The sequence below is a fragment of the Microcebus murinus genome, chromosome 23 (assembly GCF_040939455.1).
Source record: "Microcebus murinus isolate Inina chromosome 23, M.murinus_Inina_mat1.0, whole genome shotgun sequence".
In the NCBI taxonomy this organism is placed as follows: Eukaryota; Metazoa; Chordata; class Mammalia; order Primates; family Cheirogaleidae; genus Microcebus; species Microcebus murinus.
In genome coordinates, this window is record NC_134126.1 from 13,344,865 (window position 1) to 13,801,307 (window position 456,443).

A 456,443-nucleotide genomic window follows, 5' to 3' on the forward strand; every position below is an offset into this window, starting at 1 on the left:
CAAGTTGGCTACTGGCCCTTTCTGCGCTATCTTACCATAAACACAGAGGCCAGTGCTTCTGGGAGGATTCTACATTTGGTTACTTTCCTGACATATAATGCAGAGGGTTCCAGTAAAATGTTGGTGTCTAAAAACAAGAAATGTTCCCATTCAGCTACAAACTTGGGAATCTTATGGTTTTTCACTGATAGTTGGAGAAAAATCCCTCCAACTACCAACTGTAAAATAAAGTTGAGTCTTCCCAGGAGTTTTTTACAAGGTATTTTGAATTAATCAGAGGAAGAAAGAAATGATCTAGAAGAAATCTCCATGACTAACAAGAAATTAATTTACTAAGGCATTAAATATGACAAAGTAAAGTTAAAAATGAACCTGGTCATTTGAGAAGAGACTAGCATGTAGTGTTGACGTATTCAGAAAACTAGGAGCAGGCAGCTTTGGATATAGGCATTACCACCATGTTAGGTTTGGGGGTGTTTATTATTCCATGGAGAACCTGCCTCCCTCAGGTGTCCCCATTCCTGTGGGAGGGATGGAGGCCTGCAGGACGGGAGGGACATGGGAAGGGCCTCCCCACGAGCCGTGGGGGGCAGCCCTGAGCCCATGCAGGGTGGCCGAGACAGGACGGAAGGTTTGCCCAGCTGTGGACAAGGAGCCCTTTTTTGTCTGCTTGGAGAAGAAAGAAGTAATGATAGTGGGTTTGGGTACATTATGTGACAAAAGATGACATGGAAAACGGTGCCCCTCTTACCACAAGGACAGAGCAAGAGTGATTTCGGTGAGCTTTCAGGAAGAGTTTGTTGACAGAATTGTCAGACACTGAATGGGATTCCAAGGCAAGTGGTGGAATGGCTCCATTAAGATTTGTTGTTGGGCAGGAGAATGGCTTCTTTTCTGTTCTGTGAATGACCTAAAATGGCCTAGTTTTTTGTTTTTTCTCTTCCACCCACAGAAGTCTTAACACTTGGGATGAGCTTTGCTTGCCGTGAGCTGGGTCGCTCCCAGCCGTCCTCCCATCTGCCCTCACAAAGGGTGGAAAGAATGAAGAGCCGTCTGTGAGGACTGGTTTCTCTTTATTTTTAATTTACTGGGTTTATTTTTGTGCCCCTCCCTGTAGCTTTTTCAGCCTGGCTTCCTCTGGAATGGGAGTTTTAATAAAGTCGCCCTGTCTGGGAAGCTCTGGGCCTGCAGAGCACCTGCCTCAGGCCCTGGTGCAGGGAGGACTCTCTGGACGCTTCTCATTCTAGGGTGCCAGACAGATGTCTGGGCGCCTGCTTGTGGGGGAATTTGATTTTCAGGGTGGAGTCCCTGTCCTTCAGAGAAGCTCAGAAAATAATCAGTAACAAAGTGTCGTGTCCCAAAAGGAAATTAAAAGTTTGGGGCAGCCCCTCAGACGTGAGTGGAGCTGTCAGGTGTGGATGGTGTGGTCTGAAGGGGCTCAACTGGTTTTTGAAAATGCCGGCACGAATGGTGACGATTGGAGGATGATATTATAGCCCAGGCTGGGCACGGGACGGGAACCGGGCGCAGAGGTGGGTGCCAGGGGACACGGTGGCACAAGCCCTTTGAGAATGCCACACCCAGGGCCAAATGTCGCCGCTCAGCGCTGAGTCCGGGAGAGAAGCTTGACGACAGGGGGAGAGACCATGCCGAGCCCACCGGTGGGGACAGTGAGGCTGAGGCCCCCGCCACAAAAGAGGAGCGGGAACCAGGGGGGCAATGGTGGGAGGGAGGTTTAAAATGGAAGTGGTGACAGCCTGGACCTTAAAGTGACTCTTTCGTCCTTTTAAGCCAGCCGCAGCGACACCAGGAGCGAGCTGGCGGCGGGGTGAGCGGACCAGCCACCCGGGAAAGGTGGGGCACACAAGGCCCCCGCCTGTGGAACCGTCCCTGGACGGGGCTTCTGCGGGACAGACGCGGGGCCAAGACGCGCACAGAGCAGGGAGGACCCGGGAGCGGGGCCGTGACTTCTGGTGACAAAACCAATCCACGCGGCGGGCATGGTGGCCAATCTGGCTGGCTGCGGGACGGACGCCCCCGCTCAGGGCCGCCTCACACCTGCGAGCCTCACCTGCGGGGCCCAGCCAGGTGACGCCGCGCCGCCAGCCCCGCCAGGGACGCCCCCAGCGCCGCAGCCTCTGTCCGGCAGCTCCACCCTCCCTGGGCGCCGCTCCCCGCAGCCCCCGCCAGGGGTTGCACATCTGGACGCCCGGCTCACCCGGGAGGGGCCGGGGGCTTCTCTGCAGGCATGACTCCCTTAGGCCAGAAGCTTCCCGGGAATAATAGCAGCTCACCCGGCGCCGAGGTGAAAAGTGCTGCGTCATTTCATACTATACACGAGCCTCGAGGTGGGAATTATGAGTCATCCCGAGTTCCTAGATAAGGCTAAGTTAGGTCACTTGCCTAAGTGATGAAGTGGCCTGGGAGTCACACCTAGGCAGTCAGCTGAGAGCCTACCCACACCAGACTGCAAACTGCATCCGCATCCTCTTCAAAGCTTCTAGAAGATAATCTGTCCCGTTTTCTTGTTTTCTCGCTAACATCTAATGTCTCTGTCTCTGTCTCTGTCTCTCTCTCTCACACACACACACACACACACACACCCTGATTCATAAAGGAGCTCGCAGCTCCAACCCCTAGTTACCTCCCGCCAATGAGTTCTCATGTATAGATTATTCAGCTGACCTTGCTGCAAATTCTCAGCTGACATTTTGGGAGGCGTGGATGTTAAGATACTGTATAAACGAGGATCAGAAATAGAGTTGGGGGATAAGCTAACAGTCTCATTTAGGGTGCTTCTCCAATTTCAAAACTAGCACCTTGATTTTATTTTATATGGCAGGAACAATTCAGAAAGTTTACATCATTTACTGTCTCTTTAAAAAAAAGACTTGATTTACTGATACCTCTTTTCATTCTTGTGTAAAAATTGGAACACTAATATAAAATATTGCCTTCGTATTAAACAGTGGGGGGAATGAAAATGACTTCTTCCGGGAAGGCTGCGATAAAGCAGTTGGATACTGGGAACTGGCTCCAGACGGGCTGAGCTGGAGGTCCCAGTGGCACCCGCGCCCCTGTCATTAACTCCTCCGTCCGAGCAGGGCCCTCCCCCTGCACCCACCCCTGTGGGATGGCCAAGTCTACGGACCAGAAACCATTCCAATCCCTGCGGCGGGGCTGACTCACAATAATCCTAATCTCTAAGGTCCTGTGTCGTCATCTGTGAGGTGGAAATAGTGCTCAGTGTGACAGGTGGCTGTGCTCTGACCAGACGCAGATAGTTCCTTGGAGAGTTCGAAGAACCAACCAGACGCCACGTGACCAGGACGCTTGTGTGAACACACGTGACTGGACGGCCGGGACGCAGCCAGCCCAGGGCTTCTGTCCAGCCCCACGAGGCTGTGCAGGAGTGTCGTCAGGAAAGCCCAGTGTGACATGCACAGGGTGGGGTCTGATCACTCGGAGTTCTGCCCCAACCCGGTGCCACGTGGCTGCTCTGGGCCTCAGCCCTGAGTCTGTACTCTGAGGCCATGGACTACATGATTTGTAAGGTGCCTTCAAGCTCTTACTGTCACTTCATTGGATTCCTCGAACTGTGACATAAGCAAATCGCTTCCGCACAGGTTTCTGGGTAGAGATATTGAGAAACCACATCCAATAATGGTTTCCAAATTCTGACTCTATAATAATTAAATTTGCCTGGCTCTTACTTGATCTTGTGGTTTAGATGTAAACACTTTAAATTTCCTAGATTTGTATTTTTTTAACTTGACATACAACTACATCTGTAAAGTAGCTCCTAGCTTTGTCAAAGTAGAGACTACATTGGCGGTGAGTTGATTGCATGTAAAAATTTAAGTTAAGGCCGGGCGCGGTGGCTCATGCCTGTAATCCTAGCACTCTGGAAGGCCGAGGTGGGCGGATTGCTCGAGGTCAGGAGTTCGAAACCAGCCTGATCAAGAGCAAGACGCTGTCTCTAGTATAAATAGAAAGAAATTAATTGGCCAACTAGTATATATAGAAAAAATTAGCTGGGCATGGTGGCACATGCCTATAGTCCCAGCTACTCGGAGGCTGAGGCAGCAGGATTGCTTAAGCCCAGGAGTTTGAGGTTGCTGTGAGCTAGGCTGACGCCACAGCACTCACTCTAGCCTGGGCAACAGAGTGAGACTCTGTCTCAAAAAAAAAAAAAAAAAAAAAATTAAGTTAAATTTAGGCCAGGTGCAGTGGCTCACATCTGTAATCCCAGCCCTTTGGGAGGCTAAGATAGGAGGATTGCTGGCTGCATCTCTATAAAAATTTAAAAATTAGCCAGACATGGTGGTGCACACCTGTAGTCCCAGCTACTCAAGAGGCTGGGGCAGGAGGATCACTAGAGCACAGGAGTCTGAGGTTGCAGTGAGCTATGATCACACTGTACTCCAGTCTGGGCAACAGGGCGAGATCCTGTCTTTAAAAAAAAAATTGATCAGGGCTAATTCTTAAAAAATTAAATTTACTGCTCTGAGCATCTCTCTTTCTTCAGCTCTTCCTGGTTAGCCCCATCTGAAGTCCTCGCTGCCATCTCTTCCGAACGCTGTTTCTGATGACTGCAGAAAGATGCACAGACCTGTGCGCCCTAGGGACAAGACAGCGTCCCTCTGTGGCAGGAACGGTGTTCGTCAACACCCCCCCCCACACCAGGTGTTCTGTATTTCCCACCTCCCAGCACTTAGATCAGGGCCAGGGGCTGCCCAGTGGACTGTGAACAGAACGGAAATGCGCCACCTTGGTCTAACGTGGTTAGAAACAGTGGTGAGTTCTCTGTACTCTCTTTACCATAACGGTGACTTGAAGGAAAAAACTGCAACGGCAGAGCTGCAAAATGGAAGCTGCCTGGACCCTGGAGCCACTGTGGAGGAAAGCCACTCAGGAGAGTTGCCTGACCCTGTCACATGAATGAAAAAATAAAACTCTGTCCTAACTTACTGAGCTGTCTTGGTTTGTTACTTCAGCATAGCATAGCAGCCTAGCCTTATACATCCCTTCCAAAGGTGTTTAATTTTAAGGGCGATTCTAAGGGAAACAGTAATGCAAAACACAATCAAAAAAGCGTCTCCTGATGTAGCTGTAGGCATCTGTAGAAAAAGAGGATTGTCATCAGGGAACCTTCTTGCCACCATGGCAACTCGGACACATGAAGCAATACTGATGCCTCCTAATGGTCCTGTGCTGCATGAAGAATTTAAAAATGCCTCAAAGAAGGAAATTTTAAGACATTATTCCTTCAGACAAAAAGTTACCTACAAAGAGGCAAAACAAGGGAACTACTTTTCTAGAATGATCTTGAAAAAATAGTCCCCTAATACCAAAGACAAAAATCCCTATTTTTTTCCTCAGCCCACCTCATATGATCAATTTCCTATTATTAAAACACCTACTTTGCTCTCTCAAAATTCCACAAGGGCCCATAAAGTTGGATAATTTGGGTCCATTTAGGAATCCATTGGAAAATAACTCTGGGAACTTTTTGGAAACAAGAGGACAACTGACAACACTGTGCATCTGTTAAGTGAAGCTGGCCTTAGACTGAATGACATTTGGGAAATGACATGGATTAATTTACAAGAATCACAAATGTACTCCTTTTGGGAATGCCTTTCCTCTCTCCATAGAGATCCTCCTGGCTTTCGGGGCACCATGGAAGGTTTCAAGAATTAAGCAGATGGCAGCCATTGCAGAATAGGGGGAAGGCTCTTGGATGGTAAAGCACTACCTTGGATCCTCATTCTAAGTGGGATTTTATAAAAAGTGTCCCCACTGCATGACTCCTAAGAATGGCGATCGAGCATAGCATCAGCTCTGATTGCACTTTCCTAAGGAAATCATTCTTTCCCCAGAAACTCATGACAATTGCCAGTGGGAAGGATGCCCTTCCCCTCCCAACTCTGCCACTGGCTTTCCCTTTGCGCCCTCCCGTTGATCCAGAGTGGGCTTCCAAAGGGCTTACTGACATATCCAGAACCCACCTGATTAACACTCCAGATACAATCCCTTTGGGTCTGGCAGCACATGCCAACCAAGTCCCAAGCCAGTTTATTAGTTTATCCAAAAGGTAAACAGATGAGGGAGATGCAGAAAGACCAGCATGCGAGCAGCTAAAAGCATTACCCGGATGTCCACCAGGAAACAGATTGAAGACATTTAAAGTGTCATTAAATAAATGAAGCTATGTTTTATCTACTTGGAATTTCCATTGTCTTTTAAAAAAGGTAAATATATATATATATATTTTTTACATTGCAGTATATAAATCTAGACTCTACATATACAGTATAAATACACAGGGTGAGCACATGGGCACAACATGTATGTCTTGGTAGCCACACCCTAAACCAGGCCAATAGTTTTATATTTTCCTTCTGACCCTCACACCAAGAAAATAAGGCTGAGGCTACATTTACTTTGATCTCCATGACAGCCATCACCAGCCATTTCTCCACCAAGCACAGAAGCACAAACTAGACAAGCCTTGCAAACAGAAGAAAGTGCTTTTTGTCTAGTTGGAACCAGTCAGTCTATACAATGCACAGTCCAATCTCCTAGAAAGACCAAAGGAAATCTGAGAACTTCCTGGCTCATTCTTTGGTCCATTGCCACAAATCTCTAAACTTTCCCTGGTGTTTCTTGCATAATTCACATAGCTATTTACATAACATAAATCCCACACAACCTTTGAGAGCTGTATTACAGGATTAGGAAAAAAAAAAAAAAGCTCCATGTTACAATCTGTACTTCGGATTCTAGGTTCATTCTCTTTATTTTTGGAATAAAAACTGGTATTTTGAGAATTTTTTCTTAAAAAGGACAACATTCTGAAAGTGCTTCTTATACATGTCAATATCCCACATATGGCTTTTTAGTTCAAACCCCAGTGCAGCTCAGATTTGGAAGGGAGAGTATGATGGTGTTACTAGACACAAAAATGTCACTTAACAGTGACACTGTGATAGCAAGTGTAGGGACCTGAAAAAAAAGTTATTGATTCCATCTGGAAGAATGTACCTCTTTGAGAAATGATTTAGATAATATATGTAGCCCCATTTCTTTCCCCATGGCTGGACACAGTAATGCTATAAAAGGTAATAAGTAAAATAGGATGCTATTATCAGCAGGGAACGTCTTCCAAGGGGCTATTAACAGCGTAATCACTGCTAAGAAATCTTTCACAGGCTCAAAATAATCATATGTCGTCAACTGTAGTAGAAACTTCCACACCTGAGGAACAAATTGCACATAACATAGAGGTACTAGGATCCAGATGGCAGAGGACTCCAGACATACAGTTTTACATGCAAAAGGCAATCAGAAAAGGCAATGAAGTAGTGACATTCCAAAACAGATAAGAATCCAATGAGTCACCATACTTTTGCACTTTCTTTTCTGGCTGTGTTACCAAAGAACATGGCTATTTGTGCAATGATGATGATGATATCTTCTTTAGGGGAGAAAACAGAAACACAATGGGATTGCCAGAAATCGAAATGGGCTTGTGTTGACTCCAGCGGGGTCGTGATGGCTAGACGAGTGGAGCAGACAGACTGGGAAGCTCCCCCTGTCCCTCCCTGGGGTGGCAGACAGCGGCAGATGTGGGCAGAGGTTGAAGGCCATGGACTCATCCAAACTTTTCCAAAGTGGCCTTTCATTCAGCCAGTGGCAGTTCCAGCCTCCGCAGTTGTTATCTGGTGGCACTTGATTGAGAAAGTAATCCTCTCCCTTTATAAAAATAAAGTTTAGACTTCTTATAATACTGGCACAAAGGACATTCTGTGTTCCCAGAACTGATTTCATTTACTTGGAAGATAGGAGACTAGGTTCTCAGTTCCTTCTATTTCCCTGTAAAAAGTGACCTCAACTTCCAGGCCATTGTGCAAATTTGTTTTTCCATAGTTCAGAATATCCCATAAAGTCACTCTTGTATATTTATATATATACACATACATACCAAATATGTGTGCATATATATATTTACAAATGTGGATAATTTTGCATTTTGGTCCCAAATAGGTCAAAGAGAATCGGTGAGTCGTTCATCCTTTTCATGTCAAATTCATTTCCAATTTCCCCATAATGCCTATCACAGTGCTTTGCACACCGTAGGTACTCGATAAATATCTGCTGACTTCACCAGTGATCCTCTAACACTGGATGGTATTGCAATCACCACAGCCTGTTCTCAGCCCCACTCTGCCTCTGGCAAGCACAGGGCCATTGGTCCCTCCCTTCAGAGGGTGATTTTGCTGTGTCTGTTGCTCCAGCAGCCCCGTTTAGCTGTCCTGGGCAATGTCAAGCTGGTCCGGCTGCGCAGTTTCACTTGCTCTTCCATGGAGTTCTTTTTGCGTAAAATGAAGTCAAAGTTCACTTGGCTATTCATGGCATAAAAGACATTTGCCGAGTCTGGGATCACGAGTTCTGAAAAAGGAAAGAAAAAGTCAGCTTGTGTGGGTTAGCTCAGCACTGATAGTGGCTGATATAAATCTTGCCCAGACACAAAGCTGGGACGATGGACCTTTGTCCCTGGGATGTGACCCAAACCAGACAATGATCGCCAATACCGCCTCCCTAAAATTGGTCCTAACGTCTCAATACCAATAAAAAAGTTAAGTACAGATTTTAGAAATTTACTCCATGAACTAAATTTTGAAATACAGAATGTTAAAGCTAGAAGAAAATCCAGTAGGAAACTGAGGCCAAAAGAAGTTGAAGGATATTCTCAAGATCATAGCTAATGAACAATAGAACTGGAACTAGAACCCTAGTTTTCCTTCCTCCTGTAGTCCATTTTCCACTCCAGTGGGCAGATTTTCTCAAAGACTAAGAGAACCCAATGACAAGGAAAAAACCAGAAACTCTATAACATTCCAGAACTCTTTACTTGGAAAATCAAAATATTTTTTAATTAATCCCAAACTGAGTCACTGCTTTGTCCAGAGCTTGCATTTTAACATTGAATAGCATCCATGTAAGACAGTGTATATGTGCTCGCATTTAAACTATTTTTAACTTCGATGATTCCTAACCAGATAGCTGCAACTTCAGAGGAAAGATTGGTCCAAGTGTAATATGAAATTATCAAATAAAAGTTAATTTGGTTCACTTTAATTTTAAAAGATGGCATATCATATTTAACACTTGGGGTTAATGGGTATGTGAAAAAACAAATAGGAAACAAAAAAGGTAAACTATGCAAATCTAGCTTTGCGGCAGTGGGATGGGGAGGCAACCTGTAGAGGCATCTGGTTGCAGAACCAGACAACACGAGCCTTAACTCAGACTTGAGTGCTGAGGTCCTGCAGCAAGACCGATACAGTCAGTTCTACGTGACTCTGGTACACTATATGAACCAATGCTTCATAAAGAATAGCCCCCTCAGAGTGTCCCCATGCCCCTGCCCACATGTTCCCGGGTCAGTAATAATATTCCTCACAGTTATATATCACTTAGCCTTTCCCCAAAGCACTTTCAGGTACATTACTTCCTGTTATCTTCAGAACCGCCCATGAGGAACCAGCAGGGTATTGTGTCCATTTCGCTAAGAACCAAGGCCAGAGAGGTGTAGTGGCTTGCCTGAGACCACACAGCTGGTGGGCAGAGCTGGGTCCAGGCTGTACCGTGGGACTCCTGATCCTGAGCCTCACTGGCCTCACTTTTGTGATGTGCTGTAGGTGACATGGTGAAACTTGAGACCACTTTTCAGGCTTAAGATTTTAACTGTAACTACATTAAAAGGTCATAAATGAGAAGTTCCGCCCCCAAGCCTAGGGCTCAGCTGAATGAGAAATGAGCAAACTTCTCCAAGGAAGTTGAAAAAGGATTTTCTCAGAGGCTGTAGCTTTTAATCTCTAGGCAAATATACTATTCTAATTTTAGACACTCTCCTCTAAGCCCAAGATGGAGCCATGGGTGACATGTTGATCCCATACCCCCAGTTGTGGACTTCTCCATTTCATCTACAGGAAAGACCACTTGTTGATGCACAGAGCCCTGCATAAGACGCCTGCAGTGTGCCTTTTGCAAGTCTGTCCACGGAAAGGGCTGGCCTCAGTCAATGACATTTGCTGCTCCTTCTGCACTTGGAGAAGAGACTTAGCCTCATTGGGTCACTCTCTATGACATGACAAGAGATGGAAGAATCAGCCTGTTTTCTCCTCAACAAATGCAAACTCAATTCAAATTAGTAAATAGATATATTCAGGGGTGATTATTTTCCCAGAGTCTTCATAAAAGGGATTTCTTTAAGTAATGTGTTCAGTTATACTGAAGCCTTTCATAGAGCACCAGTTCTTTGCCTCAGTGCGAGATAAAGAATCTTTTGCTATTTGCAGATGGATCAGGAATAAAGTCTCTCACAAATGATTAACTGAAACAATGAGAAAACATAGGAACTGCTAAGTTTCGGGTTCACATACAACTTAGAAACATGTTATTGAGTAAAGGAGGTGCGTGGTCATCTACAAAACCCAACAGACTCCCCACGTACCCTGCACCTCCTGAAGTAGGGAGAGACCACTTCCTGGAAAAACATTTGATGAGTTTGTAATGGGCAGGAGAAATTCTCAGCAAAACTGCAGGACAAACAAGAGTTGAGGAATGGGGGAGCAGCTTGAGATGCTTATTAATTCTACAAGTTGATGGCATGATTGTTCTCCCTTGCAGGATTAAAAACCACCACTAGATTCCACTAAAGAAGACACTATATCCATTTCCTGCCTTCTCAACTGGGGAGCATTATGGACACGCCGCTGGCAGCCTGCCCCAAGGAGGAATGCGTGCCCACCTTTGTCCTCCGAGATGACCTGCACCAGCTCGTACTCCTCGGCTGGGTCTGAGTCCAGGTTGTGTTTCAGCATTGCTCTCTGGATCACCGCGGGGGTCTTATCCTGACTCGTCAACTGCAACGACAATGAACGGGTTTGCAGAGTATGTAGCTACATGCTTCCTGAAAGGTTTCTCCTGAGCCTCATATTCTTGCTGTCTTGTGCTGTATGGGCCTTTCCAGGAAGAATGGACTAGTGGACAGAGAACAGGACTTAGAACCGGCACTCCTGGGTTCTGGTCCTGGTTCCACCCTTAGCAGCCAAAAGATGATGGGAAAATCACCCGAATCACAGCGTCCTCCACTATTCAAGTGGAGAGAAGGCTTGCCTTCCCTATCGCCCCAGCACTGGCTGAAGTCGCAGTGAAATAACATCTATGAGGAATTGTGAAAAATGTGAAGCATTATCAGCGATGGGCCCAAATCATCCTCACATGTAGAACTGCTTCTGTGGCCCGTGTTATGACCTGTGGGACGAAAACAGCTTTAGTTCTGACCATTTCAAAAAGCACAAGGGACCTGAGGATTCAGTAACCCCACTCCTGTTTACCAAGAGGAATAAAAACGTATGTCCACAAAAGGACCTGTGCACATTCATAGCAGATTTATTTATAAAGGCTAAAAACGACAATCAGTCTGAATCTCCATCAACAACCAAATGGACAAAGAAACTGTCTACTCACAACAGAACACGACTGAGCAACTGAGAGGAACTAAGAACTGACATGTGCAACAATGTGGATGAATCTCAAAAACATCATGTTGAACAAAAGAAAACAGACCAAAGATTACACACTATTGGAGCCCATTCTTTCAAAAAGAGGAAAAACGAATCTGTGGCATTAGAAAACTAACCTCAAGGTCAAGGGGGCAATGACTGGAAGAGGCACAAGGAGATTTGTGCCTGTTCTGTATCTAGATTTGGGGTGCTAATTACACAGATGTATCCAGTTAGCAAAACTCAAAAAACTGAACCCTTAAGATTTGTGTATGTAAACTATATATAAATTTTGCCAAAATAAAAATCAGCTTCTAAGTGTTTTAAAAGCACAAGTAAAGGTTTACCTAATCCCCAATTCTGTTGTCCCACCAGCCAACTATCTGCAGGGGGTTCAGGGCCATGTGAAAACAGGGCGACAAAGGAACTATGCCTTAGGTGGTTTCTTTAAATTTGAAAGAAGTAAATGAAAATTCAGATTATTCTTAAAAATAAAAGCTGCTCTCACCAGGAGGTAAGAGGACTACAGAGAGAAAGGCCCCCCACACACAAAATGTCTAATTTCCTCCAGGAAACTCTGCCATTGTGAGCCAGAGGATGGCAGTGCCTAGATGCCTCCCCCGATCCTGGACAGCAGCTGGTGTTTGTGGTTCAATAAACAACACGCACTACAATGGGGTCCTTGTAAGGGACACAGATCTTGCTCACTTGACTATTACCAAAACATCCGACGTATTTATTTACAAGGGAAAAGTGGTGCACACAAAATTCTAAAGGAGAAAAATATGGTTTTTGCTGGTCTAAAGGGTATACTGCCAAAGCTGGGTCACATTGGACTAGTAGAGCAGAAAACGGGAGGAGGAAGGACCGCACTTGGCACGACTGTGAGGCTACGGCAGACTCAGATGTGTAAGGAGATAGCCAGGCTACCCCCTTTCTCTTTACCTTAAACTTCCCCAGCTGTGTCTAAATGAAGACAGGATGGCCAAGGGCTTTCCTGGGGTGTTTATAACTTTGCACCATGAAAGAACTGAAGGGAACTAACGATTATGATCAGTACGAACAGCTCGGTTGTGCATCCTTATGCTGATATATTGAACCAGCACTCCCCTATAGACATAGAATGTGAGCCACGTGTTCTAATTTTAAGTTTCCAGTAGCCACAGTTAAAAAGTTTTTAAAAAGTAAATTAATTTTAATAATGTATTTTACTTAACCCAATACATCCAAAATAATCAGCATATAATCAATAAAAATGTTGAGATAGTTAACATTTTTTTGTACTAAGTCTTCAAAATCAGTGTATATTTTACATTCATAGCTCATCTCAATTTGGACTATCCCCATTTCAAATGCTCAATTGCCACACGTGGCTAGTGGCTACCGTGCTGAATGGTGCAGTTCTGAATGATGTGTGGGTGTCACCTTCCTATACCTGCCTATGGCCATAAATATTGAATTCCCTATTGACGGGATCTTGGGAGACTGACTCTGTGATTGACATAATGGAGAAAAGATCATTTAGAAAGAGTTACGGGCACGGTGATAGGAGACATTTATCCAAGGTCACCGAGGAGATGACTTTACAAGGGTTGAAGTGTTGCTCCTCCTACTTTCTGTTGAAGCACCTGGATTCAGGGGACACTAGCTGCTCCTGGCAAAGCAAGTCCACTAGGCCAGTGGAAGTACAATCCATGGCCGCTGGTGTACCTGCGATCTCTAAGGGGATCCATGCAATCAAAATCATTTTCATAATAATACTAAAATGCTGCTTGTCTTTTCCCTTCTGTTGACATTTGCATTGTCATTGAACAAGCAAGGGCGAATTAAATTGCTGGCACCTTAGCACCAATCAATGCAGTGGTACCTAACTATACCAGTAGTCATTATATCCTTTTTTTTTTTTTTTTAATTTTTTTTTATTTTGGCATATTATGGGGGTACAGATTTTAAGGTTTCAATAAATGCCCATTTCCCCCCCTCCCCCCAAAAGTCTGAGTCTCCATCATGACCATCCCCCAGATGGTGCCCATCAATCATTATATCCTTTGATACATGGTACTCAGAGTAAAAACAAAAACAAAAGAAAGGAAAGCCAGTTTCACTTTAAATTGTCCTTGATGAAGCAGTAAAAATAATTAATTTTATTAAATCTTTACCTACAAAGAGAAATATTTACAATTATCTGAAAAGGCATTGAAAATATTCCTCCCTTTTCTAACTCCTTATCTGTGTATAACTGGATGTTCATCATATACTTCAACCAAAACAATATATCTCAACAAACATTCCAGAAGAAGATTTGTAAAAATGTAAAACAATGCTATTCTTCTCACTCAACAATTTTTAGAAAAAAATGCATCTTTTTCATTAAAAAACATAATTTAATCAATATGCAATGTGTTCATTATTTTTAATGAATAAATATTTTGAAAATGTCTCAGTTTAATATCAACTGTGTTAAATTCAACCTACATAGCCTAATGCTCTTTGGAATACTCAATACTGTCTCAGAGCATAAAGGGGTTCTGAGACTAAAAAGTTTGAGAACTGCTAATCTAGGCTAAACTTGGATTGAATTACTTCCACCCTCTGGTCAACAGCATGTGTATAATAAATTTCACAAAGGGAATTCCTGTGGATTAAAGCTTCTCTTTAGAAGGCCTACTAATGTGCAGGACGCTCCTAGACCAGTGTGTCGTCTGTCCAGAATAAGCCTGTGAGATGGGCTGGGGGATTTTTATGAAAGGGGAGTGACACCATCTGTACAATATAAAGGGCCACAGGAAGGGGCTGGCAGAAGATGCTACTCTTGCAAAGGCAGCCCACGTGCTGGGGAAAGAGGAAGCTGGGGGATCGTCTGTTAGCTCCCCTCCCAACACTCAGCACACACAAACCAGGCCTCCCACGCGGCAGCAGGGGTTCGTGAAACACCTCAAGCACCCCTGGCTCTCCTGAGACAGAGCAGAGCACATGCTGACCAGGCATGTCCCAAAGCTAATGGTCCACGCTATAATTCAGAGACAGCGTAGAGTTATGTAGGCGGAACTCCTCTCTGGCTGGCATATAAGAGAAGCCATGTGAACAGACCACGCTGAAAATATGATAACATCACTGATGACCTTGGCTGCCTTGTGGTTCTCCCACCCCGCTGGTGCTCCTTGACCAGCCCCTTCCTCACTGCCACCTGAGCTCTGCTCATCCTACCCACGCTCCCACAGGACTGTGTTCACCCTGTGGGGCTAGATGACTCCCATTATCAGATCCCAGCACCGGCCTTGCACCAGCCCACGTTTCTGACCGTTTCTTAGACAATGCCACCTGGATGTCCTACTGCTGCCTCTGATTTAAACGCCCTCAAAACCGCCACCCTCATATCTCACTTGACGCACCGACTAACCACCACGCTGCCTGGACAGCCTGATCCTCCTTCTTCCTCATCCTCCACAACAGTAACCAAAAGGGTGATGACTAAAGAATGGATTCTACAATCCTACCTCATGAAAAGCCACGAGACTGTCACGCAGGCCCTTACCACCTCCTACACAGAATATGACAGCACCTTCCTGACTTGCTTCCCCACCTCCAGTCTACCCCCAACTCAGCAGCAAGGGTCCAAAGTGCCAGTTACCTTTCTACTCAGCAAATCTGATTGCTACTTACAAGCCGCCAGTAAGACCTTACTGCCTGGAGGACTAACACAAACTCCTTTGTGTGGGCCATGAGGCCCTTTATAATCTGGCCTGGCCTCTATTAGAGGATTTGGTGCATTCTGAATAACGCTTTGTGAGCTCCTTTTTTGATAATAAGTTCCTCAAAGACAGAAATGTCTCATTCATCTCCTACCCCCAAAGCCTGGTCCAATGACCAGTACACAACAAATGTCAATATTCTATTTACTTGATGAATCAGCAAAGATTTTCTTTGAAATATTAAATGACAGTGCCTCCATACCTCTTCTGTCATGCCTGAGCTTGTGAACACTCACTGTGCCCTCAAAGAGGTGAGTGATGAAGATGAGGAGAGAGGTGGAATTAGCTGTGGGATTCTGTTACAAAGGAGAATCTTATTTTCAATTTATGATCTCCTATAAACAAAGGGGTCTATTCTTGTAATAAATATACAGACTTTATACACTCAAGGTCATTGCCAGGAGAGGCTCTGTATGTATTCCAAAAAGGCAGCCATTATTAAAATGTTGGGATTGTTCTCAGAAACACACAGTTTTTACAAGAAGCTCAAAAATGTCAGTCTCATTTTATAAGCATTGTTTCTCATTGATCCAAACTGTACTTCCAGATTGATCATCTACTTTTTAAAGTAGGTTTGACACAAATGACTAAAGGACAAAAATTTGCTACCAGGGAGTACACTGCTAAGAATGCATGAAAATTCAATTATAAATCCAAACATAGAATTCCACAGAGAGACTTCCAAGAAGGTCTGAAGCAGTGGCATCTTCCCTGGAATACTGTTACACAATCACCAAAATTGATAATTTTGACTGTCGGTATTTATTTATTTATATTTTAGCGAATACATACATTATTGACTATTTGTTGAATAAATCTAAATCATTTTTTAAAAATGGGTAATTTTGAAAAGGGTGATACTGATCTAAATGAATGTTTTAGCATTTTTTTTTTTTTTTTTTTTTTTTTTGAGACAGAGTCTCGCTTTGTTGCCCAGGCTAGAGTGAGTGCCATGGCGTCAGCCTAGCTCACAGCAACCTCAAACTCCTGGGCTCGAGTGATCCTTCTGCCTCAGCCTCCTGGGTAGCTGGGACTACAGGCATGCGCCACCATGCCCGGCTAATTTTTATATATATATCAGTTGGCCAATTAATTTCTTTCTATTTTATAGTAGAGACGGGGTCTCGCTCTTGCTCAGGCTGGTTTCGAACTCCTGACCTTGAGCAATCCGCCCGCCTCGGCCCCCCAAGAGCTAGGATTACAGGCGTGAGCCACAGCGCCCGGCCTGTTTTAGCATTTTTTGACATATCAAAATTATATCCCATATGTACTGTTGGGATATATATTTTTATATAAATACACCATTAACCTATACTCAGGGAGACTCAGTATTTATGTATATTTATTTCATGAATGCATATATATATGTGCTAATCTTGTACATAATTAGGGGCGTTAGTCTGCATGGCTGGTAGACACAGATAAGTCTAGATGGAAAAGCCACTCTTACCATGATGCTCTTGTACATGTTGCCATTGTTGTCTTCCACGCTGATGCGTATGATGCAGGTGTCTTCGTTCTGCTGGTTGTAAACGGGAGGCAGCACAGTCGAGGTAATGGACGTCACAGAGACGGAGCGCTTGTGGATTTTGGGGTTGTTGTTACAGGACGGAGGGGAGGAGAGGGGGTTGATTAAGGACGACATCCCTGAGGAATTGGTGTCCATGGAATGGATAGAGGAACATGATGAGGAAGACTCAGAGAGCTGGAAGAGTGAACACACCCCAGAAGAAAATAGATTAGAACCTCGGCTGACAGTGTGCTTTATAATTTTCAAAGCAAAGATAGATATCAAGACCAATAACTTCAGTATTGCTTCTGCAACAGCCCACAGCACACATGTATCTTGTCCCTGGTGTAAACACCCCCACACCCAGTGGCAGATGCCTATCAGTGGCTCATTGTGACCTAATCACTCCGTGGTTTCCTTGCTTCCCTAGTTTTTAGCTGTTCTTATGGAAGTTAACCAGCAGGTGGCAGCAGACACCAGAAACTAGAGGCAACATGGGCTCCCAAAGTCAAAAGCTTACAGGGCTGGCGGAAAGCCTCACCAACAAACAGTTCATTCTGTCCTCCTGTCTTGAGCCTGCACAGTGCTCAATATTGTTCTGCCCACAGATAATGCTATCCTGATTCCACTTTGCAATCATATTTTGTAGGAGGAAAGAAATGTCTGTATTTTCAGAAGTTTTTAAGATAAAGACCATACATTATACAGCTCTGCATGCAATGCTAGTGCAGGAAAGGCCCTTGGAGATCACCTGGCTCTGGCCCCTTTCTACTGCTCAGGAACCCGAGACCCAAAGAGAAGACTGGGACTCCAGGTTCACAAAGATAATTGATAGCTCCCTCAGGACCAGCACCCTAGTTCCCTGACCCCCACAAAATTCACAGGGCAAGCATGTAGCCAAGGCTCAGTCTGCTGTTGATAGACAGTAACACCGTACACTAATATATTATGCCACTACCTTGCTATGTTTACCGCTGTGAGGTTTGTGATGAGCTTTTTTATATCTTATCTCATTATAATCTCACATTATAAAGATGAGAAGAGTAAGGTTCAGAGAAATAAAGTGACTTGCTCAAAGAAACACAGACTGTGAGTAGTTCCTCCACTTCCTACATTTGCTACTAGAATCAATTACACACATTTTCATGTTGCACATCAAGGACAATTATGGAATGTGGTACTACAATTAAGGTGCTTTTCTTATTAGCTATACATTTATCATACATACAATACCAACTACCAAAGAAAGAGGATGTTTAAAATTCACTAGGAGGTATTCTTCACCCAAAACATCATTAAATTGAATCATTTTAAATATCAATTCTTATTGTAGAAAATTATAAATAATGTCTTTGAATGAATTAAGCTAAATTACACTATATCACCATATTAATTCTATAAAAGATTCTGGAAGTCATTTAAAAAACAAACAACTTATTAATTTCTTTCATATTTGTCTGTCCTTCCATGGAAACAGAGTACAGAAGTTTGCTTTCTGATTATCAGGCTTCTGAGCAAAATGGAGTCTACCATATTTCTTGTGGATGCCTTCTTTCAATAGCATAACTATACATTAAAGTCTACTGCATGAGTAGTTTAATTAGATCCAGCAAGATGATATAACAATTCTGATAGGTAAGAGTCTAACTCTGGCTCTAACACAATATGGTTTAGTTAACATTTTTTGTTTGGGTTTGTTTTCCCCCCTTATGTTTGTTATCAAGTGAATCAACTTAGTGGCTCGATTTTGGGCTAACTAATGCGGGATAATTCTAATAGCATAACTTTGCTTGCAGATGTATTAGCTAAGATGTTCTATTTTCCGATTTTTGGTTTAATTTTTCACCCTCATTATCCTCTGTCTAAACTCTTTTCCTTTGATTTTCTGCGATTCAAGTGAAATTTATGCTTAAGATAAAGCTTTGAAGATACATGGTTTATGGCAGCTCTAAACAGACTACCTGATGAGCCCCCACATTCTTACTGAGAATTTAAGGAGGAGTGTGAAAATCAATGTTTAGAAATCATGATCAGGAGGAATGGGAAAGGAATGCAAATCAAATTATACTTCACCCTGAAGAAGAGTGACCTCACGGTGCAGTCTGTGGGAAAGGAAGGGTGACAGCCTGGAGGGCTGCTGGAGAGGGCGACTGTCACAGGGTCTCAGAGCAGGAAGGGACTGCAGAGGTCAGCCCAGTCCAGGTCTGCACCGAGCAGAACTAAGGGCCTTTGCAGTTAACACACAGGGATGCTAGCAGCTCAGGAACCACTTGCAACCCCGCCAATCACGCATTTGTAAATCCACAGAAATGTATGACTCCGAGAAAGTTTAGTCCAAAGAATAAAAAGCTGCGACTTACACAAGAAACTAAAGAGCCAGTATGACAAGGGGTAAAGCCAGGGGTGTGCACATGACAGCACACTGGGCTTTGGCATGGTTTAAAAGAGATGATCTGGACCAATGCACATTCCATGCACCACCAGATGTGAATGTGATTCCCTCTCCTCCCCAGAGAGGCAGAGAGAAATCCCAAAACATGTGGGCAATGCCTCAGTTGTCATTTTCCTACAATGCCCATCATCAGAAATGGGGTCTACAAAGCTGAAGAAGCTGTGAAAAAGAGAATGATGAGACTTTATTCTAGATTGTGACAAATCTAGAATGTTGTATGTCACATCACAGAGAAGGATTACATGCCCAGGCTAGGAAACACGCCTTTGGAGAGAATGGCTACTCTGGGTGTTCGCAGAGCTCTCCCTTCAACATTTGGAGCATGAAACGTTGTACCCCCTGGATTTCAAAGCAGAGGGGTGAGAAATCCAACTGGAGAAGCATCTGAGTCATCTCAGCTTGACGAGTGCTGCGTGCTGCTTATGATGCCCTTCCTGAATTGGCTACTTTGTAAAAAAGTCAGTTGAGGGTTACCAGGTTGCCACTGTTATTTAACTCCATGTTATATAACTCCATGTGAAGCCACACACAGGTCCCCTTACTGAGCAGCCGATAAAACCAAATGATGAAACTGTTACAAACACCCTACCTCATTGACCCAAGTGTAAGCCAAGGGACCAGAAGTCACCACGAAGCAAGTCTAGTGGGCCAGAAACCTCTCCAACAGGGTACAAATTCTAGACATATCAAAGTTGATGTCCCTGAAACAAGCAACTTGACCAATGGATTGAAGCAGATGTGTTTAGAAGATTAAGATTGACATTTATGTTTTTTAAAAATGTTATTTATGTAGTCATGGAAAATAGAAACTCTCTATGGAAATTCCTTTATCACTTCTCATCACTTTCCTTCCTTTCAGATAGCACAGATTGTATGACTGTTACCAATCCCTCATCCTCCCCGGCATCCATGCCCTTTGCCCTGTGACTAGTTAGTAGCTCCTCCGACTAATAATGGAGCACATTTCCCTGCCCAGTTTACTTATGTGGGATGACTGCTTTAGAATTGCAATGGAATGTTGGTAGATCTGACAAGTAAAGGCTTGGTAAGTGCTTTGGGCTTGGGCTTGCCCTTTTGCTCATCTGTCTTAGCAGCATGTCCCGGGTAGCCCATTACTCTAAAAAAAAAATGAGAGGCAGGTGGAGTAGACTTGGACCAAATCCTCGGCCTAGGACCAAGCCCAACCCAGATCACCCAAGCCACAGATGCATAAGAGAAACAAAGTGGTGCTTATTTTAAGTCACTGAGTTTTGGAGTGATTTACTATTGTGATAAAGGCTTGGCTAAGACAAGTATGACACCAAGAAGCTGACATATCTCCACCTTTGACTTTTTGCTCCTTCCAAGTAACCCTATTTCTCCTAAATAAAGTCTCCTTCAGTGCCTTTAGATGTGGGTTTAAAACAATATTTCAAAGGCCAAATGAATAAACAAATATGCTTACTGCTTTTATACCTGTTTCTATAAGGGACGTATCCCCTAATTGAACTCTGCTTTTGACACCTCTTAAAAACATGACTTTCAAAATACTGGAGAGTAATAAAAGCAGACGTTCCTTATGTAGCAAATACCGCGGCACGTGCCTGCATGAGGAATTATGCAGAGGGTTAAGTATATACCTTTTTCTGAGGCTCGTCAGGGGTGTCCATGGGAGTAACAGAGCCCTCCTCAGCCTCTGAGTGGTTCGACTCACAGGACGACACGCTGACCGAGTCCATGCTTTCACCGGAGCTCCCGCTGGCAGTAGACTTGGGCTGCTCTTTGGTGGGAGTGTTACTGGTGATAATGTCAGACCCCAGAAACAGTCTGCAGAAAACAGAACGCCAAGCATTCAGGCTGTTACAAAACCAGAATCCATGATTAAGCAAATATTTTGTGTTGATTAAGCCCTTGATGTTTTCTCAATCTTGGGTGCTCTGTCATCATTATTTTAGGAAAACCTTTGTTATAAAGTTGCTAGCAAATAATAGTACACACCCTGTTCTTCCAGCTTCAAAGAACACATAGATTATTAGCTGACTGAAGGGCTGCATCACTCTGAGGTCTCTCTAGGTCGATGGTCCTCCATCTTTTAACAGTCCATGGACCACTCTGGCAAGATCAAAATGCTATCTACCATACCCCTATCACTTCAGACCATAAATTTAACTTCATGGGCTTGAAAATTGGCTGGCACTGCTTTGGATAGGAAACCAAGGAGGAACACTTCTATTTCCAATAATCTGGTGAACTACAATAACCTAAACCCCTCATCTGTAAAACAACTAGGTAAGAAATATTAAAAATTATTTTTAGTTGAGCTTGCAAGATGGTAAGGGAAATCCCTACAGGCCATGAATGAAGAAGGAACTGAAAACCAGAAGTGTGTGAGTTCATTTTGCAGCTGTTCTAGTTGGGGAGGTAGGAAATGCCAATCTTGGCAAAATAGTGTCATGGGTTATAACACATACATGGGGCCCAAAAATGAGGGCTTCTGCTTACGAAAGGTGGAGAGTTGGAACCAAAACTCCTTATACAGAGCCAGGACCCTCCCTCAATAATAAAATGGGCTCAAAAAATATCTTCCTACTGGCAGAAGAAGACAACTGAGAAGCCTGTCTATCTTGGCCTGAGTGTGGAAGGAAGAAAAATGTCTCCCTTTAAATCATATGTGCACTTGGCCTGTGCCTTGCTTCAAGCTGCTATTTATGTGGTCTAGGAGTTAGGAACTTTCAGGCCAGTGATACCCCTGGGAGAACTAGATTTAAAAAAAAAAAAGAAGAAATCTTTCTGAAGGGATATACCTTCAACGAGGGAGTCAAGAGGAACAGATTTAGACTCTTGAGAACTTCAGATCTGAGAACTGTTGGAAAGAAACTGATAATTTATTCATTCATTCAAAAAATATTTGCATGGCTACCAGAGGCCAAGCTATAAAATAAGTATGTTTAAAAATATTAAAGACCTAAGAGAAGAAACTGAAGGTAGGAGTTTAGAGCAAGACATGCTGACAACAGAACAAAAAGATAATTTGAAAAACATTTCACTTCTAAGTGGAAAATATAGTGAATTAAATTAAAAACTTGGTGCAAGGATTAAATAACTGTTGAAGAATTAGAATAGATCTGAACTAGATCTGATGAAAATCTTCAAAAATCAGTATTAAAAGATAAATATATAGAAAGAAAGATTAAAAGATACAGAGAAAGCAATAAGAAATCTCTGCATGGGTGTAAGAAGAGTTCCAGAAGAAGATGCTGAGAGGATGGAAGAGACAGTGGCTAAGAACTGATGAACTGGGCCAGGCGCAGTGGCTCACGCCTGTAATCCTACCACTCTGGGAAGCCGAAGTGGGAGGATCACTCAAGGTCAGGAGTTTGAAACCAGCCTGAGTAAGAGCAAGACCCCATCTCTATTAAAAATAGAAAGAAATTAATTAGCCAAAATATATAGAAAAAATTATATAGAAAATATACAGGAAAAAATTAGCCGGGCATGGTGGCACATGCCTGTAGTCCCAACTTCTCGGGAGGCTGAGGCAGAAGGATTGCTTGAGCCCAGGAGTTTGAGGTTGCTGTGAGCTAGGCTGATGCCATGGCACTCTAGCCCAGGCAACAGAGTGAGACTCTGTCTCAAAAAAAAGAAAAATAATTAGGGGATCCCTAATTCACAGCCTTCAAAGATCCACCTTGAAACTCATGGAGCAGTAAGGAAGTGGCATTATTTTTATTTTTTCTTCTGTGAATTGTGATCAGCGTTTAGCTCCTACCCTTGGAGCCTCTATGGTTCTTGGGGGTCCATGAAAGGAAGAGACATGAAAAATGGGCTGGAGGTGGTAGGGTGGGATGGACTGGAGACAGATCCCCTGTCTATTATTTCAGAGTCTCTAGCTTAGAACTAAATTGTTCAAAGACTAAAGGTTCTTCCATTTCTATGATTCAACGTGGTCATTCTGCTTTGTAAAGGTTCAATGTGGCTCAATGCTGGGCCTCTCTGACCTTCAAACTAGGTACCTCTTCCCCTAAGGGTCCAAAGTTTTCTCCAGCCTCTTGGAATGATGGATCATTAAATGTGGGGACAGCAAATATGTGTTTCCCAGATTTGTAAACATGCCAAGAGGATCACAAAATCTTCTGAAAAATAATGCTGTGCAACACCTCTGTATATATAAGAAAGAAGATGGTGCACATATATAATAAATGAACGAATTCCACTGCGGATACCAATGGTTAAACTCAAGCATCCCAGAAAGATCTCACTAATAAGACAGTGGCACTGAGGGCTTACCACACTCTGTGCGGGTACTGCACCCTTGCAGCTCTCCTGCCCCTAGTCCCCGCAGTAACTGTCCTCACAGAGGTCGTGCACTCGCCTGTGTCACGGGGGAGAGGACCCAGGAGTGTTGAGCACCTGGCACAATACGCACAATCCCTGGGCTGGAGAGGAGTAGCAGAGAAGCAGTGGTAGAGAAATGAGGACGGCGAGAAAGCAAGAGGACAAAGATAGTGGCACTTAGGACAAAGTGCCTGCACTGAGACTTTTTTCCCTCTGCACAGGCTGATTGTACCGGCTGACAAGGCTTGGTCAGGCCCCTCAGGTTATCTCAAAAGACAGCTCATTCTCCCCGACAGCTGTAGAGATGAAAAGACAGCAAGACACTATGGAAAATTCCCCTCAAGTGGTGAATACAAAAGCTCATAATTCTAGTACTCAGAAGGGCCAGGGCAGGCATCTGAATAAAGAAGACAGGTTTAGCAAGACACTGGGACTCCCTTCCATTGTGCTTTCTACAAAACCACTTGTTCCAACCTAACTCTTGATGCCTCCTATCGCCTGCTATCTATCGCATAGCAGCCCGAGTAGGAAATCACCCACCCATGCCCAACACAGGGCTCCATGCGTTAGACTGGGAATAGGACCACTCAAGGTCACGTGCCATCCCTGCCTCTGTGTCTCAGTGTCTCAGTAGGGGAGAAGCATCACTGGGAAGTAGCGACGCCCATAAAAACAGTCAAAATCCTAACAACAACAAACCTTCAAAAGATTAACTTATTTGTTCCATAACAAAATAACAGTAGCTTTTCAGGCACCCACTGAGATCTAGGCACTGTTTTAGGAGCTTTACAAAAACCCACTAAGGTGGATATTATTAGCTTCGTCTCCCAAAGGACGAAACAGCAAGTAACTGGTGGAGTTGGGGTCTGTCAGGTCACTGTGGCCCCAGCCCATTCTGCCGTGAAAATTTGTCCAGTATTCCCTAAGTCCTTGCTTGTCCCTGGCCATCGTGGGTTACAACCCCCAAAAGATCAGACACAGGTACAGGTCTGTGAAAAATCAAATTTATTAAATTGTAACCCCTATTTCTTTGAACTAACTTCCTCACCCTCATTAGATTCATTAGTATAATCTCTTTAAAAGTCAAATGTCTAAGAAATCAACTTTGTGGCAGAAACTAGGTTACCCTACAAAAATTGCTACAATCAAAGCACAGAGTCTAATTAAACTAACAGTCTCTCTTTCTCTTCCTCCCTTTCTTCTTTTCTCCCTTCCATCACTTCCTCCCCTTCTCCCCTCCCCCATGTTTTAACTCCCATTGCATCTTTCCTTGCTCTCTTCCTTCAGAAAGTTTTCTTCCGAGAGGCAATATGGTAAAGAGGTTATAAACTTGGCTTTAGAGCCAAATCTTGAATCCAGATCCTCCAATTCCTAGCATGTTATATCTACCTTGTCTGCACTTCCCTTTCCTCATCTATGAAATGGCTGTAAGAGTAAGACCTATCTCTTAGGTTGCTTTGTGGATTAGGTCAGAAATATATGCACTGCTCCTAGAACAGCCCTCTAAATTGGCTCGTGGCTCAATTTATTCATTTGATAAATATTTATTAATCATATACTATGTGCGAAGTACCACTCTAGGTTCTGGGGATACAGCAACGAATGAAACAGACATAAATGTCTACCCTCGCAGAGTTTGCAAGCTAGATGATACACAGACACACAGAGCTGATAATATGTCAGATGGAGGCAAATGTGATGGGAAAATCCAAAGGAGAAGGTGAGAGAGGGCGCCAAGGGCAGGTAAGGTGAGCAGGTTATAGCATTAAAAAGGGCAGTCAGGGAAGGCTCACGGAGAAGGTGACATTCCTTCACCTATCTGAAGAGAGTAACGGAGGGCAGGAGCCACGTGGCTATCTGGGAGGAGAGTGTGCCAAGCAGAAGAAAAGGCAAATGAAAATGAGTGTGTTTCATGTGTTCAGGGACCTGTGTGTCACTGTGATGCAAAAAACAGAGTGGGCAGGACAGACAGGCATGGCAGGGGCGGGCACAGGCTGCAGATCCTGAAGGGCCCTGTGGGGCATTGTGAGGACTCTGGATTTTACTCGAAGGGAGACAGGTATTATGAAGTCAGCTAGGAGGGTACTCGTGTGCCTGGCATGCAGCAGGGCAGACAGCCATTAGCACGCGGACAAGGTTCCTGTTCTCAGGTTGTGTATTCCCCTGGAGGAAACAGCCAGTGTGAATGAGAGTGATCAGCAGAGACAGCAACATTAGAGAGGATTCTCTCTCAGGAAGGAACATTTCTGCCAGTATCTGAAGGAGCTGGTTATGAAGAAAGAGCATTCTAGACCACAGGAACAGTTAGTGCAAAGGCTCTGTGGCAGGAATAAGCCTGGTGGGTTTGAAAGATGGTGAGAAGAGTGGCATGGCTGGATGCTGGGGAACAAAGGGCAGCATTGTAAGGAAGGCTGGGGGTAACACATAAGGCCTAGCGAACTAGGATAAGGAATTTGGGTTTTATCTTAAAATAAAACCACTGGAGGTTTTAAGCAAGGAAGTGATATAATCTGGTGCACATTTTAAAAGACCACCTGGCTATTCAGGGGCGTATGAATGATTGGGGCAAAGGGGATCGGGGCAAGGAGGCAGCCAGAAGACAGTAAGGCTGTGACTGAAGTGTTCCCACAAGAGATGACAGTGGATGACACCAGAGAGAGGAGCAGAGAAAAATGAACGGACTCAGCACACGTTTTGAGTTCATGACAGATAAACTAACAAATGAGCGAAGTGTTGTTCACTTTGGCTCTGGCTCAAGGGGACCCTGCTGAATACACTTCCTCTCTCCACTCTGACGGGACTCGCCCCCCAGGACCCCAGGCGACACTCACAGGCTGAGCCTCTTCACCATGCTCTTCCTTGGCTTGGGCGAGGTGGTGCTGGCGTCGGCAGCAGCTTCGATCTCACACGAGAGGGCGTAGCTGGGAAAGAGAAGGGGGCTCCATGAGGCCAAAGTTTGAGAATCGAAGAACAGATTTAAATTCATATGATTTGTTGGTTTTGTTCTAGAGGATGGGTCTAATTATTCAAAGTAAAGATATGCACTATGTTGTTCCATCACCAGTGTCAGAGAGTACTGACTTAATGGCCCAATTTTACAAATTCACTTCTGGGCCTCCTCTGGCACGCGGCTCGAGGCTGTTGAGTTCTGCCCGCTTGGAATACGAGGACGCTCGCACTTTGGCAGCGTGGAAAGGTGGCCCTGTTCTGTTACCTGATCCTTCTCATCCCACTGCTGAGCCAGGGAGGCTCTCCCTCCCTCCACTCCCCCATTACTTTGCACATGTATTTGTCCACATGCACACGTGACTTAACTTTTATCTAAATAAATGAAATAAAAGATTTTTATAAACTAATCTTCAATGAATAGATATAGGCATTGAAAAAGATATATAAATATCCTAAATTCAAAATGCTCCAGATTCAGACATCTACATACCACGCAGAGACGACTGCCCCAAGCACAAGCAGAGTTTATATCTATTGGCAATGCCTTTTATGAAAGAGTGTAGCTCTGGCCAGTAGATGTGTCTGGGTGCTAGGCAGGTGGGGAAGGGTGCCCAACATTATACAACCACCTTCAGAGCTTAGCTTGTAGAGTCAGGCAGACCTGAGTTTGAATCCAAATGCTGTCTCTTTCTCTAAACCTCAATTTCCTCTTTGGCAAAGTCAATTTCTCCCTTATGCTAAACTTCCAAGAAATCCCCTGGTCCACAGCAGGGATCAGCAAACTTTTCTGTAAAGGACCACACAGCAAGTGTTTTGGGCTGTGTGGGCCATATATAGTCTCTGTTGCAACTACTCAACTCTGTCTTTAATGCATGAAAGCAACTGTAGATAAGACATAAAGGAATGAGCTGTCTTCCAATAAAATACATAGATACTGAAATTTGACTTTCAAGTAACTATTCCATGTCACAAAATATTCTTCTTTTGAGTTTTTTCTATGATTTAAAAATATAAAACAGGCAGTGGGCCACATATGGCCGGCACACCAATCTGCCAACCAGCAGACTACAGGATAAGGATTGACTCTTTAGGGCCAACAGGCAAAGCACTAGAGCTAATGTGCCCTTCTGTGCTCATAAACCACTATTTTGAAACCTGTTCTTTGTGCCCCAACCACATCTGAGTTATCACTCTTCCTCCAAATGCCAAGAATGTCAGGCAACCAGGCCTTTGCTAGTATTCTCTTTCTGTCCAGAATTTTCTTTTCTAGTTCTGTTAGTGAAATCTTGTCTCTCCTTCACAGCCCAGGTTAAATGCTAATGTCTCTATATCTTCCCTATTCCCCCTGCCTCCTTGGCCAAATGAATTGCTCCTGCCTATAGGTTCTGCACTTTATTTATCTTATTTCAATTCCTCATGAGTCTGTCTCTCTCCCTAGATTGAAAGCTCCCTGAAAGCTATCACCAATTAACAATAGCAACAAACATGGTGACAACAGTAGCAGTGGTGGTGATGATAAGCATTCTAACGAAATAAGCATTTCCAAAATATGATTTTATTTAAGCCTCATAAATAAACATTTTATAGGTAAGCATGTTGAAGATAAGGAGAACAAGTGACTTGTTTAAGTTTACAAAGATAAGTGGCAGAACAAGAATCTGAAAGCATATCTTCTAATGCCATCGATTCAGTGCTTCCTGCTACACTATGCTCCTTTGAAAACCGAGGACCTAGAACCTAGTAGCTGATCACTAAACAGTTGTTGAATAAATGACCCGATGAGGAATTAGATGCAGCATTCCTCCTCCTTTTGCCAACACCTCAGCTCTACCCTGATGGACACCAGGTCAGCCCACCTCTCCTCCTCTGTGAGGAGCTGCTGCCTCTGGAACCACTGGATGAACTTTGGGTCAGGGGACATGCAATAGCTGTTGCAGGCAGACTGTAAGAGCTTTATTTGGGCAATCACTTCAAATTCCTAAAGCAGACAAAAAAGAAAAAAAAAGAGTGAATAATAAGGCCAACCAAATATAGATCTTTTCAACATGAAAATATACTACATTAGGATAAAAGTTGGAGAAAACCATCTAGAAGGATTCTGAAATACTGCTTCCACAGAAATAAAATAGCTGACTAACTCTTAAAAATTCTAACTCTGAATCTTGCAAGTCTTTGTATCTTTTAATTTTTAATCCTCCTTTCTCCTTGAAAAAGCAATTTATATGAATAAAACCAGTTACCAAGGCAACCTAAACTAGTCACTACCTAAAGTCACAGTGACTTTCTTTTTCTTTTCCATTTTCATCCTTGGAATAAAAAAGTTACTTTTTAAGGTTCTAAGTACTTCATAAAGTATATGAAAATTTTCTATTTCTTAAAAGTAAAGAAAACAAATGCATTTTAATTTAAGAAGCTCTGAAGTTTTCCCTCCCCATCTTCTTCGGCCCTTACCCCTTAATAAATAAGTTTTGGTAGGGCTTACTATCTAAACAGTCCAGGGTCTCATAAACTTGAATGTTTAGATTTCCTGAATCCTTAGGTTTTTACAACTCCAGTAAATCATTTAACTAAGTCTCTTAAAGGTCACAAGAGAGGCAAGTATATAATTATGTCCAAAATTATTTATACTTCTTTAGATGCTTCCATAAAAATTTTTTTAATATCAGCAATGGGCATAAGCTTTAGCTTTAGGTTTTACACTTAAACTTTCCAAAAGTTTAATATCTTAGACTTAAAAGGAAAGAGATTACCATCCAGGGTTATTCTGAAGTTAAAGGACAACAATGGGTAACTATTGAGGCAATAACTGATTTTTTATTATTATTATTATTGTTATTACAGGACATGAAGTAACTTAAGAACTGACAGAGTCTCTGGGTCTCAACTTTTCATCCAGTGACCTCAGCCCTTGGTCTTAGCATCCTCAAGGAATATTTATCATCATGTTAAAGAAGAAAGTATACCACTCTGTGAGGGACAGAAAATTTATATTTGTCTAGGTGAGTATCTTGTTGCTGATGAGCTCAGCTTGGTTAGCTCCTCTATGCCTTTTGGGTTTTAACCTCAATGTCATTTCCTTCTGGAAGTTTCTCTGGCCCCATAAGTTGTGGATAGATGTCCCATGTGTATAATTCTCTAATAACACATGACTTCGGCTCACAAGCCCTTAACAAGTAGAATTATAATTGCCTATTTATTTGTCTACCTCCCTCCTGGACTGCGAACTTACGAGGGCTAGGAGCTCTGATATTTCTCTGTTGCAATCCCCAAGCCCTCATGTTAGGTAGATAATATTTGTGGAATGAAAGAACAAAGGAATGACTAGAGAACAATGGGAATACTATGGGGTGAAGTTATTATTTTGCTCACACATTTTCCTTGAATCTTTTAAGTATCTATTTAAATATATCATTTGAATAAAAAGCCATAGCAAATTTTCACAACTTGTGTTTTTTTTTTAGCACAGTGCAGAATTGTTCTCTCCATAGAAAGATTTAAATTATTGCTAAACACCCCTTCCTGTGCTGACAAGATGGGAAAAGAATAATTACCTACACATAGCAATGAAGACCATTTTCCTTCCTCTCTCACACAGACCTACTTACTCTTCAGAAACCCCTTCTCCTTAATAGGGTGAAGCTGTTTTTAATTGACAAATTTAAAAATTGTATATATTTATGGTGTAATACATGATGTTTGGAAATATGTTTACACTGCAGAATGGCTAATCAAGCTAATTGATATATGAATTAACTCATATACTGATAATTTTTTTGTGGTGAGAACACAAAATCTGTTCTCGGTAATTTCAAGCACACGACGCATTGTTATTAACTATAGGGGTGAACTTGGTTTTGTTGAAGCTGATTGTGAAGAAGATGAGGGGGGTAAGGGGAGCACTGTGGGCTGTGAAGCGTCAGAACGGAAGTGAAGCCTGGCTCTGCCCACTACGTGACTCTGATCCAGTTATTTAATATCCAAGTCCTAGTTTCCTGATTTTCGAATAGAGGATGATAAAACCTACCCCACAAGGCTCTTAGGGGATACTGTATAGGAACATGCCAAGCACAATGTTATACAATAAATGTCTAATAAGTATTAATTAATTTTTTCTGCCTCTACAAAGAAACTTAAGTTCCCACTTCTTTCATTTTTTTCATGCCCAGATGAAGTAAAATGGAAAACCAGAGCAAAGACCTCTACTTACCCTTCTCCTTTTCTCGAAGTTTATCAGTCCACCCTGAAAGACATTTTTAAACAAGAGTGACCAACCAAGCTGCTTTGACACACAGCCATATGTTGTTCTAGGTCACATTAAAACAGATCAAAGGGATGATAAAGTCACAATTATTAATGATCCTATAATGATGGCTATTATAGAGGAAGAGAATCATCTTTTGCTTCAAGAAGAAAACACTTTTAATTTATAAGAGGGCAGGAAAAGCAGACAGCCTTCTCTTGAAATGTCTGAAACCAAGTAAAATAGCCATGATATAAAGAATTACAAATCAGAATCCACATATATTTGCAGAGCCAGTAAAGATGAAAGCTTGAGTAAATATTCCATTACATGTTTTTCCTTGACCAAAAGCAACAAAAACAGATGGTCACTGACTCATACTAGAAACCAAATTGTCAATGTTCTATCAAAAGGGAAGTCATTTCTCCACAGCATCATGAAAAGTTAGGTTTCAATTCTTCATCCCCTCAGTTCCTATTCTCAGTAGCTGAATTTAACTTCTAAATCTTTGATCACTCCCCAGAATTCCCCAACAGTGATGGCTGTTTCCTGAGATAAGCCAAGGCAGAGGATGTGAAGAGATATAGAGCTCAGGAAATGCAAGGTGAATAAATATGTCCACAACATTTTGACAAGCTCAGAGGTAGGCATATGCAAAATAACTTCTATTCCTTCTAATTATGATACAATAAAATTAGGCAGCTGATTGCATATGATAATGGGGAGGTAGAATATACTTAAATATATAAGCAATCCTTAAATCTCATTTCAAAATTGAAATTTCTTCTCCACTTAATAATTTTCTTGCTGGTACTAACAAGTTGCTTATCTTACTGAGTTTCACAGTTTTTCCCCTTCCCTAGGGAGAGGGATGGGGAGAGAGAGAAGGAGAAAGATATATGTGCCTGAGGTCTTGCTCAAACCCACTCACTCTTTCATAAGGTCTTTTCATCACATCGCCTCATATGAATTAATCGTGACCTCCTGTGTTTGCTCATTGCATTTCTGTTCAGAGTTCTACTATTACTATCAATCACACTGCCTACTTTGATATACTATACCTTTCACTAGATTTTGAACCACTTCTGGTGTGTTACTTACTTTTGATGTTCTTTGTATTCCTCCTAGCATCTAGCACAATACCATCCATGTACATAATGGGCTCTCAGTAGATACTAATAGAAGCACATTTCTTTTTTGGGTATCCAGTGAGAAGGCCGCAGGCTCAATGATATCACCTGCACAGAACTCACCTCAATGTAGTCCTGAAGAGCAGTGTCGAGCATGGTCAGGTCTGTCAAGAAGGTGCCCAAGTAGGGCACAGTTCCCTGCATCATGCCCTGAAGAGCAATCAGAGCAAAACTGCCTTTATTGTTATTGAAAAGTTTAAGGGTTTTAGTAATCTTCATGCTGGAGCAAATTAATCTATTCAAGGCTTAATCTGGGGCCATTAATGAATGAAATTAATAGATGAATGAATGAATGCAATTTTTTAAATTCCTACCCAAATAGGAAAGGAACTCCATGATCTCTAATGTCTAATTTTCAAAGTCATGAAAACCAAGCCTCAAAGCTACGAGATCATACACGTATGTCCAAATGTGCTCGGGTCAGAGGGACATCTGCTCTTTTCTAGAGCATGTGGATGCTCCTGGAAGTTTGGAAGGGCACTGGATAGCAATGGCATCACCACTGGTAGAAGACTGGCCACAGCACAGTGGAGGAGAAGTAGGTACAACAAGAGTCTGGGGTGTCACTACTGAAATGGCCCCTTGGGCTAGATTTAGTGACTCACTTTCAAAGAATAGAGGAGGGAAAGAGAAAACTAGTAACTTTTAAGGGAAACCTGGCAAACTCCACCTTCGCCAAGTGATCAAGGTCAGCTTCACTAGTGGCACCATCAGTGTGACACCAGCTGTCAGGCTGACGCTATCGACTCACTCCCTGATATGATGTGACAAGAAGGGAATAATATCTGTGATATTATTTCCAAAAACCCATAACCTCAGTTTACTAGAAACACAACAAACAAACCCAGACTGTGGAACATTCCACAGGATGCCTGGACCGCACTCCTCAAGACTGTCACGGTCATAAAACAAAACAAAACAAAACAAAACAGACTGAGAAACTGTCATAGAACAGGAGAGACTGGAACGATGTGACAACTAAATGCAGTGGGGAAGGCAGGATTGGGTCCTGGGACAGGCAGAGGATACTAATGGAAAACGGTGAAATCCAAATAAAGTCTGGATTTCAGTTAACAGTCCCAGGCCAGGGTCAGTTTCTCAGTATTGACGGATGTGCTGTGGTGAGGTGTGGGGGTTACAGAAATGCTATGTACTAGCTTTGCAGCTTTTCTGTAAATTTAAAAATTACTCCAAAATAAAAAGTTTATTATTAAAAATTGCCCCTTGGAAATGAAAGTGGAGGCACTTCTATGTAAGTATACACTGTATTCATTTCACCAAACCTCCTTTGAAATCATCTCTATTCTCCACAAAGCCGCCAAGGCACTAACTATTCTGAAGGAAAAATAGAAATGGGCTCCCGTGGACAACTTCTTCTAAATTTCATTAAGGCACTTTCAGAAATCCTGGCGGGAACGCAGAGTCTCAGCCAGGACGCAGCCAGGCTGCTTGTCGTGCGGCTGGCTGCGTCCTGGGCCAGAACTGCTTTGTGACGCTCACACCAAGAAGGGTTTTGTCCTTCAGGAACTCGCTGTCAGCTGCAGTGTGTCCTTCCCCATTATGAGTACAAGGTCTCATCCTGAACTAAAATAATCTATTTTTTTTTTTTTTTTGGTGACAGCTATTTTTAACTTGTCTTTGAACAGCTAAAACAGTTTGGAACACTGAATATTTTATAGGCTTTTTGTTACAGAAGAGTCCTATCATTCAAAAATGTTTCTGACTTGTGTTCAGCTTCCAAAGAAAGAGAAAATTCTCTCACAGCAGGAATAAGAATACTTAGTTTGTTGATCTCTCATCTCCTCTCTCTGGTTTTCCCCCTCTATTCTAAAATTTAGGAGTTCTAAATAAAGCTAGAGATGATAATAGCTATCTTTCAGTCTTCAGAAGGCCGGTATGACACTCCTTTGAATTTTGTAAAACTCAAAAGATTTGGTTAGCCCTTGTATTTAGTAAGGAGAGCTGGGCAATGACTATTAGAGGGTTTGGAACACAGGAGAAGATCTCTGAGAACAAAGACTAAGTCCTCCCGGGAGCGGATATTCTCTTTCCTTGGCCACCATGTGCCAGAAGCTGACAACAGCAAGAAGCCCAGGAGGCCCAGGTGGCGGAAGTGTCTAAGTGCAGGAGTGGGCAGAGGAGACAGCAAGAGGGAGGGAGGTCCACCTGCTGCAGACTTCCCCTTACCTTCAGAACAAGCTGCTCTAGAAACTAGGATTTGCAACTCTCGGTGTTTACTTCCTACTCGGTTGAATAGGGGTAATAATCTCTTTCCTACAGACCTCCTAGGGCTGCTAAGAACAAATGAGGCAGAGAATGGGAGACCCTTTTTGAAAGCATAGGCACCCTGTAGACCAAGGGTGCATGTGCCATGTGGGAGCCCAGCCCCCCACCCTGGCCCCTCTCCTACGGGCTGTCAGGAAAGAACCGGGGCCGGTCATACCATGTCTTTCTGCAGCTGAAGCCGCCTCTGAGTACGCTTCTGGTTTTCTTTCACACTGCTGTCCAGGTTTGCAAATTTTGAGGTTCCTTCCTAAGAGACAGAAACACACATAGAGGACAGTGATGGAGGATGCCACACTGGAGAGAAGGAAGGGGGTCTCTGACTTCTGGCACACAACCCTGCACAGCTCTCTGAATGCCATGCAGAATGAAGAGGCCTCCAGCACTCCCGGGCTGTAGAAAGCAAACGCTTGGCTGGCTTGTTGCTAGCCATCTACTTGTAACAAGGATGGTGTTCCTGGATCATCCTGGGTGAACCCTACTCTGTAAGAATACCCGATCTGGTTATAAAATCAATCATCACTACAAAGCAGGCAATTCCCAGAACCGGAGACATTTTTACACATCCCAAATTTCATTCAATGTAATCAGATATCCTGAAAATGAAGATCTCTTCCTCTGGACATTTTGTGACTTCTTGATCTTGTCCTGAAATGGATGTGCCAGCATTCTGTGAAAGCAAGGGGCTATTTCTGTGGTATTTCTTAGCTAAATGAAACTTTTGTACCGGAAGTTTTCTGAGGAAGTTCAGTATTGTGGTATGTCCCTAATCCATGAAAGCCAGATCTTCATAAGTTTCTTTTCCCTTCCCCCCAGATCAGTCCTCCTGAGTTGCCTCTCAGATTGGAACTCTTACAAATCTACCCCTCCTCTGGGCGTCTGAAGACAGAGGGCCACCCTTCCTCTGCTCCTGGCCATTGGAACAACCAACTCTTCTCCCTAATGACTAACCGTGAGTTAACTGACTGAACATAAAGGGTTTACAGTTTTGTGGTTTCAGGGTCTTGTTAAGTTCTCATTTTCCTGGAACTGCATGAATGGGAGGCAAATTTCATAATTCAATCGTGTATAACATCTATATGAGTTTTTCCTTAGTCAGTTTTCTTGAGATTTATTACATGACCACAGCATGTGACCTTTCACTACTGTACAAATGCAAGAAAATGCTCTTCCAGCGACTTGGCTTCGTTGACAGCAGTAAGGCATCGATATATTCTATCATTCACCAGCCTTGACTCAGGTCCAGGCAAACCACTGGAGACAGAACCCATAGTGACTGATTATTGATTTAAATCCTCCCCATTACAAATGATTATTAGGACAACTACCACTTAAAAATTTCCCACTTACAGTTTTTCCTGGGGATGAATGAAAGTAGCCTAAGATGTGCCACTTCCTGTGCTAGGTAACTGAGAGTCATCCAAAATTCTTGAGAATCTGCCCGGAGTGAGAAGTCAATTCTGTCTAACTTAAGTTCTCACCTCTTTCCACTATATAGGCCCTTCTGCTTTCCTTCCAGTCTCTCAATCATAGACAGAAGAATAATGGATGGAAATTATTGTAGATATATCTAAAATTCTTAATAAGGCTTTCTGAAAAGTTAAACGCTCCTAAGAATCACAGATTAACATAGATGGAGGGATATTTAAACAGGACAACCTCCTCACTGGTAGGAGAGATGAAGACCTGAGGTGCCTGAGATGCAAAGCAAAAATACTTGTTGATTTCATGACTTCATGATTTCATGAGAAGAGTCCATCTCTGGCTAGAGCACTAAAAAACCTGACTAGGGCCAGTTCTACCAAATGAGCTGTCAACTGAAAATCCACTTACATTTGCCATATCCAGCAGTTTCAGTTTTTTCTTTCCTTGGCCCCAATCCCCTATTCTGCCATGTCTCACAACACTAATCCCTTGAACCTTCTGGAAACGTCCCACGGGCTTTTGTGATTGCATTCCTCTGGCTCTCTCCTCCTACCTCCTCTCCTGCTCATTCTCATATTCTCTTAGTGACTCTTCTTCCTATCAGTCATTCTCTTGTTTTTCACTACATTCACATCTTTGGAAATACTATCTAATCCCATGACTTTAATCATCACCTATGTCTGATGACTTCCAAATCTCTCTCTCTCCAACTTCCTCTCGTCTCCTTCCACCTCTCTCCCACTGTCCTTCTCTCTCCCTCTCTCTCTAGTGCAAATGTCTTGGCTGAGTTGCACATTTACTCTGCCTCTGTATTTAGCAGAGTTCAATTGCCCTCATCCATACTGTTCCTGGCCCTTAGAGTGACCTCTTCTACGATGTCTAGAAGGACTTTGACTACTAGGCACTAAATCCATCTCAATAAATATTGGTTAAATTATAACTTGAAAGCTACTGATAATTATTGCTCAGAACTGTCATAGTTCTAATCCTCTTGCTCCAAGTTTGCATTAAGCATGTTTTAGAGCTTCACTGATCATACATCTCCACCAGGGCTGAATTTCTGGGGCTTTCTAACAGTTGTTTATATCAATTCAACCAGGGAAAATTCTCACCAAAGGTCACAAGGACTATGGAATTGGTGGTATTTTGCTTTCCTGTGGTTTTGAAATGTGTGGACTCTACAATTCACCTACTTAGAATTAAAGCTTCAGAAATCATAAGGACATAACAGGTTTAAGATAATCTTTGAGAAGAAGTAAAGACATTTTTTCCAACAATAAAAAGGAAAACTGCAGATTTTTGCTAATTATGTTACCTGGGGCCATATTATGTAAGTGGCACATTACATCTTTCTGGAAGTAGAAGAGAAGCTTGGTCATTTAAAACTAAGATTCCCCAACTATAAATCAGTATAAGTCCAGGAATAACATATTACAAACAGAGGCCAGTAGTTTTTCTAAGTGGCTCTCTCTGGAGAACCTAACTAAGTACTTTGATTTCATTTTTTTTTACAACTGTGCTAAGAATTAACACCCAGAATTATACATTTCATATGAAGAATGATTAATAAAGATGACTAGAAAGGGACTTACATACATATACGGACTAACCAAAGCATTCCACTGTCATTAATGATAAGGCACAGACCACATGAATTCATAGCCAAGGTTTTCATTTCTTTGGAATTTGAGCCATATATAAGAAATTTAACTTAGAGTACTTGGGTCACTTCTACATTGAAAGGTTTATGGGCTCTTTAATGTCTAGATATAGCTTTGCTTCTAAGGTTTCAGCCAGAAGACTGCCACTAGGCAATGTGCTACACAGTATTCAATTTATCTCCTCTGGAAGGATGACTCGGGGCTATTGGGATTTGAACGTGTGGCTCCAGTGAGTCTAGCTTCAGACTGCTGACAGGGAGACCAGTAAGTCATCTCCTTCCAGCCAGATGGGTTTCCATTTAAAGTCTGCAAATCCAGGGGGATGTGAAGCAGAGAGTAGTAACACGATCTCAACATTCATTGTTTAGTGTATAGGTAATCAGGAGTCCAGATCCAAAGTCAGACGTTAGCATAAACTGCTCTGCTCATAGCATCTACTCCAAGAAGGGCTCATGGTGGGCAAATTGCTAAAGTCACATGTATGATAAGATTCATCAATTTGTGCAAACAACAGTGTCTGAAAACTTCCTACACACTAGGCGCTGCATGAAGCATTAGGGATACAGAAGTGAGAAAGGTATATATGATCCTTGCCTGAAGAGGCTCACAGGCCAGCAGGGAAACAGATTAAGTGCACAGACAGTTCCGATAAAGCCTGTGGTCAGTGCCAGCACAGATGAATGGCGACTTCTCCTGGGGCACATGAGAAGGTACTTCATCAGACCTCAGAGTGGCAAGGAGGGCTTCTAGAAGAATGGTCCACACTGAGACATGAAGGAGGAGTAGGACTCAGGAGAACAGGAATAAAGACCTAAGAGATGCCCTTACAGGAATGACTAACCTAAGAATGATCACCTGGATATCTGCCTTTTATTAGTAACCCCCTTCCACTTGAGTTTCATTCCTACTCCAAGTGTCCTCCTTAAGCTCGAATATGCAGCTTATATTCTATTCATTCTCGTTGGTTATGCATATTTTGGTTTTATAAGTATGTAGCTCACCAAATACTAATGATAACTTACATTTGCATAGTGCTTTCAAATGTTTTACTGTAGTCAATCTTCAAAACAATTTTATGACATCAATGGGCCAAATACTATTATTGTCTCCAAATTACAGAATAGAAAATTAAATACAAAAAACTCCATCTTCTAATTGCACTTATGAGAGGACACATCATAAATGTCTACTTTTCTACCCCTCCCATGAGACCGTAATCTCCTTAAAATCAGAGACTGCCTTCACACACATAATGAGTGCTTAACCAATATTTGTTCAATTACTGATTTACCTTCTCCATGAAGCTGTACCTGATCCAACCTGCCCCCAACTCCCAAAGGGTCAGAAGAAATAGCTTTATGCCTTAGTAGTAAAAGCACAGGTTTCAGAGTCTCCCCAGGTTGGACTGACATTTTAGCTCTACCACTTATCAGTTTTGTGCCTTAGGAAATGTTCCTTCCCTCTCTGAGTCTTGGCTATCTGCAAAATCACGATGATAAAATCCTCTTTACAGAAATGCTGTGAGGATTGTGTCTGGCCTCTGTTAGTTCTCCTCTCATGATTATTCCCAACCTATTAATTGTCTTTACTTGACTACTTCTTGTTGTTTAGTATCTATAGCCCCCAAGTAGAAGGTGAACTCTGGGAAACAGGGTCTGTGTTAATTATCTTCAAATTTCTAGAGGCAGGTTCAATGCTTTACAAAAATCAGGCATTTAACAGATGTCTGGAGAAATAAAATGAACCAAGCTACACTTCTACCCAGCATGCAGTTCAGAAGTGAGTACTCATGTGGTGTTTGATAAATATTGCTGACTGACAGATTGTGCAATTTAGTCCAAATAAATGATGTGGAATTGCAGGCTTGGCCTCTGTCATTCTAGGAGATGTTTTGCTGAGAAGAAATATTCCAGGGCCTCTCACCCACCTAACTGCCAGCAGAGTGGCTTGTTAAGGAGGTACACGTATGAACTAAAGTTTCACAATATGTTTGCATAACAGGGAAGCTAAAAAGAGTAGAAAGAGAGAGCTCAACTGGACTTTGAATTTTCTGAAGTTTCTTATATTCTGCATAAAAATCAAAAATTCTACTTTCTAGTCACTTTAGGCTCTGGCAGAGAGGGCCAGGAATGAAGGCATTTAAGGAGCTCTCAAGCGACTCTTCCCTTGAATAGATTCCAGAGATATCAGCGGTGCTACCCAGTTTCTCACCAAGAGCCTCACCTTCATCAGTAGTTCCCGGCTGGTCAAATGGTTATTATGGTCCGAGAAGATATCTGAAAGTTCTTCAAACATCAGCATCCGGTCCCTGTGGAAAGGGATTAAGAGAATATTAGCAATGAAGAGTTAGGAAAGCCCAACACCTTCAACTCTGCTGTCTGTGCTCAGAACCTACATCTAGGAAGGGACGGCATGGCTCTCAGGATTGCTGGGCCATGTGAGCACGAGTGAAGCCAGTGAATTTCCTTATGCAGGGTGGCTTTTTTTTTAAGGTAGACATGGCCACCTGTGTGAAAGGGGTATATTTTCTAACCACTCATGTTATAATCATAAAAAAGGGTTATTCATCAGTCGGGGCGTCAAGCTGTCCCAACTGGGACATGGTCCATTCAGCAAATTAAACACTATGTTAGTGACACACACAGAGCCCAGCGGGACCTGAAAGGTCATCTTGCCTGGACCCTAATTTTAGAGATGAAGATGCAAGGACCAGGGATTTGCCCAAGTGTCCATTAGTAACTACTGAGTTTTGTAGGGATAAACCCAAATTTCCTGAATCACAGACCAGCGTTCTTACAGTGTCAGAGCAGAATGGTGGAACCGAGACTGGCTCTGTGGCCAGGGGGGTGGGTTCAAATCCCAACTCTGCCACTCACTTCCAGAGTGATCTCAGACAGGTTGCTTAACTTTCCTGAGCCTCAGTGTTCTTGTCCGTACAATGGAAGCACCGCAGCCCCCTTATGGAACTACTTGAAAGTCAGTGGGATCACATGTAAAGCACCTGTTCTGCCCCTGCCCCTTTCTGGCACACTACAGCTCCATGAGCCTCGCGCTTTTCTCTGCAAGGCCCTCTGAGTTACTGAGTGGGTGACTCTGCAGGCAAACTAACAGAGGCAATATTACAACACAGCATTTTCATTATCATGAAAAAGCCATTACTAAGAGCCTGTTTGTTTTGCAATGAGTGTAATATTACTCTTTTAACAAAGAAAACTAGTAAAGCTATTTGTATTTTGGAGAAAAGACTTAAGAACTTAATTACATGTGGCCCTAAATAAAGAGAAATAAATAAGTGTCTTTTCTGTCTACCGAAAGATAGAAATGAAAAGGATTATAGGGAAAAGTGATAACCAAATAAGATATCTTAACCCTGTCCCTTGAATTTAGCAATGGAGAACATGTACAGCTGATATGGAAGTGTCTTCTCTAAGGAACTGTGACACTTCTGTAGTGTCCCTGCTGAAACATAAACCAACCAACCAAGAAACAAACCAGAAACTCATGTTGTACAGAATGCGATTTAGAAGGGTTTTTGTTTGTTTTTTAAAAAAATAGTTAGTTTAAAAAGCCAGCTGGGTGGTTCACACCTGTAATCCCAGCACTTTGGGAGGCTAAAGCAGGAGGATCACTTGAGGCCAGGAGTTTGAGACCAGCCAGGGCAACATAACAAGACCCTGTCTCTACAAAAAATAAGAAAAATAAGCCAGACATGATGGCACATGCCTGTAGTTCCAGCTACTCAGAAGACTAAGGCAGGAGAATCGCTTGAGCCCAGGAGTTTGAGGCTACAGTGAGCTATAATCCTGCCACTGAACTCCAGCCTGAGCAACAGAGCAAGACTCTGTCTCAATAAAATAAAATAAAATAAAATAAAATAAAATAAAATAAAATAAAATAAAAGCCATCTGGAAGAACAGACCTTCTCATGGCAACCAAGGAGAGTAAGATCATTAATGTTTTTATTTGTGTTTTAGCCTCAAACTTGCTGTGGAAGAAATCCTAGGTTGGCTAGGTGACTTTCTTTAATGTTCTATTTATCAACCACCAATGAAAGATGCGATTACCTTTCACTGCAATCAGACAAGGTTGCAATAGGCAGGGTTGCATTTTAACACCTGACCATCCCTTTGTTTTTGATACCACAGTTGGGAGGGTGATGAGGGAAGGAGGAGGTGATGTGGAGGATGAGGATGCTCTATGCTTCTGATTTTCCCATGGTATTTTACCAGGATCTATCACAGGAGGATTTTATATTGCCCCTACCTGTCATAAGATATATGTGTAAAGGAAAATCAATCAACTAATTTCTCATATACGCAGAGATTATTAAAAATAATGGAGACGAAAAAGAACCTAAGAAAAGAGTGCTGATCAAGAAAATTGCATTGGACTTTGAAAAGCCTATCTTCCAGTTTTTCTACTGATAGGTAATGGTGTCATAAACAAAGCATGAGCTTTGGAGTACAAGTAGCTGTGGCTTCTACAGCTCTGTACCATGAGGCATTATAAATATCCACCTTAATTTTTTCTTTTTACACATCACAGAATTACCAAATAAATCATTTGACATCTCCCATGTAGACAATCCCCTGAATAAGAATGTGAGCTCATCAGCAGGCTTGTGTACCGTGGCACTCGTTTTTCAGCACAAATTTATGAAACTCTAGTTTACCAATCTGGGTCTCTTGCACATTTGAACAGCATCAGTCCTTTAGGGCTTAACCAAGACTGAGTGGAATGATGAAACCGTACCCAGACCTTCCACTCTGAGAACAAACCCACCAATCCCGGCAGGGCAGCCCTGCCTCCCTTCTGACTCAAACTGACTATACAGCATACGATAGAGACTAGACAGAATTCATACATTTTCCCCTGATACAGCCTGACTTCCTAATTCAAACCTGAGTAGACCTGTTGAATGTAGCTTGTCTAGCTGGTACCTAAGACACAATCCCAGGCTCTAAATCATACTAACACAAAACCAGAACTCCTGCCTCCACCCCCACCCCAGACCCGCCCTCCTTTGCAAAAAGTTCTCTGGTCTACAAGTGAAGTTCTGGAAATGGAAGCAGCAGTGAAATAATAAGGGGAAATTAAGTTGTTAATTATTCTAAAGTCTGCACTAAGAAATTAAAAATAGCCTAGAATGTGGCCAGCTAATAATTTCAATCAGGTACTTAGGAAGGAATACTTAGAGGTTTTCAACATCACTAAGATAGCTTTTAATATGCTAAAGCAGAAAGAGATTATTAAATAGTTTCCTGTTGAACATCAAGAACTAATATCCTAGCTGCACATATGATCCCTGGAATGCCAGAGTAGCTTACAGCTCTGGAATGAGGCTGAAAACTAACCAGAAGTAACAGCAAATGACTATAACTTCATCACTCCACAACCTTAGCCCTCAAAACCCAGATAATAAGCACATCTTTCAGGTCATCCCCAAAGTGAATAATCTCGGCTCTGGCATACCTAGAATGTGTTTGATTCCTGCAGCCGCCTTGCCTCAAGACTTATCGATGATTATGTATAAGATGCACCCTACCCAGAACACATGGAGGATTTCAAATATGTTTCTCCAGTTACGTAACATGAGCTTTGAAGGGGAGGACCCAACCCTAATACAGCAAGGAATCACCCCAGCCAGAGAAGGAGAGCAGGCTCTCGGGAACTTACTTTGGGACGGCAGCCCAGGTCTTTTTTAACCGATAGATGGAATTAGACTGCAGTGCCGAAACGATGGCCCTCAAGGAGGAAAAATTCTTCAGGAGTCTACATTCCTGTACAGGGAGTGATTAAAACATAAAAGGCATTTAAATATCAATACTACAGTGACTTGGTGGTTTCCTGTTTTAGAGGTATCACAGCTGCTATGAATTCTTACCACTAAATAGGCAGCTGTATAAATACTGAACATCAAAAAGTGGCTCCTTCCTCCCACCCCAGTCATCGAAACACTTTATAGATTTTGGCACCATGTGCTTGTTTTTCTCCCTTTAATATATTTTTTTGCGTTGTTGTTACAGTTTTATAGTTTCCAGCTTTCCTAGTAAAAACACTAATGGAGGTGAGTCCACAGAGCTATGTGAGAGAAAGCAACTTTCTTTTGCTGAGAGCACACAGATGCCCTAAAAATACACATGAAAGATCACTCTAGATCTGCCTTAGACCCACAAACTGACCTGTGCAGCAGCCACTTTGAGGTCAGATGGTATCGAACATCTCATGACCAACCTTTGTCCAGAGAGGTGTATATAATTTGGCCATAAAAATTCACCACAAGTTGAACTTTGGCTTTTATGCTCTTAGCCAAGGGGGAATATTTTTATACACATTCATTTGGTTTCAAATTGGCTTGTCTTGCAACCATAAACATTCAGAAACACCTTGGTGCTTCAATGTTTCCAAAATAACTTAGCCTTTTAAAATAAAATTCATTTTGGCAGTGTTTAAAAAAATAGAAAGAGAACAGGAAACATGCTGGACACCATTTTCTAGGTAAAGAGAGAGACTCCTTCCTTAAATTTAAGCTACTATACGGAGCCAATAGCACGAGTAGTCGGTGGCCTTGGAGTCAAAGTCCTGCTGAATGAACAGCAGGGACAGCAAGACAGTCAGGGAGAGGGTCCCAGTCTTAGCTGGCATGGGGAAGGTGGCAACAAAGTGAGTGTGGACTATGCTTTGTATCAAAGGAGATGCTTCATATATAGGCATGTGGGAGGCAATAGATCTATTGTTTACAACTGAGCATAGCATATGAGCACGTGTCTGCCTTTGTGCAGAACATCTGGGGTAAGAAGTCCCTGAGTGGTTGGGCATAAGTGCAAATTGCTTCAAGGACCATTTCACAAAGTAATGTTAATCCTGAATATGAAGGAAAAACAGCATTCTCTAATTTAGCGTGCCAAAATCTGGCTATGGAAAACTATGCCAAACAAACCCTCAAACATTTTCTTTACACTAAATGCCAAAGTACTTTATAAAAGTCATGTCCACTCTTTGTAAATGCCTCAATGTCCTCCCCTTATTAAGAAAGAGGAAGAAAGAAAGAAAGAAAGAAAGAAAGAGGAGAAAGAGAGAAAGAGAGAAAGAGAGAAAGAGAGAAAGAGAGAGAGAGAGAAAGAGAGAGAGAGAGAAAGAGAGAGAGAGAGAAAGAGAGAGAGAGAGAGAGAGAGAGAGAGAGAGAGAAAGAGAGAAAGAGAGAAAGAGAGAAAGAGAGAAAGAGAGAGAAAGAGAGAGAAAGAGAGAGAAAGAGAGAGAGAGAGAGAAAGAGAGAGAGAGAGAGAGAGAAAGAGAGAAAGAGAGAAAGAGAGAAAGAGAGAAAGAGAGAAAGAGAGAAAGAGAGAAAGAGAGAAAGAGAGAAAGAGAAGAAAGAAAGAAAGAAAGAAAGAAAGAAAGAAAGAAAGAAAGAAAGAAAGAAAGAAAGAGAGAGAGAAGAAAGAGAGAAAGAGAGAAAGAGAGAAAGAGAGAAAGAGAGAAAGAGAGAAAAAGAAAAGAACAAAGAAAAAAGAAATGAAAGGCAGGCTCTGAATTGTAGTCTAGAAACAAAGCCTATGAGAGCACAGTTCAACAAAGGTTCAGAATTCAAAAGACATGCTCTAAAAATGAGGAAGCATTGCAATTAAAAAAAAGGAACTCAGGCACAGATATATCATGCAAACTGTAATAAACATATGGAATACATTATCCATAAAGAGGTTTAAACTAAAGGTTTAAAGGAGTACTAAAGGCATTTGGTCCCATTTCTAGATATGGAGGCATCTTCCAGGAGATGTGATGCAAAAGGAAAAATGTGACACTAAAGGAAGGCCAAGAAAATATATTCATATTAGGTCAGAAAAATTTTCTGCATGTGAAACTGTTATACTTTTTCAAACATTCTTTCAATGGAAATTGACTGTGATAAATGAAGGAAAAATAAAATAAATCTTTGCAGTAAACCACCTGTGAGTTTCATTATTTTATTAAGTTGCCCTATACAATTGCAAAAAACAGAACATAATACTTAAAAACTGTATCACCAAGATTAAGGACCCTTGGTTTTTCATCACATGCCATGGAATTTGGAATATACTTCAAATTATTCAACTTGTATTTCTTATTATCACACAAATGCACAATTTATATTCAATTTGGACCAAAAAATACTGTTTGAGCCACACTGTGTCATATACACAGATGCTATATTCTTGCTATAGACTTTCTAAGTAGTTGAATGGATGGAAATAGAATGGTTTGTAGACATGCTATGGCATTTATGGCAAAAAATAATTTATCATTTTAAGAAGACAGAAAGTCCATGCTATATCATACATACTTTATAAGAACCTCTTTATAGCTCTTAATTGTTGAAAAATAAGGTTAGTTTACAATAGGACAAATATAAGTGCCTTAAGCAACTTATACTCTTTGTTTCTTGCTCATTTTTTCCATATACTAAAACGTTTTTAATAATAGGCTACCTAAAAACTCAAAACAAAACAAATTCTCTGGCATGATTACATTTTTGCTCATTAATCAAAGACAACTAAGAAGAATGTGAAAGGCTTAGGCATTAAACCCTATAAATAGGGGAATAAAAAAATATACCTAATGGGATATAAAACAAAATGTGGGCTAGGCATGGTGGCTCACACCTGTAATCCTAGCACTCTGGGAGGCTGAGGTGGGAGGATCTCTCGAGGTCAGGAGTTCGAAACCCCATCTCTACTAAAAATAGAAGCAAATTAATTGGCCAACTAAAAATATATAGAAAAATTAGCTGGGCATGGTGGCACATGCCTGTAGTCCCAGCTACTTGAGAGGCTGAGGCAGAAGGATTGCTTGAGCCCAGGAGTTTGAGGTTGCTGTGAGCTAGGCTGATGCCACGGCACTCTAGCCAGGGCAACAGAGTAAGACTCTGTCTCAAAAAATAAAAAAATGTGTTCTCATTGAGGGTTGAGCCACATATGCCAGAAAACAAGCCAATAAGATATATACATATAATTATTTTTTAAAATCATCATCTTGTTGATGTAATTTCTTCTGCTTAGAAAAAAAATACCTTCTCTAATCTTCAAATACCGAAAATCCTATTATTCAAAGCTAAATTCAAATGCCACCACATCCATGAAGCCTCCTTGATCCCCCCAATCAGAAGTAATTTCTCTCCTCCACTTTTAGAGCACTCATCTCATATGGCCCTACTGCCCAGGATAAGATAATTCCAGTTATGTCTTAGCTTCCTTCTTTGACTACAGGTTCCTATAGGACCAAATAATTGTGTTCTATCCTGGTATAACCCTAAAGTATATAATACTGTAGCTTATTCACATTAGGAGCTCACAAAATATTTAGTGACCAACTGACTGAACACTGTTCATATTTTCTCATTCCTAAGTGGAGGTCATATGGCATGTAAGCAGCTGACCCAAGAGACTAGACTCCAACACTCAGGAGAATGTAACTCAGGACTAGGAATAAACTCCTTCCTTCCAGGGAAGGTCTGAGGCCTTTCTGAAGATTTCTCTAAGTGTCTCAGTCCTTTAGAAAAGAGATTAAGGATTCTGAAAAGATACCAGCTCTACAAATCTGCAGAAGATGTAATGCTTCCGGGTACTGGAAGAATGCATGGGCAATCATTCTGGGTTGAAGAGCGGTCTGGTTGACACGCAGACCATCCATTTATAATTATTGAACATGGTGCAGGGATTCACACTCAGTCTGGGGTGAACACGAATCAAAAACCAGACAGAATGTGTCACCCTGGAGAAGCAACAGTGTGGTGTCCCACAAGTGAAAAGAAGTGAGCAGAAGATCAATTTTTTTAAGAGGAAAATAAATAAGGTCCAAGTTTAAAAAGGCAATTTTCCTTACTTTGGAACAACAAAAACCCAGTGGGCCCTCACATTTCATCTTCTGACTGCCTATTCAATCAAATAGCTAAACCATTTTTTAAAAAAGCGATGGAACAATCTCTAGCTGAATACAAAGAATATTCTGTAAAAGACAATTACATGAGCAATGTTAATCCACTTCTCGATGATTTTGGCTCTTTGCTGAGTTTTGAGTTCTTTGCCCCCCAGGATGGTGCTGACCACACATTTGGTGAGTGTATTAAACTGAGAGATGGTGGCACGGATCGTAGGAGCCAAATGTTTGTTCTCCTTCTTATCCCTTCGAGACCAAATGCAGCCCAGGCAGTGGTGAGGCACTACTTTCTTGAATAGTTGCTAGAACAAAAGAGGAATCAACTTTAAGGATAATGCAGACATTTCATATGGCAAAGCATGTCATTTGGGTCATCTGTAAACTGGTATTTTGTGAATAAACAAATAATCCTTTTCTACTTGATTAGCCTCATGGTGTCCATTTCAACAGACAAAAGTAAATAATTAACATACTAGTGGATCATAAAAGCCTACATGATCTTTTTAAATCTGCTCAACTGAACAAATAGAACACAATGAACAAAAGAAAATTTAAATGACTAAAAACATTTTGACTTTTCTGTCTTGCAAGGAAAGCTGGGTAAAAGCTATATTACTACTACTACAAAAAGGGGGGGGTGAAGGTTCTTTTTAGCACAGAATCATACCCATAGTGCATCCTGGGCACTCACAATCAGAAACTGTCCACAATGCAAACAGATGCTCACTGACTGCCTGAAAAGTGACCCACAGAAGGGCAGTGCATGCTACATTCATCAATGCCACTGTTTCACATTCTTTAAAATGGTAAGAAGCATACAAAAGGAAAAATTATCCAATGTCACACAGTAAAAGGAAGAAAGAGGGATCGAAAGCCTTATTTCCAGGTCTTTTCCTAAAGTAGTAACCAGAGAAGTTTTCTATCTTTCTCTTATGCTACAAGTTGTGGAACAACAAAAAAAAATGTTGAACAAATCAGACTCTCATTTGTACAATTCAATGTAAGATGTGTAGGTGGTTGTATAAAAGAAAAAAACACCAGCATATGCTTTATATAGAGTATCTGCTTTACTTCTGATGCTTTCTTTGCATATTCATTAGATGAAAACTGCCACTTTCTCCACTGCTTTTTCAAAAGTGGTGGTGCAAAAGAGCTAATGCCATTGTGACAATTCCTAAGAGTCTTCTTTTCTTTAACTGGTATTTACCAGCTAACACTGAGCTATGAAATGTGACTGGCACAATCAAATATGTACAGCTAACAAAAATATGCAAACTTCTAAAGTGCAGGAAGCACACGTGGAAATGAGCTGCCAGATACAGTCACATGTGGATTCAGCGAATTTATTTTATCCTAATTTATACTTTGACCCCTTTACAATCCTCCAAATAAATAGCTCAGATCTTGAAATATTTATGAGTGTAAAGGGAGAAAAATACCCATGGAACAGGGTAGATTTTGTTTCACTTAGGATTAGAATTCTTATTTCTCTCTGTGTCTTGAGCTCCAAATAAAAAGCACCTTCACCTAGAATTGCAAGAAGAGCTTAGGCCTGAATTATTCAGATGATTGATTCATCTTAACTCTGCATTTACACGCACAGCCTCTCTCAAGTATTCAAAAAGACTTAAATCACATAACCCCACTGCCCTCTCTGGGCTACCAGTAGTTACTCCCCCATGTTTTAAGTGGAAGCACATTTGAGACACAAAGAGAAGACGTACTGCGTCCATGTAGGTCAGCTGCTCTGCCACGAGATCTTCTGAGAAGCACGTGAATTCTGCTGACCCTCCACCCTCCAGTTCCTCTTCCTCTTCCAGGCTGAAGGAGATGGTGTTGAGAAGCCCATCTGTTCACATATGGAAAGAATTAGTAATTTGGTGCCAGTGTATATGATCTTGCTTAGAGAGTCAAATTAGACTTCTTCCATTCAGGAAGAAGGCTGATCCTCCAAAGAACTCATAGGAAGAGAACAAGCACAGTGAGTCTGAGTGAAATGGAGGTCTTCCCAATCTCTGCGTATTCTTAAATTCTTTATTAAGTTTGGAGGCCTTGTGTTGTCACTTTGACAAACTACTGGTTCCTGCGCCAAGGACAGAGCCAGGGTAGGCAAAGTCTAGAGAAGAAAATCTGGGCTTATGTTTGGGGGTGACCCTCATCTTGGGCTCCCTCAAACTGAGCTGCTCCAGGACTAATCCAACTAATTCCTAAACTACACCGTGCAATTCTTAAATGCTGGGCCACTTATAATCAGAGGCCTGGCAGGACTGAGCACGAAGGCGGGTCAGGCTTTGGGCAAGTAGAATGAATGGGTCATTTTGAAGTCAGAAATGCCATGAAGTCTCAGAATTCTCAAAATGTTCAGGGTAGCTTTTAACTTCCACCTAATGTTGAGAACGCATGAAGCAGAAGAACAGCCTTAAACTAAATTCAACTGAACCTTATTATAGACAAGATCATCACAGCAAATTACACAGGGCACAGCCTTAAGAAGTAAGAGAAAATCACTACCCAGGACTCCGAATAAAAGGCCGAAGGGCCTGCCAGTCTCCATTTGGAAGGGCTGAAATTTGATGAAGCTTTTCTGACTGGACCCCCCAGCCTGCCTGCCCTGGAACTTTCCGCACTTTCCAAACTCATCCTCCCTCACGCTCTCTGCTCTCTTCCTGTCAAACCTGTTCTCAGGGGAAAAAATCTAGTTACAATCAGTTACATCTTACCAGCAATGTGCATTGGTGTGCTAGTACTCCCCCAGAATGTTTATATTTTAAGCCTTTTCTCTCTTTCGTTGTAGAATAAGAGCCTTTTAGGCATCTTGAACCAAGTCAGGTGTCTTTTTAAAAATTTTATAGGGGAAAGGGGTTGCTGAGAGTGGACCCTATACCACTTCCCCTGTCAGGACAACAGGTGGACAACTGCCTACTCTGGTGGCAGGTATGTGATTGAAGGATGACCCCTTGCCCTGGACTTGAGGGTCTAGATGTGAATGAGGTTGGGATATATAATCCCAACTCCTACCCCCAGAGTCTGAGACAAGGCACGTACAAGCTAAAGGAAGCCTAAACCCTGTGACATGGAGGATTTTGAGCAATCCAATTTCACCACTTTTCCTCCACACAACTCTGGTATGCTCTCTCATTCCATGGAGGAATATGAAATTTGGGATCTCAAACAAAGGTTCATAATGGGCCTCTCAACCTTCTTGACAGCAACTCTATAAATACATCCTGATCACCGTGCAAAGCAGAGGCTGACCCACTTCAGCTAAGAAGGGTATGTATGTACTAAGGCTTGACCCTCATTCATTCATTCAACAAACGCTCTTAGCAGCCCAATATGTGTCTAATGAAGACGTCATGGTGCTTTCTCTCTAAGGCATAGCCATGACGTCACTGTTTTCTGCTTTTGATTCTCTCCCAGAGGTAAGTATAAACTGGAAGCACAATGTTACTTTTGAAAAACAAACTGGAGAGCTTGTTGCCTTTGCTGGTGTAAGACTGGGTGAAATAAGCACATGAGAACCCAGGCAATCTTCCTCTCCCCTGCCTAGGCCTGCCAAATGAGCTCTGCCTTCCAGTCCCTGGGCTGGGAACAATGGCCGACTGGTCCCACCGGTTCTCCAATTAGGCACAGAGCCAGGGGCAGCCCCCATGGGGAGAGCTGGGCTCCAATGCAGCATTTGCCACTCCAGCACAAAGCCAGGCGGGTGCACAGGCCCCGAAGGGAGCAGAGCGAGCCAGCCGAGGTCCCCAGCTGGAGGAGTGCCCCTGGTATGCAGGCATTCCCAGCAGATGAAATCATCTGAGATACAGAGCATTTGGCAGTCAGCTTCCAGTGATGCAACTGCATTTCCCTCTCTCTGGTCCCCCATACATAAAAAATTCAGCAGGTATTGTTTGGAATCTAAGGCTATTTTCTTTGGAGCTGATGCAGCTTCCCTTGACGGTGCCGAGGAACGTTTCCTTTCCCTCACCGAGGAAGTCGGGCAGCCCTTCTCGGAAATGCCCGTCAGAAGCTCCAAGTGGGTCAGCCGCCATGGCGGCCGTCACCCAGCACCCAGTGAGGGGACAACATCACACTGGAAGCCTGTCCTAACCTCTTTCTGACTTCCTTCAGAGCCAGTTAGTTCCAAGCACCCACGACCTACAGTGGTGGCCCTTCCTTTGTCCTTGAAAACAGGCGATCAATACCTCAAATAGGAGAAAACAGCCACAGAAACTTCCCTTGATGACGCCATTAGAGATGCTAAATGCTGGTAATCTGTGCTGGCCTGGGACACAGTACAGTGATGCTTTCTGTGCCAAAGGAGGAGCACCTTTTCCGAGTTTGGGGGAGGACAAGATCAGAATTTAATTCCTTGCCTGCTGGATGGGGTGGTTGTGATGGGTTTACATTTGTTGGAAGGAGCAATTAGGCAGATAATAGAACGCAAGCTCAGGTTCAGCATGGTACATGTTGATGAGGAAAAATAAAAAATCATCAAGGAGACCCTCTTCTTCTTGGTAACAGAAGAAACCCCAGGAAATTACTTAACTTCTCTGAGCCAGAATTTAGTTCCTCATCTATAAAATGAGGGAGCCAGATCAGGTAGTCTTGAAAAATTTCCTTCTTTGCTCTAAAACTCTAGGCTCTATAATTAGCACTTCAATAACCTTGAGATTACACCCACACCAATCCTCCAGCAGCTTGTCCTTTTGAGGATACCAAGGTTTCCTATTCAGCCAGTCTAGGGAAAGCATCTCTCTAACACAGAAGTTGGAGAATCAGAATCTAGCCTTTTCCCTGTGAGCAAACAAGTACTTACTGTCATTTTCCACTTCTTGCTTCTGAAATTGCTCAAGAAGATTTTGTGCTCTTCTCTCTGGGTCGGAGCCTGGCATCATCCGTTTTAGATAATCCAGAAGTTTCTGCAAGCAAGGGAAGTGAGGGGGCTCTCGGAAATCTTCTGCACATTGGTCAAGCCAGGCTCTTAGTATCGAAGCAATTGCACTGAGAAAGAGAGATGGAGAGTCACTGCACTCAACTGGTCATGCAGACTCACGAGCAAGTCCTGGGCACCCACAAGCAAGTTCTGGACACCAGGACTCATCCAGGCGTGCCCCAGGAAAACCTGGGTAGGTGGTCAATTTATCCACAGGTAATTTATCCACACATTCCTAGAAGCACCCATGAATTTAAAGCACTTGAGAACAAGCTGACTACACTTTATTATTTTAAGTGGTGGCTGGGCAGTGGGGAGGAGTAGGAATCAACAATGAGGTTTTACTTAAAAAAAAAGAAACCTAAACTTTGGAAAAACAATACTGGCAGAAAAAGACATGCAGAAGAAGATTTAGCAGGTCCTGAAGCAACTTCAAAGCACTCTGTACACAGTGGGATTATGCTCAAACAAGAGACTCCAAAATCTACCATACTACCACATTGTTATATTTTACTTTAGGAAATAACTGACTGCCATTAGGCCAGAAATCCATCTGATGAAAGGAAGTGCCTGGGTTTGAAAGACACATGCATAAATTTAATTTTACAAAAATGATCAGGATTTCAGCATAAGCACCAAGAATGCCCTCATAATATTTTTTGTTTCTCAAATTACAATGAGGAGGATATGTTTCAAGAGGGAGAAATAGTAGGTAGAGAAGTTAGGTCTCTGAAAGATAAAGGAGAAAAACCTGACAAGCAAAAGCACAGTGAAGGCTATATCTTTTGATGGCTCTGTGGGTCATATGCAGAGTGCACCTTGGCTGAAACAAGGACCCAGGGCACAAAAAGACAGGGTCGTTGTGTGTACACGTCTCCTTCCAGGCATGTTACTTATAACACAAGCATGTCATCTTCAGGTGAGTGGCGGTCCCTCACTCAAGGGAAGAGACAGACAGCTGATTGGGAAAAAGGATAAAATGTTTTGAGTGCTGTTATTCTATGTTACATATTCAAACACTTTACCAACACTTCTGAGTCAGGCACACCCTGGGCTGTGTCTCATTGAGAACAGAGTACTTTGCCTCGCTAGCAACCAGCCACCCCCACAACCCAGACATATTTGATGATGACGGTGGGAGAAGACGACAGGGACTATAAATTAATCCACCCATGTTTTATTTACAGATACAATACCCCAGCTACAGACCTAACTGACCAAAATTTTTCAGCTAAAAACATTTTTTAGCAAAATTTAAAATTATCATTATCATCTCATTATACTTCAAGCAAATTGTTTAATTAGCAAACTATAACGAGACTAAAAGTTCTTATTACACACACATGTGAAATTGCAGGCTGGGCTTTCACAGGTGTGTCCAACTCTCACATCTCGATTTCATGCCAAAGAAAAGAGCTGGACTACGATCAGGGCATAAGTACGACTAAAGCCAATCGAACACTTCACTTTTGGAAATGAAGTACAGACAGAAGGAAATAAATGCATTAACTGTTTTCACTCCTGTGTACATCATTGTTTCACTAATGTGGACATTAAGCCATTTAGAACCATAATATTTAATTATCTACATCTAAGGTAGATGATATAAAACCATCAAATAAAAGTCATAGAAATAATTAATACTCTCCAAATCTTTAGTCCACATTCAATAAAATTCTCAACAAAAATTTCATTTCCTTCCAGAAAGCTCAAAGAAATTAATCTGGGCTCTGAGATTAATTGAAAACATGAGTAAAATAAAATCAATGGACTTTTACCTTTTGAGGGCCCACACATAGCATCCATTATTTCTCCTTTCTTCACTAAAACCAAGTATCATGAATTAAAGAGGAAAATGATGAAGTGGCACTTGAATTCTTCATTTTCATAAGGAATATGATTTTTTTCTATGACTAATTTCCCTTCTTTATTGGGCATTGAGCCCAAAACTGTGGTGGGCACACAAGTAGGGTAACAGACTAGGGCGCTGGAAAACCGAACATTGCCCACATGAGGTCGCCTGTGACAGAAGAACAGTTTTACACTTCTCGAAAGAGAGATGAATTAATCTAATTAATGCCACAACTCAATTAGTATTTCTTAATATTTCAGTGAGAAGATACTCTTCTGATGACACTAATGGAAAAACAGATAATTCGTAGCACACAAAAGTCACAAAGAGCATCAGCCTAATGATGAGACAAGCAACCTAATGACCTTTCAGTGATTCGTAACTTAAAAGGACACCCAGAGATAAATCCAAAATCACAGGTGAAAGTATTATTGTCATTTATTCCTTAACCGCCCATGATTGTTAATTTTAAAATGACAAAACTCATTATTTATTGCAAAAAAGTAAATTTTATAAAAGCATAAAGACTAAAAAAGCAAAATATCTACTCTCCCCCTTCATTCTAAACTCATTCTGCTACCAGTGACCTTCTGTTACCAGTTCAGAGTATATCCTTCTAAACTTTTCTGTGATATGTATACACATTTAAATGTATATAATATGCATATATAAATCAACATGGGTTTTTTGCACTGAACAGTATGTTACAGACACCTCTCCATTCACTACCTCTAGATTTACTTCCCTGTTTCTCACAATCACATAGTGTTCCACCGCACAGATGCACCAGTTAATTAAGTATTCTTCTAATATCTAGGCAGATAAATTTGTTTTTCAGGTTCTCACAATTACAAACAATGGTAAACTGTGGACCCTTGTTTCCATCTCTGCACACTGGTGTGAGTATTTCTGTGGGGCGCATTACCCGGAACTTACTTCCATGGAAAGCTGGGGAGTTCTGAACAGGGACCTTCGTCCAGATCCGACTTGCCCTCAGGGGCACATTTTGTCCTCCTCAGTCTGATGTTTCTGGCTAGCTCTGGTAATCTACGCATTTTACCCTTTGTGATGGTGACCTTCCGGCAGCTTAGCCTAAGGCTTTGAAAGGTCACCACAAACCTGGACAATGAATTAGCCAGAATAGGCATTTTCACACAAAAAAAGAAATAAATGAAGGGGAGGAGGGAGAAGAAACAGAAGAAGGGAAAGACATACACAAACGGCACAACACAACAGGAGGCAGCCCCTGCCCTCCTAATCAGCAGACTGCCCGTCAGCGTGCCGGAGCGAGGCTTGCTGGGAAGTCCTGGACACAGGCCCAAAGCTCACACAGGCTCTATGTGTGCCAGGCCAGGGAAGAAACTTTCTGTTCTCGATCGACTAAGAAGCAGACACAAATGCGAAACTTTTACGATTTCAAAAAGGAAAGCAACATCACAAAATCAGGATGGAAAAAACAGGATTACTCGCCAGTGGCTTTTCTGTCTTACCCACCCCTGGCTCTCCACTCCTAAAATCTAACTTATATACTGATCAAAATTGAGTGGGAGGACATATAGAACCTTAACAGTGAGAGGAAATCCTGGCCTGAAGTCACAAACTTACAGGAAAGATCTATCTGTGACATTAGAGAAGCCACTGGCTCTGTACATAGGACAAGAAGGAGGCTTGGAGACCTGGAGAAGTAACACCTAATCCCTCATCCTAGCTGTGCCACCTGGGAACTAAAGGATCTTGGATAGGTCAGTTAACCCCACTGACCCCTATTTGGAGAAGAGACATAATAATACCTGTCTTCATCCACCTGACACTGATCAGTTGTGATTTCAAATGACATAATATTAACAAGGACATTCTGAGATACCTGGAGAGAAACATAATTGTTAACAGTCTTACAACTACTTGCCAAAAGTCACAGAAGGAAGGGATTGAAAAAGGTAAAATGGCTCAGAGAAAACCAATCAGCATTTATGAAAATCAACTCAAAGAATCTGCCACCTATTACAGAAAGAAAGCACAACGTAAAATACACACCATGCTACAACACATGTGGCTTTGGCCTGCTGGAACAAGACAACTGCTGTGAACAAACACTGTGTGGACACACACACCCTGAGGTATCCTTTCTAGGACAATCAATTCAAAGACATCAAATTGTAGTACTAACTGCAAGAGATGATTCCTGAATGACTTGTAAGGACAGAAGTGATTTCTGAAAGCAAATGGAAAGATTAAGTTTGTGACACAATCTAACCTCAATCAGAAGGAACGCCAGTTCGTGGCCTCCTTTTCCGAAATAACCTATGGTGGGTTACAGAGCAAATCTCCCCAGCCAGGGGAGGTATAAATCCGTGTAAGCATGTTAGGTAGGGGGCTAGGGCCGGAGGCCACACTTGACAGAAGAGGGGACCACCAAGATTGTGTTTCCTATCTCAGGCATTCTTGGCAACATACAAAACTCCGTAGAATGTGAGCCTTTTCCAACCTACAGCAAAGGTCTTTAGGGGAAGACGAGCTCAGAAGCTAACTTGTGACATGTCCTGATGTAGCTTCTAAGACTTTTCCTTCTAAGAAAACAGACCCCCAGGGGAGAATTAACTCACTAATTAAAGTAATATTTACTGCGTGCCTGTTACTTTCCATATTCACAAAAACTATGCAACATGCATCACAACAGGATAGTCGAGGGTCTCAGGAAAGCATTTAACTTCCGAGGGACTGAACTTGTCGGGGCTGCAGGGAACGTCTCCTTGAGGAAATAATGTTAAAGCTGAGACCTTAAGGACAGGAGGAGCAGTGGGATGAAAACTCTGGGGCAAGGACGAGGCAAAGGTCCTGAAGAGAGAGGGCAAAACACTTTTGAGGGTCTTGAAGACCTGTGTAACTGCAAAATAGAAAGAGAAGGGAGGAATGGAGCAGGGTGAAATTTGCTATATTGATTTCTCAGCCAACTAGAAATCAAACTTAATAACACCTGGTTAGAAGGTATTGGACAGATGCCTTGGCTGAGAGATACGAGGAAATAGTACAAAACTTCTAGCTCCCCTGGGGACCTTCAGGCATGCAGCGCAGAGGAGGGCTGAGGCGAGCACTTAGGCAGCAGTTACACTCAAACCACAGATTTCTAATGAATGCAGAGATTTCAGGTAAATGTATTAAATCATGTTAAAATTCCGTAAGTGGCAAAATTACTCTAGAATTGGTAAAATGTTGAATAAAGAATTTTTCTAGGTATGAAGTCATCTCTCTCGTGATGTGTAACCTCTAAGCCTAGAAATAGGATAACCAAGACGAAAAGAATAACCCTTGTCCATCTAGAGCTCTTTTCCCTCCCTAGAAATCTATTTGAGATAATAATTTATTGTACTTCATCAGCATCAGAAGATAAGACATGGAACCATTTTTCAAAAGCAGCAAAATATTTTTCTATTTTGGAACATTTTCCAAGAACTGGATCTTCTTCTCCTCACTGTAGATAATGAAAGGTAAGAAGATCTATGCAGAGGGTGGGCCTTTCAAGCAATGTGGCTTGTGACTTTTGCCAAGCACTCAGGGTGGGATCTAATGCACGTTGTCCTTCAGGGAATGAAGGCTAAGTCAACCTTGACACTGACTCTGAGCTGGACCTTCTACCTTGTTTTCTTAACCACAGAATGGTTTTCCTCTGTTTCAGGGAAGGTTGCCAGATAGAGTCTGCCTCTGAGACCTCCAGCTAGATGATTTTCCTAATGAGAAAGAACAAAGGAAAATACAGAGGTTGTTTTCTTTTTTTTTTTTTTTCTGGAAAGGATGGAAACATCATTATCTGGACTTCTCAAGGTCATCCTGCATTGCCTTCATGTACTTTCCACTGTCACAGTGTGGTACTAGTGCTCAATAGGGATGAGAATACTGGGAAACTGAAAGAGGGCTTGAGGGAGGGCCAGGGAAACAAATGAAAGCCAAGCCAGAATCACAGCTGAGCACCAGAAGGCAAGGATAGGGCAGGGGCCATGAGGCTGCAAAGAAGAAAAAGGCTCCAAGGCAAGGAGGAGGAAGAAAAAAATTGTGACAGGAAGACACGCAGAAATACAGAGTAAATATGAGTGGGAGAAGGCAAAGAGTAGGATGAGCTGAGCCTGAAACTAACTACCCAAAGTCAAGGTTACTTACACACCTATCTTTCATTCCCAAACTAAGTCTGTAGGAGAAATAGTTTCATTTTTATCAGAGAAAAAGTAGAGACCACATAGCATAGAGGCTGTGCTTAAATCCCAGTTCTTTTACTTTTTCACTGTGTCCCATGTTCCTTAACCTCTGTATGTCCCAGGTTCCTCATCTGTAAAATGGGAATAATAATATAGAGTCATTATGAGAATATAATAAGTATAGACAGTTCTTAACACAAGGACTATTCCTACTAAGTGGTCAATAAATTCTAGCTATTATTAGAAAAGAACATTCCACTCACCAAAATTATCTTTCAGGGACCTCAATAATTCATTCTCCAATTCCCCACAGTCAAAGAAGGGAGTTTTCATGTTATAAATAGGCCTCTATTGAAAAAAAATGCTGAGGCCTTCTATAGTTGTCACCATTAGAATGCCATTTCCGCTGGTAATGACAGATGCTACAAGGCACCAAGAACAGGAAGCAGGTTTTCATTTGATGAACCTAAATAATTTGCTATTCCTTCCTCTCATCCTTCAGCAGATCTCCTTCCCTAAGAAGCAAGTCTAACTTAAACATTTCTAACAGCTGTTTGGGGACCTTATTCAGGGTGTTCATTCCATTATAAAGCAATAGCCAGGCAAAACAGCACAGATTAAAGGAAATCATGCCAAATTAAAAGATCTCAAAATAATAACGATCTAAAACATTAGTCACAACAGTGACACTATCATCTAGCTCTTCTTGTACTCCAGTGGTCTTATTATCTTGATATAGATAAAGGTAAATATGTGGGGATCATGAGCCCCAGAGAGCTCAATGCTCTATTTTAAATGACAGGGCTGAGAATAAAACTCTGGGTGGGAAGCCTAAGGCTTAGAGTTAGCTAGACCTGAATTCAAATACCAGCCCTGTCAGTTAACCAGCTGCTTGATCTTAGTCAAAGTATACATCTTCTCTGAAGTTTCAATTTATACCCCTATAAAGTAAGGACAATAGCCCAGCATATTTGGGACGGTGAAAGAAGATACAAATATAAAGTGCCTAGCAGAAGGCCTTGCATGAAGTAAGCACACCACAAAGTGTAGGCCACATAGTGGTGAGGTATCATCATCTCCTGGTCTACAATGCTGCAGGGTGAATCAAGCAACAGATTGTCTGCTCATGACATCTGTTTCTCTAACATGTACAAAAGCTGAGGACACATTCGTATGACTGAATTTTCTTCTTTTTGAATCACTGATTACTGATGCTATTTTATTCTTCTGCAATTACTAGAACATCAATTTCTGCTTGGGAGCTTTCTACCCACATTGCTAAAATGCAAAGTTTTGGTTCAGAATTTTAATGACTTTTAAAACTACAGTTTTTATTTTTCTTTGTCCTGTATGGGCATTTTATTTTATTATTATTTTTCATGTCAATAAATTTAGGGGATACATTACAGTTTTGTTACATGGATGTATTGTATAGTGATGAAGTCTGCACTTTTAGCGTACCCATCACCTGAATGGTGCACAGTGTACTCTTGTATGGATATTTTAAAGACAATACTAAACTCTTTTATGTGGCATATTATTTCTCTATTTCGTTTTACTTTTAACAAATATTCCTTTCACATTAAAACCTTTGATTCTTCTAAATTTGGAGTTTTAAATCTTGGTTTTGCTCTGTTCTTTACCCATCCTTTTTCCTATTTTTGTTATAATCACTCAGATTAATTTCAATTACATTCTCTCTTTTTGTTTTTTGTTTTTTTGAGACTGGGTCTCAAACTCTGTTGCCCGGCTAGAGCATGATCATAGTGGCATGATCATAGCTCACTATAACCTCCAACTCCTGGGCTCAGGGATCCTGCTGCCTCAGCCTCCCAAGAAGCTGGGACTACAGGTGTGCACCATGATGCCCAGCTAATTTTTCTATTTTTTGTAGAGATGGGGTCTCACTCTTCCTCAGGCTTGCATTCTTAGAGTATTTCAATTTGCTGGAATGAAGGTTGATTGCAAACTCTCTGGAGAGATTTTTTAATGTTTTCCACTAAAAAGTGTCTCATGCATTAAAGAATCACAGCCAACTTTAACTCTCCTTCTTATTCTTTAAAATGTCTCCAATGCCTTAGATTATGACTATTCACACGACCCTCTACCACTGACTGAAATCTGGTGTCACTATTCACAACTTCTGGGAAAAGATTACAAGAATGAAATTCGTATCATCTGAATGTGTGAAAATGAAAAGAGAACGATTTCAACTACGTTAGAGAGTTTAAGAAAGCAAAACTTGGCATTCCAGAAGGAAAGTGATGAGATTCAATTAAAGAAAAGGAAACAGAAGCTATTTCAACATTATAATAAGTCATTAAAGGAAAGAAATAAAGCATCGTTTCCTGAGGAGTTTTAAATCTCTTTAAATCTCTTTATGTGTGTGTGTATATATGGAGAGAGAGAGACAGAGAGATAGAGAGAGATATCATAATCTCATGTACATTTCAGAGAATGCAGATTCATGGTGTAAAAGCTCTGTATGGTTAACATCTCTTATTTACATTATCATCACTTCTGAATTCGATGATTAAAATAAATCCACCCTCTGGGAAGTGTCCTTTTTCTATCTGGTTCAATTTTTATTATTCTAAAAGATGACATTTTGTCATGTAAAAATGATAGTAGGAAGGAGGAAAAGGGCACAGGTGGAATGAATGTGGGCAGAAGTGTTTTCTTCTGTAATAGGAAGTGAGTTTCCTGATTCCTAAATAGTGGCCCAGTTTAGGGATCCTATAAATAAACAAGGCACACCTTGTTATATATATTAGTCTGACCCTAACATCAGAAATCAAAGTGTAGCAAAGATTCCAATGTGTAGAAGCTTTGAAAGTCGAATTCTTTGCAACAGAGAACATTCTTGTTTTAGCCAGATAATTGTAAAGGGTCCCAATATTGTACAAAGCCTGAACCAGCCACACTCGGGACTCGAATTACAAGTACTGTGCTCTGCATGTGGGAGTCACTGCTCAATCTGATACTTTTTTAAATGCATGAAGAACACTCATCAGTTGTGGTCCAAGACACCACAAACCAATCTTTCATCTTGAATGCTTTGTCTGTATTTCCACATTTTCCTTCTTTAGAGTTTTTTTGCCCTCTGAAAGGTTTAGATCCATATCTACTATAGAAATACAGGAAAGCCCATTAACTTGGTACTTGGGAGCCTGTGTAAAATGTAGGGTTGCTCTTCACTTTACAGCAAAAACTGAAAAACCAAATAATATTTGAGCATTTTTCTGTTCATGGTTAAACCCAATACTGATTCCTTTTCCCCACCCCCACCTCTACCAAGGTCTGCAAAACTGAAGCCAACTGCCCTAAAACAAGATGTTTACTTCTTAGAATGTCACTGGATTCCTGCTGTCCGTTTCCCACCTGAAATCACAAGAGAACAGATTCACAGCAAAGGAAGGCAATAGGCACTTTGCCACTCCTCGCCGCTGTATCCCAACAAGACAATGCTTTAGGTCAGCTCTTCGGGGATCTCAGCAAGCACTCGTGATGTCATCACTAATAATAAGCAATCAATGTCTGTCTGGTTTTTTTTTTTTTTGTTTTATCAAAACTGGTCTTTCCAGCAGAGAAAAGTGGTCAAAAGTACTTCTCAAAAGTTCAATATAGTATTTGGCCCATAGCTGTTTCTGTTTTGGATACTCATTTTCATTTTTTAAAAGATAAAGCAAAGCTAACTAAATTTTATCTTAGACATCACTGAACTTGAAATGACCTCAGAGAGCATATATTCTAAGCACTCGTTTTTCAGGTGAAGAAACTGAAACTAAGAGAGGTAAAGTGACCGAGTTCTCCATCTCCTTATCCGGGCCTTCCACTTCCCGTGTAGCTGGTTCTGGACCACCTCAGCATTTGATTCACCTAATCATAAGAAGGGAAATAAATAAATCTCCAAATATGCATGCTTCTATTTTTATATATATTAAGTATTCATAAACAAAGACAGTTTTCACTTGAGAACTACAAGCTCAACACTATATATGAGCAGGGTTTCTCACCTAGGCACTATTGACATTTAAGGTCAGATCATTCTTTGTTGCAGGGGAGGGAGCTGTCTTGTGCATTCTAGGATGTTCTGTGGCATTTTTGGCCTCTTCCCCCAGATGCCAGTAGCATTCCCCTACCAAGTTCAGACAACCAAAATGTCTTCGGACATTGCCAAATGATCTCTCGAGGACAAAACTGCCCCATTGAGAATCACTGCCCAATAGCCATACCTCCTACACATCTCTCAGCCACCAGGAAGCCTTCAATCACTGCCAAAAGTCAGATGCCAGAGGTCTGTGGTGACCAAGGAATTTGCAATATGTTACATACGGATGGGAGAAGGTGCTTCCTCATTTCCTCTCAAAAAGACAAAGGAGTGACCCTGTCCTGGCACAGAAATGATCAGGAAAAGGATACCTTCAGAAAAAGAGAGAAAAAAAGTAATAATAAATTGAGATGAAAAACAATAAAATTGAGAAGTGGGAAAAAAGTGCGAAAGACAGAAGAAAGGGAAATGAAAAGAAGAAAGAGGTCACCAGTGAGAAGGGATTTTAACATTCCAGAATGTGTAGGACAGAGAAACCCATTATAAGATAGAGTGGCATATTTTCATCAGGCATAATTTTTTAAAAAGGCAACTCAGTCTGAGAAAAGGGTCAAGAACTTTCCACCAAGTCATTGTGAGGCTTTGGGAAAAGACCATTGTCCCCAGATGATGGACCCCTCAGGGAGTTCTATGTGAAGCTCTTTGTTAAGACCTCACATGTTTAAAACTCTAAAACCCTCTAAAACAGCTTAGCCTGGAGTTTCACCCACATTAGTGTTCCTGGCGTACAATGAATATGAATGGGTCTTTAAAATAATGAACATGACTCTTCACATCCTGGGTACATTTTTTTTAACTACTATTTCCCCAAAACTTATTTCATCTAAAAACACCCTGTGGGAAACAGAATAGCTCTGGCTATTTTTCAGACTTTTATTTTCCTTAGAATGTTCATGCGGCTAATTGAATATATCTCTGGTTTTGACTTAATTCTAAAATATGTGGATAATGACATGCCTATTTCTGAATCTGGTCACAAGTCTAAGTTACACTTGACAAGCTGGCCACTCAATTCTTACAGTAACTCTTCTTTTGTATATACTCAAAAATACTCACTATTTAACAAAATGGCTCTTTTTAAAAAAAAATCATTATTTTAATGAGTTTTCGCAGAAAAACAAAACTTAAAAACTTCTAATCCTGTGAGTCTCAAACTTGAAAGTACTTAGGAATCACTTAGGATCTCGTTAAAATGCCAGTTCTAATCCATTAGATCTGGGTGGGCCTGAGATTCTGCATTTCTAACAAGCTCACAGGTAATGCTGATGCTGTGGGTTGAGGGTCACACTTTGAGTAAGAAGGCTCTAAGTCCACTCCATTCCAAAAAAATCACCTGATTATGTTGTTTCCCTCCTGTGAAAACTTGCTCTGGCCGACTGCTCACTGCTTACCAGGAAAAGCCCAAACTCTCTCGCAAGATATTAAAAGCCTCCCGTGATATAACCCCAATCTAGTTCCAGCTCTACTGCCTCCCCTCGCCCAACATGGACACTATGAAGCAGCCACATCAATTCGGTATGTTCCCTCGAATTCCATGGACACGCATTGCCCTGATTCGGTCCCCCTGTCACCTGTGTCTGGGAAGCTCTACCACCAAAATCTTCACCACCTCAAGGCACAGCTCAAATGTTACTTCTTCCAAGAGGCCTTCCCCAAAGCCCTTCTAGAAACAAAGTAATTTTTCCTCCTACCATACCTAGCACTTGGCATTCAAATGTCTACACAGGTGTGTCTGGTTTTCTGGAAAGTTATGATCCACCCAGTAAAACTATAAAACTTCATGGACCCAACTCAGGAGTTAAAAAGATACGCAGTTTTATAACTTCCACAACCCTGGCTCCTAAAGAAAGGAGTCCATCTGTAAATCTGCTGAGGAGTTAAAAATTCCACAGGATTACCCCCTAGACTTTTGGCCCCAAAATGAGTATTTAACACCAGTGGTTACAGTCAGCTGTGTGTACATCCCATCTACTCAAGAATATCCCCCATGGTAGCCCCCACCCCTGCCTCATGGATATTTCCTCAGTGTCTCCTAGAACATTCTCATCAGCATACAATGTCTTCCGCCTTTAAAAAAAACACACATACAACAGAAACCCACCCTCCATCTCATTTCACTATTCCCTTTACAGCAACACTCCTCTGGAAAGACTCGCCGTTCCCATTTTGTCCCCTTCTTTCTGTTTGACCCACCAAAACTGCACTTGTCGAGGTCACCAGAGACTGCAGTGTTGCAAAGTGGGAGTCACTTCCTGGACTCCTCTCCCCTGATCTATGAGCATCACTGACATAGTCACCCTCCCTGAAATCCTTTCTTTGCTGGTCTTCTGGGACACAACTTCTGTTTTCCTCTCCTCCCCCACCCTTCCCAGAAGCTGTGTGTTCCAGTCTCGCCTGCCAGCCCCTCCACTTCCCCAGCTCGGGACACTGGAGGAACCAGGCTCCGTCTTTGACCGTCTCCTCTCTCGCTGCTCAGTCCCCAGCAGGCCGCACCCTGTCCTACAGCTGCGAATACCTTGTATAGACTAAGGATGCCCAAGTTGACATCCGCTCCAGAAGGCTCTCTGAAATCCAGACTTGCTCAATTACCTCAAAATTAAGATGTCTGGGACTAAATTATTGACACACATTCCCCACCAAACCGCTGCCCCTACCCGTGTGTCTTGTCCCATAAAGCTGCTCAACCCACAGCCCCGCCAGGCCCTTTTCTCTCACGCAGCCTGCCGCCAGCACCTGCACCACACGGCTGCCGCTCGAGCCCACACCTGGGAGGGTCCTGACCGGGCCCTGCTGGCGCGCTCGCCCGTCCCCACTGCCACCGTCCACTTCCCACGCGGGCCGGAGCCAGCCCTTCACATATGCCGGGCCATGGCACCGTTCGCAGACGGCCGAAGTGCTTCTTGCCATCCTCAGAGTCTCACTCAACGTCCTCCCGGGAGCCCTGGAGTGCCCACAGCGCTGCCCCCCACTTACAGATGTCCCCCCAGCACTCGCTCCCCCTCATCCACTGCCCGCGGTTGCTCCAGCGCCGCCGCAGAGCCTCCTCCGCGTTCTCGCCCGGACGTCGGGCGTCCGCAGGGCCGCGCGCCTCTCCCGGGCGAGCTCCCACGGCCCAGCCCGGCTCCCCGTGCGAAACCAAGCTCGCCACAAGATCAGCTCGCCCTTCTTCACGTTTTCTGTGCGTCTTCTTTGTCTCTTTCTGTTGAAACGTAAACTTCACATGAGCCGGGACGTGTCTATTTGGATCCCTCAGCGCAGGGCCCGGCGCGCAGCGCGCCACCAGGTTTTACCCGATGAATGAAGGACGAATATTGTTAGAGAATCACAACATGCGTCTCCGTATGCGTTATGGGAAAAAAACGACGGTGGCATTTCAAAACAATAAAACCCCTACTGAACTATATCCGTTTAAGATACTGTCCTGACTGAGCGCTTGCAGCGCCAAGAACCGACACACTTACTTCCGGATCACCGTCCTGGACTCTGAGGAACTCTGGCCTCCGTCTTCTTCACAGCCTGGGCTCGTCAGGTTTCCAAACCTTCACGGATAAAAACAAAGCAAGCCAGAAAAACAGTCAGTGGTGTCGGAAGGCAACTCCATTCAACTTCAACCACAAAGTGACAGTTACACTTCTCAGGAGAAATTAAGGAAAGAAATATTTATGAAATAGCATCGAAAATTGAGGTGGCATTATTGACAGTTACTGAATGGGTGTAGCTACATATTCCAAACAGAAAAGTAATTTAACGGTTCCTCACACTACTCAAAACTGTCTCTTAATGTCTAACATTTCTTTGAGTTGTTTTACATGGTATTAGGTTTTCCCTCTCAGCAGGAGAATGAGATATTGCATGATACAAGGAAGGCAGCCCCCTCAGGGACGCCGTGGCACACCAGACCCTGCCCCTCTCCCGGTGGCTCTCCAGGCACAGCTCCCACTCCCGCCTCACGGAGCGCTAGAATGATGGCTCCAGGCTACACTAAAGAGTCTGGTCTCCTTGAAGGTCAGTCCTACTGGGGGAGGATTCTGTGATAACTCTGGACACGCGGATGAAGGCTGTGACAGAGACAAGGACGGCAGAGCAGAGTTCTTGTGCCTCAGCACCAGGAGAGCAGCTGTGGCTGCCCTGAGGCCAGGCTGCTCCAGACACAGCAACTGGGGAAGGGGCCGGGGGGTACACATTTTTGGAATGCAATACGTACTTTAATTTTAAAAGTTCTCTCATTACAAATTCGAAATGTATTCAATAATTGACTGGTCCCTAATGACAATGTTAGCTGTTCTTCTAACTCCACGTGTGAGCAAGCCTATTTCACACAAATATATCATGTTTTGTTGGTTTCAGAATGTATACTTAGTATTTTCACTTTAAATTCTTGAGGATGAGTCTTTATATTAATTTAGAACGCCTAGACTACTTTCTGCAGTTTTTCCTGCCAACAGTATTCAGAGATTCCTCGGAATTTCACAAACTTCCAAAGTTTGGATAACAGAAATTCTGTAATTGGTGAGTTTACATTTTTAAAGAGCACACTTTTGTCTTCCACTAATGGGATTAAAGGCTCTAGTATCCTTATGGTTCTTGTTCCTAGGATTACAGATCCTTTTAAAAAGAAAAGCCCACCATCTGGTTTGAGCGAATGCCAGTCCATCTGGTCTCCCATCACCCATCCCGGCAGGTTCCAGTTTGCGCCCCCAGGCACAGCCCCTCCCCCCACCTGCTCCATTCTCTAGCTCATCAGCCTTATGGATTTCTTGGCCTCCCTAAGACATTTTCCACTGAGCTCCACCCTCTCTGTTCCTCTTCATTCTGTCCTGCACCTGCTATTTTGAGGGCTTCCATGGCTACCTTTTGCACCTCCTGAGATAAGAACTCAGTCAGATTAAGATTTACTCAACCCCATGGGGGCAAGGCAGGGATGGGAAAGGAGATTCCTAGTAAATAAACACAGAGGGATGTTTTGGCTCTATCTTTGGCCACCATCATAGTGAACTATGTCCTCATGTTCTCTCACAACAGGCTTTGTGGTTTATTTAAGTAGGAAAGACTGGGGTGGTGCCATCCAGAGCAGAGCTGGTGGACAGCCACTGCACTTTTCATCTACCTAGGGAGATCTAGAAACTCTTCTCCTGCCACCCATTAATGTCTAAATGTGAGACTTAATCTTTATTTTTGTCCCATTCCATGTTAGCCCATTGATTCTGTCTCTGGTTATTCTGGAACTATCACATTTTATCTTCGTCAAAAGATATGAGAGGTGGAAATAAAAGGGGAAAACGCTTATAAGGAAGAGGTGCACATTTGACTGCTCCTGATAGTTTCTTTTTAGAGAAGTTTGTACTAAAAGTTTCCAGATCTTTCTATTCTTTACCTTTAGTTTCTCCTACTACTCTCCTCTTTTCCTACATTTTTCAGACTCAGAGCTGAAGTACAGGTTTGGATGGCACTGAAACCTGTCACAGTTCCTCCCCCGGAATGTGATGCCACGATGTGCAATCAGATGGTGTTAAGAACGACTAAGCAACTTACACTGCTGAGCAAGGTTCTCTCTCACTAAATACACTGGTACCATCTGCAATGGCTCAGAAGACCACAGGTATTTTTCCTGGCTACCAAAGTGTCTACAGGTTCACAATCAGGACCTAAGAGACTGTTCAATAATAATTTGGTAAGAGCCATCAATAATAAGGCAGTGTGGCAGAGCACATGGTCCAATTGTTCAGGCTCAAACCTTGCACACATTCCTGATTCTTCTCCCCTCAATCCACTGGAAACCCTTCTGGGTCTTCCTTTACAATATATCCTGGATCCACACACTTCTCATCACTCCATTGCTTTGACTCTGGCTCTAACTACCACCATCTTTGGCCTAGAATCAATGCAACACTAACCTAACTAGTCTCTGGCTTCCACCCAGCAGTCATAGCAATCCTGTTCAATGTAAATTAAATCATGGCACTGCTCTGTTCAAAACCCCCCATGAAAAGCTGGGCATGGTTGTGCACACCTGTAGTCCCAGCTACTTAGAAGGCTGAGTCAGGCGGATTGTTTGAACCCAGGAGTTTGAGTCGAGCCTGGGCAACACATAGCAAGAATCCCATTTCTAAAAAAGAAAAGAAAGCAAAGAAAAAGAAAAACCCTTCCATGAGACTCTCATCTCGCCCCAAAGTCTTAGGTATATCACAAGGCCCCAAATGATCTAATGAGACCTCTGCCCACATCTCCAGGTGCTCACTCCCTTCCAGCCTCACTGGCCTCCTCCCTGTTCCACCCACACGCTGGACATCCCTCCTGCCTCAGAATCTGTGCTTGCTGCTGCCTCTCCCCACACCTATGTCATTCCCTCAGCTCCTTAGGTCTTTGTTCAGATGTCACTTTATCCATGAGGCCTTCCCTGACCACCTATTTAAAGTACAAACCAACTCTCACATCATCACCTTCCCTGCTATATTTTTCTCTATAGCTTTTTAACAACTTCTAATACACTGTATAATTAATTTAGTTATTATGTTAATTGTCCACTAGAACATAAACTCCATGGAAGCAGGATTTTTGTCTCTTTTGCTCATTATTCTTTAGAACTTGAAATAGTGCCTGACACCCAACAGGCACGTGATGGCTATTTGTAGTGAGCAAAGAGTGCTCCAGTGGGTTTCCAGAGGAAGACATGATGATGGACCTCCCAACTATTAATACCAGGTTCAGATTTGTCTCTACAAAGGCACCATCTGGCTTTATGCTTTTACAAGTGGCAAACCTGTCTGTGCCTTCATTTCTAAGGGCTTAGGGACATGAAAAAGCTTCAAGATAGCTGTGATTATTCCAAAAATCTGAAATTAAAATGAAAAAGAAAGTTTTAAGATGTTAAACCCAACATCTTGAAGGTATAAACAGCATGAAAATGCAAAAACAAAAATATGTATATACACTCTTATAAAGGAGTCTTTTAGAAGTGAGATAAAATTAAAGATCCTGTAACCCCCTGGAACTTGATGGATTACTATGGCAGGGATGACTTTTTTCCCTGCACCTTTCTTATCATTAAGGAGAATTAATGCTTCACAAAAAAGAAAGTAAACTAGTATTAGAAAGTAAACTAGTATTAGAATTAGGAACTCTCTAATGTTCAGGCTAGGTCATTTGAGAGTCGGTTTTTCCAGATTAAGAATGTTTCTTTGATGTTTCCCTAGACCCTCTCATAGCTTCCCATCAAAAATCAAAGTCAAGTTCAATTCACTTATTCCAGGGGAGTAAATAAAGGGTATGTATGTGTGTGTTTAATTAATGGCAGGAGAATAACTACAGACAAACCTGTCAACAATGTCGCCTCCAATTTCTGTAAAGCCTCCCTAGGATTTAAGATCAAAGCTCCAACCTCTTAAGAAGGCTTACCAATGAGCAACTGCCCTTCCTTAAACAGTAACTCATAAAACTTAAATTAAAATACAAATTATCAGAATGACTTTGACATGGTTTTTCTCTGTTATCACAATGCAAAATGTCTCCTAAAGTACAGCCTTAAGCAATTATTTACAGCAGCCTAAAAATCGCCCCCCCCCAAAAAAAGAAAAAAACCAATACAATGTTTAACTGGTTGCTAATATTTAAACAGGCAACAGTTATTTCCAGAGGGGATGTCTGTGTTCTTTGGAGTCTATCTGGGAGGATGAAATGTTTAATATGTGTCACAATGTATATTTGTGATTCAAAGAAATCCTTAGATAAAGTTGTCCCCAGGGGGGCCTTCCTAACCTTTGCTCCCCAACAGGAAAGTCTTAGTACCACCAGTCCAGGATGGGGGGAATCCTGAAGAACTTTTCAGGCTCAACTTGGTTCTGGCAAATGATTCCATAATGACAGCAGTTAATAATTATTAAGAATTTACCATATGCCAAGCACTGGATTATTTTACTTAATTCTCACAATAATCCTATAGGGTGGTATTCTTATTTCTATTTTATAAATGAGAAAAAGGAGGCCCAGAAAGCTTGAGCAATATGCCCTCAAAGACACAACTAATAAGTGGGGCAGGATTTGAGCCTTGACAGACTTGAGAGACCAACCTCTCAGTCCCTACCCTACCACACAAGCTATGGGGGTCTCGTTTACTTATTTTCTGTCTTCCTCCATCACACTGTAACTCTTTGAGGTTACAAACCTTGAGCCTTTCATTCAGTCAGTCATTCATTCTTTTACTCAATTAGCCCCTCATTCAATGAGGATTATTTATTAAGGACCACGTCCAGGTACTATTCTAGACATTGAGGATACAGCCACAAACCAAAGTCCCTGTTTTCATGGAGTATACACTGTAGTGATGGTGGGGGAGATAGATGACAATAATCTAATAATTAGTTAATATATATTAAGTCAGACAGTGAAAAGTGCAATGGAGAAAAATAAAGCAGGTCGGGGTGACCAGGCACAATGGAGGGTCAGAGGCTGCTATTTCATATGGAGTATTCAAGGGGGGGGTCAATGTGAATGTGACAGCTAAGCAAAACCCTCCAGCAGCTGAGGCATGGGCCGTGCAGACCTCTAGGGAAAGAGCCTTCCGTGTAGCGGGAAGAGCCATTGCAAAGGCCTTAGAACAATGGCAGGATAATATTTTTAGGAACCATCAACCTCTAGTGAGGAGCACAGCTGAGTGAGCAAGGGAGAGCGGGAGATGAGGCATGGAGGTGACAGGGACAGATCACGAGGGCCAGGTAGCCCGTGGCAAGGATTTTAGTTTTATTCTTTTATCTTGCTTACTGCTACTTCCACTGACCCTGGAATAAAGCCTGCACACTGCGGACACTCAATAAACATTTGCTACATAAATTAATTAATACCCTCTACTGCCATGAATAAAAGGAAAGCTGGGGAGGGAAGAGAAGGGAAGGAGATACTTATTGGGGATGGTGAAAGAACAGAAAAGAGGAAGTAAAGGAAAGAAAGACCTCACATGAAGCTGCTGACTCAAGGACCTCTGGGAGTCTTTGGTTCTCTAATGAATCCCTGCCACGGAACATCTTAGGCATTTTTCTTTAACTGACCCACAAGAACACAGGTCGGGCATGAAAAAAATGTTTAGAAGCTGACCTTGATCGGGAGAACGATGTGGGTGAAAGAGCCTGCAGATGTCTGGAACACCAAGCAAAGCCTTGGTGAAGACTTTGGACTGTATCCCACAGACCAGCAAGACAGTTGCTTTTAATCACTCTGAATAACGCCCTCCAGGGCAGACACCTCTCCACCCACGTCTGACCTGAGAACTGGTCATGGCCACCAAGCCTACCTTGGAAAGGTCTTGTTACCTCTATGAAGCTGATTATTCAAGGAGAAGACTAAGGTCAAAGACAACAAGGCAAAAACTTTTTATTCTGTTACGGGAAAGGAAGAGGCCAGTGAGACTGAGCAGAGAACCCTGCACTGTGCTTTCCACCCATGAGGTCTCGTTCTCCAGGCAAAGTTTTCCCATGATTAGAAAAAGATAGAAGACCCAGAAAGAGCTGCCCTTCTCCCCTCCAGGCCTTTGCCATGAAGGGCCCTCCACCACCCTGCTCACAGTATCTCCACAGTAGTCCCTGACAGTTAAGCAAAAAGTACCTAGTGTTTCTGCTACACTTGACAGTTAAATAAAACGCTATAAAATTTTTCTCGAGAATAACACCTTCATTCCCAGCCTCGATCTACAACTGTCTAAAGAGGAGATCATAAAAGGACAAAACTATATAGACATTCATCCAAGGGAAAGAATACAAAAAGTTGTTGTCTCTTGTTTCTCACCCAAATTTCCAGTTATTTAAGTATGTTGGCTCTCCCATCCTTGCTATTTCCATTCCAAGTTCCTGTCATCCATTTCTTTTCTCTGTCTGGCCCACTTTCTGCACTCAGAATTTGGTGGGCCATCAATATCTCCTCTTTCCACTTCTAGCTCATAGCAATTCTTAACAACTAACTGCAAATATGGCTTGTTACTCAGCATGCTAAGTGGCTGTGGTTACATGAAGAACAACAGAAGAAACAGGTTAGGATGGGGATAGGAAGCAGGCAGCACTGTGACAGCCACAGACTCTGGGAATGAGTCTAGATTTTTCTCAGGTTGAAGATGAACGAATACATTATTAACAAAGCTATTCAAGCCTGTGGCTTGGTTTTCCCCAACCACAAAACATTGCTGTTGCAGAGCTCTTCAAGAATCTTATGAAACATGCAGTGTAAAACAAAATACAATCATGGGATCCCATCATTTTCAGGACTGTTTTTCTCTCCTGTGCTTATAAAAACTCAACATAGCATCAATTTGCCTAAAGTGGTGCTTATTGCCAACTTTAGTAAAGGCCAAAGCAAAGGAATTGTGTTTCCCAGGACTAGGGGCCTGATGTCATTCTCAAGGGCTAAGTTCACAAAAAATAAATGTAAAACAAAAAGTCAAATAGGAGAAAAGTGATAAGAAAAACAAAATTAACTCAAAAGCAGCTAGCACCTTCATCTTTTAGAGATTGAGATACTTTTTTTAACTATTAAACTTACTTTAATGAACCATTAAAGGTGCTTTAATTAATTAGGTTATTTTTCAGAACTATACTTAAGGTTTTTGCTCCAATGGTAATATAAGCTAAGAGCAGTGCCCTCCTGTGACTCATAATGGCCACTCATGTGTCCCCTGTCACCAATGCTAAGAACTCTTTGCCTGGGGGGTTGTGACCCAGAGTCCCTGGATGAACTTACAGAGAAGTTTGGGAATCCCCTAAATTGTATGCAAAATTTTGTGATATGTTCTTTTTCCTACTGAGAGAGTCTGTAACTCTTTGTAGATTCGTAAAGGGGTTTGTGATCAACCCTTCCCACCAATTGCTGAAAAACAGTCAAAACCACTGCTTTAGATTACCAAAGCTGAATTTAAAACTGTCTCCAGTCACCGCTCAGAATATGCACACATTGCCTGTCAGTTTCTTGTCAGTTTTGTTTTGTAACACACTTTTTTTAACCTGCTGGGCAATTCAGTATTCTTTTCAAAAAAAAAAAGAAGGGTAACTGCATGTCCTGCCTCCGTTTGCCAAGTGAAATAAAAAGAGAGCTACTTCATGGTAACATTTTTATCTCTTAGGTCTTTCAGATCCCATTTCAAGTAAAGAAAGCGAGCCTGGTTATGATCTGCAGCAAAGCCTCTGACAGCAACCCTTTAATGTCTGCTTAACAGAACCGTAACTGCCGTCCCATAAAGCCAGGGTTCTGCAGTCACCACGTGATGGCATCAAGAATTCCCACAGGACTACCGGCTGAGAGTTGGGTTCACTTGGCAAAAATAAGTAAGATTTCCCAAAGACAACCAACCCAGTCGGAAAGAGAACTTATTTCCCTTTTCCCTCGTGTAATTATGGTTGGATGTAATTCTAAAACAGTACCAGATTAAACTTTTCTAGTTAACCCAAAGCAATTGGCACAGTTACAGAGAGAAGATGGTAATAATGCCTGCCGCATTCAGGCTGAGCCCTGTCCTTTGTTTCCAGCCATATTTCTTGGAGCTATGTATGTGGCCGCAACTGAACAGGGCATGACATCCTGAGCAAAAAAAGATGAAGGTGAACATCTGACCTTCAACATCTTTAAACCCATGAGCACTAGATTTTTGGAGTCAATCTCCCGGACAAGATTTCCTTGTTTCTTATCTGTTGCAGCTGCAACAAATTACCACAGAGTTAGTGGCTTATAAGAACACACATTTATTACTTCATAGTTCTGTAAGTCCGAGGGCCAACCCAGATCTCAATGGGCTAAAATCAAGGTATTGGCAGGGCCGTGTTCCCTCCTAGAGGCTCTAGGAAAGAATCCATTTAAATTGCCTCTTCCAGCTTAGACAAGCTGCCTGCATTCCTAGGCTCGAGGTCCCCTTCCTCCATCTTCAAAGCCAGCAACATAGAGAGCATCTAGCTGATCTTGTTTCCATCTTCACGTCTCTTTCTCTTCTGCCTCCATCTTTCACATTTAAGGACCTTTGTGATTACACTGGGTCCACCCAGATAATCCAAGATAATCTTCTTATTTAAAAATCAGCTGATTGTCAACCTTAATTCCATCTGTAATCAACCTAATCCCCTTTGCCATATAACCTATAACCTAACACAATCATAGGTTCTGGAGATTAGGATGTAGACATCTTTGGATATGTAAATTATTTTAGATGTTACATATTCTATTGTTTGCTGAGCTAAACTGTTTTTCTTTACCTGATAAAGCTTGAAACAGCAACAGCAAGAGACCTTAATGAAGGACACGACCTACAAAAGTTTTCAGTGTCCTTTCTATGTTATAAACATTTCGATACTCAAAGATTCTTGCAGCCCTTGTTACAGTCCTCTTTTCTCTTATACTAGCCAATGGTTTCACCTTCCTCATAGCCATGGGAAATAAGACCTGAGTCCAATTTATCTTTCAGCAATCTGCCTTTTTTAAAAACCATTAACATATATACCATCCTGTCGCGCCCGCCTCGCCAGCAAGGAAGACGCAGCAACCGGAGTTCTTCTGACAGCGCTTTAATGGGGATTGCTTAACTGGTTACATGCGGAAGACGCCGAGGAGCTCTCGGAGCGGGCTTATATAGGCACTAAGTTCATTAGGCAGAATCTGATTGGCTCACGCAAGAGCCCTCATTAGCATACTTGATGAGAGACAGGAAAAAGCCCCTACACCTGCGCGGTTCACCCTGTTTATCAGTCTTGTAGTATGGGTGTGACCAGGAAGCCTGCGCCATCTTGCAATGGCGTTAACACCGCGCCCCACACCATCCAAGGGTTTTTTTTTTTTTTTTTTTTTGCCTACCTAGAGAAAATCTGTTTAAACTCATCTGCTATAACAAAAATCTTAATAAATGGCCTTCATGTCCTAAGAAATTCTCAACCGAGTCAGAATATGCAGTATGTAAGTCTGTATGTTAAGCTGGAGAGGAAACAAAGCAATGTTAAGATTTCCTGAAAGCTTCTGTTCTCCTACTATGTAAATGGGATGAGCATCCTGGAGCCAACTGAGGAATAAAGCACCCCTTTTCCATGCACAGTGGGACAAAGGACTTACAGGATGCCCCATTCATCTCCATTTTGCCCTGTAGAAAGTTGGGGAGGGGAGTTACTAAAATTATGAAGAGAATAATATAGCATTATTCTGCAAAACTTTCCTACATAAGTGATAGAAGTTAAACGTTAATAAACTCTTAGAACAAATGAAAGTATAGAAAAAATCATATATGAGTTTAATAGGAAGAAGATTTAATCTGTTTACGCTATAAAAGACCAGCACCTGGAGGTGACTTATGGTCCCCAGTGTAAGATGCTGTGAGACCCTTCTCTGGGCTTGGTTTCCAGGATCTGCTTTCCAGAGCTCTCAGTGCTGATAAGCTCCTTTCCTCAGACCTGGAAGAGCAGAAGGAAGACATTAGGGATCTTGCCTCCTCGTGAAAGAAAAGGAAGTAAGGGAACCTCATGAACACTGCATGCCAGCATGAACCGAGGAAGATTTGGCAAGTGCTTAGTGTAATTCTAGCACTAAATAAAAAACTCAAATTATTTTAAGTGAGGTTTAACAAAAAGTAATTTGGAACATATTGCATGCATCTCAGCTTCTCATGCTAAGAATTATTTGAGAACTGAATGGATTTGTATTATGGGCTTTTTATGGAAGGTTTACTGTTACCACCTCACAACTCCCAGTGGGGGTAAAGTTTTTATTAAAAATGTACATTCAGTCCTCACGGCATTGACAGTGATGGTACAAGTCTATAGCTTTATTTGTCTCTCCCACTAAACGTAGGTAGAGCCTAGGTAATATTCACTGTCATACCTTTCAAAGCACCTGCTTTGTAACAGGCATGAATAATGATAACCATTATTTATTTGTTAGACAAATAGCTCCTAAATACCTACTGTAAGCATCATTCCTCTCCTAGCGTAGAGCCATGAATTAGACAAGCATGGTCTCTGAGCAAGAAAGATAGGCAAGAAATAAGCAAAATAAATAAGGTAATTTCAAATAATGTTAAATTCCATGAAGATAGAAAACAACAGGGCAATAAAAATGGTAACCTCCTAAGCACTTAACATTTTCCAGCCACTATGCTAAGAACTTTACCTATATTATTAAGTTTAAACCTCATAATAACCCTCTAAATTAGGTGCTATTTTTATTCTCATTTTATAGATGATGAAACTGATGCTAATAAGATAAATTAACTTGCTCAATGCTGTAGAGCAAGTAAGGAGTGCAAAACTGGGATCAAATTCAAGTTTTATGACTCCTAAGCCCATGTTCTTAACCATTACACTACATGCCTCTCACCTGAATCTCATGGCTAAAAGAAAGACAGAAAAATTGCTTTTCCCATGTAGCACCCTAAAACTCTGAAGGAAAGAGGAGCATATTTGGTACTTAAGACAAAATCCTTAGAAATAAATAAAATTTTGCAGTTCGATCAACTCCTCTCTGAGCTGTGGAGGAACTGGCTTCACTAACAAGGACAGCTCCATGCCTGCTGGTGACTGGTACACCATGGCTTACATATAGAAGTGTTACTACTTCAGGTTACATAAAGTGTGGATTTAAGGTGACTGTTCCCACAGTGGTAATATATTTGCTTCAATCCACCCATGTTTCCTCATTTGCTATCCCCCACCCTCCAGCAAGAGCCCTCTTCCAGAAGTAGCTCATCAAGGTCAGGGATTTGGCCTGAGCCCATTAAATGCACAGAAACAGTCCCAACACACAGACGCAACAGGGACCTTTATGGCCCATGATCTATCTAAGTGATCACCTAGGATCATTGGCCAACATTCAGTTTTGAGTGCCCTCCCCCCAAAATCCTCTTATTGTCTGTCATAGAACCTAGCTCTTACCTCCCAACAGTCATATTAATTTTAATGATATAAATTTATTTGCATGCTGTCTTGTTTAGTGTGACTCTCTCTCACTAGGCTTTAGGCAAGAAGACGGCGGAGGCTACAGCAGGCTTGTCCCCCATGATATACACGGCACCTGTCCAGTCCATGGCACATATTAAACAGCCGACAGATACCGTCTGAGTAGATGAGTGGGGCAGAGCATTGATGGTCAAGTGAACTGCCCACAAGGGTGTGCAGGGAGGGGCCCTCAGGAATTGCATTTTCTATGGAAAATCAACTGAGGGAATAGCAAAAAGGATGTAACCCCTTCCTTTTAAAATTAACAATTCAAGGGGGTAATAAGGTGATGCTTGGGAGGAGCTTCTGAGGCAGAAAGGAGAAGGTTTGGACTCCAGCTCTGCCACTAACTGATGGAATGTTTCTAAGCCACGGTATTCCCCTCTATAAACACGGGGGTAATAACAAGTAAACTAAATGAGATAAAGTGTGTGAAAATGCATGGCAAGCAAATATAGGGAGAAGTCAGTTCAAAGACCTGCTGAATTAGTATCTGTGACATAAACAAGCAAAGTTAAGTCAGATTATCTTAAAGAAGAATGTTTACAAATGGCTTTAACCTTTATCCTCCTCGAAAGTCCTCCACTGGGAGAATTCTCTTGAAAGGAAGGGAGCAATTCAAACTATTGCTCAGTGCTCTCCACACCGTGACCGGAGTGCCATTAGTGGCTTGGCAAAGGTTTCTGGAGACCCAGTTCACCCCTACTTTGTCTGTTGCTGGGATTCTGCTTGCTTCTGAGATCAGAGACGTGTATCAGAGAAAGGGAGAATGTTCAAGAAATAGCCCAGAGAGTAGCTACTATGGCAGCTGTCTGAAGAAAAGTCTCAATATTTATATAAACATTTCATGGTTCTCAGTAAGGATCACTAGCTGGAGTAGGTTTCTCTCTACATTTGAAGCTGGGCATTTTCAGTGGTATCTAATTAAGCCCATTACTTTTTTAAATGATATGGTAGGAAGAGTAGATTTTTAAGTGGAGTGTATGTTTGAAGTTAGAAAAAATAAAATCTCAGAACCTCAACACAAACAGCTAGCCCACAATGCAAGAACTTTCTCTTGGGCTAATAGGAAGCCAGTGTGGTCTAGAATTAACTCTGAGCCATGGTGAGAAGCACAGGAAAAAGGAGTCCTTGTGAAATGCTGATCACACCAAGTGAAGGATAAACAAACACATGGGATTAGCCAAACATGACTTCAAACCACTGTCTATTGGTCAATCATGAAGGCTCATATTAAGAGAATGAAAAAACTATAAAAAGATAAAAAAGAAATCCAAGAAAGCAAACAGTTCCATACAAGAAAAGCCACATGATTGGAAGTCTTAAGGGAAATCAAAGCTTGACTTCAAATAAGCTTTTCTCTGGTGGGAAATAAATACGGTAGCATCTGCCTTCAATACATTCTTGACTACTTGTTATATGATTAGCACATGCTGTGAAAACTCAGTGTTAATTTCAAAAAAAAAAAAAAAAAGATAAGTCATCTACTATTAAGAAACCAAAAGAAATAATTTTAAAAATTGTATCAGAGACTTAGAAACAAGTCTATCACAATCTACTGACAAGAAAATAATATTTCAATGTTTATCTTCAGAATAGGCAAGTTTGTACAATGTAATTGCTTCCTCTTGATTATAGACATTAAAAATCCCAACAACCAATTTAAGAACTCAGTGTTTCATAGAATGTGCTTTTTGGTTACATTCAATCAAGACTGAAGCCTGGCCACAAGATATCAGTGTGAGTAAGAAATGGCACAAGGAAGAAATATTCATGTTGAGATTTGTACATATATGGACAAATCCAAATTTCTGCAGAGGAAGCAAATGGGATTTATTTCTCTATTTCTTGTACTCTGTTTTATCTACAGAACATGTTAGAAATTCATTTTATACCATCTTAAGTGGTTATCTACTTGTTTCATAAATGCAAGCCTTATCTTTTGCAGTAAAATAATAAGTACTCATAGTGAGTAGATCTAGGTTTTATGGATATGTGGTTTGAGAGCATATGTGATTTGAGGGGTCCTCCTGAAGAAGATTACAAAATTATGAATATAAAATTATATAGAGGGTATTTCAAGTGAGGGGCCCTAGAGGTTAAATACTAGCAGCTTCACAGTAAATACACCCATAAACTATCTCAAGGCAAGAACTAAGTTTTGTATTTCTGAGTTCCATCTGCACGGTGTCTTGCAGAATGCTGGGTATTTTACAGGCATTAGTACTTGATTCCACTCATTTCAGAAGCGAACAAAGGATCAGACTATGAGATTAAATTCATTGTATCAAATGGTACAAGATAAATCTTAACTCTTCATTCAGTTATACCTTAAACAATAGTTTGAATTCATGTTATGTTATTTAAAAATCAAGTTAGTACTTTAACAATTCAAAAATATCTATCCACTATGATAGGAGAACAAAGAGAAGATTTTTAACAATCATCAAATAAAAGCTGGATGAACATGAGTCACAGACTAAACACTCTAGTTCCTGTGTGTATGTCCACTATTTGGGATAAACAGCTGGAATTGACGTGCACTCCTTTGCTGACTATGGACATCTGGGGCCTGTGATCAATGCAGTCAGCCCATAAATAGAAGAGGTTACCAATTCCAAAGTAAACTTGTTTTTTATGTAGGGTTTTTTATGTTTTGAGTTATTTCCTCATACTGCTTGCCAACAATTAGCATTCTGTATCCTTTTGAAACATGAATTGCCAAAAAGAGAAAATGCATAAAATTTTTCAATTTCTACTTATAGGTATGAGCTATAATATAAGCAAATAATCTATGAAAGAAATGACTCATCGGTCCAAATTTGTACTCCAGGCTTAATATTTTGTCAAGTGCTCCTATGCAAAAAACTATAGAACTTCCTATCTATGATTCTATCATAACTAGATCAATGTATGATAAAAAATAGACATTCCTGAATATGAACATATGAATAACCATTGGTCCAAATAAATTCACTCTATATACATCTACAGGAAAATTACTTTGAGGAAAAACCCACTATTATTAATAACCTTACTTACATTGGAATAGAACTTGATTATTAAAGGCATTTCTGAAGACTGATAGATATGTCTACATAAAAAATTTTAATGGCTTCACAAAAAAAGAATCTTAAACAGCTTTTAAAACCAAGGGACCAATTAGGAAAAAATATTTTCAACATATGTTAAGCAAAAAACTAATTTCCTTAATATACAGTTATAATTAGATGATCAATTAATGAAAACAATCCAAAAGAAAAATAGTCAAAAGATAGTAAAAGCGGTTCACAGAAACACAAATGGCCAATAAGTATTTTGAAAGATACTAACCTCACTCATAAATGTGAGAAGCATAAATTCAAAAGCAATGAGCTACCATTTTTTAGTGGTCAGTTCATGGTCAAGGTAGTTTCAAAGGCAGAGCTGAAAGCTTCCATGGCTGACAAGGGTGTGAGGAATGAGAGAAGGGGCCACCTCTCCATTGCCAGGAGTGTGGCCGGTGTGCCTTTCTGGTGGGCAACCTGACAATAGCTTTCAAATCTTTAAATGCTAATATACTTTGACCCATCAGTCACTGTTCTATGAAATTATCCTATAGAATTCTCCAACAACTACTCAGAAGATATATATTCAAAAACACTTCTTGGCCGGGCGCGGTGGTTCACACCTATAATCCTAGCACTCTGGGAGGCTGAGGCGGGCAGATTGCTCAAGTTTAGGAGTTCGAAACCAGCCTGAGCAAGAGCGAGACCCCGCCTCTACTATAAGTAGAAAGAAATTAATTGGCCAACTAATATATACAGAAAAAATTAGCCGGGCATGGTGGCGCATGCCTGTAGTCCCAGCTACTTGGGAGGCTGAGGCAGAAGGATTGCTTGAACCCAGGAGTTTGAGGTTGCCGTGAGCTAGGCTGACGCCACGGTGCTCACTCTAGCCTGGGCAACAAAGCGAGACTCTGTCTCAAAAAAAAAAATCAAAAACAAAAAAACTTCTTGTAGCACTGTTTATAAAATTTTAAACACAAATGAAAAAACTGGAGTTTAAATGCCTATCCACAGAATAATCCATTTAAATAAATACTATAAAGTCATTAAAAAGAGTATGATAAATCCATCTGTATGTACTGATTTTGAAATAAGAACATACATTTCTTGAACTTTCAATATGCCAGCCAATGTTCTAAGCCTTTTATATATGTTAATTTGTTTAATGAGTAAAAAAGTCTCCAAGATACATAGATAAATAAAAAATGAAAAATACAGAACAGACCGTGTACTGTGATTCTGTTTATATCATATATAGTATATATGCCATGTAGTAGATATATTAATATATAAACAAATATCATATATATGATATATAGTATATGAGAGAGAGAGAGTATGTATACATACACACATTTATATACACCCAGAAAAATTTGGGAAGAATACAAAAGGAATGGTTTACAGTGATTACCTACGAAGAATGGAACAGGAACTTGGAGAAAAAGAAATTTTTTACTTTTTATTTTTATAGTTTAGTGGATTGATGGAAATTTTCACCATAAACATAGATTACTTCTATTTTCTAATGTTAATATGTGTTATTTGCCTAGTTAGATTGTGGTATCTTTAATTTTCTTCTTTCTACTAATATGTATTTTTAAAAACCTAATAAATGTTATTTAGGGAAAAAGTGGCAATATGAGAAAATGCCAGCATTGATTTTTATACCCTAGGATATATCTCCAGGGATAGGAATTTTTAGTATGACCAGAGATTACATTCAAAATTAAAAACAAAACAAACAAAAAAAAAACCTTGTTAACAAAAATCAATACTCAACAAGCCCAACAAAAATACCCTATCTCATTTCCTTCCTTATGCAGGAAACCTCCGAATACATAAGGATGAGGATTCCCATGATTCAAAAACAATTGTTTGGCTGACAGTTTTCTTCCTCCCAATATCAAGTTAATTTAATGATTAATTAAAAGACCAAGTTTAATTATAAATAAAATAAAAATAAGGATGAAAATATAAAGATTAATTAGCAATACATAAATTACAATGTCCATTGCTGTACTATTTGCAATAGGTGCCTTAACAACATGGATCGGGGATGATATTTATGTGCATATCCATAGCGCAGCCCATACGCAGTGATTATTACTAGTTATCATCACCATCATCACCACCACCGTTCATTAGCTGCTTCCTATGGGTCTAGGACTGAACTCCACACTTAGTACATATTAGCACGTTTAATCCCCACAATGGTGCAACAAGATAACTGGTTAATTGATTACTGGAATTACACAAAATTATGAAAATATAGAGAAATTTAGGGTGGAAAATAGTAAACGAAATCTAAAAACAACTGAATCTAGATTTATGGTAGCTCCTCTTAACTCTTTTATGAATTTTTTCCCCCAGAAACAGAGCATACATGCTCCTGAATAATCTTCATGCCATTCATTCCAAAAGCCCTTCCTTCCAGTTAATCCTGCCCCACGAGTCGCTCTCGGCAGACGGGGTGGTTGGTAACCTTGTGCCTTCATGCAGCACACAGCTTTACGTTTCTATTATTTTGTAAACTCCCTTGGATTCTTACCTGTCCAGCAGCAGTTCCAATACTTCTTTCGTGGAGGCAAAGCCTCTGTACGTTGACAGGAAGATGCTGATATAGGTAAAGTCATTGTCCCCAAAAGCCGTCAGTAGGTTCTCCACAAGCTTCTCCAAGGTGCCAGCTTTTATGGTCCTGATCTTACAGGTCTCATACTGACTGACTGTATGTCCTGGAGGCAGCTGGTCCCCTTCAACCTATGTAATAAATTAATGATTATCATTAGGAGAAATGACTCCCTAAAGTAAAACTGAAAACATTGAAATAGTTGAAGGCCATAGGCCATCATGCTCCCCATCTCTCTTATTTTATTTCATTTTGCTACAGCCATGTAAGACAATGCTCTCTCCTGTGAGTTTAGTGTGGGGCTGAAGTGGTGGGTGTGTGGATGTGTGTTCCCTGCCTCCCTAGAAGTAGAGGTATTACTTCATAGTGCACATTTTTATTGAGGATGTTTTCTGTGATCCAGGATCAAGTTTAGCAAATGTTATCAAGTAGTCCCTTTGTACTGTTTCAAGGCAAGTTTTCAAGCTCATTCTTAAAGACAGCTCTGACAGTGGGGTGCTGGAGCCGACTCATACTGGCTTTGGAGAGACTATTGTTAAATTTTTAAGATGTATGTGAGCCAGTTGACATCATGTTGATAGCTTGAAAACAAATCAGCCATGGTAGGAGTACGTTATCCATGGAAATCTCCAGAGATCTGACCATGAGCTGACATTCTTCAGTCTACAGGAGGCAATGTGCATTCTGATTCAGTATCACCAGCGGTCAACAGAGTTGGCTGGAGAAATGGTCGTACCAAGCAGCACTGGCTTAAGCTCTGGGGAGTGATGAGAAGGGTGGGTGGGTGTAGGACCCTGCCTTCTGGAAACTTGCAAAGTATAAGAGAAGAATTTACTCATGAGAGGTAGCTATCACATGAGAATGAAACTATAAATAATATTGGTAGGTGTAACTATCATTTGGTAGATATAAATCAGTATACATAAAAATTAATTGGTAATAAAATCTGTAAAGCTTAAAAATTGAGTATGATGGAAGAGAATTAAATTGAAGAAAAATATTTGTGTGCCTTACATCCTGCAGTAAATCTGTGCCTAACCAATGATATAGAGATGCTTTTCCAAATCTAACTTGTCCTTCGTAGGCACTAGAGAAACTTACAGAGAGGAGCTCTGTATAAATCTTTTTCTGAAGCAAATAATTATTCTAAGTGATGCAAACAAGCTGAATGCATCCGATGCAGTTTTTCTGAATCATAAGTTGAATTGTTTTATATCAGATTTTCCTACACTGAAATAATCAGAAGTGAAAATTAAAGAAGACAGCAAAGAAGAGAGCACTGAATCGCTAATGACGATGTTGTGCTAAGTGGCATGTTTGCTTTTTCCTCCCCTGGCCCGTCAGAAATTAAACTACGAGAGGGAAATTAACAGATGGGATTGCTTTCAGAAAGATGGAAGTGGTGGCAACCGCTTTCAGAAGGGGGTTAGAATAGCTTAATGTCATCATGTCTAACTGCTAACAGGAATTGAAATTAAGACCCTAGCTTATATGATGGATGGCTTTATTTCTTTATTTCATTTTTGAAAGTTTTCTAAGGAGAAGGATCTGGTTCAGGCAAAATATCAAATGTTTCCTTAGGCCTCTTAAGACTGTTGACTCAGACATGGCCTAATAACTGATCTTTATCACTCTACATACAGTTTTAGAGCAAACCTAGTAGTACCCATCTGTTCCCCAGAAGCTCCAATTAACTTTAACCAGAAACAATAAGTGAAAAAGATATATGGTTTCAAACTCTAATTACACTTTTAATTACATACAGTGTTGCCTTAAGTGTGCGCTATAAAACACTAGTTCCAAAAAAAAAGTCCCGTGGTCAAGTTTGGGAACTGCAGAGTTCAATAAAGTCAAAGACATCTATCTCTTTACTGCAGAATTCTCAAAGTCTTTATTATGTTAACATGTGTTATTAAATTCAGAGAGGGATATAGTATATGACATTTCCACATGGATTTCTCTTTATTCTAAGAGCATCTTGGAGAACTTTAGAAGGAACACACTTTAGAAAACGTTGGCTTAGTAAATTACTGTAATGCGTTTAAAGCTCAATTCATATTTATCACTTACTTTTCTTTTAAAAAACAAAAATTGGCATCGCAATGAACATATAATATTAAAAAGTAGCAGTTAGAACTATACTTCAATGTCAACATTAACAACAATAAAAAGAATGGTTTCTCAGTTGTTAGGGATATTCAAAATCTGATTCTAAATCAAGCTTCTTTATCTTGTGATAATGTCAGGGTTTCCTTACCTAACAATTTTGAAGTTTAATGATTCTTCTTTTTTATTACAAAGGCAAACTGCATTTTAAAACTAAATCTTTCTTATTTTAAGTAATGACTATTTAAAAGAACTCATTTTTCACTGAGTATTGATGTGACCAAAAATTCAAACACAGAGAAAAATACTTGTCAAAGGACCTGATGAAGTGGGTCCCTTTTCCTGCCAGAAAGCAGATTTGGCAGGAAGCCACAGCCCTCCCTTGGGAATGGAATTATGTTTCTCATTAACCCAATCTCTTCCTTTCGGTCTTCCTTTTACTCTGAAAAAAATTTTTAATATGCATACATGATTCCCATAAAAGTCCTTTTAACAGTTTTGTGCCTCAGTGTTTGTATCTGTGCATTAGGAAGAACTATGTTTGACTTAACAGAATGGTTAATAAAATACTTTGAATATTTAGATTTTAAAAATCATTCCGTAAATGCAATGATTGAGCATCAATGACAATATCATAAAATGAAGTACAGAATTGCTCTGGGGCCTAAAGTCATTCTCACAAAAATTAACAATGCCTGTTAAGGTGTCAGAGCATTTGTTTAATGTCATTTTCTGTAGATTTGCTCAATATCTTGACATCTATTTGTTATGGCAGGGGCAAGACCAGGTTTTTCAAGATGAGTTCTAATTTACCAACATTAAAATAGAGTAAGTACATCCTTTATGACACAAAAACTTAAAATTATCTGCTTACTACTGTAATTATTTTGAAATGAAATTGTAAAGGAAGAAACACAAAAAAATACCCTATGTCATATGGCCAGACTGGAGAAGTTAAAATGTTAAAGTTTCATTTTTGCAGCAAAAGATTCAATAGGTCCATAATCCTTTTAAGAAAGACTTTAGGACCTGTTTTTGTTTGCATTATTTTAACATCTTGGAATTGAAGTTTAAGAGAAAAGAGGTAAAACCCTTGGCAGACAAGTGTTTAATAACCCAGACTTAGAAAGCAAGACAGGGAAGGCTGAGCTTGCCCTGTGGGTTAGCACACTAACAGGAAACAGCTCAATCTGGATTTAATCACAGACCGTCGCTTTACTGACAAGATCATGATACCGAGGCCACAAAAATGTTTCATGATTGTTTTTCTGGTTAATCTTTCTGCCATTAGAATTCAGCTTTTTCTAAGAGAGTATGTCTGATTCCTATGGGATAAATATCAAAAATTCTGCCCAAGTATCTTAGCCTTGGAATTTCCATAATTATCAATTTTGGCAGGAGGGGGAAAGGAGACAGAGAGTGTGAGAGATGAAATATGTCACATTTCAATCCTGTTTCCAGTCATGGAGAAATATACTCTTTCACCTCCTAAAACATAAACTGTTAACAACTTGGGTGTTTAATTTGAAAAAAAAAAAAAAAAAAACCCTGCAATCCAAATAATACTCCAGTCATCTGATACTTTTAACAGAGAACATGTTAAGTAAACAAGCACATCAGCATGGACACAGTATGGAGTCCTCCAAGTCATGCTCCGTCTTCACTGTATCAGTTCTCAGCCATCTTGGCCTGAGCAGCAAAGTGAACAGTGACCACTCTTTTAGTTGCTAACTCCCTAAGAATATCTAAAGCCCACATCCCAAGTTTTATAGACTTTTAGAAGGTATACATTATTATCCATACATCATCTCAAAATTCCAACACTAAAATGTATACTCCCTTTTCAAATGCCCTACACCACTACCCAGCCACAACAGCAACCCACCACAGCACAGAAGGAGCGTCTTTTATCCCAAGTACTTGGGACCAGAAGTGTTTTGGATTTCAATTTTTTTTTTGGATTTTGAAATTATCTGCATTATACTCATCAGTTGAGCAGCTCTATTCTGAAAATCCAAAATACTTCAGTGTGCATTTCCTTTGAGCATCATGTCAGCACTCAAAAAGATTCAGATTTTTGGAGCATTTCAGAGATTTTGAATTTTCAGATTAGGGATACTCAACATGTATAGGAGGTCCCATGCGCTGACTCACAAATAAGCTCTGCTCATCCTTCCGTATTATCTAAATGCGTATGTTAAATTTGCTTGCCCCGCAAACAAAAAACTCCATTCTCTCAGCAGAAATCATGTATGTAATGACATACAGCATAACATTATAACAAGTACACCTGAGTCCTATAGTGCACTATTTAAACATGGGATGTTCTAAGATGTAGGCAGTTTATTTAAAAAGAAAAAAAATTCTAGGGCCTGTGATGTCAAGCTCAGCATAAGCTTCTGCTTTATGTCAACTTCTACTTTGGGTGTGGACTTACTTTTTCGCTGAGTTATAGTTGCCAGATAAATTACAGAATGCCCAGTGAAATTTTAGTTTCAGATTGATAATGAATAAATAATTTTTTTGGTGTAAGTATGTTCCATGCAGTATTTAGAACCTACTCATACAAAAAAAATGTATTTATCTGAATTTGAAATTTAACTGTGTCCTGTATTTTTATTTGGTAAGTCTAACAGCCCTATGCTAGTTGCATATACAGAATGGATGTCTCTTTCATTTATTCATCTACTTATTCAGCCATGAATTAAACTGTACTATGTGCTAGGCACTGACAAATAAAGGTAAGCTGCATGCAGTTCTGACACCCAAGTTGTTCAGTGTGATGGAGGAAACAGAATCAATGAAACCATTATAATACAATGTGAAATGGCGGCAAGATAGGCAGGATGCCATGGAAGCCCCAAAAGGGACCCAGTGTAAACAAGGCTTCAGAAAAGGCTTTCTGAATAGGTGTCGCCTACACTGGGTTTTAAATTATGAATGGGAGCTCACAAAGTCAGAGAAGGCACAGCAGGGCAGAGAGATCAGTACTAACAAAGCCATTAAGAAGAAAGAAGTGTGATGGGTGTTGGGACTCAGAAAATGATATCCCATGTGGGGAGATAGGAACACTCCTACACTGCTGGTGGGACTGCAATCTAGTTCAACCTCTGTGGAAAGCAATATGGAGGTACCTTAAAGCAATATAAGTTGATCTATCATTTGATCCAGCAATCCCATTACTGGGCATCTACCCAAAAGAACAAATGACACTCTATAAAAAAGATCCATGCACCCAAATGTTTACCAGCAGCACAATTCACAATTGTAAAGACGTGGAAACAACCCAAGTGCCCATCAATACATGAGTGGATTAATAAAATGTGGTATATGTATACCATGGAGCACTATTCAGCTATAAGAAACAACAGTGATATAGCACCTCTTGTATTTTCCTGGATAGAGCTGGAATGCATTCTACTAAGTGAAGTATCCCAAGAATGGAAAAATAAGCACCACATGTACTCACCAGCAAATTGGTATTAACTGATCAACACCTAAGTGGACATATGGGAATAACACTTATCAGGTGTTGGGCAGATGGGAGGGGGGAGGAGGGATGGGTATATACATACACAATGAGTGCAATGCGTACAGTCTGGGGGATGGACACGCTTGAAGCTCTGACTCTGGGGGGGAAAGGTGGGAAAGGGCGATATGCATAACTTTTGTATCCCCATAGTATGCTGAAATATAAAAAAGAAAATGATATCCCAAAGTATGGACCTTGGCATGCCAAGGACTTTGAACTGAAAGAAACTGCAAAGTCCCTCTCTGACCTTCTGCCTTCCTGTCTCCCATCCTTCTTGCTCCCCTGAAGTGAGTCATAGAAACCATAATTCCTCCTTTCCCTCCCCAAGGCGGGTCATAGACACTAGAACCCCTCTTCTCCAAAGCAAGCCATAAAACCTATAAATATAGCTCTAGCCTTTCCCCATCTTTTCGTGTAGGAACTGGCCATAAATAAATTCTCTGACTACCTTGTTTGATAGTAGGTCATAAGATCCCATTCCAGAAAGGTCCCTGCCCCATGCCCAAGATGAAGGAAAGCTATACAGAGAGGCCAAGAAGAATTTGAACAGAAAGGCCTTCCTAGGTGCCCCCCACCCTCAGTCTATTTACTATTAAATCATGCCCTTTTTGTCCAGTTATATTTCTACATGGCTGTCCATCATCAAACCTAAGCATAAAAATGGAGACTTTTTCCTGGGTCTTTGGGCTTCATTTCTGAAGGCTACCGTGTCATGTAAAACTTTGATTAAATACGTTTGTTATACTTTTCTCTTGGCAACCTGTCTTTTGTTATATAAATGTTGGCCATGACCCTGATGATGGGTGAGGAAAGGTATGGCACCTCTCCACCCCTACCGGGGGACACCATGGTTGCAGAAGCAATACAACAAAGGGGATGCTTTGTCCAGAGAGTCAGCAGGGGACTATCTGATTATGGAGGACTTGGATTTCGTGCTAAGGAGCTGGGACTCCATGTTCTACAGGAAATGGGAAACCAAAGATGATGTTTTAAGCATGGTCAGAGAAATCAATGTGGAGAACAGATTTGAAGAGGACAGTATTAAAGTCAGGAAAATCAGTAGGAAAAGTTGTTGATATTCCAGATGAGCAACTGAAAGGGCCTTAACTGGTACAATGAGGATAGGAATAGAGAAGTTGGTAGATGGAAGGGACACATTTAAGAAATAATGAAAACGAAAATTGTCAAGACTTAGTGATTAATTGGATGTAGAGGATAAAAGATGAAAGAATGAATCAGATATCTTTATCTGATTTCTAATGTGGATGACTAGAAAGGTAATGGTGTCACTCACATGAAAGAAAATCGAGGAGAGGAACGCAGATTTGGGGGGTACTAAATTTCACTTTAAAAACACAGAACTTGAGGTATCTTTGGGGACCTGCCAATGGTACACAACAGGCAGTTATAATCTAAAAGTTGGGAGAAGTGTTTAAGATGAAAATATGTAGAACTTACAACAATTAAAACAGATTCAGTTCCAGGCATAGTATGTCAAGTAACAATAGCAATAGACTGAGGATGGGATCTGGATGAATACCAAAATTCAGAGGGTTCCAAGAGTAAAGAGGACAAGCACTAGAAGAGGCACCTGCACATGTAGCAAAGTCACACATAGCTTGATCTATGGTGGCATTTCTGGGCAGAGAAATCAGAAGAAATCTTCAATGCCAGATTCATGTATATGCCAACATCTGCACCTTCCAATTACGCAAACATATTAGCCAGTGCTATGCTGAAGCCAGCTTGTACCCCTTGTGCAAACAACTGGGTAAATTCCTTCTCGACTCTATGTTCAATGGCATCATGTTGGTAGTGTGAATTCAGCACTGTGGGGACAGTTACACTACAGAAATTAGCAAATGCTACAAATATGGGCTTATTTTGAAGAGCCAGTTTATCAGCATACCACCACTCAGGGGTCCCTCTCAGACTGTCTCCATAGTAAGTTCAAGAGAGACCTTCACACTGATTGAACGTTTTTCTCTTTCTATGTAACTCCAGTTAAGGCATCTGTGTTGTCACAGTGATCTCTGACCTTACAGAAGATGGAAAATTATGCCTCTGAACTGTAAAAAAGGAGAAATGTGGAGGAAGAAGAGGCAAAGGAGCATGTGCATGGCGAATGAATGTGCTTTCTAAAAACAATTACAAGATCTCCAAGAGTTGACCTTGCTTGAAGCTGCTAGTTAGAATGAAGCCATGTGGTCAGGTTTCCATGACGAGTACCCTTCATCCTCAGGAAAATGCTAAGGGAGTTGTAATAACAAACAATAGCCAGTGTTTTGTCACACATAAATCCCATCCCCCTTTGCCATCCTGTCTCAGCAGGGTTTCCTAGATCACCCCCATAGAGTCCAGGAACCCTTCTGGAGGAAACAGGAAGTTGTATTTTCCATCTCCTGAAAAATAGCAGTATTCCTAGAGTCTTGATCCAACATGAATCCGTAACAGACTCTATCTTCTCTGACACAAATTCTTATTTCTGACATTCTGGCCATCCTTTAAGGATTCCCAAGTGTCCCAGGAGACAGATTCAAATTAAGTGGATATTAAGAAGTTTGCTGACCACAATTTCCAAATAGAATAATTTAACTATTATGATACTTTTCTGCTTGAAACGCAGAACGCTAATGACTAAGGTACTATGAATTAACTTGGTTCCATTTCTATTTCTGAGACCAATTTACTAAGGAAAGTAGGGCAAAAACTTAAACTTTCAATGTCTTGGTTATCTACTTTATAAAAGCAAGAAACCACATGCTATTTTGAGAAGTTCAAGGATTTAAAGTTGCAGAGAGGGATGAAAGTCTGAACTAAATTGGTCACTGCTGCATTTGCCAAATAGCATCACAAATTGTCACATACAGTTTAGAATCCACAATGAACATCCCAAATTCACAACTCCCTCCTTTTTCTCTCATTCAGAGCCTCAAATGTCCAAGGTCTTCGTATCCTGAGGTCCCAGGTTAACAGGTGTCCTGGCTTTCTGGAATCCACTCTGTTTTTGTGCAGCCCAGCCAATCTCTGTCTGGAAAGGGCCGCAGGGGGCAGTGAGCTTCTGTGTGACCTAATATTCTCTGTGAATGAAGCCTGCTATGAATGGAAAGGCTTCCCCACAGCCCAGAAGCGTTCCCAGCATGCCATAAATCCCACAGACAGCTCCATAGGGCTTTATCTCTTTGTGAGATTTGCAAGTGTTCCTTCACCAATCTTCTGCTGGAGACGGGGTGGGAGGAGGGGTGGCAACTGACTGGTGTTTCCAAACGTAAAAGCAAAGTCTGTGAGTTTGATTCTTGTTCTACGCCACATTAAGGACTCTATCTTCTTCACTTTCCTATGGGATTCCTATGGGAACACTTAGTTCTCACTATTATTATCACCTATGATCATAATGTTCAAAGATAAAAATCAAAGCCCCATTATCAAGATGCCAATAAAATCATTACTCCCTTGGATCTCAAAATTCAAGTCATGACACTGTCTAACTTGCTCCTTTCCCCTCAAAAATTAAATCTTTAAAGTCTATGGGACTTACAAATTTAGATGTAAAGTGTAGCTTAATAGTTTGCACAAAGCTCTGGGACAAGGGGCCTCTGGCAAGTACTGTAACCCTCAGCACGGTATCTGGCACAGGTAACATTCCTAGATCACGGGCTTGCTAGAATTGGCTACCAATAGAGCAAGCAGGTATTTTTTAAGCATATTATTGCTTTGATCACCCACTTGCTCTGGTGATCAAACCCAGAGCAAGTTATAAAGAACAACTTAGTTTATCTTGAGCACATCTCTCTGAAAGATACACCAAAGTAAACTGCCTTTTTTCCAGGTTTTTCTCTTCATAAGCTGTAAATTAATTCTAAGAAAACCATCCTCAAGCCCTAAGTTTAAAGGAAGAAAAGAGGTGGCCAACATATATTTACTGAGCACTTGTGGGTCAAATGCTCAATTCTTACAACAACCCTCTTGTATAAGAATTATTCCTACTTTACTTGGGGAAACTGGGGTTTAGAGAAGTGAGGGGGTCACACCCAAAGTTACCCAGCCAATGAGCATAAGTGTCAAAGCCAGGATATAAAACCAGCCCTGTTTTTCTATTGTGGTGTGTTGTCTAAAAACACAAAGCAATACAGTACTGGGTACTCAATCTCTGTATCTGTACACTCAAGAGTATCAGAACTCAATGGTTCTGAATCTGCATACTTCATAGGATTGTTGTAAGAAAGAGGTAAGATCAGATGACAGATCTAAAGGCATGTTGAAAGATTACAGGATATTTAATGCTCTACAAATAAAAGAAAATATTGTATGTAATACTAAAATCCCTCCCTTTTCACTTTCTTTCCCCTACCCCAACTACTTTTACCAAAAGTTAGGTCTTACTACATCAAATGCTCTCTAGTATTCTCCTTCTTGCCTCTTGACACTGACTGAAACCGTTAACACCAAAGGGTGAAAAATATTGTTCTAGTGCCAAAGACTCTCTTGGGAGGAAAACAAAAATCCCTCTCATTATTAGTTTCTTAAATGAGTAAATTAAGAAAGATGAATACTTTCAATCAAGAGCTCAAAGAAAGCCAGGACCCCGGTGTCAGAGCTGTATGCCTAACACAGAGTAGGAATCCGTGGGCACACTCATGTTCCACTCTGATTCCCAGATTATTAATTAATTTCCTACCTGCTAGGTAGTCCAAAGACAGTATCATTCTATTTTTAGAAAGAAAGGGAAATGAAAACAGAACGGCAATATGATAGATTATGAATATAGCCAGAATATATAGTTTGTACATTCTGACACATTAAAAACAATAAAGAAGGCAGAATAAAGAAAGGACTGATAACTGTCAAAAACACAGATCCAATTTCTCCAAACGAATAGAAACTGAAAAAGCAAACATTTTGTTCACTAGATACTGGTGGTCAAAAATATATATTAAAAGATAGGTATGTAAGTTGTAAAGAAAAGATTTATCCTTCTAATAATATACTCATCGTTCCCATGGCTCATGACCTCCTCTTGATGTCAGTCAGTAAAAACAGTACGAAAAGAGCCTCCATTGGACAAAGGACTCAAATGAGGTACTAAGGAAATCTATAAAGGAAATAAAGGATCTCTACTGTTTGGAAGCCTAATAGCAGAGATTATAGTATGAATGTGAATTTTTTTCATTTAATGACATGGAAGACAAGGGATGTGTAGAGCTCAGTACTAATATGTATGACACCACATTAAATAAATCCTAGGTAAATACACAGCAGCGTTGCAGAGGGGATTTCAGAATTGACAGGGATAAGACCTCTTACAACCCCGGGATTCCAATGATAATGATGGCAGTCAGGAAAGGAAAAAATAGCAAGAAACTAGATTCCATTTCTGGTTCCAGTTCAATTAATCAAGTACTTACTAGTGCTGTCTATGTATCTCAGCAGTGGGATAGGAGAACTCTTTTTGATGTAGCTGTTCTTGTGCATTTCTAAACACACTGGAGTGGGTTCATTCAACAAATATTTGTTGAATCCCTACTATGTGGCTTCTGGAAGCCAGAGACACAACAAAGAACCAGACAGACAAGGTGCTAGCCCACATGGATAAATGTTCCTCCTTTTCAACTAAATGACAAGAAAGCAGATTCATGAGCCCATCACTGACTGGTCCTGGGCTTGCTCTCATGAGTCAGAGTAAGTGTCCCCTAGGGACAGAGTCTTCAAGCTACCTGACCCTGAGCGTTTTATGCTGCGGTGCTGGAAACACCATAGAGAGATGTGGCTGATTTCATCATCATATGCACGTAGACAGAAGCTACGAATACAGATAGAGCGACTCTTTCTAATCAATGCTGCATAACTATAAATACTAATGCAGATGAGACCATCACCCAAACTGATATAAATACAGTCCTTGGGCATAGCTTCTCTGCAACACCGTAGCAAGCAGTGCTACGGTGACGTATCGATGGATTCTACTATTCATTTGCATAGGTCAAATCAATTTCACCAAAGGCAACACTCAATTTGACCAAGACAACAAACCATACAATAGGTTCAGAAAAAGGTTTTGAAGTTTTAGTTATAGTAGTTTGAGTTTCTGAATATAAAATATTTTAACAGTGTGTTTTGTGGAAAATGCCACTAATAAACAACATCCATTTGGGGATTCATTTGAACATAAATAAAAAAGGCCTGTTTCTCCGAACATACTAAAGAGTTTGCAAGAATCACGTGGAGTGGTAGGTGAAAACACTGATTTCTGAGCCTGTGCTCTAGAAATTCTGAGTATTAGACTTGGAATAAAGCCCAGAGATCTGCATTTTAACTAACATCCTAGGAGATTCTAAATGTAGCAGATTCATTGATTACCCTTTGAGAAATACTATGCTTGACAGTGTGAAAACGAAGACAAATAAGGTTTATTGATGGGATAAAGGAGAAGTTGATTAATACAAGCTTGGACAAAGTCATCTGACCTTAAGGCTTTGTTTCCTCACTTATAAACTAAGAATAATATTACCTCTACCTTCTTTAACTCACCTCAATCTTATGAGGATGATTCAAAAAAAAAAAAAAAACTGTGGGCTACACTTTGAACTGCTTGAAATTAAAGAACTATATAATAAACTAAGGTATTATTAATACTCATGTCAATGACCTGAGATGCTTTCAAGTAAACCATGTGATCTTTCTTGTATGATTATGCTATGACATTCAACGGGTTTTCCTACAAAAAGGGAAGGTATTAAGATTAACCTACAGAGTTTGCTTCTGCCCTCATTTTTTGTCCAAGTGGAAGAATCCTAAGGAAATGTTTCATCACTTACCTTCTATAATATCCCTGTATAATTGGCACTGTTAATTCCCTCCTAGAGGCTGGGTGTGGTGGCTCACACCTATTATCCTAGCACTCTGGGATGCCGAGGATGGAGGATCATTTGAGCTCAGGAGTTCGAGACCAGCCTCAGCAAGAGCGAGACCCCTGTTTCTCTACTATAAATAGAAAGAAATTAATTGGCCAACTAAACATATATAGAAAAAATAAGCCAGGCATGGTGGCACGTGCCTGTAGCCCCAGGTACTCGGGAGGCTGAGGTAGTAGTATTGCTTGAGCCCAGGAGTTTGAGGTTGCTGTGAGCTCGGATAACGTCACTCTAGCCAGGGCAACACAATGAGACTCTGTCTCAAAAAAAAAAAAAAAAAAAAAAAATTCCTTCCTAGAACTCTTTGCCCTTTTTGCTTATAAAGATCATTTTCTCAAGAATAACAAACAACAACAATTAATAATTCTGAGTACTTTGTATGTATCCCATAATAACCTTATAAAGCAGATAAATTTACTATCTCATTTTACAGATGAGAAAACTGCATAAGTTTTCAGATAAATTTACTATCTCATTTTATAGATGAGAAAACTGAGGCCCAGACAAGCTAAGTAACTTGTTCCAGGTCACACAGCTAGGAAGTGGCAAAGCCAGGATTCAAATACAAGTGGTCTGGACCCAGAGTCAGACTTCATGATACTACCTCATCTCCCTCAAAGTCTCCTATGAATCCAAAGGCTCATCACTAGTTCCTCCTCCTTCACTTACCACCAATATGGAAATATTTCCAACTGCAATCCTCTTTTCTTCTTTTGCTATATTCTTTCTCGTCATTATATATATACTCCTAAATCTTTATCTCCAGTTCTTACTTTTCTTCTAAATTCTAGACCTGAATTTCTAATTGCCACACATTCACCTGAATAGTTCATAGACAACTCTAATTCAATACATACAAAAGGAGACTCATTTTATTCCTCTAAAAGCTCACCCTCCTCCAGCCTCTGATTTAATTCATGATCCAAGTCACAAATACGCAAATCATCCATACTCCTTCATTTCCCCCCACCTCCAAAATCCACCCTGTCCCATCCCCTATAATATCTTTCCATTCTATTCTTCCTTCCCAACCTCATTTCCTTTGCCTCAATTTAGATTTCATTCTATAACTGAATATGTATAACAAGTACCTAACTAGTCTCACTTGCCCTCTCATCTTGCCCCTTCAACCAGTAATCAGTAGGCAAAATATCCTTTCTAAAAGATTAATCCTGCTTTTAGAATAAAGCCAAAGTATCTACTAAAGTTACACATGCCTCTCCTACAACTGAGCAGTTCACTCCAGGTACATTCTCAACAGAAATGAGTATAGATGTCTGTCCACCAACAGATATGGACAGAACATTTATTTCAGTTCTATTCATAATAGTACGTTGCATTTGTTTGCTTACAGGTATCCTCCACTAGACTGTGGAATCTTTGAAGGTGAAGACTCTTCATATTTATGTTAATATTCATCCCTCTGAAATTAGCCTATAACCACATTAGTAATAAGTACTTCATGAATATTAATTGAGTAAATACATTTTTAAGATAAAAATAAGTTTATCTAACAAACCTATCTAGTGACATTATGCTGTTGCCTAAATAACTTTTACTTGATTCTTCCAAATTTCATCAAATAAAAAATTTGTACCTATAAGCAAGAAAAGTCTGTACAAATATAATAAAAGCACAAAATGCTTAATCATCACCTCTTAGCCGGACTGCTAAAATAAACACGCCTTTAAACTACCCTTATGGCATCCATAGTGATCTTTTAAAAACACAAATCAGATGGTGCCACTTCCCTGCTTCAAACCTCCCACTGGCTTCCCATAACACTTGCGGTGAAATCCAGCCTTTGTCAGGGTTCCCAAGGCCCTTCCCGCCTATCTGCTGGACCTCACTACCAAAATCATCTCCCTCCCTCTCTAGGCCCCAACCGCACTGGCCTGCTTTCAGCTCCTAAAACACAGCAAGCTCATTCACACCTAAGGACTTTTGCATTTGCTCCTTCTGCCTAAAATGCTGCCCCTGTGAGCATATGTTCAGGCTGGTCTCGGTTTCACCATCCATCTCTTCTGATGGGGCAGTGACCCCTGAGATAAACCCCCTGGAGCACCCCTCCAGCATGGGTGTCACACTACCCACCCTCCCCTGCCACGCCAGGTCACCTTACCTAGGTTAATTTCTCGATAGCACTTACCTATTTATTTGTTTGTTGTCTGCAAACTCCACAGACAACAGAGCCCTTGTTTGTCTTGTTCACATTATATAACTGGTACATAGAATAATGTCTACTACACAATGGGTGCGCAATAATGTTTGTGGTAATGAATGAAAACAAATTAATGTGTAATTAAATTGCATATTATTTTAAAACCTGAATGAAAGGCATACAAAACTCCATAAATCTCTAAAAAATATTAATACAAAAACCTGTCCTCTGAACTAAAAATCTTAGGTAAACAAAGTTAATTGATTCAATCTCTTTGTGGCAGTTTCGAACTAAAGGGAATTTATTAAAATGACTGTTGCGAGCTTTTTTTGAAGACCAATTAATTCTGTATTTGGTTATCATGATTTTAAAAATTACTGAAGTCATGAGGTTTTTTTTCCTCCAGAATTCTTTTCCCATCGAGATTGAGATGCCGAACCAAACTACACATAACAATGATCTCTCATTCTCTGAGGCTGACATTGCTCTTACTGTTCTATCAGATGTACATGCCATTGAGCCAATTGCTTGCTTTGAAAACCGAGAGTGAGAATGTGCACTTATTTGACTTCTTACAACTCCAAGTGGGAGTATCAGAGGAAATGAATACACAATCTAATCAACCAGCTACGTGATGAAAGTATAAATAAATACATTGCAAGAAATTTACTCGGGAGGTGTTGGACTACCAAGCAACTTCCGATATTTGCTACATGAAAGGCAGTGTGCAGAATAAGTCAGGGTTTCACTTGAAACCGTTTTAACTTTCCCTTTTTCCCACGCCAGGTTCTAAGCCTTGAACACAAAAAACATTGTTTGAGGTCTCTGAATTTATAATAAGTTTTTATTATTGAAACAAACTAGTACCCTGACAGCTCATTCTAGAATGCTAAGTTATGATCATTTGAACTTTATAGCAAGGGCCACTCTCTATATTAGTCATTAAACTGTTTTAAGGGGAAGTTTAGAGCATTGCCTTTTTATCCTAAATCCCACTTTTATTCATTTATTCATTCAGAAATATTTACTGAGCTTCTACTATGTGCAAGGTACTATTACAGGACACTGTGGAGACAGAAATGAACAACACAGGCATGTTCCCTGTCCTCATGAAGCCAGCATTCAAGCAGAGAAGACAAAATATTAGACAGATAATTTACCACTTATTTGTCTAACTGCAGCAGAGACAACTGCTTCCCATAAAAAGGTGCTAAAAAAACCTAAGATGAGGGAATCCCTGTCTTAGAGATCACGGAAGAGTGTCACTGAGGAAACAGATGAGAATGACGAGCACGTGTTCACCAGGCAAGGGTTGAGAGAGAGAACATCTCAGGCAGGGAACAGCATGTGCAAACGCCCTCGAGTAACTTGGAATACTGAAGGATCAAGAGCAGCTGATGTGGCCACAGGAGAGCGAGCCAGGGTAGAGTGGCAGAAAACGAGCTTAGCCAGGAGAAGAACTTTCATCTTTAACCTAATATCAGTGGGAAGCTATTAAAGGGTTTTAAGCAGGTGTGTCATGATCAAATGTTAAATGTAAATGTGAATTATCACGATCAAATGGATCTACATGAAGAATGAAGTGTAGGAAAATAAGGAAGGATTCACATAGAAGACAACTAGAGAAGACAAGAAGTGATAAGAGCAAAGTTTCTCAAAATATGGACCACGATCCGCCTGCATTAGAGTCACCTGGCGTACTTATGAAAGGCAGATTCATGGGCCCACCTCCAACTTCCTAAGTCCAAATCCCTGTCACTGGAGAATCTGCATTTAGTCCCAGGTTATTATAACAAACATTAAGGATTACGAACCATAGTGACAATACTAGAGCAATTCCTATGATGATAAAATGAAACAAACCATGATTGAAGTAAAGTAAGCTGCTTTTACCTGGGCATGGTGTTACCACTCTCCTTTCCAACTTTCTTTACTCCTTATCAGTAGCAAGTGACCAATTTTACTCTTTTTCCATAGTCATTGGTTGACCATTTAATTCAAGCAGAAGCAGACATGTGCTTTGCCTTGAGCCTGACTGGAGCAGAGCAGAGGAAATGAATTCCCAAGCAGTGTCACTGAAAAGAGCATCTCAAATTGGGAATAATGTTATCTTCAGTTTGTGTAGTCCTTTCTAACACTCAGAGCTGGTTTACATACACCATCTCATTTGATCCCCACGATAATCCCAGCTTACATATGAGGACACTGAGGCTCAAAGGGGCTACGTGGTTTACCTGGTCACATTACCAGTAATTGCCAGAGACCAGAGTCAAGCCCGGATCCCTCCGACTCCAACACCGACACCACACTGAAGGAGCTGTGCAGACAGCTGAGTAGGTCAGACATCCACCCTCGCCCTCCCCTTCCCACTATCTGCTCACAGAAGAGCCCCCATGCGCTGCCCTCTACCCGCACGACACACACGGCAAACAGCGAGGGCCCGTTCCACGGCACACGCTGTGAACGGATCACAGACTCAGGTCCCTGCTCAACGCCGGGTCGAAACTCTGCGTGTGGGGCACTGGAAGGGAAAAGATACCATCGTAGGCAAATTAAAACATAGCTGCACCACGTTACCAAAACTATCTGAAGACAAATATTTTGATTTCATATTAAGAGGATAATGGTCACGGGACTATGGGAAATTATAACAATCTAAATCAAATAAAACATAAGCTTCTCTTGTCAAAGAGGTATAATGGTCATGTTGCTAGTAGTAATTGTATGTTTGGATTTCCAAAAATGCATTCTCCTCTCCCATTAAAAAAAGTCACAACGCTTCCCTTTCCAGGAATGTGATTTAACTTAATAGCTAAGCTAATAATCACTAGCTGTTTATTTGGTGCAAACAAAGAAAGCACTGTCTCTGCAAGAGGACACAATGGTCCTGGATGTGAGATGGATTTAAGTGTCTGTTGTGAGTGACCATTATATTATGTAACCAATGGAGCCGCATGAATACCTGTTACGTAAGTCCATATAGCTTTGTCACTCTAACCAAAGTAGGGAGACTTTCCCTTCACATTAAAAAGCTTTCCTCAGTCACTTCCATAGTTTTTAAGGTTAAAAAACTTAAATTATATTGAGCCAGGGAGATTGTATATGCAGCTACTATATCCAAAGTAAATAATGAAAGGGGGGAATAAGAAAAAAAAATGTTTTTTCAAAGACTAGAAGGCAACTGTGAAGGAGGGTAAAACGTGTAAAAGTTCACACTGCTCAACTAAAGAGCTATTTTATTGCTATCCCTTAACTGAGGAGAAAATATAGCATTTTGCAAATCTACTGATGTGATTTGATAGGCACCTAGCAGTCATTCAGAAGCATTTATTGATTCATTTTGCCAAGAAGACGGGGGCGGCACAAACAGGCCACTGATGTCATACAATAAAGCAGCAGTCAGTGTGAAGGCAAAACCAGTGACAGATTCTAGTTTAGTGCTTTTTAAGTTTAGCCACCTATACTTCTCTGAAGCCCCAGCACCTAACTAATTCCACTCCTTTTTGGCTAAAAGTATCTGAGACTGGGAAGGAAGGAGGCAATACCTTCAATATTTCCTTCCAGTAGACCTGGAAGGAAGTCATCCAGGGTGTGAATGAAGTCAAGGAAAAATAAAATTTTAGGAAACCAGAATATTTAAATCACATTTAACAGCAATCACTCGTGGGGCAATTTAGTGTTCAAGGTAGGAATTATTTTCCCAAGGAAGCACCCTTTAAACACCAATATTTTAAAAGTTTTATTTATTTGACGGAAAGTTTCTGAAATATGTTAAATTTTTTGCCTTCAAAGGTAGAATATCCTGAGCATGATCTAACCTATCATTCATAACTCAGGAGGCCACCACTGCTACCAGGGACTGTAGCACCTGCCCTCCAGAGGCACGGACACAGACACAGGGCTGTTGCCAAAACCAAACGATCCCATGTACCTACACACATTTCTAATTCTGATGCCTGTGTATTTAAGCATCATCTCTTTCTTTCTTGCACTTATTTAACAAATATTTATTGGGTCTTCCATCTGCTAGGTGCTGTTCTAGACTCTCAGAATACAGCAGGCAGAAAAAACAACCAAAACTCATGTCCTCATGGAACTTATATTCTAATGCAGGATAGAGGCAATCAGTCATCAATAACAAACAAATAAAAGGGAAGACTAGACAATGGCATTAAGGGAGAAATAAGCTGAAATGGGCAATAGGGAGTTCCAGAGTGAGGGAAGTTTGTGATTTAAATGGTGATTAGCGAAGACCTCACCAAGGTGACATTTGAACAAGGCTTCCATTGGGATTGTCAGTTTTTGTTGCTATGAGCATGTCTAATGCTAAGCCCACTCTCTTCAAATTTGCTACTTGTGAATGCCTTGTAAACAAGTCATTATGACTATGTAAATAACCAACTCTGTAATGTATTAAGAATTGACATAGTATGCATTAAGAATGACAGCCTCCTGGCCTTTCTGATGGGATGAGAGCTATTTGGACTAATCAGAGAACATTTTCATCAATGTTCGGTTTTTAAATATGCTCTGGAAAGTCAAAATGGCCCAAAGAAGGGTGTTCCTCCATTTTAGAGTACACAGACTCTAAACATCTTAAAACCTTGGCCTCTCCCATATTCCATGACAATGAAGTAGCCTATTCTGCTCCTACCTCCCTAACTACACTTTTCTGACTCCTAGGCTAACTGCGCCCTACCTTCTTATCCCCTGATTGTGACATTACCCAAGATTGGCCCCCAGCCCTTTTCCACTTTCCTTTTATTGCCATACCATTCATAATGTGGAGAAAAATCTAACCTGCCATTCTGCTTCTGTAAACTCCGCTCGCTCAACCCTACTCCCTCCCCCGCCGGCGCCACTCTGTAACTTCTCGAAAACTGCTTGCCATTAGTCCTTGGAAATTATTGACCAAGATTAGAAGTTCCCGACATTAGCTCATCTGGTACATGTTTGTGCAAGGTCAAAGCCCATGGAACTTCCCCCCACCCTGTGATCCCTAGCCACCTGCGTGTGGTTTCTGCCTATAAAAATCCTAAGGAAAAAAGGGCCGGGGCGGCAGCTTCCCTAGCTCGGTGGTGCTGCTTGCCCCTGCGCTGCGCTGGAAAATAAATCCACCTCATGCTATTGCATCAAGTCTCTGGACTCTGAGTCTTTTTGAGCAGTCGTCTCTACCCCACACGGGCTGTACATTTCTGCGGCCCAACAATTATTACCCCTTAAAGTATCACCCACATGTAAATGATACCCCAAGGTGTTCCTCTAACCCCAAATCTCTTCTAATCTGAAAACCTTCTCAGCACGATATGTCTAAAATCCAAATAATCACATCACTGCCCTCCCACCAGCACCACAAAGAAGTTCATCCTAGAATCCCTATTTCTGTTAATGATACTGCTATTCTCTTAGTTCAAATGCACTCAGAACCTTGGAATGACATTTGACTCCTCCCTGTCACTGTACGGGCAGTCACCAACAGCTATTGATACTTTCTTCCAGGTTTTTACCTCCTCTGCTGAGAGTAGGAAACAAAAATAACTATTAGTCCAGACATAATTGTGATCACTAATGAAAGACGGTTGCTGTGTGAGGTTTCCTCCCGAAACCTCAGGAGGAAAGTGATTATGTTCTCACAGAGGTGTCACACATGTATCCCAAACATTAGGAAAGAGTGTTTTCGAGTTAGTATAAACCTTTTCTCACAGTGAAAAGGCTTCAGGAAAGGTGGGACAAGTATTTCAAATATGAAATGAAAGAAGCATCTGAAGAAACCAAGGTGGTTGTCCAGGTTTTCCAAATTATAAGAGACAGAAAGAAGGTCCCATAATCGAGGCTGTACATAGAGTAGCACGTATCTAAAACGTGATCACATGGAAGTTAATAGTCATAATGAACTGAATCTTGTCAAAAAGGTAAAGGTCAAGTAAAAGGACTTTTTTTCAGCTATTCTGGGAACAAAAATAGGAAGGGAGTGGCTGCTGATGATAAGTGGGGTAATGTTAACTGATAACACAGAAAAAGCAGAACTATTTTGCTCCCTTAGGCTTCTATCTTCCCTTTAAAGGAAAATGATCTTCAGACTGGAAAGGGCAGGACCAGCATGGTGAAGAGGAAACTAAAGCCTAAGATGGAGAAGATGATAGCAAGAAAGCACTTAGCCCTTTAAGTGACTTCATGTCTCCAGGGCCAGATAAATGACCTGAAAGGGCACTGAAAGAACCCTCAGATGCGATTAATGGAATCTTCGCACAAGTAGAGAATCACAGCCATGTCTATCTAACTGGTGGCGTCAAGAAAATGTACCAATTTTTAGGCAGGCATTAAGGTGGACTGGGAATGAAAGATTGCCAAAATCCCAGATTTGGTTTGTAAGCAATGATCACTAGAAGCTAATGTGAAATCACTGAGAGAAACAAAATCATATCAAACTAACATTCTATCCTTTTCTAACCCTACACAGGTAATGTGGACTGATGCTACAGACACAATGCTCATAGACTTTACAAAACCATCTCACCAACTCTCTACTTAGATCTTTACAGATACAATGGAACTCTAGGAGATGAATAATTGCAGAGTTGGCTACATTTGTATCCAAATCAGATGTTAATGGCGAAGTAATGTGAACTAGTGAATATTGCTGGGAGTAGGAATGTCTCTAGCAATATATCACAGAGCTCTATCTTTAGCCATGTTGAGTAAGTCATTTTAATAAATAAAGTGGATAATTACATAGAACATTGTTAAACTTAACTGAAAGGTATAACTGATACATTGGCTTAATCAGAATTTAGAAGATTATGAAAGAACTGGAAAAAAATTACTTAAGACTAACAAAATTAAATTTAATAAAAATAAATATTTTCTATATTTAGATTTTTAAAATGAACCCTCTAAGCATAGATTTAATGAGACTTTTTTTTTAATAACAATTCATTTTTTAAAAAGACCAAAGACCCTTTGCTGAATATAAGTCTTGAGTGTAATACATTTGCAGAGACCTAATTTAATTAAGTTCCACACAGGAACACAGTGACTATTAGCTAGACCTGTATAAAACTGTTGATATTTGACCATCTTTAATTCTTAAAAATGGTGATTTCATAGTTCAACCTAATAGAAGATTTGGTGTCACAAAAGAAGTACAAAGGGCCTTGAAGTTTAGAGAAGAATCACGTACTACCTTTTGAGACTGGAGAAGATTCATAGAAGTAGCAAATGAGCTAGAATTTGAGTGATGGATGGGAATTTAAACAGAAAGATATTTGGGAATGAAGGACATTTTAGGCATTGGCAGCGGTGGGAGAAAAGATCCTCAAACAGGAAAGTAGTCTAGTGAGCTGAAGTGTGGAGTATGTAAACATGAGGCGTAGGAAGTCACACCAGAGAGAGTGGAGCTTGACTTTGGAGGCCCTCGAATATACAGCAATAAGTGCTCTAAAATCCTACGATTTTTCCTACAAAAGCCAAGAACAGTATCTGGCACGTAGTAGGTGCTCACATTTGAGTAAGTGAATTAACAAATGAACTTATTTGTGAGAAGTATAAAATAACACAAGGTCAACATAAATACAACTCCTGACTGCCAAGTGGGTCTGTCACTTGAGTCACAGTACTTTTCATCTATAAATGACCTTGACGATCATTTAGTCTAACGCCCTCAAAAATTCTGGGTGACCACCAATGGGACTGGAAATACTCAAGCAAAGTAGACGTAAAGGCTGCCTGTTCCTCTGCCAGTTCCTAGGGTAATCTAATTCACCAGGGCAAAATCTCCAAAGGAGATTTTGTTTCAATAACTCCTAAATGTTGTGCTTTTGGATTCTTTCCTGAAAACGAATGCCATCTAAGTCTACAAGTTTCAGAAAAAAATGTTTGGTGGCTTTTGTGGGCAATTGTTTTTAAAAAGTCAAGCATGTCTAAGGTATAATTTTTAAAGAATCTGGCTCCGGGAGAAAAAGCTGAAGCATTAGTCACATGTTTTACATTTCTTACTCTTGCGTGCCAGATTTTTTTTTTTTTAATTAAGAAAGGAAAAATGGGTCAGCCCAAAAGAATTTTTACAACTGTCAGAATAAATACAAGGCCCATGTAACCCCATAAACTTCATTTTTGGAGCCTTTTCTCCTTTCTCTCTGTGGCTTACAGTGTCCTTTATTTAGAGCCCAGCCCAAAGCACAGCCCTGGTGACCATCCCTACATGTTTTGTGCTGTGAGGACATGTTTTCTGTCAGGCAGGAAGAGGACGGATGTGGTCCTAGATCAGAATACAGTCTCTTCTGATTTTAACAGGACGTGCTTGGGGGAGGATCTGAGGGTCACAGGAAACCCTTTCCCAATTCTTCTTGGCTCTAAGGTCGTTAAGACACCACCCTGCTTCTTAGAAAGTGTCACCACCCACAAGATCATTTTGAAAAAGTCTTCAAGAAGCAAGTCATCAGACAGAAGTCACCCTTGGACTCCAGGGGCACTTGAGGGCTGAGCACACAGGTCCAGCCGACAGTTCCAAAGAAGTGCAGCTCTCCTTAGTTCACCTTTCACTCTAGAAGTCTAGGGTGGCTACTGCTCTTGGGATGAGCACTCATGTTCAAGTTTACATTCACGCAGGGGCTGGTTTAGTTGAAGAGTTCCAGAACAGTTTCCACCAACCAGACCTAAAATCCACACGGTGTTCACGGTGTTCCTGGTACCAACCTGCCCTCTTACAGAGCAGACCAGGCCTCCAGGTAATGTTTCAGAGTAAGTCAGACCACCCTAGAACACTGACTTTCAAACCGTGATTCACAGTAAAAAGAAAAAAATACATTTTACATGAGATTAAGCCTACAACATATTTAAAACAAAAAGTTTGACAATAATGCCATTCTGATATTTTCTACTCCATTCTGTTCCAATTTTAGAATACTAATTTTTAACCCACCAAATTGACTTCAGAACCCATTAATAAACCACAATCTGCATATTGCAAAAAGTAAGGCCCAAGAGCAACAGCATCCAACAGAAATATAATGCCAGCCATAAGTAATTTTAAATTTATTAGCTACCACATTAAAAATATTGAAAAGAAACAACTGAAATTAATTTCAACAATGTATTTTACTTAACCCATTGTATACTCAATATTATCATTTCAACGTGGGATCACTATACAAAATTACTCAGATAGTTTAAATTATTTTTTTCACACTAAGTCTTCAAAATCTGATGTGGATTTTACATGGACAAAACATCTCAATTCAGACTGGCTACATTTCAAGTGCACAATATGCTATCACATTGAACTCCTGGAGAGTTCTGGAACAGCCAGACCTGCAATGCTGTCTGCAAGTGGAGGAAGGAGCATGGTCCACCCCAGCTGACCTCCCCGGCACGCTCAGTCACATGCCCTCGGCTCCTATTATACTGTCAGGCTCCGCACGCAAGCTCCACAGCCCTGATAAAGGACAGGAGGTTTCACAGGGAAAAAGAACAGAAATGAGGCCGGATAACCAATAATCAACATTATCACTTTGAAATGCCTCAAACACAAAGTCTGAATGCATTCATTCATGACATCAGAAACATTAACAAATGTCACAGAGAATTCAAACTAGAAAGTCACTTTCAGAGAATTTGTTCTGGAAAATATTTCTTGGTGATGACAAAACTGAATAGATAGCACAATTGCAACTATGTCAAAATATGTGCCTGTAAACAGAAATTGGAAAATAATAAGCATAAGCGAAAAGAACTGTGTCCTACTATGGTAGGACTATGGATGATTTTTTTCTTCCTTTTTAAAAAAATGTATACTGTTGTTATATCACTCTTTTAAGAATAACATTGCTATAAAAAAAAGTTCTTCCCTCTTTCCCAAAGCAAACATTTATGCCATTGAATACCAAAGCAAAGAAAAAGGTAAGGAAGCATGCAGGAAAGGATCAGAAGCAGCCAGAAAACTTGATTTTGATAGAGCCAATTAAAGTTGGGACCGTCTGAATGAAAGCACCTAAAAGTTGAATTCTGAAATTCTAGAATTCTGACAACCTCCAGCATAGGCTTTATAGTTAGCCTAAAGTAGAAATTTAAGAGTTAAGAATGTATGATCACAGAGTAGAGGAAATTACGAGAGGGCAAGAGAGTAAGGGAATTGTTTTACTAATGAAAATTGAAAAGTATACCGATAACATTACATAATTTATGTCACTTATTTTTAAGTCCCTTTCTGCCAGTGAGTCCTGATAAGAGGAGTACACCAAAGACAGTGCACTACACAACAAACCTGCAGTGTAAATCTCAAAGCAGGAGCCTTTGTCATTATTCTGTGCACAGAGGGTGTCAGTTCCCCTTACAAACATGTGTCACACAGAGCAAAGCTGTACTGGTTTGATGCTGGGTCAATATAAGTTTGAAGCAAATTATAGGCCTAAGTTTCCCAGAGGTGCATCCTTGACCCATGATTCTAATCTGTGTGTTACTAAGAAGTTTAGGGATTCACTCTAGATTACACAATGTCCCATCTATAAAGGTTACTATCATAGCAAGGTCACTTTTCATATGATCATGAGATGTGCAGGTCAGGTAATGATGACAAAGATAAGGCAAAAGCAGTATTTTCCTTTATAATTGTGTCATTAGTGGAAACATAAAACACAAGTTAAATCTAGTTTTTTCAATATTTTATTTTGTTTTAAAAAATAAGATTTACAATATTACCAAGTGGCAAGAAATTCATTAAAGATACATGTTCCATAATAATGATAAGGCCAAACCACTGATAAGATGCTTACTGAGCACTGTGTCTCAGACCCTGTCCCAGGTTATTGGAATACAAACACTAATTCAATATGGTCCCACCCTTGAGGCACTCAAATGAATAGGGCAAAAAGAAACATAAAACAAAAACAAAAACCAAAAAAAGCCCAGCTACTGCGAAAAGTGTTATAACAGAGCTTTTGGTGAAGGGCTGAGGAAACCCAGATAAAGTGTAGTAAATCCAGAAGAGAGGCCAGGAAGAGTTAGAAGACTAAAGACGACATTTCAGCTGGGACTGGAAAGGTAAGTAGGAGTTCGTCAGTCAACACAAAGCAGAGCAGGCAGACACAGACACAATGCCCTAAGCAGTGACACAAGGATGACAGCGCTACACAGAAACATGAACTTCACTATGGATGATGAAATCGACCACTCCAGATTCGCAACTAAGAATAGGACCAGTTCTTTTCATGGAGACATAACCACATGGGGAGCTGGAGGGCCAGATGGAACGAAACCTCTCAAATGTCTTTTACCACTGAGAAGAGGATCATCAACCCTGTTGCCGTAATCCTAGAATAATAGAGGGTTCAGGTTAGGGCTGGGGGCTGACATCAGAGCTGCTGCCATCAGCGCTTTTCAGCCCAGTCATCTAAAGTTCTATAAGCCTTTATCCCTCGAGCAGACATGCATTTGTGGATTGTCTAGATCAACATTGGATAGAAAGTCATTTTTGTACAGAATATCATAATCCTCTAACTCTAACCAGAGAATGTTTATGAAGGAAAACTTTAATCAACTTTAGCTCCCTGAGAAACACTTCTGCCGAGCCGACAGCAGGTCCCCCAGAGCATGCCACCTGAAGCAGCTCCCCAAGGCTCAGCCGACCACACTGCCGTTGATTTGCACGAAGACGAATGCTGCACCTGAGTCAGTGTACAAGAGTCCCTTCTCCTTTGGCATCACACAGAGTCAGCAGAACGCTCACTACGAGCAAATCACTTATTAAGCATCTTTGTACAAGGGATTTAATTTTCAGTTACAGCCCTGAGTACAAAGGTCAGTTAGCTCCGGAAGTCAGCTGAGAACAGATGCAAATAGACAGGGAAGAGATGATGGGGTGCCAGAATCTGGGGACAGTAAGTAGGAAAGGATCTTAAGATGCTCTGGGGGACCCCATATGAATAGGAGGAAAGTCAGATTTGTGGCCAAGCAGCCAAAGACCCTAAAGACTATTTTTAATCCAGAAGGACAGGAAGGAACAGGAACAAAAAAAGGAACTCACACAAGAGAAATGGAAAGCAAGAAGGAAGCAGCTGTAATAAGCAAGTGGAAAGACAGTGAGAAAATAGATCTTTAAAACTGTGTTCCTAACAGGGAGGCCAGGGACACTTCAGGAAAAGACGGAGAGAGAGAAGAAAACACACAAAGCAGCCACAGGACTACTCAAAGGAAGTATTTTAAATGCCTACATCTTATGAGGGGGTCAGTGCCGGTAGGTTGGTAACATTCTTGCCTCTGGCAGTAGGTCAGGAGTTCAAGTCCCACATCAGGATTTGGCCTCAAACCAAACATTGATTTTCCAGCAGCTCTGCAAGCTGGAAGCACTCTCCAATCTTTGGTGCCTTAACTTTACCACCCTTCTCTGCAACGAATTAAAAGTACCAGAAAGAAAAGAACAATCAAAGGGAAAATAGAACATTTTCATGTGCAAGATATTCACTGACCCTGTCTTTAGAATCCTGTGAGTACTGGGCACTTTTTCCCATGACCAACAAATCTAAGGAGATAATCCTTGTTATGTGCATTCTCAATCATCTCTACATGTCCCAGTGGTGACAACAGTGGTGGCAGAGAAAGCACTACTCCTTACTGACCATGAAGAGATCACTGGTAATCAGCAAGTGGGACGATAAGATTGGAGAAAAGATTCCCTCTGGAATGAGGGAAGAGAGGCAGGATTAAGGACCAGAACCATGCACCCATCAAGCACTTAGGCGGTAAACAGAGAGAAGAAAAAAAAAAGGTCTTTAGGTTAAATAATAACAATAAGAATCTTTACATTTGTATAACAGCTTATATATTTAAAAGTCCTTTTATATACATTAGCTCATGTGAGCCTCACAAAATCTATAGGCAGAAGAAAAAACAGATAACATTCCCATTTCACCAGATGATGAAATGGAAGATTTAAAAGTCGGGTGACATTCTGAAAGTCACAACCTCAGGTGCAATTCAGCTTATCCCTGGTTTGGGACTCAAGTATTGCAATAGCTAATCAATATGTGGCACAGTAAGAAATGTTATCTTTATTTTATCTCCTGCAGTTTAATCCAGGACTTAAAATTTTGGTGCAAGCACAAATTGCTAACATCCTAAACCATGCCCAACTAAGAAAGATTAGCACAGTGCTTACCAAGAAGTTTTTGGAAAAACTGTTTCCTATTCTCCCATTTTTCCACCAGAAAAAGTGAATATAGAAGACAGAACGTGGCCCACTGTTAAGTAGTAAAGTATTTTTTAAAGCACAAAAATAAATATACCAACAAATTAATTGGAGGAAAAATGAAGGAATGTGAAATGCAAAATATTGGAGCCCGAGGAATAATTCAGTCTCGCAATACGCAGGCAGCCAGAGAAAGGACAATAGATGACTTCTAATTAACAAAGATTACTAAACCCTGCCACAGTTGGTCCTTCGTCTCAGGTGTCCAAAATGAGAAACCGAGGTCAGGAATGTGTCTTAAAACTTTGCTACTACTGTTTCTTAATCAAGCAATCTGGGGTTCCATATAACCCCAAGTTTCAGGGGGCACATAAAAGAAGCCACCCAGGTCTCTACAAGCGCCATGGCAGGGTTCCAAAGCACCCCACCACGAGGCGAGTGTGTGCGCACTGTGTCCCAGGCACCATGCCAAACTCCTGACATACAGAACTCATTTACGCCTCATGATAATTTCGTCAGGAAGGCACCACCGCTATCCCCACTTTACAGATGAGCAACTCAGGCTTAAAGAGGTGAAATAACTTCACAGCTCAAGCCTACATAGCTCCTGTGTGCCACAGGTGACTTTTGAATTCAGGTCTGTCTGGCTCTGAAGCACAGGCTCTTGACCAATACACCAGGCTCCCTCCCTACACCGGGGATCCTACTGAAATGTCCCTGAAAAGGAAGAGCGAGCAGCCAGGAGGTGCCAGCTCCTACAGTCTCCAGCTGGGCTAATTCCTCTGCCAGGCCTTGATGGCTGTGGACCCTGTTCATAATTGGTTAAGTCATTTATAAAATGGATTATGTTTATTGTGCTGTGTCACTAGAAGGCGTCAACACTTAGAAAGTGGCAACTGTTTTCCCTGTGCTTCGCAAACTAACCAAAGGCTTTAATTTCCTTAGTTTTCTATTTAGGAATATCAGTTATCTCAATAAACAATGTCAAGGGTCGCAATTTTAATTGAAAAGTCATGACCATAAAGCATTCTATTTTTAGCCAATGTCTAATCCAGTTTCAGTTATTTTTACTTGTATCCATTAAATGTTCTTTTCTTAGATAAATATTGTCCACAGATTCTAGCTCCATCACCAGCAGTGACAAAAGTTATGAGCATAAGAACAGCACATACCCAGGGAAGAGTTACTAGCAAGAGGGTTGCAGAGAGATACGATTGACATGACTGAGCAAAAATATCCTACCTTTAGCAGAAAAGGTTTGTGTTTAGCCTTCAAATTATCTCAAGAATTATGAAACTGGAAAGACTCAGCCTTTGCTTCATTTTTATACAAGATTAAAATCAGTATTTAAATCAGCATAAAAAGAGAAAAGAAAAAAGTTAAATTGCTCAATTCTTCATAGAAAAGAACAAACATACAAAACTTCTGGAGGACTAGATTAACTACATTGAAACAAATTCAAATGAATGGACCACAGATGGCATAAGCAATTAAATGCTAGAAAATGTAGGGTAATGAGTCTATGAGAGTGCTTAAAAATCTGGAACCATCACCAACACGCCACCCCACCCCCAACCACTACCACTATTATCCTGAGAAGTCATATGCGGTATAACATAAAGGAGAGGGTGGGTTGGTGGAAACAAGCCAGGCAGAGACCCAAATCATTGGAACAAAACTCACAGCCACATCCGTGAAAAGGCACAGCTATTTCCACAACGTTAAGACAATAGAATTGGTGGTAAATAGCATGATTTTCTCCCTGTACAAGGCTGAGCTTCCTACAAGGTGGTATCTTCTATCTACTGTTGTAAACTTAGTCTACCTTTATTCCTTCCTTTCTTCCTCTGTTTTTATTCTTTTTTAAACTAAAGGCAGTTCTCAGAGTAAATTTAACCAAACAATCACAATAACACAATTAAGGGAAACCAAGCAAATATGAAAGTCAAGCTTTGATCAATTACATAGAAGCCATAAAGTAACATTATAAAGATGCACCAAATCTTAAAAAACAAGGTATGAAAAGACATTTTAATATTTAGGCTGTGTGTGTGTGTGTGTGTGTGTGTTTAAGAGAGTAAGAATGAGGGATTGATATGTGGTAGCAGTAAACTAGGGAAGCATTAGATCTGACTAAAATTTTTCTTTTGTACAGGTAGAATTAGCAATCAGAGTGAGCCTCCAAGAGCAGTGATGCCAGCAGCCAGGATAAACAGTGTCCAAGAGGGTTTAAAGACATTGTGCAGGGAAAGGGATAAAGACCAGAACACCTAACCATAAAATTTCTTGTGTCCCTAACAACACAATTATAAGTTGAACTGCTGTCATCTAAAATACAACTCTGTAATCATAGTCCTGCGGGTTCCATATTTATTCTCTCTCCATGGCCTACAGATTCAATTTGTTTAGTATGTAGGGAAATAGAAGACTTTAAAAAAAGAAAAGAAACCACCAGCTCTGCAAAGTTCTCTGGCATCTGAGAAGCCAAGCAGTCTTTTCTGCCTTGCTGATGGTGAGCCCAAACTGAGATTTCGTTGCTAGACGTGACACAGAATGCACGCCTCATCTGGTTTTTCTGCAGGGCCTTCTGATGGGAAAGCAGGCATTTGCTAGTGGACACGAAGGAGGCCTGACTTGAAGTCCCCAGTGCATTTCCCCCAGTGAGAAAAGGACAACATTGATCCCAGAAAGCCAGAAGGCTTTTGCTGACCTGTTCTTTGAAACCAGAATGCCTAAGATCATGCCCGCTAGGGCTCGTCCTCTGGCCCACCACCCCACCATCCTCCCACACCTACACTCGCCCACCCACCCCCTTCCTTCTGCTGCCACAGTGTCTGTTCAGGTTCAGGGCCTCATCCCTTTCTTCTCCTCGTTACCACCAAAGCTTCCTCCTGGGTCCCATGCTCCAGTCTAGCTCCCTTCCAATGCATCTACCCTTCAGCTGCCAGTCATTCTAAAATGAAATCTGACCAGGCCACTTTGCTTAAACCCTTCACTGACTACCCCAGCCAATTCCATAGCTCAGCAAACCAGGTTCTCAGGCACGTGGCTCATGCCTTTCCCTTTTCCCAGGCTGAGCCTCACACAGAAGGAGTCTCATTTCAGGGCTCCATGCCTTCCCACAGGCTGTGCTCTCTGGCTGGAACCCTGGCCCCCAGGGGCCCCCACCCTCAGTTGACTGTTCCTCATCCATTACCTCTCCACCGAAGGGCCCTCTCCTCTGGGCAACCTACCTGGACCACCCACCCCTCAAACCCATCTGATTTAGATGCCACCCCCCCCCTCCTGGGCTCCCCTAGCAATGGTCATACCTACCACAATATGCAGTCATTCGTTTAACTTTCTTTTTTTTTTTTTTTTTTAAAGCTAGTCAAGCGTCAACCCTCGGACCAACTCGTTTAACTTTCTGTCTCCCCCACTCACCTGTAAATTCCTTCAGAAGAAGGTTTTGTTTTCCTTTGTATTCCCAAGATTTAACATGGTGTCTGGCATAAAGCAGGCTTTTGATGAATAAATGCATGCTATCGAAGGAGAGGTTAGCAGGCTCAAATACAGATGACGCGATCACACAGAGTCACTCACAGCAGTGAATGAGTTCACACTGGTGTGTTTACTAGCGAATGACCCAGAAACTACCAACAACCCCAGAGCACTCCAAGTCAACTCTGGAGAGAGAGCCACACCCATCAGCAACGTAGACTCGGAGGTAGCTGGGCTCCTCTAATGCAATGAACATTTATTACCTTTTCCATTTAACCAATACTTCTCTTGCTCTGTTTACAGGAATCCATTTTTTTCTATAAAGAAGTATATGATGTTACAAATTCAAATGTTTTACTTATGTAGTATATTTTTGGATATTTTAACATAAATGATAAAAAACAGTCAGAAGATTCTGATTATTGAGAAGGGGGCTTAGAAGGATATGTATACCATGGAAACTAGAATCAGTGGGACAGGGCAGTGGCAAATTCCAGCTAAGTGCCAAAGTGGAAAGGCACAGTATTTACCTTATTTCTCTCCCTTTCTTTCTAAATTTAAAGCTCTAAGAGGCTTTTTCTTTATTTCACAGAAATGAGAATGAATTATGTTTACAATATTGTTTTAACAGAATGTATACTTTTAAGTACAAAGGGTTAATGTGTCTCTTACATTTATGCCATTATGTATTTGCTAGGAACAGACATGTATTTTGAATTCAACTGGGTATTCCCTGGATTGAACTGAAATGGATATTCTTGATTACATGCTTCATGTTCCTTACACAGATCCCAAAAGATTTTGAAAGCAGTGAAAGAACCCAATGCAATAACAGTATCTCAGGCAATTCAAATTTACTATACTTTCTTAATTGGTAGGCTACTCTATTATTGGATTAATTGTTTCAAAAACATGTTCCTAAGGTCCAAATGAAAAAGTCTAGTTGGTCCACTTACAGATGATTGCTAAATTTTGAAATCTACTTTCTAAAGTCTAAATTAAACATTCCAATGGACACAAATAATGCAACCCAAGGGCCTGTTTTCCTAGATGAAAACAAGGATGACCAACTGTAAACTAAAGACTCCTCTAGGGCTTATCTCCTTACAATTCTAAAATCTCACCCCTGAGCTTTCCAACCACACATAATTGTTATGCTTGCCAATACTTTTTAACTCATGCATTGCCTTTCTTTCTTCAACATTCAGCAGTAAGACAGGGACAGTTAGACCTCCTGGTTTTAAAGGCACTGTGAAATTTTTATTAAGATAAACAATTACTACCTTTGTGCCCTGCTTTATTCCAGGAAGGATGTAAGACATCCATAATCATTACCTAATTGAATTTTCTTACCCCAATGCCCCTCTTCTTTTCTTTATAAGCTAACATCTTCATGCTGATTTTAAATGAGAAGCAATCAGACATTTCAGACATTCATATTTATCAGGCAATATTAGTCTCCCAAAGAAGGATGAGGCTTGATCTGTTCATTCAGCAAACATTCATTGTGTTTCTGCCAATTCTATGGCCATAGTTGCGAGTTTACAGTCTAGTGGGGGATACAAACAAAGAGTCAATCACAACAGAGTGAAGTAAATGCATGACAGGGAGAAACAGAATGCTTCTGGCACACACAGAAAGAGCACCTCATCCAGACCTGGGTGATTAGAGAAGGTTCCTAAGAAGTGAAGTTAGCTGAGCACCTGAGGAACTGCATGCCCTTTGAAGGCAACGTGGCTAGCAACACCATGGAAACGCCAGGTGGAGTCAATCCAAATGGCGTATCCAAGTGAGAGTCAACTTCTCAATCCAGAGGTGACAAGTGGCAATCTGACCACTCTGCCCAAAGAACCCACAGATTGGCCACAATCTGCCCAAACACCAGGTTCTATAACAGATTTCCAGTTCCCTTTATCTCTAAATATATTCTGCTTTCTCCTGTCCTATTTCACTCTACCAGTCTCTCCCAGCTATGAAGTATTTCAACTCAGCCCAACAAACGTTTATTAAGAGCCTACGTGGGAAACAGTGTGATAAAAATTAGACACAGGGGAGGGAGGCACTGGGGCCCCACCACAAGGACTGCATGACCACAGAAGCGTAGAACTGAGAAAAGCCACGCGACTTGGCCATTGGCCATTCCACTACCCACAAATGTTGCAGAGGTGATCTAGCACTAACAACCTGCTTGTGAAACAATTATCCTCACTCTGAACTGACCTTAGCTTGACATATTTTCTGGACCCTGAGGCTATCATATTCTGGAGATAACAGCATGAGGTCTTAACCCCAAACCCCCTTCTCTAGCAGTTGAATTCATCTGTCTTTTTGAGTATTCTTCCTAAAATGGTACATTTACTGCCTTTAGAAAATACTGTTATTTTCTTAATTTGTTTCTACATATCACTGTCAACATCTAACAATACTGGGACCAAAGAAAAATAACAAGTTTTGACCATTTGCTCTTCCATAAATCACTGGGCATTCTACAAGCTAAGCAAATGCTTAGGTGAAATTACTTTTTAGTGTCTCTTCGAATACTGAGATTTGATGATTTTATGACATAATTGCAGCCATTTTTCTTTGATAGCTGTAGGTAGGTAAAATTATCCCAGCCTAAGATGCTATTATAAAGGGAAAATGGGTCAGCATTTCAATAATATTTGGTTTTCGAAGTCACCAGCATAACCTCGCTGTCAATGGGCAAAGCTACAGCTGCGTGTATAAGTAAACCAAGCCTGGGCCACACTTGGTTGTATATTTTACAACCAAAGACAGAGGGTTTGACTTCAAAAGACCAATTGAACAGAAAATTTAACAAACAAAATACAAAAGAATGACTTAAATGTTTTGGACTGCATGATACTTTGCATCTTTAGAAGTATAATTATTTCGTTATCCTTCCCAAAATTGAATGGTAATTATGTTTTGAGATCTATGTACTATTAAATATAAAAATTGTGCTTTTAGGTATTTAGGCTTTTTGAAAAAGCAATAAAGACGTATAAGAAGGCTATGCCCACCCTCTTGTGCTACATGACCTCACACACGTCTTCGCTGCACCTTGTTTTACACATCCGAAATGCAGAGTTCATCAGTAAGATACACACCTTTGCAACAAATATCTCAATTTGTAGCTCCGGTTATCATTCAAAACATAAAGAAGACAAGAAAGCCACGTCTTTCAAGTCCTTCACCAGTTGCAACATACAGACAAAAAAAAGCACACCATAAGCATCCTCACTCTTTTGAGTCAATGTTCTCTTCTGCTACAGCCTTAAGGTCCCAGGAAGCTCTTGACAGCAAGGAGCTAACCATCTGGGTTCAAATCTGGCATGCACCCCTTCCTAGCCGTGTGACCCTGGCAAGCAATTTAACCTCTCTCTTGGCATTAGTTTTCTCATGTGAAAAAAAAAAAAAGAGAGAGAGATAATCATCCTTCCACCTTCCTCAAGAAGGTTGTCATACTTCAATAATTTCCTCACCTCCTATCAACCACAACTTTACTCTAAAACTGGTTACTTAGAAGAATTTTTTTTTCTTTTTTTTTTTTGAGACAGAGTCTCACTCTGTTGCCCAGGCTAGAGTGCCATGGTGTCAGCCTAGCTCACAGCAACCTCACACTCCTGGGCTCATGTGATCCTTCTGCCTCAGCCTCCTGAGGAGTGTGTCACCATGCCCGGCTAATTTTTTCTGTTTTTAGTTACCTGGCTAATTTCTTTGTATTTTTAGTAAAGATGAGTCTCACTCTTGCTGAGGCTGGTCTTAAAATCCCGACCTCAAGCGATCTTTCAGCCTTGGCCTCCCAGAGTGCTAGGTACTTTGGAGAATTTTTAAAGGGTTACCAGAATGTAGGAAAACAAACATGGGGCAGCCACTTGGTTCTCAAGACAAAGGTTCTATAATTGCTATGGCTCATCTGAGTTGCATTTAATTAAGTCTGGATTTTCAAGGACAAAAACAGAGCTTCCCAACAGGACACCTAAGAGAAGAAAACAAGTGGGATTAGATCTGCAGAGTTCCTAAGAACTGGTTCTTGAATAGGGTGGTAGCAGTAAGTCACACTTTGTTGAAATGAGAGAGGGAGAGAGATTCCTCCATCAATTAGAGCCAATCTTTTACATTATCCTCCTTCTCAATATTTCAGATCTACAGTTAAGTCCATGATGAACCAACTCTGAACTCCACATACATTTGGGAACACTGGGAGAGAGGGAGAGAAGAGAAGAAGTGGAATCCAGTGAACAAAACAGTCAAAGGGAATTACTAAATAAATGTGAATATCTAAATGAAGGACAGTTTATGTATTTGGGGGCCTAGAGAGTGAACCCCTCCATTTCCCGTGACTTATTCATTCACTGCTGCTGTATTTTAGCTAAAAACTAAAACCATCACCCACGCGACATCAGTCTCATTAGAAAGAGGACCAACTTGACACCAAAAATGGTAACACTTTTGAAGGCACCTGGTTCAGACCTGTGAATCTTTCTGAAATAGCCAGACATAACCAAACTATACCCACACCACATCCAAATAAAATACATGTACACAACCACCAACAACACAGTGATGACTTGTCAGAACTCTAGTTCTGTTTTCCCTATTGGGTCTGTTGGTGATGCACATAATTAATTTCCAAATCATATTCTGAGTAAAGAAGCTCTTGGTAAGTGAAGACCTCTCACCCTCACTAGACAGGTTCCACACCTGCAGATGTCACCCATTCATGGCACTAATGGGCAGTACTCTGGCCCAAAGTACAGTAGCAGAAAAGGTCTGAGCTGAAGTAGCTGTGGAAGCCCAAAGCAGTGAATGAATGCCTGTGTCAGCAGACCCACGGCAGAGGATGTGACTGCTGCTGGCCATCGTGCCTTCAACTCCAGGAGTTACAAGTCACACACTGCCTCTAGTCTTAACATGAGGCCTTGGGCAGCTTTGTTTCCTGCCCTCTTTCACACTTCACCTTTGAATGCTAATCAAAATATTCGGAGACTCAATGCCAGGAAAGATGGAATGCAAGTGCATAATCTTCATCTCTGAAGCTCATCACCTGTGAGTGCCTGAGTGTGGCTAAAACAAGGCCAGGGAAACCACGCTTCGTCCCCTCTATTCAGCCTACCACTTTTTTCTTTCTCAAGGCTTTTTTGTGTCACCTCTCACCACTGGCTCTGAGAGTCCCTTCTATCTCCAGACCAAGAATTCCTTTGTTCTTCCACATGCTGATGTTTGCCCAAGTAGTGATCCCATCACCAAGCTTTCCACTTCTCACATTTCCTTTATTTGGGATGTGTTGAAGGATCTCCACTAGGCAATAACTAAGAACTCGTATGACCCTACCTGATATCTTAGAATCTCAGTGAAAAAGAGTCTTGTTAACAGAAACAAGTGTTTTTCCAAAGGCCCACCAGTCTACACGCTTCTACACACACTGTCGTGGGCACTGAGCATGCCTCCTTCCAGGCCACAGAAAGGAGATCGCAACGGGAAACCTGCCACCCCTCAAAGGAAGCAGATTTGGAATGGTCTGTCCTCTGAGCATTCTGGGTCCCCCAGGGGGTACAAGAGCAGTGCAGAGGCTGTCAGCATCAGGGGGAGGAGGGTAGGAAGGGAAGAGTGTGCCATCGGGGCACAGCTGCTTTATGGCTCTTGTCTAACAGAGTTGCTCTCTGGCCCTGTTGCTCTGTGTGTCGTTTTCTGCCACTCCACCCCCAATCTATTTGCCAAATACCTCAAGATGTTCCTAAGAGGTTCTGAATTATTAACAAACCTAGGGAAGATCCTTTGGAAAACATTAAATACAAAAACAGACCTGTACAGCTAGTGCAAACACTTGGTCATTAGCATTTTCCTTTTTAAGGCCAAAAGAGGGAGGAAGAAAAAAAAAAAAAAAGCCTGTCTCTGCTAAATAATAATGATATTCACAGAACAACAGACGCTGAAATTCCAAAGTTCACAGTCTCTCCAGCTTTACTCACCCCTAGCCATCTTGCTCCTTTATTGGCAGCCTGTTGAATCTGGACTCTTTTGAGGGTGACATGGTAAACAGCTCCTTCCTCTACCTCTTCACCCCAGTCCTGAATCGAGCTCTGCCAAGGATGGGATAAAGAGAAAGAAAAAGAGTATTTTTTTTCCTCTCCGCTAACCACAATCTATCCCAGCTGCTTTGCTGCTTACAACAGCATTCGGGGCACGAGATGGGCTGTTCAAAATAAATATCACAATCGGAGCAACACAAGCCACACTGCGATAGGGGAATGCTGAGATTTTCTTGGCCGGTAGCCCCTTCCTGTGGTATCAGGATCCCCGGACTTTTCCATTTAGTTATTTTTCCTAGACTTGCTCACATATCTTAAATAGTTTTTAAAGTCCCCCCCCATAAGGAAACTATGGTTTAGACCTGATTAACTTGTGCCCTTTAAGTAAAAAAGAAACATAACTCGTTTGTAGAAAAAGTGTGTACTTTTCTAAATGGCTCGGTCATTTGAGCAAACTGGATTTTAAACTCAGACACAAACAAGTGTTTAAAATGCCAAGAGTCCTCACTGCCTTGGAAGTAAAGTGGTTTGCTTGGTCTTTCTCTCCACTTACTGTTTTGGAGCCCAAAAAGTTAGCGGGGGTGGAAAGTTTTTATTTCCGTAAAATAATCTGGCAAGTGCAGAAAAAGCAACACATCATCACGCAGCTCCAACTGCAATGCGTGCAGCAACCCCTGGCTTTCCACGACCCCAGCTAAGCCTTAGCGTGGGGTCGCAGAGCCGCGGGGACGCAGAGGCGCTGCGCGGTCCGCCCGGGCTCACGGTTCTTGTTCCTTCAAAGTTCTGCCCTGACAGGCGTCTGTCCCAGACACAGGGGCACCGCAGAGAAAGTAGGCACCGTTCAGAGCGAGAAGACAGGCACAGAGGGGACACAAAGCAGAGTGAGAGGCTCGAGCTCGCGGGTGCGGGGTCGGATTGCTCCGTCCACGCCGCGGGAGTCCGAAACACGCCCAGAGAAAGCGGGAGAAGATTCCCCACCGGAGAAGGCAGGGAGCGCGCGTTACCATTTTAGCTTGCCAAAGCAATTTCATTCTCAGCCTTCCCTCCGGGACGCGAACGCGGCATGGTGCGCCCTGCTCCGCGGCCCCAGCGTCGCCCGGCCCGGCCCCGCGCGCCCCGGTCCCGAGCGGCCGCGCACACGCGCCGCGCTGTCCCCGCCGCCGCGACTCGGCCACAAAGGGAGCGGGGAGCGGAGCGGGCGGGAGCAGACTCCTCCCCGCGCCGCTCCGTGATGTCAGGCTTTCCTGTTTGTGCTCGCGAGCGCACGCTCCGTCCCGGCCGCTCGGATGCAGTGCGCTTGCAGGCGCTCCTCCAGCGCGAGGGGCCTGGACACAGCGCGGCCACGAGTGCCGCGTTCTCCCGACGGTCGCCAGGTGCCCAGACAGAGCCGAGTGTGGGATGGGGGGCGCGAGTGTGTGCGTCCTCTCCTCCCTTCGCTCAAAGGAACGAAGGAAGGGGAAAGTCAGAAAAAGTTCTGTAGTGTCAGTTTTGAATTTAGAATAATTAAATCAGAGCGACCCCGAGGAGAGCAACAATACTAGAAGCCGGGGAGTTTTTCCTTAGGACAAAGGACAGGGTGAGAGGATACCCGGATATTCCAAAAGCCATGCCCAGGGTTGAACCCCGTCCTGGATCAGCACGCTACCAACAGGAAAACGCTCTGGACCTCTTTGTACCGCGCAGATGATAAGGCTCAATTATGGGTGGGGAGGGGCCACGGCGTGGACGGGTTTGCAGGGACTGACAGGGCCCGGAGGTGCTGGGAGTCTTTGTACCGAGCCACCACGGGTTTCTGTACTGTAGGGACACAGTGGGACTGCAGGGAAAGCTCTTCATAAGACGACTGCAGGAGTTTTATCATAACGGAAAGACCTGCTATAGGGCAAAAGATTATAACATTTCTTAGATCGAGTTTTAATAAATCAACAGCAAGAGATTCAGATGATAATGCAATCAGACTTAGCACCTGCCGGAATCCCATGCCAATTACAAAAGCTTTAGGGATTATGCCTTTCATACTAGTCAGCCCTAAATGAATTTCATCACCTTTAAATTAAAAAAAAAAAGTCTCCCACTAATTGTCATGGTAAGGCATATAGGCTGGACTTGGATTAACAGTAGATATATCCCAAGCTGAAAATTTAAAAATCAAGTGTGTACTGATGTTCCCAGGAGAACAGAATAGACAGCAAGGGTGTGCATCAAAGAGAAACAAAAGATGTGAAGATGTTCTCAAGTCACTCAGCCGAGTTACCTTCATACACCCAGAACCTACAGGGCTCAGTGACTGTACAGAGAGGAAAATGCTCTTTTTATCAAGCTGAAGTGCTTGTCTCTATAATTTAAAAAAAAGCATATAGAATAGATCCTTCTGTGATGACCAGAACAGAGTGTTCCTAGGAGCCAGAGGAAAATCATGCGGAGGCCCTACTCCCTGCTTGTTAAGCCGTCCTCAGGACCCCAGGCCCATACGTGGAGGACCTATTATTATTCCGTGATCTTGAAGACCACAAGATGCAACTGACTTCAGCAACCCATAGGATTAATTTCACCACTACTTAACCTAATTTTTGGCTATAAACTTGTGGATGACTGAAGATTTTCCACTTCAGGGATATTAGGCAGTTTCTTCAACCTCGCCCCTCTCAGGAAGCCTTCCTGGATAGGATAGCTTGGCTAACTCACTCACAAGGCCCCACTCCGGTTTCAGATCTGCTCACACTCCTCTCAAGACCACCAATTCCCCGGCTGGCCACCTAGTGTGCAAAGGGAAAAGAAATGGCTTTGAAGTAAGTGGATCCAGCTCCAAATTCAGGCTTATAGTAAGAGTGAACTTGAACATTACTTTCCTGAGTCTTAATTTCCTCATCTGTAAAATGGGACAAACATCTACCTGAAAGAGTTTAAAAAGGGATTAAATGAAATAATGTATGATGCAGATCATCTAGCACATGGTAAGGGAGCAAAAAAGTTCCTTTCCCTCCTTACTGCACTTCCTCCCAAATTGTATTTACTCAGACTCACTGAAAAGTTGTGTTATGTATTCAATGTGGGAAAACCTGAAATGACGTTTTCTCATTGAATTACTTTTAAAATGTCAGAGAAGTTTGCCAAGAATAACTATTTGTATTTATACCTGATAGTGTATGCAATTTTGTACAAATGTTGTTCTGCAAAAAATGCTGGCTTTATACTAGATAGAACAATCCAGTGTTGCAGGTTACACATTTTTCATATTTATTTAAAAATATTTCACCTGCAGACAGTTTAGTCTGTATTATCTTATTACCTGTAATCTTTAGGTTAAAATATTCCTGGTCAGTATGCGGGAGGGATAAACCAATAAGCCATTTATAACTCAGTTTGCATTTATTTACCAGATTAGCCTGCCCATGACCTAGCAGAGTCCTGAAAGAATTGGTAGAGTTTGGGCAAAAGGAGATCAGCAATGTTTTGTAGTTTTCAGTGTACAAGACTTTCATGTCTTCAGTTAAGTTCATTCCTAAGTATTTTATTCTTTTTGATGCTATTGTAAATGGGATTGCTTTTTTAATTTTTCAGATTGCTATTAGTGTATAGAAACACATTGATTTTGTATTCTGCAATTCACTGAATGTGTTTATTAGTTCTACAGGGTTTTTTTGTTGTTGTTGTTGATACAAATAAATAGAAAGACATCCTGTGTTTATAGATGGAAAGACTTAGTATGTTAAATGTCCATGCTACCCAAAACTATCTACAGATTCAATATTCCCTATCAAAATCTCAATTGCATTTTTTACAGAAATAGAAAAAAAAATCCTAAAATTCATATAGAACTACAAGGGACCCTGAATAGCCAAAGCAATCTTGAAAAAGAAGAACAAAGCTGGAGGTCTCACACATTCTGATTTCAAAACATATTACAAAGCTACAGGAATGAAAACAATATGATACTAGCATAAAGCCAAATATAGACCAATGGAATAGAACGGAGAGCCAGAAACAAACCCAAGCACTTAAGGTCAATTGATCTTCTACAAGGGTGCCAACAGTACACAATGGGGAAAGGATAGTCTCTTCAATAAATGGTGCTGGGAATACTGTGTACCCACTTGCAAAAGAATGAAACTGGACCTTTATTTTATACCATACACAAAAATCAATCCAAAATGGATTGAGACTCAAATGTAAACATGAAACTGTAAAACTCCTACAACAAAATTGCTGTGGTTTGGTTTGTTTGACCCCTCCAAATCTCACATTGAAATCTAATACCCAGTTTTGGAGGTGGAGCATTTGGATCAATGGAAGTGTTTGGGTCATGGGGGCAGATCCCTCATGAATGGCTTGGTGCCATGAGCAAGTTCTTACTCTATTGGCTCCCATAAGAGCTGGTTGCTAAAAAGAACCTAGCATCTCTCCACTCTCTCTCTTGCTTCCTCTCATGCCATGTGATCTCTGTACATGCCTGCTCCCCTTCACTTCCACCATGAGTGGAAGCAGCCTGAGACTCTCACCAGATGCAGAAGCCAGAGCTGTGCTTCTTGTACAGTCTGCAGAACCATGAGACAAATCTCTTTTCAGTATAAATTAGTCTCACATATTCCTTAATAGCAACAAAATGGACTGAAACAAAAATATAGGGTAAAAGCTTCAAGACATTGGTCTTGGCAATGATTTCTTGGATACGACACCAAAACCACAGACAACAAAATCAAAAATAGACAAGTAGGACTACAAAGGAAACAGCACAGTAAAAAATCAACCTATGAATAGGAGAAAATATTTGCAAATCACATATCTAATAAAGATTTAATGCCCCTAATATATAAGGAAATTCTACAACTCAATAGCAAAAAAATAACCCAATTTAAAAATGGGCAAAAGACATGAACAGACATTTTTTCAAAGAAGACATACAAATGGCCAATGGCTATAGGAAGACATACATATGGCCCATGGCTATAAGAACAGGTGCTCGACATCACTGATCATTACAGAAATGCATATCAAAACCACAGTGAGATATTACCTCACACCTCTTAAGATGGCCATTATTAAAATATCAAGTGTTGGTAAGAATGGAGAGAAATTGGAACTCTTGTAGAGAGTTGGTGGAAATGTAAAATGGTATAGCTACTATGGAAAAAAATTATGGAGATTCCTCAAAAAATTAAAACTAGAACTGCCATATGATCCAGCAATCCCAATTTTGAGGAGTATTTATCCAAAAGAATTTAAATCAAGATCCTGAAGAGATACCTGTGCTCCCATGTTCACTGCAGCATTACTCACAGTAGAATGAAACAACCTAAATGTCCATCAGTGGAGGAATGGATCAAGAAAATGTGGTATATTCATACAATGGAGTATTATCCAGTCTTAAAAAAGAAGAAAATCCTGTCTTATGTGACAATATCAATTAAAACTTGGAGACATTATGCTAAGTGAAATAAGCCACTCACAGAAGGACAAACGCTGTATGATCCCACTTACATGAAGTATCTAAAATAGTCAAACTCTTAGAAGCAGAAAGTAGAATGGTAGTTGCCTGGGGCTGGAGGGAGGGGGAAGTGGAGAGTTGCTGTTTAGCGTGCATAGAGTTTCCATTATGCAAGATGAATAAGTTCTAGAGATCTGTACAACATTGTGCTTACAGTTAACATAATGTACTGTCAACACAGTACATATTTAACACATAAAAATTTGTTAAGAGGGGGAAAGGGAAATCAGAAAAGATCGATATTTAAAGCATTAGGATGTCACTAAGGAATAACTTTGTGTTGCCATATTGGTGGGCACCGACAGTAACAATAGAAAGGTCCTAGAACACTAAACTGGGAGGAAAAAAAACTTTCTTGCTTTACAGTTTTACCATAGCCAATAAATAAAGAGCAAATGCAAACAGCTGGTATGTAGATTTTTAAGAAAATCTTTATAGAAATGGAAATATATAGTTTATATCCTCCATTCATTCATTCATTCATTCATTCACTTATTCGTTGGTCTCTATGAAACCATATTTTCTTAGATTTTATTCTACCTCTCTAGCTGCAAAAGAGAAGTAAAAGATATAAAAATTATGACCGAATGTACTCATATATGTCAGGTGACATGGAGTAATGCTCACATGCCTGGCTAATGATAGGACATTTAGCATCTGAGATTAAATCCCAGCTCTAGACAAGTTGGCAATCAAGAGTCTGACCCTCACGTCTCACATCCTTATTTTCCCGATTTGTCTCTTTTCATGCTTACACAGAGTTAAATGAGATACACTATATAAAGCACAGTGCTTGGAACATAAGAGGCACTGACTAAAAATGTATCTCCTTCTCTCCCTACTCCCACACCATTTTCCTTTAATGTAATTCTGTATTTGTTTACTCCTTCTGGTTTGTAATCTACATGTTCTTTTTACTTTTGCCTGGGTCATAGGTTATTGCATGACAGAAAAATAAGGACAGTGCAAGTATAATGGACATTGTACTTGGAAATAAGCACTTAATAAAAACTTGTCTTACAAACCATATATATGATGAGGCGTTAATATCCAAAATATATAAAGAACTCATACAACTCAACTGCAAACTAACCAACCTGATTGAAAAATGGGCAAAGGACATGAATAGACATTTTTCCAAAGAAGACATACAAATAGCCACTACATAAGATACTCAACATCACTAATCATTAGGGAAATACAAGTCAAAACTACAATGAGATATCACCTGATACCTGTTGGGATGGCTAATATTAAAAAAGAAAGAAAGAAAGAAAGAAAACAAGTGTTGGCAAGGATGAGGAGAAAAGAGAACCCTGGTACACTTTTGTTGGGAATGTAAATTGGTACAGCCACTATGGAAAACAGTATGGCGGTTCCTCAAAAAATTAAAAATAGAACTACCATATGATCCAGCAATCCCAGTTCCCCCATGTTCACTGCAGCATTATTCACAGTAGCCGAGATATGAAAACAACCTAAATGTCCATTAACGAATGGATGTATAAAGAAAATGTGGAATATACATACAATGGAATATTATTCAGCCTTAAAAAGAAAAAGAAGAAGGAAATCCTGCCATTTGTGACTACATGGATGGACCTGAAAGACATTATGCTAAGTGAAATGAGCCAGACATAGAAAGACAGACACGGTACGATCTTACATATAGAATCTAAAATAGTCGAACTCATTGAAGCAGAGAGTAGGATGGTGATTCCCAGGGTGAGGTGATGAGGGGAGTGTGGAGGTGATAGTCGAAGGGTACAAAGTTTCAGTTATACAAGGTGAATAAATTCTGGAGCTCTACTACAGGTATATAGCACAGAGCCTAATAGCTACCAATACTGTGTTGTATACTTAAAATTTTCTAAGAGGGTAGATCTTATGTTAAGTATTCTTAACACACACACATACACACATGCAAATAATAGTAATATGATAATATTACAGGGGGAAGGAGGAAGTTTGAGGGGTGCTGGATATGTCTATGGCTTTGATGGTAGCGAGGGATTCATGGGTATATACCTATCCCCAAACTCACTACATTGTATACAATAAATACGTATAGCATTTTATACATCAATCATACAATGACAAAGTTGTTTAAAAAAAAAACTTGTCTTGAAGATGGCAATATCAGCATGAGACAGTAAAGAAATGGGAAGATCTCAGTTTTGTCATCCTCAAACTCAATGCTGGACTATGATGTTCTATGCTCAGTCAGAAGTTCAGAGGAAAACAGTCCTAAGAGAGGCTGGGCGCGGTGGCTCACACCTGTAATCTTAGCACTGTGGGAGGCTGAGGCGGGTGGATTGCTCGAGGTCAGGATTGCTCGAAACCAGCCTCAGCAAGAGTGAGACCTTGTCTCTACTATAAATAGAAATTAATTGGCCAACTAATATATAGAGAAAAAATTAGCCAGGCATGGTGGCGCATGCCTGTAGTCTCAGCTACTTGGGAGGCTGAGGCAGGAGGATCACTTGAGCACAGGAGTTTGAGGTTGCTGTGAGCTAGGCTGACGCCACGGCACTCACTCTAGCCTGGGCAACAAAGCGAGACTCTGTCTCAAAAAAAAAGAAATTAATTGGCCAACTAAAAATATATATAGAAAAAATTAGCCGGGCATGGTGGCACATGCCTGTAGTCCCAGCTACTTGGAAGGCTGAGGCAGAAGGATTGTTTGAGCCCAGGAGTTGGAGGTTACTGTGAGCTAGGCTGATGCCACGGCACTCTAGCCCGGGCAACAGAGTGAGACTCTGTCTCAAAAAACAAAACAAAACAAAACAAACCTGTCCTAAGAGGACAATAATGACAACTAGGTGAAGAAAGGTAAGTAAGTGAGAGGGCAGGATTGCCATTTCCCACCTTGGTACTACTGAGTATAACTTGCCTCTACCTGCCTGTGGCCATTACCTAAACAGACTATTTTGAAAAACCATTCCCACTCACTGGTAGCGAGTGAAATTGACAATAGCCATTTTGCAATATTTTATTCATAAACTGTATCTTCAGCTAGCTGTAGATCCATAAAAAACTTTCGGAGGAGGACATAAGTAAATAAATCTGTTACTTCTTGATTCCCTCCTCCAACAATATGAAAGTCTTGTCAAAATGCACGCTACTTAATCCTTTCAACATCGCCACGAAAGTCTGCTCCCTACTCTTTAGGCTTGCGAGCTGTGTTACTCACCAATTAACTTTCTGTGTTCAGCTTGCCTCTATCAGCTGGGCATCCTGCTATGGTTGTTTCTAGCTGTGATAACTGGGTTTGCCCCATTCACCTACTTTTTGCTTGACCTTTCAACCTTGCTTTGCAAAGGGTAAAGAGCCAGTCATGCCTGGTTAAATCTGAGCAGTCCTCTGAACACTGCTTAAGCAGTAGACAGTTGCTTCCATTTTCCGAGGGACCAAACTGATTTTATTAATTCTCACGGAAATACTGTAAGGTATAAGTTGAAAATTCTCGCCGCTCTGTTATTAGGTTCTTACATTTAGGCAAGCCGATTACAAGCCAATTTTAGATAGATCTACTGCAACTAGAGAAGTGGCTGCCCTAGGGGATAGAAAGGGAAAACAGAAGAAATGTAAACAAACAGCACCCAGCAGATGGCAGGCCAAAGGCAGAGGGCTCCACTGGCCATGATGGTGAACATTTTTCAACTAATGGTTTACCAGTTGTTTGTAGTTATCCTTAATTGTTGATGACGCTCTCCTGAGGAGGAAGTTGGTACTGGAATACTATTTGTAACTTGGGCTAATGAGCATTATTACCTCCTCTAATTATAGATTTCTGTAAAAGAAAAAAGGACAGCCAGCCAGAAATGTGTTCACAGGGTTGAAAAGATCAAAACACACACCAAGCAGCTCAGACCTAATGCCAGGTTGTGGGAGACACAGTGAGACATCTGCAGAGTGGGACATGGGCGACCTGATGCCATGGAGCCTTTGACCAAGATTTGAGAAGGTGTTACTGGGCAGTTAGACAAATCATATCATTTTTTAAGGACTAAAGGAACTTCCTTTTTCCATAATAATGGCATTGAAATGGTACCAAAAACCCAGATAAACTAAAACTTTTTACATATATATATAAACTAGAACTTCATATATATATATATATATATATATATATATATATATATATATATATTCTACATATATATTTTTACATATATATTCTACATGTGTATATATATTTTTTTCCTGCCTATGCTATATAGGCTCCAGCCACCCCAGTCTTCTTTCAGTGTCTTGAACATATCTGGCTCCCTCCTTTCACAGAGCTTTGCACATGTGGTTCTCCTTGTTCAGAACATCCTTCCCTTTTCTCCTCTCTCACCTGGGTTAAATACCTGTATTAGATTCTCTCACGGCACATGGCACCACAAGAGAACCTCCTGTCTTTGTAGCTCTATCAGTTTTAATTTCACACTTAATTGTATAATTATTTATGAATGTCTGTTTCTCCCCTTAGCCCGTAAACTCTATGAAAGCAGAGGGAATGTCACTTTTTTCTCACCATTATATTCTAGGCCCTCACACAGTGCCTAGTACATAATAGATGTTCAATAAATAACTTGATTAGATATTAATAGATGGCTAGATGGATGCCATGCTATAAGTTCAGTTAAGTGCTTAATAATTATAGCTGAATAATATATATAAATCTTAGATATTATCTGTACCTTAAAGTTGTTTATACTCTAAAATCTGAGGAAAGACACAAAGGAAATGACTGAAAAATGATTTTACAAAGCCACAGATCAGCAAGTACAGATTAAGACAGCAGACAGACTGCGCAAGGTGGCTCTGAGAGACACAGAAAATTAGTCAGGTGGTGCTCACTTTTAAATGGCTTCCAGATAATTACAGCTTTTATTAAGGCTTTGTTAACCACTACCTTTGAAGAAAAGAAGAAACATGTTTTGGGAGGAAAAAAGAGGGGTCTTCCAGATGGTACATTCACAAGAGATGGAAAGAGACATTTGGTTGGAGAAGTAGATCAGGTAAATGAGGTGTGGCTAAAGCAGCTAATGATGAAGATGTTTTAATTTTTCTTACAAAATAACTGAAATGATAAAATGATGTGAACAAAATGATTCTTTTTACTGATATATAATAATTTTACATTTTTATGAGGTACATGTGGTATTTTTATACATGTATAAAAGGCATAATGGTCAAATCAGGGTAATTAGGATGTCCATCATTTAAAAATTTCATCATTTCTGTTGGGAACATATCAAATCATCTCTCCTAGCTATTTTGAAATATACAATAAGTTATTGTTAACTGTAGTCACTCTACTATGCTACTGAACACCAGAACTGATTCCTTCTATTTAACTGTATGTTTGTACTTATTAACCAAGCTCTCTTCATTCCCCCTACAACCCTTCCCAGCCGCTGCTAACCATCATTCTACTTTCTACCTCCATGTGATCAACTTTTTTTAGCTCCTACATGTGAGTGAGAACATGTGATATTTGTCTTTCTGTGCCTGGCTTATTTCACTTAACATAAGGACCTCCCATTCCGTCCATGTTGCTGCAAATGACAGAATTTCACTCTTTCTATGGCTGGATAGTATTCAATTGTGCAGACATACCACATTTTCTTTATCCATTTATCCACTGACAGACACTTAGATCCATTCCATGTCTTGGCTATTGTGAACAGTGCTGCAATAGACATGCTGGTGCAGGTATCCCTTTGATATGCTGATTTCCTTTCCTTTGGATAAATACCCAGTAGTGAGATTACTGGACTGTGTGGTAGTTCTATTTTTACTTTTTTGAGAAACTTACGTACTATTTTCCATAATGACTGTACTAATTTACATTCCCACCAACAGTGTAGGAGTTCCTTTTTTCTTTGCATCTTCATCAGCATTTGTTATTTTTGTATTTTTTATAATAGCCATTCTAACTGGGGCAAGATGTGATCGCATTACAGTTTTCATTTGTATTTCCCTGATGATTAGTGATGTTGAGTATCTCCTCATGTATCTCTTGGCCACTTGTGTGTCTTCTTTTGGGAAATGGCTGTTCAGATCCTTTGCCCACTTTTCAATGGGAATATTTGTTTTTATACAGTTGAGTTAGAATTCCTTCTGGATAGTTCTTTGTTGGATAGTTTGCAGATATTTTCTTTCATCCTATAGATTGTCTCTTCATTCAGTTGATTGTTTGCTGTATAGAAGCTTTTTAGTTAAATATAGTCCCATTTTTCTATTTTTGTTGTTGTTGTCTGTGCTTTTTAAGGCTTAGCCATAAAATCTCTGCCTAGAACAATGTCCTGAATCATTTCCCCTGTGTTTTTTTCTGGTAGTATTATAGTTTTGGGTCTTACATTTAAGTCTTTACTCCATTTTGAGTTGATTTTTCTGTATGATGAGAGATAGGTGTCTATCTACACTTTTCTGCATATGGATATCCAGTTTTCCTAGGACCATTTATTGAAAAAAGGTGTCCTTTCCCCAATACGTGTTCTTGGTGCTTTTGTCAAAAAACAAATGGCTGTAAGTACATGGATTTACTTCTGTGTTCCTATTCTGTTCCATTGTTCTGTGTCTGTTTTTATACCAATATCATGCTTTTTTGATTACTATGGCTTTGTATAGTGATACAATACATTTGTATGTATTGTACATTTTTCTTTTTTATTTTTTTATTTCAGCATATCATGGGGGTACAAATGTTTAGGTTACGTATATCGCCCTTTCTCCCCTTTCCCCCACGGAGTCAGAGCTTCAAGCGTGTCCATCCCCCAGACTGTGGGCATCCCACTCATTATGTATGTATATACCCATCCCTTCCTCCCCCCTCCCATCTGCCCCACGCCCAAAAAATGCTATTCCTATATTATAGCATATTTTGAATCAGGTAGTTGGATGCCTCCAGATTTGTTCTTTTTGGCTGTTGGGGGTCTTTTGTGGTTCCATACAAATTTTAAGATTTTTTTTTCTATTTCTGTGAATGTCATTGGTATTTCGATAGTGATTACAGTCAATCCATAGACTGCTTTGGGTATGGTCATTTTAACAATTATTTCTTCCAATCCATGAGAATGAGATGTCTTTCCATTTTTTTGTGTCCTCTTATTAATTTCCTCCATCAGTGTTTTATAGTTTTCATTGCAGAGGTCTTTCACTTTCGTAGTTAAATTTATTCCTAGGTATTTTATTTTATTTTGTAGCTATTGTAAATGGAATTGCTTTCTTTTTTTATCTAGCTCATTATTGATATAGAGAAATGCTATTGATTTCTGTCTGTTGACTGTGTGTTCTGTAACTTTATGGAATTCGTTTATCAGTTCTAAGAGTTTGTTGGTGGAGTCTTCTGGTTTTTCTATATATAAAATCATGTTGTCTGCAAAGAGAAACAATTTGACTTCCTCTTTTCCAATTTAGATGCCTTTTATTTCTTTCTCTTGCCTGATTGCTCTGATTAGGCCTTCCAGTACTATGATGAATAAAAGCAGAGAAAAAGGGCATCCTTGTTTGTGAACAAGATGATTCTAATACTTGTCCATAGGTTAGCTTAGAGTAGAGAAAGCACAGAGAGGAGGCTACAACAAATATTAACACCTAGACTGAGTAAGACAATATAAGGGCTTTGAAATAAAGAAATGAATCTGAGTGATATTTGGGAAAAAAATATGTTGCAACTTTATACTAGGCAGCATGCTGCAAGTAAATGAAAGAAGAAAGCAAAAACAAAATAAAACAAAACAAAAAATTGCAAGGGTTTAAAATTAGGACACAGGAATTGTGATGGGGACATGAAAATAAAGAGAAAGCACAGTGGCTCATGCCTGTAATCCCAGCATTTTGGGAGGCCAAGGTGGAAGGATGGCTTGAGGTTCAAGACCAGCCTGGGCAAGAGCAAGACCCTTTCTCTACCAAAAATAGAAAAAATTAGCCAGGCATGGCAGCATGTACCTGTATTCCCAGCTACTCGGGAGGCTGAGGCAGAAGGATCGCTTAAGCCCAGGAGTTTGAGGTTGCAGTGAGCCATTGAACTCTAGCCTACGCAACAGTGAGACTCTGTCTCTAAATAAATAAATAAATAATAAATAGAAACTGGGAAGGGCTTCTGCTTTGAGAAAAAATATTATCAGCTGGGTTTTAGGGAGAAAGAAAATAGAGATATTGAACAGTAATGGAAAGGAAGGATAAAGACTAGAAATGAAGAAGGTGAGTTTTACGTTAGTACATACATGAGAAGTTGTTTGAAACAATGAATTCACGTGATTCTTCCTTTAGTGGAAGAGGAGCACAGTCTAAATAGAATCTCGAGATGCACCCACCATCGAAGAAGATTAAACAAAAATAACTAGAGAGAAGAGCGAGAGGGAAAAAAGATCAAGGAGAGTTTGAGTTATGAAAACTAATGCCTTAAGGTCACACACCCAAACATCAGTCTTGGAATACAGTCAGTGGACTTGAGAACACTTCAGATGAGAGATTTACTTTCTACCATTATCACAAGATGCTGCATATATTTTAAGAGGGCCTTTTCTGTTTAAAAACATTTGAAAGTTTTGAAAATTATCACCATTTATTGTATTCTATGACATTCTTCAATAAAATGTAACCAAAGTTAATTGAAACTCTTAGTGTGGTCAGTTACATAACACTAGAATTGCTGAATAGCTTAAATGCCGTGTTTTCCCAGAAATATTTGTCTTTTGGATGAAACCAAGAATGGAAACTTTCTGCCTTAAAGGAAAACTTTTGAGAAGGTGGAAAGAAAAGAAAAACATATATAATGGAAATATAATTTTAATAAAAATTAACCAAAATTCTACAAGTATGATAACTACTCTCACAGAGACACACAAAAACACAAAGAAAAGTGAATTTTACCACTTTAGAGAGTTGATTGTGGATTGTATCAACTAGATAATGTCTTTTTAAAAATCAGAAAATATCTCAAATATTGCCTTTGCCAGGAACTAATTTAGACAAATCTTTGGTTCTCGTTATTTTCCTGTTAAATTGGCAGAATCAACTCATAGTGACCCACACTAATCCTGTTTTGTCTGAGACACAAAGTGAGGTCTACAGAATGGAAATGTTTAGTTTGGGGTAGGGGAAGGGGAGGAGTAGTTACCTTGATTTATTCAGCTTCTTCTGGATGAGTGAATAGCTGCTACACTAGAAAGCTGCACAGCTCCTGTTCCTACCCTGGTTTTTCTCCCCTTTTCCTCTCTCCTCTCTCCTTTCCTCCAGGGATAACGTGTATATGTACATCTGCACATCTGTGTGCGTCTGCACTGTGTGTGGATATGTCGTGGGAAGGAAGAACTGAGAGAGTAGGCTGGCCTTTATTTCAAACCTTAGTCATAAAACCTAATGAATTCTCTCCAGAATAACACAACAGAAAGGCACTGTAAAAAAATAATGATGCAGTGGCAAATTTTGTGGCAACCTTATAGCCAAACAACTAATATACTTTTTCTTGCAGCCAAATAGGTAATGTATTTAACACTGTCCAAAGACATTTCTCTCTTATTACTTGCTAGGATGCCCTCCTGTTAAGTTCATGTGTCCCGTGCTTCGGGAAACCATACCACCCTGCTTGGAGGCTGTACGACCTTAGCATGAGAACCAGCTGGCATTCTTGGCACACATACCCAACCTGAGAAGGCTTGGGAGTAAGGTATGGATTGGAAAAGCAGTCAGAAATTCTTAATTCTTAATTAGTTTAATTAGTTCTCTAAATCCACACCAGACTCCAGCTGCGCTACAGTATCCAGATGGTCCTAGTACCAGTTCAAGTACCTAAGCGAAATTACAGTGACTTTGAATATAGGTTCCATGGATTCCAGGACAAAAGTGGGCCTCCTAGGATTTGTGGCAGGGAGCCTTGGGAACAAGGGCATCATCCTAGGATGGTGGGGCAGTGAGACAGAAAAGGCCTGGTTCTGGCTATCGTCCCGCAGAGCATGGCTGCCATACTAGCCCACGACTGCCTGTTTCCGGGCTGTGCTGTGGGAGAGAAACAGAATTACTTCTTGTTTAAAGTAGTGTAAAGCTGGGTCTCTGTGACAAGCAGCCACACCTATATCCCAATTCATAGGACTGTTAAAGAGAACAGAAATCAGTAGATGTAAAAGAGTCACTTAGCCAAAGGCTAGATTATAATATTCCAAGACTTACTCTGAAATATTCAGATTGTGAAATCGTTCTGGCCTTTATCTATTTATTATTATGTGATGAGTATTTATTCTGTGTCCACTATATATCAGGCCCTGTGCTAGGCATTGCAGAACTAATGTTCCACAAGACAGACGTGGTACCTGCCTCGTGGTGCTCACGGATTAGAGGGAGAGACGAAGTGCTTGCAGTACGGTGTGAGAAATGCTGACACGAAAGTCGCGCTGGGAAGTGCACAAGCCTTTAGACTCAGGAAGGCCTCCCCAGAGAAAATGCTCCCTAAGGCGAGATCTGAGGGTGAGTGGAGTTAATCAGAAGTAGCAGAGGAAGGAGAATGGGAGGAGGAGAGTGCAGTCCAGACAGAGAAAATGGACTGGAGGAGAGGACCGGGAGTTGGAAGGATCACAGATCAAAAAGAACCCTGAACACAGCCCCCCGAGTTCACAGACATGCCAAACGGGCTGATCTGTACGTTTTCCCCAAAAAGAAACAGTGCTATATTGTCTCCTCTTGAGGACTAATTTGTCTTAATAGTATAACACACTAACTGGATGTACGTCCCTCAGAAATATGAGGTATGTTTTTGTTTTACTTCTTCACATAATCCCATAATCCCCCAAATAATACTCTGTCGAGGGCCGGGTAAATAATAACTATTTTAATGACTTCAACAGAACACATACTTTGTGCAAAGTGCTGCATTATCCATACTGGCCTAGAATAAGGGAGGTATGAGGGTTACTTTTAGGTGTCAACAAGCACCTAGATGAAGCATTGTCTCTGGGTGTGTCTGGGAGGGGGTCAGCACAGGGAAGAGATCAGCATTTGAATCTGCGAGCTCAGCATAGCCGGTGAACTCAGCAGAGGAGATGGCCCTCCTCAGAGGGGACTTCATGCAATTGCCAAGGGCCTGAATAGGACATAAGGCAGAGGAAGAAGGAATTTGCTCCTCTTTTTCCTGCCTCACTGGTGAGCTGGGGCATCTCCTCTCATCCTCTCCTGTGCTCGGCCTGGGATTCACATCACTGGCTCCCTGATTCTCAGGCCTTCCGGACTCAGACTGACTTACACCATCAGCTCTCCTGAGTCTCCGGCTTGCAGACGGCAGATTGTGTGACTTCTCGGCCTCTGTGATCATGTGGGCCAATTTCTCGCTTATATATCCGTATATATACCTATCGTTTCTGCGTCTCTACGGAACCCTGACTAATAAGGAGGCCAATAAGGGAATGAGCAGAGTAAGCAGGCAAGAGGGAAGGGGGTGGTTCTGGGTTTCTGTTTTAGACTGTTTTGTGTTGCTATAAAGGAATATGTGAGACTGGGTAATGTATAAATAAAAGAGGTTCATTGTGCACACTATTCTGCAGACTGTACGAGAAGCTTGGCACCAGCATCTGCATCTGGTGAGGGCCTCTGGCTGCTTCCACTCATGGTGGAAGGGGAAAGGGAGGTGGCTTGTGCAGAGATCACCAGGTGAGAGAGGAAGCAAGAGCGTGGTGAGGTTTCAGGCTCTTTTTAATAACCTCTGTCATGGGAACTAATAGAGTGAGAACTCACACACTACCTCAAGGAAAGCACCAAGCCATTCATGAGGGGTCTGCCCTCATGACCCAGACTTCCCATCAGGCCCCACTTACAGGACCAAATTTTAAAATGAGGTTGGAGTGGACAAACATCCAAACTATAAGCAGCTGCTATGAAACCATCCTGACTCTAAATTCCAAATCAGAACACTAGTGTTACAGTTCATTCCACGTAGAACAGTCGTCCTAGCACACCCAAGGCAAGAATCTGGCACATGCCTGGGGACAGGAATACAGGCTGGATGGAAGGGCCTCTCTCAATTCTCACCTCAGGCTTAGTGCTCTCCCTGACCAGAGAATGAGACCAAAGACCTGATATTGGGACCTCTTTTGAGGGAGGAAGAAAGAGAACTTTAGAAGTACTAAATGCTGTGAGCCATCCAAGGAAGGAGAAATCATACCCATTAAGACATCCTGAAGGAGACTTGAAGTACATGAGTAGGTTTCAAGGTGATAGGGAAGGAGTTTGGGGGAGGAGGGCAAGAGCCAAGAAGAGAGCAACCCAAGCAGAGGGAACGGTGGGAGCCAGTGAGAGTTCAAGTGTGAGGTGATCAGAAACCAGGCAGCAGGAGGGAGGCCGCCTAGCCCCTCCACACCGCCTGAGTACACACACCGTTGCACCTCTTGCTCACTCTCTCACCAGAGCATTCTATGAGTCACACTGATGGACATATGTCACTTCACCCAGTATAGACAGTCCATAGTCCTCTGTGCTAGAGTGCTTTGTTTGAGATGCACATTGCTTGGGTAGGTCAGGATTACATAAAATTTAGTCACTACAGCATGATTATCACCTACTTGAAGGTATTAATATTTTTGTATTATAATCACTAATGTTTTCTATCATTTTGCAGTTTACAAGCTGCTTCTACATATATTCCTTTAATCCTCACAATGACCCCCGCCCCAAAGTAGAAGTATTACTGTCTCCATCTTATGACCCCAGAAACTGAAATGTCAAGATTACAGACAACATAAATGCTGGACCCAGGTCTCAAACCCACATCTTTTGACTCCAAATATTACAGTACTCTCAAAAGAATGGGTTTTTTCTTAGAACATTTATTTGCATCTTTCCTATTATTTATATCATTGAGGACTATAGCGTCTTATGAAGTACATTAGTTCTTCATGCCCATTAGCACAGGTTGAGCATCCCTAATCTGAAAATCCAAACTCCAAATTGCTGCAAAATCTGAACCTTTTTGGGTGCCAAAGTGAGGCTTGAAGGAAATGCTCATTAGAGCTTTCAGATTTCAGATTTTTGGATGAGGGATGCTTAACCAGCGAACATTCCAAAATCCAAAAAATTCTGCGATCTGAAACCATTCTGGTCCTAAGCATGTTCAACAAGGGATATCAACTGTAATTAGAGGTACATTCACACAGTTGCCAGCATTCAAGAATTATGTCCTTAGTAGCTCCTTCATGAGTCTTGTATCCTTTTCACTACCAGTGCTGCCTAGAACAGCCGCCGCATTCATTGGCTCACACAATCATGCGGGCAGCTCTCATGCTCCAGGTGCCTGCTGGCTGCTAGGCATGTTGCAGCGTTCAACACAAAGTTCCTGCTTTCAAAGAACTTACAGTCTACATAGAGAATGAGAGAGACAAGTCAATAGGACCCTACAAATAATGTGAGAAATTCTATAATGGAGGAGGCACAGCATGGGGCCCCTTGCATCAAGGAGAGGCACCTAATCCACAGTCAAGGAGTCAGAGATGTCTAAAGCTGAGAGCTTAATGAGAAACAAAAGTTAGCAGATGAGAAGAGAGAGAAATGTTCAGTTTGGGTAAAAGAATGACATGAATACAGGCACAAGCACCAAAGTGATTTCATGACTAGCACTGAAAACGGTTGATATACCTGAAGGATGAATGCAAGGGGCAGGGGGTGTTGAGAAATGAGCTAAGGGGCAGATTACGAAGAGCTCGAGAGTCATGTTAAGGAATTTGGACTTTATCCTGGGGCAGTGGAGACCATTGGAAGATTCCGTGCAGTGTAGCTATCTGAGAAGCCTTGAATTTTAAAAAAGATCTGACTGCAATATGGAGAAAAGATTAGAGTGGCACTGCCCCTTCGAAATATGATGTGAGCCGCTTATGTAATTTTAACTTTTCTAGAAACCGCATTAAAGGAGTAAAAAGAAACAGATGAAGTTAATATTTGAATTATTTTTTATTAACTTTAATAATATAGTTTATCTATCCCACAGTGTTACAAGGAGGCATGAAGAGAAGTGACCACATTGAAGAAGTATTTAGGAAGGGGAATGGCTGAAATTTGTTATAGGCAAGCAAGCACTCACTCTAGTTTGTTTTACACACTAGGATCAAACTAATCTTCCTGAAATACAGCTCCAATTAAGATACTTACCCGTTTCAATTTTTCCTTTGTCCCCCTTCTGCCTACCAAATTAACTCCAAAGTCTTTAGCCAGCAGTGGACCCTGTTTCTCCAGCATCTGCATCCTCCCCTCCACAGCTGGACCTCTTTGCCCCACCTGTACACCCAATGTCTGAGATCAGTCATAACCTTAAGCAGAAGGAATGAAAAGACTTTGGCTCAGCGCTCTGGAATGGAGCATCAAACTATTCTTACTGCTAGCCAGGCCCCCTGTTCCAGGCCTGACTCCTGGCTTGGAAATCTGCCTGGTCCCTCTGGGGCTGGGGCCCAGCTCCTTGCTTTCCATTCTGCTCTTTCAGAGCTTGGAAGTCTGCCCATAAACCTGAGCGTAGCGGCTGGAGCCTGCTAACTGCTGACAGACTTTCTTAGTCCCTTACTCCTGATTACATTTCTAACTGCCACCTGTTTCTACATTTCTCAGTGTGAGCACGTCCCCTCCTTGAGACGCATCGGCCATCTCTCAATACCAACTCTACTTGCCTGAGTGACTGCTTGTCGTCTGTTGCCATATTCTTCTGCATGCCCCTTCTAATGCCTTGTATGTCAGCCTAGACTTCCTTGCAGTTCCTGCCCCATGCCATAGGGCAGATCTAGCCTCTCCCAGTTTGCCTTGTTTATTTGCAATGAACCAGGTCATTTATGACCATATCTTAGCTATAACAGTGAACATTCAAAGCCCTGCAGACTAGAGCCCCACCATACAATGAAACTTCTTTCTTACTAAGCTTGTATACTCTTCACTCCAGTCAGAATAATCTCATCATTGTTCGTTGTTCATGCCCCACAATTACAGACCTCACTTATTTATCCCTGCCAACCCCACAGCCTGGATAGGTCTTTTCCCCAATCCATCTCCATGTAACTTAGGCATTTGTAATAAATATTAAGCTAAAAAATATGGCAATCCATAATCCCCTCTCCACTCCAACTGGAAATTACATCTCCCTGCCCTGAATTCCTGTGGCTCATTATCTGCTTCCTTTATGGATTTTATTGCCTTCTTCCTATTTTAAATGTCTTATCTCCCTAAGAATATAAACATCTTGGGAATAAGATTCATGTCTGATTACTTAGCAGAGCAAACTGGCTAGGGAAGAGGGAAAGAGGGCAAAAGGGAGAGAGGGAAAAAGGGAAAGAGAGACTTGGCTCAATTTCACAAAATGAGTAAGAGTCCATCAAGAATTGTAACTGATATCGCAGGAGTGAGTTCCCAATAAAAGGATAAAGTTCAGCCCCATCCTCTGTCTGTCCCGTGTGCTCACTTGCCCTTCTGCCTTCTGCCACGGGATAATGCAGCAAGAAGGCCTTAACCAGATGTGTCCCCTTGATCTTTGATTTGCTAGCTTCCAGAACCGTAAGCCAAATAAACTTCTATTGTTTATAAATTTTTTTAAAGTAAATGATTATAAATGAGTCCAAAATGGTGGTGTAGAAGCAAACTGGTTTTACTCCGCACTGGACCCAAAAGCCAAAAACAAATACACAATGCCAAGATTATCACCAGAAATATCCAGAACTCAAAAATGAAGATGAGACAGTTCCAACAGTTCCTGGGGCCACAGAGAAATGAAAAAACTTGAAGCAGATGGTCAGAGAATCAGATTTCCACATCTGTGACACCCCTCCCTCCAGTCTGCCTGGCACAAAGGATGGGAAAAATTTCCCCAATTCACAGTTTCTATACTGGAAAAATTAAGATCAAGGTGGACAACCAGCTTCCCCAAAATCTTAGGTTCCCTGGCAGGAGAGATGCCCTGTCTTAACTCACAAAAAGCATTTCAAGTGCCTGAAGGAAGAAATATCCCTAAGGACAAGCAGAGACAAAGGGGAAAGGCAGGACTACCACCTCCAGTCCCGGAAAATCTGCTCTGTAACTTGGACAAAGGAGATACCAAATCAGAGTGCTGTAGGAGGTTCATCTCACAGGTCACCTGGGCATGAGCCCCTACCTAGCCTTCTCACAGTGCCAAGATATTCCCTTTGGGGACTCTACCTTTAGAAAGGACAGCACTCAATCATTTACTACAGCCAAGGCAAACCTAGACTTAAGGCACCACCTAGAGCAGAAAAGGAGGCAGTGACCTAGTGATAAAGAACTTCTAAGCAAATATATCCAATAAAACCCAAAATAAGCCAGACAGAGAAGACTGGAATAAATAACTAATCATTCAATGCAAAGACAGAGATGTACATTCACAAAAAAACAACAGAAAACAGGAAACCATTATCTCCCCAAATGGACAAAGCAAGGAACCAGTAAATGACCCTAATGAGATGGCAATGTGTGAGCTTGCTGACAAAGAATTCAAATTAGTAGTTTTAAGGAAATTCAATGATCTCCAAGATAATACAGAAAAGCAATTCAGAAATTTACCTGATAAATTTTAAAAAGAGATAGAAATAATAATAAAAAAATCAAACAGAAATCTTGGAACTAAGAAATACATTTGCTGAACTAAAAAATTCACTGGAGGCTCTCAAACAGCAGAATGGATCAAGGAGAGGAAAGAATCAATGATCCTGAAGACAAGCTATTTGAAAATACACAGTCAGAGGAGAAAAAAGAAAGAAGAATGAAAAGCTACAAAGATCACCTACAAGATACAGAAAGTTACCTCAAAAGACCAAATTTAGGAATAATTGATGTTCAAGAGGGAGTTGAACAAAAGTAAGGGGTAGAAAAGCTTATTCAAAGAAATCATAACAGAAAACTTTCCAAAATTTGAGGAAGATAAATACCCAAGTGTAGGAAGGTCAGAGAACACCAAGCAGATTTGACCAAAATAAGACTACCCCAAAGCACATAATAATAAAATTCTCAACAGTCAAAAATGAAGAGAAAATCCTAAAAGCAGCAAGAGAAAAGAAGCAAATAACATACAAAAGAGATCCGATTCATCTGGCAAAAGACTTTTCAACAGAAACTACATAGGCAGGAGGGAGTGGAATAACATGCTCAAAATGCTGAAAGAAAAAAAAAATTGTCACCCAAGAATATTGTATCCAGCAAAGTTATCCTTCAAATATGAAGGGGAAATGAAGTCTTTCCCACACAAACAAAAGCTGAGAATCCATCATCACCAGATCTATCTTACAGGAAATGCTAAAGGGAGTTCTTCAGTTTGAAAGAAAAAAAGCACTAATGTGCAAAAAAAAAAAAAAAAAACAACAAATTGAAGGTACAAAACCAACTGGTAAGATTAAGAACATAGATGAACCCAGAATACTTTAATACTGTAATTGTGGTATTCAATCCATTCATAATTCTAATATGAAACCCAAAAGACAAATCTATCAAAAACAGTATTAGCTACAACTTAAGAGATAGGTAATATAAAAATATGTACATTGAGGCAACTAAAAGTCAAAATATTGGAAGGATGGAGTTAAAGTTAGTTTTCATTTTTTCTTTGTTTCTATTCTTTTCGTTGTAATCTAAGTTGTCTTCTATTTGAAATAGCCTGTCATACTATAAGATGATTTTTGTAAGTCTTATGGTAAACATAATGCAAAAACTAACTAAATATAAAAAGCAATGAATTAAAACATACTACCAGATACAGTAAGAAAGGAAGAAAGAAGAGACAAGTTATAAAACAACCAGAAAACAACTAACAAAATGGCAGTATTAAGTCCTTACTTATTAATAATAACATACAATGCATATGGACTCAATTCTCTGATTAAAAGGTAAAGAGTGGCTGCATGGATAAATGGCAAGACCCACTATATGCTGCCTACAAGAAACCCACCTCACCTATAAAGAAAAAGATTGGACTCTTGCAAGATGGTGGACCAGAGACACCACCAGCCAGAGTGTCTCTATAAGGAGTTTTAGATAAAAGAGAAAAAAACAAACAGATAGACAAATATAGATCAGATAAGGATCTGAAGGAAGGGTGCTTGAACCTACAGAAGACCCCATGGGAAGAAGTTGTGGAACAGAACTGGAAGGAGAAAGGCATTGGTGGGGATTAAGCCCTGAGAGGCTTGGAGACCAGCAAGAAGTGTAGGTAGAGCAGTTAACTCCCCTCTCCCTTTCATCTTGGACTGTTGGTGGCCTCCTGAGCTGCTGGAGAGATCATCTGCCCATACAAGCCCAAAGACTAGTGCCACCAGTGACCACAGGGCTTCTTGCAGACAGGCCACCAGGTTCCCAGCCCCCCTGGGGCACCTCCTGCCCCACAGACCTGACCCAACAGCAGGCACCATATGGCTTCTCTAACCATTAGGAAGCTTTGTCCTCCAGAGACAGTGTCAACCCCTCAGGTTCCATCTTGTTCATCTCACATAGACATTTCCCAACTCCAGCCCAGACTGCAGGAGCCATAGGGGTCCAGTGGGTCCCAGGTGATCTTTGTCACTCCAGAGCCTAGTGACTCTGGGTGGACTGCCTCCTGGAAAGTGGGTCAGAGATGACCAGAGTGTGGACTTTCCTCCACCTAGACTCTTTTTCTCCCCTTTCCCTCTGCCACCCACAGCTGTCAAGAGAGACAACTGAGCCATCACACAGAGGCTACCACAGGGAACAGGGTTCAGACCTTTCCCTATGCAGTTCTGCAGCAGACTGAGGGGTGCTTGGACTGTGAGCTCCCTGCCCGCTGGCCCTCCCTGGTGCTGCTTGCCCAGTGACTTCAGCACAGCAGGACACCCCGAGGTAGAGGGACATCAAACCAGCTTGGGCACCTAGTGGATGACTTGGGACCAGCATCCTTCTCCCTGTCATGGTCAGGGATTGATATCTAGGGCCACAGAGGGGATATTTGTAAATTAATTTCATGAGGTGTGGGTGCCTACATGGGGAGATCAGGGGAAGAGTGCAGCAGGGGTCCTAGCTGTGGCCTGCTCCCAGGGCACCCCTCTCCCATGGGAGGCCCATACTCCCAGCTCAGGCTGGGATCCTGGGCAGGGAACCTCCCAGCTCACATCATAGTCATGGGTGAGCTCGGCTGGCTTGAGGTCCTGCCTGCCAGCAGAGGCCTTGAAGAAACTACAAAATACGGAATGGCAGAAAGGAGAGAGACCTGCTCCAGACTGCCATATTGAGGGTCTCAGACAGCCCCAGCTTCACATGGAAACTTTCTGGTTGAGTGAGGCCACTTCAGTCCCCTCATGGCAGCTTTTCCCAGAGGCAGGGAGCAGACCTATGACCCCTGCTAAAACCATCTGTGGAGCTTGAATGCAACCTCATCCTACCCAGCTCCACCCATCCTCACTCTCTCATCTTCCCCTTCTGTCATGGAGAGTAATGACACACCTGGAAGTCCCAGGGCCCCACCCACCATCTGGGGCACTAGAGTGCTTCTCTTGAGGAACTAGAGCTGGTCACAGGACCCAAAAACAACACTGCATCTTGTTTCTTCTGGCAAGTGCCACCTACTGACAAGGAAGTTAATTTGCATGCCCTTTACTCCATTTACAGACTCATCATCAATACTCACCCACAAGCACCACCTACTGGCTCAGAGATTAAACTGGGTGTCATTATCTAAACAAAAGAAAATCCAAAGATAAGAAGCAACAGATGCTACAGATGAGAAGGATCAGTGAAGAACTCTGGAAGTATGAAGAATCAAAGTGAAAGGATACCCCCAAATGGGAACACCAACTCTTTAGCAATGCATACCAACCAAAATCAGAATACTGAAATGACAGATGAAGAATTTCAAACATGAATCCCAAATGCAATAGAAAATAGAAGCCCAACACAAAGAAACCACAAAAACAGTGTAGGAAATAAATGTAAGAAATAAGTAAATAAATTCACTTTAAAAATTGAAATATTAAAGAAGAATAAAACAGAACTTCTGGAAACAAAAAATCCATTCAAGGAATTAAAAAACACAATGGAAAGCCTTAAGAATAGGTTAGATCAGGCAGAAGAAAGAATCTCAGAGCTTGAAGACAACACCTTTCAATTAAACAAGTCAGTCACAGAGAAAGAGCAGAGAAATAAGAGGAATGAGCAAAGCCTACAAGAAATATGGGATTATGTAAAGAGGCCTACCATAACAATAATAGGTATCCATGAAAGTGAAAAAGAAAATACACAAGGGTTGGAAAACCTACCTGAGGGAATAATCAGGGAAAATGTCCCTGGCCTTGCTAGAAATCTAGATATCCAGGTACAAGAAGCTCAAAGGACTCCCAGGAGATTCATTGCAAAGAGGCAAACACCATAACACAAAGTCATCAGACTGGCCAAAATAAACACAAAAGAGGCCCTACTATGACCTACAAGGTGAAAGCAGAGGTACCTTATAAAGGAAAACCCATCAGACTAACTGCAAACTTCTCAAGCAAGATCTTATAAGGCAGAAAGGATTAGGGCTCCATTCTCAGTCTTCTCAAACAGAAAAATGGCCAGCCTAGAATTTTGTATTTTGAAAAATTAAATTTCGTATATGAGGGGAAAATAAAGTCTTTCCCAGACAAGCAAACACTGAGGGCATTTGTCAAGACAAGACCTGCCCTGCAAGAAGTACTCAGAACTGCATTATACACAGTTCAGCACAATAGACATCCAACAGTGTAAAATCACCCAAAAGGTAAAGGTCAAAAGCCAGATGCCACAATGCTCAAGACAGAAAACAAAGCAAAAAAGTTCTACTCAACAGATAAACAGAAATCCACCCCACTTATCGATTCTTTCAATAAATGTGAATGGCTTGAACTGCCCACTGAAGAGACATAGGCTGGCCAAATGGATAAATATACATAAGCCAAGTATCTGCTACCTTCAGGAAACACATCTAATCCACAAGGACTCATTCAGATGTAAGGCAAAGGGATGGAAAACAACATTCCATGCAAATAGAAACCAAAAGAAAGCTAGTATAGCAGTTCTCACATCAGATAACATAGTCTTCAAATCAACAAAAGTAATGAAAGACAAAGATGGTCATTATATACTGGTAAAGGAAACAATTCAACAAGAAGACATAGCAATTCTAAATATTTATGCACCTAACACAGGTGTGCCTAGATTCATAAAACAAATCCTACTTGATCTAAACAAAATGATAAACAACAGCACTGTAATAACCAGGAACTTCAACACCCCTCTGACAGAATAGGACACATGCTCCAAACAGAAAATAAACAAAGAAACAATATATTTAAATAGAACAAATGGGCCTAGCAGATATTTACAGAACATTCTACTCAAAAACCACTGAATATACATTCTTCTCATCAGTTCATGTGACATTCTCTAAGGTTGGCCACATCCTAGGCCACAAAACATGTCTCCAAAATTTTTAAAAAATAGAAATTATACCATGCATCTTCTCAGACCACAGTGGAATAAAATTAGAAATCAACTCTAACAGATATATTCATCTCTGCACAGATTTATGGAAACTAAACACCTATTCCTGAATGACAGTCAAGTTAAGGAAGAAATTAAGATGGAAATCAAAATATTCTTTGAACTAAATGATAAAAGGGACACAGATTATTGAAATCTATGGGATACAGCTAAAGCAGTCCTGAGAAGAAAATTCATATCCATATAAATGCCTACATCCAAAAGACAGAAAGATTTCAAATTAACAATCTAATGAATCATCTCAAAGAACTGGAAAAGGATGAGCAAATCAATCTCAAATGCAGCAGAAGAAAATAAATAACCAAGATTAGACCAGAACTAAATGAAATTGACAGCAAACGAACTATACAGAAGATCAATGAAACAAAAAGTTAGTTCTTTGAAAAGATAAACAAAATTGACCTGCCTCACACTAGATTAGCCAGAAGCAGAAATGAAAGAACTCTAATAAGTTCAATCAGGAATAAAAAAGGAGAAATTACAACTGATACCCTGGAAATACAAAATATCATCTCTGAATACCATAAAAATCTCTATGCACATAAATTTATAAATGTGGAGGATATGGACAAATTCTTAGAAATACACAGCCTCCCTAGACTCAATCAAGAAGAAATAGAATTCCTGAACAGACCAATATCAACTACTGAAATTGAAGTAGCAGTAAGAAACCTTTCTACGAAAAAAGTCCCAGACCAGATGGTTTCACATCCAAATTTTACCAGACCTACAAAGAAGAACTGGAACCTATCCTGCAGAAATTATTCCACAACATAAAGAAGGAAGAAATCTTCCCCAGAACATTTTACAAAGTCAACATCACCCTGATACCAAAGCCATGAAAGGACTTGACAAAAAAAGAAAACTACAGACCAATATCCCTTATGAATATAGATGTAAAAATTCTCAATGAAGTCTTAGCAAATGGAATTCAGCTGCTCATCAAAAAAATAATCCATCGTGACCAAGTGGGCTTCATCCCAGAGATACAGGGATGGTTGAACATATGCAAATCTATAAATGTAATTCATCACAAAAACAGAAGTAAAAACAAAGATCATATGATCCTTTCAATAGATGCAGAAAAAGCATTTGACAAAGTTCAGCACCCTTTTATGATAAGAATGCTTAACAAAATAGGCATAGACAGGACTTACTCAGAATGATAAAAGCCATATATGACAAACCCACCGCTAACATCATACTGAATGGGGAAAAATTGAAAGCATTCTCACTTAGAACTGATACCAGACGTTGGTTGCCATCTATCATCACTTCTATTCAACATAGTGCTGGAAGTCCTAGCCTGAACAATTAGACAAGAGAAGGAAATCAATGGCATCCAAATGGGGGCAGAAGAGGTTAAGCTATCGCTCTTTGCTGATTATATGATCTTATACCTAGAAAACCCCAAAGATTCTTCCAGAAGACTCCTGGAATTGATAAACAAATTCAGCAAAGTCTCAGGTTACAAAATCAATGTACAGAAATCAGTAGTATTCATGTACACCAACAAGTCAAACTGAGAACCAAATCAAAGACTCAGTACCTTTCAGAATAGAAATAAAGAAAATAAAATACCTAGGAATATATTTAACTAAGGAGGTAAAAGACCTCTACAGGGCAAACTGTGAAACACTGAGGAAGGAAATAGCAGAGGATGTAAACAGATGGAAAACCACACCATGCTCATGGAGTGGCAGAATCTACATTGTTAAAATGCCTATACTAACCAAAGTGATCTACAGATTCAATGCAATCCCTATTAAAATATCAACATCATTTTTCACAGACCTAGAAAAAACAATTCTATGCTTTGTATGGAACCAGAGAAGACCCCGTATAGCCAAAGCAACCCTAAGCAAAAAGAACAAATTGGGACTCGTCAATTTATCAGACTTCAAGCTATACTACAAGACTATAGTAACCAAAACAGAATGTTACTGGGACAAGAACAGAGACATGGACCAATGGAACAGGACTGAGAACCCAGATATAAAAACATTCTCATATAGCCATCTGATCTTTGACAAGGCAGACAAAAAACATACACTGTGGAAAAGAATCTTCATGCAATAAATGGTGCTGGGAAAATTGGATAGCTACATTTAAAAGATTGAAACAGGATCCCCACCTCTAATCATCATAAAAATCAATTCATGATGGAAAACAGACTCAAATCCAAGACATGAAACCATAAGGATTCTAGAAGAAAATGTTGTAAAAACTCTTATAGCCATCAACCTAGGCAAAGAATTTATGAAGAAGACCCCAAAGGAAATTAAAGCAACAACAAAAATAAATAAATGGAACCTGACCAAATTAAAAAGCTTCTATACAGCCAAGGAAACTATCATTTGAGCAAACAGACAACCTACAGAATGGGAGAAAATATTTGCATGCTATACATCCAATAAAGGGCTGATACCTAGAATCTATATAGAACTCAGGAAAATCAGCAAGAAAAAATCAAACAACCCCATTTAAAAGAAGGCAAAGGACATGAACAGAAACTTTTCAAAAGAAGATAAACAAATGGCCAACAAACATATGAAAAAATGTTCAACATCTCTAATCATCAGGGAAATGAAAATCAAAACCACAATGAGACATCATTTAACTCCAGCAAGAATGGCTTTTATCAAAAAGTCCCAAAACAACAAATGTTGGTGTGGAGGTGGAGGAATAGGAACACTCATACACTGCTGGTGGGACTGCAAACTAGTACAACCTCTGTGGAAAGTAGTATGGAGATACCTCAAAGAACTAAAAGTAGAACTACCATTTGTTCTAGCAATCCCACTACTGGGTATCTACCCAAAGGAAAAAAAGACAATCTCTAAAAAAGACATCTACCCTTGAATATTTATAGCACCACAATTCACAATTGGAAAGATGTGGAAACAACTCAAGTGCCTATCAATCCACAAGTGGATTAATAAAATGTGGTATATGTATACCGTGGAGTACTACTCAGCCATAAAAAAGGTGAACTAATAACTTGTATTATTCTGGATAGAGCTGGAGCCCATTCTTCTAAGTGAATATCACAAGAATGGAAAAACAAATATCACAGGTACTCACCATTAAATTGGTACTAATCAATAAAAACTTACGTGCACATATGGAAGTAACATTCATTGGGTGTCTGGCAGGTGGGAGGGGGGAGTAGGGGCTATGTAAACTCAAACCTAATGGGTGCAGTGTACACTCTCTGGCAGATGGGCACACTTGTAGTTCTGACTCGGGTGCTACAAAGGCAATTTCTGTGACCACAGCATTTGTACCCCATAATACTCTGAAATTAAAAAAAAAAAGACATACAAAAACTAGAAGGGATGGAAAAATACATGCCATGCAACTGGAAACCAAAAAAAAGCAAGTGTAGCTATACTTATATCAGATAAAATAAGCTATAAATCAAAGACCATAAAAAAAAGACAAAGAAGGTAACTATATAATGATAAAAGGATCAATTCAGCAAGAGACTATAACAATTATAAATATTCTTTATATACTTGGGCACTCTCAACAGCAGAATGGATCAAGCACAGGAAAAAAATCAGCATATAAATATACTTTATATAATTGGGAGCTCTGAAGTATATAAAGCAAACATTAATAGATCCAAAGGGAGAGAGACTGAAATATAATAATAGTAGGGGACTTTAACACCCAATTCTCAGTAATGGACAGATTATTCAGACAAAAAACCAATAAAGAAGCATCAGAGTTAAACTACACGCTAGATCTAACAGGCCCAACTGACATTTACAGAACTTTTCACCCATCTGCTATAGAATACACATTCTTTTCATCAGCACATGGTCTAGTCTCTAGACTAGACCATATTGTAGGCCATGAACAAGTCTGAACAAATTCAAAAAAGTAAAAATCACATCAAGTATCTTTTTTGACCACAATGGAATAAAACTAAAAATCAAGAGGAACCTTGGAAACTATACAGATATATGGAAATAAAAAAATATGCTCCTGAATGACCAATGGGTCAACGAATAAATTAAGAAGGAAACTTTAAAATTTCAAGAACTGTAACTGAACAAGCTCATGCTGTCAAGAGCCCACATCCTTAATCAAATCGTTCCTGAAGCATGGGGCATAAGAGCCCTCGTCCCTGTGGACTTTACGGAAATTTACTGAGAGTCCCTTACATAACAATATTATTCTCTATATATGTTCCTTATTTTCTTCCCCTTTGTCTCTCTATTTGGAGTTATCTCTTCCCATCTCACCTTCCCTCTCTCTCATTCAATGCATCTGGAAATTCAATGCATCCTCATTCCCCACTCCAAGGTTTGACAGTTCCCCAAAACAGAGCTGGCATAAATTCAGGAATCCAGTTGAAATCCCTTCAGTTCTTCCTTTCAGCACCTACTGAGTCCACAAATACAATGCAGCTTTCCCCAAAGATAGAAGCAAACTCAAGGACCCTGGAAACACAGTTCTACCCTCCCTTGGCCATCTTTTAGAAATTTAATGTTAGTGGAAAAGGTACGGGTAGGAGAACCAGACTGACAAGTGGATATTTATGTTTATAATTAAGGTGGGAAAAGTTAATTCTTGCATCTGGTACAATACTCGGCCTCTTGTTTCCTGTAGAGTACTGAGATCTAGACATGAAGATCCCACTGCCCTGTTACTTCGCCGATGTTTATGCCACCATGGGACCAAGGAGACTTAAGCAGATTGTGCATCACTGTTTTGCACTCATTTTCCAGGTTTCCTCTTAGAAGTTCCAGATACTTTAGAAAATATGACAGCCATCTCTCTTTCCTCTTAGGAGCTCCAGATACTTTAGAAAATATGACAGCTCATCTCATCTGTATGGCAGCTGGAACACATTACCAACAAAAATAAAATAATTATAATCCACCCACCACAATATCTATTCTGCCTGCATTATTCTGTCATTTTAGACATCTGAGTGGCTCTCGTGTGTCCTATTCCTGTTCCTCTGTAAAAATATCTGGTGCCAAATCCAAGGTCCTGAGGTCTGAAGGCCCAAGAGTCTTGCGTCCTATGACGCCAAACAGACATCAAAACTCAGGTTTTATAAAGAAGCATTTAACTATGATTGAGCATGCTTCAAAGTGCTTTCAACTGGTTAGTCATTCCTCCCAGCCTCCCTGTCTGGGTGATGAGCTCCATTTCCTGATGAAGCTCTACAGGTGCCGAGTTTCCTTTAGAAGCATCAAAGAAGAGTCTCTTTTGCTGCACAACCTTGATGGTGCTGTGTAAAGGCAGCAGAGTTGGAGATCACCTCTCAAAATCTCATGTGTCTGGGTTGAGTAAAGCCCTCTTTCCTGGATGCTTTTTCTGGAATTGGAGGCTTGGTGTCCTTGTGGCAGGTATCTGGGGACACAGTGCCATCCGTAGACAGTCCTCATAACGAGAACTTACATCAGTTTCTGGCCCAGCATAGGTCGAACATTAACTTTTAAGGTGTGGTACAAGAGCTACCCTATTTATTGGCTCAGAGCTGGATAGAACCCCAGTAGGGGGGAAGGATGATTTGAGCATCGCTTATCTATGGATCGGATGTCCAGAAGCTAAAACACAGAAAGCACTTTAAGAATAAAATCAGAAGCCAGCTACATGAGTCTGAGAAAACATTATTTTTCTATATATTCAAAATGGATTTTTATGTTCTTGAGAGTGCATATGGCCATACCCTTTTTAGAGCACAATTTGGCAATATCTATTAATATTAAAAACACATATTCCCTTTGAAGGAGTAATGTCACTGCTAAGAATTTACCCTATGGATATGCATGGAATATTTCAACAGTATCTATGTACAAGGATAGTCACTGAAGCATTATTTGTCATGGTTTCAAAAATGCATCAGAATGTCCATCAGTAAAGAGACTGGTCAAATAAAAATGGCACAACCATATAATGGATTACTTATGCAGTGGTTAAAAGAATGAGATGGATCTGTGTGTGCCAATATGAAAAGATTTTTAAGACATATCATTAAGGGGTAAAGGCCAGGTACAGAACAGTATATATAGTATGATCCCTTATGTATGAAAAATACACACATACATGTAGACATGGGTATATATAAAATATATTCAGGCATATGCTTAACTTTTTCTCCTAGAATGAATCTCAAGAAATGGTTAGGAGTGGTTAACTTTCAGTAAATGAACTTGAGATGGGGTGGAGGAATGGCCTTGACAGAGCAGGGTGACATTTGGGAGAGAGATCAGGGCCCAGTTTAGGTTTCTTATTTGTACTTCACAGTATACATATGCCATTATTATTTTAATGGGTTTCTAAGTTAGTGTCTTCAACAGCAATTGGGTGTGTGACTAAAGAGGGAAGAAAAAAAGAGATTCTTAGCACAGAAATCTATAATACTCTCAGCCAGCTGAGCTAAAGAGGAAGTATTCCACTCTACATAGAAGTTGGTCCCTGCGAAAAATGTTTATGGTGTGTTAGGGTGAAGCAGGAAGTGGAAAGAAGAAGAGTAATAATTGCTTCATTTTGGATTTTAATTGAATTTAATTTTTTCTACTTATTTTACTTTGGAAAAGAGATTTTGATAAGAGGAACAAGTCCTTGCCTGAAAATAGGAAGGACCAAAATGTTGTCCCAGCTGCCCACAAAGAGTCAGGGGAGCACCCTTAACCCCTCCCCATCCTCTGGCCAGTGGGAAGGCTGGAAAAGAGGTGTTTGGAGGGAATGTTGACAAACCTACTTAGCAATAGGCCTTCAAGTGTGAGGAATACAGACCAGTAACAGAGAACCAACTTCCAAGAGCTGCTGGTGGCTCCATGGCCACTGAGCAGCTCATGACTCCTTTATTTTCTTGGGCCTGGGAAAGGAAAAAAAACCCTTTTGCTCTTATGTACAGTCTTGAACTGCAGCTTCATTAACCTAGTTCATGGTCAGGGTTGGTGTGGCCTATTTGGTTATTTAACCAGACAGTATGAAGGGGTAAGGCAAGACTGAGAATCAAAAGAGTCCACTGTGCTGAAAGTGTCACCTGTCACACAACTTTTGTTTGTGATACATGTGGAGGCTTTCTACAGGCCAAAACCTACCGCAATGGCTTTCGTGATGGAGTGGGGTTAGCAACCTTTATCTGAGTAAAACAGCCAATGGCAGTGGCCTGGATATACATCCTATGAAATAAACATGAGTTTAAGATTTCTTTCTACCTGATGGTGACCCCACAGAATCAGCATGTGCTCTCCCCTTCCCACTCACCATCCAAGCATTCATCATCAAGGCAGAACAGGATGGGTTGGCAACATCATAAGCTTTGTTGGAAAATTTCTAAAGGCTGGAACTCCTTCAGGGAATTGACCTTCGCCCGAGGGCAGATTACTTCAGCTAGTTACAGCTCAGGACTAATGAGGTCAAGGTCATGAGCTCGTTCACCCTGGGGCCAATTAGTTTGGATCTATTTCACAGCCACATCCTTTATCCCTCAACCCAAACAGCTGTTTCAAAAATGGATGTCCTTGATGACAAAGGGGACTCATCCAACGTAAAATAGATGTAATAGTTCAAACCTATCATGCTCCTGAAAAAAATGACAAAAAGCAAATAAGAAACATTAAAATTACATCACTTAGTATTTTTTCCAAAGAGATCAGGAATAATAATGTTAGCAGATCTCAAAGGTCTGTACAACTGCTAACTTGAGTGCCAAACAAAAAATAATTATGGTGCTCGCTTCGGCAGCACATATACTAAAATTGGAACGATACAGAGAAGATTAGCATGGCCCCTGCGCAAGGATGACACGCAAATTCGTGAAGCGTTCCATATAAAAAAAATAAAATAAAATAATTATGTATTCAGAGACAACCCATTTATTCTTAAGAAGGCTATCATACTATGAACCCATTTTTCCACTAAAATAATTCTTTGAAGAAAATTATTTCATCTAGCACATTAAGAATGTTTTATTTGTTTATAGGCATTCCCCCAGGAAGGAAATTGGAATCAAGATGAGTTCTAACAAATTCTAGACCCTTTTTATCTCACTAGGTATTTTATATAAAACTAAACAGCATCAACATTTTAGTCACTATTTGATCTGAGCATTTTTCATGCTAATTAGATACTGACTTCCTCTTTTACAAATTGATAGTTCTTTGAATTGACCTAGTTATTCCTTCACAAGTATGTTCTTCACCTACGCACTAAGCATAAAATACATTCTTTCTTTCACTGGGTCACAGAACAACACTGATGCTTTCCTATCATTCCTAAAAAGATACAAATTTACAAACTCTCTTTCCTCACACTTCTACCTATCTTCTTGTTTGTAACATTTATAACATAATCCATGAACATACTCTATATCTGAGATATCACATAACCGATATCTGAAGCACACATATAGCCCAAAAATTAGCCTTGGGGGCTATCTCACACATTCACCTTGACCCAGAAGCAACTTTGGAGGCTCCCTCCCTCACACAGCACCCTAGGATTAGCACTGAGGCCATCTCACATACTCACCTTGAAATGGGGGCACATCTGCAATTGTAAGTTCTTTGATTTCAAGATAATAAAAGAAAATTTTGCAATGCTACAAATAAGAATCACCATTTTTAATACTTGATCCCAGAAAAAAAAGGAATCTGTCCTCTGGGGGAGGAAGAAGTCTCGCCTTCTCTGTTCCCCCCAGCCACCTATGATAGGTGTCTCTTGAAAGACTAAGAGAAGAGTCTAAGGGAGGATCCAGATCCCACAGTGCCAGGGGGCCAGGGGGGTGGAACAGAACCTTCTCTTTCAGAAATTGTTCCACCTATCACTGCTCATTTGCCTTCAAAGGAGCACTAAATCCAAGCGTCAGGAAAAATAAAGATAATTCCCTGAAGGTTGACCCTATTTTTGGTAATGATGTGGAAAAAGCATGTCCCCCTACTCAGAGAGACTTACGCTGACTTGTGTGTACCTTGATACAAAACCTGAGACACATGGATAAACCACAGATGGCATGCATCAAATCAGGCTAAGGACAAAGAATCTAAGATATGGAATCCATACCCTTTTTTCGTCCTAGATTTTCCATTCTTCCCAACTTCATTAAAGAACCATCCCAGTTCTCCATGGGCTATGAAGCTATCCCATAGTTCTGTTTATCCCCATAAGGACAGGAACATATATAAAATGAGGTGCCACAAATCCCTGAAACCATGAAGTATTATATATAAACATTTTACTTAACTTAATAAAATTTTACATAGTATAAAGTTTTCCGCTTACTACTTGTTTATGAGGTCACTAGGAAAATCCCTACTCTTTTAATGCCTTCTCTCTCCCCTTTATCTTTGATAAACCCTCTTCTCCCTCCCTAGCTTTTTCCTTCTTCTCTCTCCTACAGTAGAGAGCCCTTTTTCCTCTTTATAATTCTAAACACAAGCTCTGCCAGTAACCCTCAGCTATTGCTGCATCATGCTGATTTGCACCAGCTGTGCCTTACGGCGGTTAACCCATACATATAACAGGGTCTCCGCAGATCTTCCTCTGAGAACAAAATTCCACGTATACATCTAAAAGTCACAACCAGTGGGGTGGAAATCGAGCCAAAAACAAATAGATCCTGCTTTGAACTACTGATCACATTAAATAAAGGAAAAAAATACGACTGGAAGAGGGAAAAAATGCTACCCAGAGTTGTAGCTTAAAAAAAAATGTTGGAAAAAAAAAAATGTTGGACACATAAAACAAACTATAAAGATGATCTCCCCCTTCAAACATTCCACTCAAAAGACAATAAAAAGGTATACTCTAAAATTAAAAGAGAGTGGCCAGGAACTCTTTTTATCACGTAACTAGAGTTTGCAAAGCTTAGAGTCTTTGGGAATTTTATACAATTGTAAAAACCAAGTGCATGGAAGAACAGTTGGGAATTAGAGTAGAATGACGTTATTCTGCAACTTCGGGCAAATCATGATCTCGGGTCATCAGTTTTCTTAGGAACTCCCTCCCAAGAAGTCACAGGCAGGGTCACCAGATGGTTTATGTATACTGAATTGCCTGGCCCGTTTATTTTCCATTATGAAATCATGTGTAATGGTCCAGTGTTTGAACATGATCAGATATTGCGAATGACTGTCATTAGACTGTAATCATCCTTTGTCTCTGCCTCACTATGACTGTGGCCCACATTCTCCAAACCAAACTCAAGTTGTCCTAGCTCCGTAGAATAATGGACAGATGCCATTGGTTTTGTTAAAAGAAAAATCTTCCAGATTGTAAAATTATTGATTAGCTTCAAAAACTCTGGCTAACCTCAAGATCAGGGACACAAATATGATCCATCTGATGCAAGAGGACATCAGCAGTCTAAGAAAAATATGGTAAAGTTAACTTTTTATTACAAAGCTCATCTACTTATAAGTTAGGTTCCCATGGGGAAGTTTGTTTCTCTGAAAGTCCAAAAAGACATTAAACCAGCCACTGCTAATGTCTTCCTATTGATGGCAGGCAGAACTGGTACACCTAGGCTCGGGACAGCTTTCATCTATGAAAGTTCTTAGGCTGTAATGTGTAGAAGACAGAACTTCTATGTTCATTTTATTTGCTTGAAGTAGTTAAAGTACGTTTCTGTCCATGAAAAATAGCAACAACATGATTTGAGGCTCCCCCCAAAACACAGCATTCCATCAGACTTCAAGCACTGAATTATGGGTTCCTAAGCACCAACAACATTAGCACAAAAATAGAGACCTCACCAACAGTGGCACACAGGAGTCTTGAATTTTCAGTGGATAAACTTTCCCCAGGAGGCACAGAGCTTACATTGCCCCTCATGATCTAAACCCTGTCCTCCTTTCAAGCTTTGACTCTCCCCATACCTCCTACCTTGAACCCTATACTCCAACCGTATTGAACTATTCTGCAGTTTCCGTCTCCCTAGTCTCTGTGCCATGGTACACGCTCTGCCCTCTATGTGGGGCACTCCCCACCACCATCTCTTGGTGTAGTTCACTCCTATTCATTCTCCATGCACCAGTTTATCCATCACTTACTCCCACACATCATTAATTACTCTTAGCTTTCCCTAATCTCCCAAATTCAGGTAAAATGTGCCTCATATGTACTTTGTCACAACCTGTATTTCCTTTTAATTGCCCTGATCACATGCATGATGCTTTTTTAAAAATCTGTCTTCTCCACTGCACTGTAAGCTCCACATCAGTCCTGTTCATAGTAGCTACTCAACAAATAAAACTCACTATAACTCAAGTGAACAGAATACTCAACTCACTATTCCATGTTTACTAAGGTAGGAATTAATTTACTCTAGATGTTTTCATTATTTGTTGATATGTCATTTTACTTAAGCCTTTTGTTTCTGTGTTTAATTTTTAGAATTGTAAGAGACATAAAAAAGCACAAATATATATAATCATGTTAATATTCCCACCACCTGGAATTGGCAAATATTAACAGTTTTTCGTATTACTTCCAGTCTATTCAAGACTATTTTCAAAGGACCAAAACTCCAGTGGTTTTGTGGTCAATCCTGAGTTAACTAGAGTGGAGAAAAATGGAAACAATATTATTAAACCCTTGCTGTGTGCCAATACTTGTGTTAGATGGTTCATATAGATTGCATATTCACTCTTCCCATAGGATATTATTATACATATATTACAGATGAAAAAAACTGAGACTTAAATGATTAACTCTTGCTCAAGTAATATCGCCAGTAAATGTCAGAATCATGTTCAAACCAAATTCTGTTTAAATCCAAAACCCATGAGGCTTTTCTCTTTATTGCCCATATCCTCGAATTCTATCCATATTTGGAAGGAACTTGAACTTCTTGAGCCAGAGAATATGCTTTCGCATATGTTATTCATTCATTTGTGTAACAAACATCAATTAAGGGCCTACTATGGGTTGTGTACTACTATCTCATAAATGTGCAAAAAATTAAGATAATCAGTGCACTGCATTCAAAAGCATGCTGGTTAATTTAACTGAAGAATAAGAAATTAAGTGGTGGTATATGCCATGGATGTTTCTCAATTGCAAAAGAAACCTGCAACTATCAAGGCAAATTGAGAAAATAGCATCAAAAGGCTGAATAGTTAAGATTGACAAATGACAACCTACAGCGACTATATGGCCCCTCAAAGTTTCTCCTGGTCCTACAATGACTATGATGTGGTTGTGGTGTGAAAGGACTTCATAAGAAAACTAGATATTTAAAACTTAGCTGTCCCTTATGATTTCTAGAGTGCCTACATTTTTATTTTTCACGACAAAACAAACAAAAAAAGTATGAGGCCATGGCCTATTTCTCCGTATGTCTTCTCAGCTCAAATTCTCCTGGCTGCTTACTGGCCGGCACCTGCTCGGCTCTGCAGTTCAGGCCTAGGACAATCGAGCCTCTGCACCTTCTTCCTTGTGGTCCCTGCCCCCCTGCAGAAAATAGAGGACATCGTGTTCCCTGCCCAAAAGGGATTACTTGTCCTCGTATGTGTACTTTGTATCAAGGGGCTTGCTACACCTCTTCCAGTAAGTCCTGAGCATTTGGTAATTACTTTCTTTGTGATAATATTGTGGGCAGTTTTAACTTCTCTTAGTAAATTATAACACTCCTGAACTCCCATTTGAAATCCTGAGTTTTTTTTGTTTTTTTTTTTTTGCTTTCCCAAATGTCTACCAGCCTCAATTATTCCTTAAAAACAACTTCTCCTCCCACCTTGATATAGCATGGTTCTTCCATCTCAATGTTTCAAGTCTCTTTGTTTGCCATTTTTAGCTTCCTTGATTAACGCTTTTACTTGAAACAATTCAGATTGCGTTGCATTCATCTTGTTCAAAGTGAATGCAGTCAGGCAACACTGAGTTAGTTTATAAGGATGACCTGCCCATGAGGGTAAACAAGAGTGGGAGGACTCTTGCTTACTAAAGACTTTTTTCATCAGGCTATTTGCTTTTGCTGTCGCTTGTTTTTACTATATACATATGTTGTTGATTCTCAGAAACCCAGTAAAATTTTAATGATTCCTAGTATTGGCAAGTACAAGCCACAGAATAAAACATGCGGTTCTGAGCCTTGGGTCTGCTCTTTTATGATGTCAGAGAAAACACGCCACTAATCCCCAGAACTGGTTTCTCATAGGTCCTCTCAGGGTGAAGCATGAACAGGCCAAGATGGTTGTTTATCTGTCCATTCCTTTGTTCATTCACTCATTCATTTATTGAACATCTCAACATTACAGTGATATAAACTTGAATAAGATAGACACAGTTCTTTGTGTTAGGAGCTCATGGTCTACTAGAAAAGAGTATAAAACAAGTATTAATAACTGCCATAGAATGTAATAAATGTACATAAGGAAACACAGGAAAGAAAGAAAGGAGAGGGAGAGAGAGAGGAAAAGAATAAGTGATAAGGGCACACAGTGTGGTCTATGGAGATCAGGGAACATTCCGGAGTCTGAAGGATGAGTAAGTTAGCGAGGTGTTTTAACAGAAAGAACAGCATGATGTGCACAGGTGTCGGGCTGTCGATATCCGACTGCAATGTTTAAAGAATGTTAACCCTTTCCTATGCATGACATCTCCCACCCCCTAAATCCCCACCTTTCTGAAAATTTCTTTATCTACAAAGTTTCCTGAGATTCCTAGACCAGGTTTTCTCATCAAGTAAAGCAGGTGAATTTCACAGATGCCAGGTCACGGGGAAGAGTTTCTAGTAAAGATTTTCAATTATTGCCTCATCTAGGCCCCTGAGAAAGGAGGGGCTTTCGGACTAGCTACTCACTACTGTGGGAAGAAGCACAAACTTTCCCAAATACCCTACATTTGCAAGCCAAGGATGAATTTAAATGATGTCATTTCTTCCTCATTTTTGCCCTCTCAAAGGAAAGCTAAGTCCAAAGGACAGAAGAGACTGCCTTTCATGGAAAACACGTCAGGATGTAAGCTCTTCTCCTAGCCCCTGCCTCTTACTGCCTGGTGTTGAGCTTCTCCTGACATAATGGGGTTTTCAAGAGAATAAAAGGAGACCCTGAGGTGTACGGTGACCATATTTTGGGAAACAATGGACTGAAACAGAACTGCTTTGCAAACTTTTTCTTGGAAACTTAAGACTTTCATTAATGAATGCTTTCCACGCCCTCAAGAAACTGGTCTTTTTTTTTTTTTTTTCTTTGTTTGCTAAATTTAGCAGGGGTTTTCTTTGCTCTCTATCCTAAAATGTAAAGATATATTCATGTCTGGTATGGTGAATGCGGGCTCATTCTAGGCCTGGAGCCAAACAGACCAGGCTAAATTAGCTGCAAATGTCTATGAGATTTTTTCAGGGAGAAGCTCTCTTCAGATCAGTTCTATCTTATTTTATCTTCTTGGAGACGTTTGCCTTTTCCCATTCAAGTTACTGTCACCTCAGCAACCTGAATCGGCAGCCAGGATAAGACACGGTTTATAACCCCCAGTCCACAGGAGTGCAAGAACACATTGCCTGAGGAGCACACTGCTAACTGGAGTGTCGCACCTCCTCGCACACAGGCGACAGAGGGAGTGGAGCTGAGTGCTTCTAACACACCCTCATCTGGTGTACCCCCAAAATAATTTGTATATCTCAACACAATGCTATTTACTTGTGGCTAACTGTCCGTCTTTCTGAAAGATCATCCTGTATGAATCTTAGCAGGGTAGTCTCATCAGAGCCAGGCAGCTGTGTAAGCCAATTCAAATTCTGCAGGCACTTAACAACATATTATAGAAAGAATCCTGGCGTGTGGAGCTTTCCAGAATGTGGGGGAAATCTTGAATTCAGGCAGCAGAGGTCAAAGGCAACTGCCGTACAATTAATTGGTAGGCCAATGTAGTGTAACATTTTGTATTCTTCCCCCTACTGATTCACTCAATGATAATAAAAGTCTACATCTATTGCTTGTGATGTGCAGAGCTCTGTTATAAGCAATTTACATATGGTAATTCAATTAATTCTTATAACAAAATAGTGATCTTTCATGTTACCTTGTCAATACTTTGGGGCCCCACAAATTGTGCCACATAAGACAGCAAACTTAACTGACAAATGTGTGTGTTCTGACTGCTCCACCAGCCGGCCGTTCCCCAACTCCCTCCCTCCCCTCAGGCCTCCCTATTCCCTGAGACACAACAATATTAACATTAGGCCAATTAATAACCCTACAGCCCTCTAAGTGTTCAAGTGAAAGAGAGGCACATCTCTCACTTGAAATTAAAAGCTAGAAATGATTAAGCTTAGTGAGAAAAGCATGTCAAAAGACAAGACAGACAGAAAGCTAGGCCTCTTGTGCTAAATAGTGAGCCAAGTTGTGAATGCAAAGGAAAAGTTCTTGAAGGAAATTAAAAGTGTTGCTCCACTGAACACATAAATATAAGGGGGCAAAACAGCCTTATTGCTGATACAGAGGAAGTTTGGTCTGGATAGAAGATCAAACCAGCCACAATATTCCCTTAAACCAAAGCCCAATCTAGAGTAAGGCCCTAACTCTCTTCAATTCTGTGAAGGCTGAGAGAGGAAAATGCAGAAGATAAGGATAAGCTAGCAGAGTTTGATTCCTGAGTCTTAAGAAAAGAAGTCCTCTCCATAACCCAAAAGTGCAAGTTGAAGCAACAAATCCTGATGTAGAAGCTGCAGCAAGTTATCCAAAAGATGTAGCTAAGATAATTGATGAAGATGGCTATGCCAAACAACAGATTTTCAATATAGATGAAATAGTCTTATAAGGGAAGAAGGTGCCATCTAGGACTTTCACAGCTAGAGAAGAGAAATCAACGCCTGGCTTCAAAGTTTCAAAGGACAGGCTGATTCTCTTGTTAGAGGCTAATGCAGTTGGTAACTTTAAGTTGAAGCCAATGCTCATTTACCATTCTGAAAATCCTAGAGCCCTTAAGAATTATGCTCAATCTACTGCTACCTGTGCTCTGGAAATGGAACAACAAAGCCTGGATGACAGCACATCTATTTACAGCATGGTTTACTGAATATTTTATGCCCATTGTTGATACCTACTGCTTGGAAAAAAAGATTCCTTTCAAAATATTAGTGGTCATTGACAATACACCTGGTCACCCAAGAGCTCTCACGGAGATACACGAAAAGATGAATGCTGTTTTCATACCTGCTAATACACATCCATTCTGCAGTCCACGGATCAAGGAGTAATTTTGACTTTCAAGTCTTATTAAGAAATACATATCATAAGGCTACAGCTGCCATAGATAGTGATTCCTCTGATGGGATCTTGGGCAAAATAGATTGAAAACCTCTGGAAAGGATTCACCATTCTAGTGCCCATTAAAAACATTCATGATTCATAGGAGGAGGTCAAAATATCAACATTAACAGGAGTTTGGAAGAAATGCATTCCAACCCTTGTGGCTGACTTTTGAGGGGTTTTGAGTAGAGAAGTAACTGCAGGTGCAGTGGAAATAGCAAGAGAAGTACAATTAGAAGGGGAGCCCGAAGATGTACTAAATGGCTGCAATCTCATGCTAAAACTGACATGGATGCAGAGTTAGTTGCTTCTTATGGATCATCAAAGAAAGTGGACGTTTCTTGAGATGGAATCTACTCCCGGTGAAGAGGCTGTGAACATTGTTGAAATGACAATGAAAGATCTAGAATATTACACAGGCTCAGTTGATAAAGCAGCAGCAGGCCCTATGAGGACTGACTCCAACTTTGAAAGAAGTTCTCCTGTGAGTAAAATGCTATCAGATAACACCACAAGCTACAGAGAACTTTTTTCATGAAAGAAACAGTCAATCGATGTGGCAGACTTCCTTGTTGTCTTATTTTAAGAACTTTCCACAGCCAGTCCAACCTTCAGCAACCACCACCCCAGTCAGTCCGCAGCCATCAACATCGAAGCAAGACCCTCCACTAGTAAAAAGATTACAACTTGCTGAGGGCCCAGGTGATCATTAGCATTGTTTAGCAATAAAGTATTTTTAATTAAGGTCCATACTTTTTGTAGACATAATGCTATAGTACATTTAATAGACCACAGTATAGTGTAAGCATAATTTTTCATGCACTGAGAAACCCCAAACATGGGTAACTTGCTTTATTACAATATTTACTGTGGTAGTCTGGAATCAAATATGCAATATCTCTGAGGTATGTCTGTACTATTTATGCAATGTGTCTCATGAGATAGATGAGCAGAGATGTTACTGAACCACACGGGAGGATCACTAACCCTGACCAGAAGGGTCAAGGATGTCTTCCTTGCAGAGGTGATACCTGAGCACCTCCTAATACCAGTACTGAAGTTTAACTATAATGAAAGCTTTGATATCCTGAGTATCCCCCTTCAGTTTAGACTATGAAACTTATTAGAAGCATCATGCCATAACTCAAATGGTCCTAACCACAGGGAAACTTGGGACTGTGGCACCAAGGGCCAAACATGAAGTGGACAAATTGCAGCTGGAGAGATCCCCGACTACTGGTGCAGGTCCCATGGTCACAGCAGGATGTTTGGTAATTTGGGTCTCAAAACCTATATTGTAAATATTTTTTTCAATTTTCTGTATATTATGATGTGTTAACATTTCAAAAAAATTTTTTTCTGGCCACCCTCCCCAAATCTTAAAGAGCAGGGAATATGTCTTTGATATGCAAATTAACCAAGCCAAAGCCATACCTCCTCTATCTGGCGTGTACATCCCAGAGACAATATTTCTCTGCCTTAATCATGCCAAGGCCAGGTATCAACAACTAGAGACCACCCCTATAGCCCAAGGCCAGCTGGAATTATTCAAACTTGCCAATCCTAAATGTTCACCCTGCCCTGGCTTGCCTAAACCTTTCCCTGGCTCCTGTCTTCTGCCTCATGACTACCGTCGTGTCTTGCCCACGTGGCTCTGCATGGTATGACATGCCTCCTGTCTCTAGGACCTGCAAGTGTAATAAACCTTGTTTTTTCCCTGAGCCTCTTCTGTGTCTCTTATGGCTGCATGTGACTGAGACCATCTCATACAAGAATACAAAACTATGAAGCAAGGGCACAGGAAGACTTTAATGTGATTCTGGGAAGCTTTAACAGCTAAGGAAGCAACAAGAGTTCAGGGAATGGGTGAAAATAGCCAGGTTCCAAACAGTAAGAAGGTTGACAATTGGACCCCAAACAAAAACTTGGGTTATGTGGAACAGAGCTCAGTTTTCCAAAAGACAGCACTGCAAAGATCCTAGCAGAGTTCTAGACTCTACTTAATAAGATGGAGTCAAGGGCACAATTTAAATAGGTACGGTCTCCATGAGAACTGGGATCCTGCTATGGGCTGAATGTTTGTGTCCCCCAGAATTCATATGTTAAAGCCCCCCCCCCAAATGTGATGGTATTGGGAGGTAGAGCTTTGGGGAGGTAATTAGGTCATGAGGGTGGAACCCTTATGAACAGGATTAATGTCCTATAAAAGGGACTCCAGAGAGCTCTCTAGCTTTTTCTGCTGTATGAGAACACAGTGAGAAGTCATCTGTCTGCAACCAGGAAAAGGACCCTCACCAGAACCCAACCATGTTGGGACCCTTATCTCAGATTCTCAGCTTCTAGAACTGTAAGAAATAAATTTCTGTTCTTTATAAGCCACCCAGTTTACAGTACTATGTTACAGCAGCCAAATTGGCTAAGACAGATAGTATAAGAGGGAAATGAGCTGAAGACACTCTAAGGAGTGGAAGAGGGTTACAACGGGTGTTTGTTCACACCAGGCATTGCAGAGCCAAGCTCTACGAGAGCAAGACTGGTGCCAGGTACTGAGCTTAGGTTGATGCTCTGGCCAGGAATGGTTAAGGTCCAGGCAGAGAAACCAAATGCAGAATCTGATTGATTTAACAATTTTGGTAGATAGCTTCATGAGGAGATAAGAGTGTAGAATTGAAGAGAGATAAACTCCAATTTGAATCTTGCTCAGCCACATACCAGCTATGTATCTTTGGCTTGTGCCTTAACTCTACTCTTCAAATTCTTATGTGTGAAATGAAAATGTACCTATGGCTATGACAATTAAACATACTGATGAATATGAAAGTGCCAAGTACAATTCTTGACACAGATAGGCGCTCAATAAATTATATTTTCCCTCCCTTACAGACCCCAGTTGAATATTATTCAGTCTCAATATTCCATCTCTCACTACTGATGATATGTCTATTTTACTTATCTCAGGGATTCTACTTTAAAGTATTTTTATATATTAATAACTTCCTAAAAAGTAAATATCTATCCCTTTGCCTCATGAAAATCCGTAGTGGAGAGAAAAAGAAATTCATCCAGAATCATAAAGAAGGATCCTGGCTCTGTCATCAAACCACAGTTTGGCAAAGAGCTGGCTCTTCAGAGTTTAATACAACGCATCCCCACTGCTTGTCCAAACCGTCATCTAGTTTTTTAAAAACTCTCTCTTCTTGTCTCTCAGATAAGTATGATTTAACCTCCAAAGCATGCATGATGAACACATTACTGTTTCCGCCTCCAAGAATGTGTGTTCTTGCAATGTGAGGCCCCATTCCTGAGCTGGAGAAAGAGGAAGTGGTCACGTGCCCAGTCTCCATACAGGCATTCACCACTTCAATTTCACAGAGGACATCTCTGTTCCATAGACACAGAGAACACTGCATATCTTGGTAGCCTTCTTAGGAATGTAAAACATGGAACAGAGATAAGTCCAGTGTATAGTGGATGATTCAATGCAAATTCAATCAGCAATACCAAAAAAATAGTAAGAATAAAAATCACCACAACTTAGTGTTATCCAATGGCAAATCACCTTTATACCAGAAATGACAATGTATTAGTTGATGTTACAATTTAGAGAAACAACATATTACCATTAAATCATGAAAATGTTCATCAATCAATCAATCATCAGGTATTTATTTCAACCTGTGTCCGGTAGTGCCAGTGCTTTGGGGGTTATAAGTGAAATGGAATTAGGACTAATGGACATGGTATCATGGACAGACAGTTTAGTTGGAGAGCAAGAGCTACCATCAGGAACAAAAGAACCCAAAATCCTCCCTAGTTGAACACTGACCAGCATAGTGTGGACAGAGGAGAGACCAATATGGACTAGAGCAGATGGGAAGCATTTTAGGCCATCCCACATATGTCTGACAGACTAGCATTCCTAAAAACCAAATCTAACATGTCACTACCCTGCCAAAAACCTTTCATTGATTCCCCAGTGTCCACGGGATAATTTCTCAATTTCTGAGTGAGGCATATAAGACTTTTCATTATTTGGTTCCTCTTAGCTTCATTCTTCTGCTACAGACACTCCAAACTGGAGGATATTCTCTCTAACACTCCCCTTTACACAGTTTTCCCTCTTCCAGAAATATTTGCTCTCATCTCCCTTCCAAAATTCCATTTGCTGGGCTAGTTTCTACTTTTTCCTTTAAGAAGGAACTCAAGCATTAGCCTGCCGGGAAGCTTGCTTGCCCTGACACCCGCCCGTGTAAGCACACTCGTACCCAGCTGGACTCGTGCTCTAGCGTCTCGAAATACCTGTGCACACAGCTGTTACAGCGCCCAGCACACTGTGTTGCAATTGCTCATCTATCTATTTAACTCTGTTCCCCCATCTCATTGCCCATTTTCCAAGATCAACTTTATTGAGGTATTATTTACATATAGTGTGTCCATGTTAAGTATATATAGTTCAATGAGTTTTGACAAATAGGTACACCCACGTTACCACCACAATGATCAAAAAACAGAACATTTTCGTCACCACAAAACATACCAAATCCTCCCACTGCTCCCTTGCTTATTTTTAAAAATAAGGGGTACTGAAGTTTTAGAAAGACATTTAAATACTTGACCCTTCTATAAAGATTTCATTATTTTCAACTAAACACAGGTATTATTTATAATTTTAAAATTAAATATTTATATTTTAAGATAATACTTAGAATAGTTACAATTAATCACTACATTGAAAATGAAACTAATATTTTATATTTAACGAACTGGTTTGTTCCAACATAAAACTTACCAATGATTGTAAGATGTCAGTTGTGAATATTCAGGTGCAAGCAGTTACTTAACTAAACATGGCCAAAAAATAAAAACTCAACATTATCTAGATGACACTTTATGACCAAGTGAAATAATTTTCAAATTATAAGTTAAAAAATATATTTTTCAATTTTAAGATCATGCTTTTAAATAACTCACAGGAGAATATAGGACTCACATTTCTAGTAGTATGGTGAACTGAACACCCTAATTGTTTCTCCTACTACAAACAACTAAAAACTGCTTGAAAAAATAAAACTAAAATATCTTTTTTAATATATTGATAGGCTGGCAAAAAATTAACAACTCTTAAAAGCCAAAACCTAAATGAAAATAGAATCCACAAAAATAAGCATTAGAAGTGAGCTTTCATTTAGAGGTCATTTATCGAACCAGATAAATTTGAATTTTGTTTTTTGGGACACTTGTTTAACTGCCCACCAAAATTCAATTTGTATTTCCCCTTCCATAGTATTGAGCCATCACTGGTAAGCAGCTACTCAGCCAGGGAGTATGTTTCCCCAGTCTGCATCCCCAACATCTTTGTGGGGCAATGAGACATGCAACTGAACTTGGCAGTGAGCTCCTCTCTCCCAGGGCTTTGCATCCTGGGAAGAGAAATATGAAAATATGGGTGGCTGGGGGAGGGGAGGACCAGTTTGGAATTGGTGCCACGGGTAGTAGTACCCTGAGCAGTTCCTACTGGCTTGGTTCCTGTCCAATTTCCAAGCCTAGTTCTCCAAACTTCTCATTAATTCTGTGAGCTTCCCAACATCCTCTAATAATTTTCCATTTTGTTTAAATTAGGCAGAGTTAATTTCTGTTGCTTGTGACTAAAAAGCCCTAACTGATGCACTTAGCTTCATGCTGTCAAACAAGGAATTTATATAATTTTACTTATTATGATTCCATTCTTAGGACTCAACTTTCTCACCATTATTTGATCTCCCATTTAGGTTTGCCTACAAGGAGAAGGTGTATTAGACCTTCTATTCCAGGAGGTGAAATTCTTCTACCTGTCTTTATCAATTAAGGGATTGCTATTTTCTTTTTATACATCAGTTGCATAAATTTAATTCATGTGAATTTACCCCAGAAAGACAGATCTGCTGTCAGATATCTGAGAAAATAAAATTTCTAAGCTTGTAAGCTGAGAACCAGACACTAGACAACCACCCAATTAATGAATATTACCCAGGGAGACCACTCAGAAAATAGTTGCTGGTCTTTCTGGTAGCCAGAACTAGTCTGTGTTTTCCCGATTACATTCCTAATACCACATTCTGATTATATTCCTAATACCATATTGGTTGTTTTAAAGTTCTTGCTTTTGTACCTCTCCCTAAGATGTTCTTTCCCATGCACTAAAACCTCTAGCCTTCATTTTATTTTGCGGGCTGATAAGATGGGTATATGCCAAGTTCAGTGAAGGGCATATCCTAAGCTTTCCAGGTCCAAGTTTACTCCATTCTCTTTGCCAATCATCCTTTTATAACTCTTCCTTCAACTATGGCTATAGGGAAATGGTTCTTCAACATCTTACCATTATGTATAACTTAACCTCAAACACGTAATAAAAATAAAAGCCATAATTTATAATTTCCACTGAAGGAATAAGAGTATTTGTGTGTGTGTGTGTTGTGTGTCTTGCATGAGCATACGCGTGCACACGCGCACACACACGTTCACATACAAATACTAACATTTGATATAAATCAAACTGAAACTTCAATAATAATAGATTTGAGAGAGAAAAGAGTCACAGACGGGCATCCTTGAGAGAGAAGGCAGGACTGGGCTATGCCACCGGTTATACCTCAGGCTAAAATGCGAATTATAGGCAGATGAGCCTCAGATCATTATTTTTTAAGCCCTGGCTGTCAATGTTGCCTCCTTTGCCTAAATGCCTAAATCAATGTGCAATCATTAATGTCCAAGGGACATGGCCCTGACTTACTGTTCTCCAGTCTCAGCTGTACCTATGGCCCCTGAATAAAGATTTCCCAAACTGGCCTGTGGTGCTGGCTACACTGAGAATTATAAATCTCAGATACAAGCAAATATAACATCGTAGCAACTTTGCCAGAGTTATCTTACCTCCTCTGTCTTTAAAACTTCCCATATTCGAGCATGATCTTCCACCAGCCAGTGTCCTGTCCCTTCTACCTTGGTGGAAAGTTTGAATTTAGACACCATTTGGGTAGGCTCTCCCACTGGTTTCCCCTCCATCTTGAAAGAGGCAGGCAGGAGGCATTACGGATCTGTGTGGGAGAAGGAAGTGTCATCCAGGTTAAAACATTAGAAACATAAAAAGAAATATGAGCAAATTATCATGCTTGGATTGTGAATAATGAGACTATTGAAGACAGCATCACAACAGGCATCAACTTTTATGGCCACTTTTACATTCTAATTATTCATTATTGGTATGTTAATGCAGGCTTTGGCAAATAGAGATGTGTTTTGATAAAGGACAAAGTGATACAAATTTTAAAGCAAAGCAAAAGCATCATCTGCCTGTTACATCTGCTCATCACTTTGCTTTGACCCTCTCAGGAGGCGTGTACATGTAAGGCCAATCTAAGTGGTGTATTGGTATTTCCGTGCCATCTGGTACATGTGGGAGAAGCATTGGCTAGGGTATCAGGAGTTTTATTGTTCAAACATCTATTGTGCACTTGCTCGTTCGAGGCTGTATGCTAAGCATACACAAATAACTCAGTGATTTGGCTGTTAACCTTAAGAAGCTTAGAACCTCAGGACAGAAAGGTTGTAAACCAGTATTAATGATATGGTGTATTACAATGCAGAGTGAGAAATAACACAATAATCGTGTTGCAATGGAATCACAGAGATTCTCTTTGACATCAATTGGCTGTGTTGCCTTCTTGGGCGTTGGTTCATCAGCAGTTGCTATAAGACATTATTTAAAAATCGATACCAGTTCTCTAAGGTCTACTTCCTTGACATGTTTCCATCTGCCACTGGCTCATTCAGAAGCTCATCGTATCTTGCCTGGCTCAGCACCATAATGTCATGAGGAGTTCCTGGAATTTATCCTTCTCATTTTTTCTAAACATCAAACTAGTTAGTGATGTTCCATCTACCTAAAACTTTTCCTAGAGAATAAACTCTAAATTCCTTCACAGGGCATCTAAGGCTCTTTGTGTCTGGCTTCTGCCACCTCCCTTCTCCCACCCCATGCGTTCACTGCTGCCCCGTCAGCCACTCTGTTGCCGCCACTTTAAAGTATCCTGGATCCCAAATACATCCGGTACCTACAGCCTCAGTTTGTGACATTTCTCTCCAATCCCCACCCCAAGAGAGAGAATAGAGGCCTTCCTCCTTTGTTACTCTCTCTATGTCCTCTGGACAGACTTCTGTCATGTCACCTATAACACATTTGTATTTATTTGCTTTCAACTCTATTGTCACCTTTTACTCTTATAACCATTTTGAGACTAGACATGACGTCATATACAGAGTAAATACTGAATAAATGTCTGATGAAACAGGTAATTCAATCATTCAGTAAATCGTAAGAATCCAGTGGAAATGAGGTAGCAGATCTAATATATTCAAGCAACAGATGTCAAAGTCGAGTTACCTCTTCCTTTTAACGTTTTCATTGACTCAGTGTGCTATACGTTCTTCATAAGAAAGCGACAAGTCTAACATCCATCATACACCCCCAAGCATCTAATACTACAAGATGGAATGGTTTATTAGTTCACAACAGACTAGTTTTTGTGCAAATGTCTTCAGGGAATTGAGTTATGTCTACAAAAAACAGGTCTTATGCTTACACAGCCCATTACTCAAATAAAAAGAAATGGAAATTGATCAGAGGGGCAGGGGTGACCAGTCAGAGGAGTGACTTTCCTGCCTCGGAGACGCATGTGTAAGCCATGAAGAGCAAGCCCATCTGCTTGCGGAGAGCAACGATGAGAAAACTGATAACCAAAACCATCCCGAAGTACTTGGAAACATGGAACACTTAATACACTCCCATTTCAAACCAGGAAACAAAGTCTACAAAATAAATTAACAACGTTCCTCTGAGTGGACATGCTAATAAATGATGCTGACACATACATGCAAGGAAATAAACAAAGCAGAGTCATGTGGAGGTTTCAGTCTTGAAAAAGAGGAAATTAAAATAAACAGGCAAAATGGAAACAGGCCAGATTAGTAGAGAAGGAAATTCCATTGTTATTGTTAGATAATACTGTAAACAACAACAAATAAATCAAAACAAAGTAGGAAAACTACATAAAATGGTTTTGGCTGTCTCCTTCATATATCATGGAAACATAACTGGATAAAACAGACAAACTATAAAATCTCAGGGGTACAATGGAACATCTGTAAGCCTAATGTATCCCAGTGACCCCACAGCTTACTCTAGTGTCTGCCCACAGCTGCTTTCTCATCTCCGCAGTGTGGGTGAAAGTTGGCAAATTTTCAGTGTTGCAAACTGAATTCTACTGTGCACTGGCTTCCTGCAGATTGCTCCTTACTCCATTTGGAAAGAAGATGCAATCTGAGTTGTAAACCATTCCAAAACGCTGGGGAACTAAGGAGGACTTAGAGAGGCAGCCAGCTCTTACGAGGATATTCAAGCATTTTGAGATCTGAGACTTGAGGCCTTTTTCACTGGGAAAACTGGATATCCACATGCAGAAAAATGAAACTAGACCCTTATCTCTTGCTATGTACAAAAATCAAATCAAAATGGATTAAATATTTAAATCTAAGGCCTGAAACTATAAAACTATTGTACTGAAAGAAAACATTGGGGAAATGCAATCACAGGAAACCAAAACAAAATTGGACAAATGGCATCACATTAAGCTAAAAAGCTTCTGTACAGCAAAGGAAACAATCAACAAAGTGAAGAGACAACTCACAGAATGGCAGAAAATATTTGCAAACTACCCCTCTGACAAGAGATTACTATTAATAACTAGGATATATAAGAAGCACCAATTACATAATAGGAAAAATTCAAATAATCCAATTAAAAATGGGCAAAGGATCTGAATAGACATTTCTCAGAAAGAAGACATACAAATGGCCAACAGGTATATGAAAAAAATGCTCAACATTATTAGTCATCAGAGAAATGCAAATCAAAACTGCAATGAGATGTTATCTCACCCCAGTTAAAATGGCTTTTATCAAAAAAACAGACAATAACAAATGTTGGCAAGGATGTGGAGAAAGGGGAACCCTCGTACACTGTTGGTGGGAATATAAATTAGTGCAACTATTATGCAGAACAGTTTAGAGGTTCTTCAGAAAACTGAAAATATAACTACCATATGACCCAGCAGTCCCACTGCTGGGTATATATCAAAAAGAAGGGAAATTGGTACATCAAAATGATATCTGCACTTCTATGTTTATTGAGGCACTATACACAATAGCCAAGATTTGGAATCAACTCAGTGTCCATCAGTGGATTAATGGATAAAGAAATTTCAGTACATATATACCATGGAATAGTACATAGCCACAAAAAGAAATGAAATCCTGCCATTTGCAACAACATGGATGGAAATGGAGAACATTATGTTAAGTGACATAAGACACACAGAAAGACAAATCTCCATGTAAATACCATTAACATGAGCCCATTCAACAGCACCACTGGATAAGAAGAAATCATTGTAAACCCAAAAGCAGAATTTTCTATTCTAGTTAAGAATTGATCTAAAATATCATAAGCCTTATGAGGGTTTTTGGAAATTAGTTTGAAAAACTGTTATCCCAAATATCTGATACCCAAAACAGAATTTTGTTTAAACCACTGGATGCTAAAATCAGTCTTACATTGGGAGTGAGGTGGTGAAAAGAAGCTGTATGTATATAAAGGCAAACATCTGATTAAAGAACACAGAAACAAAATTTTTCTCAAAAGTTAAAAAAGAAAATTGCTCAGGAACTTTTTTCTAACTGAAAAAGGGTTATGATTGTACACTATCTCTACTGCATGAAGCAGAGAAGTAAAATTAAAACAGGGAAGACAGGTCTGATAGAATGGAAGAAAGATGCTCTCACTTGACACTGAGAAATGATCTGCAGATGAGAAAAGACATGCAAGGGTTATTGAGGTCGTGTTGCCTTCAAGTCCCACAGCACTGACATCTCCGCCAAAGCCCGAGGGTTTTTTATTAAGATTTTTAAGGTTAAGTTAAATGCAAAGATCATTATAATCAAAATTTATAAATCTTAGCTGCCTTAGAAGAAATTACTAGCAGTTAAAAAATGGCGAAAATAATTATAATATGACCATTATCAATGAGAAAGTATATATTTCCTCAAATAAATGTATTTATTTAAAATTAGTGCTTTTAAAGTCTGTGTCTTCTTTTTAAATATTTACTAATACTATACTTATGATATCATATCTATAACATAATCATAATTATGATATAACATAATCATAACATATGATTATATTAATATATGATTGTGTTATGAGTAATATAACATATTAATATGTTATATAATATAACATTAATTATGTTAATTAATGTTAATATAATCATAATAACTTAATTTCTTCTATTCCTTCAAAAATAAGTAATGACTGAAGGTCATAACATTTTCCACGGTCATCACAAAGGACCCAGTTGATGGCTTCGGTGATCATTAGGCACCAAAAGTCAAGGAGCAGCTTCTCAGAGGTTAACCTTGAAAACTTAAGTATTAAGTAACAATCTAAGAACACAAAAACGTGCCATTATTAGTGTCTGTTCTTGCCATTTGATAAAAATTATCCATAACTCCCATGGATACCCTTTTTTGGAACATGGCTTTAAAAACAAATGCTAGGGTACAACTTCACTCAAGTCTATATTTATTTTATTAACTCCATGCTGGACTTTGTTTGATAAGTCAATCTGTACTTTATTAAATTTGACTTTCCTTCTGATGATAATATATAGTATATGAGACATCCCTCATAAATCATTATTTTTTTTCTCTTCCCTCTCCTCTTTAAATACTTTGGAAGGGAAAAAATGTGTTTTAAATTCAGAACCTTACTAGAATTGTTTGGTGGTTCTTATCTTTATCTGCTAGGTTTGTGTTTTTCTTCTGCCCCAGCAGATTCCATTATAAGTGTTAATAATACAATGTTTCTGCTTTTTTTCCTTTACACACATAAATTCTTGCTTCTACCTGAATAAATATTTTGATTTTTTTTTAGCTCAATGCAGATTTTTTCTAATCTTGAAAATGTCTGGCATTTGCCCTGTTGCAGTCCCTTCCCATGATTATTTGTTTTTCTGCCATTTCTTTCCTCCAACCTTCTCTCCTCCTCATTCTTCTTCCTAATGAGCTCAGGTCCTGTCCAGATAAGACCGGTTTGTTTATTTTTATCTCCTACTACCTTCAACTCTTCCTCCTAGAAAGCTATCAAGAACAGTCTTTGCATTTCAGTTTTACTCAAAGGTTGAGAATTTCATAGGGCAAAAAGCACGGAAATTTGACCTGGGTTCAAATCATGAGTTCATTCTCTGTGTAACCACTCAGCAAACCATTTCACCTTTCTCAGCCTCAGTTTCCTTATCTTTAAAGCGAATAGACTACAAGACTGCTGAGACCTTCCTACAGTTATAAAATAAAGCACTCACTTCCCTCAGATGTAGAAAGTAAAACTAATATTCGCTGAATTACTTTAATTATTTTTCCAGTAGAGCTGAGGGATTTATACTACTAAACAAAACAGTGAAAGGTGATTTCTGTGTGTCATATATTGTACTTACTCCCACATTATTCATACACTATTCAAAAATCAAATTTTATTGTAGTTTCTTTGCATTCATGGATATAATATGACTTTTGACTATTCAGAGACAATCCAAAACTCTCTGACATGGACTCAATTGTAAGTTGGCTGAGGTTTTGTAAAGCTGGTGTTTGGACATGCTCATCAATCCTTAGCATCCAAATCCTGGTTCTGCAGTGGAGTTCACCAATCATGATCGCTATTATGATGTCTACAAATTCAGTGATCCGAGATGGTCTCAAGATACAGCCTCCCAATCGCGGGAGGCACACTACAGTGGTCTTACAAGGGGCTACTCCTCTAAAAACAGGGAATTAGCTGTCCAGAATCAAAGATTACTATACAGAAATGGAAACTGGGGTGCACACAGACATCAGATGGGAAGGAATCCAGGACGCGATGGCACAGAGAGAGACTCCCAGTGCTGGGCAGCATCTGTCCTGGGGAAAGAGGCACATCAGACCGTTCCATGGCAATACCAAGCACTGGCTGTGTTTGAAGTGACAACGTATGTCATTCTGCCAGGAAGTAAGATCCTCATTGTCTCTTTCTGTTTGGAATCTCAACAGCATTTCTAGTCTATCTAAGGCAACTCACTTATATTCTGCATGTTGCTTTCTTTGCTTTCCACAACTTACTCTGGTCTCCCCTGCTAGACTGCCAGCTCTTTGAGAGCCAGATTAGACATAAACTTATTATACTGCTTCAACTTTTTACAAAACTGCATCACCCTTTTCAAAAATCATTTTTTCTTTTTTTATTTAAAAAAACTTGACTGGAATAAGAGATTAAGCATTTACCATTACGATGTATTTTGGAATTATGTCAATCATTGAGCAACCATTTTCAAAGGAATTTTAATTATGTAGTGTCTCCCTGAATGTTGAGCAAGGTTGCACAATAGTGCCTGCAGAATTAGAAGAGACTTTCTCTAAAAGCAACTATCTCCTGTTAAGTGTAGAAAATTAAAGAAGTGCAAGACATTCCTCCTTTATTTGCATTAATATTTTCAAAAGGCTGGTCCAACTGGATGTCAAACTTTGTACTTTCCCTCCCCTCACTGATAGTATTTGGCAGAAGTTTTTAATATTAAAAAAAAAAAGAAAAACCCAGAGTGAGTTTGTAGCCTTGTGAACCTCCCTGGAGAAATGCTGCTCTTTGCTCAGCAATTCCTGCTCCGCACAGACAGCCAACACAAGGAAAACAGTTGGGCTCCCTTCCTGGTCTCCATTCAGGGCAGCGGTCTGGTAACAAATCTGCAAAGACAGACGTGGGGGAGGGAGAGGAAACCCGAACAGAACAGAGCTGAGATCACAAAAAATCCTTCAGCATTCGGAGAGATAGAGGGAATTCTAGGAGACTGAATTTTTTCTGTCCTTTTATTACAATAAAAAAGCTCAGTGATTATGTTGCTTGAAAGCTTAGAATGAAACAAAAACTGTAAAACATGACTGTCCCGGGGTTAAATGTTTCACAATTCTGTAAACTCCAGCTTTAACTGGCTGAATGTGGGAAAAATGCAAAAATCATTAGGAGAGCATCATCCAGCTCAATAGTCACGGGCTAATTTTTATCTTCAAGTTGGAGGAATTTAAGCTGTTTCGGGTCGCAGCCACCCTTTAGGTCTCAATAATGACGACAGCAACATGGACATGACCTTCCAACACAGTGCATTCAGCACTGGCCGTGCCAGGTACTCGGCTAGCACTTCACAAGCCTCACATCCTCGGAACAGCCTCAGAAGTTCAAACTGAGAGAGATTAAGGAATAAGTCCCAGGGTTTCTCTCAAGTCCTCCTGACCCCAGAGCTGGGCCCTTCCCACTCCGCTCCACTGCTATCCTGTAATAAATAGTCCATGTTCCATTTACAAAATAACATCATATAGATGTTTGAAAAGTGAGAATCTGAGGCCTTGAAAGGATTCAGAAGTAGGCTTCTCACGGGAGGAATACAAAAATCCAAAAATGTTAGACTGTGGGGAAATAAATTAGTTTAGTTTACCAGTTAATGCAGAAAATCATTTTAACTAGTTTCCAAATAGACTAGTCTTTTTATTAATACATTTCAGGTTAAAGGGCCATCTGATCTCAGTCTTTTACGTTACCATACACGGAAGTTTAATCCATTTAATTACAGTCACTTTACTAGGCCATAGGAAAATGGAAGGTCCCAACAGGGGGAATCTCTTTCAAGAACACCCTTCTGGCTCTAGGCCAATCCTGATCCTCTCTCGCAGTCACCAATAGCAAGGACACCACGATTTTCACTTACACCATATACTGCTAAATGTCATTCCTCTCTCATTGGATCAGACAGCACCTTGCCCCACACAGAGGATTCTTTGAGTAGTTTCACGTAGGAGTGATTAAGTTAGGGTTGCTGAATACCAAGACGCCATCTTGCAAGACTAGGTGCAAGGAGCTTTATATTGAGGGCAGCATCTGTATCCCCATCTAACTATGTTTCTCCTTCCCTGATCTTGACCTCTGGAGTAGGAGCAAATCCCCATGAGTTGTGCTAAGGGCAAAGGGTCCCACACTCACCCAGCAGCGGAGAGGGAGGGAAACGCGTTCCTCGGTTGCAGTCGGTTCTACTACCGGCTCAACGTGGCAAACCTTTCCCATGGGGGATAAAAAACTCAGTGACCCAGAAGAACAGAGGAAGACTGAGAGACAATGAAACCAAGAAGGGAAAACCTCCAGAAATGCTGCTTCCTGACTCTGCCTCCTGTACAGATCTTGTGAGCTTCTCCCCTGGTGACCTGTGTGGCCTGAGTGAACACAAAGTCAAACCCAAACCTTACGGAATTCTAAAACACCCTCCCAAAGGCTCAAGCTTGCCATAGCATAGTGACGTTTTTATCAGTAAATTCAGTAAAAACTGTTACATTGGTCATGTTCCACATAGATTAGAGAAGACACCATCTGTTTTTAATGAGAGCCCATTTGTCTCTTAGTGAATCCTATAAGGACTCTCCAGTTTCTTTTTTTCATTTCTCCCATGTTTTTTTTCCCCTCTAACTTCAAGCTCTTTGAGGGTGTCCGTACCATAGAGAATGCATCCTGCATTCATGTGCGTGGTGGATGGGAGGCAGCTATTGAATCTAACCTCCATAGTCCATTAGAAATGAAACCCTCCCACTATTTTGGAGTGAACCAAGAGGTCTTAAGCCTCAAGGAGGCCGTTGAAAACCTAATTCGATTCTCAAATTTCAAACAGGTTTTGAAAACATATTTGGAAACTGCTTTGCATAGCAACAGAGTCAGCAGTGTTTTCAACTGAGCCTGTGGGGAGGACATGGCTGGGATATATTAAATGTTACTGCATTAGAACCTACTTTTTCTTGAAAATTGCAAATATTCCTAGCAGGACTAAGCCTGGATTTCTCATCAGGCCTTCAGAACAGCACCAGCCATCCGTCACAGTCTTTTCAAAGCCTGCATCAAATGGCTTATGTACATCTGCAGGGCTTCTGTGTTTGATCCCAGATTATGTTTTTGCTAAGGTTAAGGGTTAGAGTTTTGACAGATGTGGCTGTGCTCTAATTGGCCCATTTTATCTGCCCTTTTTCCGCAAACGAACAGTATTTGATAGCCAAGTTTGTGAAATGCCTCAATTTCAATATCAGCACATGAGGGTGGATGGAACGTAGGCCTGAACACTCAGTTGGGTGTCAGCTTCAGTTTCCGAGCCCGTATGAAATCCATTCCCACATCTGTCTGAAGGGAAAGAGGATCATTTCATTCTGTGTTACCATTTCGTTCTAACTAGGTTACAGTTTCTTTTCTCTTTATTTTTCCCTCCTCAAACTTCTACAGGACTTTTCACTTTCTCCATTTTTTTTCATTGCCACAGGTTGACTTTGCTATTTCCCATAAATCAAAGTAGAAACTGAACTAAGATTGTGTCTTGGATTCAGACCCCTTAGCACAATAGCCATTGTGCAAATTAAAGATTTAGCATCCCTGACCTCCTGGCTGGGGGGGGGGGGGAGGGTTGGTCATCGGTGGGCCAATCTGACTGACGTACTGCAACAGGATGGCAAACTTGCAGGGACAGGACAGGCAGTTTGTTTACATCTCACCTAGCACCATGTTATGCACAGGAGGGAAGAAGGTCCTAACGTTTTACTTACTTGTGGCCTAATCACTGCGCCAGGTGTGTACGGGGCAGGGTGAATCAAAGATAAATAAGCAAGTTTCCTCCATGAATTAGCCTACAAGCTGGGAGTTCTTAATATACATTACTGAGAATTCCACATGATCATATGAGGAGAAAGAGATACATTCCAAAATGATAGGGCATATCTCAAAATGATAGGATGGGTGTTAGAAGAGAGAAATGCACACATGTGTTACATTGAGGACTCTGTGAGATTAAGTGTGAATTCCCTACTCAGATGAAACTAAGCTCAGAGAAGTTAAGTGGACTGCCCAAGGTCACACAGCAGAGTCCAAATTTGAAAACAGATTTCTCTGACTCAGAACAAAGCTTTCCTTTTAAGTCATGGCCTTTCAAAATTTTCACAGATTTGTAGCCATGTTAATTTCTGGCTTCGTTAACTTTAATGCTTAAGGAGAAATACTAACTCTCTATCATAAGGCAGTGGGGGAGAGGCCTACTGGATTATCTGACATTTGTGCTTCCTTATCTGTGCTCCCTTATCTCCCAACGCTCAGCGCCAGCTGCTTCTGCCTCCCTTCAGATGCTACTTCGCCAGCTCCTCCGCATTCTCTGCTGCCTATCGGGCTTCCTCTGCTCTGCCCACCAGAGCTAAGTAAACAATTATCCCACTATTAAAAAGAAGTGGCAGAAAACAGAAGCAAAATGTTGACACTGTAGTTCTTTCCCTTCTTAGTCACATATGTAAATTTTTGCTACAGAAGTACGGTCATCTTTAAGGCTAATTATTTTTTAAGCCTTCTTTAAAATGACATATGGAATCTTATAATATTCAATGACTCCTTCACTTTTGCCTCTGCTCTGGAAAGCGATGGGTTTATGATTTACAGCTGAAGTGAATTCAGTTCTCAAGTTCATTATTCCAATTGCGGTTGCCACTGACTCTGGATGCCAGCAAGATTTTCATTGTTAACTTCATTGTGGACTGAAAAACGACTTGTACACTAGTGATGCTTAAGTAGACTCAGAGTCACAACTTGTGTGGACTCATTCCATTTCTCCACTTCAGCCTGGACAAAAAGAAAGTGTGGGGTTTTATGTTTTTCTGTTTTGTGTGCCCTAAAAAAGAATTCCAGGCTCGTTAGTTTGTGAGTATGAAATCATGAACAGGATGAAGTATAGTGAAATCAGATCCAAATAGTTTTTGAGGTCTTACCTGAGAAATAAGTACATCGATTAAGTCAGCCTAGCAATCTGTCAACAGGCTGTCTGGGTGAAGGTTGATTAAATCTCTCTCCCCTCCTGTTTCCTTGCCACAGACCTCCAGAGTTGTATAGATTCTACTCCAGCTCCTACTGGACCAATTAGTCAAAATTATGCTCTGTACTCTCCAAACTAAAATCTGGCAACACTAGCCTTCCATGTATAATGGACTGTCATACCTGGTCTCACACAACCACAAAGGAAATTGAAACAGAAAGGCATGGCCTTGGTTACACTGAAGCAGTACGTTAGCAGTGGCATCAATTTTAAATGTTAAGAGTCTCCAATGCTTTAGTCTGAGCCATTGGACCAACCTAACACACTCCCTCTATCATCTTAGGGGAGGAGGTGGCAAGTTAAACTCCTTTGTGATCCGCTGTGGCTGGAACAGGCCGTGTAGGCACCTTCCTCTGGGTCCTGCTTAGGACTTCTAGCAGAGAACTCCTGTCTCTCGGTCTGAGTTTTTAAGAGAGAAGTTGCTTTGTATCACAGCCAAAAGTCACAGGAATGCCTGACACGGTGCCCAATGTGGAACAGGCTTTATACAACAGAGAAATTGTCAACACCTTTATAAAGTTTCCTTTTACCAACTCCAATACCTTGCTCCTCAAAACACACAAGCACAATTTTAATGAGGAGTAATTTATATATTTATATATTTCATGTTAAGACTATATTCTATGAGTTTTCACAAATAGTATACACCCATATTACCAACACTAAAGTCAAGATATAAAACATCTCCACACCTCAAAAGGTCACTCTCTAAAGCCCCTTCTCAATCGGTCTCACCCTATCACTGGCCCCGGGCGACCACCAACTTGCTTGCTGTGAATATATGTTTTTCTTTTCTAGAGCTTGATGTCATAGAATATCACACAATATCTACTCTTTTTTGTCTGACTTCTTTTACTTATTGCATTTATTTTGAGATTCATGCATGTTGGTATATGTTTAAGTAATTTATTCCTTTTTATTGCTGAGTAGTATTCTGTTGTTAAACGTTTTATTTCTATATTCACCTGTTGGTAGACATTCATGTTGTTTCCAGTTTGGGTTACTTTAAATAAGGTGAGAGGAATATTTGTGTACAACTCTATATGTGTACATATGCTCTTGGACAAATACCTGAGTGGAATCGCTGAATCGTATGGTAATCGTATGTTTAACTTTATAAGAAACTGCCAAAGCTATTTTTCAAAGTGGTTGTACAATTTTATATTCCCATCAGCAGTGTATGAGAGTTTCAGTTGTTTCACATCCTCACCAACAGCTGGTATTTTTGCTCCTTTAATTTAACCCACTCTAATATTCTACTGGATGTACACTGTATTACCTTGTGTCTATAATTTTCATTTCCCTAATGCTGAATGATTTTGAGCATTTATTCATGGATATACTATATATCTTCTTGGCAAAGTTTGTTCAAATATGTCCATTTTTATTGACTTTATAATTTGTCTTATTAGTGATCTGAAAGAGTTCTATACATATTCTGGATACCAGTCCTTATAATATGAAATAATATATAATATATATAATTTCAATATATCTATTATATAAAATTTTCTCCCAGACTGAGAACAGCCTTTGCATTTTCTTACTGATATCTTGTGAGGAGCAAAGGTTTTAAATTTTGATGTAGCCCAATTTGTAAACTTTTTATTTTATGTTAATGTTTTTTTGTGTCCTAAGAAATCTTTGCCTATCCAAAGGTTATAAAGTTTCTTCTAGAAGTTGTATAGTTTAAATTTACATTCAGGACTATGATCTATTTCAAGTTAACTCTTATGTATGACAAAGTAAGGATTGAGGTTCATTTTTTTCTATATAGATAACAAATTGTTCCAGATCATTTATTGAAAAGGTAATCCTATCCATACTGAATTACCTTGGTATCTTTATTGGAAATCAATTGACCATATATGTATAGGTCTATTTCTGGTTTCTCTATTGTGTTTCATTTATCTATGTGCCTAAATTATGCCAATAACACACTGACTTGATTACTATAGCTTTATAGTAAGTGTTAAAGTCAGTAAGTATAAGTCTTCTAACTTTGTTCTTTTTCAAAATTGTTTTGGCTATTTGTAGCACTTAGATTTCCATATAAATTTTAGAATTAGCTTGGAAATTTCTGTAAGAAAGTCTGCTTGGGCTTTTAATGGAATTTCATTAAATCTAGAAATGGATTTGAAGAGAACTGAAAACATAACAATAGTGAATATTCTAAACCATAAACATGGTAAATCAATTCACTTAGATCTTTTTTAATTTCAGAAACAAATGTTTCTAGTTTTCAGGGTAGAGGTCTTGCACATATTTTATTTACTTTAACCCCAAAACAATTTTATATATATTGGAATTGGCTAATACAATTTTAGAGGCTGAGAAGTCCCACCATTTGCCATCCACAAAGACCAAGGAGAACCAATACTGTACATCCCAGTCCAAGTTCAAAGGCCTGAGAGCCAGGAAAGCTGATGATGTAATCTCCAGTCTGAGTGCAGGAAAAGACTGATGTCCCAGTTTGAAAACAGGCAGAGAGGGTGCATTCTCCCTTATCTTGCCTTTTGTTCTATTCAGACCTCCAACAGATTGGGTTAGAGGAGGCCCATCCACATTGGGGAAGGCAATCTATTTTATTCAGTCTACCCATTCAAATGTTAATCTCAATCAAGCATACCCCAAAAGTAATGTTTAACCAAATATCTGGGCATCCTGTATCCCATTCAAGTTGATACATAAAATTAACCATCACACCCCTGTATTTCATGTTTGGGATGCTATTGAAATGATACTATCTTATTTTTAATTTCAGTTTCTATTTGTTTATTGCTAACATATACAAGTACATACATATAGAAATTTTTGCATTTTGATTTTGTATCCTGAAATCTTGTTAAAATCACTTATTTGTTCCAGTAGTTTTTTGGTACTGGAACAAATAAGTTCCAGTACTGGAACAAATCATGAGGATTTGCCACACGCTTGATCATGCCATCAGTGAATAAAGATAGCTTTACTTGTAGCTTTCTAGTTTGTATCAGATATCATTTGCCTTTTGCCTGACAAAATTCCTTCAACATATGTTATGTGTAGGTGTGATGGCCAAAAACTCTCACTTTTCTTTGTCTAAAAAAGGATTTGGCTGAGTGTCATGGCTCATGCCTATAATCTTAAAATTTGAGACGCCGAAGCAAGAATATTGCTTAAGGCCAGGAGTTTGAGACAAGCCTGGGTAACATAGCAAAACTCCATGTCTAAAAAATATACATATATATTTTTAATTAGCCAGTCATGGTAGTACATGTCTATAGTGGCCAGCTGCTCAAGAGGCTGAGGCAAGAGGCTCACTTGAGCCTAGGAGTTTGAGGCTGCAGAGAGTTATGGTCATGCCATTGCATTTTAGCCTTGGCAACGGAACAAGACCCCAGATATAAAAAATTAAAAAATGAATATATAATAAATAAATAAATAATTTGTCTTCATGTTTGAAAGGCATTTTCACTGAGTTCTATGTTGACAAAATTTTTCTGAGCACTTTAAAGATATTATTCTCTTCAGTATGTTTAAAGATGTTTTCTAACTTGCATAGTTTCTGAAGAAAAGTCTGTTGTAATTCTTTTTTGTTGGTCCTTTGCATGTAATGTGTCCTTTTTTTCTCCATCTACTTTTAAATTTTTTTTCAGAATTAGTAACTCTATGTGATTTGATTATAATGTTCTTGGTGCAGTTTTCTTAGTATGTATCCTGCTTCATGTTCTAAGCTTCTTAGATCTGTGAGTTTATACCTTTTGTAAGATTTGAGAAATATTTGGTCATCATTTCTTCAAATATTATTTCTGTTCTTTCTCTCTTCTCTTCTGAAGACTCCAATTTAGATATGTTAGTCAATTTTTATTGCCCCCAGGTCTTTTTGGTTTTTTTCAGTCTTTCATATCTCTTTGTGTAGGGCTCATTTTGGATAGATTCCATTGCTATGTTTTAAGGTTAATTTATCTTTTTTGTGTCGTATCCTAGTGATCATTCCCTCCTTCTTGGAATTCTCTCCATCTGCCTTGACACTGTCCTGCCCTGTTCTCTACCTTCTGCAATGCTCCTCCTCAGACTTCTTCATGGGATCTGCCTTCACGTCCAGCCCTTTAAATATCTGTGCTCTCGAGTGTTCTGTTTTAGCTGTCTTACTCTAAATTCTCTCCCTGAATTATTTCATCTACATCCATGCCTTCAACTGCAACTCACAGATGCTGAATCACAATGGTGAACAAGACGTTCATAGACCCTGCCCCTATGGGATTTATAAACTCGTGTGAGAGACGGTCATTAAATAAATGATCACATAAATAAATCATCACCATTGTGATAAGTGCCTTAAAGGGAAAGGAGGCTCTTTGAAAATGAAAGCAAGGGAGCTAAACCAAGACACAGGCAAAGTGGAGGTTTCTAAGAGGAGGAAATGTTTACACTGGCCAAAACCTGGGGTGAGGGGGACATATTCCAAGGAAAGAAAATAGCATACGAGGTGGCCTAAGCTGGAGAAATTTCATCCTGGAGAGAAGAAACAACAAGCACAAGGGTGCAGAAGTTAGAGAGTGCACATTTAGATAATAGCAAGTCATAGAAAAACTGAATTGCAGATTGGTTAAGGGAAGAGGACAAGATTCGTGAGGTATGCAGAGGCCAGAAAGCGAAAGGCATTTTCTGACATACTTTGGAGTTTGAAAGTTATGCTTACTGTTGAGCCTTTGAAAGAGTTCATCTGATAGCAGTGAGGAAGTTTACTTGATGTTAAGGAATAATAGTGTCAGGGAGACACATTTGAAAAGCTATTATAATAGGCAAATGCAAAATGAGCATCTGGCAGTGGAAATGGAAATAAGAGAAGAGAGTTCAGAAACATACAGATCAAAGAGGCTGACATAACATGAGTGGAATAAATTTGCAGGTCAGGGAGAGACAGAGGAACCAGGAGAAGATAATTCCCACTGAATGATTGGGATTACAGGAAGAAAACCAGGCTATCAAAGAGGAAGGTAAGTTGAGTTTAAGTCATGCTGAGAGTGAGCAGCCTGTGGCTCTTCCAGGTGAGTATGTTCAATAAGTGGTTAGAAACAGAGGGGTGGGATCAGGCAATAGGTCAGGTCTAGAGAATTGAAGGGGAGAGGATATCACTCTGAGCTCTCCGTGTCCACCTGCCAACTCAACCTTTCTACCTGAATATCTCAGGTTTTTATCTCTCTTCTGAATTCAATCCTCCTCCAGCGTTCTCTGTTACAGTCAATGACACCACCACCTGTCCAAAGCTCTGTCCAGATCATTCTTGACACCTCTGCCTTGCTCAGTACCCACATCCAATCAATCACCAAGTCCTGTTCTGTCCTCAAAATATATCTCCTAAAAGTCTCAAACAGACACTTCCTTGTGCTATAGCTTCCAACTTTCTAAATCAGGCCACTTTTAACTCACCAAAACTACTTCCTACTTGGTATCTACACAGAAACTCCTACTCCTTCCCCATCGAATCCACTGTCCACACATTAGGTCCCTGGACTCTACAATGAACAAAGCAGCTGCAGTCTCTGGCTCAAAGGGCCTTCCACTGAACGAAGGGAAACTGTCAATAAACACTTGCAATATGGACAGGTCAGTAGTGTGAGAGAGGAAATAGACAACTTAAGCAAACTGATCCTTTGCCGGAAAATGGCAGCCCCAAAATGTAGACCTTTGCGTGCTGGCACACCTCTGGGTCAGTTCTTACAGGTGCATATGTGGTTTGGGGCCAATGGGAATGAAATAAAAGAATGGTAGCAATGCCTGTGGGTGAAGGGGGAATACAGGAGTAATATGAAAAATTTTATTTCCAGGCATACTTGCTGTGTGGGTGCCAGAGGCATAGGATCAGCTCTCCTGTCATATTTTTTATGAGCCAGGCACAGGCAAGCTGTGTATTTCCAAGTATCTTTTTACTCTAATATTTTGACTTTAAACTTCCCAATAATGATTTTTAAGGACCTTGCTCTATCTCCCTGGTGATCTATCAGCTGTATTTTCCCCTTACTTCATTTCACAATTTTCCTTCTGCTATATATCTTAGTGAATCCTTTTGCTTTTGGCAGACTCTTTTAAGGTAATTTTTCTACCATACTTTACCTCCCATCTTCCAGTTTCTTTTCACACACATTCCCTCAGATAATTTTAAATCCTCTCTTCTTCTAATGCCACCTTCATTCAGCTTCTCTTCTCTTCACCCCACCAGACTAGGTCAACTTGCTTCTAAGACCCCCTTTTCCTTTGAAAACAGTTACTTCTTCCCAGTAAGGCTCAGGTGCGTCTCATGAAGGCCCTATGGCCTTAACAGGCATCCTCAAACTACGGCCCGTGGGCCACATGGGGGTGTTTTTGCCTGTTTGTTTTTTTTACTTCAAAATAAGATATGTGCAGTGTGCAAAGGAACTTGCATTTGATCATAGTGCATCTGTTCACTGTGCATTTGTTCATAGTTTTTTTTAAACTATAGTCCGGCCCTCCAACGGTCTGAGGGACAGTGAACTGGCCCCCTGTTTAAAAAGTTTAAGGACTCTGCAACAGAATGAAAGAGGAAGTCACAGTAAGGGCATCAGGAGGTAGAGCCAGTGCCATCAGCTTCTCCTTAGGGAGAGGCTAAATACTCCCCGATGATTGCATCTCACTAAGAGATAGATACTCGTGCACTGGGAGAGAAAGAAAACGTGTGATTTCCTCAGAATGACGTCTTTATTCAGCTGCAAGGAGAAGATGTCACACGGTAGTCAAGGCAATATTAGCAGAGGTGTGGGCCAGTTCGGCAGGTGTCTCCACACCTTGGATCATCAATCAGTGGATGAAGACCAGTAAATGACACAGAAAGCAACTAAGAAGGAACGAAATGAACAGTGTAGTTTGCCTCTAAGTGCTACCCTAGCTCAGCAGAGGGCTAGATTTCACAACTTCCCTTTCAGCTTGCTCTGCAACCACACAAGAGATGACAGAGTTGGATCAGCACTACACAGTTGAGAGCCAAGCTACAATGCTGATAATATAGATAAGATTATTGACTCCTTATTCTGAACTAAGCAGTTTGTGTGCATTATTTCACTTCAACTTCAAACTTCCTCTACGTCAGGTAGTGTTTTGTAGATGCAGACACTGTGGCTCACAGAACTGACCCTCATCACACAACCAGAATAGTGAATGCAGGATTCCAGTCCAAGTGGCCTAAATTCAAGTCCATATTCTAAGCCACTGCACCAATGGCCTTGAAAGTTCTTTGTACCCCTTAAACAATTTTAATAAACTATTTACCACTTGTCCATTTTAGGTTGATATGAAAAAAATTTTCCATTGTAGTTTAAATAGTTGCAGATGATATAATTTCTGATATATGGTACCTCTTGTACTGTTTTAAATGTATCTTAAATTTGTATTATATCACTCTTTTAAATTTATCCAGTAGAATATAAGTACCACAGCTATTTGATTTCCATTAGCATCTATTAATATTTAAAATATACATGAACAAGCTCTCTTTAACAAAAATGAGCTCTGCTCCCCTCCCCACCCCATCCTTGTCCCTCACCTAAGAGGATGTGTTTGTTCAAGGAGAGAGAGGACCTCTTCTGTGCCCATACCAAATGTCACCTCCTCTGAGAGGCTTTCTTTGATGACCCTCTTGCTTACTTTCTTCATAGAATCTACCATGATCTGAATTTATCTTGCATATTTGCTAATTTACTTATTTATGTTCTGTCTCCCCAGTTGTATATCAGCCATGAGGGCAGAGTTTATCTGAAGTATCACCATATCCCGAGTACATAATCATTCCTTTAGCTCCTTGAGATGGTATATATGTTTCACCTTTGCTAGAGTATTTTATCTTAGTGTAAAATAGTTTTAAATTTAACAGTATCATATATAAATCAAAAATGATTTTTTAAATTTCTCTGTCTATAGGCTATAAGTTAAATAATGTTTTGCTCTGTTGTATCCTCAATTATGATTAGTACATAATTGATCGAAACAACATAAATATACATTTTCATAAATAATTATTAAACATAAAAAGTAAAATTTTATTAGACCTATACTCCCTAATGATCTAGGTGGAGAAAGTATGTTTAATATCTTGAATATAAGTGACACCGATACTTTTGGAAATCACTTTGGTGCACTAGAGGTTTTTACACTTCAAACAATGAACTCTATAAGGTTCAGGCTGAGGAAGCCATAGACCTCTCTTTGTAAAGGGGGAGAAGAGCAAAGGTGAAAGGAGATCTAACAAAGCTCCTTAGCTGAAGATGTTCTTTGGTCAGTTTTAAGAAACAGTACTTATGAAAGTCAAAGATAATTGATCCTGGGACTTCTCGGCCTCCATGGCCACATTCTCCACACCCCTCACACCCCCTGTATATATAGAGAGGAAGAATGTGGCTTATACATGTGGGGTGTGTGTGTGTGTGTGTGTGTGTATGTGTGTACTTCCTATTGGTTTTCTGGGAAATCCATACCAATATAGATCTGGAAATGATATTAATACTTTGGTCTGTGAGCCAGGATTGCATGAACTAATTGGTAAAACAGTAGTAATCGTTAGCTCTTTGGTGCTGTTAAATGAAAATGAAATGCCAATAGCATCTACCACCTAACTATTTAAGATGCTAGTGATGCACAGCACCCTGAGAAACAAGGCTTACACCTAAAAGAAACAGACCTGTGCAGTCTCCACTGGTCCTCTACACCATCTTGGGAGAAAGATGTGTGAAGATCTAAGTATCAGTTCACCACCCAAGGAGAGAGGAAAGAAGGGTAGATTAAATCTCCAAAGCTAAACATCAGTAAAGATAACAGAATCAAACGTAGAATCTCCAGGACTTGTGGTCTTGAAAGGATCTCAGGCATTATCCAAACACTTGCTTTTCACAGCGAGGCCCAGAAGGGGACATTGGGCGGTAACTCGTATGTAGCATTTTATAGACTCGAATAGGTTCCAATGCAGCTCTGCCGCTTAACAGCTGTGTAGCTTTAATTTAAGCAAATTTCCTAATCTTTCTAGACCTCAGTTTCCGCATTCTTACAATAAAAATAACCATACCCACCTAGTAGAGATGGTAGTTAGGATTAAAGAAGATAAAATATAAAAAGACACTCATTTCCACTGGCTGGCTGTGGCAGTATTGTGGAAAAAATTTTACAGTGAGTCAGAGCACATAATTCTTAACTCCAGATCTTATACTTTTCTTGCTCTGCACTCCTTTGGACCTTGGTTTCCTCCAGTATAAATCAAGGGGCTTAGATTAAATAATGAACTACAAAGATTATTGCTGATTCTAAAATTTTATTTGTTGATTGATGTCTCATCAAAAGAAAGCTTCATCTTCCTTTAATCTTGGTGTGTGAATTTTATTTCTGTGATTTCATGGTGTGGAGTGTTTCTGTGTATGCTGGCAAAGCTGGAATAGATGTGACTGGTTCTCTATCTGATCTTTTATATTAAATTAGTCCTCAGTTTTAAAAAGAACAAGGTAGACCACCTTACAAAAACTGCATGTGGCCATCAGAAAGCTGAATTACATTGTCCTCTGGCACAGCGTTGAGTGTGACTCAAATGTAAAAAAATGAAAAACCTAGTAGTTGGGTTAAGTCAGTGTCACAGGGGACATCTGCATGAAATAATATATGAAGCCAGAAAATAAATATCTTCCCACAAAGAGGAAAAATTCCCCACCCATGATATGCATTCATTCAGAAAATATTTTTGAAAAGGGAGTCAAACCTTTGGATAGTAATTTCATAGATAATCACTGTGATGGAAACAAACTATATTTGTTACGGCTTAAGATTTTAGCACTTATGACACCCACAGAGGTGACCACAAGAGACAAGGATGAGCCAAGATCCCAAGATTCCTCTTAATGGTAGGTTATAGGCCCTTTTTGATTGATTCATTCATTAAGCAAATATTCATTGAGTACCTTAAGTATATGCCAGGCCCACTTCTAGGGCCTGGGGATACAGTGGTGGATAAAATATGCAAAATCTCTGCACTCATGGCATTTTAGTCCAATAGAGCTGTAACAAATAGAGCTGTAACAAAATACCATAAACCCAGTAGCTTATAAACAACAGAAATTTATTTCTCACAGTTCTGGAGGCTGAACAGATCAAGGATCCAGTAGATTTAGTGTCTGCTGAGGCCCATTTTCTGGCTCATAGGTCGTGTTTCTCTCTGTGTCTTCACACAGTGGAAAGGACAAGGGATCCCTCTGGCACCTCTTTTACAAGGACACTAATCCCATCCATGAGAGCTCTGCTCTCAGCACTTAATCACCTCCCAAAAGTCCCACCCCAAAAGCTATCACACTGGGGATTACGTTTGATCATGGGAATTTGGGAAAGGCGCATTCAATCTATAGCACATGGAAATCACATTCTAGTGGCTAATTTACCTCTTGTCCTGGAATTTGTAAAATATGATTTCAGTCAAAAGGGTCGTTTGAAAAAAATGGGGTGCTATACTTCTAGATTTTAGAAAAACGCAACATGGCTCCTTTTAAAAACCTCCATCCCACCGCCTCCAATTATCAAAGGCAAAGGAAGGCCATGCAGGTCAGAGCTATGCTGTGGACTATTCAGTGCCAACTGATTTGCATGTGGTTTGCTCGCAGCTGGTTTGCTCAGCAGGGATGAGTATCTCTAAGGCTTCGGACCTGGAATCTATAATAATCTGCAGTGGCAAAATTAAGGTCCAACAGGGACTTCCCAACCTGTTCTTTTTAAAAGAATGTCACAAAACACTTCTTTACTTTAGACTAGAAAACATCATTTCCACAACTCCATCCTGCTTTAGGAACTGGGATCAAGGTCCATATCAGACCACCATTATCTATCACCTTTGCTAACAGCCAACCTCCACAACAATGAAGATGTGAATTAAATTATTATCACGACGTTAGTTTCCTTGTCCAAAAAAACCAAGTCATCCTAGTAAAATTTGCTTAATACCAAGCCTCCGAAACCTAAGAAGAATGAGGCCCACTGATAATCACAAAGTGAGTGAATAGGAATTGTTCATATGAACGCACACACACACACACAATTATTCATTCACTCAAGCACACATGGACAGTTCCAAAGTCACAGTATTAAATCACCAGCAGGAGTTATTGCAGCTGAACTAAAAATGAATTGCTTACAACCTGAGGCTGCCCTCCTGGCCGCTGACTGTCTCCCTCCCATCAGAGTTGACAATGGCAGGCTGTCAAATGAATACCTCACAGCCTCCTCCCGCTGTCACGGGCCTCACACTGCAGCTTTAGAAAGATAAAATAATAACCATGTGTCAGTCAGCCCTTCTTAAACTAACTCTGCAATGTCTGTCAAGGCCCCTCCCAGGCCAGTGCCCGCCAGGAAATTACTACTGCCGACAAGGAATGGCCGACAGTTCAACCATAGCCCCTCACGGGGTCTCTTGGTAAGTATTTTCCTCATGTCTATGGCTCTTAAAATTTGGAAAATATTTTATGATCATTTTGATTATATGATTTAGGGTACTTTAATCCTCAGAACAGCCCTGCCAAGTACATCTGCATTGCTACTCTAGTTTTATAGGTGGGAAAACTGAGAGACCTACTCAAGACCACACAACACTTCGCATCTCTGACGAATAATTTAGCACTTGGGTAGATACAGTGACTTGTAATCATACCTGTTTGCTCTTAGAGATGTCATCAGAGCTGCTGACTGTGAATGTCTCCTGCTTCTCCTCTGTCCCCTAGCCCCCATTCCCAGCTCTCTGCGAACACTGTAAATCCTTGCGAGAAACTAAATGAGTTATCTGACACAGCACCCCAGGGCAAAGCTCAAGATTGCTGAATCTGCTGAATACTGGGGTTTCAACTGAATGTAGAGCAGGATTACCCAGATAATTATAGCACAATGTGCAATGGATTCCCCGGTAAACCTTGCTAAGGGGAAGCCTAAAGACCCCTAGACTTTCACTTTCATAGCCCATTCAGCCTAAGCAAATACAAGAGAGAGTTGGAGAGACCCCGTAAGAGTAGAGTATTATATTTCACTTCTCTCTGGGGTGGTTCTGTCACTCCCACACACCTCCTACACACTCATTAAATGCAGTGGAGGTGGGAGAGTTGGAGGGCTCCCAGAAACCTGCTCACTGAAGCTGGGAATGACTGCAGGCTCCACGGACTGAACTTCACTGAACTACATACAGGGACAGTTCATGGGGGAAAGTGACAGGTGTCCTCTGGAATGCAGGTGTCTGTGAACAGAGAGCCTGCGGCCTGCTTTCCACCAAAGAGGCTGGCTGGAGCCCGTGTGCAAAAGGAGAGTGCAGAGCAAGGGCAGCAGGCTGTGCTCTGCATGGGATGTTTGAGTTGCCCAGGATCTGAACACACTGCTAAGGGTGGCTCAGGCTTGAGACGTCTTACTGGGGCCCCCTCTAAAAGGGCTGACTCAATCACAGGTTATACAGTCAACCTCCAGGAACAGGAGCTCATGATAAGTTCAAATAACAGTGAAGCAGAGAGGTCCTCAGTGAGGGGCCTCCAAAGAAGAGAAGCCCATAAAAGAGAAAACAAATGTAAGTATGTCACACGTGGGAAGCATCAAAGGGCCAAGAGGAAGCTGGCACCCAGATAAGCAGCACCCAGATAAGCAAAAGGATTTTGCCCCTTTCCTTCTAGTTACCCACTTCCACTTCTTCTCTGATCCTGGGGAAAACTCAGAAAAAACAGGGGATAGAAAAACAAAAGAAAAACAAAACACTTGAAACTAAAGCACAAAACTATAAGAATTCTAGAAGAAGAGGTTGGAAAAATTCTTATAGATATTGGCCTAGGCAAAGAATTTATGAAGAAGACCCCAAAGGCAATCACAGCAACAACAAAAATAAATAAATGGGACCTTATTAAATTAAAAAGCTTCTGCATGCCAAAGAGACAATCAACAAAGCAAATAGACAACCTACAGAATGGAAGAAAATATTTGTTGCTATACATCTGATAAAGGGCTAATAACCAGAATCTGTAAAGAACTCAAATCAGCAAGATAATATCAAACAACCCCATTAAATGGAGGATAAAAGACTTGAAGAGCAGGTTTTCAAAAGAAGATAGACTAATGGGCAATAAGCATATGAAAAAAATGCCCAACATCTCTAATCATCAGGGAAATGGAAATCAAAACTACAATGAGATATCACTTATCTCTAGTAAGAATGGCCTTTATCAAAAAGTCCCCAAATAACAAATGTTGGCATGGATGCGGAGAGATAGGAACACTCATACACTGCTTGTGGGACTGCAAACTAGTACAATCTCTATGGAAAGTAGTATGGAGATAACTCAAAGAACTAAAAGTAAAACTACCATTTGATCCAGCAATCCCACTACTGAGTATTTACCCAAAGGAAAAAAAGGCATTTTATAAAAAAGACATTTGCACTAGAATGTTTACAGGAGCACAATTCACAATTGCAAAGATGTAGAAACAACCCAAGTACCCATCAATACATAACTGGATTAATAAAATATGGTAAATGTATACCATGGAGTATTACTCAGCCACAAAAAGTAGTGAACTACTTTTGTAACAACCTAGATGGAACTGGAGACCATCCTTTTAGGTGAAATATCACAAGAATGGAAAAATAAAAACTATGTAAACTCACCACTAAATTGGAACTAATAGATCAACACTCATGTGCACATATGGTAATAAAATTCAAGGGAAGTCAATTAGGTTGGGGGAGAGGTGGGGGTGAGTGAATTCACACCTAACAGGTACAATACACACAATATGGGTGATGGACACACTTATAATTTTGACTCAATCTATACAAAAGCAATTCATGTAACCAAAATGTTTGTATGTACCCCTGTAATATTCTGAAATAAAAATTAATTAATAAATTAATTTTTAGAAGGCAGACAAAAAAAGAAAGAAAACCAAAAGAGCAAGAGGCCTAATGTAGTCACACCTTCACACCTTTTGAGAATTCAAATGCAATAACCTTCTTCTTCACCATCCACTCTTCCTCCACCAGATTTCTGTCCTCACCCTCCTCCCAGCCTCTACTGGGACCCAGGCACCCTCATGAGTCTTGGCCTGATTGGCCACCAAGATAAGTGAAAGTGGCTCTCAGATAGCAAGTTGGAGCTTATGAGAAGGTGCTGCGGGGAAGCAGGTGGGAGGATGAGCTCCCAGGGTACCGAGTGGATCACCTGCTAAGTGTATGAAGGGCCAGCAGCAGCAGGCAGCAAGAAGGGTGACCCCACAGAGTGCAAACTGCACATGGGCCCGGAGGAGAACAAGTCTGGGCTGCACTTCAAGGAGCTCGCCAGTGAGATGATCATGACTAAGTATGGCAGGAGGGTGTTTCTGATACTGAAGGTGAACGTGTCTGGCCTGGATCCCAACTCCATGCACTCCTTCTTGCTGGACTTCGTGGAGGCCTACAACCTCCACTGGAAGTATGAGAACCTGGAGTGGGTGGATGACTAAGTATGGCAGGAGGGTGTTTCTAATACTGAAGGTGAACGTGTCTGGCCTGGATCCCAACTCCATGCACTCCTTCTTGCTAGACTTCGTGGAGGCCTACAACCTCCACTGGAAGTATGAGAACCTGGAGTGGGTGGATGACTAAGTATGGCAGGAGGGTGTTTCTAATACTGAAGGTGAACGTGTCTGGCCTGGATCCCAACTCCATGCACTCCTTCTTGCTGGACTTCGTGAAGGCCTACAACCTCCACTGGAAGTATGAGAACCTGGAGTGGGTGCCAGAGGGCACTCCTTAGCTGCAGGTGCCCAGCTGTGTGTCCATTCACCCCAACTCGCCCAAGTAGGGCCCACTGGATGAAGGCACCCATGTCTTTCAGCAAAGTCAAGCTCAGCAACAAGCTTCATGGAGGAGGCCAGATCACATTGAACCCCTTAATAAGTACAAGCCTTGAATTCACATAACGAAAGTCAGAGTCCACAGCTCATGACAACCAGCCATTGCTTTCCAAGACCCAGTTGATAAGTAACTGCGACAGCTTATCAGAATGACAAAATCACAGCTCAAAATTAAACACCATCCATTTGTAAAAGCTTTCCTTGATGCAAAGGAAAGAAGCAATACAAAGATATGATGGAAGAACCCCAAGACAGACAGCAATCTAAGTACTCCTAATCAAGGGGTGGCTTACTCCTGGAACCAGCTCCCTCTGTCCACCTGCCAATGTCCATCCTCAGTTTGAACACCCCACACTTCCTTCCACACACAGCTGCGAAAGTTACCCCTTCCTGAGGAACCAGGGTTCCTTCCCCTACCCCAACCCTTATGCTCATTGGAACAATTCGCCAACACATTCTGACAATTCATCTGCATGTTTATTCATGCTCCAGTCCCATGACAACTGGTCCAGCCTTGGAATGCCTGCCCACACCAGCATGCTCCCCTGAGCCATATCACCGGTCCATCTACCTGCGCTAGGGTCCCCACTGTATGAAGGGGCTCTCACAGTCGCAGACATTTCTGACAGCCAGCACCATGCCTCGGCCCAAGCTTACCTCATACCAAATGGACAGCATGCCACCACCTTCTCTGAGAATCAAAATCTTTTTTATTGTGGCAACCAGTGTTCATCTAATTGATCAACGAGGGTACAAAATGGCAGTCTCATGGGTCAAAGGAAGGAAATAAAGCCTTATTAACTTCGTGTTAAAGTAAGAGGAGGAATACATGTTCTGCTATTGATCATAGTCCCATCACCATAGCCCATCTGTCCATCACCTGCAGTAGCAATGTTGCCCAGCATTATGTGCTACAGGTGAATTCGAGTATGGAATCAATGCAGTGGGTCTAATTCACTATGACTCACAGTTTGCTGAGATCCAGAACGTTTTTGTTTGCTTCTCAAACAGCACATAGATGACCTTGGCACACCAGAATTTGTTAACTCCAAGGGTCCTACTTTAGTGAGATAAAAAGCAAACTTCGGGCCAGGCACCATGGGTCATGCCTGTAATCCTAGCACTCGGGGAGGCCAAGGCAGGAGAATTGCTTGAGCTCAGGAGTTCAAGAGACAGCCTGAACAACAGCAAGACCCCATCTCTACTAAAAGTAGAAAAAAAAAAATAGCCGGGCAACCAAAAATGGAAAAAATTAGCCAGATGCGCTGGCGCATGCCTGTAGTCCCGGCTACTCGGGAGGCTGAGGCAGGAGGACCCCTTGAGCCCAGGAGTTTGAGGTTGCTGTGAGCTAGACTGGAGCCAGGGCACTCTAGCCTGGGCAACAGAACAAGACTCTGTCTCAAAAAAAAACAAACAAACAAAAAAAAAAAATTCACAGAACCAAAAACCATCCTTTCTTCACCAAAAGGTTGAAAGTCCGTGGTATACTGGATTGGTAGTCCCAAAAACCAAAACCTAGGATCTGTTTTATCAACAAATCCATGTGTAAATTCAGGGGCAATAATTGATGCATCCAAGTCTCAATTTCCACATCTGTTGCCTAAGATTCCCTCCCTCCCTGCCTCCCTCCCTCCCTCCCTTCCTTCCTTCCTCCCTCCCTCCCTCCCTCCCTTCCTCCCTCCTTTCCTTCCTTCTTCTTTCTTTCTTTTTCTTTTTTCACACAAGCAGCTTTTTATTATAAAACAAAACAGATCTGTCCCCATGAGTGGAGAGAGACAGACTGACTCACTCTCTTACTGACTAACTGACTTGTACAGTCAAGGAAAACCTCACTGATAAGGAACCATTTGAGCCAAGGCCTCAAGAGACCCATATGAACTAGCATGCAAAAAACGAAATAGCAATCATCACAGAAGATGCCACGCTGTTGGTTGTCCATCCAACATCCAGTTATTCCTCCCTTCTCTCTAACAGAACCCTCCTTCCCTTGCAATAGTGCAGCCATGTGATCAGGAGAAAGCTGGAACCCATCTCTAACCGTAGGGGTGGATCCCAATTAGTCTAAGCCATTAGTGGCCACCCAACCTCACTTACCAGTGACCGGTTCAGGAAGCCAGGTTTAAACCAATCAACACAGGAAATTGCCCTGGTCACTGTCATTGGTCCGGGAGTAGGCACATAAACTAAGCTGGCCTAAGCAGATTTATATTTCTGTTTGGGGGAAGAGGTTTTTTTCCTCTGTCCATGATGGATGTGAACAAGGAAGAATGTTGTCACAATTGCACAGGACTTGGTGACACAGCCATCTCTGGACAATGAGGGAAGCCTGGAGACAGAGCCAATACAAAGAAGAGGGCAGAACTGGGGGCACTGCAGAGAAAAGGAGTCAGAGCCCTGATTATTCCATGCCTGGAGGCTGCTGCATTTCACGACTCTCCATTATGTACAATGAAGAATCTCCTTACTGTTTACTCCAGTTTGAGTTTGGTTTTTTATTCCTTAGTGTTTAAAGGTTCTTGATTATGACAATAAAAATAATAGCAGCCAACATTTCTTGAGAATTACCTTGTGCCAGGCACATTCTTTATATTTGTAATTTTGTTTAATGTTCTTAATCTTGACAATCTTATAAGGCAAATACACTTGTCCTTATTTGTAAAATGTAAGTGATTTTGCTCAAGGTCATGGTGCAGTAAGTGGCAGAACCAAATATTTTTTTGTTGTTTGTTTGAGACAAAGTCTGGCTCTGCTGTTGCCCAGGCTAGAATGCAGTGATGTCATCACAGCTCATTGCATCCTTCAACTCCCAGGCTCGGGTGATTCTCTTGCCTCAGCCTCCTGAGTAGCTGGAACTACAGGTACGCACCACCATACCTGCCTAAGTTTTCTATTTTTGTAGAGATGGGGTCTCACCATGTTGCTCAGGCTGGTCTTAAACTCCTGGCCTCAAGCGATCCTTCTGCCTTTGCCTCCCAAAGTTCCAGACTGTAACTGTGAGCCTCTGCACTGGGCCTCAGAAATTACTTTTTATAACAAAGTATTTTTATTTGTCACAAGGCAAGGCACTAACATAAACACTTTAGAGTCAACAAAGGCTTTTGTTTTATATTGCTGCTAAAGATCCTCCTTGAGTTCATTCAAACATAGCATGGCTGCTCTAGCTTATGTTTTGTATCAGTCAGAGTATAGGAAAACAGAAATCATTTTCTGCTTTTAAAAGGGAAGAAGGCTGTAGTGCAGGGAATTCCTCACAGAAGGCATCAAGGATATGAGTCCTAAACAGGGAAGAGTGAAGAATCCAGAGATTAGCAACCACTGGAAGCCACCACCACTCCTAGAATGGAGAGAGAAAAGGAGAAAGGGCTGTTGCCAGAACACAGGGGCTGGGTTCACGAGGATATGCTGGCAAAAGTTTAACAAAATGGTTCTCTGTTGGGGGAAAGCCATGATTTATAATATTTGCAATTTCTGATATGTAGATACTCCCATCCTGGCCTATTTTAAGTCATCAATGTGATATCACTAAACACAGAGCTGGTAAAAAATAAAATTATCCCACTAGGACAATACAACACTAGGCTGGGGTCCCTTGACAGAAGCTATGGCTAAAGCAGTAGACTCTGCTGGTGCCAGGGAGCTGAAAGAAGCAGAGAGGAAGGGGGAAAATACCCTGGCTTCTTCCACCCCCCCCCACCTACTAGTGCCTCCTATTGGCCCAATCCAGATAGAAGGATGCTCAAATAACCAAAGGCAACCTGCAGCAGTCAGCCCCTGCCCTGCATCACAGAGCAGAGTGGGAAAGGGAGAGAATGGATCTGAGATACTAGTAATCTTGCTGATATTTTTAGTATGCTCAATTAGATTAATTTGGCCATGCAGGGTTGAAATGCATGGTGCTTAACACTGCAGATGAGAAAGAAAAAAACAACAAAAAACTGTAGACGAAAAATATGCATGCAATTCAAAGTTCAAATTTGACCTCAACATACAAAACCAACAGCAATTTTGAGTCTTTGAGTAAATGTTTAACAGGGATGGGCACTGAGGTATCCCAGTTTTTTTTAGCACCACTGAACATCTCATAACGTTACATAATACATTATTTTAGAGGTATTTTGTGCAATACAAAGGGAATTTTAAATGACTAAAATTCCATCCATCACATTTCAAATTTCAAATCGAGCACTCGCCATTCACTCTTTCAGCAACTATTTCTTGAGCAGACTCTGTGAAGATTGTTCCAGACACTTGGCATACAGCAGTGGACAAAAATAGACAAAACCTCTGCCCTTAAGGAGCCTACCCACTAGCAATGGAGCAATACAACAAAAATGAATAAGCAAACCACATAAAATATTAGAAAATGATAAGCCCCATGGAACGAAATAAGTGATTAGGGGCTTTACAACTTCACAAAGGTTGGGAGGGAGAGGCCTCACTGAGATGGTACCATCTCAGCAAAGACTTGAAAGAAATGAGGGAGTAAGCCATGGAGGGAGGGGAAGCAGAGGAAAGCGCCCTGGGTGGAAGGTGACTAAAGTATTGCAGGAACAGCAAAAAGACTGGAGTCGTCAGGAAAGATGCAGGACAGACCTGCATAGCCATCGCACGGTCTTTAGCTCTTGCCATACATGTTGAAACTGGGAGCTAGTAGAGGATTCTGAGCAGTGGACTGGCATCCCAAGGCTCACTCTGGCTGCTGTGTTTGGCGTGACCTGTCGGGGTCCAACAGTGAAAGCAGGGAGGCCAGTGAGGAGGCAACTGAAATATTTCAAGCTCTAGAGAGATGATGTGGCTCAGATCAGAGCGGTAAAAGTGGCAAGAAGTGGTCAGGTTCTGGATATGTTTGCAAAGTAGACAGGATTTGCTGAAGGACTGAATGTGAGATGTGAGAGAAAGAGAGAAGTCCAGGGGTGATGAAAATTGAGGGCCTGATAGATGACAACTATGAGCAGAGCTGCTTTGGGGAGAAAGATCGGGCTTTGTTTTCGAACCTGCTAAATTTGAGATGTCAGTTCGATATTTAAGACAAGACGTTGAACAGACGCTGTACAGACCACGACGTTGTGTTTAGACAGAGGCCTGGGCTGGAGATATAAATCTGGGAGTTGTCAATGTATACACGGAACTTAAGGCCATGAAAATGCTTCAGATCCCTAATGTCTGCAGACCAAGCGTAGCAACCTTTCTCAACTGAGGTTATGTGAAAAAAATAAAAAAGACTATGCTCTAAGGTACCCATTGTATGTAAGGAATTAATTTCCCTCCTAAGCATCTAGAATGGTACTATTGATAGTTATTTTCCTTGAAAAAAAATGGAGGAAACAGTCTCTCAAATCATCTTCTGTGTTCTGTGGTTCAGATGAGAAACCAAGGTTGGACATGGCTGATGAGGGGACTTCAAAGTTGTCAGGACAATGAGGAGAGAGCAGAGAGGGAAGTAAGAAGTGGCCACTGAGGTGGGAATAAAGCCAGGGGAGGGCGAAAACCTGGATGGTCAGTGAAGGCAGAGCGATGGAGAGTCTCAAGTGCTGTTGATGGGCCCCATGAGGTGAGAACAGAGAATTTATGACCAGGTTTCACCACGTGGAGTCTAGGGACTTTGACAAGTGCAGTTTCAGAGGATGGTAATTGGACTGGGTTTAAGAGAGAATGGGAAGAGTGAAGCTTCTTAGCCATGGTTATACAGTGATTCAAACTGGATCCAAAACTTCCTATTAATCATTTCTCAAGTGTCTGGGTCAATCAGACTGAAAAATATTCTGAGTAGACTTAGCTATTAAGAAAATTATACTTATTTGCAAGAATTTACCTATAAATCAAAATTTTTTTCAATGCTGGACAACCAAATAAAAATATATTGGCTATTGAGGCTCCAACTCACATCTATAAATTCAGATTTCAAATATTTGTGTTCATAAATAGCTTTGTTAGCATTACGTTAACTTGAAAATAGGTAGTTAATAGAAACCTGAACTTGTAAAATAAATTCATGATAACAAAATAGAACTTGTAGCTTAACATATTGAATTTTTATATAAGTTATTTTGCCAAAAATATTTTAAAATCACTGATATAATCCAGTCATTGTTATTATTTTAAACTTCCCTAGACACTTTACATATTAATACATGGAGAGCTTGAATCACTTAAAAGTTGGCAGCTGACAATATAATATATACTGTTCTACAGTCCTCATGATCCTGTGATCTGTTCATATAATTTGCACAAATCACATGAATTCTTTTTCTGTAGGACAGGAATGATGATACTGGAAGGATTCATTAAAAATGCTTTAAGAGTACTAGCAAATAATTTCTCATTAGTGATAGTAAATGACATATTAACATTGGATTAATTGCACCAGTTCGAAAGTTTGAGACATTTGCACCAATTCAAAAAGTATGAGGCTTAGAAAGATGGCCCAGCTGACTCACACAAATGGGACAAAAAGGTATCTAAAATAATAGAATGGAGAGATATAAAGTGCAGAGCTCCTCTAAAGGACTTTTGGCGCACTTGCTGTGGAGCCGATGCTCTGCACGAAGCTTTCAGGTGCCATCGGCATGACGTCGTATGTGAAGAGCAGCCTCCGCACATGCACCGTGTCAAGCACACCTTCACATACGTGGCTTCGAGTCTCTCCCACTTAGATCATCTCAGAGCTTTAGTGACTGGGGCGTGTAGACTCAAGATTCTGTGAACTCCTTCGCTTTTCATCTTCAAGCGTTTCTGAAAACAGCTGCAGAAATACCAAGACCTTTGGAAAAGGCTGATCTTACTACATTTTCAGCCAGACTGCAAGCTTAGAGAAGTGGAAATATTACAAGCCTGAAATCCCCTTCAGAACTGCTCCAGCAATTTCTTGGCTTTACACATGACCTCAAAACAGGACAATCTCCTTTTCCAAATCCATCTGCTTTTTAAGCTTTCGTTCTAGCCTTACATTTAAATATGCAATTAAGTGAGGCATAATAGCCCCACAGTCCCAATAGTACCCAGATCTGCAAATCTGAGTTATGATGACCATAGGATACATAAATCAGACGGTGACCTCAAATCGCAATCCTCTACCCAAACATTCAACTCCAAGAAATCCATTACCAGCAACATGCTGCAATATATTTTCAGATTAGCTAAAAGACCAATGCTTTATGCTGAAATGATCTAAAGCATCGGTTGTGACTAGGGTTGGCAAATGTCAAGAATTTCAGCTAATATTATCTCATAGCTGGATATGAAATTGATAGGACTTGAAATCTAATCACATCTGGATTTCAAATCCAGAATAACCTAGAGGAAGTGGTCAGGAACTTCAGCCTAATCTTTTATTCACTCGATCTGGTATTAGCAGACTCAGGAAGCTGCTGTAAACAGGCAGCTCTGCACAGCCCACTCCTGCCTGTGTGGAACCACATGCACTAGCCACAGCTCGGCACGCCACCCTCTCCTGGGGACCACTGTGTCCAAGAATTCATGCAGCCAGTGCTCTTGGAAATAAAACTTAACCTTTCCTTTCCCAAGAGAGAGAAAACGTCCTCCAGTGGTCCCTCATTCAGAGCTGTTTTCTGGGCAAACAACCAGAGTAACACCCATTCAGAAAATCAAAAATCAGGTTGCCAAGGAAATTAGAAGTTAAGGAGACAATATTGTGGAAAGAGAGCATGTTGTGTCATCCCTTAATAGTCCTTCAAAATTTCTAGGAGACTGGTTCAGACCCAAGACACAGAATTATTCTTTTAAAGGGACAGAGTAATCCTGGGAGGTCCAAATGCTAAAAGGTCAAGGTCAATTTAAGGGCTACTCCAAGGGCCCTCTGGTCATTCTAGGCTGTGTCCAACTTCTCGTGCCTGTCTCAGTTCTAACTCAAAGCAGGTGCCCTCCTTCAGAACCACCCTGCATTGCCTGAACTAGGGAGGCCAACAAGTGAGGTTGGATATCAACGGTATGTACTGGTGCGTAGCAGAGCTTTCTACTTTTGGTTTTGGCTCAACTGCGCACGCTCAGGATTGGAGCGGAACTAGACCAGCTTCTCATCCCCTCTTCTCATGTCCCTTCCACCAGTAGCCACTTGTGGCACAAAATATGTAACCTAGGATAAGACTTTATCATGTCAGATAGCATGGACTTAAGAAAGAAAGAGAGTAAGGAGAGAAAGAAGGAAGGAAAAGGGAGGGATGGAGGGAAAAAGGAAGGAAGAAAGGTCTACTCAAAAAAAAAAAAGGCCAGGCATGGCAGTTCATGCCTGTAATCCCAACACTTTAGGAAGCTAAGGCAGGAGGATCGCGTGAGGCCAAGAGTTCAAGACCAGCAAAATATCAAGACCCCATCTCTAAAAACAAACAAAAATTTTTAAAATTAGCTGGGCATGGTGTACATGCCTGTAGTCCTAGCTACTCAGGAGGCTGAGGCAGGAAGATTGCTTGATCCCAGGAGTTTGAATTTGTAGTGAACTACCATTGTGTCATTGCACTCCAGCCTGGGCAACAGAGCAAGAACCTGTCTCTAAAAAAGAGAGAGAGAGAGAGAGAAAGATAAAAGAAAAACTGGTGGACCAAATCATTTTCAGCTTCCAGGTAATACCTTTGGAATATGCCCTCCACCAGCCTAGAAAGTTCTGAAACAGGCAAACCACACACCTTTAGGAACTCTGCTTTCCTATGGCCTTCTAGGGCTGTTTGGGTTTACTTTGCTCCATTGTGTGCATTTTATATATTAAAAAGATCTTTTGATTTCCCTGTTAGCATTTTTGCTTTTTTAAAACAAAATTATCATATGGTAAAATGAACCTTTTTTTGGTGCATGGTTCTATTAATTTTAACAAACATACAGATTTGTGTAAACACCACAACCATCACAATACAGAACAGTTAAATGACCCCAAGAAATTTCCTGCTACTATCCCTTTGTAGTCACTCCCCCCACCCCACCTGCAACCACTGATCTGTTCTTCACAAATAGATCATGAATTGTGTGTTTCACATTCCAAACTAGTTATTTATAGCTTGAGAGTTAAGCATCTTGTTACTACAGTCATTTTAACACATTATATCAAAATGTATTCAAAATAAAATGTAAACTTATACTAATAAGCATGAAACTAAAGGTGAACTATATGAACCTCCACCTTTAATTCCAGCCAAAGTCAACCTGGGTCTGGGCAGCCCAGAAAATGCAACCCTGTTCACGAAGGCCTAGACCTTCTCTCCTTCCCCAGTGAATCTTCATTCACCTGCTCTTGAATGCCCTTTAATCAGCCTCACATTCAGAACTGATGATGGATATGGTTGATATAGCTCTGACCCACTGCTTCCCCTGGGGCATGGATTGCACTCACTCCTGTGCACCAGCCACCTCTGGATTCTCTCAGTAGTTATTTCACGTAGGCCAACTTCCAGCCTTCATCCCCAAGCCCTAGGAATGGTCTATGAGGCCTATACATTTGCTCAGTCCAACCTGGTCTCCCAGCAAGTGGCAAGTTCTGAAGATACTATATTCCCCAGCTTGCAGTTCAGTCATCTGAAACATCTACATATATGTATCTGCCATGTATATGACTTTATAAAAAATATTAAGAATTCAAATGTATATTACATATGATAATGTAATAATATATCGTATTAAAATATATATTATGATCCTCACACTTATATATACATAATTTTTTTTACCAGATTCAATAAATGGGATTAGATCACCACAGAAATGTTAATACATTTGAACATTCACTGAAGTGGCTCTTTATCCTGAATCGTTAAGGACTGAATAGGCTACATCTATTTCTTATAAAATTATGTGATCTGAGCATTTTCATAATATATTTTTCTTAATACTTGCCTTTAAGGCCATTAAAATTTAACTTTATTAAATTAATTTTAGTTATGCATTTTGTTATGTTTATAAATCTAAATTGATGAGTTTCCAATGTCATAAAATTTCTCAGGTCCTTCAGTTAAACTCAATTCTATGTAAAAATATGGCTTGCTGATGTTTGAGATATAATTGAGGTTTATACATCTATTCCCTCTCTCAATATTACTATCTTCTTTAACTATCATCAAATCATTCACTTTCCTAAAGGAAGAATTATGGGAAAATCCCCCATTATATTATTTGTTTGCATAAACTTACAACCTTTTTACTCTGCAATTACTTCGTTCTTATCAATTTCATAAACCAATAATATGAAACATTTTTTATTGCAATCATTTTTGAAACAAACCAAAGAACAAATGAACAGGCTTTTTTAAAATGTGTCTCTTTCCTTGCTCATTAACTCCTAATTGAAACATAACAGTAGGAGCTACCACATCAAAACACATTTGTGACAGTGAAACATTCACTAAACCAGAAGTAGAAATCCATCATTCCTGTCTCTGATATGTCAGTATGTTAACCTCCAGTTGACAGCAGCCAAAAAAAGGGCTCCAATCTGAATATTTTCTATATAAATTGAGCGTCCAATACTAAAAGAAGGTTCCGACCCATGGCAAATAACCAAATCACATTCACTATATTCAACTTTTGTAATGAAATACGGATTTTCATTAAGAGATAAATCCCTAAATTCAAAAAGCTAAATAGAATAATCTTCAAAAAAATCAATTTTAGCTGATTAAAGACACTAACAAGTTTTGCAATTTTTTTCTGTCCTGAATTTCATATATTTTCATTTGCATAACAATGGGATAAATTTTCCTTCACTTTAAGTTCAGTAATTTTTATCAAACAGGTAGTGTTGGCCCCAGAACTGTAGCCTCCATTGCTTGCTTAGGTGATCTCTTTTGATAATCAGCTAAGAATACCTTATGGTTACAGATGCACTTTCAGGGAAAGATCATTTAATAAATATTGACACCTATATTATTATTTTGTCCCTTCAAGCAAAATCTTCCTCCTCTCTTTCTCCCTTTTCTCCTCATGTCTCTGAGTTCTGCTTTTTTTCCCTTTCTTTAAGCCCTAATGAAAAGACAAATGATTACAATGCTACTTATTCTCAATTATTATACAGTCACAAATTTCATATTTTTTTCAAATCTATGTCTACTTCTTTAAAAGCTGAACCCTTTCCCCTAGAAAACTGCTCCTACGCACATATGTACAACAATTATTTGCAAATAATTCCAGGGGTTCCAACCATCTCTAAAGCCCATCCATGGGTGTCCAAAGGGTCTGTGGTCCCCCAGAGTAAAGCCTGTCCACAAGCCAGTAACCACACAGTCAGCCAGTCAACTCCCACCCAACCCAAGCTTGCCACCTCATCAGCCCTTCCTCAGTCAACACTGCTGAGCCTGAACTAATTTGTGGCTTCCCTAGGAAGCCCTTCCCAACTCCTTCAACTCACATGGCTTTCCAACTTTCCTGGCTGCCTTATATACATGGAGTCGAGTCTTATAATTTAGCATTCAATTTCCTTCTAAATGATTTATACAGGTCAATTATGCCCTCAAGCTTAACTGGTAAAGCCCCGAAAGCAGATACAACGTACCTTACATCCTTGCAGTTTCCCCCATAACACTTGGCACAGTGCCGGAAGCTCCATGAATATTTATTGAATAATCAACCCAACCATCTGCTCATCCTCTGGGTAGCTTCTGTCCCACCACCCCTACTTTGCCCCAGGAGAAGGATGGGGCCAGGAACCACATCTTTATGAGCAGTATCTGTGCTGCATATGAGCAGTGATCAGCAGCTGCCACTCACCATTTTATTTATTCACTCGGCAAACATTTAGTAAGTTTTTACTGTGTGTCAGGCACTAAGCTAGTAGTCACTGAAGATACAAAAATGACAGAAATGTAAGCAAATTATTTATGGTGTGCTACATGCAGTAACAGAGATATATAAGGCAGCAACAGAAAGAAGTAGAAAGGAGCAAATATTTATCTAGAGATGTTAGCGAAGTCAACATGGAGAACAGGGTGCTTGAAATGGATGTGGAAAAACTAGTAAGAATTTATCAGATGGCCCAGGATGGGGAGAGTATCCCAGGAGAAGAAGAGCAAGTGCAAAGAAACAAATACATGGAAATAACATGTCTCTTTTATCCTCTCTTCACCTTCCCTAGTCAGCCTTGGGAAAAGCCTCTATGTTAATAAGGCCAACTCACCTCCCCTTTAGGATTTTTTACTTGAACTAAATAATGGGGATTTACTTTTTAAAATTTACTAAGGTACAAGGCCTAGCAAATATGAATTTGGATTTGGAAATCCAATCCAAATCCAAATCATGAGTTTGGAAAGAAATACATGTGACTAACCCAACCTTCATTTTATTGGTTTACATATTTTTATAGAGATTTTTTAAAAATACAATTTTAATTTTAATGATCTGTCTGCCTTCAAGGGATAAAATAATATCAAGAAAAAATGGTTTTAAAGTTATTTACTCAATGTTTCCATTCCTGTATCATTTACCTCTCCAAGTAGTTTCAGTTTCTCTGTCTGCTGGCTTTGTAAACCTCTCTTTGGGCTTTAACAACCATGGAATCACTTTTGCTGGGAAGTCTAATATCCCACATTAAAATCCAAATATGATTCACATATTGCATCTTTAATATTTCTAAAACAAAATCTGCTTATAATTTTTAAAAAATACTTTTCTCCAGGATACTTAAAACCATGTTTCCAATATCCGGAAATGGGACTCATTTAAATAAATGCAATAATACTGCCTCAGGTTCATTTTCTTGCTTTCTGTTTTAAGAAGACAAATTAATAATACTGCTAAACTCATTTTATTTAAGAAATACTAATGGCATTAAAATGCATCAATAGTCTAGCTAAAAAAAAAAAACAGTTGAAGAAATGTCAAGAACAAATGGTTGCAAAGGTGTCATTCCTGGCACTTACTACTTTTTTGGAGACCTTCGCCGGTAATTGCTTTTAAAGACATGAAAGCCTTGTTCTCTCCACCCCTACCCCATATATACAAAGAAGATTTCATTTTGGGACCCTAGAGGATGCTCACAAATTTATAATAAAGACGTAAAGCCTCATTGATGGTGTTATGTAAAAGGTGTTTTTAATTGTTGTCATTAATCTCAGATGCACATAAACAACCAATTAAACAAGGATGCAAAAATTTCCCAGAGAAGTCATTTAAAACTATTTAGAGTTGTTTTATAATCCTAGAGTTCAGATCTTGGCCTCTTTGTAGGCCCTGGAATTCTGAGATTGCAAAGTTGAGAACAGCAAAACATGAAGACCTGGACTCTCATGGTGAGATAATGATAATCAGGATAATGTATTATATTTGTATTGTGCTTTATACTTGTAAGAATTCTTTCCCAAGATTCATATCAGGTATCCTAAACCTCCAACAGAAATAACAAGCCTAGATTCCAGAAGCAACATGCCTAAGGACATGTGGCCAGCTAGTGGCAAGATAGAATCAAAACCCAGATCTTGTTGATACAAAACATCTTTTCCATTACACTTGATATAGAATGACCAATCAATCTCTCTTCCCACCCTTCCTTCACTTTGTTTTCCATTGCTTAATACAGTCATTGATTTTTTTTTTAATATAGTATTTCAGGATCCTTAGACCTTCATTTTGTTTCCCGTTTTAAAAATGTATTAGTCAGCCCAGTATCAATTTCCTAAGTTAACCTTACTGGAAGAAGGGCAGTCCAAAGCAAATAAAGATGTTTTGCATTCACTTCTCTTTGTTCTGAATGCCTCTCTCAGCCAGCAAAAGTTTCTTCCCATTCACTCATTGGGCCAAGCTTTCCAAGAAAGTCCTATAATTGGTTTCTTCTTCAGGTTTCTACATCTCTTGCATCTAATAAGATGCATGCAGCGAGGCCCAAATGATACTATATATTTATGATTCTAAGACTCTAATATCAATCCCAAGAATACATTACTGAAGTCTTTCAATGCTTTCAATACTATAAGAAAGAGCCCAGAGAAAATCAGCAAAGGAATAATTTTTTCTGAATCCCAAACTACTGAAAGAGCACCAGTTTTTTTTTCCTTTCATTCATTCATTTTTTTGTTCATTCATCCATTCATTCAACATGAAACCTACTACTGCCAGCAGTGTTCTTGGCCTTGGGGATTCAGGGGTGTTAAGATAAAGTTTCTGCCTTGCAGAGCTTACATTATAGAAGGACAACAAATGCATAAACAAATAATATCACATATTTGTTACATACGTGAAAAACTAAAACAAAGTAATGGGATAGAATATACTGGGGATAAGAGACAGAATGGAAGCAAGAAAACCAGCTGGGAAGCAATTATGTTAGCCCAGGTAAAAGATGAAAGCAGGCTAGGCAGAAGTAGTTAGAATAATCCCTTGCTAATGGATTGATGTCAAGCTTGAGGAAGACAGAAATTGAAGATTATTCCAAGGTTTGTGCCTGAGCAAATGGGTGGCTAATGATGCCACTAGATAAAGAAGTCTTTGTGAGAAACAGGATAGGGGTGAGGACGTCAAGGATTCTTTATTGTTAAGTCAAGTTTGAGATGCCATCGAGGCAGAGATGTTAAAAAAAACAACAACGGTTGGATATACTTTCAAAAAGAATACGGTACATGAAATCTTTTCTGTAGCAGCAGCTCTCATTTCTAATAAAACCAAGAATTATAGATTACATTGGAAAAAACTATAACGTAAATAGGGTAAGCAGATATAGATAAGCCAAAGCATGGCAAGAATATGATCAGATAGTAATCCTATCATATGTTAGTTACTACAGTAATTTTGTAATATTTATTTTGTCTGCTACTTTTAGAAATTCTTTCCAAAAGTTAACAAAGATTAATGGAGCCAATCGGGAAAATAATGTCTACCTATTCATTAGTTTTAAGTCTGTAATAAGTAAATGTATAGGATCCTTGAATTTTCTAAAATAGTTATATTTATTTAATTCTCCCCTGAGTCTAAAGCTCAGGGGAGAAGTAAGGGCTGGAGAAATAAATTTGAGAATCATCAGACTATGGATGGTATTTAAAGTCATGGGACCAGATGAGTTCACCTAGGGATACATGTACTCAGAAGGGATTCAAATCATCGCTTAGCAAAATGTTAACTAACTTGGGTAAAGTCTTTAAGCTTTCTGCAACCTTTCTACGTAGGGTTGATATATACCTAACATGCTAAGACATCTGCATAGCACTACATAAACAGGTGCTGTTATTAGATCCCTAAGAAACTGAACACCATAGGAAGAGAGAAACAGTAAAACCAGAAATAAAAATCCAAATTTCCTGATCACAGTAATCTTAGCAGATAAGCAAAACAAATTGCCAGCAAATTCTCTGGAAGAAAAGTGCCACTGAGAGAAATGAAGATGGGGTACCCCTTCCTTTGGCCAATTGAAAAGAGAAAAGATTTTCATTAACAAATGCAGCAACTAAAAATAATACACCAGACTATTAGTGGTGATTATTTCCAGGGATTGCGTTTATAAAGAATGATTACTTTAATATCTGAACTTGTATCATGAACATATATTACTTTTATAATTAGAAAAAGAAAGTTACACAAAAGGGTAATATTATAAAGATTTATGACTTCTGAAAATAATATTGATTTGACATGACATATATTAATATAACTGAAGGGAAAAAATAACAATTCATGAATTATTTTCAAAAAGCTCCAATGTGTGACTTCAAATTACCAAAGGACTGATAAAACTGGTCTATTTGGTGATTCTTGCTAAACTCTAAATGTGTGTTGACAAAAAAAAATAAAATAAAATCTCTGGAAGGCTTGTGTGACAAAAATAAAAAAATAAAAAATAAATAAATAAATGTGTGTTGATAAAGTAAAAATAAAATACAAAGCGACTGGATATTTTTGCAAGTGCTGAAGATTTAAAATATAATTATTTTAGAAAATTCAAGGATCCCGTACATTTGCCTATTACAGACTTAAAATTAATGAATAGGTAGGCATTACTTTTCCCAATTGGATCCATCAATCTTTGTTAACTTTTGGAAAGAATTTCTAAAAGTAGCAGACAAAATAAATATCACAAAATTACTGTATTACCATATGATAGGATTATTATCTGGTCATACTCTTGCTATGCTTTGGCTTATCTATATCTGCTTAGCCTATTTACATTATAGATTTTTCCAATGTAATCTATAATTCTTGGTTTTACTAGAAATGAGAGCTGCTGCTACAGAAAAGATTTCATATACTGTAATCTTTTTGATATTATAACTGCAATTTTTAATGTTACTATATGTTTTAAAAATTCAACACTAAGGGGCCTTGTAGAAAGCTGTAGTCTTAGCAATTTTTGTAAAAGGAAAAACCCCATCTAATTATATAAACCTAAAGTCTTAAATGGTGAGAACTATATTTCATATCTATGTAAGTCACTGAACAGAGACAGTAGAATTTCTTAGGCTCCCGAGGCCCATGCTGACACTTCTCATTGTAGTTCAAGGTAGTTGTCATTAGAGGGCACTGCTGATCTGATTCATAACCAGGTCATCCTGTGTCCAGGTTTTACACTAAACTAACAAATCTTTACCAACAAAATTAAAGTTCTTGAGTAAAGAACTTAAAAGAACTTTAAAATGCTTAACATTTTAAAAAGGAAGAACGCTCAAGCCAATTTAGGATGTTCTCTACTATATACCTTTCTTCAGTTGCCATTACTCTAAATCAAGTACTCAGGATGAAGTTTTAAATATATAACTATACATAAATATAAAAATAAATGTAAATATAAAAATATTTAAATTAAACAGTGGTGTACTTTCAGATAAGAATTACAACTTAAGTAGAAGTTAATAAGGTTCTTAAAAGGAAAGATTCAGTCTCTGGCTCTGCTAAAGTCACTTGCCACTCAGATCCCCAGGGCATCTGCAGGACGGGCAGGGAGAAAATTGTGGGCTTAGCCTTTCATTTCTGTGATGTGCTTAGGACCTATATATAAAGGCTTTTCTGTCCATTGTGGACCCAGGTCTCCTGGTCTTTCCACTTAAAAGCTGGAAGTGTCGAAATGGCAAGTGCCCAACCCCAGCAGCTTCTGTAACTATTTTGGGCTTATAAAAGCGGACTGCCAGTGAGGGTGAGAAGTCATTGCCTTACCCTTGTAAATGCTCTTTCCTCTCCTCCTGTCCTGCAGATAACCAGCCAGTGCTGGCGCTGGATCTTCACAAAGCTAACAAGGCCTTTCCAAAAGCAAACGTCTTAGGAAGTAAACTTGCCCTTTCAAACATCACAACTTTTTTTTTAAAGAATCTTATACTTTAAAAAAAGATACAAAGTAGCTTTTCAACTCACCACCAACAAAAGAAAATACAAGTGATATAGAAAAGCTCTTAAAGCTAACATGGAGATGGCCATTCACCAATTCACTCACATATTCAATTAATGTGGCAAAGTGGCATGAGTGATGCTCAGAGCTAATAATACAGCAGTCAACAGAAGAGATGCAGGTCTCTGTCTTCACAGGGCCTATTTTCTAGTAATATATGATGTTAGTAATACAGAAATAATATTTTTAATGTTGCTGATATGCCAACGAAAACTTAACATCCCCGAAATCCTCTTTGGAAGTAAACCTGATATAAACCAACGAAAATTAAACTCGCTGATTATGGCATCATAGCAGGGAAGAAGACAAATCTCTGGAGAGTGAGAAAATAATCTACAGGAAGGCACAGTGGTCTTTGGAGCACCAGTCTATTCCACAGAGAGCGAACTGTGTTCCACCACCTAGGGGAAGGCACACATAACTGCACAGTCTCTGCTTCATTCATTCATACGGGGAAAGGCAAATAGATAGATAGCAGCATCTTTACACTAATGGCTGGTCTCACTGTTTACACAGTCGCTTACACGCAGCATCACTTTGGTCCTACTTTTTTATCCGATTTTATGAGTCTGTGTTTACACGTATGACCACGTTTCCAAAGCTACAGTCCACTGCAAGTCCGGGTGAGCCTACAGCAAAGAGAAAGGTGATTACAGTAGAAACGAAAATAGAAATAATTAAGTGTTCAGAGAAAGGCCAGACGCCACCATCCACTGGGAAAGCATTGGGCTTCGGTGGCTGGACTATCGTAACAATTATAAAGGAGAAAGTGAGAATAATTGAACATGTGAAAGGCATGCTTCAATGAAAGCATCGATTATTACTAAGCAGGGTAGTGGATTAATTACTGAAATGGAAAGGTTATTATTGATTTGGTTAGGAGATTAAAATAAGTGTAACATTCCTATTAGCCTAACATTGATGCAATACTGAGTGTTAACCTTTAATATTCCTTTTGAAATTTTCCTGTCTCCTATCTAAACCTTTTGTATGAGTTTGTTTTACGTTCTGTTTGTGTGAATTAAAAGAAAGAGCACAATCATTTCTGTAACTTATTATTACAGTACAGGGGTATTATCACTATTATTACAGTATTATGCTATATTATTATTACCATATATGAGTCATTATAGTATTGTTATTATGATTATTATCACCGTATATGTGCTGTTCATCAGGGATCCAAGTTACATACAAATCTGACCTAGAGACATTCCGGGAATGTCTCTTGTCCATAACCCAGGGGTGGCCTATATTCATAAGAGATAATTGAAGCTTAAGCTAAGCAAGATTTTAAGACAGCACCTAGCATCTTAGGAGTGTCCTGGCCAAAGTATCTTCTAGAATATGGAAAGAACTTAGTAAATGAGATCATTGAGCCAACAGTGGTTATCTTTAAGGAATCCTAGCAAACAAGAGAAGAGTGTGAGGAAAAGAAGGAAAGTCCCAATTTTCAAAATGATAGAGAAAAAGCAAGTTCTGCAAATAACTAGACCACAGCAAGATTCTAGAACAGATTATTAAAATATGTGGTCACTTAAAGAAGACTATGGGGCCACCAGGAATTACTGCTGATTCACCAAGGATGAGTTAGCCCAAATAATGCCATTTGCTTTCACAGCAGACTAATAGGTTCAGGAACTATGACAGATGTGGTATGTCAAGAAAAAGGCCTTTGGTTTTACTATTCATTGGACAGGAGAAATTCAGATTCAGTGATAATACAAACAGACTCATTACCCGGTAAATGCTACTAAATGCTACTCTTTTTTTTTTTTTGACAGAGTCTCACTCTGTTGCCAGGCTAGAGTGCCATGGCATCAGCCTAGCTCACAGCAACCTCCAACTCCTGGGCTCACGCAATACTATAGCCTCAGCCTCCCGAGTAGCTGGGGCTACAGGCATGTGCCACCATGCCTGGCTAATTTTTTCTATATATTTTTAGTTGGCCAATTAATTTCTTTCTATTTTTACTAGAGATGAGGTCTCACTCTTGCTCAGGCTGGTTTTGAACTCCTGACCTTGAGCGATCCTCCTGCCTCAGCCTCCCAGAGTGCTAAATGCTACTTTTTAATGGATACGTATTTTTAATCCGGAAGGAAGGATCCAGTGACTAGCCACAGGGCTTTACGTAAACCCTGTTCTGGTAAACCCCATTCTGGTAACCCTGGCTTAATTGGATTAAGACACAAAACAAGCATTAAAGAATGTCAGCTCCCTAGGAGAAAGAACTTGTCAGCAGGTTCCTCTTTCCATCCAACCACCTAGAACAGGGCCTGGCAAGCCGTGGAAATTCGTTAAATATTTATTGAATGCATGAAAACTTGTGAATAACATGAAATTCAGAATTAGTAAATACCCTGAATGATGTAATCAGAATCCAAAAGGTCTTTACAGAGTGGAACGACAGGCCAAATTAAACCCAGGTAATTGGGCAAAAGGGAAAACCTAGCCTTTTGGAGTCAGACAGTCTTTGGCTTGAAGCTAGATACTGCCACTTGGCAAGGAGGGGGTGGTGGTGGTGGGCAGAGAATTGAAATGAAGCTTAAATAGGGGAAGCAGGTAAGGACTTCCACGTCAGTCCATAACTGATCAAGCTCTTAGTGAGAGAAGACATGGCTTTTAGCTAGGATGACATACAAGTAGGGGAAATATTAATTCCTATGGCAAAATATAGTTTGGAATAATCAATCTTAGTTTCTATCTGAGCCTTTGAGAGTGAAAGAGGGCACTAATAATTATCCCAGGACAGCAGGTGCAAACTGGGGCTTCCCTGGGCAAACTGGGACATATGATGGCACTATTTATACATACACACACCAAAGCACCTGACATTTGAGTTGATGAAAACCTCAATGGATCAACAATTTGCTGCAATTGCTTAAAAAAAAAAAGTGAGCTTGGCCAGGGACAGTGGCTCACACCTATAATCCTAGTACTCTGGGAGGCCAAGGCGGGAGGATCATTTGAGCTCAGGAGTTCAAGACCAGCCTAAGCAAGAGTGAGACCCTGTCTCTACTAAAAAAATAGAAAGAAATTAGCTGGACAACTAAAAATATATAGAAAAAATTAGCCGGGCATGGTGGCGCTGTGAGCGAGGTTGACGCCATGGCACCCATACTCACTCTAGCCAGGGCAACAGAGTGAGATTCTGTCTCAAAAAAAAATTTTTTTTTAAATGAGCTCACTGAGTGCTTCCTATGAGCCCTTTTCTAAGTCCTTTACATACATTAACTCATTTAGTGCTCACAAAAATATTATGAAGTATTCCTCATGCTTCATAATATAGAATATCCAAAAATATTATGAAATATCCAAAATATGAAATATCATTATATTACTGATGAGAAAACTGAGGTACAGAGGAGTTAAATAACTTGCCCAGGGTTACTATTTGACTTACTGTCAGCTTTACCGTCAGCAGACTCCAAAACCAGTGGCCAATGGTATGTGCAGCCTCTTCAGATTTGAAGATAACCTCAGGCTGCACTAAAATCACTGAAGTGTATTCTGCTAGCCAGAAAGAGGATAGTTCTGCTTGCCTCTGTTTCAGTTAGAACACAGCTAGGGACATTGTTTTCAATGGCAGGCCCCAATTTCATATAAACATGGTTCACTAGATTGTACTCAGGATGGCAAGGAAATGTGAGACCATGATACATATGAATGAGTGGAAAGAAATGGAAATGTTTAGTTTAGAGAAGAAAAGACTTGGTGGGGCATGAGAGTGGCTCAACTAAGTGGGTGGTCACAGGGAAGAAAAGTTACATTTTTTTCTTTGTTCAGTAGCTTTCAAACACTTCTGATCATTAAATCTAGTACATATTTATAGTTAATTATATAATTAAATAACTTAACTATACAATCAAGACAAAGATTTCATGAAAACTTTACTACTTGTGATATGCACTGGTATTTTCTATTCTATTTCTTCTTCTTCTCCTTCTTCTCTTTTAATGCTGGTCATATCCAATTAAAATTATTGCACGGCCGGGCGCAGTGGCTCACGCCTGTAATCCTGGCACTCTGGGAGGCCGAGGTGGGCGGATTGCTCGAAGTCAGGAGTTCGAAATCAGCCTGAGCAAGAGTGAGACCCTGTCTCTACTATAAATAGAAAGAAATTAATTGGCCAACTAATATATAGAGAAAAAATTAGCCGGGCATGGTGGCGCATGCCTGTAGTCCCAGCTACTCGGGAGGCTGAGACAGAAGGATTGCTTGAGCCCAGGAGTTTGAGGTTGCTGAGAGCTAGGCTGACGCCACGGCACTCACTCTAGCCTGGGCAACAAAGCAAGACTCTGTCTCAAAAAAAAAAAATAAATAAATAAATAAGTTATTGCATAACCCTAGATTTTAGCTTGAAATTTGAAAAATACTCCTCTATATGGTTCCAAAGAAAGAAACTAAAGAGTAGTGGATAAATGTTACAGGAAAGTATATTTTAGCTCAACATAAACAGTAACTAAGTAACAGTCAGAGCTGTTCAAGGTTGTGATGGGCCACTCCAGGACATGGAAGTTTCCCACCAGTGTAGGTGATGTATTAATAGGTAGCCCATCATGACCTGTGTGTAGAGTAGAAAGGATTCAAATATTAGTTAAGCGGCTGAAATAGAGAAACATTAAGGTTCTTTCCAAACCTGAGGTTTCATTATTCTAAATCTGAAGTCCCCAACCCCGGGGCCATGAACTGGTACCATCTGTGGCTTGTTAGGAACCAGGCCGCATAGCAGGAGGTGAGTGGCAGGCTAGTCAGTGGCACCTCATCTGTATTTACAGCTGCTCCCACTGCTCACGTCACTGCATAAGCTCCGCCTCCTGTCAGACCAGCAGCGGCATTAGAGTCTCATAGGAGCATGAACCCTACCGTAAACTGCACATGTGAGGGATCTAGGTTGCACACTCCTTATGAAAATCTAACATCCGATGATCTGAGGTGGAGCTGAGGTGGTGACCCTAGCACTGGAGAGTGGCTGCAAATACAGATCATCATTAGCAGAGAGGTTTGACTGCAGAGGCCATAATAAATCAGTTGCTTACAGACTCATATCAAAATCCTATCAGTAGGCCGGGCGTGGTGGCTCACGCCTGTAATCCTAGCACTTTGGGAGGCCGAGGCGGGCGGATTGCTCAAGGTCAGGAGTTCGAAACCAGCCTGAGCAAGACCCCGTCTCTACCAAAAATAGAAATAAATTAATTGACCAACTAAAAATATATATACAAAAAATTAGCCGGGCATGGTCTCCCGGCTGTAGTCCCAGCTACTCAGGAGGCTGAGGCAGTAGGATCGCTGAGCCCCGGAGATTGAGGTTGCTGTGAGCCAGGCTGACGCCACGGCACTCACTCTAGCCTGGGCAACAAAGTGAGACTCTGTCTCAAAAAAAAAAAAAAAAAATCCTATCAGTGAGTGGCAAGTGACAATATAATAATAATAGAAATAAAGTGCACAATAAATGTAATGCGCTTGAAACATCCCAGACCATCCCCATCCCACCCTCCACCCCAGTCCATGGAAAAACTGTCTTCCATGAAACTGGTCTGTGGCACTAAAAAGGTTGGGGACCACTGTTCTAAATCACATTTTTGTAATAGAAATAATACTTTCCTTTCAACAATGTCAATTTTCCAAAAGATTAGGGATGTTCCAAGCTACCAAAATAGAAGAAAGAAAGAAGGAAAGATAGATGAAGGGAGGGAAGAAAATAAAAAAAGAAAGGAGGAAAAAAACATATAGAATTGAAGTATCTCCTAAATAAATTAAAGGTATTTGCCTTCAAAATAAAGTCTAAAACCTTGTTTTCCCCATCCCAACCAAACTATAAACTGGGTTCATCCAGAGTGCAAGATTCCTGAGTGCCCAGTATGAGTAAAAGAAGAAAAAAAGGCATCTGAAAATCACTCTGGACTCTATAATTAGCTCTGATGGTTTCCTTTCAGATCATTCTGGATGATCGGATCAGAAAAGAAGAGCTGAGACTGGCTCAGAACTTGATGTATAAAACATCTTTGAACAGGGTTTGGTCAATTCTTTTTGACAGGTATACACATTGCAACAATCTTCAAAAGCAACTTCTGGAGAGCCTCCTAATTCCTTTTAAAGATAATGCCAAGAAAGGAAAGAAAGTAAGAAGAAAAACCTAAATAAGGACAAAATGATTAAAAGGAGGGCATTAATACAAACTAAAAGTATGCAATTGATAGATCAAAGATTAAAAATTCTATCAGATTACTAAACACCAGGAATCATGCAACCCACCATTTCTGTGGGCTCATTACCAGTAGATTGGGCACTCTTGCCACCAGGTATCTTGCTTAAATCTCAAAGCCACAGTCATAGCTAAATGCTAACACCACTGGCACAAGGCCAGGAGTTGCTCTCTGCAGAAAACTGGTGCTTCAGTAGTGATCTTGGCAGAGCTTCCTAAAAGAGATAGGAAAGTGCAGAGTGGGGTAAATGATCTATCGAGACTTCCAAGAGTTCTCTGGATGCTTTCCACCACACTCAGCTTCCTTACAAGGTTTCGAAGTGAAAGGATTGCATGGACTAGAACAACCACAATCCAGCCACAGCTGGTTTTATTTGGTACATATAAATTCATGCTACTCATGAATCAAGCAAATAAAAAGATCAAAAGGGTATCCTTAACTGTAAATTCCCTCCCTCTGACAAAATGAGTGATTCAGCATTTATACTCAATTAATATGCTAGGTATAAATGTTATCAACATGGAATAGAAAGTCTTTGGGATTTACATACTCAATAAGTTAAGTTGCTTTTTTAATGAAGCAGAAAGTTAGAAACTTTTTGCTAAAACCATCTGGGCATCTTAGAAATGTGAATCCTGAGTTGGACTCATTCCCACATTGCTATAAACTATGTTACAAACTCTCAAATCAGAGATAGAGAGTGCTTTGTGGAAAGATGAGTCCAGGAAATAAACTGAAACCAGACTTGGGTTTGGCAAGTCAGTGAAGACAAAGAGTTGGAAACAGAAGAAAAAGAATAGAGGTTGACATAATTCAGGTAGACTGGAATCCAAAGCATGCTGGAAGCCTGGCAACATAGATCAGCTGAAGTGCAATGAAGCCGAGACCAGGCCAAGCACAGTCTAGAAACACACACAAGCTCCAGGAGCCTGTCTGCCAGGCAGACACTTGCAAACCCAATGCACCATGCCCAAAGACACTGCAAGTTCACACTGGGCTCAGGCATCAGGAAAAGTAGATGATCCCATAGGGCAGGGTATGACCACAAAGGTACAGATTACCATCATAGTAAGACTTCTATTTCCATTCTCATTCCTCTTCTACGTGGGGAAAAAAAAAAGATTTCTATTTCCAGAAATATTGTGATCTAAGTACACAGAAAAACCTCAAATTGATAAAATATAACAATGATTCCAAATGCATAGTTGAGCTCACAGGGAAGAAATGGAAATTCTAGAACCAAAACCGAGAAAACTATAAACATAGAAGTGTTGCACTGGCATTGGCATTTAGGCTGCCCAGAGGTTATTTGTTGATACTGGTAACCAAGAATCTTAGCTTTTCACAGGCATATGGAAATAGACAACGAAGCCCTGGGTTTGATCGATGTGAGGAAGTGGACCAGAGCTCCTCCTTGCCCCCCAAAACCCTAAAGGGCAATCTCTCAGTGAAAAGCGATGACAAGGAACCTATCTCAGCCTAGATGTTTGGTGGGGGGGGGAGGGGAAGCCTCCCCAAACATGAGGTTCAAATTTCTACTACCCATATAGTTCAGGAACCCAAAGCTGAGAAATCGATATTGAAGTGGTCCAAGGTTGAAAAGATAGTTGTAGTACCTATAAAAGTCAAAGGCAAATTTTCTCTAGAGCAGTGGTTTTCAATCTTGACTGTAGGGTTTTACAAACACTGATGCCTTGGGCTCATACCCAGAGTATCTGTGTTATCTGGTCTAGGGTCCAGCCTGCCATCCTGACACTTGAAGGCTCAGCAGGTGAGTCTAATGTGCAGCGCATATTGAGAATCACTGCTCTAAAAGACAGGGGCTCAGTGCAGGCCGCACAGGGTCCCCACCAAGTGTGACTTACTAAACACAATTTTACAACACCCAAAGAAACAATCTAAGCAAGAGTGGGGAGAAATAATAAAAAGCAGGGTTAGACTCCCAAAAACTTTAGATAATAGAACTATTTGTTACAGATTATATAGAACATTTAAATTCATTGAAGGTAAAAAAAATCCCCAAAACATGAAAATATAGGCAATAAAATAAAACTTTTAGAAATGATAAATATAATCATTGAATTTAGAAATTCAATGGTGGGTTAAACAGCAGATTAACATACATGTAGAGAAAAGTGGAGGACCAGATGATTGATCTGGAGAAATAATCCAGAATGCAGCAATGAAAGATGATGATTTTTACAGGCACTACAACAGAGTCATGTAGGATAAATGAGAATGTTCAACATTTCCCTAATCAATGTTCCAAAAGAAAAGAGAGAATGGAGGAGAGGAATGTTTCAAGACATAATGATTATTATAATGATTATTTTCTTGAATTAATGAAAAATAAGAATCATGAAATTTGGGTTTAAGCAGGATAAATAAAACTAAATCCATACCTAAACACATAATAAGGAAACTAAAACATCAAGGCAAGGAAAGTTTCTTAAAAGTCACAAAGAAGAGATAAATTATCTATAAAGAAACAACAATCAGACTGAAGACAGATTTCTCAACAGCAATCACATGGAGAATTTTCAGGGATTGCCATTTCCCCTATAGCCAAAAAAATACCTGGAGCTATAGTAAGTGATTATAGCAGAGTTACAGGATATAAAGTTAATATGCAATTATATATAAGTCAATCACTATCCTATATACTAGCAATGAACAAGAGAAATTTAAAATTAACAACATATCACCATTACATTAGTTTTCAAAAAAATAAAATAGCTAGGTATAAATCTGACAAAGTATATACAGGATCTTTTCTCAAGATACTGGCCGGACACAGTGGTTCACACCTGTAATCCCAGCACTTTGAGAAGCCAAGGCAGGAAGATCACTTGAGACCAGAAGTTACAGACCAGCCTGAGCAACACAGCAAGATCTTGTCTCTACAAAATAATTTTTTAAATTATCTGGAGATGGTGGCATACACCTGTCATCCCAGCAACTCGGGAGGCAACAGGGTGAAACTCTATCTCTAAAAAAAAAAACATCTTTCTCAAGAAAACTACAAAACTCTAATAAAAGATATCTAATAAGAACGAAATAAATGGAGAGATATTCCATGATTCCATGTTCATGAATAACATGACTCAATATTGTCAGATATCAGTTCTTTCCAACTTGATCTACAGACTTAATGCAATCCCAATCAAAATCCAGCAAGTTATTTTGTGGATATTGACAAACTAGTTCTAAAATTTATAATGAAAGGCAAAAGATACAGAACAGTCAACTCAATAATGAAAGAGAAGAACAAAATCATACAACTGACACTATCTGCCTTCAAGACTTACTATAAAGCTATAGTAATCAAGACATTGTTGATATTGGTGTAAGAATAGACAAATTGCTCAATGAAACAATAGAAAGCCTGGAGATAAACCTATAAAAATATAGTCAATTGATCTTTGACAAAGGAGCAAAGACAATATAGTGGAGCAAAGATAGTATTTTTAACAAATGGTGCTGGAACTGAACATAAACATGTAAAAAAAATGAATCTAGACACAGACCTTGCTTATACCCTTCACAAAAATTAACTCAAAATGGATCATAGACCTCAATGCAAAATCCAAAACTATAAAACTCCTAAAAGATAACATAGGAGAAAATCTAGGTGACCTTGGGTATGGTGATGACTTTTTAAAACACGTAAGGAACGATCCATGAAAGAAATAAGTGATAAGTTGGACTTCACTAAAATTCAACATTTCTTCTCTGTTAAAAACAATGTCAAGAGAATGAAAATATAAGCTACAAAATAGAGGATAATATTTACAAAAGATATATCTGGTAAAGGACTATTATCTAAAATATACAAATAACTCTCAAAATTCAACAATAAGACGCTAGGCATAATGGCTCATGCCTGTAATCCTAGCACTTTGGGAGGCCGAGGTAGGAGGATCGCTTGAGCCCAGGGGTTCAAGACCAGCTCTGAGCAAGAGCAAGGCCCCATCTCCACAAAAAACAGAAAAATTAGCAGGGTATGGTGGTGCCCAGCTAATGGGCATAGTCCCAGCTACTCAGGAAGCTGAGGCAGGATCATCACTTGAGCCCAGGAGTTTGAGGTTGCAGTGAGCTATGATGATGCCACTGCATGCTAGCCCAGGCAACAGAGGAAGACCCTGTCTTAAAACAAAAACAAAAACACACACACAAAAAAAACCTCACTAATAAGAAAACAAATAACCCAACTAAAAAATGGGGCAGAAGTTCTGAACAGACACCTCATCAAAGAAGATATACAGATGTCATATGTCATTAGAAAATTGCAAATTAAAACATTGAGATACCACTTCACATCTATTAGAATGACCAAAATCCAAAACACTGACACCACCAAATACTGGTGAGGAGGTGAAGCAACACCTCTTAATCATTGGTGGTGAGAAGGCAAAATTTACACTTTAGAAGACAGTTCGATAGTTTCTTATTAAACTAAACATAGTTTTACCATATGATCCAGCAATCATGCTCCTTGGTATTTACCCAAAGGAATTAAAAATTTATTTTCACATAAAAACTTGCACATGGATGTTTATAGTAGCTTTATTCATAATTGCCAAAACTTAGAAACAACCAAGTTTTGTTTGTTCAGTAGGTGAATGGATAAATTAACTGTGATACATCCAGATAATGGAATATTACTCAGCACTAAAAGAGAAATGAACTATCAAGTCATGAAAAGACATGGAGGAATCTCAAATATATATTAAGTGAAAGAAGTAAATCTTAAAAGGCTACAAACCATATGATTTAAACTATATGACATTCTGGAAAAGGCAAACCATGGAGACAGTTAAAAGATTAATGGGTACCAGGGTTGAAGAGGAGGGAGGGATGAATAGGCAAAGCACAGAGGATTTTTAAAGCAGTGAAACTATTCTGTATGATACTTCAGTGATAGGTACATGCCATTCTACATTTGTCAAAACCCACAGAATGTACAACACCAAGAGTGAACTCTAATGTAACATGGACTTTGGGTGATAATGATGTGTAGGTCATCAATTATAGCAAATGTTCCACTATGGCAAGGAATGTTGCTAGTTGGGGAGATTGCGCATGTGTGGGCACAGGGGGTATACGGGACCTCTCTGTACTTTCTGTTCAATTTTACTATGAATCTAAAAACCACTCTAAAAAATAAAGCTTATTAATTAAAAAAAAATACTGACATATACAATCGCATGGATGAATCTCAAAAACATTATGCTGAGCAAAAGAAACCAGTGTTCATACTTTATGACTTCACATTTATGAAACTTTGGGAAAAAATAAATCTACTCTATAGTAATAGCAAGTAGACAATATTTGCCTAGAGCCATAGGGGAAGGCAAGTGATAGGGAAGGGGCACAAGAGAAATTTTGGATTGATAGAAATGTTCTATATTTTCATTACAATGGTGGTAACATAAGCATATACATTTGTCAAAACTCACAAAACTGTATACTTAAAATGGGTGCATTTTATTATATATAAATTATACCTCAATGAAGTTGATTTAATTTTTTTTCCTCTTTTCCAGAAACACTGTCAGGTGTTTTCCCACATATACTTATCTTATCATGACACACTTTTCCTACATTTTCTTCCCTTTCTTAATTTTATCATTGTCTTACCTTTGCAATATGGTTTTTCCCATTTATCTTAAGACTAGGCCATACATTTGAGATAACTCTGTTGCCCAGGTAAAGTGCCGTGGCATCAGCCTAGCTCACAGCAACCTCAAACTCCTGGGCTCAAGCGATCCTGCTGCCTCAGCCTCCCGAGTAGCTGGGACTACAGGCATGCGCCACCATACCCGGCTAATTTTTTTTCTATAGATATTAGTTGGCCAATTAACTTATTTCTATTTATAATAGAGACAGGGTCTTGCTTTTACTCAGGCTTGGTTTCGAACTCCTGACCTCGAGCAATCTGCCTGCCTCGGCCTCCCAGAGTGCTAGGATTACAGGTGTGAGCCACCGCGCCCAGCCTGAAATAATTTTCTTTTGCTGAAAAAGTAGGGTGTGATGGAGGGATTATGGTATAAAAGAAAGAGTATGCCCTCGGCGTTAGAGTGCTCTGAGCTCAAATCCCAACTCTCCAATTACCAGCTACATTTAACATAATCTTGAGCAACCAACTCTGAGCCCAAGTTTACTCATCTGTAAAATGGAAATTATAATAATACCCACCTTTTAGGGATATAAGACATGTAAAATTTTTGCCACAAAGTAGTCACCCTATAAATGTTAATCTCTGTTCAACAAATTATATTTTTATTCAAATTCTTCATCATTTCCCAGCATCACCCTGATACCAAAGCCAGACCAAGACGCCAAGGAAAACTACAGGCCAAAATCTCTAATGAGCAAAGGTGCAAAATTCTCAATAAAAGACTAGCAAACTCAATTCAACAGCACATTAATAAAATTATACAACATGACTAAATGGGATTTATGCCTGGGATACAAGGTTAATTTAACAGATGCAAATCAAACAAGGTGATACACTACATTAACAGAATGAAAGATAAAAACCACATGATCACCTCAATACATGCAGAAAAAGTATGACTACTTTCAACATCCTTTCATGACCCAACAAAAAAGATATAGAAGGAAATTTTCTCAACACAATAAAGGCCATTAGGAAAATATAATATAATAATCAATAGAGCAAAACTGAAAGATTTTCTCCTAAGATCCAGTACAAGGCAAGGGTGCTCACTTCTATTCAACATAGTACTGGAAGTACTAGCAGGAGCAATCAGACAGAAAAAGAAATAAAAGACATCCAAATTGCAAAGAAAGTAGTTAAATTATCCCTATTTGTAGATGACATGATCCTATATAAAGAAAACCCTAAAGATGCCACAAAACAAATTCAGTAAAGTTGCAGGACACAAAATCAACACACAAAAATCAGTTGCATCTCTTTATACCAATAACAATTGGCCGGGCGCGATGGCTCACGCCTGTAATCCTAGCACTTTGGGAGGCCGAGGCGGGTGGATTGCTCAAGGTCAGGAGTTCGAAACCAGCCTGAGTGAGACCTCCGTGTCTACCAAAAATAGAAAGAAATTAATTGACCACCTAAAAATATATATACAAAAAATTAGCTGGGCATGGTGGTGCATGCCTGTAGTTCCAGCTACTCAGGAGGCTGAGGCAGTAGGATTGCTGAGCCCATGAGTTTGAGGTTGCTGTGAGCCAGGCTGATGCCACGGCACTCACTCTAGCCTGGGCAACAAAGTGAGACTCTGTCTCAAAAAAAAATAATAATAATAATAACAATCTATCCAAAAAGGAAATCAAGAAAACATTACCATTTATCAAAATGAATAAAATAAATGTAACCAATGAGGTAAAAGAGCTATACACTGAAAACTATAAAACGCTGATGAAAGAAACTGAACTGAATAAGACACAAATTAATATAAAGATGTCTTGTATTCATGGATTAGAAGAATTAATCTTGTTAAAATGCCCATATGACCTAAAGTGATATACACATTTAACACACTCTCCTCTTAAAATTCCAAGAGCATTTTTTGCATAAATACAAAAACAAATTTAAAATTCATATGGAACCACAACAGACCCCAAATAACCCATCTCGAAAAAGAACAACAAAGTTGAAGGCATCACACTTTCTGATTACAAATTACAAAGCTATTGTAATTAAAACAGTGAAAAGCTCCTTGACACTGGCTCTAGCAATGATGTTTTAGATATCACACCAAAAGCTCAGGCAACAAAAGCAAAAATAAATGAGCAAAATTACATCAAACTAAAATGCTTCTACACAGCAAAGCAATCAATCAACAAAATGAAAAGGCAGCCTCCAGATTGGTAAAAAATATTTTTAAACCATATATGTGAAAAGGGGTTAAAGTCCAAAATACCTAAGGAACTCACATAACCAAATAGCAAAAACATAAATAATCTGATTTAAAAATGGACAAAGGATCTGAACATGCATTTTTCCAGGGAAGACATCCAAATAGCAAACAGGTATATAAAAAGGCACACAACATCACTAACATCAGGAAAATGCAAATCAAAACCACAATGAGAGCTGGGCATGGTGGTGTGTGCCTATAGTCCTAGGCACTCAGGAGGTGAAGGCAGAAGGATCACTTGAGTCCAGGAGTTCAAGACCAGCCTGGGCAACATAGTGAGACCTCATCTTTAAAACAAACAGACAAAAACCCTACAATAAGGCATCATCTAACACCTGTGAGGATGGCTATTAACAAAAAGACAAGACACAAGTTTGGGCAGGGGTTTGAAGAAAAGGGGACCCCTTGTGCACTGCTAGCAAGGATGTAAACTGGTACATCCATTATGGAAAACAGTATGGAGAGTCCTCCAAACAATCAAATACCATATGATTCAGCAATCTCTCTTCTGGCTATATACCCCAAAGTACTGAGAACAGTAGGTCAAAAGATGTCTGCACTCCCATGTTCACTGCAGCATTATTCACAATAGGCAAGACATGGAAATATCCTAAGTGTCCACTGATGGGTGAACAGATAAACAATTGTGATGTGTATATGCAGTAGAATATTATTCAGCCTTACAAAAAGGAGATCTTGCCACTTGTGAAAATATGGATGAATCTGAAGGACATTATGCTAAGTAAAATAAGCCAGGCACATAAAAAAAATACTATATGATCTCCCTTATATGTGGAATCTTTAAAAAAGTCAAATACATAGAAATAGAGAGTAGAACAGTAGTTATCTAGGTCAATGATGGGGGAATGGGGAAATGTAGGCCAAAGGGTACAAAGTTGCAGTTACATAGAATGAATGAGTTAATAATATTGTATTGTACACTGGAAATTTTCTAAGAGAGTAGATTTCAGGTGCTTTTACCACAAGCATCCCAAAAAAAGGTAACTATGCGAGGACATGGATAGGTGAATTTGCTTAGCTGCAGTAATCATTTCACTATTATATGTCTATCAAAAACATCATGTTGTATACCTTAAATATATATAATTAAAAAATTAAATTAAATTTTAAAAATTCTTCATCATTTGTATTATAAGCTAGACAGAGTTATAAACCTAAATAAAATTTAGTGAACTTAGTCAAGAGTCTGCCTAGAAAGGTCACTTATTAGAAGAATGACTAGCTCACACTGAGTAAAGCAAGATCACTCAAAGCTGGACTGCAAGTCAGTGCTGGTCCATAAACTGTTATCAGTGTGCAACAACATAAAGTAGAGAAATGGAAAGTATTTAGAAACTTATATGGGAATTTGATGGCCCTGATCTCCAATGTATGATTAATATCAGAAAATGTGATTTAGAATTTCAATTTTTTTTTGTAAGAGAAGGTACCGATGGCATAGGTGCAATGACAGGAAACATTCTAGGGTAAGTGTTCAGGCTAAGGAGCTTCAGCCGGAAAGTAAATCAACACACTGCTTCCTTCATCAAGAAAGTCTTCCTGTGAAGCAAAAGTCAGCTGAATCAAACAGTGTCATTTAGTCACACAGTAAAAACTACGAATGATAAAGGTTAATGCATTACATTTGAGATTTTTCTTTTATGTGATAATATAGAAGCTGATCATAAACAACTGTATCTACATGTCAGGTATGATAGTTATCAAGAGGAAAAGTTCTGTAGAGAATGTTTGAACTATTGAATAAACTCAACAGTTACTCTACCGAATAAGAAACCAGTATGGGCCCAACTTTTTAAAGGTATGTATTGGACAGCCAGACTTCCTTATTTGTCTATAATTGGCAATATGTTAATAATCTTAATATTTTTAAGCAAGGAATAAATTCAACATATTTCTCAGTAGCGGACAACTGAAAGAACAAATATTAGAAGCTTGAAAGAACAGAGTTTCTACAGATTGTTATATCATGTTTTATAATTTAACAACTATTATAATGAAGCAGGTAATGATTTTGATATTATATGTCTGCAAAAGTTATCATACATACAAAGAAATGGATAGAATGTTTAAAATTTTTATTCTCTATCAAAAGACAATCTATACATATGAAATTCATGGAACTAAATCCATTTTCTTATTGAAAGATAATTTATATTTAATATAACTTTATAGGATAAATTGTTGGAATTGGCCACTGATAAAGGATTGATAATGAATTTTGAAAATGCAATATCATTTACTTCATTTTAAACAAACAATAAAAGTTAATATCTTGAGTTTATGAAATTGCTTTAAAATCTCTTCCTGTATTCATGTCAACAAACTTTTTTAGACTGGCTTTCTCTGTTATGATGCTATTAAAACAAAACACAGAAATAGGTTAGATATATATTATATCTTGCAAATAGTGTTATCATCAATTCAACATAGATTAGGTAAAGTAACAAGCAAGAAGCAAGTTAGTTGGCCACAATAAAAACACTAAAAATAAATACACAAAATATTCATAAAATGTATGTATACAGGACATTGAATATAGAGATTTACTATTTCCTTCATAATTTTTTTGTTTAATTACAATTGTGGGATACAATGAGAGTAATAATGATTCTCTATATTAATCACCTATATACATACTTTCAATAAACAACATGTGTATTTTCTGTAATTCTTTTCTTTTTTTCTGTATGTTCCTTCTGTTTATATTTACACAAATACATACATATAAACCAATGAAACGGAATAGAGAGCCCAGAAACAACCATATACAGTCAATTGATCATACAGTCCGACCATATACAGTCAATTGATCATCGACAAGGGTGCCAAAACTAAGGAAAGTCTGAGGATGCTGGTACTGGTACTTTACGACGGGAGTCTGCCAACCTCCTCATTTGCCAGCAAATTTATAAAACTTTTTCCTTCTCCTAAAAACACAAATTAAAAACTAAGGAAAGTCTCTTCAAATGGTATTGGGAAAACTGGATATCTGCAGGCAAAAGAAGGAACTGGACCCCTGTCTTATACCATACACAGAGACCTCCACTTGAAACTAAAACTCCTAGAAGAAAATATAGCGGATATGCTTCATAACATTGGTCTTGGCATGATTTCTTGGATATGACACCAAAAGTACAGACAACAAAAGCACAAGGTGTTCTGTTGGTATTCGCTGAAATGTAATTTTAAAATTTTATGTCTCTTGATCTGTTTCTATCTGTTTAATTAATTACAGAAAAATAGGCTTGTGTTTTATATGCCCTTTTTGTTCTTCTTTCTAGGAAATCACTTTTATTGAGTTTTACAAAAGTATTAATATTATTGTCTGATGGTTTAGAAGCTGAAATCGGTCCTTCCCCACAGATAGTTGGATGCCTTCCTTAGAGTGCGGTCCCCAATCCTCACACCGCAGACCATACCGGTCCATGGCACGTCAGGAACCCGAGCCCGGCAGAAGGTGAGCTGCAGGGCCCGCCAGTGAAGCTTCACCTGTACTTGCACCTGCTCCCCACCACTCGCATCATCGCCTGAGCTGCCTCCTGTCACATCAGCGGGGGCACTAGATTCTCGCAGGAGCACAAACCCTACTGTAAACTGCGCAAGCGAGGGATCCGGGTTGCGGCTCCTCGTGAGACTCTAATGCCTGACGCTCTGAGGTGGAGCTGAGGCGGTGGTGCTAGTGCTGGGGAGCGGCTGCAGATCATCATAAGCAGACAGGTCTGACTGCACGATAAATGCAATGCGCTTGAATCATTCCGAAACTATCCCCATCCCACCCCCATCCCTAGAAAACTTGTCCACAAAACCACTCCCTGGTTGCAAAAACGTTGGGGTCCGCCGCTTTAGAGCATTTATATAGACCCTGGAAGTAAAGATGGTGCCTTCACCCCACACTTTTCCTCACCTTTAATTCTAAACATTTGCTGCTGTTTCCCCAGGATACTTTGGAAAATCAACATGGACTAATTCTGAAAGTCTGCGATGGTAGCAAACTAAAGGTTGCAGTTAAGGCTGTGCTGCCACCTTGTGGCCATCCTGTTTATGACCTCAAGCTACAAGATCCATCCTCCTCTGCTTTTTTGACTCCCTTTCCCTCAAATCCAGTAAGTACTTTTCCCATCCCATCTTCCCCATCTAATTCCTAGTGAGCCCCATAAAATCTATTGAATCCTTTGATCTTCTTTATTTCATGCTTACTTTTTAAATTCAGTTCCTTTTTTCAGGTAGTTGTTACTGCTACATGACTTCGGGCATTATTATTCAGAGTGTCAACCAAACAGCTACAAAAGTGCTGAATGGTATAATTTATTGGGCACAGTATGTTCAAACAATAGTCTATCAATTTAGCAATACATTATAAATTTTTTTACTTCCTGCCACACAAAGAGAAGTTTGTCTTGTATGTAGCAACTGGCAACACACAAGAATCTTGGCTATATCCCAAATTGGGTTGCCAGAACATAGATTAATAACAATTTTAGGAGTGTATAATTGAGTAAAGGTCTTTAAATATACATATATACCATTGTAGGAGAGTGTGGCCTTTATAAATCTTCCTCATTATCATCTCATAATACTTTTACACAGGTAATATACATCATAACTCATCTGAACAGATGAAACATGGCAGATTAACAAAGGAACACAGAAAAAAAGAGTCTGTTTGGGAAGCTAGATGTTTCTTCCAAATATCTCCCTCCCTGTACATGTCAACCTAGCAATAAGAATTGTGAACAGGAACCATGGTCAAGGCCCTTTGTTTCCTTGTGATAAAATTCAGCCTTAAAAGTCATTCTGTGCAACCTAAATGGAACATCACAGGGTTGACTTTCCTTGGAGTCTTCCTACATCTGACAGACACCAACTCTTAAAAAATGGTGGCGACTTAGAGTTACCAATCCCTAAAATGCAATTGGTAGTTAGAGGCTCATTATTCCTGTCTCTTTAAGTTTAACCTTCCTTAGTGTATCATTCACTGAGCACATAACCTACCACTGAGGGTGCACCATGTACATGAGATGATGGTACAGAAGATTATGGGACTATTTTTTGTCTTTCTCTCCCCTCATTGGAACCTGTCAGACAGCTAATATTTTCTTACAGAGCTATCAGCTTCTTATAAGTATTTAAAGGTAATATTTTTAATGTATCATTTACTAAGGTTAAATAAAAGATGAGCTACAAGGATCAGCTCTTAGTTTTATATTTACAAGTGCATTCAGTTAGGAAATGCTAGAAGCATGGAGGCAAGAAGTGGGCACCAGAAGAGCAAGGTCCATGGCAAATGGTGGGGAGGGAATGGGTTGTGACAGAGTGACTGCGTGCCAGAGAAAGCGTAAAGGAAGATGTAACTAAAAAACAACCAGCTGAGGACTTACTGAATACACTCGAGACACTCAGAAGGCACAGAGATCAAGATAAAATATCAATCTACAAGGACCCCTCTAGATGACAAAGGATCGCTGCTGGTGTGGAGACTGGAATTTTGACAATGGAGAGAAGTTAAGAGTGGTAAAGCTGCAGGAAGGCAGAAAGTGCCTTCTGGGTGCTCATTATCCCTGTAGCTTAGGAACTTTTGGTAGCAACAACTCACGGAAAATGCACAATAGCCATCACCACTCACTCTTTCCAGTGGCCTGAGGAAGAGAAACGAGGAGATAATGCAGAGTGAGCACAGACGAGTCATGACCACCAATACCAATGTGCTGGTGTGAGGAGACAGCGTGGGGATGAAGGGGCACAGGGGAAAGAATGGAGAAGGACAAGTGGCTCTTCCGTCAGTCACAGAGGAAGGGCCACAACTGACCCAGGAACATGGCTTGTCTTACACTGGAGGAAAGCATATATATACCAACAGCAAGAGTCTCCTGGGGAATTTCTAAGAGGAGGGAAACTACTAACACATAACACATGTTTAGACAGAAAAAACAGCGCCCCCTCCAGGGGCTATGGGCCTAGTAGTACAAAGTGTCTCCCCTTGGGGAAGTCAGATCTCTGCTCCCTCTCACAGAAGGGCAAGCCCCCCAAGGAGAGGCCGGGGAACCTGCACAGGCAACAGAACCACCAAGCCGGGCACCTGCTCTAGACCTGGAGGAAGGTGCTGAGGAGCTGTACCTTAGGACCTCAGCCTTTCAGCAAGAGGGAGAAAAACCCCACCATGTTCACTTAAACAGTTAGCTAGCACCCTTCTACCCAGACTGGAATATGCAGTCGTGTATATTTTCATCTTTGGAACAGGTGGTTTGATATGCAAATAAAGTAATAAGTGTCAGAGCTGTATCCTAGCAGTAGCTACTTTGCAAACGTTACCATGGCACCAATTCAACAGTGTTCTAAGAGGCAGCCACACCTCAGCAAGGTCTTTCTAACTTGGAACAGCAAAGTTCAAGTGAACTAATAGACACAAACTGTAAAAGAGTCCTGGGCTAATATATATAAAGTGACTCTTTATAGCACAATTGCCCTCTCGAAGCCACTTGAAACAGGGCATGGGACTTAAAGGAGAAAAAAAAGGAAATGGACCGTCTCTCCTAACACCTGGAATGTGATCCAAGTCTGGAGACAAAAATGCCGGTAATTATAACTGCTAACATTTGTTTTTAGCTGCTAACAGATTGTGTGCAGATTGTGAAGGGCAAACTCCATTCTCCAATTACTCCAGTGCAAACTGTGCTTTAACAGTACTCACTAAATCCTAGTTGAGCGGAATGGGAACAGCTTGGCCTTATGGTGTGGTTCGTTTCTTTTAAAGTAGGAAAGCTGTCCTGCCACAGCCCTAGCCCAAGGGCCACTCACAGCGGATGCGAAGAGGCCTCCAGCAGGCTGGGTTCTACACATCTCTAGTTCTTACTGCCAGCCGGTCTACTCTATAACATGCACCATGTATTTCCCCAGCACAGACAAAGCAGGAGGAAAAGGACGGTGGTATGGATACAGGCTGCTGGGGGGGAAAAAGTCTCAACCAACATGGTTTATGAACCACCTGCTGAGGCAGGGAGGCCCTGGGCTAAACAGGGTCCATCTCCACCTGGTTAGGAGAGAATGAAAGGACAGATGCCAAAAGTTAACAGCACAAGATAGTCTGTGATCAATAACAAATTGTTACAATAAACCATGAGTTCTGTAAGAGTTCAAAGGGGGCAAGAGGGGCAAGAGTTCCTTCCTGCTCGCTTTTCAGATGAGGATGATCAGAGAACAAGCCCAGAAAGACCCTTTGAAAAAGTGAGGGCTTCCTCCATAAATAGGGAGCCACAGTTGGTTGACACTGTAGAAGCCATCAGCAAGAAGGGCCTCCCTCCACCGTGTGTCAAGGACATTGGTGCCCACGATCTCCTTAAAGACAGAAATGATGTATCAGTTCTGGCTAAAATAGCCATAGGAGAGAGGGGTGCAAAGGAAGGAGTGCTTAGAAACTGTATCAGAAGTTTCCATTTTGCTGCCTTTATCTTAAAAGATACAAAGACCTTTGCTTCCCCAAAGGATAATCATGGGCCAATTATATATAGTTAATTACACACACACACACCCCACCTTAAAAAATAATAAAGGCAGAAAATGCCTCTTGAACCTATTTCCATAATATTTTAGCCAAATCGATCTGTAAATTTTCTATAGGTGAGTTGAAATTGTAATTGAGTAGGACCCTGGATGTCAGGTGTGCTGCCCAGCGGTCAACCACAACAAGGGCACAATATTCAAAGAGTGAGAATTTGGGCTTGGGTTCAGCAAGTTTTGATAGTCAGATCCAGTCTGAAGAGTAAGGCTAAGAGAGGAGAAGAGGCAGGAAGAAGACAGTGGTCAGGATCAAGCAGGAAATGGTGTTGGGTTTCTAGAAAGCTGTCCATTGCCAGGGGTTAAATCCAGTTCCTGGGAGGAAAAGGTACTATAAAAACTAGGAAGCCGCTGGGCAGGAATTCAGTTGCATCAGGAAAATATGGCAGTAAGAAAGAAACTGAAGCTAACGTCCAAGCCCATGGATTAAGCTGACAAGGCAGGGATTAGGAGAAATCTGAAACCTGGTGTGTGTGGTGCCAGAGTTCCCGCAGGGGTATTCGCCATCAAGATAATGATGACATGAGTAAAGCTACATTCCATCTACAGCTGGATTAAGGCTATTAAAATATTTTCTGCCCAGGACAGGATTAGCATAGGAACCCTGCAGGTTGTAGTCTGGAGATCAAGCTGTATCAAATAACAGCAATGACTGAGCTCATCTGGGATGAAGACGACAGAAGTTGATCAAAGTGTTTCCATATGTTAAGGCCATAATAAATACTTGTGATATAAGTTAGATTTTGAAAAGTAAAAAATATATATTCTGTTGCAGTGATCAGTTTACCTCATTTAAATTACCTGTTTTGCTATCTGGACAAAGTCAAAAGTAAAAAGTGAAACCATAAATACATGAAAGAAGTTATGGGGAATACTTAATTGTGCTTGAAAGGGGATGGCTTTTCTAAATACAACAGGAAAAAATAAATTTTAAGAGTAAAGACTGGCCCACATAAAAATATAAAAGTTTGTGTAATTAAAATATTAACCTGATTAAAAGGCTCTATAGACCGAGTAAAATATTTGCAACAAATATGACAGAGTTAATATTCTTGATACATAAAAAGGTCTTGCAAATCAATAAGGAAAATGTCAAACAAAAAATAGGTGAGAGATCAAATATATTTCATGGAAGAATAAGTACTATAGACCAATAAGCACTGCACTAGAACTGGAAAAGGCAAACATTATAGCAACAAAGAGACACCAATGATCACTTCTCAAATCAGGACAGACAACACTGGGAGAGAATGTAATGAAATTGGTACACCTTCCTAGGACGCAATCTGACGAAGTTTGACCTAATACTATGACTTCTAGTAATCCATACTAAAGAAAAGAATCATATATAGTCCCAGTTACTCGGGAGGCTGAGGCAGGAGGATCATTTGAGCCCAGGAGTTTGAGGTTGCCATGAGCTATGATGACAGAGCGAGACCCTGTCTCAAACAAAAAAGGAAAGAAAAGAACAGAAAAGCAGAGATATAAATGATTTATTTACAGAAATATGAATTAAAGTGTTATTTATAATAGTTAAAAGAGGCAAGAACATGAATGTTATATAATAAAATACTGATTAGCCATGAATGTTGTATTTTTTGAAGAATTTTTAATAACATGGAAAATGTTCATGACACGATACTAAGAGGAAAAGCAGGGTATAAAACATGATTTTATTTATATTGTGTATAATATACATACAAAGCAAAAAGACTAGAGGGAATAGACCTATTAACAGTGATGGGAATATGAAATGATATAAACTAATGAGTTTTTAGTTTCTCCTTATATGTCAGGTATTTTTTAAAATATTCTATAAGAAACATATAATACTTGTAAAATAAAAAGTTATTTAAAAATGTCTTAAAAACTATATTATAATGACCTAGGTAGCTGCTTGGCAATAATGATAATTGAAAGAATATTTTTTAAAGGAAAAATTATTACTTGAAGATCTTAACTTTGGGGGTTTAACATCCCAGAGACTATTGATGTGAAATATTCTAAAGAACCATGGTTGCTTTCTATAATCGTAATTTTTCAACAATCCTCTAATAAGACTTACTCACTGGAAATAAAACTCTCAAATATCAAAGACTGTCCATGACCCAAAGAATACTCAAGTGGCACTTCTACAAGAACTCTCTACCATTAAGCAAAATAGACCCCATGATTCTATTTTCAGAAAGATAACATCCCCAATTTATTGCCAATGATTTTAAGAAATAGCTGATTTTAAACGCATGCACACTCAAAATCTCTGCACTACAGATTAGACATTATCATATTCCAAGAAAAGAAAGACATGAGCAAAATGCAAAACATCTCACTTATTTTTTGAACTCTCATGAACAGGAATCATCTAGATAACCCACTTTGTATTATTCCTATTATACTAAGAACTAATATTTATTGAGTCCTTACTATTTGACAAGCACATAGTAAAGCATTTTATATTTATTCTATCATTCAAACTCCAAGACAGTCTTCTGAGGTAAGTACTAATATTATCCTCATTTTACAGACATGGAAGCTATGGCTACCAGATATTAAATAACTTGCCAAAGGCCACTAAGCTGGTAATTGGCAGAGCCCAAATTTGAAAAAGGCAGTCTGTTTAGAACTTGCATTGTTAACCCATTTGCTCTACTGACTCAGAATCCATGAAACAGGTAAAGTTGTATTATGACTCTCTCTTTTGTCTCTTCTCCATGCTCCAGGAGTCTCAATAAAGAAAAATGAATCTAGAACTGTCTGATCTATGCATATATATATCACTATCTTTATTATGCTATCTCCTTTAAAGAAAAGTATAGCTTAATAAATCAATGCATTGTCTTCAATATTTCCTGTACTTGTTTTATACATAATTTCTCATTCCTGTTTAGGTTTGCAGCTAGAAGACAATAAAACAAGCAATGGAGCCCTTATATGAGGAATACCTAGCAAATCATGGAACAATCATAAAACCTTATTACTGGCTAAGCTTCTCTCTAGATTGCACTAATTGTCCATACCATATTCGAACAGGTGAAGAAGCAAGAGTTTCCTACACAGAATTTTATCAGATTTTTGGATTCCCTTATGGGCCAACATATCCTCAAACAAAACACCTCACATTTTATGAACTAAAAACTTCTTCTGGTAGCCTGGTTCAAAAGGGCCATGCTAGCAGTTGCACAGGGATTGATACCCACCCAGAATCGATGCTATTTGAGACAAATGGTTATCTTGACTCAGCCATATACAATAATGACTGCATCAGGCATATCATTCTGTATTCCAACAACTCCCCCTGTAATGAAGCTAACCACTGCTGCATCAGCAAAATGTACAATTTCCTGAGAATGTATCCAGACATCACTCTTAGTATTTACTTTTCTCAGCTCTACCATACCGAGACTGAATTTCCTGCCTCTGCGTGGAACCGCGAAGCTCTCCGGAGCCTGGCCAGCTTATGGCCTCAGGTCATTTTGAGTCCAATAAGTGGTGGGATTTGGCATTCTCTCCTCAACAACTTTGTTAGTGGTGTCTCAGGATCAACAGTTTTCCATCCCATTTTAACTGGGAGGGCACTGACTGACAGGCAAAACGCATATGAAATTAATGCGATAACAGGAGTAAAACCTTACTTCACTGATGTTCTTCCCCAGACAAAAGAGAATCAGGCAACTTTCGAGAGCTGCCCCTTAACCAATGTCTTTCCTGGATGGTCTTTTCAAGCAACGAGTGGACAACTGCAACCCAACCTAACTCCAGACCTCAGGGTTCCTGTTGTTTTTGTGCTAGTACCTTTCAGAGATCTACCACCAATCCAAGTGGGTCAAAACCCAAATAAACCCAGGAATGTCATAAGGCACTTAAATATGCCTCAAATGGCATTCCAGGAAACCAAGAACCTAGGAAGACCTCCCATTGGAAGGCCAGTAGAAATAGCAGAAATCACAGAACAGTATGCAAGTAGCAAGGAGGCAGATGAAAAGAAGAAGAACAAGAAGAAAGGGAAAAAATAAAGTCTACATTTCTACAGGATGAAACCAAACAATTATTAATACCACAGTACTTATTTGATAAGTCCAACAAAAATCTGGAAACTTTCTCTTAGGTCTGATCCAAGATGGATATAAACTGGTACACTAAAAGCAAAACCTGAATTATTTACCATATCAACTATTATAAAGCTATGCTATTTTTAACATAACCCAAAATGTTTCCATAAGCAACTTGATCCCTCTCCTTTATTTTGAAAGTGACAGCATCAAAATGGAGCCATTAGTATCTTGCTAATAATTTGGTGCAGAAAAGGAATGTCATTATTCTAGTCTACCCACATCATCTCTTCACTATAAAAGCCTATGGACTAAATAGCTTCTTAAATTGGTTTCAGTAAAAAAATTTACTGTAAAATTAGAAAACAGCCTGAAGTTACTGACATTAAGTGCTGTTTACAGAAGCAAACCAGTGATTTTCCATTAATTGTTAATTGTGGACAGAAGATTTTAGGCAGCTCATTTTTTTTCTAAAGTGATTTAAAATAGTTTTGTGTGGGAAAAAGCTCTTCTGCTGATTGCATATATCTACAAAATTGATTTTTGAAACTTAGCCACCTGCTCCATTTGATCTTTCCCAGCTCAGACCTCTCTCTTCTGAGCAGATGATACAGGCAAGACTATACACGAGAATCTCCAAAGACTCCCTCCATCACATGCCATACAAAATCCAGTCACTATTACTGCTTTTCAAGTCTCCTCCTTTCCCTTCCTGTTGTCTTGCCTCATCAGAAAGATTGTAAAGTCTTATAGGCCAAGCACCATCTCTCCCCCCTCTTTAGCTTTTCCCTTAGGATCTAGCACTGTATCCAGGCAAAACATGGGTAGCAAGGCTGAATCTACATCTCCATGACTTCACCAATCATTACTCCCCAACATCCCTTCTCCACTCAAGCCAACTGCCTGCTTAACCGTCTGGCAATGGACATCTTCCTTTTTGTTTGCATCCTTTCCCCCTTCTTCTAACACAGTTCCCTGGTGCATAATTTGTATGTTTTACTTCCCTTTTTTCTGACCCCTCCCTCTTCACCAATGCATATTTGTACCTTTTCTTAAAATATTCTTCCAAACACAATTCTTCTAGGAAGTTCTCCTTGACTAATGCTCTGAGCACTTAAATGAAAACACTTTGCTTATGCTTAATGAGTTCACATTTGCTGCTTCACTTCCCTCTTGGAAATATGTAAAGACACATTACAAAATAAATGTACATTCATCTGTAACTTGCTATTAAATTTTTTCTGAATATGTATAAAAAGTAGTCCTAAGCTAATACAAGAGTTACATTAAAACACATAATACTCCAAGAAGAGGAGAAGGAGGAGGAAGAGAAAGATAGGGAAAAAATGTTTTGGGAATAGAAATTAATATTGTGATTAAAATCAATGTGAATAAAATATTTTAAAGAAATTTTTATTGTTAGCCTGCAAATTTTAATAGAATTATTGAAATATAATTTTAGTATGGGTATATAGTGATTATTATTTAAAGAGGTACTGTTGAAGTTTATTATTAGATCATGAAATCATTATGTCCACAATTTGGGATAGAGTTAAAAAGACCCCAACATGACAAATTCAGCATCTCTAATCATTATTAAAATAAATTCGATTTGTTGCCATGAAATCTATCTTCAGAATGGTCAAAGAGAGCACAACATGAATCAGACAGCAAAGGATCCAGTTAGAAACATGGTCTAAAATCTATGTTGAACTTACATTTCAAATGTGAACCTGGATATCAACAGTATATAACAAAAGGAGAAGTTGCCAGAACTGTAGGGGGAAAAAGTGCCTTTGGCAGTTAAATTCTTATACTGGTTAGATCAGACTTGGCGCTAGGAAGAAGTAACCTTTTTCTAAAGTGATTTAAAATAGTTTTGTGTGGGAAAACCTTCTTCCTAGCCCCAAGTCTGATCAGAAGTCCAGGTCAATATAGCCATGCCTTAGACAAAAGACTGTTAAGAGGGTATAAAGATATATAGCCCAGGACAAGTAATCTGTTTATTCATCTGTGAAACAAGAAATATGAGCCACTTCATTTTTAAGGTTCTTTTCAGCTCTGTCTGCAATAAGAAGGCAAACAGCAAAGCAACACTTCCATGGAGTGAGATCCTGCAGTGCAGTAATTAGTTATTCTTGCTCACTATACAGTGTATTCTTGGTCATGTCAGGATGGCCCAGGGATCAAGGGGGAGAAGAAGTTGAGATGCTCCATCCTTTTTCAGCAAACTGGCAATGGTGATATTGAAGAATATCATCCCTATCACACATATAGAAACTACAAATAAAGATAATAGAAGTCAATAAATTAAAGCATCCAGTACTATGATGATCTGGAAAAGATATCAGGGTATATCCCAAGAAACCAATGAGGATGAAAAGAGGGGCACATAACCTTGGTGTCTCTACCAAGGTTGAGGGTTTGGGTCTCAGTTGTATAGGCTCAAGTACCTACTTAGTAAGTACACAGAGAATGGATTTATCAATCAGAAGCAGACTAGTATTAACAAAGCTCTCAAGATTGACATGTAAAGGCAAAAAGCTAATGTATAGATTTCTAGTGAGACTTATAACTTGATATGCAAGCAAATATTCAAGTCATCCAACCTATACAGCCTCTCATGTAGATAAGCCATGGCTAGTCAAATTATAATCAGAAGGTTGCTTTGAACAGTGCATTATTTAATTCAAATATTTAGTGCTATCAGACTCTGCTTTGGTAATGGTGATTGACATCTGCCACTTGGAATGAAATGGTGAGATATGTACAAGAGCATCTGTCCCTAGACAGTGTTTGGGTGGGCCCAGATTGTATGAGACAACATCAATCTCCATAACCAACTACTGTCATCAATTTTCTGTTTCATCAGGCTACAATCTAACCATGCTGACCTGAGAACAAATCCCATTTCTTTAAATTGCTATTACATACCTTTTATGATTCATAGTATATGCAATCCAAAAAGTTTAACTCACAAATAGAATCTTACTAATCTTATTTCCAAGGGTTTTAAGGAAAGTTACATGGTAACCCATACTAATTAAAAATACTACTACTAACATTTAGTGAGAGCTATATGTCAGGTACTTTTCTAAGCACTTACATTATTAATTCATTTAATCTTCCCAATAATACTAAGAGGTAGGTATTACTATAACACCTAAATTACAAATAAGGAAATTGTGGCACAGGAATAACTGTCCAAGTAGTAAAGGCTGAGCTGAGAGTCAAATCCAGGAGGTATAGCTCTAGAACCTATGTTCTTAATCATTACCCTTTAATGCCTCTCTAAATAATAACAAGGTAGACTCACTATAAAGCCTGGAAAAATCAATATTCATTTAGCACCTGTCCTGGGGCTTTTCTGTAAGCCTGCTCAAACAGTACCAATGAGCATACTCTAGACCTGTGGCTGCAGACCGTACTGGTCTGTGCCCTGTTAAGAACCAGGCCACACAGCAGGAGGTGGCAGTGAGTCAGTGAGCAAAGTTTCATCTGTATTTACAGCCACTCCCCATCACTCACATCACACCTGAGCTTGGCCTCCCCACCCCAGTCCATGGAAAAATTGTCTTTCATAAAACCAATTCCTGGTGCCAAAAAGGTTGGGGGACCACTGTTCTAGACTCTGGGAGCCAGGCAGGCTCGTTGGGCTGGGTTGGAGAACTTAACTAGGTTCTAGATCCCAGAGCTTTGGGCCTTGACCTACTTACCCCCAACTCCCTGTTAGCCAATACCTCATACCAAACATAAATCCTGGGGTTATCTTACTTTAGATGTCCCCAACTCTCAGGGATGCACTAAATTGGGGACTTAAGGCAGTAAAAGCATTAATTGCTTTATTGTACTATTTAGTTAAAATGTAGTTTTATTGGTTGCCCAAAAAATTAAAGAAATAATTACATTGACAGATGAATGGACAAACAAAATGTGGTACATACATACATACAATGGAATATTATTCAGCCTTAAAAATGAAAGAAATTACGACACATGCTACAACTTGGATGAACCTTGAGGACATTAAGCTAAGTGAAAGAAGCCAGTCACAAATAGACAAATACTGTATAATTCCACTTATATGAGGTACCTAGAGTAGTCAAATACCAACAGAAAGTAAGATGTTTGTTGCCAGGGACTGGAGAGGAGGTGAAATAGAAAATTATTGTTTATTGGGAGCAGAGTTTTGGTTTTATAAGATAAAAAGAGTTCTGGAGATGGATATTGGTAACAATGTGAATGTACTTAATACCATTTAACTGTACACTTAAAAATGGTTACAATGGTAAATTTTATGTTATGCATATTTTACCATAACTAAAAAAATAAACAGAATTACTAATTGACACATACTGATCTCTCTATATACCAAAAAAGTGACATCTTTTGTGTTAGACTAAATACTAGGAAGCAAGCTCTACGTCTAGTCTCAAAATACTGAGATACAGTGAGGAAAGCTCACAGAAATATCTAAAAAACAAACAAATATCCTTTAAAAAATCATTATAATAACAAATATTTTTTAGGTCCACAAATCATAGTTAATTTCAAGCTATCGTGTGGGTTTATTTAAACCTTTGATACTTGGCTATAACCTTGTATCTTATTTTTAGAAAAAAGGTTAAGTATTATAGTTGGGAATAATGAGAAAGACTAACATGAGTAGACACTGGTGATAAAAAGCACAAGCTTTGGAATCTAATAGGCCTATTTCTAATACCAATCTACCACTTGCTAATTGAATATCATAGGCCAAGTTACATAATTCTCTGAGCCTTAATTTACTCATTCATAAAATGGGAACACTAATTCCTAGGCCCTAAAGCTACTTAGAGGATTAAATAATGCAAGTAAAGGGCTTATTTGCCAACTGTCTGATACATAATAAACACTCATTAAGTGGTTACTATTAATAAAATATTAACAAGAGAAGGATAAGCAGTAGGAGATAATAGGGATTATAGGCTCTTTCAAATTTTATCAAAACTATGAGTCTGGGATAGTTTATTTCTTGCTTTCTGTAAGAAGTAAAGATATGTTCCTAGAATTTGTGACAGACTGAGGGAGAAAAAAGTTGATTTTAATGTTTTGCTTAAATAGTTAATTGCACCAATAAAAAAAGCAAAATGTCCACAATCATGGAAGATGTTGAAGTAATTATAAGAAAATATTTTGCGCAACTTCTTGCCACTAAAGCAATCTAGATGAAATGCATGATATTCCAGGAATATAAACTCTAAAACTGACTCAAGAAGAGAAAGAAAACCAAATAACAACAGATGTAGAGAAAGATAATCAAAGATCTACCTCTAAAAATATTGGCAAGTTCAAATAATTTTGCAGCACATTACACAACTTTCAAAGAACAAATAGCATGGTAATTTTCTATTATTCAAACTACTCCAGAGCATGGAAAAAAGGGCAGAAATCTTCTAAATTCATTAACAAATCTAAGTAAACACTAATACCAAAACCAGATAAAGATGGCCCAAAGAAATAAAACTATGGATCGATCTTACTTAAAAATATAAATTATGAAACCATTGTAAACAAAATATAAACTAATCAAAAACAGCAAGTGATTAAAATAATAACATTCCATAACCAAATACAGTTTATTCTAGAAATGTGGGAATATTTCAGTGCAGAAAAGTGTATAAATATGTTTATTACACTCATAAACTCAAAGATGAAAATTCTATTATTTTTATCATTAGATCTCCCCAAAAAGCTTTTGGTAATTTCAGCAGTCGTTCCTAAAGATCATAAAGTAATAGTAAGCACTCTGGGAGGCCGAGGCAGGCGGATTGCTTGAGGTCAGGAGTTCAAAACCAGCCTGAGCAAGAGCGAGATCCCGTCTCTACTAAAAATAGAAAGAAATTAATTGGCCAACTAATATATATAGAAAAAATTAGCTGGGCATGGTGGTGCATGCCTGTAGTCCCAGCTACTCAGGAGGCTGAGGCAGGAGGATTGCTTGAGCCCAAGAGTTTGAGGTTGCTGTGAGCTAGGCTGATGCCACGGCACTCACTCTAGCCTGGGCAACAAAGTGAGACCCTGTCTCAAAAAAATAAAAAATAAAAATAAAAAAGTAATAGTAAATATTGGTGGCTCACGCCTGTAATCCTAGCACTCTGGGAGGCCGAGGCGGGCGGATTGCTTGAGGTCAGGAGTTCAAAACCAGCCTGAGCAAGAGCGAGACCCCGTCTCTACTATAAAACAGAAAGAAATTAATTGGCCAAATAATACATATAGAAAAAATTAGCCGGGCATGGTGGCGCATGCCTGTAGTCCCAGCTACTCGGGAGGCTGAGGCAGGAGGATTGCTTGAGCCCAGGAGTTTGAGGTTGCTGTGAGCTAGGCTGACGCCATGGCACTCACTCTAGCCTGGGAAACAAAGCGAGACTCTGTCTCAAAAAAAAAAAAAAGTAATAGTAAATATAATATCAACTGGTGAAATACCAAAGACATTTCCATTCTAATAGGAACTAAACCTATCATCACCAATTTTTTTCAACACTCTTTTCATGATTTTAGCTAATGCAATAAGATAAGAAAAATAAATGTATGATATAAATATTGGAAAAGAAGATATAAATTATCATTACCTCAAATTATTATGATTGTATTTTGTGATAAGAGTTGCACATTCTTAAAACAATTGTTAGCATTAATAAGAAATTCCAGTAGTAGGAAAGAATACAGGATAACTATATTTTGAAATCCACAGCTTCCCTTTGTATCACCATAATAAGCTATTAAAAAATTAAGTGGAAGAAAGGTTTCAATTCACAACAATGTTTAAAACACAAGGTTTGGCCGGGCGTGGTGGCTCACGCCTGTAATCCTAGCACTTTGGGAGGCCAAGGCGGGCGGATTGCTCAAGGTCAGGAGTTCGAAACCAGCCTGAGCGAGACCCCATCTCTACCAAAAATAGAAATAAATTAATTGACCAACTAAAAATATATATACAAAAAATTAGCCGGGCATGGTGGTGCATTGCCTGTAGTTCCAGCTACTCGGGAGGTTGAGGCAGTAGGATCGCTGAGCCCCGGAGATTGAGGTTGCTGTGAGCCAGGCTGACGCCACGGCACTCACTCTAGCCTGGGCAACAAAGTGAGACTCTGTCTCAAAAAAAAAAAAAAAAAAACCACAAGGTTTATTCTTTCATTTGGCATTTTCCTGAGACAACAGTACAGATTTATAACTTCTTAAATCTTTGACATACTAATATATAAATAAAGGTTTATAAGAAATCACTTTTTGTTAGACCCAAACAAACAGCCAGGAGAGCACAACACAGAAGGGCTCACGCTTACATGTCTGACACAAAGACTGTCTTGAGGACTTTCTAAAGTAACCCCACAAAAAATCAGGACTGCAACGATTCAGATAATATGCTCTTGAAAGAACACCTATTCAGTAACAGCATTTCACCTCCTAACTCTGGCTTTGACTCTCTAAAACCAATGAATTCCATTTCCAAGCAGCTTATGTGAACTTCTCCTTTTGCAAATACAAGTTTTTCTTTACCCTCTCCTCTTCAGGCACATATGTGGCTTACCATAGCTGTGCAGCTAGGATTATAATTTTCTTTTTCTAATTCCTGAATAAATTCAACATATTTGGAGATATCTCTTTCTCAGATTTTTTTCCTAGTTGAAAGATTCCATGGTAAAATAGTTCACCCTATCTACTCTACTTTAGTGTGCAATCATAAAATTATGTAAATCTAAGACTAATCACAAAGAAAAAACGTGAAGTTTTGAAGGTTGGTGGTTTCAACACAGAACCAGCTTATTTGGATATTAGTAGGAGGATTAAATCATAATATAGTCCTTGAACAACATGCTAAAAATATTTTCATATTGTAGTAATTATGTTGCTAGGGAACACTGGTATTAAGCTATCATTACCAGACCTGAAATTCACTTATTTATATCTACAATATACATTTTACATATTTGATTAACATTGATTGAGTTCACTTCCATTTCAAATCATAAAAACAACAGTGTCATGCTGAAGGGTTCAATGTCTTGGTTTGTTTTTCAAGTATTCAGCAACAACATTGGGGGAAATAAACATAGAGTAGGTACTTCATTTAAAATATCTGAAAAGAAAGATCTATTATAGGATAGTCTTATTACAGTACCTTGTAACTAAAAAGACCCTTAGCTTTCCGCACCATCACAGAAAATAAGAAGCTACATGCGCAGCATTAAAACTGAGAAAACTGAGACTCAGTCTTGCTTTGGTATTGAACCAAACCAAGTTATTTGCACAATAAATAAAATATCTTAACACCTTATGGATTCTTTATATCAGAGGTAAGCATTCATTTGAAAAATTAAAATAAAGAGAATAATGTCACCTAAGTTGAATTAAGTAACATGATTAACATTAAAAATTTAGAATTTGCAAGGAAGTAGAAATATGTGTATTTTCTAATTAAAATATAATTAAGGACAGGTTTCTTCATACACACACAAAAATTTCCCTAAAGCTTTATAAAGATTTAACTATTAGCTAATTGGGTAGGGAGGTAATTGATGTGACCATGAAAAAATACTCAATCTTTAAAGATTAGTCCAAAATTAACTTGTCAGATCATTAATTCATTAGAGAGAAACATGCTGAGTACCTATTATGTCCTAGGCACTTACATCATTGTGAATAAAAAATAATGCATCGGAAAAGAACTTTTTTGATATCTCAAATATACTATGCATTATTTGGCTGATAATTACATTTAACACATTCAACATATAGAACAAAATTCTGAGCTATCAAAACAATTATACCCTTGAACAATTGATTGTTTTAAATTGATTTGCTCTCACTATTCCCTTAAGTTGATTTCTACCCTGGGACTCTTTCCCAGTTCTAAAATAAGAGAACAACAACAACAACAAAATATCCTAAATAAGACAATAGAAAAGAATAGAAATGTAAGATAAGGGCTGTATTAGCTCTTGAATCCTTGTTTCCATTTGCTCTCAATAGTACTTCTAATGTTCAATTTTCTCTTCAAAGAAAATCTTGATTTAAAAGAACAAAAAGTACAATCAGCTTTAACATCTAAGGAAGTGTACTGTTTAGCTTTTACCAAAGTTAGCAAAGATTGAAATTGAGAAAAAATATTCTAAGTTATATTCACCATAGTAACGATCTTATATTTTGGTATATGACTTTTTAAAATAAATATTACCAACAGGTAAAAATTTTCCTTTGCTGTCTTAAGACTGCTTCAGGGAGAGTTTTCACCAATATATTTGCTCAAAACTTCAAGGTTAATTTAAAGAAATGCCGCTTCTATCACCTAAATCATATACCTTTTAGAAGGTTGATTTAATTGAAAAAAATGCCACACTATTTCTTCCCAAGGAAAAAGGGTACACTCCATTCTCGGAGGTCTCTCTGTATATAGATACTGCACAAATTGAGATACATCTGTACATAAGTATTTATAGATATATATCTAACAAAGGTTTTATTTTGTTAAAATGAGATCTTCCTCTTTTGATTCATTATTCTCAGTGTCTTTCAAACTGTACTGTCTCTCACATTTCATTCATTCATGAAGCATGTGTTGAGTACCTTCTGCATGTTTAGCTTTATGTCAGATAAAAGAGAAACATACTAAAGAAATACTGTCTCTGCCCTTCAGAATCTTAGGATCTCTTCTAGAGGCAAGATGATACGTGATAGATACATTATTAAGTAATTTTTGAGACTAGTGCCAGAACCAATGGCACAGGTAACATGCATTTTACATTTATGTAGAATTTTAGAGCTTTGAAACACTTCCAGCTATTTGATTCTAAAAACAATCTTACAAAGTACACATTATTAGGCCTATGTTAGTGATGAGGAACCTGAAATTCAGAATTTTAAGCAACATGTCTCAATCAAATAGATGATGAGTGGAAAAGTCAAGACTTAAACCAGAGTTTTCTGATTCTAAGCCCAGTGCTCTTTTCAATATAGCACAGGAAACCAACCGCGGCTTTCTGGGTGAGGTTCAACTAAACGGGACCCACACCTGAGCAGTGTCCAGCCAAATGTCCAAATTAATTTCAGTCTGCAAATATGCATACTTCAGGGTAATACAATGAGCACAACTACCATTTCCTTAGTCTTAGTGCCTTTACCTCCTCAATAAGAGCTTTCAGAAATGGAAATGCCGAATATAATAGAAATCTGGCCTAGCAGGATCATATAAATCTCAGATCATAAATATAAATCTTAAAGGTCTGGTTTCTACTAATCCTTACACATTTTGTTTTCGCTGAGCACCGGGAAACCTAACTACCCCCAACTAGCAACCACTCCCAACAGCCACTTATTTTAAGATGCCAATGACTGACCCTCCCCAAATTCTATAAGTTCACCCCAATTTTGCCACCCGGCCGCAGCCCCTGCCGGGACACCTGCCCCTCCCTCCCGGTGGCTACGATACCGAGTTCAGGTTCTGCAGGTGCCGTCGCGATGCTGCCACACAGCGCTGACAGGTAAGACGCGACCTTCCCACTCCGTCCTCGGCGACCCCCCGCCGGCCTGGCAGCGCAGTTCCAACCCCTGGAAACGGGCTCCCCGCTCAGGGGCGCAGCCCCTCGCGGCGCGCGGCGCGAGGCAAGGTCTCCGCAGTGAGGACGACGCCGGGCGCCCGGGCGCGCATCACTGCGCCCCATGCTCCTGCCGACTGCAGGGCGCCCGCTCGGGCAGCCAGTCCATCCCGCCCCGCAGCCGCGCCTGGGCCCGCCGGCCCTACTCGGGACCCCGGCGACTCGTCGTTGGCGGCGGCAGCGAAAGCCAAGGCCACCCGCCGCTGGTGCCCATCGCCGCCAGCCTCAGACCCCAGCAGACTGGACCGCAGAAAAGCGTTTCTATAGGAACCCCCGGAGGCTCACATGATGCACTCGGGCAGCCAATCGCCTCTTACCTCTGCCCGCGGTCCGGCTTTCGGCCCTGCCTCCCGCCCCCGCCTCCTTCGTCCAGCCCCGCCCCTTTCCTGCGGAGAGTCCGCGCCTGCGCACTGCGCGCTGCGCGCTCCCGCCCTCGCGCGCTCCCGCCCTCGCGCGCTCCCCCGGGGAGAGCGGGGGCGGCGGAGGCGGCTCGAGCGGAGCGCGAACCTGAGGAGGAAGACGCGGGCCGGCGCGCAGGCCCAGAACCGCCCGAGCCGCGGCTGCCGGCGACGCCCCAGAGCGGAAGAGGGAAGTGACTCGCGCGCCGGGCTGTGGGCTCCTGCTGGGCTGGGCTCGCTGAGGTAGCGGCTGCACCGAGAAAGGCCTTTGCCCCTGGTCCGGCTCGGGATGTCGAAGAACACGGTGTCATCGGCCCGGTTCCGGAAGGTGGACGTGGACGAGTATGACGAGAACAAGTTCGTGGACGAGGAAGACGGGGGCGACGGCCAGGCCGGGCCCGACGAGGGCGAGGTGGACTCCTGCCTGAGGCAATATCCTTCAGGTCGCCCCATCCCCACCCGGCCCACCGCCCTTCTCCCGGGACCCGCCGGAGCCGCGGGGACGGCCCTCCCGGGCAGGGCGCGCAGCGGCCCCTGCAGCCCGCGGCGCGCACCTGTCTCGGGGTGTCTGAGGGGTTCTGAGAGGGCGGGGTCTCCGGGTTCCAGCGGGTCCCCTAGAGACCCGGGGGTCCCGCCCTCGGACGCTGCGCTGCCCGCGCGCCCCACGCCCCGGACTCCGGGTCGCCCCCGGTGCCGGCCTCGGGAAGGGTCCTGCCGGCCGCGCCCTCGCAGCGCGGGCTGGTCGGAAAGCCTGGTGCTGGGCGCCCAAGTTTTCCTCCCCAAAACTCTGTTTATTGGGGTCACCTTAGGTCCAGAAATCTCTGACTTGGGGGAATGAGCGTCTTTCCTTAGTGTTTTGTTTTCTCTTGTGTTTTTGTTGCTGGTAGCGTTAGGATCGTTTATTCCTTGTAGGATAGATGGGGCCGTTCACAGATTGTTCTCTGTGCTTTCCGTTCATGGGCCTTTTTTGTTTGAGATAAAGGAATTTGGCAAAATTACAGAATGCACAGAATTTGTTAACCTAGATGAGGGGAGTGAATGCAAAACAACCAAAACTCCTTACTGAGAAGAAAGCTTGGAGCCTTTTACCTGCTAAGAAAAGGACAATAGAAAAAAGACGGGGGATGCATGTGGAGAATCCCTGGAAATATTTAAAATAAATCCCAGTGAATAAAATAGAAGATGAGTCATTTGTACAAGCAGAATCATTTTTGTAATCCTAAAATTGTTTCCATTTTAGTTAAAATATGGCTGTCAGTTCCTGGTTTCTATTTTTGCATATTTGAATATTCATAACTTGAAATTAGCATTTGCATCATCATTTTTAGAAAAATGTAAATGTTGCGAAAAGCTTGTAGTTTTAGAAAAATCTCAATTACTGGATTTTTGTGCATTTCTAATTCTTGGGTGTATTCATATGGAAGGCTCTTTTCTCATCGATATCCTATTGAATTACAGAGGCAAGATACATGAGTGAAAATATTTGGTGACGACTGTATCTTGCCTTAAGACATCTAAATGTAACATTAAACATTTGTCAGTATATACATGTCCCTTTGATTACTGCAACTTTCACAGTTAGCTGTTTTTGCATCATTTAAATACTTAACTGTTTGGGGTCTTAAAAAATGAGCCAGTCTACAAAAGACGTGCTTTTCTAGCGCTCCATGCAGCCTTGAAAATAAAAGCTTATCACCAATCATAGATTTTTTGGTAAGACCTTTATCTTCAGAAGATAAGTGGTGAACATTGTTCTTCCTAAAAACATTCTTTGTGATAGCTAAATGATGTTTTATGAAACCCTAATGTATTTTAGGTAATTTATGGTGACTCTTAAATGGTACTGCTATATCAGTGGATATAGCAGTGATATAGATCTGTCTCAGTGGATCTTTTTAAATCAATTTATATTAAATTACAAAGACATTATTTCTTCTTACTCATGTCACAACCAGGAGAGACACCCCTGGTGGTGGGGTACTAGAGATGGAGGAACCAGTGAACTTGTGTAGTTTTCCTTTTAGGGGAATGACTGTACCTTCTGACAGTCTGATTGGCCTTCCGCTTCTTGTGCTTGCTAACTCATTGGGGCTTTCAAAGAGAGTCTAAATATAATAGTTATGGTCTAACACAGTTTGAAAACCTTTATGAAATAATGAGAGAAATTATCTAAAACAAAATTAAGCTGCCACCTGAGGGTCTTGTGAATTATCTTCTGGAATGCTTGTTTTCTTTAATATTGAGAGGTAGCTAATGTATATCATTCATATTGCTAATCTACCAGTATTTCAATTAATATAGAATATAGTTCAGTAGAAGTTCGGTCTGCATTTTTCTAGTTAGAATCACATACAAAGACATATTTTGGTTGATGATAGGCTATTTTATTTGGGGGACTAATAATTCTGATATATATTTTAGGATTTCTTTAATACCACTATAGATAATGTTTGTGTATGTGTCTCACTGGAAAATGAAAAATTATCAAGGTGTTCATTGGGTAGTTAGAGCCAAGGGTGAAACAGTCTTTGCTTATTAAAAAGAAAGTCTAATGCTCTCTTTTGCTTTTGGCATTTTGCCTTTGACTGACATCCTAGAAGCCAACACATCAAATTTCCAATATTGAACATACGGTAGTAACCATAGTAATTTTTTTATGCATGAAGTCAAATCTTAAGAATCAGTAGTTATAATGCTTTCCTAGGGGCCACCTTTTGCTGTCATCCCCTTAACTTCCATCACAGGAAATATGACAGCTGCCCTACAGGCAGCTCTGAAAAACCCCCCTATCAACACGAAGAGTCAGGCGGTGAAGGTGAGTCACAAACACAGTGATCTCTGCTGATATCGTCTCATTCTGACCAAAATCCTCTGAAGTTGCACAAAATCAACAAATATTTTAACTATTTACTGTCTTTTGACATGAAAGAGCTTACAATATAGTTTGACAGGAAAAAATTTCATATGAAAAAAGCAAAAATTTCATATGCAGAAATTAACATAGAGTTATAATGCTGCATGGAAGATATAGTAAGTTCGCATGACAGTGAAATCATTCCTGTATGTTTTTAGAGAAGGCCACTCAGGCTGAGTTTAAGCAAAGGCTTGATGAATAAGTAAAACTTTTAAAAAAAGTAAACAGATTCTACTTTTTGAAGATTTTTTTCATTTATATTAAATGTTTATTATAGAAAGCTCAGACATATGGTAGGGATAAAAAGGTAATTATCCCTAATCCCACCACCCAGAGGTAACAGTTCCTACTTTGTGGTATTACTGTATGCTTACAGTGTTTTTCTATGAGTGTTTGATTTTGTTTGTATAAGAATGGCATTTTATAACCTGCTGTTTTGACTGTGTAGCAATGTACATGAGCTGCTTTCCTTGAGAAAGTCTATTCCTGAGAAAGAAATTAATTGGCCAACTAAAAATATATAGAAAAAAAAATTAGCTGGGCATGGTGGCACATGCCTGTCGTCCCAGCTACTTGGGAGGCTGAGGCAGGAGGATCGCCTGAGCCCAGGAGTTTGAGGTTGCTGTGAGCTAGGCTGACGCCATGACACTCTAGCCCAGGCAACATAGTGAGACTCTGTCTCAAAAAAAAAAAAAGTCTATTTCTGTAGCATTATTAACAGCTGTATATCAGTATGCTACAGAGTGTATATAACTAATTTCCTTTTGTCATATATTTAGATTATTTTTTTTCTGTTATAAACTACTGAAATGAATAATTTTTGGTAAATTCTTAATTATTTCCTTTGAATAAATTCCTAGAAGTGAACCACAGGATCAAAGAATGCACATTTTTTTAAAGGCTTTTGGTACATATAGTATTGCCAAATTGCCTTTCAGAAAAGTTGTGCAACTTACATTCCCTGGGGCAGTCTTTCACTAATTCTTAAAGACCTATTTACGTAGTTATTTCAAATGAAGCCATTAGCTTCAACCCCACAATCCTGGGCTATTCATACATCCTAGGAGGTTTAAGAATCTCCTTAATTGAATAGTAGTAACTAATAACTTAGGTAAATGCATAATAATTACATACAACATAAATTTATATTAGGGGAAACATTTCTTTGATTTTTAAAAGTTATGAGGAACATGATTGAAATTTCAGTTTTACCACCTTCTGCTTTTATGTGGGAGGTTAAAACTCTGGATGCAAAGAAATTCTTCTAAATCCAGTAATTGTATAGTCTTTAAACTCAAGATAACAATGGGTGGTGGAAACATTCTGTAAAATCCTGACCAGTAGGAAAGCCAAAGGTATCACTTTGTGTTGAATAGAAGGAGAAACGAATTCCCTCAGAAGGGTAAATTAAGTGTTCCTTTTGCTTGGCTGGATGGGTAAGAAAATAACTTTGCTTTTGAAGCAGCCTTTTGCCAAAGAAAAAAGATCATTATAAATGAACATCACTACATCTCATATTTATAGTCAACTTGCCTATAGATGTGAAACTTAATAAAGTTTTTAAGAAAAAAATTACCTTTGAAGGATAGTTCAAGGTAGAACTGAAAATTAGTTTTTTTTTAAGATCAAGAAGTAAAATTTAAGTGTTTTAATAAATTGTTAAATTATCACATTGATCTATTAGCAAATCCTTGGCTCTGCCTTCAGTTATGTTAAGAATAATATGACCTCCACTGCCACCATGCTAACCAAATCCAGCCAGTATTCTTGCAGTTACTTCCTAGTTGGTCTCCCTGCTTTACCTTGCCTGCGGCCCCCACAGCATATTTTCAACATAGTCATTAAAGTGATCCTCTTAAAATGTGAGTCAGTTTATATCACTGCTCTTAAAACCTTCCAACATCTAGATAAAAGCCAAAGTCTTTACAATGCCTGCAGGCTTCTCATGATCTATCCTCCTGTAACCTCTGCTTTCTTCCCACCACTTTGCTCCAGCCACATTAAGTCTTTTTGGCTATTCCTTGAACATACTGAACGCGTACTAATAACATTTTTTCCTCTGTCTGAAACACTTTCTTTAGATAGCCCTAAGGTTTCCTCCTCTTTCACATCTTTTAGTTCTTTACTCAAATGTCACCTTACTGTGGCCTTTCTAAAATTGCAAATCACCCCCACACATATATGTTTTAATGATGTGTTATTTATTTACCCCCAGGATCGGGCAGGCAGCATTGTCTTGAAGGTGCTCATCTCTTTTAAAGCTAATGATATTGAAAAAGCAGTTCAATCTCTGGACAAGAATGGTGTGGATCTCCTAATGAAGTATATTTATAAAGGCTTTGAGAGCCCCTCTGACAATAGCAGTGCTATGTTATTACAATGGCATGAAAAGGTAAGTTATGAATTATAAATCTATATAACTGGTTCCTTTATAGAGAGTAACAGTGACAACCTCTCTCACCTAAATAACCATTTTGACTTGATTATACATCTATCTTTATTATTACAAATAACATCCATGAAAATGGTAGTTCAGATTTATGCTTACTAGCCTTGGTCTTCAGAGATTCTGATTTATAACACTTATGTTCATTCAGTAATGATTTTTCACTAAACATCTTGTATTTTGAATTAAGTTTAAAACTTTGCAAAAGAAAATAAGCAATAAAAATCAAGAATTCTTTCACAGTGACCAAAAGTGGAAACAACCTAGGATTCATCAACAGATGAATAAATGTGGCACATTCATTCATACCATGGAATATTATTCAGCCATAAAAAGGAGTGTGTTCTGGTACGTGCTCTAATGTGGATGAACCTTGAAAACATACCAAGTGAAATAAGCCAAACACAAGAGTACAAATATTTTATAATTTCATTTACATGAAGTAATCTGGAATAGGCAAATTCAAAGGAACAGAAAGTCATTAGAGGTTACTAGGGACTAGGGAAAGCAAGGACTAGGGAGTTATTGCTTAATGGGAATAGAGTTTCTATTTAGGGTGGTGAAAATATTTTGGAAACTGGTGATGGCTGCACAACATTGTGAATATAATGCCATTGAATTTTACACTTAAAGATGATTAAAATGGCACACTTTATGTTATATATTTTATCACAATTTATAAAAGAAATCTTGGGGGAAGGGATCAAGAATTCTTAAATCCTTTTTTCTATTTATATGCATATATTTTACAATGTAAATAGATGCTAGTACACCATCCATCAAAAAAGGTGAAGGGGTAGAAGGGATTTTGAGCTTTGAATAAAAAGTTGATGAGGTCGCCTTTAATACCTAACTCTTATACTGGTACAAATATAAACAATGACATTTAAGTAGAACCAACCACAGGTAAAGGGTATGTTCTATAACATCTTACAATTCCCAAAACTCAGTTTTTCAGAAATTATAGAATGTCTCTTTTAAGTGTATCTGAGTGAAAACACATACACATAAGATAAAAATAGACAGTAAAACTTGTTTACCCTTGGTCAAGTCACTTTATCCCTCATATACTGTCAAAAAGAGCTAACATTTATAGATGGGGTAACCATTCCTCACAGTTTTCCCAAGATAGCCCCAGTTTATGTCTGTTGTCCTATCATAACTTTTGAATAGTCCCCCCTTTCACTCTAAAAGGTACCAATTTGGACAGTAATTTATATGGTCATCCTATTCATGGAACACTGTTTGCCAGGCACTGTAGTTAGTATCAGTTTATGTTTCACTTAATCCTTAACAACCCTATGAAGTATATAAGCATCTTTGTCAGATGAAAAGCCAGCTTTAAAACTCAAACAGCGTAGTTCTAGTGGAGTCTAAGGATCATAGTGAACATTGAGCACTATGTTCCAAACACTCTTCTAAGGACTTTATAAAATATATTAACTCATATAATTCTCATTAAAATACTAGAAGGAGAAAAACTTGCTCTTATTCCTCTTTTGTAGAGGGGAAACTGAGGCATGTGTTAAGTTTCCATTTCTTCCTAACATCAGTCACAAGTTTTTGCCAATCTTTTCCCCTAAGTACTTCTGAAATCCACCCGTTCAAATACATCTCTAATGCATCTGTTCACAGCATCTCTTCTAGTCTGTTGCTATAGTTTCCTAACTGGTTTCCTAGCTACCAGTTTTGCCTCCTCCAAATCTGTTCTCTACCCAGCCATCAGAATGATCTCTTTAAAATCCAAATCTGCCCTTGTCAGTCACTTGCATGTTAAAGTCCAGGTTCCCAAGTCTAGCCTCACCTTGCATGGCTTTCTTCCCCTCCAGCTACAACAGTGCCAGCCTTTTCCCTGAATGCCGCTTACCCGTTTCACACCTCCATATATTGGCTCGTGGTTTTCCGGTGTTGGTCTGTCATTTATGTATTGTTTTCTCCAGGAAGCCTTACGTGAAACATTCCTCTATGGTGTCAGGCTGGGTATATGCCTGACACCTTCCAGGTGCTTTAATAGCACCCTAAACATAACTCTCATTTCATACATTAAAGTTATCTGTTTAAATATCTGTCTCCTCACATTAGACCTGAAAATGCTGTATTTGTTCATTTCTGTATCCGCAGCATCTAGCACAATACTCAATAAACAAAGATACTAAGTAAATATTTTTTGAACAGAGGTAAACCAGAGTTTCAGATTCCTAATACTTAATCATGACTTTCAGTTTTTCAAGTTAGAGTCAAAGTTCCTAAGTTCTTAGCTATTAAATAATGTCTTCTTTGGGGGAAAAAAAATCTGACAAATGCTGACTGATGTAAATGGAAGTTGGGGTGGGTGATCGCAGTTTGAATTTTCTCCTGACTGTGTATTAAGAATGAGAGATGCAAAATGTCCTAAATTAATATTTGAGCACCTGTTTTAGGCAAGAACATTATGCTGCATATTTTTAAAAACATTATTTGGAAACGCTGTAAACTAGTATCTCACTAGAATGTGAGCTCATGAAGGCAAGGACTTTAAAGGTTTTATTTACTACTGTGTCCCCAGTGCCACGAATAGTGACTGGTACATAATAGGTGCCCAAGAAGTATTTATTAAATTATTGAATTCAAAATCTATGGCTGGACACATACCTTCTTTAAGAAAAATGTTTTACTTAATATGAGAATTGACCATTTACGATCATGCCAACATTTATATTTTGGTTTGTTTTTAGGCACTTGCTGCTGGAGGAGTAGGGTCCATTGTTCGTGTCTTGACTGCAAGGAAAACCGTGTAGTCCAGCAGGAACTGGATCTCTGCCAGGGGAGTGGGAGTTGCTGGTACAAAGACCAAAACAACCAAATGCCACCGCTGCCCTGTGGGTAGCATCTGTTTCTCTCAGCTTTGCCTTCTTGCTTCCTTTTTCATATCTGTAAAGAAGAATATTACATATCAGTTTTCCTTTAATGAAAATTGTAATAACATAAAGGAAATTTTGTTTCAATGGAGTTTCATGCTCTCAAAACTTTCAATGATGTGTACACCAGTCTGTATATAGTATAATTTACATTCAATTTGTGCAATTTTTAACCCCTAATGGCTGGTTTCTGTTTTGTATTATTTTTAACTAATACTGAGAGATTTGATCAGAATTTGAGGCCAGTTTCCTATCTCATTGCTAGCCAGCAAGTGATCTTTGTAAAAAAAAAAAAAGAGACTGGCAGTTATTAACATTGCAAAACTGGACCATACTTCCCTTATTTAAGCAAAATGTGTTTCCAAAAATAAATGGTGGGTGAACACCACTACCAAGTCCCAGCTCTGTTTCTGCTTGCCTCCAGATGATCTGTGCTGTGAGTTGAAGTGTGCTGCTTCCTCTCAGCATCTAATAATCATGGCCTCTCAATTTCAGGGTTCAGAGCAAGAAGACTTGCTCTATACAAATGTATCTATAAAATATCTGCTCGTTTGGCATGAACGTCAAAGTTTTGTTCCAATAGTATGGTTCTATTTGGGGAATCTACTCCAAATTAGAAAGGATGCGGATACTATGGTGTAATTCAAACTCGGGGCAGCCTCTGAATGAAATGCTATTTTCTTTAGAAATACAGTAGTAGCTGCCTTAGACATTATGAGGTATACAACTAGTATTTAATACACTATTTAATATGCCACATAAATGTCTTCAGTGTTCTTCAGGGTAATGTGGATCTCAAAAGATTTGGTTCAGATCCAAACAAATACACATTCTGTGTTTTAGCTCAGTGTTTTTTAAAAAAAGAAAATGCCACACAGCAAAAAATTGTTTACTTTGTTGGCAAACCAAATCGGTTTTCAAATAATGACCGGTGCTTATAAAAAGTTGTTATACAGTAGCTCCAAAAACAAACCACCTGACCAAGAGGGAAATCAGCCTGTGTTTAGTATTTACATTGGACACCAGTTTCATAATCACTGACTTATGTGAAAACTGGTGCAGAAATTCTATAAACTCTTTGCTGTTTTTGATACCTGCTCTTTGTTCTGTTTTGTTTTGTAAAAATGATGAACTTCGGAAAATAAAATGTCAGTGTTGAATAATTTATCTTTTTCTTTCTTTAATACTTATGAATGTACAGTTAATTAAGAGGAAAGACTTTCTGTTCCTACCACCAAGTCTTGTACTCTTAACAAGAACAAATTTGATGGGTTTAAGATTCTTTTACACAAACATAAGGTGATAGAGGAGAGAGTCATTAATGATGTCAGAGCACTGCTGAAGCCTTTGGAGTGATTCCACAGCCGCCTGGATGCCAGTTGTAGGGTCACTGCCCAAAGACCAACTAAAATGTGCAAAGTAGCCTAGCAGCTGCAGTCATTTATTCCTAATTTCTAAACTCTTCTTTCTTACACCTCAAATCTATTTCTTATACTGACCTCTCTTTGCTTTCCAGCTGCACCTTACTAGATTCCTGCTTTAAAGCCTTTAAAAAGCTTCCAGGCAACTCAGAGGGGTATGAGTGAAGAGAAACTAATCGATAGGTATTATTTTATTTGTATATTTTTTTTAGAGACAGGGTCTTGCTATATTGCCCAGGCTGAAGTGCAGTGGCTGTTCACAGGCACAATCATGGCTCACTGCAGCCTTGAACTGGCCTTAAGCAATCCTCCTGCCTCAGCCTCCCGAGTAGTGAGGAGTATAGGTGTGTGCCACTGTGCCCTAAGCAATAGGTATTAGAGGTAGTCAAGTAGATATAGCATAACCACTTACAAACTTTAAAATGAAAACAAATAATACTGCAATGCTTTTTCATAAAATGCTTCTTCACATGACTTTCATGACTGAAGTGTTGGGGAATATTCTGGAGTTCTGTAGTCAGTATTCACAGGAATGGGTGTATTTAGAATCTGCCAGTCTATCAGCTTTACCATGGGGAGATAATAAAAATATTTAACAAGCAATACAGCATAGGAACTGAATCAGAGTGGATACAAACTGGAAACAACTGACTCAACTAATGCATCCTGGCCAAATGTCAGCCCAGGGTTTAGCAACTGTGACATACCATCCTTGGTGGAAAGAGTGGGGATGGGATTAATTGTGGAAGAGAACATGTAAATGCCAAGGCACATTTTGGCACAAAAGTGGTTCTTTACCTCCCACTCCCTTCCACTTTAATTTTGGTTTGGTTTGGTTTATTTTTACCATCATTTATTTTTGTTTCATTTTTGTCATTTTATAAAGGGGAAGGAATGGTAAGCATACCCCTTTTGGGTCATTAGGTAACAGTTATACTTCATAGCAAGTATGATAATGGCTTAAGGAAATTAACACACAGGTGAAATCAGTATGTAGATGGTACAAATTACCCAAGTATTTATTTTTTGAGCATTTACTGTGAACCCTAGGCTCATGAGAACATAACAGAAGAATAAGGACTGGGCCTTGCTCACCAGTTGCTTTGGGCCTAATTGGAAAGTAAGATTATACACTTTAAAATAAATGTCATACAATCTAGCATTTGACTATGAATGGAGTTAAATGCTGGGAGAAGAGCAAGATCAAGGTGGGTCAGAGTAGTAGTAAAGTGAGCCAGATCAGTCTGAACTGGGCCTTGCAGGGGCAGAAAGGACAGAAGGTCCAACTGACACAGTAGAAAGAAGAGAAAGTTGAAGTGGGTTTAATTGTCATCATTCTTGTGGTTTTAATGTTTTTAACATAACACTTCTTTCTCAAGTCTAGTGCTTGGGGAATAAAGATGTTTCTAGGACAGATGAAGATTGAAGTTTTCCCAAACCTTGGTACTCTGGGGATAGTGTTGAAACGAAAGATCAAGCCAGGAGCTCTCCGCAGAGGCGAAAGCTGACGGAAGTCAGAGGAGAGACGTGGCGAGGTGCTGCGGCTGCAGGCACACTCAGCAGCGCAGAGAGCAAGCTATTGTTCACCGCGAGTTTTACCTCATTTTCATGATTTGTAAATCTATTAAAAATACTCAGTAAAGAGCAAATCACAACTGAAAACCACATACTTTAAGAAATCCAAACCCTAAGTCACTTCTTTCTAGTGGAGTTATATATATTACAGATAGTGACCTCTAACCTCATTTTTAATAGATACCCTATTTTTGTAAATGATGTATTTTAACTAATAAACTACTATTTTAATTAATTTTGTCATAATTGCATTTAGTGAGAACCAGGGCTACAATCTCTCTTTAGCCAAGCTCAACAGATTATTGTTCATAACTAAAATTTATTTGCTAAATTGAATTCCTAAGAATCACTTTGGCCCACCTTCCTTCATTGTAATTGCCTGGGACTCTATTTTGGAGGTACTCCAAATTGGAAGACTGTTTCCACCCACCTTGAGGTGCCTCATCTGATTTCAAAACCAGTTGAAAATTGGAGTTTTGCATGGGAAGCCCTAGGAAATGGGAGATCCCTGAGTTAACTCTGGGCTTGAGAAAAACAGGATCAAAATCATAGACCTGCATGGATAAGGGACCAAAGCACCATTCACCAGGCACCAACCAAACAGCAAATCTTTGTGTTCTTTGTGCACGGCACCATCAAACATGGGCTAGCTTTTGGTTGGATTTGTGTAGAGTTGGATAAGTTCTATCTTGCTTTTGTCTCCCTCCACCCTTTCCACTTCTTGTTTTCAGTTGCCATGTATCCTTTCCTTTGTCTAATTATTTTCCTCTCCGTATTCCTTTCCTCTCTCTGAAGTCCATGCATCTGCTGCCTTCCTTCTCTCTTTACTTTCTCTACTCCCCCTGCCTCCTATTTCCAGTCATTTCTACTAATTAAATATGTGACTGCTCAGGCAGGTTAGTTTTTTGTTTGTTTTTTGAGACAAGAGTCTTTTTCTGTTGCCCAGGTTAGAGTGCCATGGTGTCAGCCTAGCTCACAGCAACCTCAAACTCCTGGGCTCAAGCGAGCCTTCTGCCTCAGCCTCCCAAGTAGCTGGGACTACAGGTGGGCACCACCATGCCTGGATAATTTTTTTATGTTCTATTTTTAGTAGAAACGGGAGTCTCACTCTTACTCGGGCTGGTCTCGAACTCCTGGGCTCAAGTGATCCTCCCTTCTTGGCCTCCCAGAGTGCTAGGATTACAGGCGTGAGCCACTGCGCACAGCCAGGCAGGTTAGTGTAAGTAATGCCCTTCCTCAATTCTCCAACAGACTCAAAAGGTTTAAATTGTTTATTTCTGAACTGTGTGAATGCTAAATTTTACTTTCATTTTCATAGGTTGCTTTAGCCAGCAATTGAGAAAATAACCTAAAATCTAAGATAGACCTTTTTTTTTTTTTTTTTAAAGAGACAGGTCCTTGCTCTGTCGCCCAGGCTGGAGTGCACTGGCACAATCATAGTTCACTGCAGCCTCTAACTCCTGGGCTCAGGCGATCCTCCCACCTTAGCCTCCCAGGTAACTGGGACTATAAGAGGGAGCCATTGCTCAGCTTCAGATTAATTTTTAAATACACTGTTTTCCCTTTAGATTTACAAATAACTTCGCCTTTCACACAAAATATTTTAAAAGTACCAAAATGATTGAAAGATGTGCCCAATTGAAAAACAAATTGACCGTCTCAGAACATTTTAGAAAGGGGTCTCCTAAAACAAGGCTTCTTCTGTTCATATTCCTGCCTGTGGACCTCTCTTTCGCTCCCTCTCCACCTCAGCCCAACTCGCTGAGGGAATATGTGGAAACCTCAGTGTCCAGATGTTCTGTGTGCTGCCATGCGGGTGCTTCCCGAGCCGGTCAAGATGCAGAGGCGGCCTGAGGAGGGACAGCACGTCATCTGCCTCAAGGGGGCGCTACTTCACCATGCACAGCGCGGGACGCAGCATTTACTTTAACATTTCTGTTTTTCTTCATCATTTATGTCACCTGGATGTTTAAGTAGAGTGAACTTAAATTATGTGTTTACATCTCTTACTTCTCTCTGAAACAGTTCCCTGAGGTCCACATAACATGAAACACAAATCGAGTAGTATTATCACTCACCTGGATTCCACAGCGTTCTGAAACTCCCATACTTCCCAGCCTAGCATTTAGCTCATGTTCTTCAGAACACACCCTCTTGACCTTTCTGCGAGACTGTATGGCCCCCTGAAGTCATGGTAGCTGTCTCTTACTCATGCCCCACAATCCCTTGGCATAGTTGATGCTCAAAAAATTTCTTTTGGTTGCATATTACTGATTGAGCCGAGTCACCTAAGATATCCCCAAGTTATGCACAGGTTTCTAGGGTACCTGAATAGGGTAACATATCAGAAGCACAAATTGAGAAATAGGCAAAAAGTAAAATAATCTCTGAATTTAAATATCCTAGAGCTGATCAAGTTTAATCGCAAAGAAATTCAATTCACTTTAATGTGGACATTTAAGCAGAGAATTTATCAGCTTTAGATAGAAATCAGAGCCACCATGGGTAGCATATGCAGTCCTTATAGTGTTTAGCTTTGCAAGAAGTCACCAGAGAAGGTGGCTAAGGGACAGACTACCAGCTCACATCTGGCCATCAGTAGCACCATGGGAATTTATATGGAACATTATTCTGTGGCTTCACCTTCTAAGGTCAGAGATGTGTCCCAATACCCTTTGTTCCCCTTAGTGATAATCATTAGATAGTATCTACAAACTTAGATCACCTTTCTTGACTCTATTCTTAGATTTTTCTAATCAACCCTTAGGGCAATGAATATCACAAACAGACAATGCCACTGAATAATATCATGCTTCCTTTTGCTTATCCAAAAATTGAATCAAGATTCCAGAGGCAACTCTAAGTTAAAATTTTCTTTAATTTGATGACTGAGTTAAAGATCAGCATGTTCATTGACCAATGGTTTCATAATATTATTCATATTAATTTTTTCATTTATTTTCAAATAAGTAATTGCTCATATGGGTCAATATTAAAAAGATAAAAAAGATGTAGTATAGTAATTCTTCCCTCCCCCCAATTTAGTTCCCCTTTGCACAATCAACTAATATTACTTAATTCTTGGGCATCCTTCCTGATATAATGTAGGTATTTATAAGCAAATACCTATATAATATTCCCTCTGCCTTTGCTTATGTAAATACTAACATACTATACATAGTGTTCTGTGCCTTGCTTTTTTCATTAATAGTATATTTTGGTGGCAATTTCCTATCAGTACATAAAGAGCTTCCTTATTCTATTTTTATGACTATTATATTTAAAAGTACCATAATTTATCTAATCATTTCCCTATTGTTTTAGGTGGTTTCTGATCTTTTGCAATTATAAACAATGCTACAGTGAATGGCATTGTACACAACCCATTTTACATATGTTCAAGCCTATTTGTACATAAATTTCTAAAAGTGTAATTTTAGGTCAAATAGTGTGCATTTAAGAGAGAAGTCTTATTAATTACATTTCCTCTAACAATGTAAAAGAATGCTTGTTTTCCCCACCTGTTTACCTACCCTATGTGTTTGGCATCAAACATTTTTATCTTCAAAATCTGATTTAAAAAATACCATATATTTGCATTCATCTTAATGTAAATGAGATTGAGCATCTTTTTATATGTTTAAGAGTGAATGATATTTTCTTTTCTGTATTTCTAGACATCTATATTTTCTTTACCTATACTGATTTGTAAAAGCCCTTTTTATTATAGAATAGCTTTCCTTTGTCATGGAAATAAGCCTTTCATTTGTGATAGGAATTTCAGATGTTTTCTTATAGTTTATGTTTTGACTTTATTATGGTTTTTACTATAAAGAAAAAAGTTATTTGCATTTTTATATAATGGAATTTATTAATTTTTTCTTATGGTGTTTAGGGTTCAAGTCATATTTAGAAAGGTTTTCCCAGCTCCAAAATTATAAAATAGAAGTTTCCTTGGTGTTTTTATGATTTTAAATGCTATCTTTTTTAAAACCTTGATATTTTTCTTCTCAACAATTGCTGTTCCAAATTTAAGTGTTCTGGTGGTTAGTTTATCCCCGGGGAGAAGTCCCATATAGTTCCTACTATATTAGTCTGGTTGCCTTTTTCTTAAGACAAAACTAACCAAAGTATTTCACATGTGAAGGCACAATTTCAGTGTCATTCAATCAAGTGTCTACATGCCAGGGGATTCTTTCCTAGAATCTAGATCCTGTAGGATCTTAAATATAATCTTTATCCTACAGGATCTAAATTCTAGGAAAGAAACACACAAAAACTCAGTAGGAAACAAACTACAATAGAGAAAGGAATAAAGTCATGTAGAGTAACAGATAGGAAGCAATTACTTCTCCAAGAAAGAATGTCAGGGAAAAGCTGCTGACATAGAACTATTTAACTGGGTCTTGTAGGCTAAGAATTTGCCAAATAGAAAAGAACATAAAGGGAATGCCAGGCAAAGGGAACCACTTGGTATCAGAATTCACACAATTAGTTACCATTCCAGAATCCTGTTCATTATTGTGTTGAGTAACTCATACCATGGTACCACTAAGTGTTCGAAGACTGATTCCAAATTTTCTTAGTCCTCAGATCAAAAGTAAAATATTTCCTTAACTTGGATATGACACCCAGTGTTTATTCTAACCAGAGGAAAAACATCTGCCACTGAGATACAGCCACTTATGAATGACATGTTACGGCTGTTGTTGAGCTAGTAAGTATACAGGCAAAGGACACACTGCTTAACAGTGACTCTCTCAAGGGCTGTGCTGAGTAGGACAAGTTGGGACTCAGCAGGAAGATGGACAACGATGATTAGTGATACCTGCCATGGGTTTTGGAGGGGTAGAATCACAGCACATATGTTATTCCTGTCCTAAATTATATTCAGTACCTGCATTATTTGGCCATGGCCTTTATCTATAGCCCCATCCCCAATTAAAAATAGGACTGCTTCATAGTACAACTGCAGGGGACACCATTCATGCCATGCAATTGTGCTCTAAGGGGTGCCATTAATGTGGAGTCAGTATAAATGGTGCTCCCTGGAGCTGTACATAATATTGACCAAAGCTCTGCCTTTTACATGCCAACCACTGAAAACTCGTGCTTACATTTCTCTGCAGGTCTGCTCCATTCTTGCTTTTATTACTAACCAGCCTCTTCTCCTTTGCCAGTCCCATGGCAAAATATGTCCACCAAAAGCCCTCTAAGTTTTCCATCCTGAAATTCAAGCACACAAACCAAAACTGACTCTCTTTCACAGTTCTCCTTCCCAAGTCCCAGGGAAGGATTCTGATTGGTCCAGCTTGAGTCTAGAACCAACCTCTGGACCAATCACCTGTGAGGAGTAGGTTGGATCACACTTTATTAATATAGTAACTTTCGTTGTAATTGTGTAAACAGGATGTAAGGAAGAAAAGTTCACAGAAATGAGATTCTTAATACATAAAACAATAAATGTGTATTTCATATATAGGTTCTTCTAAGGTATAGTCCATGGATTATCTATCTTTGGTCACTTTATGAAACCTTTCATGTAACTGAGATTTCTCATATATTTATTGAAGGACCAGGCGCTTTTTTGTGAATGAATGAATATCGGTTTATTGCCCCATTTTAAAGAGGTTAGCTTGGAGAAGTACATTGCCTGGAGAGATAAATGTGCTTCAGTGCTCTACTAGAATTTAGGTGTATGGTTATTGACAAGACTTTTTCCACTACATGAAGGATTCCAACTGGAGACTTATAAGAAATGTAGGCAATGTAGTGTAATAAAACAAGTTTTTGCTTTGAAACAAACAGATCCAGCAAGCTACATAGCTTCTGTCAAGTGGCTTAACCTTTCTGACCCTGTTTCTTCATCTGTAAAGTGAATATCACTTACAACATGTAGTTGTTAAGAGGCATAAATCAACAGAGTGTCAAATGCTGGCATCTCTGTTAGGTTTTCAAGTAATGTTAGCTGGATTCCCTTTATGTACTAAGTGATTGACTGATCTGGATTTTAGCTGGAGTTATTTCTCAATTTCCCATCTATTTTATATGTCTTCATGTCATTCTTTTTGGACCTACCGTTGTTGATTTTTTTTTAGAAGGTAGAGACTCAGAGAAGCCAGAAACTATGTCTATGTAACTTATTTTTTAAAAAGAATACTAAGCAGAAGGCCTGCCATTTGGGGGAATTGTAAACATGCAATATCCATGCATGTTTACATTACTGAATTACTGAAACACTGAAATATTTCAGTATTAAATATTTGATTCAATACTGAATTACTGAAATAACCTCCTAACTGGTCTCTTCGCAGGTGCCCTCCAACCCATTCTTCACACAGCAAGATTTTTTCAAATCATAGATTTGAAAATCAAAATCAAAATATTTCTCTACTTTTTAAAAGGCTTCTCACTGCTTTTAGTATCAAACCCAAACTCTTTAATGTGGCCACAAAAGGCTGTATGGATCGGCCTCTGTACAGCCTCCCTGCTCGCCCTTCAGCCCTAGCCACAGCGGCTCTCCCTCCGCCGTGCTCCCTCCAGCACAGGGCCTTTGCACACGCTGCTTCCTCTGCCTGAAATTCTCCTCCCCTTTCCATTCACCTAGCTCACTCCTCTTTGGGTTTACTTCCTCAGGGCGACCATTGCTAACCTCATCTGATCTAAATTACGTCCCCCTCACAGTTTGAGTAGATGCAGCCCGTTTCCTGTATAGCACTTGGCATTATTGTCATTTATGGTTATTATTTGTCATTTACAAATACGATTATTTGACTATCTGTGTCACTACTATATGGTCCCCTCCATGAAAACAGGCACTATGTCTGGCTTTGCTCACCGTAGATCTCCCATGTCTAGCACTCCAGGTAAGTTACTCGCCTGCTATGACACAAGGTAACCGTGTGTAGTGCCTCAACAGGCAGCAGGTGCACAGGAAATGTCATTTGAATAAACGAATATTGAACAATACAAATGACCAAAAATGTATTAACCACCTATTGCCACATATCAAGTTATTCTAAAACATAGTAGCTTAAAACACCAATAATTATCTATTATCTCTCATAGTTTCTTGGGTCAGGAATTTGGTAGTGGCTTACTGAGTCCTTCACGAGGCTGGAGTCCGATGTCAGCAGGGCCTGAGTCATCTGGAGGCTTGCCCGAGCCCGGATGTCTGCTTCCAAGGTGCTGACTCACATGCAGGCAAGTGTTGGCTGGCGGTTGACAGGAAGCCTCGGTTCTTCTCCACAGGGGCCCCTCCACAGGACTGCCTGAGTCTCCTCATGACTTGGCAGCTGGCTTCTACCAGAGAAAGCGCTCCAAATGTACACAGCAGGAACTGCAATGCCTTTCATGCCCTAACATGGGAAGTTACATACCACCATGTTGGCAGTATCCTGTTGGTCACACAGGTCAGCTTTGACTCATTGTGGGCGGGGAGCACACGAGTATGAACACCAGGAGGCATGGCCGATTGGGGGCCATCTTGGAGGCTCTGCTCAACGCTCCTGTCTTAAGACTTCCCTGATGTATAAAACATTTATACAGAGGAGGCAAGCTGCCATTTCCCGGAGGCTTCTTCACCTCCCCGAGAATGCCTAGTTTCCAAATTCACAAACCCTAAGCAGTGAAATCCCAACAGGTGACACATACAGATAGAGCTCTCATGCAGGCAGTTATTCACATGACACTGCCCCCAAAGTTTCTGCCCCATCCAAATGACCAGAAGGTCAGGTAAGCTTTCCCACTATATCACCTCTGTGCTGCCACATAAAAAAACTACCACAAAACTTAGAGGCTTAAAACAACATATGTTTATCACTTCACCATTGCTGTGGGTCAGGTATTTGGGCACAATTTGGGCTGGGTGTCCTGGCCGTGGGTCTCTCCCCAGGCTACCGTCGAGGTGTGGGGCTGGGAGTTGCACTCACCCCAAGGTTCAGCACCGGCAGTGCCAGTCCGCTGGGTCGTTGGGCGAAGGGCCTCGGTTCCTTGCTGGCTGCTGCCCAGAGGCTGTCCTCTCGGCCACAGGGACCTCTCAGTGGCGTCTCACAAGAGGGCAGTTGACTTTATCGTAGTGAGCCCACGAGAGAGAGGAAGAGTACGGCTAACAGGATAGAAATCACAGTCTTTCCTAACCTAATCTTGAGAGCGACATTCCATCACTTTCACTGTAGTCTCTGCATTCCAAGCAAGGAAGCAAGGCACTGGGACCAGCCCATACCCAAGAGGAAGAGATTCCACCAGGGTGGGAATACCAGGGCCCAAAGGTCACTGGCTGCCTACCACGCCCACTAAGCTCCCTGAGTTCAGGAGTGTCTTTATACTTAGCAGAGACTTCCATTTTGCATTCCACTCCAATTTTACTATTTCTCTCCCAACCCTAGAGTTAGCCTACCCTGGGAATTTCTGGAGACAGTCATGGGAAAAATCTTCTGTGCCCGCACCAGTTTCAAGACTTCTTCCCTTTTCTTAAAATAACAAACAAACAAACAAAAAAACTGTATAGTTTTCCTGATTTCAGAAGTAATACAAGCTCATTATCAAATGCAAACATCCTAAAATGCTAAAGCTGTAAATAAAAGTATCCTAGCAATCCTTTCATATCGCAGAGATAGCCAGTGTTAACGGTGCAGTATGTCTTCTATCTCTCTTTTCAGTACATGAGAAAACATATAGGAAGAAGACAACTCTTAAAAGCAGTGAGTTGGAAGAAGGCCTCACCATTTGGGACGAATGCAAGCTCAGTCTGAGTCAACAGCGTCATGTGGTTGCCAACAGCTAATGCAATCTCTGGCTGCGTTAACAGAAGTGCAACCAACTCTTGCGTCAGTTGTGTCAGTCGGTTCTTGACTCAACCACCCACACAGAGACCTGGATGACCTCCTCATTAGCCAGTGCAGGAGACCTGCACCAAGTCCCCAGCTTGGAGCAAACTCTCACAGATCTTCTATTCTCTGTCATCCAGGGCTCCCATCATGATTTGGCTGGTGCTCGAACCTGTTCCCCGGAACGCTTGGCTCAGATTAGAAGACACTGTCTGGGAAGTCTTTCAGTCTGTTTTTCCACCTGGTCACAGTTCAAGTGCCAAAGCAGACATAGCTTGAGAATTCTTCACAAAGAGAAATGGCCCCTGCTCTCCAGCACTTAAGTTCTTTTTGGGCTCCAGGGCAGTCAGCAACATGGCCATCATCAGCAGATAATCTGGCAGAAGAGCCTTCTATGATGATGATACTATTCTACTTCCATCTCAACACTAGGGTTGGGCCTATCTTGTCCAGAACTTTTGTCACCTGCTTGACAGAAGTTGACATCACACACCAAGGCCATAACCCCATTTGTATGAGCACCGGGTAGAGAGTTGAACACATCAGAGCAGTGTCTCCCCAGGTAGGGTCATATATCATCAATGGCTCAGGAAGTGATTTCAGGTGCTACATGGACAAGCATTTCTATCATAATAATAATGATTCTGGGAGGCCGAGGTGGGTGGATCTCTCAAGGTCAGGAGTTCGAAACCAGCCTGAGCAAGAGCAAGACCCTGTCTCTACTAAAAATAGAAAGAAATTAATTGGCCTACTAAAAATATATAGAAAAAATTAGCCGGGCATGGTGGTGCATGCCTGTAGTCCCAGCTACTCGGGAGGCTGAGGCAGGAGGATTGCCTGAGCCCAGGAGTTTGAGGTTGCTGTGAGCTAGGCTGCTGCCACGGCACTCACTCTAGCCCGGGCAACAGAGTGAGACTGTGTCTCAAAATAAATTAATAAATAAATAAATAAATAAATAAATAATTTTATTGTTTTAATTCATTTAATTTTTTGGACATATATTCACATAGTTCAAAAATTAACAAATACGAAAAAAGTTCCTCCCATCACTGCCAAATTCTTCCCATCCATCGGAAATGACTTTTAATAATTTATTGATTTTAAGCATATACAACTTTAGATGCCCTGATACCTTCCTCCTTTACAAACATATCATTTGATACACAATTCTGAATCTTGCTATTTTATTTTAACAATAGTTTCCTCTTTTATTTTATAAATTTTGAGGGGTTACATGGATATATTACATACTGGTGAATTCTGGGTTTTTAGTGTAAACATCACCTGAAAAATATACATTGTATCCATTAAGTAATTTTTCATCCTCAACATCCCCCCACCCTTCCCCCTTCCAAGTCTCCAATGACTATTATTCCACACTCTACATCCACGTGTGCACATTATTTAGCTCCCACTTATACATAAGAACATAAGGTATTTGACTTTCTGTTTCTGAGTTGTTTCACTTATGATAATGGCCTCCAGTTACATTAATCTTGCTGCAAAAGACAGGACTTCATTCTTTTTTATGGCTGAATAGTGTCCTAGGGTGTATACACACACACACACACACACACACACACACACATACACGCACACTTTATTTATCCAATCCTCTGTTGAAAGACACTTAGGTTGTTTCCATATCTTTGCTATTATGAATAATGCTGCAATAAATGTATAAGCGCAGGTGTTCTTTCTGACATAATGATTTATTTTCCTTTGAGTAGATCCCCAGTAGTGGAATTGCTGGGTTGAATGGCAATTCTATTTTTAGTTCTTTGAGAAATCTCTATTCTGTTTTCCATAGAGGTTGTACTAATTTACATTCCCACCAACAGTGTATAAGTGTTCCCTTTTCTCTGCACCTTCACCAACATTTGTTATCTCTTTATATATATATATATATATATATATATATATATTTTTTTTTTTTTTTTTTTTTTTTTTTTTGAGACAGAGTCTCACTTTGTTGCCCAGGCTAGAGTGAGTGCCATGGCAGCAGCCTAGCTCACAGCAACCTCAAACTCCTGAGCTTAAGCAATCCTGCTGCCTCAGCCTCCTGAGTAGCTGGGACTACAGGCATGTGCCACCATGCCCAGCTAATTTTTTCTATATATATTAGTTGACCAATTAATTTCTTTCTATTTATAGTAGAGACGGGGGTCTTGCTCTTGCTCAGGCTGGTTTCAAACTCCTGACCTCAAGCAATCCGCCCGCCTCAGCCTCCCAGAGTGCTAGGATTACAGGTATGAGCCACCATGCCCAGCCTCTATATTTTAATAATGGCCATTCTGACTGATATAAGATGATATCTCAATGTGGTTTTAATTTAATTTCCCTGATGATCAGCCACGATGACCATTTTTCATATACCTTTTGGCTATTTGTATGTCTCCTTTTGAAAATGTCTATTCATGTTCATTACCCACTTTTTCACGGGGTTATTTGTGATTGAGTTGTTTGAGTTCCTTGTAAATTCCAGACACCAGTCCCCTGTTGTATGCATAGTTTGCAAATATTTTCTCCCATTCTGAAGATTGTCTATTAACTCTGTTGATTATTTCTTTTGCTGCACAGGAGGTTTTAACTTAATTTAAGTCCCATTTGTCTATTTTTGTTTTTATTGCTTATGCTTTTGAGGCTTTAGTCATGCATTCTTTGCTTAGACCAATGTCCAGAGGGGTTTCTCTAGGTTTCTTCTAGTGTTTTTATAGTTTCAGATCTTACATTTAAATCTTTGATCCATCTTGATTTGATTTTTATATATAGTGAGAGATGGGGGTCCAGTTTTGTCCTTCTGCATATGGCAGTCCAGTGTTCCCAGAACCATTTATTGAAATGGGTGTACTTTCCCCAGTATATTTTTTTATTCACTTTGTCAAAGACCATATGAGCCTTTATTTTTGGGCTCTCTATTCTGTTCCATTGATCTAGGTGTCTACTTTTATACCAGGACCATGCTGTTTTGGTTACTATAACCTTGTAGTATAACTTGAAATCAGGTAAGGTGGTGCCACCAGCTTTGTTCTTTTTGCTTAGGATTGCTTTGGCTATTCAGACTTTTTGTTTGTTTGATATGAATTTTAGGATAGTGTTTTCTAATTCTGTGAAAAATTACATTGGTATTTTGATAGGGATTGTACTAAATTTATAGATTGCTTTAGGCAGTTTAGCCATTTTAATGATTCTACACCTTGCTCTTTTAACAGTAATTTCTTATCAGTACATAGAGAGCTTCCTCATTCTTTGTTTATGGCTGTGCAGTTTTCTGTTGTCTAACTAGTCTCCTAGTTAGACATCGGAGGGACAATCAGATTGTTTCCAATTGTATACTATCATACTAATCTTATAATGAATGTTCTTGTATATACATTATTTCATACATCTGTGGAAGTATTTATTGAATAAATTTATAGAAGTAGAATATTTGGGTCAGAGGGTTTATTTATTTTAATGAATATTAGAAAAAAGTATAGCTAGCATACCAAATCCATAATTTCATTTTTTAAAGTGAGGCTGATTTTAACAGGTGAATCAATAAGAGAACAGTACTAAAAAATTAGCAGCATTGGTGTTTGAAAATATGGCTAAAAATTATAAAAGTAGTAAGTAAAAGGGCTGGAGTTTAAGAAACACTAATCTAGAATGGAATTATTAACCTCCCTGCCAAAACATTCCCAAAAATCTGTTTTCCTGCAGGGTCAAAGATGCCATAGTTAGTATACAGGAAAGAAGAGGGCTTTGGAGTCCAGAGACTTTCCTTCAAATGATTGTGTGTCTTACAGTCTCTTGTAGCCTCACTCTTCTTATGTGCTAAAGTTGTATTGTCAGGGAGGAGTAAGTCAAGTGCCTGGAACATAGTGCCTACTTGACAAATTGTGGCTGTGAATTTGAGGAAGAGAGAGAAGTTAGAATCTCAGTTCTGGCTACTACCTTTCCTTTTCAACTCTCTCTATTGAGTTAATGATAGCTAAAAGTTAAGCCAGACACAATATATAATAGGGTGTGTGACCTGCTAAGAAGGTCCCTGCTTGCTCTTTTTTCTGCTGTCACTGTCTTCAAATTCTTAATAATTCTGAATGAGAGGACTGTATTTTCATTTTGCACAGAGGTCCTGAAAATTCTGTAACCAGTCATACAAGGCCTCCTCCCTCCTGCACCCCACTCCCCCCACCCCCCACCCACCACCTACAGACTATGTCCTATTGCTCCTAAGGTTGCTGCTGGGTGAACCCTCCCCCTTGGAACCACCTAAGGAAGTTAAAACTTGGTCACTTCTGCGGTAGTCTGGGGGCCCCTGTGCGGACACCTTTGGTTCTAGTCCTACCAACTCTCAGGAACGTCCCCAGAAGCCACACTCAACATCACCCAGGGAGCAGCTTTGGGAGCCTGGTGCCAAGTTCCCTGGGTTTTCCAGGAAGCCTTAACTGGCCAGACACCGGGTCTGGAGGTCCCTCAGTGACTTCTGTCCCCCATTGCGCCCCTGAGCTCCATGGAAACACTTAACCTCCTGTGCCCCTCTTGCCCTGTGTTTTGACCATGAAAACACTGTTTTAGGGATCAGAAATTCAAATTTGGATTCAAATCCTGGATTCAAATCCTGACTTGCTCATGTACTACCTGAGTGAACTTTCACAAGTCCCTGCGATTCTCAGGAGCTTTCGTTTCCTCATCGCAGAATGGTTATTAGGACGACGCCTAATGCGCTGGTTTGTTGTGAGACCGAAGCAAATTTACAACAGAAAAAAAAAATGAACAAATGGTCTTTGTTTTGTGGGGTGTTGATCCTCTGTTCTGACATTCCCATCCTCCTACTGCAGGCTGACTTGAGCAAAGGGCTCACAGCGTGCTGGGTCCCACCTCGTGAGCTGTCCCTGGCCCGGGGACATTCAATTCCACCTCTGTCCACACGGCCAGCAGCTTCCTCTGGGTCCATTTGCTCCCAGTTACGGGACCATTTCCTCCTTAGAATTCCTGTCACAGGAGAGCTTTGCAGAATAGTTTATTACACTGCGGTATGATTAAAGCTATAAAATTCATGACACTCTGTGCAGATTAAATGCTGTGGAAATCCTCGTTTACACAGAACATTGGACTTCCTACTTTAGAATCGACTGTATTTTTTACTAAACACAGTTTCTCATACTTCCCTCCCTTCCACTTTGGATTGTCTGCTTAGTAGGTGGGACATCTATTTCTTACACACTCGGTTCTTCCAGACCCTCCTGCTCTCTCCTCCCATCCCTCTCCATTGGGACGTAGAGTCCTGGAAGGAAGGTGGGGAGAGGGGTTCTGAAGCCCAGAGAAGTGGTTCCTAGCGGGGCAGGGGAACATTAAGAAGCTATTGAAATATTTCAGGCAAGAAATAACAATGCCAAGACAGCCTCGAGAAGAGAGGATGAGTGTGGATAAATGGCAAAGACGATGCGTGGCTGCACATGGAGACAGAGCTGGAGCCAAAGGGAGGCTGGTGACACCCAAGGCTGGCTGCCGCAGGAAGTGGAGCAGTAACCTCACCCCCTACACTGTTATGCAAACAACTCTCAAGCCATGCTCCTGCCCACATGGCTCCCCAGAACACACATCTGAGCTCGACTGGTGTGGCCTTTAAACAACAGAGACTGAACTTTGGGACAGCCCTAATGAAGGCAGGGGGAGCCCGGGGAAAGAGGCCGGTGGAGGCTGTGGGGGCGTGTCAGAGAGGCAGGGGGAGAGTGAGGACAATGCGGCCACCCGTGTCAGGAGCCAAGAATCGGGGTGGACAGGGCAGAGTGCTGTGGCAGGTGAGGGGCTGAGGGCCAGGGGAGGCCACTGGCAGGGGTGGGGCAGGGGACAGAGGAGGCGGATGTCAGATCAGATCAGGAACAGTTGAGGAGACAGGGGGAGCTGCTTTCTCTTGCACTTTGAAAAGAAGAAAAGAAAACCCCACCTTTAGGGAGCTTGACGCCCAAACAAGCGATGATGGCATGGGAAGAAGAGAGGTTGCCCCTGGTCTGCAACCCTCACCCCTTTGCCTCTGCGACTTCCTCACACCAGGCGAGTTGAAAGTCTTTCTGAAACCTGGGGCAGTCTGTGGTAACACATGTCCCCTGAGGAAACATGTCTTCTCCTCTTTCCGCACTTGCACCAGCTGAACTGGACTGAGCAGCTAAATTCCCAACAGCGCCCAGGGTCCCCAGGGGCCCGGAGAAGTTAGTGCCAGGGAGCAGGGACTCGGAGTTCCTCAGAGCCAGCTGCAAGGGGCGAGGTCTGCAGTGAACGATGCAGGTGTTTTCCAAGAGCGCTTCCTCTCCTCTGTGCACAAAAGTCTGAATGTCGGACGTGCTCCCGGGGCAGTGTGACGTAGAAGAGAAGTAATGATTGCAGCCAACCAGCAAAAGTCCTCCCCAAGGAATTGTGCGGCAGTGGGAAGGGCAAAGGTCCACCTGTGTCCTCACTTTACCTCAGAGAAGACTGGGCAGCAGAGGGCTGAAACTAACCAAGTCAGCGTGTAGCAATAGATTTCTCAGGCCTTCATGGAAAATTAGCAGGATCTGCCTGGCCCCTTCTCCTAAACCTCTACCTTCCCGGTGTCACTGCCTATTTGTCACTGTGGCTCCCCAGTGGTGAGCCTGAGTTCATATGCGCCAGCTTTACCCTGAGGACAATTATGTATCTAATTGCTGCGGCTGCAGAGGACTAGGAGCCTGCAGGGGCAGGGGGGGTGCTGGCAACCAGCTACCACAATAACAGTTGCTCTCTATTGAGTTCTTGCCATGTGCCAAGATGCATTTCATTTGCTCCTTACAAAACCCCATGGATGGTAAAAAGAAGCTGAGTCTTAGGTTAAATAATTTGTTCAAGGTTACAGACCTCACAAATGACCAGGATTCAACCCAGGTTGGGCTGACTCCAAGGCCAGTTTGTGCTGTGTAAGGAAGAAGGAAAGAGAAATCGCCACCCCCTGAGCATTTCATCTATTATCAATACACGGCATAATTTTTTTTCTTTCCTAGATTCCAAAGTATGTCAAAGACATATCCGCTACAAACCTGGGTTTTTTGTTTTTGGTTATTTCCCCCCAAACAAACAAACAACAAAAGCAGACACCTTTCTTTCAGGCATGGTGCTGTCCTTCCTAGAGGCAGGGAATGATCGGACGTTTGGAGGCATCCTAAAATTTTGCCCCCTGACCTGACGGACTCAAGCCCTTCCATTGACACAAGTACAAAAGCTGTGACTTCCTGAGGGCGGTGGGGATGGAGGCCAGGCCTCAGCAGTCGGGCGGGAGGAGGCTGGGAGCCCGAGGTCGGAGGCTTCCCTCGGCACGAGAGCCTGCCAGGGCATGTGGTCTCTGGAGTGACCGAATGTTTCAGCCCACCACCTTGCCCTCCTAACTTTTCAAAAGTTTACATAAACTAGAAATGTTTCATCACTCTGGGACCCAAAACAAGTTTCTGTAGAGATAAATAAATACAAAAATAGCCGGATCTTTTAAAAATGTCGGAGACATTTGGAATTTGGGTTTCCTGGCACGGCCCTGTGTTTTCCTAGTTCAGCTGTGGTCCCAGGAGCTGACCCCCATCGACCTCAGTCTCGAACACATTTTAGCTGAAGAGAACCGGGCCTGTAGCCCCATCCCTGCCAGCAGTGAGCCCCCTGGGCGCTGGTGCCTTCTTCAATCCCATGGGGCCACCCGAGGTTCCCAGAATTCTTCTCTGGCGCAGGCTGGAGCCCCCTGACGAAAGGGAGGCAGGGGCTGACTGTACCTGCTAGTGGGACTGGGCTTTGGTGACTCTAGCTCTCCTGAAATCATTCGTGAAGCTACAAATAAAGTATTGCTAAGGTCAGTGGCCAAAGCCACGTGGAGGCAAACTCAACGACTTAGATTTTCTTTCCCTGGGGAAGAAGTAGATGCAGTCTTGTTCCCTGGGGCTTTCATTTTAACTCTGCGGAAAAATCCGTGTCACCTGCTAATGTTCCCATCGAGCTGCTTTCAGGCCCACGCAGAGACTCTTCAGACAACTGCTTGCTCTGGTTTCTGCTCCTGGCAGCTATGGCAACCTGGGGACCAGCTGGAGGCTCAGACACACAGCGGGGCTGTCCTCCCAGCCCGGGGAAGAGCACTGCACGGGATCGCACTCGCAGAGTTTCAGGATAGAGTTCTGGCGCACAAACGATACGTTTAGTTGACCATTAAGTGTCTTTCCATATCAGATGGTTTCTACTCAATTCTAGGTAACTGATTAACAAATTGGCTCTTTGTTACATTTTTATGTCAAGTGTTCATGCTTTAAATTTAGCAATTCGAAGTGTAGCAATTCACTTTCATTTCATTCAGGAAAAATGTCACAATGCTGTATCTCTGAATCAATGATCTCCTAAACTACACTGTAATCATTTTATCAATCCTTATTCTCACTGTCGTTACTTGAGGAAAAGAAAAGGAGAACTGAAATTCAAGGTTGGTGGTAAGCTTAGTTAAGCCCTCAAATAATTACGAAGCCTCGATTTGCATACTGCAGTAGTCTCTAGAGCAAAGAGGTGATCCTTGCCCTGAATAAAACTTACATGTGATTTGAAATAAGAACAGCTTGGATAAAACAATCAGGGAATAACAGTGCGATACTACAGCAGTCCCCTCTCATCCATGGAGGATATACTGCAAAACCCCCAATGGATGACTGAAACCTCGGATGTCACCAGACTATACATACATTATGTTTTTTCCTATACAGTAGGGGACAGGGCGGATACACAGCGTGGATACAGTAAGCAAAGGGGTGACTCATGTCCTGGGCAGCTGGAGCCGGACTGTGAGATTTCATCATGCTATCCAGAACGGCTTGCAATTTAAAACTTATGAATTATTTCTGGAATTTTCCATATCATCTTTTCAGAATTCAGTTGACCATGGGTAACTGAAATCTCAGAAAGTGAAACCATGGATAAGAGGAAACTACAGTAAGCTCTATATCATATGGGCTGGACACCATTTCCAGAAGATGTAAACGCCTTATGCTTCATTTCTTAGGACTTTGAACAAATGTATTCAAATTAATTCTGCCTTTTTCCAGAATTAAAGTGTTCCAACACATTGGCTGTTCTCATGTGCCATCTTCAGTGAACCAAAGGGATCCCTTCTTTTTTTTCTTTTTGGCTGTATTTCAGCCACCTGGTCTTCAGGGAGAGTTTCTGTGCCTTTTATAATGTGTGAAGCTACACAACCTGTCTAGATCCCAAATGACTCTTTTGGGTCCAGTTTGCTAAATCTTGAGCCAGCGTTTGATAGATTGTCATTATTGCTCTTGCTTTAGAAGTTATTTCCCAACCATTTAAGCCTTGGGTTGGGGTTTCTGCACTTTGACCCATTGCTCCATGTTTTCCACCACCCAGCATCCATTCAAGAAGGTAAAAATCATAGAATCTTAGGTTTCTTTATTCTTCGTGAACCTGGGGGGAAAACACCTGTTACTGTTGGCTAATTAATTTCCCACTTTAGCTCTCAGAATCAAACCACCAAACCCAGGGTGAGCAGGAGGAACATTTCCACTTCTGGGGGAGGCCGAGGTTCGCTGAGGAGGGCAGAGGAGAAGGACCCAGGGGTTGGTGGCAGGTCCAGGCTTGGGAAGCCCTAATTTAGAGTCTCTCTTTTTCAGTGAGCCACAGGGGGCGATCGGGTGGCACTTGTTAAATGATGAGCTGAGTCCTCTCACCCTCATTCAGTTCCTGGGTCTCTCCTGAGTCACACTCGGGGATGAGGAAGTCAAAAGGGCTGTGAACTGAGCCTCCACGTCATATGGTTCTTTTTCCCTAATTTGGTCTGGCAGGCTGGGCACAGGGGCCTGGGAAACATAACTTTTTGGCAAGGGTGGAGGAGAAATCTATTGCTCTCTATGCTCCCATTCGCTGTCTGAGCTGACACTCTGGATGAAAATTTCCAGAGGGCTGGAGCTGAACCATAATTATCCTTTTTATTTTTTCTTTATTTTTTTTAACAGTATCAGTGAGGACACACGTGATTTCTAGGCTTGGAAAATTTCCTAATGATAAGGGTGATGCAGAATGAAAGCAAAAACATCCACTTCAGAGAATTCTACTTTTGTGGCAAACATACATTTTCCCACTAATACAGATATGCAAAAAAGGGAAATCTCTATTTCTCCCAACTCTCTATTTTTAGTTCTCTATTTCTTCTGGAGGCAGAAAACATAATCTCACTGAGTTCCAAGCATACTTAGACACTGAAGGTTTAACCTTCTCAAGTCCCCCCACTCTGATATCCCTAAACTTTTCTCAGTGAGCATCTGTCACTTCCTCCCTTTGAAGCTACTTTTGGGAGAAGATGTGGCCTCCAGCGTCCCTGCTCTGGACTCGAGTCCCAGTCTAGGTGTAACTCCTGTTTCTCCCCCAGCTGATCTCGGCCTTCTTTATCTTCTGGGGGTGGCAGGGAGGTGAGGCAGGGTGTAGTTGGAAGAAGAGAGATTGGTGGAGGCCGGGCACAGGGGCTCATGCCTGTGATCCTAGCACGCTGGGAGGCCAAGGTGGGAGGATTGCTTGAGCTCAGGAGTTCGAGACCAGCCTGAGCAAGACCCCTTCTCTACTAAAAATTAGTAGAGAAAAATTAGCCAGGCTTGGTGGCACACACGTAGTCCCAGCTACTCGGGAGGCTGAGGCAGCAGGATTGCTTGAGCCCAGGAGTTTGAGGTTGCTGAGAGCTAGACTGATGCCATGGCACTCACTCTAGCCTGGGCAACAAAGCGAGACTCTGTCTTAAAAAAAAAATACAAGGGGGGCGGGGTAGGGGGACCCATTCATTAGTACTTCACAGTGTCACATCACACACTGTGCTGCTGGGGAGATGCTCCTCTCTGTCCTATTCCGCAGTCCCTTGTACGACTGACTCTCAACAATGGCTGCCCCTTGTTGGGCAAAGGGCTCAGAACCAACACTAGAGGCTTCCCTGGGCACAGGCTGCGCTCAGGGCAGAAGGTCCACAGCCTTTTGCTCTCGCAGCATCCTGAAGACAGGTGAGCTCGGGCGGGGCAGACAGGATGCTCTGCAGGCACCCTGTGCCCTGATGCCTGCCATCCTGTTTCCCTTTTCCCTCCTCTTCTGTCCTCCTATCCTCCCCCTCCTTCCCTCCTCTCTCCTCTCCTTGGAAGTGTGATTTACATATAATAAAATGCACACGTGTTAAGTGTACAACTTGGTGAATTATGACCTGTGTGTACATCCGTGTCGTCATCGTGAGAGCTGTCCCTTTCTAACAGAAGATCGTGAGTACAGTCTTGCAACTGGGATGAACATAGTCTGAAAAATAGCCCGTCCCATCACCTGACTTTGGACGCCGGCAGTTTATAGGGGTTTCCGGCTTGTGAATTCTTTAGCTCCAGCGCCGCCGCTCACACTGCTGGGTGAGGAAGCCGCACCAGGGAACTGTCGCAGCCCACCGGCTCTGCAGGGACCCTGCACCTGTCGGGGAAGGGAATCAATGGCCATCGACTTCCGCCAAGTCCCAGACGGGAGCGGCGGTGGGTCTGTTCCCGACTCATCAGTCACACGAATGTCCTCCCCAGGTGAGGGTGGGAGGACAGAGGTCAGCCGCTGCATCTTGCAGTGTCTGTCGCCCTGCTTGTGCTGTGGGCTGAGCTACGTGGGCGAGACCCCTGTGGCTTCATTTCCTGGTCACATACCAGCGCAGAGACACAGCGCAGACCAGAATCGGCTGAGAACTGGCCTGAGGTTTTTTCGATTGTAGCCATGGCCTTTTTACAGAAGACATTTTCTTTCACTGCTTTTAGGTGCTCCCCACAATTAACAGGGTCCTGGGACCCCTCAAAAGCAACATACCAATTCATCCAGGGGCTTTGCTCTGAAAGATGCTAGCTGTCAGCTTTGGATATTGATACGATCTTTTTGTACCTTGTAACACACTAAGAGATTATCCGGGTCTCTGGGTGGGTGGTCGAGTCAGGAAACAACTGACACAAGAGTTGGTTGCACTTCTGTTAATGCCGCCTGAGATGGCGTTAGCTGTTGGCAATCACAGGACTGTGTTGACTCAGACTGAGCCTGCAGTGGGCCCAAATGGTGAGGCTTCTCCCAGCGTACTGCCATTAAGAGTTGTCTTCTTCTGATGTTTGTGCAGTTGAGTCTTCAAACTTGGAGCAGATCTGCACATTTATCCCTAGCAAGTTCCCCTTGGAGATTTTGTGAATCAACGTGAGTCTGGCAATATTTCAATTCTGATTCTGAATACGTGTTGATGCTCTCTCTCCAACCTTTGAGTTCTTTGTAAATCTGATCTCAATTGTTTATAGAAAGTTTAAAAGCACAGATGACATTAATAAGTTAAGAAGATTTTGTAGACATAATAGTCAGCCAAGTAAACTGTCTAATATTTAGCCAACTAAATTGTCTAAACTGTCTTGTCTAAGGAATATCTTGGCCAAATATCTTACTGATATTTGCATAAGGCAACTTCTCAATCAACCTATCGGGAAAGTCCTCTCAAAAAAGGAAAAGAGTTTGCTTTGACCTGAATTGTTCTTAGTAAACTCCTGCTAGTACCTCAAGGTCCCAGCTTCCTTTTTGTTTCCAAGTGCCTTTGTTTTAAAACTCTTCCCAGAGGTCAGGCCATAAATCTCTGATGTTGTTTCTAGAATTCACAGCTTTTAGAAAACCACAATCACACTTGCCCATCCTGGCTTCCAGCGTGCAACCTACTCTCCATGATGCTTCAGTTATTGACAAGGTTTTAGGGACCACACTTGCAAATTCCTTGGTTCCTGGGATTTAATGAGTCTGAATTTGGTACATGGAATTTTTTAAAATAAAGCAGCTAGCAGCTTTCCACCATCCTCTGTCTGGGACCTCGGTTCCCTGTGTAACTTGGAAACAAAATAGGAGCTCTGCTTTCTCTCTGACATCTGCCAGATGTCATTTTGGAAACAAAATAGGAGTTCTGCTTTCTCTCTGACATCTGCCGGCGTGACACCATCTGCACCAAGCCACGGCCCTCCCTGCACTTGCTCCTCGGATACTAAAAGGACCTTGTGTTGTGCTCAGTATTTTTTGCAGCCTCAGCTCACTCTGGGCTTTGGCTTTCCTTATATTCTGCTATAATCTCAGCCAGGCATTGGATTTCTCCTTGGTCAGGAGCCATGGCTTCCATCATCCGTGTGTCCGGCCCTCTCAGGGAGTTCCCTGGGGAGCCCCATTGCTTCCCCTTCTCCTTCAGCTCTGTCTTCCTGAGTAATACGTGGCTGTTTGCTTCTGAGAATCTCCTGTCTGTCTTTGGCAATCCATTGCTTTTGAGTCTTGGGTTAGGGGCTCATAGCTATTTTTCATTTTATTACTAGTCAAGTCTTATTTGGGGATACAATAAAACTAATGGCAGCAAACCTAAGCAAATAGCCCTTACTGTAAGGGCTTAGGCTTGGGGTGGAAATTCGAATGGGCTTCAGGAAAGGCTGGAACCAGGGGCTTAAAAGTCTTTCCTGTGTCTCAGCTCCTCACTGGACACCAACTTCACTCCCTCTACGCAGTATGGCTTCCTCTGCTTTCCCGCACCTCAGGGCAGAACGTGGTAGAACCACAGCTCGTAAGCTTGTACATCTCTCCATCCTAAACCCAGATTCACAGGAGACAGAACCTACTGGGCCCAGCTGGTCAGCTGCCCACCATGGGCTAGGCAGCCACGTGGCCACAGGGCCCACCCTCCTACTGTGGGTGAGACAGGCACTTCCTCGAGAGGAAGAAGAAGGAACACACCCCAGCCGGTGTCTACTCTCCACTTACCCATTCACTCATTCAGCAAATGTTTATCATATGTCCAGACGCTGTTTTAGTTGTTAGGGGCATTACAGGCGAAGCAAAAGAGAATCCTTAAAAATCCTATTTTGCTAAACGTGGGGTACATTTCTAACTCTTCTGCACCCCTCCTCCTTCCTGCTTCTGTACCATAGCATGGTCAGTTTCTGCTCCTTCGACGTCAGGACTGTCTCGTGTAGAGCAGGCTCTCCCCTTAGACACCACCGGCTTGGGAACACCTGCCGGAGGTATTGAAATATGCTGGAGAAACACATAAATGGACTGTCTGGAAGTGTGTATCTCCCTAGAGAAAAAGACGCATGGAATTCTGAGCACGTCTAAAAGAGACCCTTGGCTCTATGAGTAGATCAGGTTTAGTAGAAGGGTACTCTGGAAAGAAAATACATTACTAAAAAAGGCAATTGCATCCAAAAAGAGAGAGTTGCTAAGATGTGCAGGGCTAGAATCAAGCCAGATCAGCCATATTTTTTTTAAAAATGTTTTAGATCAGCACATATTTACTAGCCTTGGCCACAGATGTCTGTGGAGAATGTAAAGAAATAGGAGTTGTGCTGCCTGTTCCCGAACGGCAGCTAGCTGGATGGGTAAGGCAAGAAATAGGTAATGTAACATAGAGCCCTTGTGTTTGGGGGTTTGATTATAAAATGCTATAGGAATTCAGAGAAAGAGAAATTGCTGAGAATAACTTGGGTCAGGGAGACTTCATGTAGGAGGCAAGTCTAAGCCGAGTTTTTAAGGGTGAGCAGGATTTCAGATCTGCAGAAAAAAGTCAAAGGACAATTTCATAGTGAGGATCTGGTGTATTTACTTGCCCCTCTCAAGATTTAGAGCTGCAGTCATTATGTATTCATTCATTCATTCATCAAACTTTAACTGAGTGGCCACCGATGTAGGGGCTGGACATCGTGTATATAAAAGGTACAAAGACGAAAAATACCCCGATCACCAGTGTGCTTAATATAAGCGTTGTTCAAATGAGCAGGCATTAGACATGCCCTCATTTTGATCTATTAATAAAATGATAGGACAGATGCATGTAGTCTACCAAATTAAATAATTACACCGACGTTTAGAAGCACCTTCTACAGCATTGATAGTTCACATATATTTTGAGAATCTACCATGTGACAGGCACAAAAGATACAGTAGAAAAATCAGACATGAGTCCTGTACTCCGTCCGGGAGCTTACAGTCTAGTTGGGAGACAGTCTTAAACATGTAATTAACAATCACATGTAGCGGGACACACACTAGGAGAAGGAGAGAGAGACTTCTCTGGGAGCACGGGGCAGGAATCACGAGCCCAGCTGGTGAATCAGAGAAGAAGACTGGAACTGTATGGTTGTGGCAGGCTGAATTCTAAGATGAGCCCCCAATTATCCCTGTCTTCAAGTAACCTGCTCCCCTTGAGTGGGAAGGTCCTATAACTTGCTTCTAACCAATGGAATATGGCAAAGGTGAAGGGATTTTGCAGAGATAATTAATGTTCCTAAGCAACTGACTTCAAATTAATCCAAATATGTCCTGGGTGGGCCTGACATAATCAGGTGAGTCCTTTAAAAGAGAGTCTAGAGGTGAGAGAATCAATGAAGCAGAGACTCTCTGCGCCTCCACTGCTGGGCTTGAAGAATCAAGCTTCCGTGGATTCTATAGCTACAAGGAAATGAATTCTGCCAACACCAGGAGGGGGCCGGGCACGGCGGCTCACGCCTGCAATCATAGCACTCTGGGATTGCTCGAGGTCAGGAGTTCGAAACCAGCCTGAGCAAGAGGGAGACCCTATCTCTACTATAAATAGAAAGAAATTAATTGGCCAACCAAAAAATATATATATTTATATATATAATATATATTTATATATTATATATTTATATATTATATATTTATTATATTATTATTATAATATTTATATATTATAAATATATATTTACAATATATATTTATAAATATATATATTTATATATATAAAATACATATATATTTATATATATATATAAAACATATATATATATATATTAAAAAGTACCAGGAGGGAGCTTGGTAGGAAGCAGATGCCTTCCCAGTCCAGGCGCCAGATGAGAATGCAGCCTGGCCAACACCCGGATCCCAGTCTTGGGAGAAACTGAGCAGAGGACCCAGGGAGTGTGCCCAGTCTCTTGACCCATGAAAACTGTGGGTAAGTGTGTGTTATTTTGAGCCATTAACTTTGCGGTGATTTCTTACGCAGCAATAGAAAACAAATACAATAGCAGATGAGGCAGGACTCACTTGAGATGTCTTCCCGGAGAAGGAAAACTTTGAGCCCTAAGGTTTTCAATAGCCCTGCTGAACGACAGGACCCATGTTGAGTTTTCCGTGTCTCCCGTGTGAAATCCAGCCCACGTTGATATATAATCAATGAGGTTCCCTGCCCACCTCCTGAGGGTTTCCTAGGAGTCTTGGACTCAAGTGTAACTACTGGATGTCAGAGTTAAAGGCAGGAAAAGTATATACTTTTTCCTACTATTACAAATGTACCTCACTTTATGCAACCAACATGATACTAACAAACTCTATAAAATTATATTTTTCCAAGTAAGATTCGATTTTCTTATTTTTTGGTTCATTTGATCAATTAGCAAGTGTTTATGGAGCACCTGCCACAGGCCAAGAAACTATGTTAAGGATGGTGAAGGACTGAAGGAAAATGCAAACATGGTGCTGTCCCTCCAGGAGCTTGAGAGAGAAGCCTCGTGTCCCAGAAAAAGTTAAAGAGCAATAGAACACCAGACCCTGAAAATGAGGATGAGGAGGTAGTTGATGAGTGCCAAGGAATAATGAGTTTTATTTTGATTTTACAGGCTCCTTCCTCAGAGAAATAGGAAGATATTGGGAATGTTCTTAGCTTCCAGCTAAATGAATACATGCAACAGCAGTTCATGATCCCTTAGCCAGTCATATGTAAATCTTGCTTATTCAGAATTTTGGAATAATTTTGAAGACGCTGAGCTGAAACCTTGAATTATTCAACTTAATGCATCAACAAAATGTACTCAACAAATAATGTTTATTGAGCAGCTGCTATATGCCAAGCATTGTACTGAGAATACAAGGGTGTGACTATCAGACTGTCTTAAACCATAACCAATAGAAAACTCAACGATAAACACATATATTATCTAACCAAACACGAAGTCTCAAGGTAGGCCAGCTTTAAGATTTCGTAGAAAATAGAGAATGTAGCATATCTTACCAGTATCATTAAGGATCATGTTCTGTTTATTTTTCCATTCTCTTTTCCTTGGAACAATGGCCTGTTCTTACCTAGTTCTCCTCATGGTCATAAGATAGTTGTCACTGTTCTAGGCACGATATTGTCCAGTGGAGAAACAAGTACTGTTTCTTCTCATGTGTCTTTTTTTTTTTTTATCAGTGAGGAAAAACTCTTTCCAGGAATTCCTCAGCAGATGTCCTCTAATGTCTCATTGACCATAATTTTTTTTGAAACAGAGTCTTACTCTGTTGCCCTGGGTAGAGTGCAGTGGCATCATTGTATCTCACTGCAATCTCCAACTCCTGGGGTCAAGGGATCCTCCTGTTTCAGCCTCCTGAGTAGCTGGGACTGCAGGCACATGCCACATAATTGTTCTATTTTTAATAGAGACGACGTCTCACTCTTGCTCAGGCCGGTCTCGAACTCCTGACCTCAAGCGATCCTCCTGCCTCGGCCTCCCAGAGTGCTAAGATTACAGGCGTGAGCCACCTCGCCTGGCCTCATTGACCATGATTCCCTCATGCTCACGCCTAAACCAGTCGGAACCCCACTCCCCGGGCGGTGTCGGGGGTAAGTCCCCTGAAGCTCACGGCCTTCGGAGACTGGAGAAGTGAACAGGACAGGGGCTCTACCGGGGGAGGAGGGGCATGAACAGTGGCTGGAAAGGCCGCGCGCTGACAGTATCAAGTAACGATTGAGTAGACTGTCCCTGCACTGGGGGGCAGAAACAAGCTCACAGATGCTACGCGACTACCAATTGTGACACAGGTGTGACCGGAGACAGCTGCTGTGAGAGAGAACGGGGATCCTGGTGAGGTCACGGAGCAAGAAAGGTCACTAGAGGAAGTGAAAACTGAGTAGGAACCGCCAGGCGGGGTTGCGGGAAGAGCCTTCCAGGAGGGGACAGAGGAGAGGACAGGCCGGCCCATCTGAGAGCACGGAAGGCGCTGGGCCTGCAGAGCTCGGGGCGGGAGGAAGGGAAGGAAGGACGAGTGGGCGGCAGGCAGGGCCTGCCCCGCCCCACGAGGAGTCTGGGTTGTGTCCTGAGAGTGGTGCCAGGCGCTGGAAGTTTAACCAGGGGGCAGGATGTGATCTGACTTGTGTTTTTAAAAGCTCAATCTGGATGGAGGGGCAAGGAGACTATAATGTTAGCCCACGAGCTGTGGTGGCTCGGCCTGGGTGGCACAGGAGGGGTGGAGAGAATGTGGCAGAGTCCAGTGAGGATGGCATTGCTAGTGCCCGGGCAGATACAAGGAAGGTTCGTCCCCGGACTTTCTCCCGAGGGGTACGGTCTATTTGAGGTGCTGAGACACGCCACCCCTCGTAACCCTATGCTGGTAAAGGGCGATTAAGGGCCACGTGGGAGGTGCAGAGAGGGAGATGCAGAAGTTCAGGAGAAGGTGAGGTCATGGGTTTGGGGCTTTGGGGCAGCGTCTTAAGGAGGGTGACGCTTGAGCAGGCATGGAAGGGGGTGCAAGGTGGTTTGAAGGTGCAGACAGACATGGGATAGGGCAGCCCAGGAGGAGGATCTCGCATGAGCCAAGGCACAGATGCAGGAGACGAAGGCGGGGGAGGAGAGCAAGCAGTACAGTTCATATGGAATTGTGAATTGTTTGGGGGATAAGGCTAGACAAGTCTTGGGAGTCTGATTAAGAAAAATTCTGAGTGTCAGGCTAGGATAATAAATAAAACGACAAAACCACTTTTTAAAATAAGTCTAACTTAGCTACAAATCCACTTGGCTCTCCTAGGAATAATGAATGGTGCTATTCAAGTTTTTATTTTTATTTTTTGTAGAAACGGGGTCTCCCTATCTTCCCCAGGCTGGTCTCAAACTCCTGGGCTCAAACAATCCTCCCACTTCGGCCTCCCACAGTGTTGGGATTACAGGTATGAGCCACTGTGCCCAGCCTAAATTTTGATTATTTATTCACTGAATGGAATAGCAATACCCTTCCTGGCATCACTGCTACCTGCAGGTCATTTACCAATGATTTCTCACTTCTTTTAGAATGCTTCCCTTTGTCACTGATTGAGTATTGGTGCTGGGCATTCTGGAATGAAAAGGCGTGGTCCCAACTGTCGAGGGGCCTAAGAGTTGAGCAGATGAAGAGATAAATTATAATAAGTATAATGTAAGTGTTTGGGAAGAGGTAGTACAAAGGAGAGAAAAATTTTCTCTACTACCTGGAGTTAAGGGCTATATTTCACAGAGGGGGTGACATTTCAGCTGGGCCTTGAAGGATGAGTAGGAGTTTGCCAGGCAAAAAGTAAGGTGGAAAGGCCTTCCAAACACAAGAAACGGGCTGTGTAAGCACACACACACACACACACACACACACACACACACACACACACACAGCTTCTTAATTCTCATACCTTCAACCCTACAAGTCCTGTGGCGTGTACATTTTCAAGTTTTATTTTCAGGCTTTTAGGGGAAGCTTGGTGATAATAAGTGAGTTCTTCCAGTTCTACAAACAAGAGTTGGCGTCTAAGTATTCAACCCTCATACGCACGCATTTTACCTAACGAGAAGTCAGGATTTTAGTAAGTCAAATGGGTTATACCCACTGCACCCAATTATTCCTCAGGAAGGTTTTACTGACATAATTTTCCAGAGCAACAAGGAAAAGGAGTCTTAAGTCTGTTTTTTCGAAGACTAGTAAACGCATCAGTTATCAACGCAGGCCCTTCCTCACTTCAATTTTTCACAGAAGGGTGGGAGAAGTCATAACTCGCCGTCATGTCTGCCTCCCAGTTTTGGCATTTGCAGGAAACTGGTCTCCTCTAAATTTCCTGAGCGTTCATAAAAGTTTATTTCAGACCCAGATGGACACCCAGGACCATCCTCTCTCAAAAATGTGTTCATTGCTAATTTTAGCTCAAGATAAAAGCCAACATATCAATACAGTCTAAGGGGCTATGAGGAAGTGAGGAAGGAATTCACTGAAGCCTGGGAGGAACTATCCTGTCATCCAGCGCCCTCAGGTAAGGGGAGGCCTCGGATCTGCCCAGGTTGTCTGGCCAGAAGGGGGTGGGGGCGGAGAGGAGGAGGCGACAGAGCAGAAGCAGTTTGGGGAACTTCGCCTGACGGCCACTTCCTCTCTCCTCCGCACCCGCCTGCTTGCTTGCACTCTGTTCTGCCTCTTTCCTTTTCTCCCTCATGGTAGGGCCATGCGTCAGTTGCCGAAAGGTGGGGACATTTCCTGGCACATTTGCAACACTGATAAGTCGTCTGGGGGAGGCTGGGCCGCATCCCGGCGCCAGGCCTGGACGGTGGACACCCGGGGGCCCGGGGCAGCCTCTCCTCTCCTCCCGACAGCCCTCCTGGTCCCCCCACCATGTCCCTGGCGGAGGCCATCAGCCTCTGGAATGAAGGGGTGCTGGCGGCCGACAAGAAGGACTGGCAGGGCGCGCTGGGCGCCTTCAGCGCGGTGCAGGACCCCCACTCCCGGATCTGCTTCAACATCGGCTGCATGCACGCCATCCTGGGCGACAGGCCCGCCGCGGAGAGGGTGAGTGCCCTGAGTGTGGCTGCTCCGGTTGCACGTTAGAGATCTAACCTCCAGGGAGCTTTCAAAGAAACAGAGACGCCAGGCCCCACCCCCACAGGGCCTGGTGGGGTTGGTCTGGGGAGTCTGGGAGCTTCAGGTTCAAAGCTCCCCAGGTGGTTGCCACGGGCAGCCCGGGCCGCCGCCTTCCTTCTCCATCTGCTGCATTCAGATCATCCCGCAATCGTTCCTTAACCACTTCGTGAAGACTCCCCTAGTTATATCTTCTTCAAAGATCTCCTGGACGCAGGATCTCCATCCATCTGCCACTTCGCACCTGGTGATAAGACACCAGGCTTTTGGCTTTCCAGGAATGTGTGTATCAGCTTTGCCCTCCCAAGAAATTGAGGGGAGGCACTTATAAAAACCAGGGTTTATCTCAAGTGGCAATTCTGATCGATTAGGTGGAGGGACTCTTTTAAGGATTCTGAGGTTGGCAGAAAGAAATCAGAGCATGATTGATTAGTGATGTCTGCCAAGGGCATGGTATGTATTAATGTCTTTTTCAAATATTGTTTTTATCTCTCAAATACCCTATTATACCCAACAATCCTTTCTTAGATAGGTCCTGGTAAGGTGGAAAGGGAAGGGAGTTTGGATGCAGAATATCTAGGATCAAACCCCAGCTCTGCCTCTTTCTGGACTTTTGGTCTAAAGCGAGCCACATAAACTGACTCTCAACTTCTTGAGAGTGTCAGTAGAATAAACATTAATCAGACACCAACCATTAACGTGGTCTGTAACTTCACACCACTGTATTCAAGTTAGTTATTATTGTCACCTTTTACTGCCAGTCTTTGCAAGGCCGTGTGCGGGCAGAGGAGGACTCCCCAGTGCCCTTAAAGAGCCAGTTCCTCCCCCAGTCGTCCTCACTCACAGCAGGTAAACAAGCCTCGGCCACACCCACCTGACATGAAGAGTGAGAAGGGGCTCAAAATGCTTTCACAGTCTGACAAGTGGGTCTCGGGCCCCAGAGTTGGCAGACTGACCGTCAGGAGCCTGCGAGGGTCCCCAGCTCTGGCTAGAGGGAGGACAGTGGGGCCACCTCCCCTCAGTATTTATGTCAGGGGGCTGGCGGGGGCTGAGCCCGCAGCACAGCACATCCTGAGGGCTGATGGAGATGAAGTCCACCTGGCCCAGGAGAAGAGCTTGGCAGAGGACAAAGCTAGTTTGGGCACAGCAGTGCCGGCGGGGACTGTTCGCTCTTGCCTTGTCCTGGCCGTGGCGTCCTTGGCGAGGCTGTACGGGCCACTGCTTACCTGTCAGCTCCCAGGCCTTCGGGCTCACAGCTCTCCATTTCTGCTTGCACTCTTCTTCTTCTGGCCTTCTCATTCCCTCCGCCCTGCTGTGTTTTCCTGCATGGGCCCTTTTTACTGGCATTTTAGATGCAATCTTATTTGCTAGTGTTTTAATTGCATGATACTCATGTAAGAAACAAATTTTTATAGTAAACAAATATGACAGTTTATATATTTTAATTGTGTTGTTTTCATTTTCAATCAATTCTATTATTTTGATCTTACCCATATCTTGCAAGGGGGCTAATAATATTCCCATTTTACAGAAGAGAAAACTAAGGTCCAAGGAGATTAGGTAACCGGCCACATGCCATGCAAAGAGGAAGTGACAACACTGGATGTTCTGACCCCAGGGTGTCTGAACCCTCGGTGGCCTCTTCTTGCCTTTAAGACTTCAATCCTGCCTGTAATCCTAGCACTCTGGGAGGCCGAGGCGGGCAGATTGCTTGAGGTCAGGAGTTCGAAACCAGCCTGAGCAAGAGCGAGACCCCATCTCTACTATAAATAGAAAGAAAATAATTGGCCAATTAATATATATAGAAAAAATGAGCCGGGCATGGTGGCACATGCCTGTATAGTCCCAGCCACTCGGGAAGCTGAGGCAGGAGGATCGCTTGAGCCCAGGAGTTTGAGGTTGCTGTGAGCTAGGCTGACGCCAGGGCACTCACTCTAGCCTGGGCAACAGAGTGAGACTCTGTCTCAAAAAAAAATAAATAAATAAATAAAAGACTTCCATCATTCTCATGCTCCTTTGTGCCTGCCCCCGGCTCACCTCACTGCCCGCTCCTCCTCTCTGCAGGCCTTTACCAGAAGCATTAACCAAGACAAGCACTTGGCGGTCGCTTACTTCCAGCGCGGGATGCTCTACTACCGGATGGAGAAGTGAGTGTCCAGTGTTGTTCACGCTGGGGAAGTTCAAGGAGAAACGGGAGGGTCTCAGTGCCGCCAGACTCGGTGTTTGAGAAGTGTCTGCCCAGTGTTTGTCGGGAAGCATGACGGGCCCTTCTCGGGCCGTTGTGCAATAAATCGGCGTGTGGGGCAGAAGCTGGCACTGGGCAGGGAGGCAGGCCTGCCACCCGATCATGTGGGCTGCGCCATGCTCACAAGGAGCCTGTGTAGACGCCACGGGCCTGAGATTCGGATTCAGGGGACACCCATGGTGGTCTGAGACTAGGAGGTATTGAGCTGTCACAGGGTCTGGCTTCATCCCAACAAAATGTATTTTCAAGGCCTGGTGTAATCCAGTCCATGAAATATAATTCAGCCACAGAAATGAGAGTATGAATTAATATCATATAAGGATAAATGGATACAGATAAATAAATAGCATATATATTAATACAGAAGAGGTTCACAGTAGATGTTAAATTTAAAAGAACAGATTTCAAAACAGTGTATATAACACAATCCCATTTCTGTTTCACAGAATAAAGTCTGGAAGGCCATAGACCAAACAAAATGTTAACAGTAATTGGCTCCGAATGGTGGGATCGTAGGGAAATTCATTTTCTTCTATTCTCCTATCTGTATCTTTTGGTGTGTTTACAGTGAAAAACATGAAATAATTGGTAAAATGATAAATAAATACAAAAGTAAAAGTTAATCTCTATTACTACTCCCCCCATCTACTACAAATACCTCGTAACAAACATACAAATAACAAAGGACAAAAATTCCAAGTGTTCATTTCAAATGTTTTGGGGGATGCAAAACTGCCCCTTGGTAGAGACTGTTCCATCAGCGTGCACACGCTCTAGGGAAGAGGAGTTTGCTCAGGCCGATGGAGAGCTGTCTTGCTAATAGTGCGAATAGTCTGAGTGAAGCGTGGGTGTGGGTAAGCTCGGATGGAGGAGCATAGTGAGGGTGGTTCCTGCCGAGGGTGTCCAGGTGTCAGGGAGGGCGCCAGGCTCCCATCCTGTACCACCTTGAAGGCTTTTGGTCCTCTGGTTTGATTAGAAACAGAGCCTGTAAAACCCATGTGCTCAGCTGTTGCTAAGGGCAACAAGAAGCTCAGAAGACTTCAAAGATACAGATGCAGTTCATCACCTGAATGAGTAAAAGTAGCAGTGAAGTCTCCCCGGAAGAAAACCCAGACACAGAGGCAGTCTGGGGACAGCCTGGGCTCGCATCCGCCTCTGACTCCCTGTCACCCTTCCTAACATCCCCTGTGCCCCACCCTCTGTGCTCTGCAGATGTATAAGATACGCAGGAGGCCCAGCAGAAATCCTCTGGCTGCTCTTAAATCTCAAAAGACAAACTCAAAGGCCATTTTTTTTGATGAGCGCTAACAGCCTGTAATGACGAGAACAACTAGTAAAACAGGGAAGGCTCCCAGAAGGAATGTCCACAGAAAAAGGCCCACAAGTTCCAGGGCTTGGAAAGCTAAGATTTTGAGTGAGTTAGAAAGATTTTGGAAAGATCTAGGAATAAGACCCAGGATTCAATTCATCTGTGATTGATAATAATTACATCTGAGAGAAAAAGCTACCAAATTTTATCTTTAACTCAACAACTATCTCATGAGGAAGTCAGATAAATGAGGCATCATTGTTCTCCACCCCAAGCTGGCTTCTTTTGCACAATCCCTAAGTGCTGTATTTCCTCTAACGTTCTATTCTCGACCCTTTTCCCTTTTATGACTACAGCAGTGATTGTTAAATGGCAAAACGTAGAGACTCTCTTCCCAGAAACACACATACATTCTTTTCTGTACAATCTCATGTGGACATGAACATGGAAGTCCACATACGAACCCTAAGGATCCATTTCTGGGCAAGGCCACCGTCTCCCATGCCACCAACCCCACTTCTAACCAGCCAGCTACTAAATCTGTACTGGGGTGGACCCAGAGTGTCTCTCCCTAACCTTGGCAGGTTGTCTTCTTAAATATCTCTTGAAGTTACCTATTTCTCTCATTCCCATGAGCACTGCCCTGGTTCAGACCCTCATTTTTCACCAAGGCTACTGCAGTCACTGCCAGACTGGTCTCCCAGCTCCTGGTCTTGTTGCCTCCATCAAAATTCCAGAGTGCTGGCCGGGTGCGGTGGCTCGAGAAATTAGCTAGACAACTAAAAATATATAGAAGAAATTAGCCGGGCATGGTGGCGCGTGCCTATAGTCCCAGCTCTGGAACCTTCCGCCAGCTCCCAAAGGGGCACAGATCACAGTGGACGCTGCAGCTGCCACAGGACACCGGCGCTGACCTGGCCTCCTCGGGGCGGGAGGCTCTGTGGCCCAGCAAGGGGGGCCAGTCACTCCACCCTCCATTGTACACAGAGCGGCCGCCAGAACCTTCTTGACCTTCCCGGGATGCCTGCAAGATGCGTGGGAACGACCTGAAACGCTCACTGCTTCTTAAGGAGCGGTCTGCCTGCTTTGAATAGGTTTACAATCGTCTTTATTAACAACGAGCATTCTAGAGAAAGCCATCTTCCCACTGCAAACCCCGGCTCTCCTCTCTCCTTCCTGCTGCAGCCACTGCCTCGGCTGTGCGTGACTGCACACCTAGCGGTGAGGGCAAGTCCAGCTTCCCCCGCAGCCAGCCTGGGGACACGTTCCCAGGACTCTGCTGGCCACCAGCCCTAGTGCTCAGCGCTGAGCTTCCTGGGCATCAGAGTTCCAGCTTCCACACCATGTATTTTTAAATCTCCTAACAAGACCTTATATGGCGTGTGCTTTACATAAGCACACAATGCATGATCGGTGCATGAACTGAACTGGTAGAGTTTCAGAGCTGAAAAAAACGAATCATAATAGTAAATGGCTGTGTGTGCCAGGCACTGCCCTAGCCACCCGGGTGCTTCATCTCATTTAGTTCTCCCGACAACCTGGGAGGTACGTGCTATTATTGCGTGCTTATTCCAAAGATGAGGAAACAAACTTACGGAAGTTAAATGACTTGCCCTTCATCGCCAGACAGTAAGTGGCAGCTCCAGGACTCACGTCCAGGTGGTTCGGACTCCAGAAATGGGATCCAGGTTCTAGCGAGCCCCTCACCATACATGCTCTTTGTATGATGTCTTCCCTGTACAACACACGGCCATCATACTGCTGACGCGGACCCCGGGCCCAGGGAAGCAACTTGCTCGGGTCTCTCGGTGAGTGGCAGAGCTGCTGGACCTGGGGCCTGGCCCCTGGTCCCTTTCCTGCCCCTCGACCTCCCGAGGAGCCTGCCGGCCATGCCACACCCCGGGCTCGCCTCCATAGAAGCCGGGCGGCAGCTCTGGGTCAGACAGGGGCCTCGGGACTTTCGGCCCAGTTGCCCAGGTGGGAGCCACAACCAGGCGGCCAAATGTGCTCCTGCCAGGCAGGGGCTGCGTGGAGTGGGGGGTGGGCAGCTTGCTTTTGCTGCCCCCGCCCCTGCAGCCCGGCAACGGTCCCGTCTCACCGGGGCCCCTGTGGAGGTCGGGGTGAGGGCAAGGCCCGGCCCGCGTCCTCAGGAGCGTGCGTCCAGCTCCCGCCCACACCCCTGAGGGCCCTGCTGCTGTGGTCAGCGCCATTCTCTGCCGCAAATCCCCGGACAGCAGCCCGGACACACCTGCAGCCAGTCGGCGCAGTGCCAGCCCAACCCAGCCCAGGGCAGAGCCGGGAGCAGTACTAGAAACGCTACCTGGCTGAAGCGACAGTTTCTCTTTTCTTTTTCCCAATGTGTGTGGAGGAGGCAGGAGGGGAGAGGAGACCAAGAAGGCCACGAAACCAAGATCTAAGTTGGACTCAGGAGCAGCCAGGGCAGAAGGCTGGGGGCAGGAAGGTGACACCATGAGAAGGGGCCCTCGGAGCCGTGTCAGGCTGGCCTGGCCTGGCCTTCTGCCGCCGCAGTGCAGGGGCCAGCAGGGCTCCAGGTCAGCTCTGCAGGGACACGGGGCTGGGCGGGGGCTGGCTCTGCTGGGAGCTCTCCAGAGGGAACGAGGGCTGCATCTGAAAGCGACAAGCCAGGTAGGTTGTCGGAGAGGTGGGAGTTGTGTGCAGTCAAGAGAGAGGACAATCCCTGTGACCGCCCCAGACGGGACACTCGGGCTGCAGTGACGCATGGTCCGGGGACACCGGTCACCTTGTGTCCTCTAGGATGTTTGAGCCAGGGTTGTTGAGAAGCTAGAGCAGGTGGGAAGGACTTGGAAAGGCTTCTTGTCCCAGGGAGAAGTGCACCCCATTTCACTCCTCATTCACTCCTCCGCGCCCCCACTGCTGTGGCTTCTCCCTCTGTCCCGCAGATACGACTCAGCCATCAAAGACCTTAAAGAGGCCTTGACTCAGCTGCGCGGGAACCAGCTCATAGACTACAAGATCCTGGGGCTGCAGTTCAAGCTGTTCGCCTGTGAGGTGAGGACAGGGCCCGGCCCGGGAGGGGTCTTGTGGCTGGACGATCAGTGATCTGTCGACACCTTCAGGAGCTCAGGAAGGCCATTTTGCCCCCTGTGACTTGGGACTCAGATGGATGACTTGAGACTGTTCACGGGGTCATCAGTTACCCGAGGGCATTCTAATAATGTGAGGCTAGGCCGGGCGCGGTGGCTCACGCCTGTAATCCTAGCACTCTGGGAGGCCGAGGCAAGAGGATCACTCAGGGTCAGGAGTTCAAAACCAGCCTGAGCAAGAGCGAGACCCCGCCTCTACTAAAAATAGAAAGAAATTAATTGGACAACTAAAAATATATAGAAAAAATTAGCCAGGCATGGTGGCACATGCCTGTAGTCCCAGCTACTCGGGAGGCTGAGGCAGGAGGATTGCTTGAGCCCAGGAGTTTGAGGTTGCTGTGAGCTAGGCTGACGCCAGGGCACTCAGTCTAGCCTGGGCAACAAAGTGAGACTCTGTCTCAAAATAAAATAAAATAAAATAAAATTCCTACAAATGTCACAGATCTTTCTTTAGAAGAATCACTTAAAAAAAATCCACTTGCTTTAGTTTCTCAGGCACAAGAAGCCAAGTATTCCCAGGGTTGCTCAGGGCTAATAATAGAGTCCGCAGCTGCCGGGGCCCCTGGGGAGACGTGGCCCGTCCAGCCCCGCAGCCGACCGGCAGCTGCCCCCACTCTCGCGGCCACGCAGAGGGGCTTCGCGGTGGGACTGGCCCGCACTCGACCAGCTCCAAAGTGGCGTTTCTCAACCGCGGCACTATTGGCGTGTTGGACCAGACGATCCTTTATTGTGGGGGGACGGGGAGCTGTCCCATGTGTTGTGGGATTTTTAGCAGCGTCCCTGACCTCTACCCACTAGATATTAATAGCACTGGCACTTTCCCCACCCGGTGTGACCACCTAAACCAGGTGTCCTCAAGCTACGGCCCGCGGGCCACATGCAGGTGTTTTTGCCCATTTGTTTTTTTACTTCAAAATAAGATATGTGTAGCGTGCATAGGAATTTGTTCATAGTTTTTTTTAAAACTATAGTCCAGCCCTCCAGCGGTCTGAGGGACAGGGAACTGGCCCCCTGTTTAAAAAGTTTGAGGACCCCTTGGTCAATCTCTAGACGTTGCCAACAACCCCACTGAGAACCACTTACCCAGATCACAGCGTTGGGCACCGAGTGGCTCCAGAGCAAGGACCATGCCGCAGCTGCATGGAAGTGGAGTTCCATGAGAGGAAAGTCCTCCTGTGGGTGGGACGACACGACCCAGTGGACAGAGTGGGCCTCTCTGCAAGCGAGGCTGGCCTTTCTTTTTTTTTGAGACAGAGTCTCACTCTGTTGCCCAGGCTAGAGTGAGTGCTGTGGCGTCAGCCTAGCTCACAGCAACCTCAAACTCCTGGGCTCAAGCAATCCTCCTACCTCAGCCTCCCGAGTAGCTGGGACTACAGGCATGTGCCACCATGCCCGGCTAATTTTTTCTATATATTTTTAGTTGTCCAATTAATTTCTTTCTATTTTTAGTAGAGACGGGGATCTCACTCTAGCTCAGGCTGGTTTTGAACTCCTGACCTTGAGCGATCCACCCGCCTCAGCCTCCCAGAGTGCTAGGATTACAGGCGTGAGCCACTGCGCCCGGCCGAGGCTAGCCTTTCTGGGATCTGAGACCCTCTTTGCCACACAAGACCCTCCAGTCACCCCTGTTATACTCTCTCTCCCCACCCCAGCGCAAGCCTGGCTTCTGAGAAATCATACCATTTTTTTAAAGAGCATCAACGTTTTTCTAGTCATCGAGCCATCAAAACCAGTGGCGAGGAAAGGTCTTAAAAGAAGGTGACTGAGAAGCTGATGGCAAGGTCAGGGCGGGCTGGGGCGGCCAGTGGATGCAGGACGCTGTGGCCCACTGAGGCTCAGAAGTAGGCCTGGAAGGGGCCGGGTCTCCACTTCTGGGCTCGGTGTGGGTCCCTGTCACCCAGCACCAGCCACTGACTCCGTGGAAACGCCCGGCCGGCCACCCGTCCACGCCTGGCGCGCTAACGTTGCTGGTTGGCAGGAGCCTTGGTTCTTGGGCCCGTGACTTCTCCCTGGGGTGCTGAGTCTTGTGACATAACGGCTGGCTTCTCCCAGAGCAAGTGACCCCAGAGAAAGTAGGAGAGAGCGTCGACGCTTTTTGTAACCTAGCCTCAAATGCCACACTCCCCATTTCCACAGTGTCCTATCTTTTCTGTTTCTTTCAGTCAAGGCATTTTTTTTTTTTTTACTCTTTGTGTAAGCTGTGAAGCATAATAATAAAATAAGCACTTAGGAGCCTACAACCCAACTCAAGACCTAGGAAACCGTGACTGCGGTTGACTTTGCCATTCCCTCCCCAGCCCGGGTGAAACACTCCCGTGGTTTCTGTGCTAAGTCTCCTTCCAGCTCCCTGGGACTTCTGCCCGTGGGGTTTCTTGCCATTTTACAGTCTTGTTGCTCACGTGGTCTGCGCGGGCTCCATTGGTGACGGTGCAGGACGATGCATCTGGAACCCTCTCTCCACCCTGCCCCTGCCCAGTGTTTCGGCCTAGGCTTGGTGGGGGGAGAGGGAGGCACAGGGAAGACACACACCTGTGTTTTATTCCCAACTCTGTCTGTGCCTCTTCCAGGGGCTTCGATCAAGTCACTCTTCTCTACGCCAAAACAACACAGTAGCTTTGTCCCCGGCTGACCTTATTTGGCTGTTGGAGAATGCACATGGTGTTGGATTTTTGTGCATTACAGGACGCTTTCTTAACACCATGCTTGTGCTTGATGTGACTCGATAGCAAGACTAATCGTGCAATATTTTAGATTTTCCCAGGAGAGCCGAGAGAGAAACGTTACCAGGCAACATTCCCAGAGTACACATGTCAGCCCTTCCCTGGCACTTTGATTTGGAGTAGTCTCAAGTTTTATGCCTCGGTCTGTCCCTTTCTAGGTGTTATATAACATTGCTTTCATGTACGCCAAGAAGGAGGAATGGAAAAAGGCTGAAGAACAGTTAGCATTGGCTTCGAGCATGAAGTCCGAGCCCAGACATTCCAAAATCGACAAGGCCATGGAGTGTGTCTGGGTAAGTACACTGTGGGTGGCGCAGGGCGTGAGAGCGTGTCATTGGATTCGCGGTTGGCTCAGGGGACGTGGAATCGAGAAACCGTAACCACGGTGCTTTTTCTTACTGTGAGCTCTGGGTAACATTGATCTTCGGGTACAGTTGCATGTAAGATCTTGCGCGTGTGTGAGAAGCTCAGGCCTAGAGCGTGGGGCAGCAGGGCCCTGTGTCACACCGGCCTCAGAGCGGGGCAGCCGCGGGGGACAGGGCGCTGGAGGCTGGCGTGGCGCAGTGCAGCCTCTGGGCACCAAGAAGCAGAGACCACGTCTGCTCGGTCACCAGTGAGTTCTCGGAGCCAGGTACAGCGCTGGGCACATGACAGCCTTCCACAAAAATGCATTGATTCTATGCATGAATGGTGAAAATTAGCCATAGTCCGAGCACATTTGGGAATGAATCTAGTTTTAAATTCTATTTTTAAAAGACCAGGAAGAAGAGGCTTGAGTCGGTCTTTGAATGCTTATCCACGTCAGCAGACAGCAGTCCCCAGAGAGCACCGTCGGGAGCCTGGTGTGGGTCCCGGCCACCCTCGTGGTGGCAGGGGTGCTCCCTGCGCTGTGAGAGAACCCCACTGTCACACACAGTGGGGACAGTCCCTAGGAATGCAGGGTGCTGGGCAGTGGCACCAACCGGCGTCCACGCAGCTCAGCGTGTGGTGATATGGAACCTACTGCACCTACTTTAGCAGCCTAGAGGCATGTTAATAACAAGATGGGTCCCTTTGAATCCGGCAACGGTGCTTTGACGCGGTTGTCTCAGTGGCTCCTTGCGTCTGGTCGGTGGGGGCGGCAGGACAAGCTCCGCCACCCCGTCTTCAGAGCGGGAGACACTGCGCTTTCTGTGTTGCAGAAGCAGAAGCTGTACGAGCCGGTGGTGATCCCAGTGGGCAGGCTGTTCCGACCAAACGAGCGACAGGTGGCCCAGCTGGCCAAGAAGGACTACCTGGGCAAGGCTACGGTAGGTGGGCTCCCTCGACTGCCCGGCGGCATATCCTGGGCCTGGGCCGCGGGGAGCAGGGGCGGGGGACTCTGGACCAGGGGGCTCTCCCTTGCGGCCCTGGCCCTGGGACGGCAACGAGACTCACCGACGTGCCGAGGTCTGGCCGAAGGGGGGCAAGCGCTTCCAGTTCATTCCTCCAGCCTCCTCCCGCCCCTCCCTCCCAGCCAAGCCGGCGAGAGCCACAGGCTCACTCACAGGAGGGGAGTCCTGGGGAATGGGCCACAGGAAGAGAGCACAGCTCCAAGGGCTCACTAAATGTGGGGAGAACATGTTAGGGACAGGGACGAGCACGGGCCCCTCTCGGCCCAGTGCTGTCTGGCGTCCATGTCTCAGTGTGCTGGGGAACGCACTCCCACTTCCACAGCCCCGTGTTTAGACCCCTTCTTAAACGAGACTCCTTCTGAATCTAGGTCTTAAATCCTTTCAGCCAGGACCCAAAGGACGCCAGCAGCCCCCTTCCAAAACCACATGTGACTTCGCCACATTTGTAGGGCTTCCATTGCATGATGGCTGGGGGCTGGGTCTGGCACAGTAGCCATGGTCAAGAGAGCCCGGGTTAATGGAAACACCCCAAAAATCCATCAGTGGAGGAATGCATAAACAAAATGGGATATATCCCTATAATGGAATATTACTTGGCCATAAAAAGGGAATGGAGTACTGACACGGGTGAACCTTGGAAGTATTATGCTATGTCAAAGAAGCCAGACACGAAAGGCCACATGTAGTATAATTCCATTTATATAAAATGTCTTGAACAGGTAAATCCACAGAGATAGAAAGCAGATTGGTGGGTGCCAGATTAGGGGGAGGAGAAGTGTGGACTAACTGCTTAATGGTACAGGATTGTCTTTGGGGTGACAAAAAATGTTTTGGAACTAGACAGAGGTAGTTGTTGCACATCATTGCGAATGTGCTAAATGCCACTGAACCGTTCACTGTAAAGTAGTTGCTTTGATGTTATACAAACTGCACCTCAACAAAAAAAATTTTTTAAGAGAGAAAGAGCAAGGCTGGGCTAGCAGGGGTGGGAGGATTGCTAGTTTCTGCGGCTGCTGGAACTTCTAATCCAGAACCACTGTCCACCTGTGAAGCCAGGCACGAGTGAGAATGGGCCTAGGGTGTGAGGGGGGAGGGAATCTTGGGGACAAACACAGAAGGTCAGGGCCACAGTGCCAGCAGAGCCTCACGCCCTCCTGCCCTCGGTTCCAGGTGGTGGCGTCTGTGGTGGATCAAGACAGTTTCTCCGGGTTCGCCCCTCTGCAGCCACAGGTGAGGCAGCCCTGGCCTTCGTCGAGGGTCTGGGTCTCTAGTGCTTTCGTGAGGCATCTCACTGGGGAGAATGTTTGTGCCCAGTCGCCTCATTGTCAGGGCTCCTCCAAACGCGCCTCCCGTCTCAGCCCCGGGCGCCCCGCCCGGCTGCTCAGGAAATAGGGTAGTGCCAGGTCCTCTAAAGCCAAATGCCACTCGCCACGGCTCTAAGTTCTAAGAGATCTGCTAGTCATCGCTCCTGAAGCCCTGACCATTCTCTCAGAAAACTGAAGCACAAGCTATGGAAGGCTTTTTTTATCCTTTGGGACAGAGCCTCACTCTGTTGCCCGGGCTAGAGTGAGTGCCGTGGCGTCAGCCTAGCTCACAGCAACCTCAAACTTCTGGGCTCAAGCGATCCTCCTGCCTCAGCCTCCCGAGTAGCTGGGACTACAGGCATGCACCACCATGCCCGGCTAATTTTTTCTATATATATTAGTTGGCCAATTAATTTGTTTCTATTTATAGTAGAGACGGGGTCTCGCTCTTGCTCAGGCTGGTTTCGAACTCCTGACCTTGAGCAATCCGCCCGCCTCGGCCTCCCAGAGTGCTAGGATTACAGGCGTGAGCCACCGCCCCCGGCCTATGGAAAGCTTCTTCACCAAGCCTCCTCCCGGCTACCGGGGCTGCTGGGGGGAGCCCTGTGTGGCCTGGGGCCTGAGGCCTTGAGCTCTCCGGCTCCATCCACCTGCCCGCGTGCCCCAGTTTCCCTCAGGGACGCAGGCAGTGTGCCCAGAGCGAACCAGTTTCAGTCGACGCTGGGCTGGGAGAAGGGGTCTCGGATGAGCTGGACGACCTGGATGTCCTGGTCTGCCCAGGACAGCCCGGCCTGCCCGGGCGGGAGGTCGCCTGCTGGCCCAGGGTGTGGCCCGCACTGGGGCTCTGGAGGGCGGATGGACAGAGAGGAAGGAAGGGCAGCCCGCGCCTACATCCCGGATCTGTGTCTTCCCCGTGACGTTGAAGGCAGCCTTGCTGGGGCCCTGGGCTTCGGCTCAGCGGGGACCACAGAGGGCAGAGGAGCCGCAGCCCTGGCCCCCGTGCTCGGCACAGCAGGGCGCCTGCGCGCTGGGAGGGCAGTCTTGCCTGGTCGGTGGCCCTGCGTGGATTTTAAATACTCAGAAGCGTCATGCGACACAGCAGACATTAATTATAGAACAGCCTTTGGAAACCGTCCTGAGAAAGAGACAGAGCTCAAGGTCAAAAGCACTCTCCTGGCTCCGTGCTGCTCTGAGACAGCCAGCCCCGTCCAAGCCGGCGCCCACCGGGGACTGGGGACTGCCGTGCTGGTGCTGGCGAGACGTGCTCCGGGGGCGGCTGGGGAGGCGAACTTTCCAGCATGTCCGCATGCGGCGCCTTCCCCAGACAGTGTCCCCGCCAGTCAGAGACGCAGGCTTTGGGGTGGTGGTCTGGAAGAGTGCTCACATTACCATTAAAGGCCTGTTCTCTCTCCCTCCCTGTCCCTCCCTGTCCCTCTTCATTTTTCCTCCATGTGAAAATAGGCAGCCGAGCCTCCACCCAGACCCAAAACCCCAGAGATCTTCAGGTAAGTCAGATTTAGACCCCTCCGTATGCAGAACATCCACGCTCCACGAGTGAATTGATGGCAACACAGGGGGTGAAGAAGATGAAACTGGGGGCAGGGCCTAAATCTTGTTGGATTTTTCTAGAATGTTTGGCTTCTTCCGTTTTCAAGGTTAGACAGGAATGGTGCAGTGGGGGTGGGCCTCGGCTGCGGTGGGGTTGACCGGGGGCCCTGGCTGCAGCTACGTGGTGTCCCAGAGTCCCCATGTCAGCATGCACTGCATAGCGAGGGCTTGTTGCCGGGGGCAGCAGTGTCCCGGGGAACAGCCGCCCGGGGGGCCAGGCTGCTGGCCTGAGGCCAGAGGTGAGCTTTGCACGGAGGGGAGGAGGCTCTGGCGTCAGGAGGCTAGAATGGCGTCCCCTGTGCCCTCCTGGCGCATGTTTTCTGAACAAATAAGGGGAAGGACCCAAGAAAAGGAAGTTATTCTTCTGTAAAATGAGAAGCAAAGAGTGACACAACCTACAGCTTTCTCAAGAATTCCCTCTCAGCCATGAAGCAAGCCCAATTCCCCCCGCACCCCAGAAGTTAAGAAAAGATGAAGAAAGTAACAAAGCAGCGACAGCACACGGAGGGGCTGGCCGGGCTCCTTCCCCGAGCAGGGAGAGTCCTGCTCGCTGCAGGGGTGGACAGGCTGTCTGGGAACAAAGCCAGGGCTGAGGGGAACGTAACCGAGTGGGGAGCGAACGGAGGGAGCCTGAGATCCTAATTCCTCCGAGGCCTTAAAGCCATTCTCAGTCATTGGTTCCAAAGTGGGACCATCAGGCACCGCAGAGCCCAGAGGCCTGACGCCAGCAGCTAGGCAGCCTCAGAGCCCCGGGCACAACCTCTCGGCTCTGCAGCTGGCCCCGGCCCTGCAGCCCTCCCCGCCCTGGCCCGAGCCTGCACCTGACCTCCGCCTTGTGCCAAGCCCTGGCCGCAGTCCCCGACCCACCCCAGCTCAGGTCTGGGAGCCGACCGAGATTGCCCAGCCAGGAACCCGTCTCCTCAGAGGGAGGGGAGGGCGAGGACTGGAAGGCCTCCTTATCTAGTGTTGCCTTGGTCTTTCCTTTATTCTTGTCCCACTGCGTATGTGGTCATGGTCATTGTCATGCTCACATGCAGTTTCTTCGCTAGACCTCTCAGGAGCCCAGGCAGGCGAGCAGCTGGGTCAGGGGCACGGGGGCTGCTGGCTGTGGAGTGAGAGTGAGCCTGGAGCCAAGTCCCTGGCCCCAAGTCCACTGTGCTCGTCCCCTCACACCGCGTGGGGGCTGTGGTCCAAGCCCCACAGCGGGCCGATCTCGTGTCTACCGCCTGCAGGGCTCTGGAAGGGGAGGCTCATCGCGTGCTGTTCGGGTTTGTGCCCGAGACAAAGGAGGAGCTCCAGGTCATGCCGGGGAACATTGTCTTTGTGTTGAAGAAGGGCAACGATAACTGGGCCACCGTCATGTTCAATGGGCAGGTATTCAGAGACTGGGGGTGGTGGGCTGGGCGGGGACCCTGGTGGCCGGGGCAGAGCTTCCTGCGGAACAGTACCTGCTCCTGCTGCCTCATTTGCAGAGCTGCAGGTTTTCTTGTCTCTGCACCATCCCTCCCCCACGACTCGGCCTGCTCCGTGGTGTGGGCACTGACCAGCGTGTCTCTATTTTCCCTCCTCATTCTGTGACGTCGCGCTGCAGAAGGGGCTCGTGCCCTGCAACTACCTGGAACCCGTTGAGCTGCGCATCCATCCTCAGCAGCAGCCCCAGGTAACGTATGCCAAGGCCTGACCCATCTCCCTCGGCATCTGCACCCTCCCCCTGGGGCGGGGCAGCAGCGTGGAAGAGGCACCGCCAGGACCGCACGCTCCCTGGGCCTGAGCTGGCTCGAGTGGCACCAGCTGCCTGAGCCGAACAGGGGATGAGGGACAAGCCCAGGTGCCAAGCGGAGACATCTGTAGGTCCCACTGGTCCCACCACCCCTGTGACTCCTGCTGGTCAGGGGAGACGTGGGAAGCAAAGCCTGCAGCACAGGAGGCTTGGGTTCTTCCCAGATGTGTCCTCTTCACCTGGAAGAGCAGTCCATGCGCTGGCTGGAGCAATGCCACAGCAAATAAAACACCTGCTGTAGAGCACTGAGTCTAAGTGGGCCTGGCCAGCCATCGCTTCTAAAACTGCCACTGCCCGCCCCTCCCCCGGCCCCTTGCAAGGCCTGTGCTCCTGCCAGGCCTGCAGAGTCAGTTGCCTTCGCTGGATCTGAGCAGCCCTGTAAATGACGGCAGTGGAGCCCTCTCTCTCCAGACTGTGCGCCCAGCTGTGCGTCAGCTCGGCCCTCCCCGGTCAGAGTCACTAGGTGCAGATACTCTGGAAAGCTGCACGTGCCTGCCGTGCAGCCGAGAAGCGGGAGTTTTCCTTTCTCGGTGCCCTTTGCAGCTGGGACAAGAGTTCCGTCCCTCCCCACCTCCAGTGGGTTTCCAGTATGGCCGAGAGGGTGATACGGTGGCCGGGCCCTTTTAGGATTGGGATTAGGATTAGGATTCTTATTTCTACTACGATTTTGTTTCCATTAGGCTGACCCTGCCTTCTCCTTTTAACCAACATTTTCCTTAGTCTTCCCCAAGTCACTCCCACTCCCCTCCCGCACCCCCACAGCTTCCAGGAAGTGATTTGCATCTGGATCATTTCCATGGGGGTCTGCAGGACCTCTCTCTGCCCTCACCCCTGCCTGAGAACTTTGACTGTATGAAGGTCCTGACCTTCTCTTCCTGCCACCTCCAGGAGGACAGCTCCCCGGAGCCTGACATCCCAGCTCCTCCTAGCTCCAGTGCCCCGGGAAGACCCCAGCCGTCACCAGGTTAGTGGCCCCAGAGCCACCCCCTAGGCCTGGGCGCAGGCGCACTCCAGGCCGCGTCCCGACCCAGCCTTCCAGGAAATTCTGGTTGCTTCTTCTCCCAACATGCCACTCAGCTAATGACCATACAACCCCAGAACCAGCCGCCCTCCCCAGACGTGCACTCGGTGCCTCCCTCCCTGCCGCTCCACAAGGCCCACGCGCCGGGTCAGGGCAGCTGCTTCCGAGGGGCCGTGAGTGTCCCGACTCTGGCAGCCGCCAAAGCCCTCGATTGCTAGGTGCAGCATGTCTCAGGGAAGATGGAAGTCACTGTACGTGTCTGCCTCAGAGGGCTGTGGGGGGCTCTTTTCAAATGTCTGAGGAGCTGGATCTGGAAAAGACACTGCTCTGCAGAGCCCCGAGGGGTGGACAAGGAACCAACAGGCAGAGGAGAAAGGGAAATTTTCTTTCATCTCTCGTAACGTGGAGAGAGCCGTCTTGGGAAGTAATGAGCTTTTGGTCACTAGCGCAGCCGAAGCAGATTCTGAATAGGCGCTCGGTGGAGATGTGCTGAATAGGTGGTTTATCCAGTTTCTAGATCAACGAGTGCCATGCCCACCTGGTCATCAAAATCACTTGGGATGCACCTGCCCCCTTTTTTATTTTTATTTTTGTTTTAATTTTTTGAGATAGAGTCTTACTCTGTCGCCCTGGGTAGAGTGAGGTGTTGTCATCACAGCTCACTGCAGCCTCCAACTCCTGAGCTCAGGTGATCCTCCTGCCTCAGGCTCCTGTACAGGCATGAGCTACCATGCTTGGCTAATTTTTTCTGTTATTTTTAGTTGTCCAGCTAATTTCTTTCTTTTTTTTTTTTTTTTTTTTTTTTAGCAGAGACAGGGTCTCGCTCTTGCTCAGGCTGGTCTCGAACTCCTGAGCTCAAGCAGTCCTCTTGCCTTGGCCTCCCAGAGTGCTAGGATTACAGGTGTGAGCCACTGCGCCCAGCCCCATTTTTATTTTGAAAAATGTTAAACCTACAGAAAAGTTGAGAGTACAATAAACAGCAGAATACCTTCCACTAAATTTACCAGTTGTTAACATTTTGCACCATCTCCTTGCCCTGCTCCTTTCTCTCTCTAGTTTTTTCCCCCTGAGTCACTTGAAAATAAGTTATAGACTCATGACATTTCACCCTGCATTTCAGCAGGGATCTCCTAAGAATAAACACTTCCTGGATAACCACAATACAATCATCATATCTAGGACATTTAGCATTAATCATACTGTATTTTGTATATTCCATATTCTAGGTGTTCCAATTGCTCCCCCCTTAAATGTCCTTGACTGCTTTTCCATTTTTATCTTTGCTGTCAAGGGGCTCATCAAAGATCACATATCAACCCAGAAAGATTTTGTGCATACAGACTCCTAGGCCCTTGGTTCTGGTTTTTACAGGACTTGAATGGGGCTTGGGAATTTATATTTTTAGAAAAAACTTCCCAAGTTATTCTAATGATCAGCTGGGTGGGAGATCAGGGGTCTCTTTGTCCCCTATAGTAAAAACCTTTCTACATGCTTCTCTCATATAAATGTATGTATACTATTATTAATGTATAATAATATAATAATGATGCACTTTAGAAAGCATAAACAAAAATAAAGGATTAGGTGAAAATAAGGGGTTCTAGTATTTCTTCTTGTGACCCCTGGTTCATCCCACTCCCTGCTCTTCGTTGCTTCGGATCCCTCTGGTTGACCTGACCCTGGGTCCCTGCTCACCCTGGGGGCTGGTAGGGCTGTGCTGGTCCTTAGATAACTACCTACAGGCTCCCTGGAAGGAGAGACCGGGTCTGTTCATGACCTTCACACTTCCCCAAAGTGAGATTTTCCCCATAGTCACTAAGGTTAATAATCACCCCACAGATTAAAAGGTAAGAAGCTGGGTACCCTGTTCTAAGAGGTTTCATTCTGGGTATGGCAGGGGCTGGCCAAGAGTGTTCATTCACCATCTTCTTTTGCTTTACTCCCTACCTTTTCCATTCAGGTCAGAGACAAAAAGAAGAGCTCAAGGTAACCTTTTTTCCTTGTATTGTGACAAGTGGCAGAAGAGGAAGGAGTCCGGGCTATCAATTGTGGGCATGTCTCTCTGGATTATAGAAAGAGTCCCCCCGGGAAGGGTTGAGCCAGTTGCCACCTTACACGCAGTCCATGGGCTAGGGACCCCCTCGGCACCCTCCCCCAGCCCCCTGCACACACTTCTTGCTACTCTTAGCTGGTGGGTCAGAGCTTGCTCAGCAGGAATTCCTGTCCCAGCAGAAGTTGGGCGAGAGGACCCCGGAAGGCCTTTCGGGGTGCCGTGTGCCCCCCCCCCTGCATGGGCGGGGCACTCCTGCCCAACACGTACGCCACAGTGACCCGGGATGTTGCCGAGAGAAAGCCGCAGACGCTCAGGGACCTTTGCTTCCTGCCCGCAGGCCGTGAAGCTCAGCGTCCCGGTGCCCTACACGCTCAAGGTGCACTACAAGTACACGGTGGTCATGGAGACGCAGCCTGGCCTCCCCTACAGCCAGGTCCGGAACATGGTGGCTAAGAAACTGGAGCTCCTTCCAGAACACACGAAGCTGAGGTGAGCTCCGTGCAGGCAGCAGTGGGAGGGACCGCCGGGGGCTTTGTGCAGGCGCGGAGGACAGAAGAGGAGGGTGGTTTGTGGGCTTCTCTGACCCGGCTCTTCCTCGCCCTCCCGCAGCTATCGGCCTCGGGACAGCAATGAGCTGGTGCTGCTTGCAGAAGGTAACATGAAGGATGCCTGGGGCCAGGTGAAAAACTACTGCCTGACTCTGTGGTGTGAGAACACCGTGGTGAGTGCTGTGAGCCCCGGGGCACCTACAGTCCCGGTCCCACTGGGTCACTTCCTCAACAATTCCGCATTTATCAAGCACCTTCTGTGTGCCAGGCACCATGCTTGGTGTTGGGGACACGGTGGGTAACGAGTCGCAGCTCTGCCTCCCTTTATCCGCATCCCCAGGCGGCTGCAGCTGGGAGAGGGTCTCCCACAAGAGGGCAGCAGGCCCTGGGCGCCAGGAGCCACAGAAAGCCCCAGACCCCTCCAGGGCCCGTGCCTGACTGGGCATCACTAGAGCAAGGCTGGAATGAGGGCGTAGCTTAGGGCTGAGCTCAGGGCCATTCTTCACCTCAAGTTTCCAGGGGAAAGAACACTGAAGGGTGAAAGAAAATAGTGAGCATTTATTTCACAGGGATGATTTGGGTAACGACTTCCGCATAGCAAGCATCTACTGAGAACTTCCCATATGCCAGACTGTGTGCTGAGTACATTCTGTGTATTAATTCTTATCATCCCCACAATCTATGAGGTAGGTATTATTATCCCATCTTATAATTTAGGAAACAAGGCAAACAGAGGTCAAGTAACCTGACACAGGTGGTCAGTAGTGGAGCCGGGCCTCGGGCGGATGTTGATCCCAGAGCCTGCCCATATTCCTAAGCGCCCCGCTGCACTGGCTGCGCACGGGCAGGCTCTTATTAGCCTGAGGCCTCGAGAAGAGCTAAGCGACTTCCCAGCAAGAACCATGGGAGTCGGGAGCAAAGTTAAGAGGCTGGGATAGTAGCTACAAGGTAACACTCTTGGACTTCGTTCACCCTTAGTCTCCAGAGGAAAAGTTGCCATTTCTTTTTGTTGTTGATGTGATTTCTCTCCCCTAACTCTTGGTCCTTGAAAACCACCCATCTGCTTTTTATCAACACACTTAGCCTTTTATGTAATTCATGTACACGGATTGTACAGCACATACAGTCTTTGTTTCAGGAGTCTCTTCCTTTTGATTGCTGAAGTGTTCCATGGTATGGATACCACAATTTGTTCATCCATTCACCTGTCAGTGGACATCTGAGTTGTTTGCTAGCAACGTTTACACTACAACAAATATTTGCTGAGCACGTACTTCCCTGTAGATAAAAAAACTAGTAAGACACCACCCTTCTTAGGGGGAAGACACGAGCAAACAGGTAACGAGGAAGCATCGTGCTAAGGACACGCAGGGAGGTTCACAAATGCTGTGCTATAGAAGCACAAGGGAGGCACCTAATCCAAAAACGCTGGAGAGAAGCGGAACAGTTTCTTCGGGAACATTTTCCTGAAGAAAATGATGCTGAAATCATCTTGAAGCCTTAAAACAATAAATAGAAATTAGCAAGGGAGAGAAGTAAAGGGTGCATTGCCCAGTGGAGAGGACAGAGGGCCCATGTCAGCCTAGTGGGTAAAGGGGCTCGGTGTTACTGGACACAAGGGAGAGAGGGCAGGGAACAGGGCTGGAAAGGCAACAGGGCCGTATCATGCAAGGCCTCGTACACCGCGGCACTAGGATGTCGTCAACAGGAGACAGCTGGGTCTTGCTTTGGGTTAGTGCTCGTGGGTGTGTAGGCAGGGAACTCAGTAGGCTGGCCAGTGAGCTTCCCGAGTCTTCAGCTCCCATCACAGCCGGGGCCGGGAGAGGGTTGCCTTCAGTGCAATGAGACCGCAATCTCCGATGCCCAAAGCAGCTCACCGGGGCTCCCACGGCAGTTTCAGTTCCACTCAGCTGTGTTTCTCTGCCTTGGCATTTTTAGGCTGTGGCATTTGCAGCTTTATCAGTGTAGGGGGTATAACATGAAACAGTTCATACATGAATCCTTTAGAGAGCTACAATTTTTCACCTACAAGTGGGTTTTGAGACAGTGGAAATGAGCATGTGGGAAAGCTATTCCAGCCCAGCCAGGCCTGGGGCCAGGGCAGGAGGCAGAGTTCCTCCCCCGAACCTCATCCTCACAGCTGGGCAGGGGGCTCTGCTTAGTTAGGGGAAGGGTTTCTGTGGTATGCTCACTCAAATCACAAATGTTCGCTGGAAAAAAAGTTAGTGGGGGAGGAAGGATGAAAGAGGATGAGCGGGAGGAGGGTCCTGTATAAACCCCAGTTTGAGGCACTGAGGAGTTCAGAACATTGCCTTCGGTAAGTCGAGCCACCGGGGTTGGGACTCCCTGGTTAGTCTCTGGCTGAGAGGACAGGCCCCAGGACCCGGGGGTAAGAGTGAGTGTAGGGGTCCCTTGCAAGTTTGAAAGGTCACTCTAGGTCTGCCAACTGTCTTGGACTAACGCTGTCAGCATCTTTTTGAAGGGATTCTGCTTAGAAACGGTTATGCTCTAAATGTGAACCACTTCACTTAAAAGTTGTTTTAATTTTTTTCCTTTGACAAGAGCTTCAATCTATTTAGTGGCTACACATGGCTAAGTATTCCCAAACTCCCAGCACAGTCTTTCTGGAACTCAATCCAAGCTCAAGGGTCACTGCTGAACACCCTTTACCTCTATCCATCACCCTTGGAGGCGGCAAGTCAGGTTATTCTCGGACTGGAAGGAAAGTGAACCAACATTTATTAAGCATCTACTCTATGCAGGAACAATTATCTTAACCAATATTTATATATATTTAGAATAGTACTGTCACAGAGTAAGTGTTCAATAAATGCCAACTATTATTATATGTCAGCTCATTTAATTCTTCTGGCCTCAACTTCAGGTGAGGAAGCTGAGGTTCTGAGGTCACACTGCTTGCTGGCGGCCACGCGGTGGTGAGCAGTGGAGCTGGGACACAAACCCCGCTCTGTGGACTCCGCAGGGCTCTGTCCAACTTAGTGCGCTGCCTTCAGAGAAAGAGGAGTGCCAAGGTTCAACAAACAGCGTTTAGAAACTCTAACTTTTAACACTCCGTACGTTTTAGCCTAGCAGCATTTCTTAATGTTGATTTGTTAAATCCTGACTCCCATCTCTAGAAACATCTTGCTCCTCCATAAAGGAGCAAAAATGACCACAATGTGTAAGAAGTCTAAGACCGTATGTCTAAGATGTGCAAGAAGTGGTGTTAACAGATAAAAGAAGTGTGGCACCATGCAGGGGGTTCTCAAACTTCAGCAACTACCAGAATTACCTGGAGGATTTAAAATACACAGTGCAGGGCCCCACCCTCGGACTTTCTGATTTAGTAGGTTTGGGATGGAGCTGGAAATTTGCATTTCTAACAAGTGGTGCTGGTGCTGGGAAAAGGGTGTTACATTCAGCCCTAAGAAAGAAACTCAGATTTGACTTTGGGCTCTGTCACTTACTTGTGACTCAACCTGTTTCCCCAATAGAAAAAAGATTAATAATAATGCCTATTCTAACTCTCTCAGGCTATTGTATGGTTTCAGTAAGACATTTTAAGACTATATATGGTTCTGGAGACCTTTTGGTTTATTATCTGATCATCCAATTTCATAAAGAACATATTAGGTCTATACTAGGCACTGATCACAAACTTGCCTTTGAGTTTATAGCCCAGGTTCTACTATGACATTTCACTGTTTCCTTTAGTGATGTTCAATGCCCACTGGCCAGGGAATCAGCAAAATTAACAGGCCCCTTTTTATGCCAGGGTGACCAAGGCTTTCCTGATGAACCCAAGGAAACAGAAAAATCCGATGCTAATAACCATCCAACAGCAGCTCAGCTTAAGGAAGGGACCCAAGTGGTAGCACTCTTCAGTTATGAGGCCACTCAACCAGAGGACCTGGAATTTGCGGAAGGGGATGTAATCCTGGTGCTATCAAAGGGTAAGCACTACTCCAAGATTATAGAAACTAATGTACACGTTGACTGAAACAAGGTCAAGGGCAGAGAGAATGCATCAGTAACATACAAATCAAACTGAAGCCAGTGGTTTCAATCTCCTTTCTAGTGTTTAGCTGGAGGGAACAAAACTGAGTGCTCAGCCTTTCCCTATCTGTCGCTCTAATGGGCAGGGAAGCAACAATTAGCCGACTGAGATAACATCTTGACTATTAAAGATGGAGATGTTTTGGAGCCCATGGATCCTATTCCCAGAGTTCACAAATTTGCTGGAATCATTTTGGCTTTGCACCAAGCCATGCGATGCTTACCTTCTGCAAACTATAGTTCTTGGAATTAATGCACAGACTATTAAACTCTCTGGGTCTCCTTTTCCTTTAGTAAAATATAACTAATATCTACAACTGTATCATTATGAAGTCTGACTGTATACATACTCTAGTATAATGCCTGCACTCTATTTAAAAAGCTCAAAATAAGTGCTATTAAAATCTTTATATTTTACAAGCATGTACTAAACCCATTACTAGTTCTCTCAACTCTTTGATGAGTCAATGAACAGTGAATTTTCGCTTTTAATATATTTAACCAATGGCATGCCCCATTAAAACAGATTCCCAACAAAGCTCAGATAAAATTCCCCTTCTTAAAAAAATCGTATCTAAGGATTTATTATTCAATTTATTTCACCTTATTTCTCTATTTGGTAACTTTCTAAAAAACATGTAATTCATTCTTCTGCATTTTACTCTTTCATTATCATGTCTAAGTCAGAAATCAGTAGTAAGATGCTTAAACCGTATGCCCACTCTCTAACCTCAAATCAGTTTCCAATACTTTCTTTTTCCTGTTATCACACTTGGGGGGGGGGGAGGTGGGTATGACTGACTAAAGATCTATACTGGTTTTGGAAATCCACGTGTACCTTTTCTTTTATCAGTGAATGAAGAATGGCTGGAAGGGGAGTGCAAAGGGAAGTTTGGCATTTTCCCCAAAGCTTTTGTTGAAGAATGTGCAACTACAGGTTTGAAAACCTCTCCTAGAGAAGTCTAGGATGTTTCACAACCTACAAAGTCAAACAAAAGGAATCTTTTCTTTCCAAGATTTAGCACGTCTCTGCTGTACAATGTACCAGGACATTATAGTTTTGAAGTGTTAACCTAAATGTTCCCTGTTAAAATTTAACCTATCAGACAATGATGTGAGGACCCAGGATGATGTTTCCTGGGGTACAGTAGGCAGCGGAGTTGTGGGGAGGAGGAGTGAGTAGAAGTATCTGAGGGGTCTTCTAGGGTGTTGATAATCTGTTTCTTGTTCTGAGTGCTGGCTACCCAGATGCAGCCACATTGTAAAACTTCCCTGAGCCATATACTTATGATTGATGCACTTCTCCATGTGATACCTCAATAAAAAACTTAAATCTTACAAAAACAAAACAAGACACCAAGAGTCCAGACCCAAGAGCTAAGTATAAACATTCCAGTTCCTGTACCATACTATTGCAGACTCTTATAAGGCTTAAAGTAACCTTATAGTAATTCAGAAGGCATAGACATATAAGATACTGTTTTCTTTTTTTTCATTAAGTCTCATTCCTTACACAGAACCTGGACTGAGTTAAGTTCTCATGGAATATAACATTCAATTCCACAGGGAATTAAAATACTAGAATTATATCTCTTTATGCCTTCTCACAGAGGAACATTTGTTAAGATTTCAATATTGCATATATGCCATTAACACTTAAGTGATGAGAAGCTGTTCAGGAAGTCAGTTGATTAATAACTAATCCTATTAAGTTATTATAATACAGTCCCTGAATGACAAGGACAGAAATGTGTAGTTGTGTGAACATCACAGAACACAGCTATATAAACCTTGATGGTACAGCCTACTACACATCTATATAGCATAGCCTGTTGCTCTCAAGCTACAAATGTGCACAGCACGTTACAGTACCGAATACTGTAGGCAATTGTAACACCATTATCAAGAATTTGTGTATCTAAACATAGATAGAATGCTGTGGTTTTACTTGGTTATCGTTTAACCCAATGATCCAGGTTTTTAGGGTTAACTTGAGTGAATGATTCCATGGATCCTAGACCTGAATACCTGGCTTTAATTCCCCTTCCTCCCTTCTTCTTGAGAGTACGTGTAGCTTTACTAACAATTGTTTAAGTGCGTAGGTGCTTGTGAAAAGCAGAGTTAGGAAGTGAACTGCAGACTGAATCAACACTTAGGTGAACGGACAGCTGATCAGCGTGAGCACACAGACCTCACGGTGAGCTACAGCACTGGCTTACACCAGCACAATTGAAGGTCCAGCAAGCTACAATTGAGGACTTCAGACTCACCTCGAAGAAACGCAACCCAAAGCTAAGAACAGCATATACTGTTAACTGCTAATCAGATTTATTGAATTTTATAGGCCAAAGGATAAACTATCTCTGAACTGCCTCATTAACAGCTACAATAGGGATAAAAGTAGTGGGATATTAACTCCTTAACATATACCATGCTTTATTAAAAAATTTTGATAGTTTCTTCCTACTCACCCCTTTCCATAATAATTCATTGGTCTGGAATGCTAATAAAAAGCAAAAATAACCCCAAAACATATTCAAGTTCTGATCATCTTTGCTTTATAACTAGTGAGTAGTTGAAATTTTTGCCTTTAAGTTGGATTTTCTTGAATACTGTATCTTTTAGGATAGAAAATAAATAATCTATACACAGATCTGGTTGGAGAGAACATGGTTTAATTAAAGGCAAAGCTGATTTTCAGCAGCTGCAGGTCTTGCACAGACAGACAAAACAAAACATGACAAAAAAAAAAAAACCCACAAAAGAAAGTTTACTACACAAAACCAGTTTCTGGTGATGATTCTCCTCCCCGTCCTCATTACTCCACAGTGAGGATGATAAGGCGAGGAACCCCGCCCCGAGAGTCAGAAAACATTCCAAATACCAAATTCTCATGCAGAATGGGGCTTTAGATGGGAACTGGGTACTACTGGGAGTGAGATGGTAAACCTGGTTAGCTTGTCTAGGGTGCAAGAATCAGTGACAGTTCAAACACTGGAATGTTGCAGCTGCCTGAATGCAGAGCTCAAACACACAAACTGGGCAAAGGTAGTAGGGAAAGAGGCTTGGGAGGGATGGAAGAGGAGAAAGGTGGACACAGGGAAGGGGCTGGAGAGAAGCACAAAGGGTTTCATATTGCCATTGGGTTGGGGGCTTCACCCTTTCAGACCTCAAAAAAACAGAACAAAAACAAAAAACCCAAACACCATGTCGAACTAAAAGAGCAATAATGTAAGCATAAGGGGGCTCCAACCACTCTCTCTGAAGAGCAATGAGCATTATCTCACCCCTTTCAATTGCTGGGGTTGCCCAAACTCCAGTGACAACCGGGGCTCCTGGATGTGCTTTGCTCTGCAGCTGTTTTCCAGCTCTGAAATTCCACGCTAACTCCACACACTCAGACACACAACCCGCCCCTCTGGGAGAGCAGGTGGGCGTGTGTGCACACAAACACACTCACAGACATACAAAGGAGAGATCTCCCAGAAAATAAACCCTACCACTAGCACAGCAATTGGACATCGAGATTGTTTCCATAATTTCCCCTTAAAATATTTTCCAGGAAATGACTAACAGAAACACTGTCCTTCTGTTTCTAGACAAGAACATTTTCAGTCCTCTTTCCTCCTAATAAATATCAAATAAAAAGTTTATTTTCCATTCTTTTGCATTTTCCAAAATGGACTTCGCTGTGTTTTCTTCTGTGCATGCTGTGCACGTGTCCGTGTCGCCTTGAATTTCACTCTGAAAGTGGAGGCTGGGAGACCGCAGCTGGCGGGGGCCTGGCCCCTCCGTAGGCTGCGCAGGCGCCGCTGCTTCCTTCCTCGTCAGACTGTCTTTTGGGCCCCGACTGCTGGACCCCATGCTGTTGCTTCTTGGCGAGATGTTGCATACATTAGAAATAAAAACAATTACAAGCATACAGCACAGGGTAATCGAGGGATGGAGACGGGCAGGAGGGTGGTGAGTAGAAGGGGGCACAAAAACCAACCAAACAAAAAAAACCACACTGAAAGCTTCTACCTATGAAAATGTGTCAGGCCGTGAATGGACTAGCCTGCCTTCTGTGAGACTGCTTGCTATGCTACCGTCAAATGTACAGGAATCAAAAACGTCATTTGAAATCCTACAGCAGTCACCTGCTAGTCCAGCCCAGCACCACCACCCACGCTGCATCCTCAACTGGGGCTCGAGCACCTACAGAGTGAAGGGCATTTCCTGCTGGAGTCTCTAGGCCAGAGGAGGGCCTGCCAGAACCTTCCGGGAGGCCCTGAACTCTCCCTTGTGGAACACTGCCACTGGCTGCGGAGGTCGATTCCCCATCCTGTCACCGTCAGCCTCTCACAGGAGCAGTGAACAGGGCTTTCCTTGCTACACACTGACTAGAAGCACATCTGTGTATGGAAGAATTCAGTGTGATATTTTACTACTGAGAGTAATAACAATAATAAAAGATGTTTAGGAATAATTTCAACTACATTCTCAGTCAGCAAAGCAATCATTAATGGATTCCTATTTTATTCCCCAAAGAGGAAAAAAGGACTGAGAAGTTCCCATTGGCTTCTCCCATCTGCCTTCCCTTCTCAGCTTTCACTTCCCATGTGGCTGGGGACATGCACGATGGAGAAGGTGAGAGGTGGTGATATCAAGTAACTGAGTGAGATAAACAGCAGTTCCTCTCTCTCTCCCTCTGGAAGGCCCCAGGGGGACGGAGAGTTCCTGATGGATTTTTCTTTTTGTTGCACTGCGAACATTTCGTGCACACTCAGCGGGCTGGTGGAACACTTACACCCTCTTGACAGCAAGAAACAGAAAAGAGGGCTGCCACCTGCAGGGGACTGTGTGGGCCAGTCCTGCAAACCCAACATGCCATGGTTTATGGAGCCTTCATTCCCAGGGTTGCCATTTTGGCCTCAGTGTGGAGGGTTCATGGTGCCTTGTCCCCGCTGCTGTTTCTGCTTCTGCTGCATTAATAGCTGCTCCAGAGCGGAAGGTCCAGGATGCATCATGGAACTGGACCAGATAGACTGAAAAACAGCCCAGATCTTGTCAGCAGAGGTCAAATGCCTGGTTGTCTGAAAGGGATTTGTTTTTCAATCCCAGCCAAATATAAAGGCATATATGTCCTTCTTAAGAACCCCACCCAACCCCCTAAAAAAATATAGCTATTAGAAAAAGACTTAAGACTCTCAAGACTAGTTAGTTCCCATTAAGATTATTTTAAACCAGAAAAGATTATTTTAAAAACATAAAATTATGTTTTATATGAAATCTTTTTACTAAAACTCAGCTCTATGTGATACTACAGGGTATTTATGATAAAGGTTTTAGGCAAACAGAACATTCCTAAAATTAGATACTCTTTCATTGGTTGAACAAGGCTTTAATCAAACATTCCAAGATGAATCAGAATTTTCTTAACCTTAGAATAAAAACTAAAACCTTCATGTTTCCGTCTCTCTGAAAATACTGCTTTATCACTAGTGAATCCACAAATTAAAAATAAAATTCCCATTTAAGAAACTTGTAAAGCAGACTGTGCTTATCAGACTTTGCTACGTATGTGCTATGCATCAGTCAATTCTAAGGGTCTTTGAAATAAGCCTAGCTATTTATGTGAATGGAAGCAGAGACAGTTTTGCTGCAAGAATCGTGTGGTTCTTGTTCCTGAAATCCACTCACCTTTAGACTTTCCATGAGGGCGGCAGAGGAATCCTCCATGGAGGGGCCATGGCCTGTCCAGGTGCCACTTGGAGTGCTGGCCTGATGCCAACTGCTCTCTGAGGATGATGTTGCTGAGAGATAATCAATGCCAAACCCACCCATGGCTAAAGGGATAAAAAAAGATTAAGAAGAATTCAAGACAATATTCTATCACTGCTAAGTACCAAACCTTGGGGAAGGATGAAGTTAAGTTCTTCCACTGTTGTTAGGAAATGAAAGTGAGATCCTCACCTGGCTTATCAGTTTTCCACCGATCTGCAGTCCTCCTATCCCTATTATCTGGAGTCCCAATGGGTCCAAAATTGGAGAATGGAACAGAATTATGGTTGTGTGTTGGAGGAGAGCTGGGCAGACTGCTTGGGTTAGAGGAATGAGGAGACTGGCTAGCTGGTGTTGAATGATCTATTAAATAATAGCAACACAGGACATTAAATAGATGTTTCACAAACATACAAAGAACTAGTTTCCTGTATATCCAAACACTTCAATTCTCCTAAAAATAACCAGAGGACTTCGGAGGAAAGGCAAAACAAGGGTCTCAAAGGGAATCTGACCAGATGCACTAATTTGCCTTACTGCATATATTTAAGGCATATTCTTTGTCTTAAAAAAGCAAAGCAAAATAGTAGAAAATTTTTTCAACTGAACACACTATTCTGGCATGCTTGTTTCAGGTAAGTATTTACGGGTCTTCTCTATCAAAAACAGAATTTCCTGATCTTAAGAATCACTATTAAATCAGACTCTTTAAAAAAATTGAGGTGAAAAATACCTATTTTAAAAAGTAAAATCCAGGTGGACATGCCTGTAGTCTCAGCTACTCAGGAGGCTGAGGTGGGAGGATTTGGGTCCACAGTAGGCAACACAGTGAGAGACCTTTTCTCAAAAAAAAGGTGCAGCTTTTCATGCAAAGAATACACGTCTACAAACAAAACTAAAAACAGCTGAGAATCATAAGATAGAACTATTTTTCTCCCTTAGAACTCTGCTGGTGTTACTGAGGATGTAAAAAGCTTTTTAGTAGCATTTATTACATGAACCAACTCAGACTTTTCTCCTATTTTCTTTCAGAAGTTACTTTAAAAAAACAAAACCTAATATATATATAATTACAGAATGTCACTTAACTCTAAATCAATGTAAGTATACAGGAAATACAAGATCTACAATTTAAAGACTAGCTATACCTGAACTGGCAGGAAGTGATGGAGACCATGGAGTCCCTTCAAAAAGGGAATACAGAGATGTTTCCTGGGGCGCCATTGAGGGACTGAGTTCTGCTTTGGAGCTGGTTGTCAGGTTTTTCCCATATACCTCATTGAACATACTGTTATTTGGATATCTTTCCTGAAAGACATGACAGTCAAGTTACAGACTCACTCCAAGGAAAGAGATTGAAGAAAATGAAGTATCATGTTCATGGATGCTTGATATACCTTAATCTTTTCTTAGCAAAAGAAACCTGAAAGTTTTTTGTTTCTCTTCATTTTCCAGTCAGATTTATTTTCCCCTTTGCTTTCTCTCACCCTTTCTTTCACTCTATGTAAACCACCCAGGTTAAAAAAATGTGACTAATTTATTTGGCTGAACAACAGAGCCCCAAGAATTTCAATATTAATGAGAAGTTAAAGGGTTTAAGCTCATAATGCACAAGTCACTAGTCTGCCTCAATAAGAAACAAAGGGGATAAAATCAATTAAATATTTGGAAGATACCAATATTAGGAGAAGAAAGGAAAGAAAAACAGACATATTAATATAGTATGGGAAAGAAAATATCATCCTACACTAAAAGCACAAAGCAGGGTTCTTAGCTGTTTACTTACCTGATTGAGAGAGAATCCGGTAAGAGACAGGAAAGAGGATGAATGTGACATGAGCTCTGAGGGCTTCTCTAGCAAGGATTTCTTCACAGTTCAAAAAAAAAAAGAAAAGAAAAAGGTAAGTTATGCCTTCCATTTTCTTAATATTAATCTTAAGATACGTATAGAACCACAGTAAAAGACTATCATTTAAGCACGCTTGTACTCGTCCATCACGTACCATGTGAGACTCAGAAGATGTGAATTTATATCTGTTAATACCATGATACCAACTAAGTTCCAGCTGCCACATATAAGCCAGGCAGAACCCTCCTTTATCAGTATATCTAATCTAGCACAGAGATTCTATTCTGGCAGGGACCAGAGTCCTGGAAGACAGCAATTCTGAGTGTTTACTAGGCACCAACCTCAGGACTCCCCTTGTCAATAGTTGCATTTGAAATAATCTCAAAACAAAAAGCTTAACTGTTCTAGCACTGTTCCCCCCACCCCAATTTTTAAAACATTAACGCTGGTGACTTAGTCTTTCAAGTCCATTTGACAAAATGGTTTTGCTAACACATTTGCTAAGCAGCTCTATTTGCTGTATATTTTTAAACAGTTGCTAAGAGTCAAGCTTATATTTATTGGCCCTATGAAAGTTATTAGGGAAAAAAATGTCAAATCTCTAACGCTATCACTGAATAGATGGTTAAACATTTATTAGACACCACATGCAAGACACTTTCACACATACATCATTAACAATGCTAAATATAGTAAGGGTTATAGTCAAGGTTTGGTGTTTTTTTTTTCATTGTGGTTTTTTTAAACATGCAAAAAGATGAAAGAAAGAAAAGAAAAGAAAAGAAAAGAAAAGAAAAGAAAAGAAAAGAAAAGAAAAGAAAAGAAAAGAAAAGAAAAGAAAAGAAGAAAAAAGAAAAGAAAAGATAAGACAAGGCAAGACTGAAAAAAAACTCCTATTTGTCCCACCATCAGCTCCCCTGGCAACAGAAGGGGCAGGAGCAACAGGAACTAAGGGATTAGGAAACAAAAGACTGAGAGCCACTACCCCAGTCCCTCAAGCCACTTCCGCAGAAAAGCAGCAAGAAAGACAAACATACAGAGGCAACAGTACGGCATCTAGGCTTCTACAACCTCTGCTCCCAGTCATGGCACGATTACCATTTAAGTTTCCAGGAATCTTTTAGTGCTGCTAACTTGACAGCAGGCCTCTAGTGCCACTCACACAGGCAAATTCTTAAGGGAACTTCAAGTGCCAGGGATGGCAACTACTGTCATGAAAGCTGTTATGCTTTTATTTCTCCTGATACTAACATTAATGCATTTTAATCTTACAAATGTTTTCTTCTGCTCTGTTTATGGGAAAGCAGCAAGAAAGTGAAATTCAGATTTTTTTTATGTTTTATTAAGACATAATGAAGGCCGGGCATGGTGGCTGATGCCTATAATCCTAGCACTCTGGGAGGCTCAGGAGGAGGATTGTTTGACTCAGGAATTCAAGACCAGCCTGAGCAAGACTGAGACCCGGTCTCTACTAAAAAAAATATAGAAAGAAATTAGCTGGACAACTAAAAATAATATTGAAAAAATTAGCCGGGCATGGTGGCACATGCCTGTAGTCTCAGCTACTTGGGAGGCTGAGGTAGGAGAATCACTTGAGCCCAGGAGTTTGAGGTTGCTGTGAGCTAGGCTGACACTACGGCACTGTAGCCTGGGCAACAGAGTGAGACTCTGTCTTAAAAAAAAATGCATAATGAAAAGAGGGGGGAAAACCCTCATAGCTTACATCATTCTCCCTATCTTTTATTCTCTCTACCCTTAGTAAAATATAATGTAAGCATTGACAAGTATACAAAATGACATTCTCTGAAATGCAAGCTGGGTTCCTGAAGATTATTTTTAAAAAGATACCACTAAACGATTCTTAGATTTTATTATTTGTTATCCTAGTTATTTATCTTCATATTCACTCATTTATGTCACTCCAACAATGTTTATAAATAGAATCCTCTTCATTTTTACTCATTCTATTTATGAATCCAACTCTGAATTTAGATCAGGGCTCTTTCTGGGTTCAGTTAACCAAACAGAAAAGAGTCACATACTGTTAAGTAACGTTAGTTAAAAAACCTAGAACAGCCGGGCGCGGTGGCTCACGCCTGTAATCCTAGCACTCTGGGAGGCTGAGGCGGGCGGATTGCTCGAGGTCAGGAGTTCGAAACCAGCCTGAGCAAGACCCCGTCTCTACTATAAAGAGAAAGAAATTAATTGGCCAACTAATATATATATAAAATTAGCTGGGCATGGTGGCACATGCCTGTAGTCCCAGCTACTCGGGAGGCTGAGGCAGAAGGATTGCTTGAGCCCAGGAGTTTGAGGTTGCTGTGAGCTAGGCTGACGCCACGGCACTCACTCTAGCCTGGTCAACAAGCGAGACTCTGTCTAAAAAAAAAAAAAAAAAACCTAGAACATATTTCCTTTCTTATTTTGGCTACATAGGAGAAATAAATCTCACTGTTCCTAAGCAAGATTAAATGACACTTGAAATTTCTGGGTCTAGATGGAAGTGCCACCTGAAAAGTGAGTTAATTTGCTAGCATCACACCCTGCATGTGAGGAGCCCTGCAGAATGCTTTCTGGATAACACACATAATGTCAGGGTACGTCTCTGACTATAAAGTCAGAAATGTTTTGCCATGTTCTACTAGCATTTTAAGGTTAGTTTAGGCAATCAGAAAATATGTTTTATACTTCTGTAAAGAAAGCAAGCCCCAGAAAGAAGAAATCACCTATTTTCTAAGTACTACAAAATCTCAGAAAAGCAGCTGGGGTTAGAGTGAGAAGCAGAATTATGTCAAATACATACAAAGAGGCTTCGTCCAGGAAGAGAGGCGAGAGGCCCCAGCAGAGCTGGGTAAAGATCAGGAGGGTTAGAAAAAATCAGCTCTTCCTCTTCCTCCAAGGCAGCCAGACTTTTTAACAGGTCCGGAGGAAGCAGAGGGGAGCTCTTGGGGTCCTAGTGACAGAAAGGATCACAGTGAGATGCAAAAAGCACAAAGGAGTAAGTAAGCTGATTAGGTGAATGAAGGCAACTAAAGTCAAGGGGATAGTGAAATAGTATCACACAAAGAGGAAAAGGCTCTGAAATGCAAAGGTAGAGAGACACAAAGACAGTGGTAAAGATCAAGGAAGCAAAAATACTGACAAAAAGCAGAACATAAAAGGTCAGTGTGGCTAGTGAGTAAACAATGTAATGGAACAAAATGGTTAGCACATCTTGTGCTAACAAACAGAGAAATAGCTCTTTTAAAAAAGTGAAAAACACACCTGTTTCTCATCAATAAAAAGGGCAAGGAAAAGGAATAACTGTCTAAGATAACTGGCTGACTTTGTTCCTAGCAGAAAATTTGTTGCAATTTGTTTAAATACTCAGTAAGCCTATTTTTGAACTTAGATGATTCAGCCAAACTGAGAGGAGCTCTTTGTCTCAGAATTCTCTAACTTGCTGTGTTAGAGATTTCTGTAGATCATTTCTCTGACAGAACATCACAGTTCAAAATCAGTTACAGAATTCAGCAGCTCCCCAAACGAAAACATACTGTGCAATTCTGAAGAGAAGAAAAGAGCTGAACCAATTACTCAGTAGCATTCTGTAGAACTAATGAATCAGTGACCTTTGTATCTATTTGAGAAATGAAAAAAACGTGCAACTCCAGACCTATCTTCAAGTGTCTGGTGATAGGAAAGCACACACACCTCAAATGGCATCCTGGGCATAGGATCCTGCTCTGGACGGAAGACTCCTGGTGACCGTTTGCCCCTGCGGTCCATATTTGCTTGCTGTGCCATTACAGCTCTGTTATCAGCCATGCTGTACGAAGACTCCCAGTAGAATTCTGGGACCTTGACTTCTGAGGGATTATGGTTATATGGCTCCATGGGAAAAGGCTTCATTTTTTTCTCTAAAGGCTGCTGCTGCATTACAGGAGGTTGCAATGACGGCTCAAACAGTTTTATAGGGTCTTGGGTCTGAAGGTAGTAGGGCTGTTTCACAGGCATAATTTTCCCTAATGGGCCTTGAACCTGAGGGGGATTCCACAGCTGTTTGGAGGCATCTGCCTGCTGATACTAAAAAACAAATGCTTGTCATCAAGATGAGGATAAAAAATGCAACATTACTTATAATCAATGCTCAAGAATCACAGAATGAACTTGGGGTGTTTTCCAACCAAAAAAAAAAAAAACCTCTAGGAAATGCAGCCCTTTCCTTTATCTTTTGGCTTTTTCAATACACACCTTTCTAGGAACAGATTATGGACATTCACTCCACTTCATCCCACTCCTCTTTCAACTCAATTATTTAAGAGGTTTAATGAATGAATGAGTGAGTGAATATATGTGTACAAGACTGTTTTTCCCCCTTTCTGCTTTTTATGGGGCTGACAACATTTAAGATTGGTGTCACATCTATCTTAGCACCTCATCAAGATTGTTGAATTTCCCTAAACAACAGAACAATACTTTTGTATTCCCATAATCATTACAAATCTAAGCAAGAAGTATCTTAAAGCTTAATTGGTAACTAGCCAAACACCGAATCATTTCAGCATTTCCCCTTATTTCAGCTGGAGAGTACTGTAACTTACCTGCTGGAATCCAGAGTGGTGAGGCGGGCTTTTCCCCAAAGCTGACACAGCTTTTGTAGGGGATTGTTGCTGACCTAGAGCTTGAACCTGCAACTGGCTTGTGGACTGTGCTGTTGGCTGAGCTGGTAAAGATGTGAGGGGTTGCTGGGAAGGTGGCTGTGATTGTTGAGGTCCCTGGTTCATTGGCCCTGGTCCAGAGGGCCGTTGCTGGCTGTAAGGAATGTGGGACTGTTTCCCAGCTTGCACCTGGTTTCCTGCTGGAGAGTGGGCTGTAGGCTGAAGAAAGGTTCCTGGGACAGAAACACCAGCTGGGAAGGTGTAACCTGAGCCCACAGAAAATGCCACAGGAGGGGGGATAACATATGTTGGGGGCGGGAACCCTTCAAAATAGAAGAACACAGCTTTAGTTCTAAAGAAACTTAGCAAAAGAAAGGCAAAAAAGTCATCTTTTTTTGATAGGGGTGTCTTTTAACGCATTATAAAAGTAAGAGATCAGCCATGTTGTCAATTTTTAACTTGATTTTTAGAACTAAATATAGACTATTGTCTACTTTTCTTCTATCCACTGAAGTAATCAGAGTATTCTAAAGGTGGCATCTTATGTTTAGTGACAGGAATTCCTTCATGATAACAAACATGCACTTGCATGTAAACTACAGAGAAACACCTCAAAAATAATGCTAGAAAATAGAACTTCTTTCTACTTTTTAACATGACGACTTGGTAATGTCACCCCAATGGAATATAAATTCCTAAACAGATGGTATTAAGTAGAAGAAAGTATAAAAATGTATTTACCTGGTCGGCTGGGAAGAGGAGGGAAGGCTCCAGGGTGATGAATGGGGATGAACTGGGAGTTACTTGCTTGACTTGGGGTCTGAGTTACAGGCGTTTTCCTGGCTTCAGACACTGGAGTCTTTCTTAGTTCTGTCTGGGATTTTACCTATGACCAACAGAAGCAAAACTATCTATAATAACCTGAAACTCAAATGTGTCAGAAAGAAGCACCTTCTCCTAAGCAAGTATTTAAAATCTTATTATGTCAAAAAGTATATGCTGAAGATATTTAAATTCACGTAAGTTAAAAATGGAAAAATCAAAACAAATTATTTAATAGCCAATAAAAGATACAGGGTTTAAGTTTACTAATATAATTATTTTGCTTTTACATGATCACAAAAATACTAAATATGAAATGGACCTTACAGCTCATTTGTTTTACAAATGAGATATCTGATGCCAAGTTAAAAAAACTTGTCCATGATCTTAAGCTGTTATGGGACCCAAGGCTATTTATGCTCTAATTCATTAAGTAGCACATGTGAATTATGAATTATGACTATTAACCCACAGGTGAGATACTTTGGCCCTCAGTTTAATTTCATCTGGGCAGCCTTAAGTATAACCACAGTCAGGCACCCAGCCCTTCTCTCTGCAACTTTATAAACCTTCAATAAATAAAGATAACTTTCAGCAGTAAGGAACAGGCCTTGAGATCCTAAACATAAAGCCAGAGAGAAGTAGATGCTATATGTATTGCTCAAGGTTGAGCAAAATGAGGGAAAATAGGTAGTATTTATAGAAAATTTGGGATGAGGTACAGAATTATTGACCATTATAAGGCTGACTTTAATCATCTATAGGTGATTTGAGACAGATGAGAGACCAGAAAGTTGATTTTATTTTCAGTCTAGACCTTAGTTAGAGGCAGTTACAGAGAATGACGGCAGGGCAGGCAATAAATGCTGGACTTTTTATCCCTAAAATACTGATCCTTTGACTTTCTAGTTCAGTGGGTTTATTTCTTGCCTTTCACCAGCACTTCTCTCTCTCCATGTCTTTTAATTTTTACCATGTTTTTCTGTTTTTCTCCCTACTATAAATCTTAAAATAAACTATTATTTTCTTATTTCTCCCTTTCTCAAAAAAAAAAAATACTATTAGGGAAATACATAGAAGGTACTATTTATCTGTAAGCAGTCTTCAACAATGTAAGATTTCTCATGCAAACAACATGTTTGCCAAAGGTGTAAACAAATCACACTGCCACTTAAATATTTATTTAAACATTAATAGTATTAATAAAACCAGCAGAGAGTGAAGATACTTTTCTATTTATATAAAATCATCTATATCTCTTTGGAAAGCTATTTAAAAAAAACCAAAGCCACAAATAAATGAGCAGTGTTTATCTTTTTCCATCCAGCAAGAGACCTGGGTTCTTACTTTACAAATTCCCATGAGCCAGGGTAATATTAAAGTGATATAATGCCACTGGCTGGGACAAGAATAAATGTCAAGAAAAAGAGCCTTATCTTTTTCCAAGAATATATTTTATTTTGTATAGTGAATCTGAAAACAACAACAACAACAACAAACACCTGTATAAGCCTCAATATACTCTTGGTTCTATTAGATCTACAAAAGACTCCAAACCTCCACTATTACATTAACATGGTAATTATAGCTCCCAAAGAAAATAGAATCCTGTGTGACACTGATGACTCTACAATTGGTCATTTCAAATCACTTAAATTAGAGGATTGAGAGAAGTGTCAATTTCAGATTGAGATTTTTTTTTTCACTCACATTAGAATTCTCAAGAATTGATAACGTAACCATCTATCAAAGCTCTTTATATAACCTTCCTATGCATTAGAAGAATGCATTTAAACTTCCAGGATGGCCAATTCTCAAGGCTTTAGAACAAAATGAAAAATCTTGCCTTGTGTGTGAGCCTTCCTCTACCTGCTTTATAGTTCAAATACAGCTTACCTGCACTGCTACATTCTGCTTTCCTGTTTCCTGTAACTTTTCTAAGGTGCATTTCTTGGTTTCAGTTTTCCTCTTGTTGTTGTCCTTCTTTCCATCATTCTTAGTTACAGTTATTCCTTTGCTATAGTCCCTTCTCACCTCTTTGGGAGGAAAACTTCTTCCTTGGTCTCTGTTCACTTCTCGTGGCTTAATGTTCTCTTTGAAGGTGACCATTGGCTTCTCTCCTGTGTCACAGTTGTTGCTTAGATTTCGGCCTGTAGACAGCACTGATTTCAGTCCTGGGCTCCCATCTGCAGCCAGCGACTCTATCACAGATGTTTCTTGCAGAATGAGGTTCTCTTTGGCTTCACTAGGGTCTTCCAGTATTAACTCTGGGATTTCTGTGATAAACAATAATTTCCCTACCTCATTTTCACACTGAATCAGCCTAAAAAAGTAAAAATAAATCCATATATGAAAAACATTAATCTAAAAAACAGTAACAACTGAACTGTGTATGGATCCAACAGTCAATATATTCCTAGCAGTAAAAACTATGGAAATAGCAGGATAAACAATGTGGATTCAGATAACACAAAAAGTAGTTAGAAACTCAAGTTCTCATTATCATACTTATCATCACCCCAACATATCCCCTTGCCATTTCAATGTTTGCTAATAATTATAGTTCCTAAGCATGTTTTAAATACAAGACACTAGTCTAGATCCTTCGCATGTCCTATAAGATATGGAAATTGAAACTCAGAGGTGATGATAAATTCATTCAAACATGCAAGCATTTAAGTATCTATTGTATGACAGGAACCTGAATACAAAAAGGAATAAATACTGATTGATTGTGGAAAGGTAATAATCTCCTGGGGGAATCCCAAGGACATTCATCTGGGAAGCTATAAAACTGGAAACTTAACTCAAACCTATCTGATTCCAAAACCTTGTGTTCTTTCACCTGCACTAATTACCATATCTGCTTTGTATTTAACTAGCCACTAGCACCATCTTGGTCTGTCCTGACTAAGATTGACCATCAGGTCCTTGCCAATACAAATCCCTGTGCCTATAAAGGTACAACTCAGATTTATAGATTTATAAAGCAGAAGCTCATGATAAACAAGACAGACAAGACCAACTCCTCTATAATAGGCAGTGTAATGGGGAGCAGAGATTTTTAAAAGAGTATACTGACCACTACAGTCATAATTTGATGTTGTGCTACCAACACAACATTTTGACTTGAGAGTTCATAAATAACAGCATTAATACCAAAGCCTAAAATACATGTGAGGTAGGAAGGGGAGGGGGAGAGTGAGTGTGTGTGTGTGTGTCTGATAGAGTGGTTAAAAAGGACCAGAAGCCCCAGGGACATACCTTGGCTGATTATCAGCGATCCATTTGCCTATAGAAATCAAGCGCTGCTGTCGTATTCGTCGCTGCTGACCTTCTTTGTCACCTGTAATACCCTGGTGGCCTTTGGAAAAATCCAAGTTCCTAAAATTGACACAAGCACGTATCAGAAAATTAAACTGCTAACAATATTTCCAGGCAATCAAGTTCATCTAATTAACTGCAGTGGCTTCAGATGTTGGCCATACAGGTTAGCTACTCGATGTAAACCAAACCACATTTGTTTGACTTTAGACTCCCAAATACTTTATGTACAATGAACAAAGCAGAGAAGAAAACATACAAGTTCATTACATTAATGTAATATTTTTACTTAATTTTCTTGAAATGACTATAGCCAATACTAAAGGTGCCTATTCTAATAAACAGTATTAATCTACCCACTTTAATGTGGCCCATTCTAAATCAGAAAAATGTATAAATACCACAAAGTATATAGAGCAAAAACCAAAAGACAAAAACCCAAAAAACACAACAACAAAACAAAACCAAGAAAACCTCAAAACTCATTGCTACCAGAAGACTAACCAAAATAAAGATTTTTCAGATTTCTCCTTATTAAACTTAAAAAAAAATGTAAGAATTGCCAAGCAGGCCAGGTGCAGTGGCTTACACCTGTAACCCCAGTGCTTTGGTAGGCAAGGAAGGAGAATTGCTTGAGGCCAGAAATTTGTGATCAGCCTGGGCAACACAGGCCCCATATCTACCAAAAAAAGAATTGCCAGATGGTAATCTAGATGCTGAGGACTCAAAGATAATTAAGAAATATTCCCTTCCTTAAGAAACAAATAATTATGATTCAATCTGATAAGCATTATAATAAAAGCTGGGTAAAGAATAAGAGAAAGTAGTAAAAGAAGAATGAGTTCCTTCTGAGAAGCTCTGGAAAGGTTTCACAGAGTAAGTGACTCCTGAGTTGGACCTTGACAGGTACAGGTAAGTGCTTATCAGGCTGATAAGGGACGGGCAGTAGAGAAGGAGAGTGTTCTAGACACAGCATGAACAAAGGTGTGGAAGAATAAAAATACAGTTTTTCAAGTATAGGACATAGTGAGTATATAGTGTATAAGTACTAGGGGGAAGGGGAAGGGAAGTAGCAGAAAATCAGGCTGAAAAACTAAGATCTGGATAGTGCTATGATTTGAGTATCTAGCTAAAAGAGATATTAGAACAACCAGGGGTGCATAAATCAACATTTTTATATTAGTCACAGGACATCATTAGTTCTATATTTTAAAAATACAATTCTGGAGGCAGTGTAGAAATGGATTATAGAGGAAAAGGGATTATAAGTAGGGAGGTTTTATAATATTCCAGGTGAGCGATGCTAAAAGCTGAACTATGTATGGGAAAATAAATGGAAAGAGTTCAATCTAAGAGGCATTTTGGACATAAAATCACAAAGATTTGATGAGAAAGATGTACAGAAATAAGGAGTTTTCAGATTTTCAGCTTGGTCATGTAAGTGGATAATGGCCACAGGCACAAATAAGAAATGCAGAAAGCCAGGTATAGTGGCTCACGCCTGTAATCCCAGCAGTTTGGGAGGCTGAGGTGGGAAGATCCTTTGAGGCCAGGAGTTGGAGACCAGCCTGGGGCAACATAGGGAGACTCCATCTCCATAAAAAATGTGAAAAATGAGCGAAGTGTTGTGGCACACACCTATAGCCCTAGCTACTCAGAAGGATGAGGCAAGAGAATTGCTTTAACCCAGGAGTTTGAGGCTGCAATGAGCTATGATCCCACCACTGCACTCCAGCCTGGGCAGCAGAGCAAGACCCTGCCTGGCTCTCTTTAAAACAACACAGCAACAACAACAAACCCAGAAATACAGAATGAAAACTGAACATTATTTTTTGTTGACCAAACACAAGGTCACGTTAAAGTATAAAATGTGTAAGGGAGGTCAGACTGTTAGAATATGGGTCCAAACTCTAAGAGAAGTCAGAACTGAAAATTTGGGACTTATCATCCAAGAGACATAAGGATGAATTTGATCACGATGGAGAATGTAGAAAGTGCGAAGGACAAGGAAAGAATCTTAGAGAACAACAACATAAAGAGGCATGTAATATAAAAGAAATAGTGAAAAGGGCTGTGTACTAAGGGTAGGAGAAGAACAGTGTCACAGAATTAAGGAAAAAGGTTTCATGAAGGAAGGGGATCAACAGACTTAATCTGAAGAAAAATTAAATAGGATGAAAATTATAAATAACTTACTGGATTTGGTATCTAGAAGGGTATTAATTGACAGTTTAAGTTGCAGAGTAGCCTAAGAAATGACTGGGAATTGAAGTAGAGTCAGTAAAGTTAGTCTACACTACTTTTTATAAGAAGTTGGGGGCTGGGCGCGGTGGCTCACGCCTGTAATTCTAGCACTCTGGGAGGCCAAGGTGGGTGGATCACTCAAAGTCAGGAGTTCTAGACCAGCCTGAGCAAGAGTGAGACAACCGTCTCTACTAAAAATAGAAAGAAATTAATTGGCCAATTAAAAATATATAGAAAAGGCCGGGTGCGGTGGCTCACGCCTGTAATCCTAGCACTCTGGGAGGCCAAGGCGGGCGGATTGCTTGAGGTCAGGAGTTCAAAACCAGCCTGAGCAAGAGCAAGACCCTGTCTCTACTATAAATAGAAAGAAATTAACTGGCCAACTAGTATATTTAGAAAAAATTAGCCGGGCATGGTGGCACATGCCTGTAGTCCCAGCTACTCGGGAGGCTGAGGCAGAAGGATTGCTTGCGCCCAGGAGTTTGAGGTTGCTGGGAGCTAGGCTGATGCCAAGGCACTCTAGCCCGGGCAACAGTGAGATTCTGTCTCAAAAAAAAAAAAAAAAAAAAAAAAAAGTTTGATGATAGAAAGATAGGGCAACGTTAAAGAAATATGGGGATGAAAACTGTATTTTACCTTCCTATTAATAAAGAATGGGGCACATTACTAGAATAAAGGGAAATGGGAAGAGAGGAAAGAAAAAAGGGAAAAAGGAAACTAGAAATACCAAGCAGAGAGGATAACAGCAAGTTTCTTGGGAGGTAGGATGGGATCAAGGGTACAGATGGAAAGGTTAGACTTTAATTCCTATTAAACAGGAAATAAAGGCATGATATATATACAAATCCATTATTATGTCAACGAACTTCTGCTTCCGGTTGCTGTTAGGAAAATACAATACAGCTCAGACAGATAATAGGTTTCTCTACATGTAAGCCTGATTCCTGCTCATTTTAATACTGTAACACTGGCAACGAAACCAACCTACTTCAGCTGCCACCTACCTGAAAGAAGGTCTCAAAGCCAAGAATCCTTGTAACTCAAACTCCTCTGGAAGTGGTGTAGCTAAGAAGGGTGGAAATTAAAATTTGTCAACATTTTAATTAAAATACTATTGTTTCGTAGAACACACTGCTCACTAAATTAAAAAAATGAGCAAAATTTTTAAAATGAACATACAGAAAGAGACTATAATTCTTATAGCCCTCTGCTCTTCTTCATAGTAATCCTGATGAAAATAACTAACCTATCAAAACCCTGCAGGTTACTTTTAGGGCACAGACATTCCCTGTCAATACTCATCTAATATTCATTGCTGATGAGGATAGATTCTTTTTTTTAACCAGCAGTCTTAAAAAATCATAGCCTTGGATCCAGTGACCCTAATGTTTAGATTACGTATCTTCCTTTTACTCAAAAAGCATTGAGTAACACTGACATTACCTAGGAGCTTGAAAGAAACACAGAATCTTGGGCCTTATCCCAAATCTTCTGGATCATAAACTGTATCTTAATGAGTCAAGTGGTTCATCTGTAAATTAATACTTGAGGAACACTGATCTAATAGAAGAAAGAAGCCAAGCTACAGGCTGTTCAGTGCACCATTATTTATAATGGGGAAAATTTTAAAGCAATGTAGAGTAAGTAAATAGATTATTATACTTCCATAATATGGAACATTATAAAGCCAACAGAAATCATTTTTTCAAAATGCTTAATAAAAATGCTAACAATATAATGCTAAATTTCAAAAGCAGGCACAAAGATGTATCTGACACCAATCACTTCTTATTTGTGTGTACATATAAGAAAAAGGTTTGAAGAAGATGTACTATCATTTGAATAGTAAAAAGTATCTCTGTATGAGAGAACTGAGCGATTTGTGTTCTTTATGTTTCTATGTACCAAATTATCTATGATGAGTGGGTATTTGATAGAGCAATGCTGTGCACATTAATTCCCTTTTTTTTTTTTAAATAGTAATAATGAGGAAGAAGGGAAAAAGATGAAAAGAATGCAAAAGGTATTGCATTTTCTGGACTCCTATTCAAAAGTAGTTTTAAACAAGAATAAGTTGCTGAAAGAACTAGGAGAACATTATCTCTACTTCCACCCACTTAACCAGTGTAGAGTCAGTCACTTTTGAGATACTGAATTAAAAGCCAAACACTTACCACCCAAAACCTATTTTTCTTTGGCCTTAAACCCACTATTAGTGATAGAGAACCACACTGGCGACACGAGGTTAGTACAGCCCTTACCATTAGTACTTGAGAGATCCTCTTCATGGGGATGGAAACTATTCAGAAGAGAAATCAGCCAGGGCCAAATACTGTAAATTAAAACAATATCCCAGTCTTTATTTTATACAAGAGAAACTAGAACACTAATAAGCCATTAAAATGATATCTATAGGACCTGGACTCACTTTTTCCCTTACTTCAGCATTTAAAAAGCTGTATAATTTCCTAAAACATATATTCAGAGATATACCAGATAATGATAAACATATGCTAGAAGTATTGAATTTGCATAACAGAGATCTACTACTGCAGATGATTTCCCAGGCTCCTAATTTAACAAACAGTGAAAATAATTTGTCAGTTTTAAACATTAAAAATTGATATTTACTGAGAAAACTCTGACCAGAGAAATAACATTGTTTTTATAGAGCCTTCATAGATCTTCTCAGTTGTGGAACCCATTGCTAGTTCTTTAATCTGTGATAGGGTATGGTTATACCACACTCAAATCACACTGTCTGTTCAAAGTGAAGAACAATGCCTTTTTCTTTATGGTACAAAAAAGTCTACACTGTTATAATAACCTTATATCCAAAACTCTGTTTCCTAATACACAACTTTTGTGAAAGCTCACACATGCAACATTAGAACATATACTTTCCACTATTAGAAAGTGAGTTTTTCATACATAATTGTTAATTGTGTTATTAAAGTCCTTGCTTCCTTCTTGAGTGAGGTTTGTTAAAAACTCTATTATGGATATAGACTTATAAATATCACATAGCTTAAGATAGTATTTCTCAAAAAGGTATAGGGGGAAAATAAGTTCTAGGAATTGAGAAGGCCCAGAAATAAGAAACTGAAGATTATTTGAATACACATAAAATTCTGAGTTCACAAAGTAAATAGACATTGTTTTTTCCCCTGGATAATGGTGTAAAAAGAAAAGAAAAAAACAACAACAATGAGAAATAGGGATCATTTCTTCATTATTTAAAAGACAGAAATGAAGATTATAATGTATAATCAGAGACATGAGAAAAATTTTTAGTTTTAAAGAAATATCCCATGCCAGTCTTTAAAATGAGTACTAACTAACAGGCTGGGCACAGTGGCCCATGCCTGTAATCTTACAAGCTGAGGTGGGAGGGCTGCTTGAGACCAGAAGTTTGAGACCAGCCTGAGCAAGAGCGAGACCCCATTTCTATTAAAAATAGAAAATTTAGCTGGGTGTGGTGGTATGCGCCTGTAGTCCCAGCTACTCAAGAGGCTGAGGCAGGAGGATTGCTCGAGCCCAGGAGCTTGAGGTTTCAGTGAGATATGATGACGCCACTACACTCTAGGTTGGGTGGTAGAGCAAGACTCTCTCTCTCAAAAAAAAAAAAAAAAAAAAAAGAGTACTAACATAATTTAAGATAGAATGAAATACCTGCAAAAGATCCTAATAAACCTGATAGGAGGAAACAGGAAGAGTGAATCACAAAAAAGAAGGAGGGAAAAAATGTTTGCAAATAAATAAAGCAATTTCTTTTGGGTGAAATACCTTTTGCCATGAGAAGAAATGGGAACACACAGAATGGGCCAAAAGAATCACTATACAGGAACAAAACAAATAAAACAAAAACAGCAATCCCTGCCCATAAATACGAAAACTATAAGTAAATGGTAAAACAGAATTCTTTTATAGCATTACTGACACAATTTATTGAACCAAACACAATTTTGGGTTCTAAAATACCGAAGAGTAGAAAAATCCTATAGCCTGAGTTAAGAAGTAAAAATTTTGTACAAGGAAGCAATGTCTGAAAATCTGTGCTAACATTAAAAGGAAACATATAGTATGGTGTGCTAGGTCTCTAAACTCTTATTAATGACAATGTTAAAAATGAGAGAGTTTAGGTGAGAGAAAAAGGAAAGAGAATTATGAGGTAGAGGGATCAAAGGGTCTTAAATGTGGCTAGGCTATTTTCTAAGTTGTGACCTTGATCAATGTGTACTTGCTAAACCACAAAGCAGAAATTTCAGAGATTCTTTTAAATCCATCATCAAAATATGCAGAGGAGGAACTTCCGACTCACTGCAAAGCTGTCTTGGAAGTAATTGTTCCTATAATCAAAAGTACACTGAAAGTTTTCAATTGTCACTATAAAATCAATAGTTTCTAAGAACTGTCAGAATTACTGAGTAGAGATCACAGAGAAAACGGCAAGAATCAAAATAACTCTCTTCTACACTTGAAATAAACAAATATAATTCAAATTGGGTGTTTTTGTAAGACAACATCAAACAGTTTATGTATAGAAAATAATGAAAGAAAAGAAAATCTCTTTCCTTCAACTCCTAAACAGAAAACTGCAGCATACTGTTAACAGGTAAGAAACAAAGTGATTTTACTTCAAGATCATTCTGATACGTGAAAAATGCCTTTTCCTTAGGACAGCAAGTGAGAACAGGGGAGTGCACAGGGAGCCACAAAGCCTTAAGACTCTGCCTCCCATGAAGAATCCAAATAAGTAAGTGGAAAGCATACAAAGAGGTCTTCAGTTCCATTTCCAGAGAGTAGGCAGAAAATACAAAGCCTTCCATTGTTCAAATGTTGTGTTTTAGAAGGCAGTTTTTACGTATCTAGGAGCATCAAACAAAGCACACAAGTTAACATGAAATTCTAAAAACACTTACTACTGTCTTTCATCCACCACTGCCTCCTGAAAGACCCTGGGTCTGAGTCTTAGCCAGTCCATGGAGACCTTGACTGCAGGAAGAGGATAGGCATTGTAGGACTCCTCCTGAGACTCGTTCTGGAGAGGGTACTTGCACAGGATGCCAAGAAAAGACACTTAAAGAAAAAAATGTATTCAGAAATCATAAGATATTTGAAGCTGTGTATCAGTTCAAATTAAAATATCATTATGTGTCTTCTGCTACCACATAAGTACCTTACAGCTTCTTTCTAAAAAGCTATATTTTTTTCCTATAAAAATGTTGTAGACACAATTGATGAGGGAGTGTTAGCAGATAAAAGAATGGAAGTCAGGTTTAGGTGCTCTTGATTCAATATTAAGAAATATAAGACAAACTTTTTTTTTTTTTTTTGAGACAGGGTCTCACTCTGTTGCCCATGCTGGAGTGCAATGGCCTAATCATAGCGCACTACAACCTCAAACTCCTGGGTGCAAGCCATCCTTCTGTCTCAGCCTCCTGAGTAGCTGGGACTCTGTAGTCCACCACTCCCAGCTGATTTTTCTGTTTTTTGTAGAGATGGAGTCTTGCTTTTTGCTCAGGATGGTTTCCAACTCTTGGCCTCAGCGAACTTCCTGCCTTGGCCTCCCAGAGTGCTAGTATTACAGGTGTGAGCCACTGTGCCCAGCCAATAGGACACTTTTTAATATGTCACCATGCTTTGCTACATTGATGAAAATGCCTTAAGATCATGCTTTTCAAAGAAGTTGGCACATGTCAAAGTTAAATGATTTAATACTCACTAAAGAGGGCCAGCAACTGTGTCCAACATAGCTGTTCATCTTGACTATAACTATGCTGCTCTGTTTCATTGCTAAAGTCACGGAGGTGATGAAGTTGAAACAGGTTAATGACAGTGACATGAACTAACTGCTGAGAGTTGAAAGCTTTTTGGAATAGCAGCCTCTGTAAAAGAAGACAGAAATACTACGTGTTTATCAAGAACAGGAACCATCTTTGACACAAGAATTAAACTGACAGTTTGCATTTAGAACCACATGCATAACAGCAGAGTTACAGATGAGTAAACTGTTTCACTCTTACTTCCCATATTTTAATTGGGTCTGATGTTTCCCAAACTGTTTCTCTGTCTTGAAAGGAATTAATTCAGATACCACAGAGAGGTGGAACTTTTTTCCCTAAGAAACTACATATTTTTTTAATTTAACCTGAGAAAATTTTGAGAGTTCATCCATAATTTATGTATCTTCACCCATTAGAAACTGTTTTATAAAAGATGCGTACATATTAAAATATTAAATTGGGACCAATGACTAGAAAGTATATCTATATAGTGAAAACATTTCAACAGAAAGACTCAAAATATTCTTTTGAACTCTTGGTACATAAAGCATGACTTCCAAGATTTGTCATAAAATTTATTCTTTCAAAAGCATGACATATTTAAAGAAACTTACTTAATAAACAAGACATAGCAAGAACTATATTTTGGAACACAGGGTTAATGATTAATACTAAAGCAAACATTAGGACGTATTATAGGCTCATCTATAAATTATCACAATGATAATTTCTCCTCTTAGAGAAGTGCATGCATAATTTCATCAAATCTCATTTACTTAATAACTGTGTGCACAGTAACCTGGTATCCTTGACTTAATTTCCCTCCTACTTTAATATTTACAATAGTTGTAGATTACCCCCAGGTAAAATACTTTTCAAACCAAAGTCCCTAACAGTTGATAGCTACCAGAGATGATTTCCCAGTTACACCTTATACTTTAGCCATAGCCAGCCTTCCTCCCTTCCCGGGGAAAATTTCTGCAGACAGTGGGGATTTATTGTCATTAACCTTATGGTGAGAAATAGAAAACCCTTACAGTTCTACCAGCAATGACGGGGAATGCATGTCAGAAATTAACAGCTGCCTTTGCCCGAAGTATTCTGAGATTTTGTCTTTATTTACCTAAAGAATCTGAAATACCAACAGTAAGCTCTATGATTCTAATAGTAAGGTCTTTCACATTATCACTGGAAAAATACAATTCCATTCTACTGTACTCTTTCTATCACACTCTCGGCCTTCCTGCAATCTGCCACTGCGCTGTATACATTTGGAATGGTTAGCCCTTTCCAAGGGCATCAAGGGTTTCACTTTCCTTCCCTCACCATTTCCTGAAATCCTCTCTCTTCTCCAGAAATTTTCCACAAAATTTGTCCTTCAATTTCCTCTAAACAAGCTGATCATTTACACAAATGCATAACAGTAGCATAAAGTAAGAATATTTATATTTTTCAAAAAGCAATTTTTCTTATAAGGATAACATGGTAACACATTCCTTGTAGCTATAAATGCACTAGCATTTATTTTAGAAGGCAATGTCCCATTAAACAGTGTCACAGCCCTTAAAGGATTTTCTAGGCTGGGTGTGGTGGCTCAAACCTGTAATCCTAGCACTCTGGGAGGCCAAGGCAAGAGGATCGCTCAAGGTCAGGAGTTCAAGACCAGCCTGAGCAAGGGCGAGACCCAATCTCTACTAAAAATAGAAAGAAATTAATTGGCCAACTAAAAAAATATAGAAAAAATTAGCTCGGTATGGTGGCGCATGCCTGTATTGCCAGTTACTCCGGAGGCTGAGGCAGAAGGACCACTTCAGCCCAGGAATTTGAGATTGCTGTGAGCTAGTCTGACACCAGGGCACTCTAGCCCAGGCAACAGAGTAAGACTCTGTCTCAAAAAAAAAAAAAAAAAAAAAAAGGATTTTCTAGTGTATGAGACACACTGATGCATAGGAATACCACCTAGTACTAACAGATAATAGTATAAGTTCATAAAGGTACAGACTTTGTTTTATTCTCCCCTATAACTCTAAAAGCCTAGAAAAATACATGGTACATAGTAGGTATAATGAATTCTTAATGAATGAATAACCTACACCTTTAGAATAAATGTGAAATTATTAAGTTGTAATTTTATAACATTTAAATTATATTGTAGTAAGAAGAGGGCCTCCTAGAGAATAAAAATCAGTTTAGAACTGACATTTTTGCTACTCAAATTTTCAACTGCAGTTGAGAACATATTGAACTAAGTATCATTAAGAAACAGCACACACTTAACAGACATAAAACACTTTGCCTCTCAATTCCTACATCCCAGGTTTTAAATCCTTTAGTAGACCTCAAGTTGTTAAACATTTCTGTTTACTATCTAAAGATTGCTAGTTAGATACACTGAAGTATACATGTGGATGATACTAGTGACATATGCTTTACAAATACTTTTTAAAATTTGGCTGGGCGTGGTGGCTCATACCTGTAATCCTAGCACTCTGGGAGGCCGAGGCAGGAGGATCACTCAAGGTCAGGAGTTCGAGACCAGCCTGAGCAAGAGCAAGACCCTGTCTCTACTAAAAATAGAAAAAAAAATTAATTGGCCAACTAAAAATAAATAGAAAAAATTAGCCAGGCATGGTGGCGCATGCCTGTAGTCCCAGCTACTCAGGAGGCTGAGGCAGGAGGATCGCTTGAGTCCAGAAGTTTGAGGTTGCTGTAAGTGAGGCTGATGCCACGGCACTCTAGCCCGGGCAACAGAGTGAAACTCTGTCTCAAAAAATAAAAATAAAAATAAAATTTACCCTACTATGCTAAAATTTCACTCCAACAATCCTCCTGTATATCAATACTATGTAAGGTTTCAAAGAGATCTGCTTTATACTATGTTTAACTTTACAGTGTTAGAACAATACTTCAAAGTATATTTTATCAATTGCCCACCTACATCCATCAGAACTTAACACAAATACATATTTGAAGAAGATACTAGCGTTTGAGGTTGAACTAAATGAATAATTGACTAGGTTTTAGAGTTGAATGACTTATATAGTGAAGATTTCATTAAGGTAGGCACCCTCCCCACAATCTCACCAATTTAGGGGGTATGGTTTTCATAGAACCAGAGTTGGAAGCAATCTCAAGAGGTCATCTAGTCCGATCCCCCACTACTTAGTTGGAATGTACCTAAACTATTTAAGAAACAAGGCTGTCAATCCAACTCTCAAACTCTCCAAAAAGGAAAACCCACAACCTATTGCAGCAACCGTCTCTATATATTTCACAACTTAAAATTTTGGTTCAGACCTCAGGAAAGACATTTAAAAAAAAATAATCCTGAGACTGAGTAATCAAGATGGCGGACAAGAAACACCACCAGACAGAGTGTCTCTACAGAAAAGACAGATTCTAGGAGAAATTAGAAGAAAGAAGCAAGAAGATAAGCATACATCAGACAAGGGTCAGAAGGACCGGTACCTGAGACCACGGGAGGAGGTTGCGGAGGAGAACTGGAAGCAGAGACCTCTGGAGCAGCCCGGAGACCAGCGGCAAGGGTAGGTGGAGTGGTTAACTTTCCCCTCCCCTGCATCTCGGACTGCTGGTGGGCTCCCCAGCAGGTGGAGAGACCTGCAGACACCAGCCCAGAGATGGCCACTGCCAGTGAGCAGTAAGCCTGTAGAAGACGCAGCACCAGGCTCCCAACTCCCGCAGGGCACCTCCGTGTGCACAGACCCGAGCAGCGTGGCAGGTGGCATATTGCCTCCTCCTCCCCTCCGCCGACCCTACCCGTGGCTGCCCAGAGAGACAATATAGCCACCAGCTAGAGGCACCTCCAGGGAACGAGACCTTCCCTTTTGGGGCCCTACAGCTGACTAAGGGGAACTCAGACTGTGAGCTCCCTAACCGCCCGCCCTCCCAGGTGCTGCTGGCGCGGTGATCCCAGAACGGTGCTGACTCAGAGGCTGAGAGACACAGACCCAGCTTGGGCCCCCTGTGGGTGAATTGGGACCGGTACTCCTCTCCCTGGTGGGGATATACTTTGAACTCTGGGGCCCACAGGTCAGACCTGCAGACCAGATCCCGTGCACCCAGGTCTTGCATTGCGTGGGGTACAGAAGGGATATATGTGAACAGCCTACTGAGGTCTGTGTGCCTTCAGGGGCAGATCAGCGTCCTAGAAGGCAATCAGCCCAGGTGGCATTCCTGCGCAGGGAACCTCCTGGCCGGCATCACAGCCAGGGGAGGCCCAGTGGCGTGAGGTCTGGCGTGCTGGCAGAGGCCCAGGAGTAGCCACGGAGTTGGGGAGGGTGGAAAGAAGCGAGGCCTGCTCCAGACTCTAGGTCTTAGCCCCACTCCCACACGCAGACTTTCTGACTGAGCAGGGACATTCTAGCCCCTCCCTGGCAGCTTTTCCCAGAAACAGAGAACAGAACTTTGACCCCTGCAAACAGCATTGGTGGTGCCTGAGGGCAGGCTTACCCAACCCAGCTCCGCCTAGACTCACTCCCAGACCAGCCCTCACTGAAGGGGAGAAAAGGACACACCTGGAAGTCCCAGGGCCCCACTGACTACCTGAGGCAATAGAGTGCCTCTCTAGAGGAACAAGAGCTGGTCACAGGACACAAAAATAACAGCGTAGCCTATTCCTCCAAGCAAGCGCTACCTACTGACAGGGAGGACATTCTGCACACCCTTTTCACAACACCTACTGACTCATCATACAGGGTGTGGTTGAACCTCACCCACAAACACCACCTACCTGCTCAGAGAGTAAACAAGACGTGTCAATACCCAAACAAAAATCTAAAGGAAAGAAGGAACAACTGATTGAGATGGGAAGAAATCAGTGAATAAACTCCAGAAATATGAAGAACCAAACGGAAACCATACCCTCAAAGAGGAGCACCAGCCCCTTAGAAACGGACACCAACCAAAATCAGGCAACTAAAATGACAGAAGAGGAATTTCAAATGTGGATCATAAGAAAACTGAACAACCTACAAGAACAATTGGATAACTAACACAAAGAAAACACAAAGACTCCAGGACCTGGAACAAAAATTCACTAAAGAACTCGATACAATAGGCCGGGAATGGTGGCTCACGCCTGTAATCCTAGCACTCTGGGAAGCTGAGGCGGTCGACTGCTCAAGGTCAGGAGTTTGAAACCAGCCAGAGAAAGAGCGAGAACCCGTCTCTTTTATAAATAAAAAGAAATTAATTGGCCAACTAATATATATATAGAAAAAATCAGCCGAGCATGGTGGTGCATGCCTGTAGTCCCAGCTACTCAGGAGGCTGAGGCAGCAGGATTGCTTGAGTCCAGGAGTTTGAGGTTGCTGTGAGTTAGGCTGCCACCATGGCACTCACTCTAGCCTGGGCAACAAGTGAGACTCTGTCTCAGAAAAAAGAAAAAAAAGAAATCAATACAATGAAGAAAAGTTTAACCGAACTCCTAGAAATAAAGAATCAATTCAGGGAACTACAAAATATAGTGGAAAGCCTCAAGAACAGGGAGATCAAACAGAAGAAAGAATCTCAGAGATTGAAGATAACACCTTCCAATTAAATAAAGCAGTCACAGAGACAGAACAGAGAAACAAGAGAAAAGAGCAAAGCCTATAAGAGATGTGGGATTATGTCAAGAAACCTAATGTGAGGGTCATAGGGTTACCAGAAGAGGAAGAAGAAAACACTCAAGGGTTGGACAAGCTATTTGAAGATATAATAGAGGAAAATTTCCCAGGCCTTGCTAAAAATCTCAATATACAAGTTCACAAAGCTCAGAGGACCCCTGGGAGATTCGATGCAAACAGGAAGATGTCAGGACATGCAGGCATCAGACTGACCAAAATACCAACTAAAGAGGCCCTTCTAAGAGCTGTAAGACGAAAGCAGCAAGTATCATACAAAGGAAAGCCAATCTGAATAACACCAGACTTCTCTATGAGACTTTACAAGCAAGGAGAGACTGGGACGCCATTCTCACTCTTCTGAAACAGAACAAAGCCCAGCATAGAATCTTATTCCCTGCAAAACTAAGTTTTATATATGAAGGAGAAATCAAGACATTTTCAGATAAGCAAAGACTGAGGGAATTCACCAAGACAAGACCATCCCTTCAAGAAGTACTCAAAACAGTGTTACCCATGGAACAGCACAATAAACACTCATGAATGTAAATCTACTCAAAGCTAAAGATCAAAGCCCAGATACCACAATGGCTCCAGAGAGAAAACAAAGCAACAAAGTTCAACCCAACATAATGAACAGAAATCTGCTCTGCCTATCAGTTATCTCAATAAATGTGAATGGCTTGAACTCCCCACTCAAGAGACACAGGCTGGTCAAATGGATAAAAAAACACAAGCCAAGTATCTGCTGCCTTCAGGAAACACATCTAACCTGCAAGGACGCATATAGATTAAAGGTAAAGGGGTGGAGAATAATATTTCAAGCAAACGGAAGCCAAAAGAAAGCTGGCGTGGCAGTGCTGATTACAGATAACTTAGTTTTTAAATCAGCAAAAGTAATAAAAGACAAAGAAGGTCACTATATAATGGTGAAGGGTACAATTCAACAAGAAGACATAACAATTCTAAATATATATGCACCCAACCTTGGTATGACCAGATTCATAAATCAAACTCTATTATATCTAAACAAATGGATAAACAACAACACCATAATAGTTGGAGACTTTAACACCCCACTGACAGCACAGGACAGATCCTCCAAACAGAAACTCAACAAAGAAATAATGGACTTAAACAGAACTCTAGAACAAATGGGCCTGACTGACATTTACAGGACATTCTACCCCAGAACCACTGAATATACGTTCTTCTCATCAGCTCATGGGTCATTCTCTAAGATTGACCATATCCTAGAACACAAAGCACGTCTCAAACAATTAAAAAAAAATAGAAATTATACCATGTACCTTTTCAGACCACAATGGAATAAATGTAGAAATCAATCCTAACAGGAGTTCTCATTTCTACACAACGTCATGGAAACTAAACAACCTTCTGCTGAATGATCACTTCATAAATGAGGAAATCAAGATGGAAAACAAAAGATTCTTTGAACTAAATGACAAAGGTGACACAAGTTACCAAAATCTGTGGGACACAGCTAAAGCATTCCTGAGAGGAAGGTTTATTTCCATAAATGCCTATACCCAAAAGTCAAAAAGATCACAAATAGACAACCTAATGAATCGTCTCAAAGAGCTGGAAAAAGAATAGACCAACCCCAAACCCAGTAGAAGAAGTGAAATCATTAAGATCAAATCAGAACTAAACGAAATTGACAACAGGGAAACTATACAGATGATTAATACAACAAAAAGTTGGTTCTTTGAAAAAATAAAGAAAATTGACACACCATTGGCTAGACTAATGAAAAGCAGAAAAGAAAAATCTCTAATAAGCTCTATCAGGAACAATAAAGGAGAAATTACAACTAATGCCACGGAGCTACAAGACATAATTTATGAATACTACAAAAACCTCTATGCACACAAACTGGAAAATGTGGAGGAAATGGATAATTTCTTAGAAACACACAGCCTCCCTAGGCTCAACCAGGAAGAAACAGAATTCCTGAACAGACCAATATCAAGTACTGAAATTGAAACAGGAATAAAAAACCTTCCTAAAAAGAAAATTCCTGGACCAGATGGTTTCACACCCGAATTTGACCACACTTACAAAGAACTGGTGCCTATCCTGCAGAAATTATTCCACAACATCGAGCAGGATGGAATCCTCCCCAACACATTTTATGAAGCGAACATAACCCTGATGCCAAAACCAGGAAAGGATGCAACCAACAAAAAAAGAAAACTACAGACCAATATCCCTTATGAATATAGATGCAAAAAGTCTCAACAAAATCCTAGCCAATCGAATCCAGATGCTTATCAAGAAAATAATTCATCACAACCAAGTGGGCTTCATTCCCAGAGATGCAGGGATGGTCCAACATACCCAAATCTATAAATGTAATTCACCATATAAACAGAAGCAAAAACAAAGACCATATGATCCTCTCAAAAGATGCAGAGAAAACATTTGACAAAATTCAACACCCGTTTATGATAAGAACGCTCAACAAAATAGGCATAGACAGGGCTTACCTAAAAATGACACAGGCCATATACGACAAACTCACAGCCAATATCATACTGAATGGGGAAAAATCGAAAGCATTTCTACTTAGAACTGGAACAAGACAAGGTTGCCCACTAATTCCACTTCTGTTCAACATAGTGCTGCAAGTCCTCACTACAGCAATCAGACAAGAGACCGGAATTACAGGTGTCCAAATGGGAGCAGAAGAGATCAAACTCTCACTCTTTGCTGATGATATGATATTATACCTAGAAAATCCCAAGGATTCAACGAAGAGACTCCTTGATCTGATAAATGAATTTGGTAAAGTCTCAGGATACAAAATCAATACACAGAAATCAGAGGCATTCATATACGCCAACAACAGTAAAAGTGAGAACCAAATCAAAGATTCAATTCCCTTCAAAATAGCAACAAAGAAAATAAAGTACCTTGGAATATATTTAACTAAGGAGGTAAAAGACCTCTACAGGGAGAACTATGAAACACCGAAGAAGGAAATAGCAGAGGACATAAACAGATGGAAGAATATACCATGCTCATGGGTCGGCAGAATCAACATTGTTATAATGTCTATACTACCCAAGGTGACCTAAAGAGTCAATGCAATCCCTATCAAAATACCATCATCATTTTTCACAGATATAGAAAAAATGATATTACACTTTGTATGGAACCAGAGAAGACCCCGTATAGCAAAATCAATCCTAGGCAATAAAAACAAAATAGGAGGTATCAATTTACCAGACTTCAAACTATACTACAAGGCTATAGTCATTAAAACAGCTTTTTACTGGCACAAGAACAGGGACATTGACCAGTGGAACAGAACAGAGAACCCAGATACAAAACCATGCTCATACAGTCAACTAATCTTTGACAAAGCAGACAAAAACATACACTGGGGAAAAGAATTCTTATTTAATAAACGGTGCTGGGAAAACTGGATAGCCACAGGTAGAAGACTGAAACAAGACCCACACCTTCCACCTCTCACAAAAATCAACTCACACTGGGTAACAGACTTGAACCTTAGGTGTGAAACTATTAGAATTCTACGGGAAAATGTTGAAAATACCCTTCTAGACGTTGGCCTAGGCAAATAATTTATGAAGAAGACCCCAAAGGCAATCACAACAGCAACAAAAATAAACAAATGGGACCTGATCAAATTAAAAAGCTTCTGCACAGCCAAAGAAACTGTCAAGAGAACAAACAGACAAACCACAGAATGGGAGAAAATTTTTGCAAGCTACACATCTGATAAAGGGCTGATAACTAGAATCTATTTAGAACTCAGGAAAATCAGCAAGAAAAAATCAAACAACCCTATCAAAAAATGGGCAAAGGACATGAACAGACACTTCTCAAAAGAAGAATAATGGCCAACAAACATATGAAAAAATGTTCAACATCTCTAATCATCAGGGAAATGCAAATCAAAACCACAATGAGATATCACTTTACTCCAATGACAATGGCCTTTATCAAAAAGTCCCCAAACAACAAATGCTGGTGTGGATGCGGAGAGAGAGGAACACTCCTACACTGCTGGTGGGACTGCAAACTAGTTCAACCTCTGTGGAAAGCAATATGGAGATACCTCAAAGCGATACAAGTAGATCTACCATTTGATCCAAAAATTCCACTACTGGGCATCTACCCAAAAGATCAAAAGTCACTTGATGAAAAGACACCTGCACTCGAATGTTTATAGCAGCACAATTCACAATTGCAAAGCTGTGGAAACAACCCAAGTGTCCATCAATTCATGAATGGATTGATAAATTGTGGTATATGTACACCATGGAGTACTACTCAGCTTTAAGAAATAATGGTGATATAACACCTCTTGTATATTCCTGGATAGAGCTGGAACCCATTTTACTAAGTGAAGTATCTCACGAATGGAACCAGCACCACAAGTACTCACCAGCAAATTGGTATTAACGGATGGACACCTAAGTTGACACATAGGAGTAACATTTATTGGGTGTCGGGAGGGTGGGAGGGGGGAGGAGGGGAGGGGTATATACAACCACAACGAGTAAGATGTGCAACGTTTGAGGGATGGACACGCTAGAAGCTCTTACTTGAGGGGGGAGGGGGGGCATGGGCAATATACATAACCTTAACATTTGTACACCCGTAATACGCTAAAAATAAAAAATAATAATAATCCCTCATATATCTGAATACTTGCTATTAAACTATTTAGACACATTTGTCTTCTCCCAGGCTGAATAGCCTAGGACATTAAAAAGTTAGCTGTTTCCTTCATACATCTAATCCTATAAATCTGCAGTCCCCAGCCCTTGGGCCATGGACCTGTACTGGGCTTCAGAGCCCCCCCATCCATGGAAAAATTGTCTTTCATGAAAACTTATGGTCGGGGAAGGGAGCAAGCTAAGCTTCATCTGTATTTATAGCCACCCCCTAATCACTTGCATCACCACCTGAGCTCCACCCCCCACCCCTCAACCCCCACCCGTGGAAAAACTGTCTTCCATGAAAATGGTCCCGGGTGTGAAAAACCTTGGAGCCTACTGCTATAAATAATATATCATGGGCCAAGTTTAAATAGGACACTAAGAAAACAGCAGGGTACTCTAAAAGTTTATTTTAAAACAAAAAATAAAGTATCTAGTATAACCTCTTAAACACAAAAAGTAACAACTTAAAAGTGATTATCTGTAAAAAACTATTCTATATTGACTATATTTGGCTAATTTATGTCTTAATCATCCAAGTTCTACAATCTCTTAGAATGTGGGACTTTTACAACACTTACAGATAAACTGTGAATCAGTTACAGACAATTTCCCAAATATAGAGATACCCAGAAATAACCAAGAAATATAAAATGTTCTTTGAGACTGTCCTGCTTACTGTTGATCCCCAGTACCTAAAAGTGACTGATACACAATAGTCAGTCAAATATTTGTTGACTAAATGAGTTTATAATAAAATTAATACTTTATTTTGACTGTCCCCATATTTTATATAACATACCACATTAAAACTATTATCTTAATATATTAACAAAAGATTATTTTCATATATAAAAATAGAACAAAGGTTACTTAATTTTATCTCCTTATACAAATTATTAATAGTAAAATGTTTTCCTACTGAATGAAATTCTCATTCCTTTTCTTCCAACTACCACAAATTCTGATGGATAAAAGCACAATAAAAATAATGAGCTTGGTTTGCTAAATGGCAATATCTATTAAGTAGGTAACGGAAGCATATCTATGAATATAAAAACCATCAAAAGTAGTATTTTCAAAACTGAGGAGTTATTTATTTTTTCCAGTTTGATACTTTCTGCCAAATGGCAGCTAGTCAATGAAAACACTGGCTATACTATATTTCTTTATATATACTGTACCTTAGTTTAAACTGAGGGGATGTTGCATGTAAGAATTTCATATGCTTCAGATTTAATTTTTACTAATAGCTCATAGTTAAGTATGACATAGAAACTGCGAGTCAGTCTCTTTCACATCTTATGCTTCCTGATTTAGACAAGACAAAAATTCTCCATTTTTGAAATCTAACCTTAAACTGTTCTTCCAATTTCTCTCGAAGAGGGCTCAACTTTTCCAAGCTCTTACTCAGGTATACATGACCGTGGAATTTAATAAAGGCCTTGATGAAGTCAGAAACACCCCACTTGGTTTTCACCTCATCCCGGCTGAAATGAAAGAAAAACTTACATGAATCTTAAGCAGCAAAATGGCTAAAACCACTTACAGGAAGCTTTGCAAAACCATGTTATTTGAGCACCTGATACACAAGAAGAGGATTCTGTATCTGACTAACTTTTCAACTGCAACATAATCAGATGAGTCAGTATTCAGCAGCTCATGTCTTTTACTGGGAAAATCAGACACTGGTTGAAATTCAGTGACTATATGCAAAACTATTTTATATATATATATATATGTGTTTAGAAATAAGAGAAACATAGATAACTGGCCATTATTTCCTACAAACCAAATATGAGGGCTTAAGGCTCCAGATTACACAAAATTCTCTTGGAAAAAAGTCAATCCTACCTTTCCAGTGCTTTAGAAAGTGCTTTTTGTAGATTAGTGGAGGCAGCTGGGAAAGGGAACTTCACAGCAATGCTTCTGCAGTAGTAGAAAATTGTGGTCAGATGGTCTCCTTTGGAAGAAGCTAAGATAGCCAACTGATTGTAAGGCTGACCTACAGGAGAAAGTTAAGATTCTAAAGTAATTGAAGAACAATAGTCTTGCTATGAGAATACCAGTGATCAGTTTTTAAATCCTCAAATTAATAATGAGGAGTATTTTATAAGGTAAATCTTATGATTATCTCATCACAAATTAGCATAATGTAAAACAGCACACTTCAGTGATGGTACATACTATCTTACATAAGTTAAAAGGTCATATAATTAGGGTGAAGAGTATGACAAATTCAAATAAGGCTTCAGGCCGGGCGCGGTGGCTCACGCCTGTAATCCTAGCACTTTGGGAGGCCGAGGCGGGCGGATTGCTCAAGGTCAGGAGTTCGAAACCAGCCTGAGCGAGACCCCGTCTCTACCAAAAATAGAAATAAATTAATTGACCAACTAAAAATATATATACAAAAAATTAGCCGGGCATGGTGGCGCATGCCTGTAGTCCCAGCTACTCGGGAGGCTGAGGCAGTAGGATCGCTGAGCCCCGGAGATTGAGGTTGCTGTGAGCCAGGCTGACGCCACGGCACTCACTCTAGCCTGGGCAACAAAGTGAGACTCTGTCTCAAAAAAAAAAAAAAAAAAAAAAAAAAAATAAGGCTTCAGAAAAGGCTAGATAGTAAATATTTTCAGCTTTAAGGGCCAAAGGGTCTCTATCGCAACCACTCAAATGTACCATTATATTGTGAAAACAGGCATAGACAATGTGAAACGAATAGTGTGGCCAGACTGCCATCCCTGCTTTAGACTGTTTCTACAGTCTAAAGGAATTTCCACATGGCTTAACAAGAATGATTTATATCATCAAACATCTGCTATAATTACTTTATGAATCACTGGTAACACTTATTTTGGGGACATCAAAAGACTAAAGCATTATCGTTTAGGTAACAGATCATTTTTCTAGGGGGAAAAAGGTAGTAAAGAAGTAATTATACTATAAGTAATTAAGGATGCCAGAGTTGTATTAATAGAAACAGTACTAGATTGTAATATGGAATAGTCTATTTATATTGCTTTACTGACAATAAAAGTAATTTTATTTGTAAAAAGAAAAAAAAGGTTATTTTAGGTTATATGGAATGTGCAGTTCCAAGGAAAAATGATGTCCAGTACCAAAACTCAACATCTGTTGCTTTCATAAATCTTAAAAGGTAAATCTTGAGTTATTTGCCATATTGCTACAAAGAATAAAATGTCATAGTTAACCTCAAATTGACAGGCCCACTCACCATTGGAGGGGACAAGCTGAGCTGCATGCCTATAGTAGGACTCTGCCTGGCTGGTTTGGTTTCTGTATCGAGCTAAGAAGAAAAAGAAAATGTAGTTTAAAAAAAAAAAAAAACACCAAGAAAAAAACCACCAACCAGTAGGGCAGTGTTTCCAAAACAGCTATAGTTTTAAATTTTAAAGGTTAATAAAGACATTAAAGTTATTTTAAGATCATTAAAGACAGAAAATACTTTAAAACAAATTAACTATAGGATTATGTGTGCAGTGTCCACTGGCGTTCCCTATTTGGGACACCCAGCATGTAACCAATATTGAAGCTTACCTAGCCCCCATTTTCAGGTCGTCCAGTGTCATGCATCACCAGCTCCCACTACGGACTATGCTGGTGACCTGGAGCTGGCCCACAAGAAGGGGTGAGTTATATGGCACTTAAAAACAAAACAAAACAAAAAACACTATACAATATCTGAAAATTATGTATTTTTCAATATCTTAAAAAGTGATTTTGAAAAATGCCTCATATCTACCACAATATTAAGTATGTGTGTGGAAAAAATACATTTAAAGCAAAAACAATCTAAACATACTATCATTGACTCTCTTTGCCAAGCTCACTGCTTACTTTGATGTGACCCCCTCATGGAGTCACTGATTTATGACATTTAGAAACTTAAAACGTTTAAACTTAAGAGCAGCAATGTTCTCCCCATTCCTTGTTATTTGAGGACAAGCAAAACACAATCCTATAGTTAATTTGTTTTACAACCTTTTTAGGTCTCCTTACAGGAATGAACAAGAATAAATAAGTTACATAATATTCTCAGATAAAATATATATAATAGAAATGAAAATTTAACTTTAAAAAGGAACCAAAATTTAAAATGAGCTTTTAGTGTACTACTGGTAAGAAGGAAAGAAGGCAATCTAGCTCCAGAAGGAAAAATTTATAAACCCCATTTATTGCAAAAGAATACATACATTAAATTCAGAAAATATTATGGTACCACTTTGAAAATTAAGCCTTGATTACATTTTTACTGTTTAGTATTTGCCTATACCTGCATAAAGTGTGAATAAAATTTAAATCTTAACATGAAAGTTAACTTCCTTCAAGATCCTCTGCTAATCCCAAAATATTGAGAAAATTCTTAGTTCCTTAAAATACATTTATGACAATCTAAATTGTGTACACATGCTCAGCTTAAAGGAAAAGAGTTTCTTTCTATGACTACTCCAAAGGAAAGGATAAATGTATCACCAATTCCTTCACACCAGAGGCTCACCAATGTCTCCAAGGTGGACGAGGCAGTGCTGGCAGATATAGGAACAGGAGCTAGACTGTGGCTTCACTATGGCGCTGGTATGCGTCTGTTTATTGCTGATAATTCCCAATTGGGAAGACTTCACACGGCATGGTAAATCTACATTAAACACTGTACACAGTTCTTGTAATAACTGAAAGAAAAACATGAACAAGATGTAGTAGTAAGTCACAACTGGTAAGTCAGAAGTGCTCTAACAAGTAATGTTTGCAAATTGTAAGATATCTACCTACTATCAAATACTGCTGAGACCTCGCTAGAATGACATGAAAATTATTATTTCGAGACAGGGTCTCACTCCATTGCCTGGGCTGGAGTGTAGTGGTGCAATCATAGCTCATTACAACCTCAAACTCCTGGGCTCGGGTGATCCTCCTACATTAGCCTCCTGAGTGGCTAGGACTACAGGTATGTGCCTGCATGCCTGGCTTTTTTTTTTTTTTTTTTAGAGACGGGGTATCATTCTGTTGCTCTGGCTTATCTTGAACTCCTGCTCTCAAGTGATCCTCTCACCTTGGCCTCCCCAAGGGCTAAGATTACACATACGAGCCCCTGCACTCTGCCTATATGAAAATTATATGGTAATTATTCATAGTCTAACTAGGATCATTCATTATAACTCATATATTTTGAATTCTCAAGTATTAGAGCAATCTAGCAGGTGCATTTAAAAGGAATAGCAGCATTTTAAAAACAGACTATTTACCTGAATAGGGTTTTCAGGCATATTCAAGCAAGCAAAGAAAAGCAAGAAATTCCATGAAATTATCTACCTACTCTCAGAAACACACAAAAGTCATTAAAGATTGGTTGGATACAAATTTGACTTAAATGCAAGCCAAAGTATTTATTAGACTTTAGCAATCTCTTGAGATTTATTTTCTTAAGCTGTATGCCAATTCTTTGCATACACAAAGTACCTCATGGTACTATAGACCTTATCTAGATCATCCATTCTTACTCTCTTCTCTTCCCTATTCTTACAGTATGAGGGGCTCTTCTCCTAGTCAGACCTAACTTCTCTGCCTATACTTGCCTGCTATTTCATTCTTTTCTGCCTCCTGTCTGTCACCTCTCCCCAACCCCTGCCATGCTCTCATCTACTTTCAGCCTCTCATGCTTCTTTCATGTGAACTATACACATCAAGTGTCTCCCACAGAAAATAAAACCAAAAAACAAAACAGAAATAAACCACTCTCCCTTTACCCTATTCCTTTCTAGCAACCTTCTAACATCTCTTCCCACTCCACCATCCACCACTACTCTACTATCAATCAGTTACCTAATAGCCAAACACAAAGGACATTTTTCAGTCATCATTTTATTGGACCGCTCTGCTACATTTAAAATGGCTGATCTGCTTATAGTTGATGAACTGAGCTGTTCTAGTTCTTTGTATCTCTTCAATCATTCCTCTTCAGTTTCCCTCATTCAAAGGCTTTTCTCCTCCCACCTTGCTTGCCAAGGGGTAATTCTTGGCCTCCACACAGTTCTTCATATTGCATTCTCATTTATTCAAATACACTTATAAATATATTCAAATATTATATCCATCCAAATATTTGGCTATGTCAGACACATGGTAAGCAAGAGAGATACAAAAATGAATAAGAGCCGGGTGCGGTGGCTCACGCCTGTAATCCTAGCACTCTGGGAGGCTGAGGCAGGCGGATTGCTCAAGGTCAGGAGTTCGAAACCAGCCTGAGCAAGAGCGAGACCCCCGTCTCTACTATAAATAGAAAGAAATTAATTGGCCAACTAATATATATAGAAAATTAGCCGGGCATGGTGGCGCATGCCTGTAGTCCCAGCTACTCAGGAGGCTGAGGCAGAAGGATTGCTTGAGCCCAGGAGTTTGAGGTTGCTGTGAGCTAGGCTGATGCCACGGCACTCACTCTAGCCTGGTTGACAAGTGAGACTCTGTCTCAAAAAAGAAAAAAAAAAAAAAGAAGAAGAAGAAGAAAATCTATGGCCTTAAAGAGCCAGTAGCTGGGCCGGGCGCGGTGGCTCACGCCTGTAATCCTAGCACTCTGGGAGGCTGAGGTAGGTGGATTGCTCAAGGTCAGAAGTTCAAAACCAGCCTGAGCAAGAGCAAGACCCCGTCTCTACTATAAATAGAAAGAAATTAATTGGCCAACTAATATATATAGAAAAATTAGCCAGGCAAGGTGGCTCATGCCTGTAGTCCCAGCTACTCGGGAGGCTGAGGCAGCAGGATTGCTTGAGCCCAGGAGTTTGAGGTTGCTGTGAGCTAGGCTGACACCACGGCACTCACTCTAGCCTGGGCAACACAGCGAGACTCTGTCTCAAAAAAAAAGCCTGTAGCTGAATGTACAAGTCAGGTACAAAAAGAACAAAGAAAACGGGAAAAGAAGAAAAGAAAGAGGAGGGAGAGGGAAAACATGATACACAGCATAAGCCAACAGAATATTCTACTTTTATAATAAACTTAATTCCCTAGGTTATTTGATATATTTGTCTTTGTCCTTGTGATGGAGCAACACAGCATATGATGCAGGTATAGAGCTCCATTTTTTTCAGATGAGGATATAAAAGCAGCAAAAATAATCGATTTGACTAAGATTACAGAATTAGAAATACCTTGATTCTATCACCACTCTAACATGTACAGAATTCAAAATACAAAATAAGACACCCTAAGATAAAAACCACTTTCATAAATGAATACAGATTCTGTGCATCCTTCCTTATTAAGCATAGGAAGTAACAGCTTTATCTTTACTTCTACCTGTATATTTATAATGGTCAAGATATTTGCTGACATAAAGCTGGGTAAACAAGTTAATGCTCCAAATGAGGAAGGTCAGGAAATAGAAGAGGCACATAGTACAGGAAAGGAATGAAAGATGGAGGGGGAAAAAAAGATAGGATAGACAACTGTAGGGGATAGCAAGAAGAAACATGAGAGGACAAAGAATTGAGTTCAGTAGACTGGAACACTAGGCAAGGCTGAACATCTAGCAAGATAAAAAAGGAAGATCACAAAAAGTAAATCAAACATGGTTAGAACATCATGTAGAATATCTTGTAATAAAACTTCTGCCTAAACTAACAGTTTAAGTGGAGATATCACACAGAAAACTCCTACACGTTCAAGGAGTCTAGGAAAGAAGGCTCTAGTTGCTACACAGGCAGTAACAAGGTAGAACCTAAGAAGAGGAAAATACATTTCATAAGTTGAACAAAACTGTATACTACTTTTATGTGGGCTGACCTTGATGTACTTTACTTTTTAGTAGTTTACCTAAATCTAGATGGATGGCTGATAAGAGAAGCTAGTTACTTCACTATAGGAGTACTGAGGAGGAGATATTCCTAAGGCTAGAGCTTAATAATTAGTGCCTCTTGTTCTTCCCAAATGCCAATCATAGAACTGTAACACTGGAAAGGGAATCTGCGAGCCTCTGTCCACTCTATTCTCACAATCAGGAAGCTAAGCGCCACGCAGGTCACAGACTTGCCCAAACAGTCACCATTAGTGAGCACGAGAACAGTGCTAGAACAGTTTCTGGGTTCATATTCAACAAGTGACCTTTTATTCCACATCTCCTCAACTCTATTCTCTATGCCAAAAATGAAGGAATAGAATATCACCTTATATGCTTGATGATAATGCTTTCTTTTTGGCTTCCATTTTCTTAGAATAAAGACTATTGTTCTATTCTTTGATGTTGGAAAAAAAAAAAACTACAGCAGAATGTTATGTCTTTACTTTGACAGGAAATTGTTTCTGCTTGAGGCATCATGTTTTAACAGGTTAACAAAATGATAGCTAACAAGTTACAACTATATTCACAGAAAATGTGACAGTGGATAACCACATATCAGCCTCTTCTCAATCCATTCCAATCAGATTTCCATCCCCACCACTCTGCTGAAGTTACATTTCATCAAATCCAAGGATACCACAAATTATAAGATGAACCATTATTTTACATAATATTGAGAGGAAAAAAAAACCCTGCTAATGAAATGGTGACTCGCCATCTATTGTAAATTTACCTATTTCACAGATGTTAAAATACGTTTTACAATGTTTTAGAAATGAACAGATATGGTACTCAAATAAGTTCACCAATGACTTCCATGTTGTCAAATCTAATTGGTCACTTTTAAAATCTTATTTGACTTCTCAGCAACACTCAACAGGGCTGATAACTCTCTCCCTTATTGAAATGCTTTTCTCTTGGCTTCTAAGAGACCTTGCTCCCTGACTTTCTCCTACTGCAATGGTAGTGTCTCTTGTGCTAAATCTCTTCCCATCTGACTAAGTCAGGATTCTTTACTGTAATCACAAAATTTACTCTGGCCTTGATCTTTCCACTGGGCTCTAAGCTTGTTTATCCAATTACCTATTTGACATCTCTACTTAGATGTCAATCAGGCATCTAACTTAATAGGAGAAAAGTTACATTCCCCCTAGTGTTCCCCATCTCGGTAAATGGTACAACCATTCAACTGGCTGCTCGAGCTGATAATTCCTCCTTTACTGATTCCACAAATCTAATCCAATCCATCAGAATAAGTCCTATTGGCTACATGTCAAAAACCTACCCACTTCTTTCCAGTACAGTAGCATTCTAACTAGCTTTCATTTCTGACCACAATATCCAGGGTTACCTTTTAAAAACGCAAATCTGATCACATTATTCCCTTGCTTACTCTCTAATGGCTTGCAACAACACTTAAGATTAAAATTCAAAACTCATTTTAGCCTATAAGGCCATATAATGATCTGGAATTTATCTACTTCCTCGATCTGGTGGCTAAGTCTGAACTGCACGTTATCAAGAAAGATATGTGGAACATTACTATGACTAACACCATGTTTCAATTATCATATCAAGACAATGTAAAAATGCAAGTGAAAAGTCCTATTAATGTTGATATCTGAAATCTAAATCATAATGTGAGAATAAATAAGTTTTTGATGCTTATTCTACAACTGTCATACTTGTTCAATCATTGCCTATGGAAAACAGATAGTGGAGAATTGATCCTTACTATAAAAATTTCAAAAATTAATTTTAAAATTAAATTACTCATATTTTCCCTTATAAAACCATTTGTGAAACATTTAAATGATATTATTATTCATCTGTGTATGTTTTTACAAATACCATGCCCCCTCATTAAAATGATGACTCCTGCTTTACTTACTTGCAGATTTGTTTTGATTTACCAATGTCTAGTTATACTCTTGGAGATTTGTCACATATATGTCACATCACAAAAAGAGGTTAAGAACCATTTTTCAAAATGACAAACCAATCTATATAATGGCTAGTATAAAAATGAACTGCAGAAGGTAGATGCCTTCTCCCTCCCCAAGACAGCCTGCTGCGCCACCTTCCTCCTATTCCCCCTATGTCAGTCATATTCCCGGTTCTAGCTTACACATGTGAGAGAAGGAAAAGAGATTTGATTCAGAAATAAGACTGAAGTTTTAAACTGGACTATGCTTCAAAAGCTGAAAACAATCAGGATGCTACAGAATCTAAGTAATCATGGCAATCTGGGAATTCAACAGAGCATAGCTGAAAAAAAAAACCTAAAAGATTGTATTTTTGTTAATATCCCACTGAACTGAGACTACTCAATTAACACAGGGCCAAATTATATATTTAATTTTATATCATGATTTTCACTTAGTAACATATGAAGACTTAAAAAGTCTTCATAAATATAATTTTTAATAGTTTCATGTTTCCATTTTACAGTTATACCGTAATTTATTTAGCCATTAATCTACTCCAGGACATTGGTGTGGTTTTCAAATGTTAAGATTTGAATTATAATATCTATTTTGTCCCTTTAAGTGTGATTATTTTCCTCATTATTAAACACCCACTGATTTATGGACAAAGAAAAAAATGTATTGCAAAAATATCCCTGATAACTTTCATACTTCAAAAAATTCTAACTAAAAGGAAAAGACAACAGAAAAAACTAGTGAAAAATGTTATCAATGATGGCTTTTGGGGAAATGATATATATATCAACAGTACTTAAACTTTTACTCATCTAATGATTTCAAATTGAAAAACTGGTCCTCAGGAAATAATCCAATATTAAAGAAAATGCTTTATACACAAAGATACTCATCAAACTGTTTAACAAGGAAAAGCTTGCATTATGTTTATAAAGCAGATATAAGACTGGATATACAGCATGGTCTGAACTAAGTATAAAAACACTGGAAGAGTATATATTAAAGTTGTAATTTATCCTGAATGGGAGGATTAATGAAAATTTTTTTGGTCTTTGTATAATTCTCAAATTACTTGAAATTAATAAGCATTATTTTTATAATCAGAAAACAAAAACCTATCTACTAATGCATCTATCTTTTCATTTAGAATGGATATTTCCTTGAAGGTAAAGATTTTGTCTCATTTCCCTTCATATCCTTAGCATCTACTATGTGTCTTACAAACAGTAGGGTTTTGATAGCTACCTGTAAAATGAATTAATCTTTAACACCTGCTTTGAGGATTAGTTAAGTGGCACACCATTCCCTCTCTCCAGAAGTATCTCCTCTACAGAAGTATCAACCTATACTGCTAAAAGGTGGTATAAATTTGAAAATGAATTTTGAGAATAAGAACCATATTTGAGTTTTTTCAATGATGAGATGTGGTGACTGTTTTAATCTAAGTAAAACATAAATAATCTCTATAAGATGATACTTATTTGATATCATTCAAACGAAAGAATAAAAGAGGGGGTGGGGTATGAAAAAAAAAGAATAAAAGATATCTTTCAACACAGAAATTATTTTCTTTTTCTACATTCAAAGAAATGTAAAATCAAAATGAAGCCAAAATATAGGTAGCAATAGTCAAACCCCATAGGAAGAAATGATCAAAGATTTCTTTCAGTGCAAGATCCTCAAAATCTGGTCTTAACAGAAGATGCTAATTTATATATAAAAATTTTATTAAATTACAGATGCTATAACAAATGGATAAAATAGAAATTTTCTAAAGAATTTTGCTTACAGTAAAGAAAATTCCATGGTCAAAATTAAGATTTAATTGTTCCTTTACCTTGCCTGATTTAGAAGTTATATGAGGATATGACTAAAGGAAAGTCTCTGGGGATGATGAATAGCTTATTCAAACTAAGAAAAAGCTGCTCCATTTCTTAGGTAGTTTAATAACATTTCAAGATCCAGATAAATTCTACTGTATAAATAATACTTTGAAAACTCACTTGATATTATAAATTTTAACTATTTATTACCTGGCTGAAGATCACTGTTACTTTCATAATGGCTATACTCATACTCACAAATTCACATTTGCTCTAATACTGTTTCTGACCACTTCTGCTGTTTCACTAAGGCATTGCTCTTATTACTCCCTTTCTATTCACACAATTCACCCTACAACCTTTAAGCCAAAATATCAACCTTTTTAAGAGCATAACCTTTATTTTTTAGAGGCCTTTGGGATAAACAATTTGGAACACTTGTATTCATTTGAGATTATAGGTGAACAATCCCTGAATGGCCCACATAGTAGTTTCAGAAAGTGTTTACCTGAACAAAAGATATGTACAAAGAGCAGAATATTTACCACTAATACTAGAAAAACTGGAATAGAATGCAGAACTCACCTGAGTATAGAAGCCACTAGCTGCCTCTAGGAACAGAGAAAGGTTTGCCTGAACTTCACTCCGATTCGGGTTTGCTCGATTCTTTGCCTGGCCTTGTAGTGTTGTGATCTGATTCTTAAAGGCGTGATTCCAGCTGAAAACAAAATGTAATTCTATTTGGTATAGCAGTGACTCACTGGGCAGACACTGGTCCCCCTGAGAACAAGAAAGAACTATTTGTTATAATTACACTACACTAGACAGTAAACCAGCATTAAAGTTATTCATTTATTTAAATAACTTTATGCTCCTCTTTGAACAAGACTAGATATGCAGTAGAATCCAACTGTAGTAAACACTTACCGAATGTTCAAATAATCAAAATGTTGCTTCAGCTATTAATCTTTTAGAGCTACTAGAGTAGAGTCTGTTTCAGAATCCCAGTACAAATCCGAACTATAGTAGCAAGATCAAAGTAAAAACAAGCCCCTAACAAATTTCCACACATTGTGCTAAAAATAATGGACTGCACCCTACCAAGTGACACGTATGGGGGGAAAAGGTTCTATAAATATTAAACCGTACCTCTTGTTTCCCCAAAAGCTATTTCCCACAGCATTCAGTTCTATTCCTATTTAATAGTTTTGCTTATTTCCCTTATAATTAACATTTTCTTTTGAGTTTGAAATATGAGCCACATTTTACTTTGGCTATCTAAAATAAGAAATGACACATTGCTGAAATATGGCATACCAAAATCCTGTTATAAAATGTCTTTCATTAATCAAATTATATTGAGAATCAGTTTAAATTCAGTTATGGCGAAATACTGTCACTCTCTAACTTAGAAACCACAGGGGTAGGGCTGGGTGGGGAAAGAAGAAGTAAGATAAAGGAAAGATATTACCAGCTTGATTAAAAGAAGCAAACACAGATAAGGGGATTACAACCTACCTGGAAAGTACCTAATTCTTTATCAACATCAACTTTTGAGGTTCTAGAGCACTGGATTTTTTAATGATTTAGGAGGACGATCACTCGATCGGCATTTTTGATGACACCTTATCCTTGACTCTAATGTCACAGGATAAGGATTCTGACTGGTCATGACTTAGCTCTATTACTAGATTTCCTAAAAATATAAAGTATTTAAGAAAGGTGTGAAAGATAGGAAAACTAAACTTCAGTACAACTTAAGATAATGGGCATACTAGACAGAATATTCTTAATTTGACTTTTAAATTTCTATCAGGCTAATGTCTCTGTTCCAACCATGAAAAGCATTTATTTACTCACTTGGGAATCTGGTCATCTGCCATTTCACCTCTCAAACAAAGAACAAGTGGAACAGTCTAAATACACAAAATCTGTCTTTAGTTTTATTGGGAGAAAAAAAGAAATACTACTGATTTGTTTAATTAAAAGGAAGAACTTTCTTTACAACACAAATACATTTTCCTGTCCAAGAAATTTACAGAATCACATTTACCAAAGAAAGATTTTTCTAAAGCCCACTCTTGAACTTTTTAAATCATGGCTTAAATGTAAGACTAAATACAGAGAATCCAAACATTTTCAGCACTTGAAATAGATATATTTGTTTTCCTGATATGCTCTAAAACAGCTGTCCTAATGACCTTAGTAAGAGTCAACTCTAAACATTTCTCCTCTTATTTAAAATAATATCAAATATTAGAATTTCTCTCCATTGAAAAAGCTTACCCTGAGATAAGTTAAAAAAAACAAATAACCAACCAAACTGTTTTAAAGTCTTGGTGAGACTGTTGATCTTACAGGGACATCTCAAATGATAATACTTACAGATCCTGTTCTACTTTCTTGTCTAAAGCGTATTCCAAATCAGTAACTAGCATTTTCTGGTACAGGTCCTGCAGAGCCTGCCTGGATGTCCAGACTTCAGCTGGACCCAGCTTAGAATCTGAGTAACAAAAACATAACAGTAGATAGATAGATAAACAGGTAGTTAAAACCATTACACCACACCAATGATTCCTTCCCTCTATTCCCTAAAGCAAAACTTGCTTTAAGTATATCCCATAGAATGTTGCAGAAATTTTATATCACTACATTTCAAATAATAACTTTCACTTTTTGGCTAATGACTAAATCTGGTTTAAAATGCTTCTATTTTTTAGCTTTGAAAGAACATCATGATATGAAAATGGCTAAAAATAAAAGAATGGTTCACCTTTTGCTTTTGGTTTGGATGTCTGCCTATGTACATCATAGGAAGCCATATGCCTCGCAATAAGTCATCCCATTTGAAATGATGGCCTGCCAACTTAGTCTGTTTACTCTCATAGCCGTATCTCTTTACCCAAAGCAGGTTTTCTATTTTTCTTTTGAATCATACCCATAAGTATCCTTACAGAATTTTCATGTTAGCTCACCACCCAGCAGTTGCTTGAGTATTCTGCTATTACTACAAATGAAGCCATGACAGTGAACATTATTTTAATGAGTGGTAGATTACTTTCCTAAATACTTTTGTGAACAATCCACACTTGTCATTTAATGTAAAGGAAGGCTGGCAGGAGACTGAGATTAAACTACTCAAAAGGCCACACTGGGTACAGGATGAAATCAGGAGGTCAGGCTATGACTACACATAATGTAAAATTGGGGCCATACTGTCTGCCAAAGTCCTGTAAGGCAGGTTAGCCTTTCTGATTACTGGGCTTGTGAGTGCAATAATTGATGGGAAGCTGCCTCAGTAGGAGAACTTAATAACAGACTTTTCCCAATTATGTATTTCTAATAACTAGTTATTTGGTTGCATTTAGGAGTTTTGCTGCTGCACACTGGCATAATCTTCACTCTCCTTTTGGTTTGCTTTTACTATCTCTAGCCACCACAATCCTATTCTGCAAAGAGAATCTCCTGGATATTTGAATTAATGTTCACAAGAGTTTGTTTGCTGGCTAGTAAGAATATAGTCTACTATCAGCTCTTGATCCCTTACTAAGTTTTCACTCACTAAATAATAGATTTATTCAACCATGCTTCAATTCATCATTGGCAAGAAAGGTAACCGTAATAAATCATTAAGTCTTATCTATCACATAGACTGCCATTTAAATGAATATCCTATTAATATCCTACTTAAGTTTCTGGGCAGCCAAAGGTCCCCTATAAAAGTCAAACCCTAAGACTATTTACTGAGGATGTTCAATACTTAAGAAAAAGTAAATGGCACAGATAGCTTGACACTGCTCCATAGACTGTTTTTGTCACACAATACAAAGTCTGCTCGCTCTCACGCTCTCTCTCTCTCTCTCTCTCTCTTTTTTTAGAGATGAGATCTTGCTCTCTTGCTAGTCTAGAGTGCAGTGGCACCATCACAGCTCGCTGTAGCCTCAAAGTCCTTGGGCTCAAATGATCCTCCCAGCTCAGCCTCCCAAGTAGCTGGAACTACAGGTGCATGCCACCATGCCAGGAATGAATATGCTTTCAATGACAACTCAAGAACATAATACCGTAGCTCCGAGCTGACACTGATATACACAATATAGATGATGATGACAAATATGTTAATAATGGGAAGAACTGAGGTGCTATACTAAGTAAATCTATAATAAGCTTTTTGTTTTGTTTTTCTGCCTTTTTCCTTGAACAAAATGACAACGAGATTACCCATGAACTCTTAGAACATTAGCCTGTGATACCAGAGTTAAGAAAAATCCATCTCAACAGCCCATTTCCTCTTATTGTAAATCTTGACGGAAATCTTGGTTACCACAACAATTTAATAATTCTTCATAAATTTCAATGCAATTCCAGCAAAACACATACTTTCATTGGTTGAAAAAAGAAAAAAAAATTCAATGCATTAATTAAATTCTTCAAAAATTAGGATGAGATCCATGATCACATATTCCTCTTACATTTTAGGATAGCATATGGTGTTATAGAGGGCATATTGATCACTACATAGTAATTACCATGTATTTCCTAACTTTGGAATTAAAATCATCATCTCCTTTCAGTGGCTACGTCCATCAGTTATTTCTTCCAAAAAGACCTCAGCTACTATTCAAAGCAACAAAGATATGGGAGAAGAGAAAGAAAGGCAGTAAGGGAGCTCACTCAACTTCAAGGACTTTAAGTAAAGTTTCCTGCAAATATTTTTTCTGAAGGTTTACCTACTACTCAAGTTTTGGTAATTATGAATAGGAAAAGAATGTTTTCCCAAGAAGATACTGACCTAGCAACCTAAGATATGTATTTAGGTTTATATGGGGTATGAATTATTTTTTTGATATGTCTTCAATTATTCATAAGTTCATAAAAATTAGGTGAATATATTCACTAAATTAGGTAACATTCAGTTCAGTGTAGCATATGTAAAATTCTTGACATGTTATTTAAATAAGAATTCAAAGTATAAAAACAATAAATATTTAAAGCAAATACTAAGTTTTCATCCCTTTTCATTCAGCAAGTCATAAAGGATTTAGGGCTAGGAGTAATAAAGGAACGAGGATATCCTTCCATTAATGTAATAGTATAAAATACATTGTGAAAAAGAAACAAGCCAGGCAATACCTGTCATGTCAGCCTTCAGGACTTCTGCCTGCCTAGATAGGAAAAAAAGAACATCAGTTAGAAACAAACTAGGCCTAATCAACATAAGTAACACTAAAAGTTAAGTGAAATCATATACTACAATGTATAGCAGCTATACTTGGGGGACTGCAAATAGTGTCCCTGCTTTAATGTCCAGCATAGCACTAGGTCTCTGCAAATTGATGCCAATACTTAAAAGTTTATAGGATCATCACTGACCTCTTCTCCTAAGTAGAATTCACTTTCTTGCTGTTTTCCTCCAAATCTGATTTAAGATAACATTAAATGATATTCATTAAATTAAAAAATTTCTATTAATGCTGCCAGAAAATTCTATTATGTTTCTCAATTCACTAGTCACCATAACTATTTTCAAATTTCCACTCTTCTCAAAGCTACTGATTCCTGCTCCCCTTCGTTACCCCTAATGACAGTCCCATACCTCAGGGACAATTCGCACTCACTAAATACATACATACTACATATACATAGACCTCCTCTTACTTTCTCTTGTTGAAACACTAGAGGTACTGCGCCTCAAAGACCAATAAATTCCACTATGCTCTTTCTAGCCTTCCATATGTTTCTTTGATTAACCCTTCCCCTTCCAACAATTTTGAAATTTTCCTCTTTATTAGATCCTTCCCTCTCTTCAGCATTTACACCATGTTAAAACCTTCTGCCCATATTCCCCTATAGCTGCTGCCTCTTTTTTCTCTCAAATGCCTCGAGAGTTGCCTATATTCAAGAGATCTAAAACTGAACTCATGACCCATTCCCATCCCCAATCCTTAGTTCTTGTGTTTTTTCACCTTAGCAAATGTATCAGTTTTCCAGTTGTGGGAGGCAAAAAACCTAGAAGTCAATTATTCATCCATGATGTTCTCCCAAACCTCTAATTTCTATCAATTCCAGAAAATGTTATCTACTAAACATATCTTGAATCTGTTGATTTCCCTCTGTTTCCTCTTCAGCCACTCTCATTCAAGTGGTAACGATTCCTTGGCTGGACAATTGCAAAGCCATTAAATTGTTTTCTCCACTTCACTCTTGTTCTATTTCATTCTGTTCTCCCACTGCTATCAGAGAGATATTTTAAAAATGCAATCCTGATCTACCAACTGTCCATTTAAAATATTTTTATAATTCCCCACTACTTAGTGTAAAAACCAAAATCTTTATTGAAGAGTCCGACAAAATTCTAGTCTCTGACCTCTACTTCCACCACTCATCTTCCCTTGATCTCCATCCTGGTCACTGCACTGTACCTCCTTTACACTTTGGGCATTTGTAAAGAGGAGTCTCTTTGTTAGGAACACCTTCTCCTTCAGAAGGTTACTTCCCTCAGGAAGCCCTACTTGAACTCCATCTAGATTAAGGATATTCCTGTTTTATTCTCTCAAAACATGTGTAGTTTTTCTTCACAGTACATATCACAGATTTTAAGAATGCTCCATCATCACAACGCCTTGTCTACAAGCAGTGACTTGTGCCTTGCACACACAGTAGGCACTCAATAAATGTTTTTTAATGAAAAGAAAAGGATAAATCATGTTCACATACTCTATTTAAAAATTTAAATATATAAACTTAAGAGACACCCCCCCCGCCGCCTTTTTTTAAAGAGCCTGGGCTCCCTCTTATGCCCAGGCTGGCCTCAAATTCCTGGCCTCAACCTCCTAAGTAGCTGGGGCTACAGGTGCACACCACCATGCCCAGCGGAGATTTCCATTTTTAAAAATAAACTTTTAGCATGAAAGCTAGAGAATATTAAAGTTCTAAAACTTTAACTGTAAATATTGTTTTAAATAATTTATTAGGTATTTAATGTTGTTAATTTTAGTTTCATTAAAATGTAAAGTGACTTTCACTCTCTTAGCCTTTTAAAAGATATTTATTCTATTTTTTAAAAAAAATTAAGCCTTCAAACAACAGAAGCATAATAAGGTGCTAAGAAGGCAACCACAAACCATATGGAACTATTAAATAAAGGAACAATGCTAAATAGTTAAGTTTAGTCCTAAAATGTAACAGGACATCAAATTCCATTATCCATACAGCCTGGCTTCACTGTTTGCTTTGAGTATTAACTATTGCCATTTAAAGAAAAAAAAAGAAAGTCTTCACAAAGTTGCTGGCTTATGCCCTTAAAATCTGAGATCATACAACTTGATAAAGCATACCACATATCCTATCCTACCAATGTCACAACAACCATCCCTCTGCCCCCCTCAAATCCTACTGGAATACTAATTTATGAACCTTATACTGAGAAAGCCAGGGTTAATTATTCACCTTTACCAGATTCAATGACCTTTCATTCTGTCCCTGAGTTGCAAAGTTACAAAGGACGTATTTTGCTATGTTTCTATACATTAGCTAACACTTTATCCGATTGTATAGAGGATATCCTATACTTAGGATCATGCATCTAACGGTTGTTTTCTCATCCCAAACAAGATGCGTTTTATAAAGATGAATAACATTTCAGTATGTTAACATCCATGTAATGAATACAAACTTCCAGTCAAAGATTATATGGGGTATATAACAGGAACGTTCTAGTCTGCTTCTCTTATGGGCAATTTGTCAGTTGATGAACTATAATTTTTACAGATTCTGGAGCAGGCTTCCATTAATAGACAAAAATCAAAATTTACTCTGTATTTTTAATATGCTATAATCTCCCCGAGAAAATCTATAAAACTAAGAATTCAAACACTAATAGAAATATAAAAATGTATATACTAAAAACTATCTAACATAAATGTTAAAGCATTTTGAAATTCTAGAAGTTTGAATTCCTCAGTATGACAAAGGTAGAGGTGCTTCCTCATCTCTGTGCTGTTCTTTCCTAGGTTTTGAAAGAAGCACAAGTTAATGACTAAACTAACCTTACTAAACTGAATTTACGAAAATATAGCTAAAGGGAAAATATAACCACCCTAAGGAGATAGCTACAATTGTTCTTATTTTATAAATGAAAAAATTAAAGCTCTGAGAAGTAAAATAATTTGCTATACTCACAAAGCAATCAGGTACAATTACATACAAATTTTGTTTTGGCTCTAGAGTCCAGGTTATTTCTATTTCTGTCAAATCTGAATAACAAAATTCTATGGCATAAAAAGCTAACATTGGCTTATCTAGGTTCAGTTTTGTACTCTGTCAATTAAACATTAACATTTAAGCCAAGCAGCATAAATTAAAAGATCTGTTCATAAAGCAAATGTTGTATCTGAAATTTTTATCAAAAAGACCATAAGAAGTTAAGTAACATTATAGCTAATGCAGTGGTCAGCCTAAGAATGAAATTTCCCTTCACCTTGGACCTATTTTTGTAAAGAAAGTTTTATTAAAACACAGTCACACCCATTCATTTACATATTGTCTATGGCTCCTTTCAGCTACAAGGGCAGAGCTGAATAGTTGAGACAACAACCACATGGCCCACCAAGCCTAAAATATTTACTATCTGGCCTTTTTACAGAAAATGTTTGCCATCTCCTGCTCTAAGGCACACTTGATCAAGAGAATGAGAAATAAAATAGTCTGTAAGTTCCCAAACTATGGTTATGAGAAATCAACAATAGTGTCTTCAGAGTAAAGATATTTTTATTAGTTACTATCTTAATCTTGCCACAAAGAGGACTATGTTTAAAAAAAATACACTCATATAATCAGAAACAGTTAATAATTGCAGGCCATGCTGTATTTCTCATAGAACTGTCAAACTCTTTAAAACAAGGTTTGGCTTATATACTATTATCCACTAATTCTTTTTTTTGTGTCCCCAAAACACTCATTCATATAGGTGGGAAAGGTTAAGCCAACAGTTATTACCTCACAAGGAGAGGAATCCCTATCTCTCTACCTCTAAACAATTATTAGCTTTCCTTTTTTTATAGTGTACAATATACAAGAAATCAAATCAATGGACATATGATCATATACAAATGCTTTAATAAAGATTAGCACACATGTCTATAATCAATCCTAGAATTCTGGGAGGCAGAGATAGAAGGACTGCTTGAGCTCAGGAGTTCCAGAGCAGCCTGAACAAGAGCGAAACCCCATCTCTACTAAAAATAGAAAATATTAGCCAGTTGTGGTGGAACACCTTTGGTCCCAGCTAATTGGGAGGCAAGAGAATAGCTTGAGCCCAGGAGTTTGAGGTTTCTATGAGCTGGGCTGACACCAGGGCACTCTAGCCCAGGCGACAGAGTGAAAATCTATCTCAAAAAAAAAAAAGATTAGCACAAAACTCACTATTTCATTGGAAAAAAATGCCATACTTCAACTGTCCTACTAGTTTTGTTAAAGACCATCATGTCAAGGCTGGTCCAATGGTAGTGGATTATCAGAACTTATTAACATTAGTGTCACTAAAGTCGGTATACAACCCCCCACTGCTAAATTTGATTGGCTTTAAAAAAGAAAACAAAATTCTAATAATGAGAACATGGGGGAAAAAAAAGAAAGGAAAAAAGACCATCACATCAAGAGATTAACATTACAATTTATAGCCAATGCTTATATAGAGAGGTAAGAATTTTTAAATGTTTTCTCTTGGTAGATGGTGTGGCAACATGGATTCATTTTTATTCTTACTTTAAGCTGAAGGAACTGATGAAAAGAATGAACCAAGAAAAATCACCATGCCTTCAATCACAAAATAATACTATTATAATTATAAAACATAAAGCTTTCAAAATACTAAGTATATTGTCTTAGTTATTAAATATCAGGTCAATAAATGTGAAATGTCCAATTTCGAATCAATTGTTTATTATATCTGAAACAAGAAGCAGTACAATTAATCAAAGTATGTATCTAAACTATCAACACAGTTTTGCCATATTATTTTTTTATTTATAAAAAAATTTTTAAACCTTATTTTTCTTTTTGTATTTGTTTACTTATAATGCCCATCTAGTCAACAGGTAGAGTTTTGCCATATTAATAGTGGCTTGTTCATGCCAGCCACGAAGGAGCATGGAGAACAAATGGCGACGAAATCATGAAAGGCGTTTTCCACAGCTTGTCAAGAATTGGAAGAATATCCTTGCAAGAAGTAGTCCAAAGCCTGGAAGAAAGTGGTAGTCAGTTTCCACTAGTCAGTGGTAAGTGCTAGTCAGTGCAAAGTTTGGTTAATACAGTGGATAACAGAGTTTTCCAAGTTCAGCTGCTATGGTTGGAGCAGCATTGTTTATGTGACATGTGGTCCAGCGTTGTCTTACAAGAGAATTGGCCTGTCTCTATGAACCAATCTCAGCTGCTTAATCATAAGCACCCTCATCAGTTCGTCCAGTTGGGAGCAGGTTTCATCCGCTGTAATTGACTGACCAGGTTTCATGAAGCTGAAGCAGATAATACTAGAGATGGACCACCAAACTGACACCATTAGCTTTTTGTGATGAATATTTGGTTTTGGACTGTGTTTCGGCACTTTGTCTTTATCCAACCATTGTGCCCAACACCTGCGATTGTCAAAAAGAAGCCATTTTTCTTCACACGTAACAATACAGTATAGAAATTGTTTGACCTTTATGTCGTGACAACAAAGAAAGGCAAGCTTCGAGATAAGTTCTCTTCTAATCACTCATTTAATTCATGCGGAATCCATCTATCCAGCTTCTTTGCCTTGCCGATTTGTTTCCAATGGTCTGATATTGTTGGAATAACATCAAGCCTTGCTGCTAATTCATGCATAGGTTTAGATGGATTCGCTTTACAGCTTTCAGCTCATCATTCTCCACCTTGGTCTCTGGTTGCCCACGTGGCTCATTTTCAAGATTAAAATCACCAGAATGGAACTTCTCAAACCATCAATGTTCTGTGCATTCATTAGCCACATCCTTCCCAAACACTCTGTTGATATTTCAAGCTGCCTGCACTGCAATGGTTCTCTGATAGAACTCATGTTCCAAAATAACATGAATTTTTGACTTATCCATGGTTTTACAAAAATTGCTCTAAAAAAATTTTGAAAGATAATCACAAGCCAAGGGCCGGGCGCAGTGGCTCACGCCTGTAATCCTAGCTTTCTGGGAGGCCGAGGCGGTGGATCGTTTGAGCTCAGGAGATCGAAACCAACCTGAGCAAGAACGAGACCCCGTGTCTACTATAAATATAAAGAAATTAATTTGGTCAACTAATATATATAGAAAAAATTAGCTGGGCATGGTAGCACATGCCTGTAGTCCCAGCTACTTGGGAGGCTGAGGCAGCAGGATTGTTGGAGCCCAGGAGATTAAGGTTGCTGTGAGCTAGGCTGACGCCACAGCACTCACTCTAGCCTGGGCAACAAAGTGAGACTCCGTCTCAAAAATAAAATAAAATAAAATAAAATAAAATAAAATAAAATAAAATAAAATAAAAAAACCACAAGCCAAAATGTGCATTTGAAAGACTGAGGAGGTACCTTCACAACAAACATAAAATAAAAACTGTCAAAGTGAAATGTCAGAGATAGCAAATGTCAAACTTAGTACTTAAGGAAATCGGACACTTCATACTTAATAACCTAATAAGAGAAATTAAGCATTTCTATCAGCGATAAAAAAAAAAAAGTCATTAAAAGGCTGAATAAAATCTGGAACATTCAGTGACAGTTAAGTATGTTGAAAGCTAACGATCTGAAAAAATACTCTTGGAATAATCAAGATCTATAAATACATTTAATGCATTCTAAGTACTAGGTACTATAATAGCTAACACTATATATACCAATTACTACTTCCATTGTTTTAGGTGCTTTATATAAAGTAATCATTTAATTCACATTATGTACTATTATTGTCCTCACTCTATGGCTGAAGAAACCTAAGGAGACAGAAGTTAAGGAGCATGCTCAAGGTCACAGAGTTAGTAAGTAGAAGTAGCATTTGAACTCCAGAGTCTAGCTCCTAACCATTATATCACAGTTACTCGTTTACACAACTGTGTAAGAAAAAAAAAAATCTGGACTATTTGATAGTAATAGGCCATAGAAGTAAGGTTATCTATACTTAACCATTTTATGATAATTTTTTTATAATGTCACTAGAGAAAAAAAAACTAAAATTTAGGTTATCTTCTTTAACAAATATCTTGATTATACATAGCACTTATATAAAAAATGCCAGGTAACAAATACAGGACAATCTCTCTTAAGAATTAATTAATCTCTAAGATTAATAGTATAGAAATATGATATTTCCAAATCAGGGTCACATAATGGGAGATTCTTTCTACCCGAACTTCCAACTCCCTTTCTCTATGAGCAGAATTCTGGAATACAAGTCAACATGCACTAAACTTATAGCTGTTATGGGAAAAGAGGCCAGAATATTTTTTTTGGAAATTTAAGCAAAAGCCATGATAGGTTTCATTTCAAGTTAATCTGTTTACATGTTTCCATAGAGTTCTAAGCAGTATTAGGGATAATAACAGTATTCATCAATTACAATCATAAGCATAATAACCCTATGACCATAATTATTTATGCTAAATAACTGGCTAGATACCCTAAGGTGAGTGTGCACTTCTCCACACACTCACACAAACATACGCAATCTATAGCTCTCTAACACATCACCAACTCACATGGGACTAATCAGAGAAAAATAAGTCATATTGCTTTAATGTTGAATTTCATTCAGAGAATCTAGAGAAGATGGTGCTCCTAAAGGAGTTTTCTCAGTGTGTGTCAATAAAAATACTAACTTTCTTTCTATGGCACTTTATGGCTTATCACACATTTTCAAATCTCCTGATACTCCAATGTTCCTATAACATTCCATAACATTCACTCAGCGATCTATATTCTTTGAAAATATGCACCTAGTTTCATTTAAGGGCCAATTCTGGTCTGAAATTTTCAAAGGATGAGAAAGAGTTATTCTTCCAGGTAAGAGAAATAGCACAACAATAAAGCAAAGTTAATCCAGCGAGAGAGGCAGACTGGAGTATAAAATGCAAGGTAGTAAGCTACAGATGATGAAACTGGAGAATCAAGGTAGACAGCATATTGTGAGAGGCCTTGTATGACAGTCAAGGAATTCAGATTCTGTCCTTTAAATAATAGGAAACCAGTGCTGAATTTAAAACAAGAGCACAAGCACTGTTAAATATGAATTTTTAAAAAGATTACTATAGATATGTGTAAAGATGACCTTTAAAAGGTCAAAGACTGGAAGTGAGGAAGTGATAACTCAGATGGAAAACCCAGATTCAAGAAATGTCTGAAAGTTACTTCAGCAGAAGGGGAGATAAAGCAGAGGAAAGAGTCTAAAATCATTCCCAGATTGTCAGCTGGGACCACTGAGTATATGAGAAGGTGAAGGTGTGTATACAGATATTCAGAGATGGGGATCAAGTACAGCGCACAGGGGAGACATCAAGATTAGGGACACAACACTGGAGTGACCAGCACACTGATGGCAGTTAAAACAATGAGAGTAGTTGAGTGCAACTGCCCACAGAGGCAGAGGAGTAGAGCTATCTCTCTATATTCATTTTTTTTAAAGGGCAGATAAAAGAAAGACAGCCCATGAAGAACACCAATGAGAAACTGGCAAACAGTATGAGAGCAAGAGAAGAGTATGGAAAATAAGAGAATATAAAGGAAGAGCAGTCAACAATATCATAGGCAGCAGCAAAGTACTGTAAGATAAATAAAGAATGGAAAGCATTTTGGATTTGGTGAAATAAAAGGGTCAATGATACCCTTCTCTGAGTGCCAAAGAGATGATGTCAGATTTCAGAGAGTTGAGGAACAAATGAGAGAAAGAAGTTTAAGTCAACTTTTAAGACACTGGGCTGTGAAAAGAAAGATAAAGGGACTGTGAGGAAAGAGAAGTTTCCTTCCTTCCTTCCTTTTTTTTTTTGTTTTTGTTTTTGAGGGGAGACACTTGAATATGTTTGGAATGAAAAAAACCTAGGAGAAAGGACATTGGAAGATATAGGAAAGTGAGAATAAACTGATAGAGCATGGTTCTAGAAGAGATGGAAGGAAATAAAAAAATATTTCTAAGATAAGAATCAGGATTGGATTTAAAAAGGAGACAGGATGAAACTGGAGGGACATAATATTAGAAATGTTTTAGAATTTGGTCGTACTGGGGAGTAGAGAGATATCAAAAGAATTCAGAGCTACACTGCCTCAATTTCAGAGATAAAGAGATCAGATCAGTGTCTGAAAAGGGGAGATACACTGAGGAGAATGATAAATACGTGAGATAATTACAAAATGAACAGGAGAGGAAGGCCCGACTAAAAAAATGAAGAAAAGAACATAGAAAAGTGGGTAAAAGGCTGGACACTGTGGCTCACGCCTATAATCCTAGCACTCTGGGAGGCTGAGATGGGAGGATTGCTTGAGGTCAGGAGTTTGAGGCCAATCTAAGCAAAAGCGAGACCTCGTCTCTACTAAAAATAATCAACCAGGCATGGTGGTGCATGCCTATAGTCCCAGTTACACAAGAGGCTGAGGCAGGAGAATCGCTTGAGCCCAGGAGTTTGAGGATGCTGCGAGTTAGCCTAATGCCATGGCACTCTAACCCAGGTGACAGAGCAAGACTTCATCTCAAAAAGAAAAAAAAAAGAAAAAAAGTGCTAAAAGCCATATGGATTAGACAAAATCAAGATATCAAGAGATAAAGGAGCAGAGGACCAAACTGATAATTCAAAGGAAATACTACTAGTAAATACAAATTAAAACAGGTAAATTTTTCACTTTAAATAATCAAAATAAGACTCATACTACCTCTAATGATGGCAGATACTACTTTTAAAGAACTCTGGGTAAGGTGGAATCTCTTCCACCTATCTTTCTACCTATCTGTACAAAGACATGTACAGATAAATATAATAAGGCTGAATATAAGAATAGAGGTACATGCTTAGAGTATAACTAGAGAAAGGGAAGAACCATTGGGAGTGGTTGAGAAGACAGTGTTCAGGGCTGTATACTTAACACCTAGAATAATGCCTGGCCCATGGCAGTTGTTCTCTAAAAATTTGTTGACTGCATCCTAAAGTTTTATGTAATGGAAAATGATTCAGAACAAAAAGACTTAAGTCTGAATCTGGGCTTTCCTACATATTACCATGCTACCTTGAAGCTTCTTTTCAAGAAGTCTGTTTCTTCATCTGTAAAACAAGGATACAAACTACCTTTCAGGCCGGACATAGTGGCGCATGCCTGTAATCCCAACAGTCTGGGAGGTCGAGGTGGGTGGATCATTTGAGCTCAGGAGTTCAAGACCAGCCTGAGCAAGAGTGAGAGCTTGTCTCTACTAAAAAAATAGAAAGAAATTAGCTGGACAACTTAAAATATATAGAGAAAAAATTAGCTGGGTCTGGTGGCACATGCCTGTTATCCCAGCTACTCGGGAGGCTGAGCCAGTAGAATTGCTTAAGCCCAGGAGTTTGAGGTTGCTGTGAGCTAGGCTGATGCCACGGCACTATAGCCCGGACAACAGAGTGAGACTCGGTCTCAAAAAAAAAAGCATACACACAAAACAAACTACATTTCAGAGTTGCTATGAGAGAGAAATAAGACAACAAGTAAGTTACATAAAAGAACCTAGTCAATCACTCAAAGAAGGACGGCTAATCTGGCTATGACAAATACTTCCACCAAATTAATTTTGGTAATCTGGTTACTGACTGGCTAGTCAGGTGTCCCCTTCTCCCCTATTGCTTCATGGAATCCTTTCTGAAGCAGCACAAAAAAGATATTTCAAGGTAGAGGTCAAAACCCTAGGTCCTCTACCACCATAATAGATAAAAGAAAGAAAAACTGTTTAGATGGCATAAAGACTACATTCTAAGTATAAATGAAAAATAAAATTAGAGGCAGATATATAAAACTTACAAAAGATTTAAGTCAGGATTTTTTTTTGCTTCTCTCCAAACATTAGCTCTGATTACATTTTATTATTTAACAAATACATTTTAAAAATTGGACCTGATACAACACATCAAGCAAACTATAAAATACAGAAATGTCATGCTAATTGCTAATAGACTCTATTAAACCACTGGTTAAGAATTAACTAGTAGCCGAATATTACAGTTTAATCACTTATTATTTGCCAAGTCCTGTTTACATGCTTTCATATATTATTAAATCTTCAATTCTCACAATAATTCTACCAGGTAAATAATAATATTATCCTCATTTTGCTGATGAGGAAACAGAGGCATAAACTAGTTAAATAACTTGCCCAAGGTCACACAACTAGGAAGTGGTAGAGCTTGGGTTTTGCCCTGCAATCTAGTTCCAGAGCCAGTGAAGCAGGACTTCTGAAATGGCCTGGTTATAGATGCCACTATCACAGTATCATCTTGTAGGAACAACCAACACCTCTCAAGCTGGTGCACCAAGAGTTACTAACTCACCACACATATAAGAGGGCTTACTACCATACTCTTACTTCTCTAGGCACTTGGGAAGCTTGATTGAATCTGTGCTGATATACAGAAGCCAGAACTGATGCTCTCTGCACTAAAGTGAATTACACCATATGTTTTAAAAAGTGGGGACGATTTTCATTCCAGACAATAATCTACAAGATGGACCACATGTCCCTATACTTATCATAAATACTTAGAGACCTCTTACATAAACATGATTTTTAAATTCACGTAATTTTTTTTAAAACTTCCCTCTTCCACAAGATATAAATGCTCATGACATAGTAAACATAATGCCAAAGTTCTCATAAAGCTAGATAAGTAAAAAACAAAATTAAAAAAAAAAAAACGTTTGCATGCTCCTCCCCCATCTTAGCCAAAATGATATGCTTCAGAAAAGTCTCTAATTCTTCTATTAATGTTTACAGAATATGAAAACTTTAACACACATCTCTAAAAGGATTAAAAACATGTAGAAATCCCTTGTAATTTTTATCCTACCTAATATTACTTGATTTCAGATGCTCCTCTGATTTCAAGTTTCCGGTCCTCATCTGGGACTTTATATGAAACGTTTTCTCCCACAATGACTATCTGCAAGAACATCCAATTTCTCATAAGGTAGAATGGTTTAAGACATTCTGGATAGAGGAGAGGAGGAAAATATGAGTTAACCCACAATAACAGAGAACCCCCATGAAGAAAATCATTTTCTCTTTAATTGAAATAATGTAATGTGAAAGGCAAAGGAAAATATCAAAGCCTTTTTCCTTTTTGTATTGTTTCTAAGAACACGCATTTTAAAATTCTGTTTCATAGATTTCTAACAGATTCTAGTTTCAGACCAAAACATTATCCTCATCTCCCTCACTGTCTGGAAGCTGATCTATAGGACAAATAGACACCAGTTACTCAGCAGGGTTCTTGCAGGACCAGAGTAAGAAAATGTCCTTTGGAAGACAAAAACAGATGGACTCCTTACCAAATGAGAAACACATAAAGCAATTCAACCACAATTATAGGCGATATGAATAATGCTTCTATTCTAAGATCAGCAGAAAATGTCAGGTTTTTGATCTTCATTTCATTCACTAAACAAATATTTGGTCATTTTAATGTACTAGATAGATATAGTGTTAAGGATTGAGTATACAATGATTCTTAAAAAAACAAACAAATCAGATATGGTCCCTGCCACAGATTTAAACCCTGATGTAGAGACAGACTAATAAGGAAGGAAGAGGCAATGGTTACAAGCAGGGGCTCGGGAGTAAGCCTGTCTGGATCCCAATGGTATGCCAGGGAGTAAGTCAAGCCACAGAAAAACACAGCACAATTTCTTGGGGACTTCAATTTACCTGAAAGATTTGGACAACGTAAGTTATTGTTATTGGCTGCTGATCACTGCTTACATTTATAATTATTATGTAACATATGCTATGCTAAATGTTCTATATTCATGATCTCATAGAATGGTAGTATAATAGAGTGTTTTGTATTCACACTGCCCAGGTTCAAACCAAGCTCTGCCACTTACTAGCTGTGTAATCTTAAGTGAACCACGTCTCTAGTTTTTGAAGACGGAGATAATAAAAATACCTACCTCATTGAGGTATTTTGAAGATTAATGAAATAAAAGAAGACACTTAGACTATTCCTTGGTAAGTAAGCCCTCAAAAAATGCCATTACTGTCATTGTCATTATCACAATTTATAGTTATTATTACTCCTCACAACAATTCTAAAATGTAAACGCTATTATCTTCATTCTATAAATTAGGAAACTGAAACTCAAAAAACAATAATCAATTCTAAATAGAACACAAAGTTTTTCATAATTCTTAACAATAAAATATATCTTAAGAGAAATTTCAAATATGCAGCAGATCTATGTTGACTTGCTGCCAAACTTCCAAAGTATGTATTCAATCTCCTGTGACTTAAACTCTAGTGGGAAAGAATGAGAAAATAATTTATGATAAAACCCAAGTTCCTTAGTATAGCATATATAAGGTACCACAGCTTTCCACTTCACACTTTATGATACAATAAATCTAGATTACTTTTAGTTCCTTATTATTTTGCCTGGGTCTTTCTTTCAACCTAGAATGCCCTCCCACATCCCTCCTGTCTGGTTAACCCCTTCTTGCATTTTTTTTTTTTTTTTTTTTGAGACAGAGTCTTGCTCTGTTGCCCAGGCTGGAGTGCCATGGCATCAGCCTGGCTCATAGCAACCTCAAATTCCTGGGCTCAAGCAATCCTCCTGCCTCAGCCTCCTGAGTAGCTGAGATTACAGGCATGTGCCACCATGCCCAGCTAATTTTTTTTTTTATTTTTAGTAGAGAAAGGGTCTCACTATTGCTTAGGCTGGTCTTGAACCCCTGACCTCAAGTTATCCTCCTGCCTTGGCCTCCCAGAGGGCTAGGATTACAGGCATGAGCCACTGTGCCCAGCCCCACTTCTCATATTTTAAAACTCAGTAACTGCTATTAGAGAGCCTTAGCTAGGCCAAGGATTCCTGGTGTATCACGGCACTACAGTAAAGTTATCTGCTTACACATTTCCTCCACTACACACTGTCCTGTTCAAGCAGGAATATCCAGTGCCTAACATAGTGCCTGCCATACTACAAGTTGCTCAAATATAATTTTGGACTAAACAGTCTCTCAATAATAGAACAAGACCCTAAAAATTCAGGAGTCTGATAATACTTTTAAAAGTCTTCCAGGAAAACAACCTGAAAGGTTTTTTATCTGAGAATCAGGAATAACATACTTTCTTTCAACTTCAAAGAATCTATCATTTTATACAATTAGAGAGAAATATAGGATCATTTATTTCACTCACTCAAATTCAGATTTTGTTTTAATCACAGTGGCATCTATATAGTATAGACAAAACTCTAAATGTTTCTATAGAAGTACAAAATCTGAAACTTGAAACAGAACGCAAGTTCAACAAACCAAATGAATTAAACAAGAAATTAAGATTAAGCCATAAACAACCAGCTATTTCCTCTCATGTGAATTTTTACATTGGACAAAGTATGCCAAAACAACTGTTTTCAGTCCCATTGGACCCAATGCTTTTTAAATATTTTTTATATTTTTAGCTGGCCAATTAATTTCTTTCTATTTTTAGTAGAGACAGGGTCTCCCTCTAGCTCAGGCTGGTCTCCAACTCCTGACCTTGAGCGATCCTCCCACCTCAGCCTCCCAGAGTGCTAGGATTACAGGTGTGAGCCACCACGCCTGGCCCTCAATGCTGTTTTTAAAAATAATTCATTCTTTGCAACAACCCTGTACCTTCCTGAAACAAAATACAAAGATAATATAAACTATTTAACATATTAAAAAAATAAATACTTCCCAGGTAATATAGAAGATAAAAAGAAAGCAATTTTTAATAAAATTACTATCTTAATATATAAATGGTCAGATAAAACTATTTTAGAAGACATACTGAAGTAATCAGAAGTTTGTACATATGGTTAAGAGAAGGTTAAAAGAATTCCAAACAAGGTGGAAATGAAAGCAAAAATATAAGTAGATACTAGAATTAAAACTAGTGTTAATGTAAGTAACAGCAGACCAGATTTATTTGGAAATGGTAAGAATAAGAAAAAAATAACTTTGACACAGGGACAACATGACAAGACAAAGTACAAGGAGGTGATGTAAAGAAAGCAAAGATGTCTAAAGAATGAGAAGATAAGCCACAAAATGGGAGAAAAATATTTATAAAAGATACATTTGATAAAGGACTGTCATCCAAAATACACAAAGAACTCTTAAAACTCAACAGTAAAAAAACAAATAACTTGATTAAAAAAATGAGTCAAAGACCTTAACAGACATGTCACCAAATATACAGATGGCAAATAAGCACATGAAAAGATGCCCCTAACATAAAAGATAGACTTCATCAGGGAAAGACAAGTTAAAATAAGTGATATACCATGATACTATTAGAATGGCCAAAATCCAGAACACTGACAAAACCAAAAGCTATGAGGATGTGAAACATCAGGAACCCTCACTGTCAGTGGGAATGCAAAATGGTACAGCCACTTTACTTTGAAAGACAGTTGGGCAGTTTCTCACAAAGCTAAACATATTCTTATCATATGATCCTTATGACTCCTATGTATTTACTCAATTGAGCTGAAAACTTATGTTTACACAAAGCCAGCACATGAATGTTATATCAGCTTTATTTAAAGTCACTAAAAACGGGAAGCAACTAAGATGTCCTTCAATATGTGAATGGATAAATAATCTGTGGTACACCCAGGCAATGGATTATTATTCAGCACTAAAAAGAAATGAGCTACCAACCCATGAAAAGACAAGGAGGAACCCTAAATGAATATTACTACATGAAAGAAGTCAATCTGAAATGACTACATACTAAATGATTCCAATCATATGACATTCTAGAAAAGAAAGAACTATGGAGACAGTATAAAGATCAGTGGTTGCCAAGACTGGAGGAGAGGAAAGGGAATGAAGAGGTGGAGGTGAGAGGATTTTCAGGGCAGTGAAAAATACTCTGGATGATACCATAATGGTGGATCATCACACATTGGTCCAAACACACAATGCACAACACCAAGAGTGAAACTTAATGTAAACTATGGGCTTTGGGTGATTATGATATGTCAGTAAGTTCACCAATTGTGACAAATCACTCTGGTGGGGGATGTTGATAATGGGGGAGGCTATGTATATGTGAGGACAAGGGGTATATGGGAAATCTCTATATTTTCCTCTCAATTCTGCTGTGAACCTAAAACTGTGCTTTAAAAAAGTCTAAAAAAGAAAGAGATAGAGAAAGAAAGAAGAAAGGAAGGAAAAAGGAAACAAAGTTGTGACTATATCCTTTGACAGGTGATAGGGAATAAAAATTAGTTTGGAAAAAGAAACAAGTGCTTTATATAATGTTAAAAAAATAAATAAATTTAGACTAGGGAGAAACAAAGTTCAACTTCCAAACTTGAAGTAGGTAGGTAATACGGGAGAGGGACATGCTGATTAACTCAAACAGCTAGCAACAATATTTAAGATACTGTCTGATCTAACTAAAGGATTCTATAAATTATTACGGTACAAGTAGAATATTCTCTACTTCCAGGTGGTCTCTTTTTAATTTAAAAGTAAAAGATATTCAAAAGTCAAAGCTGATATTCCCACCAAAGAAACATTATTTAGCCCATACTTTCATAACAATTTTATTAGACAGTTCTTTTTCTTGATTATTTTCCTATCTGAGTAAAGAAATTGGGGCTGAGGCTGGGCACGGTGGCTCACACTGTAATCCTAGCACTCTGGGAGGCCCAGGCAGAAGGATCACTCAAGGTCAGGAGTTCGAAACCAGCCTGAGCAAGAGTGAGACCTCTGTCTCTACTAAAAATAGAAAGAAATTAACTGGCCAACTAAAAATATATAGAAAAAATTAGCCAGGCATGGTGGCGCATGTCTGTAGTCCCAGCTACTCTGGAGGCTGAGGCAGGAGGATTGCTTGAGCCCAGGAGTTTGAGGTAGCTGTGAGCTAGACTGACACGCATTCTAGCTGGGGTAACAGAGTCAGACTCTGTCTCAAAAAAAAAAAAAAAGAAAGAAAGAAATGGGGGCTGTATTATAATCAAATAATTTAACAAATTAAACCTGATACAGATCATATAGAGTCTATGACAGCTTATTTTATTAATGGTCCCCAGTGAATCACACACCTCTTGGCACCTGCACGCTTGTGAACTCCCTTCACATACTAACCTTGGGTGTAGCTGTGTGACTGACTTCAGCAAATGTGATGCGGAGACTTGATAAGTGCTTGTGCATTTAGGCTTGCCCTTTTGTAACACCATCAGCACATTATGGATATGAGGATGAGAAACCAGTTGGAAAGATAGACCCAGTTTTCCCTGCCATCACAGCCATTCCAGCTGAGGGCCCCTACATTTGAGTGAAGCCATCTTAGACCAGTTAGGGTCAGGCTCAAGTTGACCAAGATAGTCTAAGATGGGAAATCTTTGAACAAAATCTTTGGAGATTTTGAGCAAAGATGGAACATGATGTAACTTAGATTATAACAGGTTCCACCTGGCTGTTGTGTTAAGCATTGATTCCCTTACCAGTAGGCAACAGTGGAGATGGTAAGATGTGATCAGACTCTGATTAACAGCATTTGTCAGCAGACTGCACATAGAGTAAAAAGAATCAAAGATGATTCCAGGGTTTACAGCCTAAGAAGCAGAAACAGTGAATTTGCCATGTACTAACATGGGGAAGACAACAAAACTAAGTTTAGGGGGAAGATTCCACTTTGGTACAACAATGCTTGGCATGTTATAGTATTTGCTATTATTTTTTATAACGATAAGTCTGAGATGATTACAGTAGTCTCCCTCCCATTATCCAAGGTTTTGCTTTCCAAGGTTTTGCTTTCTGCAGTTTCATTTACATGTGGTCAACCTCAGTCTGAAAATATTAAATGGAAAATTCCAGAAATAAACAATTGTAAGTTTTAAATTGCAAGTTGTTCTGAGTAGCATGATGAAATCTCACGCCGTCCCACTCTGTCCTGCTCAGAATGTGAATCATCTCTTTATTCAGCTTGTCCATGCTGTCTATGCTACCTACCCATTACTCACTTAGTACCAATCCTGGTTATCAGATCAACTGTTGCTGTATAGCAGTGCTTGCCTTCAAGTAACCTTTATTTTACTTAATAATGACCTCAAAATGCAAGAGCAGTGATGCTGGCATATTGTTATAATTGTCTATTTTTTTATAGTTGTTAATCTCTTACTGTTCCTAATTTATAAACTAAACTTTATCATAGGTATGTACATATAGGGTATATAGCCTCCACTGGAAGTCTCAGAACATATTCCCCTGAGGATAAGGGAGAAACTACTATACTAGCCATCCAAGACAATGTAATTAATTGGCAGTTTGCCAAAGAGTTTGGGGTTTACAGGAAAGACTGGCAGTGTAGATATCCATCTGGAAGTCATCAGCATATAGATATTAGTTAAAGCCCATGAGATAGGATGATATTACCAAAGGAATGACTGTGGAAGTACAGAAGTCTAAGAAATTACAATATTTAGAGACTAGACATAGACCGGAGGTAAATTTGTTAAACATGGTGTCCAAGAAGCCAAATAAAGAGCTTCAAGAAAAGAGGGCAGGGCCGGGCGCGGTGGCTCACACCTATAATCCTAGCACTCTGGGAGGCCAAGGCGGGCGGATTGCTCCAGGTCGGGAATTTGAAACCAGCCTGAGCAAGAGCAAGACCTGTCTCTACTATAAATAGAAAGAAATTAATTGGCCAATTAATATACATAGAAAAAATTAGCCCGGCATGGTGGTGCATGCCTGTAGTCCCAGCTACTCGGGAGGCTAAAGTAGAAGGATCACTTGAGCCCAAGAGTTTGAGGTTGCTGTGAGATAGTCTGAGGCCACAGCACTCTCTAACCTGGGCAACAAAGTCAGAGTTTGTCTCCAAAAAAAAAAAAAACCCAGCAATTAAAAGAAAAAAAAGTAAATATATATAAACAGCAGGAAAGACAACTAATAATTATTGCAGGCCTACAAAATGACAAGTACATAAACCATTTTGGTTCTAATTTTCATAGCAACCTGAATAACAATTTTCCCAGTTTTATAAATACACAACAACTGAGAGATGGCTTAAAACCAAAGAGATAATAAGTGTTAGGACAGGGATTCAAATCCAGGTACAGCATCAGAATTCTGTAGCCTAACAAACTTTTTCCGCTCGTTATTTCATGATGCATGACAAACCTCAATTTTCAACATATCACACATTCAAAGCTAATGTGTGAATATCTTATTGCTTATGATTTATTCAGAGTTTACCTTTTTAACAACATAAGATCCACCCACATCCCCTTTCCCTTAAACTTGAAGAACTCTTCTCCAGGAAATCCTCCTGGTTTCAGATTCTAACATAAGTTCTTTCCCAGCAGGTCTCTCTCTAGTTGTTTTTCCCACTTTCTCTTCCTCACATAAAGCAAAACAAAAATCCTAATTTTAGAAATTTTTAATTAACAAGGCAAATCAAATAACACAGGTTTATATTTTTCTCACATGAAGCATACTAGAGAAATAAACACACAGAGACTTCAATAATAATTGTAGAGTGTTCCTTGAAGTGACTCTTAATCATCAATACAAGTAATTTTCACCATGGCTTAGGGCCAACACTTGATCACAGAAAAAGTTCCTTACTACTACACGATGATTAAAAAAGGGGGGATGGGGGAAGACAAATCTTCAAGCTATACAACTTTCTTAGGTAGAATCTAAGATATAAAGTAAGATCAAATGCTATATACCCTCTCATGCTCCTCAAAAGCAAAGATATAGGCTATCTTCTTTGTGATTCCAATATCACTCAAAATCCAAATTTTCAGTTCTTCTCTGCTAAATAAGAAAAAAAGTATACCCTCTGAAGTTACTAAAGGTGCAGTAGACAACATTTACAACTCTGTATCATACCAATCAGATCAAATTACCAGTTCACTTGGGCAACTAACCCCAACAAGTAAAGAGTTTATATCAAATCTGATTTATGTCAATTATAAAAAATTACAGTTGAAGAAATAATGACCAAATATTTTCCAAATCTCACAAAACTTATAAAGCCACAGATCTAAGAAGCTCAACAAACTGCAAGCTTTAAACACAAAAGGTATCTTCCATTTCCCACTTTAAAAAAAAAAAAAGAAAATCATACAAAGGCATTTTAATGAAATGGTTAAAAAATTATAAACAAAAAATCTTAAAAGCAGGCAGAGAAAAAAATATATTGTATAAGGTGGAATACACGCCTGTAATCCTAGCACTTTAGGAGGCTGGAGTGGGAGGATCGCCTGAAGCCACAAGTTCACCAGTCTGAGACCTCCTTTCTACATAAAAATAGAAAAATTAGCCATGGGGTCACAGTAGGGGGCAGCAGTGAGGGTTCCCCAGCTATTTGGGAGGCTGAGGCAGGAGGATATCTTGAGCCCATAAATTTTGAGATTGCAGTGAGTTATGATGATGCCACTGTACTCTAGCCTGGGTAATGGAGCTCGTCCCTGTCTCAAAAAAAAGAAAAAGAAAAAAAAAAAAGATTCTTATCAGAAAAAAAAGGCAAGCCAGAAGATAATAGAATAACATCTTTAAAATACTGGGGATGGGGTGACCCAAATTGTCAATCTTTAATTTTATATCCAGCAAAATTATTCTTTAAAACTGAAAGTAAAATAAAGGCATTTTCAGAAACATAAGAGCTGAGGAAATTTGATGCCTACAGATCAATACCATGAGGAATGCTAAAAAGGAAGTTCTTCAGATTGGGAAAAAATGACACCAGATGAAAAACTTGAATTAAACAAAGAGATAAAGAGTGACAAATGCTAAACATGAGTAAACATAACTTTTTCATCCTTGTTTTCAAATTTATTTAAAAGTTAATTAACTTTCAAGCAAAGAGATAAAACAAAAATAGAAACAGAGAAATAGATAAATCTGCAATTATTTGGGGATTTCAAAATTCCTCTCTCAGTTACTAAAAGAAAAGTAGGCAGATAACTAGTAAGGTTAGACCAAAACTATCAGCCAAACAGATCTAACTGGCATTTACAGAACACTTTTATCTAACAAAGAATACATATTCTTTGAAATGCACATGGAATATTCACCAAAAGAGACCATAAGTTGGACCACAAGTTTCCAAAAATTTGAGAGAATTAAAACAACAGAACTACAAATATAGAAAAATAGCTGGAATTAGTTGTCTAAGTTGAAGAATAAAGTTGAACAATTCTCCAAATATCTGGAAATGAAACAAATATTTCTAAATAATTACAGGTCAAAGAATGCACAAGAAAAATTAGAAAATATTTTGAACTGAATGAAAAATGGAAACGTACATGATGTGTAATATGCACTAAAAGCAGTACTAAGAGAGTTATTAACTTTTTTGAGACTTACTCCCAAGCTACAGTGCAGGGGCGTGATCATAGCTTAATGCGACCTGAAACTCCTGGGCTCAAGCAATCCTCCTGCCTCAGCCTCACAAGTAGCTGGAACTACAGGTGTGCACCACAATGTCCAGCTAGTTTTTTTATAGTATATTTTGTAGAGATGGGGTCTCGCTATGTTGTCCAGGCTATAGTTTTAAATGCTTATATTATAACAGAAAAAATGGCCAGGCGAGGTGGTGCATGTCTGTAATCCCAGCACTTCAGTAGGCAGAGGGTGGAGGAGTGCTTGAGCCCAGGAGTTGGAGATCAGCCTGGTCAACATAGTGAGATCCCATCTCTACCAAAAAAAAAAAAAATTAGCTGGGTGTGGTGGTGTGCACCTGTAGTCCCAGCTACTAGGAAGGCTAAGGCAGGAGGAACACTTGAGCCCCAGGAGCTGAAGTTTGCAATGAGCCGTGATGGCACCATTGCACTCCACTATGGGTGACAGAGCAAGACCCTATATCCAAAAAAAAAAAAAAAAGAAGAAAAAGAAAAAGAAAAATCTAAAAGCATCTAAGCAAAAAAAGCATATAAAAAAAATCTAAGCGTCTACCTTAAGAAACTATAAAAAAGAAGAGAACATTAAACTCAAATAAAGTAGAAATAAGGAAATAATGAAGAGCAGAAAACAAAGACACAGAAAATAAGTGAAAGCCAAAAGCTGATTTTTTTTGAAAAAGCTATATTCTCTGCAAGCTGATAGTTATAAAAATTGATACCAATACAGGCTGTTTTTGGCAGAAAACTGGTGGGCTGATTTAAAATTTATCTGTAAATGTAACAACCTAGAAAAGCCAAAACAAGTCTCAAAAAGAGAAAAATTAGAGATCTTACACTACTTGATTTCAAAATTTAAAGAGCTGTGGTAATCAAGACAGTACAGTGTTGGTGTAAGGACAGACACACAGATCAATGGGACAGAATAGAGGTCAGAATAGACTCATCTATTTATGTGTTTATGTACATATGTATTCATGTGTGTTTGTGTATCTAGTCAATTGATTTGACACTGGCACCAAGATAATTTAAAGGGGAAAAATGATTTTTTCAACAAAATTGTACTGAAACTGGCTAAAGATTTTAAAACTAGAAAAAAAATTAACTCCAAACAATATACCACAACATTTACAAAAATTAATCCAAAAGGAATCACAGACTTAATCTATAAGATTTTTGGAAAAAAACTAAGGAACAAATTTTAATTGCCCACTATGGTTTGAATATTTGTGCCCCTCCAAAATGCATGTTGAAACTTAATTCCAAATACAACAGTATTAAGAAGTGGGACCTCTGCCCTCATGGATGAGATTAGTGCCTTACAAAAGGGTTGGGAAAAAACTAGGTGCCCTTTTTGCCCTTTTGTCTATTCTGACATATAAGGACACAGCATTTGTCTCCTCCAGAAGAGGTAGCAACAAAGCCCCATCTTGGAAGCAGAGACCCAGCCCCTACTAGACACCAAATGTGCTGGCACCTTAATCTTGAACTTCCCAGTCTCTGGAACAGAAATAAATTTCTGTTGCTTATAAATTACCCAGTCTCAGGTATTTTTATTATAGCAGCACAAACAAACTAAGACACCACCATTCTAGGATAGGTAAGAATTCTTATCTAAGATTCAATAAAAGAAAACTAATAAACTGGATTCACCAATATTTAAAACTTCTGCTCTTCAAAAGATAATTAAGAAACTAAAAAGGGAAGCCAGAGACTGGGAGATATATAAAAATATATATTAATACATATATGTATGCACCTGTGTGTATGTGTTTGTATATATTTTGAATGTAAATCCTTCATATGTATAAAGGATTTACATCCTATGTATATATACACAAACCAAGAGAAATGAAAACATATGTACACAAAAAGATATACAGAATGTTCCTAGCTTTATTCAAAATAGCAAAAAATTAGAAACAACTCAAAGGTTCCTCAAAAGGTGAACAGATAATCAAATTGTGGTATAGTCATGCAATGGAATACTACTCAGCAGTAAACACAGAAGAATTACTGATGTATGCAACAATGTGGATTCATCTCTTGGCATATTTTATGCCAAGCAAAAGAATAAAAACACTAAAGTTCTGGGACAAGCAATGTAATAGACAGTGATAAAAATCACAGTAATGACTGCCTAAGGGTTAAGTAAAATCAGAACTGACTGCAAAGGGAGCTTAGAGAACTTTTTAGGGATTTAGAAATGTCCTATGTACTGATTAGGGTGGTAGTTACAGGGGCATGTGTTTGTCAAAATTCTTAACTATATTTACATTTAAATAAATATATTTTATTTACAGAGATATAACTTGATTAAAAACAGTATATGCTTAATCAAATTAAAACGCATTATCTGTATATACACAAAGTACACATTCTATATTCATAAAAAAGACTGGAGGGTGTTAACAGTGGTGGTGGCAATTTAATGTTACTAAATTTTTTTATCTCGCCCTTCTAATTTTATTCAATGCACATATACATTTGTAACAATAAAATGCTGTAAAACCAGTCTCCTATAAGCCAATTTTTATTATTTTATACTTAGAATGCTTCCTGTATAGAAAACTTTCACAGATAGGACTAAAATAATTTCTACAAAATAAATGCCCTTTTACATTGTCTGTTAGCTCAAAACATAAAATGTTCTCCAGTCCCTCCAATTTAAGAAAGCTTCCCTAATCCTGCTCTTCCCATCAAGCATTTCATCCTTTTCCTTGCCTCTAAACTTTAGGAAAAGACAATATAGAGCTACTATGTTCACTTTCTTATCACCTAGTCATCTCTAAACTTGCAATTGGGATCCTTATCATTGTAGCAAATGACCTTTCCTGACCAATCTAAAAGCTCTTTCAGTTCTCATACTTCCTTAACTCTTAGTAGTATTCAATAATATCAATGTTTTTCTCAAACGATGGCCCTGATCACCCAGATTGCTGAACCTCATCCCTGGAGTTTCCGACTCAACAGGTCAGAGATGGGGCTCAAAAATCTGTGTTTCTAAAAAGTTTCCAGGTGATGCTGACGTTGCTGGTCTGGGGACTGCACTTTGCAAAACTATTACATTAGAGCAACTGCTTCATTAAAACTTCCACTCACTTAGCTTTTCCTGGTCCCTCCCACCTTTTTCATAGGTCATTTCTTGTTTCTTCCTCCTCATTCCACCTAAACATGAGTAACAAAGTCACTGAGAATGGAAGTTGATGTTTTTATTATCATCTGGTACCTGTTCCCTAAGGAGCTGGCCCTGATACCGTTACATTTCTATAATTCCTTCCCAGCTTGTATATGTGAGTCTCACCATTATTACAAACAACTACAAAGTCAATTATTTCCAACCCAGCTCATGCTACGGTCCCATTCCAATTGCCTATTTGGATAGGCATAGATATTCATAGATATTCACAGATACCAGCATAGATATTCATTAAATAATCCCTTCAACACACTTCAACACTTTTATTCACTATTTCCCTTAAAAGTGGCACTATTACCCCATGGCCAACTTCAATATCATTAGTGACTCTCCCTCTCCCTCACTCTTCATATCTAACCAGTTGTTAAAATCCCATTGATGAGGCTGGGCACAGTGGCTCACGCCTGTAATCCCAGCACTCTGGGAGGCCAAGGCAGGAGGATCGCTCAAGGTCAGGAGTTTGAAACCAGCCTGAGCAAGAGCAAGACCCTGTCTCTACTATAAATAGAAAGAAATTCACTGGCCAACTAGTATATTTAGAAAAAATTAGCCGGGCATGGTGGCACATGCCTGTAGTCCCAGCTACTCTGGAGGCTGAGGCAGGAGGATTGCTTGAGCCCAGGAGTTTGAGGTTGCCGTGAGCTAGACTGATGCCATGGCACTCAAGCCTGGGCAACAGAGTGAGACTGTCTCAAAAAAAAGAATAATAATAAAAAAATCCCACTGATTATACCCTTGTAATATCTCTCATTGATGATACTCAGTTTCCTGATTCAGACTGTCACTGTTTCTTACATGGATTTTAGCAGTTTCCCCAGTCTCCATGACTTCACTTGTACAGAGTTCCCAAATTTATCGTTCTAAACAATTCTAAACACATAAATTTCCAGCCCCAAAACAGATAAACCCTGAACAAAGTAGCCTGAAACTCAATATACCCAAATTTATCTTCCAATCCTGTCTCATTCTGCCACCCTTCATGACCTATGCTCCAGGAACTTCTGACTCTTGTATCTATTATTATATAATTGTAATCATTGTATTTGCCAGAATATCCTTCTTCAGCTCTCAACAAAATTCTTCCTATTTTTAAGGGATGAAATATCTCCTTCATAAAATCTCAGACCTTTCTGTGAACCCTGCAGTCTTGAAGTTCTTATGAAACAAACTACATCCTAATACATTATGTTTTTCTATTAATTTCTGAAAATGTAACTTGTACTATAACCCCCAAACTGCCTGGAGAACGGCTTTATTACAGTCTTCCCTATATAAATGTGTTGAATGAATGTAGTTAATTATGATATTACATGTGTATTTAAAAAGTATATATTAAATTATAGCCTCAAGGTAATAAATGTGGTTTTACCAAAAAACTAAAAAAAAATTTTACACTTAGTAAAATTCCTTTTATGGAAAGTCCTTATGGTTTATACCACTACTGGCCAATAGGAAGAAATATCATACAGGTCACATATGTAATTTTAAGTTTTCTAGTAGTCACAGTAAAAAGTAAAAAGAGGCCTGGCATGGTGGCTTATGCCTGTAATTCTTGGCACTTTGGGAGGCCAAGGCAGGAAGATCACTTGAGGCCAGGCCAGGAGTTCAAGACCAGCCTGGTCAACTTAGTGAGAAATTCTGTTTCTACCAAAACCAAAACAAAACAAAACATTTTTTAAAAATTATTTGGGCATGGTGGCGTGTCCCAGCTACTTGGGAGGCTAAGCCAAGAGGATCATTTGAGCCCAGGAGTTTGAAGTTGCAGTGAGCTATGATCACACCACTACACTCTAGCCTAGGTGACAGAGGAAGACCTTGTCACTTTATCTCAAAAGACCCACTAAGGGCCGGGCGCGGTGGCTCAAGCCTGTAATCCTAGCACTCTGGGAGGCCGAGGCGGGCGGATTGCTCGAGGTCAGGAGTTTGAAACCAGCCTGAGCAAGAGCAAGACCCCCGTCTCTACTATAAATAGAAAGAAATTAATTGGCCAACTAATATATATATATATAATTAGCCGGGCGTGGTGGCGCATGCCTGTAGTCCCAGCTACTCGGGAGGCTGAGGCAGAAGGATTGCTTGAGCCCAGGAGTTTGAGGTTGCTGTGAGCTAGGCTGACGCCATGGCACTCACTCTAGCCTGTGCAACAAAGCGAGACTCTGTCTCAAAAAAAAAAAAAAAAAAAAGACCCACTAAGAAATAGTGAAATTAATTTTACTAATATATTTTATTCAATCTAACATATTCAAAATATTAAGCATTTCAACATGTAGTTACAATATAAAAATTATTAAACATTTTAAATTCATTTTTTCATACTAAATTGTCAAAATCTAGTGTGTATTTTACAATTACAGCACCTCTCATTCAGAAGCTCAGTTTCCATTGGAAATACCTGATCTATATTTAGATTTCATAAAATTTACTGTTGAAAAGCTAGATTTTCATACCCAAACTGTTCCAAACATACTTTAAAAGTTTTCTAATAACTCAATCAACTATAAATTTTTAAAATTTAAATTAAGTAAAATTTAAAAATCAATTCCTCAGGGCTTAATAGCCACAGGTAGCTAGTAGCTACTAGGACAGTGCAGGTTTAACCATTCATGAGAAGTTTACTTATTGTACCAATATGAGAGAGAAAAAATTACATGAAGACTTTTAACTCCTAAAACCACAACAATTTGGGGGGCAGGGAGGCAGACCTCCAGAGCAACCATCTTGTTTACTCATATAAACAGTTATAGAATATAGAATTTACCACTGATTCCTTCAATGAGGGCCTACTATATCTTAGACACTATTCTAGGATTGTAGGCCCCGGGATACAGCAGTAAAGAAAGTACAGAAGAAGGTTCTTATTTTTTTGAGACAGAGTCTCACTTTGTCGCCCAGGCTAGAGTGAGTGCCATGGCATCAGCCTAGCTCACAGCAACCTCAATCTCCTGGGCTCAAGCGATCCTACTGCCTCAGCCTCCCAAGTAGCTGGGACTACAGGCATGTGCCGCCATGCCCAGCTAATTTTTTCTATATATATTAGTTGGCCAATTAATTTGTTTCTATTTATAGTAGAGACGGGTCTCGCTCTTGCTCAGCCTGGTTTCGACCTTCTGACCTTGAGCGATCCGCCCCTCTCGGCCTCCCAGAGAGCTAGGATTACAGGTGTGAGCCACCTCACCCGGCCTCAGAAGAAGGTTCTTACTCTCATAGAATTTATATTCTTGATCAGCGGTTGTGGGGGGCAGATAATTAATAAATTAAAATAAAATCATCTAATGGGGTCATAGCCTGAAACTGACTGGGGTTGAGGCTGGTGAAGAATCTCTGGGAAAAGCCAGATCCATCCTTAGAAGAGTAAAAAAAAAAATTTGCTGGGTGTGGTGGTGTGCCCTGGCCCAAGTTGTAGGACCTAGCAGTTAAATCTACAACAACCAAAGTACCCTGTAACCAGCTCTCAGGGAAACTACCCTTGGCCCTTCCGAAGATTATTCCATTTGCCCCCCCTTGCCCTGCCCAAGTAGAAAAATTCCACAAGAACCTGAGAATGCAGACCAGCTAGCAGAGCAGCTAGCTTTTTCAGTATCTTATCACTTAACATACTACTTAGCACCCTAGGTATCTTATATTGCATTAAATAGAATTAAATAATTCAAGACTTGTTTAACTCTGCTGTTTGACCTTTGGTCTCTCTAAGCTTCAATTTCCTGTATGAAAAGTGAGGGTTGGCCAGTGCAGTGGCTCACACCAGTAATCCTAACACTCTGGGAGGCCAAGGCGGGCGGATTGCTTGAGGTCAGGAATTCAAAACCAGCCTGAGCAGGAGTGAGACCCCGTCTCTACTATAAATAGAAAGAAATTAATTGGCCAACTAATAATATATAGAAAAAATTAGCTGGTCATGGTGGCGCATGCCTGTAGTCCCAGCCACTGGGAAGGCTGAGGCAGTAGGACTTCTTGAGCCTAGGAGTTTGAGGTTGCTGTGAGCTAGGCTGACACCATGGTACTCACTCTAGCCTGGGCAACAAAGGAAGACTCTGTCTCAAAAAAAAAAAAGAAAGAAAAGAAAAGTGAGGGTTAATTATACTTTTTTTTGCAGAGTTTATCAGTGAAAACATGTAGCACATATGAATGGATACTGTGAATACTAAAGCACCATATGAAAAAGAAAAAATAATCCAGGGTTTAAAAAAAGCTTTATAAACATTTTATTTTTCCTCATATGATAAACATGTTATAGTTACCACTGATATAGGTGTGGGCTGTCCAATATTACAGTTCCTAGCTACATGAGCACTTGACAGATGGATAGTGCGACAAAGAAACTGAATTTTAAATTTCATTTTGTTTAAATGAATTTAAACAGCCACATGTGGCTAATGGCTACCATTATTAGACAGCACAGCTTATATATCAATACCACTGTTCTGATAACATACTGGAATGAAGAGGAAAGACAAAACCTAACTGACCTTCCTCTACCCACTATTCTCATGTCACCATTTGAAAGGCAATGGTCAAGAGCAATTTATGGTAAACAGGTGAGAAATATACTAAATGACAAGCCTTCATATGAGACTTGGCTGCACATCAGTTACCATCTAAGAGAAATAGCACTGATTTATGTTAGGGTATTAGCATAAGAGCATAGCTTTCCACTTCTGCTCTGGATGGCAACAGAACAGAAACAGAAATGTATCGCATTCATCTGTACAGTCTGTCAAATGAATAGAATCCTCATACCAATGACTCTTAACTGTACTTATATGCTCTGTTTGATATTCTTTTTAGAAGCCCAGCACCTGAATTTTCCTTTTTTTTTTTTTTTTTTTTTTTCTGAAACAGGGTCTTGCTCCATTGCCTGGGCTAGAGTGCAGTGACCTTATCATAGCTCACTGCAACCTCAAATTCCTGGGCTCGAGCCATCCTCCTGCCTCAGCCTCCTTTGTAGCTGGGACTATAGGCATATACTATCACACCCAGCTAATTTTTCTATAGCTAATTTTTCTATATTTTGTAGACGCAGGGTCTCCCTCTTGCTCAGAACTGGTCTCAAACTCCTGGCCTAAAGCAATCCTCCTGCCTCAGCCTCCCAAAGTGCTAGGATTACAGGCATGAGCCATCAAGCCAGGCCATTCTTCCTATTTTTGAGAAATCTCCCGAATTCATAATGCTTCCCACTATAGATTTACCAGTTTCCCTTGCAGGTAAGGTACAGACACAAGATTCAGGCTCCATCAATGAACATATTTAAATAGGAACTAATGAGAGAAAGTGGGAGCTGGGGCTAATTCATCCCGACAGCAGCAGCAACAACATTCAATTTCCAGTAACAGTGGGCCAGCATGAGTAGTGTCAGGAGTCAGGGATACATGTAAGATAGAATCAAGGTTCTGCAGTGTCTTAGAACAGGCTGAGTTCTAAGGTGTGTTCCAGCCAGTACAGCTATTGTGGGAAGCAGAATAATGGCTTCTCCAAAATGTCCACATCCTAATCCCCAGAATCTCTGAAAATGTTACCTGCAAAGGGGACTTTTCTAATGTGATTAAGTTAAAGATTTTGAGAAAGGGAGATTATACTGGATTATCTGGGTGTGCCCAATGTAATGGCAAGGATCCTTATAAGTGAAATGGGGAGGCAGGAGAGTCAGAGAAGTGATCACAGAAGCAGAAGGTAGAGTGATGTGATTACTGGCATTGAGGATGGAAGAGGACTATGAGCCAAGGAATGTAGGCAGTCTCAAAAGCTGGAAAGAGTAAGAAAAAGGAGTGTCCAGAAGAAACAGCACCTTGGTTAACACATGTGTGTTATTTTAACCCACTGTGTTGGTGGTGGTAATTTATTACTGCGCTAACAGGAATCTAATACAGCTATTAAACCTAGGTCTCTAGCCCTTTGATGCTTAAGTGAGTCGGAGTTGTTTCTGTACCTTACAACTAAGAACCTAACTGATATACTACCCATGCTCTCCCATCTTTATACCTATAGTGTGTTAGCATTTTCTTTAAAAGACCATAGAATAGTTTTTCCTTCCTTTCATTGCTTAAGTAAAGTATTCTTGGTTTTGTTTATATCACAACAAAAAAAATTACTAATTATTCATAATCTACCACTCCTTGAAAACTGAGATGTATCAATTATTCCTGAGAAATTCATGCGATTCAAAATGTTTGCAATAAGTACAATCCCATCCATTCTCAGTCAACATTTACTGAGTGTCAGTATGGTTCTAAGGTTGTACCCAAATAATTAAGAGACAGCCCTTCTCTCAAATGCCAACATGGGAACAAAATGGTGAAAATACACAAAAGTAATGTGACCAATGAAAGTAGACTGAGAATAAAAAGAAACATTTAGTCATTTACCTGATAAAATTCTAAGATGATTCAAAGAAAGACTTTCTGGAAGAAGGGACTTTAAAGACAATGTGAAGTTATTCACATGAAAGAAAAAGTTAAGAATGTTAGGACTGTGAGATAGTCTCAGACTGTACAGGAAAGTTGTCCTTTTCCTGAGTTAACCACAGTCTTACTGTCTCAATTTCAAGTGACAATATGCTTAAGGAGGAAAACAGTAAATTCAAAGATGTTAGGCCACATATAAAAGGATAGCTTTAATAATCTGTTACTTAAAAAAAAAAAAACTACACTGAATTTTCCTTTCGAAGTTATCACCTAACATTTAAATTTCATGCTTACAAAATTATAATCCTAAGTGTCAGAAGCTGATACCTCAACATCTCTGTAATAACTCTACCACATCAATGAGAAAAATGGAACCCCAATCTTCTGTAGTTACATTACTCACAAAAATGGGCAAGTCATTCTCTACTTATACTATTAGCCCTGGTAAGTCAGAATTATTTTCCCTCATAATAGCTGGTTCTCAATATTCCCAACGGTCCTAAGAAATAGACTATATCTAAGTAGCAATACTAAAAGTAGAAACTGTGAAAAGAACAGCTATAATGAGGAAGAAGTAGGAAATCAACTCGTCAACAAGATAATTCAAAGCAGTCTAAATGAATTTATTTCAAATATAAAAGAAAAATAACTTCCCTTTCAGCTCCCCTCAGTAAGCTTTTTGACAAAACTACCCTGCCCTCTTCCCCTTATTATTTATGAAAAATAAGTGCATTAGGAAGGCTGAAATTGATAAGAAAGGTCTGTTTAGATTATATATAATTATGTATATTAGACTATATCCTATTTTCTATAAATATATAATAAATAGATAAACAAAACCTTGGCTTTGCCACTTTATCTATGACCCTGCAGCTCAACTATTCTGTGCCTATTTGCCTATCTATAAAACAGAGCAAAAGTAGTACATAACTCATAGGATTGCTGTGAGGATTCAAAGAGTTAATGAATACACAGTATTTGGAATAGTATCTGGCATAAAATAAAGTGCTGGCTATTACTATGATTAATCACGTCAAAAGAACAAACAAGTAGCTTCTCTATAAAGTTATCATTCCTCACTGCTACTCTATGCAAGACTCAATGTCAAGACTAAAAAAACAAAAGGTATGTCACCATCTGCCGGATTATATGTGAAAGGAAGTTAACCCTGACCCTTATGGCAGAAGGTCTAAGAGCATAATTGTCAAGAAGCCTTTCAAACAATAGGTCAAAATGATTCCTAAAAACATTATTTATAAAATCATAAAATAACATACCAAAAGAATTTAAAATTAAGTATATTAGCTCAGGATTCTCCTTCAAAGTTTCTCAAAGATTTATACTAAAGGGTACCCCTACATGGCCGCATCAGGAAATACTGCACACCTCTTCCAAATGCAACACAAAAACAAGTAAATTCTCATACAAAGTAAAGCAATCCCTGTTAGCGCTTAAAAGGAGAGAGAATTACTCATGGTGGCACATTTTTGAGAGCTACTATCTTTTCTTTTTTTTTTTTGAGACAAGAGTCTCGCTTTGTTGCCCAGGCTAGAGTGAGTGCTGTGTTGTCAGCCTAGCTCACAGCAACCTCAAACTCCTGGGCTCAAGCAATTCTTCTGCCTCTGTCTCCCCAACAGCTGGGCTACAGGCATGCACCACAATGCCCGGCTAATTTTTTCTATATATATTCCTTGACCAATTAATTTCTATTTTTATAGTAATGACGGGGGGTCTCACTCTTGTTCAGGCTGGTTTCGAACTCCTGACCTCGAGCAATCCGCCTGCCTTGGCCTCCCAGAGTGCTAGGATTATAGGCGTGAGCCACCGGCCTACTATCACTTAAAACACCACACCAGCCCCCCAAAACAGTGGACTAATTATTATTTCAGGTATAAAGGAAGAGTGAAGGTAACCAATAGAAAAGCAGAAAACTTGAGGGTTATTGTGGTATAATATGAAATACATTCAGCTGTCAGTAGCACCAAAAATAAAAAAAGAGAAAAAACATAAATGAAAAATAATTTTTAAAAAAATTATTTAAAAAAAAAAAAAAAAGAAATACAGATGGCCCTCTGTGCCCTGCAGGTTCTGCATCTATGGATTCACCCAACTGTGGACCAAAAACATTTGGGGGGAAAAAAGTTAAAATATAATACAAATTTTAAAATACAATATATAACAACTATTTACATAGCATTTACATTGTATTAGGTATCATAAGTGACCCAGAGATAATCTAAAGTATAAGAGGTATGTAGATTATGAGCAAATTTTTCATAAGGGACTTGAGCATCTGCAGATTTTGGTATCCATGGGTCCTGGAACCAATCTCCTGTGGATACCAAGGCACTATTGTATACATCTTCTCATGTAATTCTCCCAGGAATTCTATCATTGTCATTTTGCACATAGTCAAACTAAAACTAGAGGGATTCAAGGTCACATTGCTAGTACACAGCTGGGATCTGAACTCAAGACAACTTAAACACAAATTAGGTCCTTTTTTTTTTTGAGACAGAGTCTCACCCTGTTGCTCAGGCTAGAGTGCAGTGGCTGTGGCGTTATCCTAGCTCACAGCAACCTCAAACTCCTGGGCTCAAGCGATCCATCTGCCTCAGCCTCCTGAGTAGCTGGGACTACAGGCATGCACTACCATGCCCAGCTAATTTCTTCTATATATTTTTAGTTGCCTAGCTAATTTCTTTCTATTTATTTATTTATTTTTTTAGTAGAGACAGGGTCTCGTTCTTGCTCAGGTTGGTTTTCAATTCCTAACCTTGAGCGATCCTCCCACCTCAGCCTACCAGAGTGCTAGAATTACAGGCATGAGCCACCGTGCCCAGCCTAGATCATTCTTAATTGAAGCATTCAACTTGCTATACCATCCTGCCAAAAAGACCCCTATGTATGAGTTTACAGTCAAATTAGTAAATTGTTTTTTAAAATTAGAAAGCAATTAATCTGGTACAGTTTCTTTTCTTATTCTTTTATAAGCCAGAATTTATGACCAATATGCTTATCATTTTAGTTGTACTTCTTAAAATGTTCTAGCCTTTTTCCATCAGAAGACAAAACTAATGAGATTTCAGGCAAACGAATAACACTGTCATTTTGGTTATTTAAACAGAATCTGAGAAATATGATTTTATAGAATCAAATATTAAAAGTACAAAAATTTAACTTTAAAATGTATTACACAAGCTGTGTGTGCGTGCACGTGTAAAATTTTGCAAATGCCTTACAACACTCCTCAATATTCAAATTTATCCTGTGGTGGTTCTCCTAACACTACACTTTTTAACTTTTTTCACCAGTAATAAAAAAATTTCAGCAAGATACAGTATTACTTTGGGAGGCCAAGGCAGGAGGATCACTTGAGCCCAAGAGTTCAAGACCAGCCTGTCCAACACAGCAATACCCTGTCTCTCCAAAAAATAAAAAAAAGAATTAGTTTGGTATGGGTGGCTTGTGCCTATAGTCCCAGCTACTTAGGAGGCTAAGGGAGGAGGACTGCTTGAGCCCAGGAGTTAGAGGTTACAGTGAGCTTTGATTGTGCCACTGCACTCCAACCTAGTGATAAAGTGAGACCTCTGTCTTTCTAAAAAAAAAAAAAAAAACATTTAAATTTAAAAAATAAAACTAATTATCAAGTAAGCAATATTTAACCCATTTTTTTCATGAACACCATCTTCTAGTTGCATTTTATTCTGATCATCTCACTACCAATTATTTCATCACTATAGTATCTCAAAGAAAATTTGGTTAGGTGACCACCTAATTAAAAAAAACTAAATAATTCGTGACCTTTCAAAGAAGTAGTATTAGTAAAATAAACACATTTTAATATACTGTATCCTAATAACATAGCACTGAAATACTATGCCTTTTGGCAAGAGAAAGAAAAAGAACTCAACATTTGTGGTCTGTGAACCCATAGACTTTTAGGAAACACATTAAGGATATTAATTCATCAATATAGAGGTTATTTAAATATGATAGACTTTTAGAAACATGTTTCTCAATTAACAAAGACACCAGAGATAGAAAATGCCATCAAGAACAGTGAGGACAAAACACTAGCCATCTTACCCAAAAAAAAAAAAAAGAAAAAAAAATAAAAAAATCCTGGTGAAGCAGATTACCCAAAAAAAAAAAAAAAAAAAAAAAAAAACACTAGCCATCAAAAGCAGCCTGCAAGGTTTTTTTTTTCTTTATGATAGACTTTAAAAAGTTAAATCCAAAGAGACCTCATTTAATCTCAGTAACTAAAGATTTCTGATATTTCCCTCTAATTATATGGAACTCCTCCTTCCTTAATCTCCACCTCAAACACACTGTCATCTTTTCTCAAGAGGTGAGGATTCTATAAACCCTATCAACCCAAAGTTGTTTTCAGAATTACATGGTCATGGTATACAAACTCCCCAGTGTTAAATTTGACTGGCTTGGCTTGGCCGGGCACGGTGGTTCACGCCTGTAATCCTAGCACTCTGGGAGGCCGAGGCGGGTGGATCGCTCAAGGTCAGGAGTTCAAAACCAGCCTGAGCAAGAGCGAGACCCCCGTCTCTACTAAAAATAGAAAGAAATTAATTGGCCAACTAAAAATATATAGAAAAAATTAGCTGGGCATGGTGGCGCATGCCTGTAGTCCCAGCTACTCGGGAGGCTAGGGCAGGAGGATGGCTTCAGCCCAGGAGTCTGAGGTTGCTGTGAGCTAGGCTGACACCGCGGCACTCACTCTAGCCTGGGCAACAAAATGAGACTCTGTCTCAAAAAATAAAAAAATAAAAATTTGACTGGCTTTAAAAAAGAAAAAAGAATTACACGGACAGTAGTTCCACCTTATCTGCGGGTGATACATTCCAAGCACCCCAGTGCATGCCTGAAACCGCAGATAGTGACAAAGTCTATATATCCCAGCAGCCTTTTTGGTGCCAAGGACCATTTTCACGGAAGACAATTTTTCCATGGCTGGGGCAGGGGATAGTTTCAGGATGATTCAAATGCATTACATTTATTGTTCACTTTATTTCTATTATTATGGTTATATTATAATATATAATGAAATAATTATACAACTCACCATAGGTTGGGAACCCCTGATATATACTGTATTTTTTCCCATAAATATCTACCTATGATAAAGTTTAATTTATAAATTAGGCATAGTAAGAGACTAACAAAATTAGCTAATATTAAAATGGAATAATTATAACAATATACTGTAATAAAAGTTATATTAATGTGTTCTCTTTTGCTCTCTTATGGTACTTATCTGTTTTCTTACCACAGAAAGTAAAACTGCAGATAAGAGAGGACTACTACATTCACTAAAATGCCTATCATCTCCAATATAATTTAATAATGTTCCAAATAGCTAATTTTTACCTAAGATAAGGCTATTTACAAAAGTAGGGAGAGGAAATCTTTATTATCTCAGAGAAAGTACTATAGGCATATTACATAAATCTTTCTCTTATGTCTCTTCCAGTAGGAATGTGTACAAAAAACATCCATTCAAATATAAATTGTTCCCTTAAGATTAATGACCAGGTTAGTTGAAAGACAACCTTAGACTTCCAAAGGAAACACAGAATGAGATAGGAGCTAATCAAATCTCTTTAATTTGCATGACCTAACCTAACCGCCAGTCTCACCTAATCATGATGTTTACATCAACCAAACTCTCAATCATTCCTAATATAAAACTGTTTTTAGAGTTCCTCAAACACACTGCATGGAGGCATTTACCCAATTTGTTCCTCTGTCTGCTATACTCTTCCCTTCTTTTTTCACCTGGCTAATCCTACTCATCCTTTTAAAACTGAACTCACGCCTGTAATCCTAGCACTCTGGGAGGCTGAGGTGGGAGGATCGCTCAAGGTCAGGAGTTCGAAACCAGCCTGAGCAAGACCCTGTCTCTACTAAAAATAGAAAGAAATTAATTGATCGACTAAATATATATATACAAAAATTAGCCGGGCATGGTGGCACATGCCTGTAGTCCCAGCTACTCATGAGGCTGAGGCAGTAGGATCGCTTGAGCCCAGGAGTCTGAAGTTGCTGTGAGCTAGGCTGATGCCACAGCACTCACTGTAGCCTGGGCAACAAAGTGAGACTCTGTCTCAAAAGAAAAACAAAATTGAACTCAGGTATTCAACTCTAGAAGCTTTCTCTGAACCCCCATGTAGGAAAAGTTCCACTTCCCTCTACATACTCATGGTATCCCTTGAAAATATTTAACATAGCCTCTGCCACATTATACTGAAATATCTGTGCAACAATTGTCTCCCCCAGGAGATCACTACCCTAAAGAACAAGAATCAGTTCATTCATTTTAATATTCTCAGAGCCTAGCACTGCTATACACAGTAAGTACTCCTAAATGTTTTGCAAAAACAAAAGCATGAAAATTTTATTTAACACTCATTATGTATACTGTGCATTTAAAAAATGCTGAGATATGGTCTCAATCATACTCCGTACAGCTGCAGAGTTAAGTCCCATATAAAAAAAGAGATCATTACAAAATTAAGGAATTATAATGCTGGGAGTAGTGGCTCACAGGTGTAATCCCAGCATTTTGGGAGGCCAAGGAGGGAGGTTTGCTTGAGGCCAGGATTTTGAGACCAGCCTGAGCAACAATGAGACCCTGTCTCTACCAAAAGTAGAAAAATTAGCCAAGCACGATGGTGCACGCCTGTAGTCCCAGCTACTCAGGAAGCTAAGGCAGAAAAATCACTTGAGTCCAGGAGTCTGAGGTTGCAGTGAGCTATGATAAGGCCACACTGTACTCCTGCACTCCAGCCTGGGTGACAGAGTGAAACCCTGTCAAGAAAAAAAAAAACAGAAGAGAAGAGAAGAGAAAAGAAAAGAAATTATAAGTACCAAATGACTAAGAGACAGGAAATGCTCCAGGGTTCAAAGAATGCAGAAATCACCACAGTAGACAAGGAAGTCTTCACAAAGAAAGTGAAGATTAAAATAAGCTGGTAAAGGATGGCATTTTCTAAATGGAAAATGGTATGGGAAGAGAGATTTAAACAGGAATGGATATGCCATGTTTAGAAGACAGTGAGCAGATTACTCTGGCTAAAGGCAGTTGGTTCTTATCAAAGGGTAAGGAGACATCACAAGGCAGAGGTAGATAAGGGTAATTTTACAGAAGGCCAAAAATAACAGATTAAAGAATTTAAGGAAGTGAAAGCCATAAAAACGCTTTTTTCAGGACTATTAATATAGAAGCAATGCAAAAGATTAATTGACAGGGGGACAGGTAGTAGGGAGCCTGAAAAAAAACAAAATTTGTTAAACACATGTAAATCTTTGTTATTGTAACACTGAACTTTGTTATTTTAACAGAGTGATTTTATGAGATCAATGTTCCATTTTACAGATAAAGAAATCAAGACCCCAGAGATGCTGTTAGTCCAAAAACAGAGAAAGTAGTGGCCAGGTTTAAAGCCCAAAGTCAATGCTTTCTTCTTGTTATTTGCAAGAAGTGCAGACAAAGTAACAGTTGGAAGAATATTTCAATAGTACAGTCAGTGTAATCAGAATCATGGAATCTCAGTGCTGAAAACTACTCATAAGGCCCCTGTGCATGTATCATAGTTGGTATGAACTATGTGGTAATTGAACACTTACTTGTGAGCCTAGTAAAACTACATATTTTTATCCCCAGGGACCTGGGATATACCATGGCCCAAAGTGAATGTTTCCAAATAGGATGGATGGATGGATGGATGGATATGAAGGGCGGGGGGAGGGGGAAAGACAAGGCAAACAAAAGTGTGAGTGTGAGAGAGAAATGAAAATAGTGAATGAACTTGGCCATTATGAGGTTTTTGGCACCTTCAGAAATATCAATCCCAATTAAGTACTAGGGAAAATAGCTAGATCATAAGGAAGTAAGGAAAAGTATATGGTAAATAAAAGAAAAAACACAGTATACAGCAAACTTGAAACGGTTAGCCAAAAAACAAAACAAAACAAAAGGACAGAACTTAAACAGAAAAAGATGTTTAAAGAAAACTGAGATTGGCTCACAGAAGACTAATACAGGGAGTACTTTAAAAGACTAAAAGAGAGAAGCACAATTGAAATAAGCTGGAGGAATGGCATACAATCAAGAGCACAGTTTAGTAAAAGAAGGGCTTCTGTAGGAACCTACCTGACCAAATTGCTTTTCCCTTTTTGAGGCTTATATCAGCCATCAAATCTTCAGAACTATCACTTCCTCATCTCTACTTCTCTGTCCATAAACCTGTCTTATCTAAGAAAAACTTAGATCTGGTCAGAATACCAATTCCATGTTTAAATGAGAGTGAATGGGATTTTTAAAATGTATTTGGAATAAAGGAGCCATGATGTTTTCCTCCTGCCTAAAATGTCAATTTGCCCAATATCCACTTTTAAAAGTCCCATCCAGGGGGGAGGGGGAGTATGGGCAATATACGTAACCTTAACATTTGTATCCCCATAATATGCTGAAATTAAAAAATAAAAATAAATAAAAGTCCCATACATCTCTCAATATCCAGACCAAATCTTACCTCAAAGATGCCCCTCCTCCAACCACCTCCACTCTGTTGGAATAAACTCCTTGCCTATACTCATGGAGCACTTTTGTTTCTCTCTCATATTACTTACCAGTTTAACTGCTATTATAGTTACTTAAATCTTTCTCCAGTATCTTTGAATTGCCAAAGGCAACCCCTGCATTTGTGCTCTACATGTAGTAAGCTTTCAATAATTGCAAGTAAAATAAAACACAAATTTAAAAAATTTTTTAAATGTACAAGTGTTCATGGTAAAGTCTGAACATGGTTAACTAGCCTATTACTACCTAAGAGAAAACTTGTAAGAAAATCCTTTTTTTTTTGAGACAGAATCTCACTCTTGTTGTCCCAGCTAGAGTGCTGTGGCATCAGCCTAGCTCACAGCAACCTAAATAAAACTCGTGGGTTTAAGTGATCCTCCTGCCTCAGCTTCCCGGGTAGCTGGGACTACAGGCATGCGCCACCTTGCCCGGCTAATTTTTTTCTATTTTTAGTTGTTTGGCTAATTTCTTTCTATTTTTAGTAGAGACAGGGTCTCACTCTTGCTCAGGCTGGTCTGAACTCCTGAGCTCAAGCAATCCTCCTGCCTTGGCCTCCCAGAGTGCTAGTATTACAGGCATGAGCCATCGCATCTGGCCAACATCTTAAAAAATGATCTGTGGATTAGAAGAGGAGAAAAGAAGATAATGAAAAAATATCCTATACTATGCATATAGGATATATCTTTCCTATATATATTATCTGAATCAGCAGTTCTCAACTGGGGGTGAATTTTGTACCTCCAAGGAACTTTTGGTAATGTGTAGGGGTATTTTTGGTTGTCACAAATGGAGAACTGATACTAGCATCTCAATGGATAGAGGACACAAATACTGTCAAATATCCCACAATGATCAAGACACTCTCCCACCCCCAACAAACAATTATCTGGTCCAAAATGTCAATAAGTACCAAGGTTGAGAAATCCTACTTGTTTTTTTTTTTTTTTTGACAGTCTCACTCTGTCACCTGAGCTATAGTGCCATGGGGCTACAGTACTGTGGCGTCAGCCTAGCTCACACCAACCTCAAATTCCTGGGCTCAAAGGATTCTCTTGCCTCAGCCTCCAGAGTAGCTGGGAACAACAGGTGTGTACCACCATACCCAGCTGATTTTTACTATTTTTAGTAGAGACAGGTTCTCACTCTTGCTCAGGGTTGTCTCAACTCCTGAGCTCAAGCAGCCTCCCACCTCAGACTCCCAGAGTGCTAGGATTACAGGCGTGAACCACCACACCAGGCCAAGAAATCCTATTCTAAATGAAGCAGACAAGGAAAAAAACCCAAAGTTGCTAAATAATCTACCTGAGATTCCTACAGTTTTCTTAAACAGTAGTAGCGTCACCTTCTCTTCCTACTGACTAAAATTGGGTCTAAGGGAGAGTAAAAACAACCTTCCTAAGCAGCTCCACTTACACACTAAGAAGAAAGGAATTGGTTACAAGTTCTCACTTACCATGTGACATATTTGCCAAACTCCATCCCCATATTTTCCTGTAACAGCTGATCAGCCCTTCTGAGTTACAATCTCCCAGAGTACTGATAAGTCTATTCACAATATAGCAAGTAAATTAAAATACAGCTTGACTGCAAAACTTAAATGGCAATATGTGACGACCATCTGCCAACATACCTACATACTGATGAACAATCCACTATCTACAAGACATCTGCTTAATAATTTATTCTCTGAACAAGATCTATCAGTTAAACTAACCCACCTAAAGCTGGAGGTTGCAAATAATTTTTCTCCAGTATAAAACAAACCAGCCCTTTTAAAATCTGAACCATTCTCCACTGTATAAAACTGCCTCATAAGAAACTTGCTGTACTAGTGGGTTCAAATCTTACTATAACATATCCATTAAAAACAACAATAAAAAACTCAGCAACTGCTTTATCTACAGTGAAGGTAGAAGACAGCAGCTGTTAGAAAGCAAAGAAATGAGACATAGGCTAGGACAGGAAGTATACATTTTGAATCCAACTGAAACCACAAGGAAATCAGAAATTATTAATTTAATAATTAACTTAAATAATTTAACCAGTCAATATTCAAGCACGTAATATGCTACTAACACTATTATAAAGACCTATACGCCTCAAAAAACAATCAGTTTCTTCAAATAATTTTACCACCTTTGGTATATTAGCCATGTTCAGCTGATATTTTGGGATGAAAGCTACTTTACATCCTGTAAAGCTGCAGTCCCCAACCCACAGGCCATAGAGCTCTGCTGGCTCCTGCCACCACCACCAATCCCCCCTCCCCACCCCCTGTCCCCAGAAAATTGTCTTCCATGAAAATGGTCTCTAGTGCCAAAAAGGTTAGGGAATGCTGCTGTAAAGGATGTGCATGCTGGAGAGGGGCAGATGAGCAGGTGGATGAAGACTTCGTGGACTACATGGATTAAAATCAGCACGTGCTATAGGATTTCTTGAAACTTCTGGTGACAGTGACAACGGCTTAGCATTACTAGATCCTTCTAGAACCTGAAGTCCATCCTAGTTAGTTACATATTCCACCCAATGCTCCCATGATCTTTCCTGTTCCTCTCCCCAGGCTAGGAAAAGGCTCTGCTTGCTACTTTATACAGCCTCATGCCTTTTGCCTCTTTCTGTCCCAAGATTTACGGTGACACATTTTATCTTACAATATATTGGATATTTTAATTCCTGCTTAAATGACAACCATTTTTCTGCTGTCTCAGAAAACAGTCCTTGGCTGTTATATTATTTCTACCTCTGGTAACAAAGTTTCTAACAAAGTATGTCACCGAAATGCAGCCTCTTCACTACAGACCTATCATACAAAAATCTAACAATTCCTGGATCTTTCCTGTTAAAAAGTTTAACACCAGGAATCAACTTCAAGTGGATCTCACTGAAACACCTACAGCATAGGAAGAAGTTAAAAACAAAAGAGAAAGGAGGAAAGCTGGAGGGAATACAGCAAATGAACAGTGTCTCCCAAAATGACAGCAAATGTCATTCAGTGGCATCCATGTCACCTTTTAGAACAGGATTTGATCTGTTGACTGGTATTCCCTATGGCTATGATTATTCTATTTTCTCATCTTCCAAAACAATTTTGATGACATCTCTTTCTTATACTTTAATACTTTTCCCACCCCTGGCTTTTCTGACTTTGATATGTTAATTTCCATAATTCTACTCTTTCAAAATGCTATTCTTTTAAGGCATGGTATTATACCTTACCTACTATCTCATCCAGAGGTGGGAACCTGCAGCCTTGGGGCCACATTGGCCTCTGGGTCCCTGAATGCAGCCTTTTGACGAATTTAAATTTTACAGAACAAATCCTTCTAATAAAGGGATTTGTTCTGTGAGGTTGGCATTTAGTCTACAGGTTAAAATTGGGAATCTAGAGGGCCATGAAAGTGTCAAAGTCTTTTAAAATCTTTCATTTTGTCAAAAGAGAAAATACTCCAAATATTTCTTCAATTTGAGTAATAAATGTCCAATGTTATTCAAGCTAGAAACTCCATATTTAGGACCATGTCTTATATTTACAAAATATAAGAAAGCATTTTCAACTTACTCATTTAGATAGGAGTCTTGTCTGCTATTACAAAAAAAAAAAAAAAGACACTTACCTTCTAACAACAAAAATCTCATTATACTTTCTTACTCAGAATATCACCTTCTTTCCCATACAGAGTATAGGCTTGCTTTCTTTCAGCTCTGCTCTATTTCTAGAACTTCAGACTAATTCATTTCCCTTGATGTTGAATTCCTTTTCTTTCTTGGTCTTACTGAGGTTTCTTACCTCATATCCTCATTTCTCACTCTTTTGAAACTGCCATCTTGCTTCCTGGTTTCCTACCACCCCACTATTCCAACGCCAGACACCCAGCTCATTTACTCTAAAAAAATAAAATTCAGCTGAGACAAAACTAATTTTCATTTACATGAAGGTGTATCTGTAGCTATCCCATTTAAAAACTGCTCTGTCATGGTCTTCCGCCACTGACAAAGATAGGCAAGAAAACTCTTCCTAAAGTCAAGGTCACAAAGAATAACTGCTATACCCCCAACCACATTCATTCAGCAATACTCAGCATCCTCCCTGAATTGTCTATAAAAACCAACAGTTCAATTCTCAAAGAAAGTGAACATGATGCTTCCTGAAGACATTCTCTAGTCTCCCCACAGCAGACTTTAAATGGAATTATTATCTAGAAGAGGAGGAGGGAAATTCAAGCTGGCACAAGCCCTTCTTTATAACCCCCACCTCAGTCCCAGACTTCTAACAGCCCTCAGAGTTGCTTTATTTACTTAGGACAGATATACAAGACTGATATAAGATTGGCTCCCAAGAATCTTTAAAGGACTCCAGGATCTATGCCTCCCCATTTTGCCTGTTCAATTTCAGCTGGAAAATATTTAAACATTGTGTTCATTCTTTTTCTTTTCTCCCTTCTTCAAAGAACTAAATTCATCTCAAGCTGTATACCATTGACTCCACAACTAAGGATGTTTTCTCTACCACTTCAACTTATACAATATAAGATACATTAACACAAAAGCTACTCAAAGCCCACTGACCTTCCCATTGAAAGTACCACCACTCTCCCAACCTGCTTTTCACCCCTTTCTAGACTGACTGCCACTACCTATTTCTGGCCCTATGTGTCCACAAATACATTACACAAACAGATTCATTTTCCCAATATACAGCTATGTACATGTTAATTCCCTTCTAGCAAATCTCAGATTCTCCATTCTACCTGTTTTAACTATAAACTATGGTACAGGATAGTTAAGATTCTCTTAAATATGACGACCTTATCAAATAAGCATTCCCTGAGCACTCTGTCTATATAAAACAATACATCCCTGTCTTACTTCACTTTTCTTCATAGTACTTGTGACCACCTGATATATGATTAATTGCTCACATTTGATTGTGTCCTTTTACTAGAATATACTCTCCCATGTTCACCAGTGTATCCTCAGCAACCTAGAACATAGCAAGCTCTAAGTACATATTCGTGGAAAGGGATGGATGAACACACAGACATGCAGCTGAGCTTAGGTTAGAACGTCTACCTTTGAGTTACAGTTTCCACATACCAGCTATATGATCCTCAACAATTTTAACTTCTTTGAGCTTATTTTCCTCATTTGTAAAAGGAAGAGGTCAAACTCTAAACTCTTCCAGCTGTAATCATGCTACATTCTTGTCTAACTGGACCAAATGCCTCTCCACTCCCAACCTCCCTATTCATGTAACTCTGCTCAGTTTCCTTACATCTGGAATCCCCTCTTCTCAATCCACATCTGTCAGAATATTGTTCATCCTTAAAGCTCATTTTCAGTGTCATTTTCTTCTTAAAGCCTAACATACTGTAAGCTACGTAAGAGGAGGGTGGAGTTCTTACTTTTCTATTCCCAGACATTGGTACAATGCCTACCAGACAGATGACCAACAAAACAACTGGTGAATCATGAGCATATGAATGAGCAAATAAACAGAGGAAGCCCTTCCTGATTCCCCCCAATTGCTCAGGTAATCTCTTGCCTTTGGACCAAACACTTTTATGATACTTATACTCTATTCTGTGCCATTATTAATTTACTTGCCCCACAGACAGACACTAAACTGCAGATTCCTTAAGATTAACCACTACTCTGATGGTTTCCATATCCCCCTACAGGGCCTACCACAGATCTTTGTCATAGCTGTAATTATTAAGTTTATCTGATATATTAAACAATACAAGGATAACTGAAGAGAAAAAGGGCTTCAATATACAGATATCATTTCAACTGCCCTATGGTCATGGGGCATACATGTATTGTTAAGCTCAGTCATTCAGGCATAGTTCAAAGATCTCATCATTCCCTCCTCTCCATACTATGCTTAATATAAAACTATTACTACTCACAAAACCAGAACAGTCACCTTAGGTATGTATCATGTAACTTTACACCTCTTGCAATATCCATATAGGGATCCACACATTAATACTTTCACTTCACCAAACAGCTACAATGACTTTCTGCTCATTTCAGACTTCTACCCCATCCAATTCCCTCCTCCACAAGGTATGAAACCACTTTTTTTTTTTAAAACATCTTCTCATAGGGCCTGCCTTTCTTAGTTCTGCTCCTGAGACAAAAAGGAGTTTTAAGGTCTTCCTCTTTTCTAAGTAGTAGCAACTCCCCAATTTATCTCAGGCTCTAACAACCTTTTTCCCTGCCGTCAAGATTTTTGACCCCTTTTTACCTCTACCTCCAAGCTCTTATTCTGCTTCCATGGAACCTTTCTGGTTGCACAATAGTGGTGTCTTTCCATTCAATATGCTCTCCTCATCATGTACTAAGTTCCAGTGTCTCTGCATCTTCTTCCTGAAATGTGCATCAATCGCCGCCCTCCCCCAACCCCAGACACACACCTCACATACACACACATATACGCTGCACCCATGCGTCACTCTACCTCAGACATACAAGTTCCTTACACCACTGGTAAAGAATGTACACGACTCTCAGAATGGTATCTTCCGACACTATACTGATTCTAACCCAGTTTCTTCTGGAGAACCCAACCTCGTCCATAGTACCTCCCCCTTTCCTCACTTCCCCATCCATTCCCCCTTTTCATTCCCCCCACCAGCCTACAGATGACATTATTCCTCAGTACTCCCAACCAGAGAATGAAGAACAAGCTCCAGTTTCCTGCAGTCTCTCCCCCTCCTCGGTCTCCCACAACACTCCAGGTGTGCAGACTTCCTCCCCGTCCTCTCCTCACGCATCGCTCCAGCCAATCCCACGCCACACCACGATTCCTCCGCCAGGGGATCAGACTTCTCCACACCCACCTCCACTCGGGGTCGCCGCCGCCTCCCCGGGCGCTTCCCCCACCCCTAGCCAGCGAGGCTGAGACCCCGGCGCGCGCGCGTACACATTCTCACGCTTCCCCAACCTCCCTTCTCGCACCAGGACCGGCCGGCTTCCCCGGGGCTCAGCCTGGCCGGCAGGAGCTAGGCACCCGAGCAGGCGTGTGTGTGCCCGCTCCGCCCCCTCCCGCAGAACCCTCGCAGCCCCCGCCTCCCCGCCCGGCGAGAAGAGGACGCAGTAACTCCCCCGCCACCCCGGACGTACCACCGCTGTGTCTGTTGCTCCATGCTCCAACCCTCGGCCCGCTCCCTCTACGTACAGGGCCGGCCTCGGCACTCACCGGAGATACTGCGCGCTCTGCAGGCTCATCCTCCGCCGCCGCGTCTTCCCGCGAAGCCTCCGTGGGTCTCTCAGGCTCCTCGGAGCGGCCCCGCGGCCCCGCGGGTGCTGGCGGCCGCCGCCATCTTCCTCTCCTCCGGCTCCTCCTCGCTCGGCGGGGGAGGGGGGTGAATGAGGCGAGGGGGAGGGAGCGGGGAAAGCTGCTCTAGCTGCTGCTCCGGCCCGTGGGGCGCAGGGACACTCCGACCCGGGAGGGGGAGGGGGAGGGAGAAGGAAAGGGGGCGGGGGAAAGAGGAGGGAGAAGCAGAGGAAGGAAGTAGGGGTCCCTCTCGCGAGATTTCAGCGGCGCTGGTCCCTCCCGGTGATTTCCGCCTATCGGTAGCGCTCCCTCTTGGGATCGGCAAGTTGCTTGGCCCCTGTGCAGCTGCTGAGCGACCTCTTGGTGGCGTTTGGAGGCTTTCTGTCAATCCACCCCTCTCCTCCCGTGCGAGGGGGCAATCCCAGCCTCACCGGGAACATCGAGCCCAAATCAACCAGGAGTTACACTCAGAGTCTTCCCCTGTCCTTCCACTCCACCCGATTTCTCTCTTCCTTTTTCCACTCCTCCACTGTTCCCCACCGGAAACACCGCCCCTTCCTCCTACAGTTCCGCCCGCCAGTCCCTGGACTCTCGTCTTCCCTCGCGCGCTAGGGAGTGACGCGAAGAACCCCCTCCCCTTCGCTGCGGCCCCTCCCCAAGCACGCTGAGAGATTGTTGGAGGGGATAGGGTGGAGCCCAGGGAAGAAAAGAAAGGAAATCCATCGGATTGGATAAGTAGCTGCCATGACAACTGATGGCTGTGGTTGTATTGCCATAGTAACTGGTGTGCGCTGACAGGGTGACCCTCCCCTTAGCGAATGGATTCCCGGGAAACCGCCCAGGGTTCCCCCTTGGCTTCCCTTCCATCCAAAGGCCTTCACCAGGTTGGAATCGAGGTATTTCTCCCGGGTGGTGAAGTCCATTTGCTCCTCCCTTCTCCCTTCTCCCTTCCCGCGGCAACTGGCGGGGAGACCCCGAGGCATTCACCCGGGGCTTTCCACCCGCCCGCGAGCGGGAACCAATTCCATAGGTTCGTTTCAGAGCCGGACGTGGAGAGAGCTTGGCCTGTGAAGAAGATGCAGGGCTGGAAGGCTGGCGGGCGGCGGGCTGGAGACCGGAGGGCGAGGCGGCAGCGCTAGGCTTCGAGGAAGGGCAAGGGGTTTCCCCACAGCTGCCTGGAGCTCTGGGAGGCGGGATCCCTCCCGGACGGGGTCCCTGAGGGAGGAGAACGGCACACGACAGCCACGATCCCTCTTCTGCCAGCGGGGACTTAAGACTTTATCTGGCGGTTGACCCCTCCCCAAAATCTACCCCATCCAGCATAACTCCCTCCCGACCGAGCGTCCACGAGCCTGCCGAGAGGAGGCCAGGGTGAGGGTGGGGAACATATCCTAGAAGGCTAACAAGTGGTTTTCAAGCCTTTAGAACCGGGACGAGCGGAGAGGCTTACTATTGCCATCCCTCTTAGAGACACCCCCCAGTGGGGATCCGGCTTGATTATTTTTTTTTTTCCCCCGTTTTTTTGTTTTTGTTTTCGTTTTTAATCCTGCCCACTATACCACGAGAGACCACTTGATTATTAAAGGCAGACCTCCAAGTTCCTCCCTCCTCGACAACCTTTCTCCTTTCACGGGTCTGCAGTGTTTTACAACTTGTCACTCTGTATCTTTTGGGTTAAAGGGGTAAACATTGGGTAAAATAGTATCAAGAACCCTAGATACACTGGCAAGAAGGCCGATGACAGGAGTCCAAGAAGACTTCTCATTCTTAGAACAAATCTTTTTGAATGTTATGTGTATTTTGTCAGGTTTGGGGCTAAAAAACAGAATGGGGTCAATAGTATGGAGTATGAAAAAAACCTGGATAAGTCGATATTGTGATGGCTTGAAATATTTGACATTTTACGAATTTTATTTTCGATTCATATTGTGGAGTCATTTAAGCAGCTATCCCAAAGTACTTTAGGGTATGTAAAGGTATGAAACCTTCCAAGAATGCAGCCCTCATTGGATAGTTAAAGTCGGGTTTTTAATGAGCTGTTTAGATTTGGTTTGGTTTGATTTGAATACCTGATTCCTGCTGTCTTTCCATGCCAGCTGAAGAGGCACTTTCAAGATAGATACTTCCCTGAGACCGCCCCTATTAAAAGACTGAACCAATGTTCATTTGGAACATCACGTATGTTTGGAGGAAACGAAAGTAGAGCCTACTTTGAAATAAATCTCAAGGACAGATGGTCATTAACGAAATAGAAAGTGTGCTTTGCCCCTCACGCTGCAGACGCGTGGTATGACGCGGCGTGACGCTCAGTGATTGCGTCAGTACAATGCCCCGTAGCCCCGCCCCGCGCCGGCGCCGCCCGCGGGAAAGAGAGCCACCTAGTGAGGGATGATTCGCATCTCTGGTGTAGGAGCCTGCCTTTCCCCAACCCTGAGAGCCCAAGGGTGGAGATTACTACTCCCTATTACTTCAAATATCCTACATTTCTTCCCTGAAGTTTATTGGTTAGATGTTTAAAAGATTTTTTTTTTTTGTGACAGTCTCTGCTGGATGTTTAAAAGATTTTAACCAGAATAAAAATTGTATGTCATAATTACCCTTTTACTAATAATCGTAATAACTTTTTATGTCTGTGGTAAATATCTCCAGTAAACAGCATATGAGCAGATATACACTCCTGATAAGGAATCTAGGAAAATATTATCTTCTAATTTTGGAAATATAGAAACTGGGATCAGAAAGATGAATCTTTTTGTTATGGTTTGCTGGTTTGTTTATTCAATAAACATTTACTGAGCATTTATTATATTTCAGACACCATCCAGGTTACTATGGATACCACAATGACATGGTCTCTGTTTTTAAGGAAACTGCCTTCTGGTAGAGATATCAGAGTAGAGAAGTGATGAGGATGCAGTATGATGGATTCAGTAATTAAGGTATGAGCAAAGTAGGAACACAGATGAGGTCAGAAATAAGAAACTTTGCATTTTATAGTAGCTTTCCTAAGACTTTTATAAGCTTCTTCAGTAATTTTATATCACTATAAACTAGATAAAAGAATAGTAACATAATTTACAGATTAGAAGACATGATGCTAATCTTAAAAATAACTTTCAAAAATCAATAGGATTCAGAAAAATTATGACCTGGAATTTACATACTGCTTAATACACATTTTCCAATCTCATCTCTTTCTACCCCAATCAACAGACTTGTAGAATACAGATATCTTTTTGCAATAGATTTTATTCACATTTTTTCACTGTAGATAGAGATTATATCAAAACCAAAAGAAATTAAAGAGAAGCTGCCTCATTTCCTTTAATCCTACCTGATTTTAAGTTTTTTGGTTTGTTTTTTTGGCTAAGTGATTTCATGGAAAGATCATAAGGTGACAAACTTGAGTGTGCATTCCAATTGTGCCATCTCAGTATCAGTTTGCTTCTTGACCAAAATGGAAACATTACCTATTGTCGGCTTCCTGTGACCTTTAATGATAATATACATGACTGGGTATATAAGTGCCTGATATACAACACTAGCACATAGTAAATTTTAATTTTTTTCTGCTTATTTATATCAAGCTAAAATGAATAATTTAGAACTACTACAACATAAAGTTATTTTTAAAATAATAGTCTATCTAGCCTTTGTCTACAATACTCATAGGTCTGACCACAGACCACCCAAATCTATTGTTGTTCAGTACTAGGAGATAGATTTCTTTATCTGTGACTCTCATTACAGAAAAGAATACAATATCAGGACATTGTGAGTCAGATTCCAAAGGTTTAAAACTTTTCAAAAATGTTTTATCACTACAAAACACTATTTCACTAATAAAATCACATTTCTGGTCAAGTAAATAGAGTGGCCTCTTTTCAATCTACTACTGAGTACTTGCTGAGAAGATCCTCTTAACCTTTTTACCAAGTTTATCCATAGCTTCAGTAACCTGACAATTAATATATAGTAAGCCTCCTCCCTATTTATAATAATAGACATCTCACCTGTTCCCTAACAAGCACTAATTTATTTTAATCTTTAGCCTACATACTCTGAATGTTTCCAAATCTTGTGCACTATTAGGCACTTAACAAATATTTTTCTGTTTTAATGAGAATGATTTATCAATTGCATACTCAAGTATACAATGTATGTATAGCTAGCCCATACTCTCTAGTACCACACCTCAGACTATAGAGTTAAGTGATTCAATCAAGTGAATGATTCAGTCTTTTCAAATAGTGACTCAGATACAAATTGACATTTAAACTCAGGTCTCCAATTGCTCAAGATTTCTTAGATCAAGGGTCCATCAGCCTTCCTCAAACAATTTGCCAAGTGTATATTTATTCATTCTCTCCTAAGAGGGAGTCATTTAGCCTGAAGAATAATCAGGAAGCATTGTAACAAAAAAAGAAACTTCTGGTTTGGGAGGCAATGAGGCCACACTTGGGTAATGATAGTTAGAGCTCTCTCTTTCTTCCCCTTTTTCCACTCTCCTAGTATTTACTAAGGGAAACTTTATTATCTTCAAGGTTTCCCCCAACTCCCAATAAGAGAATACCTTTAAGCAATTACCATACACCCAATCTTATCTGCTCATTTAATGAACACAGACAATGCAGAGAAGACAAGAAGAGATGGTCGTAGAGAAGACTAAAGAGTATATGAAAAATAAAATAAAAACCTAAGCCTCTCTAACTCTATTGACAGAAGGCCTTAGTGCTCATGCGTCTCTTTAGTACCCCAAGCATAGTACTACCAAAGTCATTTTGGAATCCTTAATCTAAAATCAATATATTTTATGTCAAAGTCTATTGAGTTACCCAGAAGCTGCCATTTTTTTCTTAAAACACTGAACGAAAAGAACATAATCTTTTAATATTTTCTAGTCCCTACATTTCTAATTTCTATAGGGTAGATACTATTTTTGAGCACAGAGAATGTAATACTGATATTCATTATCATAAATCTGTTCTTCAAAATCATGATAAACACAAGTAACATACACATACACCTTCCTCTTTTTCCTGCAATTATTATTTATCTTTTCCATTTACAATTCAAGCTAAAATGTGATAAAAATGAAAAGCAAAGAAACTTAAGACTTATGTTCATCACTTCAGGGCATAATAGGAATATGTACCCAAGCATTGTTTTGCTTTGCCTAACTCTCCCAGGGTCTTTTTTATTCTCCAAAATCTACATAACAGAAACCTGGATGATTTGTAAAAATTCTTTTTTTTTTGAGACAGAGTCTCGTGAGTGCCGTGGCATTGGCCTAGCTCACAGCAACCTCAAACTCCTGGGCTCAAGTGATCCTTCTGCCTCAGCCTCCCAAGTAACTGGGACTACAGGCATGTGCCACCATGCCTGGCTAATTTTTTCTCTATATTTTTAGTTGGCCAATTAATTTCTTTCTATTTTTAGTAGAGGCAGGGTCTTGCTCTTGCTCAGTCTGGTTTCGAACTCCTGACCTTAAGCGATCCTCCTGCCTCAGCCTCCCAGAGTGCTAGGATTATAGGCATGAGCCACCGAGCCTGGCCTAAAAATTCTTAATATAAGCCAGGCATGGTGGTGAGTACCTATAGTCCCAGCTATTCAGGAAGCTGAGGTGGGAGGATTGCTTGAGCCCACGAATTAGAGACTAGCCAGGACAGCATAGAGAGGCTCCTATCTCTTAAACAAACAAAAAAATTTTCTTAATATTAGTGGATTAAGATATAAGAGCACATCTCAGAACAAATTATATAGTAAATTAATGTGTCCCTATATTCCACATTTTAGCCATATTGAGCTTTTTTAAAAGTTTTCTCCATTAGGCTTTAGATCTCCATTGGTTTTCCATTACCCTTAGGATAAAGTTTCCAATCTTTAAGATGACCTATGTGTTCTAGCCTCTGCCTGCCTCTTTTCTAACATCCCTCCTCACCCCCAGGATCACCATTCTAGCTATAGTGACCTTTTCTTGGGTGCTTAAATAGGCAGTGTTCTTTTCTACTGAGAGCCTTTACATAAGTTCTCTGTCTCTAGATAACTCTTCTCCCCAGACTACTCTTCTCTCTTCTCATGCTTCAAGCCTAAATCTGACCTTCTTTGGAAAACCCATTTCTATTTCCGTACCCCCCAACATCAGGGTAGGTTAACTGTGCCTGTTATGCGTTCCCATAGCACTCTGCCCTTCTTCGTGGCATTTGTCATATTTGTAATTCTTTGTTCAGTGCCCATTACCTCTAATTGTAAGCTCTCTCAGGGTAGACACTGTGCCTGTTTTGCTCACTATTGTATCATTGCTCCCGTAACAGAATGCCAGATAGAATGCTCAATAAATGTTTGTTGAATCAATGAATTAAATAAAAAAACAAATTAATAGAAATTTGGACCATGGCTTTCCTATAAATGCTTAAAATTCCTGACTACCTTACTAATGAATATTCTCTTTTCTTTCTTTCTTTTCTTTTTTAAAGGCTAGTCAAGTGGAGCAGTGGGAATGGAGAAGGAACAGAGGAATCTGTAACTGGTTATGATCAATCAGTTGTAAATACCACTGCACTTGGACCAACCATGAATATTCTCTAGAAGTAATCCCTAAGTAGTAAGAAAAGAATTTTACTGGGCATTCAACTAAACTGGGTATTTGAAATCTGCTATTGTATTTAATACGATGAAAGTTTTAATTAAGTGAAATTTACTCAGGCAGTGAGTAAAGAGCACATGATAAGATTAAGGATAATTCATCAATTATCTCACAGCAAAGTCTCAGAATTCAATGTAGAAAAAATAGTCATCAACATAACATCCAAATCTTTTTTGGAGATAAGGTCTTGCTCTGTTGCCCAGGTTAGTGTGCAGTGGTGTCATCATAGCTCATTGCAACCTTGAGCTCACAGGCTCAAGCAATCCTCCCACCTCAGCCTCCTGAGCAGCCGGGATTACAGGCATGTGTCACCACACCTGGTTAACTTTTTTATTTCTCATTTTGTAGAGATGGGGTCTCACTGTGTTGCCCAGGCTGGTCTTGAACTCCTGGCCTCAAGCGATCCTCCTACCTGGGCCTCCCCAAATGTAGGGATTACAAGTATGAGCCAATGTGCCTGTCCCCAAATCATTTTTATTTAACTTTATGTTTTCTTGCCTGTAATCCTAGCACTCTGGGAGGTCAAGGCAGGTGGGTTGCTCAAGGTCAGGAGTTCTAAACCAGCCTGAGCAAGAGTGAGACCCTGTCTCTACTAAAAACAGAAAGAAATTAATTGGCCAACCAAAAATGTAGAGAAAAAATTAGCCAGGCATGGTGGCGCATGCCTGTAGTCCCAGCTACTTGGGAAGCTGAAGCAGAAGGATCACTTGAGCCCAGGAGTTTGAGGTTGCTATGAGCTAGGCTGATGCCACTTTAGCCCAGGTGACAAGACTCTGTCTCCAAAAAAAAAAATAGAAAGGAAATTGGATCAGGATATAGAATGGAAAGCTCAGTGGTCTCTATTTCTCACCAGAAAAGTGTTTATAAATTCTAGCATTATTATTTTTATTTTTTTTCCTCCCATAAAGGGATAGGGCTAAAACAAATTGAATGTAAGATTCTTAAGGAAAGGGCCATATCCAATTTCAATGTAAATGCAATAATTAAATTATGTTTCTGGAGGCAAGTTCTCCAAGTTCAAATCAATTAAATAATGTAAGTGACATACACAGCAGTGCCTGGTACTTAGGAGACACTCAACAAATGGTACGGCTCTTATATTTAGAAGGTGAATAAGAACTTCATACACACTCTAATTAATGGAGGTTTAGCTTGTCTTAAAACACAAACACAAAATGCTGTAGAATTGCATTTGTAGAGAGGGAGGTACAAAGCATACTGCCTTAAAACTACACGACCAGTTATTTCATATGACCAAGTATAAATTGCCAAGAGAGAAAACATCTCTCATCTCTTTGTGGAAGATGTCTCAGTTCATTAGCTGTTTTATGTTGAATGAGAAGAGATCCAAGATAGGGTTCAAAGCTAAAGAGGATAAGGAGGCTCATAGAAGCAAAAAACCAGATCCTTATGCTTTCCCCTGCCCTCTTTCAAACTAGCATATTTAGCATGGCTCTGGCTTGCATGCTGTCTTGCCCTCACTCTCCAGCATTGGCTGTAATGTTTCCATTGTGGTCCTCTAAGTTGTCCAGTCCTTTGTCTAAGAGGACATGCATGGTTTTAGTTCTTCTTTAACAATATGCCTGTGGCGGGACCAAGGCTATATAGGGCATGCCAAATGTTAGAATGCCAACATTTCCAAAACGTAGGCAGCAGTGGCCTAGATGTTAACGGAGGGTTATTAGTTGTAGAAAGAATTTGAAATTAATTTTCTGTAAGTATTTGAGAGACAGCAAAATTTTAGCATTAAAGTACAGCAGGAATGTTAGGTAGAGTTAAAAAGTTTAGATCTAAAGAAAATGTTCAAATGATAATCAATTCCTACATTTCTCTGCTACTTCAAGACAAATCTATATCTAAACCAAAACTATACTTCTGGAAACCTTAATCTGGGTAAACATACCCAGCTATCCACCAGGTAGATAGGGATTCTAGGTCTCCTAGGGACGAAAGTGGGTGCTGTTGTGATACACACCCCCTAAATGGGCTTTCAGAGAGGCTCGTGGAATATCTGTACGTGCAGTAATATTCAGATCATGCAACTCCTAATTGTCCAATCAAAGTGTTTCCATGGTGACATCTGAACCATGAGGGAGGTTCCTATCTGGGCACTATAGAACATGAGACACACCATAGCCAACCCCTTTTTTGGCCCCTTCCTTTGACTCTCCCTTTGCTGCAATGATGGGTCTGGTCATCATCTGTGGTGTATATATCACACTCTGCTAACCTATATCTTGCTTTTGCCCTATAATCCTATCTTTCTCTCCTCAATAAACCTCATTCTCATGCTTGCCTTACTTTGTCTGGTCATTCTTTGGCCACGAGCACACTAAGAACCAACATTTTCAGAGTAAAACCTGGCAGGTACGCCCTGATACTAAGGAGAAGTTTGATAAGTTACATATAGTCTATAATTTTGGCATTTAGTAATTTATTCATTCTTTCATCCAATCTTCAAATATATTAATATATTGAGAACTTTCATTATATCGGATTGTATACTAGTTATTGGGGTGCCACTGGTGAACAATATAGTTTTGCTCTCACACCTTAAAGTTTAGAGGAGAACTAAGTAAAGGGGAAGTTATATTGTAAAGTGGCAAATACTGTGGTAGAGGTCTTTGGAACCATTCACCTTGAGATCAAGTACAGACATGCAATCAGATAATCCACTTAAGTGTCCCAGTCAACTACAAAGTCCCTCAGAATGAGATTTTTGCAGGGTTTACTTTTTCAAATTCTATTTCCCAGCAGGAAAAGGACTACATACAGCACTACCTGCCAGAAAAGTGATGGAAAATTCTTGCTGAAAGTATATTAGACTAAAATATGCCTGAAAGATACAAACCTGTATATATAAAGTGCAACTATGAAATAGAAACACAGAAAATGGTCAGAAATGCAATAAAATGTTAATAGTAGTTACTTCTGAGGTAGACTACAGAAGGATTTTTATATATATTTTATATATTTTTCAACATCTCCCACCAACCAAAAAGCAAATCTGATTTTTTTGGTTGTTGCTGCTGCTGCTGTTGGGCGTTTCATTGTTTGTTGTTGTTTTTAAAGAATGCCTGAACTATTTGCTATTTTACAGGAGCCTGAAAGAAACATTGGAAGTTGCAAAGGAAGCAGATTAAAAATAAGCATAGTAGCTTTTCACAACCTGATGATTGAAAAACAATCTTGTTATAGGCAATTCCTAAGGCTCTAATGCAATATCAGCTGCTGATACTTATGTACAAGCAGAAATTGTTGAGGGTGATAATTTTCTTTTTTTTTTTTTGAGACAGAGTCTCACTCTGTGGCCCAGGCTAGAGTGCCGTGGCGTCAGCCTCGCTCACAAGCAACCTCAAACTCCTGGGCTCAGGCAATCCTCCAACCTCAGCCTCCCGAGTAGCTGGGACTATAGGCATGTGCCAACCATGCCCGGCTAATTTTTTCTATATATTTTTGGTTGTCCAGCTAATTTTTTTCTCTCTTTTTAGTAGAGAGGGGATCTCGCTCTTACTCAGGCTGGTTTCCAACTCCTGAACTCAAATGATCCACCTGCCTCGGCCTCCCAGAGTGTTAGGATTATGGGCGTCAGCCACCGTGCCAGCCGAGGGTGATTATTTTTTAATACACCATTACTGATCAAAACACTTGGTAATTTTGGATCTACTTCCGGGAACCATCACAGCCTGAGAAAGATGGCACACCCTGAATGGAAATCACAGAGAATCATCTTAAGTAATAAAAGTCTAAAGTTAAACCTTTATTTAGCCTTTTTGCTTTCTCTTACCTTTACAACTCTTTTCTTCTCCTTCCTCAACTTTAGGTCACACCCTGGCCCCTCCCAGTTACATAACAACCTGCATTTCCTAATTTCTTTGGAATGTGACCAGTCAGGAAGGAATCTCAACATTTGATTTCTTTCTTTCTTTTTTTTTTTTCTATTTGTGGATGACAAAGAAAAAGAGAGTCAGGAAAACTAAACTGAGAGAGAAGAAAGAGTAGGGAGAAGGAAAAACAAGAAAACCATGAAGTCTAGAAGGAAAAGAAAGAAGAGGTGAATGTGTAAAGAAACACATTGCCTGGGAGACACTCATCTATTAGAATCTCCTTTCCATGAGAGATCGTAAGAGGCTAGATCCCCAATCTGTCTTAAAAGCAAGAAAAGGGTCCCTGTGACCTTTGAAACATACTTCTAGACTCAGCAATCTCTAACTTGTGACTGGTTCAACCCTAGTTTTGCTGCCTGTAATCTGTGACAGTGAAGATGATTCCATTTAAGATCCAGTTCAAGGAACTGTACACCTTGAGAAACTTTATATTGCTATTTTAAAGACCAATATTCTCCTAAATGAAATGTATCATTCAAATTTGGGCTTTTTAAGTACAAAGTGGAATGTCACCCTACTCTTACTCATTTTAGTAAAAGCGAAAACACCACTTAAAACAAAACAGTGCAGTCCAGATAGTTGTTAAACTACTATATACTGTGCAGAAAGTCTTCTTTTACCCCTTGGGTGATCGTGAGATAATCAGGAATCTTTTTAACTAAATCTAATAATCTCTTGTAAAGTTTTATTCTTTTAAACTTCCTGTTCCATTTGGCAATGCCAATCATGTTTTCTTTACCAAAACTATCTTTTACCTTGAATCTAATGACATTTAAATTGTTTTTTCATTTTACCATGTTAACTTCATCTTTAATTTAACATACTGCTATGGTCTAGTAGGTTCTTAATAAACCTATGGACTATATAAGTTCATTAAATGAAATATAATGATAGGACTTGGTGATTTATTGGATGAGAAGTAGGAAGAGGAAGGAACCAACAAGATTTCTAGTTTTCTACTTGGAAAACTGGATGAAAATAGCAAACAAAAGAGAACGAACAGGTTCGGAGAGACCTATGGGGTGTGGAAATAATGAATTCATTTTGGGCATGTTGAACTGCATTTGTCTGAGGTTGAGAAAGTTTGTGTATCTGGAAAACTTGAGAGAAATCTGTGCTACAGTTGTATATTGGGGCGTCATCAGCATGTAGATGGCAATTAAAGATGCTTGAATGGTTTTCAGGAAGCTTGCCTATAACTTGAACAAGAGATAGGAGAAGTTTTGTCTCACATAGAGGTGAAAGACATCAGCAGGAAAGGATCCAATATAGAAAAATAAGAGGTAAAGAAAGAGCCACCGTGCCTGGCCTAAACATTTCTATAATTTGACCACATAGTGGGCCAGATATTTCAAAGAATCACTATAGTACAGACTACATTCTCTGACCAAAATTTAGTTAAATTAGAAATCAATTTTTTTTATGTTTGAAACTTAAAGACATATTTTTAAATAACTCATGACTTAAATTAAAAATTGCAAATCATTTAGAAAAGAATAACCATGAAAACACTGCATGGAACAACTTATATATTGCCGGTAAGGCAATCATTTGAAGGAAATTTATAGCATTAAATGCATTTATTAAAAATGATTTCAAGTGAGTGAGCTAAGTATTCACCTCAAGAAGCTAGAAAATGAGCAGTCAATCCCAAAAAAGTAAAGTTTATTAATAAATCCGAAAGCTGCTTTTTGATCAATAATCTCTATACTATGTCCAGTATTTAAGTTATTTTATCCTATCCAGTGATTGATAGTACTATGCTATAAAGAAAGATTCAAATAAGAAAGGTTAACTGAAAGTATTTTTGCTAGTTGAGAGAGGTTGTCAGGAAATCTCAACTAAGTAAATTGAAAGTTATTAGCAAAGCAGATGTAAAAAAGTGAGAACAGTTTGACTTGTACCCATATTCAAGCACTGTGTGTGTGTGTGTGTGTGTGTGTGTGTGTGTGTGTGTAAGTGAGTAAAGTAACTTGAATGAGAAACACTATTTTTGGTCTATCAAAGCTGCATCATCTGTCTTCTTCCCATGTTATTTTGCACATTATCCATCAATGGAGTGACGATATTTAATTGTAGATAGAACACTTATCTTTCAGATGGATATGGTTTCCTGGAATAAACACTTCCCTGACTGTCTTGCAAGGAAGTATGAGAATATAATTATGTTTTTTTGTTGTTGTTTTTTTTTGAGACAGAGTCTCACTTTGTTGCCCAGGCTAGAGTGAGTGTCGTGGCATCAGCCTAGCTCATAGCAACCTCAATCTCCTGGGCTCAATCAAGCAATCCTACTGCCTCAGCCTCCCAAGTAGCTGGGACTACAGGCATGTGCCACCATGCCTGGCTAATTTTTTGTATATATATTTTTAGTTGGTCAATTAATTTCTTTCTATTTTTGGTAGAGATGGGGTCTCACTCAGGCTGGTTTTGAACTCCTGACCTCGAGCAATCCACCCGCCTCGGCCTCCCAGAGTGCTAGGATTACAGGCGTGAGCCACCATGCCCAGCCTATAATTATGTTTCGACACACAAAATAAAAGCAGACATATTATATGGAAGATTTAGAAAACCTGAAGATCATTTTCACATGTGGGCTGGCTTTATAGTAGCCATTTTAGATCATGAACAGACCTCAACAATGTCAGTTATTTTCAAAGTAAGACAAGCTAAAAGGGGTCTAGAGACCAAGCCTAATAAAACTGGCATACAAATCAGAAAAAAAAAAAAAAGTTGACTCAAAAAGAAATAGAAAATCTGAATAAATCAATCATGATAAAGAATAGATCAGTAGTCCAAAATCTCCCAATATTCTGCTGCCTGTTCTTTTTCCACCTCTTCCCAAAAAATCCAGCCCAGATGGTTTTATAGGTGAGTTTACCAAAGATCATGGAACAGACTAACCTAACTCACACAAACCATTCCAGATAAGAGGAGTAAAGGTTATTCAGGTTTTTCTGTTTGTTTGTTTTTGAGACAGAGTCTCATTCTATTGCCTGGGCTAGAATGCCTTGGCATCAGCCTATCCTAGCTCACAGCAACCCTGCCTCAGTCTCCTGAGTAGCTGGGACTACAGGCATGCGCCATCATGCCTGCTTAATTTTTTCTATATATTTTTAGTTGACCAATTAATTTCTTTCTATTTTTAGTAGAGATGGGGTCTTGCTCTTGCTCAGGCTGGTTTCGAACTCCTGACCTTAAGCGATCCTGCCGCCTTGGCCTCCCAGAGTGCTAGGATTACAGGCGTGAGCCACTGGGCCTAGCCTATTCAGCTTATTTTACAAAGTTAGTAGAATCTTGATACCAAAACAGGACAACTCTACAGGTAAAGAAAATTATAGATGAATTTCTCTTTTGAACATACACATGAAAATCCTAAATAAAGTAATCATGAAATCAAAGCCAGCAAAGTATACAAAATAATACATCAAGCACAAATAAAGTTTACACTACTACAATGGTACTGCAATTTAAAATGTATCTGCAATCCACCTCATTATCAGATGAAGGAAAAGGCCCATATGCTCATCTCAATGAATTCAAATAAAGCATTACAAAGTCAAGAACTATAATTAAAAACAAAATGTCTTGGCTAACTAGGAATAGTAACTCGCTGTGGGTATATATGAAGGACTTATAACAAACATTTAATTAGGAAACTACAGAAGCATTCTTATTAGAGCCAAGAAAATGGCAAGCCTGCTGAAACCTCTACAGTTAAACATTACACTACAAGTTCTAGTCCCTGTAGTTAAGATGAGAAAAAAAGGTCTTCAATGATTAGCAAGGAAAAGTAAAAAAATATTTGTAGACAATATCATTTCTTAGCTAGAAACTCCAAGAGGCTCTATGAGAAAAAAAATTAGAATGAACAAGTGCCGAGCAATGTGGCTTCATGCATGATCAATGTGAAAAATTGATGGCAATCCTATATACCTAAGTAATGGGAATTCCACACACCTATGCAATAGTGGGAGAAAGATCACATTTACAGTTGCAACAGAAATAATTAGATATTTAGGAATAAATAAAACAAAAATGTATAAAAGCTTTATGAACAATGTTATAAATACCAAAGGGCAAAAAAAGATTATAATACAAAGTTTGTAATACTAAACTCACAGAACAGAAAATCAATACTATAAGGATTATAATTCTACACAATTCAATGCAATTTCAATCAAAATATCAACAAGATTTTTGTGTGTATGGAACTTAACAAGCTGATTCTGAAGTTACTTATAGAAAGAAAAGGTCAAAGAAAACCCAAGACAATTCTAAAAAATGAACGAAATGTGATTTGCCTTCTCAGAAAGGAAGGTTCCTTCTAGAGCTGTAGTAATTAGATAATTCAGTGTTGTAATATGAAAAAGAGTACTGAGATAGACACAAGTACACATGGGACCTTGACTTACGATAAAGGGAACCTTATGTATCTAGAGGGTTTGGGGATCACTGACTTTCTGTATTTAAAAAAAAAATTAGGCCAGGCACGGTGGCTCATGCCTGTAATCCTAGCACTCTAGAAGGCCAAGGCAGGAGGATTGCTCAAGGTCAGGAGTTCAAGACCAGCCTGAGCAAGAGCGAGACCCCATCTCTACTAAAAATAAATATAAATTAATTGGCCAACTAAAAATATATAGAAAAAATTAGCTGGGCATAGTGGCACATGCCTATAGTCCCAGCTACTAGGGAGGTTGAGGCAGAAGGATTGCTTGAGCCCAGGAGTTTGAGGTTACTGTGAGCTGGGCTGATGCCATGGCACTCTAGCCCAGGCAACAGAGTGAGATTGTTTAAAAAAAAAAAAAATTATAACCCTTTCTTATATCTTATACCAGCAATTCTCAAACATTTTTTGGTCTCAGGGCTCCTTTATACTCTTAAAATGTACTGAAGATCCCAAAGAGCTTTTGTTTATGTGAGTTATATCTGTTGACATTTACCATATTAGAAGTTAAAACTGAGTAATTTATAAAACACATGAACAGATAAGCATACAGGCTGTTAGGCATCAAAGTGATGACATCATTACATGTTCTGTAGCCTCTGGAAGTCTCCACTACTTGTGAGAGAATGACAGTGAAAAAGACAGACAATATCACAGGATTATTATGAAAATAGCTTTGAACTTGAAAGAGTCCTGGGGACTACCAGATATCCCCACACTACAGTTTGGGAACCACTGCTTTCAAATGAATTACAGGTGAAAAAGATCTAAACCTGGAACAAAATAAAAACTTTATAACTATCAGAAGAAATTATAGGAGAACACATTTATGATTAGAGAGGAAGGAAGGATTAAATGTGACAGCAAAAACACAAATTATGAAGGAAAAGCCTAATAAGTTTGAACACTCCAAATTTAGTATGTCTGTTTGATAAAATATCCCATAAACAAGATTAAAAGGAAAGCCACAGTCTGGGAGAAGATAATTGTAACATATATATATATCAAACAAATAATTAGTATTCATAGAGCTCCAGTTGGGTGATGCAAAGATAAAAAAAAGAAAAGTCAAAAATTTGAAAATTTTTAAAATAAATATTTTCTAAAAATAAAAAAAATAGTATTCAGACAATATAAATTACTTTCGTGAGTAAGAGAAAGACAATCCAACAGAAAAAAAAATGTAAAAGAAAATATGCTCAACCTCACTAGTAATCAGAGAAATGCAAATCAAAACATCCATCAGATTGGCAAAGATTTCTAAGTTTAACAATACCATGTGTTGGCAGGGATAGAAGGAAGTAAATCTTACATACTGCAGTGGAAACATAAATTAATACAACTACTTAGAAGGGCAGCTTGGAAATATTTTAACTAGTTGAAAATGCATACATTCTGTGATCCAGAAAATCTATAATTTAGGAAAAAATGTTGACAATATGCACAAGGAAACATTAATTCATGTATTTATTGAATAAATATTTATCAAGTTCCTATCTAAACCAAGCATCATACTAGCCTTGGGAATAAAATGATAAACAAGACTACTTTCAAGAAACTGAGATAAACTTATGGGTAAACACGTGTATGGGTTCAGGCAATGATGAGCCCCTTGAGGCAAAGTTCAGCAGGATAAAGGGCTAGGGACTGGTGGTGCTATTTAGGTAGGATGGATGGGGAAGTCCTACCTGAGAAGGTGAGTTTGAATGGCTTAGAGAAGTGAGGAAGCAAGATCTGTGTTTAAATTCTGTGGAAAGTGCATTTTGGGCAAGAAAGAATGGCAAATGCAAACGCTCTGAGGCAGAAATGAGCTTGAAACCCTGGAAGAGAGAAGGCCCTCCCCCGCCAGGTGGGGAGGAGTTCCTGATGGAAAGTGGGAGGAGATTAACTTGGAGGGTAGGCAACAGCTGCATCACATAAGGCCTTCAGGCCAAGGTAGGGAGTTTGGACTGCTTTACTAAGTGCAATGAGAAGCCTCTGGAGGGTTTTGTGATCTAATTTGCATTCTTACAAGGCCACTCTGGCTGTTCTGCGAAGAGGCTGTAGGGTGCAGGGTAGAAAACTACCGCAGTCTTAGGAAAGAGATGTTGGTGGCTTGGACTTGGTTCAAAGTGTTGAGAAATGGTTGGATCCAGAATATATTCTGAAGATAAAACAGATAACTTGGTGGTGGAGATTTTAGGTGTGAGGGAAAGGGTTCAAGGATGACTGAAGTTTTTGGCAGAGCAGCTAGACCTGGTGGCTGGTGATGTCGTTTACTGAGATAGGGACGATGGGGGAAAGGAATAGGAAAGGATAGTTGTTGCAACATTGTTTGTATTAATATAACACTGGGCCAGGCACGATGGCTCATGCCTGTAATCCTAGCACTTTGGAAGGCTGAGGCAGGAGGCTCCCTTAAAGGTAGGAGTTTGAGACCAGCCTGAGCAACATGGCAAGACTCTGTTGCTACAACGAATAGAAAAATCAGCCCAGTGTGGTGGTGCCCACCTGTAGCCCCAGCTAACTGAGAGGCTAAAGTAGAAGGATTGCTTGAGCCTAGGAGTTTGGGGTTGTAGTGAGTTATGATTGCACCACTGCATACCAGCCTGGGCAACAGAGTGAGACTCTATCTCAAAAAGAAAAAAATGAATAAGACACTGGAAACAACCCAAGATTGAATTCATAAGTAACAAACTGTGGTATATTTATTCTACGAAATACTGTACAGAAGTTAAAATAACTAATTGACTTTATGTCATACCTGGATACATTTTGAAAACATTCCACAACATCAAGTTGTAGCATATTATATTCAATCTGATACCGTGTGCATATTCTTTTAAAAAACACAAGTACAAGATATTGTGTTTATCTAGAATTATGTCAAACAAAAGCATAGCAACGTGGGCTAGATTTGTACCAAATTCGTGATACTGATTGTCTCTAGGAAGTAAGAGAAGGAAAGGAGTTACGCTGGGGAAAGATACAGTGGAGTTGACCTTTATCTGCATGGTTTTATTTCTTTAAAAAATTCTGATGAAAATATGAAAAGACAGTAACATTTGTTCATTTTGGGTGATAAGTACATAAATTGTTTATATTATTATTTGTATCTTTAAATATTTTATTTGTTTTCATGAAAGTACAAAGAAAGACTGAGTGATGTCTAGGAACATGGGCCCAAGCCAGCCTCATGCAGCTGTGAGACGACCTCCCATGTGCCTGAGGGCCTGAAGGAGCTGACAACACAGCAGCACCCAGCATGGCGGACAGTCAGATGGCTGATGACGGGGTCTGCAGGCTGCCAGTGCAAACGGACGATGGCAGCAGTATATGTGGCAGAAGTCCCCAAACCCCAACCACTCCCCATGGTGTAATGTAGTCCTGAAACTCTGAAATTCAGCTACAACCCAGAGAAAGGGAGGGAATTAGCCAAGATTATATTTCTTCCAATGTTAGGATTGGAGGCTTGTAATTGAAGTTGAATTTATTCATAGAAAAATATTTCATAAACATTAAAGTTTATGCTACATCTTTGTTAGGAAAGAAGGAAGCAAGGATGGGTAGTAATATAGATAAATTTCTCACTGGGGAAAAAAGTGAGTAGTCCTGGGTAGGGAAAAAATAGGGAAGGGGAAAGGTCTGCTATATTGAGAGAACAAGTATGGTGACAATAATGGAACGAGGTGGCTGGAAAGCCAGAAGAAGATGTGATCAAATAGTGAGAGTTGTGAATTTGAAATTTGTGAGGTTGAATGGCTCCAGCTGATTTTAAGGTCCTGGGTGAGGCCATAGGGCTAGAAGGCTGAAATGAACCAGAAGTGGAGACAACTGGGGTCTCCCTCCTTTTCTCCTGATTTGTGTTTAGTGATTTTAAAAAGAATTGTTTTCCCTTTATTTTATAAACTGTAATCATGGATAGGTTGGTAATGAAAGCATTCTGCTCATTGCCAGTATTTCCATATTCCACCAAATTACAGAAATTATAGAATCAGGAAGCTAAAAAACCCTCAAGAGATTATGGTTTTCCCTTCTATTCCAAAAGTGTCAAAGTCAGAATTATGTATGTGCAGCCGGCTGGGCGCAGTGGCTCATGCCTGTAATCCTAGCACTCTGGGAGGCTGAGGCGGGCGGATTGCTTGAGGTCAGGAGTTCAAAACCAGCCTGAGCAAGAGCGAGACCCCGTCTCTACTATAAGTAGAAAGAAGTTAATTGGCCAACTAATACATTTAGAAAAAATTAGCCAGACATGGTGGCGCATGCCTGTAGTCCCAGCTACTCGGGAGGCTGAGGCAGGAGGATCACTTGAGCCCAGGAGTTTGAGGTTGCTGTGAGCTAGGCTGATGCCACAGTACTCACTCTAGCCTGGGCAACAAGCAGAGACTCTGTCTCAAAAAAAAAAGAAAAAAAAAGAATTATGTATGTGTAAGACTTCTTGGAAAAAGGAGTCTTTAACTTATTAAGGCAACCTAGTTAAATCTCAAATCACTTTTGATTTAAGGTTAATTTATTATTTTAATTCAATACCTCTCTAGTGAGGGACAGGTTCCTGAGTTCAGTAAGGTGGGATATTCTGCCCCATATCACCAGTGGAAAAGACGGCGTGACGCCCTTTACACTTACCCTGAGTCGTAACTTCTCTATCTTTGGTTCCCATGTTGTAAAAATATATACAATTTTTCATCTACCCAAGTGTCAAAGATCAAAACATTAGATAAAATACTGGCTTGATAAAGGCTTGAGGAAGTAGCCACTCACATAAAGTTAATGGAAGTGTAGGGGAGAAAGAGAACTTTGGAAATATCTTTTGAAAGTAAACATACACATACCCATCCACACAAACTCAATTTCTAGGTGTTTATCCAGTGAGTATATTCAATGCAATATTGTTCATTATATGAAAGATTGGCAACAACACACATATTTTATAGAATGGCAAAATACAATGGCACAGGCATCCAGTGAGTGCTACTCAGCTGTTTGAATAACCAAGCCACTAGCTCTCCATATAGCAGTATGGAAGGCTATCTACGGTATATTGATAAATGAAAAAAATTAGAAAGCAGGATGCATATTACGCTACTGTCTGTGTAAAACTATGTTTGTAAATATGCAGAACACCAATGGAAAGAAACTGGTAATAGTGGTTGGCTCTGGGGAAGACAACAGGATTACTGAGGGGCAGAGAAAGAAGAGAAACATACTTTTCACGACACGCTCTTTTGTGCCTTTTGATTTGGTATACGTGAGTATCTTACCTATTCAAAAGTAAATAAAAATTAAAAACAAATCCACAGCCAAGCAGAGATAGCCATTTGTTTATTCATTAAATAAATGAATAGATACCCCCACGCAGACTTATCTTACTTATGAAATATTGTACCAGCAATTCTTGGCCTACCGAAAAGAAATATACCATTGAGTGCGCCATGGCTCCTTCAAAGACAGCATCATCCTGCAGAGTGATTCCCTTCATTTAAAGAGAAGCAGCAAGGAGGACCATCTGTGGCCCATTAAAGGCCCATCTAACCCAAAACATTTCCTTTTGTTAACTTGCCCAGTTCTGGAAATCCTTACCTTGGAACTTTTTTTTTCTTTTTCTTTTTTTTTAGGATAAAGGTATTATATTTTCAGGAAGCCCTTGTTATGCTGTAAATATGTAACCTGGCTAATCTGGTGACATTAGGTTTATTTGTGGGTTCTCTAGCAGAAAGCTGTTTCTTGAAGAATAGGGTTGGTTTGGTGGGAGGGAGTTTAAAAACTCTGATGCAGGCAACCCTGCAAAGGAAAGTTTATACCCTGGAGATCTGCCAAATGGGAGTCTCTGGGAAGCAATAGGCATCATGAAGGTAATGAGCATTTTGGAGGAACAAAGAAAAGGATGAAACTTTGCAGAGAGTGTCAAATGCAAATCTCACCCAGTGTTTATGAAACAAGCCCTGATGCATAGTAGGTGAAGCTCTACACCAAAATTACAGCAAGGTCAAAAGTCACAGTAATTGAATATAGGTTGACAATATGCCCGAACCCCTCAGTATTTTTTTTTTAGCTGTAATAGTGATATACCCTGTTATGAAATGGTTTTTATATCATTTACCCAATATTAATCAATATATGTTTTGAATAATGCTAGTCTCTTGAGATGTTAATAAATGTTGCTAAAGCATTGTGTTCTATAATCAAAGAAATTTGGGCAACAGTAATTTGAACAGATTTTTTTTCTTAGTGGGACTTCTCAGAGCCTATGACATGCAAATGTGTATTTATTTCCCCAAGGGAGAAAAATTATGCAGTGTTCCCAGATTCTCTTGCCATAGAATTCTTTCTTATCATAGCACATCCTAGAGACTACTGTCATTTGGGACACTTGGGAATTGCTGATCCTTCCTACTCTTGCCCTGGCCTTCCATTTTCACCCTGATGATCACTTTCACCTTGTTTTACCTTATCTTCACCTGAATTATGGCATAGCCTCCATTATAATGGTCATATCTGCAAAGTGTTGATATTATTAAAAGTGATGATGACCTTCATGCAAGGAAGGACTTCCTTACAGCTTACTACCACACTCCTATGCATGAGTGCAAGCTCTGTATTTTTCAAAGCAACTACATCTGTGACAAGACTCAGAGCAGTGTGAGATTGGAGCAGACCTGAATACTAAGTCTTGTTGTCAGGGAGACCTGTCCTTTAGGTACCATGATGCTCTCTGTTGTCATGCCTTGCCTTCTCTTAGGCCTCAAAAACTGGGTCCAGGGCTTGGCATTACATCTTCTTGAAGCAATCATAGTGTCTTTCCCCCCTTTCAATGTATGACTCATCTAAGTTTCTAAATCCTTTAAAGCTAAAATTAAATTTCATAACAGTTAAACACTTGAGACCATAGACTGCCACACATCTGTGGACAGCACCCACTGCAAATGTTATATGATCTGGGACCGAGACAGCTCTGGCCAACACAATCTCTAAGGATAACAATTGATGGTGGCACCAATTACTCTTTTCCTCAAGAAAGTCTGACTGCACATATATTTATAAAACCAGAATCGGGCTTTCTCCAGCTTTAGTGTCCATCTCAACATTTTGTCTCATTCAAAAGGATCACAAATCCACCTTTAAAGAGCTTTGAACAATAATTGATCTTTACTAGAGACTCATCAAGAAGTAGCAACGTGATGAATCACAACATACAACAAACAATAGAGCTCGGTTAAGATCCTCCTTCCAGTTTATTTCCCCAAAGCTCCATGCCCAGAGCAGCTGCTGTCCAGACACCCGCTCTGCCCTTTACCCCCGCCCTTCACCTCTCACCTTCCTGCTGTCTCTGTCCCCTCCCGCTTCCTTCTAGATCTCTCCCACTTCAGGTAATTCTTATCTTTTAACAAATGTGTAAATGACTTTAGCTTCTCTCCCGCTCTTCTTTCTGTCCCTTATCACCTTTTCTCCCCATCACCTGCCCCACCCCTGCAGCTTTCTCCTGCCACCTCAGCCAGGGGGCTGGAGGACAGAAGAAGGGGAAAGATGGTCACTTCTACATGTCACACTTTCTCTCTGACACTTACATGTATAATATATAAAATATATGAGATAAAATAGAACATATATGTTATATACAACATGTGTGATATTGATTATGTCATGTCTAGCAGAGCCTCATTGTAACAGTCCTTGCCATCTGTCCTATCAGACTACTAAATTAATGGACCAATCAGGTATTTTCTTCTGATGTTCCAGTAACTCGTTCTCTTTTACAAGTTTGTACCTTAACTCAATTCCACAGCATAGCAACTGGTGTTCTAAGGAATTTCTCCAAAGACTGTGTAATTAAGCCGTATGTGATAGAAACAGATGAACAAAATATCTAGGTACTGGTCATTTACGTGAATAAAGCTGCCCATCTCTCTTCCTCTGGGCAGAGGGTCTGAACTTATGCAGGAAGACCCTTTTGCATCTTACTTGTGCTCAGGAAGATAAGGAAACCATTGAGTAGGAACTAGGTCAGCTGCCTTTCACTGCTTATCAGTCATCAAAGCAAATTTCTTATTCTTAGAAGTTTCATTCTTTTAAATAGATTCCTTGTTCTCTCTCTTTTTTTTTATCCAAACCAGAAGGGCATTTGCTAATCACCCTACTTTCAAGCAACTTTATATATCATAGTGTGTGTGTGTGGGGGGGGGGGAAGTTGTGTGATTTTTCTCAAAGCATTATGTTTTTGGTTTACATATCTAATGATTTGCTGGGCAAATACTTCATGTGTAAACTATACAAAAACATATATCCAGGCTGAGTAGAAAATTTGGAATCAATAATAGGAACTTGTTCAGAGAGAAACCGAACTGGAAAAAGAACAGAAAACGTCAGCATATACTCCCCAACTCTCTGCTACTCGATCTTGGTCAGAGTGAAGTCAGGATGCAGTGGTGAGGACTACATCCCGTTGCCATGGAAATGATTGTGCTGTCACAAATTTAGTATGATGACTTCATGGTAAAGAGGAACAGATGGTCTGGAAGAGAATGAAGGCCCAAGGTTAACACAGTTGTTCAGGGAATAAGCCATCTTAGATCCTTTTTGTAAGTAGGTAGGAGCATAAATAATAAGCAAAAAACTACTTGACTGTAGCTTTAACAAAGCCACTGAGCAAGAAAATGCTTAGCCAGGGTAAAACTACAAAGCACTTTTCCATAATAGAAAAAACCAAACATTTTAATGAGAGATGAAGCACAAGTAAGACTATAAATCAGCTTCTAAGTTCCTATTCCAAAGCTGCCTCTCCATCCTTCCCAGCCTCCCCTTTGACCACTATTATTATTATTATTTTTTTTTTTGAGACAGTCTCACTCTGTTGCCTGGGCTAGAGTGCCATGGTGTCAGCCTAGCTCACAGCAACCTCCAACTCCTGGGCTCCAGCAATCATCCTGCCTCAGCCTCCCGAGTAGCTGGAACTACTGGCATGCACCATCATGCCTGGCTAATTTTTTCTAGATATTTTTAGTTGTCCAGCTAATTTCTTTCTATTTTTAGTAGAGACGGGGTCTTGCTCTTGTTCAGGCTGGTCTCAAACTCCTGACCTCAAGCGATCCTCCTGCCTCGGCCTCCCAGAATGCTAGAATTACAGCCGTGAGTCACCGTGCACGGCCTCCTTTGACCACTATTGAAGTCAGTAATATCAAAAACACTTAGAGTAGGTGGTAAGGTGCCATAGTTTTCACACTAATTTTTTGATATTTCTGGTTTTAGCATTGGTTTGATTCAGGCATCCTGGATCATATACCTCCAAATGGCCTCCAAACACAGGCTTGGTCAGCCAGCCCAGTGGGTGTGGAGCCCGCACAGCAAAACCAGGACCACGTGGAGCTCACTCATCTTGACCCTACGTGGTCAAGGGTCCAGACCCAATTCTCCAGCCTTGATGTCACTCTGAAAACCAGTATCCACTGACCGGACAATAAAACTAAGATATCCTCAGCTACTCAAAACTGGCATTGATCAAAAGCACTAATTTTTAAAACCATCGGCCCGGCAACTTCCCATCATGATATTGTTCATTTAAAGGGCAAAGAAATTTCCCAAGCTTATTGCTACAGTCTAAATGTTTGTGTCTGCGCCCCCCACCCTGGTGCTAAAATTCATATAATGAAATCCTAACTCCTAAGGTGATGATATTAGGAGTTGGGGCCTTTGGGGAGGTGATTAGGTTGTGATCCTCATGAATGGGATTAGCACCCTTATAAAAGAGACTAAAGAGAGGCCCCTCACCCCTTCCTTCCAACATGAGTGGACACATCCGGAAGGTGTCGATGACCAAGAATGCACGAGCCCTCACCAGCGCCTTCGTCTTGGACTTTGCAGCCTCCAGAGCCATGAAAACTTCTGCTGTTCATAAGCTCCCCAGGCTATGGTACTTTGTGATAGCAGCCCGAATAACTAAGGCAATTATAAACACCACTAAAATCACTCATCCTCAGAAATGCACTTTTTATTTAAAGGCAACAAGAAAGATTTCCCAGCACTATCACTCTCTGGGGTTGATAAGTAATTTAACCAAGAGAAGAGAACATCAGATGCTAGCTAGTATGTACCAGCCTAAACAGTTTTTTAAAAAAAATTATCTTGAAAAGAGCTTAGATTTACAGAAAAGTTGCAAATATAGTGCAGAGAGTTCATGGGCATCTTCAATCCAGCTCCACCTACTGTTACCATGCTGCATAATCATAATACAATGATTGAAATTGTGAAATTAACTTTGGTGTAATACTGTTATCTGAACTACAGACTTCATTCAGATTTCACTAGTTTTTCTTTTCTTGGTTCTGAGACCCAGTCCAGTATACCATGTTACATTTCATCATCATGTCTACGTCTCCTTCCATCTGTTTCTCAGTCTTTTCTTGTTTTTTCATGACCTGGACAATTTTGAAGAATACTGGTCAAGTAGGTTCATCGAATGTCCCTGAATGGGGCTTTCTCTGAGATGTTTCCTCATGATTAGACTGGGCTTATCATTTTAGCAATGATATCATGGAGGTAGCATATCAGGGTGTGTATGATCAATATAACATATTTACTGATGATGTTAACTGTGATCACTTGGTTAAAGTAGGGCCTGCCAGGTGTCTCCACTGTAAAGTTTCTCTTTTCCTTTTCTATTCTCCAGTCATCTGAAGCCATCAATAAGTCCAATCTACACTCAAACAGAAGGGAATCGGCTTCTACCTTCTACAGGGAGGATTATCAATGAGTTTGTGGGCCTATGTTTACACAACCACAATAATTAATAAATACTTTTTGGTGAGATACTTTCAGGCCACATGAATGTTCCAAATATTCTGTTTCTTCTTAAAATTTGACCCATTATTTGGTTTTTGATTCATGGTTAAAAACAAATGAACAAAACAAAAAAATAAAAGGTTTACTTACTAATTTTAGTGGATTTTACCTACAGCAATTATCACTGTGGTGCTCTAATGGTGATTACTTATTTATTTATTTCTTGGAGACTGGGTCTCACTCTGCACAGTGGCACAATCATATTTTGCCACAGCCTCCAACTCCTGGACTGAAGTGATCCTCCCGCCTCAGCCTCCCAAGTAGCTGGGCCTACAGGCATGTGTCACCACACTCAGCTGTCTAATGGTGATTTTTGCCTTTCCCCTCATTCCTTCTCCATTTATTGTTTGGCATTCTTCTGTAAGTAAGATTTTCCCCTCCTCCCCTCATTTATGTGTTTGATTATTCATTTACTTATTTGTATCAGTATGGACTCATGGATATCTATTTTTTTCTTTGGATTATGATCCAACACTATAACTATTTTCTTGTTAAAATTGTTCTAATTTGAGCCATTGAGAGTGGTTTCAGATTAGCTTCTGTGTCATTTTGATATGTCCCGTGCAGGAAAGAGTTAACACAGCAACCCATCTTTAGGAGGGCCTGTTGCAGGGTTGGCTCTTGGCTGGCACCCGGGAACTTGGCTTGTGAGAAGTTCCCCAAACCAAAATGAAAAGTCTCCTACATCGAGAAGGCTGTTCTGCCCATGTGAGGCACTGAACACCTGCCTCCTTCAGAGAGTCTGGCGATTGGTAGTTGCTAGGAATTCTTAGCGCCCAAGAAAAATCCTAAACTCTGAGTCCAAATGGGACACACACATACATATACACACACATACATACATATGTGTACATATGGACATGCACATTGAATTCATACTGATACCACTAACTTTAATCTAGAACCACATGATTATTCTAGTCTTCTCTGTTTGCTCATTTCTAACTCTTTTCTCTGACAGTGAGAAACCTGACTTCCATGAGCTATAATTTATTTACTTATTTATTCAACCCTGGTGTACATGTAAGGTGGTTTCAGAATTGCTAACTCATACCCCCATCTGAAACATAGTTACCAACTAAAGAAAATCATTTATGCGCAGTTAGTTTTGCTTTAGCCAGTCAAAACACATTTCCAAAGTTACTTAGGTCAGCACTCCCCCCCCCAGCCATTTCAGTCAAATTATGTCATATTTTTGTCACACAGATTTATTAAGTTGCATTCTATCCTGGGATCTCCCCACATCCTAGTTGATTTTTTAAGAAATTGTATACAAAAAAATTTCACTCTTAGTCTTACAGTAAGTTATACCTTAGTTAGAACAGATGCACCATTCTATGGGTGCTGACAAATGCATAGTATCACGGATCCACTACCACAGTATCATGCAGAACTATTCCATTACCCTAAAAATTATCTTACCCTAAAATTATCTATTTCCCTAAAAATTATCTTGTGCAACCCCTTTGCAACTAACCTCTTCTCAACCCTTGGTAACCACTGATCTGTGTTTTTTGCCTCTGCCTCTGTGGTTTGCTTTTGCAGGGTGTCATATAAATAGGATCAAATAGTTTGTGGTCTTTTAGGTCTGGCTTCTTAGCAAAAATGTATTTAAGATTCATCTATGTTGTTGTATGAATCAATAGTTTATTTCTTTTTATTGCTGAGTAAGTAGTTTTCCATTGCATGATGTACAGCGATTTGTTAATGTGTTTACCTCTTGAGGACTTCTCAGTTGCTTCTAGTTTTTTATAATTATGAATAAAAGTTACTGTAAGTATTCATTTACAGATTTCTATGTATGCAAGTTTTCTATTCACTTTGGTAATTACCTAGGAGTGATATTGTTGCTTAAGTGTATGTTTAACTTTGTAAGACACTGACAAACTAGCTGTACCATTTTGTATTCCCACAAGGAATGAATGAGAGTGCTGTGTCTTAACCAACATTTGGAATTATCAATTTAAAAAATGTTATCATTCTAATAGGTATGTTGAGGTATCTTATTTAGTTTTCATTTGCATTGCTCTAATGACTAATGATTTTGAGCATCTTTTCACATGCTTATGTGCCATTTGTGTATCTTCTTTAGGTAAGTATCCATTTAGATCTCTCTTTTTTTTTTTTTTTTTTTTTTGAGATTCTCACTGTGTTGCCTAGGATAGAGTGCCGTGGCATCAGCCTAACTCACAGCAACCACAAACTCCTGGGCTCAATCAATCCTCTTGCCTCAGCCTCCCGAGTAGCTGGGACTACAAGTATGTGCCGCCATGTCCGGCTAATTTTTTTCCATTTTTAGTCTTTTTGCTAATTTCTTTCTATTTATAGTAGAGACGGGGTCTCGCTCTTGCTCAGGCTGGTCTTGAACTCCTGAGCTCAAGCAATCCTCCTGTCTCGGCCTCCCAGAGTGCTAGGATTACAGACGTGAGCCACTGTGCCTGGCCCATTCAGATCTCTTCTTGTCTAGTTTTTTTTAATTGGATTGTTTGTTTTCTTGTTGAGGTATACTTTCTATTTTGGCTACAAGTTCTTTATTGAAATATGATTTGAAATATTTTCTTCCAGTCTGTAGCTTATCTTTGTAGTCTCTTAATTAGTGGGTGTTTTTTTAAAAAAAAAAAAATAGCCAAAGTCTTTCATTTTGTTTTTTTACATTTATTTATTTATTTATAGGTGTGAGCCACAAAGTTTTTAATTTTGATTAGTCCAGTTTATCACTTAGGAACAAAGTCAATTTTTTTCTCTTGTGTATTGTGCTTTTGGTATCATGTCTAAAAACTCATCACCAAACCCAAGATCATACAGAATGTTATCTTTTCTTCTAGAAGTATCTATATTTCTACATTTTACACTGAGGTGTAGAATCTACTTTGAGTTAACTTTTATATATATATGAAGTATGTGTCTCTTTGTTTCTTTTCTTTTTTGGGGGAGTATATGTCTGTCAAATTGTTCCAGTACCATTTATTGAAAAGACTGTATTTTCTTCATTGAATTGCCTTTGAACCTTGTCAAAAATCAATTTTCTATATTTGAGTGGATTTATTTCTGGGCTTTGTATTCTATTCCTGTGATCTTTATATATATTATATTAATGTAATAGTATTAATATATAATATTCCCTGTCTAGTTCTAACATCTATGAGTCTAGTTGTTAATATGATTGCTTTGTCCATGCAGGCTGTCAGCCTCAATGTTTTAAATGTGTTATCTCAAAGTTTTCATATGCATCTTAGAGTTCAAGGAGAATCTTTGAAGTGGGTGTTTATATTTTATGATTATCTAATATAAAAGTATTCTGAATCTTGTCATACAATGTTAGTCCCCATGTTTGTTTCTAGCTTAGTGTGTATTGGTGAATACCCAAAGCAACAGCACATAATATTCAGTGAGTGGATAAGCACGCCAAACTTCTGTTAACTTTGCATATCTTACAATCAAAATAATAATTGTCCTACATATATTGCTGTACTCATGTTGATTCATTTTACCAGTTACGTAGACAAAACAAAGTTTTTGCTGTGGTTACATTAATTGGAAAGGGATTTTCATAAAAATACTTTAGCTTAAGTTATTTGATAACTTGAAATTTTGATTAAACATGATAAAAATGACATAGTGACATAGTGCCAGTTAACTAATAAGTGACCAACCTAATATGTAAATTTCTTATTTGTATCTAGTGAAGGTTAGACGATGTCATGCTAGGTGCACAAATGAAGTACTCCAGTAGATCAGAGAAGAATGGGAGAATTAAATAATCTACACCAGAACAGTCAGTCAGTTTCACATTGCAAGTGGATATATCGCTTGGATCTTATCTTTGTCAGCCTAGTTGTTTAGGTTTTTCTTTTTTTTAAGAGATGGGGTCTTACTCTCCGGCTAGAGTCCAGTGGCATCATCATAGCTCACTATAGCCTCCAACTCCTGGGCTCAGAATGTTCTCTTGCCTCAGCCCCCCAAGTAGCTGAAACTATATGCACATGCCATCATGCCCAGCTAATTTTTAATTTTTTGAAGAGATGAGGTCTCACTATGTTGCCCAGGCTGGTCTCTAACTCCTGGGCTCGAGTGATCCTCCTGCCTTGGCCTCCCAAAGTGTTGGAATTACAGACATAAGCCACTGTACCTGACCCTGTCAGCCCCATTTTAACAGATTAATAACAGAAGTGTGGCAGTATAAACCAAAAAATAGAATTTTGTACTGATCCTGTATTTTCCCAGAATTGTATTTTGGGGTACATGACTGAATAATGGACAATCCAATATTGGATTGGGGATTAAAAACAAATTCATATTTAAAATGAAAAGTAACAACAACAGCCCAAATTTTGGCCAGTTAAATTAAAAAATCAATTAAGTCAACAAGTGACAGGAAGCAAAAGGCATTTCAATGCCCACTCCCTCTTTTGGAATCGACAGCCTCAGCCTCAGTCCTTTGAACACAGTATCCCTTCCATGAACCACAAGGAAGCAAGTGAGTGATCTGTAATGGCTCATGGGCATTTGGCAAAGGCGGGTAAGTGGGACCTGACGTCCATCTGGAGCAAGGAGCACCCTTTGTAATTTACACAGAGATGTCAAACGCAGTGATGGCGGCTCTGGTTGAGGAATCCTTTCCTTGGCCTGATCCGTTGCATTTTTCAGTATATATATAGCTGCAAGTCACATAACACATGACAAACAGTGGCTTAAACCATGAACACATTTATCTAGCAATAGATGGTTTCAGGATTGGGAAGTGGATCCATGATGCCATTAAAAATCAATTGATTTTTCTCCTCAGACATCCTCAAGTCTCGAATGTTCCTCTCATAGTAACAAAATTGCTGCTGCAGTTCCGCAGTCACTTCCTCATGCAACCATATTGAACTCTCATCTGTTTTTATCAGGAATAAAAATCATTCCCAGAAGTAAATCCCTCCTCCTACCCCAGCAGACCTCCCCCCATGTGTCATTGGCCAGAACTGGGTCACATAGCTACACTGGCTTCGAAGAGAGCTGGGAATGACAGCTTAAAAAGGAAGAAGAGAGGTGGCAACCAACAGGATGTACCGCACCCATGAAAGAAGTTTCTTTTCTATTTCCTGTCTCAAAGGCAACCTTTAAGCCTAATGAGCAAAAAGCATCTCAGCTACCCTTCTCTTTGACTCTGGAATTTCTTTGTTGAATGACTTTGTAATCTCTATGTTAACATCCCACTTATTCAGACTAATTAGAAAAAAGATAAGACTGAGTTCATTTGAGATTAAAAAAATGAAATAATTTTAGGAACTTACATGTCTCCTACTTTGAATCAGTACTACTGCTTTTATCAGTAAGAACTGGGCTAAATAGGGACATCCAATAACCAATTTTAAAGATAAAAGCTTTAATGAATAAACATTAATCACCTGGTATAATTACATTCTTTGCATACAAATGTATATACCAAACTTCTTGAGCATTTTTTTTCTTTTCTGTATCACCCCCTGTAACCCATGCCTTGGCCAGGCATGGTGGCTCATGTCTATAATCCTAGGCCAAGGTAGGAGGATCATTTGAGGCCAGGAGTTCAAGACCAGCCTGAACAAGACAGTGAGACCCAGACTCTACAAAAAATAGAAAAATTTGCTGAGCATAGTGGCACACGTCTGTACTCCTACCCAGCTACTGGGGAGGCTGAAGACAGGCGGATCTCTTGAGCCTAGGAGTTGGAGGTCACAGTGAGCTATGATGACGCCACTGCACTCTAGCCCAGGCAACGGGGCAAGACCCTGTCTCCAAAAAAAAAAAAGATGTACATCTTTGTCTGTAGGGTGGGATGTTAATCAAAGGAACAACTAAAGGAAAATTAACCCAATATTGGCTTTTAAAAAAAATTTAATTTAATTAATTTTTTTTTAGGCTAGTCAAGCGAAGCAGTGGGAGTGGAGAAGGAACAGAGGAATCTGTAACTGGTTGTGATCAATTAGTTGTAAACGCCACTGTACTCTGACCAGCCAGTATTGGCTTCTTACTGTTTCCATAATTTAGCTTTTCTTTGTTTATATAGAAAGGCTTTTTCTGTTAAAAATTCATCTTGATTCACTCTGTCTTAATTCTAGTACATCTTTTTCAAAAGCTTTGTGTGCCTGAAAATTTGAGTGTAAGTTAAGTTTTCCTAAATCTCAAAGCATAGATAGAGAAATCCTGTCTGGATGTGGTGGCTCGAGCCAGTAGTCCCAGCACTTTAGGAGGCTGAGGCGAGAGGATCCCTTGAGCCCAGGAGTTTGAGGCTGCAATGAGCTATGATCGTACCATGCACTCCAGCCTGGGCAACAGAGCGGGACTTTGTCTCTGAAAAAATATAAAAATAAAAAAAAAAAATTCTATTTGTAAAACTTTCTCTAAAACAAAGAAATCCATGAATAAATCAAATTAATTATTTCTTCTGTAAATATGGATTTACATAGATGAAGTTTTACTAACATATGGTGTATACTTTTGCCTTGGTTTTCCTTAGTTGTATTATTTTCAATAGTATCCACATTTCTCATAACAAAATCTCCTGATAAGCTCTTGTTTTTATGCACCTGTGAAGACACTCCTCTCTTCACAAACACACACACAAACACACACACCCCACAAACAAACAAACACACCAACCCCCATCCTGCCTGAACTTGCCTTTTTCCTTAGTGGAGCTTTTTGAAAAAGATCTGAATAAGCTTCATTTTTCTCTCCTCTGAACTCTACTTCCAAGACTGAAAAATTAAATCTGATCTGGGTCATTGTCATATGAAAAGTGCTTCCTTTTCTTTCAGTGTCCTGGATTTGCTAAAGAGCACATTGGCAAGAGAATAGAACAGTGCAGTAGAGTCAGCCACTAAGGCAGTTACCCATGACATTGTGAAATTGCCTCCTTTTTGGTAGCATATTTAATTTAAATCCACATTATAGTGCCTGCACTTTTTGCAGAGAGGCTGAGAAAGCAAAAGACCCATCATTCCTAATTATACAAAATTTGATACTTCAAAGTACCCTTTCTGTGCCCTTTTTAGCAGAAAAGGAACCCTCTGCTATATATTAATGACACCTCCTCTATGTGATGAATTTGCTCAAATCATCTTGGAAGACCACTTCATCTAAGACCACTTCCACTCAGACCCCTTAGTGTCTAAAGGAAGATTTTAAAGCATTTTTGTTGCACTGGAATTCCACCTGGTGGGAATTTGGCTGGCAGTCACTTCTGGATAAACTGGTGTCCCCAGCCTTTGATTAGAAATGTCACAGGGCTGCAAAGTAAGGTGGCACAGCAGTGCTTTCCGTCCTCACCTGAGCTAGTTATCATGCTTGAGGGGCAAGAGAGATCAGAGGTGACATCTGGAGACCCTCCCTGAATTCACAGTCCAGCATTAGGAGAGGCAGCTGTGTACTCTGACACCTAAGTCTTCCTTCAAAAAGGCAGCAGGGGGCCTGGCAACAGGAGTGTGCCCTGGGCTCGGGCAGACCTGGTTCAAATCCTGGCTCAGCCATGTACAATGGTTGATTTTTTTTTTTTTTTTTTTTTTTTTTTTGAGACAGGGTCTCACTTTGTTGCCCAGGCAAGGGTGAGTACTGTGGCGTCAGCCTAGCTCACAGCAACCTCAAACTCCTGGGCTCAATCAACCCTCCTGCCTCAGCCTCTCAAGTAGCTGGGACTACAGGCATGCGCCACCATGCCTGGCTAATTTTTTCTATATATATTAGGTGGCCAATTAATTTCTTTCTATTTATAGTAGAGATTGGGTCTCACTCTTGCTCAGGCTGGTTTCAAACTCCTGACCCTTGGGCAATCTGCCCGCCTCGGTCTCCCAGAGTGCTAGGATTACAGGTGTGAGCCACTGCGCCCGGCCTACAATGGTTGATTGATTGTGGGTAAATCATTTGACCCCTTTGACTCTTTTCTCTTTTGGAAAATTGTGATACTGATCCCTGCTAACTTTCCACCCTCCATGGCAGACCCAGGTTTAGAGGAAAAACTCAGAAAGCATCTGACTTTGAATAGTCTCTTGACAGCTTCCTTTTGTTCCTTCTCTTAAAAATACATTTCCTGTACTGATGTACAGAGTTAAAGAGCCCCCATCTGAGGGATGCAGGAGAAAAATTTGTGGTCGCCTGGCCTGTGCAGCCTGGTGGATGTGTGCAGAAGGGCAGTTTAAGAGAATGACATTAATCAAGAGCAGACATAAAGGTGAGTCAGAAAGTATGCCTTCCCCACTCACTTCACAAAGTGCAATCTCAGAGCCTTGGAACTTCTAAGTGAGTCTTTTCACCCTCAATTTAAATAGCTACATGACCATCCATCAGTCTGAAAACTGATGGCTCATTTTTATGGACATCCAACGTGCTATGCTGCCTCCTGTACTTCTTTCTCTAGAGTGAATCTGCCAGTCATTTAAAAAATTTCTACCTGCACATACACACTACAGCAGCTCTACGTCCCCAGAGTCTCTTCTTCTTCCTTGAGTCCCCTTGGATCCTCTTTCCTGAGAGACAGTTACAAGCAGGAAGAGCTCTTCCTTCCCTCCTTCTTGAAGTTTTTTCCTAGCTAGGACAGCTCCATGCCCAGCTAGCCCTAAGGTGAGGATTGTTTGTATTCACTGAGACAGGGACTGGTCTAGAGCAAATGCCAGCAGACCTGACAAAAGTCCTCACTGTATAGTCTCCCTAAGAAAGTGTTTTCCTCTTCCCCACAATTCCCAGAGTAGGGCCAGATGCCACTGTGTATAGCATTGTGCCAGTCACCGAGTGTATAGAGGACAGTCCTCCTTTCACCTGATTCTGAAGTGCCATCCAGAGGAAATATTATTATTATTATTATTGTTGTTATTATTATTTTGAGACAGAGTCTCATTCTCTTGCCCAGGCTAGACTGCCGTGGCATCAGCCTAACTCACAGCAACCTCAGACTCCTGGGCTCAAGCAATCCTCCTGCCTCAGCCTCTCAAGTAGCTGGGACTACAGGCATGTGGGACTAGAGGCATGCGCCACTGTGCCTGGCTAATTTTTTCTATTTTTAGTTGTTTGGCTAATTTCTTTCTATTTATAGTAGAGACGGGGTCTCGCTCTTGCTCAGGCTGGTCTCGAACTCCTGACCTCAAGCAATCCTCCCGCCTTGGCCTCCCAGAGTGCTAGGATTACAGGCGTGGGCCACCGCGCCGGACCTGGGCAGAGGAAATAAATATTGGAGCCAACTCTTTCTGGGTCCCCTAAATGACTACTTATTCATCCTTCCCTTTCCCACACCACTTCTGAGCAGCTGTTTGTATCTGACAGTGCCCAGCAGGGACATTTCACTTTTTCCCAAGCAAGGCCCCTTGCCTGTCCACACCGTAGCCCCAGGCGATAGGAAGTGTGAAAGCTGGGAGAGGGCTGTGTGGAAGGCAGGACCCAAACACCAGGTCTCCCTGCAAAGATGTCCCATGCACCGTCACGCAAGACTCAAGGCACATTAGACTAATGTGACTTTGGAACTGCAACTTAGCCTTTCCCTTCCCCCGTTGCCCTTCTCTATGATGACCTAAGAGCTCACTCAGACTATTAAGCTTAAGATCAACAATATGGCCTCAAGGTCAGGAGTTTGAGACCAGCCTGAGCAAGAGCCAGACCCCGTTTCTACTAAAAATAAAAAGAAATTAGCCAGACAACTAAAAATATATATAGAAAAAAATTAGCCAGGCATGGTGGCACATGCCTGTAGTCCCAGCTACTCGGGAGGCTGAGGCAGGAGGATTGCTTGAGTCCAGGGGTTTGAGGTTGCTGTGAGCTAGGCTGACACCATGGTACTTTAGCCAAGGCGGGTGAGACTCTGTCTCAAAAAATAAAATAAAAAAAAAAGATAGCATGCCAATTGTCCTGATAGTCTGAATTCTTCAATTCTCTCTCATTCGTTTTTTTTTGTTTTTTTTTTTTGAGAAAGAGTCTCACTCTGTTGCCCAGGCTAGAGTGCCGTGGCATCAGCCTAGCTCACAGCAACCTCAAACTTCTGGGCTCAAGCCATCCTCCTGCCTCAGCCTCCTGAGTAGCTGGGACTACAGGTATGTGCCACCATGCCCGGGTAATTTTTTCTATATATTTTTAGTCGTTTCGCTAATTTCTTTTTATTTATAGTGGAGACGGGGTCTCGCTCTTGCTCAGGCTGGTCTCGAACTCTGGAGCTCAAATGATCCGCCCACCTCGGCCTCCCAGAGTGCTGGGATTACCAGCCTGAGCTACGGCGCCCTGCCCCTTCCTCATTCTTATACCAAAATTAATCTCTATAGCCAGATTCTTGGAGTAGGACACTGGAATTTGGAACCAACATTTTGACCCAGCCACTTACTAGCTTCAACCTTGAGCTTAAACTTCCTATGCTTTGATTTCCTTCCTCATATGCAAAATCCATAACAGGGCCTGCAAACACTTAGTTCACAGAATCGTTCATTGTAAAAGTCAAATAAAATAACATATATGAGGGAACACTGTGAGCTCTAAACAGCTCTACACATATAAACAATGATTACATCAAGTTCTTAATAATAATAAATCTTATTATTAATTCCAAATGTGCTCTATTATTCCCTTGTAGAATTCTAGGGTCCTCTACTCATGTTTATCCCTTTCTTTTCCCAGTCATCTATAATTCTACTTGATTCATTCTTTCCACATCTCCCTTCCTGACTTGTGAAACACACAGAGACACACACCCATAATTCTTTCATCCATTATTTTAATCCCTATCAATCAATTTTGTATTCATCACACATTTACATTTTCAAAATAACTACATTTACATATCATTAGTTCTTGCCTGCACAAAAAGTGGGTACAGCTAGATACAGCAATTAAGGGATGTGTCAGTCAGGTTTCAATTCAGGAAACAAAAACAGCCCTATGTGTTTCTTTTTTAAAAATTTTAGTAGAGACAGGGTCTCACTCTTGCTCAGGCTGGGATTGAACTCCTGAGCTCAAACTATCCACCTGCATGCCTCGGCCCCCCCAGAGTGCTAGGATTACAGATGTGAGCCACCAAACCCGACCCAACCCTATGTATTTCAACTAGAAAGGGGTTAAAAACAAGGAATTATGGTGCTTATAAAATTCATTAGAAAAGCTAAATAGGCCGGGCGTGGTGGCTCTCGCCTGTAATCCTAGCACTCTGGGAGGCCGAGGCAGCGGATTGCTCGAGGTCAGGTGTTCAAAACCAGCCTGAGCAAGATCAAGACCCTGTCTAACTATGAATAGAAAGAAATTAATTGGCCAACTAATATATAGAGAAAAAATTAACCGGGCATGGTTGCGCATGCCTGTAGTCCCAGCTACTCAGGAGGCTGAGGCAGACAGATGGCTTGAGCCCAGGAGTTTGAGGTTGCTGTGAGCTAGGCTGACACCACGGCACTCACTCTAGCCTGGGCCACAAAGTGAGACTCTGTCTCAAAAAAAAAAAAAAAAAAAAGCTAAATAAATTGAAGTTAGGGGCCACCATAGAACTCCGATGTCAAGTGTACACTACCATAGTTGCAGCCCACAGGTCAGACACCAAACTGCTTCTTAATGCCCATGGCTTTGGTGACTACTGGAAAGTGGATTCTGGCTTTAAGTACACAGCTACAGTGTTGCTTAGCAGCAAAAGCAATAGGAAGATGGACTTTCATTTCATTCACTTCTGCCCTCCAAATCTCACATGAGGGCATCTTTCTGGTAGAATCTAATTGGTATACAGAAATTTAGCTGCAATGGAGTCTGAAAAAGGTAGTTTCTAACTTTCTAGCCCTGAAGTTCAAGAACATACATAGACATTTTGGGGAATGGATATCTACTTCAGCTGACAAAAAACCACTCAAAGGAGATGCTGTGATCCTTACATATAATCAACAGCACAGCTATGGTCTAAAAGAGAGCTTGAAGGGAGAAAGGATAGGGTACCCAAATCTTACAGTTGCAGGCTTTACAAATATTTTTAAAGTTTTTAAGACATTTAACTCAGAGTAGCAATAGGAAAAAAAATGCATGGAAAGTGGATCCAGCCATAACAAAAATCATCCCACATTATTGAAGAAATTTTTTTTGAATCCATACTATGTGTCAGACTGTGACAGACACTAGGGATGTAATAGTGAACAAGACAGAAGCAAGTCCTCCTCTCATGAACGGTTTGGGAGGTATTCGAAATGCCTAGCTGACTACTCAAGTTCAAAGCCTGCCACTTATTAGCTGTATAGCTGGAACAAGTTATTTTACTTCTCTAAGTCCATTACCTCATCTGCAAGATAGATGTAATCAAAGAACCTATGTAGGTCGGACTCGGCTGGGTGGCTCGTGCCTGTAATCCTAGAACTCTGGGAGGCTGAGGTGGGAGGATTGCTTGAGGTCAGGAGTTGGAGACCAGCTTGAGCAAGAGCGAGACCCCATCTTTACTATAAATAGAAAAAATTAGCCGGGCAACTGGCAACAGAGTGAGACTCTGTCTCAAAAACAAAACAAAACAAGACCTCCCCAAAAACAAACAAACAAACAAAAAACACCCTACGTCACTGAGATATGATATAGTGGGATTAAATGAGATCATGTCTGTATAGTGCTGAGCCTGCTGCATGGCAGGGACTGAAGGTGTTGGCGGAGCGTGTAAATAATTCAAAAAGCACGTGCAATACAGAACACTGAAGGCAGCACTATGGTACAAGAAAAACAGCACATAGAGGAGAAAGGCTAATGCAGACCCAGGGAGTTCACAGAAGGCTCAGGAAGTAAATTCTGGGTTGAACCGGATTTAGGTTAAGGTATGAGGATGAGAAAATAGCATTTACCGGCTAGGAGAGAGCATACCACATCTGATGACTAAAAGAAGTCAGGATGTGGCTAGAGTAAAGAGAGATTAAGATGAGGTTGGGAGCCAGTGAGGAGCCAGATGATGAGGGCACTTGTAAGATTCTAAGAGCTTGAATTTTATTCTGATGGTACCAGGGAGCCATTCAAGGATTTAAAGCCAAAGAGCGACATGACTTGATTTATATTTTAGAAACTATTCCTGCCTTGGTCTGTTTTGTGCTGCTATAACAGAATACCTGAGATTGGGTAATCTATAGTGAACAGAAATTTATTTCTCACAGTTCTAGAGGCCAACAGGTCCAAGATGGAGGGGCCGGCATCTGGTGAGGACCTTTTTGCTGTGTCATCTCGTGGCGGGAGGTGGAAGGGCAGGAGAGCATAAGATGGAGCAAGAATGGGCTGAATTCACTTTTATAACAAACTCCCTCTCACAATAACAACATTAATCCATTCATGAAGGCTCTACCCTCGTGAGAGAAGCAGAGAGAAGGACAGAGAGAGAGAGAGAGAGAGAGAGAGAGAGAGAGAGAGAGAAATGGCAACGAGGGAGAGAGAGAATGAGAGAGAGAAAGAGAGACTGTAGGAGTTTAGAAGCTTCTAGAAGTCAAGCAAGGCCAGCTTGGAGTCCAAGAGTATTAAGCTCTTATCCTCAAGAGAGTATTTCATTTTCCTTAGTCCCTAAAACCTACATATAAATACCCTGGATTCATCTAGGACCACCTTTGCCCTGGAAAGCCTTCTTCCTTTCCCACAAGCTTCTAGCCTCCCACAAAAATCGACACATCTCAGTTTACTTCCTACAAGGTCCTAGAGTTACTAATACTAGCAAGACATTTTCTGGGTTTAATCAGATTGTGGAACTCAATATCTACACTCTATATTTTCTTCTTTTTTTTTGAAGTAGAGTCTCACTCTCTTGCCTGGGCTAGAGTGCCATGGTGTCAGCCTAGCTCACAGCAACCTCAGACTCCTGGGCTCAAGCAATCCTCCTGCCTCAGCCTCCCGAGTAGCTGGGACTACAGGCATGCACCACCATCCCTGGCTAATTTTTTCTATATATTTTTAGTTGGCCAGATAACTTCTTTCTATTTTTAGTAGAGATGGGGTCTTGCTCTTGCTCAAGCTGGTGTCGAACTCCTGACCTTGAGTGATCCACCCTCCTCGGCCTCCCAGAGTGCTAGGCATGAGCCACCGCTCCCAGCCTATATTTTCTTCTTACAGCAACATTAGGGATATAATTTTGCTAAGCCTCTCTACCTTCTATTGTGATACTGCCCAGCCCAAGTAGATCAGAAGAAGCTGGCCTTTCTTCTTGTTTCCTTCCACCTTCAAGCCCAGTGTGGGAAAATGACCCAGGTTTGGCTAATTAGAACCCTTCTTCTTTCCAGTCGCAGTGATTGATCAGAAATTGGCACATGATCAGTGCAGGACTAATGAGAGTCTTCCTTGAGACTTTTACTGGCATTCTTGGGAAAGATGCTCTCTTTGAATAGAATTATGATCTGTAAGGCCGTCATCGTTCAAGGCCAGCAGGCACCTTGTTGGAATGTGGAGCATACCCGTTTGAGAAGGGAATCACAGAGGACAGTAGACTAAGACATGATGAGAGAAAGAAGCAGCGTCTTAACGATATTATCTGAATTCTTAGATACAGATGTTCCTGCAGCTAGATCTAGCCATTATACTTCCCAATCACATAGATCAATAAATCCCTTCTTTGGCTTAAACCCTACTTTGATAGAGTTTCTGTTATTTATTTCCATAATAGTCTCGAGTAATACAAACAGCATATAAAATCTAAAAGTGTATGGTTACCAACCCTGAGCCACTTCAACTCCAGCAACAGAACGAATATGGGGTGTGAAAATTGATACTAGCAGGTACAATTGGTGCAAATTTTTCTTATGCCTCCGTTTCCTCTGAAATTTGTTTAGTCTCTACTGGCAAGTTGTTAGAGAAACTCAGCTTCAACACTTATTTCTTTACCTCTGATAGATTTGAGGAGGCATGGGATTGAAATTCCAGGTTAGATCTGACTTAACTGCATTGCAAGGTATTGACCTAATGGAAAAAATATTTTGTTATTTTAAGCTCCCTATCCTTTATTTAATACTCCCTTGAGTCGAATGTATTTTCCATTTGGGTGACTTAAAGGAAGAAGGCAGAGATAGTTTCAGATGTCATTTCAGGGAACAATTTTACTTCTTAATCAATCATATCTCTTTCCAAGTCTGTTGGTACTGATTTTTCTATCTCCTGTTTCTGCTCTTGGGAAAACCATATCATAAATAGTGAGATCTTCAGTCTCAAGAAAAAAATTGAAAATATGAATATAATTATTTGTAAAGCCTCCCTCCTGAATATCTGAAAAAAGCCATGGTGAATAAATTGGCAAATATGAGTTAGCTGAAGAAATTTGTTATTTTTAACGGTATGCAGTGCTGATTATGAAGACCTGTGTACTTTCTTCCTTTCACTGTGGAGCCAGTGGTATTGCTATATTTATAATTGATAACCAGCTTTTAAAATTTGGGGACATAAGGCAGGTGCAGTGGTGCACACCTGTAGTTCCAGCAATTTGAGAGGCTGATGCAAGAGGATCAGATCAGCCTGGCCCCCAACCCTCACACACCCAAATTTGGGAACATAAGTCATTTCTCAAATATGATGTGAATAATTAGAAAAATTATAAGCCTGAGTTAAATTTGGGGGATTTAGAGCTGCAGGAAGGAAGATCTTGATCTAGGGATATTTTTTACTCCATGGATATAAAAATGTTTGCTTGTGGGGAAGAGGGAGAAAGGGATGCCAATCATTAGCTCTATCCTGAAGATGTCCATGGTGAACAGAAATGAAGAAAGCAAAGGAGATAGAACCATACAAATGTAGAAAACTCTTTTCCCAAAGAGTCATGGTTTCACCAGAATAATATTTTTTTGCCAGGGAAGCATAAAATAAATATTTGATATCTGACTTGATCCCAGGAACTGAAGGACGCGATTCCAGGAATACAGGTGTGTGTCTCTTTGCTCTTTCTATGAAGGATGATCTCTAATATTAATTTGGAAGCCAGCTGCAAAAATGTAAAATTGTTTCATCCCAATTTGTGATGAAGATGGATGATTAATCTTGACTAGGTAAATAAGAAGATAAGTGAGCATACATACACATGAGCATATATACCCACTCTGTAAAACTTTATATATGCACATTTCAGATCAGACCCAATAGACACTTAAGTCTGCCCCTTCAGAACAGGAATTTAGAAGGGAAAGTTCTGGTTTGGTTTGTCTGCCTTGAGCTATTAGGAACCTGGACTGGCTCCAGAAGACCGCAAGGTTTAGGCAGTGGGAGAATGACTCTGCTTCCTTCTTTTCAGCCTAAAGCAATTTCTAGCTGTTGGAAAGTTGAAATATTGGACAAAATTATATTGCCTAAGTTAAAATAAGCACCCCTGAAAATATATTCAGCTACGTTTATTGTGTGAGAATTGATATTCCTATTTCCATCTCTTATAAACTAGCCTTGGAATCTTCACCAAAAATAAGTTCATTGTTTGTATGTTTTTGGCTGTTTGTTTTCATTGGCCGGTATGTAGACTACGGGCATATTCCCAAAGCCATTACTCTTTACTACTTCCAGAAACATCCTCAACCAACTCATCAATAGAAACAACTAAAGGCTTAAAAACAATAGTTGTTTGTATCCAGCAACTGTGGAGTTTGACATAAAGTTGACAATACACTTTAAAAAAAAAAGTCCCCGGCCAGGCGCGGTGGCTCACGCCTGTAATCCTAGCAGTCCGGGAGGCTAAAGCGGGCGGAGTTCAAGACCAGCCTGAGCAAGAGTGAGACCCTATCTCTACTAAAAATACAAAGAAATTAATTGGCCAACTAAAAATATATAGAAAAAATGAGCAAGAGCGAGACCCTGTCTCTACTATAAATAGAAATAAATTAATTGGCCAACTAATATATATAGAAAAAATTAGCCGGACATGGTGGCGCATGCCTGTAGTCCCAGCTACTCGGGAGGCTGAGGCAGGAGGATTGCTTGAGCCCAGGAGTTTGAGGTTGCTGTGAGCTAGGCTGACGCCACGGCACTCTAGCCCGGGCAACGAAGTGAAACTCTGTCTCAACAAACAAACAAACAAACAAACAAACAAACAAACCCCAAAAAACATTCAGACTATAGTACCTGGCAAGGCAATTCTCAGTCTGTTCTTAAGCTCTGCTAAGAAGTCCTATTTTCTCACTTATAAACTAGCTATCATTTATTGATCATCTACTATATGCTAGGTGTTCTGCATATATAACTTCTAATCTTGACATTTCTGTGGCTTGGTGAGTATTGTTATCCTCATTTTGCAAATGTGGTTCATATGGCATGGCAGTGAAACAAGATGAGAAAGTAGCTTTGGATCAAGAGTAGGGCCTTTGATCAAAACTACGAGGGGTTGAATCTGGCTCCATACATACTAGTTGTCTGAAGTCGCTCCAGTTACTTAATTTCTCTGTGCCCTTGTATGTTTATCTCTAAAATGGAATAAAATCATACAAACTCACAGAGGTATTATGAGTGTTAAACAAGCTAACATCTATAAACAGCTTATAGTGCTTGGGCTTCTAGTAATACCCAATGAATATTAGTACTATTATTAATTCAGTGTCCCCTGGGCTGAATCTGAGGTCCTCTTCTTTTCCCTGTATGTCTGTTTCTCCATAGGTGACCTCATACAATCCCATGACTTTATTTTTTTTATTATTTTTTGTTTTTTTGAGACAGAGTCTTGCTTTGTTGCCCAGGTTAGAATGAGTGCCGTGGCATCAGCCTAGCTCACAGCAACCTCAAACTCCTGGGTTCAAGCAATCCTGCTGCCTCAGCCTCCCAAGTAGCTGGGACTACAGGCATGTGCCACCATGCCCGGCTAATTTTTTCTATATATATTAGTTGGCCGATTAATTTCTTTCTATTTATAGTA

General features: G+C 40.5%; 5 protein-coding genes, 2 long non-coding RNA genes, 1 other non-coding gene and 1 pseudogene across 18 annotated transcripts; 6 read left to right on the forward strand and 3 right to left on the reverse strand.

The window, feature by feature from the left end:
* Positions 1-6,033: 6,033 nt before the first annotated feature.
* Positions 6,034-250,372, reverse strand: RGL1 (ral guanine nucleotide dissociation stimulator like 1). 3 transcript variants are annotated; one of them, XM_012736000.2, is made up of 19 exons: positions 249,966-250,372; positions 170,456-170,619; positions 120,293-120,403; positions 82,870-83,078; positions 65,794-65,871; positions 52,066-52,250; positions 48,986-49,110; positions 47,348-47,563; positions 43,029-43,132; positions 39,576-39,660; positions 34,427-34,516; positions 32,047-32,133; positions 30,761-30,793; positions 28,410-28,531; positions 26,436-26,525; positions 20,910-21,096; positions 16,779-17,033; positions 10,820-10,934; positions 6,034-8,454 (listed from the first exon to the last, which is right to left on the reverse strand). In XM_012736000.2, the coding sequence occupies exons 2-19, from the start codon at positions 170,585-170,587 to the stop codon at positions 8,267-8,269; spliced, it is 2,412 nt and encodes an 803-aa protein (XP_012591454.1). In that variant the 5' UTR covers positions 170,588-170,619; positions 249,966-250,372; the 3' UTR covers positions 6,034-8,266. The 3 variants fall into 3 exon arrangements, with proteins under 3 accessions (XP_012591454.1, XP_012591471.1, XP_012591482.1); XM_012736017.2 differs by lacking the exon at positions 120,293-120,403; XM_012736028.2 differs by lacking the exons at positions 170,456-170,619; positions 249,966-250,372 and adding an exon at positions 121,357-122,647.
* On the forward strand, positions 155,024-155,130 carry LOC142864015 (U6 spliceosomal RNA). Its single transcript, XR_012914613.1, has one exon. It is a non-coding gene; the product is annotated as a U6 spliceosomal RNA (small nuclear RNA).
* LOC105855582 (T-box transcription factor T pseudogene) lies at positions 196,215-197,214 on the forward strand (annotated as a pseudogene).
* On the forward strand, positions 234,224-240,910 carry APOBEC4 (apolipoprotein B mRNA editing enzyme catalytic polypeptide like 4). The gene is made up of 2 exons (XM_012736068.3): positions 234,224-234,473; positions 238,340-240,910. The coding sequence occupies exon 2, from the start codon at positions 238,370-238,372 to the stop codon at positions 239,462-239,464; it is 1,095 nt and encodes a 364-aa protein (XP_012591522.2). The 5' UTR covers positions 234,224-234,473; positions 238,340-238,369; the 3' UTR covers positions 239,465-240,910.
* A 289-nt stretch (positions 250,373-250,661) lies between the features above and the next one.
* Positions 250,662-259,951, forward strand: ARPC5 (actin related protein 2/3 complex subunit 5). Its single transcript, XM_012736084.2, has 4 exons — positions 250,662-250,961; positions 253,272-253,344; positions 255,659-255,835; positions 258,604-259,951. Exons 1-4 carry the CDS (start codon positions 250,819-250,821, stop codon positions 258,664-258,666), a joined length of 456 nt encoding a protein of 151 aa, XP_012591538.1. The 5' UTR covers positions 250,662-250,818; the 3' UTR covers positions 258,667-259,951.
* Positions 259,952-266,900: 6,949 nt separating this feature from the next.
* LOC142863884 (uncharacterized) lies at positions 266,901-269,134 on the reverse strand. The gene is made up of 2 exons (XR_012914533.1): positions 268,883-269,134; positions 266,901-267,008 (listed from the first exon to the last, which is right to left on the reverse strand). It is a non-coding gene; the product is annotated as an uncharacterized LOC142863884 (long non-coding RNA).
* A 21,680-nt stretch (positions 269,135-290,814) lies between these two features.
* NCF2 (neutrophil cytosolic factor 2) lies at positions 290,815-317,063 on the forward strand. Its single transcript, XM_020284422.2, has 15 exons — positions 290,815-291,199; positions 293,333-293,415; positions 297,744-297,852; positions 300,826-300,960; positions 301,849-301,956; positions 303,211-303,270; positions 304,806-304,849; positions 306,185-306,326; positions 306,544-306,612; positions 307,621-307,696; positions 309,714-309,739; positions 310,144-310,295; positions 310,416-310,527; positions 314,130-314,307; positions 315,264-317,063. The coding sequence occupies exons 1-15, from the start codon at positions 291,026-291,028 to the stop codon at positions 315,374-315,376; spliced, it is 1,581 nt and encodes a 526-aa protein (XP_020140011.2). The 5' UTR covers positions 290,815-291,025; the 3' UTR covers positions 315,377-317,063.
* A 2-nt stretch (positions 317,064-317,065) lies between these two features.
* SMG7 (SMG7 nonsense mediated mRNA decay factor) lies at positions 317,066-413,213 on the reverse strand. 9 transcript variants are annotated; one of them, XM_012735931.3, is made up of 24 exons: positions 412,786-413,213; positions 377,845-377,984; positions 365,920-365,951; positions 363,175-363,292; positions 361,375-361,507; positions 353,694-353,865; positions 352,410-352,481; positions 351,032-351,182; positions 350,532-350,667; positions 338,778-338,940; positions 337,975-338,131; positions 335,314-335,384; positions 334,057-334,117; positions 330,749-330,868; positions 329,519-329,807; positions 327,404-327,548; positions 326,606-326,985; positions 325,716-326,087; positions 324,826-324,975; positions 321,960-322,040; positions 321,322-321,481; positions 320,366-320,536; positions 320,093-320,238; positions 317,066-319,437 (listed from the first exon to the last, which is right to left on the reverse strand). In XM_012735931.3, exons 2-24 carry the CDS (start codon positions 377,895-377,897, stop codon positions 319,324-319,326), a joined length of 3,447 nt encoding a protein of 1,148 aa, XP_012591385.1. In that variant the 5' UTR covers positions 377,898-377,984; positions 412,786-413,213; the 3' UTR covers positions 317,066-319,323. The 9 variants fall into 9 exon arrangements, with proteins under 9 accessions (XP_012591385.1, XP_012591344.1, XP_075853143.1 ...); XM_012735890.3 differs by having other exon boundaries at positions 329,381-329,807; XM_075997028.1 differs by lacking the exon at positions 377,845-377,984.
* Positions 412,696-419,891, forward strand: LOC105855177 (uncharacterized). The gene is made up of 3 exons (XR_012914534.1): positions 412,696-412,846; positions 415,678-415,802; positions 419,340-419,891. It is a non-coding gene; the product is annotated as an uncharacterized LOC105855177 (long non-coding RNA).
* Positions 419,892-456,443: the final 36,552 nt, after the last annotated feature.

Coding starts and splice junctions, on each gene's coding strand:
- RGL1 (XM_012736000.2), bottom strand. CDS start 170,587: ATGGAGGGGAAACCAGTGGGAGAGCCTACCCAAATGGTGTCTAAATTC. Junction 65,872..82,869: donor TTGGAACTGCTGCTGGACAG/GTAAGAATCCAA, acceptor TTATCCGTGAAG/GTTTGGAAACCTGACGAGCC. Junction 17,034..20,909: donor CTGACGAGCCTCAGAAAAAG/GTATATACTTAA, acceptor TCACTCTTCCAG/CTCTCTGAGTCTTCCTCATC.
- APOBEC4 (XM_012736068.3), top strand. CDS start 238,370: ATGGAGCCCTTATATGAGGAATACCTAGCAAATCATGGAACAATCATA.
- ARPC5 (XM_012736084.2), top strand. CDS start 250,819: ATGTCGAAGAACACGGTGTCATCGGCCCGGTTCCGGAAGGTGGACGTG. Junction 250,962..253,271: donor GTGGACTCCTGCCTGAGGCA/ATATCCTTCAGG, acceptor AACTTCCATCAC/AGGAAATATGACAGCTGCCC. Junction 253,345..255,658: donor CGAAGAGTCAGGCGGTGAAG/GTGAGTCACAAA, acceptor ATTTACCCCCAG/GATCGGGCAGGCAGCATTGT.
- NCF2 (XM_020284422.2), top strand. CDS start 291,026: ATGTCCCTGGCGGAGGCCATCAGCCTCTGGAATGAAGGGGTGCTGGCG. Junction 291,200..293,332: donor ACAGGCCCGCCGCGGAGAGG/GTGAGTGCCCTG, acceptor TCCTCTCTGCAG/GCCTTTACCAGAAGCATTAA. Junction 303,271..304,805: donor TCGCCCCTCTGCAGCCACAG/GTGAGGCAGCCC, acceptor ATGTGAAAATAG/GCAGCCGAGCCTCCACCCAG.
- SMG7 (XM_012735890.3), bottom strand. CDS start 377,897: ATGAGGACCGGAAACTTGAAATCAGAGGAGCATCTGAAATCAAGTAAT. Junction 338,941..350,531: donor AATTGGAAGAACAGTTTAAG/GTTAGATTTCAA, acceptor CTTCTTTTACAG/AGGCTGCTATTCCAAAAAGC. Junction 335,385..337,974: donor GTGGTGGATGAAAGACAGTA/GTAAGTGTTTTT, acceptor TTTAATTTACAG/TATTTGGCCCTGGCTGATTT.